A 576,716-nucleotide genomic window follows, 5' to 3' on the forward strand; every position below is an offset into this window, starting at 1 on the left:
TCTGTTCAGTCTCTACAGTCCTTAGCTGTTAGTGAATGCTATTCCTAGAGCAACAGCTCAAGTGCACTAAGTATCTGCCATAACTAATAAGTAATCACCAGGGAATCCCAAAAATGGACACAAGAAAAGTTTTCTCCACTAATTTCGATACCAGTATTTACATGTCCCTCTTTCCCTGATAAATCAGCTAAGGTTTCATTCACATCTGTGTTAGAGCCTCAGTTAAGAATGCTGGATGAAGTGGTGCACTATTCTGTACTATCTTGCCCAATGAAGTGGTAGACATCTTAAAGATACCCCCCCCCCCCCATGGATCCAACAGATTTTTCCTCTAAAATACCCCAGCAATCTATGTTATTTTTTTGAGCAATATGGACGCCATGAAGGAAATGTGATAGACCCCATTATAGTAAATGGGGTGACACTGATGCCTGCAACGGATCCATTGCTAATGGAGAGAAAAAAAGGAAAAATAACACAGATATGAACAAAGACTAACTTAAATTAAAAAAAAAAAAGTAGATCCCATACTGAAATGGTATGTTACTCTTGGTGTATACCAAAGCTTATGACGGCTCCTCTATGATGTAGGATTCCATATAGAGATGGCAAACCTCTGAAGATTCATTTCAGGTTCGGACTTGTTGGCCCACCTGTTATTTTCAGTCCATTGGATAGAATCATAAGTGAAATTATTATAGTCTGAGGTCTCCTCAGGCTCCAAAGTATAGGTGAAAACCCAGGGAAGGGGTGAAAAAATAGCTATAGTCACCTTTCCACACCTCTTCTAGCCCTCCTTACTGCCTCCTCAGCACTCTCTGAGAGTATTATTCTGGCCTCCTGGGTGACATCACCCCTAAGGCCTGTGATTGGGCCTCTGCGATAACATGGGGGCACGTCAATGTACATGATATGAGGACTAGAGATGAGCGAGTAGTATTCGATCAAATACCTCCCCTGCATAGTTATTGGTGTCGATCGCATACCACGTGGTAAACGCAGTAAAAATTTGATGCCCCTCCCACCTTCCCTGGCGCTTTTTTACACCAATAACTATGCAGGAATACTACTCGCTCATCTCTAATCAGGACACTTGTGACCCCAAGAAGCATGAGGTCACGTAGGAGGCTTGAAGAGGCCAGAAGAGGACCCACAGAAAGCTCAGAAGAGTTGAAGTAAAATGAATATAACTGCCTGTTATCTTTTTACACCTCCCCTGGGCCTACACCTGTTATACTCTAGGGTCTGAATAGACCTCAGAGGATGAAAATTTCACTTCTAGTCTCAGAAAAATACAAAAATTTTGGAAAATTCATGTTGAGTTTGGTTTGATCATCGCTAATCCCAGATATTAAATGTGTTGAAGATGATACCATTGATAGGATCCTGATAGATGAGACATAGAGGTCAATGAGTTCAGTTCAACTGGTTAATTCAATTTCATACAATAAGGAATTACTGTATATACTCGAGTATAAGCCGAATTTTTCAGCCCAGTTTTTGTGCTGAAAAAGCCCCCCTCGGCTTATACTCGAGTCAGCAAAAAAAAAAAAAGAAAAATGTTTTTTTTTTTTTTTTTTTTTGGGGGGGGGGGTCTATGACCGGCCACAATATCAATGTATAGAATCTCCCATAAAATAGTGCAAAACCCCCCCAAAGATTTTAAAAAATAAAAAAATAAAAGTTCTAAATCCCTCCTTTCCCTAGAATACATATAAAAGTAGAAAATGACTGTGACACACATACACATTAGGTATCCCTGTGTCTGAAAGTGCCTGGTCTACTGAATATAGGGGATCTGCAGTGCTCCTGTTCCGTCAGGAAGGGGTTAATAGGAGCACTGCAGATACTCTATATTCAGCCAGACTGAATTACAAGTGGGGGGGGGGGAAAACAGTCCTCAAGCTCAGGGAAGGGGCAGACAGACAGCCAAAACACCCCCTCCCCTTCCCCAGCACCTAGCATCTACTGCACCCCAAAACACCGACCATTTAAATTTTTGAAATTTTCCAGTAGCTGCTGCATTTCCCCCTTGGCTTATACTCGAGTCAATAAGTTTTCCCAGTTTTTTGTGGTAAAATTAGGGGCCTCGGCTTATATTTGGGTGGGCTTATACTCGAGTATATACGGTACATGGCGTCAATTACCAGCCACCATTTAGGAGAATAAGCCTTCCAGTTATAAGGGATTAGATGGATGTTGGGTATTGGGGCATTTTGTAGACTCCAGATGTAAGACAAAATATAGGAATTTTGTGGCCACTAGGTATAAGGTATAGTATAGGGTGATGAGAGTACTAGGTATTTAGGAATGACTCGATTACTTGGTTCCAAATAGTTATGAAAGCTTCTATAAAAATCAGAAAGTTAATAGTGGTTGTTCTAGAAGAGATGACAAAGACATTACCTTGGGTTTGTATCATTTTCGTTGTTTTGCTGTTATGATGGAACAGATCAATGGAAATGAACAACACAGATATGAGCAGACCCTCAGCCATGGCCCCAGATTAAGAAATTATGCTCTTTGGTATAGCAATAGGTCCAAACAGAAAAAAAATGTAAATTATTGTCTTTTTACTAGTAATGGAACTTTCCGTTATCTATACAACCAGGAAAAGCAATCCCTTTATATGACAAGTGAATGAGACCAGTATTTTTATTATATAGTTATAGTCAATTGTTCTATTTTTATGCGTTTATGACTGGAAATCACAAAGTCCTATGTATCCAAGACTTAAAAATAACATTACTTTGTAACATAGGAAATAGCAGTGAATGTTGAGAAATAGACTTACTTTCTATACTTACTGTGAAGTCACTGGGGATAACATTTCAGAGTGAATTTTAGGGTTCGCAATGGCGACTGGTAATAGAGGAGGAATCCAAGAAAGTGTCAAGACGGTGAAGACACTGTAAATAATGACAAATATTCTTTGTGATCTAAGCTTCATAATAGTGGCGATTATGTGTCACGGATAATGCTGATCAAGACAAATATATCGGAATAATCTTTTAACGCACTTTCAGTTCATCTGAACTTTATGTTCCCAGTTTTGTGATTTATTCTTTAATGGTCATTTGCTTGAAGAAAATAGCAAGATATTGATTGAATTAATAATTCTGAGAGTCTCTGCAGTATTCCATGTGATAATATATCAGATAGAGGCCTTTGGAAGCCACTGGACCATTACAACTCTTAAGGTGACCATATGTATCAGGGATGTAATTTGAAGATTCTGGGCCCCAGTGAAAATTATATGATGGGGCCCCCATTTGTTGTGTGGCATCTAAAATACTGTTATCTTCCTTTGTTGTAGAAAGGCCTTTAGGGTCCCTCCAGAGCCCAATAGCAATGGCTACCTCTACACCCCTTGTAGCTATGCCCCTAATATGTTGGCAAAATTGCCAATCTAGGTGGGATTGGCCAACCATCTAATTTATATAGGGGCTTCCTGACTCCCTACAACTGATGTCAGAGGGACAACCAGATTTCAATATGCACAATCCATTTGTTCCCAGGGGAGATAAACCATACCTATAAGAGCACAAAAGTACAAACTGGTTTATTCCAATTCAGAATTGCAAATAAATAGTTTTCAAATTTTGTGCCTGACACTTTGGCCTCCCAGGACTCAATCTGACCCCCTGTCATTAGCTTTTTGCTTGCAGGACTTTTCTATCTGCATTTTTCTAGCGGAATAGGGGACGGAATCCCGAATGGAAACCAAGACATAGATGTGAACCCAACCTGACCGTGACTCTATTTCTCTCATCTCTCCCCACAAAATGAACTACTGCCTATGAGTCATCAGTGACCTCCTGATTGTCTGTCCCCTGTTGTGGGGCTGCATGCAATGCATTTTGAGGAAGCCCATCTGATCCCTGACAGTACTCTTCCATAGCCTTTTACTGTCGGGAAGGAGTGGTGTTTCTCACAGCCCAGAGATGACACTAGTCTATAAGGCCCAACCTTCTTCAGCCTTCAAGGGGTTTTCTCAGACTTATTAATTGATGACCTGAGCATAGGCCATCTGTTAAAGATGAGCAGGGGATTGGAAAGGCTGCAGCTTGAGTATGACATCAAAGCTCAGGTCATACACTTGAATGGGACTGAGGTATGATCTTGCCATGTGACTGCTGAACCTAATGGATCATCAGTTACAAAGTCCTTGAAAATTTCTTTAGATGAAAATAGATGTCTTGTGAAGGGGACAAAGAAATAATCTAAATTGTGTAGTTAACTTTAAGGTATAGTAATTTCACAAATGGCTGATGTACTGCAGACTTTTATTATTATTGGGAGGCGAAAACCTGCTGCAAATTCTCAAAAAATTCTGCTTGCATAGATGAAACGTCTTACTCGCAACAACTAATCCAAACACAATCCCCTACACATGAAGTCTTCTACCCAGGAAAAAAACACAACTGATGTCCATCGCCCAAGATGAATTGCTCATCATCCATCGTCCCTGATAGATAACATCAGGGGAAGGAAAGATTTAACGCGTTGGATTTTACATGGCTGATCCTTTTGTTCTCCAGGAGCTGAGACACTACCTGGAGTATTTGGTAGGAGTTTCCTTTTCCCACTGAAAACACTCGGATTCTCTAAGGATGTATGTGTATGAAGGAGTTGGGAAGAATAGTTGTTGCCCATTCCAGCACTTGCCTGATAACTATTGAAGATGTAGGGCAACTTTACAGTAAAGAAAAACCTCTCCTAAAGGCAAGGAAAGACTTGGTCTTGGTATAGCGGAAACTTACCTTCTCTTTCCACTTTAGCAACTGGGTCCTACCCAGGTTTACCATAAAACCTATGACACAGACATAACCAATTCTCCAAAGTTGGACATTCACTTACATTTTTGATAGATCCAAGTGATATAACAGGTTATGGATTCTAGATTTTAAAGACACATTGATCCTGGGTTTTTATGCTGACTGCCAGATTTGGAGTCGGGAAGGAATTTTTTCCCCTGAAATAGGGCAATTGGCATGATCCTCATGGGGTTTTTTGCCTTCCCCTGGATCAACACTGTAGGGGATTGTAGGGTTATAGGTTGGACTTGATGGACTAATGTCTTTATCCAACCCCATCTACTATGTACTACTATGATATGCCACTGAAGTAATGGTTTTCTTTTAAAGGGAGTCTGTCACCCAGATAAAGCATATTAGACAGTAACATAGTTCGATAGGTCAGGCTCACCTGAATGTAAAGCCTTTCCCAGCAGTCTGGAACACCAATGGTGGATCCATCACTCCAATCTACTATGCCCCACACTACTCTGTATGCTTCCCCTCTCCCTCTTCAAGGAGTTCTTGTGTTTGGGCCAGCGTATCAGAGCAGTGTGGGGCGAAACAGTTTGGAGTAATGGAGTCGCCCTTGGTGCTCCCGACTGCTGATTTGCATATTGTAACGTAAATCAATATCTTGTAAATAGAGGTACAAAGTTTAATGGAAAAGTTGTCACAATCAGATGACCTATCTAACTGTGTGGCTGGTTTAATACGCTTCACCCTGGTGACAAACGCCCTTTAAGACATCTTGCTAACTTCTTTTACTATCAGTTATTCTATTATATTATAAACAGTTTGATATAATTCCATGTCCCCGATTGTTATATCCAGGCAATATAAAGGGTGTACATACTGTAAGTGTGACTGTACAGGTGAGCACATCTAGGATCCTCTGCCAGGAGGACACAAGCTGCCAGATCATATTTGTACATGAAGACGTTTGATGGAATTGTCTTTTAGAACTATCTAATTTCTTCTTCCCTTTAATCCCTGTTGTTCTTTATTCCGTGCATGACTGTTACATTGAAGGTTAGAGTTTCATTTAAAGTTTGTGCAAGCATTTCCAGAATGAAGTCATATTTGGCAAGCACTTAAAATATAGATCTAGCGTATTCCTATTATTTACATTATTTAATTTCATCTGAAAGGAAAATTTGGCATCTCCCTTTATAATAGTGGCCTGGTGAGTGACAAGAATTTTCTATGAGACAGAAGGAGTTTAAATAGAGATTCCGGGATGAGTTTGGCACCGATGTTTTCGATGTACAAGCATCATGTCCTTTGAAGCCAATTGTTGGCCCTGCACCTCCACCGAGCAGAGCAAACACAAGCAGGCCTACCGAGTGCTGTATTTTGAGCTGTGCAAGGTTAATATGAAGATCCATTCGCCTGTAATACACTTCACGTGACTGAACCAGCATCGGTACTTTGCCAAGCGATTTATAGCTTTAGAATTACAATATTTGGCCAATACAAAGAGTTGGCATTTGAAACAATATTTTAGAACTTTCCATCAGTTTTTATTCCTGGCTGGTATGTAAAACATAATGTACATCCTATAACTTCTGTATGTTCTGGCTATTTTGTTAATAGGCAGCCCTTCACATTCCCCAAGGGTTGCTTATTTGGAAGGGATGTGTTTGTCGGCCAAACAGTTGGACTGCAATAAGAAGTCACAAGATGTCGTTCAGATTAGGAAAAGTTTCTTTTACTCAGGAGACGATAGTGTAATGGTTCTGATAGAGGCAGAAATCTTGAAGGAACAGCACTTAAGAACACAATTTGGTGGACCACAGTGGTGACTCTGTTTTGGCAGAAACCTGTTCTCTAATTGCTCCTCACTCAGTTTCTCCAGCTCTGAGGGGCTATTCAGTTCTAGGAATATAGGAGGTGTTTACCAATGTGGGAGAAATGTGGGGACTTTCTTCTTTTACCAGCAAAGAAAGTGGAACAGAGGTGCTGAGCTTCCAAGGGTCATGTAGGCCTTGTGCACTGACAATGGGGTCAACCCACAGTACTTCAAGAAGAGAGGCCAGGTATCCCACAAGACTTATCAATAGAAGAGAATACCTGCTGGCACTTGGACCAAAAACCAAATAGGTTCTACAATATACTTTCAGCAACTAGAAAGATGCCATCCGATATGGTGGGAAGGTTAGGCTACAGCCACTGGAAGAGTCTGCACTGATTAGCCAGATTGGCAATGGTAGCCCTTTAGTGTGTCAGTGACTAAAAGGGAAACCCTGAGTAATTTCCTGGAGCAGAGAATTATGTTAGAGAGTTACGAATTAACCCTATTGTTGTTGAGTGTTAAAGGTTCCTGTACAAGTTGTACAGAAATTACTGTGGAATTACCTGCCAAGTACTTCTGTTATTTGCTACTGATAAATAAAGTTACAAGTATTAGTTCTTATTCAAGGAGGCTTCCTAAAATATCCTACTAATTGTGAAAATTTGTATGTTTGTGTGTTTGTGTATTTGTTCCTCAATCATGCAAAAACGGCTGAACAAATTTGAATGAAATTCGTCACGTAGACAGCATGGTTTATAGTTTCTTAAAGGCGAGGATTGGAGAATAGTGGTCTAGAGCAAGGAATGTTGGCTAGCACGGTTAAGCAGCTCAATGCATAATTGTATAGGGAAGACTGTCAATCATTCAGACTGGCCACTTGACCCAAAGGCTCAAAATGAGCAAATCATACTGAAAATTTCAACAACAAAATTCAATTTGCTTTGTGACATGCTACCTACCAAATCTCCAACATGAGAGGTTCCCTGTAAGATAGTGATATCAAATGACATAACATAAAGTGTCTTACTTGCCACTGAGAAAGCTGGATGCTTGGATACGCTGGAGAATGTCATAAAAGCACCACACCAAATATTTGCAAGACAATACATTCTGCAGAGTGCGTCAGTGTCTACAAATCTCCATGTTTCTCGGTGGCATTTGAAAGTTGACCAACAAGCAAATAATGTGACTGTAAGGTCAATGCCGCTGAATACCCGGCATTTGTTTCTTTAGAAATGGAGTCTAGTAGGAGTAGTAAAATGTTATATATTACATCAGACCTTTCACGACTTCCATGGACTATTCATATTTTTCATAAGCTAAAAAACAAAATCTCCCTAGTTGGGCGTTCAGACCGGAGACATTGTAAACTGGGCGAGAGGAAGAAAATTGCTATAAAAATGACACTTTTCACCCCTGACCATCGCCTTCTATTTTTCTTGTATCTTTCTATCTTCGGCTAGAAATAATTATGTGCAGAACAATGTGGTGTCATTTTATGGATGGCGGCCAATTCCCAGCACTTCCAGTTCTATGAATCGCCCTCATTGCTGTCTGTGACTCTTACCCAGTTCATTCTTGCACTACTTTCATAGAAATGGCAAGTACATGAGAAAAACTGCACCCACATGTAAAATTAGATATTCTGTCTGAACGGACTCAATGGTGTTCAGTATCCAAAAATGTGACTGTACAGACAGCTATTAGCTCGTTCCACAAACCCATCAGCATGTTCATGTATATTGTAATATCGTATCTATATAGGATTTGCACAGTTTTTTGACCACATCAATGACTAGCTATTTGTTTGATTAATGACCCTTCCCCCTCCCCCATAATTGGACAGTTTTATCATCCCATTTATCCTGCAAAACATTCAAGGAAATGGAATTGTTGAGTTGGCCATACACATTAGATAAAAGTTGGGTGAACATAATGGTTTTCAGGACTATTCAACCATCTATATAGCAGGATTTCTCAATATTTTTCTTACATGGCAGTACATAGTGATCTCTATTGATCGGTCCATGCTAACTTTTTATAATGACCTTTATTTTCAGTAACTTTGTCTCCTAAACTCTGTAGAACTTTGAAATAAACAAGAAAACAAAAGGAGTGAGGAACACTGGGTAGTAAATATTGGCTATTACCTACAAAAATAATCCTATAGGTAATGGCCTAATATGTGTGGAGGACATATAAAGGGACCATGTACAGTGTGGGGACTAATAAAGGAAGCAGTGTACTGTATGGGGGGTCATAAAAGGGAATAATATACTGAGTGGGGGCTAGTAAAGGGGGCAATGTACTGAGTGGGGGCCAGTTAAGAGAACAAATATTATAGGGGCCAATAAAAGGCAGGGTATACTGTTTGGGGCAAAGACAGGGGCAATATAATTTGTGAGGGCCAGTAAGGGGGGCTTGATACTGTATGGAAGCCAGTAAAGGGGGCCTTTTAATGTGTGTGGGCCAGTAAAGGGAGCTTTATACTGTGTGTGGGCTAGTAAAGGGAGTAGTACACTGTATGGGAGCCAGTAAAGGGGGCATTATACTGTGTGTGGGCCAGTAAAGGGGGCATTATACTTTTGTGGGCCAGTAAAGGGAGTAATATACTGTGTGGGGGCCAAACAGGGGTGTTATACTGTATGGGTGGCATTATATTATGTGGGGGCCAGTGTGGGGAACTAAAGGGGGCTTGATACTGTGTGGGGCCAGTAAAGTTTTCATTATACTTTGTGGAAGGCAGTAAAGGGGGCATTATACTGTGTGAGGACCAGTAAAGGAGGTGTGATAGTTTGTGGGGGCCAATAAATGGGGCAGTATACTGTGAGGGGCAGTAATATACTGTGTTGGGGAAGTAAGGTAGAATTATAATGTGCAGAGCAATCCCGTGTAGTATATGGAGGGGTACAGCATAGGGAGCCCGGCATTTTACTGGGCTAGTACAAGACGTTCAGACCTGCTAAATGGCGACAGTTCTGTCAGAGAGGTGGCATGTCTTAAACCTTTTCATTAGGGGGGCCTAGATACAATACTGCTTGTGGCCACCATAATACAAAATACACCCCTAAAAGTACAGGAACTGATAGACTGCGACTGAGACATCCATTACACTGTACTTTAGGAACAAGTGAAGAAACCAGCAAACACAACCATGAAGGCTGAAGCAGCCCAGTATTGACAAACAAGCATGGCGTCTCCTGTTCCCCCACACTCGCAGGACTCTCCGCGCTCACCTACTATGATAGTCGTCTCTAGAATCTGCTCTTCTGTCTTCCTCGACTCCTGGTTGTTAAATCCACCAAGTACAGAAAGATAAGAAACATGGCTGCATCCTAAGACAAGTATATATCAGCATTTTACGTTACAAATTTTTGATATGGTGACATGGAATAAAACATGGAGCAGGAAATAGGGATATTATATGATTTTCGTTTCTTCCCTTTATCTGGGTTTGCATACTATGCTTAGTGGTCGTATCACGTAGAAGTAACATAGTAGCAGATTTGTCGGCACATACCACAGATCTATATTCATGTTGTATGGTGGGGTATGTGATAATTGCTGGCTGCTCTGCAGTGCAGGGTACTGTAATCCTTAAGACAAGTCCGGCAGTTGAGAGTGGCCCTACAGCAGATGGAGGACTTCAATTATCTTGGATCTATGATGAATGAGCTTTTTTGGCAGCTGTCACACAATTGAATAAAATGTAATCATGTCACAAGTAATTATGAGGCCAATATTAAACCCCACACCGCTGAACTTCCTACAATGATTCCAATACTAATAGAAAAATAGGTTTCAATCATATAGTAATAAAATATAGTAAAAGCCTTACATCTGCCTGTGATGTACATATATAGAAAATCACCATATGTACTCCAATTCCTATATTTGCATATAATGGGACTGAAAAGGGAGAAAACCATTAAGACACAGACCTATAAAATTGCAAAAAATAAACAAAAAACTACAAAAAAAATGTTATTTTACACGCATTGATATTATGTTTCTAAAATACTATTAGAGATGAGCGAGTACTATTCGAAACTCCTGTTTCGAATAGAACGCACCCATAGGAATGAATGGAGGCAGCCGGCACACAGGGGGTTAAGCGGTCTGCGTGCCGGCCTCTTCCATTCATTCCTCTGGGTGCGTGCTATTCGAAATGCCTGTTTCGAATAGTACTCGTTCATCTCTATATACTGTATACTATACTAATTTTTTTCAATAGGTAAAACATGTAACAATATATTACATCCAGGATCACAATAACATATATAGTACCATTATATTGTAGAGGGCTGAGGACCAACCTCTCTAGTTAGCTATCTTAGGTTGGTGGCCACTCACAACCATATACTTTGTCCCTAAACAAGACAGATTAATAATTTCTTTTTAGTGAAGTACAGGTCTGTGCAAATGTTTTAGGCAGGGTGTGGAAAACTTGATAAAAAAAATAGAAATGTTAATAGTTTGTTTTTGCAAACAAAATTTGATGAATGAAGAAAAGAGACATCAAAATCCCATCATTATTTAGTGTGACCGTCCAAATAGCATCAGTACTTCTCAGTATTTGTAGACAGTTTTTGAAGGACCTTGATAGGGGTCCATCATGGAGGACTAAGTAAGCACAGATCTTCTGTAGATGTAGGCTTGCTCCAATCCTCCTGTCTCTTCATGTCATCCCAGACAGACTGGATGATGTTGAGATCAGGGCTCTGTGGGGCCGTATCATCACTTCCAGGATTCCTACCCCAAAAGATATTGATGGGATTTAGATTTCTCTTTTGTTCATTCATTTAGTTTTAGTTTTGCAGTTGCAGCATCCCGTGGTATGACCGTGTGTTGGCTGCAGCGTCATGTCTAGATAACGCCAGGGCAAAGACTTGCTATACAGGATGACGTTGTAAGTCTTTTCAGGGACTTCACTGGTTTGGCAGTAGGTCATTTCTGTCTGGTCTACGTAATCCTAAAAAGCAGCCTACTACATCATGAAGCCCCAGAGAAGAAAGTCTATGAGTGTCACTGGGAGTATTGCCTGTGAGACCTGGATTGTCACTTATCGCCTGGTATAAACTGAAGTAATAGAAGTCGTTACTCTGGAGTGTTGTATATAACATACTCTATTCTACAATCTAGACTAGCAAAGTACGGTTCCTATATATGAGAACTTGTGTGGCTCTTTTTCACACAACTATGCTCCACCACAATGCAATATGACAACACGGTACAAGAAATTTGGCAAAACTAAAAATAGAAACTTGCAGTAAACCTGACAGTGTCTGAAGTGTCTGAAATGGAGAGGCAGGGGATCAGTATAGCCGCAAAACTGCTTTAGAGTTCAGATATAAGATTAACAAAAGCAAAAGCTGAATGATAACAGCAAGTAGTAGAGGCAGCTATATAAAATCAGCACAGTAGTGCAAGCCAAGAAAGAGCCCCAGACTCCTTCTCCAGTGCCAGCTGCATAGCCAGGTGGACTTTGCTGAATCTGAAAGTCTGAAGAGTCACCAACAGAAAACTGCAAACTAAGATCAAATCAAAACCCTCTTTTGACTCACAGAGCAGACCAGGAACAGGAGAACAATTGTACAGATATGGGTCAGAACCAGGAGAAGATGTCAGAGGCAAAATCAGAAGACCGAAGCAATATCCAAGTGGGCAGGTGAAAGGCAGAATCAGCAGGCAAAGAGTATCCAAAAAGCAAGCCGCCAACAAGATGTAGAGCCAAACTAGGAAGTAAAACAATTAGCCGGCGCTTGTGTTAGGAGGGAGTGGTCTTATATAGGCCTTCTCAGCTGCTAATTGGACCAACCCAAGAAACTTGTGAAACTGCAGAAGCATCCCAGGTTGACACAGTAACCTTAAAGGTAAGCAGCTAGATTGAGCACTTTTCTGGTGGTTCCAGCAGCAGAAAATCCTGCTATCAGCTATTTTCAGGGAACCGGTCCAAAGTGGACTTATATTTTATTGTTGAATTATTTCATTGGGCTTAACTACTGAATAGGTTTTAATATAACATAATAATTTAATAACATTGTCTATTTTCCCTATTTTCTTTGACTGTCTCTTTACGAGTTATAATTCTTAGTAATGATTTTCTGTCTGTGTTTGAAGCTTTTATATTTGATCTATTATTTAAATCCATTTTATAACTTTCCTTCACATCATTTAACAAGATTTAATCTTTCTCGTCAGGATTTTTGTTATTTTATAATCGCATTTGATGCAATGCTATTGAGACCAATTGGTGCAGTATGTTTTCACGCACTATCTGCTGCATTGTATGGAAAGTTAATATCTGTTTTAGGCTAGGACACCATGTTGTAGAAACGCAGTGGGAAAAAAATTGCTACATTTTACATTAAAAAGATTATTGGCATAAAAACAGCCCTATTAGAAGAGTGGTGTGACCAGTAAGGTAAGGTGAGGTAAGGTAATAGTTTAGTACTCTCTACTAGTTACCGTATATACTCGAGTATAAGCCGACCCGAATATAACCCGTGGCCCCTAATTTTACCACAAAAACCTGGGAAAACTTATTGACTCGAGTATAAGCCGAGGGGGGGAAATGCAGCAGCTACTGGAAAATTTCAAAAATTAAAATGGCCGGAGTTTTTGGGTGCAGTAGGTGCTGGAGAAGGGGAGGGGGTGTTTTGGTTGTCTCTCTGCCCCTTCCCTGAGCTTGAGGACTGAGTTTGCCCCCCCCCCCACTTGGAATTCAGCCTGGCTGAATATAGGGGATCTGCAGTGCTCCTATTAACCCCTTCCCGACGGAACAGGAGCACTGTAGATCCCCTATATTCAGTAGACCTGGCACTGTCAGACACAGGGATACCTAATGTGTATGTGTTTCACAGTCATTTTCTACTTTTATATGTATTCTAGGGAAAGGAGGGATTTAGAATTTTTATTTTTATTTTTTAAACCTTTTATTTCCCCACTATTTTAAGGGAGATTATATACATTACTATACATTACTATTGCGGCTGGTCATAGACCCCCCCCTCCCCCCCCCCCAATTTATGTATTTTTTTGCTTGACTCGAGTATAAGCCGAGGGGGGCTTTTTGAGCACAAAAACTGTGCTGAAAAATTCGACTTATATGGAATCGAATATGGAATCCTATTATAGTCTATGGGGGAAAAATGCTCGTTTCAGGGGTAGGCACTAGGCAACATTCGATCAAATAGAACTTACTAAGTCCACGAGTGAGGGTCAGGCTGGATTCTCCGAGAAGTCTTCTCCGTGCAGCTTCCCCGCGGCGTCTTCTGGCTCTGAATTCACTCTGCCAGGCATCGGGGCTGGGCAGAGCCAACTGCGCATGCCCGCGCTACAAGAAAATGGCCGCTTTGACTGTAAGCGGCCATTTTCTTATAGTGTGGACATGCGCAGTCGGCTCTGCCCAGGTCCGGTGCCTGGCAGAGTGAATTCAGAGCCAGAAGACGCCGGTGGGACGCTGCACGGAGAAGACTTCTCGGAGAATCCAGCCTGACCCTCACTCGTGGACTTAGTAAGTTCTATTTGATCGAATGTTGCCTAGTGCCTACCCCTGAAACGAGCATTTTTCCCCCATAGACTATAATAGGATTCCATATTCGATTCGAGTAGTCGAATATTGAGGGGCTACTCGAAACGAATATCGAACCTCGAACATTTTATTGTTCGCTCATCTCTAGTTATTATATCATATATATAAGCCTTATTTGTTTCATTCTAGACATATCATGGATATAGTCATTCATACAGACACATATCACTTACATTTTATGGGATTGTTCACAGCATGTAATTGATACAACATCATAAAATATATAAGAAATTGGCCATACATGGGTGAAATGGTTTACAATGGAGTAAATGAATTGGTTGTGGCTGATTTAGTCACCACATAATCCATAATGGCTGTGAAATCCCCTGGTGCTCAGCAATAAAATAGACACTAAGTGAGTAATATACTGGTTTTCTGCCGGTCCATGATATATGTGGCACAAGTCATCTCCATTTCTCCCAGCGCTGTAATAGTATCATGTCATCATTAACAATAGGGTTAAATAAAGCAGGAGGGGACACTAAGTCATTACACAGAAAATTGTCTTCCTGGGATCAAATAAAGGCCAAATGAGGTAAAATACTGAAGGCAACAATAAGGAGATTCATCCACTGCTGAGCCCAATCCTGCAAAGACACCAAATCCTGCATAGAAAAATAGCAATAATGAATACAAAATAAATACATAAATAATACCTAAAATAATATATTGTATAATAGATATTTCTGTTATTATATTTAGAATTTCAAAGAATATTTGTTAAAATTGTAAAATAGAACAACATCAATTCAATCCTAGGAGGACTTTTCACTCCGCCGGTTTCAGTATAAAACCTGGTAGACACCATTATAGTCTATGTAACCATTTTTTATATTACTGTGGATGAGGCATTACTACCATCAGGGGCATAACTGAAGGCTCATGGGTCCTGAGGCAAAAGCTGAGCGTGAGCCTCCCTGTACATCTATTGTCCACGTCCCATCCAAACATATTAGCAGCATTTACAATCCCTTTTTTCTCTGTCTGGTCCCAGATCACCATAAAGACTTGTTCACAACATGTCTGCGCATACAAACTACATACAAACATCATTCCCATCACCTGTCAGTGCCCATAGCACATAGAAACCATTCCCCCTTTTGTGTCACAGCCTCCCCTACAGAATCCCTTCTTGACTATAGGCTGTTGACAAATGCTATTTTGCCATTAAAGGGTTAATTTTCTCCTTTCTGACAGTGGAAGGCCGTGTATCAGACAACTTCTCACTTCAGCTCACCAGAGGGCGGGGGTCATAAATTTACAATGCACAGGCTGTGACCATTATAGGAAATCAGAAAGGAGGTGATAGAAGTTTTTCTTGCCCTTGTGTGTTGAGGGTGATCTGTGGGCCCCCCTGACTTCTGGGCCCGATAGCAGCTGTGACTAATGCGACCCCTATAGTTATGCCAGTCATTGCTATCTAGGCCCAAACCATCTTGCATAATTCTTTTTAAGAGTACTGTCAAGAATGCCTTCAGAGTGACTTCAAACATTTCCCACTTATATGTATAGAAAAAAAATTAAAATTTAAAACTTAAATTAAAAATTTCTAAATTATATATTATATAAAATATTATAAAACAATTCCATATATATATATATATATATATATATATATATATATATATATATATATATATTAGGCTTTACCTTAAAGTAAAATGGTAACATCTAAGTATTACATGGTCCGATATATAGAGATAAAAGTGTGTACCCCTGCAGACCCCTCTATTCATTCCTCTTTATTAAAACCAAGTACTTTCACAGAGCTTTTCCTCTGGCTTTATTTGTCAGTATAAATCAGCCCCTTCCCGAGCATCACTACGAGCAGTTTTATGAGTCAAATAAATGGCTTTAGCCATGGCTAAAATCTATTTTTGTCTCTTACACAGAAAAAAAATTGCATATCAGTCAATCCATTACTATCATAATAGGAGGAGTGGGATTCTTAATTGAATCAGTTAAGTGGCTGTGACAGTGCCATGGCTAATAAATGGCCAGGATGGCCGGTGATTTAATAAATCATTGGGGTCTACGGGGATTTTCTTTAGAATAGCTCAGATACCTATGATTAAATGACCATATGCTGTGCACAAAGTGTAATGGAGGCAATGTCAGATCAGAGCGGTACTATGTAAAGGAAATAGTAATCCAGAAGTAGATATAATAGTCATGTATATTGGTCTGTCCCTACGTAGTGGCCCTTAGAAGGGGGCCACGGACTGCCTATATTTATCTGGACGTGTTGCTCTCTATGCTAGTGACTGGCTGGGGTATGAGAGACCAAGACAGTTTGGAGGAGAATCATATAAGATCATCAACAGACTTTCTTTCTATGCTAATTAGTAGAGATGAGCGAGTAGTATTCGATCGAGTAGGTATTCGATATAATACTACGGTATTCGAAATACTCATACTCGTTCGAATACTACTATTCACAGATTCGATTCAGAACCAGCGTTGATTTGCCGAATGCTATACAGTGTATAGCATTCGGAAATTCAACGCTGGTTCTGCAGCAGACTCATTTTTGCTAGTCGGGAGAGCTGGCAGCTTACGGTTATGTGGAAGCTGACTTTTTCTCATAGGAATGCATTGACCAGCGTTGATTGGCTGAATGCTATACAGTGTACAGCATTTGGCCAATCAACGCTGGTTCTGCCGGAGGCTCGTCTGTGACGAGGCGGAGTCTAAGATTGGACCACAGTGGAGACTGCTGTGGTCCGATCTTAGACTCCGTCTCCTCACAGACGAGCCTCCTACAGAGCCAGCGTTGATTGGCCGAATGCTGTACACTGTATAGCATTCGGCCAATCAACACTGGTCAATGCATTCCTAAGACAAAAAGTCAGCTCACGAATAACCGCAAGCTGCCAGCTCTCCCGAATAGCAAGGAAGAGCCTGCTGCAGAAACAGCGTTGATTTGCCGAATGCTATACAGTGTATAGCATTTGGCCAATCAATGCTGGTTCTGCAGGACGAGTAAGGGCCGATTCACATTAGCGCTTGCCTCCTACCCGGAAGGAGTCCACAGGAGGACCCCTCCGAACGGAATATCAGCGCAACTGCAAGTGTTGTGCAGTTAAAGCGCAGGTCCATGTGCTTCCCGCGCACTGCCCGGATGAATCATTTGTGCGGGCAGTGCGCGGCAAGCACACAAACCCGTTATAGTCTATGGGGTCCGTGCGCTTTAACTGCACAGCGCTTCTCCTAAACACTCTCCTCCTGCTATTCGTGGACTTGGTGACTCTCCTTTAGTCGAATAGTGGTTTCCCCTGAAACGAGCATTTTTTTCCCATAGACTATAATGGGATTCAATATTCGATCGAATAGTCAAAAATTGAGGCTCTACTCGAAACAAATATCGAATCTCGAATATTTCACTACTCGCTCATCTCTAGTAATTAGACTTCTACTATCCATTGAATGGTCTTGGGCCACAGCAGACAAGGGGGTGTGATTCTGAGCCTTCTGACAGTCTACCTCTAAATGGACAGAATCATAGAGCTCAGAATCACACCCCCTTACCCGCCCGACGGACTCCGCCCATTGGACTCTTTTTCCACCAAATTATCTATGAATCCGCAGATTGGATTGAATTTTCATTGTGTCAGAGTGTCTTTAATACAGTGATGTTAGGTTCACACTAGCAACGGAACCCAAACAACAGAGAACTGGACTACTGTTTCAGCCATTATACATTGACACCAACAGACCATTGTCATAGTATTACTAATACGGATTATTCACATGGCCATGAGGTGCTTATTCCAGGCAAATACGCCTTTAGCTATTCTATCTGTGTATGGTATCTCTAACACCTAGCCGGATGACTGTAAAAGTGAGACAGACCTGGAGGTCATGTGAGGATAACTTGATGTACTGATAGATTTTATGGTTAATAAGTAAACGTAAGACACAATGCTATTTTATATGTTAGAATATCATTTATTGTTTTACCTGTTTCCTCTAACACGTCTTTAGCGCTCAACTTCCTATATGCAAACATGATCCTACAGGTATAGGGGCTAATCTGAAGTATCTGCTCCCAAGATGAAAAAGTAAATCAGTGCACCCCCCCCCCCAACTCCCCAACTATTACACTTTATAAATAGTACTGGTCACTTCTATAGAGTCTTTTGGAGCCTCCACAGGATCCCAGCCTTGCTCATCCTTTGCTGCCTCTACACCCCTTATAGATGTATCCTTGTACACTGGAGACATATACTGAATGTAATATAAGGATATAGACAAGATAGACAGAAGTAAAAAAAAAAAAAAAGGCAAATATCTGCACAGAATGCAGATGGGTAAGAGCTACATATCTGATCGTATTACTATTTCTAAGACCTGGATAGATGGAGCTGTAGTCAGATAAGAGCTGCTCCAAATCTTAAGATATCAAATGTCATACTGTTAGGATTGGGTCTCGCAGGTTTCCGTCCCGGCGCACAGCGCCACCTGTGGGTCATTCTGACTCTTGCCCTCGCCCTCATGCAGTGAGGCGACTGGAGTCTAAGTCCAGCTTTCGGCCCACTGAGCATGCTCAGACCTTTTGGAGCCGCTCAGAGGCTAAGTCCCATTTTGCCCATACTGAGCATGATCGGTGAGGTCATGGCCACCGCCCTGTTGGGCGGGGACTAGCCTTTATATAGTGTGAGCCGACGCCCGCCCAGTGCTCACACTTTCTCCAAAACACACTTGAGACAGGAGGTTATGAATGAGCTTCCATGCTGTTTCCAGTAGCTAGGCAGGTTGTTAGGCCTCTGTGTGAGGTTACCTTAGCTGCCATCTGGCACTGTGAGTATATACCTGTAAGTCCTGAACTGGCAGCTCTACACTATGGCTTGGTGCAGTGGTCTCTGTACCAGCCGGTGGCGCTGCCAGCAGCTTCGGTCTTAGCTAGCCTATCTGTCACTGTCTATTTGTGTTGTAGCTCCAAGCTGTGCAGAGTCATTTGTGTTGCTGACAGGGGTGACATTTAACCCCTGGCAGCCTTTGCCGCAGCCACTCACACGGTAGCTGCACAAACCATTTACCCAGTGAGGTTAACTGGTGTAAATCTCCTTTGCAGCCTGTTCACACTGTCGCTGCACAAACACAGTTACCCAGTGAAGTCAACTGGTGTAAAACCTATTGCAGCCTGTTCACACTAAAGCTGCACAAAGCTATTCACCCAGTGAAGTCAACTGGTGCAAACCTCGTCGCAGCCTGTGCACATTGTAGCTGCTCTAACGCATTCACTCAGTGAAGTTAACTGGTGCATGTGTGTTACTCCCTGTTCAGACATACTGCTGCCTGGTACTGGCACGCGGCCGCCCATCTGGGCCTGTGGACCTCACTGCAGTGTCCTGCAGTCTGGCGGTTCTGTAGTTAAAAAAAACATTATTTATATATATATATACACACAGAACCGTAACACATACACATAGTTCAGACCCAACAATTTCTGCAGGACTGGTCAACCATCTAAGGTATAAGAGGGTGCCCCAACTCTTCTTTGATGGCAGGTTCTGGGGAAAAAGAGGAATGTTTATAGTAATGTCTGCCCATGCCCGAGGTTAACCCCCCCCAAAAAGTACTGTATACCTTGACTTCTTGACTTTACAGAGCATATGAACAATGTCAGAGATGCGGAGTGAAGCAAAGGGGTACTGCCCCATACTTTCTGCAGAACTGCGCATGCGCCAAGAGCATTGAAGATGAGTCTGATCATTTAATGTCCCAAATTGCATGAGAGCATCTTATTAATGTCCCTGTCCAGTCCAAGGGAATAGACAGCCTATCTGGACCTACTGTTGGGTGCACAAAATATGTTAATTTCTAACCCAATCCCATGCAGATTCTCTTCCAGGTTTCACCCCCTGAATGAAGTTTGGGGTCAGGTGTAGGTAAGTGACATTACCAACTGTGCCTCCCTTAATTAATCACTTATACATTGCTGACATCTAATTCCCAGTGCTTACACAGTGTAGAGCTCAGACAACCACATGCACTATATTGCCAAAATAGCAATTCTACCTATCTCACTGAGGCTGGGATTCTTCAGCCGAATTGTGCTATTCACCCACATTATGGGTAATGTGACTGTCTTATACAATGGTTTCTTTTATTCGATGGTAAAAGATTTTAAGTAAGCTTCCCAAAAACAGCGCCCCTCATGTGCACAGTTTGTATCTGGTATGGCACCTCAGCTCTTGCCGCTCTGCACCAATTACATTTGGTGGGAAGGTCTTTAATGCTATTCACCGATGTAATGGCGTGGTATCCTGAGTCTGCCATCTTGGTGCACCTATTAGATCCTATCCCACAGTGCGGGAAAGTACGCGCTTTGATAACATATTATCAAATAAACTCAACTCTGCTACATCTGACCATATAACGCGTATCTGTGGAGTTACTCTCCTTCACCAGCAAGATCTTTGATGAAAAACACTTTAACCATTGTCTGTATTCCTTGGAATCGAGCGCGATCTATGACAATCTGTGATGACATGTCTAAGAAGCTATGCTATTTTCTTTACTGTACACATGACTTGGAGTGATCATATTTGTACTCGTGCCAGGATGTCACTCGATACATAGATATATATGTATATGTGTAACAGAAACAAGTAACGGCTTCCTCTGTCAAACATGACACCAGGCCTAGGCCTCCGTCTTCTTTTTTATGTCTGCTTTCTTGTTGACAATTTTTCGAAGGCTCAAGGTAAGAGAAGAGAAAATCCAGCTCCTTGAACTATACAGGTGAGAGTTTTGTACAGATGTTCAGAAAAGCTCGTCCCAGTGTTGACTGATATTGGCTTTCAACAAGTCCGCTGCTTTGGGATGACGTTGCCAAGAATTTTGATTGAGAGCTGGAATGTGTGAGCTTAAATATCAAAATGTTGCTGCTCATGTAATAATGTCAATCTGAGCTACCTACTCCCTTTGATATTCCTCGGATTGTCTTGAAAGGTCACATACTCGCTGCAGCGTATGCAGACCTTGAGAAGGCAACTAAAGTTCGGCTCAAAACAAACTGCATCAATGAGAATGAAGATTATTTAAAAATTTCCTTAAGATAAAACAGTGTTATCTGACCTTTTACATTTTGGCCAGGGCTGTTTTAATACATTAGGGGGCGCTGTTCAGAATTTTTGTAAGTGCCCCATAACTAGTCCACTCATAAGGCCCCCCTGCGCCCTCAACCAACACAACTCACCCCCCCAACCAAAAACCCCCCAAAGAATACTGACCTAACCCCATTGGACCTAATGATGTTTCGGTGCTCATTGTGCTTCTCTGCTGCAGACAACCCGAAGGCAGAATAATGGAGGACAGAGCTAAGGACACAGATAGAGATTAAATCATTATCTACCATCTGGAACAGTGGGACAGCACTCAAAATACAGAACTGTCCCACTTGATCCAAGGTGACTGAGATGGCCCTTACAATGATAGGGCCTAGGTTGCAATATATCATTAATGTATAGTGTATTGATATATCAATAAAGTACTTTTTTAATCTCCTATTGTGTATTGACCATCCAGTTCCCACTTTTGTGTATTGACTAGAGTGTATAGCATTCGGCAAATCAACGCTGGTTCTGTGAGGAGGCGGAGTCTAAGATCGGACCACAGTAGTCTCCATTGTGGTTCGATTTTAGACTCCGCCTCCTCACAGACTAGCCTTCAGCAGAACCAGCGTTTATTGGCCGAATGCTGTACACTGGCCAATCAACACTAGCCAATTCATTCCTATGAGAAAAAGTCAGCTCCCTCATCCTCATAACAGGATAGCAGCTTGCGGTTATGAGGGAGCTTACTTTTTATCAGCGCAACTGCAAGCACTGTGCAGTTAAAGCGTACGGACCCCATAGACTATAATGGGGTGCGTGCGCTATAACTGCACAGCGCTCCTCCTAAACTCTCTCCTCCTGCTACTCGTGGACTTGGTGACTCTCCTTTAGTTGAATAGTGGTTTCCCCTGAAACGAGCATTTTTTCCCATAGACTATAATGGGATTCGATATTCGATCGAGTAGTCAAATATTGAGGCTCTACTCGAAACGAATATCGAATATCGAATATTTCACTGTTCGCTCATCTCTAGTATTGATCATCCAGTTCCCACTTTCTATATTTTGTTATCCTATCTTCTCCCCATCTGTCATAGAGCACATCCCATAGCCAGTGTTCCCTACCCAGCATACATAGAAGTCATGGTGCCTCCAGCAAAAATCAGAATTGCCCCCCCTCCCTCCCAAAAAAAGCAAGGGAAAAAAAAACCAGTGGTTGTAAAATTAATGTAACGTTATAATCGTGTATTTTCAATTGATATTTTTAAGTAAAAGCGAAGAATAAGAATAAAAAAGACCTTCAGCATTAATTCCAACAATGATAATGTTGCAGCAATGTTGGGGAGGGCAGGAGGCTGGGAGTAGTAGTACTAGTAGAATGTCAGCCTGATCCTCCAACGCTGCTCCTGGGCTGTCCTCCTGGAGCCTTCTTCCATCTAAATAGTGTGCTATATGTGCTCACAAAGGTTATGACTTTCCCACTCCAAGTATCAGCAGGGTATACATACTCCACACCAGGATTTGTCTTTGAAAACTACTTCAACAAAACCTGAACATATGTCCTTATACTAAATGTAATTCAGTCAACTAATAATCCATCAGGAGAGATTGTCAATTACGTGTGGGTCTTTCTATTCACTTATACAGGAGTTCCAAACATGGACTAGGTTACTTTTACAACTCCTGTACAAGTGAATGGAGAGATTCATGCATATGCTGCAGAGATTAGATGGGTGTCAGGACAGATTCAGCATTTGAGGCATGACCTGTGATTACATCCATAAACGCCCAGATGGGAATACCCCTTTAATAAAGTATGACACTAAGAATTAAAACTGCACCGTACAGTCCGATCACGAGGACTTTCACCAAAATGTGCCAATGAATGTTATAGCCAAACCAGAAGAGGATAGCGCTGCTCGGGAGGGAACTTTATGGCTATGCTTTTGAAACAATAACCTGTTTCAATGCAGCTTGAAAAGAATCCTGGCCTTGTCTGGCCACTGCTCTCCCGAAAAATGATGATCAACTTAAAGAGAATGATGGAACCATTCCACTTCTTATCTCCCGTGCTCTTCAGTAGAGATGAGCGAGTAGTGTTCGATCGAGTAGGTATTCGATCGAATACTACGGTATTCGAAATACTCATACTCGATCGAGTACCACTCGCTATTCGAATGGAAAAGTTCGATGCAGAACCAGCATTGATTGGCCGAATGCTATACAGTCGGCCAATCAACGCTGGTTCTTCTCCTACCTTTAGAAGTCTTCTCCGTGCAGCTTCCCTGCGGCATCTTCCGGCTCTGAATTCACTCTGCCAGGCATTGGGCCTGGGCAGAGCCGACTGCGCATGTCTGCTTGTAGTGCGGGCATGCGCAGTTGGTTCTGCCCAGGCCCGATGCCTGGCAGAGTGAATTCAGAGCCGGAAGATGCCGCAGGGACGCTGCACGGAGAAGACTTCTCGGAGGATCCAGCCCGACCCTCACTCGTGGACTTGATAAGTATAATTTGATCGACGTTGTCTACCCCTGAAACGAGCATTTTCCCCCCATAGACTATAATAGGGTTCGATATTTGATTCGAGTAGTCGAATATTGAGCGGCTACTTGAAACGAATATCGAACCTCAAACATTTTACTGTTCGCTCATCTCTATTCTCCAGCTATTCCTCCTCTTTGTAATCTCCGCAGACACCCTCCTAAAGTCCCAATGCTATAGACGGGCTTTGCTTACTATGGAGTGCCAAGGATCTCCTGCATTGGACGAGCGACGGCAGAGATCACAAAGAAGAGAAGGTAATTCACCATTGTCAGTATGGTGGAAGAGCAGGTGTCAATGGTCTTTGCCATCTGATGGAGGGGGAAGGAGGATGGAGCCCCAACTGGAAATCCTGAGTGCGCTCCTACGCTGGACCAGTATATGACAGCACACCTTTATTTCTTTTTTTACCATATTTTAAAGAGACAATTTCACAACAGGATCGTTTTTTCTGTGCAGGTCTTTAAAAGGGTCTCAAGAATGATGGAAGTTCCTCTGTCCTCAGTAACTGTGTACAATCTCTTTACAGGAATCTGTATTTGCTTTCTCTCCTCTTGGTCAATCTGGTAAGGTGTGGGCCTCTATAGAATCTGCCCACCAATATATCACTTCTTGAACTTCTTACCTTGTTTGCAGGCATTAAGACCAAAAAATAAATGATTAACTAAGTATATTAATTATTAGCCGGCTATGAATCCCTACCATTGGTTGACATTGCTTAATTTGTTTTAAAAGAATAGCAACCATGATCAAAGTGGCAAATGTGTTGCAAACTATGTGCCATAACGTTATATTGTCATCATTCCAGTATGTCTGAGTCACAGAGTACTTTGCACCTGCAGTTTCTTCAGACATCCAGAGCAACCTACAAACAAATATGTCTGAAACAATTATCTTACGCAAAGAAGACTAAACAAAACCCTTCTATCTTCAAGAGTGTCTTACCCAAGTGAGTGATTTCAACTTTTATGACTTAAAGGAGCTTGAAACCTAAAGAATTGATATAATAAAGCTACATCTTATAAGAAGTAATATATAAAATGTTTTGGGAAGTCCTCGGAGCTAGAGATATGTAACATAAAGCAGGGATCACGGTGGCAGATATGTTCTGAACTTCCTGTTAGTCCCACTGGAGTCAGCTCCTCCCCTGGAATGAGATTCGGGGTCAATGATCCGTTACTATGACAAATGGGAGTCTACTGAAGATTCCTAGGATTGTGATCACAATGATTCTATCACAGGCTGCGCTAGACAGACTGTAATAGAATTCTAGGCATTTTGCAATACATGGCAACGAATTACCAATTAGATCAGATAGCTTTTACAATACATGACAATGCATTGCCAATTAGATGTGACAGATTTTACAATAGATGGCACTGCACTAGCAACTAGATCAAATAGATTTTATAATATCTTGCAATGCATTAGCGATTAGATCGCATATAAGAACAAACCAACAATGTAAAATACAGACAAGTTAGGTATCTCTGTGTCCAAAAAATGCCTGATTTACAAACTTTTTGGTGGAACAAAAGAAAAATGCAGAGTCAAAACTTAATTTTTTCACGCGGCACCTCCCATAAAGATTTTAACAAAAAGTGATCCAAATATCAGACATCCCCCAAAATTATATAAATAAAAAGTCTATCTGACTCTACAAAAAACATTGCCTAATTAAGTCCCATACTGTATATGTAAATATAAAAAAGTCACAGGTGTCAAAATATGGCAAATCCAAGAAATGTTTTTGTTTTTTTTAAGTTTTGGATGTTTTTTAAGGTGTTAAAACATAACATAAGAGCTATATAAATTTGGTATCACCATAATAATACAGACCCGCAGGATATAGATAATGTATCACTTTGGATTCATAGTGAATGCTGTGTAAGGCCCGGGTCCCACGTGGCATAAACGTTTTACAGTCACTGCGAAGAGGATATGTTTCTCGTGGATTTAGAAATGGCAGCATGTCAATTATACCTATGGAAATGCTGGCAGTTTCCCTATAGGTATAATGGAGACAGAAAATCCGCACTTTGTCCGAAAAGCTTTGCGGGACAAACCGCATGGTTTTTCCTGCAGCTAAGTTAAGAAGCTGTATGAAGTTTTTTTCTAATTTTACTCCATTCTGAATTTTTTTCCAGCTTCACAGTACATCATATGGAATATTAAATGTTACCATTATGAAGTAAAATTGTTCCCACAAAAATTAAACCCTCACAGAGCTTTGTGATTTAAAAAAAGCATAAAAAAAGTTATAACTTCCAGAATGTGAGGATTAAAAAATGAAAATCTAAAAGTTGCCGTGGCTGGAAGGAGTGAGATGGTTGTAGGAAAACCCCTTTACATGTAAAGTTTTGTGTTATATATATATAAAATATATATATATATATATATATATATATATATATATATATATATATACACTATGCGATCGAAAGTATCGGGACACCTGGCTGAAAATTGGTTGGTGGCGCCCTCCATCGGTAATGCTGGAATTCAATATGGTGTTGGCCCACCCTTAGCCTTGATGACAGCTTCCACTCTCGCAGGCATACGTTCAATCAGGTGCTGGAAGGTTTCTTGGGGAATGGCAGCGAATTCTTCACGGAGTGCTGCACTGAGGAGAGGTATCGATGTCGGTCGGTGAGGCCTGGCACGAAGTCGGCGTTCCAAAACATCCTAAAGGTGTTCTATAGGATTCAAGTCAGGACTTTGTGCAGGCCAGTCCATTACAGAGATGTTATTGTTGTGTAACCACTCCGCCACAGGCCGTGCAGTATGAACAGGTGCTCCATCGTGTTGTAAGATGCAATCGCCATCCCCGAATTGCTCTTCAACAGTGGGAAGCAAGAAGGTGTTTAAAACATCAATGTAGGCCTGTGCTGTGATAGTGCCACGCAAAACAACAAGGGGTGCAAGCCCCCTCCATGAAAAACACGACCACACCATAACACCACCACCTCCGAATTTTACTGTTGGCGCTACACACGCTGGCAGATGACGTTCACCGGGCATTCGCCATACCCACACCCTGCCATCGGATCACTAAATTGTATATCGTGATTCGTCACTCCACACAACATTTTTCCACTGTTTAATCGTCCAATGTTTACGCTCCTTACACCAAGCGAGGCGTCGTTTGGCATTGACCTGTGTGATGTGTGGCACCCAATCACCTGACCACGTTCGAAGTCTATGAGTTCCGCGGAGCGCCCCATTCTGCTGTCTCACGATGTCTAATGTCTACTGAGGTCGCGGATATGGAGTACCTGGCAGTAGGTGGCAGCACAATGCACCTAATATGCAAAACGTATGTTTTTGGGGGTGTCTGGATACTTCTGATCACATATATATATATATATATATATATATATATATGTGAAAAATTTGTATTAGAGATGAGCGAACAGTAAAATGTTCGAGGTTCGATATTTGTTTCGAGTAGCCCCTCAATATTCAACTACTCGAATCGAATATTGAACCCTATTATAGTCTATGGGTTGAAAATGCTCGTTTCAGAGGTAGGCAACGTTTGATCAAATTATACTTACCAAGTCCACGAGTGAGGGTCGGGCTGGATCCTCCGTGCAGTCTCCTCCTTTCAGTGTCCCCGCGGCGTCTTCCGGCTCTTCATTCACTCTGCCAGGCATCAGGCCTGCACTACAAGTGGACATGCGCAGTTGGCTCTGCCCAGGCCCGATGCCTGGCAGAGTGAATTCAGAGCCGGAAGACGCCGCGGGGACGCTGCACAGAGAAGACTTCTAAAGGTAGGAGAAGAACCAGCGTTGATTGGCCGACTGTATAGCATTCAGCCAATCAATGCTGGTTCTGCATCGAACTTTTCCATTCGAATAGCGAGTGGTACTCGATCAAGTACGAGTATTTCGAATACCGTAGTATTCGATCGAATACCTACTCGATCGAGTACTACTCGCTCATCTCTAATTAGTATGAAGCCAATAAAACAGTGCTGTTGACGGTAAGCTTTAAGGCAAAATATTACTTATTAACCAGGATGGGCATTTTGTAGGTATAGAATACAAGGAGGAGTCGGATACCACAAACGTATAAGAAGTCATGTGCAACTTATTGTGTTAACTAATATCACTATGTAACAAGAAAAGCAAAATAGCACAATATATTAGGGTCCATTCACACAAAGTAAACGCGCGATCATTTTGGCAAAATGTGCAAAAGTGTAAGAAATAAGACTCCCATTGACTTCAATGACATTTTACACGTGTATTTTGACGTGTTTTTTTACGTGTAAAAAAATGTCATTGAAGTCAATGGGAGTCTTATTTATTACACGTGTATTTTGCCAAAATACACGTGCCTTTACTCCGTGTGAACGGGCCCTTAATGAGAAAAAAACACTATATAAACAGTTAAAAACGCAAATATTTAACAGGGTTCTCCAAAGGTGGAAACCGTATATACTCGAGTATAAGCCGAATTTTTCAGCCCAGTTTTTGAGCTGAAAAAGCCTCCCTCGGCTTATACTTGAGTAAAAAATTTCCACTCCCCGAGTCAGTAAGTTTTCCCAGTTTTTTGTGGTAAAATTAGGGGCCTCGGCTTATATTCAGGTCGGCTTATACTCGAGTATATGCGGTATTAACCCATTTATGCCGGAGGTTGAAATTTTTCAGTTGTGTGCTATGTGGCTGCCATTCCAATAATGGAACTCTAGGCTTAAATGGGTTAATGACCTAGGCTTTGTGTAGGTTTTCAGTATCAGATCTGGAGGATCTGACATCCAGCATTGAAGTATAAGAGAAATGAGCGGCATGACAAGGCCACTACACAGTGCATTTGACTCAGTATACTGTTCTAAAAACAGCTGATCATTATAGGTGCTGGGTGATGGACCCTATAATCTGATATTAATAACCTTTCCTAAGGATGTTTAGTGCTAGAGGACCCACTTAATGGTTCTGGTTGCAATTCATAATCTGAAGCTAAACCAGGAAAATATTGGGCAAAATATTTCTTTTTTCCTTGGTGTTTTTCCCCTTCCTATACAGTAGGCTGGTCTAGAACATTCCAGAAGCGTACTATAGACAGTATTGGAAAATGGGTCTGCTTTTTCTAGAAACAGTACTCCAGTGAATGAAGATTAGCCTCTATACCAGGTACTGTTAATAGACATATAGCAAGCTGTTGAATTAGCCTCCAAATTGGCCATATCTGCGTCTGATGTACCATATATGGGAAATGCTGTAAAAAAAAAAATTGATCCATGGAAGACCCATTATTCAACTAATGTCAGGCTTACACTAGTGTTCAGGTTTCCGTTCTTTGGGTCCCTGGAAAAACAGGACCCTCGAAAAACAAAAACCCAAAATCAGTGGAGAGAAAAGTCATATTTTAAGTGGACTGGGGGACAGAATCCCTGAATGGTCACCCAATGCCGATGTAACCACAGCCTTACCGGAATTAGTAAATCTGGATCCACCGGTGTAAGGGGGATTTTTCACTTGACTCTCTTGATGATATATCAAATCTCCTCCTATTATACATTGTTTTTGGTCTCAGAAAACCCCTTTAAAAATGTGCTCGTCTCTAGTGACACCTGGTAAAACAAGGTCTGTTTTTTAATATATGAAATCGTAAGTATCTAACTTGTTGAATACGGTATGGCTTCAGGTATGAGACATGTTTTGCTTGGTGAAAGATGTAGCCCTTGGTAGAAGAGAACAAGCCTTCTGTTGTATAAATAGGATTTAGCGTTTAGGACTACTGCCTTTACATGGAACAAGAAATATTTGAAGGATTCTTGGGCTGGGTGGGGATGGTTTGATGGAAGGACATGGTTGCATGGATAGCTAAAATATGCAATAGCAAAAGCAACAAAGCTTTGTAATGAGCAAAGAACCTAGACAGAAAGGTCAACAGAACTGCGACAGGGCAGCAAAATTGTAAACTAACAGAAGAAAAAGCAGTTAACAAGGTTAATCAGGTGTGCAAACCATATAATAAAATAACATCGCCAGCTCCCAAAGAAAAATATACTCCTATCACGTGCGGGATCTCATTTCACTTTTCAATAGGCAGTGTAGAGCTCATCCGATTTCTCACAGTCGCTGTTTTCTCTGTGTTTGGGAATTGGTAACAATAAAGTTATTTGCTAAATCGGACATTTGATATTGTTCAATGATAAAATAGGAGGCCTTAGTATGTTGTGATGTCTTTGTCTTAATTATATGGAAAGGCAAAATTGTACATACAACCGCATGCAAGAAAAACCCATAGCTTGGGGTAATATATGGAACTGCATGGGCATAAAGTTACAGATGTCTGGATCATACATACAAAGAAACATCCAAAATGGTCTGGGCAAAATTGGAGTCCAACATGGCAGGCCGTGATTATATTTCCCAACACTGGTGTCAGTTTGAACGTTCTCTTGCCCCTGAGTGGAAAAATTAAAAAGTGGTAGCTCGAAAATTAATGATATCACTATATATATATATATATATATATATATATATATATATATATATATAGCAAATTATAGGAAATCCCTAGGAAGTCCACATATTTGAATACTTTATTGGTGCTGATTTACTGATTCTGGCACATTTTTTCTTTAGCCCCCTGCCATTCTTGAGCATTCAGTGCCGTTAGTTTTGGTGCCTGAAATGCTATTTGCTCTCTTGTACTGTCAGGTGGGCAGTGTCAGGCAGGAGCAGACAAGGGTGTGATTCTGAGCTCTGACACTGTCCAGGTCTGATCAGAGCTCTTAATCACAACCCATATCCTGCACCCACCTGACACTGTCCACCAAACGGGAAAGAGCCTAAGTAGCATAACAGGCACCAAAACTATCTGCACCTATTGTTCAGGAATGCTGGGGGCTACAGAAATTTGTACTGGAATCAGTAGAGGGAGAGTCCCCATTTTACAAAATGGCTTATTGCAAGGACATGCCATCATTTGGGTCCCCCACTGATCCTAAATGGTCCACCATACTGATGTGCTATAGTATTATATTCCTTTTAAGTTTCCTTGCACCTGAATACAGCAGAGCTGCAGTTACCAGGACACTGATGTACAGCAAAAACAGTAAAGAGGACACAGCACTGTTTCAGTGACCTGTTCATTCTCAGGATTGGTGGAGATTTCATTGGACACTCACACTAATAATACAATGAAGACATGTCCTAGCAATATACCATTACTTTATATGACATACATTATCTTTTAATAGAGTTAAGCTAGGTTCACACTAGCGTTTAGTATTTTTGGCCCACTTGGGGACCTGAAAATTGGAAACCCAATCTGCTTAAAAAGCTGTTATTTGCACAAACCCATGGACCCCATTGACCTTACTGGACTTTTCTCTCTGCATTTTTCAAAGGGAATGGGGAATGGGATCCCTGAATGGAGACCTATTGCTAGTGTGAACCCAGCCTTAGTCTTCTCTTCAATTTCCAAAATTGTATTTACATATGAATCCACAATTTGGATATATATTATATATCAGAGACTCCTTCTTTGAGCAGATATTTAACTCCATCTAGAATCTGAGTAAGCAAAACTTTATCTATGTAATCCCATTTTTTGTCTACGAAGATCTGCCAACAATGGTGGATTTCTCCATCAGAAGACCATATAGGGCCACCATATAAAAATCTGAGCTATAGGGACTCCATATGCCTTGGTACAGACTTTATGCACATTGCACTACCTTGACACGACACCTAGAACTTAGGACATATATCAATTAAATTATTTGCCTTATTATGGACTAAACAAACAGAAGACACAAGGTTTGTATTTTTTCTCGGTTTCCAGTTTCACTTCATCTACCATTAGCATTAGGTTAATTGGTTTCCTCTGAAACTGGATGCATGTGTGGGCTTGTACCTGTAGGAGGGAAAAATAGATTGCAAGCTCTCAAGGAACATAAACAAGCAACCCCCCCCCAAAAAAAAAAAACCCAAAAAAACCAAAAAGCGAATTAAACTTTGCATAGTTTTTAATGATATGAGCAACGTGAAAAATGCAAAAATAATAATAAGTAAATAAAATAATTGTTCTAAAATTAGAATTTTGGAATTAGAACTCAGACTCAAATTTCGGTTTTGCCTACGCGAGAACTGAGTAATACAGCGCCATAGCCGATGAATAATATTTGAATTAGATAGCAAATTGGGATGATCAATAAAATAACATCCTACTTCCTTGTCTCATTTTTGAGCATAATAAGCTCGGCCAAGGCGTATTAAAAGAACACGCCGCGACACATAATGCAAAGCAAATCAAGTTTCCCTTTAAACATTTAAATCCTGTGTAAATAGTTACTGCAAATATATGAATCAGAAAAATGCACTTTCAGCTGCGATGACCACTCCTTTCACTATCTGCTTTTATTTGAAAATCGACAAACACAACGCCGAGTTTAGTTCTGTTTGCTTTTTCTGCTGAAATGGTTTATTCTGTCTGAAAAAAAACGCGATGTTTGGCTAAAGGTAACACAAGCGAACATGTCAAAACAAGCAGCGGGAGTTATTTTTGATGCGTCTCAGATACATGGATAATGTTGTTCTTAGTTACTTAGAAGTTTGCGATGATTAACTTTAAGAAACACTTTTTTAGGGAAGGCTATGGAAAATGCAGAATGAAGGACGAGACAAAAATACTATATATAGTTTGGATTGTCTGGAATCTGTGCACCCTATGAAAAGCGAAAAACTTGTCCTCCATTAAATGTATCGACTTTGGGCTACAGGAACATTGTATCTATAGGGATCTACTATCATAGGTAATAGTACAAAGGCATAGGGAATATCACTGGCGCCAAGTAATAACACTGCATATAGATGGGAGTTAAAAGAATTGACAAATGTCTGGATTCTAGAAAGTCTCTTCAATTCACTTGCATGGTAAAACCTCTCCAGATGGGGGAAATAGTGTCTTCTCTTGAGGGCCGGCATGTTTTATAAGTCCACCGTGGTACTGCCCCTGTATGGGTGCTAGTGATGTGTAGGTAAGGCTGTAGACCTATATGCCCTGCAGTAAGCTGTAGATCTATATGCCCTGCAGTAGGCTGTAGACCTATATGCCCTGCAGTAGGCTGTAGACTTATTTATGCCCTACAGTAGGCTGTAGACCTGTATGCCCTGCAGTAGGCTGTAGATCTATATGCTCTGCAGTAGGCGGTAGATCTATATGCTCTGCAGTAGGCTGTAGACCTATATGCCCTGCGGTAGGTTGCAGACCTATATGCCCTGCGGAAAGCTGTAGACCTATATGCTCTGCAGTAGGCTGTAGAGCTATTTGCCATGCAGTAGGCTGTAGACCTATATGCCCTGCAGTAGGCTGTATACCTATATGTCTTGCAGTAGGGTGTAGACCTATATGCCCTGCAGTAGACTGTAGACCTATATGTCTTGCAGTAGGGTGTAGATCTATATGCCCTGCAGTAGACTGTAGACCTATATGTTCTGCAGTAGGCTGTAGACCTATATGCCCTGCAGTAGGCTATAGACCTATATGCCCTGCAGTAGGCTGTAGACCTATATGTCCTGCAGTAGGCTGTAGACCTATATGCTCTGCAGTAGGCTGTAGTCCTATATGCTCTGCAGTAGGCTGTAGACCTATATGCTCTGCAGTAGGCTGTAGACCAATATGCTCTGCAGTAGGCTGTAGACCTATATGCCCTGCAGTAGGCTGTAGACCTATATGTCCTGCAGTAGGCTGTAGACCTATATGCCCTGAAGTAGGCTGTAGTCCTATATGCCCTGCAGTAGGCTGTAGACCTATATGTCCAGCAGTTAGGATCAAGCTTGAAACCTGGAGACCAGTGGGAATACTGCATGTTGTCAGGACCTACTCCCTGGTAAGTCTCATCCATAGACTATATTGTTTATACATTATTGTGGGTCAACTTAGCCCAATTGGTAATACAGCAGGTAAAGGGGGATTGATATCCAGGCTTTTTCACTTGTCACATGCATATACTGATGTGTTATTGGTGTTTTTCTTGTGTGATGTGTAAATTGTTTAGGCTTCTTATATTTATACGCTAAAAGTTAAGCTTTTGCTTATGATGTGCCGCCATGCTGTGTTTTATGGTAGAGATAGTGATAGAGCATGTCAGGTTATTGTATAGGTGCTGATGACAGGAGACAGAACAGCTGCAAAAGCAAGCACTGTTTCTTACAATAATTTTATTTTTCTTTTTTTATTTCTCTTATTTCTTACAAGAAAGGGATTTTTGAAAAATGTCTAGATCCTCAAATGAGTATTTAAAAAGGACCTTTCCTGTCCTCTGGTATAGGTGGTAAACGACTGAATTTAGCTTTGATGCTACACACCCATGTGTTGGAGATGTGGGTGCCTTTATTCTTGGCACCAATATTCCTCCACTGTCAGAATGGCAGGTCTTCTAGCCTAGTGTCATCACTGGGTTGTGAGGAATGGCCCTCCATGACTGTACTTTTCAATAGCTTTGTACTGTCTGTGTGTGTGTGTGGGGGGTCCTTACTGCCCAGAGATGACTCTAGGCCAGGGGTGCCCAATACGTCGATCAGTATCTACTGGTCGATCGCGATGGACGTATGGGTCGATCGCGGGATGCAGCCAGGGATCCCCGGTGTCTGCTTGTTCACAGTGCAGACTGAGAGTCGACTCTCAGCCTGCACTGTGAACAAGCACTCTGGACACTTGCAGGCCGGGCAGCAGCAGCTCCGGGGGATGACGCGCTCCCCACTCTTAGGGATGGAGGGAGCCAGGGTGCTGCTTGTTCACAGTGCAAGCTGAGAGTCATCTCCGGACACTGGCAGGTGGGGCTGCCACAGCCCCAGCCTGCCAATGTCCAGAGATAACTCTCAGCCTGCGCTGTGAACAAGCAAACAGCGGGGATCCCTGGGCCACAGCTGTCTCCTGCTCTCACCCTCCGCCCAACCCAGCCCACATGCCCGGCCCCGCCCACAGACACGCCCCGCCTACAGGCCCGTCCTGCCAAGAAGTGGGTAGTAGATCTTTTGCCTTGGTCAGTTTATAAAGTAGCTCACATGCTGAAAAAGTGTGAGCACCCCTGCTCTAGGCTATAAGGCCTGCTATTCTGACAGTGAAGGGATATCAGTGCCAAAACTTATGACACTGATATCTCCATTACCGAGAAATAAAGATATTGGTTTTTAACCTTAGTGGTGCTGGAGCAATGAACATTTTCTATGCAAGTTGCGTTGTGTCTAGTGATAAACAATGTGCGTCTTGCAGAATATTCATATAGTAACGTGACAAAAATATCTAAACATCCACATTATAGTAGCCATACATTAAACGGGTTGTCCAGCATTTATTGCCTATCTTTAGGACAGGTCATAAACATCTGATTAGTGGGGGGGCTAACATCCAGCCCTTGCATGGGTCAGCTTTTCATTCCAGTACTATATACAAGAAGCGACCAAAAGACGTTGGATCCCATGCCATGTATAGTGACCAGGTGCAGTCACAGCAGCTCCTACTGACTTGCTGTCATTATTTGCTTACTTCCAGTGGATACGAATCAATTCATGGTCATGTGATGAACAGTCCATCAACATCATGAACAAAAAAGGGCCAATCTCAATTCCTCAGAAATAAGTGAATATTTTTTTTTGGCCGGTATAAATAGGCTTTAAGAGTTATCTGAAGTGATCCAATCCTTTATGTTCAAATGAATGATTTTGCTCATGAAAGCGTAATATTTGAATTCTACCTTGAATTTTTTTTAAATTTGATATTAACAAGTTGGCGCTTTAGGCCGGAGGTCTCAGAAGTCCCATCTTTCTACTAGGGTCATAATGTCCATAAGAAATATGGAAATTGTTAGCAAAAACAGAACATTCCTCAACAGCAATCTTGGCCTCTTATGATAAAGAGTCTTCTTCCATTTCTTAAACATTTCCTGACAAACCACCTGCTTCTGTATCGTAACCATATATGAACACAGATTATATCTCTGTTCCATCTGTTTCAGAGTGAAATGTTCGTAATATGAGGTTACACAGAAAGTAAATAGACTATGTCATCACTTAAAACCAGTTGTTGGATCAACTTTTTATTAGAAGTTTTGTGAAATAACTGTATATGAAATAATAACACACAGCAAGGAGGAAAGTTCTCTTTCTACCACATTTGTATGTTCCAATGGGTTGTCTGCTGGACACATAGTTTGGGATTGGCCTATAATGCTGCGTGTGAACTTGTTTTCATTTGTTTTTAGTCTCTTCCCCTTGAAAAACTTGTAAATTGTTGTAAAGTTGATCATACACATTCAATAGTTGTCGGCCTGACAGCTGCTCCTGACAACTTTCCCATTAGTTTCACATGACCGTTATTTCGACTGACTGTTATGGTCATGTCCTATTTTTGGCTGTTTTCCAATGGATCCCACCATATACTGAACTATATGAGGGATCCGTGAAAATGGGTGCAAGTCGTTCACATCTGTTTTGCACCTCGGTCGTGTGTATTGAGCCTTAGCCACTGCCAAACAATGAAGGTGGCTTTTAATATACCTTGAGAATAAAGGATTAGACATATCAAAATTCAACATGTCCAATCTTTTTTTCATTTATGTAGGCAGAATGAATTTCAGCCAGACATGACATACATATTAGATAATTGGGTGGTCGGCAATTCAGTGCTTTTGTCTGGCCTTAGTCTAATGTCCATGGCCGTAAAGCATTTTGCATACAAAGCCACATCTCTATTCAGCAATATGTTTCTGTATTTTCTAGATTCCCACTTTCTTCAAAAATGATGACGTTTTCCAAAATGTAAATAAAAACACAGCTGACCTGTCGGCTTAAGAGTCACACTTTTAGAAATGACCCTTCAGTGAACCCTTCGTTGCTCTTAGAAAGCTTAAAATAAGTCAAGAAATTGAGTTTAGGTAAGAAGATGTGCAACAATTTATTTGTGTTTAAAGAAACACAATCACGAGCTGTCAAGGTGAAACCTGATGAAGACTTCAATCATCGAGAAGTTCCAGCATTGCCATAATATTTTCTTTCACTATACCTGGAGACACTCAAGACTGTTCTAAGAACTGAACCACCACCATTTCTTAAAGGGAAGCTTATGGAAGAAACTGAGGTTCTTGTGAAAAGGATCTGTCATGTTTTCCAAGGTCTACTGAGTGATGGAGAGCCTTCGCCACCCTCCCTCGGAAATTGATTGAACATTTACATGAGATCCTTCTGACGTGAGATACTTATGTCCTTATGAAAAATAGAAGTGGCATGGTGGACACCAACAAGTCACTCAGCCTTGGCCAGAGAATGTAGATACTGGGCTATGGCAGTAAAGCAATTCATTTTCCCCAAAGAAGCAAAGCCTAGCTTCTTGTATAATATTTTTTTCCAACGTTCCTTCTGCATAGTTAAGAACATATATCTAGGTAAAGATCTATTTCAGAAGAGGTTTTCTTTGATCCAAGAAAAGGCTCAATTTCTTATCGGAGACTTTGTCAAACTATAAAAGGAATAATCTCTGCCACCTTTCATTATCTTAGAGAGGCTTCACCCAAGTATTTCAACACTTTCTTAGCTTTCTTGTAAAACTTCTTCATTCCATCCTGGCATAAACTATTAATCACGCATGTCATTATTCTCCAGCTTCATGCGCTCTCTCTATATACTTCTTAGACAATAATCACCTGTACATTTTGCTACTTTGCTAAATACTTTTGCTGATTCCGAATTCCACTCCCGTCATGGCCTCATCGCTGGCGACAGATTTCATAGGCCGTGTTACCTGGGATATGCTTTTTTCCGTAGTGATTGTCACTTTGTTATTGAATGTTCATGTGAACAGAATATTAAGTACTTTTTATGCCCTACAACCATTGGCCTGACATTCTACAAAAAGGAAGAGTAATTGTGTAATTGTTAATTAATAACTTAGATTAGATGTTTAATTTGTTGTCTTCTCTGGGATCCATCATATGACGTTCCATCTGTAATGAATGTAGATGGGGGCGTTGGGTATACCAGGAGAGGTGTGATATCCTTGGGGTGGGTTCCAAAGGCACTGCCAATATGATCAATTAATGCTCTATTGCGGAGCACGTCTACAAAAAATAATAAGATGGTCAATGAAGGGGTAGTTCATGAAGATCACAGATATCACCATATCTGTATTATTAATATTGATCATCAGTGGCTTAACTATAGCCTTGCCTGGTGCAATCTTTTGTCCAGGGCCCCCTACCTGACCCCTATAGTGAATTCTTGATAGTGGTGGTTACGGGTGCTAAGGAGTTTAATCCACCTTAGTGTGGTTAGGGCAATCTGTGGGTCACCTTGGCATTTGGGCCAGATGGAAGCTGTAATCTCAATACTGATGCAAGTGCTCAAGTGCTTCCTCTAAAGCCCCTGGGCCCTGGTGCGACTGCACCCTCTGCACCCCCTCAAGTTACACCCCTGTTGATAATAGAACATCCCCATCCCCAAAACGGACCACACACATTAGATACATGTGAACCAAATCAACCAATTTCATATCCTCTATGATTGGGAAAATTGCATATCATTAGAAAGTTGCTGGTGCTGAATTCAGTGCACATTCAGTTGTTTCTGTAGGTTCCCTGATTTTTTTTTTTTCCAATTCCGCCCCTTCTAGAATTTTTTTCTGGCTTCCTAGTACATTGTATCAAATATTAATTGGTGCCAATAGGAAGTACAATTTGTTCTACAGAAAACAAACTCTTATGTAGATTTTGGAAGGGATGGGGACTAAAACAAAAACAAAAAAATCAAATATTTGCTGTGATAGAAAGTGGTTAAAAGGGTATTCTAGTCTGTGATCTACCATCACATGCTTATTATTGAGGATTTGACAACAGGCACCTCCACTAATTTTGTTCTCTGCACAGTACTACAATGTGAAAAGACAAAAAAGTTCTGATGGTGATACATTGCACCATAGAGTGCCAAAGTGTTACATAGAATGCCACTGTGTTCCATAGAGTGCTAAAGTGCTACATAGAATACCACTGTGCTCCATGGTGTACAGGGCTGCACCTCTACTGATCTAGTGAGGCGGCCACCTCAGGTGGCAATCTTGGAGGCGGCAGCAGTTTCACCATTTTTTTTTTTTAGCTTTTTTTTCGAAACTAGTCCAGGACACACCACTCTAAAAACAAACCGAGTGGCCCTATCCTGGGCTGGTTTACACCTCTGCATCTGAGCACAGGAGGTGTCTTCACAACTCTTGTGGTAAGACGCAGATGTCTTTTGCCTGGTTAAGAGGAGGCGGCGCAAGAGCAGCGGCAAGGGATCGCAGGTAGGGTGAGTAAATACTTTTTTTGTTTTTGTTTACTAGGCCACTGCTGGAGTAGTAGCCTATTTACTTACCTCCATGGGCCTGCTCATGGCTGCCCCCTGCTTCCACTTCTGCTATAGGACGTGGGGGGCGTCCGTGAGCAGGCTCAGGCAAAGGCTACGAGCCCCAATTACCGCAATTATTATACTACTCCAGCAGTGGACTAGTAAACAAAAACAAAAAACGTATTTACTCACCCTACCTGCGATCCCTTGCCGCTGCTCCTGCGCCGCCTCCTCTTAACCAGGCAAAAGACATCTGCGTCTTACCACAAGAGTTGTGAAGACCTCCTGTGCTCAGATGCAGAGGTGTAAACCAGCCCAGGATAGGGCCACTCGGTTTGTTTTTAGAGTGGTATGTCCTGAACTAGTTTCGAAAAAAAAAGCTAAAAAAAAAAAAAGGTGAAACTGCCACCACCTCCAACATTGCCACCTGAGGTGGCCGCCTCACTAGATCACTAGAAGTGCAGCCCTGTACACCATGGAGCACAGTGGCTGTGCAAGTATAATAATCAGAGCCCCAGGGGAGGTGAGGGAACATAATAAACACTTTTACTCACCTCGCCTGGATCCGGTGTTAATCCTAGCAGGCTTCAGGCCTATATGGTAATGTTCCAGACCACGTGATATCTGGGACATTACCGTAAAGGGCCAAATCTTGTACAATCTCTATTATTCCCCACAGCAGCCTCCTGCAACCTCAATTATGCCCCACAGTCTATTGTGCCACTGTGGGGCATAATAGAGGTTGCAGAGGCCGCTATGGGGCATAATAGAGGTTTCAGGGTCCGCTGTGGGACATTAAATATATATGGGGTCGGGTGGATGAAGAAGTGAGGAGTCAAAGATGTCAGTTTTGCAAACTTTACAGAATCAAGTCACAGCTGGAAGAAGTGGTCATGGCTGTCCAAAGGGAAGAAACAGGAAATGTCAGAAGACGTCTCCTGTAAGTAATAAGATGTTACTATACTGTACTCACCGTAATGTTACCACTAGCAATCACCCCCCCCCCCCCCCGCTGCCTGAGGCAGACAATCAAAAGACGACACCACCACCCTTCCTTCTATAGTACAACATTGAGTACCACTGTGTTCAATGGAGCTCTGTATTGCTCCATAGAGTGTTACATTGCCCCATAGAGTGCTACAGTGCTCCATAGAGTGTTACATTGCCCCATAGAGTGCTACATTGCTCCATAGAATGCTAGTGCTCCATAGAATACCACTATGCTCCATAGAGTGCTACAGTGCTCCACAGAGTGCTACATTGCTCCATAGAGTGCTACAGTGCTCCACAGAATGCCACTGTGTTTCATAGAGTACTACATTACTCCATAGAGTGCGACATTGCTCCGTAGACTGCTGCTGTGCTCTGTAAATTGCCACTGTTTTCCATAGAGTAATGCAGTGCCTCATGGGGTGCTACTGTAATACATAAACCACCGCTGTGCTCCATAGAGTGCGACATTGCTCCGTAGAGTGCTGCTGTGCTCTGTAGGTTGCCACTATTTTCCATAGAGTAATCCAGTGCCTCATGGGGTGCCACTGTGATACATAAACCACCGCTGTGCTCCATAGAGTGAAGCAGTGTCTCCATGATGGAGACAATCGCTCAGATTAGATCATTATTCTGACAATTTCTTACACACTATGCCTGTAGCTCCAACCCTAGCAAAACTTGATAATTGCCACTCTAACATGTCATGAGAGCGATGCTGTAACCTCTTGAGAAGATGGAATACTTCTTCAAGTTATCGTCGCTGTTTAAGGCTCAGCAGAGCTATTTATTGAAAGACATGGATGATAGAGTTTAGTAAATGTAATTGTGAATACTTTACCACGTACGTTCTGTTTGTAGCCGTCATTATCCAGAGGGTCCAGGTGTTTCTCATCTGTGATCTTGAGCCCAATAAATCAAAGCCTACCTGCCTCCACCTTTTCATGTATCATGTCTGCTTGTTAAACATTAGAACATATCATAAGGAATCCATTAATCTATTGTTAAATAACTTCTTCTATCTCCAACTGCATTATAGGATTAGCAGAGAATGGCTGCAAGGGGTAACATTGGGTCACGTAAAATATCGAGTGGCAAGGAAATGCCAAGTACAGTATCAGGCCGTTTCGGTCATTGTTTTTCTAGTACAAGCAACATTACACATTATGCCCTTATCAAAAGCACACCTTATCCACCCATCCTAGAATCAGAACAGACGTGTGACCGTGCCCTTGTTGTACATATTAGAAAAGCAAGGTATCAAGAGACTCTATCACCTTGGACCGTGTGAAGATGATAAAATCGAATCCATTGGCAGCGAATTAGATCTCCATAAGATATCCTTCACAGGGAGGCTGCCCGCAAGTCTTACTATGTATATATATATATATATATATATATATATACCATATATAAGTACTGACTTCTGCATTACCCAAGAAAGCGAAAATAACATTGTCCATTTGTACACTGAAGGTTAACCCTTAAGTACTATCATCGTTTCCTAATGATATGTCTATGGTAGTGGTGTATGATAGACACCATGATAGCACTTAAGGGTTAAATGGGTGAACCATTAAAAGGGGAACAATTTTAGCATTCCCTGGACAACCCCTGTAACCTGTACTAGTTAGTGGTTTAATAAGTCCCCTTGTTATTAACTACTAATTTTCTGTACAATTTTTTGTTACTCCATGGTCCTATCCATCCAATGGAAAACCAAGGAGCTTTGAGTAACCAGAAACTGTACGATTCCTAAACCTTTCAACTTTTCATCATTGTCCATGACCCTTACCCCTAACAATAGCATGACCTCCTTTATAGCCTGCACCTTTTACAATTAAGCTACTTCATTTTTTGGTTTGGAGATCTGTCAACAAAAATGAGCCCTGACCTCTGTAAAGTCATATCAAGAATTTCATCAGCACTTTAAAAATAATACAATATATGGTCTTTAAAGAAACTGATATTTTCTGAGCTTTGTTTTTGCCTTTGTTCTCCTGCATGTAGGGTGTAACTTAAAGGGGATGCAGAGGGTGCAGTCATACCTTAAGATGGCCAATAAAATGTATCTCCCCAATATGAAAGATCCAATTCTATAAATTATACATTATAGTTCAGGAGCACAGTATAAATTTTGCATCGGGTCCCAGGAGCTTTTGCTTGCATGGCCTGAGTAGCCACCACTGCTCCCATGTTGGGTAGCGCTGGTGGTGGTCTCCTGTGCGTGTTCCTTGCCTACAACCCAAGAGAAGTAACTTGTGATTACATGATGTGTTATATTTGAAACTAAACAACAGAGAAGAAAGGAAAACTCTGGAGATAAAATTTAGAAATCAAAGAGTTTCTACTCATAGAATGTCCATTGCTAAACTTGTAAGTGTATTAATGGCTCAATGAGGCAGAGTCCGTCCAATGCAGAGTCTGTTCGGTGTGGAGTCTGCTCAGTACAGAATCCGTCTGGTGCAGAGTTCGTCCAGTGCAGAGTCCTTCCAGTGCAGAGTTGGTCCAGTGCAGTGTCTGTCCATTGCAGAATTTATCCAGTGCAGAGTCCGTCTAGTGCAAAGTCGGTCCGGTGTGGAGTCCTCTCAGTACAGAATCCATAACACATAGAAGAGGCAAAAATGAAAACTTATGTGTGGGTATACGATCATGTCCAACAGTACCAACTCGCCAGTAGTGGGTAGAGAACAGATGGCCAAAAGCAGTTACATGAAATAGGACTAGTCCTGGATATAAACAACAGTGTATAACAATATGTGGTGCAAAAAATGCACCTGACTATTGATAATAATATAACAAAACCAGGATTCCAATATATCTCCTAGATAGTATAACAATACAGTGTTGCCATCTTACCTACCAACAACAAGAGTTGGTACTGTGTAGTTCTGTCTACCCCCATTTGCTTAAAGCAACAAATTGTATTATGTAATTGTCTTTCATATATGTCATGTGATTCTACTGTTTTAGTAGGTATTAATAAAATTCATTATGTTTTATTAATTAATTGTGTGGTAGTTTTGTACTGTTGGACATGATCAGTACAGAGTCCATCCAGTGCAAAGTCGGTCCAGTGCAGTGTCTGTCCATTGCAGAATCTATCCAGTGCAGAGTCTGTCCATTACAGAATCCATCCAGCGCAGAGTCCAGTGCAGAGTCCGTCTAAGCTCATGGATGAAAAAGTCCTGCAAGCACTACACAGTCCCTTGGGATCTGTTATTATCCATCATTAGCCTGAAATAGGCTTAAGAATTGATCTTATGGTCATCCATTCCAAATTTCATGAGAGATTCACGGGCTGCACAAGTGATGATGGTTATCCAAGTATGTATAAATATTATTTTTTTAAGCAATTTGGGGGTGGGAAAGGCGTAGGTCTTAAAATGTAAAATAGTTTCACACTGAAATATTGATAAACCTGATAATGATAACAAAGCATACAAAACAATTGTGGTATCACTGACAAATTTTGGGATATTTTTGGAATATTTGGCTATATATGAAAAAAAAAATTGCCAAAACGATATAAGGTCCCTTTAATAGGCCTCTACACATATAGGGTCCTTTATTCTACAGCTCTTCTTGGAAAAAAAAAAATCTAGATATGGAAATACTGTGACATTGAATGTTGAATAGGACTCGAAATATCTTTTGATAAATAACCTGTGTAGCTTTTAGTCAAGGCCGATCCCTGCAATCACAGTTGTATTGTTCGGGTCATGTTGTGGAAAATGTTTTTTTTTGACAGAGCGAATGACGATCACCTGCTCTTCCATTTACAGAGAGGCTAAAACCCAAACCTTATTCATCACGACATAAAACAACATTCAATTCTTTTCTCCGTTTCTTTCATGTCTGATGCCTTTCACTTGTAGACAGTGTTGCAACGTATTCACCATTTTTTTTTTCTTCCCCCCTGAATCTCACAAAGCAAATATCTTCTGGGAAGCTCATAAAAGATTTTCTTTTGCTTATTTCAGGTGCACAATGTGGATTGTTAGGTTGAAGCTTAAAAAAACAAGAGCAGAAAGGATTGGACCTTGGTTAATACAGAAGAAGGAGAAGAATGTGTTACGTCAGTGTCTGGGGAAAATCATTATTTAAGGTGAACACACATCATACTTGTTCTACATGTGAATCTACTGGAATAAAGTTACAAAGGATGGATGAAAAGGTTACATGGAAAGATAAATTTACCATTTCAAGCTATTTTTGCAATTGACATGCCCAAAATAGATATAACCATATTGGTTTGAAACAAGGACGTAACATGAAGTTTCTGGGATCCTTCCTACCTTATGCTGCTGACGGTATTGGTATATTTTATGGGGCAGAGGGACCTTTGGGGCCACCTCAGGTTCCAGGTTATAGCTAAGCCCCCAATTAGGACTATATGATGCTGGGTATTTTAGGGAAGTAGTATTATCTTTCTTGGATCTTATTCACATGACAGGGATTCAAGGCGCACACAACTGTTTTTATAATGGTCCGTGTGTCTGAAGAGTTAAATAACAGAGCTTGTTAATTGTCGACATGTTTTCACGGATCCTTCAATAGACTCAAGTCCATGAAAATGGATTACCCTCGGATGTACTCAAAAACTGTTCACGGGCATGTACGAGGTCAGTCATGTGAATAAGTTCCTATCATTTAGTATTAAGGTATATCATATACCTTATTCAGACCTCTGGGGCCCCAGCTAATATACCGTATGTACTCGAGTATAAGCCGACCCGAGTATAAGCTGAGGCTCCTAATTTTACCACAAAAAACTGGGAAAGCTTATTGACTTGAGTATAAGCCGAGGGGAGGGAAATGCAGCAGCTACTGGAAAATTACAAAAATGAAAATGGTCTGAGTTTTTGGGTGCAGTAGATGCTGGGTGCAGAGGAAGGGGAGGGGGTGTTTTGGTTGTCTGTCTGCCCCTTCCCTGAGCTTGAGGACTGGGTTGAATGGCTGAGGACTGGCTGAATATAGGGGATATGCAGTGCTCCTATTAACCCCTTCCCGATAGAACAGGAGCACTGCAGATACCCTATATTCAGTAGACCGGGCACTTTCAGACACAGGGATACCTAATGTGTATGTGTTTCACAGTAGTTTTCTACTTTTATATGTATTGTAGGGAAAGGAGGGATTTAGAACTTTACATTTTTTTTTCTTTTTTCCCCACTATTTTATGGGAGATTCTATACATTGATACTGCGGCTGGTCATAGACTCCCCCCCCCCCAAAAAAAAAAAAAAATTTTTTTTTTTTGCTGAATTGAGTATAAGCTGAGGGGGGCTTTTTCAGCACAAAAACTGTGCTGAAAAATTAGGCTTATACTCGAGTATATGCAGATGTAGAGGTATCTTCTGCTTGTTCCTACATAGAGGCATCCCCACTGTGTTGGCAATTGTAATATTGGCTTTGTCAAGTAACTGGGAGTAAGAACAATAACTATACAGATAGTAAAGAAATCAACATGGCGCCGATGTACACCTCACACATATTTTGCAATGTAGAAAGTCACTATGTACACATTGTAGTGGCAGGGGATGATTCTTACTTGCCAACGTTGCAATGTGGACATCAGGGTGAAAAATACGCAAAGTGCATTGCAAAATTTTTGGACGAGGCCAAAACCCCAAATAGTTGGACAATGCTCCCTTTCGGACATGTACGTTTTTTTGACATGGACGATAAGATGTGCCCACCCCAAATTTAAAATGGCAGCTAGCTTGACAGATGGGGGAGCATTCTGCCATACCCAGGAGAATTGTCTGAGACTTTGAGACATCATCCCTTTTTTCGGGAGTCTCCCAGGTATTCTAATAGAGTTACCAATTATGGGATAGTTTATTTACCTAATTGTATGTTATAGTCAATTTTAGATGCCCGTAGTAAGATAAGTGATCCAATGCGAGGTCGAGGTATATCACTATGGGGTGTAAAGCAAGTCGTATGAGATGGGAGGACTTGTATACTGCTGCCACACCTTTAGAAACATTTCATGTCTATTTTTTACCTTCTCCTATATATTTGATTTCCCTTATCCAGCCACATGGAGACAGTGGGAAGATCCTTCTGCCGCCAGAGAATGGGCACTAATAATTTGGCGGCTGTAAGAACAAAAGTTCCAATGGATTTCCTATGAGGGCAAAAAGTATATGAAGCTGTCCGAAAGAGTTAGCTTGATCTGTGAAACAGAAACCTTAAAATACTCCTCCACCACTCCCCAGCAAGTTTTTTGTGGTGTGATACCAGATATGAGAAATGGTGCAGAAAGGTTTTATACCAGCTGATATTGTTTTATAAGAGTTTACCTGAATGCATTGTGAATACCCATTGGATCTCCATAACAAGTGCCTATTTTCTTAATCTCTTGGCTCCTTCTCCATGGTGTTAGGTAAGATGATCAACCTGCCAACAGAAAAACAATTACCAGTGACTTCTATTAAAATAATTAGGATTCAGATTTAAGGCTTTTTTAGGCTGAAGCCCCACCATGCAGAAACGCAGCTTTTTTTGTTGCAGATTTTGCTGCGGTTTTTTTGAGCCAAAGCCAGGAGTGAATTGAGCAGAAGAGAGAAATATAAAAACTTCCTATATATTTCCCATTCCTTTTGTAGCCATTCTTGGCTTTGACTCAAAAAAAACGCAGCTAAATCTGCAACAAAAGAAACTGCGTTTCCGCAATGTGGGGCCTTAGTCTTAAGCAGATTGTTGAAAAAGACTAAAATTCTGCTTCAAAAATTCTAGGGGGGAGGTAATTAATCAAATGCGCCTAATGGATTTTTGGAGCAATTATGGAAGGCTCTCCCAAATTCCCTGTGTTTGTGTGTACTCGAGGTCTGAGAATAGGACATGATATAGGTGATATACAGCAGTAGTAAGACATAGGATACTAAATGGATGAAGTATGCGGTAAGGAAAGGAAATGAGGGGGCAGTATATGTAATCTACACCCTCAAAACAAATAAAAAATCAATTGGAGGGCTGGGGGCACAACAAGAAATTGGGGTCACTCTCAGGGGGAGGAAAAGTTACTGTATAAGCAGCAAAACTCCTGTGAAGGCAACTAGTAAGCTTCATAATATAGCCAATTGTGAACAGAGCCTAACTGCATATGCTGGATCTAATTCCTTTGGGCCTCTTCTCACAGCGTAAGCGCTGATTCCAAGCCGTACACGCAAGTGCTTCTAAACAATGCCCATTCATTTCAATGGGAGCGCTCGTAAAGCCGGCTTTACGAGCGCTCCCATTGAAGTGAATGGGAAGTGTTTAGAAGTAGAGATGAGCGAGTAGTACTCGATCGAGTAGGTATTCGATCGAATACTACGGCATTCGAAATACTCGTACTCGATCGAGTACCACTCGCTATTCGAAAGTAAAAGTTCAATGCAGAACCAGCATTGATTGGCCGAATGCTATACAGTCGGCCAATCAACGCTGGTTCTTCTCCTACCTTTAGAAGTCTTCTCCTTGCAGCTTCCCCGCGGCGTCTTCCGGCTCTTCATTCACTCTGCCCAGGCCCGATGCCTGGCAGAGTGAATTCAGAGCCGGAAGATGCCGCGGGGACGCTGCGCAGGGAGAAGACTTCTCGGAGGATCCAGCCCGACCCTCACTCGTGGACTTGGTAAGTATAATTTGATCAAACGTTGCCTACCCTTGAAACGAGCATTTTCCCTCCATAGACTATAATAGGGTTTGATATTCGATTCGAGTAGTCGAACATTGAGGGGCAACTCGAAACAAATATCGAACTTCGAACATTTTACTGTTAGCTCATCTCTATTTAGAAGCGCTCGCATGTACGGCTCGGAATGAGCCGAGCGCTTACGCTGTGTGAAGGGGCCCTTTCCTTTGTTGTACCTAATTTTACCTGTGTCTCGAATAACTAATAGTTTTTAATCTCATGGCTCTAATTATTTTTTTTATAGTATTATATTCAATGGAACACTACCTGCAAAAATAATCTCCAAGGAGATATGAAGTGGCGTTAGATGACTGGTACTGTATAATAGATGGAACAGTTAGAACAGGGACCTGTCACATCATCTCTAATGCGCTGGCCACAGGTACTTCTTGGCTTCATTATTCACTATGATTTGTGAATCTTCATCTCCAGAGATGAAAAATAATTTTAAGGTTGTGACCTGCGAAAAATGAGCAATTGATTAACTGGAATTGTTATTAAACCATAGCAATGCCCTTACATTTTGGCAGTCATAGATGGCCGTTTTAAGGCGGGTACTGTCCACTGACACTATTATTAATGTAGTTGTAGGAAACTAGAAGAAGACCTAATGAATTCAGTCCTACGTGTGCAAGTGGGACAGTAGAGATGAAGAATTAGCAGATAGGGTTTGTGAACTTAAAATATTTTGTAATCAACTTTTTAGGTCGGCATGTGACCTTAGTCATAGGAGAGTAAATGAACAGTAACCAAAATCATCACAAGTTGCAAAAGATCCCATATATATTAGAGGAATATAGATGAAATCCATTGTTTTAGAGATGTGTCCACTTTGTCTTCCATAGGCAGATAGTGGGAAGTCTTTGATCCGATCCTTTGTTTCTAAAGGTGACAAGTTTTGGTCAGAGCAGTCTGGCAGTGACTTACTCCAATGTCCCAATGTGTGTATATGTACGGGAGAGGTGGCAATAATAACCCACTAGCTAAAACAGCAATGCACCATCACCTATGATGTACTATAGACACAATCTACTTTGCTGCATGCATTCTCTTGCTGAGCTTATACCATATGTATTTGCTGTACCATTAGTAAGGAAACAATAAGAAATTAAAGATTGGCAAGCTCTTCATGGCATTGTGGTTCCTAGTAATCCCTTTTTACCATGGGAGTCATTCGCTTCTTGCACCGTTTTGTTTTAACTTTAATGACATTTCATTTATTCATTGCTCTCATTTTTCTCATGCATAAATCAATAATACAGACAAATATAAGACACTTTGCAACATCTTATCAGAGAATATTGCTTCTTTATTAGAGATGAGTGAACAGTAAAATGTTCGAGGTTCGATATTCGTTTCAAGTAGCCCCTCAATATTTGACTACTCGAATAGAATATGGAACCCTATTATAGTCTATGGGGGGAAAATGCTCGTTTCAGGGGTAGGCAACGTTCGATCAAATTATACTTACCTCCACGAGTGAGGGTCGGGCTGGATCCTCCGAGAAGTCTTCTCCGTGCAGCGTCCCCGTAGCGTCTTCCAGCTCTTCATTCACTCTACCAGGCATCGGGCCTGGACAGAGCCGATTGCGTATGCCCGCACTACAAGCGGACATGCGCAGTCGGCTCTGCCCAGGCCCGATGCCCGGCAGAGTGAATTCAGAGCCGGAAGACGCCGCGGGGACGCTGCACGGAGAAGACTTCTAAAGGTAGGAGAAGAACCAGCGTTGATTGGACTGGATATCAACTGTATAGCATTCGGCCAATCAATGCTGGTTCTGCATCGAACTTTTACATTCGAATAGATAGTGGTACAAGTGGTACGAGTATTTCGAATACCGTAGTATTCGATCGAATACCTACTTGATCGAGTACTACTCGCTCATCTCTATTCTTTATCCTTTATCATGCTGTTTTCCTCCCCCTTCCCTGACACATTTTGAAATTTCTGCTATATCCATCAGGAGAAGGACTGTAGGTTATATGTTTACTCATGTCTATAGAAGTCTATGGAGAGGGGAAGGAAAAGCAATGAGCAAAAATGAGTAAGGCAGAAAAAGACAAAGGCTGATGCTGTAGCTAAATAGGAAATTTCTATCAAATCCTGAGTACTTTACTCATGTCAATATATTACTGTACTTATCTATAATGTCCTGCATGGTCCTGGGGATGTTCTGAGTGAGAGAGACAGTTATAGAGCAGATTCTCCTCTTCTTACTGGGTGCTATGTGTGCGCTTAGCTTCCACCCATCAGCTCAGGGAGAACTAAAAACTACACCTGGAGCCTGCAGAGGTGAAAACTACTAAAACACGCAGGATACAAGTCATATATATCCACCAATGGTGTTACTTCTCATGTATACACATATGCCAGCTTATCCTGAAAAGTCACATGAAACAAATGGAACATCCTTTCACCTGATTTAGAGGGATTCTCCACTTTGGCCAACTTTTTACAAGTCTCTATTGGTAATAAGCAATTTTAAGTATTATATGTTATGTAAGTTTTACACTTTCTGTCTAGCTAAGTTTGTATACATCAGATCCTTGACAGTAATGTGAAAATGAACAAGCATGTTTTGCAAAATTAAATGGATTTGTTTCTGTAGTCATCATTCTATAAAATATATAAAGTAGGCATTGTGTGTAATAAAAGTTACTGGAATAACTAGAATTAGTTGGGCTGCATCATACTGTATATACACAGCACCACATCACTCTATATATAAAAAGAGAAGTTCTCAAACACTTAAACCGTGACCTCATTTAGCTATGAAAACATCGACTGCAGTTGTTTTCCAGTCTAATAATGATGTCCCGATAAGCTGTAATTCACATTAGTGTCCTATAAACATTGATTGCTTGTATCATCTATTCCGGCAGGTAATAACAGCAAAAAAATGTAGAGTCATATTCTAAGTAGGAGGTAGTAATGTAAAATGAATATATCCCATTGTAGAGGGATAAAAATGTGTGTAAGTCCAGTCCATAAAATTCTATCATCAGCTCCACAACTTTATTGTTTTAGGCTGATACTTTTGTCTCGGGTGCAATGATAGCTGGAAATTGGTCTGAAGACCACATGGGCAACGCCATGAAGAGGTCTTCATAAGAGAATGTCACACTGGTGTTACTCCAAGAATAGGGTGTGGGTTGTGTAAGCCGATGGCTGGTCAGGTAATGGAGGGGGTGTACATCTCGCCCAGACTACTCAGGTGGCTGAGATGAGAAAACTTCAGGAATGTTTGTTCTCAGCAGACAACTTCCATCTGCTGAGCATTTTGGTAAATGCTCAGTACGGGGCTGGTATTTTAGGAATGACAGGTAGGTTGGTAGTGGGACCTGTCATTCCACCCCCCTCCAGTCCACACTTTGGGGATGTTCCGGCAGCGACTCAGCTGCAGAGAGTCTCCTCATCAAGGAGGCTTAAGAAGTTGCTCCAGCAGCAGACAGGGGGCGGCAGAGCTTGGCTGGAGAGCAAACAGAGAGGTCATATTTTTGGAGCTGTGTCCTGAATGATTCTACTGGCTTTTTTGGATTTCTGTTATTCTAGGTGAGGTAACCTATTCTATGTTTAGTTAGAGCCTAGCCGGGCAGGGATTTATTTTTGTATTGTTTCCTTTTGTTGCTGCACTACCTTTTTGAGTGAAAATAAACTCTACCTTTGTTTTGGACTAAAAGAAACTGGACTTGTGTGTCTATGCCACCCCACCTAGCAACCCCAGACCCTGACAGTTGGCATTACGTAAAGTAGCTAGACCCCTCTTAACATTATCTTGAATTGGTCGAGAACCAGTGGCACAGTCATTTCCCCAAATGCCAGGCTGCATGTTGCTCATGCTACTGTGAGCAGCCTCCATGGCCTAAACGTACTACTATGGTCTACAGCGTCTCTGGACAAGTCTGATATTGATAGCCAGTAGCCAATCATGATGATTTGCATGCCCAAGTGCATTCAGTATGGCAAAATATTCCATAGACAATCAATAAAAACCTCATTGATAACATGCCAAGGCATATACATGTGGTTATTTCTGTATGTGGGGCTCATACTGAAGGTGTCAAATGGTATTTGGCACCAAAATCTTAGCAGAATATCATTTAAGTCCTGTAAGTTGCGAGGTGGGACCTCCATGGATCAGACTTGTCATTTCTGCTCATCCAAAAGAAGCTCAAGCAGATTTATACTTGGAGACCCAGTCAACACCTTAAACTCTTTGTCATGTTTCTCATTCCAGTTCTGAGTATGTGCCTTTAGAAATTAGCATTGATATGAAGGAGTATACTTGTCCTTCAAAAATATTTAGTTAGGTGGTACATGTCAAAGTAACCAGCACATGAATGCCAGGAGCCATGGTTTGTCAGAAGGACATTGCCCAGGGCATTACTCTGCCTTCGATAGATTGACTTCTTTACACGATGACTCCTTGACCGAGCTCTTACACAGATAAATAACACACACGCACCTGTCCATCTATATAATGTAAAATAAAATGTGATACAAAGCAAGTTGTGATCAATTAGCTTTGGTGCCCAATATGACTGTCACTAGTTGACTATATGTCTGTTGATAGGAACTGCTTACATGGAACAACCCATAAACTGTATCTTCTATTTTTAAGACACTTTGACTGAGTCTAGGCATAATATGTATTTCCTTTGCATACAAGGAACAAACCAACATCTTCTATTATGATCCAGTTGTCTAGGCATCATAAGTCTTGCTCAGACCTTTATGCTTGTATAGTTTTCCTATATGATCCTTGAGATGTTAATACCCTTTTAAAGTGACATTCCAATAGATAGGGGGTAACTTATTAATTGGTGGGTCTCTGACCACTGGGAACACCCCATTCATGAAAACTGTTGCATTTTGCACCCAAGTTTGAATGGAATAGCAGGCAGCAATGTTCCCTATTTCTTCATTAATTTCAATAAGAACCCACAGAGATAGCTGAAGTCTGAAGTACAACGCTCAGCGATCTCTGGTGGTTACGACTGAAGTGAATGGAGCAACAGTTCGCATACTCGTCATGTAGGGCCATCGAAACTGAGGAGCAGAATACTCCATTTCTCTTCCACCTTTGGACACTGCTTGTTACTGGAATACCCCTTTAATAGATTCCAACCTTTGAAAGGTGCTATAGTAGAGTGCTCATACGTGTGAAGGCCAATAAACAGGGACTTGGTTTGATATCATGTCCTGTCCTGGTCATTAGGTATTAGGCAAAAGACCCCTAAACCTAGAGCTAAAGGATCCATTTATACAGGATAGAACATTACCTCCAGTCTTTGTTGTTCTGAAGAATATTCAGTAAATTCCTGAATCATTTAATTTCCGTTCACTTCCATATTTTTTTTGGTGGATTGTATAGCTAGTATGCAGGACTTACTTTTCCTTACTTTAAGGAAGGCTCCTTCTGCAACCTGTGTTTTACAGTTGGATACAACTTGGGTTACATGGGATTGGGTGTGGATGATTTCTTGGAATACACACTGAAGAATACATGACATATTTCTCCCGTATTAGCAATGTTGACAAGGTTGGAGGAATTGTTGGGATTTTTTTTATATTTTCTACACTTTGGTCAATGTTTTGAATTCAAGTCAGTCACTGCTAGAGTAGTAGAGTATATATATATGCGACCACCCCGGGAGAACCGTGCAGGAGGCTGGACTGTCACGGTGACCTTATAGGCACCAGAACTCCCAGGAGAGGTGCACAGGGTAATAGGCAGAGTCAGTTAGATGTGACGCCAGTTGGAGTATTGAGACACCCGCTGGTCCCTGGGCTGAGATGGTGATGTGGGTGCCAGTGCTCTACTCCAACAAAGAGCTTTTGCCCAGGGCTTAACTTCACGGAGGGCTGCTCCTCCCATCTGACCCATTAACATAGCAACATTCTGCTCAGCAGTGAGGGGATAAACTTTGAAAGTCGCTTGCATCTTTTCTTTAAAGTCCTTTAGGGTATTTGGCTCGCCTACATAGAGTGGCAGCCATGGCACGCCTGGGTAATAAGGCATTGCGATTGGCATTACTGCAGCTGTGGGGATTGAAACATTACACCCCTCTTCCTCATCTTCACTACAGGACCCTTGGTGTTTAAAACTGACAAAATCCCTTTTTTCTTTGTTCCTAAACATACTGGCAGTACGTGGCTCACCTGCTTTTGCCTGTGCTATAGATTCAGGTATAGCGTGCGATGCAGGGCCAAGATGGCGATACTGCACAGTGTCGCAGTCACAGATCCTTTTTCCTGCCAGCAGCTCAAGTGCCTCCCTTCTTTTTTCAATGGCACAGCAATCCTGTTCGTGACGCCAACTGCGACCACCCCGGGAGAACCGTGCAGGAGGCTGGACTGTCACGGTGACCTTATAGGCACCAGAACTCCCAGGAGAGGTGCACAGGGAAATAGGCAGAGTCAGTTAGATGTGACGCCAGTTGGAGTATTGAGACACCCGCTGGTCCCTGGGCTGAGATGGTGATGTGGGTGTCAGTGCTCTACTCCAACAAAGAGCTTTAGCCCAGGGCTTAGCTGCAAGGAAGGCAATGTCCAGGCCAGGATCAGTAGAAGTGCTCACTGCTTTATTGTAACAGGCATCTGTTGGTCACTTGTCCTGTAGCAGCGAGCTGTGGCACAGGGGCTTGTAGCTGGCTGACACCTTCCCATGTATTAGCAGAGAGTCTAAGATGTCTGCAGATCCATATTCTGGCTTACTGCAGGGGCTCAGTTACCTCGTAGAGGTCGGTGCAGGCTGCCAGGGTTATAGCTCTGCTTAGCCTGGTATAATCCTGTCCTCTTACTGATAGTGATGGGGGCGCTGTCACACAGCTTCTCTGTCCTGCTACTGCTGCTATGGCAATCCTCACAACACAGTGTCTGAAACACAAGATGGCCGCTGCCACACTTCTCCTTCCCTGGCTCTTACACAATACTACTTCCTCTCCCTGCTATGACTATTTCCTGTTCCAGCTACAGATCCACTCACTATAGTGTGTGTTGCTATGGAGACCACAGCTCACTAGGACAAGTGATACCAGAGAACAATAGCTTAACAACATTACACAAATGAATACAGAATAAACATGACGACACATACAATCCATCATAACATGTAAGGCACTTCTATGGCCAAATAACCATTAGTAACTCCTGTTCGGGGGTTACATAAATATATATATATATATATATATATATATATATATATATATATATATATATTGGAACGGTGTGGGATTACATAATGCTGCCACATAGCATCTAGGAATCCTGCCAGTGCTTTGATCTATACAAATATTGATTATCTGCCATGGCTTACCTTTTATTCTCCCTTTAGACTGTGTCCTGCTTCTATTTATCTGTTTACAAATCATCAGGAATTAACAAGACTGAAGGCTGAAAAGTGTACCTGTCATTTACCTATACTTAAAGGGCAAAGTCACCTTTAGGCCAGGGACCCAACGTGGCATAAACTCAGTGGTATGGGCACAGCGGAAACACCGCGAAAAAAATGCATCATTTCACAGTCACTGTATAGTGGATGGGATTCTAGTGAATCTCATCCACACATTGCAGAAAAATATGTGCAGCACAAATGCTGCGATTTCCAAAACCATTGCAATTTTGGAAATCTCAGCATGTCAATTATACCTACAGAGACACTGGCAGCAGTAGTATAAGAGGCAGAATACAGTAATATAAGAGGCAGAATACTGGGGGAGTAGGAGACAGAGTGAAATAAGAGGCAGAATACAGAAGTATAAAGACGTAACCCAGCAGTAAAAAAGATATATTATACAGCAGAAATAGGAGGCAGAATACAGTGAAATAAGAGGCAGAATACAGTGGGAATAGAAGGCAGAATACAGTGAAATAAGAGGCAGAATAGAGTGGGAATAGAAGGCAGAATACAGTGAAATAAGAGGCTGAATACAGGGTAATAAGAAGCAGAATACAATGGGAGTAGGAGGCAGTATACAGTTAAATAAGAGGCAGAATACAGTGAAGTAAGAGGGAGTATACAGTGGGAATAGGAGGCAGAATACAGGGGAATAAGAGGCAGAATACAGTGAAATAAAAGGCAGAATACAGTGGGAATAGGAAGCAGAATACAAGGGAATAAGAGGCAGAATACAGGGGAATAGGAGGCAGAATACAGGGGAATAGGAGGCAGAATACAGGGGAATAGGAGGCAGAATAAAAGGGAATAAGAGGCAGAATACAGGGGAATAAGAGGCAGAATTTAGTGGAATAAGAGGCAGAATACAGTGGGAATAAGAGACAGAATACAGTGGGAATAAGAGACAGAATACAGTGGGACTAAGAGGCAGAATACAGTGAAATAAAAGGCAAAATACAGTTAAATAAGAGGCAGAATACAGTGAAGTAAGAGGGAGTATACAGTGGGAATAGGAGGCTGAATACAGAGGAATAAGAGGCAGAATACAGTGAAATAAAAGGCAAAATACAGTGGGAATAAGAGGCAGAATACAGCGGGAATAGGAGGCTGAATACAGCAGTACAAGAATAAGAGGCAGAATATAGGCGTTTTTAATTTTACAGGGATTTCAATTTTTTTTTATTTTTCATTTGGGGCAAAGTGAGGTAGTTTGGGGTTCACGAACAAAATTCTTGCCTAAAAGTGGTCTGGCCTTCAGAAAGTTTGTGAACCACTGATTGTTTCTGCATAGCCTGTATACTGGTGTTACCGTAGAAGGTGACTATGTGCTCTACAGATAGAGATACTGCACAGTAATTGAAGTTGCTTGTCCTCAGCGTACATCTTACCAGGAAGCATTCAGACGGTATGTTCACATGATTAAGGTATTCATTATTCTTTTCTCATTACTTTCATGCCTTGAATAAATTACACACACCTGACATCAATGCAAGCCTTGGAATAGGCGTGGTTGTATAGCACATAGCTGACATTGCCTGCAAGGCAAATTAATGCTTCTTCATTTAGAGCATGTTATTCTTTGTTTGTATATTTATCTATATAACAAAATTAAAGAGAAGTATGTAAGATTCTCAATATGTTTGTATATTCTCTTGGCATATAGCTTGGAAAATTATTCCAAAAGTTAAATATCCTCCAGGGCTATTGTATAAATTACAAAGCGGTAGTGGAGAATAATGTGTCTATTCTTTGAAAGACTGTGAATGATAAATGACTGCATATCAAAGGTTTTATTTTATAGGGATCATATATTTACCCACAAAAATCTTACATTAAAAATACTGATATGGAGATAACAGGACAAGGGCACTTTCACTGCTATACATTGGATGGGTTTGATCTTTAAGTGTCATATACCAAAGGCTTTTTCAGAATGGTGAGATTGATGACTTTTTTTTAGGATAGGTCTTCAAGATCAAATCAGTAGGGGTCCAAAATACCCAGCACCCCCGAAGATCAGCTGTTTGAAGAGGCTGCTCCTCTTTATCGTTACTATAGGGGTGACAATGGACACATAAGTTAGGGGGAGCCCATATGATATCCTTACAACACTACAAGTTGATTAACCACTTAAAGGGGTTGTCCAGGTCAGGTAGGTCCAGTTCTGCCGGTTCACTGCTCTCTTCTGGTGGAAGATGCCGCCGCACGTGACCGCTGAGACCAATCAGCAGCCTCAGTAAAGGACATGGAGTGTCACTATCTGTGATGTCCAGGGGTGGCGGGATACCAGTGAGGCCGATGAATGGCTTTAGCAAGGGATCCGTGACATCATAGCTACCAAGAAGAGTCACTTCAAGAAGACACCGGAGCATCAGGGCAGGACTGCACTAAGTCGACACCGGAGTACCAAGGACCGGTGAGTATTTTTGAATTTTTTTTCACCTCCAGCGGCCTATTTTAAAAATTATTTTTTATCCAGACAACCTCTTTAAGGACACAGGGCAGTTTAGTTAATGCTGAATGACCTTTTTAATATTTTCCATCTCTACCTTCCAAAATCCATAAGCACTTTGATGAGTTGTACTTTCGGTTGGCGCCATTTTGGGGTACATATAATGTTTTGGTTAGCTTTTATTAATGTTTTTGGACAGTCCATGTGAAACAAACCTAAATTTCATCATTATTATTTGCGTTTTGATTTTACTGCATTCACTTTGTGTTAAAAATGATGCTGCAGCTTTGTACGCCAGGTCATTACGATTATGGCAGTACTACGTTTGGTACTAAAAGATTAGACTGAGCCGTCCACTGACAGACTTGTTGCACTTGTGTAAAACCATAATACTGATTTATGCTGCTTCATTGCTGATATGTATCTGAATTTGCTAAACTAAACTGCTAATGTAGTGCCGGATGACAATGCCACCACACAAGCCACAACTACATTGTATGGATTAGATTAAGGGGGACCACACCTTTTACATGTACTATACTAGTAATATCTTATAAAACAAGAAGATATATTCTAGCTGCAGATAATGATAACTATGGATGGAAATGGCTGTGGGAAACTGAATGCACCTCCATTACAGTACTTTACTGGAACGTCATATCGCCTGCATGTCACATCATTATAATGACTTTCTTCATATGCTGTGATGCCACAGTGTATATAGTGATCTTTTTGTGTGTGCATTATCTTTGTGCTATGATGTCATGAAGAACATTTTCCCTGCACTGTGACATCACTGAATATATTATATGTTCTGTGACATCACTGTGTGCATTATTCCTGTACTATGACATCACTGTGATTGTTATCCCTGTTTTTCATAATGCTGTGTATTTTATTTTTACACTGTGATATTACAGTGTTTATTATCCTTCTACTGTAACATCACTGTATATTTTCCCTGTACTGCGACATCACTGTGTGTATTATCTCTGTACTGTGACATCACTGTGTATTATCCCTGTACTGTGACATCACTGTGTGTATTATCCCTGTACTGTGACAACACTGTGTGTATTATCCCTGTACTGTGACATCACTGTGTGTATTATCCCTGTACTGTGACATCACTGTGTATATTATGCCTGTACTGTGACATCACTGTGTGTATTATCCCTGTACTGTGACATCACTGTGTGTATTATCCCTGTACTATGACATCACTGTGAGTATTATCCCTGTACTGTGACATCACTGTGTGTATTATCTCTGTACTGTGACATCACTGTGTGTATATTATCCCTGTATTGTGACTTCACTGTGCGTATTATCCCTGTACTGTGACATCACTATGTGTATTATCTCTGTACTGTGACATCACTGTGTGTATTATTCCTGTACTGTGACATCACTGTGTGTTTTATCCCTGTACTGTGACATCACTGTGTGTATTATCCCTGTACTTTGACATCACGGTGTGTATTATCCCTGTACTGTGACATCACTGTGTGTATTATTCCTGTACTGTGACATCACTGTGTGTTTTATCCCTGTACTGTGACATCACTGTGTGTATTATCCCTGTACTGTGACATCACTGTGTGTATATTATTCCTGTACTGTGACATCACTGTGTGTTTTATCCCTGTACTGTGACATCACTGTGTGTATATTATTCCTGTACTGTGACATCACTGTGTGTTTTATCCCTGTACTGTGACATCACTGTGTGTATTATTCCTGTACTGTGACATCACTGTGTGTTTTATCCCTGTACTGTGACATCACTGTGTGTATTATCCCTGTACTGTGACATCACTGTGTATATTATCCCTGTATTGTGACTTCACTGTGCGTATTATCCCTGTACTGTAACCCTAGTGTGTGCTTTATCCCCGTGTGTAAAGGAGACCATAATAATTGTCCACTTTTCAATGGGTCATGGTAGAATGAGGCTCAGTTACAAGTTCTGCTCCATATACAAGGTTTACCTGTTACAGAAGGTAGAAGAGTTACTCCAGCATGCCACTTTAAAAAAGAACTTTTAATTCAAAAGGTTAAAAATACATGAACATGGGTCCCACATATGTACAAAAAAAGAGCTTACGCGTTTCAGGACTATACAGTATGTTCCTTAGTCATGACATTTTTTTAAAGTGGCATGCTGTAGTATCTCTTCTACCTTCAGTCTCCTACATCCCGTAGCACAGTCCGGGATTTTCTCCGTGCAGCCTCCCTTTGCTGTTGAAGTCTACATCGGCTCTACATTGGTTTTATATCGTTCCAGGTGGTAAGAGCTCCATTATCTTTTTTGCAGATATTACCTGTTACAGCCCTGGTTGCAAGAAGTTTCCAGCAGAACAAAGATATGAAAGATCATAGAAACTGTGCAATGTAAAGTTTTGCATATTGTTAGTGATCACCTTCTACATAAAAGTCATGTTTTACTTTACGCCTTATCTGACAGTCCCATTCTTATCACTTGATCCTTTCTTGCATTAATACAATACATTTTTTCGAACACAAGCTAATATTGTTATTTTTCTGCGTTGTTCTGTTCCATTGCTTTCTAACATTGATGTACTGAAGCTGAAATAATAACTCCCAAGTCCCTTTCCACTGCAGTGGCTGCAGTTATAGAGCCATTAATCCAGGATTCTGCCATCGGGGATTTTGTAGTGTAAGTGCATGACTTTGCAATTTGTAACATCTGAAGTGACCCTAGAAAGGAGCGATTTGCTTCACAATCGTCAATTTCAGCTCTCTAAACACAAATGAAACCAGCTCAATACACAGATCTCTGAATAAGACGATTTGTAAACTGCAGTATTATGGAATCATAATTGTCTTACATGATAGGTATTAATAATACTTGTTATACTTGTTATCAGGATTGTGGATGATTTCCTGAATCTTCACGAAAATCAACAATATGCTAAGGTTAAAAGACAGACAAATGGATGCAATAGCTTGACAAGTGCAGTATACTTCCTTAAAGGGGATGTCCGGCAACATACTATTGATGACTAATTTTTAGGATAGGGGCTCAATAGCAAATTGGTTGGGATCCAACTTGCTTCTCAGCGGCCATAGCGTATCAGAACTAGCACAACTCTACACTATGTAGACACCAGGAACTTACTGCAAACCCTACCCAGATGGTATACAGTGTACAGAGATGTGGCTGCTGCCCTGAAGAGGCTCCAAAGGTCCCTTTGCCACATAAGATATACTATACTAAATGGTACTAGACAGATAAGAGCTCTATACAGCGCCGCACCTCCCATGAGGTGACCTGAAGCGAACGCTTCAGGCGGCGCTATGCCAGGGCCCCAGGGAGGGCAGCATTTTTGATTACCTAAGCCAGTCCAGGACAAGCTGTCCTGGACTGGCTTAGCACCGAGAGGTGGTTTGGGGAGGCCACTGGAGCAGCGCTTCTCCAGCGGCCTCCCCTCATGCTCAGGCAGAGAGCCGGTCTTCTCCGTGCCTGCTCTCTGCATGCGAACGGCGCTAAGCCCCGCTCCCTTCGTTCCACCACACCATCTCCGCTCCGCCACGCCCCCGGGGGGGGGCGGCTTTCCGTAGTTCGCCTCGGGCAGCGAATGGGGTAGGTTCACCCCTGGCCCTATATACTATACTAAATAGCACAAGACAAATAAGGGCCCCATTACAAATATTGCATTAACCTTCTATGTCTAGCAGTTATTCTTGAGACTTGTTCAGAGACTTGGAATTTCAGGGCCACCCTAATAAAAAATGTTCACGCTTCCTCGTTACATAAAGTTCCCCCCATTTGTAGGTCAAAAAATCTGGACCTATAAGCTCAGTAGGCTGTGCTATCTAGTCCAGTATAAAACCCTTTTATTGGCTCCTCACACAATATACTGCCCCCCGTACTGGCTCCCATCAGTATATTGCCTCCTTTATAGGCCCCCACACAGTATATAGTCTTCTTTCTTGGTTCCCACAAAGTATATTGCCTCATTTATTGGTGCTAACCAAGTATATTGCTCCTATTAATTATTGTTCGCCACAAAATATATTGTGTGTTTTATTGGTCCCTTTATTGACACCCACAATGACACATTAAGTTGCTACCTATTACATTATTCCAACAGGTATTGGCTATGCTATGAGTAAATCCTCTCCTGGGTATGTTATATCACACTGTAACGGTTTACTGCCTACACAATGCATGCAATGACTACATTTCCTAATGTATAAATGTGGTAAAGTTCATCTTGTAGCACGACTATTCTCATATATGATAGATTTACATATAATGGCATGTGTGCTGTATTTTTTGCAAAGTAAATTTTGATTTGTTACATGATAAAAAGTCCAGTTTGATGATTGATCTGCTTAGAATTGACTAAGTTGCATCAGCTTTATAACACATGACTTCTGGTACTAGTATCTGCACCGACACATTATAACAGCACAGAATTACAGTTATATACTTGGGTGTGCAGGGATCAGGACCATGGACAGCAATGTACTGTACGGATCAGTTTGCCATCTGCAGACATCCACGCAGTGGGGCACATTTATCAATTCTGATCAACTTTGTCTTAAACCACCAATCCTGTTCGTGGTTCTAGACATATTTATGAATTTGTTGCACAGACCTTGATACAAGTTTCTAAGCTAAAAGTTTCAAGCTTTTGCCACGAGACAAGTATTTGACCCAAAACTTAACTCACAGGCTGTAAAGAAAACATATTTGGTGCACGCATCAAAAACCCTACAATTTCTGGCATAACGTAAAGAGACACAAATCAACTCACATATTGAAGAGACAAATATGGGGCGCACAAAGTAAATTTTTGGAAATTTGTGACACCATTTTAAACTTGGTCTGCTCTGTACAAGAAAATCGGCTCCATACTTCATAAATGTGTTGTAAAGTGAGGCATGCCTAATCTTCGCCCATTCTAGGGAACATTTTTTAAAGGTGTCGAGTCTGTCGTATTTTTCGGATCTTTCTGGTACACACTTTTTATTAACATGTTGTAAATGCTGTGCACTGTAAATTTTGGAGCAAATGTAGATAGAAAAGTGTCGGACTTCAAATGGTAAATACCGTATATACTCGAGTATAAGCCGACCCGAGTAAAAGCCGAGGCCCCTAATTTTACCACAAAAAAACTGGTAAAACTTATTGACTCGAGTATAAGCCGAGGGGGGGAAATGCAGCAGCTACTGGAAAATTTCAAAAATTAAAATGGTTGGAGTTTTTGGGTGCAGTAGTTGCTGGAGAAGGGGAGGGGGTGTTTTGGTTGTCTGTCTGCCCCTTCCCTGAGCTTGAGGACTGGGTTTTTTTTTCCCCACTTGGAATTCAGCCTGGCTGACTATAGGGAACTGCAGTGCTCCTATTAACCCCTACCCAACGGAACAGGAGCACTGCAGACCCCCTATATTCAGTAGACCAGGCTCTTTCAGACACAGGGAGACCTAATGTGTTTGTGTGTCACAGTCATTTTCTACTTTTATATGTATTCTAGGGAAAGGGGGGATTTACAACTTTTATTTACTTTATTTTTTTATTATATATTTTTTCCCTTCTTCTTTTTTTCCCCACTATTTTATGGGAGATTCTATACATTACTAATGCGGCTGGTCATATACCCCCCCTCCCAAAAAAAAATAAAAAATTTTTTTTTGCTTACTCGAGTATAAGCCGAGGGGGGCTTTTTCAGCACAAAAACTGTGCTGAAAAATTCAGCTTATACTCGAGTATATACGGTATGTCCCAATGTTCTATAACTAATATGATACCTAGTGTAATAACAGAGTATTCTAATGAAGGATTCCGGCATGGTGAAACCCCTGAGAGATAAACTCCTTGCTTGTATATTTCTGTATATTCAGACACTGGGCACGTTTCTGTTTTAGCATTGCCATCATTTGTAAAATTGCTGAGGCTTTAAAGTAGCAAAAGTTTAAGCATTATTTAACATTAGAGTAACAGGCTGCAAACTTTCTAAAATCAGATGGAATCACCTAAAGGGGTTGACCAATTTTTAAGTCTTTTGCACTGTACTAAATATGTCTAAGGCTGGATTCACATCTGCGCTTGTTGCCTGTTCGGGGAATCCGTCCCCAACATGTGGAGCGAAAAATCCTGCAAGCACCACAATGATTTGCTCTTTGTCTAGTTTGCTTTCTATGTACTTGGGGAAGCTCCGAAAAAGATTCTACATTAGAAGGATAATCCTGCTAGTGGGATTTTTCTCTCCGCATTTTTCGGGCGGAAACCCCACAGACCCATTATAGTCTATGGGGTCCGCAGGTTTCTGCGGGGAACTGATTTTTAAGCACATTGGGTTTCTGCTTTTTGGACCCCCAAGTGGACACAAAGAATGGACACCTGAACACAAGTGTGAACCTAGCTTAAGTATAAAATGTTCTGTGTATTTTGAAGAGACAGATATGTTTCTGTTTTAGGATTCCACACTTAGGGGGAATTCACACGGAGTAAAGTGGAGCGCGATCTGGCACGTATTATGGGCGCAAAATTACCGGCGCAAAATTACGCAGCTTATACGCTCGTAACCCCCATTGAAATCAATGGGATCTTTTTGAGCGCGCAAACTCTGACATGCCGTATACGTGCCAGATCGCGCTCCACTTTACTCCGTGTGAATTCCCCCTTAGCGTAAATCTCATCCACACACAGAAAATATTTCAGGTGTATATTGCCATCAAGGCAGATTTGAAGTCTTTAAAGGATATACCCTGAAAAATATTTATCCCTCTATCCATAAGATAAAGGACAAATTGTTGATCAGTCGGGGGTTGAAGTGCCGGAAATAAACAAAGTACAGTATTCTCCGACGCTCCCATTGAAGTAAATGGGAGTGGGTTGGGGTTGTTGACCTCCACCAGGAGTTCAGTTGCCTTCACAGCAGCCACATTCACAATGTGGGGTAATACAGTCCCTGTTCTCAGGATCAATGAAGTTCTGACCACTGACCATGGTATCTTCTATTTCCAATATTTCCAACAAATCTTCATAGACAAACCTACAGATTTTGCCACAGATTTGAAACTTTTTTTGCAGCAGCATTTGTGGATCCACAGGGTAATTTCACATGATGGATAAATGGGCTGGCATAACTACTGAACTCAGCCAGACAGCTATCTTCTTCCAGCATGTCACTGACACACAGGGAGAGGGGTGAAAAAGTTTCCTATCACATGAGCTTGTATTGGAAAGTCACAGATTACAGCATAAGACCTACACGATATAATATCACCTTAGCGTCCCCACACACTATAATGCCTCCTTACTAGGGTTGAGCTGATCTGGAGATTTCAGGATCATTTTTAAAATCCGATTTTCGATCATTTTCCAGCCGATCCCGATTCCGATCGTGAAATTTGCTCGATCGCCGATCGGCATCAGATCTTTCCCGATCCCGATCACTCAACCCTACTCCTTATTACTCCGCATAAATTGTTGGAACCAAGAAGGCAATGGACCTAAGGAGGATCACGGATTGGTGAGTATAATATCAGTTCCTATCTACTGGGAAAAACATTTCCAGTAGGAAATCATGAAAGTGGGATCACATTTGGGATGTTTGGCACATGGGAATTCTTTCACATAGATTGGAAAGTTTCAGCTGACGCTAGGTTCACACCTGCGTTCGGGTCTCCGCTCTGTGGTTTCCGTCTTCTGCATGCAAGAAGACGGAAACCACAGACTGGGTCCGGCCATGAGCGCTGGTGAGCGTTTTAGTATCTAAATACCATGGCCAGTGCAGAGTAGCGGCCCATAAGCTATAAGCTATAGGCAGGCTCGTGCCTTTTCATCTCAGTTCCCTTCTTGGATCGTGTACAGTGTATTTTAATTTTATCGTAGAATACTTCTAGCCATATTTTATTCTGACCATTTCCCTACTGGCAGATGCGATATGATGAGTTATGAAAATATACTCCAGTTAGTTTACATGGATGGTTTAATATTTGTGTATTTTGCTTATTAAATCTGTAAAGTGTCTGTAATAGAAACCTCATCCAAAAATCTATGCTAATTCAACATTACTCATACACTTTGGATGAATCAGCTTCTGATTAACTAATCTGGCAACTACCGAATGTGAAGGGCGCCAGAAGTCATCAGAGTATTGCAGAGGTTCAGTGTTCTAGCAAAGAGACCAAGTACTGGAGCTGCAACTACTGCAAGTGAGATAGCAAGTTATATTACAGATAGCTGTTATATTACTATATGGCCTCAGGTAGAAAATCTACCATAAAGAGGAAGGGGTCAGGGTACTTATAGGAACCAAAGGGGTCTGGGTACTTATAGGAACCAAAGGGGTCTGGGTACTTACAGTAACTAAAGGGGTCTGGGTACTTAAAGTAACTAAAGGGGTCTGGGTACTTATAGTAAGTAAGGGGGTCTGGGTACTTACAGTAACTAAAGGGGTCTGGGTACTTATAGTAAGTAAGGGGGTCTGGGTACTTACAGTAACTAAAGGGGTCTGGGTACTTATAGTAAGTAAGGGGGTCTGGGTACTTACAGTAACTAAAGGGGTCTGGGTACTTAAAGTAACTAAAGGGGTCTGGGTACTTATAGTAAGTAAGGGGGTCTGGGTACTTATAGTAAGTAAGGGGGTCTGGGTACTTACAGTAACTAAAGGGGTCTGGGTACTTAAAGTAACTAAAGGGGTCTGGGTACTTATAGTAAGTAAGGGGGTCAGGGTACTTATAGTAACTAAAGGGATCTGGGTAAAAAATATGAAAATCTATTCTCCTGGATGGAATTAGGAGAACAGAGTGCACTCTGTACACCACCCTATAGAGGGCAGCATCCTTAACATCATGAACGACTCAGTTATAAAGTCTTTTAATCATAATGTGGATTTAATTGCTAAATCAGTATTTCTGTCCCAAAAGGAACAGATTCCCAGCTATGGACAGCGCTGTTTTGGCCTATTGGGCCATCCTCAGCATAGCGTAGGGATACTGATTTAGCAGGGTGAGAGACTATAGACCAGGGTATGGGGACACTCGTCCACATATAGGAACCAAAGGGGTCTGGGTACTTAAAGTAACTAAAGGGATCTGGGTACTTATAGTAACTAAAGGGGTCTGGGTACTCATAGTAACTAAAGGGGTCTGGGTACTTATAGTAACTAAAGGGATCTGGGTACTTATAGTGAGTAAGGGGGTCAGGGTACTTATAGTAACTAAGGGGGTCTGGGTACTTATAGTAACTAAAGGGGTCTGGATACTTATAGTAATTAAAGGGGTGTGGGTACTTATAGTGAGTAAGGGGGTCAGGGTACTTATAGTAACTAAAGGGATCTGGGTACTTATAGTAACTAAAGGGGTCTGGATACTTATAGTAATTAAAGGGGTCTGGGTACTTATAGTGAGTAAGGGGGTCAGGGTACTTATAGTAACTAAGGGGGTCTGGGTACTTATAGTAAATAAAGGGATCGGGGTACTCATTGTAACTAAAGGGGTCTGGGTACTTATAGTAAGTAAAGGGGTCTGGGTACTCATAGTAACTAAAGGGCTCTGGGTACTTATATTATATAAAGGGATCTGGGTACTTATATTATCTAAAGGGGTGTGGGTACTTATAGTAACTAAAGGGGTCTGGGTACTTATAGTAAGTAAGGGGGTCTGGGTACTTATAGTAACTAAAGGGGTGTGGGTACTTATAGTAAGTAAGGGGGTCAGGGTACTTATAGTAACTAAAGGGGTGTGGGTAGTTATAGTAACTAAAGGGGTGTGGGTACTTATAGTAACTAAAGGGGTCTGGGTACTTATAGTAAGTAAGGGGGTCAGGGTACTTATAGTAACTAAAGGGGTGTGGGTAGTTATAGTAACTAAAGGGGTCTGGGTACTTATAGTAAGTAAAGGGGTCTGGGTACTTATAGTAAGTAAAGGGGTCTGGGTACTTATATTACCTAAAGGGTCTGGGCACCACCACAGCAGTATACAGACACACAATATGCAGCTTCTGGTCCATACAGTGTATTTGTGGCACATGGAGCTGCAGACCATCTCTCCTTCACTTGAATAGGAGCAGGACTGCTTCTGAATGTATAACTAGTATATGGCTTCCAATGGCTGATCGGGACACAGTCAGGGCATCAGACCCCAATAACTCTGATACTGATGACCTTTCCTGTGGATAGCTGATAAGCATTAATCGCCTTCAGGTCCTGGACAACCCTATAAGGACGATAAGAGTCTTTCACACAGTGGAAAATGAAGAGGAAATTCCTCTTCATTTTCCACTATTGACATTTACGCGCAGGCTAGCCACACCCGGATGCGATGCAAGGGATCAGCATTCTGTCGCGGCATCTCGTCCCTGATTAGGCCTGGATGAATGGACCTATCAGAAGGGAGCCTCGAAGCGTGGACCCCGTGGGCAGAGTCCAAGGCAAGATTGAGCAGAACGCTTCTATTTCCCCCCTCCTGCTGCGATCTCTGCCTCCCATTGAAAACAATGGGAGGTGGATTCGGGAGGTATCTGCTCTGATTCAGCTTCGAAATCTGCCCCAAATCCATAGCAAATTCCTCTGTGTGAACTGACCCTAATAATAGCCATCATAGGCTGGATTCACACCTTCATCCTGTTTCCATCCTGGGATTCCATCCCCCATTCCCACTTGAAAAATGTGGAGAGAAAAATTCTGCAAGCAGGACTTTTCTCTCCGAATTTTTAGGTGGAAAGCGGGCGGACCCCATTATAGTCTATGGGATCCACAGGTTTCTGCAGGTAACTGCTTTTTAAGCCGATTGAGTTTCCATTTTTCAGGTTCAGAAGCGGACTCGAAGAACGGAAACCCAAGTGCAGGTGAGAACCTAGCGAAAGTTGTATTATTATTATTATTATTATTATTATTATTATTATTATTATTATTATTATTATTATTAATAATAATAATAATAATGAAAATAATAATAATAATAATAATAATAATAATAATAATAATAATAAGAAGAAGAATGGTAAAAGTAACTCTAATAATTCTAATTACTATTATTATAATACAAAATCCTAATTGTGATTTCGATACAACGTTATTAAGAGAAGAATTGCCTTCCTTTCTATTAGATTCCTGACTATTATATCTCTGATACACTACATCTAAACCTGTGGTTACAGACAGAAAGCCATGAAAGGAGATTACGTACTTTAGCAGAGATCACTGGAACCGTTTCCTAATTCTCCTAATTGAGACGTTAATAGAGTTCTTGTAAGATTGTTAAAAACTTGAATCTTCTGAATTACCTTAGAAGATTAAAAGTAATTTTACCAAATTTTTCACCCATCTCCATTGAACAAAGTGGATTTTACAGGATGAATATACGGCTTATGACTGAACGGTGAAGTACACTTGAGACATTAAGAGACGGCCTTTCAGAGATCCCTAAGGTTTAAGCCAAGGGAAATTCTAAAGGGATTATCACAGCATTTTAGCCGAACAAGAGGTAAAAACAGACCGGAGCAAACCATAATCATAAATGCATTCTTGCTGTGATTTCAAGCCTTGTTCCCATTGCTTTTTAAAGTTGGCAGGAAAAAAAAGACCTGTCAAAGGGCATCCACACTTACGAGGGTCTGAATGACTCAATTTATAATGGAATAATCCGGAAACAGACATGAAGACAAGAACAGGATCTGTGCATATCTCACGTACTGCTAAACTTAAAGGGGTTTTCTAGGAGTTAAATATTGATAGCAGATTTTTGGTACAGATCATCAATATCTGATCAGTGGTGGTCCAATACCCAGGATCCCCGCAGATCAGATGCTCAAAGCGCCAAGCACTGCTTCTGCTTCCAAAGTCAGTGACATCATCATGTTGCAGTACCTCATAGAATCATTATACAATGAGGGCGCTATGCTTTGCAAGTACTATAAGATTCCACAGTTTTTGCCGCGGTGTTTCTGCCATGGCCAAATTGTGCTATTTACTCAATGTGGACCCTGTCCATATAGTCACCTTCTTTTACCTCTTCTGGCCCTCTTATTGGCATTCAGCTCTCCCTCTTGCTCCTCTTCTGACCTCCTTGGTTAGGCTCGGCCTGTGATTTGGCCTCAGCGCTTTTATGGAGCTTGCTAAGTGTGTAGCACGCTGAGTGGAGGCCATGAGGAGGCCCAGAAGAGGTGAAAGAAGATGAGTATTAATGTTACTTCTTTCTGCTTTTCTCATCTCTAATAATATTTTACACAATTTGCCAAAACACAGATGTGCCAGGGACAGATTATGGAAAGGGCCTACAGAGCTCCTGCCCCATTGCACTGGCCCACATAGTACATCGATTTAAAGGGATTCTACCATTAAACTACTTTTTTTTTTCTAATTACCACGTCGGAATAGCCTTAAGAAAGGCTATTCCTCTCCTACCTTTAGACGTGGTCTCCGCCGCCCCGTTCCGTAGAAATAACGGTTTTAACCGGTATGCAAATGAGCTCTCCACAGCAATGAGGGCGGGCCCCAGTGCTGAAAGGCCGATGAGCGCATCCCCATTGCTGCCCGAGAGCTCTTTCCTGCGCCATCTCCTTCTTCTGCAGCAACTCCGCCTCTTCTGGCTTCTCTTGCTCTTGTAGTTCTATACAGGAGCATAGAGAGGCCACCCCAAAATGGCCGCCGTCCGGCTCCTGTATTGAACTACAAGAGCGGCTACCCAAAAATGGCCGGCGGCCATTTTTGGGTAGCCGCTCTTGCAGTTCAATACAGGAGCCGGCCAGCGGCCATTTTGGGGTAGCCGCTCTTGCAGTTCAATACAGGAGCCGGCCAGCGGCCATTTTGGGGTAGCCGCTCTTGCAGTTCAATACAGGAGCTGGCCGGTGGCCATTTTGGGTGTTTCAGCGCTGGGGCCCGACCTCATTGCTGTGGACAGCTCATTTGCATACCGGTTAAAACCGGTATTTCTATGGAACGGCGCGGCAAAGACCACGTCTAAAGGTAGGAGACGAATAGCCTTTCTTAAGGCTATTCCGATGTGTTCATTAGAAAAAAAGATAGTTTAATGGTAGAATCCCTTTAAATTAGGCCCAGGATTTGCATCACACTCAGGAAGGCACACTGCTGGCAGCCCCTCTCCAGTAGCTGGACTGTGGACTGGATTTCCATGTCCACGTGCCCGCCCCCATCCTTTGATTCTCCCCGGACGCATCATTGGCAGGTTCAGTGTATGTGTACACTGTTCCTGCAGTGTAGCTCTGAAAAGAGCTGTTGATTGTAATGTTTTCCTGTCTCGCAGTGTCTAAACTCTATCTCACCCTCAATACAGTGTATACAGTGTCTCACCAGTGCCTGATCTCACCAAAACCCAACGCGCATCTGACACGAATATGGCTGACACTATTCTTATAAATCTGAGGTCACCTGATTTCACCAGCCAATGACTTTCTCCTATTTTTTTTTTGATGCCTACGTTTTGCTGCTTCCTGCGCCACCTTCCCTGCACAGTTGTTGGTACAAAAAAAGCGCCAGGGAAGGTGGGAGGGCATATAAATTTTTACTGCGTTTACCGCATGGTATTCGATTGGAAATGAATATGTCGAATACCTTAATATTTGATTGAATATCTACTCGATCGAACGGTATTTGCTCATCTCTATTAGTGATGACTATGGGACACGGAGGATCTCTTACTTTTTGTGTTACTGAATAGAGATGAGCGAACACTAAAATGTTCGAGGTTCGAAATTCGATTCGAACAGCCGCTCAATGTTCGAGTGTTCGAATGGGTTTCGAACCCCATTATAGTCTATGGGGAACATAAACTCGTTAAGGGGGAAACCCAAATTCGTGTCTGGAGGGTCACCAAGTCCACTATGACACCCCAGGAAATGATACCAACACCCTGGAATGACACTGGGACAGCAGGGGAAGCATGTCTGGGGGCATAAAAGTCACTTTATTTCATGGAAATCCCTGTCAGTTTGCGATTTTCGCAAGCTAACTTTTCCCCATAGAAATGCATTGGCCAGTGCTGATTGGCCAGAGTACGGAACTCGACCAATCAGCGCTGGCTCTGCTGGAGGAGGCGGAGTCTAAGATAGCTCCACACCAGTCTCCATTCAGGTCCGACCTTAGACTCCGCCTCCTCCGGCAGAGCCAGCGCTGATTGGCCGAAGGCTGGCCAATGCATTCCTATGCGAATGCAGACTTAGCAGTGCTGAGTCAGTTTTGCTCAACTACACATCTGATGCACACTCGGCACTGCTACATCAGATGTAGCAATCTGATGTAGCAGAGCCGAGGGTGCACTAGAACCCCTGTGCAAACTCAGTTCACGCTAATAGAATGCATTGGCCAGCGCTGATTGGCCAATGCATTCTATTAGCCCGATGAAGTAGAGCTGAATGTGTGTGCTAAGCACACACATTCAGCACTGCTTCATCAAGCCAATACAATGCATTAGCCAGTGCTGATTGGCCAGAGTACGGAATTCGGCCAATCAGCGCTGGCCAATGCATTCTATTAGCCCGATGAAGTAGAGCTGAATGTGTGTGCTAAGCACACACATTCAGCACTGCTTCATCAAGCCAATACAATGCATTAGCCAGTGCTGATTGGCCAGAGTACGGAATTCGGCCAATCAGCGCTGGCTCTGCTGGAGGAGGCGGAGTCTAAGGTCGCTCCACACCAGTCTCCATTCAGGTCCGACCTTAGACTCCGCCTCCTCCGGCAGAGCCAGCGCTGATTGGCCGAAGGCTGGCCAATGCATTCCTATGCGAATGCAGACTTAGCAGTGCTGAGTCAGTTTTGCTCAACTACACATCTGATGCACACTCGGCACTGCTACATCAGATGTAGCAATCTGATGTAGCAGAGCCGAGGGTGCACTAGAACCCCTGTGCAAACTCAGTTCACGCTAATAGAATGCATTGGCCAGCGCTGATTGGCCAATGCATTCTATTAGCCCGATGAAGTAGAGCTGAATGTGTGTGCTAAGCACACACATTCAGCACTGCTTCATCAAGCCAATACAATGCATTAGCCAGTGCTGATTGGCCAGAGTACGGAATTCGGCCAATCAGCGCTGGCCAATGCATTCTATTAGCCCGATGAAGTAGAGCTGAATGTGTGTGCTAAGCACACACATTCAGCACTGCTTCATCAAGCCAATACAATGCATTAGCCAGTGCTGATTGGCCAGAGTACGGAATTCGGCCAATCAGCGCTGGCCAATGCATTCTATTAGCCCGATGAAGTAGAGCTGAATGTGTGTGCTAAGCACACACATTCAGCACTGCTTCATCAAGCCAATACAATGCATTAGCCAGTGCTGATTGGCCAGAGTACGGAATTCGGCCAATCAGCGCTGGCTCTGCTGGAGGAGGCGGAGTCTAAGGTCGCTCCACACCAGTCTCCATTCAGGTCCGACCTTAGACTCCGCCTCCTCCGGCAGAGCCAGCGCTGATTGGCCGAAGGCTGGCCAATGCATTCCTATGCGAATGCAGACTTAGCAGTGCTGAGTCAGTTTTGCTCAACTACACATCTGATGCACACTCGGCACTGCTACATCAGATGTAGCAATCTGATGTAGCAGAGCCGAGGGTGCACTAGAACCCCTGTGCAAACTCAGTTCACGCTAATAGAATGCATTGGCCAGCGCTGATTGGCCAATGCATTCTATTAGCCCGATGAAGTAGAGCTGAATGTGTGTGCTAAGCACACACATTCAGCACTGCTTCATCAAGCCAATACAATGCATTAGCCAGTGCTGATTGGCCAGAGTACGGAATTCGGCCAATCAGCGCTGGCCAATGCATTCTATTAGCCCGATGAAGTAGAGCTGAATGTGTGTGCTAAGCACACACATTCAGCTCTACTTCATCGGGCTAATAGAATGCATTGGCCAGCGCTGATTGGCCAGAGTACGGAACTCGACCAATCAGCGCTGGCTCTGCTGGAGGAGGCGGAGTCTAAGATCGCTCCACACCAGTCTCCATTCAGGTCCGACCTTAGACTCCGCCTCCTCCAGCAGAGCCAGCGCTGATTGGCCGAATTCCGTACTCTGGCCAATCAGCACTGGCTAATGCATTGTATTGGCTTGATGAAGCAGTGCTGAATGTGTGTGCTTAGCACACACATTCAGCTCTACTTCATCGGGCTAATAGAATGCATTGGCCAATCAGCGCTGGCCAATGCATTCTATTAGCGTGAACTGAGTTTGCACAGGGGTTCTAGTGCACCCTCGGCTCTGCTACATCAGATTGCTACATCTGATGTAGCAGTGCCGAGTGTGCATCAGATGTGTAGTTGAGCAAAACTGACTCAGCACTGCTAAGTATGCATTCGCATAGGAATGCATTGGCCAGCCTTCGGCCAATCAGCGCTGGCTCTGCCGGAGGAGGCGGAGTCTAAGGTCGGACCTGAATGGAGACTGGTGTGGAGCGACCTTAGACTCCGCCTCCTCCAGCAGAGCCAGCGCTGATTGGCCGAATTCCGTACTCTGGCCAATCAGCACTGGCTAATGCATTGTATTGGCTTGATGAAGCAGTGCTGAATGTGTGTGCTTAGCACACACATTCAGCTCTACTTCATCGGGCTAATAGAATGCATTGGCCAATCAGCGCTGGCCAATGCATTCTATTAGCGTGAACTGAGTTTGCACAGGGGTTCTAGTGCACCCTCGGCTCTGCTACATCAGATTGCTACATCTGATGTAGCAGTGCCGAGTGTGCATCAGATGTGTAGTTGAGCAAAACTGACTCAGCACTGCTAAGTCTCTGCATTCGCATAGGAATGCATTGGCCAGCCTTCGGCCAATCAGCGCTGGCTCTGCCGGAGGAGGCGGAGTCTAAGGTCGGACCTGAATGGAGACTGGTGTGGAGCGATCTTAGACTCCGCCTCCTCCAGCAGAGCCAGCGCTGATTGGTCGAGTTCCGTACTCTGGCCAATCAGCGCTGGCCAATGCATTCTATTAGCCCGATGAAGTAGAGCTGAATGTGTGTGCTTAGCACACACATTCAGCTCTACTTCATCAGGCTAATAGAATACATTGGCCAATCAGCGCTGGCCAATGCATTCTATTAGCTTGATGAAGCAGAGTGTGCACAAGGGTTCAAGCGCACCCTCGGCTCTGATGTAGCAGAGCTGAGGGTGCACAAGGGTTCAAGTGCACCCTCGGCTCTCCTACATCAGAGCCGAGGGTGCGCTTGAACCCTTGTGCAGCCTCGGCTCTGCTACATCAGAGCCGAGGGTGCGCTTGAACCCTTGTGCACACTCTGCTTCATCAAGCTAATAGAATGCATTGGCCAGCACTGATTGGCCAGAGTACGGAATTCGGCCAATCAGCGCTGGCCAATGCATCCCTATGGGAAAAAGTTTATCTCACAAAAATCACAATTACACACCCGATAGAGCCCCAAAAAGTTATTTTTAATAACATTCCCCCCTAAATAAAGGTTATCCCTAGCTATCCCTGCCTGTACAGCTATCCCTGTCTCATAGTCACAAAGTTCACATTCTCATATGACCCGGATTTGAAATCCACTATTCGTCTAAAATGGAGGTCACCTGATTTCGGCAGCCAATGACTTTTTCCAATTTTTTTCAATGCCCCCAGTGTCGTAGTTCCTGTCCCACCTCCCCTGCGCTGTTATTGGTGCAAAAAAGGCGCCAGGGAAGGTGGGAGGGGAATCGAATTTTGGCGCACTTTACCACGTGGTGTTCGATTCGATTCGAACATGGCGAACACCCTGATATCCGATCGAACATGTGTTCGATAGAACACTGTTCGCTCATCTCTATTACTGAATTATCCCTGTACTGTGACATCACTGTGTGTATTGTCTCTTTACTGTGACATCACTGTGTATATTATCTCTGTACTGTGACATCACTGAGTGTATTATCCCTGTACTGTGACATCACTGTGTATATTATCTCTGTACTGTGACATCACTGTGTGTATTATCCCTGTACTGTGACATCAGTGTGTATTATCCCTGTACTGTGACATCACTGTGTGTATTATCCCTGTACTGTGACATCACTGTGTGTATTATCCCTGTACTGTGACATCACTGTGTGTATTATCTCTGTACTGTGACATCACTGTGTGTATTATCTCTGTACTGTGACATCACTGTGTGTATTATCCCTGTACTGTGACATCACTGTGTATATTATCCATGTACTGTGTCATCACTGTGTGTATTATCCCTGTACTGTGACATCAGCGTGTGTATTATCCCTGCTATGTGGCATCACTATGTATTTCTTACTTTTAATGTGACACTAGTGTGCATTATCTCTATAATGTAACACCCCCTTATGCATTATGCTTGTGTATTTGTGATAGCACAATAATAATACATTTTTCATGTTCTAAAACTGTTGCTGACGGTGGTTGTGGATGAGTGGGACCCTACTGCAAGTTTTCCTATGGGGCTACATGGCTACTTGTTGTTCTTTAGCGTTTATAAAATTGGAGCTATCTCTCAACAACGAGTAGTTTGGGGAATTTTCCTTTAGCCCGCACCATTTTCTATCAGTGCAGTTAATTTTGGTGCCCTTTGTGCTAATTAGATTATACACTGTCAAGTGGGTGGTCTCAAGGAGGAGCAGGCAAGGGGGGTGTGATTGAGAGCTCTCTGACACTGCCCAATCAGGGGCCAAAAGTATCAGATGTCAGAATCTCTTGCCTGTTCTCTCCTGAGATGTCTCAGTAGATGGTCTACAAAGGCTGTAATTTAAGAATAAAAGACAAAAAAAAAAAAAAACTTAACCAATACTATTTTATAGGCTGTTTATGATTCCTGATCAAAGACTCTGGTAATTGCCAGACAAGTGTATAGAGATTGCCAAACAAGTTCGGAACAGAGTTATTATTGTTATTTTAAAGCAGCTTGGAATTTGCTCCAGGGCCTTCTAAGAAATTTCATTGGAGGTAATCTCTATAGAGCTTGGGCCTAGGATTTACTAAGGGATAGGTTCTATGTAAGATACAATGTTATAATGTTACAACCACCAATATGGTGCACAATAGGTTACCCTCATGCGGTGAGAATAGCTCTGATCCTTTAAGACTTCTGAAGGTGTCTTGGGGTATTTGGCAGAAGATCTTTTAGGTTAAGGCCCCACGACACTGCTTCTTCGTTGCAGATTTTGCTGCAGTTTTTCAAGCCAAATCCGGTTAGTGGCTACAAAGAGAATGAGAAATATAAAAGAAACTTTTATACATCTTCCTTCTGCTCAGTCCACTGGCTTTGACTGATAAAACCGCAGAGAAATCTGCAACAAAAAATACACCTTTTCTGCAACGTAGCGAGTCACAGCCAAAAAGTGATGTGGGAAAAAGTGGCAGGAACGCATTGGGTTTTTTTTTTTTTTTTTCTAGCATCACTTTTCACAGAACGTCCGTAGAGTTTTCCTGTGCAGACTTTCTGTTTCCATTACACCTATATGAAAACTTTGGTATTTCCAAAGGTATAATTGACATGCTGCGATTTACAAAAATTTGAGTGTTTTTTTAAATTGGAGCACGTTCACTGCGGATATTTTTCTGCGATATGTGGACGGTCTTAGCCAGGATCCTATTCACTTTGCAGGCACTGTAAGCATTTACGTTACATGGGGCCCTGGTCTAATGGGGCTTAGGATAGGTCATCAATTAAAGACTAGCAGGTTCCAATGTCTGGGCCCCTGGCTGATCAGCTGTTTGAAGTGGCTGCACTGTGTGAATGGTGCAACCTCTCCAAGAACAGTACAGTACATTTGTACATGAGTCTGATGACTATGGAAGTCTTACAATGGACCCATCTTATGTGTTCTTGTGTCCAAGAATAGATGGCAGAAGAGCTTATTCACCTGAGTCCTTCTTCCATCCCTGTGTTCGTCTAGATCAAGGGTAGGGAACCTTTGGCTCTCCAGCTGCTGTGAAACTACAACTCCCAGCATGCTCCAATCACTTCCATGGGAGTTCCAAGAACAGCAGAGCCAGTATGAGTTGTAGTTTTGCAACAGCTGGAGAGCCATACGTTCCCTACCCCTGGTCTAGATCCTATTCATTTAAAGGGGTGCACCGTGCCAACCTCTTTTCATGTCCCTATATCCCTTTTCAGGACTAAAACACCTTATGGAAGCTTTTATAAATCCATTTTACATAGAACATCTCATACGAGACAGCGGCTGGGATACAAAATATCATGTCCTATGGACAATGTTAACTTGAATACAATAAAAAGGTCTCCCCAAGACATATTTGTATTGAGAACTTCATCCTTAAAGACTCCAGACCCTATATCCTGCTATACATCTTAAGCCCTGTGCCTACAAAGACATGAAATACAGACAGATGGCTGCGAGAGTAACAGGTGGTTCATGCACTTGACAAAAACACATCTGCACAGTAACCCTAGGTGACCCAGCCTCCATTATACTTCTTATATACAGGACAAGGCTACAACATTCTATATCTATATATACCATACTGGGGTGCTGATGAAGTATATATGCTATGCATATGGATTGCTATAGATTGTTATACTGCATAGTAAACGGGGCAGCTGCATTTCCTACAAGATGCAGTAATGAAGTAATGTGCGGGTGCAGAAGATGCCGTCTTTTTTTATAACACTATGTCATTGCTATCCTTTAAGCCAAAAGGATTGTGGATCACAGTAATGCATCGCTTGCGTTTCTCAGATTAGGTAGTCTGATGTGTTGTACTTGCAATGATCTCATCCTCTGCAGTCCTTAATGCTGTCTTTCCAGAATTAACTATACTTTCTCCTCCCTTCACCCTCATTCCTCGCTCTGTCTCTCTTTTTCTCTTCGTCTTGATACATTATGCACGTAGAATACATAGTGCGAGTGCCATAGTGCACCTATAGGAGATTTATTACATTATACAGGTTATTGCTTGTTCATTCTCTGACAATAGACCTAATGTACATTACAGGGGATTGATAACCAGCGTATATACAATCTGTCTATATATCCATCTGTCTCTAGCTCTCTCTACTGTATCTCATATCTATATACAGGACTGGGGAAAAGTTTTATGCAGTTGTGGAAAATGCAGCAAAGAGGATGAACATTTTCAGAAATAGAAGTATTATTAGTTTATTTTTGTCATTTACTAAAATTAAAGGGTTTGTCCAGTTTCAGATCAATATTGAGAGACAAATATTATTTGTGTAATGAAAAGTTTTCCAATATACTTTCTTTATCAATTCCTTACAGTTTTCTAGATCTCTGATTGCTGCCATTCATTCTGCGTACTTACACTGGATAAATATCAGTCCACGGTCATGTGATATACAGTCCACGGTCATGTGATATACAGTCCACGGTCATGTGATATACAGTCCACGGTCATGTGATGTACAGTCCACGGTCATGTGATATACAGTCCACGGTCATGTGATATACAGTCCATGGACACACAGGTGTACAGATCGTTACAATCAGAGCACAGTCATCTGCCTGGTAACAAACTGTGCACCTGTGTGTCCAGAAAGTATATTGGAGAATTGTGTAACTTATTACACCTTAATATTGGTCTGAAACTGGACAATCCCTTTAAGTTAATGAACAAAAGAAAATCGAAATCACATCAATATTTAATGTGCCCATCCTATGTCCAGGAGAACGGCGATTGAAAAATTCGGGACATCACTGTGCCCCTTTGTATACTGCCGTGCCCGCTTTCTTTTGATGTGGGCACTAAATTTACTGTCTGTGCCCTGTTTTCAGGCATGAAGTGAAGTGCCCAAGTCACATATAAATTGATCAAGAAGATTTGCTAACTATTCTAGGAGTTCGCCAGGTCATCCCATTTTCGTGAACCTCTCTGAGCTTCCAAGAGAGTTAGCAAGTAACTTTTAGTATCCTAATCCATCCTTAATTTAGGTTCCCATGTCCAGTTGTGGTATAGATGATTCCTTCTTGGTCATTGTCGCGGACATGCAGGAAACATTGGGGTCTCTGATGGCTAAAAATTTTGTCTCTACAGATTTCACGAGTCAAGTAAAACTCCTCAGCCTCTGCCATATCACTTATGCAATCAGGGACAGCCCCAGAATTACAGTTCTCTGTGTCTTAGATTTGCAAATTTGCTACAATACGTACGAGCGATATATTTAGGTTTAATGCGGTCACACCTGAATTTTCAGTTCCAGAATCCAGTTAGGAAGTATAGCTCTTTAGCTGTATAAATGCTGACACAAATGAGCTCCGCACTTCAAGGGTACTTGACTGTGCCCCCACTGTCTGAGCCTGCTGAATGATATGCATTATTTTTATTAATACCCAGGAAGAAAGGCAAAGTAAAGTCATGGATATGACTATGAATGTTAAAGCAAGTCTCCAGGTAGTCTAGACAAAAATCTTTGTACGAAAAAATTTCCCTGTAGCTATCCTATTCTGCTGCCTTGCAAGTTCTCTGATCCATTTTTCCTTTTCCCCCTTATTGGGCTTATGAGGTTTATTATATAAATGTAGGACAGAAATGGAAGAATCGGAGCGTATTTTTATAATAGTTAAAATAGGTAACTCCGATTCTTCTTAAGGTTCTATATTTCAAGGACTTTAAGGTTCACCTGTATCCTGTAACATCACAACACGGCTTCCTCATCTCAGGCCAGTGATGCCACATTCATTGGTCACGTGAATATTCTGCAGGGCAATACTGAGCTACAATACCAAGCATAACCACATAGATTATCAGTAGAGATGAGCGAACAGTAAAATGTTCGAGATTCGATATTCGTTTCGAGTAGCTCCTCAATGTTCGACTACTCAAATCGAATATCGAACCCCATTATAGTCTATGGGGGGAAAATGCTCGTTTCAGGGGTAGGCAACATTCAATCAAATTATACTTACCAAGTCCACGAGTGAGGGTCGGGCTGGATCCTCCGAGCGTCCCCGTGGCATCTTCTGGCTCTGAATTCACTCTGCCAGGCATTGGGCCTGGGCAGAGCCAACTGCGCATGCCCGCACTACAAGAGCACATGCGCAGTCGGCTCTGCCCAGGCCCGATACCTGGCAGAGTGAATTCAGAGCCGGAAGACGCCACGGGGAAGCTGCACGGAGAAGACTTCTAAAGGTAGGAGAAAAACTAGCGTTGATTGGCCGACTGTATAGCATTCGGCCAATCAATGCTGGTTCTGCATTGAACTTTTACATTCGAACAGCGAGTGGTACTCGATCGAGTACGAGTATTTCAAATACCGTAGTATTCGATCAAATACCTACTCGATCGAATACTACTCGCTCATCTCTAATTATCAGTCATGTATTTATTAGACGAGCACTCCTCCTTCCTTCAAGCAATAAAATATACTGAGAAAGACCCAAGTGTGAACATGAAGCAATAGTCTACAACCCCAAACTCAAATTTTCTCATGAACTCAAGTTTTCTTGAAAATGTCTCAAACTCCGGATCTTTATGAGATATTAACTTATTGATATCTGGCTCATTTCCTAGGACAATGTGTAAACATTGCCGGGTCTTGTAGGCTGTTAAACAATTCATGTCATGAACTATCTGCTTACAGTAAGATGCACTATTTTTTAATAACTGCATTTTAGTTTCAAGCCAAGTAGCAGAAGTCAGTATTTATTGCAGGTGTTTACTGCACATTTTATGTAGCCTGAAGGCCTTGTTGCAGTTATATATAATCACCTTCTAATCCTTCCATTATGTACTTCTTAATGTCACAGCATGACAAGCCAAAATACATATGTAATATCTGCTAATAGCTGTCCCTCAGCATTGCTTACTGGTTTATTTAGCACAGTCCCATTGTGATAGACAAATTAACAAGAAAAATGTTTATTCATATTTCTATAATATCACAATCTACAACTTTTATAATACATTTATGTTCATGGTGGCAAACTAAACCTTTCACATATAAGGCAACTAAAGGTAGCGTCCCTGCCCAAGACAGATCGGATCCCCCAAGAAAGGGTATTACTTTGGTGTTGCATTTGTTTCTTACCTTATTGTGGATATCCTGGTATTGTAAAGCGATTTGTGTTGTAGTTCCTTTGCAGGTGCATCTTATGGGGGTTGGCCTAGGAGATGAACCTCTGGTGGAGTTCTTGGTTACCCACTGTAGCATGACCTCATACTAGCTGTGGCATGATCCCTGAGTTACAAACTATATAAAGAGCAGCCTATGCGCCTTGTATAATGTACATTTGGAGCTTTCCCCATCATATATGTCAAAGAAAAGTTGGAAACGTTAGGTGAACCTAGCCCGAGCCTGTGTAAAGTGCCAAATGGGTGGAGCTACCAGCAAGCATACAGACTTGTGCAGACACCAGAGGATACAATAAAAATAACTTAACATAGACATGTCTCAATAAGATTTTAAAATCTCTAAAATTTGTACATTTAAAAAACAGAATCAGTTTCAGCCTAAATTTACACTTGCACATTGATACACTTTATGGCAAGGCAATACTGGCCCCTATGGGACAATTCTTATTTGGGCAACAACGATTGTGGCTGCCAGTACTTCTTTTTTCAGACTTCCACAGAGTCATGTACTGGACCTGCCAGGAATCTTAGTATCTGCGCTTCTACTTCTCCATCCAGTAGTCAGCATTCTCTTCTGTGCAGTGCTGCTAGGGGAGAATCTCTATGGGATCTCACATAGCTGTTGCTTTAAGGTTGCTTTGCCTACCAGCCAAACTTTGGCTAGGTCTGTACAGCCAATCAGAGGTTTGAAATGCAGAAGTAATAAGTGCTGTTCTGCAACATCTAATGAAGAGCTGAGGCTGGGTATTTTACCCTGACACTTTCCTTGCTCAGGTGCCTGTGACTGCATTTGTAGTTAGGCTCTTGTGTTCTCTAGACTCCCGGTACTTTATCCTATTCTGCTCCTGATCTCCTGGTTTCATCACCTTGGCTTGCTCTCCTGGTTAACCCCTGTCTTGCTGATTTGGCTTTGTCTGTGACCTCCTGGACTCAACTATGGCTTGGACTTCTGGTATTTCTCTGCATTCATTTTGACTATTCCTGAACTCTCCTGGTTTTTGACCTTGCCTTGGGTATTACTCTCTCTGTCCACTATTAAGTTTTTCTGGTTAGATCCTTAGCCTGCAAGTGAAACCTGTTTTCTGACACCTTGTCCTAAGATTGAATCCTGGGATCTGAGCTGCCAAGTCCGTCCTTGTGCTGGACTCTGTTGAATGAATTGAGTTAACTTTAAACTCTGAATCAGATTAGTACTGGATTATAGGTAGTTTATTTTCTTGTTTCTGTAGAATCACAGGGAAATACTTAGATAGCAATTCGATAACAGATCCTTTCCCAGGATCCAAATATAAGGATACCTGGACAACTCTGATGTGGCACCCCAAATCACATGGATGCTCCAAGTATGTCCATTTAAGAACCATGCTCACACCAGATGCATCCCCTTACATAACCTCTAAAACATAACTAACATCAGTCTAGGAAGAAGTCTTATCTGTTCTAGTATCTGAAGCCTCACTGAGGAATAATAGATATTAATGTACTATAAGCTGGTCATCGAGGCTGTCAATGGAGTTTGCGCACTAGGGCCATGGTGGTTTGGTGGGTGACAAAGATGGGTACAAGTATGGGAGAGCACATTTTAATATTGGCATGGGATTATCCTGTTCTCTGCAATTGTACTTTTAATCATTTCTTGTTGTGCTAAATCTTATGATTTTAAATTAAAATATTGAATTGCAATAAATAACGTTTTCATTTCCTACATAATAGATACTCAGAAATGAAGGACGGTAAATTTACTAACTGGTTTATCAGTTCTCAAGCACTAATGTAATTTGCAGCAATAAACTGACCACAACATCTATAGAAAATGTAATACTAAGCGCAGTGAAGAGGACTGGAAATAAACAGAAAGTCATTAGAATCGTTCCGAAAGGTCGACTTAGAGGAGCCCTGATAGAAACATGAACAACAGAATTGATCTGATACTAATGGAAAGAGCTTATTTAGTAAGAGACAGGTTGGTCCTATGCCAAAGCAATGATGAAAGTGACAAATATATCAGTATAATCCAAAGTGAAAACTAACATGTGACAGAGGCTAAAAGAAATGTAAAAAAAGTACCTTTAAGAAATGATCTTAGACACCTTTAACTCTAATACATAAAAAGGACGCATAGATCATGGCACTTAATCTCTATTAGCACGATCACATCTCAGGTATTTCGTGTCTATTAATATTGGGCAAGCGCAGATTTGTAAGAGTGTCCGGCATGTAGAGTTGTAAGCTGAGTCAGCATAAATGGCAAACTCTATTACATAACCCTGAATTTATTTCCTGACGCTCGTATAGTGCCAACATATACTGCAGTGCTGTACAATAGTGCTCTGACTTATGATTGCCCTTGCTCTCTCCAACAGCCGTAACTTGAAGATCCTGGGCCCCAGTATAAAATCAGTAATGGGGCCCCCATGCACCATGTGCTGTCTATAATACTGCTGTCTTCTTATATTATAGAGACCTTTGGGCCCCCCAAGGAGCTAGTAGCGATTGCTACCCCTGCACACCCTATAGCTCACCAATCTCGTGGAGGTCTTGACTAAAGGGCATATACTCACTGGATGGATATTTTAGTCAATGTTTGCCGCAGATTAGTACTCATGAATTACACCTCAGTGGAGTAGTAGACAAGGTAATAGACGGTCATACTTCTCTACTGTACATGTGACCTGCATAAGTATAACACAGTTCTTTATTATCATGAAAATCAGATAGCTTCAATGTGCTTTCACAAACCCATAGACTTTAATGGAGCTCTGCAGCCCATAAAATGGACCAAAATAGAGCATAACTCCATTCTTTTTTGAACATGCAAAACAAACAGATGTCTACATATACCATTTAATATCAAAAGTGTGTCTGTGGTTACACAGACATCACATGTCCACAGTATGTGGACAAAGGAATAAACCCTTAATGCACAGGAGAGTAACTTGAGTGGGTGCAGAGGGTGCAGTTGCACCAGGGCCCAGGAGCCTTAGGGGGCCCATAAGCACTGGCCTCAGTACTGAGATTGCAGCTCCCTTTGGCCCATAAAACAAGGAGACCCCCAGATTACCCCTAACCACACTAAGGCTCATTAAACTCCTTATCACCCGTAACCATCACTATCAAGAATTCTCTGTAGGGATGAGGTAGGGGGTCCCGGACAAAAGATTGCACCGAGGCCCACAAGACTTTAATTACGCCACTGCTTATACATCATAACCTGACATTGTAATGTCATATAAATCATGACCATTTTAAAGAGGTTTTCCAGTCACAAGTTACCCCCTACCAACAGGATCAGTGGGAGATTTTGAGAACCAAATGGAGCAGCTGGTCAGAAATGTGCACTGCTGCTCCATTCATTTCAATGGGAACTGCTAGAGATACCCACAGGCTGTACTGTAGGCACAAAACATCCCAGTTACATTGACCAATCCCAGTGGTCAGACCTCCACCTATCAACAAATCACCTCTATCAAGAGTATAGTAGGTACCTTGCTGATAAGTAGAGGTCTGACCTTTCTTTCATTCCATGTTTCATTGTTTCTTTTCTCTCTTTTGTTCCTCTCTTCCCCTTTCTACCCTTTCCTCACAACTACCTCTCTTTCTTTCTTTCTTTCTTTCTTTCTTTCTTTCTTTCTTTCTTTCTTTCTTTCTTTCTTCTCTTTCTTCTCTTTCTTTCTTTCTTTCTTTCTTTCTTTCTCTTTCTTCCCTCATACCTTCCTTCCTTCCTTTCTTCCTTCTTTCCTTCAATTCCCTTTTCCATCCTTTGCTTACTCCTACCTCACCTTCTTTCTTTTTTTCTTTTTTCTTTTTTTCAACTCTTGTTTCCTTCTTCTCTTTCTTTCCTCCCTTCCCCTTTTCATCCTTTCCTCACAACTTCCTTTCTTTCTTTCTTTCTTTCTTTCTTTCTTTCTTTCTTTCTTTCTTTCTTTCTTTCTTTCTTTCTTTCTTTCTTTCTTTCTCTTTCTTTCCTTCCTTCCTTCCTTCCTTCCTTCCATTCTCTTTTCCTTCTTCTCCATATTTCCTTCCTTCCATCCCTCCCTCCCTCCTTCCTTCCTTCCTTCCTTCCTTCCTTCCCTCCCTCCCTCCTTCCTTCCTTCCTTCCTTCCTTCCTTCCTTCCTTCCTTTCTCTTTCCCTTTATCTGCTTCTTACCTCATGTCCCTTTCCTTTCTCCCTCCCTCCATTCCTTAAGCATAAGTTATTGCACATTATTTTTATTTTTTTGTATTTTTTCTATATAATATACAGACATATACGGTATATATGTTTGATTGTCTATTCTATATGTGTTAGATATAAGAAATTAATACCGTTTAAGTTAGAAAAACAAAGAGACATTAACTTAGAACAGCAGAAACAACAAATTTTCTTATTAATTTATTCTGAAATGCAAAATTTCCATGGAAACAGCCCTTTCACTAGACTCATATGGTTATCCCACTCATCATTAATATCATTATCATTAACTTCCAATTGAAATGAGTGAATGTGAGCTGATTGGTGCCACCTAACAGCAATGGCATGGGCTCCTGTTACTGCAATGGGAGGCACAGCCGGGCGATTTTTTTAATAAAATCTAAAAATTATATAAACACTATATATCTCTAATATCTAAATCAGATAGTAAAGTATATTACAACCTGAGCTCCAGATTGTGAACAATGGAGGACAAAGACTTAAAGGAGCATTTCAGTTTGTGTCTTATCTCCCTGTAGGATATTACTATGTGTATATATATTTGCATTAATACATATGCATCATGATAGGACCCTGCTCTGCATCTGCTATGGTATTACCATAATCAACATTTCCTATGGCTTTCTTTATTGCAAGAATTAGGTAAACCAGTGAGTTTTAATATTGCTATTTGTTCTCTGTATTTGGCTGATGTCAGACTATGGGTAATATGATTATAGAGGTTATCCCAGGACGAGAAAAGGGGTCTGCATTTTTCTTTTGCAGCGACAGCGCCACTTTTATCCATGGGCTGTGTCTGATATTACAGCTTATGTATATTCATCTATATTATACTAATCTAGTCTCAGCTTTAGTCCTCATAGACACCGCCATGTGGGGGAGGCTTTCAATGTACCCCCTCATGTGTCCTGCAGAATAGCCCCATCTGATAGAGCATGCCCTGATTTTTTATCTGTCTTCAGAAATGGGCGTAAAAAGAAATACCCATACAACTCTATATTAGAGATGAGTGAACCCCATGAGATTGTCCAAACTGTAAGTGCTATTATACTCTAGGGCAGGGGTGCTCACACTTTGTCAGCATGTGAGCTACTTTATTACATGACCAAGTCAAAAAATCTACTACCCACTTCTTGTGGGCGGGGGCGGGCCTGTGGGCGGGGTGGGGCATGTCTATGGGCAGAGTTGGGCATGTGGGCAGGGCTGTGCGGAGCGTGAGAGCAGGAGACAGCGGCGTTCTGTGGCCGCCCAGGGATCCCCGCTGTCTGCTTGTTCACAGCGCAGGCTGAGAGTTATCTCTGGACACTGGCAGGCTGGGGCTGCGGCAGCCCCGCCTGCCAGTGTCCGGAGATGACTCTCAGCCTGCACTGTGAACAAGCAGCACCCCGGCCCCCTAAATCCCTAAGAGCGGCCTGCAAGTGTCGGGAGTGCCTGTTCACAGCGCAGGCTGAGAGTAGACTCTCAGCCTGCACTGTGAACAAGCAGACACCGGGGATCCCTGGCTGCATCCCGCGATTGACCCATACGTCCATTGCAATCGACCGGTAGATCGCGATCGACGTATTGGGCACCCCTGGTCTAGGGTCTCTTAAGCCCTTCAGAGGCCCAGGGGAGGTGTGAATACTCTGTCATACTCACCTTCCCTTAAAAGAGAAGCGTACAGGGCAGCACTCGACTTCTACAACTCAAAAAAGTTGCACATTCACTTAAGTAACTGACCAAACTCCCATTATATGTAGCAACCAAAGAAAAGATTTTGTGACTGCACGCCAAACTTGTATCTCCTTTTTATTAACAAAATCAAGTCCCTTCATCAGGCATTCATCCAATGTTGAGACATTTGGTAACATGATGCCATTTCATAGCAGGGGATAAGCCTACTGCCGACGCTTGCGCAAAAAAGCCGGAATGCCGGCATGTGCAGTAGAGTCAGTGGTTGGCATACAATGCACAGGGTGACGCACTCTCTACTGCACATGTCAGCACTACAGCTCTATTGTGTAGGTGTGACTTCTTCTGGGCAGTCTGCACCTCCTCTTATTGATGTCTGCTGACCACCCATAACAAGTGACGTCCCGTACCCAAAAGGTCGGGACGGGATTACAGGTAATTATTATGGTGGTGGTGGGGGGGATGAGTAAGTTAGGAAGGTGTAGTAGTGGGTTGGGCTATCTAGGGAAACAAGGAGGGGGTGTGGGTGAGAAAAGGAGAGGGAGGTGGTGTAAGTCATCTCTGAGTGAAGCCCAAGGCATAATGGTAGTTGTAGGAAAACACAGAACAAGAAGATGCCCATGTAAACAAATGCAGAAGATGCCAGGAGCCCACAAAGAAACCAAGAAATCACACAAAACACTGCCAAAGGTATATGGGTGCATTTATTAACCAATTAATAGCACTAACAGACCTTTGTTGACAGGAAAACCCCTTTGAGCAGATCCAAGTTTGGTGTGCCATCACAAACTTTTTTTTCAGATACTTACCTTCCTTCACCTCTCTGATGTTCGTTCCCAGGCCTCTTCTGGCATCTCCCGGCCTCCCCAGAGGACCATTGAGGCCTTGCATCAAGAATCACAACACCGGTCATCTCCACATAATAGCTGAGGTACAATCACTGGCCCAGTTGGCCTAACCCAACATGTTTGGAAAATTGAGAACAAACCTGTCTTGTTACCATCCCATTTGTTGATGTCTGTATATATTTAGGCCATTATAAATCTGTGTACATGAGACCATAGTCTGCACTTTCCAAATCTGAAACCAACTCCAAAAGAATGATTGCCATTTAGAGAGCAAAGTTACATTGTAGTATCTCATGTGAAACATGAACATGACCATTTGACCATGCAGCCTAAGGCTGAGGTTCCACGTTGCGAAAATGCAGCATTTTGTGGTGCGGACTTTGCTTCCTTTTTTTGAGCCAAAGTCGGGGGTGGCTTGAAAGGAAATGGGAAATATAAAGGACGTTCTTATACTTTACCTTCTGTTAAATCCGCTCCTTACTTTGGCTCAAAAAGACACATAAAAATCTTCAAAAAAAAAAAAAAAATACTGCATTTCTGTAACATGGGGCCTCAGCCTAAAGGCGTCTACTCACCTTCAATAGCTTATCACCTGTGAGGACAAATTAGCTTGAAATTAAACTATTTCAGTCTTTATTCCTACACATGATCTGTTTCGGAAGTTCTCAGATACATAATATAATTAAGCAAGTCCAACAAAATCAGCAAATTCAGCGACTTTGCTCCTATGTGTAAAGAGAACCTTTAGGACTAGTTCTAGGGCTTGGCTCTCTCCCTGTGGTTTGAGTTATAGAACCGATTACCATAGAGTTCTAGTTTAGTTCAACCGCACAGGTCTTACTTTATAATGTGGTTTTATTCAACCCAAATGGAACTGGCCTTAGCATGTATTGTCGTTTTTGGGTTGTGTAATAGATTGATGCAAACCACAGAGAAATGCTGTTATGTAATTTCATTATTCCAGCAGTCATAGTGATATAACATGAGAATATGACAACTACTAGACCCAGGTTTTGCATATGCATAAAAGCTAATGCAAAAGAAACAATGGAAATGAAAATAAATCCCCTGAAATTTTCATTTCCGCACCTGCCGGAGCAGCCATTGTTGTCTGTTTATATCCTATGTAGGCTACACTTGCCACTCACAGCAGACACATCCCGTCTGGAGTCGTCTTATTCAGCTGTTTATATCATATAAAAACAAATATAAAAAATCTTCCAAAATGCTAGACTTGGCCATTCATTCATTTACATGTCGCAGGCTGAGACACAAGATATTGATAAAACACCAGCCACAATGCATTTCATAGGACTCCCAGGTCAAAAATCTGGCTCCCTCATGTATAAAGGTACTGCCCAACTATACCCTGACAGTCCATACCATGGAAAATGAGTATTGGCATTGAATTTGAACACCCTGATCCCATACACAACAAATATATACTTATCTGATCTAAGCATGCACGTGTATCACAGAGTTTAGAGGAATAGCTCATTGAATATTAAAGGTGTGTGGACATCTTAAAGGGGTATTCCCACGTCGCATACTCACCAGTCTTTACTGCTGTAAAATCTTCTTTCTTCCTGGTTTCTTGCATCATTTGGTGGGCGGGGTTTCACATGTAACCTGACGTTTAGCTCCGCCCCCAAATTCACATGTAGCTCCGCCCACCCATATTAGACTATGAAGTACAGGCAGTAGCAACTCCATTCTGTGTTACATACAGACACTGCCTGTCTCTGCCATAATGAACACAATTGAATTAGCTAGCCTGATAACTGGGAGAACAGAAGAAATGAAAGCAGCTCCTCTCCCCTATCTGAGTGCAGGACCTAGGTCACGTGGTGTAGACACAGGAATAGCTAGACACACAGGCTCGCTCCCATGTACTTAGCCCCTCCTCCCTCCCCCCTGAGAGCAGCAGATACATCACTTGACTCATGAGCAGATAAGTCAGGGCTGTGGCCACAAAGAATTGAATAAAGTAAGATAGTGGACAAACAAAGCAGTTTTGCTGAAGCAATGTACTTAGGAAAAGTCTTACATCCATATTATCAAGCAGTATAGATAGGATCCTTGTGATGGGACAACCCCTTTAAGGGCACATTCACATAAAACTTGGACTATGCGTTCCCTGGATTTACCAGCCTGCACCTTACCCTGGGAGAGGGACTCCTGCCACTATTACATTTATCAATGCTGCTATGAGTCCCTACCTGCTAGTGATATACTGGCCCGTAGTGATTATAGTAGGGGTCAGTATGTCATTGGGATGCAGAGACTCCTAGGTGCATAGATAACTATAATGCTAGGAATCCCTCTTCCAGCATAAGGTGCATGGCGGTGAATCAGTCCAACACATGGACCAAGTTTCATGGCTGAAACTTGGGGTTTTTGGCTTGGGCCTATCCTCTGTCTATATAATACATATCCTCTTTTAACTTCATTGTATTTTTTGTTACCGTCACAAACACGAAACATCCTTCTCCTGTCTGCTGAATCCACTCTTGGCTTTGGCTCAAAAAACCGCATCAAAATCTGCAACAAAAAAAGCTGTGTTTCCGCAACGTGGGACTTAAGTTTAAATAGGCTACAGGGCTTGTATGAGTGCTTCAGCCTCTCCGATACCTTTGTACAGTAGCTGTATTTGGAGTCACAGCTTGAATGGGACTGAGCTGCAATCAGTTTATGAAACCAATGAACGTGATCTTTTGATCCTTAGGCTAAGTCATCAATTTAAAAGTCCTGGAAAACCCTTTAAATACAATCTATTAGGTTATGATTATCCAATAAATATACATGTTTTTAAATGTGAAATAACCCTATATTCTTATGATTCAATCAAATGTCAATAATAATATTGTACAATAAAGCATATAATAAAATCAATTGGTGATCAACATTGAACAAACGGAACAAACTCAAAACATTAGAAGCCGATTTGACCCCACAAACAGCGCTGTATACTAACATGCTAATATGTGATTTGATCCTGCCATTGCCCTTACTTTCTGTTAGATCCCTTGTTTCTCTGACTGCTTCTCATTAGAGTATGGGCTCTTGTATAATGCAGGGAAGCTGAGGCTGGGGGAAAAGATCACTTCAAACAGTAATATCTTGGTCATTATAAAAACTTAGAACAGGGCTTCTGGTGTCATATGAAAGGAAAATTCTCTCAGCAGCTCTACTGAGTATTATTTCCAGTTATAAACAAAGTCAAGATTAACATATCTATAAGCAGCGGCAGCTTCCATCAATTGTGACTGTGTGAGAAGATGAAAATCTCAACTTCTGTATGACACCAGGAGCACTATTCTAAGTTTTCTAATGTTCGAGATGCAGCTTCATAAATTAACCCCCCCAGCCTCTGCTTCACTGCATTATACAAGAGCTTGTGTGCCCCGTACTCCAGTGAGGGTAGGTTCACATCTGCGCCTGGTCTCCGCTTTGTGGGTTTCCGTCTTCTGCCGACAGGAGACAGAAACTCATCAGTCAGTGTCCGCCCGTGAGCGCCCATGAGAGTCTTCTGGTCTCCACAATCAAACTGTTTCCTTTTAACTGGGCACAAAGTCCTGCATGTCCGACTTTGTGTCTGGTTAAAAAAATGGTTTTGCCGCGGAGAGGCAGAAGATGCTCACGGATGCTCACGGGCCGACACTTTGTAAACCCATTCAAATGAATGGGTTTGAAAACTGACTGCCAGTTTCCGTCTCCTGTCCAGTTTCTCGGGCAGAAGATGGAAACTTGAAAGCAGAGACTGGGGTGCATGTCTCCTCTAAAGAACCAGATGCTCTTGATGGAACCTTTGTGGGGTTTTTTATAGATATATAAATATTGTTACGTCTCTGAGGTCGTATGTGGGGTTCGCCTTCACCTGGGATAACAGCTGCCTCCTGGGGACAAGCTGTAAGTGGACCAACAAAAAGTGAATTAGATTCACCGAAAAAACGACACAACAAAATGTATCAATGTTACATATGCTGCCAAAAAATCAAAAGTTGCAACAGGCACGGTCCACTGAAGGAAAAGGCCTACCATTGATCTATGCAAAATATATAAAATATATCCAATTTTAATCAAAATTATGTTATTATTATCATGGACACAGGTCATATCTCCAGGGCTAGATCAAGGTACGTGGATGTCTTTAGAAAAAATAAACAGATTCATACAATGTGCTTAACCTCTTGCCAACTATACGGCTCTATTATACAGCAGAGACCTGGCATTCAAAGTCCTCAATATTCCTTCCCATGTCTCGGTCAAATGTGATCAAGGAGATACATGTTAGGTAATCCCCACATCTGAAATTGTCTGAAACTACAAATATGTCAAAATATGTTACCCATACAGTGAACGCCACAGTGGGAAAAAATAACTCATAATGGCCGAACCAATGTTTTTTCAATGTTTTGCCTTCCCCAAAAAATTTGAATAAAAAGTGATCAAAACGTTGGCCATTACCTAAAATTGTATAAATAAAGACGCCTTATGCAGCCCCTGCTCAGAAATATAAAGTTATGGGTGTACTAAAGTTTTGGATTTTTGTTAAGATCTTAGGACATAGCAAAAATATATAAAATGTGGTATAAACATAATCATGATGATGAACAGAATACAGGTAATGTCATATTGACTGCACTGAACGTCATAAATACATAACCCATAAGAAAATTGTCGAAAATGCATTTTTTTTCTTCTAAATCCCCCCCCGTTCTGAATTGTTTTTGCAGCTTCCCAATAACTCATATTAAATATTAAATGGTACCACCCTGCAGTACAATCTGTCCCTCATATAGCTCTGGGAATGTAACAATAAAAAAAAGTTATGGGTTTGGAAAAATTGAAATAACTGAAATGACTGTGGCAGGGATGGAAAAAAATGTTCAAAAAGTAGCTTATTAAAAAATTAAAAATTTGCTTATCTTGAGAGCAAAATATGAACATTCCAACTTTTCAATATACTTACCAAATATATAAATCTCAGTTCTCACATCACTGCAGCTGGACAATTAACTTTTATTTTCACATTACAGTCATGACTAGAGATGAGCGAGTAGTATTCGATCGAGTAGGTATTCGATATAATACTACGGTATTCAAAATACTCGTACTCGATCGAATACTACTAGTTATTCGCAGTAAAGATTCGATTCAGAACCAGCGTTGATTGGCCGAATGCTATACAGTGTATAGCATTCAGCAAATCAATGCTGGTTCTGCAGCAGGCTCATCCTTGCTAGTCAGGAGAGCTGGCAGCTTGCTGTTACAAGGGAGCTTACTTTTTCTCATAGGAATGAATTGACCAGTGTTGATTGGCCAGTGTACAGCATTCGGCCAATCAACGCTGGTCCTGCCGGAGGCTCATCTGTGAGGAGGCAGAGTCTAAGATCGGACCACAGCAGTCTCCATTGTGGTCCGATTTTAGACTCCGCCTCCTCACGGACAAGCCTCCGGCAGAACCAGCATTGATTGGCCGAATGCTGTACACTGGTCAATCAACGCTGGTTAATGCATTACTATGACGAAAAAAGTCAGCTCTCTCGTAACAGCAAGCTGCCAGCACTCCCGACTAGCAAGGTCAAACCTGCTGCAGAACCAACGTTGATTTGCCGAATGCTATACACTGCTCGTCTTTGCTAGTTGGGAGAGCTGGCAGCTTGCGGTTACGAGGGAGCTTACTTTTTATTAGCGCAACTGCAAGCGGTGTGCAGTTAAAGCGCATGGACCCCATACACTATAATGGGGTCCGTGCGCTTTAACTGCACAGCGCTCCTCCTAAACACTCTCCTCCTGCTACTCGTGGACTTGGTGACTCTCCTTTAGTCGAATAGTGGTTTCCCCTGAAATGAGCATTTTCTCCCATAGACTATAATGGGAATCGATATTCATTCAAGTAGTCGAATATTGAGGCTCTACTCAAAACGAATATCGAATCTCAAATATTTCACTGTTGTCTCAACTCTAGTCATGACAACCTCCTGAGCGTCGCTTACATCAGATCTAACTTCAGCCTGGAATTCCATCAAATTTGATCGCACTAAGTATCTGTAGACTTTTGCCCATTCTACTATATAGATGCTGATCTCTGGAAGACTACTCATAACTGCAGCGAATCCTGTCTACACACCAATCACATAAGTATACCAATAAGGCAAGGTTAACATCTGCGTTCGGGTTTCTGTTTGGGGAGTCCACTTGGGGACCCCCACGAATGGAAATCTATACACACAAAAAAGCGTTTACCTGGGAAACCCGTGGACCCCATAAACTATGTGGTTTCCGCTTAGTGCAAGCAGCACCTTTCTCTTCGCATGTTTCGTGCAGAACCAAGAGGAAACAACACGGACCCCATTATAGGGCCTCACGTAGAATCAGACCTATTCTTTACCTCCTCTTGACTTCCTGGCTGCTACATTGCTACTCAACCACCCACCATGTCCAAGAGTACTCGACACACAAAAATATGATTTCTGGCCCACAGTCAGCCCAAGTTCCTATACAAAAGGGCACCATCTTTTTAAGTAATCTCTCAACTTGCAATCTAAATCAGGTTATCATTTTCTTCCAAAACATTCGTTCAACACTTGAACCTTCACTTGTTATAAAGTAGGAGGGGCAACACACTAATACCTAAACTTGTATTCCACTTCCTATAGTCCAGTCCTGCCTACATATAAAGTAATATAAAGTGATTCAATCTAAAATAATTCTCTACAGTGGAAGGTAAGGAAGTATCTGGGGTTGTGTCAGCTAGGCCTAGGATTCTTCTGAAACCTGGTGGACCAGTCCAATCTTGCTAGGCCCACCACATGATTCTTCTGTAACCTGGTGGACCAGTCCAATCTTGCTAGGCCCACCACAGGATTCTTCTGTAACCTGGTGGACCAGTCCAACCTTGCTAGGCCCACCACAGGACTCTTCTGCATCCTGGTGGACCAGTCCAACCTTGTTAGGCCCACCACAGGATTCTTCTGTAACCTGGTGGACCAGTCCAACCTTGCTAGGCCCACCACAGGATTGTTTTGTAACCTGGTGGACCAGTCCAACCATACTAATAGGTAACTTTGTAGGTCCAAGAGAGATACACAAATGCAGCAAACTGGGAATTGATCTTCTACCAATCACTTTGTGCCTTTTCTAGAACATTTTAAACTTAGAGATTGAAGAGCAATAATACAAGCTCCTTCTAGATAAAAAGGACCAATCACCACCTTGACCAAATTCAGTTTTTTGCATTCTTTAATAATAAGTGCTGCTCCACTGATTTCAGCACAGTTGGAATATTTCGTCTAGACCCCAATGTTCCTGAGCAATCAGTTCTGTGAGTTTCTATATCTAATATGCTAAGTAGGCTCTCTACTGTCAGGTGGGTAGTCTCATACCATCTGCTCCAGTCAGGGACTATCCATCTGAGAGTAGAGAGCCTATATAGCATAGTGGTTGCTGAAACGGTACTGATTGCACAGGAACAGTGTGGGGCTAGAGAAAAAAATTCCAAGTGTGCCAAAATAAGTGGAACAACAGCAATTGTGGGCCAGCCTCCTCGGGGCGAACAGGCAGAAACCAGTGCACACCCAATTGGATACAACGGACAGTTTTATTGGCACGACGTGTTTCGGGCACCTTAGGCCCTCTCTCAAGTGCAAAAGTTAACCTGGTGGGTGCAGGAGATGAGAACTATCCAGAAGTCCTGGAGGATTTGCAGGGAACCCCTGAGATCAGCCAAACTTTGGCTTCTTTGGCTGATCTCAGGGGCTCCCTGCAAATCCTCCAGGACTTCTGGATAGTTCTCATCTCCTGCACCCACCAGGTTAACTTTTGCACTTGAGAGAGGGCCTAAGGAGCCCCAAACGTGTCGTGCCAATAAAATTGTCCATTGTATCCAATTGGGTGTGCGCTGATTTCTGCCTGTTCACCCCAAGGAGGCTGGTCCACGATTGCTGTTGTCCTGACATCCACGAGACATGTTCTAGCTGCCGCCCATCTTCTGCTCACATTGTATGCTTCATAGGTTGTTGTGTACCCACACATCCATACCAGGTGAGCAGCCATATTTGCTTACCCATTGGGACTGCCCTTTGTTCTAAATGCTACACTAAGGTCGGCTCAGTGCCCTGTTTTCTCTTTTCGTTTTAGAATAAGTGGAACGTCATCTATTAAAGGATGCAAAGAATTGGAAGTGGTGGACTTGATGAAAAATCCTCTTCTCTAGGTTTACTAGTAATTCGTGTCATAAAGCTTTTGTATACAGATCTTATAATATTTATGTATCACATTTATGCTAATTATATGCAAAGTCGTAATTCTTTAATGCATCCTAGAAAATGTAATAGACCATTGGTAATTGGAACATCGTTTCTATCACTGTAGTGTGGTTATCTTTTCTTTTTTTTTCTTTTTTAAATGTAGATTGTGAGCCCCACATAGAGCTCACAATGTACATTTTTTCCTATCAGTATGTCTTTTTTGGAATATGGGATGGAAATCCATGCAAACATGGGGAGAACATACAAACGCCTTGCAGATGGTTTTATGCCCTTGGCGGGATTTGAACACCAGGACTCCAGCGCTGCAGTGCTAACCACTGAGCCACCGTGTGGCCCCTGTGGTTATCTTTTCTGCAAAGCTGGATGTTCGAAGACCCTATGCTGATATCCGGTATTACTTGGCATAGCAGGGAGGTGCAATTTTTTATGGCTTTCTCTACTATGTACATACAACAGAACATGAATATAGATTTTGTAAGGTGGTTGCAGACTTTTTTTTGTGCAATGTGTCAGAAAAGGCAATTGTATTTGAAATAAAAAAAATAAGTCAGACATGACCCAACGTATCAGTATGGCCCCCCGCCAAAAATCTGAACAGCTGTGTGGAACATAAGAATTAGTGCAGCTGTATTTGAACCAGAATTAAAATCTTTTCATTTGATGTACACAGGCTTTTTACTTAACAAAAAGTAAACATTACAAAATGATGAAATATTGGATTCATATATACCTCTTATTATATACAAAGATGGCTTGACTTAAAAGGTATGATAGAAAACAATCAGTATTGCTTCCCTGCAGGCCTGGCAGCTCATGCCACGGTTACCACACAATCACACACAAACTTGCAACATACTTTAAAACTACTTTGAAAAGATGAGGTTCAAAAGATCAAAAAGGAAGCATTACACGTGGATGTTTTTCTCATTCCAAATTACTTGTTTGGCTCACCTAGGTCACATTGGGGGTGTGAGAACTTGGAGATTAGCTTCACCCTTCTATCTTACTAGCTCTCTATTTGAATACAGATGTAGCAGAGCTGGGGGTCTCGTGGTAATACTCATTGCAGGCTTCTATGCTATTTTAGAGAAAGCTAAAGAATTATCAGGAATGAAAGTTGTTACAATGCACAAAAGAGTTCAATGACCTGGTCTGATCGGCTACATCTCAACAAGTCCCTACTAGCAATTTTACTAGAATTTACTCAATATACTAGCGATCAATATCTTCTATCTGAATGGTAGCCCTATAGAGAAAGGGCAAAGTAGGCAGCTGCTTGGGGCACCAATGAATGAGGGGGGTACAATTGTCTTTAGACCTAAGTGGTGTAAACGGCAGCATACAGTCTCTGCAAAGTGGATGGGATTCTAGCAAATCCCATCCACACATTGCGAAAAAATACGCAAACGGACACGCCGCTATTTCCAAAACTGTTGCAGTTTTGGAAATTAAAGCATGTCAATTATACTTACAGAAACGCAGATGGTTTCCCTATCGGTATAATGGAAGTAGAGAGTCCGCAGAGGAAACCTCTGCAAACTTTCTGTGAAATGTGTTACAGGAAAAACCGATATGTGTTGCTGCAGTAGTTTTTTCCCGCAGCGCTTTCTTGCAGCGGCCCATTACATGGGGCCTTAGCCATGGCACAGCCAAACAGGCATAGCATGCATGGTCACCAGGGCCAAACAGGTATCCAAAAGTGTATCAGGACTGATATTTGGGGTGTACAATTGCCCATTCAACTAACATTTGTCATACTATGAGACATGAAGGTGGTCGCCTTCTATAAATCCCTGTCCTGGGCACACCCCTGGTTGTAAATCCCATATGATCATTATTATTCCTATTGTCATTATTATTAGTACATATAAATAGTTGGAAACCAAGTTGCTCCATGCCTGTGCATCCTCAGAGAGCAGCTTCTCACATTCTCACAACTTACTCTGAGTGCAAAGAGAATCTATCTACTTCTGACTAGCTGCTTGTCTTATAACTGATGGGATGTTAGTCATAAACTTTAAGCAGTTTTCTTGATCCTGTTCAGATTACTATTTTTCTCTTTTAGCTGCATCATAACCTGGATTTGGTGTCCGTGAATCTCCTATATTATACTCTCCAAACTTTGTCTTCATCTTCCCATTGATTTCCGCTTGTCCATTGGAATGCTCACAAAGACGTAGCGATTGGGGGTGTAAAGGTAGCCGTCACACCCCAGCCCTGGCATTTAAGGGATCCAGAGGCTCCTCTACCACACAAAAAGATCTCAGTAAATTTAAAGGTAGATGTGGAGTCCTATTGTAGATTTTGATGGTTGGGGCTCAAGACCTTCAAATGATTACTCTGAATGCTCATCCTAGCCGCTACCAGTGCCTATCTCTGAAGACACAGATTCATACAAAGCATGAATATATATATATATATATATATATATATATAATGTCTAAAATGACCTTGCGCAGTATTATCCATGGACATATATTATTACAATATTCACCAAAACCATTGTGGCAACACTGTACATTAAATGTATAACAGTTTTGATTGTTGCAATGTAATAAAATTACATTTTCTATGGGCACAAAATAAGGAAAATCACTTTAAAATAGGCCTTTCAGTCTCCTCGCTCTAGTAATCCATTGTGAACACATCACAGCTGGAGAATTCAATCAACAAATGTCACATAAATTGAGATTAACATACCCAAATGATAATAATGTTTAATTTGCATTACTAAACGTCAAATATACAATTATAATTCATTATCTCCATCTTAACCAATCGTCATGTCCTACTGCTGATCAACCTACAACATGTGTTTTCAGCACAGCTATATCCTACCCCAGACAATGAATGAAGGCATGGCTTATATCTACTACATTGTGCACTGGAGAGAAGAAACATTATTAAGGACAAACCTGATTTTAAGGAATTTTCCAAAAGAATTGCACCGAATGGAATTCAAGCTGATGATAAAAAGAATCTCCCATGATGCTCTGGAACTTCCCAATTCATACAATTGCCAATGTATTCATTCCCATTAAGGATGAGAAAACACAATGTGGCCAGAGAACACCCACCTGTGGTGGTCAATGGTGCAAACTGTTCCAAAATAGCCAGAAGCCAATGCAGTTGAGTGGGGTCTTGGATCAGGTGTCCTCACCCTGGAGTTTATATGTTTGCTCCGTGTTTGGGTAGGTTTCCTTAGGGTACTGCAGTTTCCTCCAACACTCCAAAGAGGTATTGGCTCAGTAGTTAGCACTACAGCCTTGCAGCGCTGGAGTTCTGCGTTCAAATCCTGCCAAGGACAACACCTGCAAGAAGTTTGTATGTTCTCCCCGTGTTTGCATGGATTTCCTCCCATATTCCAAAGACATATTGATAGGGAAAATGTACAATGTGAGACCTATATTAAAAAGAATACAAATAAAAAGAGAGAATACTACTGCAGGATTAATATTAAAGGGTTCAGACTCTAAGCTAAGATATACAATTATAACTCATTATCTCCATCTTAAGGGAGGCTTCTACTGAACCTGACTGCAGAGGAGACTGTTTGTAGTCAGAATCCACTAGATAAACACAGAATCCTACATCCGTAGTTAAGTAGGGCTAAAGAGACAACTCGATTAGGTGATAAAAGTTCTTAGGTAAGATGTGGATTGTTATATTGTACAGCGAGTCCCCCCAAGTTATATAAAGATAAACCTGAACTTTATAGGGGTAAACAGAAGTAAAGAGGCAAAATAGAGAATTATTAGGTAAAGCTGTATATTTTATGTTCCATAGCTATTGTCCCTTTACCTGTATAAAGATAAACTTGTGGGGCAACATGGTGGCTCAGTGGTTAGCACTGCAGCCTTGCAGCACTGGAGTCCTGAGCTCGAATCCCAGCAGGAACAACATCTGCAAGGAGTTTGTATGTTCTCCCCGTGTTTGCATGGATTTCCTCCCATTCTACAAAGACATACTGATAGGAAAATAAATGTATATTGTGATCCCTATATGGGGCTCACAATCTACAAAAAAAACCTTGCACTTTAAAAGGGATGCATGTAAATATGTTTTTTTTTCTAGAAACAGAGTCACTTTCTCCATGGTCTTTGTCACTACCATGATTTTATATGAGCTTTATCTATTATTTTCTTCTACTCACCTAGATACTCCCACCAGTATTCCGAGCCCTGGGACTCTTAGGGTATATTCACACAGGGTTTTTTGGACCGGAACCTGAGGCGGAGGCTGCCTAAGGTTCCGTTCCACAAAACGGGTAGCCACGACTGAATGCCGATGCACTGCACCACATCCAGCCGCGCACTCCGCTCTGGATTAGGCCCAATGACTGGGCATGAATGAGCATCTCGCTTCTTTATCCGGGAGCTAGAACAAGCCGGCTCCCAAATAGAACACCTGACCGGCTCCCATTGAAAACAATGGGAGCCGTCTTTTTGGTCAGGATTTTGAGGCGAATACGGTCTCAAAATCCTGACCAAAAATCTCTGTGTGAACTTACCCTTAGACTCCCAATAACTTCACTTGGGAATTGTCAATTCCTTTTTAGTTGTTTTATGATAATTCCTATTTTTATTTATAAAGGTAAAACAGATAAATGTCCTTTGTGATGAAGGTCAACGTATGAAAGATGGGGATTTATAGAGAATAGTGAGCACGTCCCTTTAAGATGTACGGTAAAGGCTCTATGTATAACACCGTAGTTATAAGCATCCTCTGTATGTTATACTTATATATACCAGCAATAGGGATTTAATAAAATATATTTTTAATACGTGATAAAAATAAATGTTGTTAGATTTCCCAAAAGATCAGTCAGAGCAAATCGCCTTTAATGTGAGTTGACAGCGTGATATTTTCTGCAATACCAGTTCTCGGCAAAGTGCTCTAAAAATGCATTCATAATTTATTTATATGGCTGGCTTTAACCCCTCGATGTCAAACACACGCTACAAGTCTTGTTCGTCTAACATGTCGCACGTATAAAGCTTCGCTCTTACCATTCCAGCCATTAGCTTTAACCCCATGAATGCTGGGAGACCCGACGCATAGCCGTGATTAAAGAACTGCACTAGGCCATTCGCGACATCCAAATTCATAGCCAGGGCTGCTCTTTGCCCTTTGTTTAGTGAGCAGCGGTAGATTTCCACGGCGAGATGCTTTGTGAATGTAAATTATCTATCAAGACTTAATTTATTTACTCAGAACTGTTTTCATTTCACTGTGTAAAATATTGGCATAAAATAAAGCATTACGACAAATGTTCTTGTTTTATTAGCTAGATAGAGAACTTAATCCGTTCATTCACAAGTGTGGGAGGAATATCGGACCAAGGGCAAGTAGGAAAGTCAAGTGCCGTGGTCAGAAAGGGAATGCAAGAGCGATAAAGTACCAAGGGCAGAAGTAAGAGCGAGGAAGAGGAAAAGGGAAAGTGAAGAAGACAATTCACTTCATTGTATTTAAAAGAACATTAAATGCAAAATGAGGATATGATAAAAATATCCTTAATTCAGGAAATCTAAACATTTGGATAAGTTGTATCAGTTACAATATATTGTGGTGGACATTGACGAGATCAGACTTACCCTTTATTCACTTCTGCGTTCGGTATTCCGTTCAGGGAGTCCGCATTGCGGTGTGCAGAGAAAGCACATGGACCCCATAGACTATAATGGGGTCCGTGTGCGTGCCGTACACTGCTTGCAAATGTGTTCGGTATTTCGTTCAGGCGGACTCCCCAGAATGGAATACAAACGCAAAATGTGAACGAGGCCTAAGAGGTTGAGTAGAAGGTTTTAAACATTGTCCTGATCCAGATACAAAGTTATAAAACTGTCAGGAGCTCAGACAGATAGCGTTATATGGTCAGGTTTCCATTTACAATTTACAATCGGGTCTCCATTTTTTAATGCATGGACATCATAATTCCTTACAAAGATATGCAATAAAAATATATGCAGTGAAGTATATGTTTTTTCTTTAGCATGAGCCCTTTTGGGTGATAAATACCACTCAGCGCATCCATCCAAGGTTTCCATTGATAAATTCTCCGGTTGAGAATTACTAGCACTGTGTAAAGAGACTTGCACTTTTTTGTACTCACCACTCTCTGCCCTACAATGTCCTCTGCCTCTAGATAGGCACCCAAAACAAGCAGGTATTGTAGAGGTGTGTTCAGACTTAGGTCATGTCAAAATTGGTTAAACAGGCTATGTCATGTCAACAAATTTTGTATACCTATATAGTACAGGTGATTCTAAGAAACACATATATGAGCTACATATCTTGTCAAAAAGAAATACCTCTTTCTACATTTATCAGTCTGTTTCTCTGCTCCTCTTCCCTCTGCTAAACTGACTTTCACTGTGAAAATCACGGCTTTGTGAATGTAAATTATCTATCAAGACTTAATTTATTTACTCAGAACTGTTTTCATTTCACTGTGTAAAATATTGGCATAAAATAAAGCATTACGACAAATGTTCTTGTTTTATTAGCTAGATAGAGAACTTAATCCGTTCATTCACAAGTGTGGAAGGAATATCGGACCAAGGACAAGTAGGAAAGTCAAGTGCCATGGTCAGAAAGGGAATGCAAGAGCGATAAAGTACCAAGGGCAGAAGTAAGAGCGAGGAAGAGGAAAAGGGAAAGTGAAGAAGACAATTCACTTCATTGTATTTAAAAGAACATTAAATGCAAAATGAGGATATGATAAAAATATCCTTAATTCAGGAAATCTAAACATTTGGATAAGTTGTATCAGTTACAATATATTGTGGTGGACATTGACGAGATCAGACTTACCCTTCATTCACTTCTGCGTTTGGTATTCCGTTCAGGGAGTCCGCATTGCGGTGTGCAGAGAAAGCACATGGACCCCATAGACTATAATGGGGTGAAAATCACGGCTTTAGCTGTCTCTTAAATAAGAATGCAGCTCACAGGACCCAGATAACTCATGACTATAGATGTCTATGGAGAGGGGAAGGGAAGGAGTGAGCAGATGAATAAAAAATACTACCAAAGCAAGTTCTTCACATCAATGAATATCCATACTTCTGTATATATTTCCTGTATTATCCTTGGACTGTATCTAAGTGAGAGAGAAACAGTTAAAGCGCATCTTCTCTACTACCTAGTGTGTGCAGTGTATGGCAGCTAGTCTGCACCATCCAGTTTAAAGAGAACTATATATTACAGGGACAACATGCAGAGGGGAAATCTGCTAAAAGCTGAAGAATATAAGTTATATAATGTCCAGAAATAATGTTGCTTCTTATGTATACCCACATGGCAGTTTATCTTGAAAAGTCACCTAAAATGAGAGGTATGTTTTAATGGGGTCACCCACGTTCTACTATTGATAGCCTAGTCTACGGGATCAATATTCAATCTTGGAATATTCAACACCCAGGACCCCTGCAGATCAGCTGTTCAATCGGAAAACTGGAATCCTTAGGGTCCATTCACACGGAGGAAAATGGTGAGGAATTTGGTGTGGAATTTCAGCGCTGAACAAAAAGCCTCCCATTGACTTCAATGGGTTCCTTTTTCTGACCCATTGAATTCAATGCAAGGCTTTTTTTTCAGTGTTGAAATTCCGCACCAAATTCCTCACCATTTTCCTCCATGTGATTGGACCCTGAAAGGGGATATCATGGACAGCGCAGCTCCCAGTAATGTTTGCATGTGCTGCTATCTCACCGTACAGGGTCAGTTTTAGGTACTGCAGTGTTATCTCATAGACTTCAATGAGGCATCTCTGCCTAAAGCTGCTGCTACACTTTGTAAGGCGAGTCAGCAGTAAACATTACCGCAAGCCATATTGTCCTCTATATCCCCTTTAAAGATTCTAATTTCTCATAAAACCAATTCTATTCAATATCACAAAATGTTTTGTTTTTTAAAGCCTGCTATTAACCCCTTACCTCCCTTCTCCACAGGATGACTGCTCATAAACAGAAGTACACAAATGTTTTAGGAAATCTGCTAAACTTATGATGAACATATCTGGACATGTCCAGCCAAGAGGATTAGTAACGAAGGACACATCTGTAACAGATAGGACATATGGTCAACTCCATATGATTCCAGCGCACTTTTAAATAGATATGGTCCACTTGAACATTCCCTGAGTGTGACAATGCTTGCTTCCAGTTCCTATGGTGCTGCCTCGCACCACCTTGCTCCTCATGTATATCTGTATTCTTCCTGGCCTGCTCCTGGACTCTATTCCTTGCTGTTCTCCTGATTCTCAATTGTAGTCTGGACTCTGGTTCTGCCCATATCTCACATCTTGGTATTAATGCTCCTTTCACCTTCACTTTCATGCTTCTTTGCCCCATCCTACTGTGTTAGAGTAGTGTAAAGAGCTCACAACTGGAGGGTGAGGCTAGCAAAAGTAGAACTACAATGCACTCCAGGGAGATGCAGTTCCTTGATCATCACATGGCACATCACATAGCCAATACTGTCCCCAATTGTGGGGGTTAAGGTTGAAAACCAATTGATCCCTTATAAATCTCACCCCAGTGTAGTCTGCACTAAACCAGTTGAAGTTTTTTAAGAAACCACTTGCAAGTGCATTTGATACAACATATAGGTATTAAACTACCTAAAGTGGAGAAGTTCAATTAACCTTTACATCTTCAAAGAGCAATGCTTCTGGTGTCATATGAAAGATGAGTCTCGCATCTTGCATAGGACACCAAGATTTCTTTCTATCTGTAGTATTACAGATTATAGAGCAGCTACATCTGCATATAAATATGTCAATCCTGATTGTTTTCAACCTGTGACTTCCATACAAAAGTAATATAGGCATAATATTGTCAGAAGCATCCTTCTATGTTTTAGAATGACCCCCCAGCCTCAGTTTCCCTGCATTTTACGTGAGCCCTGACACCTTATATTTCAGTGAGAAGCGGTGTTTAGATTAAAGCAGAGAAAACTAAAGAATAAAGCGGATTTCTGCGCAGGATTTCACACAAAGGCGCCAAAGTTCATAAATATACTTGGAGCAGAATTACAACAAATATTAATGCTGCCATAATATCAAAATTCGCTCAAAACTAGATTATTTCTACGTGTACATTGTGAAGCGACGCTCAGGGATGAAGCTAGACTTTGAGTTGGCACTTAGGTGGATCTAATGGCATAAGAAGCAGCTGGATTGATAATGTTACACCTCCAGTGTTTACTGAAAGCTCTCTCATGTAAATGAATGGTTGGAAGACTGTTATTAAATGACATTTCAAGCAGATTATATGTTGATATAATAAATGTCTACAATTTAATGTTTGTTTTAGAAATGTGTAATGAGTGATGATAAAACCTGTTTATTACAATGTTTGCCAAGACGTGAGAAAAAGAATTTCCTGTGGGAACAGTGTGCTTAAGAGGTGTCCATTCCAACAAATACCATCAAAGACCAATTGAAGTTGTAATGTGTGTCATCAGCGCAGGTAATAATTATTTCTATAATGTAGGGAACATTAAAAAAAGAATTGGGTGTCAGCTGGAATAACTGTATACACACAACATAGAAGTCTCAGGAGTGTGCCGGATTCACATCGCTCCTTAGTCTTAGGCTAATCTATCCAAAGTGATTGAGATAAATATGGCAAATAGTTTTACGCTAAAGGGGTTGTGCCAGGATGGGGAACAAGTGTCTAATTGCTGGGGGCCCGACCACTGGGAACAGGGAACCAAAAGCTTCCTTTTGAACAGAGTGCTAGTACCCTTGTGTTACCAGCACTCTATACAATGCTATGGTGCTTCCGAAACTGTAATCTATGTCAGTGAACACAGACCCATGGAAGTGAATGGAGCACCAATCATGTAAGTGCACTCCATTCGCGAGGAGGGTTTTAGTCTCCTGATCACTGGGTCAATCAAAAGTCAAACCCCCAATGATTGAACACTTATCCCCGTCCACCCATCTAAGGCGTCTATACAAATACTCATCTAACAGATATCTCTCCTGACTACCCCATACACGCTCCCCAAGTATGTATGTGTTCTCAGCTCCGCACCTCCCATGAGGCGACCTGAAGCGACCGCTTCAGGCGGCGCTATGCCGGGGCCCCGGGTAGGGCGGCACAAGCTGTCCTGGACTGGCTTAGCGTCAACGAGCGGTGGATTGGGGAGGCCGCTGGAGCAGCGCTGCTCCAGTGGCCTCCTCTCATGCTCAGGCAGAGAGCAGGTCCTCTCCATGCCTGCTCTCTGCCTGCTAATGCCGCTCGACCACGCCCCCTTCACTCCACCCCGCCCCCTTCACTCCACCCCGCCCCCTTCGCTTCACCCTGCCCCCCTTCTCTCCACTCCGCCCCCTCCTCCCGGGGAAACAGGCAGGTTCACCCCTGTGTGTTCTCAAATGAGAGAGGTGAGGAAGTGGCTACCAGACATCTCTGATGGCCTGTAGGCGAGGGGAAAAGGATTGGACGTGATAAGATGTCATCATTTATCGAGGGAGTGTTAGGAGGCTCCCATACCCATAGGATAGTTGGCTGCTCAGTATGGGGGCCAGTATATGAATCTGAATAGGTGCAAATAGGTTTATAAATAAGACCCAGAGATAAGAGTCACAATCGAATGAGCCAGAGGAAGTAATAGAAAAACCCCAGATATCTAAGTCTCAGCAGAAAAAAATAATTCCTCCCTGACCCCAAATATGGTGATCAGCTATATAACCCTGGATCATGTCTATCAATCTGTCTACTGTTCCATACCAGAAACTTGACCCAAAGAGCTTTTGCGGAGAAGACATCTAAAAGTAGGGAAAGAATAGCCTTTAGCTTAATAGGGTAACTTAAAATGGGATTCTAATAATAGAACCCCTTTAACAATTATGTAATAGCCACCACACTCCAAGTCAGCGCCCTTATACGCACTATAATGTCTCAGCCAGCGCCCCACATGTATTATAATGGCCTCCACATGTAAAATAACAACCCCCACAGTACCGTAGTTGCCTCCATGCAGAATAATTTCCCAAAGTGAACCCCCATACAGTATAATGTTCACAAGTGGCCCCTCCATACAGTATAATAAGATAAGATAAGATAATCCTTTAATAGTCCCACAGTGGGGAAAGTTCAGTGGCAAATTTCATAATGTCCCATATATATATATATATATATATATATATATATATATATATATATATATATATACAGTCCTATGAAAAAGTTTGGGCACCTCTATTAATCTTAATCATTTTTAGTTCTAAATATTTTGGTATTTGCAACAGCCATTTCAGTTTGATATATCTAATAACTGATGGACACAGTAATATTTCAGGATTGAAATGAGGTTTATTGTACTAACAGAAAATGTGCAATATGCATTAAACCAAAATTTGACCGGTGCAAAAGTATGGGCACCTCAACAGAAAAGTGACATTAATATTTAGTAGATCCTCCTTTTGCAAAGATAACAGCCTCTAGTCGCTTCCTGTAGCTTTTAATCAGTTCCTGGATCCTGGATAAAGGTATTTTGGACAAACAATTCAAGTTCAGTTAAGTTAGATGGTCGCCGAGCATGGACAGCCCGCTTCAAATCATCCCACAGATGTTCAATGATATTCAGGTCTGGGGACTGGGATGGCCATTCCAGAACATTGTAATTGTTCCTCTGCATGAATGCCTGAGGATTTGGAGCGGTGTTTTGGATCATTGTCTTGCTGAAATATCCATCCCCGGCGTAACTTCAACTTCGTCACTGATTCTTGAACATTATTCTCAAGAATCTGCTGATACTGAGTGGAATCCATGCGACTCTCAACTTTAACAAGATTCCCGATGCCGGCATTGGCCACACAGCCCCAAAGCATGATGGAACCTCCACCAAATTTTACAGTGGGTAGCATGTGTTTTTCTTGGAATGCTGTTTCTTTTTGGACGCCATGCATAACGCCTTTTTTTATAACCAAACAACTCAATTTTTGTTTCCAAAATGAAGCTGCCTTGTCCAAATGTGCTTTTGCATACCTCAGGCAACTCTATTTGTGGCGTACGTGCAGAAACGGCTTCTTTCTCATCACTCTCCCATACAGCTTCTATTTGTGCAAAGTGCGCTGTATAGTTGACCGATGCACAGTGACACCATCTGCAGCAAGATGATGCTGCAGCTCTTTGGAGGTGGTCTGTGGATTGTCCTTGACTGTTCTCACCATTCTTCTTCTCTGCCTTTCTGATATTTTTCTTGGCCTGCCACTTCTGGGCTTAACAAGAACTGTCCCTGTGGTCTTCCATTTCCTTACTATGTTCCTCACAGTGGAAACTGACAGGTTAAATCTCTGAGACAACGTTTTGTATCCTTCCCCTGAACAACTATGTTGAACAATCTTTGTTTTCAGATCATTTGAGAGCGGGCTGTCCATGTTCGGCGACCATCAAACTTAACTGAACTTGAATTGTTTTGTAGAAAGAAATGGTCCAAAATACCTTTATCCAGGATCCAGGAACTGATTAAAAGCTACAGGAAGCGACTAGAGGCTGTTATCTTTGCAAAAGGAGGATGTACTAAATATTAATGTCACTTTTCTGTTGAGGTGCCCATATTTTTGCACCGGTCAAATTTTGGTTTAATGCATATTGCGCATTTTCTGTTAGTACAATAAACCTCATTTCAATCCTGAAATATTACTGTGTCCATCAGTTATTAGATATATCAAACTGAAATGGCTGTTGCAAACACCAAAATATTTAGAACTAAAAATGATTAAGATTAATAGGGGTGCCCAAACTTTTTCATAGGACTGTATATATATATATATATATATATATATATATATATACAGTTACAATAACACAAGTGTCATGCTGTACTTTATACATTAGAATCTCAAGATTCAAGGTCATCATCTTAGACTATGTCGCCCAGAATATCCAAATTACCGTTGTAGCTACAAGGCCAAGTCTTGTATAAATTGCCTATTACATCTTTCGTCTTTTGCCACCGTATTAGTGCTGGTCTTGGATTTTGTTCTTAATGAAACAAAATATTTTTGGACTTCCCGGTAGAGAGCAGGTTATATTTGCCAGGTCGTATTAAACAACTTTCTTACAATTATCATATTGTGCTGAATTAAGCAGAATGAAGGTGAGGACGAAGCCCGAGCTTGGACAATGTATGTCTGTTTAATTCCCCTCCATTGTATTCTTCCAGGAATGCTACAAATATTCAGCATATTAATAAATAAAGGCCATTACTAGGGGGTCTTATGACACTGAAATTAAAATTGTGGCTGTCCATGTAACCCAACGTCTGCTTAGACTTTAAAATGAGAGCAATCCTTCTCTTTAGCTCTCACACACATTCAGCACTGCTTCATCACGCCAATACAATGCATTAGCCAGTGCTGATTGGCCAGAGTACGGAATTCGGCCAATCAGCGCTGGCTCTGCTGGAGGAGGCGGAGTCTAAGGTCGGACCTGAATGGAGACTGGTGTGGAGCGATCTTAGACTCCGCCTCCTCCAGCAGAGCCAGCGCTGATTGGTCGAGTTCCGTACTCTGGCCAATCAGCACTGGCCAATGCATTTCTATGGGGAAAAGTTAGCTTGCGAAAATCGCAAACTGACAGGGATTTCCATGAAATAAAGTGACTTTTATGCCCCCAGACATGCTTCCCCTGCTGTCCCAGTGTCATTCCAGGGTGTTAGTATCATTTCCTGGGGTGTCATAGTGGACTTGGTGACCCTCCAGACACGAATTTGGGTTTCCCCCTTAACGAGTTTATGTTCCCCATAGACTATAATGGGGTTCGAAACCCATTCGAACACTCGAACAGTGAGCGGCTGTTCGAATCGAATTTCGAACCTCGAACATTTTAGTGTTCGCTCATCTCTATTCCTTACTATAGTCTGTAATCTCTCCAGAGCACGATAACCCCCATTATTACAGGGGATGATATTATGTTATATTATTGTATACTCATCTATCTACATTGGGAGCCTTCAGGAAAATTTCCGAGTCTGTAAGCTCTTCGGGTCAGATTTATAGTATGGGGCAGCAGTGGACGGATGGATAGACATGAGTTAGTGTTATATCACTGATAGCCATATTTGGGGTCAGGAAGGAATTATTCCCCCCCCCCCCACCCGAGACTCTGAACTCTGGGGTTTTTCTTTGCCTTCCTCTGGATCATTGGGTTGGGACCAGGGGCTTAACTACTGCAGAGGCAGCAGAGGCGACTGCCACAGGGCCCGGGCCATTAGGGGGCCCGGTGACAGCCGCTACCACTGTGTTTTGTTTTGTTTTTAATAGGCCATTACAGGCCCTATTCACTTGCCGATCCTGGCTGGGCCGGGAAAGGTAAGTGACACCGCGGGCCCCACAAACACTATCATTATACTCGGGGGTCTTTGCAGACCCCTGAGTATAATGATCGGAGGCCCAGGAAAGGTAAGGGAACGTAACAAACACTGTTACCTACCTCTCCACGATCCTGCCAGGCCTCCTTTCTGACGTCTCTGACGTCACATGAACCCGGCCTGCGTCTCGGGTCATGTGACGTCTGTCGTCATTTCAGAAGGACGGCAGCGGAGAAGACAGCGTAGGAGCCGGGGACAGGTAAGAAACAGTAATTTTATATGTTTTTATTCCCCCGGGTCTCCGATTATTATACTCTGGGGTCTGAAAAGGGACATAATACTGTGTGCAGGGGCCACTATGGGGGATAATACTGTGTGCACGGGCCACTATGCGGGATAATACTGTGTGCAGGGGCCACTAAGGGACATAATAGAGTGCGGAGGAGGAGGCCGGTGAAGGTCTTCGACGTCGGTGTCGGTTGGGGGGGGGGGGCCATGTCAAAAGTTTGCCACAGGGCCCCGCCATTCCTAGTTACGCCACTGGTTGGGACTATATCTCTGGGTCTTATTTGTAGTTGGTCAGATGGACCATCACAGGAGCTCAGACTCCTTGGAGCTAAGATAAGAACCAAAACCTGCATCATTTAGTAGGATATAATACAATCCCTTAATTTTAATGGCTCTTCTGCTTATTGCTAATAAAAGGTATAAAATAAGCCGTTCCCGTATTTGGTGCCATTTTCTATCTGATTATTTCATTACACATTTACCATAATTCACAGAAACACAAATAGAGCTGACCATAGTTATCTGACTATTGATGTGAGATGCTGCGGCTCGGTCTCAGTCTTGTACACTGGGAGGCGTATAATGCCTGGTTTAGATTGTTGTTGTGTCAAATTGGCAATGGGACTATCTCGCTCCAGGAAGGCCAACTTTGCCCCAGCCAAGTAGATAGGCCAGCATGGTGAGTCATGACTTGCCGTGGCTTCCCATAGCCCTTACCCAAAAAAACCCTTCATAGCACTACAGCAGTGGAAATAAAGGAGTGAAGAAAAGGCAAAGCTTAATGCCTTAATGACAAATTACAAGTTGGATAAGTGAACCGATATGTTAAGTACCCGATTCGACCATAGATTTCCAAAAGTTTCAAGTTTGTCTGAACACTAAACGTTTGAGATTTATTACTCACAAAACACTATTATATTTTGGAGTCTCCACAGACTTCAGTATAAGTGAAGGCCCAGGGGAGGAGAGGAAAATTAAAAAACACATACACTCACCTTGTTGTACCTCTCCTGAGCATTAATTGGTCCCTCAGCATCCTCTTCAGGTATCCAGCTAACACACCCCAGGTGACTACAGTCATCATCACGCGCCCAGTGGTGAGTCCGACATGACTTGTGAGTGGGCCTCAGTGGTAACCTCCTGGGACATCAGTCATAGACCGGAATAAAAGCTGAAAAGGACACAGAGAGACTACCAGATTCTGCCAAGATGCCCAGGATTGGTGAGGGAAGGTGAGTACTAGGGTTTGTTATTTTTACACCTCTCCGATGCCTCCACCTATTATACTCTGGGGTCTGAAGAGATCCCAGAGCTGTGGTTCCCAACCTGAGGTAACTCCAGGCTATCTCCAGGAATACCGCTTATAATCCTTACTAATCGGTCTTCCCCTCACTAAACTCTCCCCTCTACAATCCATTCTGAATGCAGCGGCTCATCTATCAGTCTAGACGCTACAGCGATGCCTCTGGTCTGTGCCAGTCACTACACTGGCTGCCTATTGATTATAGAATAAAATATAAAGTTATTTCCCTCATCCACAAGGCTCTCCATAATGCCTCCATACATTTCCTCCCTCATCTCTGTCTACCGCCCAACCCGTGCTCTCCGCTCACTCAATGACCTAACACTTACATCCTCTATCATCAGAACCTCCCACGCTCGTATACAAGACTTCTCCCGAGCTGCACCACTTCTCTGGAATGTTCTACCCCGGACAATCAGATTTACTCCCAATTTCTACAGTTTCAAATGCAAACTAAAGACACATCTTTTCAGACAGGCCTATCACAATTTCTAACGTAAACCCTTCCGTACTATAATTAGAATCCCCAAAATGTAACCTTCCTCTGTCCCCGCTCCCACATTTCCCCACATGATATGATGTCTTTTCAGGATAACTTTATAGGTCCAAGCTCCATCCACATGTTAAAGGACACGACTAGTGACGGCTCATAAAGTCTTATGTTTATGTAATGACAGTAACCTCTATTACAAAAGTGTCTGACCTCTGCATAAGCAATACCGCCCCTGCTACCTCTTGTGTCACCCCCTCTACCTCATAGATTGTAAGCTCTTGCGAGCAGGGCCCTCAGTCCCATTGTGTGAAATGACTTTCTTTGTAATGTATCTTTCTGTCTGTATTTGAACCCTACAAATTGTACAATGCTGCAGAATATGTTGGCGCTATATAAATAAAATTTATTATTGTTATATTATTATAATGGTAGTTTGCGAGGTTCGCCACCCATAAATTACTGTAATACTTTGAAGTCTCTTCAGACTCTCAGAGAATAATAAGCGGAGGCCCCGGGGAGGTGAGGAAACATAACAGTATTACACATCTCCCATGGGCCCCGGCATGGGTCTCGTTTCCTCTTCGGCCTCCTGAGTGACGTCAGGGACTGCTTAGGCCTGTGATTGGGCCTCAGCATACTGCTTGAAGGGCCACTATTGGACATCATACTACATGGAGGGGCCTCTATGGGAGGGTATTTTGTCACATGGATCATTGTCATGAATGGAGGCGAGGCTGCACTTTCTAAAAAGTCCCATGGTACCCTTAGGGGGCATTCACACAGAGTAACGCCAGGCATGTATCACGGCCGTACATGCCGGCGTTACGGCAGACTGCCGAACACTTCCCATTCACTTCAATGGGAGCGCTCGTAACAGCGGCGTTTACGAGCGCTCCCATTGAAGTGAATGGGAAGTGTTCGGCAGTCTGCCGTAACGCCGGCGTGTACGGCTGTGATACACGCCCGGCGTTACTCCGTGTGAATGCCCCCTTAGTCTGCACAGGTGGTAAGTAATGAATGCAGCTTTCCACTCGCTCATTTAACATCATAGGAGCCATTTTATTATATGTGGGAGTCATTATTTTAAATGTGGAGGCCATTATATTACATATGCGAAACTGAAGGGGCCATTCACCTCTAAGTGTGAGGGCCCTTACATTACATGTGGGGCCCATTACAGAATTGTTAACAAAGGCTCTAAATAAAAACTTATTTTATTAAAATTTATAAGTGATCACTACTTTCTGGGTACTTGGTTGGGACATTTTCTCACCAGGGGTTGAAATGTCTAAAACTGTTAATAAATGTGGTACAAGGCAGGGTAAGGTCCCATGTTACGGAAAATCTGCTTTTGTATTACAGATTTAATAGAAGGAAGAAGTATACTGTAAGTGTTTCCATTATATTTCCTATTACATTTGTAGCCACTTCTGGGTTTGGCTCAAAAAAATGCAGCAAAATCTGCAACAAAAAAGAGCAGCTTTTTCGCAACGTAGGGCCTCAGCCTTACACTGCAATTTTTTGTGTTGTCAATTTGAATGAAGGCACTACTGTTAAGATAGGATTTGCTACTAAAGGCATTGGAAAATAACATAGCACCATCTGTAACATGTATGGGCACTTGAGTTTTAGCAGAAGCATGAACTGTGAAGTCCCAAGGGTCCTTGGCAGATCCTAACCCATAATAATATGCACTATGTTGCATTTGTTGCATGTGTGTCCTCTTTGCAATTACATCGCTTTCCTCTTCCCATTGTCTATTAGTAAAGATAAAAAGATATAATGTTTTGAAAGTGACATTTCCATTATTAGGAATTCATTATTTCTTGTAAAATTAAATTCAGCATGGCACTGGTCCCCAGAACTGCTCCGTGTTACTATTAAAATAAATGATGTAGACGCAGATGAATGGGGAGTCATAAACCTAAATGTCATAGGATAGAATCATAGATTTATAATATGCACAGTCAACAGTTACAGCCGCTGGTTGGCTCAGATATGGTCAGCAGAGATTGCCAAATGAATGTGCTAAATGAGAACTGTAGAATTTGGAAATGATACTTATAAGAGAAAAGGGCATTCTCCTTAGAAATAGGTGAGAGCAGGACATATTGGTCAAAGAAATGAATGACTAAGAAGGATGTTACATAGTCTTACATAGCTCCTATGGAGAATCAGATAGCGGTACGAAAAATGTCTAGAAAGCTTATGGCGGAATCCAAAATAGGAGATATAAATAAATCATCGCTTCCATTGACTTCACCTAGATGAACCCAAACCTTTGCTTAGTCGGTAGTAGGGTTGAGCGATCGGGATCGAGAAAGATCGAATCTCGATCGGCGATCAAGCAAATTTCACGATCACGATCGGCTGGAAAATGATCAAAAATCGGATTTTAAAAACGATCCTGGAATCTCAACCCTAGTCGGTAGTTTATTACGACCACCTACTTAGTATTTTGCAGTGCTACCTTTGACCCATCATCATACAGTATGCTGTAATGTCTATTATATGACTGATTCTCATCTTTTTGCGGAATCAATTCTACATGCACAATAGATACAGTCCTATGAAAAAGTTTGGGCACCCCTATTAATCTTAATCATTTTTAGTTCTAAATATTTTGGTATTTGCAACAGCCATTTCAGTTTGATATATCTAATAACTGATGGACACAGTAATATTTCAGGATTGAAATGAGGTTTATTGTACTAACAGAAAATGCGCAATATGCATTAAACCAAAATTTGACCGGTGCAAAAGTATGGGCACCTCAACAGAAAAGTGACATTAATATTTAGTACATCCTCCTTTTGCAAAGATAACAGCCTCTAGTCGCTTCCTGTAGCTTTTAATCAGTTCCTGGATCCTGGATAAAGGTATTTTGGACAAACAATTCAAGTTCAGTTAAGTTGGATGGTCGCCGAGCATGGACAGCCCGCTTCAAATCATCCCACAGATGTTCAATGATATTCAGGTCTGGGGACTGGGATGGCCATTCCAGAACATTGTAATTGTTCCTCTGCATGAATGCCTGAGGATTTGGAGCGGTGTTTTGGATCATTGTCTTGCTGAAATATCCATCCCCGGCGTAACTTCAACTTCGTCACTGATTCTTGAACATTATTCTCAAGAATCTGCTGATACTGAGTGGAATCCATGCGACCCTCAACTTTAACAAGATTCCCGATGCCGGCATTGGCCACACAGCCCCAAAGCATGATGGAACCTCCACCAAATTTTACAGTGGGTAGCATGTGTTTTTCTTGGAATGCTGTTTCTTTTTGGACGCCATGCATAACGCCTTTTTTTATAACCAAACAACTCAATTTTTGTTTCCAAAATGAAGCTGCCTTGTCCAAATGTGCTTTTTCATACCTCAGGCAACTCTATTTGTGGCGTACGTGCAGAAACGGCTTCTTTCTCATCACTCTCCCATACAGCTTCTATTTGTGCAAAGTGCGCTGTATAGTTGACCGATGCACAGTGACACCATCTGCAGCAAGATGATGCTGCAGCTCTTTGGAGGTGGTCTGTGGATTGTCCTTGACTGTTCTCACCATTCTTCTTCTCTGCCTTTCTGATATTTTTCTTGGCCTGCCACTTCTGGGCTTAACAAGAACTGTCCCTGTGGTCTTCCATTTCCTTACTATGTTCCTCACAGTGGAAACTGACAGGTTAAATCTCTGAGACAACTTTTTGTATCCTTCCCCTGAACAACTATGTTGAACAATCTTTGTTTTCAGATCATTTGAGAGTTGTTTTGAGTAGCCCATGATGCCACTCTTCAGAGGAGATTCAAATAGGAGATCAACTTGCAATTGGCCACCTTAAATACCTTTTCTTATGATTGGATACATCTGGCTATGAAGTTCAAAGCTCACTGAGGTTACAAAACCAATTTTGTGCTTCAGTAAGTCAGTAAAAAGTAGTTAGGGGAATTCAAATCAATAAAATGATAAGGGTGCCCATACTTTTGCACCGGTCAAATTTTGGTTTAATGCATATTGCACATTTTCTGTTAGTACAATAAACCTCATTTCAATCCTGAAATATTACTGTGTCCATCAGTTATTAGATATATCAAACTGAAATGGCTGTTGCAAACACCAAAATATTTAGAACAAAAAATGATTAAGATTAATAGGGGTGCCCAAACTTTTTCATAGGACTGTAATTGTCGACCGAATCCACCAAATTTGGTTGGACTAGCTGAACACAAATGTATATAGGAGTATCAGTGGAGAAGCAAAGAATTGGAGTCAGAGGAGGTTGAGGAGGCTGAAATGGAAGGACACACACATATAGTCAGCTGAGAAGCCAATTTGCGTGTGTGGGGGGGTTCTTAAAGGGGCTTTCCTGTATATGTATGCCTCACAGCTGTGTTTTGTCTAATCATTCACTCACAGCAGATGAAAACATTACAATAATAAGGTGAATATTAAGACCAGGAAGATCATGTGAAAGAAAGTTCCACAATCATGCAAAAACCTTATTGCTTAGTTTCTCCTTAACTATTAACCAAGTACATTTTCAGAATGTTAAAAAAAATACAAAGAGTCCTAGTGAAAGTCTTATTACCTCTGTCCACAAAGTGTGATTGACAACTCTCCCTCTATCATGTGCAGATACACAAGGTTTTCAATCATACTCTGTGGGTATTGTAATCTGGACTCTTGCTATCTAAACTAAGAGTCCTGTCAGGAATCAATCTGCTTTTTAAGCAGAAAACCTGCTCCAAAAAAATAACCCTATATATCACAGAGTTTAGCATCTCTCCCTCTATCATATAACCCTATATATCACAGAGCTCAGCTTCTCTCCTCTATCATATAACCCTATACATCAGAGCTCAGCTTCTCTCCCTCTATCATATAACCCTATATATCACAGAGCTCAGCTTCTCTCTACTATCATATAACCCTATATATCACAGAGCTCAGCTTCTCTCCTCTATCATATAACCTATATATCACAGAGCTCAGCTTCTCTCCTCTATCATATAACCCTATATATCACAGAGCTCAGCTTCTCTCCTCTATCATATAACCCTATATATCACAGAGCTCAGCTTCTCTCCTTTATCATATAACCCTATATATCACAGAGCTCAGCTTCTCTCCCTCTATCATATAACCCTATATATCACAGAGCACAGCTTCTCTCCTCTATCATATAACCTATATACCACAGAGATCAGCTTCTCTCCTCTATCATATAACCCTATATATCACAGAGCTCAGCTTCTCTCCTCTATCATATAACCTATATATCACAGAGCTCAGCTTCTCTCCTCTATCATATAACCCTATATATCACAGAGTTCAGCTTCTCTCCTCTATCATATAACCCTATATATAACAGAGCTCAGCTTCTCTCCTATATCATATAACTTATATATCACAGAGCTCAGCTTCTCTCCTCTATCATATAACCCTATATATCACAGAGCTCAGCTTCTCTCCTATATCATATAACCTATATATCACAGAGCTCAGCTTCTCTCCTCTATCATATAACCCTATATATCACAGAGCTCAGCATTTCTCCTCTATCATATAACCCTATATATCACAGAGCTCAGCTTCTCTCCTCTATTATATAACCCTATATATCACAGAGCTCAGCTTCTCTCCTCTATCATATAACCCTATATATCACAGAGCTCAGCTTCTCTCCTCTATCATATAACCCTATATATTACAGAGCTCAGCTTCTCTCCTCTATCATATAACCTATATATCACAGAGCTCAGCTTCTCTTCCTCTATCATATAACCCTATATATCACACAGCTCAGCTTCTCTCCTCTATCATATAACCCTCTATATCATAGAGCTCAGCTTCTCTCCCTCTATCATATAACCCTATATATCACAGAGCTCAGCTTCTCTTTTCTATCATATAACCCTATATATCACAGAGCTCAGCTTCTTTCCTCTATCATATAACCCTATATATCACAGAGCTCAGCTTCTCTCCTCTATCATATAACCCTATATAACAGAGCTCAGCTTCTCTCCTCTATAATATAACACAATATATCACAGAGCTCAGCTTCTCTCCTCTATCATATAACCCTATATAACAGAGCTCAGCTTCTCTCCTCTATTATATAACCCTATATATCACAGAGCTCAGCTTCTCTCCTCTATCATATAACCCTATATATCACAGAGCTCAGCTTCTCTCCTCTATCATATAACCCTATATAACAGAGCTCAGCTTCTCTCCTCTATTATATAACCCTATATATCACAGAGCTCAGCTTCTCTCCTCTATCATATAAACCTATATATCACAGAGCTCAGCTTCTCTCCTCTATCATATAATCCTATATATAACAGAGTTCAGCTTCTCTCCTCTATCATATAACCCTATATATCACAGAGCTCAGCTTTTCTCCCTTTATCACATCCTTCTATCAGACAGAGAAGCAAACATCATTCTCAGCATTGTGCCCATAGACATGTAATTGGTTTACGGTTTCTGTCTACTCAATTTACATTCTGAATGAATCCAATATTTTTAGAATTTTTTATAGAAACCTTCTGAATCTAAAGCAGTTGTGTAACTTTCTCTGAGTCAGAATGTAATTTATCTCTAAGGACGGATATTGAGCCAAATCTCGGGAGTCATGTACTGTATATCCAAGAATGAGAGAATTACCCGGACTACAGTGTTTAGGAATAAAGGCAACATAGTTACCACTAAAAAGAAGTTACTATTGATAAATGAAACCTTAACACAACCATCTGATGTTCTCATTTTTAGACTCAGTTTGAGTCTGACCTCGGGGACACAAAGGAACTGGGAAAATCTTTAATTTCATATTCCAAACCAGCCAGGCCTATTTGTTTGCTATGAATCACTCATTTCAATAAGGTGAAGACTTGTGTTAATCCTCCATTCATCAGTTGCCTGGGTGCGTGTGAAATGAATCGTGTGGACAAAATAAACCACAGACAGCCGCAATATTCCATTGTCCTTTAAGCTTCTTCAAGGGGCCTCTTCACAGGTACCAAAAAGCCACTATAGACACTTCACATATTTCGGAAGATCCTCCCTTTTTTCACATAACACATTAGTCTATCATTAAAGAAAAGCAGAAAGTAGGCAACAGATGAAGGGAAATCTGAAGTAGGCCAAACTAATTCTCTTCACACACAGAGATAATTGGCAGGGCAGGAGGGTTTTTTTGTGTTTTTTTGTGTTTTTTTTTAAGGACTGAATTAAATGTATAAATTGTTTTAAAAAAAAAAAAAAAGGACAATAATTTGCTGGCACGGACATAATCGTTACCTCGACGCCATTTACTTGGAAACTTAATTGATCGACAGGACAAAAATGTTTTTCCCCTTAATTGCTTTCCAACTTTGTCCTGCTAAATGCCCCAATTAAAAGGCAAAAGTGTGGACAGTTTTTTTTTTTTTTTTTTTTTTTTTTTTTTTCATTTTCTTCATTTAATGGCTATGTATCGGAAGAAGAAAAATCGTTAGCGCCGTCCTTTCTTTTTCTTTGTTACAAGTGAAAGACAAAGATCAATGTAGAATGTTTGCTGCCTCCGAGACATCAATAGACGGGACAGAAAGAAAAGTAACAGTTACATATACTTTATAGTAGAAAGCAAGTGTGTCAAAAGAGAAGCCACAAAGACGGCATTCAGGACAACCTAAGCATTTGCCCGTTCACAGACTACCAAGTCGTAACACATCACGCTACACATATAGATACAGGTAACGTTAGAGCGTTGCAAATCTATTAGAGAAAACTTGGCTCTTATTATTATTATTATTTTTTAATTGGGTTCGCTCTATAAGACCATCATCCGGGGAAATAAGGCTCAGTTCACACTGCCATGTTAGATTAGTTAATTATTATTTTTTTTTTATCTTTAGTCCCTTAACCCCTTCCCGCTGATGGCACTTTTTGACTTCCTGACCAAGCTCGATTTTTCAAAACTGACATGTGTCACTTTATGTGGCAATAACTTTGGAACGCTTTAACTTACCAAAGTGATTTTAAAGGTGCATGCACACTACGTAACGCCGGGCGTGTATGAGAGCCGTACACGCCGGCATTACAGCAGACTGCCGAACACTTCCCATTCACTTCAATGGGAGCGCTCGTAACACATTGTACTTCATGTTAGTGGTAAATTTTGGTTGATATGTTTTGTGTTTAATTATGAAAAAATTGGAAATTTGGTGGAAATTTTGAAAAATATGCATTTTATAAAGTTTGAAATGATGTGCATTACATACAGATAGTCAGACTGCCAAAATTATATCATAAATCTCATGTCCCAGATCTCTGCTTTATGTCGGCATCAAACATTAGGAGCCCTTTTAATTTTTACAGACATTATAAGATTTCCAAGTGAAACAACAATATTCAAAATTTTCAAGAAATTTCCAAAACCCATTTTTTAAGGGACTAATCCAGTTAAGAAGGGGTATTGAAAGACCCTTGTACTAAACCCCCCCATAAATCACCCAATTTTCAAAACTGCACCCCTTAAATAAGCCAAAACAACATATACCTAGTAATTTAACCCTATAAGTGCTTAACAGGAATTAATACAAAATGGAGGTGAAATTTTCAAATTTGAATTTATTTTACTAATATTTTCGTTTAGCCCTAGAATTTGCACATTCACAATAGGGGTTAAAGGAGAAAACGCATCCCACAATTTGTTAGGCAAGTTCTCCCGACTACCATAGTACCCCACTTGTGGGTGTAAACTAATATATGGACGCACAGCGAGACGCAGAAGGGAAGGCGCGCCAAAGAGCTTTTAGAGGGCAGATCTGGCTGTGATCAGTTTCAGGAACCATGTCGCATTTACAAAGCCCTTGAGGAGTCAAAACAGTGGAAACCTCTAGAAAGTGACTCCATTTTGAAAACCGCACCCCTCAAAGAATTTATCAAGTGATGTAGTGAGCATTAGTAACCCCGAAGTGAATGTGTAAGCTGTGCGGAGTAAATTGGGTACACCAAATCCCATTCTATTTTCCCACTAGCTCCTATGACGCGGACGGGGAAGAGGAGCATTCTGGGGGATCAGCGCTGCTGTATTATCTCTCATAAGCTCTAAATATGGGGGTCCCCTGAAAACGCTCGCACCGCTTACACATTTCCTTCTAGTCGCAGCCACTTATGTCCTAATGATTTGGCGACTTTTGGGGTTTTTGTCTTCACATTGTACAAGGTAGATTTTTATTTTTATTTTCTGGCAATGTGGCCATATGAGGGCTTGGTGTTTGCGGTATTAGGGTGCATGCACACTACGTAACGCCGGGCGTGTATGAGAGCCGTACACGCCGGCATTACGGCAGACTGCCGAACACTTCCCATTCACTTCAATGGGAGCTCTCGTAACAGCGGCGTTTACGAGCGCTCCCATTGAAGTGAATGGGAAGTGTTCGGCAGCCCTGCTGTAACGCCGGCGTGTACGGCTCTCATACACGCCCGGCATTACGTAGTGTGCATGCACCCTTAGATGTACTTTTCAATGCCACCATTTTGGGGCCTGTAACTTATTGACTACATTTTATTAACTCTTTCTGGGTGGGATGTAAAAGGAAACATCAATTCTGGCATTGCTTTTTAGCATTTTTTTTTCCCGCGCAGCGTACAGCATAAGTAACATATGATTTTTTAATGCGTTGCTATTTGTGCAGAATAGAATTCAATTCAGGGAAAAAAATCAATTATTTTTGCATCGCCATCTTCTGAAAGGCATAACATTTTTATTTTTCGCTATACAGAGCTGGTTGAGGGCTTATTTTTTGCGGGAAGACCTCTTCTTTTTATTGGTACCATTTTGGTTTTTATCTGACCATTTGATTACTTTTTATTGAACATTTTGTAAGGGAAAGGTGGTGAATAATCATTATTTTGTGCGGTTTTCTACGGGTTTTTTTTACGACATTCGCCATTCGAGTTAAATAATGTTTTAATTTTATTGTTCAGGTTATTACGGACGCGGCGATACCAAATATGTAATGTTTTTTTCTATTTTCTTTATTTTACATAATAAAACATTTTATATGGGGAAAATGGGATTTTTGGGGCTTTATTTATTTCTATTTTATTTTAAACTTATTTAAACTTTTTTATTTTTACTTTTGTCCAACTGTTTTTTTTCTGTCCCCATGGGGGATTGAAGCAGTGATCGGCTGATCACTGCTTCACTACATATATCTGCAATACACGTGTTACACGTGTATTGCAGAGCACAGGAAGCTGTCAGCCTGTGTGGACGCACAGGCTGACAGCTTCATTTACGGCAGGATCAGCCAGGTGCGAGGATGGGGTAAGTGATGGGGCAGACCCGGGGTCACTGATCAGACCCCGGGCTGCCCCCTACGAACACCGGCACCCCCCGAAACTGGCGCGGGGGGTGCCGATCGGCACCATTTTAGAACGGAACCCCGGAGGTGCCGGCGGTCATGTTGATCGCCAGCATATCAGGGGTTAACACCCGCGATCGGACCCGGTTCCGACCGCGGGTGTTACGGGGCATTGTCAGCCGTGTATTACGGCTGACACCCGCTGTGCATGGTGCGCACACAGTTTCTGTGTGCGCACCATGCATCCGCAGTAATAGTACGGCGGTTTGCGGGAAGCCCTTCCCAGCAGCGCCGTACTATTACGGCGAATGTCGGGAAGGGGTTAATTCATCATGATCAGTTTTCTTCCAAGAATTTCTATGATCTTTTATTATTATATTATATTATTATTATTATTATTATTATTATTATTATTATATTTTATTATTATTATTATTATTATCAAGGTCAATGGTTGATGCATTGAAAGAATGATGGTATATTTATGTTTTTTTATTATTTTTAAATTTACTTATCTTTTGAGCAGGTTTTGGAGCAAAATGTGCTTAAATAATTAGTGCGAAATTCAATTATATTACAATGCTACAGCAGCGTATGTTTGGATCTGAGATCTTATTTTGTCATTATAGAATTCCATTTGGAATATACAGTGTTGGCCAAAAGTATTGGCACCCCTGCAATTCTGTCAGATAATACTCATGTTCTTCCAGAAAATGACTGCAATCACAAATTCTTTGGTATTATTATCTTCATTCAATTTGTCTTCAATGGAAAACCACAAAAAGAATTGTCAAAAAGCCAAATTGGATATAATTTCACAGCAAACATAAAAAAGGGGTGGACAAAAGTATTGGCACTGTTTGAAAAATCATGTGATGCTTCTCTAATTTGTGTAATTAACAGCACCTGTTACTTACCTGAGGCACCTAACAGGTGGTGGCAATAACTAAATCACACTTGCAGTCAGTTGAAATGGATTAAAGTTGACTCAACCTCTGTCCTGTGTCCTTGTGTGTACCACATTGAGCATGGAGAAAAGAAAGAAGACCAAAGAACTGACTGAGGACTTGAGAAGCAAAATTGTGAGGAAGCATGAGCAATCTCAAGGCTACAAGTCCATCTCCAAAGACCTGAATGTTCCTGTGTCTACCGTGCGCAGTGTCATCAAGAAGTGTAAAGCCCATGGCACTGTGGCTAACTTCCCTAGATATGGGAGAAAAAGAAAAATTGACGAGAGATTTAAACGCAAGATTGTGCGGATGGTGGATAAAGAACCTCGACTAACATCCAAACAAGTTCAAGCTCCCCTGCAGTCCGAGGGTACAACAGTGTCAGCCCGTACTATCCGTCGGCGTCTGAATGAAAATGGACTGTAGGCTAGGATACCCAGGAAGACCCCACTTGTTACCCAGAGACATGAAAAAGCCAGGCTGGAGTTTGCCAAAACTTACCTGAGAAAGCCAAAAACGTTTTGGAAGAATGTTCTCTGGTCAGATGAGACAAAAGTAGGAAAAGGCATCAACATAGAGTTTACGGGGGGAAAAAAAGAGGCCTTCAAAGAAAAGAACACGGTCCCTACAGTCAGACATGGCGGAGGTTCCCTGATGTTTTGGGGTTGCTTTGCTGCCTCTGGCACTGGACTGCTTGACCGTGTGCATGGCATTATGAAGTCTGAAGACGACCAACACATTGTGCAGCATAATGTAGGGCCCAGTGTGAGAAAGCTGGGTCTCCCTCAGAGGTCAGGGGTCTTCCAGCAGGACAATGACCCAAAACACACTTCAGGTCAGCACTAGAAAATGGTTTGAGAGAAAGCCCTGGAGACTTGTAAAGTGGCAGCAATGAGTCCAGCCCTGAATCCCATAGAACACCTGTGGGGGAGAGATCTCTTGATGGTAGTTTGGAGAAGGCCCCCTTCACATCTCAGGGGGGACCTGGAGCAGTTTGCCAAAGAAGAATGGTCTAAAATTCCAGCAGAGCCTTGTAAGAAACTCATTGATGGTTACCGGAAGCGGTTGTGCGCAGTTATTGTGTCTAAAGGTTGTGCTACCAAGTATTAGGCTGAGGGGGCCAATACTTTTGTTCAGCCCATTTTTGGAGTTTTGTGTAAAATGATCAATGATTTGACTTTTTTTTCATTCTCTTTTGTGTTTTTTCATTGCAAGCAAAATAAACGAAGATATTAATACCAAAGAGTTTGTGCTTGCAATCATTTTCCGGAAGAACACGAGTATTATCTGACAGAATTGCAGGGGGGCCAATACGTTTGGCCAACACTGTACATTAATGTACAAGATAGATAGATAGATAGATAGATAGATAGATAGATAGATGATAGATAGATAGATAGATAGATAGATAGATAGATAGATGATAGATAGATAGATAGACCTACAGATGGTAGATAGATAGATAGATAGATAGATAGATAGATAGATAGATAGATAGATAGATAGAATGAAAGAATAGCTAGCTAGATAGACAGACAGACAGACAGACAGACAGACAGACAGACAGACAGATAGATAGATAGATAGATAGATAGATAGATAGATACATGATAGATAGATAGATAGATAGATAGATAGATAGATAGATAGATAGAAGATAGATAAATAGATAGATAGATAGATAGATAGATGAATAGATAGATTCATTTATATACAACGGAAAAGCAAAAAGGTCAAACCAAACTGCAGTCCTATGCTGACAATAGGGTTGAAATATTAAAATCTAACAAACTAAATGGTCATAAAGTAGTTGCAAAATGTAATAAACTCAAACAGAATTTTTGTTTCTGTGAAATCTGTATGTATTACCAAGAGTCGGTCATATCTCCAACTCTGACTCCTCCTGTGGTCACTTGTGCTGCCACAGCTACCACCACTCAGCCAGATATGTCCATTGGCCTGGTCCATCATATTATTCCATGCCATGCTGCCAGTCATGTTGCCACAGCTACCACCACTGCCACTACTCAGCTGGATATGTCCATTGGCCTGATCCTTCATATTATTCCATGCTGTACTGCTACTCGTTGCCACAGCTACCACCATTCCACCAGATATGTCCTGCAGTCTGGTCCATCACATGCCATTATACCATACTGTTGGTGCCCCAGTGTTGGCATAAAAAAATTAAAAATAAATAAAAATTTTGATTTAACATCTGATTACATAAAGTTTTGACTGCTTTCTCTTTTTTGAAAATAACAATAAGTCTGTAGGACTTACAAGTCATCAAAATTGGCAAATTTTTCTAGAAAACTATTGCTTTTTGCAACATAACCATCATGTGTGCCAAAAAAATCAAGGGCAACCACCTTTCCCCAAAAAAAAGGGTAATTTTGTAATGTACACTATGTTTTAAGCCAACTTAAGATGTGGTTTTTACCAAACTTGTTCAACCTGAAATTAATCTTGATCCTGAACCACCTTGAAAAATAACAAACATTGAGATATTTGCCCAGCTCTAATTAAAATGTTACTGCTTGGATTCCTATGAAGATAAATATGTTCTATATAGGTAGAATGTCTTTCCACTGGTAGACTAAAGGAACTTTTCTCCAACATATCTTACTGTTGCCGCAGAAAAAAAAATTGTGATTTGTGGAAGTCTTGTAGAAACAGCCAACCTCGAAGAAGTCATGAAGACGGCACTTTAGTTACTTGAGTTGGGTTATGTGTTAAAACATTCGACATTGTACTGATATGTGACTATATGGTTATTATAATATAGTGCGGTTTACGTTCCATCTATAGACGATATAAGAACACATTGTTGTCTTCATCCTAATTCGATGGACATAGAATCCTAATTGAAATATTAGAACAACGCAGTATGATAAGTAGATATTTCATTCTGAACTACAGCAATTGTATTTCCGTGCTTCAGATCTAAAGAGAGAGATTTATATCCATCACATCATAGCCCTTAACAGTAGGGGTGTTCATGAGATTATGTTGGATTAAGAGGATTAGGTCCTTCTTCCGTTGCCTTTATGTTTATTTTGGGACGAGGTATAAGATTGATCTGTATGCTGCTCCATCTACCATTGTCACAAGACACACAGTCAGAAACCAAAGAGAGGAAACTCTGAGCGCTTTCCATAGTTGGAGTTACTAAGTTGTAATTGCCAACGTTATGCCAAAAATGCACTGGATGTAATAATAATAATAAATTCTACTTATATAGCGCCAACATATTCCGCAGCACTGTACAATTTGGATGTATATGTCAACCTGTTAAGTTTTGTAATGAGTGTAATAATTTATAGATAATTTGCGAGGGCTGACCTTCAGCTAGACTGATCCGAAATTTATACTTGATTTTGAAATTTACACCATTGAGTTTTTGTATAATTTAACTATATATCACCCTTAGGGTTTGTTCATATAAAGGAATTTGCAACTGTTTCTTCAAGTGAATTCTGCCTCAAAATAATCTCCAAATTGAATGCAGAATCTGCGGGAAACAGAAAGAGATGTAAAAAAGGAGCATCCTGTCCAGTTTTTCCGAAACTGGTTCAGCCACAAAACCCGTAGCATGAGACTACCGCAGATTACGCCATTTTTTCTGCTCTGGTTTCCACCATGGGTTACATGAGGCTGAAATTTGGATAGGAATCTGAGGCCTCAAATTCCTCTCCAAATTCCATTGTGTGAACAAACCCTTAGCCTACTAATTCAAGACACAATGAGACTTGTTTTGTCCAAAACATGTTACTTATGACCCATTTGCTCCCCAAGAAAACAAATATAACCAAAATAGTATCTAGATGTCCAATTTTATTTTCCACACGCGACATAAACATTGGTATTCCTCCTCAAAAGGATTGTTTTTCCATGATTTATTCAGTTGTTTCTTACTTTGAAGTGATGAACAAATCAATAAGAGGATAAAGAGCAGAAAGATAAAAATGACTAAAGCTAAAATTATAATAATCAAAACCAAGGAGCTTCAACATTCCAAGTGCTATCTTGTGAGCAACCTGGAGTATTAGAGGGGAACTGGAATTTCAGAGAAGGTGATATTGTGTTCTAACATCTGCCATAACCAAATGAAGTAATACGAAGTTCAGTAAAGAAGCTGGTTTCCTCTTGGATGATCTTATATTAGATTTTAAGGAAACGTGATCCAGGGTTTTTATACTGACTGCCAGATTTGGAGTCAGGAAGGAATTTTTTCCCCTGAAATAGGGCAATTGGCATGAGCCTCATGGGGTTTTTTGCCTTCCGCTGGATCAACACTGTAGGGATTGTAGGGCTATAGGTTGGACTTGATGGACTAATGTCTTTATCCAACCTCATCTACTATGTAACTATGTATATGGTGACTTTCGATCTGACTCACTGTCAGAGCCTTTGTATTCTCGTTCCTAGGACAGCATATTAAGTGAAATTGTATCATTGCTTAATATCTTCTCAACTGGAAGATTCAAGAGCCTTAAAGGGGTTGCCCCAAGAGTGATATTCATCACCTATCCACAGGACTTCTCCCAAAAGAATGGGGTCCTATGACCCTCATTTAAAAAAGCTAACAATCATGTGGTTGTTGTCCAAGAGAGTGAAGCACAACACTTACCTATCATCTACAGTCCCAAGGGCTTCGACTGAAGTGGTGGCTTGCACTCACAAGTGTCACTTACACTAGGGAGCCCATTTCTTATGGATGGGGTGCCAGTATTGTGACACCCATTGATGAGATGCTTTTAGTCTATGTACCTTGCTTTCTGCAATTTTTCCTCAACATTCATTTTGCATTTATTTCAGGAGTGAGGTGATGTTTTTTGTGTGCTGGTAAATTTTCATCATTTATTTATAGGTAATATTTATCTTGTTTGATTTATGTATTTCAGAAAAAAATATCTTTCACTAACATAATGTCTGAGGAGGATCATATCCATCCATTTTCAATTACATTATATATATATATATATATATATATATATATATATATATATATATATATATTATTCATCAAATTCTGCTTATTTTTATTATGACTTTTTAACTTTCGAGAACTTTTTGTCCCAACAATGTTATATTGGATTAATGTAGTCATGTCCTCTTTTCTATTTCTGAATGTCCTTTTCCAGTGACGTTTGGAAGGTAGCCATAAATTGTCTCCTTACTTATGTAGGATACATCTTTGATTTGTTTTTAAGAGTATTATGCATATATTTATCATCTAAAATGTCTTCATTAAACAGTAAGTGAAATTTCTTGTCCTTCAACCAGTAAGATATCTCACCCTTGGTGTAATTTTAGGAATATAAACAACTTTGAGAATTATTTTGGATATTGGAAAACAGCGCAGATGCCACAATTGTATATTTTACCAATCATAAATAACCTTCACAAATTTTCCTTACAAGTTGGAGTTCTATATTTCTCCAACTTACCTAAATCATTAAATTGTGCACTCCTCTAATCCAAGACTGTGTGCCGATTCATTTGGCCAGTATCCACCATATGTGCTATAGGTTTTGATATTGATGACTTATTGACCCATAACCCCCACCAGTCAGTTGACATCAGCAGCTATGTCATTGGCAGAAACTGTGAATGTGCCCGGTGTCAGACTCCACACCAATATAATATTGATGACCTATACTAAGGATGTCATCAATATCAAAATGCCGAAAAGCATTTAAAGCAAAATTTTACAAAAAGTTATTAATTTCATAAAGTCAAAAAAATTTTTGTGTGGCACTGAAGTCCCACAATGGACCTGAAGGGCTCTAAGTAATCTAATTAAACTCAGTACGTTACATTTAAGGACAGCTTTATGTTTAAAGCTGTGTGCACCCGGTATAAACCTCTATTTATGGTGTTTGGTGCCCATCGGGGGCCTCTTCTTTTGAGGTCAAAAATAGCACAGCAAGCAACACTACTTTTGTGATCAAAATGGCAGAGTACCCTGCTAAACCTTATTATTAGAGATGAGCGAGCAGTACTCGATCGAGTAGGTATTCGATCGAATACTACGGTATTCGAAATACTCGTACTCGATCGAGTACCACTCGCTATTCGAATGGAAAAGTTCAATGCAGAACCAGCATTGATTGGCCGAATGCTATACAGTCGGCCAATCAATGCTGGTTCTTCTTCTACCTTTGGAAGTCTTCTCCGTGCAGCTTCCTCGCGGTGTCTTCCGGCTCTGAATTCACTCTGCCAGGCATCGGGCCTGGGCAGAGCCGACTGCGCATGCCCGCTTGTAGTGCAGACATGCGCAGTCGGCTCTGCCCAGGCCCGATGCCTGGCAGAGTGAATTCAGAGCCGGAAGACGCTGCGGGTGCGCTGCACGGAGAAGACTTCTCAAAGTTCCAGCCCGACCCTCACTCGTGGACTTGATAAGTATAATTTGATTGAATGTTGTCTACCCCTGAAACGAGCATTTTCCCCCATAGACTATAATGGGGTTCGATATTCGATTTGAGTAGTCGAATATTGAGGGGTTACTCGAAACGAATATCGAACCTCGAACATTTTACTGTTCGCTCATCTCTACTTATTATAGGTCAATGTGGTCCATCAGGCATTGTCTGGATCCATCATATAACAGATCATTATGGTTGGAAGTCTTGATACAAAATGAATATAACCTTGACCAATGTGCCTCAGTCAAACCCACCATCCAATGTGGTTTCTGACTCTTGGAATTGAACTGCCCAATATTTTTTAAAGGGACATAAACTGCCGTCAGAAGAGTTTCGCAGCAGCTCTCCCCACTCTCTCAGTTCAGTAGAAATTCACCAAGCCAAGCATGCATGTGTATGAAGGAGTTGGATTATAGCAGTTTGGCACACTAGAGTGGACCTTCCAATTGTATTGGTCCATCAAAGTATGAGAACAACAGATAGGCAGACCATTACAACAGTGGCCACATACTGTACAAAGCCCAACAAATCCCATTGTCCTTTCTTCAAAACTAAAACCAAGAGACAAAAAAGTTAGACTTGCAGGACATTTTGATTCGCAGATGTTGGACGCACGATGCAAATGGAGACTCCAACATAGATGTGAACGTAACCTTAAATGTATGGCCAACTTTAGATGAAAAAAGTTTTTGAGTGACCAAAATATTTCCATTGTATTTGTATACCAATGATGGAATTCCATATTAAGAATACATCTCAGCGAACAATAATTCACCATAAAATGTAAAAAAGTTGAACAAAATGCATTTATAGGTAAAAGATTTTAAAATATGACACATTAATACAATATTGGGTGTTGAATACGCTGTAGGCTTTTCAGAATTGTTAAAAAATTAATGAATAGCACATGAAGACCTCAAATTAACTTACTCCGTGTTCCAAGTTTTTTTTTAGTTCTAATTTGCTGAAAACGTCAATTTTTTAATTCACAATATTTCTAATACGGCTGTGGGCAGAATAGTAGCATAATAAAAATTTCAGTATAATTAAATCCATCACACTAAATATATCAGAGTTTATATAAAGTTGGATTTCTGTTCAGCAATGAGCGAAGGATATGAGCAAAGAGGGTTTTTTAATTACTTACTTGAAAGCTGGATCCATTACATGAATATATATATTTGTCGTTTTTAATTTGTAATAATGTTCTGACAAAAACATTAACACAGTTAAATTGTTATTATATGGTATATGGGCTCACAAAAATAATTTTTTGAAGAAAAATTATTTATCATTCTTAAAGATGAGTGAACCTCCCAAGATTCATTTCATGGCTCCTGATTCGTTTCGGGTTGAACAAGTTTGGATAGAACTGGAAGTGAAATTATTATACTCTGGCATTGAGGACCAGGGGAGGTGTAAAAAAAAAATTATACGCACCTTCCTTCACCTATTTTGGGCCTCTTCGTGGCATCCAGAGCTCTCCTGGTAATGTCGTATGCCTGGGATCGCTGAGGCCTATGATTGGGCACATGACATCACCAGGAGAGTGCTAGATGAGTATAAAAGTTTTTTTATTTTTTACACCTCCCCTGAACCTCCACCTATTATACTCTGGGATCTGGAGAGAGTATAATAATTTATCGCAATGTATGTTGTGGCAGCCATTATAGTTCATCCCAGACGAAGCCCCAATTTGGAATGTTCAGGTAAAACTTGGCCCACAAAGAAGCAGGTCTCATACCTATAATCATGCTCGTATATTTTATGTCTTATTTTTTCCCTTTTTTAATCACTTCAGTACCGGGCCAATTTGTGGTCCAGGACAAGACACATTTTCGGTTTATTTTGTATGTGCGGTTTAGAGGGCTGTAACATTTTTCTCATATGTCTCATTCAAATAATTTTTGCATCTTTTTTTAATGACACATGGGGCTTTATTTTTATGTTTTTATTTTCGAATGTGTTTTAATTTTTTTTTATATCCAGGAAAATATAAACAAAATAGGAGGGAAATTGTGTCTGGTTTTCACTTTTCTTCTTTTTATTTTATTTAATAACACAAAGTGCTACTGAAAAGCTTTATAAAATAGTTTTTCCTCTCTGTTACGTTAATTTTTATTTTGTATGGTGTTCTCGAGGGTGGGGCTATAACCTTTAATAATGGCATTTTATTGGCATACTATTTTACTTATTTTTAAAATTATTTTATTTAAAAAAAAAATGTAACTTTTTATTTTTTTATAGATTTTTTTCAGATGGTGTCCCCATAAGGTCCCCATAAGAGACCTTTGGGGTCATATGATCACCTTTTTCTTTGTTAGGGAGGCTGATTTCCCCGGCAACTGGGGCTGGTACAGTTGCAGGAGGAATACAGCCTCCTACACACTGTATACACACCTTATAGAGCTGATCAGGGCCCTGTAGGACCCAGCTCTTGTAAGACACTGACACCGGAGGATCACATGACTGCTGGGTCAGAGGGCGGCCGCATCATGGCGGCGCGCATAGCTGTGTATACAGCGCTCATTGAGCGCTGTATACACAGCGATCAAGAAAGCAGGCAAGGGAATAAACCTCCCCTGTCTTCTCTCTGGGAGCTCCGGCTGAAGTTACAGCCGGCTCCCAGTATCAGCAGCTGCACGATCTTGTACCGGCACGTCCTGTCAGAACAAGGCAACTACTTCCTGGACGTATATAGTCTATGAGCGGTCTGGAAGTGGCTAAAAACATTTGTTTGCTGCCGGTGAATTGAAGAAAACATGGATATGTTATTGTGTACAACATACTAGAAATATTAGGCTGAAGATAAAAGATGCGTAAACGCTGTGGGTATTTTTGTTGCAGATTTTGCTGTGTTTTTTGAGCCAAGACTGGCTTCAGAAGGAATTGGAAATATAAAGGAAGCTCTTATACTTGATGCTTCTGCTAAATACACTCCTGGATTCGGCTTGAAAAAACACAGCAATAAAAAAAAATGCAGCTTATGCACAATATCCAGCCTTAGCCTCAGGGGCGGTTCACACTTGCGCACGGTGTCCGGTTTGTGCACTCTGTTGGGTTTCCATCTTCAGTTCCAGTGAAACTGGACAGGGGACAGAAACCTGGAGGTAAGTTTTCACTTGAATGGGTTTGTAAAGGTAACCACCCGTGTCCTCGCACCCATGTCGTCATCGGTATCCAGTCGCAGCTAGACATTTTTTGGACTGGATTCTGAGGTGGCCTCCACGTCAAAATCCGGTCCAAAAATCCCAGTGCGAACCCAGCCTAATAGTGTCACTCATCTTCAAGAGTAGGGCTGGTGACACATATTCTTACAGACCACCAGCACCTCCAGTTCTGCTCAAGCCCATTGTTGGATTGTAGATCTCATGAAGTGGGCTTACCCCATCTGCATTGGTATTCCGTCACAGGGAAGTCCACATGGGGACCTCCCGAATGAGATACCAAACGCAATTGCAAGCTCCGTGTAGTAAAAGCACACGGACCCCATAGATTATAATGGGGTCCATGTGCTTGCTGCGTGCTGCCTGCACGAATCATGCGGACAGGAAAGTAGATTGTGAACTACTTTCCTGTCCGCATGATCCCTGTGGAGATCTGGCAGCAAGCCCACGGACCCTATTATAGTCTATGGGGTCCGTGTGCGTTCATTGGCACACCGCTTGCAGTTGCGTTCGGTATTCTGTTCAGGGGGTCCCCATGCAGACTCCACCAGACAGAATACCAACACAGATGTGAACGAGGCCTTACGCTGGGTTCACACCTGCGTTTGGGGTCTCCGTTCTATGGTTTCCGTCTTCTGCATGCCAGAAGACGGAAACCATAGACCGGGTCCGGCCGTGCGCGGCGGTGAGCGTTTTAGGCTCTCCGCCGCGAAACCGGATTTTTTTTATCCGGACACAGAGTACTGCATGTCCGACTCTGTGTCCGGATTATAAAACCCGGTTTCGCGGCGGAGAGCCTAAAACGCTCACCGCCGCGCACGGCCGGACATCTCTCTCACCCATTCAAATGAATGGGTGAGAGAGACTCCTGCAGGTTTCCGTATCCTGCCTGTGTTTTAGGCAGGAAACGGAAACTTAAGTACGGAGACCGGGCCGCAGATGTGAACGAGCCCTTACTGTGTCTTTCTGGCAGAGTTTTTTTCTTCACAGCATTTATTTTACATTTTATTTTGTTCATATAAAATAAGGTTTAATGAATTTGAAGCTTATACAATAAAACTTCCAGCAGACAGACAGCTAAGATAAAGAACTCAAGAACTATATCAGGTTTTATAACCAAGAGGATTAAGGTCTTGTCTTGTTCAAGGAGAGTCTGTATCACCAGGAAATGCACAGGCTGTATCATAAATAGTGATTAGTAACACCTATGTAATTACTGGAATACACAGACAAACACAAGCAGGAAATACCATAGCTATCGGCTTCTATGAAGACACCATTAGAAATAGTTTCAGTCTTTGCTGAATCCCTGAACACAGGAAAGAGTGCCAATACAGGGGGATATGCAAGTTTTTTTTAGGCTAAGGCCCCACGGGCCGTATCCGCAGCACTAAAACTGCGGGAGTTTTCCTCTGCAAACTTTCTCTTAACAGTATATCTACGGGAAAATTGACATGCTGCGATTTGCAAAGCCACAACGCCTGAATGAGCTCTTTAGTGAAGTAACCATACTCCTTGGTGCACCATGGAGGGAAATTTGCACTTGAGAAAGGGCCTTTTGTGGCCCAAAACACATTGTACTAATAAAGGTGTTCCTATCATTTCCGGGTGAGTGCTGTTTTCTTGCTGATTCCTTGGAGGAGGCTGGTCCACTGCATTCTGTTTTAGTAAAATAATGGTGTTGTCATTGCTTCCAAGAGGTAAGTGGCAACAGTCTACCAAAAACAGTCCAACAAAGACCACTGATGAACAAGAAACATGGTCATAGATATTGACGTGTATAGAATCTCTAAGTGCTACTGTAGCACAAATATTTGGGAAAGTTACTGCTCGCTATCATAGACACTCTCCACAATATTAGGTGAATATACCCTTAAAGCAATACCCTCATCACCTTCTGGCTACACCTTCCTCCAAAATTTGCAAGCTGAGATTCAGGAGTGAGATTGAGTTGCTGTATGGTTGTCTCAATCACTGCCACATTACAGCAGTATGCGATATCATTACTAGAGATGAGCGAGTAGTATTCGATCGAGTAGGTATTCGATCGAATACTACGGTATTCGAAATACTCGTACTCGATCGAGTACCACTCGCTATTCAAATGGAAAAGTTTGATGCAGAACCAGCATTGATTGGCCGAATGCTATACAGTTGGTCAATCAATGCTGGTTCTTCTCCTACCTTTAGAAGTCTTCTCCGTGCAGCTTCCCCGCGGCGTCTTCCGGCTCTTCATTCACTCTGCCAGGCATCGGGCCTGGGCAGAGCTGACTGCGCATGCCCGCTTATAGTGCGGACATGCACAGTCGGCTCTGCCCAGGCCCGATGCCTGGCAGAGTGAATTCAGAGCCAGAAGATGAGGGGCTACTCGAAACAAATATCGACTCTCGAACATTTTACTGTTCGCTCATCTCTAATCATTACCTTAAACAGTTATATAAATACACTAATATATTTTATTGTTTTTAGCTCCGCTCCAAAACTATTCTAGAAATGTTAAAGAGGATTGTAAGAAATTCATAACAGTCCAAGTATGAGACTACAAGTTCCAGCATGTGTTCCTGAGCCAGGGCACATCGCGTAGCTGAGACTTGTCATTGGCTGTCTACATTTTAATGATATAAACATATTTTTTCTTGTTCACTTAGTTCCTTTATGCAAAGTGTCTGCCTGAGTGAAGTGGATTTCTCTGTGTTTATCACAAGAAATTTCAGAAGCTTAGAATCATACCTGTGATTGTCTACCAAGCACCGGGCGCTGTCTGTAAAAAGAAAGCATTCCACAAGCCTCGGGATTACAGGAGCAACAATTAAAATAAATCCTTAAAGCTGACCTCTCTTCCAAACCTCATTTTTCCTGTGCAGGAAACTATTCTATACTTATGTCCCAATTTTAACATAAGCCTTAAGCCCAACATAAGCAAACAAAGGCTAAAGGAGATGTCATCTTTGCCTAATAGTGGTGACAAATGTAAACAGGAGTCCTTTGTGTCCCGGGAGATAGTTAATTTGGAAATGGAACCATAATTCACAGGGCCTGGAAGTCTAAAAGTGAAATGCGATGATTTGTTATTATGGACGCATCTCACCACTAAAGTACTTTCACATAAGGCTGTGATCCGTCAGACATCAAAGCTGCTTTATAGCCTTTATACATCGGAATTATTGGAGTTACTAACTTGAATGCAACTTTTTCAACAAAGAATACGTAGAGATGCAGAGAGAGGTTTTTCAGGGTAAAATAACCCCAAATTTATAAAATTATAAACTTTTTGATGTGATTATCATTGATTTTTTTCAATGCTTGTGCCATTCACAGTCAAATAGCTAAGTGTAGACATATCTGTAGTTATATACAGAAATATATTTCTGTTTTTAAGCTAATTTTTTCCCCCCATTTTTTATGTTCATTTTTAAAATTTTTGCGTCAGTGTATATAGTATGAAAAGGAAAGAGAAGTCAACATTCTCTTACAAGAAATATCATGAAGTACAAAATATAACTAGGGTTGAGCAATCGGGATCAGAAAAGATCGGATTCAAGCAAATTTCAGGATTGCGATCAGAATTCTGATCCAGATCTTTTCCAGCGGGATTGAGGTCAGAGGTTATCTCAAGATCAGCTCAACCCTGTTCATGTATATATCATTAATAGGGTTGAGTGATCGGGAAAGATCAGATCTCGATCAGCGATCGAGCAAATTTCACAATCAGGATTGGCTGGAAAATGATCGAAAATCGGATTTTAAAAACGATCCTGAAATTTCAAGATCGGCTCAACCCTCAATATAACACAAAATTGAACTTCAAGATATTTTCCCATCTCAGACCTTCATGTTCTAAAGATACTTTGTAATAGTCTTATCAATCTTGGTACTGTCTTTGATGCTCACTTCCACCTCAAGATCAGGGATCAAGGACCACATTTAAAGGCGTTATCCAGCTTCTAAAAATGGATGTTGTCAGGCAAGACAAGGTAAATGGACATGATTTAGAGCAGGGGTAGGGAACGTATGGCTCTCCAGCTGTTGCAAAACTACAACTCCCAGCATGCATACTTGCTCTGCTGTCCTTGGAACTCCCATGGAAGTGAATGGAGCATGATGGGAGTTGCAGTTTGACAGCAGCTGGAGATCCAAAGGTTCCCTACCCCTGATTTAGAGCTTCAACCAGAGGTGGGCAGTGCCAGAGCTCAGAATATTGCACCCTTGCATGCTCCTGGCTGACACCACCCACCTGAGAGCAGTAAGCCTAAATAGCATCTAAGACACCAAAAGTAACAGCACTTATTGTTCAGGGGCTAGAGCAAAAATTCCAACTGTGCCAGAGTCAATGGAGCAACACCTATTAAATAATTTGGCTTTGTTTGTATTTTTCTTCATTTTAGTAAATTTTCCCAACTCTGTACTGCACCTTTGATTTCATGCTGCTAGGGTATGCAGCTGCCAGGATTACCATATACAGAACCACTACTGTTCCTATACTTTCATATCCCCTTTCACAGACATTGCCGTATTAACACACAATAAAGAAAAGGTCCACAGCTCTGCTTATCCCAATCTATTGCATCCAGTAACCGCTCTGTGTGCCCGAAAAAACATCCTCCGGTGGGGATCCAAAAGGCACAAATCACATTAAAGAGTTATTCAGCACAACAGAGCAAAAATGTCTTCATTTTTTTAAAAAATTTTAGAATTTTACGCGTAGGCTAGTTCTTATGTCGTATACACATATGCCGTAAGTTCCTTTGATTTTGTTTTTCACTTACCTGTTTTTCTGGTGCTATAATGAGGAAAGTTTTTTATATTTTATTTTTTTTCAAATAAAAATTCTAAATTTAAAAAAAAATGAAGCCAGTTTTGCTCTGTTGTGCTGAATAACTCTTTAATGTGATTATTGCCATATTAACAGCTGACTGTATATCCCTCTAGTACAAGGCACAAACAGGTGATGTAACTGATGACACACAGCACAGCACTGCTACCATGACTCCGATCTACTGTTTTATTGCTCAATACCCAATCTGCTACCCAGCATGTGAAACATGATCCACGTAGAGAAAGAGGAGGAGAACCAGGAAGCAGTGGAAAGAAGAATCCTTTTATATGTAATCTGCTGTACTATGACTATATAATAGAGGAAAGGGGAAATAACCATGTCTCCAGTGTAAGGGACATCACATAGGCAAGAGATAAACACACCAAGCATGGTCATGTGATTGCATGTGAAACTTCTTTAAAGTGACATCTATACAAAGTATATTAGTAAGTATAAACTAATCTTATTCAAGTTAAAACATTTTCACACATCCAAAAACCTCTTTAAGAAAAAATTTCAATTTGTAAAAGTACCTTGGCAACATTGGTTGATGTTGTCCTGCATTAGTGTATCCAAAAAATACTGGTCTGTCAATTTTTCACGGGATGACAATAAATATGTACAAAGCCGCAGAACATGTTGGCACTATGTAAGCAACAGAAATAATGAAAGTTCTTGGTTAATTCCAATTTAATTTGACTTGTGTTTATATTTTGATATAGTAAAACACAAGTTATGATTTCCTATAAAAATTGTGAAGTTTTTCCACTTTCCTTTGACAACACGTTTAGTTTTGAAGTTGATTTCTTTACTGAGCTGAGTAATTATAATCAAAGATTGGGAAACAATACAAAGTGAATACATTAATACCATTCATTATCTTTCCAGGCAAATTATAGCATGTAAAATCGGAAATTAGGCGTCTGGTAAAACAAAGAAAAAATGTAGTCGCATCTTATATCGGTATCATCATCTCAAGACAGCGAATTATAATGTGATTAAATGAGAGAATAGATGGCAGACTTAAATATGTGTATGCTTTTCTATCTGTCTGTGTCATAATAATGATAAGACTTCCTTACTACAGGCGCAGCGCTGTTCTATCAGATTGAGCATAACAGGATATGGTTAATTTGCACTCCGGTTCTTCAGTATGTTAACAGTAATTTTCAGAGACATAGTAATTACCCTTCATTCAGAATATCCTATTGTTTTCCCAGACAGACATGGGAAGTAACATGTATTTTACTAGAGCTTGAGATTCATCATTCCTTAACGCTGTTATGTAACAAGATGTCTTTCGAAGACTAGTGGAAGTAGTGATCTAGTCTACTCTGCGCAAATACCAGAATATTCTGGATCAACAAATCTTATATTACGGGTATTTAGGAATCTTTTAAGAGTAGACCTCTGTACCCAAGAAAGAAAAGTTGACCAAACCAGACAATATTGGCTAGACTTGGTGGGTGCCCTGAATATCCACCCAAGGGATGACATCCGTAGATGGAATGATGCGGCCAGGGCTGTTTTAACACATTAAAAAGGATTCATAAGTGGGTCCCCCCACATAATTTAATGTCCCCTCAAGTGGCCTAAATAATATAGAGTCCCCTCAACTAGCCCTGACATAATGCTCCCTGCCCAAGAAAAAAAGTTTGGCTCCCCTAACCCAGTTCCCATGGAGTTGCCTACAGGCTCCGACTGTAATGATGTCTCTGGCTCAGTGGTCATCATGGCTGCCAGCCACAGAAGCTCGAATGAGGGAGCACGGAAAAGATAGTTCTGTGTTCCACCATTATATTCAACTTTATGAGCGCCCAGAGGATGTGGATAGTTGAAATTGCTTCCTGGAACAGCAGGACAGCACCTGAAATGTGGGAGTTTAGTCAACCTTGCTGTGGTTAAGGGAATCTGTGGGTCTCCTTGACTTATGGCCAGGATGGAAGGTGCAATCTTAATACTGATGCCAATGCTTATGGGCCCCCTAAGACTCCTGGGCCCCGGTTTGACTACACCCTCTCAAGTTACGCCCATGAACATGTGGGAAACAAGTTAGTAGCAACGATTCAGACATCAGAGCAGAGGCATGCTTGGTAAGGAAACCTACACTTCTTCTGTCAAACCCTTATACCTAGAAACAGGCCACACACGAGAGAAATGCTGGCAATCCATAAAGATATGGTTGTGGTAGGGGCAGCATGACTTATACCATACGGAGAAACAAGGATCAAGTGTGTTAGATGGAAACATTTAGAATAATTTGTATTCCCAACAGATAGGGACCACCAAAGTTAAAATATCTCTCTCTGTACAGGGATTAACATGCTTGGCCACCAGTATATATCATGTAAAGTATACGCAATACCACATTTTTATTTTTAAGTTTTTTTTTTCTTTAACTCTAAATATTTGAAAAATGTTCATTATATCGCTCACTATAAGCTGACAACTGTCTTTTGTTTATCTATTTCTGTCTTTATATCCAATTTTTGTAATAAACATCAATTTTAGATTTTTTACATTTATTTATTTTTACCATTATGTAGATCATCTGTATGTAGATTATCATATAGAATAAATATTGCCACATTGTAATAGTATATGCATTTTCTGATGTAGCGATGCCTGATATATTTTTGTATTTTATTTTTTTTTAAATGTAGATTGTGAGCTCCATACAGTATAGAGCTCATAATGTACATTTTCCCATCAGTATGTCTTTTGAGTGTGAGAGGAAATCCACACAAACACAGAGAGAACATACAAACTCCTTGCAGATGATTTGTCCTTAGTAGGATTCAAACCCAGGACTCCAGTGCTAACATATTTTTTGTATTTTTTTATTATCTGCAAAATTGGTAAAAGTAAAACAGATATTAAAGAATTTTTGATTAGGTTTTTTTAAAAAATGTTCATATTATCTATATTTAAGATCCTACAAATCCTGTAGTTCTGACCTAGGCTGCTGAAGGCTAGATTCACATCAATTTGATCACCTTTCGGGGATTCTGGCCTGCATTCCGATTGAAAAATCCTGCAAACATGACTTTTCTCTCTACATTTTTTAGGCAGAAGCCCAGTGGACCCCATTATAGTCAATGGGGTCACTGATTTTCTAAGGGTAACCACTTTTTACACGGATTGGGTTTCCGATTTTCAGGTCCCCAGGCAGACCTAAAGAACGGAAACCCTAATGCAAGTGTGAACCTAGTTGTAACATCTCTGCCTGTTCAGGTCACTGTGCCACCCTCTGCTCGCATGCGGCGGTGCAGGAGGCATATGCAGTTTAGTTCCTTGCTTAGAGTTTTTGGTTGCACTGTGTGAACATGGTTCTGGTTCTTTAATTGAATTTACACCACACCGTCTTCTGTCCTCGTCTAGCTCTGTCCATGAAGTAGTTAAATTTGGTCTTGCCCTGTGATTGACAGCCTGCCTTCCTGTCATGTCCAGGGTGGGTTCATCCTCCCCTATTTAGTCTTGGCTCACATTCACACTGGTGCCTGTTATTGCCTCGTGCTTGCTGGTTTTCTCTTGCTGTTAATTTTCTTGTATTCTTAATCCTTGACCTCTGGCTTTCCCTACTGACTATTCATTTGGACTTCGATTTGGCACTGCATTGCTCGACTGTTACCTGACTCTTGGCTAGCTGACCTCCCTTTGTTGTTGTTTGTCTTGTCTGCGTTTTGTGTGTCACATATATAGGAAGGGATCGTCTCCAAGTTGCCGCCTATTACAGGATAGGGAATGGCAAGAGAAAGGGACAGTGGGGGGCTTCAGCTTAGGGCTCACTGTCTCTTGTGTCTGTTCCTCCAGGGTTCTCCAGCAGCTAATGGAGAATTGTCATCTAAGCAATTCCCTAACACTAGTGTAAGTCATATAATATGCTGACTTCCTGTTCTCTGTAGGAGAATTCTTTGCAGCAGCCACCAAGCAACTGATGATCACAGCGATCAAGAATATGTAGATACAACAGAATCCAACAATGACAATAGGTGATTTCAGAGCTTATCTACTCCTTCCTTCTGTGCAGAGGTCATGCCTAAAAAACTTTCCCACAGAAGTCAAAAGGGTTTGATTCAGACAATTGTCTCTATGTCTCAAAAACATTCGGTTTAGTGGCAATAGTTAGAATTGCAAAATTTTAAAATTGTTTACAAAATATTTATTGAAAATTAAAACCAGCATCACCAAATTTCTTTAAAAATATTTTTGCTATAAAAATGTAAATTTTAGATTTAATCAGTAGGTCAATCTGGTAACAGTTTCAAAGAAAGCGAATATAAGACACTGCCATTGCTGTAGATCTCTTACTGATCCCTGAGACGCGATGTGTTCTTGCTAGTCCTGCTGCTTTAATACTAGTAGCCATAGCTATTTGATTAGTGTCATGCATCTGTTGGCTTAATCCACGAATACGTCAGCCTTTGGAACAGAATATACTTATTCAGGTTGGAGAGACTGCCAAAAGGTAAGTGTTTTAAAAGTAAAATCATAAACTATTATGGCAGTTAAGACGGTGACAGTAAAGGTGACTTTAATAAATTTGAAGTCCTCAGTGTTAGATCATTAAGACTCCTTACAAGCTAGAAAACTAACAATTTGCATGATAGTAAATGTGCAGAGGATTTTATACCTCCATGGGCTTCTTTCTTACTAATGAAATGTTCCTTTCATAGAATATAGAATGTATAGAATAAATAAATTGCTGCTCCAAAATTACATTTTTATCATCTGTGTTTTGATACAAAGGTCCAAACCCCCTACATAAACAGAGAATTAAAGGTAACATGTCACATTAAACATGGGGTCCATCCTGCAGGTAGTATGCTATAGACCAGAAAGAGCAGAACATTAGTCAATACCTGACAAGATCAACCCACCGGACTCCTAAACCCAAAATAAAGAGTGTATTCGGTCAATAGATTAAACGTTATACTGAATCTGTTCCCATTACACTATATAATAATCTGCTCAGCTCTTCCTGTTCTATAACATGCCATGTGCACCCTGGACTACACTTTCAACGTGACAGGTCCTTTAACCCCTTCCCGACATCCCCTGTTCTATAAGGGTAAGCTCATACTGGGTTTTTTGGACCGGATTTTGACGTGGAGGCCACCTCAGAATCTGGTCCAGACCCGCGACTGAATGGGCCTATTCGGGAGGGAGGTGTCATGTCGCGGAATCCACAGCAAGAAAAGGCAGGTCACTTCTTTTTTCCGCAAGTGGCATAAAACCGCTAGCAGAAAAAAGAAGTGAATGGCTCCCACTGAAGTCAATGGGAGGCAATTTTTGGAGCCGGATTCTGTTGCAGATTCCGTGTCAAAATACGGTCCAAAAAACCCATGTGAACATACCATTACATCTTATGGTGGGTATTTAAATATGGTGGCTGCTCAGGAGTTGAGCAACTGCTATAGCTGCCAGGTCTCTGCTGTCTTAGGCCGGATTCACACGATGTATTATGGCACACAATGTGGTACGTAGACGGCGCAGAATCTTTTGCGGGCCATATATGCTCCCATTGTTTTCAATGGGAGCCGGTACCGTATACGCGGTGCTATTTTGCGGCCGTGATTTTGCGGCGGCCGCAAAATAGCGCCGCGTATACGGTACCGGCTCCCATTGAAAACAATGGGAGCGTATACGGCCCGCAAAAGCTCCCGCGCCGTCTATGTACCACATTACGTGCCATAATACATCATGTGAACCCGGCCTTATACAGCAAAAACGCGGTGCCAATACGGCGGCATGGGCACCACCATTGATATGACAGGCTTGTCTTAGCATTTTTTCTATTACAGGTTCACCTATGCCTGAAATCGAAGTAGTTTAATTTTGCAATTATGTAATGCATTGCATTTGTAATCAGGCCCACTAGGGTTGAAGAACATTAGAGTATCTACTAAATATGGTAGAAAAAAAAAAGTTAAAAAAAATTAATCACCCCCGTTTCCTAGAACACATATAAAATAAAATAAAAAAAATACTGTGAAACACATACACCTTAGTTATCCCTGTTTCAGAAAACACCTGATCTACAAAGTTCTAAAAATACTTTTCCTATACTGTGAATGCCATAGTAGGAAAACGAAATCAAAAGAGATGACCCGCAGTTTTTTCGCTGTTTTGCCTCTAATAAAAATTTTAATAAAAAGTGATCAAAACCGTAGACATTTCTCAAAATGGTGTAACTAAAAAGTACATCTGGCTATGCAGCCTTGTGTACGGAAATATAAAAATACTAGCTGGTACCCGCGACTTCGTCTGCGGTGATTGTAGAAGTGGGTATATAGAGGCGCGGGTAAGGTTTTCGTACTGTGTATAAGGTATGGGATATGAAATGTAATTTTGTATCTTGTTTTTTCTCTAATTTAGAGAATACGTGAGACTTTTGTGTTGAAGTTACTTTGTATTTGAGCTGCTATATATACGGTGTTGTGAGAAACTTTACATAGTGACTTTGGGACCGAAGTATTTGAAGTTAACCCTTTCCCGCCGATAGCATTTTTTGATTTTGGTTTTTCGTTTTTGACTCCCCTCCTTCTAAACCCCATAACTTTTTTATTTCTCCGCTCCCAGAGTCATATGAGGTCTTAATTTTTCTGGGACAAATTTTTCTTCATGATGCCACCATTATTTATTCTATATAATGTACTGGGAAGCAGGGAAAAAATTCAGAATGGGGTGAATTTGAAGAAAAAATGCATTTCTGCGACTTTCTTACGGGTTTTGGTTTTACGGCGTTCACTGTGCAACCAAAATGACATGTCCCCTGTATTCTGTGTTTCGTTACGATTCCGGGGATACCAAATGTATATGGTTTTATTTACATTTTGACCCCTTAAAAAAATCCAAAACTATGTTAAAAAATTTTATTTTGAAAAGTCGCCATATTCCGACAGCCATAACTTTTTTATACGTGCGTGTACGGGGATGTATAGGGCGTCTTTTTTTGCGGGACCGGGTGTACTTTGTAGTTCTACCATTTTCGGGAAATGTTATTGCTTTGATCACTTTTTATTAAAATTTGTATCAGAATCAAAACAGTGAAAAAATGGCGGTTTGGCACTTTTGACCATTTTTCCCGCTACGGCGTTTACCGAACAGGAAAAATATTTGTATAGCTTTGTAGAGCGGGCGATTTCAGACGCGGGGATACCTAACATGTATGTGTTTCACAGTTTTTAACTACTTTTATATGTGTTCTAGGGAAAGGGGGGTGATTAGAATTTTTAATCCTTTTTATTTGTTTTTATTTTTATTTTTTACTTTTTTTAAACTTTTTTTTTGCATGTATTAGACCGCCTAGGGGTATTGACATGGGTGTGCGGTGTCGCAGATTGTCAGAGTGGTGGGGGTCGGCAAATATGGCTGCTCCGGAGCGTTATAGAGCGCCTCCTGGAGTATCGTTAAGGTGAGGGGCAAAGTGGTAAAGTATATGTATATGAGATTGTGTTGGGTTAGGGGCTAGGCTGTAGAGGCCAATATGAATTTTGTGGCTTGCTATGGTCCAAAGTGTGTGAGATTGCAGAGATGGTGGTGTGAGTTTGGGTTTTGTGGGGTTCCTGGCACAAACGTATGTGCGCTATTGTGACAAAAAGTAGCCTATTGCGCAATCAACTAACTATGTTAACTCAATTAACTATGTTTGTGGAAACTTTCAGCCAAATCGGTCGAGCGGGTTTTGCGTGATTGAGGAACAAACATCCGAACATCCAAACACACACAAACTCACAAACCCACAAACTTTCACATTTATAATATTAATAGGATACACATAAAGGTAGAGTGAGAAATGTTTTATTTAGACTAAAAAGAAAAACTAAATGTGTGAACCTAATGAACCCCTGAAAATATTCTAAAATAGTTGCAAAGGTGAAGAGTTTAGGAAGAGGATATAATATAGTATACTATTATTACATATATGATTTTGATGCTTTTTTTGTGCATTAAAAAAATCTATGGAATCAATTCAATATTTCAATGGTTGTTTGTGCAAAATTGTCATCCCTGTAGCAAACAGTATGAGAATGATGACAGCATTATAACCTGCCAGGGATATAACAAACCCTATACACTGTTGGGGGGGAATATATCAAACCCTGCACTCCAGAATATTGGAGAATAAGAGTCACAAAGTAGAGATTTGTAACTCATTTGTACCTAAATTTGCCACCTTTTGTATTTTTCCAGTATTTGGGAAGGTGGGGTATAGTTATCCTGATGTCTCTACTCCAGGTTTATCAACTGTGACTTTGGGAAAAGGCATAAATTTGTCACAACCTCACTCCACTGAATGGATGACATCGAAAATGGAGTAACTCGAGCAACAATTGATAAATTTGGTGCATACCACTCCATCAAAGACTCCATTAAAAATTCCCTTTATGACAAAATTTACACATTTATATTTTACACTACAATACAATACAATGTAACTAAACCTACTCACAATTTGATACAAATTCCACCTCTTGTATACAAAAATTTCCTAGTAAAGCCTTGGTAGATGGTGCACAGAGAATGGTTGCCCGGATTATCTTAATATTAGGGAAATCACTAGAATTGGGACCAATGGCATCTTGTTGTCAGCAATGCCAGCAGAGGTATAACTGCTATGACTTGAATGCCAATAAATGGATGGATAGTGGTCTCATAAATCAGATATTCAGCACCATAGTGTTTTCGCCCCAAAGATACCAGCAGTCTTGCACCTCAATGGGCATGCTCACCCTTTGAGGCCCGTAGCAAATGCTATAGGTGATATAGCTCTAGGTAAATGTTATACCAGGTTTTATAGGAAAAAGAAAGCCATAATGTAATTTACATTTTAGTAGCCCTTCTAGCAGTTGTTGCCCCATTTGATGGACAAGTTATATGCCCATGCCCTTTCTTCCTTCTTTAGGTAAGCATTAGGGTGAATTCACACTGAGTAAACGCTAGCTTATTCTGAACGTAAAACACGTTCAGAATAAGCGGCGTCTAAAGCAGCTCCATTCATTTCTATGGGAGCGGGGATACGAGCGCTGCCCATAGAAATGAATGGGCTGCTTCTTTCACTCCGTGCAGTCCCATTGAAGTGAATGGGGAGTGCCGGCGTATACGGCAAGCTCTGCTCATGCCGGAGCGTACACGCCGGCACTTCCCATTCACTTCAATGGGACTGCTAGCAGTGAAAGAAGCAGCCCATTCATTTCTATGGGGAGCGCTCGTATCCCCGCTCCCATAGAAATGAATGGAGCTGCTTTAGACGCCGCTTATTCTAAACGTGTTTTACGTTCAGAATAAGCTAGCGTTTACTCAGTGTGAATGCACCCTTAGAGTGAAAAAAGCCTTAAAGGGTTTGTCAAGGAATTTCACAAGTCACGTAGGATGCCGGGGAACGTGAAATATAGAAAAAAATCATAGTCATCTGTCTTTGGTGCTCCAGTGTCCACCACCACTGTCCAGTCCGGCACACACTGTGAAGTCACCTGCACCACCTATGACAGCTGAGGTCACCACAGCCACAAAAAAATGCTCCAGGGATATATGCAAGTGACATCACAAATTCCTCCCTTGTGGTCAGGTGTAGCACAGGACTTCACCGACGTAACCGGTGTCACTTTTCTGACAGGTGAGGCCATTGACTGTCCTCAGCGGTCACATTTGGAGCAGTACATCTTACAGTGACTTCATGGTGCGCCCCGGAATGGCCAGCTACAGCGGAAATCCCTTTTAGGGTTCGTTCATACTTGCACTCCTGTCCATTGTTTGCCATTCCACCAGCTTTCCATTCTCAGCCACGACAAAACTGGACAGGACATGGAAACATGGCAGTCAGCTTTAAAACCCATTCACTTGAATGGGTGTCCGTCTGCGGCCTGTCCGAGGGGAAACCGTTTTTTTTTTTTTTTAGCCGGGCACAAAGTCGTGCATGTCCGTTAATGGATTTTAAAGCTGACCGCTGGGTTTCCGTCCCCTGTACAGTTTCGCCTGGTGAAATGGCAAACACTGGACAGGGGCGCAAGTGTGACCAAGGTGTAGCAATGTTAATAAATGTAGACATTAGAGGATGAAGCTCCATATTATCACCATCATCTCCAATCAATAAATTAGTTAGTTGAATCTACAGTATTAAGAGAGAAAAAACATTTTCTTTTCTATAAGAATTTTTTTTAAAAAAAATCATGCAGTATAATCTCCCTAAACACGTACAGGTCCATTATTGCACATTATTTACTAAATTCAGGTTAGTACATTACAAGTTGAATTATTCTTAACAGCGGAGTATTCCTTGACTCACTGCCAGCTTGTCCAATAGTGTAGGATATATCACACCCCGAGCTATTTATCAAGTGCAAATTTCCGTAAGCTGCAAATCATACACAAGTCTTGAAAGAAACGCTCAAGAAATTTGTTAATCAGCTAAAGCCTGAAATAACTGATGTATGTTATGGTTGTATTTGTAGAACTCTGGGTTTTCATATATTGAATGTCCAAATCATACAATGCAATGGATTTTAGCAGATTTCACTTTCTTCCTCAAACTGAATTTTTGGGATCATTGGCTATAGTACTCCATGTAGCAGCATTTATACATAGAGTTGTACAGTCATGGCCAAAAGTTTTGAGAATGATACAAATATTAATTTTTACAAAGTCTACTGCTTCAGTTTTCCTAATGGCAATTTGCATATACTCTAGAATGTTATAAAGAATGATCAGCTTAACAGCAATTACTTGCAAAGTCAATATTTGTCTAGAAAATGAACTTTATCCCCCAAAACACATTTCACCATCATTGCAGCCCTGCCTTAAAAGGACCAGCTAACATCATTTCAGTGATTGCTCCATTAACACAGGTGTGGGTGTTGATGAGGACAGGGCTGGAGATCAATCTGTCATGATTAAATAAGAATGACACCATTGGACACTTTAAAAGAAGGCTGGTGCTTGGCATCATTGTTTCTGTTCTGTTAACCATGGTTATCTCTAAAGAAACGTGTGCAGTCATCATTGCACTGCACAAAAATGGCCTAACAGGGAAGAGTATCGCAGCTAGAAAGATTGCACCTCAGTCAACAATCTATCGCATCATCAAGAACTTCAAGGAGAGAGGTTCCATTGTTGGCAAAAAGGCTCTAGGGCCCCCAAGAAAGACCAGCAAGTGCCAGGACCATCTCTTAAAAGTGTTTCAGCTGCGGGAGCGGGCTACCAGCAGTGCAGAGCTTGCTCAGGAATGGCAGCAGGCAGGTGTGAGTGCATCTGCACGCACTGTGAGGTGGAGACTCTTGGAGCAAGGCCTGGTCTCAAGGAGGGCAGCAAAGAAGCCACTTCTCTCCAGAAAAAACATCAGGGACAGACTGATATTCTGCAAAAGGTACAGGGAGTGGACTGCTGAGGACTGGGGTAAAGTAATTTTCTCTGATGAATCCCCTTTTCGATTGTTTGGGATATCTGGAAAACATCTTATTTGGAGAAGACGAGGTGAGCGCTACCACCAGTCTTGTCTCATGCCAACTGTAAAGCATCCTGAAACCATTCATGTGTGGGGTTGTTTCTCAGCCAAGGGAATCGGCTCTCTCACAGTCTTGCCTAAAAACACAGCCATGAATAAAGAATGGTACCAGAATGTCCTCCAAGATCAACTTCTCCCAACCGTCCAAGAGCAGTTTGGCGATCAACAATGCCTTTTCCAGCATGATGGAGCACCTTGCCATAAAGCAAAGGTGATAACTAAATGGCTCAGGGAACAAAACATAGAGATTTTGGGTCCATGACCTGGAAACTCCCCAGATCTTAATCCCATTGAGAACTTGTGGTCAATCATCAAGAGACGGGTGGACAAACAAAAACCTACAAATTCTGACAAAATGCAAGCATTGATTGTGCAAGAATGGACTGCTATCAGTCAGGATTTGGTCCAGAAGTTGATTGAGAGCATGCCAGGGAGAATTGCAGAGGTCCTGAAGAAGAAGGTCAACACTGCAAATATTAACTTGCTGCATTAACTCATTCTAGCTGTCAATATAAGCTTTTGTTACTCATAATATGATTGCAATTATATTTCTGTATGTGATAAAAACATCTGACAAACACACATAAAACCCAGAGGGCAGCAGATCATGTGAAAATATAATATTTGTGTAATTCTCAAAACTTTTGGCCATGGCTGTATGTGATATTTCCAAGAAGGCTGCACTATGGTCATTTACCATGTAATTTATTAACTTTCCAGGACTTTTTAATTTTGGATCTGCCATCTCTTCTTCAGAGGCCATGTGACATCATTTTCATTGGTCACATGGCATAGTTGCTATACAAATGTACAACACTGGTGCTTGATAAGTAATGAAGAGGCGGCATTGCTCATCCAAATGTTGCAGTCTCTTTAGCTGATCGGTCAAGGGGTCTGGGCCATGATCTTTAATTGATGACCTTTCCTAATGATGGATGTTAAACATACGGCTTGTCTTCAAGTATTGGACCCATCAGACAGCACAGGACTGGGGTCACTTGGAACAGCCAGATAAAATTGTGAGCTGATCCCTCCATATATACATAATATATACACATTCACTTTTTTAATTTCATTATGTTTACTGTTAGTATTGGACATGCAGGACATACCAGACATACATGCCAGACCTTTATTGTATGAATGACCCTTGACCCATACAGGAGTCACCAAATCTTGTACTCGGTCTGACCGTTGTCCTCGTTCTTCTTCCTTAGCATCCTAAGTGGGTCCTCAGTGCTTGGCAGTTTTTCCAGTTTCTTAGACTCAGTACTTAGCATTGGTCCAATGTATTGGCTTCTTCGCACTTCTCCAGAGTCCGGGCTGTACTGCACTTCTACTGGACTCCTTATTGTTTAACATGTTGCACCTGTTGAGTATTTTGGCCTGGGAAAGATGAAAATGCAGAATATCACGAATAAAGTCTAGGTCATTTGTGAAAAGGAATTGCCTTTTCCTGGACCTTTAGTGAAGACCATTATAGAGTTACTGCCTGAACTTGCCAAGGAACCTTTGGTACTCCGATGAGTTAGTCTACCGCTGCTTACAAGTTAAGATTTCCATCACCATGAATTGAAAATCGGTCATAACTTCTTGAGATGTTTGATTTGACTTCCTATGTACAAGGTGCTTCAACTTTACAGAGGACCAGTAGGTCGGTTCACACCGTCACATCCACGGTCACTACAGTAACTTAGTAACAGAGACTGGATGGGGTAACAATGTTAGTGAATCAGTTCATTTGGCACGTAGGTACTTGCTAAATTACTTATTACAATGTCATCTCATAAAGTCACATTAATAAACTTGTCTCCGCATTCCATTGTTCAAAAGCTGAAGGAAGTGACTAATATAAAAAGCAGCCTCCCGATTTTTCATTGCACAGCTCTTTGTCCCTGTTATGACTGCTATAGATCTTGCACAATCTGCTGGCAATAGTCTCTGGGGGAAAGTCCTAGAGAACAAACACTGTGCCTGAGTTATTTCCTTATAGATTTCCATATAAATGTCACCAACTTTTATCAACACTTGTCAGGCTATCCAAAGGTTGAAAAGTATGAATCCCTTATCAGTTTGTAACATCAGATATTCTATTTACAAGGGAAAAATCTTACTGAGAAAAAGAAAACATCCCAAACTGGCAGTGAAAACACATCTGTGACCATATAATAAAACTTATATGTGCGCACAAGGGCTCATTCACACCATCGATTAGGGGTATTCAGGGTCGGACTGGCCCACCGGGCAGAGCTCAGCAGCGAGTGTCAGATAACCGATTCAAAGGATAGATCATTCATTTTAGGAGTCCTGGTAAACCCCTTTAAAGCCAATCTGGTAGCCCTATATGTAGCCAGTGTATGACAGCAATATGTCTAACCTGATAGTAGCCCCGCACACCTCTCTACAGTGTCTGACAGGCTTGAACTAGTGTTGAAGCCTTTCACTGTATACAGATGTGTCCTCTTGCATCTTATCCCTAGAGCGGAAATGCCCAGATGTGTATCACAAGACAATTATCTTTTCACATCAATAATATAATGTCGTTTGGTGATATTGTATCACAAAGTGATATGCTATATGGACTCAGTGGTTGGGTTCGGAAATCCAATCTTTAAAGAGTTGTGATAACATGACACTTGATCATCACAGCTGAACTCTGGGGTTCAAGGTGTTGGCCCCCCACCAATGTGATGTTGCTGACCTATTCTAAGTATGGTCTCAGAAAATCACTTTACGTTTCAAAGAATGACCAAATAAGAATACTTCCAAAGTACTATAGTGTGTGGCACAACAAAATATTACATCTAGACAGAGAAATAATGTCTATGGATAGATAGATAGATAGATAGATAGATAGATAGATGGATGGATGGATGGATGGATGGATGGATGGATGGATGGATGGATGGATAGATAGATAGATAGATAGATAGATAGATAGATAGATAGATAGATAGATAGATAGATAGAAGGATAGATAGATAGATAGATAGATAGATAGATAGATAGATAGATAGATAGATAGATAGATGGATGGATGGATGGATGGATGGATGGATGGATGGATGGATAGATAGATAGATAGATAGATAATAGATAGATAGATAGATGATAGATAGATAGATAGATAATAGATAGATAGATAGATAGATAGATAGATAGATAGATAGATAGATAGATAGATAGAAGATAGGCAGAGATAGATAGATAGATAGATAAATAATAGATAGATAATAGATAGATAGATAGATAGATAGATAGATAATAGATAGATAGATAGATAGAAGATAGGCAGAGAGATAGATAGATAGATAGATAGATAGATAGATAGATCGAGATAGATAGATAGATAGATAGATATGGTATTTTTTCATGAAATTTCCTCATATTCCTAAGAATCTATATGACAGGGTATTTATTTACCCCTTTTCCCAATTTTGATACATGAAATGGATTTTTCATACTGATGATCTATCCACACTAGGTTATCAGTATGTGATCAGTGGTGGTCCAGTGCCCAGGCCCAGCACAGATCAGCTGTTCCACAGTTTCCAGGTGCTGAAAGCTGCTATTGGATGGGGAGCGCATGCAGGCCACTCCTATTCAAGTATTGTAGTACTGTCCACTGTATATTGGTAATTCCAAAGAACTGAAGCTCTACTTCTATTACCTGAATAAGAGCAGACTGCTCAAGCTCCCAGTCCACTGCAGCAGCTTCCATCCGGAACAGCTGATCCGTGCAGGATCTGGGTGACGGACCCCCAATGATCAGATACTGATGACTGATTGTGTGGATAGTTCACTAGTATGAAAAATTCATTTGGGTCTGGAAAACCCCTTTAAGCTTGATCTTGCACACGGACACCTAAACATTGTGACCCATATTTGGAATTGTGATTGTATGCTCTGCAAATACCAGCAGGTGCAAATATGATGTGTGTTTTCCATGTTTTGAAATTTCACAATATGTTTTATCATTATCATAAAACCAATACACATAAGAACAGATGGATACATAGAATACACATAATGCAATCTACTAAGAATGTTTAGATGGAAGTCTAGTTCCATTTTTCTATCAATTCAGTCATCATCATGGCTATCTGAATTAGAAAGCAAATATTTAAGAACATGAGGTTTTACATTTCTTTACTTGTACATTGCAGAAAGATTAAACATCCTGGGGTGAATGTATTAAGACTGGTATTTTGTACGTCAGTCTTTATCACGTACCAAGCTGATGCAAGATGCGTTCCTATATGTCGAAACCTTCGAAAGTCGAGAACTGGCATAGATTTCAGTCATAACACATTCCAGATTAATGGCAAGAGTCACAGTAAATTTGTCTGCCCATCCCTGCCATTAGTCTCTGCCCCACACTGCCCACTTTCTTAAAAAGTGGCGAAAAGAATCTAGAAGATATACCAAATTTATGAAATTAGGGTCAGGACCCTAAGATACTATACCCCAGAACCAAGACTGAGGCCTCACTTCCTCTTGCATATTTCAGCTCTGTATTTTATCCCTATGATTGATATTTTACATAGTATGTTCCCCATAACAGAATGGTTCCCCATATAAGCAGTGCACATAGAAAGAAATATGGCTTACAGTATGGAATTGGTAAAGGTAATGTTATCATATCAATATCTAACAGTTACACGAGTGTAGGGTGCTCATGGGCTGCCACGGGGACCCTAAAACACCCCATCTCTGCCTTGTGTGATTACCTATTAAACCCACTAATACACTGATAGGTATAATACACAGCAATACAGAAATACTGCAATGTATTACAGTATGTAAATGGTCGAATCATCAAATAATCGCAAGATTGATTGTCATAGGAGAGCTTAGAAAGTCAAGCAAAGGTAATTAAATAAAGGTAGAAAAAAAATCCAACTAAGGTTAAGTCTCCATGGACCGGAACTGCCGCGCTAAGCGCAGCAGGAAGAACCGCGGCGTGAACACATTGCCGTTCTTCCCACAGCGCTTTGAACAGAAAGTTTATGGAGTTTTCCTCTGCGGATTTTCTGTTACAATTATATCTATGGGAAAGCTGTCATTAACACCTAAAAAAATTCCCTCAATGTGAAGGAAAAAGAAAAGGAAGGAGTATTACAGGTAAGATGTATTGTCCTCAAAAATTAACTCCTTAAATTACAAATGGTAGCTGATCTCATTCACAGCCCTAGTGATCCTATACAGATATATAGCACGAGGTATCCTTCTATCTAGAATGCGCGTCTCACACTGTCTACCACAATTTAGGATAAAAGATATTGTCTGCCTCGCTAATCTTTCCACAAAGGGCATACAGCTATCCCATATATTCGGACCCCTACGCGTTTCTTTTTTCTGCAAAGTGGGCATGGGATTCGCACTGTACAACACCACGATTTTTCCCGCAGCATTTCTGCCGCGGCCAAATCTCGGCATTTCTGGCCTGTGGGGGCCCCGGCTTAAGGCTGAGGCCCCACGTTGCGGAGATGCAGCTTTTTAGATTTTTTTAGCATTTTTTTTGAGCCAAAGCCAAGAATGACTACAAAAGGAATGGGAAATAAATAGGAAGCTTCTTATACTTCTACCTCCTACTTAATCCACTCCTGGCTTTGGCTCAAAAAACAGCATCAAAATCTGCAACAAAAAAGCTGTGGTTCTGCAACATGGGACTTTAGCCTAAAAGAAGTAAATCCTACTTTTTTTTTTCCTTACAAAGTTTTGTATTACAGCAAAAAAAAAAAAAAAAAATTAAAAAATAAATAATTGATATTGCTTCCCCTGTTCAAATGGTTACTAAAATGAATGTTATTTTTCCCCATATGGCCATACAAAAAAATAAGAAATCTAAAGCGATCAATAAGCCATTTGTCCCACATAATAGTTCCAATAAAAAATATAAAAAACAAGTCAGGACATTGCCAATAGAAGCCAGGATACAGACACAGACTGTAGCAAGGGCTGGGAGGCCATCAGTAGGGGGAGTAATACGTCTTTAATAGAGATGAGTGAGTAGTATTCGATCGAATACTACGGTATTCGAAATACTCGTACTCGATCGAGTACCACTCGCTATTCGGATGGAAAAGTTCGGTGCAGAATCAGCATTGATTGGCCGAATGCTATATAGTCGGCCAATCAGCGCTGGTTCTTCTCCTACCTTTAGAAGTCTTCTCCGTGCAGCGTCCCCGCGGCGTCTTCCGGCTCTGAATTCACTCTGCCAGGCATCAGGCCTGGGCAGAGCCGACTGCGTATGTCCACTTGTAGTGCGGACATGCGCAGTCGGCTCTGCCCAGGCCCGATGCCTGGCAGAGTGAATGAAGAACCAGAAGATGCCGCGGGGACGAACCAGGAGGAGACTGCTCGGAGGATCCAGCCCGACCCTCACTCGTGGACTTGGTAAGTATAATTTGATCGAACGTTGCCTACCCCTAAAACGAGCATTTTCCCCCCATAGACTATAATAGGATTCGATATTCGATTCGAGTAGTCGAACATTGAGAGGCTACTCGAAACGAATATCGAACCTGGAACATTTTACTGTTCGCTCATCTCTAGTCTTTAATTATTTTCCACCATCCTATGTGGTTTTTGGTGGTTGGACAATCCTTTTAGATGGAAACGTACTAAATCCACACGAGCTGCGACCTACCAGACTACAAACAGACACTAATATCACCATGTACTACCCTTTGTATAACATGATAGATAACCCTTCTTGAATTCTATACCTTTTTATACTGTTTAATGCATGTCTAACCCCAACAGGTGCTGAAACCATTGAGAGAAGAAGAAAAAAAAAATGGAAACATGTCTGGAATATCATTAACCGTAAACCCTATGTAATCTCTCAATAAACACTTCTGTCTATGTCGTTCAGTTCAGTTGGGTTTTTGACACAAATTATTTGAGGGAGAATGTATTTTATCTTGGCTAATACAAGAAATTACAAGTGGCCTAATGCTTAGTGACAGAAGCTGACATATCAAAGGAGCCATTGGTATATAAACAAAAAAATAAATCACAGCTTCGGTGTCCCTCCCCAAAACGAAATTCCTGGTCTTACAAAGACCATATAATCCTTTCATTTTCAAACAAATACCACCTCATTTATGTTTTTCTAACATAAGCTTGCATAAATCTTACAACAAGAAGCCTGTTTATTGTGTTTTTTAATAGCTCTGTTTGAAGGATTTCGCTCTGACATCATACTATTGAACAATCTCGCAAGGATTACATGTGTCAGCCATTCAATTGCTGGTAATTGTAACACAAAGCCTTAAGCTACATCTATTTCGCTAGGCACTAGATTTTTCTTGCTTTGTTACAAAAAAACCCGCAGCTATTAAATTAATTGACACTAAAAGCCTGCCACCGCTATCTAATCTATTAATTTTTAGTTAAATATTAACTAGGATGTCTGCTATGACAAGCATTTGACCTGTGGAGAAAAAGAATCAAGTTTACTATTGCTTAAGGTTAGGGAAATATTTGGCTGGAGGTAAGAAGTTAAAGAATTTTATTTTTTTTTATTCCGCCTTATATACTTTTTTTTATGCAAGTATTGACTTTATGCGAGGCCAAGTTACGGAGCTTGATGTAGCATGTTTGTCTGTAAAAATAAATCAATGGTTATAAAACCCAATGTTCCATTTAGTCTACTCTGTTAAAGGTAAAATATAGAGATGAGCGAACAGTAAAATGTTCGAGGTTCGATATTCGTTTCGAGTAGCCCCTCAATATTCGACTACTCGAATCGAATATCGAACCCTATTATAGTCTATGGGGGGAAAATGCTCATTTCAGGGGTAGGCAACATTCGATCAAATTACACTTACCAAGTCCACGAGTGAGGGTCGGGCTGGATCCTCCGAGAAGTCTTCTCCTTGCCGTGTCCACGCGGCATCTTCTGGCTCTTCATTCACTCTGCCAGGCATCAGGCCTGGGCAGAGCCAACTGCGCATGTCCGCACTGCAAGCGGACATGCGCAGTCGGCTCTGCCCAGGCCCGATGCCTGGCAGAGTGAATGAAGAGCCGGAAGACGCTGCGGGGAAGCTGCAAGGAGAAGACTTCTAAAGGTAGGAGAAGAACCAGCATTGATTGGCCGACTGTATAGCATTCAGCCAATCAATGCTGGTTCTGCTTCAAACTTTTCCATTCGAATAGCGAGTGGTACTCGATCGAGTACGAGTATTTCGAATACCGTAGCATTCGATCAAATACCTACTCAATCGAATACTACTCGCTCATCTCTGAGAGTCTTCAGTAGTGGATACCTTTTTTTAATGGATAACTAAAATGATGACAGATTACAAGATTTCGAGGCTTCTAGGCCTCTTCTTCAGGCAATATGTCATCATTTCAGTTAGCCATTAAAAAAGGTATCCACTACTGAAAACTCTCAATTTTTTATATTTCATATCCACTGGCTAACACGGTACAAAGATATTTTTCCTTAGGGAAAATATACAATAATATGAAATTTCAAGGCAGTAAAAAGTTACGTCAGGGTGTTACAAATGAATTAGTATCCCAACAAAAAAATCAGTCAATAAACCGCCATCAGCCATGGAGGCAGTGCCTTTTTTTGGAAGGACAATGTAATCCACTACAAAAAAAATTCAGGAAGAGTTCAAGGTGTTCCCTAGATCTCAAGCCGATCAAGCATTTGTGGGATGTCCCGGAAAAACAAGTCCCATCCATGGAGTCCACACCTCACAACTTACCAGGCCTAAAGGATCTGCTGCTAACATCTTAGTGCCAGGTCATGGTACCTTCAGAGATCTTATGATTTTTCTAATTTACATTTCAGGGTGCTAGAATTTATTAGATTGGATTGTTAAATTTGGTATGGTAGTGGTTAAATAGAAAATTCTTTGATTGACAGTGATCAGCCTTTGAGGTCTCTTTCAGCAGGATAATGCACCCTGCCACACTAAGGCTGAGGCCCCACGTTGCAACTTTTTTTTTATTTTTATGTAGATTGTGAGCCCCATATAGGGATCACAGTTTACATTTTTTTCCTCCTATCAGAACGTTTTTGTAGAGTGGGAGGAAATCCACACAAACACAGGAAGAACATACAAACTCCTTGCAGATATTGTTCATGGTAGGATTCGAACCCAGGACTCCAGCGCTGCAGTGCTAACCACTGAGCCACCGTGTTGCCCCGTGTTGCCCCATGTTGCAATGTTTTGATACCTAAAAGCTGAAGGAGACTTCAAGACACTAACATAAAAATCTGAAAAAACAGGTTGAACACTTTTATTAGAAACTGAAAAAAAAAGTCCAATGAAGGGAAAGTTTCCAGTACCTACTACACTGGAGAAGCAGCTCTTGTGCTCCCTAGCTTCATCTCTAGTGCACTCTCAGTCAGTGCAGACAGTACATTTTATACCATATGTGAACAGGTTGGCTTCTGGTTAGGACTGAAGGAGTCAGTATTCTACACTAAAATATAAAAGTTTAACCTATTTTTGCAAAATTTCATAAAAACATTTTTCCCATATTCTGTCACATTAAAACTAGAAATGGGCAAAACCTCTCAAGATTGGTTTCGTGTTTTGGTTCATCAGCTCGGGTCTCCGATTTGTTTCATATGAACCACATTTTAAATTGACTTAAAACATACTGTAGAACACTCTTAGGGCTCCTAGGAAACTATCCAATTTCTAGCTCTAAGGCAAACACAGCCAAAGTTATGCCAAAGCGAAAAGTGATAATTGGATGCTGTGATAGGTGGGGAGGCGGTGAGATTTTGTTTAGTTTTGTTCTATATGTCCTTTTTTGTCCCTTGGAGTCACACTGTTTCCGTATAAATTGTGTTATTACCCATTGAAGTATAATTTCAGTGGGCAAACCACAGAACGCCCAAATGGACATACCCTTGTATAATGTATCCCATTATACAAGGGTTACAATGTATCCCATCCCATACAAGGGTTGTTGCTAGCACTTATCTGATCCATGACACTCCACCATATATGGTTTATCTGGGGCTCGCTTTAAAAACCATTCTGGGACTGTGACAGATAAATCTTAGGTTTGGCCACCATGAGATTTCTTCCTTCTGGGGGAAAGCCAATGTACATACCTTATTTCCATGTAGCATATAAGTAAGTCTCCATACACCAATGAGAACCAATACCCTTCCAAATTTAGCTTTTAAGAATGCCCCCATAGTTATCTGTTATACCGTCTTGGGTCGCTCTATGAGCCTTGAGGCCCACGTACAGTAGATGTGTGAGACTGGCGAAAACCTAATTCTCCTTCGTCTAATACGCTTTACTTTGGAAACAATTCTTCTTCCAATTTTTCATAAACTTTATTTAATGATAAATCATCATAATAAGAATATGGTGAAGATCATTTTTCTTAATTATCTGTACTTAATGTCGGAGCGGGAAGACTACACAATCTGAATAAAGATATAAGATGAGGTTACAAGCCTTGAGTGCTCTAGAAGCAGCTTTCAGAAGTATACACTACAGCTCAATCATCACAAATCAGCTCAGTGAAGACGATATTTTTTATAGAATCTGAAATCCTCATTACCGCATGTTCCCTTTGCTTCTAATTACTTTAATTAGGAATGAGATATGAGAGTATGATGTTCTAATTATAGACAGTTTTTTTCAAATTGTTTTTTTTCTCCGGTTGATTTGATTAATCATAACGGAAATAGAAAGTCTTTCCATAAATTAAAGTACTTATGTAAACTCCTGAACTGTCATTCACGGGCATTACGTCATAGGTCTTAACTTCTAGAATAATAATAACAATGCAAAAAATATATATTTTTTTTATGGAATGTTTCATTTTAATTCTCCAAAAATAAATAAAAAATATGTAGCTGTAGGAGATGGGAGGTCTAATCCGAAGGTGCGGTGACCTAAATCTGCAACAAGGCCCCCCAACCTACCCTGTGCCATTTGTAATACTGGTGCCTACTCACGTGGTCTTTAGGCACCTTCAAGTATCAGAGCCCATTTATATGTTACCTCTACACCACCTACTTATTCCACTGTGAAGGGATATCATAGACTGAGGTCCCACGTTGTGGAACGCAGCTCTTTTGTTACAGATTTTGCTGCCATTTTTTGAGCCAAACCCAGGCATGGTTACAAAAGGAAGGGGAAGATAAAAGAATATCTTCTGCTCAATCCACATTTGGCTTTGGCTCAAAAAAACTTGTTGCTTGTGAATCTTTATCAAGCAACATTACCATATAGACAGGAGGAGGTCCCCTAAATTCAGTTTAGAAAAAGCAAAGCTATGGGGAGATTCAATCACAATGTATAAATACATGAAGGGACAACACAAAGAACGTTCTCTAGAGATGAGTAGGTATTCGGTCGAATACTACGGTATTCGAAATACTCGTACTCGATCGAGTACCACTCGCTATTCCAATAGAAAAGTTCGATGCAGAACCAGCGTTGATTGGCTGAATGCTATACAGTCAGCCAATCAACGCTGGTTCTTCTCCTACCTTTAGAAGTCTTCTCCGTGCAGCTTCCCCGCGGCGTCTTCCGGCTCTGAATTCACTCTGCCAGGCATCGGGCCTGGGCAGAGCCGACTGCGCATGCCCGCACTACAAGAAAATGGCCGCTTTGACTGTAAGCGGCCATTTTCTTGTAGTGCGGGCATGCGCAGTCAGCTCTGCCCAGGCCCGATGCCTGGCAGAGTGAATTCAGAGCCGGAAGATGCCGTGGGGACGCTGCACGGAGAAGACTTGTCGGAGGATCCAGCCCGACCCTCACTCGTGGACTTGGTAAGTGTAATTTGATCAAATGTTGCCTACCCCTGAAACGAGCATTTTCCCCCCATAGACTATAATAGGATTCGATATTCGATTCGAGTAGTACTCGAATATTGAGTACTCGAAACGAATATCGAATATCGAACATTTTACTGTTCGCTCATCTCTAACGTTCTCTAATGGTCTTTCTATTCCTAGGAAAGTGAAGATGACAAGGGGACATCCTCGACACTTTTTGCCAACAACGTAGGTTCTTTACTGTAAAGCAGTGAGGCTTTGGAACTCACTGCTACAGGAGGTGATGATGGTGGATTCAGTATACAAGTTCAGGAGGGGTCTGGGAGCCTTTCCTGAACAGAAATATATTACAAGTTATGGGTATTAGAGATTTAGAGATAACACGTTGAGAAGGGTTTAGGCAGAGTTCACACGGAGTAAACGCGCCGCGCATTGTGGCGCGTTTACGGCGCGTGTACGCCGCGTTATTTTACGGTGCGCGATTACGCCGCGTTAACGCCGTGTTTACGCGGCGCTAACGCGGCGTAATCGCGCACCGTAAAAAAACGCGGCGTACACGCGCCGTAAACGCGCCACAATGCGCGGCGCGTTTACTCCGTGTGAACTCTGCCTTATAGCGATTGCAACATTTGGAGTCGGAAAGGATTTTTTACCCGTACATGGGGCAATTGGTATCAGCCTGATGTGTTTCCTTTTTTTTATTAAACTATATTTTTATTAAAGATTTTACAAATATTAAACAAGAGGGGTAGGGAAAGTCAATAATAAAAGACATGGAGGGGAATATGATTCAACACTAAAACACCATAACTAAAATAAGATCTTACCATTATGACATTCCCAACAACCAGAAATTAGGCAGCCTATGTTTAAAGCTGGTTGGCAATGTAATAATGGTCCCAGGCAGTCCAGTTGGCGTAGAATCGATCCAAGGAGCCCTGAAAGTTGGTTCTGAGGTGCTCCATAGAGCACAGGTATTAGATCTGGGTATAAAGGTCAATCGAAGAGGGTGGAACAGATCTTCTCCAGTTGAACGCAGTTAGGCATTTTGCGGCAGTCCGAATATGGAGGAGCAGCCTGGCACTTGTTTCCCCCAATGCTCTAAGGGTTATTTTGATGAGATAGAGCTCCTGGGTCAGAGGGAGGACAGTCCCCAACAGCTCCTGAATGAGTCACCGAGCCTTGGTCCAAAATGGAAGCAAAAGTGAGCACGTCCACATAATATGATAGAGAGGTCTATTCTGGGAGTTACAGCACCAGCATACATCTGTATAGCAGATATAACTTATGGAGAGTGATGGGTATAATATAACATAATCATGATTAAATTGATATACTGTATACTGTATTGAGTGTACTGAGAACTTTTTTTTAGCTTGGGACCAGATGGTGGTTTAAAGGGTCAAGGGAAGTTCCCTGTCTATCCAGCTCTCCAACCTGGTCATGTATGCATTGTGTGTTTAGAGGTGAGGAAAGTAAAATGGTCTTAGTAGTATTCCTTAAATATAAGAGATTTGGGGTGGAGACACCATCTAAAGCAGTCTTTCTCAAAGTGGGCAATAATGCGCCCTTGTGGGCACTGGAGGCCTACAGGAAGTGGTAAAGGGCCCAGAGAAAATTGGGGAGCGTGGAAGTGGTTTGCATGTTACCGAAAGCGGTGACTTATGACTGTTTTGGAGTAAATTCGAGCCTGATATTAAGAAACTGGTTAAAAGTCATCAGATTCCTCCTTCACATTAGATTAGTTTTAAAATTTATATTGAAATGTTTGTTTTAATTTTAATTAAAGATTTTCTAAATATTATTTATAAAGTTGCGTTTCATTGCTCTCATTAGAACAGTCTCATTTAAAATGTAAGTTCAATGGCCGCTATAATTAAAGTAATAATTGCGATTTTGATTTTTAATATGTGATAAAGTTAAAAATTTTAGGGGGCACTACAAAATAATTGATTCTCAACGTGGGCAGTAGACTAAATAAGTTTGGTCTAAAGAGAGGTGTGCGAATGCTGTGGGTTCATGTGGTTTTTTGCCTTCCTCTGGAAAAACACTATGTTACTATGTTTCATTTACAATAAGTTTATTTATCTGATAATATAATTATAAAATATGCAATATACAGTACTGTGCAAAAGTTTTATGCAGGTGAGGAAATGCTGCAAAGTAGAAATGTTTTCAAAAATAGAAGAGTTAAAAACTTTTGTTTTATCAGTTAACAAAACAGGGTGACTTATACTCTAATTTCTGTTGAAGACTAACTTATATTGCATGATAGGGAATGTCACAATAGTAATGTATACTGTTGAAACATTTCATTGAATTGATCAGATAAAAGAGGTTTTCCTATCAATAACATTTATAGTAAATAGACTTACAATGTTATATATGGCGTTGCATCAGATGGAACCCACCACTCTTGAAATTAAATATGTCAGTCAAAATCCGGCCAAAACGTCAGTCACAGCACTCAACGCTGTTGTTTCATTGTCAATTTCACAAGTACCTGGAGTTAGGGAATTTCTACAATAGCAATTCCCCAGTAGCTACTGGTGAAACCTGGGAGGAAGAGAATGACAAGACAGTGAGCCCTAAGCTGAACCCACCCCCTGTCCTTGTCTATTTGCCTCACCTACCCTATGCAGTGGAGGACAACTGGGCGACAATCCTTTCCTATGATCCAAGTGATAACACGGAACACAGACAAGACAAACAACAACTAATAGGTGGTCAGCTGTTCAAGGGATCAGAACCAGTCAAGCAGTGAAGTACATAGTCAGAATCCAAAAGAGTAGTCAGAGGAAAAAGCCAAAGTTAGAAATATGAATATAGATAACAACAGTATACAGCCAGCATGCACAAGGCAATAGCAAGAATAAGGGAGTGGGTTGGAAAAGTATATAAAGGAATCTGCCCTAAACTTGATTGGTCAAGAAGAATGTCAATCAAAAGCTACTAACTTAACTCCATAGTAACCAAAGGAAATAAAGTACTGGCTGGACTCACACACAGCAACGAATCCTCAACTGTGCTACAACAACAAGTGAAACTGAACACACCTCCTGCGTGGAAGCGTGTGACCGAAGGATGGCACAGAGGCCCGCACAAGCAAAGATGTTACACTAGGCTTATTTATTAAAGACATTTTGCACCAGCAAACCTAAGGAACATGTAGTAGTATTTCTTTATATGCTTCTCTTGGCAAGCAACTTGCCTACATGCACCCAAATGTATTAGTCTAGAGCAGGGATCAGCAACCTTCGCACTTGAGCTGCTGTGAAACTACAACTCCCAACATGCTCCATTCATTTCCAAGAGAGTTCCAAGATCGGCAGAGAAAACATGCATGCTGGGAGTTGTAGTTTTACAGCAGCTGGAGTGCCGAAGGTTGCCTATCCTTGGTCTAGAGTGTGACACCATATACGTTCTCTATACTGTTAACCCAAAGTAGATGGTTGCCTGTTACTGTTTCCCTAGTCATGTTGCAAGGGTCAGACACTGACTCACAGGGTATCTAACTCCATGTAAACTACAGAGTCAGATTTCTTCCTTTTGGCAGAGATCTAGTTTGTAAACCATTTCCACAAAGCATTATGCCCATATCTATCCCTACACCAGCTGCCGAAATAATGCCCTACCCTCGATAACATTCAGATGTCCAGAATAAATCCCGCAGACGTCTTGGTTTTGTGCTTTTCAATCTTCTCTTATAAGTGGATGTAGGAAATTTGATTCCTTACACAAAAACAAAAGAATTTCTGAAAATTGACATCACGAAAATTTTGGTATAGGTGATATGTTAGATGTGTATTCTTTCTACCAAGTTACACTTCACAATAGATATGGATCCTGTTTTACTAATGGATGTATGAACGAATAAATAAGCATGTTCTCACCCACGTAATACTCCTACAGAATATTTTAGGGCACTAAACATCAAGTTGTATTGATGAAAAACAACGATGAAAAAAACTCCGATGGAGTTATGCAACTTTGCCGGTCCTGCCAAGGGTTGATACTTTACAAAGTTAAGAGCAGACATCCAGCACACCTGTGTACATTGGCAGGGAATGAAAACAACAAGTCAAACAGGCAAGCGTCCAATTCGCTGTCGAGAGTACGATTTATATTAAGGATTTAATACACTTTTTCTAAGCCGGCTTTAACTGATGCTCAAAGGACATGTACAAGACATTTAGAAATGGTCGGAGTAATTCTTTAGATAGGATGTCATTACCAGCTAATAAAACGTGAAATGATTATCGGAAATTGACAGCTGACAAAATGGTGGCTTTCAATATCCGTGTAGATAGATGAATTTATAGCTGCGTACACAACGTTTGCTGCTGGGATGAGAGGGATTCCCTGTCAAGATGACAATAGATTCTAAGTACAAACCAAATCTTTAAATGATGTCATCAAGTGACATCACAAAGTTCTTGTCTCATGGATAAACATGCATCAAAACTATAAAGATAGTAATAAAGCCAACTAATAAAATGATATTCTTTGCATCTATTCTGATAATTCCACATCGATATGTAACTCTAGGGGTGAGCTTACAGAGACTGAAGAGTATCAAAAGGTGTGCACTAAAATGGGGGGCCAAAATGATGTTTGATAGATGAGTGGCCATGTGACAAACCAGATGTACCAGGATATTCATCTATGTGTGCTCCGATGTTATACCATCTGAAAATGTCTCCCACAACATAGAGAAAGAAACACATACTCAGAAACAGAAGTGTTAGTCATTTATTTTTATAAATTAATAACAAGTGAAAGAAGACTAAATCTCATCAATATTTGGTGTGACCTTTGCCCTTTGCCTTCTATCAATTCTTCTAAGGACATTTGCAGCCTTTGAAGGAACCCGGCAGGGAGGTTGTTCCTGCCATCTTGGAGAACTAAGCTCAGATCTTCTGTAGATGTAGGCTTGGTCCAATTCTTCTGTCTCTTCATGTAATACCAGACAGACTGAATGATGGTGAAATCAGGGCTCTGCGGGGGCCGGCTCATCCCTTCCAGGACTCCTCCTCCAAAGAATCACCGGTTACTAAGTGATCAATGTTTTTCATGGGCCAAGGAATTTAATATTTTTAAGACTTTCCAAACCTTTATGTATGAGTGATAAGTCACTGCTTATAATTAAAAGAACACATTAATATAGCTACACATTTTGGGAGAGAGGATGAATTTATTTAATACTTTTTGACAAGGGTGTACATAGTAATGGAGCCCCATAGCAAAAGTCAAACAGGGTAAAGAGGAACAGGAGTTGCAGAAATAATGCATTTTTGTTGGTTTTTTTTAAAGGGAATGTGTCAGAAAATAGCCAATTTTTTTTTTTTTTAAGATTTATGTTAAACATATTTTTGGATCATTTTTGGGGAGGATTTTAAACATTTGTATTGTCCATATTTAAAAGTTCCTAAAAATCTTGCAGTTCTGGGCAACCAGGTCATATAATGTGTTCTGTAGTAGGTTTCTTTGCAGCAATTACCTGACTTCTCAGACTACCGATGATCACAGTGATATATATACTGTATAAAGCATAACCAAAATTCTTTAAAATGTTTAACATAAAGATGTCATTTAAACAAAGCTCGTATTCTGGTGACAGGCAGCGATCCTTCCAGGTACTTTTTCCTCCACAACCTCCCTTATATGATTTTATATCGGTCTACTGACAGATTAGAGGGCATGTCTGATAGACTATATCATGATAGAGCAGGGACGGAACAATTTACTATACTTAGACTGCCCGACATCAAAAGAGATCAAATAGTTCTGAGAGGTACCTACAGATCCCCTCTTTCCAGGGGCACCTTGATAATTGCCTACTGTGCTTCCATAGTAGGTATGCAATCGCTTCTTGATCTCCTATGAGCTGATGTGAGATGTGAAGTGGTGTAATCAGGATGGGCCCCAGAAGACTAGGGAACTTGCGACCAGCTGGAAATCACCGGTTCCTCAACTCATGTCTACCCTATACATCACAGGCAGCAGAAATCGGCACAGATTTCTGCTGCCTGTTGACAGTGCTGTTTATGGAAAATGTATGGGGCTGCTGTGGAGTATTATACTGTTTGGGGTTACTACGGTGAACATATACTGTGTGGGGCCACTGTGGGGAGCATATTATACTGTGTTGGGGCTGTTGTGGACCATTATACTAGGCGAACCTCTGGGGGGCATATTATAGTATGTGGGGTCATTGTGGAGCATTGTACTGTTTGGGGTCACTGTGTTGCATTATACTATGAGGGGCTCTTGGGAGCATTATAATGTGTGGGGCCACTGTGGAGAGCATATTACACTATGTGGAGCCACTATGGAGCATTATACTGTGTGGGGACACTGTGGGGAGCAAAATACACTGTGTGGGCCACTGCAGGGTGTATGCTATACTGTGTGGGGATCCTTCATTTACATTGCATGCCATCTGTTTTACAGCAGCCGTGCAGAATTGTTACAGGCTTTAATTATAACATAGGTCACTATAAAGCAGATGCTGTGTGATGTAAATAGTAAAGGGGTCTCAAAAGCACAATATTTCCTTCAAACAGCTGATCAGTAGGGGTCCCAGGTGTTGGACCTCAATAGATTAGCGGTTTCCCCCATGCCTACAGCTCCAAATATTGTTTACATGCTGGCTGCTGCAATGCTCATTCACTGTATTCTTATTCATAGCTGTATACCTTTCAAGTATCTGAGATACTGTTGCAGTACCCCTAACTTTCGTTATCAACAATACACTGTAGGGGGGGATAGGGAACCCCAGTCAAATTTTGCAACAGGGCCCAAACTACTTTAGTTATGCCGCTGGACATGCCCCCAATTTAGAGGCACATTCCCCAGCTGCACCCCAATAACTTTTTAGTTGAGTGTCAAACTTGGTATAAAACATCAAAAAGCCACAAACTCTTAATTTTTGCCAAGTAGCTAATGAATGGCCCTCCCCCCCATTGTTTCCTGTTATATACTCTAGTACAGATTCAGTATCTGTATTCAAGTGGTAATAGCAAGCAAACATTATAATAATAACTTTTTTCTGTAAGAAAACCATAGAAATTTACAACTTACCATTATTCCAACAGTAATGGGTATTTCAATATTTGCTTGTTAGGTCGTGAACCTGGACTTCTGCATCATACGTACAGTGAGAACATAATGGAACAAAGTCAAAAATGTATCACTTGCAGGTTTCAGGACTTAGATGTCTGCTTACCTGCAGCTGCATTGCTTTTGTTAGAGGAATGAATCTTTCCAGACAATCCTATTTACATCAAAAGCCGGCTATATGCACAGATTAACCAATGTATGTACAACAAAGAATTGATGCTTGAGGTTTAAGACATAGAAAGTCAAGTTAAATTTGTTTATAAATCAATGTTGCATGTTCTTTGTTGTAAACTTGTTACACAATGCCTCAAGTATCAAAGATTTGGAAATGAATATGAGGGTTTTGGCATATGCATTTGCTATTCTTCCTTGATGTGCTATAAAGTTCAATGTTGTTGAAGACCCATAGACAAAATTCAGGTTTGCATCTACATCTCATGATTCTCGTAATTGAATTTTAAAGGGGATTTTCACCACCTTTGCCAACTCTAGCTCTTTGCATTCCTAAAATAGGAGGAGCTGCACTGATTCTGGATCAGATGGAATTTTTTCTTTAGCCCCCATCATTCCTGTTTCCTTGGCTCTGTAGTGTCAGGTAGGCAGTCCTCCAGCTCAGGACCTCCCACCTGACAATAGAGTCTAGTTAGCATATTGGGAGCTGAAACTAACAGCACTGACTGATCAGGAACAGTGGGGGCTAGAGCAAAAATTCCAACGTGCTTATTGAAGGATAGAAGGAGTTTTGTGGAGATGGTGAAAGATCCTCTTTAAGAACATGCCCACAATGGCAGGTCAACCACAAGAAGTTGTGGTCCTGTTTGCTTACATAGTCACTTATCCATTAAATTGTTACAATCTGAATTACATATTTCATACCGTGTTTCCCCAAAAATAAGACAGTGTCTTATATTACATTTTGGTCCTAAAGATATGCGATGTCTTATTTACACGGGATATCTTATTTTATTTTTGTGTGCTGCTGTCACCACTGCGCTACACTGAGATGTGCTTGCCGCACAAAGACTGTATGAAGAAAAACACTGCAGCCGGCTGAACGCTGTGTGAGGTGCTCTGTGTGAACAGGAAAGCCGGCTGCTGCTGCTGCTGTGATACCGCACGTTGTTTCCAATGTTCCTGCTGCTGTGGGATGAGCTGTGAGAGTGGACCCCCCGCCACATACGATGCTTAGTGTATACACAGCGGACATCTCCCAGTTCATCCTACAGCAGCAGGAACAGTGGATACAACGTATCGCAGCGGCATCAGCAGCCGGAATACCTGTGCCTACGGAACATCACGCACAGTGTTCAGCCAGCTGCAATGTTTTTTCTTCATACAATTTTTGTGCAGAAAGATGATTATTATTGGGGGATGTCTTACTTTCGGGGGTGTCTTATATTAGGCAATTCAACAAAACCTCTGCTATGCCTTACTTTTGGGGGATGACTTATTTTGGGTGTATCAGGGTGTATATATATATATATATATATATATATATATATATTATATTTATGTACAGTATATATATATATATATATATATATATATATATATATATATATAAGGTTCAGCACTTTCAGATATCATATGTTGCTAAAAGTCTCAAACACCCATGGTGAGTAAGACATCTTTAAAAAGAGGGGTTTTACTATATTCTGTTTTTGGATTGTTTTGGGGTTTTTTATGACCTGTCACTCAAACCTATACATATACTCATTTCCCCACTGTCTATGAACTGTATGGTTACATATCTATTATGTCTACCGTTGGTTGCTTTCCATCAACATTATTGTTGTTCTCGGTGAGTTTTCTATTAGAGATGAGCGAACACTAAAATGTTCGAGGTTCGAAATTCGATTCGAACAGCCGCTCAATGTTCGTGTGTTCGAACGGGTTTCGAACCCCATTATAGTCTATGGGGAACATATACTCGTTAAGGGGGAAACCCAGATCCGTGTCTGGAGGGTCACCAAGTCCACTATGACACCCCAGGAAATGATGCCAACACCTCTGGAATGACACTGGGACAGCAGGGGAAGCATGTCTGGGGGCATCTAACACACCAAAGACCCTCAATTACCCCAACATCACAGCCTAACGACTACACACTTTACACATTCAAAAAAACCTCTATCAAAGTGGGAAAATACCTGGAAACCTTCTTTACTCCCCAAATGGATGGACACAAACCCCAATTTAAGCTCAACAAACAGTAACAACCACCCCTTTAAATCACATTCCCCATGACAACCACGGATGGAATAGACAATGGGAAATCCAAAAGCCCTCACCCTTAACTGTCATTTTGAGTGTGTGTGTGTGTGTGTGTGTGTGTGTGTGTGTGTGTGATGTGGTAAGACCTTCCAAAATTCACTTTTCTAGCACTTAACATGAGCCCTTCCAAACAAAGTTACAGGACCTTAAGCTGAGCTACCAGCAGAGATTGAGGCCCTTGGCATGAGTAGAGCCTTGCACCAGCAGTGTTTTTGGCACTTAGGGTGAGTTGAGCCTTGTACCAGCGTGTGTCCCTTAACATCAGGCGGGCCCTAAGTTCTGCACTTTGCACAAAAGTTCCACATTAACTAGGCTGAATGGTACAAACCTTAGTAGGCCCGAGAACCAGGAACAGGTCTTGCAGTGGCTGTCGGATAACGCTTAAAGCACATTGTCCACCAGCCAGTCAGCCTCTACCTCCTCTTACCCAACAGTCTTGTCCTCCTTCCACCCAAAATTCCCAATCTTCCCAGAACAATAACCCCAACTGTCCCAGCTCCCCAGAGCTGTTCTCCCTTCCTTTGACTGTACCGCAACCTGCCCCTCCATTTCGCGATTCCACGGACCTAACAGACGAGTATCTGTGTCCAGATGCTCAAACACTAGAGTCTACTCCATCTCCGGTCGATTTGGTGGCGGATGACCAGCAACCCACCCTCATCGACGACGATGAGATGCAGTTGCTGTCAGGGCAGCCAGTTGACATGCGCATTGTGCAGGAGGAGGAGGCGAGAAAGGAGTTGGAAGAGGAGGTGGTGGACGACGAGGACACCGACCCCACCTGGACAAGGCGGATGTCAAGCTGGGAAAGTAGTGTGGATGTTGAGGCAGGTGCAGCACCAAAAAGGGTAGCTAGAGGCAGAGGTCAACAGCTTCGCCGAAGCCAGGCCAGACCCGGAATGTCCGAAGATGTTTCCTTTTGTACCCAGCCCAGAAAAACTCCCCCATCGAGGGCACGTTTCTCGAAGGTGTAGAGTTTTTTCAAGGAATGCGCCGAGGACAGATATAGTGTCGTCTACACAATTTGCCTCTCGAAATCGAGTAGGGGCCCTGAGAAGAGCAACCTGTCCACCACTTCATTGCACCGTCATTTGGAATCCAAGCATTGGAATCAGTGGCAGGCAGCAACGGCAGGACAAACCTGGCAGGACAACGGCCCGCCGTTCATGCCACTGCCTCTGCTCACAGTGCTGGCGATGCACTCCAGAGGATGAGCCAGGACATCACTTCATCTGCCTCCGCCACTTTGTTGACTTCTCCCTCATCCTCTCCTGTTTCTGTCTTATCTCCTTCTCCTGCACCATCAAAGGCACCATCAGGCGCTTCTTTACAACAACCCACCATCTCTCAGACATTGGAGCGCCGGCAGAAATACACCGCTAACCACCCACCCACGCAAGCCTAGAACGCCAACATCGCTAAACTGCTGGCCCAGGAGATGTTGGCGTTCCGGCTTGTTGAAACTCCCGCCTTCCCGGACCTGATGGCAACTGTGGCACTTCACTATGCCGTCCCTAGCCGTCACAACTTCTCCCCGCCTTGCACCAGCATGTGTCACTCAACATCAGGTGGGCCCTTAGTTCCGCGCTTTGCTGCAAGGTCCACTTGACCACCGACACTTGGACAAGCGCCTGTGGTCAGGGATGCTGCTTATCTTTAAGGATAGGCAGGGTGAATGTGGTGGAGTCTGGTCCCGGGGTGCAAACTGAGGTACCCTATCTCCTCTCCCAGGCCAAAATTCATGGCAGGAGTAGACTGAAACCCTACGACGCTGCAACCTCCACCCCAGCTACTAGCGGCAAACGCTAAAACACTGGTGTGGGGAGACGTCAGCAGGCAGTGCTGAAGCTCATCAGCTTGGGGGACAGACAGCACAGTGCCTCCGAGGTCAGGGATGCCATCCTGGCTGAGATGGCATTTTTTTTTCCCTGCTACACATGGGGCCTGGCATTTTTACGCCTGTGATAATGGCTGGAACCTGGTAGCGGCTCTGGAGCTTGCCAGCCTCCAACACATGTTTGGCCCAAGTCTAACCTAGTGGTGCAACGTTTTTTTGAAAACATACCCAAATGTACCGAAGCTACTGTTGAAAATGCCGCGCTTGTGCGCCCACTTTTGCAAGTGTACAGGAGTCGCTGCTAGCCTAAAAACACTCTAGCAAGGACTACATCTGTCCAAACACAGGCTGTTGTCCGTCATTCACACACGCTGAAACCCTACAATACCATATCTTGAGCAGGGTGTGTGAGCTGCACAGACCTTTGATGGAGTTCCATCTACAAAACCCAAGGGTTCCTCAAAGTCAGCTCCCAAAGTTTCTGCACCATGAGTTTCCAGGGGTGGCAGAGTTATGGCTAGGGGCAGAGGCATGGATAGGGATGATGTCTAGGGGCAAAAGCAGTGTGGATGTGGAGGCAAGCTAAGCAGCAAAAACTGGGGGTACAAGCTAAGGCATGGACTGGGGTGATGTCTAGGGGCAAAAGCAGTGTGGATGTGGAGGCAAGCTAAGCAGGGAAAAAGGTGGCTAGAGGCAAAGGGATGTCCAGAGGCAGAAGACAGCTGCATGACAGAAGCTAGACCTGAGCCAGCAAGGCCCAAGATGCCCTCTTTTCTAGCTTCCTTAGAAAAATTCCCCCATCGAGGCCACGTTCCTCGCTGGGGGAGATAATTTCTAAATGTATAGGTCGAGGACAAACTGAGTGTGGTTTACACACTTTGCAATGCGACTCCCCATCTCCCAGGCCTTTCATTCCAGGCTAAAGTACAGCACAACCCACCCACATGCCCAAGGCTTCAACGGCCTCATCTCAAAAATTCTGGCCCAGGAGATGTTGGGGTCCCAGCTTGTGGACACTCTGCCCTTTTTGGGCCTGCTGGCTACTGCGCCACCTCACTGTGCCGTCCACACCAGCATTTTTCCCCAAACATGAGGCGGTCCCTAAGTTCAGCGCTTTGCCCAAAAGTTCCACGTGACCAGCTATGAATGGACAAGTGCATGCGGACAGGGACGCTAACTTTTAATCTTGGCATAATGGTTGAATGTACTTGAGGCATGGACCAGGTCGCAAAATGTGGTAGACTGACTTGTCTCCCCACACAACATTCCTGGGAGGAGGGCTGAAACACCACCCTCCTCCTCCGCTGTTAGATTGACCCCAGCTACGAGCTGGAAACGCTGCAACACTGGTGTGGGGAGACGTCAGCAGGCCGGGCTGAAGCTCATCAGCTTGGGGGATGGACAGCACACTGCCTCTGAGGTCAGGGATGCCATCCTGGATGAGATGGCAATTTGTTTATCCCCGCTGCCCCTGGGGCCTGGCTTTTTTGTCTTGTTGGAGGGCTCTGGAGCTTGCCAGCCTCCAACACGTTCCATGCCTGGCCCACGTGTTCAATCTAGTGGTGCAACGATTTTTAAAAACATACCCCAAATTAGCAGAGATAAGGGTGAAAGTGGGGCACTTGGACACCCACTTTCCCAAGTCTACAGTACCTGGAGCTAGCCGCAATACACTCCAGCAAGGCCTACATCTGCCTGAAGCACCTACTGTTGTGCGAGGTCACCACACGCTCAAACCCTAGATACCGTATGTTGAGCAGGGTGTGTGAGCAGCAGAGACCTTTGATGGAGTACCAGCTACAAAACCCAAGGGTTCCTCAGAGTCAGCTCCCTCACTTTCTGCACCATGAGTTTCCATGGGTGGCAGAGTTATGGCTAGAGGCACAGGCATGGATAGGGGTAATGTGTAGGGGCAAAAGCAGTGTGGATGTGGAGGCAAGCTAAGCATAAAAAACTGGGGGTAAAAGCAGAGGCATAAACTGGGGTGATGTTTAGGGGCTAAAGCAGTGTAGATGTGGAGGGAAGCTAATTCAACAAAAAAAACAGGGTAGAAGCAGATGCATAAACTGGGGTGATGTTTAGGGGCGAAAGCAGTGTAGATGTGGAGGGAAGCTAAGCAGCAAAAACAGTGGGTAGAAGCAAAGGCATGCAAAACTCTACCCTGTTGGAAGACTTATTCCTAGGTCTGGAACACGTTAATGGCCCCCCTGGACAAATTACTGCCACTCAGGGGCCTAGTGTCACCAGGAGGGACAAGTATAGGCGCATGTTGTGGGAATACTTGGCCGACACCAGCTCTGTCCTCTCCAATCCCTCTGTGCTCTACAGCCTACACTTATTTTCTTATCTTTTTTTCTGCACTGCACATCTCTTGCCTACTTCCTTTGGGATCTTAGAAGTGGTGGTCCACTTCCACAGATGGTAACTTCAGTGCTGGAGTTATCAATAGACAGTGTAACGGGAGTAGCTGAGGGATCGCTGTCGTAACCACTTTTTGGCACAAAATTAACTTCCAAAGCCAAATATGGTGCAAGTATATGATGCAAGGACACCTACACACCTATCTCTGACACATTGGGGAGTTCACCCTCATGCGCCCTTTTGGCCTGCACCATCATGCGCCTCTTCCCAGCCACTCCACATCTCCCAAGCTTTTCATTGCAGGCAGAAGTACAACACAACCCACCCCCATGCCCAAGCCTTTAACAGCCTCATCGATAAACTGCTGGCCCTGGAGATGTTGGTGTTTGTTTATGCTTCTGGATACCCAGGCCTTCCGTCAGCAGATGGCAGCTGGGGCACCTCCCTATGCTGGGCCTAGCCGTTACTACTTCTCTTGGTGTGCTGTCCCTGCCTTGCGCCTGCATGTGTCCCATAACATCAGTCGGGCCCAGAGCTCTACGCTTTGCTGCAAGGTCCACTTGACCACCGACACATGGACAAGCGCCTGTGGTCAGGGATTCTGCAGTGCTTATCTTTAATGACAGGCAGGGTGAATGTGGTGTAGTCTGGTCCCCGGGTGCAAACTGGGGTGGCCTATCTCCTCTCCCAGGCCAAAATTCATGGCAGGAGTAGACTGAAACCCTACGATGTTGCAACCTCCACCCCAGCTACTAGCGGCAAACGCTGTAACACTGGTGTGGGGAGATGTCAGCAGGCCGTGCTGAAACTGATCAGCTTGGGGGACAGACAGCACAGTGCCTCCGAGGTCAGGGATGCCATCCTGGCTGAGATGGCATTTTTTTTTCCCTGCTACACCTGGGGCCTGGCATTTTTGTGCCTGTGATAATGGCTGGAACCTGGTAGCAGATCTGGAGCTTGCCAGACTCAAACACGGTCCACGCATGGCCCACGTTTTTCAACTTGTTGGTGCCATGTTTCTTTGAAACCTACACCATTGTGCATGATATACAGGTCAAAGTGGGGCCATTTTCGTAAGTGAGAACTAGCCTCTGCTAGGCAGAAGACATTTAGAGCACACTCCTCTCATCTTCGCACCGTTGGCTGGCGGAGGAAGACGAGGGGGTTGGAGTGGCATCTGATGTCCCTGTCCCACACGAGGCTAGAGGGTGCACTTCAGTGCATCCCATTGCTTCACCACAAATGGTGTGAAGGGGAGTGGAAAATGGAGGAAATGGAGAGTGACCCTTACAGTTGGGGCCAGCAAAGGCATGCCAAAAAACACACTGGCACACATGGCTGACTTCATCTTGGGTTGCTTTTCAACACATATTTCACATCATGAAGAACAAATAATACTGGATTTTTACAAGCCTCGAACCCCGGTCTAGGTCTAATGTCTGTTCCTTTCTTATATTAGGGGAGAGGGAAAAAAAATTACTTCAGTGATACGTTTAGCGTACATAGACTGACTATTAATGTGTATCCCACTTAGTGTTGTTAGGGTTACACACCGTCACAACCTGGCTAAAGCTTCTATAGCTGTTAATAAAGTCAACATAACTTTACGGTATCCAAAAAGACAGCTGTACCGACAGAGAGCAAGACAAATGTCAACCAAAGCTGTGAGCTCTGAACACCCACAGTGACTTTGGTGTCATCATCATTATAAGGGAGCGGGTGGTAATAAATAACTTGGCAGTGCCTAAAACCCAAAAAGCTTATACAACTATATTTACATTAAGATACACAAATGACACTTTTTAGTAGCATGTCATGAGACAAGCTGATAAGATCTTCCTTTGTGCAGTGCTATTTGAAAGTTAAAGGCTGCCTTTATTTTAATTCTGGAGAAGGTGCAGACATTAGATTTAGAACATGTTGTCTTCATTGTCCAAATCCTCTATATAGGTAATGTGTTTTTCGGGCCGAGCTGTCTGGGAACGAGCTGGTGCAGCACTGACAACCTGGGTGAATATGGCAAGAGCCTGAGATGTAGGGTGAATGAATCCCCAAATTATTTGGGGAATTTCCACTCAGAAACTGGCACTATATACCAGTAGCAAAAATTGTGGGTGCACATAACCCCAATATATTCTTTGAATTCCCAGTCAGACAATGGCACTATATACCAGTAGCAAAAATTGTGGGTGCACGTAACCCCAATATATTCTTTGAATTCCCAGTCAGATAATGGCACTATATACCAGTAGCAAAAATTGTGGGTGCACGTAACCCCAATATATTCTTTGAATTCCCAGTCAGACAATGGCACTATATACCAGTAGCAAAAATTGTGGGTGCACGTAACCCCAATATATTCTTTGAATTCCCAGTCAGACAATGGCACTATATACCAGTAGAAAAAATTGTGGGTGCACGTAACCCCAATATATTCTTTGAATTCCCAGTCAGAAACTGGCACTATATGGCAGTAGCAAGAAATGAGGGTATTTGTAACCCCAATATATTCTTTGAATTCCCAGTCAGACAATGGCACTATATACCAGTAGCAAAAATTGTGGGTGCACGTAACCCCAATATATTCTTTGAATTCCCAGTCAGAAACTGGCACTATATGGCAGTAGCAAGAAATGAGGGTATTTGTAACCCCAATATATTCTTTGAATTCCCAGTCAGACAATGGCACTATATACCAGTAGCAAAAATTGTGGGTGCACGTAACCCCAATATATTCTTTGAATTCCCAGTCAGACAATGGCACTATATACCAGTAGCAAAAATTGTGGGTGCACGTAACCCCAATATATTCTTTGAATTCCCAGTCAGAAACTGGCACTATATACCAGTAGCAAAAATTGTGGGTGTATATAGCCCCAATTCTATTGCTAGGGGACTTGCAGGGTATTTCTGAGGTGAAGGTGGGGGGGCACACCGTTGGAACGGGTATCGGGGGTATATATCGGGTGTACGGGAATACACTGACAGTGTATTCCATTCAGGATCCTGGGAAAGCTGGGTTGCGGCGATTGAGCCCGTCAGTGCCACGTTACACTGACAAGCTTCTCCCTGGAATTTAGCTCTTATAAGAGCTGTTGGTTGTCTTCTCCTTCCTATCCTAGCCTGTCCCTGCCTACCCAGAATCTAAGCCCTAGCTAACTGGACGGAAACCTCCGTCCCCGGTGAATTGAAAGCTCAGAATGACGCGAAGCTGGGCGTCGCTGTTCTTTTAAATTAGAGGTCACATGTTTTCGGCAGCCAATGGGTTTTGCCTACTTTTTTCAACGTCACCGGTGTCGTAGTTCCTGTCCCACCTACCCTGCGCTGTTATTGGAGCAAAAAAAGGCGCCAGGGAAGGTGGGAGGGGAATCGAGTAATGGCGCACTTTACCACGCGGTGTTCGATTCGATTCGAACATGCCGAACAGCCTAATATCCGATCGAACATGAGTTCGATAGAACACTGTTCTCTCATCTCTATTTTCTATATTTTTCCAAAAATTTGTAAATCTTGTGAAGAAGAAATGCTAATCCCTTCTCACAATATATGCTCATTCTAAGGTGTTTTGTGAAGAATTCCATGCATATTCCAAATTCTTTAATTCCCACCTTTCAAATATACCCCAACCCAAATTTCCAAGACTCCACCATATCTCCACTCTTATTTTTTATGGTAGAGTCAGAAGTTGGACAGTATATTAACTCAAGACAACAGCTTTCTTCCTTCCGTAATCCAAAAAGTGAGAGATGGTATGAAAGATCCCAACCTCTCGAGAAGTTAATGGATCCAGAAACTGTTCTAAACTGTTTATTGCATGTAAAGTAATTGGTGTTCTTGGTCTGGAAACACATTCTTTACTGTGTCACGTTGTCTCAGCTGTCAACAGTGGCTAAAATCTTAACCTATCGAATGTCATGGATGTCCTAGTGTTCCCATCCTCCTTCCATCCACTTAAAATGCTTCACTTCCTTTTAATCAGAATAAGCTCAGATTAACTCCCTCCAGAATGGCTGCTGTTTTCATAATGCTAACAGTCTGAAGCGGTGCATGACAGGCTATCTAAGCTTTTGGCTTTACTTTGGTTCTTAAAAGTTATCACATTTCTGTTAAAAAAAGAGAAAAGAAACAGTACCTATTATCTCAGTACCTAGTCTAGGGAAGAACATGAGCGAGTGGCGAGGGCTCACGTAATACAGAGTCTACTCTTGTGACTTATAAACCTCTAAACCTCGGAGGACATTTAACTTACATGAACTCCTTGCTTTTTATACTACTATTGCTACTTAAAGGGATTCTATCATTGGGATTTTACATTTTTAACTAAGCCTATCTTCATGTAGCCTTTAGAAATGTTGTAGACATACCTTTTGTTTTGTGATCAAATCAGTCTCGGAGCACAGTGGGCGTTCCCCCCTGTGCTGCAAGCACCCCCGCATCATCATCTTGGACCTGCATCACTGTCCCCTCTTGCTTGCTGTTCACTCCTTCTTTTTTTCTTTCCTCTTTGTCCCGTCGGCGCTAGTGAAATCTCGCGCATGCGCTGTACGCTCAGGCCCGAAGCTGAAGTGGCCAAGCATACAGTGCATGCGCGAGATTTCATTTGTGCCCACGGGCAAGGAAGAAAGAATATCAATGTAGTAATGTACCATCACTCGGTTCACATGTATAGGTGCACAGAAAAGGCCCCTCACAGCTGTGTCACAAAAGCAAGAAATTTTTGGCACTCAAAGGTTGACTTCCAAATATGATGAGTTTATTGTGTCCACAATTATAAGCATCCACCAAAATGTTTCAGTCCCATGGACCATGGAGAATTTCCATATCATTCCACATGGCTTCCACTCTACTCCTTTTTACCTCCTTACATCCGATGTACTGATAAAGGTTCATGGGACCGAAACGCTTTGATGGATGCTTATAATGCTGTACACAATAAACTCATCACATTTGGAAGTCAACCTTTGAGTGCCAGAAATTTCTTGCTTTCAAGGAAAAAAGAAGAGAAGAAGGAGTAAACAGCAAGCAAGACGGGGCGACGATGCAGGTCCAGGATGTTGATGCGGGGAGTGCTCGCACCACAGGGGTAATGCCCACCGTGCTCCGAGAAGACTGATTTGCATAAGAGGATAAAAGAAAGATATGTCTACAATTGCTTTTCTAAAAGATACATGAAGTTAGGTTTAGTTAAAAAAAATTTAAAATCACAATGATAGAATCCCTTTAAAAAATTGTTGAATTAAAGAGTTTTTACAAGAGAAAATTTCTCTAATATGGCCAATCCATAGTGGAAGGCATGAGGATATTTTTCCTCAGCTTGTTAACTCTTTCAGATAATGCAATGTCCATTAAATCCATGCTTTGATAACCATGCTCTGTAATGGCAGGGCTCTGCAAATGTTCACAATGCCACCATGGAACTTGCAATCTCATTTTGGGACCTCCATGACTATTGAGCATCCAGAGAAGAAGACTGGATCTGCTCTCCGCATTACCAATATAGTACTGACAGCAGTTTTATGGAGTTAAGTTTCCTTTAAAGTATATCTATGGCCACCTAAACTGCTTATAGGGGCAGTTAGAAGCCATTATCGTAGTGGTAGTATTCCTTTAAAGAGGACCTTTCATGGGTTGGAGCACAGGCTTTTATATACCACTGGAAAGCCGACAGTGTGTTGAATTCAGCGCACTGTCAACTTTCTGTTCTCCCCAAGTGGACCCAAGTAATGGAAACCCAATCTGCTTAAACAGCAGTTCTTCATGGAAACCCATGGACCCCATAGACTATAATGGTTTCCACCAGGTTTCCATCCAAGTGGAATGGAGGATATAATCCCCAAACGTAGACCAAGCGCTAGCATGACCAGCCTTAGTTTGTCTTTATGATGACGTCTACAATTAGTGAAGACAGACAATGCTTGCTTGTAGACTTACACTCCCTTGCTTTGTACTCGGTGAGATCCCAGCAACTCAACCTTCAAAACTGAAAAATCTTTCTGACTTTCTATCTTTAATACTTAGGTGTGTACTGTTAATTCCTCACCACTTACATTTCTAGGACATGTCAAGCATTGTGCACAAATGATGTTGCTCCCTTCTTAATGGGGAAGAACACAATGAATGTGGTCAGTGGAAATGTAAATCCCATACATAAATCACTGGTGAAAAGCCGCAGATGTAGTCCTCAGATGTCCACAGATGTTTAAGCGTTCTAAGTAGCTCTTACAGTGTGTGTAATGATTTTGTGGATGTATAACAATCATGGAATTATATAATGATAGCGCAGTTTACAAAGTCAATTACCCTCTACATATAATAAGTAATCACTTAGCATTTCAAGGAGAGCTTGATGTAACATGTCTTCAGTGCTTAAGTAAACCCTATTTCCCCTCACAGAACCATATGTCACATCATTAATAATGTGATTCAGAGATTACACTCTCTTACTACAAATACAACACTAAACAGCTTGACCTTATCTACAAACAATGGCTGACAAGAAGACGATTGGCGAATAATGTTCGGCATGTTCCACCTTGGCTATTCCGCTCACACTAGAGGCAAATCGTTTGCGGTGACAACGTATGATTAAAGATGGATTACTATAGTGGAGGTCATGTATGAATTCTGGTGACAGACAGACTACTCCAAACTTGTGGTAAGCAAAAATCTGTAGCACGAACTTTCTATGGCTTTTTAGGAGAATTTCTTAAACTTTTTTACATTTGTCAAAAGTGATCTGAGACAAATCTCATCCAGGTAACGGGATATTTATTAGAGACCAGTATGTGCCCGCGTGGTGCTGAGCCACTTCTCTGTAGTGAATTCCTGTTGGTTACGATCCACTGCACCCCTTACGCCCACTGCCCCCCTCCCCCCTGTGGCCTCACTACTTACCGCTTGGTCCTGGACCCCGTTCCCCACGCAACTGCCCCCTTCCCGACCCAACGCCCTCCCATGCCCTCTCCACGCGCATTCCCCCCCCCCGAGCATTTCCCCCCGTGCGCAATCCTCACCTGCTAATATACAGTATATTAGCAGGTGACCCGCCCATAAGATAATACCAGTTGATATATACTTACCTACAAGTATTGCTTGTTGATATTCACAATTTTTTGTTTGCTTACACTTTTATGGTTTATCATTAGGGTTGAACCGATCTTGACTTTTCAGGATCGATTTTAAAACCCAATTTCCGATCATTTTTCATTCGAACCCGATCTCAATCCCAATTCCGATCTCAATGCAAGTCAATGGGATTTTTTTATTAATCGGAGATCGGATTTTAAAAGCAATCCTATTCACTATACAGCATGGAATCTAACAATTGTTATAATCCACGCTGTGTAGTGAATCACTAAGTAGCCAGAGGATTTTTTTTAAATCCTTTGGCTACTTAGTCCCCCCTGGTGTCCACTTACCTCCAGAGATGGCTGCTCCGCTGCCCGGTGCCTTTTTCTTTCCTCACTGCCGCTGCACGGTGCATTTCTCCCTTCACAGCCCCCTCCCTGCCAGGTTAGGAGAGTGTGGGCGGGTTAGGAGACTGTGGGCGGGTACTGGGAGGGGAGATGTCACGTCTCCCTGCCCTGTACCCGCCCACACTCTCCTAAGCCACAAGCCCCGCCTACCTAGCGCTTTAAACACTAACCTGGGAGGCGGGGCAGCGAGGCAAGAAGAAGGAGGGCACCGGAGCAGCCATCTCTAGAGGTAAGTAGCTGCTAGAGATGTTAGTTTAGCCTCCCATTCGAATGAATGGAGGCAGCCGGTGCGCAGGGGGTTAAGGCTGTGTGCCGGCTGCTTCCATTCATTCCTATGGAACTGCAGCGGAGCCTTCACACTGAGTATGCAGCGTATACTCAGTGTGAAGGCTAAACAAAGCATTGTGGGAAAAGATCACCGATCTCGATCCCACATAAAAAGATCGTGTTCGGAATTCCGATGGCGATCGTGAAATTTTCTCGATCGCTGATCGGAATCCGATCTTTTCCAAACACGATCGCTCAACCCTATTTATCATCTAAATATATCAAAAATGCCAACCATTGGGACCCAACAATTCAGTTGAGTTCAACATGTTTTGGTTACAGAATTTATTGATCAACGCTTTTATTTGGAGTGGTTACTTATCGATATTTTTATTTAGGTCATTATCAAAAATAAAATGTACAGTTTTCCATCAAATATTAGAAGGATTTTCTGAAATTTCTTTGTCTCCTCTTTGCTTTCAGGCAAAGTGCGTGAGTAAGATATTCAGGCATGACATAAAGGTCCCCAGGTGTTTTTGCCGGCACCCATTAGCGTAGATCATTTAAACAACAACTTAGCGGCGTCCAATGTTCTTATGAAGCATTTCTCTGCTATTTAACCTTATGGATTCACTGACCCAACACGTAATGCATCAGCGGGTCATGCATCTGTGCTCTTATGGTCAAGCCCAATAGGATTCCAAAAGTAAATGTGAGGTTTATACTATTTTGTAATATGGGACTCTAAATTGGCCAATCATACAAATATATCAATAAATCAAGAGATATTGATTTTCTTCCACCTTCCGAACTGACACATTTCTACAGGTCTGTCAGTTGTTGGAAGTGCATACGCCAAGTTGATATGAAGATTGCCAAGATCATTCAGTATGCATTTGCTAGAAGAATGACAAAGAGAATGGAATTTATGATTATATACATCCCCTTTAAGACATCTCTGGGTACTAGGGAATTTGTTAATCCATAGTAAACTCTACTAGAGAAAAAGGTTTTATAATTTTAAGTTAAAAAAAATTGCACAATGAAAAGTTTTGCAATTTGTTAATATACTTTGTTTCTAATTTCTCACTTTGTGTGAATGGGAGGATGAAGCCCAGTTATGATAATTTTTTATATCCATTGACAGCAAACATAATAACACTTTGCGTAACATTCAAATCCACATACAGTACAATATGTTTTACAATAGGTCTTTCTTTCAAAAATAAATTTCAACTTTCAATTTTTTTAAATTTCAATTTTATCTCTGCTCTCATTCACAGAGAATGCAGCAGGAAGCAGACAGCTCTGCTCTCTGTGTAGTGTTAGAACTGAGTCTCTGCAGCTTAGCTCCTATTCAAACAAATGGTAACTGATCTGCAGTACCTGATCCGTCCACTACAAATAGTACAGAGCTCTCTGCTTCCTGCTCCATTCTCTGTGTATCAGCTGCTGAGAATAGCTGACCAGTGAGGGAACTGGGGGTCAGACCCACATTAATATATCAATGACCTATCCATATGATAGGTTATCAATATTTTAGCCATTTATCGTATTTAGTTATTTCTTTGTATTTGAAAATTCATGGGATATTTTTCTTCGATTGGGTTGTGTGATCTTTTGGTAGGATATACACAATCAGTGATAAATCCAGCTCACCCCTGTATCCTCTGATTTTCTCCTGGGCTGCACGGAAGAGGGCGGACTTGAACCCACGAAACCATATAGATCTGATATGATCTTTTGGTACCCTGCCCCGGAATTACAAGCCTTTCTGTTCTCTCAAAGGGGGTCTTCATTAGTAGAAAGGTTCATATCAGTCAGTTATAATGGAGATGGCAGTGCAGCCTTTCTGACTGCATACTTATGGTCACTTAGATTATTTAGGGAAATATGAATGGGGATATAATAACATTGTCTCTTGACAGGCAGAGATGGTTCTGGCTCTAGCTGCCCATGTGATGCTGTGATGAGGTATCAAGGGGATTCATAGTAAAGCATAGAGAAAGTGAAGTATAAAACTCAAGATGGCATCTGAGCAGACACAGGATGGTGAACTGCAAGTAAATGAAGTAAATATGCATAAAAGAAGTGCAAGGTATGATAGGCAATAAGATGGCAGGTGCAATGTTTTCACTGGACTGTTTCATTAAAGAGGACCTTTCATCATTTGGGGCACATGCGGTTTTATATACCGCTAGAAAGCTAACAGTGCGCTGAAATCAGTGAACTGCTGGCTTTCACGATCTGTGCCCCGGGTGAAGAACTATAGGTGGCGGTACCGTAACTCTTCACTGTCAGAAGGGGAACGGAATACCGAACACATTAAAAAGCAGTTAGCAAAGAAACCACACAGACCCCAAAGACTATAATGGGATCCATGTGTTTTCCATGCGGTGTCCGCACAAGTTGTGCGGAGAGAAAAGTGGCACTGGCAGGTCTCTCTCTGCATTATTAAAACGGAATGGGGAACAGAATTCCCGAGCGCAGATTTGAACCTAGCTTTTAGGCCCGGTTCACATCTGCACATGGGTTTCCATTGGGGGGTCTGCTTGGGGACTCCCCGGAACGGAAATCTAATCCACATAAAAAAGCAGCCTATAATGGGGTCTGTGTAGTTTCCGCTTGGTTTCTGCACAAAACATACGGAGAGAAAAGTGCTGCTTACTGGACTTCTCTCTCCACATTTTTCATATAGAGAGGGGAATGGAATCCCCAAACGCAAATGTGGACCCAGCCTTACGTAGTTAATACGGTTGAATAAAGATGCAGGTCTACGAAATTCGCTATTATCGTTGATCCAGAAGAAGGAAAAAAAACCTATGAAGAGGAGGCCAACTACATCATATTAGGGGTAACATTTCTTACCGACATCAATTACTAAAAAAGTCATAATTAGGGTTGAGCCGATCTTGACTTTTCAGGATCGATTTTAAAATCCGATTTCCGATCATTTTTCATTCGAACCCGATCTCGATCCCAATTCTGATCCCAATGCAAGTCAATGGGATTTTTTAATTAATCGGAGATCGGATTTTAAAAGCAATCCTATTCACTATACAGCAAGGAATCTAACAATTGTTAGAATCCACGCTGTGTAGTGAATCACTAAAGTAGCCAGAGGATTTTTTTTTAATCCTCTGGCTACTTAGTGCCCCCTGGTGTCCACTTACCTGCAGAGATGGCTGGTCCAGTACCTTCCTTCTTCTTTGCTTCGCTGCTGCTCCCTGCCCCCTCCCTGCCAGGTTAGGAGAGTGTGGGCGGGTTAGGAAAGTGTGGGCGGGTACTGGGAGGGGAGACGTCACGTCTCCCCACCCTGTACCCGCCCACACTCTCCTAAGCCACAAACCCCGCCTACCTAGCGCTTTAAACACTAACCTGGGAGGCGGGGCAGAGAGGCAAGAAAAAGGAGGGCACCGGAGCAGCCATCTCTAGAGGTAAGTAGCTGCTAGAGATGTTTAGTTTAGCCTCCCATTCCAATGAATGGAGGCAGCCGGCGCGCAGGGAGTTAAGGCTGTGTGTCGGCTGCTTCCATTCATTCCTATGGAACTGCAGCGGAGCCTTCACACTGAGTATACGGCGTATACTCAGTGTGAAGGCTAAGCAAAGCATTGTGGGGAAAACATCACCGATCTCGATCCCACATAAAAAGATCGTGTTCGGAATTCCGATGGTGATCGTGAAATTTTCTCGATCGCCGATCGGAATCCGATCTTTTCCGAACACGATCGCTCAACCCTAGTCATAATATATCATAATACAAAAATAAGCCATAAGATGTCCTAAGATATGTACGAGTAAATATAACGCCACATGATGAATTCCTCCTCCTTCCAGTCAGCGATCGCACATCTTGACACAAGCATTTAGCGATGTAAGTCCCATTGGCTTAGGGCTAAAGGACAGATTTATAAGCACTTATTACTAGTACACCTCTTGAAAAACCTAATGAATAGAATTAGTAGTCAGACATTTGCATACTAGAAAAAGCTTGAGGGCTGTACAAGAAGTTCAAAGAGGCAACATGGTTTATGTCTATTATTTAGTACAACTGAATTAAAATTGGGAATAAATGAAACTTGAGTAAGAATACGAGCAGCTGTCACATGTGTGCGATTCGGGCCCCGGATAACACCGTACTTTACAAATCGTACTTGTGCCAATGTTGCAGGATGCAAATACAAAAAAATTTACATATGTCTGCAGATGGCCTCCCAAACACCTGGCAAATAGTGGGCTGACACATTTCTGACGGAGCCGTGTGTTGAAGACAAATAGTGGCCCTAAAGCCTAAACACAGCCTGGTAATATGTTATGGAGCAACCTTCTGCTTAGTTATGAATCATTTCTAATTACTAATTACATTTTTAATAACGCTAACATGCAAATACCGCAGACGTCTGTGTTTGGTAATTGCATTTCAATGTTTAATTCATCTAAGCGCACAGTGACAATAAATACTTAAAGGGGAAATAACTGCTATTTTTTCCTTCCCTTCTAGCAAAAGATGGCGCCAAGGAGTCTTGTGTCAGCTCTGATATTCCAGGGCCCTGTGCTGACAATAAACGCAACGTCACAAGGAGCTGGAGGTTCTTCACGTACTACAGTCAGCTGGCCCAAGAATAGACGTAACAAAGAATATTCTTTTTAGATTTTTTCCCTCTAATTCCATAGCTTTGTTTTTTGCTTTTTGTAGCTATGGTGTTCATTGGATTAGTATTAGTGACTAGATATGAGCGAGTAGTATTCAATCGAGTAGGTATTCGATCGAACACTACGGTATTCGAAATACTCGTACTCGATCGAGTACCACTTGCTATTTGAATGGAAAAGTTCGATGCAGAACCAGCATTGATTGGCCGAATGCTATAAAGTCGGCCAATCAACACTGGTTCTTCTCCTACCTTTAGAAGTCTTCTCCGTGCAGCTTCCCCGCGACGTCTTCTGGCTCTGAATTCACTCTGCCAGGCATCGGGCCTGGGCAGAGCCGACTGCGCATGTCTGCTTGTAGTGCGGGCATGCGCAGTCGGCTCTGCCCAGGCCCGATGCCTGGCAGAGTGAACTCAGAGCCAGAAGATGCCGTGGGGACGCTGCAAGGAAAAGACTGCACGGAGATCCAGCCCGACCCTCACTCGTGGACTTGGTAAGTATAATTTGATCGAATGTTGCCTACCCCTGAAACGAGCATTTTCCCCCCATAGACTATAATAGGGTTCGATATTCGATTTGAGTAGTCGAATATTGAGGGGCTACTTGAAACGAATATCGAACCTCGAACATTTTACTGTTCGCTCATCTCTATTAGTTACTTTGATACTCTGCGTTATTTATCAGGGTATACAAAAAGTTCTTCGGACCTCTTGGACTAACATTTTGAGTCTTTTTTCACATCTGCACCCAGTCTCCGCTTTAGCCAATCTGACGGGTTTCCGTTTTTTTCCCAGAGAAACTGGACAGGAGATAGAAACCCGAGGGTCAGATTTCAAACCCAATCACTTGAATGGGTTTGCAAAGTGTCCGCCTGTGTGCATCTTCTGCCTGTCCGCGGTGAAACCAGTTTTTTTAAACGGACACAAAGTCCTGCATGTCTGATTTTGAGTCCAGCTGTTTCACCGTGCACAGGCAGAAGACACACACGGGCAATCACTTTGCAAACCCATTCAAATGAATGGGTTTGAAATCTGACTGCCGGGTTTCCATCTCCTACCCAGTTTCTCAGGGCAGAACATGGAAACCCACCAGATTGCACAAAACGGACACCAGGCACAGATGTGAACCCACCCTTAGGGGTTATGTCAGGTAGTTACAGCATATGGAGTCTTCTATTGAGTTTAGGGGCTAGAAGGTCAATTCAGAATGTTGCTGGTTGACTGAAGGTTAAATTTGATTGTTTTTTGAGTGTCTAGGTGGTTAAAGGGGTTGTCCATTCACTCTTATAAGACAAGGCTGTAAATACAAGGCTGTATACAATGAAGAGGTCACAAATATTGGAGTCCCATCAAAAAGTTGATCAGTGGGATCCTGGGTGTGAGACGCCTATTGATCTTTGATTCATGACCTATTATGAGGATAAATCCTCAATAGAAAGAAATTGATTAACCCCTTTAATATTAACATCTCTGATGGTCTAGAGTTGCAAAGATATTAATTACATATTTCTAATATAAGGAAGGGTCTAATCAAAATCCTTAATGATCTTAATGCAAGCATCCTTGGTGGCCTAGGGTTGTGAAAGGGTTAATTAATAGTTGTTCTCCAGGTTCCAGCATTATCCTTCTGTGATAGAAAGTTGAAAGGTCAACCTCTCAATCTGCTCATGTCGAGTTTCTTCTTATTGCCCTGGTTTGATCGTAGATATTAGAGCAGAAGTCTGATATGTTCATGTAGCTGTGATTTAAAGGGTTCTCAGTGACCACAGCCAATCATATCTATATGATCTTTAAAGGGAATGTGCTAGGTTCACAACGTATCCCCGATTCACAGGATAGTCTGATTGGTGGCAATACCTTTTAACTTCTCCAAAAGAAGCAAGTGCACAGTTACTTCACTCAGCTCTTAGTCAGAGATAGCTGAGAACTGTCCTAGGTTCCCCATAGAGAAGAATAGAGCAAAATGAGCATTACTCCATTCTGTTGAGGCTACCAAGGAACCCTGTTTTCATGCATGGTTGGGGGTAACAGCAGTCAGAACCCAATCAAGCAGACATCTAATCCCTGTCCACATAAATTGGGAATTTTGGACAAATTTGGCATCCCAGGGGACTCTTGCATCCAGGCTTCTTTCACCCCAGGTTGCTACTTCTGATACTAAGTCTAGCCACTAGGTTTCTTGTTCACAAGCTGCATGTGCATATTATGTGTAAAGTGACAGGAGTGGAAATACGCTTTGTGGCACCAATAAATGTGAACAGGGCTAGTGCCAGCAACTGGAAAATATTGGCCAAATTGTATGTTTATCTAATATGTAGTTTCCTCTAATATGTAGGTTTCCTACAGACACCAGACAAATCAAAAGGGATCTCCATGTGCCTATCATATCTGTGTCTATGGGTTTAAAGCGAGGGTGTCACCAGAAAATAACCCATTTTAAAAAGTTATTTTTAAAGAAATTTTGCTGATTTCAAAAATGTACTTGTCACTATCTATATTTAAAAATGTACTAAATTCTACAATTTTTGCTATGGCCACTGTATCAAATAATAGACTGACAATTGTCAATTCTTTTTTTTTTTTTTTAAATGTAGACTGTGATCCCCATATACAGTAGGGATCACAATTAGAGTGAAATATTCGAGATTCAAGATTTGTTTCGAGTAGAGCCTCAATATTTGACTACTCGATCGAATATCGAATCCCATTAAAGTCTATGGGAAAAAATGCTAATTTCAGGGGAAACCACTATTCAACTAAAGGAGAGTCACCAAGTCCACGAGTAGCAGGAGGAGAGAGTTTAGGAGGAGCATTGTGCAGTTAAACCGCACGAACCCCATTATAGTCTATGGGGTCCGTGCGCTTTAACTGCACAGCGCTTACAGTTGCGCTGATATTCTGTTCGGAGGAGTCCTTCCGGACAGGAGGCAAGCGCTAATATGAACCTGCCCTTACTCGTCCTGCAGAACCAGCATTGATTGGTCGAAAGCTATACACTGTATAGCATTCGGCAAACCAACGCTGGTTCTGCAGCAGGCTCGTCCTTGCTAGTCGGGATAGATGTCAGCTTGTGTTTAGGGATGCATTGACCAGTGTTGATTGGCCAGTGTACAGCATTTGACCAATCAACGCTGGTTCTACCGGAGGCTCGTCTGTGAGGAGGCGGAATCTAAGATCGGACCACAGCAGTCTCCATTGTGGTCCGATCTTAGACTCCGCCTCGTCACAGACGAGACTCCAGCAGAACCAGCGTTGATTGGCCAAATGCTGTACACTGGCCAATCCATGCTGGTCAATGTATTCCTATGAGAAAAAGTCAGCTCCCTCATAACAGCAAGCTGCCAGCTCTCCTGACTAGCAAGGACGAGCCTGCTGCAGAACCAGCATTGATTTGCTGAATGCTATACACTGGTTCTGAATCGAATCTTTACTATGAATAGCGATAATATTCGAACGAGTATGAGTATTTAGAATACTGAATACCTACTCGATCGAATACTACTCACTCATCTCTAATCGCAATGTACATTTGTCTTTTTTCTCCTAGCAGTATGTTTTTTCAGAATGGGAGGAAATAATCCACACAAACACTGGGAGAAAACATACAAACTCCATGCAGATGTTGTTCCTGGCAGGATTTGAACACAGGACTCCAGCACTGCAAGGCGGCAATGCTAACCACTAAGCCACCATGTTGCCCATGACAATTTTCAATTCTGTAGGAGTTTTCATTGCAACAGTCCCTTCCTTTACAACACGAACAAGATAGACAGGATTCCAATAGTACATAACACCTCTATAGAGGCGATATAGATATCACTGATCCATTGCATACACTACTGATAACAATTGATATTACTGCTTATCTATTCCCCCCTGCATGGAGTAAGTCTAGAAATCCCCAGTCTATTGCTTCCTATGATCCTGCCTGTGCTGTAAAGAACATCTCTAAATTTGTGTTAAAAGAGAAGCCCATGCAGAATGGCCGCCCCCATAATCATGGAGAGAAAATAGTAAAAATAAGTAAAATCGGAAATAAAAACAGATTAGTAGATAATGATAGAGTTTACTATCCGGTTTAATAAATATAAATTTTAAAAAAAAATTGGTGATATTTTCCCTTTAAACATTTGACAATTGGAAAAAACATAGAATTGACAAGAATCCTAAGAACTGGTCATACAAAGGGGTCGACCATCGGAAGTAGCAGTGTAAGAACATATAAGCAAATAACTGGAAATACACAATTTGTGCTACAACCCAGAGGCACAGCCGAGGAGACAGCAAGGCTATAAAATACCCAAATCCCAAGAGCCACTACATATGAACTGAAGGGCCACTAGAAGGCAATCTAAGCGGAATACTTCTACTAATTACAATATCATTTAGTGATCACATCTTAAGCTGCCAAGACGTTCTTACAAGAGAAGGAACAGGTTTGTACAAGGTACAAGGCAGGTCGTATAATTCCTACAAGACACACGCATAATATTACAAAATTTTAACCCTTTCGGGGAAAAAAATGTGTCCTCGATTTTCATGCTGGGCAAGGAATGCACACTCACGCTGGGAACTTGGCATCGCTGAATAGCTCTCTCTTCTCTCCTCCTAATTTTTCCAGACAATTTCCTTGTCTTTTATTTGAAGCATATTACAAAATACAATACATTACCAGAGGTTTAGAATCAGATGAGAAGTTTCTGCTTGAGTGGAAAGGTGGCGAGTCCCCGATGTGGCAGCGTCTGCGACATTGTGACATTTGGGGTTAGTTTCAGGAATAAGGCAATAGGACAGCTGCTTAAAGGGCACCAGTCAATAGTAATGTACAGGCACACTGCATTCTCTTTCCACTAATATTAGAGATTTCTCAGATAACCAAACATTCGTGAATTCATCTTCTGAATCCTTTTTTTTTTAACTTTAATATTTTGTTGAATTAATACTATGAAGTTAAAGGGGTTGGGGCCATTTGGGACAATTGTCAGGGTAGGGGATAATAAGTGTCAGATTACTGGGGGTCTGAACGCAGGTTCCTTCAACGATAAGAACAGGAGACCACAAGTGCCCCTGCACCCGCTCTATCAAGTTAGTTAAAGGGGTTGTCCAGGATAAGATTTTGTTTTAAAATTAGATCGGGAAGGTGACAAAAATAAAAAATAAAAACATACTCGCCAGTTCCTGGTGCTCCGGTGCCTCCCAGCGCGGTCCAGTCCTGCTGGATTGAAATTTTCTTCTGGCAGAAGTCCTCACCTCACGTGACTGCTGAGTCCAATCAGCACTTTAAGGGAACGGACCAGGGTTGTCACAGATGACAATGACTTCCACCACAAGAAGGTCGGACTGTGTTGGGACAACACTGCAGTACCAGGGACAGTCAAGTATATGTTTTAAAATTTTTCAGCCCCCAGCCTCATTTTTAAAAGATAATGTATCCTGGACAACCTCTTTAAAGAGGACCTTTCACCATATCCGGGCACAGGCAGTGTTATATACTGCCAGAAAGCTGACAGTGCGCTGAATTCAGCGCACTGTCGGCTTTCCCGATCTGTGCCCGGTGTGAAGAGCTTACGGCCCGGTACCGTAGCTCTTCTATGGTCAGAAGGGCGTTTCTGACCATTAGCCAGAGACGCCCTTCTGACCAGCAGCACCTATCGCGCTGTACTGTGGAGCCGGGAGGAACGCCCCCTCCCTCTCCTGATAATGCTCGTCTATGGACGAGCTGTGTGAGCAGAGGGAGGGGGCGTTCCTCCCGGCTCCACAGTACAGCGCGATTGGCTGTGCTGTGAAGAAGGATGTCTCTGGCTAATGGTCAGAAACGCCCTTCTGACCATAGACGAGCTACGGTACCGGACCGTAAGCTCTTCACACCGGGCACAGATCGGGAAAGCCGATAGTGCGCTGAATTCAGCGCACTGTCAGCTTTCTGGCAGTATTTAACACTGCCTGTGCCCGGATATGGTGAAAGGTCCTCTTTAAGAGCCAGGATACTTACATGACTGATGCTACTACTATGGGGCTGCGGGAAGTGCTGAAGGCTTGGCAGTCCCATAGCAGTCAAAGGAGTAGCAAACCATGTTGGCGTTCCATTCACAGGGAGGAGGATTGGAGGACTTTGATCCCCTTTCTCCTCATCACTGGCAGACCTGGCTTTCAGACCCCACACTATTGTTTTAGGTTAAACATTCACTGTAACTTATGTTACAGCCATCCCTATATATGTTAGGATGTGTATCCATACAATGTTACTGGAGTAGTAATTTGAGATAAAGGTCACAAAACATTTAATGAAATCTCTACAAGATTAGATATGGTGCACTCTGCCATTGTGCACTGAGATTGGTATTTCCTAGAACAGTGATGGTGAACCTTTTAGAGACCGAGTGCCCAAACTGCAACCAAAAACCCACTAATTTACTATATCACATAGTGCCAACACAGCAATTTAACCTTAATAATGTGCCGATCCACAATCACAGACAATTACGGACCTGCAAAATACTTAATAATTAATATTTCATCTAGTCCTTTATACCTTGTACAACTATGAGTCTTGGACAGCCCTTAAAGTTTAACTAAATTCTCAAACAATTATGTTCTGCCAGCATTTGTGACATTATTATACAATGCCTACCAATAAGTATTTGGACAACTGTGGTAGAATAGAAAAACAACACTTATTCTTATCCAATAGTTGGTAGACCCCAGCAGATGCTTCCTTACAGATGATATTGATGGACACAATACTCCCGGATGCCTGGTGACACTCCTGGTGTATGTGAGCCATTGCTTGGGGGCAGTTTCCCAGGCCAGCACCCGTCGGTCTCTATCTCCCAGTTTCGGGGGTCTGACGACTCGGGGCACATTCTGACAATCACCGTTCACCTTCCACTTCATAATCACATAGGCCACTGTCGATTTTGGGTCATTCAGTTCACTTGCTATGTCTCTTAAGGATCCACCATTTCTGTGGTCCCCACAATTACCCCTTTCTCGAAATCGGACAACTCTGCACTACATAGCATCTTGCATGTGACTAATGCCAAAGCACTAATGCCAATGCTGTTTCCAATTTAACATTGGAAGGTGTGACGTACATGACGACCGCAGATATCTTCATTTACATAGGTGTCCAAATACTTATTGGTGGACAGTGTATATTGCAATAGGCTTTATTAATAGATTTTTGGCTCCTTTCTGAGGAACCTTGTGCTGAAATCCACTTTCTGTACTTTGTTATTATCTGCTCTTTTTGGCTATTGCTAGCAGAAATCTTCTCACTGCTTTTCCTTAGGAGTACTGGTGAGCAGGCTCTTGTATAACGTTTGGAAGCTGAGGCTGGAGGGTGTCATGTTGAACAATTATTTTTGGGCATTGAGAATAGTAGTTTTGGTGTCATATAAAAGATTAGATTCTTATCTTTCATTTGTCACTGGTATATTTCAATATTTTTCAGAAATAGTTCAAAGCACAGTCAAGAGTGTTATATTTCTATAAATGCGCTCCTCCCAATCCCAACTGTGTTGTGAACTGGTGATATTTCTGGAAATAATAAAGCAGAACTACAATCCCGGTGTTATATAAAAGATGAGAATCACAGACACTGTTCTTGGTTTTAAATTGCTTAAGATAAGCTGTTTGAAGTGACTTCCCTCCAGGCTCAGCTTCCGTATGTTGTACAAGAACACGCGCCCCAGTACACGGGGAGAACATACAAACTCCTTGCAGATGTTGTTCCTGGCAGGATTCAAACCCAGGACTCCAGCACTGCAGTGCTAACCACTGTGCCACCATGTTGCCCCTATAGACCATACTTCTACCAACCAACCAACCAACAGCACCCTCACTGCTTGTTACCTTTCCATTACTTATCTATGTCCTCCACCTTCTCCACTGTTGCTCCTGCACCTTATTCCAGCCCACACGTTCCTTTTGAGAGGCCATAACTTAATCTACTGTTTCTTTGATACAAACCCTTTTTTATGAAAGTCAGGACATTTTCATTAAGTTAGAATTATTGATATAAAGATCTGGTTCATCCCCCATGTTCCCTCATCACCCTTTCATCTGTGATACTGTTTCTCATGCTGGGCAGCAGAACAGTTTCTCAGTAGACAGCAGCAGAAATGTGTTGTGCATGAAGACAATGAGTACCTATAGCACTATATTATACCTTGTAATCCAAGGACATGCAGGCAGGTAAATGGGGGTAATATCTGTAGAAGAAAGGAGGAGATTCATGGAAATTATATTCCTTTATATTATATTCTTACCTCCTGCAAGCCTTAGTGGCATCAAAACAAAGGTGCAGCATAGAGTTGGGCAAGATATTAAAAATTAAAAATAACTACTTCTTATCTATGATGGTTGGCCTGGTGAGAATTCAACGCACATATTTTTCTATGATTTTATTAGCTCAAAAAGTCCCTTTAACAAAGAGATTCTGCAGAATCTCACATTTTACAACCCCCATGTTCATATACAGTATATGTAATAAATCAAAATAGGCAACAACAAAGCAGGGGCAGAATTCTTTCAGCAAATTGCATATATGGTACTGTAATGATAACAGGTACAGTCAAGGGTGGGTTGTGACATCATTTGGACATTATGGGTGTCAAAGGCAGATCAATTAGTAAAAGAGTCTGTAGTAGGATACGTGACTCTGTTATTAAAGTATTGAACTGCTTACATAGACTATCATAAAATAGCCTGCAGCTGCTATCAGACTGACATGTAAGTAAGCAGCAGGAAATACGATTATCCCATGACTTACCTGCTCCTAATAGATTTGTTCTGTTCACCAATCACATGTATATCATATGTATAACATGCATTTATTGCACATGCAGTTGCACATGCATGATAAAAATCTTTATAGCTGTTAACTTTGCATACGCCACTGCATGATAATAAAATATGGAAGTATTATAGGACTAGCAAAGCATATGATAGCTTATTATTACTTAGGACAGAAGTGAAATGGGTTGTATAATAAGGCTTACGGGGCACAATTACTTTTCCCTGCTTATTCATGATGAAATCAAACTACTATCCAGCGCCACCTGCTGTTCAACTTCAAAATATTCTAAGATTTTTTTAAAAAAATTTATTCATTTTTTTAGAGGTCATGTCTCTTCAAGCAAACATAAACCATGAAGTATGAATTGCCTTATAAAAATATATCATCTACATGAACAATCTATGAAAGAGGAATATATATGATAATATTGTAGTGTACTGATAATAGGGATATACTGTATATAAAATGCAACCCTTTGACTAAAGATATAGTTGCATATATTTAACCCCTTCCCGATGCGGGTATTTTTTTATTTTCGTGTTTCGTTTTTGACTCCCTCCTTCCAAACACCATAACTTTTTTATTTCTCCGCTCTCAGAGCCCTATGAGGTCTAAATGTTTGCAGGTTCAAATTGTTCTTCATGATGGTACCATTTATTATTCTGTACAATGTACTGGGAAGCTGGAAAAAAATTCAGAATGGGGTGGAATTGAAGAAAAAATGCATTTATGCGACTTTCTTACGAGCTTCGTTTTTACGTCATTCACTGTGCAGCTAAAATGACCTGTACCCTGTATTCTGTGTTTTGGTACGATTCTGAGGATACAAAATTCATATGGTTTTATTTACATTTTAACTCCTTAACAAAAATCCAAAACTGTGCCAAAGTTTTTTTTTTTCTAAGGGTGCATGCACACTACGTAACGCCGGGCGTGTATGAGAGCCGTACACGCCGGCATTACGGCAGACTGCTGAACACTTCCCATTCACTTCAATGGGAGCGCTCGTAACAGCGGCGTTTACGAGCGCTCCCATTGAAGTGAATGGGAAGTGTTCGGCAGCCCTGCCGTAATGCCGGCGTGTACGGCTCTCATACACGCCCGGCGTTACGTAGTGTGCATGCACCCTAAAAGTTGCCGTATTCTGCAGGGATGTATAAGATGTCCTTTTTTGCAGGGCCGGGTGTACTTTTTAGTTATGCTATTTTGGAGAATTGTTATTGCTTTGATCACTTTTTATTAAAATTTTTATCAGAGGCAAAACAGTAAAAAATGGCAGTTTGTCACTTTTGATTTTTTTTTCCCGCTACAGCGTGTACGGGAAAATATTTTCATAGATTTGTAGAGCGGGTGTACTCAGATCCAGGGATACCTAATGTGTAGGGGTTACACAGTATTTAAGTATTCTAGGGAAAGGGGGGTGATTTGAATTTTTAATACTTTTCTATTTTTTTATTTTTTTTAAAAACTTTTTCGTTAAATTTTTGTTTTGCATTTATTAGACCCCCCTAGGGGGTCTGATCACTAATGCATTGCAAAAAAATGGCTCTTCTTTTGCAGGCTGCATAGAGTACCCTGCAATAGAAAGTACTGAATGACAGGCTGAAGAGCCTTCCCAAGGCTCCACATTGTCATGGCAATGGGATCCTGGATCCGGAGCTTGCTCCGGGTGCCTGCGATCACCGGGAAAATGGTGGTGCCCACGTGCCACCAGGAAAATGGCGTTACCCACGCGCCACTGGGAAAATGGTGCCCCGGTGGGCAACGACCATCGGCATTAGAACTGGGTCAAAACAGAGAGTCCACAGCCTGTTGCTCGTTTAATGGTGCACGGATACTGTCCCCCGGGGAGGGACTAACGATACTAATAGCAACAACAGGAAGTATCCAGCAATCCAAATAGTTAAAATTTAACTTTTAATTGAAAAATTGTATAAATGAACTAATATTTTGAATATTAATTCATTTATACAATTTTTCAATTAAAAGTTAAATTTTAACTATTTGGATTGCTGGATACTTCCTGTTGTTGCTATTAGCACAGGGTGTCTACTGTATGAAACAGTAGACACCGAGCATCCGTCCGCCTCCCAAGAAGCCGCCATGTTTAAACACCTGGCATCCACCGCACTTGCATGACGGATGTCGGGAATGAGCAGAGCTAGCCGTACACGCGGGCACTTCCCATTCACTTCAATGGGAGTGCTCGTAGTGAAAAAAACAGCCCATTCATTTCTATGGAGAGCGCTCGTATGCCGGCTCCCATAGAAATGAATGGGAACTGCTTTATATGCCGCTGATTCTGAACGTGTTTTACGTTCAGAATAAGCTGCCGTTTACGTAGTGTGAACTCACCCTAAGAAAGGCTATTCGTCGCCTACCTTTAGACATGGTCTCCGCCGCGCCGTTCCGTAGAAATACCAGTTTTAACCAGTATGCAAATGAGCTCTCCGCAGCAATGAGGGCGGGCCCCAGCGCTGAAACACCGATGAGCACGTCCCCATTGCTGCCCAGAGCTCTTTCCTGCGCCGCCTCCTTCTTCTGCAGCAAATCCGCCTCTTCTGGCTTCTCTTGCTCTTGTGATTCTATACATGAGCATAGAGAGGCCACCCCAAAATGGCCGCCGGCCAGCTCCTGTATTGAACTGCAAGAGCGGCTACCCAAAAATGGCCGCCGGCAGAAGAAGGAGGCGGCGCAGGAAAGAGCTCTTGGGCAGCAATGGGGATGCGCTCATCGGCCTTTCAGCGCTGGGGCCCACCCTCATTGCTGCGGTTAAAACACGTATTTCTACGGAACGGCGCAGCGGAGACCACGTCTAAAGGTAGGAGACGAATAGCCTTTCTTAAGGCTATTCCGAGGTGGTAATTAGGAAAAAAAGTAGTTCAATGGTAGAATCCCTTTAAAGGAGTTTGCCGGCCAGAATTTTTTTTTTTTTTTTTAAAGACAGGTCTGTTAGTGCTAATAATGGGTTAATAATTACACCCATTACACCCCAGTTTCGTGCTGTGCAGCTTCCCCGTGTAGCTGATACACTAGTTCCCCCCTCCTCTCTCACTCGGTTACAAACCCTCCCTGTCAAACTAGTTATCCCCTCCCACCCTCCTTATCTCACTAAGCCTAGCACCTTCCACTCTCTCTGTCTCACTAAGGCTAGTAATCCCGCCCATTACTAGCCCCTCCAACCCTCCCCACATCTCCCTAGCTAACTTAGTCCGCTCACTACTAGAAAACAGGGAGAGGGAAGGAGCCGTTCCCGGACACAGTAAGGCTTATGAAGTATTGATGGGGATAGGGAAGGGGAAAAGTAATGGTGGCGTTCCATCTTGGAAGCATTGAAACGGAACGTCACCGGATTATTAGAAAGTGTAAATTGCTGTCATATTCCTATGCAAATGAGGGGGGGGAAAGCTTTGTGGGCGTGGCTTAGATTGTCTGGGGTTTGGTCTCAGCTTTAGATTCCTGGTCATTTTAATTTCCTAGACACCCCTTTTAACTAGGTTTTATGATATACAGTATATATATATATATATATATATATATATATATATATATATATATATGCATAATGGCATTTGTCTGCAGAGGCCAATGATTGACTCCAGTGGTCACATAAAGATTAATAGGACATCACCCCTTCTGGTCTGGCAGGGATGAGATTGTCATTGCTGAAGGTAGCGGGGGCATTCGAAGGGTGAGTTATTTTAAAACAAGAATTTTTTTATATACTTTGTAAACCTTAAAATAAAAATAAATCCAATGGCTTCTCAGACTGTTGGAGGAATAGCTGAACAATTGCACAGTTTAGTTGTTCACCAAGTGATCAGAAACAGTATGTCAACAACCAGGATCACAGTAGAGATAGGTGGTGGCCAAAATTATGCAGGGTCTTTGATTTAGGTTTCTGGAAAGTTTGGTTGTTAAAGGGATTATCCTATGTGGAAAAGACTTTTACATAATGTGTAACTGCCATTTCAGTCATTTCATAAATGTTACATGTAAATATAGAGAAAAATGCTTCTTTCTTCAATTATCAGTCTCCTCCCTTCACCCCTAAACTGCTGAATCCACTGCTTTAAACTACAGTGAACACAGACTGCAGTCTATAGACGTCTATGAAGAAGGAGGAGAAGAAGGCAAATGCTTCTGCAGATAACAGTAGGTTTTATATCTCATTAGAGAGCTCTATTGGTATGAATATAGTTCAGTACAGTTACATGAACTGCTCAAAACATCAGCTGGAGCAGGACCTCTATGTACTGTATGTGTCATTTGCTTTGGTTCCTTCTTCCCCTCTCCCTCCCCTCTCCCTCCCCTCTCCACAAACTGCAGTCAAATCAAATCAAAGAATCTTTATTGGCACGTCCTAATAGATATTTGGCATTGCCAAAGCAAGTAAAGAGGGGTGGGGGAGTTGAGGTTGGGAGGGAGAATGGTGGATATGGGGGGGGGGGGGGTGATTTGGGGTATAATAGTCTTTGGGGTCTCATCTTCCTCTTAGTTGGTGGCAGGTGGACACCTATTGGGCAGCGATCTCCACAGTCAACTCCTCTTCTCCCAGTAGGATGTAGGATTTCCTCTTCTCATCATCCAATCAGATAAATGCAAGTCGGAAGAGCTTTATTGGTGCCAGAGGGAATGTTGGTATGGCAGGCAGGGTGTTGGGATATGTGGGGGTGGGTAATTGGGGGGAGAGCAGAAATGTCTGGGGTGAATGGGTGATTAGGGGGTATAACAGTCCATGGGTTTCATCTTCCCCTCATTTGGTGACAGTTGGACACGTATTGGGCAGCGATCTCCACAGTGGCCTCCTCTTCTCCCAGTAGGATGTAGAGTTTCCTCTTCTCGTGTACAAAATTTCTTATATTTGTGACAAAATTGAAATGAAAGTTACCACTACTATCTGTTATCAATGGGAAAAAAAACTTTACGAAAATTTGGTTCACTCTTGGTTTAAGTGAAATGGGTTTTTGAAAGGCTGAAGTTTATCTGTAGCATAGGCAGTAAGTGCCTGCTCATTAGGGTCTGAACACTGGAACCATCACTGATCACAAACAATATCCAGTCTTTGAATAGAGCTGCACCCCATTCAAAATCTACAGGGCTAATGAATGTAACAGAGAACAGCAAAGAGTTTAGATGGCAGGGCTCAATCAGCTTTTAATTGTAACATTGACTGGCATGTTACCCTGCAATACCCCAAAAAAATGACAGCAAAAAATTTGCATACCTTTTTTATGGAAAAATAAAATCAATTTTTAAAAACTACACAATTGCTGCAAATAAAGTATATTAACATACTATATTTCCACATGGTGAACACAAAATAAAAAAAGTAAAAACCAAAGGCCAGAATATCTGGATTTTGTTCATCCTGCCTCCTAAAGAAGGAATAAAAAGTAATACAAAATGTATTTGACCAAAAAAGAAACCAATGGAAAATACAAGTTGTTCCACAAAAAACAGCAATGCAAAAATTAACTATTGGCTTTAAATAAAAAAATATACATAAATTGATATTATTTATATCACATGTCAACACTGAAAAACAAAACTTCAATACAATGCTGAAATTATGTTTGTCCCTCAAAAAAATTACAAGTTATTTTGTATATTATATATGTAGCTCAACAGTGGCAATGAAAAATGCAACCCAGCTTACAAAAAACAAGCTCTCATAAAGACAATAAAATAGTGATTGCTTCTAGAATGTGAAAAGTAACATATTTGATGTTTAAGGCCAATCTAGGCAACACAGAAGGGGTTCTTCACAGTAAGAACAGCGAGGCTCTGGAACTCTCTGCCCCAGGAAGTGGTGATGGCGGATTCATTAAACAAGTTCAAAGAGGGCCTGGAGACTTTTCTTGAAGAGAACAATATTACGGGTTATGGGTACTAGATTTTAAGGACACATTGATCCAGGGTTTTATACTGACTGCCAGATTGGAGTTGGGGAGGAATTTTTTCCCCCCTGAAATGGGGCAATTTGTATAATCCTCATGGGGTTTTTTTCCTTCCCCTGGATCAACACTGTAGGGGATTGTAGGATTATAGGTTGGACTTGATGGACTGATGTCTTCATCCAACCTCATCTAATATGTAACTATGTAACTATGTTTTAGCCATCCAAGGAGATTATCCATAGAGGAGAACAGATTCAAAGAGAACAAGGCATGTTGACCTATGTTAAGTCCACCTCTCGGACTCCCAATTTTGGGGAAAGGAGGTCCTAACACCTCTTTTTTACTTACAAGGAGGGTTCTGTTAAATATAGTATACTAAAAATAAATTGCCCAGTACGTTCACTTTTATACACAATACCGGGAATTTGTTTATAGAATTTTAAGTGCCGCTGTGTTTATTTCATCCGCTTTATTACCTGATTTCCACCTTTTAGCTCCGCCACCTTACGTAATCTTTTTAATTGGTACTGTAATTTTAAAATCACATATGCAAACAGTTTTAAAATTAGCTTGTGACATTTTAATAGCAAGATCTGCCTCGCGTTCTAGGCTGAAAAGTCAAAAAGTTCTTATGCCCTTTTCAAAAATGCCAATTAATGCAACGCAGAATCCCACCGGCAGGATATTCATTGTGATTAGTGAAGTAGAAAGGAAAAGTTAATACAAATAAAATGTCACTTTATATTTATATTTTGATTGTGCCGAGTCACTTCACCAGACCCGGTTCTCCACTGACAGATTTTATTCATAACAATTACAGCTTGACTTTACGTCTTACATGCAAGAAACCGAATTAAAATTGATCTAACATGAAAGATTTCTTTATTGAATCACTTCAGAATTGTCATTCTTTGGATTTTTTTTTGTTTTGTTTTTTCTTCAACCAAGGTTTCTGCCAGAGATGTCACCAGTCATGATTAGCATTTTGGAAATTAAAATTTATAGATTGAATAAATCTGTTTTCAGCAAAAATCGTCCTGGTCAGGGAATGATTGTTTATTCTATCCTTTGGATAAGCAACAAAAATGGGTTATATCTTGTGAACCCACATTTGGGCTTAAAGGGGTTGTCCAGGTTATACATTTTTTTAATTAGGCCAGGAGAGGAAAAAATAAATAATTTAAAAAAAAAACTCACCTGTCCACCTGTCTTGTGCTCTAGTCTCTCTCAGTATGGGCTGGACCTACAGATTGGTTGTTTTCTTCTCGTAAAATTCCTCGTTGTATGTGCCAATTAGCGGCCTCAGCAAAGGACGCGGGCATCACAGCCAATAGAGGCTTCCTCAAAGGAAAAGCAGCAGCCTAATTTTTAAAAAATTAGCTTGGACAACCTCTTAAATGAATACTCCTCCCATAACTAAGCTCTCCCGTTTGCTATATTACAGCATTTCAAGTCTCTCTTGTGACCACCCCAGTTACATTTTCTGATTATCCGGTGATTTTTGTTTCCCCATTTCTGGAAACAGAACGTCACCAATACTCCCCTCCCCCTTTCACCCCATCATACTTACCTGTCTTCCTGAACAAACTTCCCTTCTGAGGGGATAGCTCTTCTTCTTCTTTGACTCTGCCGATGCGTGTGCAATAGTCCCAGCCATGCGCTGCAGATGGGTACTCCATCTTTACTGCGCCAGCAGAGTCAAAGAAGAGGAGGAGCCGTTACCGCAGAAGGGAAGTCTGAACAGAAAGACTGGTTAATATAACGGGGTGGGGGAGTGGGCTAAGTTAGTTAGTTGGGAAGGGCTAGTAGTGGACGCAATAGCTAGGGAGACAGGAAGGGGGAGTGAGTGAGAGGGAGGTAGTGTGAGTCAGCCTACAAATACCATGATGCATTGCATTAGCTAAGACAGCAGGAAGCTACACCCTGTAAACAAATGCAAAAGATGCCAGGAGTTCCCAGAGAAACACTGAAATCACTCAAATCACTGCTAAAGGCATTTGGGTGCATTTATTAACCCATTAATAGCACTAACAGAAAGGAAAACCCCTTTAACTTTCTTTTTCCTAAACTTAGGTTACTGTACTTGGAGTTCCTGTTTCTGCACCTTTTTACAGGTACCCAGTGTAACTTTTACTTTCAAGTATCTTCGGGACAGTGGGACAGGACCTGGAATCTGGGGTTGTCCCACTGAATCTGGGACGGTTGGGAATGAATTTCACCTTCATTCAGATGATTGGTGAAGTTCAACTTCACCTATTAAACATGAAAGGCATCTTCTATCCATAAACCATCAAGGTTTTAGTTCTATGAGTCTTCGGTCATATAGTATATATTATGGGATTCTGATTCCTTACTATAGTAATGGTTTTCTCTGACATCACAATAGGTACTTTTATTGAGTTTGTTATTCGAAGCCATTCTTCATCACTTCCCTTCCCTTGTTATTATTATCCACCAGGAACACAAGAGACAAAAGGAACAATAGAGAAAACCTTTAAACTTCGTTATTCTTTTGTCAAAAACCTTTTATAGTATTATCATGTTTTTATACACATTATTATATAATATTCCTTTGATCAATGAAAATATAGATCTAGTAAACCACTGTTAAAAATAACAACTATAATATACAAAAAACTGGAGTTTATTAAGTGGGAATGTGTACACAGCTCAAGAGTGCAAGGATCTGATGTCAGTGTGGCAACAATATTCACGAAAATCCTTTGTAGAAAAAACAGAACAATTTTCTACGTACAAGCCTTAGATAAGGTATAAAATGTAAGAGGGATTAAATATACATTTATAACATGCTTAGAAGAGCTGTCTGACTGCAGAAGAAAGAAAGAAAGAAAGAAAGAAAAAGAAAGAAAGAAAGAAAGAAAGAAAGAAAGAAAGAAAGAAAGAAAGAAAGAAAGAAAAAGAAAGAAAGAAAGAAAGAAAGAAAGAAAGAAAGAAAGAAAGAAAGAAAGAAAGAAAGAGTATAAAAGTTGCTAAAAAAAAAGTCTGCACTAACAGCTTTACCTACTGTATATAAACATACACAAAAATGAGGTTCTTAGTTGACATGTTGATAAATTGTATGAGCCCATCTGCCAGAGGCAAGACAACCTCTTTAGGTGGGACCCTACACCAAAATCATATCTGCCAACTTTCAAAGGGAAGAAAGAGGATGTGCGGTGCTCTATGTGCGCAACTGCAACTTTAGCCCCACCCACTTCTCCTTTGACTCTGCCCATTCCCAGCCATTTCTTTTTGTGCCCCTACATAGTATAACGCCCCTACAGTCACCCTAACATGATATGCTCCCATAATATAATGTCCCCTCCAATTGCCCCAATGTATAAAATCCCTCTCCTGGTGCACCAACAGTTTAATGTTCCCATTCAACTGCCCTCAGTTTAATTTTCCCCTCCAGCTACCCCCACAGTTTAATAAACCCCTTTAGTTTAATGTCCCTCTCCGGTTTTCTCCACAGTTTAATGTCCCCTGTAGTTGCCGCCACTATATTATGTTACTCTCCTGGTACTAAACAAACATAAACACTAATACTCATCTCTCCCCATTCCTCTGCTGCCAAGTGTTATGTACGTGATGTCACTACATCGCACCTACTGCTCCTGGAGCAGGGACAGGGGCTGGATGATAAAGAAGGGAGCAAACCTCTCTCTGCTCCACCTTTCTTGCATTCAACTCATCTACACCTGAGGAGGCAGATGAGTTGAACCCGAAAAACCCCTCCCACTGATCGGGACAGTGGGACAGGACCTGGAATCTGGGATTGTCCCACTGAATCTGGGACGGTTGGGAGGTGAATTTTAGACAAGATTTCAGCCCTATCATGCCTAGCACATACTTCAGATAAAGTCTCTTATCTCTGGACCTTGGTCTCCAAGTGTATTAAGAGGGGTGTACTTCAGCCGTATTATGCTCTAATTAAAATCAGCCTTTGGCAGATGGGTAGAAGCGGACTCTATAGACATATTACTTTATTCAATAAATTAAATTCCAAAGAAATACAAAAAATAAATCTAAAACGGATGTAAAATGAAAGATACAGAACTAGATTACCAAAACTTACACAAATAAAATGTATTTATTTTAAGATATATATATCAATAGAAAAATAAATCAAGCAATTACATATATAAGATAAGATAATCCTTTAATAGTCCCACAGTGGGGAGATTTCAGTATGTTACAGCAGCATAGTAATACAGATACAGGATAATACACAGTAATATATTACAGACGTAGACACACATAAGCTGAGAAGAGAAGATATACTAGGAGTCCATAGCAGCTAAGGAACAGAAGAAGAAAGAAGGAAGACTTCATAGTCATAATCATTAGTTCTCTGTGCGGAGTGATCTTCTCTTGGTCTGATGTAGATTATACAGCCTGGTGGCGGTTGGAAGGAAGGACAGAGCTGGCCCTTCTGATCAGCCTGTCAAGTCTATTCCTGTCCCCCAGCAGGCCACACCAAAAAAGATGGCTGAAGCAACCACAGAGTTGAAGAAGGCCCTAAGAAGTGTCCCCTGGACTCCGAAGGCCCTCAGCCTCCTGAGCAGGTAGAGTCTGCTGTGACCCTTTCTGTGTAGCGCCTCCAGGTGATCAGCCCAGTCTAATTTATTATTGAGGAGCACACCCAGGTACTTATAGGTCTTGACTATCTCAATACATGTTCCTTGGATCTCCACCGGAGTAGGAGCACCTCTCCGTTTACTAAAGTCCACCACCATCTCCTTGGTCTTCCCAGCATTAATCCTGAGCTGGTTCTGTTGGCACCATTCAACAAACTCCCAGTTTAAGTCTCTGTATTCCCTATCGTCACCATCAGTGATAAGGCCGACTATAGCAGAGTCATCGGAGTACTTCTGTAAGTAACAGCAGTGTACAGTGTGAAGAGAAATGGGGCAAGAACTGTACCTGGTGGTGCCCCCGTACTACAGATCACAGTGTCAGACACACCGTCCTGGGCTCTCACATACTGAGGGCGGTTTGTCAGGTAGTCTAGGATCCAGTTGGACAGGTGATGGTCCACACCACCAAGGTTCAGCTTCTCTCTCAGTAGCCCTAGCTGAATGGTGTTGAATGCACTGGAGAAATCAAAGAACATTATTCTCACAGTGTTCCCGGGTTTCTCCAGGTGAGAGAGTGCTATGTATATATGGGCTCATGTATACAGCATATCATATATACTAGGCTCTCTTATTTATATGTCATATATAGGGCTCCTCATATAATATATAATCATATCAGACTCATTTCCAAAAAATGACGATGTCTCTGCTGAGATTCCTTTCAATTACTAGAATCAAATAACAGTAGTGATAAGAAAGTGCTGTATCACCAGGGCATCTCTGCTCTTCATTTTCCAGAGATAGGCCATATATTGTAGCTAACAATCTCCTAAATAGATACACCTACAAATTCTTCCTAGTGATCTGCAGGGGTCACTCACATCAATATCCCACTGACGTGATGGAGATAATGATTAGGGGGACATTACAATTGATGTTAAAGGAATACTCCACCCAAAATTAAAAAGTTTCCCATGTGTTCGGGCTGTATCAATATTTGTATATCAAACCAGGCCATTAAATAGCAACTATGTGAATCTGGCTTAGGTGTCACACTGTTCTACTTGACTCCATGGGAATTTAGGGTGAGGAATTTTGAGTGATCATTTGCATAAATGATATTGAATATAGTACAACTCCCACACCACTTTTACTTTCATGAAAGTGCCACGAGACTCACAAAAACAGCAGTTGCAACAACTATTGTCACAACTGTTGGTTATAAAGTCACCAACCCGAGAATTGTGATTATTTTTTGCCAGGTATCTGCTGTAAATAAATTATACATGATGCCTAAACTCTTCCCCCGACTGTATAACTATGATCTCTTCGCTGGTTTAGGAGACTTTAGATAATTACACTGTCCTCCCAGCAGACAGAGATGGTGCTGGCTCCAGCCACCAATGTGATGCTGTACTGAACAGAAAGACACCATAGAATTTAGCATTTTGCGATATCCCTGTAAAACCAATGCTCCTTTGAAATGGGAAACACAAGACTCTCACTGTCATCATCCAGCAATCCGAAACTTATGTGATAGTGATTTTGCACCTGCACATAGTCTTGAATGGGTCACCAGGGAATAATCTAGGGCAGTGATGGAGAACCTTTTAGAGACCGAGTGCCCAAACTGCAACCCATAACCAACTAAATTATCACAAAGGGCAACACGGCAATTTAACCTTAATACTGTGTGAATCCACAATTGCGGACAATTACGGACCTGGTCAATTACGTTATATAGTCGTGCGAATGGGGCTTTACAGAACTTCAATGATACAAAACAACTTTATGCTGAAAGGTAGACGTTTGCATTTGGTAATTTTGAACAACTAATGTTCACTATTTACATCACACAGATCTGTTTTAGAGTGACCGTGCAATGTTATTATGACCTGTAATAATATCACATGTCTGCTATAAAACAGATACTGTGTGATATAAATAGTAAAGGTCCAATCTGCTTCACAGTGACCCACACACAGTGCAATCTGCTTCACAGTTGCCCTCACACAGTACAATCTGCTCCACAGTGACTCTTACATAGTACAATTTGCTCCACAGTGGCTCTTACATAGTACAATTTGTTCCACAGTGGCCATCACACAATATAACCACAGAGAGGGCTCTGAGTGCCACTTCTGTCACCCATGTCATAGGTTCACCATCACGGATCTAGGGCAGCTAACCGATCACCAGAATAAAGAGACAACAGCACTTAACTGCAGTATACATCACAGTGATGTCCATATTTGTTTGGCTGTACTTGGCTCATTTGACAAATCTGATCTACCGTACCAGACCAAGCCGTACTTGTATGGATGTGCGGTGATCCATGAGCACTACAGCCCTGTCACTCCAGTCCTACTTGGGACTTCCACCAGTCACACATGGATGGTCTATTCTTAGGAAGGACCATCCATATAAGATCCCGAGACCCCCTTATTGTAATAATGATAATAATATTTTTTACTGTATGTTGGATAAATGTTTCTTTGAAATCTACCTAGTTATTTCCATTGTTACTGCATGGTCTTTCTTGAAGCCAGTACATAAAGAAGATCATAAAGTATTCAGCATGTGAGCATTGAAGAGAGATGTTTAAAGGCTGGATTGGCCGTAAAGCCTTATTAATCTCCCTTAGATCCTTCTTTGCTCCACATTCATGTCCACGGCACTATGATCACTTAATCGTGCCCTATAGGGGCTAAACATTAGGCATATTACCATTTCTGCAAGGATATTATCTCAGAAGCCTGAGCAATAATGACGTCTTTCACCTATCAGTAGGAGCTGTAATTGAAGCCTTGACACTTCACAGTAAAGATTTATTCCTCCAGCTTAAGGAATGGATCGATCAGTAGGAAACATTCTTTGATTTACGTATCTTTGATCTAAATTGTTTAACTGAGGTTTATCAAATGGTCAAAGTGTTACGGGACCAGAGGGAATTAAGAACTTCCAACACTTTTCACTTACTTTTTTTATTTTGTATTGAGCTGTTGAATTCTTAGACGATATGCGGAATCATCCAGTTGGAGATGAAGCCATTTATAAGAGGGTTGGAGATATTTCATTGATTTTATGTAATGCATTTTAGATAGCGACAGGCAAATATCAGTGATAGGCAAAGAGTCACTTAGATAAAAGCTAGGGTTGAGCTGATCTTGAGATTTCAGGATTGATTTTAAAATCCGATTTCCGATCATTTTCCAGCCGATCCCAATCGTGATCGTGAAATTTGCTCAATCGCCGATCGGGATCCGATCTTTCCCAGTTCCGAGCGCTCAACCTTAGTCAATGCTTCTCTATGGGAAAAGTCACTTTTAGGGTTGAGCCGATCTTGAGATTTCAAAATCCGATTTCCGATCATTTTCCAGCCGATCTTGATCGCGAACATGAAATTTGCTCGATCGCCGATTAGGATATGATCTTTTCCAATCCCAATCATTCAACCCTAATAAAAGCATCAAGCTCTTCATGTGGATAGTTATAGTATGAAGCTCCAGTTCCATTGCTCTAGCTCTAGCTCCGTGGTAGTGTGAAGCTCCAGCTCAGTTGTAGTATAAAGCTCCAGCTATGTCATTGTTTCTAGTAAGTGAAGATATTAGAAGAGTTGTATCCCATCAAGATCCTGCTTATACAAATTGTTGTAATCCTTCCATGAAGATGTGGCTTTACATATAGATAACTTTATTACTGACCATTGGTAGAAATTATTCAAAAATTTGATAGATGTCCCAAAAGATATGCATATTGTCAGGGTCTGGGGTTGCTAGGTGGGGTGTCATAGACACACTAGTCCAGTTTCTTTAGTTCAAAACAAAGGTAGAGTTTATTTTCACTCAAAAAGGTGTGCAGCAACAAAAGGAAACAGTACTAAAATAAATCCCTGCCCAGCTAGGCTCTAACTAAACATAGAATAGGTTACCTCACCTAGAATAACAGAAATCCAAAAGCCAGTAGAATCATTCAGGACACAGCTCCGAAAATATGACCTCTCTGTCAGCTCTCCAGCCAAGCTCTGCCAAAATGTTGCTGTTGGAGCTGACTTCTTAAGCCTCCCTTGATGAGGAGACTCTCTGCAGCTGAGTCGCTGCCGGAACATCCCCAAAGTGTGGACTGGAGGGAGGTGGAATGACAGGTCCCACTACCAACCTACCTGTCATTCCTAAAAATCCAGCCCAGTAACCAGAACTCTGAAATAACCCTCAGCAGACAATAGTTATCTGCTGAGAAATGTTCTTTCTGGAGTTTTCTCATCTCACCCACCTTAGTAGTCTGGGCGAGATGTACACCCCTTCCATTACCTGACCAGCCATAGGCTTACACTATTATAAAGTTAGACCACTAATAGTGCTGTGTGATGTGACATTTAATAAAGTTCTAGAATCCCTTTAAAGTCATTTAAAAAATGTTTAGAATCTTAATTGATTTCCTCCCTTCCTGTTTCTTTCCAGAATGGATGTGAACACTGTCTGACATTGCCTAATATTCTCATTTCTTACTTATTTAACAATGCATCTTCAGCCATAATGAAGTCATTAGTGCTCATTAATCAGACAGCGGCGGCCATGAGATCATAGCACATTCTGGTACTGATGCTGAGACTTGTACTGAAAACAAGTAGGATCAATTCCGAACAAATCTTGGATGCTACTTAGATTGTCTCTCAAGAACCAGAGCATGAACACAAGGCAGTGACTGAATCAATAGCCAAATATAGTATGTGTTCTCAATGTGAAGGATAAGTAGGCCTCATTTTATGCCTCATTTTATGTTATAGAAATCAAGGTTTCTAGCATTATCCTTACAGCAAATGATATTGGTATTTACAATATTTGCTGCAGTGCTATATGCAGACGTGTCCATCAGGTCTGACCCCCGGCAAGCCTACAACTAACTATTTCATGATAGTGATGTCCTCCATACACCAATCATTAAGAAAACCAAGGATTCTGTGTACTCTCTCTTATTCAGTTACGCTAGGTTCACACCTGCGTTCAGGGTCTCCGTTCTGTGGTTTCCGTCTTCTGCATGCATTTTATGCTCTCCGCCGCGAAACCGTTTTTTTTAATCCGGACACAGAGTACTGCATTATAAAACCCGGTTTCGCGGCGGAGAGCATAAAACGTTCACGGCCGGACATCTTTCTCACCCATTCCAATGAATGGGTGAGAGAGACTCCTGCAGGTTTCTGTCTCCTGCTCTGTTTTATGCAGGAAACAGAAACCTGCAGTACAGAGAGGAGAACGCAGATGTGAACGAGCCCTTAGACGTGACACTGAAGGCATTATAGACTTGTGGTAAATTGTATTTATATGAATAATGCGAATAACTTACTATTAGTCGCAGCAGAATGTTTTTTGTGCCTCCTTACTTTTCTCATGAAGACATGTAATTTGAAACCTCAGTGAGCTGGCAGTATGTCTTGGGAGACCAAGATGGATTCAAGAGAGATTTCAGCATGAGTGAAGAGTTACTTATCAAAGTTATCAAAGTTATCCGATTGATAATTGCAAAGTTTGTTGAAAAGTTACTAACCATTTGAAGGGTTTTTTTTTCCATGAAAGACATGTATGGCATATCCACAGGATAAATGTCTGATAGATTTTGGTCCTACTTCTGGGACACGCACCTGTCTCTAACATCAATCCCCTAGGCTCTGTCTCCTAGTACTGTCCTTGATGGTCAAGTTTTACAGAAACAGTGTACCTTAGATTTAGATATGGGTCCCAGAGGTGGGCAAAGATTTATTGCATATTCCAAATTTCACAGTACATATTCAGCGGTCTTGTAGAGCCCATGCCTCAAGCAGTCACAGTTTTATTTGGTAGGACAAGGGTGCCTACACAATATTAGACAGCTGGTTAGGTCTGACTGATGTATAGGTAATGTTAGCACAAGGTGGGGCTTTATAATAAGATGTAAACTTTTGATTATTACAAGAAAATATTTTTGCATAAGATACTTTTTAGATATGTCACATTTCTCACGATCACATGTAATCCCAATCCAAACATTGCTGTCTTGGGCACAGAGGGATGACACATACATTCTTCTCGGTCTGGGCTTAGAGGCTAAAGGAAACCAGACATTTCTTGGGTGTGGATGGCAATGTGTGAAAATATGACTTGATTTACGAAATGACTTCTTTCCTTCTGTAAGGATCACAGGATAACAATGCAATTTAGGAAGTCTTGTTCCGGTAAATTTATTTCAGGTTATTCACAGAATTGGGTGTTCCAAGTGTTGAGAAAGACATAACACCCTACATACAGAAGTCATGTTGGGGCTATGTTACTATCATACAAAGGTTGGGTTTCGAATTAGCATGGAGAGATGGTCACAAAACACATTTACATTAATATCCAAAATGTACATCCAGGCTGGGACAAGAATATAACCGTCTATTCATCACATCCACCCAGAATATACAGTAGGATGATTGCTTTAAGCTCCCAAATCTACTGACATCCATTTGCTTCCCATAAGGGCTCATATACATGAGAATACTTCTAAGGGGGAACAGGTCCATATATCCCAAGCATATCATATTTTTGTTCTGTTAGATCCCTATGGAATCCAATAGAATGTAATAGAATCTGTATGTCGCCATATGGAACTATATGAAAATTGAGAGATCATAGAATTGTATGGAGGTCCTATTATGGTATTGTGAAAAGGGAGCCATAATATAGATGTGGGCTTGCATATAGATTGGGGGTGTGCTTGTGTCAGTCAACTAGAAACCTAGATGAGTGTATAAACTAAAATAGGCGTAGCATGAGATGAACTAGAACCTAATGGAGGACAGCAAATGGGTGGTGTGAGTGTGACTAAGGGTCTCGTGTGCATGTGTTTCAATCAGAGCGTGAGGCTCAGATCTGCAAGGCATTATAGAAAAAGGAGCAAAGCATCAAGAGACTATGGTAATGAAATAGGCAAAATAGCAGAGTCCTTATATATAGGTCTCATCAACTCCAGGTTTGTTATTCCCATATTGCAACTGTTAGGCCACATGCACTTGACCAATTGTACAGTCCAAGGCTCCCAGTTCCGATATTTTGTAGGTCATGATATATTAATATCAGAATGGAACGTGACATAAGAACACAAGCTGAAAGTGCCTCAGTGTCACGTTACTAGTGTTACGGGAACAGGAGGTAAGGAAGAGGAGGTTGGAGACAGCACACGGATAGCCTGCAGAGGGCTGCAGTTGCAGTCCGGAAGCAGGTATGTAAGGAACAGGGTAACAGTCTGTCATATATGAGGAGCTGAAGTGAAGCTATAGAGAGCTTGCAGCCAGCAAAGGTGAAGTTCCACGTAACTGGAAGAAGATCTCCAGCAAGGAGGTCTCCTGGGTGTACAGCCTGTACTCAGTTAACTAAACACAATACTAACACAAAGCAGGAAGTGTCAGAGTCTCATATACATATACACTCACCGGCCACTTTATTAGGTACACCTGTCCAACTGCTCGTTAACACTTAATTTCTAATCAGCCAATCACATGGCGGCAACTCAGTGCATTTAGGCATGTAGACATGGTCAAGACAATCTCCTGCAGTTCAAACCGAGCATCAGTATGGGGAAGAAAGGTGATTTGAGTGCCTTTGAACGTGGCATGGTTGTTGGTGCCAGAAGGGCTGGTCTGAGTATTTCAGAAACTGCTGATCTACTGGGATTTTCACGCACAACCATCTCTAGGGTTTACAGAGAATGGTCCGAAAAAGAAAAAACATCCAGTGAGCGGCAGTTCTGTGGGCGGAAATGCGTTGTTGATGCCAGAGGTCAGAGGAGAATGGCCAGACTGGTTCGAGCTGATAGAAAGGCAACAGTGACTCAAATAGCCACCCGTTACAACCAAGGTAGCCAGAAGAGCATCTCTGAACGCACAGTACGTCGAACTTTGAGGCAGATGGGCTACAGCAGCAGTAGACCACACCGGGTGCCACTCCTTTCAGCTAAGAACAGGAAACTGAGGCTACAATTTGCACAAGCTCATTGAAATTGGACAATTGAAGATTGGAAAAACGTTGCCTGGTCTGATGAGTCTCGATTTCTGCTGCGACATTCGGATGGTAGGGTCAGAATTTGGCATCAACAACATGAAAGCATGGATCCATCCTGCCTTGTATCAACGGTTCAGGCTGGTGGTGGTGGTGTCATGGTGTGGGGAATATTTTCTTGGCACTCTTTGGGCCCCTTGGTACCAATTGAGCATCGTTGCAACGCCAAAGCCTACCTGAGTATTGTTGCTGACCATGTCCATCCCTTTATGACCACAATGTACCCAACATCTGATGGCTACTTTCAGCAGGATAATGCGCCATGTCATAAAGCTGGAATCATCCCAGACTGGTTTCTTGAACATGACAATGAGTTCACTGTACTCCAATGGCCTCCACAGTCACCAGATCTCAATCTGCACCTAATAAAGTGGCCGGTGAGTGTATATATATATATATATATATATATATATATATATATATATATATATATATATATATATATATCCTACTAATATTATTAGTGTGAAAGTTTGTGTGTTTGGATGTTTGTGAGTTTGGATGTTTGTTCCTCAATCACGCTAAAACGCCTGGACGGATTTGCGTGCAATTTTCCACAAACATAGTTTTCCCTTAGGATTGAGTCACAGGCTACTTTTGGTGCAACTAAACAACATGGCTTCCTAGCAGGAGACTCAAAAAGCAGGACTCCTAGCCCCAGCTATAGACTCACACACACTGCCTGGCATTTCCTGCCTCAACCTGCCTGCACACTCCTTACTGTCACCTCAGGAGTAGCCCTCACTCTACTCACTCCAAACACACAGCTATATACTATCACTCCTCCTCCTGTATATTACATGTATATACAGCTATGTACTATCACTCCCCCTCCTGTATATTACATATATATACTGTATATACAGCTATGTACTATCACTCCTCCTCCTGTATATTACATATATATACTGTATATACAGCTATCTACTATCACTCATCCTCCTGTATATTACATATATATACAGCTATGTACTATCACTCCCCCTCCTGTATATTACATATATATACTGTATATACAGCTACAGTCCTATGAAAAAGTTTGGGCACCCCTATTAATCTTAATCATTTTTTGTTCTAAATATTTTGGTGTTTGCAACAGCCATTTCAGTTTGATATATCTAATAACTGATGGACACAGTAATATTTCAGGATTGAAATGAGGTTTATTGTACTAACAGAAAATGTGCAATATGCATTAAACCAAAATTTGACCGGTGCAAAAGTATGGGCACCCTTATCATTTTATTGATTTGAATTCCCCTAACTACTTTTTACTGACTTACTGAAGCACAAAATTGGTTTTGTAACCTCAGTGAGCTTTGAACTTCATAGCCAGATGTATCCAATCATAAGAAAAGGTATTTAAGGTGGCCAATTGCAAGTTGATCTCCTATTTGAATCTCCTCTGAAGAGTGGCATCATGGGCTACTCAAAACAACTCTCAAATGATCTGAAAACAAAGATTGTTCAACATAGTTGTTCAGGGGAAGGATACAAAAAGTTGTCTCAGAGATTTAACCTGTCAGTTTCCACTGTGAGGAACATAGTAAGGAAATGGAAGACCACAGGGACAGTTCTTGTTAAGCCCAGAAGTGGCAGGCCAAGAAAAATATCAGAAAGGCAGAGAAGAAGAATGGTGAGAACAGTCAAGGACAATCCACAGACCACCTCCAAAGAGCTGCAGCATCATCTTGCTGCAGATGGTGTCACTGTGCATCGGTCAACTATACAGCGCACTTTGCACAAATAGAAGCTGTATGGGAGAGTGATGAGAAAGAAGCCGTTTCTGCACGTACGCCACAAATAGAGTTGCCTGAGGTATGAAAAAGCACATTTGGACAAGGCAGCTTCATTTTGGAAACAAAAATTGAGTTGTTTGGTTATAAAAAAAAGGCGTTATGCATGGCGTCCAAAAAGAAACAGCATTCCAAGAAAAACACATGCTACCCACTGTAAAATTTGGTGGAGGTTCCATCATGCTTTGGGGCTGTGTGGCCAATGCCGGCATCGGGAATCTTGTTAAAGTTGAGAGTCGCATGGATTCCACTCAGTATCAGCAGATTCTTGAGAATAATGTTCAAGAATCAGTGACGAAGTTGAAGTTACGCCGGGGATGGATATTTCAGCAAGACAATGATCCAAAACACCGCTCCAAATCCTCAGGCATTCATGCAGAGGAACAATTACAATGTTCTGGAATGGCCATCCCAGTCCCCAGACCTGAATATCATTGAACATCTGTGGGATGATTTGAAGCGGGCTGTCCATGCTCGGCGACCATCTAACTTAACTGAACTTGAATTGTTTGTCCAAAATACCTTCATCCAGGATCCAGGAACTGATTAAAAGCTACAGGAAGCGACTAGAGGCTGTTATTTTTGCAAAAGGAGGATCTACTAAATATTAATGTCACTTTTCTGTTGAGGTGCCCATACTTTTGCACCGGTCAAATTTTGGTTTAATGCATATTGCACATTTTCTGTTAGTACAATAAACCTCATTTCAATCCTGAAATATTACTGTGTCCATCAGTTATTAGATATATCAAACTGAAATGGCTGTTATAAACACCAAAATATTTAGAACTAAAAATGATTAAGATTAATAGGGGTGCCCAAACTTTTTCATAGGACTGTATCTACTATCACTCCTCCTCCTGTATATTACATATATATACTGTATATACAGCTATGTACTATCACTCCTCCTCCTGTATATTACATATATACACTGTATATACAGCTATGTACTATCACTCCCCCTCCTGTATAATATATATATATATATATATATATATATATATATATATATATATATACTGTATATACAGCTATGTACTATCACTCCCCCTCCTGTATATTACATATATATACAGCTATGTACTATCACTCCCCCTCCTGTATATTACATACTGTATATATACTGTATATACAGCTATGGACTATCACTCCCTCGCCTGTATATTACATATATATATACTGTATATACAGCTATGTACTATCACTGCCTCTCCTGTATATTACATATATATACAGCTATGTACTATCACTCCCCCTCCTGTATATTACATATATATATACTGTATATACAGCTATGTACTATCACTGCCTCTCCTGTATATAACATATACTGTATATATACTGTATATAGAGCTATGTACTTTCACTCCTCCTCCTGTATATCCTACTAATATCACGCTAAAACGCCTGGATGGATTTGCGTGCAATTTTCCACAAACATAGTTTTCCCATTTTGGTGCCACTAAACAACATGGCTTCCTAGCAGGAGACTCACAAAAGCAGGACTCCTAGCCCCAGCTATAGACTCACACACACTGCCTGGCATTTCCTGCCTCAACCTGCCTGCACACTCCTTACTGTCTCCTCAGGAGTAGCCCTCACTCTACTCACTCACATTTACATATAGCTTTCCACTATATAACACATCACATTGTCTGTATCACTACATACACATACACATTTGCTAGCCCACCAAACTTTTTAAAGCACTTTTACAGTTTCACACGTTTGTGTCCGCCCAATTCTCAAATCACCGCAGACGAAGTCGCGGGTAAAAGCTAGTATGCTATATATATATATATAGCCACGGACACTGCTGAGCGGCCACCAACGGTAGTGTGAGCGCCCCCTAACAGATTCAGTTCTGGGCCAATAGTGAGAACCAGTACTACTGTATATAGGTACATAGTCCATACAACTGCAAACCACCTAAAGCCTACGCTATATATACAGTATAATATGACTGATCAGAGATCATATAAGAGAAATCAAGATAGACAATAGATATATATTGGACTATATATTAGATATATATCGGACACTGCTGAGCGGCCACCAACGGTAGTGTGAGCGCCCCCTAACAGATTCAGTTCTGGGCCAATAGTGAGAACCAGTACTACTGTATATAGGTACATAGTCCATACAACTGCAAACCACCTAAAGCCTACGCTATATATACAGTATAATATGACTGATCAGAGATCATATAAGAGAAATCAAGATAGACAATAGATATATATTGGACTGCCTATATATATATATAGGCAGTCCAATTAGAGTTAACTCAGGGCGGGTTCTAATCAGTAGAAACAGATGATGAGCCTCACGAGTAGGTTCAACTCAATAGTCCAGCAGACATCTATTCAACAGGCTGAATAGCTCAGCAAACAAGAAGCCACAGAACAAGGTTCCATGACACAGGTTTCACTCCTGACACTCAGGCTTCTTACTTGGTTGTGTATATGAGGCTTAAAGAATGAAAATATCATATACTCAATTTGGGAAGGTCACAAGGTAGCCAGAGACAGGTGCCTACAAAGAAATCATGTAGTAAGAAGCACCTAAAATAACCAGATGTACCATCATGGCTAACTGTGAGATAAAAGAGACTGTTTGTTTGGATAAGGTAGAGTTCACACTACCATTTGTGTCTGCTCAGAAGGTGTCAGTTTGAAAAAAAAAACTGGTTCAATTACTGACCATTATATGTCCATTGCCCATAGACTTCAATGTTAAAAAAATAATGGACAATTACTGTCCATTTTTTCAAACGGACAAAAAAGTCCTGCATGTAAGATTTTTTTTGTCCGCTTGAAAAAACGGACATGGGTTTAAAGGACACAAGATGAAATCCCATTGAAATGAATGGAAAATGCAAACGGACTAGTTAGTGTCCATTGCTAAAATCCTGTACGGACAATAGCCACGGACACTGCTGAGCGGCCACCAACGGTAGTGTGAGCGCCCCCTAACAGATTCAGTTCTGGGCCAATAGTGAGAACCAGTACTACTGTATATAGGTACATAGTCCATACAACTGCAAACCACCTAAAGCCTACGCTATATATACAGTATAATATGACTGATCAGAGATCATATAAGAGAAATCAAGATAGACAATAGACAGGTTCTGAAGTGATTATAAGTGCTGGCATGTTCATTGCTAAGAAGTTTTATTATATTTGAAGATTTATAGAAAATCCATTAATAAAACTATAGAATAAGGTATTGCTGAACTTAGAGAACAAGGTGCGATTTAATAGAAATATCTGACTTAATATCCTATGACTAGCCAAGAGGCACAAGTCAATTCTTCAGCTTGATAGATAGCTGGACTGTCACTGTGACGGACTTAATGGCTAATTATTAGTCCATATACTATAAGACCTGACCTATAGGCCATCGCTATTGACAATGACATACTGTAAATCAAAGCCATTCATTTTTCACCATGTCAGTCGTTCATGGCACAAATCAAAGGGTCTAATCATTGGTATATACCTTTCTGATGTGATACCCTGGAGACACTCAATCCTCGCCCTTGTCTACAAGACACCAGGATATGAAAAGCAAAATGGACTTCTGATAACAATAAATGTGTATCAAAATAGGACTCGCCTCCTTAACATGTTCACATTTTTCATGAAACATGTTACAACACACGTTATTGTATTTATATAGTGTGCTTACATAGGTATTGCAAATAAATGCATCAATTCTGCTTACAATGCGCTTACACAGGGGCAGCACAGTGGCTCAGTGGTTCGCACTGCAGCGCTGGAGTCCTGGGCTCGAATCCTGCCAAGGACAACATCTGCAAGGAGTTTATATGTTCTCCCCGTGTTTGTGTGGATTTCCTCCCATACTCTAAAGACATACCGATAGGAAAAAATGTACATTGTGAGCCCTATATGGGCAATGCACTTACTCAACTATTATGATGGTAAAATTAATATTAATATGATATATTATTAATATTCAAAAATATATAAAAATACTTATTGCACTAAAAGAAGCATACCAGTGACATCACATGAGTATTCCAAGACAGTACCATTGCTGTTTGCTTGGGGTTGGCTTATTATTACATTACTTATACAGCACCATGATATTCTGCAGCACTTTACAGATATTGTCCCATACAGGGCTCACAATCGAAATTCCCTATTAGGCTAAGGCCCCATGGTGCAGAAACGCAGCTTTTTTGTTGCAGATTTTGTTGCGTTTTTTTTAGCCAAAGCCAAGAATGGCTACAAAAGGAATGGGAATTATATAGTTAGTTCTTATATGTCTCCCTTTCGCTTGATCCACTCCTGGCTTTGGCTCAAAAAACTGCAATAAAATCTGCAACAAAAAAAGCTGCGTTTCCACAACGTGAGGCTTTAGCCTAAGTATGTCTTTGGAGTGTAGGAGAAACCCGTGCAAACATGGGTAGAATATGCACACTCCTGGTAGATGTTGTCCTTGGCTGGTTTCAAACCCAGGACCCCAGTGCTAGCCATTGAGCCACCGTGCCCTTCTATGTAATCTCTCCAAAAAGAGACCATAAGTTAGGGAGTCATCTTCATAATAACTGTGTGACAGAAGCCTGTCTAATATCATCAGTAACTGGGATAGGAGTTTGTATCTTCTCTGCAGAAAGGCTGTGTTGAGCAGTTCATACTCACATGGCTGTACCCTATAGTGTCCAGAGACTACCGCCATATGGTACACATACTAGAGCATCTCAATAAATTAGAATATCATCAAAAACTTTTGGGCTTTTTCAGTAATTCAATTGAAAAAGTGAATCCATGTATTATATTGAGACATTACAGAGAGAACATTTTCCAGTGTTTCTTTCTGTTAATGTTGATGATTATGGCTTACAGCCAAGGAAAACCCAAAAGTCATTATCTCAGAAAATTAGATTAGAATATTATATAAGAACAACTGTAAAAAAATTATTTAACACAGAAATGTTGGCGAAAAGAAAAGTCTGTCCAGTAAATTCCCTCAATACTTGGTCAGGGCTCCTTTTGCATGAATGACGGCATCAATGTGACATGGAGGTGATCAGCCTGCAGAAGTGTTATGGAGGCCCAGGTTGTATGATAGCAGCTTTCAGCTCATCTGCATTGTTGGGTCTGGGGTCTCTCATCTTCCTCCTGACAATACTCCATAGATTGTCTATTGGGTTAAGGTCAGGCGAGTTTGCTAGCCAGTCAAGCACAATGATACTGTGGTTATTAAAGAAGGTCTTGGTACTTTTGACAGTGTGGACAGGGGCCAAGTCCTGTTGGAAAATGAAAATTCCATCTCCAAATATTTTGTGGGCAGAGGGAAGCATGGAGTGCTGTAGAATTTCCTGGTAGACGGCTGTGCTGACTTTGGTCTTGATAAAACACAGTGATCCTACACCAGCAGATGACATGGCTCCCCAAACCATCACCGATTGTGGAAACTTCACACTAGACCTCAAGCAGCTTGGATTGTGTACAGCGGCCTCTCCGCTCTTCCTCCAGACTCTGGGACCTTCCAAATGAAATGCAAAATTTACTTTAATCTGAAAACACCTTTGACCACTGAGCAACAGTCCAGAACTTTTTGATGATATTCTAATTTATTGAGATGCACTAGTATAATGCAAAATGTTTGGTTTTGTACCATGCCAGTGCCAGTGGTTATCAAATATAAAAAACAAAAAACTTGCAAGTCTTCAGTAGGTGATACCTTTTTTAATGGCTAACTCATAATGATGACAGAATATGACGTTTTGAAGCTTCCTCTGAGCTCCTTCTTCAGATACAGTATATCTAAAAACACCTTCTACAGGCTGCATATATATATATAACTGGATACAGGGATAGGATTTCAGGAGGGAGGGGGGAAGAGGCTTGTTACTATATACATATAAAAACAAATAATCAATCCCCAGTTCTGTGACATATAGTACTATACAAACATTTTTAGGCAAGAGTGGAAAAAAATGCTACAAATTAAGAATCATTTCAGAAATAGAAGTGTTAATAGTTTCTTGTTTCAAATAATGAAAAGAAGTGAACGAATGAAAGAGAAATCTAAATTCCATCAATATGTGGTGTGACCTTTTCCCTTTGGAGGAGGAGTCCTGGAAGTGATGATACGGCCCCCACAGAGCCCTGATCTCAAGATCATCCAGTCTGTCTTGGATTACTTGAGGAGACAGAAGGATTGGACAAGGCTACATCCACAGAAGATCTGGGCTTAGTTCTCCAAGATGGGGGGAACAACCTCCCTGCCGAGTTCCCTCAAAAGCTCCCTGCAAGTAACGAGAAGAAGTAATGGAAGGCAAAGAACAATGGTCTCACCAAAGAAATGTTGTGCTTTACAGTACCAGCAAAGTGAATGAGATTCTGACTAAGGCCTCGTTCACATCTGCGTTGGTAATTCTTTGGGGAAGTCCGCATGGGAACTCTCCTGAACGGACTACTGAACGCATTGGCAAGTGGTGTGCAGTGAAAGCACACAGACCCCATAGACTATAATGGAGTCCGTTTGCTTTCTGCAGGGTCTCTGCATGGAACATGAGGATAGGAAAGTAGTTCACAATCTACTTTCCTGTCTGCATGACTCGTGCGGACACCGCACTGAAAGCACACGGACCCCATTATAGTCTATGGGGTCCATGTGCTTTCACTCCACACCGCTTGCCAGTGCACTCGGTAGTCCATTCGGAGGGGTCCCCATGCAGACCTCCCAAACAGGTTACCGACGCAGATGTGAACGAGGCCTTAGAGAGCTGCTAGCTTTAAGTAAAATATGCAAAGTGTAAAATGTCCCAAACCCACGTAACACATTCATTCCTGTTTTGAGTGTGTCTGACATGTTTGTGCTCTCATTGCCTTGTGAAGATTCCTACATAGTGACGTCGTAATTATAGCTGTGAGATGGCAATAAAATGCCCGACCTGTAGATTAATCTGCTATGCCAGCATATGATGGGTAGTTTAATTAGAAGATTGTAATCTGTATTAACCACAGATGATCAAAAGCCCAGAAGTATGTACGGTTGTGTAAGATACACAATGCAAACAGTCTACTAGTTTGGATTTGTTCGGTGATACAAAATATACATAGCTAAAGATATAGCTAAATCCATTCATATGTAGTGAGGAGGTCAGAGGGATAATGCTATTTACTACTTGCTTTAGTAAAAAGAGACGAAACATAGAAAATACACAATCTTGTAATATTGCTACAGATCCTCAGGGCTTATTCATACAGGCATTTTTGCAATGTTCATCACGTGGCCGTTTTGAGAATATATTGATTTTTGTGTGTCTATTCACACATCTGGTTTTTGACTGACTGTCATGGCCACCAAAAAAACTGACTTGCTTTATTTTGGTCCATTTCCACAGACACATGGAACCAATAGAAACCAAGGGATCCATTTACATCCATTAAAAACAGATCGGTGGGTTGGGTAAAAAAAAAGAAAGGTCAATAAAATTCATCGTTTCTATTCTGTTTTACGTTCTCCATGTTGATTGTTTTGAATTCTATTTTCTGTACAAGATTATGGGGCAGGGGCAACAAAGTGGCTCAGTGGTTAGCACTGCAGCCTTGCGGCGCTGGAGTCCTGGGTTTGAATCTCACCAGGAACAACATCTGTGAGGAGTTTGTATGTTCTCCCCCTGCTTGCGTGGATTTCCTCCCATTCTACAAAGACATACTGATAGGATAAAAAAGTACATTGTGGTCCCTATATGGGGCTCGCAATCTACATAGAAAAAAAAAGGATTATGGGGGCTGCCATCTTGTTTGAGCTTCTCCTCCTGTCTGATAACAGCATTTAGTGATATGCTTTACAGCATAGTCACTGTAGCCTTAGGACTACTCATTGAGGCCTATGGGAGAATTTTCTAGACATGTTCTGCACAGGGAGAGGGATTAGAGTTATAGAAGAGTTATCTTCTATTGTAATATTTTTATAGGTGTTAGCTTCTATTGCTACGCTATTTGTCTTGTCTGTGATGTAAATGAGGAATCTGCTGCAAATGGGCAGCATAGTGGCTCAATGGTTAGCGCTGGAGTCCTGGGTTCGAATACTGTCAAGGACAACATCTGTAAGGGGAATATAGACTGTGATAAAAAGCCACGTTACCAATAATAAGGCACAAGGGTGGTCTCTAAGCTGAGACCCCAATGATAACAGTTTCTGACATGTCAATGCAATACATTTTACTTCCCAAGCACTACTTTGATGTACTGTACTATACACCTAGACACACCTATAGAATAAATGATTTTATTATCGCTGACCTCTCCAGGCTCCTCCCGCAGCCTACACACAAAAAGCCACATCAAATACACAGATTCCCTGAACATCCTACTGACTCAAGCTTGTGAAGATAAAAAGTGGCTCATTGTGTGCGCTGTATATCTTCAGTAAGAGCCATGTCCCTTGCAGGAATTTCAATTTACAGAAAGTAGCATTATGAAATAAAAGATCAGGTTTGCTTAGTCTGTTTATCCGCGTTGACAGGAAGATTAATTGTTCGAGCCATTGTGAAAAGGGGCTGCCATGATAATGCGTCACCACTTACTGAGAAGGGACGTATTCATCTCCAGTGACAAGACGCAACAAAATAAAGACATTCCTGCAAAACAGAATTCTTTGCTGATGCTAATGTGCTAATAAACAAATGAGTTCTCCGCTGCCATGTTACACAGATGGGAAATGTTATTTGGTTTAAGTAAATGAAGGGAAGAATTTTGTTACATTTCACTGCACAAGTAATTTCAGTGGAAACTCCAGGACGGCGGTGGATTTAAGGAGTAACTATTGGGTAATATGTTTATTCATTGAACTAAGGGGGAATCCAAACAACAGGAACAAAGCGCTTGCATTGTCCCCTGTTAGCACGTCATTTGCAGACGACATGTTTACAAACCGCTTTTGTCGTTTAACACTAATGTCCCTCTTATTGTTTAATTGATTGTATTAGGATCCACGTAGAACCTTTTAAGGCCCAAAGCTGCAACTCGATATGAAAGTTTGTGTTGCAGGTCCTTGTAAAAACACCTATGTAAATTTCCTGTCTTACACTTTGTTAAAAGCTAACTGCTGATTCAACATGAGTCAGTGTTTGAAGTTGCAATTGCAATAGAGGCGGATTACTGAAACATTTTGGGATTTTTAAAGAAAGCACCTGGTTCCTTAAATCTCCTAATTTTCTCATTGCACTTAGGATAGAAGCCATAGGAAGTCTGGAGGTACTTAAGTAAATCAGCTTTGCAACAACATTAGTGGCATAAATATTGTAATGTAGGTTAGTAACCAATTTTGACTCCTTTCCCTGTGTCCTTTCTGTACTCTTTATCTTATTTCTGTCACTGGCTTCTTACTGGAGAACAACATCTAAGAAAGCAGGGAAACCGAATTTAGCGGGGTCACTTTAGGCCAGGGCCCCAAAATGGCGTAAATGCTATAGCTTGGTTGCGGAAAAAACTATGGCGTTTTAAAGTCAATGCAAGGTAGATGGGATTCTAGCAAATCCTATCCACACACTGTGGCAAAATATGCATAGCGGATATACTGCAATTTCCAAAAATGTTACGGTTTTGGAAATTGCAGCATGTCTATTATACCAACAAAAACGCTGGCGGTTTCCCTATAGGCATAATGGAAGTAGAAAGTCTTAGTGGGCTAAGGCGTTCCCCACCCTACTCCAACCACTTTTCTCAAAAGCAGCAAGGAGGTTATAAAATAGACAGAGGAGGCATTTTTGGCACTAACCAGCTGTGTATCAAAATATGCCACTTTTGCACCAGAAGACGTAACCAAATTTGTCTAAGGCTGAGGACCTAGTTTGTGGAAACACTACTTTTTTGTTGCAGATTTTGCTGCATTTTTTGGAGCCAAAGCCAGAAGAGGATTGAACAGAAGGTAGAAATATAATAACTTCTTATATATCTTCCCATTCCTTTTAATAGCTACTCTTGGTTCAAAAAACTGCAGCAAAATTTACAACAAAAAAAGCTGCATTTCTGCAACATAGGGCCTCAACCTTAGCTGGGTTGCACACATCCTTGTGCTAGTCGCCGGCTGTGAATGAATGTTACAACCAGCACGCGGGCGACACATGGCTGTTATCTATGTGCCGCCCATGCTTCCAAGGTTTCATTCATTCAATGAATAGGAGATGCAGATGGATGGCTGCAAAATTGGATAGGTTCCATATTTTGCGGCCCAGACTGTCGGCCCACACATGGGACCATGTAATTCACGGTCATGTGCATTGGCCCAGAGAAATAAATGGGTTGGTGTGCTATGTTGGAAAAAGCTGTTGTTAGGAACCTGATGCAACAAACAACTCTGTAAGGTCTAGGGCAACTAGAATCCCCAAGCGCTGAGGCAAAAACAATCCTGGGTGTGCTACGCTCCCCTAACCGGAGCAGAACCAGGCCCCGGAGTTCTTCACCAGAGCTCCTGATAATGGAGTTTGACTTGGTAAAAGTCCGGGACCCAGATCTGCAGCCGCCTAGAGAGCGCCGTACATCTAGCGAACCCCAAGGAAGAGGACACAGAAGTACCCAGGCACTAACCTTGGAGTGAAGAGCAGGATGGTTTAGGATGGCTGGAGTGTAGGAAGGTAATCCAGGGCAGAAACGCAGAAGCCAAGGAAGCAAATTCGTAGTCAGACAAGCCCAGTCGTTAACTGAAGGTTACGAGGTAGCAGAAGGAAGAGCCAGCAGCAAAGTCAGGAAAGCTGGGTCATGCACAGAAGGTCAGAGGAGTAGCCAAATCAGGATCCAAAAAGGGAGGTCAGGAGAAAGCCAAAAGGTCATACACGGGCTGTCATGAAGGTTCCAAATCGAGATCACGGAGAGGAGGTCTGTAAAGCAAGCCGGATCAACAATCCAGGGAATCCAAATACAGCAGGGGTAGGGAACCTTTGGCTCTCTAGCTGCTGTGAAACTACAACTCCCAGCATGCTCCATTCACTTCCATGGGAGTTCCCAGAACAGCAGAGCCAGTATGCATGCTGGGAGTTGTAGTTTTGCAACAGCTGGAGAGCCGTACGTTCCCTACCCCTGAAATACAGTAACAGGAGGCAGGCGACAGGAAGGAAGCAGGAGAGGCTGGGAGCTGATACCGAATGAAAAACGAATAACCAGTGGTGGGCTGAGACCAGTATGAGGCCTGAATAGCCTCAGGCCCGCCGCTGACCCCCCTTACCCAGGAAGTGCTGATCCCGGCGCTAGGGAGAAACCAGAACCACCGCACACTCAAGCTGAGGCCTCTGGCCTATCCCAGTGCCGGAACCAGCAGTGACTGCGGCGCTGGACAGGGATCTGGTCAGGCGCCTCCGTGCAGCACAGCGGAGGCCCCGACCCATCCTAACAGCTGTAGCTTTGTGTGTAAGGGTTTTAAGCTAAGGCCCCATATTGTGGAAACGCTGTTTTTTTTTGAAGATTTTGCTGCATTTTGTGGAGCCAAGCTTAATAGTGACCACAGAAGGAATGGAAAATATAAAGGGAGCTTTTATACTTCTTTCTGAACAATCTCAGTCCTGACTTTGGCTCAAAAAAACCGCAGTAAAATCTGCAACAAAGAAAGCAGTTTTTCCAACATGTGTCCTTAGTCTAAAAAAAAAACACTGGCAGTTTCCCCACACGGTTTTTGCAAAAACTACACCAAAAACCATGTGTGCCGCAAAATCCATCTGCAAGAAAACTCCAAGTGAACTTACCCTTAGAAGTAAAATATCAATGCAAGTAAAAGTGCAATAAACACCAAACTTAGGCTGAGGCCCCACATTGCGGAAACGCAGCTTTATTTGTGGCATATTTTGTTGCAGTTTTTTGAGCCAAAGTCAGGAGTGGATTGAGCAGATGGTAGAATTATAAGAACTTCCTATATATTTCCCATTTCTTTTGTAACCACTCCTTCAATGGGAGCGCTCGTAAACGCCGCTGTTACGAGCGCTCCCATTGAAGTGAATGGGAAGTGTTCGGCAGTCTGCCGTAACGCCGGCGTGTACGGCTGTGATACACGCCCGGCGTTACTCCGTGTGAATGCCCCCTTAAGGTGTCTCTGCAATTCTTGCTGTAAGTTTCTCTCCCTGGCTGGTTGTCACCAATGATCATTGATGTGATGTATTTTATAATGGTATGATCTAATATTTTACGTACAATATTATGTAATCAGATATTACAATATTACTCTATTATATACATAAATGGATAAGAATTATATGGAAATACTATACAAAGTGTAAAAATACATTTTAAAACCTTTAAAAATTTCTACAAACTGCAAACGTACATTAAGACCAAATTTACATTGTTGTCCATCATATGGCTGGAAAATCTACAAAATCAAATTCACACACAATGCCATAAAAATCTCCTCAACCTTTATTGTCATAATAAAAAATACATTAAAGTAATAGCAATTGCAGGCTAATGGCTCCATAAAATAGTCGCTGATAAAGCAATATTGGTTTGCTAAATTACTTTTTTTCTTTAAATTGCTGAAAAATTATCTATAGGCAGCAATGAGGTTGAATTTGAAGCAGCTTATGAATGGTCTGTAATGAAAGGTGAGAACGCTGCTAATCTCTATGTGCTTAGTCAAGAGAGAAGGGATATTTGATAAGTGTGAGCTCTTTAGAAGGCCTCATTTAGGAAATGTAATGGATGTTTATATATATATATATAGTATATATACTGAGTCATGGGTCTATATATCTGTACTAGAGATGGGTGAACCAACTCATACCTAGTCAGGTTCAACCCTATTCAGGGGCGTAACTACCGTGGTAGCAGTGGTAGCAGCTGCCACAGGGCCCGGGACATTAGGGGCCCGGCGACAGCCGCTGCATTTTTATTTATTTTTTTAATGGGCCATTACCGGCTGGAGTTACTCCAGCCGGTAATGGGCTCTATTTACTTACTGATCCTGGCAGGGGTCGGGATCGGTAAGTGACGGCACGGGCCCCACAAGAACTATTCTACTCGGGGGTCTTTTCGCATCCCTGAGTATAACGATCAGAGGCTGGGGAGAGATAAGATAACATAAAAGACTGTGTTACTTACCTCTCCAGGCTCCAGGCATGCTTCGGCCTACTTGCGTGACGTCATATGACCCGCGACGAAGGGCCCCGTCACATGACCTTCCTGAAGATGGCCGACAGCGACGGAGAATGCAGTGGAGTCGGGAGATAGGTAAGTAACAGTAGTTTATGTTTGTATCCCTCTGAGTCTCCGTTTATTATACTCTGGGGTCTGAAAAGACCCCAGAGTATAATAATTGTTCATGTGTGTCAATGGGACATAATACTGTGTACTGGGGCCACTATGGGGGATAATACTGTGTACTGGGGCCAATATGGGGGATAATACTGTGTACTGGGGACAGTATGGGGACATAATACTGTGTACTGGGGTCAGTATGGGGACATAATACTGTGTACTGGGGTCAGTATGGGGACATAATACTGTGTACTCGGGCCACTATGGGACATAATACTGTGTACTGGGGCCACTATGGGACATAATACTGTGTACTGGGGCCACTATGGGACATAATACTGTGTACTGGGGCCACTATGGGGGATAATACTGTGTACTGGGGCCAATATGGGGGATAATACTGTGTACTGGGGACAGTATGGGGACATAATACTGTGTACTGGGGTCAGTATGGGGACATAATACTGTGTACTGGGGTCAGTATGGGGACATAATACTGTGTACTCGGGCCACTATGGGACATAATACTGTGTACTGGGGCCACTATGGGACATAATACTGTGTACTGGGGCCACTATGGGGACATAATACTGTGTACTGGGGACAGTATGGGGACATAATACTGTGTACTGGGGTCAGTATGGGGACATAATACTGTGTACTGGGGTCAGTATGGGGACATAATACTGTGTACTGGGGCCACTATGGGACATAATACTGTGTACTGGGGCCACTATGGGGACATAATACTGTGTACTGGGGCCAGTATGGGACATAATACTGTGTACTGGGGCCACTATGGGACATAATACTGTGTACTGGGGCCACTATGGGGACATAATACTGTGTACTGGGGCCAGTATGGGACATAATACTGTGTACTGGGGCCACTATGGGGACATAAAACTGTGTGCAGGGGCCAATATGGGGTATCATAGTGTGCGCATAAATGCGCGTGAGGGGGGAGGTGTTAGGGGTCAGTTGGTCGAGGTCTTCAGCGTCAGTTGGTGGGGGGGGCAAGTCAAAAGTTCACCACGGGGCCCCGCCATTCCTAGTTATGCCACTGACCTTATTATTACAAATTGTACATTTTTACGAAATCAAACAAATAGAGATTAGTCTTGGGTGAACTAAAATGGCTGCCGCATTACACGCCGGTGTTTCTTCTCACCCCAGACTATAAAAGTTGGAGTCCCAGGAGAGATGTCAAAAATAATAAAGCATTCATACCTTCCGTTACCTCTGTTTGGCCTCCTTGTAACATCCAGCACTCTCCTCATGACGTCATACAACCAGGGTATTGGGCCACCAGCAGTTACATGGGCACACCAAAGGTTATGATGTGCGAGGAGGCCCAAAAGAAATAACAGAAGGTGGGTATATTTTATAGATAGGTTCCTAGGAGCCCTGACAGTGTTCTACACTATGTTTTATAGATAGGTTCCTAGGAGCCCTGACAGTGTTCTACACTATGTTTTATAGATAGGTTTCTATGAGCCCTGATGGTGTTTTACACTATATTTTATAGATAGGATCCTAGGAGACCTGACAGTGTTCTACGCTATGTTTTATAAATAGGTTCCTAGGAGCCCTGACAGTGTTCTACACTATGTTTTATAGATAGGTTCCTAGGAGCCCTGACAGTGTTCTACACTATGTTTTATAGATAGGTTTCTATGAGCCCTGATGGTGTTTTACACTATATTTTATAGATAGGATCCTAGGAGACCTGACAGTGTTCTACACTATGTTTTATAAATAGGTTCCTAGGAGCCCTGACAGTGTTCTACACTATGTTTTATAGATAGGTTCCTAGGAGCCCTGACAGTGTTCTACACTATGTTTTATAGATAGGTTCTTAGGAGCCCTGACAGTGTTCTACACTATGTTTTATAGATAGGTTCCTAGGAGCCCTGACAGTGTTCTACACTATGTTTTATAGATAGGTTCCTAGGAGCCCTGACAGTGTTCTACACTGTTTTATAAATAGGTTCCTAGGAGCCCTGACAGTGTTCTACACTATGTTTTATAGATCGGTTCCTAGGAGTCCTGACAGTGTTCTACACTATGTTTTATAGATCGGTTCCTAGGAGCCCTGACAGTGTTCTACACTATGTTTTATAAATAGGTTCCTAGGAGCCCTGACAGTGTTCTACACTCTGTTTTATAAATAAGTTCCTAGGAGTCCTGACAGTGTTCCACACTATGTTTTATAAATAAGTTCCTAGGAGTCCTGACAGTACTCTATATTATGTTTTATAGATAGGCTCCTAGAAGCCCTGACCGTGCTCTACACTACTTTTTAAAATAGGTTCCAATGAGCCCTAATAGTATTTTACACTATGTTTTAAGTATTTCTATACAATGTTGCTTCAGTTCATAGATGTTTGGGACATTTGCTTATGGACTTTTGCCTTAAAGTCCTGTAAAACATTTTCAGCTGATGTGTGGACTTTGACTTCATCCTACCCTTCTTCTGACATTTTCTAGTAAATTCCTGCCTTGCTTGGGGTCACTGTCTTGTTGCATGATCCAAATTCAGCCAAGCTTTAACTGTTGGATATAGAGCTTCCCATTTGATTATGGAACACTTTAAAATACAGAGGATTTCATTTCATTGGTTGGCTCAATGGCTTTCAGATGCCCAGGTACTGTGGCTGCAAAACAAGCCCAAATAATCATCCATCAAACCACCATCCATGGTTGGTATAAGGTGTTTGAACAGATAGGTCGTGGTTTGTTTGTTTTTTGCCAAATAAGTGCTGTGCATAATGACCAAAAAGTCTCTTTGGACATCTGTCCAAAGAACATTGATCCAGTAGGCTTTTTAAGATGCAATGTTCGTCTAGAAGGAAGAAGCTTTCTTCTGGCAACCCTTCCACACAAGCTATAATTAAGTTAAATATTCTAATTGCTTAGTCTTTTTGGAATTACACTGTCATGTATGTGAATATTTCACTTGCTAAGTGAGGTCTGTAGAGTCAATTTCCTTGGATATTTTCCGTCTTGAATGTTTTCCACTTGTTCACCAAAGGCTGTATTTCATGTCATGAAACATAAAGAATTAAAATATGGAGTGTGCTTTGTATTTCTCATATATACACAGAGAGTATGTATATCATATTTATATATACACAGTTTTGCCCTTAAGTACAAAAAATGATTTTTCAATTTTGCCTCTTCTCATTCTGGTAGTCATTAGGTTTTTATGTACATTAGTATTTTATTATTTAATTTGCTCTAATTTTAATTTTAGCAATAAAGCAATTCCATGGCAGTTTTTATATATTTTTTGCTGACTTATACCACTTATTAGAAATAATATTATAATTTAATTGCACAGGTTGTTACGGTTACGGTATGTACATATTAGCTTATGCGTTTTTTAATATTAACTTTTTAGAACGTTACTTTTTTGCAATCTCATAGGAAAATATTAATTTTTATTTTGTAACTATCATATAGTGGAATGTGTGTATATATATATATATATATATATATATATATATACTGTATACTAATAATACACTAGCAGTTGTTAATAGTTAGTATGCCCTAACTACAAGCAATATGGTCAGACAGTGTTGGGGTTCTTTAAGGAGAGTCTACCCACACAAAGTATAGGTTTTGATCACATTATAGAGGTCATATAGGTATATAATAATGTTGAACAGCAGAGATTGAGAAGTTTATAATTATGTAATATATGAAAAAACATTGCTATCCTTTAAAGCTGAATGCTAGATATAGTTGCTTATGCTTGAAACTGGTATAATGTTATATGATAAGATGGCGCCTGTGTCCACAACGGGTGCAAGAAAAACAAATGCTTGGCTTGATGCCACAAGACAGCTCTCCAAGGTTACCACGCAGGACCGGGAGTAGCTGGCTTTGTATGGCACTGATTAAACTTTTTCTGTGTGATTGAGATGTACCATACCAATCAGGAATGAATATGAAAACTTACGTTATTGTTATATCATTTCCTTTCTCTGCTACTATTTAACCCCTGTGTTTTGAATAAAAAGTGCGTCAGCACACATTTTTTGCTGAGAGAAGAATGAATACCAACACAGAGTGGTGTGATTTCTTGACCGCCTGGCACTTAATTAGGATAACAACAGTTACCCAGGATTATTGGTCATTTAGTCATAAACTCTGACTTTATCAAGATCACAGGTTTCTATGCAGTGGCGTAACAAAATCCCCGGTACAATCTTTTGTCCGGGGCCCCCTACCTCATCCCTACAGTGAATTCTTGATAGTGATGGTTACAGGTACTAAGGAGTTTAATCCACCTTAGTGTGGTTATTGGAATCTGTAGGTCTCCTTGGCTTATGGTCCAGATGGAAACTGCAATCTCAATACTGATGCCAGTGCTTATGGGCCCCCTAAGGCTCCTGTGCCCCAATGCGACTGCACCCTCTACAAGTTACGCCCGTTTCTATGATCTCTATCAGTAAAGCTGGGCTACAGTTTGCCACTCATGATGAACATAGAAATATACAAAACCATGATTTACTTGTATACCAAGATATAGGCTTCAGGACCTGGCCATTTTTCCTGGATCAGACACATTTTCGTTTTTTTTTTTTTCCGTACATGTGGTTTTGAGTACTATAACATTTTTTCTTACTTTCTGTTATTTAAATACATTTTTTGCACCTTTTTTGTGATAAAATAGGTTTTATTTTTCTGTTGTTTTTATTTTACCATATTTTTTCTTTATTTGAATATCTGAGAAAATGTTATAAAAAAAACAGGGGAAACGTATCTGGTTAAAAAATTGTTTTAAGTAGTTTTTTTATTTTATTTTTATTTACTTTTACATGTTGTGTCCACCATGGCGCAGATTTTTCCTGTAAATGGAACAAATACAAGTAGAAATGCTGCATCGTAGCTCGTACTCTAGACCGGATCTGGGTTCTCTAGGAGAGCCGCATCATAGTGGCTCCCATAGCGGTGTATACGGCGCTCATTGAGCGCTTTGTACACAGCGACCAGGAAGGCAGGGATGGTAATAAACCATATAGTAGCTCCTCCTCTAGTAACAGCCAACTCTCCACTTCTGCTGGTGCATGATTTTGTGCAGCTCCTTAGCACTTCAAAGACATCCTTGTAGGGTTAAGTGTGGACTACCTGGACCTATATAGTCAATGGATGGTTCGGAGGCAGTTAAAGGGGTTTTCAGGACTAAAAATATTGATGACCCATCCTAAAATGAGATCACTAATATCAGATATGTCAGGATATGAAGCCCAATACACCGATAAATAGGCTGTTCTCAACCACTGATACACAATGTATCAAGACTTCCGCCCAATTTATGAAGAGGCTGCAGTATATTACACCAGTCTTAATTAATTTGCCCTAATAAGTCACTAAAGAGTAACAATATTTTGAATTATCTTTGAATAAAAGTCATATTTTATTGGTAGTTTTCTGTATATATTATTGATCCCCAGCAATGTCTGATAATTGGGTGAATTGTCACTTTATCCTCCACCAGATATACACTATTGAAGCCCCTGTATTCTGATCTTTTGTGCCTTGGAATTGTTCAATGCATATGCAAAAAATTCAGACTCTGGATAAAAGTTGCATCATTTAATTTAGGGCATAATACGGTAAGTATAATACTCAAAGTGTATGTAAAATGTTTATTAACCACCCTAATGCCCAATATAATATATGTTACATACATGAAATATACTAATACTAATTTACTAATTTAATCCTCATTAAATCTAAATCTAATCCTACTAATATTATATGTAAAAGTTTGTGTGTTTGTTAGTCAATCACGCAAAAACGGCTGAACGGATTTGAATGAAATTTGGCACATATATAGATTGTAACCTCGATTAAAACATAGGCTACTTTTTATCCCGGTAAATGACATTGGTTCATGATTGTTATGAATTTATGTTCATATACTATATTACACTGCTGCTGCTGCAGCTTATCTGAGGTCCCAGGGCTGTTAGCTCTATGTGTAAACACACGCTAACCCTAAGTGTGTACATACATTTGCATATTATCTGATCTGCTCCAGGCTCACACACTGGATGGGAAAAGACCTTTAATCCAAATTGGCAATTTGCTACTTTTAAACATGCCTGGAAGAAGAAAATCTAATTTAATCTAAAAAGACAGCTATAAAGGAAGCCAGAAGTCACAGAGCTCTCCTCAAGCGGAGCTCATGGGGATCATCGGCACCAACAACACACTCATTATATGCTGTCCCAGTGATCTGCTGAGAAGCCGGAACAATCACGGGCACAGCACGAGGAATGAGTTCAGTGGCAGGCCAGCTTAACAGCTGCCGAATCGCCGGAGCAGGCAGATCATCGATGCCAATAACACACTCATTATATGGAGTCTCAGCAAGTTGCTGAGATGCCAGAACAATGACGGGCACAGCGCGAGGAATGAGTTCAGCGGCAGGCAAGCTTGACAGCTGCCAAAATGCTGGAGCAGGCGTATCATCAACGTCAGCAACACGCTCATTATATTGCGTCCCAGCGAGCTGCTGAGATGCCGGAACAATCACAGGCATGGTGTGAGAAACAAGTTCAGCAGCAGGACAGCTTAAGAGCTGCCGAAATGCCGGAGCAGGCAAACCATCGACAGCAGTAATTTACTGAATATAGGCGGATTATCGTAGCCAACAACACGCAGACGAAGTCACAGGCAGAGACACACACACACACAAACAACATACAAAATACACGAGTGCAAAACTGGGCAATTCTTATAGGGCCACTACACAAACAAAAAATGAAATATACCTGTGCGAAGTCGGGTCCTCCTGCTAGTAATCTTTATTTACAGGCCGATAACTCTATCATTGCCTGGTGATGGTTTTGTTTATTTACAATCTTTATTGTGGTTTCTAGGAAGTGTTTTAGCTGTTGCTACGTGTAAAGAGTGCACTAGGGATACACAAGTGTCACCATAACACCATCTACATACCGTATCTACAGTAACATCTGATATGAGAGACAAGTCTTTCACTAACTTGTTAACAACCCATCACCTATCTGTGCAATGCTGTCCATGTGCTGTGGCCCACCAAGGCAATGTCAACATATACTTGCTGATTCTTATGGGATTTGTGACAACGAAAAACATCTGTTTAACCCTTTAGTGATTGGCGTTTTCTAGACCTTGCTGACCAAACCATTTTTTTTCTCTTTTCCATTGTCACATATCAAGCCCTATAACTTCTTAGTTTTCCATCAATGCAACTGTATGAGCGCATGTTTTTATGTGACAAGATAGTGTGTAATGGAACTAATTGGGGGTAGATGTACCTCATTGATTAACTTTTATTAACTCTTTCTGGGAAGGAATAGAAAAAAACTGCAATTTTGCCATTGACCTTTTTATGCTATAATTTTTGAAAAAAAACTCATTGGACGGCTTACAGGGGCTCTATCATTTGGAAATTGTGTTTTTAGATAATAATATGCCTGTTAGTAGATTTTGAAAAGACCTTTCTGGTTTTTTTTTTTACATATCGGTAAAACCAATATGCAAATGAACCTCTCCATGCACCCTGGGCGTTCCCCAAGCCATTGTACACCCCCCCCTGCATCATACCTTTGTAACGCCCCCTCCTTTGCTTGTGCTCCAAGATCCCCTCCTCCTCCTCCGTAAGTGTAACCGCCTTGATTCTCTGTAGTCTCAACCCCTGTGCTTTGAAATTTCGGGCATGCGCAGTAACCCTCCCTTCTGAGTGCTATTGAACATGCCCAGGCATCATTTTCTTCCATTGTCATTTCTTCCATTCCATTGTTAACTTGGGTGATGCCCAGTATTTAGGCTACTGCCTCCTGACTATAACCATCCGAATGACATCATGAATAAGAGACTCATCTGCCATTTCATAAAAGGTATTTGTTAACCACAGGTTTAGCTACTTGAAATGTCTGGTGAAAAAGTGGTGTGCTGAGGGTAGAGAGCTATGAAAAATAGGTTTTATGCAATTAGAGATGTAGCAAGAGCTAAACAGTGTCTGGCCAGGCAAGTGCAAGTAGTCACATGGAGGGCACAAGTGTGTAGATGAAACAAGAGAAGTCAGAGCCATACCAGGGGTCTTAGGCCCTATTCACATCTGTGTTTGGGTTTCTGATCGGGAAGTCCGCTTGGGGGACCCCCCAAATGGAAACCTAGCTGCATAAAAAAAGAGTTTACCTAAGGAAACTCGTGGACCCCATGGACTATAATGGGGTCCGTGTGGTTTCCGCATGAAACATGAGAGAAAAGTGCTGCTTGCAGGACTTTTTACTCCACGTGTTTTGAACAGAAACTGAGTGGAAACCCACAAACCCCATTATAGTCTATGGGGTCCGTGGGTTTCCTCAGGTAACCGCTTTCTGATGTGGATAGGTTACCATTCACGGGGGCCCCCAAGCGGACTCCTCGAATGGAAACCCGAACCCACATGTGAACCGAGCCTTACAGAGACACTGGCAATAGCCAAGGGATGAGTTCATTTTGGACTACAAGTAGAATGAGGGACCAACCTATTTTGGTGCCCATATTGCATATAGTTTATTTTTTGTCAATTCATAAAACGAAGTAAATGAAAAAAAAAAAAGAAATCTAAATCCCATCACTCTTTGGTGTGACCTTTGCTCTCCTGGAAGTGATGATGTGAACCCCACAGAGCCCTGATCTCAACATCATCCAGTCTGTCTGGGATTACATGAAGAGACAGAAGGATTGGAGCAAGCTTACATCCACAGAAGATCTGCGCTTGGTTCTCCAAGATATTTGGAACATTCACTCTGCCGAGTTCCTTCAACGGTCTACAAGTTTATCTAGAAGAACTGATGGAAGGCAAAGGGCAAAGATCACACCAAATATTGATGGGATTTAGATTTCTCTTTTGTTAATTCACTTAACTATTAAACTCTTAACACTTCCATTTTGCAATCATCTTACTTTGCAGTATTTTTTTCCCATGCCTGCCGAAATTGTTTGCGCAGTACTGTACAAAATAGGCCAATAATCTTCAATGACCTGATGGAGTGCATAATAACATTAGCACACCCTCAAGGGCATCCTCACCGCACTCCTAGGTGCAATGTAAAGGTCACTGGAGAGAGATTTGTTGTGCTGATAATGACTTGTCTTCAGTAGGACAACCTGTATCATGAACACCGATGAAACACCTGATGTGCCCAAGAAAAAGAATTACTGTCTTGAGATGGACATTTGTCAGCAAATCAAAGACCTTCACGCGCTATTTGCACGGCCCTGCCACCTTAGCATTACAATATCCGTACACCTTTTTTACTGTTATGACAACACCCCAGGCTGAATGCTCTCATCCCTGAAAAGTCGATGAAAATATGTGATGATATTTTGAAACCAAAGACCAAACCACTTACATTTACAAAGACGCTAGCTTTGATGGCAGAATTAAATGAGTGGAATGCATCTCAATTAAGAAACATTTGGAGTATCACTTAACCCCCTGTCAGAGTTACCTGATCCACAATACAAGCAGATGAGGTTGTCTTTGAAATTTGCAGCAGAAGGTCAGTGACATCACCAGGAATGTCTACTCATCACTAGGTCGCTGTTCATACCGCTATACTGTATATGAGGCACTCTCTTGTGGAAATGGGCAGCGACTGTAGCTACAAAGTTATCAATAATGTCTAAGGTTTGCCGACAGTACGAGTACAGATCAAATACAGAATAGAGGGATTGTGAATCTCCAGTAGTAAATCTTTCTTCTCCTGCTTGAGTTGCCTCAGGCTAAGACTAGACTAATGACAAGACTTGGGTGGAAATATGGAAACCTTTGCAGCAACCAGAATTGCATTAAAAAGTAGAAAGTGTATGCCTTTAAGAACGCCTTTAAGAGATTTGATCCAGCAATTCATATACTAACTAAGCAGAGCCATAAAGTAAAAAAAATCCAAAGTATATTTATTGTGTTATCCATTATGATGTAAAAAGGGACTGCAGAAACAGCCAGGGTTGTGGAGTCGGAGGGTCAAAACACTGATTTAGATTTTTCCACACTCCGACACCGACTTCAGCTCCGACTCCTTCATAAATGGCTGACAGCCATGGTCTAATGGAAGAAGTAAAACTCCTCTAATTCATTCAAAGGTCAGTGATTGATTCCTATGACAGTAAACATGTAACACGCTATAAATCTAATTAATAAACACAATATTAATCATTGTATAATTTATTTAAAATAATCATTTCATTTTGAAGTCTCCCAAAATTGGTCTCAACTCTGACTCCACAGCCCTGGAAACAGCACCACTCTTGTCCATAGGCTATCTGTGGTACAACAGTTTAGTCTCATTTACTTGCCATCCTTATAAGTAAGTTTTACACTTAATTTATCAGTTGGTGAATCCATAATATTTGCTAAACCAGCATCTATCAGGTTCTGTTTAAAGATGGGTGAACCTCTGAAGATTAGATTTGTCCTGTGTTCGGATAAAGTGAACTCCCATTTTGGTTCGGAACCAGAAGAGAAATTGTTATACTCTGGGGTATCTTAAGACTCTGCAGTATAATAGCCCGAGGCCCATGGTAGGGACAAAAATGAAAAAAAAAACATTTACCGTATATACTTCAGTATAAGCCAACCCCCTAATTTTACCACAAAAAACTGGGAAAACGTATTGACTCGAGTATAAGCCTAGGGGTGAAATGCAGCAGCTACTGGAAAATTTAAAAAATTAAAATGTTTTTTGGGTGCAGTAGTTGCTGGGTGCTGGGGGAGGGGAGGGGTGTTTTGGTTGTCTGTCTGCCCCTTCCCTGAGCTTGAGGACTGGCTTTTTTCCCCCCCAACTTGGAATTCAATCTGGCTGAATATAGGGTCTCTGCAGTGCTCCTATTAACCAATTGCCAACAGAACAGGAGCACTGCAGATCCCTATATTCAGTAGACCGGGCACTGTCAGACACAGGGATGCCTAATGTGTATGTGTTTCACAGTCATTTTCTACTTTTATATATATTCTAGGGAAAGGAGCGATTTAGAACTTTTATTTATTTTATTTTTTTATTATATTTTTTAAAGCTTCTTTTTTTCCACTATTTTATGGGAGATTCTATACATTACTATTGTGGCTGGTCATAGACCCCCCCCCCCAAAAAAAATAAATAAATAAATAAAAATTTTCTTTTTGCTTGACTCGAGTATAAGCCGAGGGGGGCTTTTTCAGCACAAAAACTGTGCTTAAAAATTCGGCTTATACTCGAGTATTTATACTTACCTTCCGTTACCTCTTCTGAGCCTCCATGCGGCATACGTTGCTCTGTGTCTTCCTCCTCAAATCAACTGGTGCTCTTCTGTGACGTCAGGTGCCCGTGGTCATCACTAAGGCCTGACACCGCAAGAAGGTCCAGATGAGGTAACGGAAGGTGAGTATAAATGTTTGTTTTTTATTCTTTGTCACCTCCACTAAAGACACCCCAGAGTATAACAATTTACCAGTGGGCATTTTAGTTTGTCCAGGACAAACCGAACAATTTGGAATATTCAGGTCAAATCCGGTTAGTTGTGAACTTATTCACCCATATCTAGTTCTCTCTTAATATTGAGTCAAGTGAAATTTTTACTGTTTATTATATAGCGGTTGTGCAAAATAAAAGCTTGTGCTTATGGGGGAATCAGGAGACCTTCGTAGGTTCTCCAGGTGATCACAAATATCCTCACATCATAGATGACAACAAAATCCAGTTGTCTGCATTTCACACATCCCCTTTGTAAGTCATACGATCTGTATGCTCCCTACATAGAAGACCAGACCCTCAGCATCCAGTGAAATACCGCAAACCACATCCAATGGAAACAACTTTTATTCTATTTACAGAATGGATATAAAGAAGCATTTGTTATATTTTTCATTGGCAATTTTTTGGCATCTCTACATCATTTTGACAAAATTTGACTAACTCTCAGAGTGAGAAAGAAAAAAATACCAATTTTGACACAGTTTTTTAACATTACAAATTACGACAATACCATAGTTACATAGGTTTTTTTGGTATTTATTTTGCATAATATGAACACTTTTTGAGAAAACCAACTTGATTTGCATCCCCATGTTGGATAAACAATGCATTATTTTTAGTTTGTGTTGTTACGAAGATGATAATACTAATCACGTAATTTTTTATCGTTTATTATTTGTTTACATAACAAAGATGTAAAAAATGTGGTTTCAACTATATTTTGTTTATTTTAGATCTTTTTATTTTTTTAGCATTTTAACTTATTTTTTTTCCTTTTTTTAACTCCTATTTAGTTGACTAGATTATCAGGTCTTTTGCTTCCTGATAGAAAACACTGCAGTACTAATGTACTTCTGCGTATTCTGGATGTCAATACCTGGCCTACAGCTTGCCAAACAGGTCAATAGAGTAAAGATGGTGGACCCAGGAGCTTTGACCAGGCCCAGAGTTTCTGTAGAAGGAAATTCCCTTCCCCGATTGCAGCTTGGGTGAATAAAATAGTGGTCCGCAAACAGTGGCATAACTAGGAATGGCGGAGCCCTGTGGCAAACTTTTGACATGCCCCCCCCCCCCCGACCGATGCATAAGACCCCGACCAATCCCCCCGCATTCCTGTAGGCACTATTATGTCCCAGAGTGGCCCTTGCACACAGTATTATGTCCCAGAGTGGCCCCTGCACACAGAATTATACCCCATAGTGGCCCCTTCACCCAATATTATTCCCCATTGTGGTCCCTGCACACAGTATTATGTCGCATTGTGGACACCCATGGACAATTATTATACTCTGGGGTCTTTTCAGACCCCAGAATATAATAACTGGAGACCCAAGAGGGATACAAACATAAAAAACACTGTTACTTACCTATCCCTGCATTCCCCGCTGATGGCGGCCATCTTCAATGATATCTGGGATGTCACATGACCTAGGGGGCCTGCGTTGCAATGGATAAGGACGCAGGCCCCGGTCATGTGACATCAGGGGCATCACACAAGTAGGCCCGAAGCCTGCCTGGAGAGGTAAATAACACAGTTTTTTTTACATTCTCTTACCTCTCCTGGGCCTCCAATCATTATACTCGGGGTCTGAAAAGACCTCCAAGTATAATAATAGTGTTTGTGGGGCTCGTGGTGACACTTACCAATCCTGGTCCCTGCCAGGATCGGTAAGTAAATAGGGCCTGTTACCAGCTGGAGTGATTCCAGCCAGTAACGGCCTATTAAAAGAAAAAACGCAGCGGTAGCGGATGTGGCCGGGTCCTGTGGCAGCCGCTACTGCTGCTTCCCCAGTAGTTATGTCACTGTCCACAACAGTATACAACTCCTTAGATGCTGCAGTTGACAATGACATCTAAGGGTTCAGCGCCTTAAGCATCGAGCAAATCTTTGTTTTTTCATTTTCATGTTTCTCGCCACACATTCCAAGATCCATAATTTTTTCATTTTTCAGTTTACAGATTCACATAATAGCGAATTGTTTGCAAAACAAATTATACTTTGTAACGGCGCCATTCAATATCCTGTGCAATGTACTGGGAAGCAGGAAAAAAACTCTGAATTAGGGGCAATTGGTAAAAAAAAGCATTTGCACCAATTTCTCATGGGTTTCATTTTTACAGCATTCACTATATGGCATAAATGACATGTTACCTGTTTTCTGTGGGTTAGTACTATCATGACTCCAAATTTATAAAGTATTTGAAATGATTTGATAAGTTTTAAAAACTTTGCAAAATAGAAAATTTCTATGTGTTTCCAAGTTCTGACACCTGTAAGTTCATTTTCATTTGAGCTGGGTATGGGTCTTTTTATGTGGGACAAGATGTTGTGTTTATTCATACCATTTTGGGGACGGTTCTGGTGATTTCATCTCTTTTTATTCAACTTTTTTTTAGGATGCAAAGTGTTTTTTTGATTTTTTCTCGCTACAGCATTAGCATATTTTAATAGTTCAGGCATTTTTGAGCACAGGGATATCTAAAGATTGTATAATTACTTATAGTTATTTTTATATGTGATCTAGAGAAAGGGAGGGATTTGAACTTTTATATTTTGTAGTTTTTTATACCTTTAAAAATGTTTTTATTTTTTACTTTGATTTTCAGATCCTCCTAGGGACCTTGACCCCTAGTGGGTCTGATCGATCATACAATACATTGAAATACCAATGTATTGCAGTGTATAGTAAAATTCATTGACTTCTATTGCACACTGCCTATGGCAGCGTGTAATAGAACTATAGTAATGACAAGCCTTGGAGCCTTCAATAGCCTCCCGGCTGTCACGGCAAACGATGCTCTGGAGGGCAGCAATTGGAAAAAAGATGGCGGAGACCATGCCCCTTATGCACTTTAGATTCTGTGGTCATGTTTAACCGCGGCATATGAAGTGTTAACAACTATTATCAGTGCCGGCACCAAAAAAGTTCTAGCTACACCAGAATCAATGAAGTGGTGCCTATTAGGGGACATTCACACTGAGTGCTTTGGCATTAGAATCCGCGAGGAAATAAAGGCTCCCATTGACTTCAATGGGTTCCGTTTTCCGCGCGGAACCCATTGAACTCAATAGGAAAAAAAAATCTTGAGTTATCACATCAGAAACAGCGGCAACTTACTCCGTGTGAATGCCCCCTTAAGGGTCCATTCAAATAGAGGTTTTTTTGGCGAGGATTTTGGCGAGGAAAAAAATCTGTTTCAGGAATTACGAAATGGTTTTTTAGCGGTTTTTGGAGCATTTTTTTTTAGGCTTTTTTGGGTTTTGTTTTTTATCCTGCAGCACAGTGTATGGACCTTGGTAGCAGTTTTTCCACGCATTTTTTGCCAATTCTGCACCCAAATCCTTGCCCAAATCCGCGACATGGATGTTCTGCCTCCCATTAGACTGCGTTGGTTTTTGCAGGCGGAATCAAGCTGAAGGAAGCTTTTTTTTACGCGAGCGGAAAAATTCCACGAGTGGAACAATAAAGCGAGTGGAACCCATAGAACTCTATGGGGAGGCGTTTTTTCCACGTGGATTCTGACGCGGATTCAGCGTCAAAATCAGCACCCAAAATCTCCATGTGAATGGTGAGTGATAGAGTGGTAAAAGGTCTTCTTCTTTAACTTTATATTTCCACTTATCCTTTTTATTTTTTCGAGAGGGGAGCATAATAAAGGGGGAAGTGGAGAAAGGCAAAGTCACAAATAGTTCTGCACATGGACCAGTAGAAGATGCATCCCTACAATATGACAATGCATCATATAAGACTTGCAGTCCTCCCAGAGATACCAGATGTCACTGAACATTTCACATTGACTTGTATCATAATATTTTTTTTTTTTTTTCATGCACCATTTGCATTTTTCTTACATATTTTTTTTATCAGTAGACTTAAGAAGTGGCAGTGGGCATGGAGGAATAAAAACAGATCCATGGGGCTGGTAGGATAAAATGTGGTTTATACATATTACTGTAGGTGCTGTATAAGCAAAGACTGAGAATTTACTAGAATAAATGATATTTTTCTTAAAATATAAAATCATTATCAATAGTCTCTGATGTATCCATGATATGATTGATTTCTTAACATAGTAATAATCCAAAAAGTTGCAATGACAGCATCCCACCTAACCCCCTTCCCACCATACCTCACTGGGTCTGCATATAACCAATGACTATGATAAGGATGTCTGCACAGGTTTTATATGATATAAAATGAAGATTGTAAGCATAAATTATTATGGCTCCTGGGGTAACATGATGGCTCAGTGGTTAGCTTTGCAGCGCTGGAGTCCTGGGTTTGAATCCTGCCAGGAACAACATCTACAAGGAGTTGTATGTTCACCCCGTATTTGCGTGGATTTCCGCCGATTCTACAAAAGACATACTGATAGGGAAAAATGTACATTGTGATCCCTATATGGGGCTCTACAATCTACAGTACATTAAAAAAAAGTTATTATGGCTCCCACCATTTAGAATTGCATCATCATTTTCCTTCAGGAATGCCTGTTTTATGTGAGGAAAGCCATTGCCTTGCGGTGGATGGCCCCTAGATCTCCATCCGTTTCCCAGTGGCGGAAGCTGGTTAATGCGGTTCTTCCATTTAACCAGCTTATATATAAAGTAAGAGGTTGTCCCCAGAAGTTTTCTACAGTTTGGGGAGCCTGGTGTGACTCCCCCATGACCCAATATTCTGCCCCTTCAATGTGCTCAGCTATTGATGCCTTCACTCCGTAAGGGGTGGCTTGTGCTGGTTAGGTTCATGGCTCCGCTGTCATGATACTGCTTCATTTTGTCGGTATAGTATGTAATGTTCTGCTCTGAACTGTACGGGCGGGGGGTTTGGGGACGGGAGGTGATGATGTTGTGGCTTATCTTTGTTTGTTTGTAATTTTTCTGTAGGTTTTGTTTGTGCTTACATTCTATTCTTTATCACTGTATCATTTGCTCTGTTATGCACCTTTCAATTAAACGAGTTTAAAAAAAAGAAAGAATTGCATCATCCATTAGCACATGCCCTGTGTGGTTTACAACGCTGATGGCCTATCCTGATATTAGATCTACTGGATACCCGTAATCTGTAGCAGCAAGTGTACTGCAGTACTGCCCCATAGACTTCAAATATCTAAACTACATGACTCTCTCTTTTTGGTATCCTTTGACTACTGTGGGGAAAATCAACATCCATATCTCATCTAATGGCCCATGGTGCATTTATTGTGTAAGCAAATGGGTACTGTACAACATCGCCTCTGTACAAACATAGCTGTACAGAAACTGGACAGGAGACGGAAACCGGCAGTTTCATTTGAATGGGTTTGCAAAGTGTCTGCCCGTGTGCGTCTTCTGTCTCTCCACGGCGAAACCGTTTTTTTAACCGGACACAAAGTTGGACATGCAGGACTTTGTGTCCAGTTAAAAAAAAAAAAAGGTTTTGCCGCGGAGAACAGAAGACATTGACAGGCGGACACTGACTGCCGGGTTTCCGTCTCCTGTCCAGTTTCTCGGGCAGAAGACGGAAACCCACAAAGCGGAGACCGGGCGCAGATGTGAACCCGCCCTAAACCTGTAATTTTTAGAGTGTAATGTTACAAGTTAATTTTCGCAACTCATTTAAATAACTAATTGTTGGGTGACCTAAAAATACTGAATTAGCAGCAAACTCTCATAGCTCTGATATCATGCGGATAAAAAAAATACTTGAATATTTAGTGTAACACTGGACTGTACAACTTCATTATTGATTAGGTCTCTGAAATATGAAACCGTAATAAGTCTTCATGAAAAATAATAAATATACACAATGTCTGAGATGAAAAATGGTATTAAAGAGGACCTGTCATGTCCTCATAGGAATTATATACAGCTAGAAAGTCGACAGTGCAGTGAATTCAAATGTTCTTTGTGATTTGTTGGACCATTGGTGAGAAATTCAGCTTTTTATAACTATGCAAATGAGTCTCCAAGTGCACTTGGAGACTCATTTGCATATTACAAAATATAAGATACCAATATTGGAATCTGTAGAACTATTATCTCTTTATTTTAGAACTAATGGTCATGCTGACTGCCTTTGAGGCCGAGGGCCTACGCTCCGTAAAAGCTGCAACTTGGCCACGGCGGAAAAGCTGCAGTATTTTATAGTACCTGCAATCCTGGTGAATCCCATCCACACATTGCAGAAAAATATCTGCAGCGGAAATGCTGCGACTTCATAAACGCAACATTTTTTGTAAATCGCGTCATGTCAATAATACCTGCAGAAATTCCAGGTTTAATAGAAGCAGAAAGTTTGTAGAAGAAAACTCTGCAGCCATTCAGTGAAAAGTTAAAAAAATGTGATGCATTTTTTTACACGGTGCTTTTTGGCTACGTGGCGCCTTAGCCTAAAGGAGTTCTCCCATCTTAGGTTTATACCTACTCTTGTGTCTCTTTTCCCTCTTTGGTGGATGGGCTTAGCCTGAGTGATGTACAGCTCAGTGCTCCTTAAACTAAACTGTACACTTATCTCTGGATTTACATACAGAGATACTGATCAAACATTGAACTAGGCTTTATCAGGACTCAGCAACTAAGCACACTTTGAAGAGGTGACAGAAATTCACAGTGAAGAAAGGAAAATAGTGGTGGACAAAGTAGCCCAGCCACTGTGCAATGAGCTATAGACAATGAGGACACACATTCAGATGTATCTTACAAACAATATAGATAGAAGAATATATTGAAAATAAAAGAATGTATATAATATCCTATCAATAACATAAATTCATATCTTGTTGCAATCCCTTTAAGAAAAAATGTCTGTGTAGAGCTCTTATCTTAGCAAGCCATGCACTCTGAGTACAATTTATTAAGACTGGCACAGATTGAGAGCACTGGAGGTAGATGCGCCTCGATCATTAAGAGGTTTTGGCAACTTGTGGCACAATATAGAAGGTACCAGGTGCCAGGACTGAAGTGTATATCAGTCAGGGACCTACATAGAGCTCAGGTATAACTAACACCAGTTTCATACAGTTAGGGCCAGAAATATTTGGACAGTGACACAAGTTTTGTTATTTTAGCTGTTTACTAAAACATGTTCAGAAATACAATTATATATATAATATGGGCTGAAAGTGCACACTCCCAGCTGCAATATGAGAGTTTTCACATCCAAATCGGAGAAAGGGTTTAGGAATCATAGCTCTGTAATGCATAGCCTCCTCTTTTTCAAGGGACCAAAAGTAATTGGACAATAGACTCTAAGGGCTGCAATTAACTCTGAAGGCGTCTCCCTTGTAAACCTGTAATCAATGAAGTAGTTAAAAGGTCTGGGGTTGATTCCAGGTGTGTGGTTTTGCATTTGGAAGCTGTTGCTGTGACCAGACAACATGCGGTCAAAGGAACTCTCAATTGAGGTGAAGCAGAACATCCTGAGGCTGAAAAAAAAGAAAAAATCCATCAGAGAGATAGCAGACATGCTTGGAGTAGCAAAATCAACAGTCGGGTACATTCTAAGAAAAAAGGAATTGACTGGTGAGCTTGGGAACTCAAAAAGGCCTGGGCGTCCACGGATGACAACAGTGGTGGATGATCGCCGCATACTTTCTTTGGTCAAGAAGAACCCGTTCACAACATCAACTGAAGTCCAGAACACTCTCAGTGAAGTAGGTGTATCTGTCTCTAAGTCAACAGTAAAGAGAAGACTCCATGAAAGTAAATACAAAGGGTTCACATCTAGATGCAAACCATTCATCAATTCCAAAAATAGACAGGCTAGAGTTAAATTTGCTGAAAAACACCTCAAGAAGCCAGCTCAGTTCTGGAAAAGTATTCTATGGACAGATGAGACAAAGATCAACCTGTACCAGAATGATGGGAAGAAAAAAGTTTGGAGAAGAAAGGGAACGGCACATGATCCAAGGCACACCACATCCTCTGTAAAACATGGTGGAGGCAATGTGATGGCATGGGCATGCATGGCTTTCAATGGCTCTGGGTCACTTGTGTTTATTGATGACATAACAGCAGACAAGAGTAGCCGGATGAATTCTGAAGTGTACCGGGATATACTTTCAGCCCAGATTCAGCCAAATGCTGCCAAGTTGATCGGACGGCGCTTCATAGTACAGATGGACAATGACCCCAAGCATACAGCCAAAGCTACCCAGGAGTTCATGAGTGCAAAAAAGTGGAACATTCTGCAATGGCCAAGTCAATCACCAGATCTTAACCCAATTGAGCATGCATTTCACTTGCTCAAATCCAGACTTAAGGCGGAAAGACCCACAAACAAGCAAGACCTGAAGGCTGCGGCTGTAAAGGCCTGGCAAAGCATTAAGAAGGAGGAAACCCAGCGTTTGGTGATGTCCATGGGTTCCAGACTTAAGGCAGTGATTGCCTCCAAAGGATTCGCAACAAAATATTGAAAATAAAAATATTTTGTTTGGGTTATGTTTATTTGTCCAATTACTTTTGAGCTCCTAAAATGTGGAGTGTTTGTAAAGAAATGTGTACAATTCCTACATTTTCTATCAGATATTTTTGTTCAACTCTTCAAATTAAACGTTACAATCTGCACTTGAATTCTGTTGTAGAGGTTTCATTTCAAAACCAATGTGGTGGCATGCAGAGCCCAACTCGCGAAAATTGTGTCACTGTCCAAATATTTCTGGCCCTAACTGTAGGTCATTTAATATGAAGTTTAGGAGAACCCCTTTAAGTTTTCTCTGAGGCTCTGTCACTCAACTACTTACCCACTGATGGAACCACCGACATAAATATTATTTACAATATGACAATGTGAACAATAGGGACACTGTGGACTTTTTTTTGGCAATGTTTAGTATTGCTTTAGTAACCACTATGGCGGTATAGTAGTATTTTCTAAAAATCGTTTTGTATGGCGGTACAGCATATGTCCAAAAAGAAAAAAAAAGCTCTTTTTTTCAAAGCATTGGGAATGAGATCAGTTATTACTATCTATGTAGGGTATACACAAATGCATATTATTTTAGGATGTCCCCACATAGGACATACTCACAGCGGATTATCTGAAGCAGACATAAAGGTCGCTATACTGCTCTGATGTACAGTAGAAGCAATGTGCACAAGACTTAGACTTTATTCATACAACCAAGTTTCTCAAGATCTTAAAAGTAGTGAATGCACTTGCACGGATAAGATTTGCCTATTGAATACAAAGAGTCTGAATAGCCTTTATTAGAGATGAGCGAGTACTGTTCGGATCAGCCGATCCGAACAGCACGCACGCATTGAAATGAATGGAAGCACCTGGTACTTCCGCTTTGACGCCGGCCGCTTAACCCCCCGCGTGCTGGCTACGTCCATTCATTTCAATGCGTGCGTGCTGTTCGGATCGGCTGATCCGAACAGTACTCGCTCATCTCTAGCCTTTATCATTTGACTAGAGTCTTACACAAATCTTATCCATATAGGGGCAGCATGGTGTCCTTGCAGAGCTGGTGTCCTAGGTAGAGATGGGCAAACCTCTCGAACATTCGTTTTGTGTTTGGCGGATTCGTTTCAGGTCGAACAAGTTTGGTACAAACCACACCTTTAGTTAGCTTAAAACATAGTGTAGAACACTCTTAGGCTAAGGCCCCACTGGACGGAAACGCAGCAAAGAAACACCGTAAAAAAAAAAGCAGAGAAAACGCTGCGTTTTATGTTGCGGAAAAAACGCACACGTACATGCGGTTTTCATCGCGTTTTTCCGTTTTGTGTTGCGGAAATTCATATGAGTTTTCTGTTGAGTTTTTCATTGCGTTTTTGCTCGAGTTAGCCTTAGCCTTAGCCTCAACCAAGCAAAACAGTGAGTTTTTGTCTGCGGATTTTGATGCTTTTCCACAGCGTTTCTGTGGAGTTTCCTCAACACATGCTGCGTTTTTGCTGCGGTTTTCACACTCTCCATAGAAATCTGTGGAGGAAAAACTCAGCGCTTACGCAACTATAATTGACATGCAGTGTTTTTGAAAATCGCAAACGTTTTTGAAAAACGCAGCTTTTCTGCAGCGTTTTTTTTCCGCAGTGTGGGGCTAAGATTAGACAAAGATACATTCACTATGCTGGTACTGTAAAACATAGCAGTTTTTTCCTCTGCGTTTCCGCAATGCCCAAAAACGCTGCATTTCTGCCCAGTGGGGCCTTAGCCTTAGGGTAAAGTTCAAATGGAGATTTTTGGTCAGGATTTTGAGGCTATATCCGCCTCAAAATCCTGACCAAAAAGACGGCTCCCATTGAAATCAATGGGAGCTGCTCAGAAGAAACAGCTCCTGGAAAAAAAAAAGGGACATGCTCATTCTTCAGTCGCCTTGCGATTCAGCCTGATGACACTCCCTCCTTTGGACTAGGTCCATTCATTGAGCCTAATCTGGAGCGGAGTGCACGGCTGCAGTGCACCGGCTTTCAGTCACGGCTACCTGGTTTTTGGACTGGAACCTGAGGCTGCCTGCACCTCAGGTTCCGGTCCAAAAAACCACGTGTGAACTTACCCTTAGGGCTCCTAGGAACCTATCTATACAATTTCTAGCTTTCTAAGGCAAACAAAATTGACGTTATATTAAAGTGAAAAGTGACATTATTATAGCCTGGGGTCATTTCAGACTCCAGAGGTGGAGGCCCAGGGGAGGCGCAAAAATTTTTTAAAAAAATTCATTCTCACCTTCTATTACCTCTTTTGGGCTTCCTCACAGGGTCCTGGTGACATGCAGTGCTCTTCTGTGACGTCATCTGCACTACTGGCCACATGGGTACATTGAGCGTCATGATGTCATGCCCAATCACAGGCCTCAGTGCTGAGCCCAGACTGATGGGCGCCGGACACCACAAAGGAGGCCCAACAGAGGTAATGGAAGGTGAGTATGAGTGTTTTTTAATTTTTTTTTTTACCTCCCCATCTATTATTCTCTGGGGTCTGAAGACATTTTAGTTCTTCAAGATGAATCTCCATTTTTTTGGTTTTGTAATAGCCTGAACGATTTGTAATACTTGGGTTGAACCCAGCTCGGCACAAACCAATTCTTCCATCTCTAGTCCTAGAATTCAATTACGGACAATATCTGCGCGGAGTTTGTATGTTCTCCCCATGTTTGCGTGGGTTCCTCTAGGTTCTCTGCTTTCCTTCCACACTCCAAAGACATACTGACAGAGGAATTTAGAGTCAGTTCTAGTGATGGACAATGTTTGTAAAGCGCTGAAGAGTATGATGGTAGTATAAAAAGGAATACATTTAAAGGGATTCTACCATTAAAAAACTTTTTTCTGTGGCTAACACGTCGGAATAGCCTTTAGAAAGGCTATTCATCTCTTACCTTTAGATGGGATCTCCGCCGCGCCGTTCCTTAGTAATACCGGTTTTTACCGGTATGTAAATTAGTTCTCTGGCAGCGATGGGGGCGGACCCCAGCGCTTAAAATGCGATGAGGGCGTCCCCACCGCTGCCCGAGAACAGGATCCTGCGCCGCCTCTATCTTCTGCTGGATCCTCCCCTTCTTTCTTCAGCAGCGTCACCTCTGTCGGCTCTTACACTAGTAGAGCCGACTGCGCATGCGCGGCCATAGTTCCGAGCCCGCAATTGTGAGTATGCGCAGTCGGCTCTACTAGTGTAAGAGCCGACAGAGGTGACGCTGCTGAAGAAAGAAGGGGAGGATCCAGCAGAAGATAGTGGCGGCGCAGGATCCTGTTCTCGGGCAGCGGTGGGGATGCCCTCATCGCATTTTAAGCGCTGGGGCCCGCCCCCATCGCTGCCAGAGAACTAATTTACATACCGGTAAAAATCGGTATTAGTAAGGAACGGCGCGGCGGAGATCCCATCTAAAGGTAGGAGACGAATAGCCTTTCTAAAGGCTATTCTGACGTGTTAGCCACAGAAAAAAGTTTTTTAATGGTAGAATCCCTTTAAAAAAAATTTTTTATGAATTAGTGTGAATATTTACTCTTTGCAAAGGGTAAAAACCAGTGACCGACCCACAGTAATTACTCAAGACCCAGCCTCAAAAATAATAGTTTTATAATAGTCTCAAGACAGGAACTTCCCCGACGAGTCATGTGCTATACTGCGCCTTTAAAAGTGCATGTTATGTTAAGCACTATTGAGATCTCCCTAGATAACTCCTATTGTGCACAAAGAGGTCGGCTATTAATTAATCAACAATGCATTTAGCAGTGTCTTAGAAGGAGAAGACAAAACCAGAATGACTGATGTATCTGTTCTGGGCCCAGCCAGTAGATAAAAGCTATTTATAAAGCATTTTATTAAAAAACAACCATGAACCCTGTGTGTATTGCGAGCACGTTCGAGATCCGTTCCGATGACAGTTGAAATAAAGCACTATTATATGGCGCTGAACACAGTCTATTACATGGAATTGTTTACCTAAAAATACCAAGCAAAGGCCAGAATCTGGACTTGAAGAGGCAGCCTTTTGATAGCTCACAAAGCCCTGAATATGCTACTAATAAATTGTTCCACACCTTTGTCTAAACCGAAAGAAAAGGCAAAGGTCCTACGTTCTCTCACAAGAATGTACAAGTCTCCTCAAAGCAACGTGGCTCTCTCCTTGTAATTCTTAGTATTTGTTGACTTAGAGTTCTCTGAGTGACAATGTACATCACTGGCATGTTACCTCTACCATCTGTGCTACCGAGTCTATCTTGACTCAGATCAAAGCTTGAAGGCTTCTAAAAAGATAGACAAACCGCAATGTGACAAATAGCATGCTTTGTTTCACACAGCAAACAGAAATTACTTTCATCGGCCCACGGAAAGAATCCCATGTTTTTAACGCTAATTGTGTTGTCTGCAGCAAAGAGATCTGGAGCTTTTCTACATTCTCAAGGAATGAATACATTTTCGGGCTCAGTGGGGATATAGTGCCTAATCTCTAAACTCAGCAAAACAATGGATTTTATTGGGTAATCTCTTATCCAGAAGAAGGATTGCAAAGCAAAAGATAGATACATTATAGAACAGAGTTATATATTATAAAGTATTTCCCGTTCTTATATTATGTACTACTATATAACGCCCCGGTTGGCGCACAATGTACATTCCTTATCTCATTGTGACTTATCTGATCTATGTGTCTGGGTCATAATGGGTGAAAACAGGGCCTAACACCTAAGGGCTTGTTCACATGGGGCACGGGACCGCATATTTTGGTCCTGATTTTGTTGTGGGAAGAGGCATCAGAATTGGACCAAAATGCACCTGCCACGACTGTCGCGGCTTCCGAAAGTCACAGCTCCTTGCTCCAGAGTAGGCCCTCTAAGATCGGACCACAGCAGTCTCCATTGTGGTCTGATCTTAGACTCCGCCTCCTCTCAGACGAGCCTTCGGCAGAACCAGCGTTGATTGGCCGAATGCTGTACACTGGCCAATCAACGCTGGCCAATGCATACCTATGAGAAAAAGTCAGCTCCCTCGTAACAGCAAGCTGCCAGCTCTCCTGACGAGCCTACTGCAGAACCAGCGTTGATTTGCCGGAGGCTCATCTTTGCTAGTCGGGAGAGCTGGCAGCTTGCGGTTATGAGGGAGCTTACTTTTTATCAGTGCAACTGCAAGAGCTGTGCAGTTAAAGCACATGGACCCCATAGACTATAATGGGGTCCATGCGCTTTAACTGCACAGCGCTCCTCCTAAACACTCTCCTCCTGCTACTCGTGGACTTGGTGACTCTCCTTTAGTCGAATAGTGGTTTCCCCTGAAACGAGCATTTTTTCCCATAGACTATAATGGGATTTGATATTCGATCGAGTAGTCGAATATTGAGGCTCTACTCGAAACGAATATCTCACTGTTCGCACTGTTCTAGCCGGAACCTACCGCTCAGGTAAAAAGTAAGCTAGCGGTCTACATAGACCTCTATTGTGAGAGGGCGGATTATGAGGTGGATTCGGCGTCAGAATCCGCCCCCTCTTGCCCCATGTGAACGAGTACTAAAAGAGTACAGTTCCACCCAGACATCAGGTGCTCCTTGACATTACAATGACAATGGAAAAGGTGGCACCATTTTTAAAGAGACCCTTAAACTATAATGTAAGGGGGCGTTCACACTACCGTCTGTGTCAGACAGGTAGTGTCCGCAACTAGTGTCCGTTCAAAATCTGGCACGGACATTAGGAGCGGACACTAGCTGTGTCCGTGACACCTGTCATTTATTTTAAATGGCGATCGGGTGCGTTCATTTGCACTCCATGCCTGTCCTTCACTGTCCGCTTGTAAAGATGTTTGACTTTTCAAGCGGACAGAAAAACCCGACATGTAGGGTTTTTCTGTCTGCTTGAAAAGTCGGACATCTTTACTTGCGGACAGTGAAGGAAGGGCACGGAGTGCAAATGAACGCACCCGATCGCCATTTAAATAAATGACAGGTGTCACGGACACAGCTAGTGTCCGCTCCTAATGTCCGTGCCAGATTTTGAACGGACACTAGGAGCGGACACTACCTGTCGGACACAGACGATAGTGTGAACGCCCCCTAACCATTCATTACCTATGTGAAGTATATGTGGTGCCCTTTCTTAAAGCAACCTTATACCAGACATGGGCTCCTTGGCTAAGGGAACTGTCAGGGGTGCTGTCTGTAAGATATAGATATGCGCCGTATCCCCTTCACTGGTATTGGATTATGCTGTGTGTCTCCTTACACAAACACACTATTATCTTGCTTCGCAAGGGTATATGGGTATATAAAAGCTATACTGGGGGTTATACATATCTAACACATCTACACTATCGGTATAAAGGATTGACAGTTCAGCATATATGGAAACACAGAGAGGCTTGGGGAGGAGTCCCGATCCTTTAACATGGCACATGAATATTGACAACTCATGCAATAAACAGTACAGTCCAATATAAGTAACACTAGGTTCACACCTGCGTTCGATCACCGTTCTCAGCTTTCCGTCTTCTGCATGCAGAAGATGGAAAGCTGTCAGACCGGGTCCGGTCGTGAGCGGCGGTGAGTGTTTTATGCTCTCCGCCGTAAAACCGTTTTTTTAAAACCGGACACAGAGTACTGCATGTCCGACTTTGTGTCCGATTTAAAAAAAAAAAACAGTTTTGAGACGGAGAGCTTAAAACGCTCACCGCCTCTCACGGACGGACAGCTTTCAAGCCCATTCAAATGAATGGGTTTGAAAGAGTCCTGCAGGTTTCCGTCTCCTGCCTCTGTTTTGTGCAGGAAACGGAAACCTGCAGAATGGACCGAGCACAGATGTGAACGAGCCCTAACTTTGTAATATATCTTATTAGAAAGAAATGTCCTTTTTACTGCTCCCCCTCCCTTTGATAATGTGAGTTTCACTGTGAAAATCACTGCTATATCTGTCTCAAGATGGATTATAAGTCACATGACTCAGATGACTGATCTCGATAGAAGTCTATGGAGATGGAAGGGAGTAGAGTGATTTGAGGGAGAATCAGATAACAACTGAAAGCTGAACAGAAACATTTTATCAAAGCCAAAAAACTTTATGTACATGTAAATGCTTCTCTATATATGTCCTGCATGGTCCTAGACAGGGCTGTAACTATAGGGGGTAAGTAAAGGTCCCTTGGCTATATAAAGTATAACACTATTTGGAGTAGTACAAGACAGATATTACAAATATCTCCCAGTGGTTTCTGAGTGAGAAAGAGACAGTTATAGAGCAGATTCTCGTCCTATCTCTTCCAGAAAAATGAAAACTAGAGATATAGCCTGCAGATGGGGAAATTGCTAAAAACTACACAATAATCAGTTACGTAATAACCAGAATCGTGTACACATGGAAGCTTTTCCTGAAAAATCACAAAAGAACCTTTCATCACCTCCATCAACCCCATTTCTTTGGATGCTGCTCCATTGTTGTTGACATGGTTGATTTTTTATCTCTCTAGCCCCCACCATATCTGAGCAATCAGTGCAGTTAGTTTTGGTGCCTGATGAGCTATTTAAAGAGGGACTTTCACCATTTGAAAGGTGAGGAAAGGCGCTACTGTGAGGAATGGCGTTTCTAACTGACTGACATTCATTTCAATGGGAGCCACTCGCTTCTTTTTCCCGCTAGCGATTTTTTTTCAGATAGCGGGAAAAAGAAGCAACATGCCCTATCTTCCCGCAGATTGTGTGGCTGAGACGCAGCGCAAAACTCACTCACAATTAGGCCCATTCATTTGGGCCTAACCAGGAGTGGGGTGCTGGTGTACTGCATCGGCATCCTGTTCCTGTCTCGGCTAGCCATGTGGAGAGTTCACATGGCGCGCCTGGGCGCCACCATCTTTGCTGTGATCGCCAGCACCCGGAGTAATCTCTGCTATGACAGCCGGGAGCCTTGTGAAGGCTCCCTGGCCTGTCATTCTATTGCAGACTATGCTAGGTAGCCTGCAATAGAAGCACCGTATTTTGCATTGCATTAGTGATCAGACCTCCTGGGGTTCAAATTTGAATAAAAAGTGATCAAAGCAAAAGCAATTCCCCAAAATGGTAGAACTGAAAAGTACACCCGGCTCCGCAAAAAAAAAAACAAAAAAAAAAAAAAAAAGCCCTAGACATCCCTGTACACGGATGTATAAAAAAGTTACGGCTGTCAGAATATGGCGACTTTTCGAGAAAAACATTTTTAACACATTTTTGGATTTTTTTAAGGGGTTAAAATGTAAATAAAACCATATAAATTTGCTATCCCTGTTATCGTACCAAAACACAGAATACAGGGGACAGGTCATTTTGGTTGCACAGTGAACGCCGTAAAACCGAAGCCCGTAAGAAAGTCGCACAAATGCATTTTTTCTTCAAATCCATTCCAATCTGAATTTTTTTCCTGCTTCCCAGTACATTATACAGAATAATTAATGGCGGCATCATGAAGAAAAATTTGTCCCGCAAAGACTAAGACCTCATATGGCTCTGGGAGCGGAGAAATAGGAGGGGAGTCAAAAACGAAAATCGAAATATGATGTTGGTGGGAAGGGGTTAATGTCCGGTTTGCATCAGTTTTTTTTTTTTTTTTTGGGGGGGGGTTTACCATCTGTTTTGAGGAAGGTTTATTATGGATTCACTGCTTTGTATTGGTCAGTCCATAAATAAGGACATTAATAGAACATGTTTTATTATTTTTTTCATGGTCCATTAGAGACTACTAGGGCAGACACAATGCTGGAGTTCTGTGCTAGCACACACAACTACCCGCAGTGCCTCAGCCTTGTACACGTATGACAGGTGTATCCGTATACACAGCACTATACATATACACAGCAGGTGCTGCAGTCAGTGAGAGGACGCCTCAGCCCCCGCCATGGCCCCGAGCAGCCCGGACATGCAGGGGGCGGGGCCTGAGCGGACACTGCGCTGCCCATTGGCCGCCTCTTCCTGCTGGGATTCGGTTGCCTGGCAATGTATACACACCGCTGCCGGTGCCCGGAGACAGGTGGGTGTCGGCCATGCCGGTCCGTGGTCCGTGTGTCTGCTCAGTGCTCAGGGGTCCTGGTACCCGGAGGTGCTGGACAGCACTGGGGGGTCTCAGCGCCCACACCCCCTTCCCTTTCATGATATCTTCAGATGGCAGGCTATAATGTATATACTGGCAGGGCCGCCATCAGGAATTTTGGGGCCCCATACAGCCTAAGTGTCTGGGCCCCCCCTGCCATTTTTGCTTTGCGCGCCGCGGGAAATTTAGCCCCACCCACTGTTATGTTGACTCCGCCCACTCATTAATTTTCCATTTGCCCGCACACAGTATAATCCTCCTACAGTCACCCGTAAATTATATGTCCCCCTCCGTCTCTCCCCTAGCTTCATATACACCCTTCATCTGCCCCCAGATTCATGTCCCCTCCATCTCTGCCCCCAGATTCATGTCCCCACATTTCTGCCCACAGATTCATATCCCCCCCATCTCCATACCTCCCAACTTTTGAAGAACTAAAAGAGGGACAAAATGTGTGGCGCGCTTAGCGCGCCGCAGCAAATTTAGCCCCACCCACTTTTGTGTTGACTCTGCCCACTTGTTAATTTTTCATGTGCCCGTACACAGTATAATCCTCCTACAGTCACCCGTAAATTATATGTCCCCCCTCTATCTCTCCCCCAGTTTCACATACACCCTTCATCTGCCCCCAGTTTCATGTCCCCCTTCCATCTCTGCCCCTAGATTCATGTCCCCACATCTCTGCCCCCAGTTTCATGTCCCCTCCATCTCTGCCCCCAGATTCATGTCCCCCCAGATTCATGTCCCCCCTCCATCTCTGCCCCCAGATTCATGTCCCTCCATCTCTGCCCCCAGATTCATGTCCCCCCAGATTCATGTCCCCCCTCCATCTCTGCCCCCAGATTCATGTCCCTCCATCTCTGCCCCCAGATTCATGTCCCTCCATCTCTGCCCCCAGATTCATGTCCTCTCCATCTCTGCCCCCAGATTCATGTCCCCACAGTGTCATGCCGTCCCCTCCTTCATCTGCCCCAGTGTCATTCCGTCCTCTCTTTCATCTGCCCCTAGATTCACGTTCCACCTCCACATTAAACTTACCTTCTCCTCCGCTCCCTCGCCGCTCTCTGCACGTCTCTCTCGCTGACACATGCGGCTGAAGGAAGGAGCTGACACAGGTCAGCTCCACGATTCGCCGCTGGGTGTCTCTCTCGCTGACATGTATGCGGCTGAAGCGAGGAGCTGACCTGTGTCAGCTCCTCACTTCGCCGCTGCCGGCTCTCTCGCTGACACATATGCGGCTGAGCCGGGTTCCGGCTCAGCCGCATATGTGTCACCGAGAGAGGCGGCAGCGGCGAAGTGAGGAGCTGACACAGGTCAGCTCCTCGCTTCAGCCGCATATGTGTCAGCGAGACAAGCGGCAGTGGCGAAGCGAAGAGCTGACCTGTGTCAGCTCCTCGCTTCAGCCGCGTATGTGCTCAACTCAGATCTGCATCCTCTGGACGCAGATCTGAGTTGAAACAGGACATACAATGACTGCTGCCGGCGCCAGGGGGCCCGGGCCCCCCCCATTTTAAAATTTGGCCGGGCCCCTGACGCCAGTAGCAGTAGTACTGGCCTATCGGCGGCCCTGTATACTGGGTATACTTTTACTGACTCTCCCTGCCACCTATAGGGGGCACTATATAAACAGTCACCTCATGGTGGGGCCAGTGTTCAGGTAGCCATAGCCTCAGGTTACGGCTATTTGGCGACTTTGCCTGTGACTCCAGTTGTTCGACTAAAGATGGCCATATTGCCCTAGTTGCAAAAAAATCCATCTTTGTGCGACTAGAATTTGTAGCTCCCTCGCGTCGTGTAGTATGGCGCCATTCACTTACATTAGTACTCAACGACACGACCATCATTAGTCGTGCAACGAGAGTCACAGCCGAAGACGCCACGTAGCGCCATCCTTAAAGGGTATGTCCACTTCTGAACACTGTTAATAAATCTATGTACAAAGCCTTTGTCATTACATTACTTATCATGTGTTGATCCTGAATTACAGGTGGTATCGTAGCCACGAGCTGCATTCACAATTCTGAAAACTGCAGACCTGAAATCTCTAAGTATTTATTGGTGGACATAGGCCGGAAATGCCACGCTAAAGCGCTGCGGGAACAACCGCCGCGTGAACGCATCGCGATTCTTCCCGCAGAGCTTTGAACAGAAAGTTCACGGAGATTTGCTTCGTGGATTTTCTGTTACAATTATATCTACGGGAAAGCTGCCGGCGTTTCCGTAGATATTGCAATTTTTTCCGCAAAGTGGGCATGGGATTCACATGAATCACATCCACTTTGCAAGCACTGTAAAACGCCGTGATTTTTCTCGCCGTGGGCAGATCGCAGCATTTCCGGCCCGTGGGGCCCCGGCCATAAAGGGGAATATTCATCATTTATCTGGCATAAAGGGATGATATTGAAGTGGACGTTTGATGCAAGACCCTTTCTTGGGCCAAATGTGCACCACAAAGCCTGATCCACACCTCACCTGCTATGTTGTGATGGTACAGCTAGTGTCCATTGCTAAAATCTTGTAGCGGACAATAGCGACGGACACTGCTGATGGTCACCAACAGTAGTGTGAACACCCCCTAAAACAATATGTATTAGGGTACGTATACACAGAATAGGAATGCTTCAGTTTTTCCATCGAGAATTTCAAGTTAACTTGTGGATTTGTTGCAAATTTTTCCATTAAGGTGAATGGGGAAGTCAGAATTCATAACATCGCCCATTTGTTACGGATTTTACTGAAGATTAACCACAGATCTGCAGATAATAACCACAGATATTTTAAACGTAATGGGGGGCCAGAGTCCCCGAACGGTCACCAAACACTAGTGTGACCTTATCTGTGTGCATTTGTAATACTAGGCATACCCCCCATCCCCTGTAGTAAATACTATGTTAGTGGATGATTTCCTAGAATTGTGCACCTACCGTTTTTCCCCCAAAATAGGTCATCCCCTGAAAATAAGGCATGGGGGAGGTTTCTGTTTAATTGCCTAATATAAGGCACCTCCCCGAAAATAAGGCATCCCCCCAAAACCATTGCAGCCTGCTGAGCACTGGGCGCAATGTTCTGTGTGCAAAGGAAAGCCAGCTGCTGCCTCTGCTGTGATACCGTAGGTTGTATCCACTGTCCCTTCTGTAGGATGAGCTGGGAGATGCCCACTGTGCATATGCTGCGCGGAGTTGGCTCTCCCAGCTCATCCCACAGCAGCCAGAACAGTGGTAACACAGCAGAGGCAGCCGGCTTTCCTGTGCACATAGAACACAGTGCACAGCATCCATCCAGCTGCAATGCCCACAAAGTGAGGCTCTCCGGCGCAACTTCCGGCAGCCTAGCTAAGCCCCGCCCACCACTTCTGCCGCCGCGATCAACAGCAGCACCAGCGCTGTTATGAAAATGGGGAAGGTAAGTAGCCTACCTCCCCTCGCCTAACCTCCTGCATGTCTTAGGGAGCGGCTTGTCCCCTGCTCCATAAGACCCCCCCCCCAAAAAAAAAAAAAAAAAGACATGTCCTATATCTAGGACGAGAATTTAATATAAGACACTGTCTTATTTTTTGGGAAACATGGTATGCTATCCCCACCACCATTTGGGCCTGTCTGTGTCCTGCAGTGAAGCACTTTTTCATCTGATATCGGGTAAATGTGCCCTTATATCATTTATGATAATGTCCGAGTCAGTGATTTTTTTTATTTTAGCCAAGAGGATATCCAACAAATATCAACTGACTCTGGCTTTTGTAGCCTGTTTAATGTCAGAAAACTTTCATATACTCTAATATATGACATTAAGATCAGCCATTAATGAGGGTGTGATCGGAAACCCGACTGAACATCGGAACAAGTGGCACTATCATGGAGTTATACCCTCACTGATCATGCACCATTGATCCATCCTGAGGACAGGCAGCAATTGACAATACAGTAATACCTCTTTAATGACCGTATGTTAAGAAATTGGACGTACCCCTAATATATTTGGTGAGTTTCTTCCAAAGGCAGGTACCAGTTAAAGCTATTACGTGTTCATGTTATTTGGGCACGATCAATAACATAGCTACCTTAATCCACCACTAGGGGGAGCTCATTGCATACAGACTTATATAGTCCCCTCTATGTTCAATACTAATTGTAGTAGTGAGCTCCCCCTAGTGGTGGCTACATATAGCCAGAATAATGTAAGTCTGAAAAGCAGCGCTGTGGGTAGGGAGTGGGGCCCATGTTGAACTGTGGGCTGTGTGATTTCTTTGTCAGGCCCTGTTATCTATAGTTATCTCTCAGGGTTTATAGCATGGGAAACATATTGTTAATCATTGACTGTAGCACTAAGTAAGTTTGCATTGTGTAATGTTTTCTTTTGCTGCAGGTCCTCTTTTACTCCTTTGGACACGGAATGGCTCATCCCTTAAGTTCAAGGCCTAGCGGAGCATCTGTTTCAGTTTCCAATGTAACAAAAGCTTCAAAGGTATATTTCACAATAAAATCACTCCCACACATGTCAATATTCATTTACAATGATGACACTTTGTGCCGCTTTATGTCTGCTATTTTTTACTAGAGTTGAAGAGTTTCTTACTTTTCCCAGCCGCTGCTCCTTAAGAGATAATAATCAGTCTAGTACTATTTGCCTCCATACTCAGCTTTATGGGGGAAATGTGTCTATGGTCTTTTAGAAGGTGCCAGGTCTTTGGGCCTCCCCACTCATTTTTTTTTCCTAAAAGGGACCTTTCACCTCTCCTGACTTGTCCAGATTAGTAAATACTTCTATTCCCCATAAAATAACAATTCTGGGCCTTTGTTTGTTTTTTTTTTGCTCTGTTATTACTGATACATTGACAATTGTATTGTTACTAGAGATGAGCGAGTACTATTCGAAACGCCCGTTTCGAATAGCACGCACCCATAGGAATGAATGGACACAGCCAGCACACGGGGTTAAGCCGCCGGCAAAGTCTGTGTGCCGGCCGCTTCCATTCATTCCTATGGGTGCGTGCTATTCGAAACGGCCGTTGCGGATAGTATTCGCTCATCTCTAATCGTTACCATTTCCCTTATGAAAATGAAGTGTCCCTACATGTCAGCACTGAATGGACATTATCAGAGCGTTTAGGGATTGTAACCAGTTGTCAATTTATTTGTACATTTCCAGGTGGAATAACAGAGGAACTTAGTGTGGCAGAATTTACCAATTTACTATAGCAGTTTTTTTGACATAGATGTGTGATAAAATGCTACACTTTGGGTGCAAGGCCCTTTCGTACGTGAAATATGTGCAGCATTCCCCATTCTGCGCCTCATTTGGCATTCTGCGAAAGTGGGCGGAGTGGGGCTGGCCCAGGCGGTGGACATCCTATAACATATTTGTTTCCTGGCATGAATTATACAGGAAATCTACATTAGTACCTGACTGACGGATGTCTACATTCAGGCACATGTTCATATTTATTATCGTTCACCCAAGGAGACTTGGGTGAACGATAATAAATATGTGAGTCCCAGGTGCCCCTCTCCATACGCCATCCACATTTGCTTAAAGCGGCGATGTGCCCCATCTTTGTACAAGGTTGGGTCTTGCATCACATTATCACACATCTGCGCCTGAAAACCGAAGTAGATACTGTGATGAATTCCCCCCATTGTGTCAGTTTTTTAAGAAATACTCCCAGAATATTATCTAAAATATCCCATATTTGTCTCCTATAAGAAAGAGATTCTTTGCCTACTGTATATTAAAATGACCATAATTCTTGTTCTTGTACTTTTGCACTTACATTAAATGGTTTCTGGGCCATTATGAATGGATAAAATTGTATTTTTTTTTTTCCGTAAGCAGTGCCACACCTTTCCTGAGGCTGTGTCTGATACTGCATGACTTCTTCATTGAATTGAATGAGACTAAGGTTAGGTTTACATTGTCGTTTGGGTTCGCTGTTTTTATACTAAAACCAATGGAGAGAAAAGTCTTCTTTTCTTTGCCAGTTTCTGCAGTTTTCTCACTGAAAAAAACCCAGCAGTCACTACCACCCATTACAAACAATAGGAGGCAGATTTGAGGAGTTTTGTCCATGTGATAGAAGCAGCATCCAAATATGCTATGTGCGCCCATCCTAAGACTATGAAGATTACTTATTTTTTGGTTAAACTTTCTGTTTCATTCATTTAACCTTTATGTTGTAGAATCCTGATAGCCGTCGCCAGCCTGTAATTCTGACTGCCGTAGCTCTACAAGATCATATTTTACACAACCTACAACTCCAGAATCTGTCATTAGCCGACCCTTGTAAAGGAATCAGGAGCGTGAAGAAGACCCGATGTATGGACAGAAAAATAGTCAAGCCTCTTGTTGATACTGGGATGAAGAGGAAACCTATCGAAAAGGCGGTCACCAGTCCTACGGAGGAGGAATATGTCCTTGACCCACTTGGTCCAAAACTAACACTGGGCAAGTCATTGGTTGTTACCTTTTCTGTTTGGGTGTAATGTTATATTAGGTCAGGAGTAGAGATGAGCGAACACTGTTCGGAACAGCCGTGCTTCTATTCATTTCTATGGGAGCGTGTTGTTCGGATCGGCTGATCCGAACAGTGTTCGCTCATCTCTAGTCAGGAGTGCACAACCTTTTCTGGTCTATGAGATTGTGTCACTCCCAAGCACTGTAATAAAACATTACAACATATTATATTTACAGAATATTCCATGTGCCATGCATGACTAATATATGTAGATTTGGGGGAATAGGGCTCCTATGCTAAGTGGAGGAGAGGTGGCAAAATGTGTGGTTATCTGCTTTATAACTTATGGGAGATACAGAAACAGCCTCTCTAACTAAGGGCAACATCTGCATGGAGTTTGTATGTCCTCTCCATGTTTGTGGTTTCCTTCTACAGTGGGGAAAAAAATATTAAGTCAACCCCCAATTGTGCAAGTTCTCCCACTTAAAAAGATGAGGTCGGCCTGTAATTGACATCATAGGTAGACCTCAGCTATGAGAGACAAAATGAGAAAATCCAGAAAATCACATTGCCTGACTTGCAAAGAATTTATTTGCAAATTATGGTGGTAAGTATTTGGTCAATAACAAAAGTTCATCTCAATACTTTGTTCTATATCCTTTGTTGGCAATGACAGAGGTAAAACGTTTTCTGTAAGTCTTCACAAGGTTGGCACACACTGTTGTTGGTATGTTGGCCCATTCCTCCATGCAGATCTCCTCTAGAGCACTGATGTTTTGGGGCTGTCTCTGGGCAACTTCCCTCCAAAGGTTTTCTATAGGGATGAGATCTGGAGACTGGCTAGGCAACTCAGGACCTTGATATGCTTCTTACAACGCCACTCCTTTGTTGCCCTGGCGGTGTGCTTGGGACCATTGTCATGCTGAATGACCCAGCCATGTTTTATCTTCAGTGCCCTTGCTGATGGAAGGAGGTTGCACTCAAAATCTCACAACATATAGACCCCTTTCATTCTTTCATGTACCCGGATCAGTCGTCCTGGCCCCTTTGCAGAGAACCAGCCCCAAAGCATGATGTTGCCACCCCCAGGCTTTACAGTAGGTCTGGTGTTCTTTGGATGCAACTCAGCATTCTTTCTCCTCCAAACATGACAAGTTTTCTCTCTACCAAACAGTTCTACTTTGGTTTCATCAGACCATATGACATTCTCCATTAAGCAGGGGGAGACGTCTGGCGCTGCAGGATCTGAGTCCCTGGCAGCGTAGTGTGTTGTTATGTTGGTCCCAGCTCTCTGCAGGTCATTCACTACGTCTTCCCATGTGGTTCTGGGATTTTTGCTCACCATTCTTTTTATCATATTGACCCCACAGGGTGAGATCTTGTGTGGAGCTCCAGAAGGAGGGAGATTATCAGTGGTCTTGTATGTCTTCCATTTTATAATTATTGCTCCCACAGTTGATTTCTTCAATCCAAGCTGGTTGCCTATTGCAGATTCAGTCTTCTCAGCCTGGTGCAGCGCTACAATTTTGTTTCTGGTGTCCTCGACAGCTCTTTGGCCTTCACCATGGTTGACTTTGGAGTGTGACTGAGGTTGTTGACAGGTGTCTTTTATACTAATAAGAAGGTCAAACAGGAGCCATTACTACAGGTAATGAGTGGAGGAAAGAGGAGACTCTTAAAGAAGAAGTTACAGGTCTGTGAGAGCCAGAAATCTTTCTTCTTTGTAGGTGACCAATTACTTATTTCCCACCATAATTTGCAAATACATTCTTTCCAGATCAGACAATGTGATTTGCTGGATTTTTTTTCTCATTTTGTCTCTCATAGTTGAAGTCTACCTATGATGTCACATACAGGCCTCTGGCTAACTAAATACTTTTTCCCCCACTGTACATGCTAAAAATATACTGATATATATTGGCTTTCTGTAAAACAACTGATCCTTGGGGATGAGCGACTATCTGGTGGCCACTAACTCCACAACGCTCCTTGAGCTTTGAGAAAAGGGATTACAAATGTATGTTATGTCATATCTTAACTCAATTGGAAATGTCCATTAAAAGGAGAACCGTAGATAAAACAGATAATGCACAAGTTGCACTATCCTTTAGAAAGGCTGTTCCAGGCATACCCTTATTCATTAATCCTCCCAGCTGTTTTTTAATTAATGCTTTTATCAATATGCTAATTATCCTGCACGGTGCTACGGAAGTCTCTGTGATGTTCTCTGAGCGCTGTTTGTGTGATATGTGTACCTTGATTTTATCATGCTATGTGCTAGCTTCAGAGGTCACATGTGCATGAACTGAACGTGAACACTAACACCAGTGACTTTCGGCGGTAGTACATGAGAAGTGGTACTACCGAAAATCATAGGCGTAAGTGATCACGTTTCATTCATGCACATGTGACCATTGAAGCTAGCTCATAGCATGATATCATTACCTCCATTCAAGCAGTGACTGTATGTAGGGACTCCATGAGGCTAATGCCAATTGTCCCATTATAGGAAAAAAAATCCTTCTCAACTTCAATATGGCAATTGGACTAAGTCTCTGGATCAACATCCTATCCCAAAAACACTGAAAATAGATTAGATATATAATATAGATAGATAGATAGATAGATGATAGACAGAAGATAGATAGATAGATAGATAGATAGATAATACCATGTACATGTGTGATATGCCTCCTCTTTTCCCTGCAGTCATCTATCACAGCAATAGACAGGTTTGTTCTACCATTGCCAGTTCTCGGTCTATTATTATAAGAATTATTATTATTATTATTATTATTACTACTATTAATGTTGGTAAATTCTCTGTAGTGAGAAGAATACGTTTTCCTTATTAATGTGTTAGTGTCAGTGAATGCGATGTGGCCGCCTTAATGTAAACCTTTCCCTTGTTCCCCCTAGAAGTACTTTGTTAGTGACGTTCCAGTGTCTTCTCTGTAACTTTCTGAATAATGATGACAACTTAATTGCTTTTAACAAAATGACAAAAGGAAACGAAACATCAAACCTGCACCTGCTGAGGCAAATGGCTGCGTCCATTCATTACTATGGGTGCGTGCTATTCGAAAAGGGAGTTTTGAATAGTACTCGCTCATCTCTACGTGATAACCTATTCACAGGACAGATCATCAGTATCTTATCTGACACGCTGACCTCACACAGATCAGCAGCCTCCTTACATTGGAGTGCACATGCAGTCTGCTCCTATTCTAGTAATAGTTGCAGTTCCCCATTGCCAACACTATACAGTGGAGGGAGCCTCTGCTCCATAGTTATTACTTTAATAGGAGCAGAGCTGTTTATGCTACTCGTCCTCTGCAGCATCTAATGGGGCCAGGAGGCTGCCTTGACTGTGTACCTTTGCGTATCTGGTTGTCAGACTCCCCCAGATCAGATACTGATCACCCATCCTATGGATGGGCCATCATCAGTATAGAACATTCATTAGGGGTTGGAAAACCTCTATAAACTTTTAGTAAATGTCTGGTACTGTCTAATTAGGAGCTACGCAGTCCAGTGACATTAATGTGACCACCTGAAATCCAGAATAACCACCTTTGGCAGAGCGGACCGCTGCGAGACGTGCAGGAAGAGAGGGGATGTTGTGATGATGATCACTGGGATGTTGAGCCATGCCGACTCCAGTGCCGTGTCCAGCTGCACTAGGTTACGCGGTTGAGCATCCATGGCGTAAACAACCCGATCGAGGTGATCCCACAGATTCTCGATTGGGTTCAAGTCCAGGGATTTGCTGGCCAAAGGAGTATAGTAAACTCATCCTGGTGCTCCTTGAACCACGCACGTACATTGTGAGTTTTATGACACGTCGCATTGTCCTGCTGGTAGATGTCGTCATCGTGAGGAAAAACAATTCACGTGTAGGGGTGACATGGTCCGCAAGGATAGATGCATACTTGTGTTGATCCATCGTGCCTTCCACAATGATGAGTGCACCCAGATGGCTGATGACACGTGCCTTCTGCGATTGGTTATTTAACGTTGACGTCAAAAGTAGGCGCTGGTCACATTAGTATGACTGGACTGTGTATATAATGATCATATTGGTGTACGTGACGCATTTCGTAAGGATGTGTCCTATGAATTACTTTTTGTCTGTTTTAAGGCAAACATTTTAAGTAAGTTATACGGTAAGAGCCTTTCCACTAAGTGACTTGGACACATGTCTGGAAGAAGATACAACCACTAGGAGAGACTCAGCTATGATTCTGTGTACTAGAACCTACTAATCCCCTAACATGACAATCGCAGCAGAGAAAAGATCTAGAGCCTGCTGGTCTCCATTCACCATCAGCGCCGTATAGCTTTCATGTATATAGTAACAGGCGTCCTCTGACATTGACTAATGTCATACCGTGGCTTAAGTTAGTCCTCAGATGTGTTCTGAGCTCTAGAAGCCATGGTTTCTTTCCGTGAATGACTCAATTCACAGCGCTCTCCATGTGACTGATTGATTACGGGTATGATGTCTTCCCCCATTGTAATGATTGACAGGACAAAAGAGGACTCGGGAGAATTGCCCTCTAGATGTATTCTCTACACCATGTAGCTGTCATTACTAGTCAGTCACTAAAGGTGTCAGTGGTAAAGGCATAAAAATAATTAGTACAGCGTCGGCTCGACACACAAGGTTAGCCAAGACAAATAAAATTCAGACGGCAATCAAATCATCAATTAGGCGTCATGGCAGCTTTCTACCATGTCTGAACACATTGAGAGTTATGTAAGGCAACAGACAGTCAATAGCTCTCTAGGCTTATTATAGGATTTCTGGGATGTAGAAGTTGTTAAAGGGGCAGCATGGTGGCTCATTGGTTACTGCTTAAAGGGATCCTATCATTGGATACCTTTTTTTTCTGACTAACTCATAGAAATAGCCTTAAGAAAGGCTATTCTTCTCCTACCTTTAGATGTCTTCTCCGCGCCACTGTTCGGTAGAAATCCGGGTTTTCTTTGGTATGCAAATGAGTTCTCTCGCAGCACTGGGGGCGGACCTCAGCGCTCAAACAGCATTGAGGGCTTCCACATTGCTGCGAGGGAACTCTCCAGCGACACCTCTATCTTCTTCCAGAACACCCTCTCCCTGTGTCTTCTTCCATCCTGGGTTTCAGACTTCTAGGCCTCAGGCAGAGCTGAGTGCGCATGCCCGGGCCACAAGAATGGCCGCTTACACAGTAAGCTGGTGTAAGCGGCCATTTTCTTGAAACCCAGGACGGAAGAAGACACAGGAAGAGGGAGTTCCAGGAGATAGAGGCAGCGATGGAGAGTTCTCTCGCAGCATTGAGGCCCGCCCCCAGTGCTGCGAGAGAACTCATTTGCACACCGAAGAAAAACATGATCTCTACCAAATGGCAGTGTGGAGAAGACATCTAAAGGTAGGAGAAGAATAGCCTTTCTTAAGGTTATTCCAACGTGGTAGGCAGAAAAAAAGGGTATCCAATGATTGGATCCCTTTAAGTTGTAGGCTCAAATCCTGCCAAAGACAACATCTATATAGATTTTTTATGCTCTCCCTGTGTTTGGGTGGGTTTCCTCCCACACTGGGAATGTAGATTGTGAGCCTGATATGGGACAGTGAGTAATAATGTCTGTAAAGTGCTGCGGAACATAATGGCGCTATATCAGTCAGCAAAATAAAGGGGCCAGGCTCAGAATGAAAGAAAGTTCACTTGCTGCCCCTGTTCTGATACTCCTCAGGGCCCTGAGAGCTTTTGGCCGAGTGAGGAAGTCATGTGACCCTGAGACATGGGGTAGCAAAAAGCAGGATTCAGGAAATAGTTGCATTTTTTGGTTCTATGTGGACTTTTTTGTGGGATAGGACTAAGTGGGGGCTGAGGGTGTGAATGGTGGGCACTTAGGTATGGTAGGATTCTGCTAGGAGCCCATACATATTTGTCCCTGCTGGTCTCTGCTTCCTGCTCCATCTGGATGTGCAGGCAATGCATCTAGTCCAGGGGTCCTCAAACTGTGGCCCACTGTTTAAAAAGTTTGAGGATCCCTGCTCTAGTCAGTGGCCAAATGACTGGTCAGTGACTAGCTGAGTGGTAATTCACAGCCCGGCTTGGATAGTATATAGTTAGCGATCTATTCTATAGCCAATGGTAATGTGAGACAAGAAGGGAGAGATGCAGAATAATTCAAATCAGTAAATTTACATCCATTAATTGAGCTGACTTTCAGTTTTGATTATTATGTAATTAATTTCTCCTCTTCTATATAGTTAATGATAATAATAACTCCAAAAGCCTCACACAAATGACTGATAACTTTGTATCTTTGCTTAAAGCTCAGAGACTTGGAATCGTTGAGGCTCCTGCGATGCCCTTAACCAGTGAGGAGTGGGTTAAAGTGAAGCAGCGGTCTGTCGTCCAAGGTGACTCTCTGCAGCCATGCGTCATATGCAAGGAAGACTTTAAACTCCACCCACAGGTACCATAGTTTCCCATCACATGGACAGGACTCTCAGGGGCAGGGTTTGGGTTAGTTTTTAGCTTAAAGGGGCACAGGGAAGTTGTATAAGAGGCCTCTCCATGCTTCGGTCCCTTCTCTATGTACCAGAACGTGGAGCTGCCCCTAAAATGGCTTCTGTGCTAGCAGACTCAGCATGTTGTGCACGACATGGACATCCATTCAGGAGGATCGTGTGGCTGGATGTGGCTCTGCACACTGGGAACAGATTGGCACAGGTAAAAGGGACCGCTGTCCAAAATAAAAAAACTATTCCAGCACCAAGAAAAAAAAAATCAAAAAGTGCTAAAACTTAACTTTTAATGCCAAAAATATACACTCACCGGCCACTTTATTAGGTACACCATGCTAGTAACAGGTTGGACCCCCTTTTGCCTTCAGAACTGCCTCAATTCTTCGTGGCATAGATTCAACAAGGTGCTGGAAGCATTCCTCAGAGATTTTGGTCCATATTGACATGATGGCATCACACAGTTGCCGCAGATTTGTCGGCTGCACATCCATGATGCGAATCTCCCGTTCCACCACATCCCAAAGATGCTCTATTGGATTGAGATCTGGTGACTGTGGAGGCCATTGGAGTACAGTGAACTCATTGTCATGTTCAAGAAACCAGTCTGAGATAATTCCAGCTTTATGACATGGCATTGCATTATCCTGCTGAAAGTAGCCATCAGATGTTGGGTACATTGTGGTCATAAAGGGATGGACATGGTCAGCAACAATACTCAGGTAGGCTTTGGCGTTGCAACGATGCTCAATTGGTACCAAGGGGCCCAAAGAGTGCCAAGAAAATATTCCCCACACCATGACACCACCACCACCAGCCTGAACCGTTGATACAAGGCAGGATGGATCCATGCTTTCATGTTGTTGACGCCAAATTCTGACCCTACCATCCGAATGTCGCAGCAGAAATCGAGACTCATCAGACCAGCCAACATTTTTCCAATCTTCAATTGTCCAATTTTGATGAGCTTGTGCAAATTGTAGCCTCAGTTTCCTGTTCTTAGCTGAAAGGAGTGGCACCCGGTGTGGTCTTCTGCTGCTGTAGCCCATCTGCCTCAAAGTTCGACGTACTGTGCGTTCAGAGATGCTCTTCTGGCTACCTTGGTTGTAACGGGTGGCTATTTGAGTCACTGTTGCCTTTCTATCAGCTCTAACCAGTCTGGCCATTCTCCTCTGACCTCTGGCATCAACAACGCATTTCTGCCCACAGAACTGCCGCTCACTGGATGTTTTTTCTTTTTCGGACCATTCTCTGTAAACCCTAGAGATGGTTGTGTGTGAAAATCCCAGTAGATCAGCAGTTTCTGAAATACTCAGACCAGCCCTTCTGGCACCAACAACCATGCCACGTTCAAAGGCACTCAAATCACCTTTCTTCCCCATACTGATGCTCGGTTTGAACTGCAGGAGATTGTCTTGACCATGTCTACATGCCTAAATGCACTGAGTTGCTGCCATGTGATTGGCTGATTAGAAATTAAGTGTTAACGAGCAGTTGGACAGGTGTACCTAATAAAGTGGCCGGTGAGTGTATATCACATAAATAAAAAAAAAAGAAGAGGGGGGCCACATGGTGGCTCAGTGGTTAGCACTGCAGCCTTGCAGCACTGGGTCCTGGTGTTCAAATCCCACCAAGGGCAAAAAAACATCTGCAAGGAGTTTGTATGTTCTCCCCGTGTTGCATGGATTTCCATCCCAAATTCCAAAGACATACTGATAGGGAAAAGTGTACATTGTGAGCTCTATGTGGGGCTTACAATCTACATTTAAAAAAATAAATATATAAATAAATAAGAAGAATTATCCAATAAAATAAAGAAAAACATCCAAGACAATCACGAACAAACAAAAAATATGTAAAACACTAATTAATGGATCTAGACAGGCTCACGCATTTCTGAGCAAGAAGCCTCTTAGTCATAACACTGGATCTAGTGATTGTCTTGGGTTTTCTTTCCTGGTTAGCATTTTGTGATTCTCCTTTTTATTTATGTGACATATATTTTTGGCATTAAAAGTTAAGTTGTAGCACTTTTGATTTTTCTTCTTGATGCTGAAATAGTTTTTTATTTTGGATATTTTCATCAGGATTCTGGTCGGAGGTTTTTTCCGTGCATCATCTTTTTTTCATGATTTACCGATATTTTTTTGTTTATTTTGGGCTGTGACTTTCCATTTTCCTCATACTAAAAGTGACCGCTGTACCAGCTTACTTTTGAAAAGTGGGTGTCTTCATGAGCTAGTATTTTTAATAGTACTGTAGTGGGATTTCCAATCTCCTTTCCCATATTTAAAGGGGTTGTCCATGAGTAGCAGAAAACTCGGGGGTGTAAAAAAGAAAAAAGGCATACTCATCTATCCCTGGCGCTCTATTGTACGGTCCTGGCCCCCTTTCTCTCACATGTCTTGTTGGGCCAGAAGTGGAGAGACTCTGACACAGGAGGGAAAGGTGACCGGTACCGTATAATAGAGGGCCAGGGATAGGGGAATATGCCTTGTTGTGCTTTACACTCACCCCAGAGTTTTTGTAAGCCTCTTTAAGCAGATAGCTATATATATATATATACATATTGTCAGGGTCTGGGGTTGCTAGGTGGGGTGGCATAGACACAAAATTCCAGTTTCTTTAGTCCAAAACAAAGGTAGAGTTTTATTTTCACTCAAAAAGCTAGTGCAGCAACAAAAGGAAACAATACAAAAATAACTCCCTGCCCGGCTAGGCTCTAACTAAACATAGAATAGGTGACCTCACCTAGGATAACAGAAATCAAAAAAGCCAGTAGAATCATTCAGGACACAGCTCCAAAAATATGACCTCTCTGTCAGCTCTCCAGCCAAGCTCTGCCCCCTGTCTGCTGTTGCAGCAACTTCTTAAGCCTCCTTGACGAGGAGACTCTCTGCAGCTGAGTCGCTGCCGGAACATCCCCAAAGTGTGGACTGGAGGGGGGTGGAATGACAGGTCCCACTACCAACCTACCTGTCATTCCTAAAAATCCAGCCCAGTAACCGGAACTCTGAAATAACCCTCAGCAGACTATAGTTATCTGCTGAGAAACGTTCTTTCTTGAGTTTTCTCATCTCACCCACCTTAGTAGCCTGGGTGAGATGTACACCCCCTCCATTACCTGACTAGCCATCAGCTTACAATATCATATATATATATATATATATATATATATATATATATATATATATATATTCATTCACAAAGATACTCTGCACTATGGTCTATGTGCTATCCATTCCTACAATGGACTGTACACGGCTCACAATAGTGAATGCTGCAAGTCACAGCCTAAAAATCTCAGCATGCATCACATCATTGTCTTCAACAGTTTCCTGGGCCTCTCTGCTGAAATATGGCGACATATGATGTTTTATTAATAATAGTTATTGGTTCTGTTTAAAAGTTTATATTCTTTTTTATTGGTTTTACTTTTGATTCAAGTTATAGTAAGTAACTCACCCTTATACATAGATTTATTCTATGTATATGATGTGAAATATTGCTCATTGGTGTGCAGGCGGATACGTCCATTATCATTCATTTACAGTATAGAGAGAGATGGGAGATGGAGTGAGTGCAGCGGACGGCAACCCAAGGAATAAAATGGGACTTGTAATGTATTCATAGGTCGCCATGTGTATATGCCACATGATTCTTGTTTGTGTATGCCTGCCTTGTGTGCATCAGTATAGCCTTTTATAACAGGAACCATTGGCTATACAGTGTCCAATACAGTGGCATACATCATGGCCTTCTATTGGAGCTATACGTCTATGTATACCTCTAGTGAAATGGAAAATAATGTGTGAATAGGGCCAAAAACAAACATAGGGATAATTTGCAAAGTATTGTGCATTGTACTGTTTCATTGTTATTATGTGGCACTAGGGGTGTAACGTGAGGGCTCAGAAACATTTCAGTATTGGGATAGCAGGACTATAAAAGCGATACATTATACAGATTTTGCATAGTGTCCCCGATACTTATCATTACACCGCCGGTTGTGCCATTTGTCTTCTGTGTGATTTTCCAATGACGTGCGTTTGCGCTGCTTGTTTTGCAGGTTCTGCTTTCGTGTTCTCATGTATTTCACAGGGTAAGCAGAATATTTTTACGTGATCTATTACATATACAGTATGATATTTCTGGCTGTGTAAACACCACTGTGCAATTGATAGGGCTATAATGACTGTTTATATGGACAGACGGCGGATGGCCAAGCAAGGCCTATTATTACCACGTGTGAGTGCCTAGCTAAATTTTTTACATTATCAGACATTTGTGTAGGGTCTATGGGTAAGTGTCTGGTAAAGTGACTTTCTATAGTCGTACATTGTAGTGATCTTGTATGAATGCTGGGATAAGACACATCAAACATACAGTATATTTCTTCCCAGGTTTGTCTGGAGGCATATGAGAAATTCACTGGAAGGAAGAGCTGCCCGATGTGTAGGAGGAATCAGTATCAGACCAGAGTAATCCATGATGCCGCCCGGCTATACAGAGCAAAATGTGCCACCAGGTAATGCAGTGTGCCCACAAGTCTTGTCACTTATGGGCAATCTGGACAACCCTCTAAATGTTGACCCTCTGGCCCACTGACTGACTCAGGTCCAGCTGCAGATAGCTACAGGTGGCCATACTCTGCAGCAGCCCCTATAGGGGAAGTGTGGTATTACATGGTACCTTTTCATCAGCACAAAAAACATGGTTGATTTTAAATAGATTTTTTTTATGTCTGTAGGCGCTTATAAGTATCTGATAAATCAGAGGGCAAGTTGAATGGAGCTGTACTGAGCATGCTTGACCACTGCATCATACATTTCTAGGGGACACAGAAGTGACTACTCATATGCACCACTGCTCTGTCCAATTGGAAATGTTTTCTTCTGGCGTTTTTTCTGCTTTCCATTCATTTTAAGGGGCTTTTCAAGGCAGAATCCGCCTGAGTTGAGGTCCTAACACTACTTTGTTCCTCTAGCTGAAAAATCAGCTAAACGAAAAAACTAATACTGACTCCAATGAAAAAGAATGGGAGCGTTGGGGTCAAAAAAACCCTACCCTTAGTACTCACAATCTAATGGCAAATTAAAGAGGGTTTCTAGAACTTACATACTGATGAGCTATATCATATCTTATAGGATACTTCATCAATATGTGATTGATGGGTATCTAACACCTAGGACCCCCACAGATCAGCTGCTTGAAGTGACTGCAGTACTGAATACCAAACAAATGCACTTCCTATTCTAGCAGATGTGTTTGGTATTGCAGCCCAGCTTCATTTACATGTGACCTCAAACAGCTGATCTGTGGGGGTTCCAGGAGTCAGACCCCCACTGATCATATAATGATGACCTATCCTTGGTCAGAGCAATGTTAAAGGGGTAGTCTGACCCCAAAAGGATAGGATATCGGTTTGTGATCTGTGGGAGTCTGACACCCAGACCCCACACAGATCAGCTGTACTGGCAACGCAGGCTTCACTTTCCCAGCACCAGTGCTATGTGGTGCTATGTGAATTGCTGTAATTTCGGGCGCCTGGTGGATGCTGGTACAGCTGATCTGTGCAGAGTCTGAGTGTTGGACCCCCCCATAGATCACATACTGATTAGAGATGAGCGAACAGTGTTCTATCGAACTCATGTTCGATCGGATATTAGGCTGTTCGGCATGTTCGAATCGAATCGAACACCGCGTGGTAAAGTGCGCCATTACTCGATTCCCCTCCCACCTTCCCTGGCGCCTTTTTTGCTCCAATAACAGCGCAGGGTAGGTGGGACAGGAACTACGACACCGGTGACGTTGAGAAAAGTAGGCAAAACCCATTGGCTGCCGAAAACATGTGACCTCTAATTTAAAAGAACAGCGCCGCCCAGGTTCGCGTCATTCTGAGCTTGCAATTCACCGAGGACGGAGGTTTCCGTCCAGCTAGCTAGGGCTTAGATTCTGGGTAGGCAGGGACAGGCTAGGATAGGAAGGAGAAGACAACCAACAGCTCTTGTAAGAGCTAAATTCCAGGGAGAAGCTTGTCAGTGTAACGTGGCACTGACGGGCTCAATCGCCACAACCCAGCTTTCCCAGGATCCTGAATGGAATACACTGTCAGTGTATTCCCGTATACCCGATATATACCCCGATACCCGTTCCAACGGTGTGCCCCCCCACCTTCACCCCAGAAATACCCTGCAAGTCCCCTAGCAATAGAATTGGGGCTATATACACCCACAATTTTTACTACTGGTATACAGTGCCATTGTCTGACTGGGAATTCAAAGAATATATTGGGAATACAAATACCCTCATTTCTTGCTACTGCCATATAGTGCCAGTGTCTGACTGGTAATTCAAAGAATATATTGGGGTTACGTGCACCCACAATTTTTACTACTGGTATACAGTGCCATTGTCTGACTGGGAATTCAAAGAATATATTGGGAATACAAATACCCTCATTTCTTGCTACTGCCATATAGTGCCAGTGTCTGACTGGTAATTCAAAGAATATATTGGGGTTACGTGCACCCACAATTTTTACTACTGGTATACAGTGCCATTGTCTGACTGGGAATTCAAAGAATATATTGGGAATACAAATACCCTCATTTCTTGCTACTGCCATATAGTGCCAGTGTCTGACTGGGAATTCAAAGAATATATTGGGGTTACGTGCACCCACAATTTTTACTACTGGTATACAGTGCCATTGTCTGACTGGGAATTCAAAGAATATATTGGGAATACAAATACCCTCATTTCTTGCTACTGCCATATAGTGCCAGTGTCTGACTGGTAATTCAAAGAATATATTGGGGTTACGTGCACCCACAATTTTTACTACTGGTATACAGTGCCATTGTCTGACTGGGAATTCAAAGAATATATTGGGAATACAAATACCCTCATTTCTTGCTACTGCCATATAGTGCCAGTGTCTGACTGGGAATTCAAAGAATATATTGGGAATACAAATACCCTCATTTCTTGCTACTGCCATATAGTGCCAGTTTCTGACTGGTAATTCAAAGAATATATTGGGGTTACGTGCACCCACAATTTTTACTACTGGTATACAGTGCCATTGTCTGACTGGGAATTCAAAGAATATATTGGGAATACAAATAACCTCATTTCTTGCTACTGCCATATAGTGCCAGTGTCTGACTGGGAATTCAAAGAATATATTGGGAATACAAATACCCTCAATTCTTGCTACTGCCATATAGTGCCAGTTTCTGACTGGTAATTCAAAGAATATATTGTGGTTACATGCACCCACAATTTTTACTACTGGTATACAGTGCCATTGTCTGACTGGGAATTCAAAGAATATATTGGGGTTATAAATACCCTCATTTCTTGCTACTGCCATATAGTGCCAGTTTCTGACTGGTAATTCAAAGAATATATTGGGGTTACGTGCACCCACAATTTTTACTACTGGTATACAGTGCCATTGTCTGACTGGGAATTCAAAGAATATATTGGGGTTATAAATACCCTCATTTCTTGCTACTGCCATATAGTGCCAGTTTCTGACTGGTAATTCAAAGAATATATTGGGGTTACGTGCACCCACAATTTTTACTACTGGTATACAGTGCCATTGTCTGACTGGGAATTCAAAGAATATATTGGGAATACAAATACCCTCATTTCTTGCTACTGCCATATAGTGCCAGTTTCTGACTGGTAATTCAAAGAATATATTGGGGTTACGTGCACCCACAATTTTTACTACTGGTATACAGTGCCATTGTCTGACTGGGAATTCAAAGAATATATTGGGAATACAAATACCCTCATTTCTTGCTACTGCCATATAGTGCCAGTGTCTGACTGGGAATTCAAAGAATATATTGGGGTTACGTGCACCCACAATTTTTACTACTGGTATACAGTGCCATTGTCTGACTGGGAATTCAAAGAATATATTGGGAATACAAATACCCTCATTTCTTGCTACTGCCATATAGTGCCAGTGTCTGACTGGTAATTCAAAGAATATATTGGGGTTACGTGCACCCACAATTTTTACTACTGGTATACAGTGCCATTGTCTGACTGGGAATTCAAAGAATATATTGGGAATACAAATACCCTCATTTCTTGCTACTGCCATATAGTGCCAGTGTCTGACAGGGAATTCAAAGAATATATTGGGGTTACGTGCACCCACAATTTTTACTACTGGTATACAGTGCCATTGTCTGACTGGGAATTCAAAGAATATATTGGGAATACAAATACCCTCATTTCTTGCTACTGCCATATAGTGCCAGTGTCTGACTGGGAATTCAAAGAATATATTGGGGTTACGTGCACCCACAATTTTTACTACTGGTATACAGTGCCATTGTCTGACTGGGAATTCAAAGAATATATTGGGGTTATAAATACCCTCATTTCTTGCTACTGCCATATAGTGCCAGTTTCTGACTGGTAATTCAAAGAATATATTGGGGTTACGTGCACCCACAATTTTTACTACTGGTATACAGTGCCATTGTCTGACTGGGAATTCAAAGAATATATTGGGAATACAAATACCCTCATTTCTTGCTACTGCCATATAGTGCCAGTGTCTGACTGGTAATTCAAAGAATATATTGGGGTTACGTGCACCCACAATTTTTACTACTGGTATACAGTGCCATTGTCTGACTGGGAATTCAAAGAATATATTGGGAATACAAATACCCTCATTTCTTGCTACTGCCATATAGTGCCAGTGTCTGACTGGGAATTCAAAGAATATATTGGGGTTACGTGCACCCACAATTTTTACTACTGGTATACAGTGCCATTGTCTGACTGGGAATTCAAAGAATATATTGGGAATACAAATACCCTCATTTCTTGCTACTGCCATATAGTGCCAGTGTCTGACTGGGAATTCAAAGAATATATTGGGGTTATAAATACCCTCATTTCTTGCTACTGCCATATAGTGCCAGTTTCTGACTGGTAATTCAAAGAATATATTGGGGTTACGTGCACCCACAATTTTTACTACTGGTATACAGTGCCATTGTCTGACTGGGAATTCAAAGAATATATTGGGGTTATAAATACCCTCATTTCTTGCTACTGCCATATAGTGCCAGTTTCTGACTGGTAATTCAAAGAATATATTGGGGTTACGTGCACCCACAATTTTTACTACTGGTATACAGTGCCATTGTCTGACTGGGAATTCAAAGAATATATTGGGAATACAAATACCCTCATTTCTTGCTACTGCCATATAGTGCCAGTTTCTGACTGGTAATTCAAAGAATATATTGGGGTTACGTGCACCCACAATTTTTACTACTGGTATACAGTGCCATTGTCTGACTGGGAATTCAAAGAATATATTGGGAATACAAATACCCTCATTTCTTGCTACTGCCATATAGTGCCAGTGTCTGACTGGGAATTCAAAGAATATATTGGGGTTACGTGCACCCACAATTTTTACTACTGGTATACAGTGCCATTGTCTGACTGGGAATTCAAAGAATATATTGGGAATACAAATACCCTCATTTCTTGCTACTGCCATATAGTGCCAGTGTCTGACTGGTAATTCAAAGAATATATTGGGGTTACGTGCACCCACAATTTTTACTACTGGTATACAGTGCCATTGTCTGACTGGGAATTCAAAGAATATATTGGGAATACAAATACCCTCATTTCTTGCTACTGCCATATAGTGCCAGTGTCTGACAGGGAATTCAAAGAATATATTGGGGTTACGTGCACCCACAATTTTTACTACTGGTATACAGTGCCATTGTCTGACTGGGAATTCAAAGAATATATTGGGGTTATAAATACCCTCATTTCTTGCTACTGCCATATAGTGCCAGTTTCTGACTGGTAATTCAAAGAATATATTGGGGTTACGTGCACCCACAATTGTTACTACTGGTATACAGTGCCATTGTCTGACTGGGAATTCAAAGAATATATTGGGAATACAAATACCCTCATTTCTTGCTACTGCCATATAGTGCCAGTGTCTGACTGGTAATTCAAAGAATATATTGGGGTTACGTGCACCCACAATTTTTACTACTGGTATACAGTGCCATTGTCTGACTGGGAATTCAAAGAATATATTGGGAATACAAATACCCTCATTTCTTGCTACTGCCATATAGTGCCAGTGTCTGACTGGGAATTCAAAGAATATATTGGGGTTACGTGCACCCACAATTTTTACTACTGGTATACAGTGCCATTGTCTGACTGGGAATTCAAAGAATATATTGGGAATACAAATACCCTCATTTCTTGCTACTGCCATATAGTGCCAGTGTCTGACTGGGAATTCAAAGAATATATTGGGGTTACGTGCACCCACAATTTTTACTACTGGTATACAGTGCCATTGTCTGACTGGGAATTCAAAGAATATATTGGGGTTATAAATACCCTCATTTCTTGCTACTGCCATATAGTGCCAGTTTCTGACTGGTAATTCAAAGAATATATTGGGGTTACGTGCACCCACAATTTTTACTACTGGTATACAGTGCCATTGTCTGACTGGGAATTCAAAGAATATATTGGGAATACAAATACCCTCATTTCTTGCTACTGCCATATAGTGCCAGTGTCTGACTGGGAATTCAAAGAATATATTGGGAATACAAATACCCTCATTTCTTGCTACTGCCATATAGTGCCAGTGTCTGACTGGGAATTCAAAGAATATATTGGGGTTACGTGCACCCACAATTTTTACTACTGGTATACAGTGCCAATTTCTAACTAGGAATTCAAAATGCGCAAGGCTCCCGGAAAGGGACGTGGACGAGGCCGTGGGCGAGGTCGGGGGAATGGTTCTGGGGAGCAAGGTAGCAGTGAAGCCACAGGGCGTCCCGTGCCTACTCCTGTGGGGCAGCAAGCATTGCGCCACTCCACAGTGCCAGGGTTGCTTGCCACATTAACTAAACTGCAGGGTACAAACCTTAGTAGGCCCGAGAACCAGGAACAGGTCTTGCAATGGCTGTCAGAGAACGCTTACAGCACATTGTCCAGCAGCCAGTCAGACTCTGCCTCCTCTCCTCCTATTACCCAACAGTCTTGTCTTCCTTCCTCCCAAAATTCCGAAGCTTTACAGAACAATAACCCAAACTGTCCCTGCTCCCCAGAGCTGTTCTCCGCTCCTTTCATTGTCCCTCAACCTGCCTCTCCACGTCACGATTCCACGAACCTAACAGAGGAGCATCTGTGTCCAGATGCTCAAACACTAGAGTCTCCTCCATCTCCGTTCGATTTGGTGGTGGATGACCAGCAACCCACCCTCATCGACGATGATGTGACGCAGTTGCCGTCAGGGCATCCAGTTGACCGGCGCATTGTGCGGGAGGAGGAGATGAGACAGGAGTTGGAAGAGGAAGTGGTGGATGATGAGGACACTGACCCGACCTGGACAGGGGGGATGTCAAGCGGGGAAAGTAGTGTGGATGTTGAGGCAGGTGCAGCACCAAAAAGGGTAGCTAGAGGCAGAGGCAGAGGTCAGCAGCTTAGGCGAAGCCAGGCCACACCCGGAATCTCCCAAGATGTTCCAGTTCGTACCCAGCCCCGAAAAACTCCCACCTCGAGGGCACGTTTCTCGAAGGTGTGGAGTTTTTTCAAGGAATGCGCCGAGGACAGATATAGTGTTGTCTGCACAATTTGCCTCTCGAAATTGATTAGGGGCTCTGAGAAGAGCAACCTGTCCACCACTTCAATGCGCCGTCATTTGGAATCCAAGCACTGGAATCAGTGGCAGGCAGCAACGGCAGGACAAAGGCCGCCTGCCGTTCACGCCACTGCCACTGCCTCTGCCACTGCCTCTGCCTCTGCCTCTGCCACTGCCACTGCTGACTGTGCTGGCGATGCACTCCAGAGGACGAGCCAGGACACCACTTCATCTGCCTCCGCCACTTTGTTGACTTCTACCTCATCCTCCCCTGGTCCTGTCTTATCTCCTTCTCCTGCACCATCAAAGGCACCATCAGGCGTTTCTTTACAACAACCCACCATCTCTCAGACATTGGAGCGGCGGCAGAAATACACTGCTAACCACCCACACGCGCAAGCCTTGAACGCCAACATCGCTAAACTGCTGGCCCAGGAGATGTTGGCGTTCCGGCTTGTTGAAACTCCCGCCTTCCTGGACCTGATGGCAACTGCGGCACCTCGCTATGCCGTCCCTAGCCGTCACTACTTCTCCCGGTGTGCCGTCCCCGCCTTGCACCAGCACGTGTCACTCAACATCAGGCGGGCCCTTAGTTCCGCGCTTTGCACAAAGGTCCACTTGACCACCGACGCGTGGACAAGTGCATGCGGACAGGGACGCTACATTTCACTGACGGCACACTGGGTGAATGTAGTTGAGGCTGGGACTGCTTCCCAAACTGGCCCGGTGTACCTCGTCTCCCCGCCTAACATTCCTGGCAGGGACACGAGAAGAACACCCCCCTCCTCCTCCTCCTCTACCGCCTCCTCCTCCGCCACCGCCTCCTCCTCCGCCACCGCCTCCTCCTCCGCTGTTAGATTGACCCCAGCTACGAGTTGGAAACGTTGCAGCACTGGCGTTGGTAGACGTCAGCAGGCTGTGCTGAAGCTGATCAGCTTGGGGGACAGACAGCACACTGCCTCCGAGGTGAGGGATGCCCTCCTCGATGAGACGGCAATATGGTTTGAGCCGCTGCACCTGGGCCCAGGCATGGTCGTTTGTGATAACGGCCGGAACCTGGTAGCAGCTCTGGAGCTTGCCGGACTCCAACATGTTCCATGCCTGGCCCACGTCTTCAACCTAGTGGTGCAACGTTTCCTAAAGAGCTACCCCAATGTTCCAGAGCTACTGGTGAAAGTGCGGCGCATGTGCGCCCACTTTCGCAAGTCGACAGTAGCCGCTGCTAGCTTAAAATCTCTCCAGCAACGCCTGCATGTGCCACAACACCGGCTTTTGTGCGACGTCCCCACACGCTGGAACTCAACGTTTCAGATGTTGAATAGAGTGGTTGAGCAGCAGAGACCTTTGATGGAATACCAGCTACAAAACCCTAGGGTGCCACAAAGTCAGCTGCCTCAGTTTCACATCCATGAGTGGCCATGGATGAGAGACCTTTGTGACATCCTACGGGTCTTTGAGGAGTCCACAAGGAGGGTGAGCTCTGAGGATGCGATGGTGAGCCTTACAATCCCGCTCTTGTGTGTTCTGAGAGAATCCCTGATTGACATCAGGGATAACTCAGATCACACAGAGGAGTTAAGGATAGCATCCGATCCGTCACAGCTGGAGAGTAGGTCCACACATCTGTCCGCTTCACTGCGTTTAATGGAGGAGGAGGAGGAGGAGGAGGAGGAAGAAGAGTTGTCCGATGATGTGATGGTGATACAGGAGGCTTCCGGGCAACTTCGAATCGTCCCATTGTTGCAGCGCGGATGGGTAGACATGGAGGATGAGGAGGAAATGGAGATTGAACTTTCCGGTGGGGCCAGAGGAGTCATGCCAACTAACACTGTGGCAGACATGGCTGAGTTCATGTTGGGGTGCTTTACAACCGACAAGCGTATTGTCAAAATCATGGAGGACAACCAGTACTGGATCTTTGCTATCCTTGACCCTCGGTATAAAAACAACATCTCGTCTTTTATTCCGGTAGAGGGGAGGGCCAATCGCATCAATGCTTGCCACAGGCAATTGGTGCAGAATATGATGGAGATGTTTCCAGCATGTGACGTTGGCGGCAGGGAGGGCAGTTCCTCCAGTAGGCAACCAAGTTCTCACCGGTCCACACAAACGAGGGGCACACTGTCTAAGGTCTGGGACACCTTGATGGCACCCCCTCGCCAAAGTGCCGCCACGGAGGGTCCTAGTGTCACCAGGCGTGAGAAGTATAGGCGCATGTTGCGGGAATACCTTTCCGACCACAGCCCTGTCCTCTCCGACCCCTCTGCGCCCTACACGTATTGGGTGTCGAAGTTGGACCTGTGGCTTGAACTTGCCCTATATGCCTTGGAGGTGCTGTCCTGTCCTGCCGCCAGCGTCCTATCTGAGAGGGTGTTCAGTGCAGCCGGTGGCATCATCACTGACAAGCGCACCCGTCTGTCAGCTGAGAGTGCCGACCGGCTCACTTTGATAAAAATGAACCACCACTGGATAGAGCCTTCATTTTTGTGCCCACCTGTGTAAAGCACCCCAACATGAAACTCCATGTCTGTACTCAACCTCTCCAATTCCTCCGCATCCTCATACTCATCCACCATAAGCGTTGCACAATTCTGCTAATACTAGGCTCCCTCCAACATGATTTCCCCCAACTCTGCTGGTTAGAGGCTCCCTCCACCCTGATTTCCACCAACTCTGCTGGTTAGAGGCTCCCTCCACCCTGCTTTCCCACAACTCTGCTGGTTAGAGGCTCCCTCCACCATGAATTTGCCCAAACTGGGCTGTTTAGAGGCTCCCTCCACCATGAATTGGTCCAAACTGGGTTTTTTAGAGGCTCCCTCCACCATGAATTGGTCCAAACTGGGCTGTTTAGAGGCTCCCTCCACCATGAATTTGCCCAAACTGGGCTGTTTAGCGGCTCCCTCCACCATTAATTGGTCCAAACTGGGCTGGTTAGAGGCTCCCTCCACCATGAATTTGCCCAAACTGGGCTGTTTAGAGGCTCCCTCCACCATGAGTTTGCCCAAACTGGGCTGGTTAGAGGCTCCCTCCACCATGAATTGGTCCAAACTGGGTTTTTTAGAGGCTCCCTCCACCATGAATTTGCCCAAACTGGGCTGTTTAGAGGCTCCCTCCACCATGAATTGGTCCAAACTGGGCTGTTTAGAGGCTCCCTCCACCATTAATTGGTCCAAACTGGGCTGGTTAGAGGCTCCCTCCACCATGAATTTCCCAAAACTTGGCTGTTTAGAGGCTCCCTCCACCATTAATTGGTCCAAACTGGGCTGGTTAGAGGCTCCCTCCACCATGAATTTGCCCAAACTGGGCTGTTTAGAGGCTCCCTCCACCATGAATTGGTCCAAACTGGGTTTTTTAGAGGCTCCCTCCACCATGAATTGGTCCAAACTGGGCTGTTTAGAGGCTCCCTCCACCATGAATTTGCCCAAACTGGGCTGTTTAGCGGCTCCCTCCACCATTAATTGGTCCACACTGGGCTGGTTAGAGGCTCCCTCCACCATGAATTTGCCCAAACTGGGCTGTTTAGAGGCTCCCTCCACCATGAATTTGCCCAAACTGGGCTGGTTAGAGGCTCCCTCCACCATGAATTGGTCCAAACTGGGGTTTTTAGAGGCTCCCTCCACCATGAATTGGTCCAAACTTGGCTGTTTAGAGGCTCCCTCCACCATGAATTGGTCCAGACTGGGGTGGTTAGAGGCTCCCTCCACCATTAATTGGTCCAAACTGGGCTGGTTAGAGGCTCCCTCCACCATTAATTGGTCCAAACTGGGCTGGTTAGAGGCTCCCTCCACCATGAATTGGTCCAAACTGGGGTTTTTAGAGGCTCCCTCCACCATGAATTGGTCCAAACTTGGCTGTTTAGAGGCTCCCTCCACCATTAATTGGTCCAAACTGGGCTGGTTAGAGGCTCCCTCCACCATGAATTGGTCCAAACTGGGTTTTTTAGAGGCTCCCTCCACCATGAATTGGTCCAAACTGGGGTTTTTAGAGGCTCCCTCCACCATGAATTGGTCCAAACTGGGCTGTTTAGCGGCTCCCTCCACCATTAATTGGTCCAAACTGGGCTGGTTAGAGGCTCCCTCCACCATGAATTTGCCCAAACTGGGCTGTTTAGAGGCTCCCTCCACCATGAATTTGCCCAAACTGGGCTGGTTAGAGGCTCCCTCCACCATGAATTGGTCCAAACTGGGGTTTTTAGAGGCTCCCTCCACCATGAATTGGTCCAAACTTGGCTGTTTAGAGGCTCCCTCCACCATTAATTGGTCCAAACTGGGCTGGTTAGAGGCTCCCTCCACCATGAATTGGTCCAAACTGGGTTTTTTAGAGGCTCCCTCCACCATGAATATGCCCAAACTGGGCTGTTTAGAGGCTCCCTCCACCATGAATTGGTCCAAACTGGGCTGGTTAGAGGCTCCCTCCACCATGAATTTCCCAAAACTTGGCTGTTTAGAGGCTCCCTCCACCATTAATTGGTCCAAACTGGACTGGTTAGAGGCTCCCTCCACCATGAATTTGCCCAAACTGGGCTGTTTAGAGGCTCCCTCCACCATGAATTTGCCCAAACTGGGCTGTTTAGAGGCTCCCTCCACCATGAATTGGTCCAAACTGGGTTTTTTAGAGGCTCCCTCCACCATGAATTGGTCCAAACTGGGCTGTTTAGAGGCTCCCTCCACCATGAATTTGCCCAAACTGGGCTGTTTAGCGGCTCCCTCCACCATTAATTGGTCCAAACTGGGCTGGTTAGAGGCTCCCTCCACCATGAATTGGTCCAAACTGGGCTGTTTAGAGGCTCCCTCCACCATGAATTTGCCCAAACTGGGCTGGTTAGAGGCTCCCTCCACCATGAATTGGTCCAAACTGGGGTTTTTAGAGGCTCCCTCCACCATGAATTGGTCCAAACTTGGCTGTTTAGAGGCTCCCTCCACCATTAATTGGTCCAAACTGGGCTGGTTAGAGGCTCCCTCCACCATGAATCGGTCCAAACTGGGTTTTTTAGAGGCTCCCTCCACCATGAATTGGTCCAAACTGGGGTTTTTAGAGGCTCCCTCCACCATGAATTGGTCCAAACTGGGCTGTTTAGCGGCTCCCTCCACCATTAATTGGTCCAAACTGGGCTGGTTAGAGGCTCCCTCCACCATGAATGTGCCCAAACTGGGCTGTTTAGAGGCTCCCTCCACCATGAATTTGCCCAAACTGGGCTGGTTAGAGGCTCCCTCCACCATGAATTGGTCCAAACTGGGGTTTTTAGAGGCTCCCTCCACCATGAATTGGTCCAAACTTGGCTGTTTAGAGGCTCCCTCCACCATTAATTGGTCCAAACTGGGCTGGTTAGAGGCTCCCTCCACCATGAATTTGCCCAAACTGGGCTGTTTAGAGGCTCCCTCCACCATGAATTGGTCCAAACTGGGCTGGTTAGAGGCTCCCTCCACCATGAATTTCCCAAAACTTGGCTGTTTAGAGGCTCCCTCCACCATGAATTGGTCCAAACTGGGCTGGTTAGAGGCTCCCTCCACCATGAATTGGTCCAAACTGGGTTTTTTAGAGGCTCCCTCCACCATGAATTGGTCCAAACTGGGCTGTTTAGAGGCTCCCTCCACCATGAATTTGCCCAAACTGGGCTGTTTAGAGGCTCCCTCCACCATGAATTGGTCCAAACTGGGTTTTTTAGAGGCTCCCTCCACCATGAATTGGTCCAAACTGGGCTGTTTAGAGGCTCCCTCCACCATGAATTTGCCCAAACTGGGCTGGTTAGAGGCTCCCTCCACCATGAATTAGTTCAAACTGGGCTGGTTAGAGGCTCCCTCCACCATGAATTTGCCCAAACTGGGCTGTTTAGAGGCTCCCTCCACCATGAATTTGCCCAAACTGGGCTGTTTAGAGGCTCCCTCCACCATGAATTGGTCCAAACTGGGTTTTTTAGAGGCTCCCTCCACCATGAATTTGCCCAAACTGGGCTGGTTAGAGGCTCCCTCCACCATGAATTGGTCCAAACTGGGCTGTTTAGAGGCTCCCTCCACCATGAATTGGTCCAAACTGGGTTTTTTAGAGGCTCCCTCCACCATGAATTGGTCCAAACTGGGCTGTTTAGAGGCTCCCTCCACCATGAATTTGCCCAAACTGGGCTGGTTAGAGGCTCCCTCCACCATTAATTGGTCCAAACTGGGCTGGTTAGAGGCTCCCTCCACCATGAATTTGCCCAAACTGGGCTGTTTAGAGGCTCCCTCCACCATGAATTTGCCCAAACTGGGCTGGTTAGAGGCTCCCTCCACCATGAATTTGCCCAAACTGGGCTGTTTAGAGGCTCCCTCCACCATGAATTTGCCCAAACTGGGCTGGTTAGAGGCTCCCTCCACCATGAATTGGTCCAAACTGGGCTGTTTAGAGGCTCCCTCCACCATGAATTGGTCCAAACTGGGTTTTTTAGAGGCTCCCTCCACCATGAATTGGTCCAAACTGGGCTGTTTAGAGGCTCCCTCCACCATGAATTTGCCCAAACTGGGCTGGTTAGAGGCTCCCTCCACCATTAATTGGTCCAAACTGGGCTGGTTAGAGGCTCCCTCCACCATGAATTTGCCCAAACTGGGCTGTTTAGAGGCTCCCTCCACCATGAATTTGCCCAAACTGGGCTGTTTAGAGGCTCCCTCCACCATGAATTTGCCCAAACTGGGCTGGTTAGAGGCTCCCTCCACCATGAATTGGTCCAAACTGGGTTTTTTAGAGGCTCCCTCCACCATGAATTTGCCCAAACTGGGCTGGTTAGAGGCTCCCTCCACCATGAATTGGTCCAAACTGGGCTGTTTAGAGGCTCCCTCCACCATGAATTTGCCCAAACTGGGCTGGTTAGAGGCTCCCTCCACCATGAATTGGTCCAAACTGGGGTTTTTAGAGGCTCCCTCCACCATGAATTGGTCCAAACTTGGCTGTTTAGAGGCTCCCTCCACCATTAATTGGTCCAAACTGGGCTGGTTAGAGGCTCCCTCCACCATGAATCGGTCCAAACTGGGTTTTTTAGAGGCTCCCTCCACCATGAATTGGTCCAAACTGGGGTTTTTAGAGGCTCCCTCCACCATGAATTGGTCCAAACTGGGCTGTTTAGCGGCTCCCTCCACCATTAATTGGTCCAAACTGGGCTGGTTAGAGGCTCCCTCCACCATGAATGTGCCCAAACTGGGCTGTTTAGAGGCTCCCTCCACCATGAATTTGCCCAAACTGGGCTGGTTAGAGGCTCCCTCCACCATGAATTGGTCCAAACTGGGGTTTTTAGAGGCTCCCTCCACCATGAATTGGTCCAAACTTGGCTGTTTAGAGGCTCCCTCCACCATTAATTGGTCCAAACTGGGCTGGTTAGAGGCTCCCTCCACCATGAATTTGCCCAAACTGGGCTGGTTAGAGGCTCCCTCCACCATGAATTGGTCCAAACTGGGGTTTTTAGAGGCTCCCTCCACCATGAATTGGTCCAACCTTGGCTGTTTAGAGGCTCCCTCCACCATTAATTGATCCAAACTGGGCTGGTTAGAGGCTCCCTCCACCATGAATTGGTCCAAACTGGGGTTTTTAGAGGCTCCCTCCACCATGAATTGGTCCAAACTGGGCTGGTTAGAGGCTCCCTCCACCATGAATTTGCCCAAACTGGGCTGTTTAGAGGCTCCCTCCACCATGAATTGGTCCAAACTGGGTTTTTTAGAGGCTCCCTCCACCATGAATTGGTCCAAACTGGGCTGTTTAGAGGCTCCCTCCACCATGAATTTGCCCAAACTGGGCTGGTTAGAGGCTCCCTCCACCATGAATTGGTCCAAACTGGGCTGGTTAGAGGCTCCCTCCACCATGAATTTGCCCAAACTGGGCTGTTTAGAGGCTCCCTCCACCATGAATTGGTCCAAACTGGGTTTTTTAGAGGCTCCCTCCACCATGAATTGGTCCAAACTGGGCTGTTTAGAGGCTCCCTCCACCATGAATTTGCCCAAACTGGGCTGGTTAGAGGCTCCCTCCACCATTAATTGGTCCAAACTGGGCTGGTTAGAGGCTCCCTCCACCATGAATTTGCCCAAACTGGGCTGTTTAGAGGCTCCCTCCACCATGAATTTGCCCAAACTGGGCTGTTTAGAGGCTCCCTCCACCATGAATTTGCCCAAACTGGGCTGGTTAGAGGCTCCCTCCACCATGAATTTGCCCAAACTGGGCTGGTTAGAGGCTCCCTCCACCATGAATTGGTCCAAACTGGGTTTTTTAGAGGCTCCCTCCACCATGAATTTGCCCAAACTGGGCTGGTTAGAGGCTCCCTCCACCATGAATTGGTCCAAACTGGGTTTTTTAGAGGCTCCCTCCACCATGAATTTGCCCACACTGGGCTGGTTAGAGGCTCCCTCCACCATTAATTGGTCCAAACTGGGCTGGTTAGAGGCTCCCTCCACCATGAATTTGCCCAAACTGGGCTGTTTAGAGGCTCCCTCCACCATGAATTTGCCCAAACTGGGCTGGTTAGAGGCTCCCTCCACCATGAATTTGCCCAAACTGGGCTGTTTAGAGGCTCCCTCCACCATGAATTTGCCCAAACTGGGCTGGTTAGAGGCTCCCTCCACCATGAATTGGTCCAAACTGGGCTGTTTAGAGGCTCCCTCCACCATGAATTGGTCCAAACTGGGTTTTTTAGAGGCTCCCTCCACCATGAATTGGTCCAAACTGGGCTGTTTAGAGGCTCCCTCCACCATGAATTTGCCCAAACTGGGCTGGTTAGAGGCTCCCTCCACCATTAATTGGTCCAAACTGGGCTGGTTAGAGGCTCCCTCCACCATGAATTTGCCCAAACTGGGCTGTTTAGAGGCTCCCTCCACCATGAATTTGCCCAAACTGGGCTGTTTAGAGGCTCCCTCCACCATGAATTTGCCCAAACTGGGCTGGTTAGAGGCTCCCTCCACCATGAATTGGTCCAAACTGGGTTTTTTAGAGGCTCCCTCCACCATGAATTTGCCCAAACTGGGCTGGTTAGAGGCTCCCTCCACCATGAATTGGTCCAAACTGGGCTGTTTAGAGGCTCCCTCCACCATGAATTTGCCCAAACTGGGCTGGTTAGAGGCTCCCTCCACCATGAATTGGTCCAAACTGGGGTTTTTAGAGGCTCCCTCCACCATGAATTGGTCCAAACTTGGCTGTTTAGAGGCTCCCTCCACCATTAATTGGTCCAAACTGGGCTGGTTAGAGGCTCCCTCCACCATGAATCGGTCCAAACTGGGTTTTTTAGAGGCTCCCTCCACCATGAATTGGTCCAAACTGGGGTTTTTAGAGGCTCCCTCCACCATGAATTGGTCCAAACTGGGCTGTTTAGCGGCTCCCTCCACCATTAATTGGTCCAAACTGGGCTGGTTAGAGGCTCCCTCCACCATGAATGTGCCCAAACTGGGCTGTTTAGAGGCTCCCTCCACCATGAATTTGCCCAAACTGGGCTGGTTAGAGGCTCCCTCCACCATGAATTGGTCCAAACTGGGGTTTTTAGAGGCTCCCTCCACCATGAATTGGTCCAAACTTGGCTGTTTAGAGGCTCCCTCCACCATTAATTGGTCCAAACTGGGCTGGTTAGAGGCTCCCTCCACCATGAATTTGCCCAAACTGGGCTGGTTAGAGGCTCCCTCCACCATGAATTGGTCCAAACTGGGGTTTTTAGAGGCTCCCTCCACCATGAATTGGTCCAACCTTGGCTGTTTAGAGGCTCCCTCCACCATTAATTGATCCAAACTGGGCTGGTTAGAGGCTCCCTCCACCATGAATTGGTCCAAACTGGGGTTTTTAGAGGCTCCCTCCACCATGAATTGGTCCAAACTGGGCTGGTTAGAGGCTCCCTCCACCATGAATTTGCCCAAACTGGGCTGTTTAGAGGCTCCCTCCACCATGAATTGGTCCAAACTGGGTTTTTTAGAGGCTCCCTCCACCATGAATTGGTCCAAACTGGGCTGTTTAGAGGCTCCCTCCACCATGAATTTGCCCAAACTGGGCTGGTTAGAGGCTCCCTCCACCATGAATTGGTCCAAACTGGGCTGGTTAGAGGCTCCCTCCACCATGAATTTGCCCAAACTGGGCTGTTTAGAGGCTCCCTCCACCATGAATTGGTCCAAACTGGGTTTTTTAGAGGCTCCCTCCACCATGAATTGGTCCAAACTGGGCTGTTTAGAGGCTCCCTCCACCATGAATTTGCCCAAACTGGGCTGGTTAGAGGCTCCCTCCACCATTAATTGGTCCAAACTGGGCTGGTTAGAGGCTCCCTCCACCATGAATTTGCCCAAACTGGGCTGTTTAGAGGCTCCCTCCACCATGAATTTGCCCAAACTGGGCTGTTTAGAGGCTCCCTCCACCATGAATTTGCCCAAACTGGGCTGGTTAGAGGCTCCCTCCACCATGAATTTGCCCAAACTGGGCTGGTTAGAGGCTCCCTCCACCATGAATTGGTCCAAACTGGGTTTTTTAGAGGCTCCCTCCACCATGAATTTGCCCAAACTGGGCTGGTTAGAGGCTCCCTCCACCATGAATTGGTCCAAACTGGGTTTTTTAGAGGCTCCCTCCACCATGAATTTGCCCACACTGGGCTGGTTAGAGGCTCCCTCCACCATGAATTGGTCCAAACTGGGGTTTTTAGAGGCTCCCTCCACCATGAATTTGCCCAAACTCTGCTGGTTAGAGGCTCAATCCACCCTGATTTTCAAAACAAATGTTGGTGCCAACCTCAACTTACTACAAGGGCCAAATTCACTGCTGGTGACAAGCTCTCCTCACTGCAAGTGCCAAATACACATGTTTCAAGGTGTTTTCCTACTGTCAGAGAGGTGGTATTGAGTGTGTAAAGTGTGTAGTTGTTAGGCTGTGATGTTGGGGTAATAGAGGGTCTTTGGTGTGTTAGATGCCCCCAGACATGCTTCCCCTGCTGTCCCAGTGTCATTCCAGAGGTGTTGGCATCATTTCCTGGGGTGTCATAGTGGACTTGGTGACCCTCCAGACACGGATTTGGGTTTCCCCCTTAACGAGTATCTGTTCCCCATAGACTATAATGGGGTTCGAAACCCGTTCGAACACACGAACATTGAGCGGCTGTTCGAATCGAATTTCGAACCTCGAACATTTTAGTGTTCGCTCATCTCTAATACTGATGGCCTATCATTGGTCAGGTCAGTCTTCTAACCATATTCATTCAGTTTTTTCACTTTATTCCTCAGGATACAAGCTTGTTGGAGGGGATACATAGTGCGGAAATGGTACAAACACTTACGACAAACAAACCCTCCTAAAGACCCCAAGTTACGGAAAAAGTTCTTTGAGGAGAAGGTACTTGTTCATCTTATCTTATAAGGAATGATAAAACTTTAGTGTCACATTACCCTGGACTTAAGAAGCCCAGTAAATAGGAGGTAATGGGTATAAGAGTTCATTGCATTTCAATAAATCAACAGCAAATCTTCAGTCTCCCCAATTCCTCATAAAATGTCTGTAAGGCTAATAGGTTTATTATGTTCTAAGTCAGAAGGAATGAAGACGTTCACATTACCTCAAGGACTGTTGTGTGTATTATATCGTATATATGATAGTTATTACTATACCTGCTGAGAACTGCTGTGGTAGTCCTGGAAGATTCACTCTGTCATTGCAAGATCACTTCTAGAAAAGCGGATTTACAGTATATATCTAGAAAGGATAGCACCTGAAAATACATGTATACTGTATGCTTTATATATCCGGGAGTGTGCTTACATACTTTATACAAATAGATGGCCACACTGACGGTAACTAGTCACAGGCAGGAATAAATAAGCCTATTACTATGTTACCTGAAAATAGTGGTGGCCCAACCCAAAGTTCACCCAGTGAGATAGATAGATAGATAGATAGATAGATAGATAGATAGATAGATAGATAGATAGATAGATAGGAGATAGATGATAGATAGATAGATAGAGAGATAGATAGATAGATAGAGAGATAGATAGATATTAGATAGATAGATAGATAGATAGATAGATAGATATGAGATAGATAGATAGATAGATATGAGATAGATAGATAGATAGATAGATGATAGATAGATAGATAGATAGATAGATAGATAGATAGATAAATAATAGATAGATAGATAGATAGATAGATAGATAGATAGATAGGCAGAGAGATAGATAGATAGATAGATAGATAGATAGATAGATAGATAATGAGATAGATGATAGATAGATAGATAGATAGATAGATAGATAGATAGATAGATAGATAGATAGATCCCACCATGTAATGTAGTGCTATTTGGTATTGCTATGACTTGATTCCAGCTCCCCTGTAGTGATATAAGAGGTAACATTCGGTCTGATACAATGTAATCTATCATTAGACATCATATAACCCATTCTGTCCTTACCCTTTATTTCCTCTTAGCACAGCCCTGTTGTAGATCTGGAGGGGTATATATGGGGGTGGATCAGGCTCTTCCACTAGTTTCTGGGTTCCCGTGTTCCTGTTGATTGTGTCCAGGACATGAACTGAGAATGATATGTTTATTACACGTCTGACAGAGCCACAGTAGTTTTACTAAGATCTAAGAGTCCCTAAAAGGTCACAGCAACTATCTCATTTATGTCAGTCTCCACAATGTGTGTGTACAGAAAGCAAACTCTTACCTACATTGTAGCCGCGGCAGTCGCAGGCCGCTTTGATCCCTACCTATAAACCGTGCTTGCATAAGCCATTTAATTGAAGCAGCTCATTTTACGGGGGCCTGTAAATCTTTTTCATATGCATTACATTATCTGGAGCAGGATTTAATGCCGGCCCTGCTCTTTATAAGGAGCGACTTTGGCTGTGAAATAACATGGAGGGCTGTAGGATTTGTCTCTCCTGCCATGACATTTCCCGAAATGCTTTCATTTTAATGTGGCCAAACACTGGGCCGGTCATGGGGTTTTACTTATTGGTCTGTCCAGGACAGGGCAAACATTGTGCTGTCAGCCAGGGCTGGCTGTAAGGAGCGGGAGCAGGAAGATATTAACCCCGTAATGCCTTATCACTGACTCATTGATGTGCAGTAAATTCCAGCTCTTTTCATTTTACTTTTCAAGATTGCAATAAGTCAACACATTAGTAAGCAATTTGCTGACATTAAGATGGATTACTTGAAAAAAATGACTCCTCGGAGTGCAGAAAGTTCACCTGGGCGTTCTCCTTCTTAGTCTTTTTTTTTATCTTTGTATATACTTTTTTTTCCAGACTTTTGTATTCTCCTTGCTCTGCTTTAGCTAATTTCAGCATTGTGGAGCTGTTAACACGTCTTTGTTGGCTTGTTGGCCGTGTGGAGAATAAAAACCAGTTACAGGTGAATACGTCTTTGTTGCATTTTGTGTGTACTATGCTCTTTAATGGGAGGGGATTTAAACATTGGCACGGGAGCCTTTAACCTGATGTCTGAATATACACGCATAGATGTGTCCACCAGCTTTGCTTCAGTTTTGTTAAAGGGGTTTTCTGGACTTCTTAATTGATGACCTATACTTAGGATAGGTCATCAATTAAAGATCGTCAGGGGTTCGACACCCGGGCCCTTGCCCATCAGATGTAGTGTAAATGCTGGGGTGCTGCAGCCTCTACACTACATTTGTATAGCGGGTGCGGGCGGTATTCTATTGAATGGGATAGAGCTGCGATCGGCCATGTGACCGATGAATTTGACATCACATGGCCCTCATGGCCGCCACTGCCACTTCTAACTTCTGATTGAGGGTAAGTTCACACAGAGTTTTTTAGTCAGGGTTTTGAGGCCGTAATCGCCTTAAAATCCTGACCAAAAAGACTGCTCTCATTGAAATCAATGGGAGCCACTCAGGTCTTTTTTCCGGGAGCCGTTTATTCCGACTCCCGGAAAAAAGAAGCGAGGTGCTCATTTTTCAGGCCGAGTTGCCTCGCGATTCGGCCTGAAAACACTCCCGACTAGGCCCATTCATTGGGCCTACTTCGGAGCAGAGTATGCAGCTGGATGCTGGTGCAGTGCATCGGGTTTCAGTCACGGCTACCCGGTTTTTGGATTGTAATTGTATTGGTTTGCCTCAGGTTTCAATCCAAAAAACCCCGTGTGAACTTAGGGTTGGTTCACACTAGCGCTTGTATTCCGTCTGCAAGGAGTCCACATGGAGACCCCCCCGGACAGAATACCAACGCTAATGCAAGCGCTGTGCAGTTAAGCACACAGAGCCCATAGACTATAATGGGCTCCGTGTGCTTGCTGCGCACTGCCCGCACAATTCATTTGTGTGGGAAGTGCACGGCAAGCACACAGAGCCCATTTTAGTCTATGGGCTCCATGTGCTTTGCAAGCACATCGCTTGCAATTGCCATTGCATTCTGTCCGGGGGTGGGGGGTCTCCATGTGGACTCCTTGTGGACGGAATACAAGCGCTAGTGTGAACCAACCCTTATGCTTACCCTTACAGAGTCCAGGTGTTAGCTCTCCAAGGATCTTCAATTTATGACCCATCATAAGCAACATTATCAGGATCTAGTGTAGATAAGTGTCAGATTACTAGGCCATGGAGGTCTTGTCTTCTTTACTTGGAATGTATACTGACACTCCATTGGAAGTCTATAGGACTGATGAAGATAGCTGTCCATGGATATCAAATCCCAGACCTAGAATATACACTCACCGGCCACTTTATTAGGTACACCTGTCCAACTGCTCGTTAACACTTAATTTCTAATCAGCCAATCACATGGCAGCAACTCAGTGCATTTCGGCATGTAGACATGGTCAAGACAATCTCCTGCAGTTCAAACCGAGCATCAGTATGGGGAAGAAAGGTGATTTGAGTGCCTTTGAACGTGGCATGGTTGTTGGTGCCAGAAGGGCTGGTCTGAGTATTTCAGAAACTGCTGATCTACTGGGATTTTCACGCACAACCATCTCTAGGGTTTACAGAGAATGGTCCGAAAAAGAAAAAACATCCAGTGAGTGGCAGTTCTGTGGGCGGAAATACGTTGTTGATGCCAGAGGTCAGAGGAGAATGGCCAGACTGGTTCGAGCTGATAGAAAGGCAACAGTGACTCAAATAGCCACCCGTTACAACCAAGGTAGCCAGAAGAGCATCTCTGAACGCACAGTACCTCGAACTTTGAGGCAGATGGGCTACAGCAGCAGAAGACCACACCGGGTGCCACTCCTTTCAGCTAAGAACAGGAAACTGAGGCTACAATTTGCACAAGCTCATCGAAATTGGACAATTGAAGATTGGAAAAACGTTGCCTGGTCTGATGAGTCTCGATTTCTGCTGCGACATTCGGATGGTAGGGTCAGAATTTGGCGTCAACAACATAAAAGCATGGATCCATCCTGCCTTGTATCGGTAACGGTTCAGGCTGGTGGTGGTGATGTCATGGTGTGGGGAATATTTTCTTGGCACTCTTTGGGCCCCTTGGTACCAATTGAGCATCGTTGCAACGCCAAAGCCTACCTGAGTATTGTTGCTGACCATGTCCATCCCTTTATGACCACAATGTACCCAACATCTGATGGCTACTTTCAGCAGGATAATGCAATGCCATGTCATAAAGCTGGAATCATCTCAGACTGGTTTCTTGAACATGACAATGAGTTCACTGTACTCCAATGGCCTCCACAGTCACCAGATCTCAATCCAATAGAGCATCTTTGGGATGTGGTGGAACGGGAGATTCGCATCATGGATGTGCAGCCGACAAATCTGCGGCAACTGTGTGATGCCATCAGGTCAATATGGACCAAAATCTCTGAGGAATGCTTCCAGCACCTTGTTGAATCTATGCCACGAAGAATTGAGGCAGTTCTGAAGGCAAAAGGGGGTCCAACCCGTTACTAGCATGGTGTACCTAATAAAGTGGCCGGTGAGTGTAGTAACAGTGTGCATGTATGACATCCACTTAAAGGGGTTTCATGGCAAAATGATATTGATGACCTATGCGTATCAGCGATACCAGAGAACCCTGCCGATCAGCTTATCTCAGCAGCTGCTATATGGAGAGCAGATCTGGAAGTAGATAGATGCTTTCTCAGTGTAGCGATCTTGCTGATTTACAGCAGCTCAACTACTAAACTAATGAACAGGAGCACTGTCCCCACCGTGGGACTATTAAAGGATTATCTTATCTTATCTTATAGCTGCAGTAACTGAGCACAGCTACTACATGGAGAAGAGAGCGATCTGCTTCCAGCTCTGTTCTCTGCATAGCAGTTGCTAAGAACAGCCGATCAGGGTGTTGTCCGACCCCACTAATCTGATATATTATCCTCAGCATAGGTCACTGATATCATTTTCTTGGAAAACCTCTTTAATTCATACAGGGTCATGGATGAGTAATTCACATGATTGGTCGGAGTCCCAGCAAGCCAAGACTGTCTACAAAAGGAACAGGAGATACATAGGAAGTTCTTATACTTCTCCCTTCTATTCAATCCAGTCCTGACTTTGGCTCAAGAAACCACAGCAAAATCTGCAACAAAAAGCTGCATTTCTGCAACGTGGGACTCCAGCCTTAGGGTGCATTCACACTGAGTAAACGCTAGCTTATTCTGAACGTAAAACACGTTCAGAATAAGCGGCGTCTAAAGTAGCTCCATTCATTTCTATGGGAGCGGGGATACGAGCGCTCCCCATAGAAATGAATGGGCTGCTTCTTTCACTCCGTGCAGTCCCATTGAAGTGAATGGGGAGTGCCGGCGTATACGGCAAGCTCTGCTCATGCCGGAGCGTACACACCGGCACTCCCCATTCACTTCAATGGGACTGCACGGAGTGAAAGAAGCAGCCCATTCATTTCTATGGGGAGCGCTCGTATCCCCGCTCCCATAGAAATGAATGGAGCTGCTTTAGACGCCGCTTATTCTGAACGTGTTTTACGTTCAGAATAAGCTAGCGTTTACTCAGTGTGAATTCACCCTTAGTCTGAGCCCCCACGTGGCGGAAATGCAGCTTTTTTTTTGCTGCAGATTTTGTTGTGGTTTTTTGAGCCAAAGTCAAGAATGGCTACAAAAGGAATTGGAAATATATAGGCAGCTCTTATACTTCAATCTTCTGCTCAATCCACTCCTGGCTTTGGCTCAAAAAAACGCAACAAAATCTGCAACAAAAAAAAGCTGCGTTTCCGCCACGTGGTGCCTTAAAGAGGCTTTCCAGGCTTTAGATATTGCTGACATGATTAAGATAGGTCATCACTATCATCTCGGTGGGAGACGCACACTAAGCATCTGTTGTCAGTAGTCACCTGTGCCAGAACTACACAGTGGTTGGAGCTAGGAGCAGACCACTCCATCCACTGTGTAGGGGTCATTCCTGCAGTAACCTGGCACTGACACTACTCAGTGTACAGAGCTGTCCGTTGTCCTGGGTTCGCTGTTGATACAGAGACCGGAACAAAGTGTGATCCATTATTGGAGCTTGACATTAAAGGGGCTGTCCCCTTATAGACTCTTTTCCACTATCTACAGAAGATTGCACGCCTGGCAGCCTGATAGCAGTGAATGGAGCATTGGTCACGTTGCATTGCACTGGCCTTTCATTCACAGGGAGGATACAAGGTGACTTTCAGCCCCCCATTCTCCTGAATACTGAGGGTCCTAGTAGCCAAACCCCAGCAATGTGACAGAGAGTAAGGGATAAGTGTTATGGGGCAACCCCTTTAACATGAAAGTACATTTTATATGTAAATGACATTTCATAAGCCGCTTTATTTCTAGCCCTATAGATAGAACCCCCATAGCCCCCGTATTGTGGTTACTCAGTGAGGAGACACACCTTTCTCCCCATTCACCTGGATGTCATCCACTAGAAGTGTAGGGTCGTGTATGTGTTCAGCTTCAGTAACAAAGGGGCTTGTAGCAGAGATGAATTAGCGGCTGGATATGAAAGGCGGACGTGACTGCCTAATTGGTTTACATTACTACGTCAATTTATAAAAGCTGGCAGATCTGTCTCCTTTCTTCATCGGAACACAAAGCCGGAGCTATAGGCCGCTGGCCGTAATGAGCGCTGCTAAGCAAACACTCCTCTAAGCCCCGTGACTGCTCATTGCAGCTAATGGAAAGTTTCTATCATTGCTATCTTGACTTTGCTGAAGTTTCGCCTCTTTCTAAGCTGAAATATTTTGTGAAGTCGAGACCAGAATGTCAGGTTAATTCATTTGTCGTAAGGAAATGTTTTCTGCCTGATGAAAAATGTATATTCAGAAAAAGTCATCATTGAAGTCGCTCTCAAAGGCTGTAGGAATGATTTATGCGGTGTCCGCCCGGGTTGTATTGTTACCTCTGGTAGTAGAAGGAGCCTGTACAGCGGCGGGGCCTTTGTGCTGATGTATGGCGGCCAGCGTGTCAGGCGTTTGCCTGCGTCACTTTCACTTTTTCACAGTTTCATAACTTACAATATGTGAAAGAAGAAAAAAGGAAAAAAAAAGACTAAAAGAAGGAGAAGGGAATTTATCAAGCGACTTTTAGTTCATACAAAGTTGCAAATTATGGAACGTGGTTTAATAGTGAAGTCAGTTTGTGACTTTTTCTAGAAAGTGGCTGGGGCTAGAGAGAGTAGATGGGGCCAAACATTTCTGATAAATTGATTAAAGGGGTTGTCTCGATATGGAAACCTATCCCCAAGCCAAAGGAAAGGGGATAAGTGTTTGATACCTAAGGGTGCGATCACCAGATCTCTCAGTGATCAGGAGGACAGCAGACCGAAAGCCCCCTAAGGCCTTGTGATTGGCGCACCAGTGCGCTTGTATGACTGGCACTTCATTCATTTCTATGGGGCTGCCAAGACTCCAGCAACTCCCACAGTCCCATAGGAATGAATGAAGCGCCGGTCATACAAGCGCACTGGTGTGCCAATCACAAGGCCCTATGGGGACTTTTGGTCCACTGTCCTCCTGTTCACTGGGAGACTCAGTGATTGGACACTTACCCTCGCCCTGTGGATAAGAAAAGCCGTATATCCCTGTATATATATCTTCTGAATATCCCTCCAGAGCTGCTGTATTTCTCAATTTTTTTTAACATAGTATTGCTATAAATAGACCTGCAAGGTAGTACATGGGATAGCAGGTCATGTTATAAGATAATAAAGGATAGTTGGATCATAGGCCCCAATTTTAAGTAATAATTCAAAATACTGCGAAAATTTTTATGGGGGAAGCGAAGTAACATCTGCTATGGGTGCCAAAAATGGTGTTAGACAAAGAACAGGTAATGTCCCCTGCTACTTAACCCCTTCCCAACATCCACCGTACTAGTAAATATGACCGAGGCGCCATTTTCTTGGCGATCCAGGTCTGGGATCCCGTTGCCATGACAGCTGGGAGCCTTGTGAAGGCTCCCCAGCCTGTCATTCAATGGATTCTATTGCAAGCTATTCTATGTAGCCTGCAATAGAAGAGCCGTTTTTGTTTTTTTTAATGCATTAGCATTGTAATGCATTACATTAGTGATCAGACCCCCTAGGGGTTCAAGGCCGTACACAGAAGTATAAAAAAATTACAGGTGTCGGAATATGGCGACTAAGAAAAAAAATTTTGGCACAGTTTTGGATTTTTGTTAAGGGGTTAAAATGTAAATAAATGCATATAAATTAGGTATCCCCGGAATCATACCGAAACACAGAATACAGGGGACAGGTCATTGTGGCTGCGCAGTGAACGCTGTAAAAACGAAGCCCAGAAGAAAATCGCACAAATGCACTTTTTCTTCAAATCCCCCTATTCTGAATTTTTCCCAGCTTCCCAGCACATTATACAGAATAATTAATGGCGGCATCATGAAAAACAATTTGTCCTGCAAACATTAAGAGCTCATATGGCTCTGAGAGCAGAGAAATAAAAAAGTTATGGGGTTTAGAAGGAGGGGAGTCCAAAACATATATATTGTATGACTGTAATGGTAAGATACTTCAGAGTAAGAGGTTTTAGGTGTCTATTTTTTTGTACGTTACTCCAGTATTACAGAGCCATCTCTTTTTCCATCCCAGTTGTCAGAAATCTCAGACCATCTAGTAAGATGCTGCGACACGGACATTGATGGCCTGTTTAGGGAGATCGATCAGTCAATTGCTAGAAGTCACAGTGTTTTCTATCAGCTGGAACAAATATGTCACCCAGAAATTGGTGAAGCGGATTGGGAAAAAATACAGCTGCAGGTGAGGTCTACAGATACGTATATATCTCTTACAGTCTCAGTTATGTCAGGATACTGTATACGGATAACACTGATTTATTATGGCAAAAAAATGGAGGAAACCTGGATGTGTGAAGTTATAAGATAGCGGAGCAAAATTCTGGTAAAATTATCCAACTAAGGGGTAGTATAAGGTTAGAGAAGGATGTACCAAAATCACCACCCAGTATGGGCTTCTGTAGTGATTTTGGCGCATCTGCTCTATTTCTGTGCGGTCTAAAGCTAGAGCGGTAGTAATAATTCCACCCCACAGTCAGGTTTTTTCCTATGTTCATGCCGTTCCAATAACAACCCTTTGAAGTTACCCCCTTATTAGGCAGTAGATTCTTTTAGTAAATGTTGGTCTGGTGCTGGCTACAAACTTTAGATCTATAGAACGTTCATATGAACAATCCCACCATCAACAACTGCCCTATTGGGGGTAGTTTAGCTGGATTTTAAGACACGCATATTGTACGTCAGTTTTAGGCTGGGTTCAAAGGGGGGTTTTTTGAACCGGAATTTGAAGCAGAGGCCGCCTCAGATTCCGGTCCAAAAAACAGCTAGCCACGACTGGATGCTGGTGCACTGGCATACAATCATGGCATTCTGCTCCGGATTAGGCCCAAATGAACGGGCCTAGTCGGGAGGGAGGTGTCGCGATGAGGACGTCCATGGCTGATTGAGACGCGGAATCCGCCGGAAGAAAGGGCAGCTCACTTCTTTTTTCCGCGAGTGGGAACAAACCGCTTGCAGAAAATGGAAATGATTCTGGATTCTGACGCAGATTCGGGGTCAAAATCCGGTCAAAAAACCCCTGTGTGAACCTGGCCTTAATAATGGTGAAATGGAACCAGAGACTTAGGAAGAGGATGTGGAATCTTCTTAAATCTGTCAGATGTCTCTATGCCAGAATGGAAATAGACTCCAGGTAGTGTTAGAAGAGTTAAAAAAAAATAAATCACTTAGCTGAGGCGTCACTGTCTCAGGCCATTTGCACATTGTGGTGGACGAGGCGCGGATGGGGGATTGAGGAGTAAGTTTAGTACAAGAAAGGAACTTGAACTGAACACACACACCTCAATATCATCCCTCTACACCAGAAAACTGATGAATTTCCCCCTGTGAGTTTGCACGAGATGTCTGATGATCAGCCAAAAATGACCGATTGTGCCAAACACTGACAAGCAACCAAAAATATCCACCATGGCCAATCAGAAGTCTAGTCTGCCATCGGCCAGCTCTAGGACTAGGGCGTGCTCTCATATAGGCTCCAGCCCAAGTATAAATCATGTACCATGGAAATTCATTCACGTTTTTCCAAATGTTCCCATTTAGTTAACTATTCAGGAGCTAAGCTTATGTAGGTTAGTGATATCAGTAGTTTTCTTAAACTCTGTCCATATTTCTTTTCTCTAGGCAGTTCGACAGGAAATATTGGACTGTCCCATATGTATTATGCCGCTGTGTCACCATAATGAAGAACACAAAAGCCCATCTGACCGACCTGTCGTCCTTCTGTCCTGCTCCCATGTGTTTCACCATGCTTGTCTCCAGGCATTTGAAGAGTTCTCACTTGGTGAATGTCTTGTTTGTCCTTTGTGCCGCTCTCCATATCAAAAGAAAATTCTTTCCTATTAGTACTACACATTAAAGGGATCCTATCTTTCAAACACTTTTTTTGATGAGAAACACGTCGGAATAGCCTTAAGAAAGGCTATTCTTCTCTTAACTTTCGTTGTCTTCTTCGCGCCGCCATTTGCCTGTAATCTCAGTTTTTGTCGGCATGTAAATGAGTTCCTTCGCAGCACTTGGGGCAAAATTGACAGTAACTGACGGCAGTGAATTAAGCCCAAGGAAACTTGCCAAAACTTAGGGGGCATTCCGTAGGAATCCTAGTTTTTGTCGGTATGCAAATGAGTTCTCTTGCAGCACTGGGGACGGTCCCCAGCATTCAAACAGTACTGGAGGCGTCCCCAATGCTGCTATTGGAGGCGTCCCCAATGCCGCCTCCATCTTCATTAGCAGTGTCCTCTTCATCCTCTTCTTCCAGCGCAGGTTTCAGACTTCTAGGCCTCGGGCAGAGCAGATTGTGCATGCCCACAGGCCACAAGAAGGTGGCCGCTTACAATACTGCATTTTCTCGTGGCCTGTGGGCATGCGCAGTCTGCTCTGCCCGAGGCCTAGAAGTCTGAAACCTGCGCCGGAAAAAGAGGACGCTGTTGACGAAGATGTTGGCGGTGCTGGAGAGAGAGTTCCCTCACAGCATTGGGAACGCCCCCAGTGCTGTTTGAGCGCTGAGGCCCGCCCCCAGTGCTGTGAGACAACTCAATTGCATACCGTTAAAAAATGGGATACCTACGGAACAGCAGTGCAGAGAAGACAATGAAAGGTAGGAGAAGAATAGCCTTATCTTCAGGCTATTCTGATGTGTTACTCAGAAAAAAAGTGTTAGAAAGATAGGATCCCTTTCACCAAAGAAGCCCAGTTATTTCTATTTATCTCCACTTTACTATTCAGATATGACAATTCTGTAGAGAAACTTTCCTGAAATGGATTAAATAAACGTCATTGGATAGAAATATAGAAACGTTTGTGTTGCAATGTACATATCAGCGCCTGTGCCCAGTTTGTCACTTTTTTTCCCCCTACACTATGAGTGGGGCTGGCAAGGCCAGAGCCTCTTAGGCCGGCTTCACACGGGGTATTTTGGACCAGAATTTGAGGCCACCTAAGTGCAATGGCATCCAGTTGCCACACTCGCTTTGGATTAGGCCCAAATGAATGGGCCTAGTCGGGAAGAGGGAGTGTCTTCAGGCGGATTCACCTCGTAATGGAACAAACGGCTCCCGGAAAAAAGAACTGACTAGCTCCCATTGATTTCAATGGGAGCCATTTTTTGGTCAGGATTTTGAGGCCGATTCCGCCTCAAAATCCTGACCAAAATACCCCGTGTGAACTCAGCCTTGGTAAATCTATTGAGGCAGCAGCTGACACAGATCCAATAGAAATCAATGGATTCATTTTTAAGTGACGTAAAATAGATCAGGATTATATCAGTGAATGGATCGGTGGGGGTTTTTTTTGAATTTTTTTTTCATGGCCCATAAAAAATGGATACAAAATGAATGACACTTCAAAAAGAACATGGAACAGATATAAAACAGCAGTCAAAAAGGAACACATGCACATTACTTCCATCAAAAAACCGCTGGATTGTGTGCATAAGGCTTTAGGTAAAAGATTGTGCAATACTATGATATCAACATGAACAACATGGTTAGAAAATCTTAACTGCTTTGTTTTAGAGATGATCTTCCGATCCTCGCAGCGCTGACAAGTCAGTTCTATCCGGCCTTTTGCAGGGAAAGAAACATAAACCTCATAAAACAACGAATTAGGAAACACAGAAAAGTTTTATTGAACATATAAACATTTACAAAAAATCCAGTAAAATACACACAAAATGCAATGCAAATAAAAAAAAAAAAAAGCACAGACCACAACTAAAAACAAGAAGTGATCCCGTTCACATTATATACTTTAGGTATTCCCCATTAACAGGAATGGAGAAGAGAAGTCGTAAACACAAGATTTGGACTTAAAACTTAAGAGGAACATAAGATTGACATGATGTAGCGCGATGTTAGGGGTGTGTAAACATACTTGGTGCATTAGGTGCAAGCGTCCACTCAAGGGTGGGCAAATGTGCTAAATAACATGAAACTCTGCATTTGCTGTAAAAAAAAGCAAGAAAAAAAAAAAAAGTCCTTCCACCCTCAGGCAACTTCTGATGCTGTACTTGTAGCATGTAAATGAACAGGTCATGGACAGGTGTCATTGTCACCACATGCTGAGCTGTATGGTGGCACAATTGTATTGAATTGTATTATCTGTACCAGTTATTGTGGAGCTGCAGTTGTCAGGGGATGCTGGGACTTGTAGGTCCTCAACAGCTAGAGAGCCATCTTGTAAGGAATCCTTGCACTATGTGTGGCATCTTGTAGTCAGGAGCCCATTTACTTGTAGTCAGAAGGGGAGGGTTGATGCAGAAATAAACGGAGGTGCAGGCTCTGTCATACAATCTACTCCCGTGGAGTACAGACGTGTTCTGGGACTGGAGAATTTAAGGCCTAGTTCACACGGGGCTCCACGTGAACACATTCCATTGCGGCTTTCCGCTCTGGATTAGGCCCAAATGAATGGGCCTAGTCAGGAGGGAGGTGTTGTGATGCGGACGCCGTGGCTGAATCAGCCGTGGAATCCGCTTGAAGAATTGGCAGCTCGCTTCTTTTTTCCGCGAGCGGGAACAGACGTCTATTGTGAGGGGCCGGATTTTGAGGTGGATTCTGCGTCAAAATCCGCCCCCTCTTGCCCCCTATGAACTAGCCCTTAGTAGTAACCAACGATTGTATTGAGAGCTCTTTAAGGCCCCACAGACTGGAAAGGCAGCGCAAAAGTGCTGTGGCAACAACCGTGGCTTGAACGCATCGCAGTTCTTCCCGCAGCGCTTTGAACAGAAAGTTCACAGAGTTTTCCTCCGCGGACTTTCTGTTACAATTATATCTACGGGGAAGCCGCCGGTGTTTCCATAGATATAATTGACAGGCTGTGGTTTTCAAAACAGCAACGGTTTTGGAAATCGCAGCGTGTCCGTGCTGCGATTTTTGATAAGAGACACAAGAATCCCATCCACTTTATAAGTACTGTGAAATGCCACGATTTTTCCCGTGACATTTCTGCCTCCGGCAAATCGCGGCGTTTCCGGCCTGTGGGGCCCCGGCCTAACAGAGGGGTGTACATAACACAGAGGAGAATTTTCAGATGCAGACAAGGTTATGGCTAAAGTTGTTTTTCTGTTATACAGAAGAGATATGTGAATGGTTTTTTGGTACATATGAACCTATCACTTGTGCGGGGCTCAGGCTGACACACAATCCCTACCCGGCATAATAGGATTAGATATGTAACAAGTCAGATAAAATATCAGGGTGGATTGTAAGAAAGTTTCCAGACTCACCATATTATGCACAGACCTTTCAGCATGCACTAACACTGTATCTAAGTCTCATGGACACAATGTAGACCTAATGGCTCTCATACATATAAAATTTGGCCAGCCTTGCTGAATTAGCTATGACTTATGATTCTTCTCAACAGATATGTTGGAGGAAGAAGGATCGGGCGTGCTGTATATCAGGGGTCAGCTGCTGTAAAACTACAACTCCCAACATGCTCCATTCACTTCCATAAGAGCTCCAAGAACAGCAAGAGCGAGTATGCATGCTGGGAGTTGTAGTTTTACAACAGCTGGAGGGCCGAAGGTTGCCGACCCCTGCTGTATATCAATGCTATATCTGTCCATCATTGGCTTACTGCCCTATCAACAAGACATCCACTCTCAGCTGAACCAAGCATACACCAATGATAGTGAGTGACCAACTGGCTCCTGGGATCTTTTACAGACACTTCATGGTTAATACCCATGAATAGAGGAATGTATATTGGGAAACTTGTGAGGTGTATCACACACCTACCCCCCTGCACAATGGTCCACTATCCAATGATCTGCTCACTCCTACTGCAGCTGCCATAATGATACATAAGGACCCAATCATATTAGCTATCAATATTTCTGGAAGAATACACAGTATGGTAAATTTTATCAGTTACAAAATAAACCTCAAAAATCTCATTCTGAAAATAAATGTCAAGCCATATACTAGTTATTCCTGCTACATGGTCATTTTACATGACTATATAGCAGCAGTCTCTCTCATGTTCAATGTAATGGTTAAGAGACTGTCAAAACATACCAAGGACCTATAGAAAATCCCAGAGTATTCATACTGATGACACCTGGACCACATACAGATCAGCTGTTCTAGCTGCCTCTAGGACTCAGAGGTTGGTGGAGTGAACGGGAGCGCAGGCAGACAGCTCCAATTTAATAGAAGCCCACACACTCCCCACACACTGGAGACTGGAGGGTACCTGAACAGCTGATCTGTGTGGGGTCTGGGTGTTGGACTCCCAAGATGAATAGGTCATCAGTATAACAACTCCATTCTGGCCCGGAAAACCATTTAAGGCTAAGGACCCATGGGCCAGAAATGCTGTGCTAAAGTGCCGCAGGAACGCAACGCACTTCTTCCCGCAGTGCTTTGAACAGAAATTTCACTGAGTTTTCCTCCGCGGACTTTCTGTTACCATTATATCTACGGGAAAGCCGCCAGCGTTTCCATAGATATAATTAACATGCTGCGATTTCCAAAACCGCGCTGTTTTTTGGAAATCTCTGCGTGTTCGCGCTGCAGATTTTAACGTAAAGTGGGCATGGGGTTCACATGAATCCAGCGCCGCACCTCCCATGAGGCGACCTGAAGCGACCGTTCAGGCGGCGCTATGCCAGGGCCACGGGGAGGGCGGCATTTTTGCTTACCTAAGCCAGTCCAGGACAAGCTGTCCTGGACTGGCTTAGCACCGAGCGGTGGTTTGGGGAGGCCACTGGAGCAGCGCTGCTCCAGCAGCCTCCCCTCACGCTCAGGCAGAGAGCAAGTCCTCTTCGTGCCTGCTCTCTGCCTGCGAAAGGCGATAAGCCCCGCCCCTTCGAGGGTCATGCCCCCTACGCTCCGCCCCCTCCTCCGGGGGGGGGGGCTTTCTGTAGTTCGCCTCAGGCGGCGAAAGGGGTAGGTTCACCCCTGCATGAATCCCATCCACTTTGTAGTTACTGCCGCGAGCAAATCACTGTGTATCCGGCCCGTGGAGCCCCGGCCTAAGAAGATGCATGAGATTAGGCCAATATGGCTACTTTTACTTTATCCAGGTTGCAGGTGGTAAAGCATCTCAATTAAATAGGTCTAAACTGCGATACCAAAGCCAGTCCACGGATAAGAGAGGCGATGTTTATCGAAGAAAGTCATTTCCTACGGACCTCTGACATGTCACAGATACTATATGTGAGGTCACGCTGGTGAAACTGCTGGCGTCTACAACAAAGGATCTAAACTGTCCTATGTATGTATACTAGAGGCTGTGGATACTGTCTGCTATACCTATAGGCCACCTTCTTTGTGAGGACCATTTTTTAATGCAATATTAGCCAGTCATCTGCAAGAGGTGTCACTGGACAGTCAAAGCTTTGCTGAATCTTTATAAAGCCCCAGGACTCGGCTTTACACACTATCATTTACCTTTACTATGGCTGCTAAGAAAAGTGCTGCTCCCATTTGTATATGCCGACATGTGTATTGTCTGATGCAAGGTTTAAAGGGATTGTCCAGGAATTTATTTTTTCTATGGCCTGCTCTTTGGATAAGAAATAAATATCTGATTGGTGGGAGGGAGACGGGCAGTCCCTGCACCGATGACTGTATATGACCACCTCCAATGCCGGTACTATGTAGAACAGAACCACAAACAGTTGGCTCAGGTCTCTGCATAGTGGCCAGACTCCGGTACTGCAACTCAGTTAATTGGAAATGAGCTGCCAGCCACTACACATAAACCAAAGCCAAGTGCTTATGGCGGTGCTTTATATAGTACAGGTGCTTTGTATAGCTGACTGTTGCAGGGGTCGCCTGTCTCATTCCCACCAATCACAGATTTATAACCTATCTTAAAGTCAGGCCATAAAGATATTCCTGAACAATTCCTTCAAGAGGGCGCAGTGTGATACAAGAGTCTTTGGTGTCTTGGGCCACGCCCCGCCCTCTCAGACCCTAGGCATCAGTGTTACCTGGAGTGTTCCTTTAATTGTCAAGATTTCAATAACTCTTAGGCACATTTAAAGGCCTTATTCTGCAAAAAATAAGTATATATCCATAGTATAAATTGCTGATCCTGAAAACGGAGGGGGGGCTTTAGCCTTGTTGTGAATGTAGCGTCGGTGCATACAGGCGCCCCCCTACTCCATTTGTTTCAATGGGAGTGCCTGAAATAGCTGAGTGCTGTACATCTGCAATCTCCAGCGTTCCACTTCAAACAAATGGAGTGGGGGTAAAATGCCCCATGTTCTAGGGATCGGTGGGGGTCTCAGTAGTTGGACCCCCTCTGTTTTACAACTGTACCTTTACACTATGGATACAAGATATAACCCCTTTAAGAAGAATGAAGTTTTTCACCATGGTCCAACAGACACATATTATAATATTGCACATTTAGATACATTATACACCTGCCCTTCTGTGCAGCAGATATTATATCCAATGTATATGCTCTGGGGCAATAAAGATCATTGCTAAATATTCTATAGTGCCCTTGGATACCTCTTCTGTATGATAATATATGTAACATCTTTACATCACAGTGGGACAGATCTGGTGATACATTCAATGGGACTGGGGGCTCCGAGGTGCTTGGATGCAGGTATATGGGAGGGGCCATGAAGATATTACATTTATGTGCAGAATACTCAGATGTGTTGGGGCATAACTAGCACCAATGATATAGTAAGTGTCACAAATAGCGCCCTCATCACTGGGTGTTCTTAGACTATATTATAGAGAAGACACTATCTACTAGAAGTAACGTCAGGCTATAGCTGTGCATAGACAAAAATATTAAAGTTTATTGCAAAGCACTTTTGCAGTTGTGAAGCTTTCAGTGCACTGAGGTCTGCTCCATCTGTACAAGAACTGCTAAGTCCGTGGACATCTAACACTGTCTAATGTCTGCACTAGTCACATTGTGGTGTGTATGGAGGAGATCGGACTAGCATATGATGAGAAGGAGGATATAGGGAAAAACCAGCAGTACACAATGGCAGGGTCAGAGACCTTCAGCGTTCCAGGATCTTAATAGCAGTGAGAACAGTGGAGTGCTGAAGGGTGCGGACCCCTGCCCTATAGTCAGCCGGAGTCAGGATCACACATGTAACATATAGCAGCCCAGGGCGGTATGATGGGGTATTCCAGAGATTGTGCCGTTCTTTGTGCTCACTACCCTACTACACCTAGTGATAATGTCTGATTGTGCTTTACAGCAATCCTATATTGTGTACTTTAGGCTTTACCATTATGGGAAGGTTCTCTGCATATACATAAGGAGCTTTATATCAGCACATATCTTCTGTGCCGACATCTAAGTGTTACTACTTTGCATCACATTCTTTCAATCGCCGCTGACATCTCAGCAATCACCATAATGGAGTCAGAATTGAAATATATATAAATAAGCTTTAGTTCCAGCATGTCTGGTTGATAAATTTCTTATATTTTCTATAGTGCAGAGCTCCAAATCTCCTCCACATATATAAAATTTGGTATGACTACAGTCACCACTAGAGGTAGCTACTGCATGCCGTTTTTATTACTGAAATCCAATGTTCAGTGTTCATGCCCCCTCTAGTGGCTGCTTCAGGTAATCTTTTAACAGTGTGCCTCCTATTTTGGCAAACTTGTAGCATGCCATCAATTTTGATAGGTGAGGTTCTTAATAAAGACCTGGATTGCTACAATGCTGAGGTAAGTGCTGTTCTTATTTGTGTCTGTACAATGTTACAGCAGGTAAACACTACTGCCCCTCAGTTTTAGTGTGGAGGTCTCAGCACCCAGAGCTAGTCACAGGACCAATATATATATATATTTTTTATGTAGATTGTGAGCCCCACATAGAGCTCACAATGTACATTTTCCCTATCAGTATGTCTTTGGAATATGGGATGGAAATCCATGCAAACATGGGGAGAACATACAAACTCCTTGCAGATGGTTTTTTTGCCCTTGGTGGGATTTGAACACCAGGACTCCAGCGCTGCAAGGCTGCAGTGCTAACCACTGAGCCACCGTGTGGCCCCTACAGGACCAATATTTTGACAGTATAGGTCATTCTTTATTTTTGTCTGTTTTCACCAATCCAGTGTATTGAGGGATCCTTGAAAACAGACAAAAATGGAGCACAGGGTAAGACTAGCCTCTCATGGGGAGGGTTCAGTCCATGGCCTACAACCTATACACCAGAGACACGTCCCAGACCAGGACTTCCAGCATCATGTGTTATCTGTAACTGATCTCCCTGCAGTTGTGTTGTGTACTGAAGACACTATTACAGGACAGTAGAAGAGCCGTGCGGGGGCAGGGAGTACCAGCACAATACAGGACAATGAGGCTAGGAGTCCTAGCCCCTGCTCAATATGAGATCTATGTCCAACATACAGTCCATAATTCAAGGAGCAAAGCTGGCCTAAGACTGTCAAACATATAAAGCAAGATCCTTCCCCGGGGAGCTCTCCACATGACCCATGTATACTGTTATCCTCTATATACCTTACTCAACATCCTCAAAGAGTGGCACACATAGATGGCCATATTAACGCCTTCACCAGTACAATACCAATGCAAGACATCTAGAATCCACAAGATAAGAAAGAAGTTGCACCCCAGCTCTAGTGATCAGTGCGGGCGCCGGAAGTTATAACCCTTCTTTTCTATCTGCAACTTATTCCCTATCCAGTGGATATGGAACAAAACTGCTTTGGCGGGCAAACACCTTTTAACCCCAAATGTACTCTCAGGGGCGGAGTAGATGACACAATATATTATAGATGTCAGAGGACTACAGGTGAAGTGTATTCTGTAACATCCCTTTAACAAATGTAACATGAGGGATGAGCATTGTCAGCACATCATATGTGACCGGGAGTATTGCTTATATCGTTACATATTCTGGTGTATAATCCATGGGTTTAGACGTGGGATATGCTAGAACCAAACTTCGAGCCAGCAACTCACATTGTGGTCAGTTAGAAGACAATTACAGTGTGTGCCCTTCAATATGGAGGTCAAATTTTTTTTTTTTCTTCTATGTATAAAACTGGGTTCTAACATGGTCAGTTTTTATTGAGAGGGAAACCTTTAAAAGGTCCATGCACACAGCCATGTTATAGATGTGCAACAAGGCACTCTATAGGCTATACCACCTGACAGAAGCACCACAAGAGGGCACATCCTTTTTGTACAGGTACATAATACTGCAATACAGTGTGCATGAGCCCTTAGTGAGAGACAATTGAGAAAATGAGATGTCTCAGCTATCGCTTAGGTTGTGGCTTGTAGATGGATGTTCTAGAACTGGCCATACTTATTACATTAATTTTGGCCAAATTTGATGACTGCAATGGGGCTGGATGACCCTATAACCGTGATGGCGAACCTATGGAATGGGTGCCAGAGGTGGCACTCACAGCCCTTTCTTTGGGCACCCATCTGTGAAACAGATTATACTGTGTGGGGGCCACTGTGGAGCAGATTGTTCTGTGTGGGGGCCACTGTGGAGCAGATTGTACTGTGTGGGGGCCACTGTGGAGCTGATTGTACTGTGTGGGGGCCACTGTGGAGCAGATTGTACTGTGTGGGGGCCACTGTGGAGCTGATTGTACTATGTGGGGGCCACTGTGGACCTGATTGTACTGTGTGGGGGCCACTGTGGAGCTGATTGTACTATGTGGGGGCCACCGTGGAGCTGATTGTACTGTGTGGGGGCCACCGTGGAGCTGATTGTACTGTGTGGGGGCCACTGTGGAGCTGATTGTACTGTGTGGGGGGCACTGTGAAGCAGATTGTACTGTGTGGGGTCACTGTGGAGCTGATTGTACTGTGTGGGGGGCACTGTGAAGCAGATTGTACTGTGTGATAGTCACAGTGGAGCAGAAAGCTCTCTAAAGCCCCATTCGTATGACTATATTTTGCAAGTCTGTAATTGTGTATCTGCACAGTATTAAGGTTAAATTGCCATGTTGGCACTTTGTGATAATTTAGTGGGTTTTGGGTTGCAGTTTGGGCACTCTGTCTCTAAAAGGTTCGCCATCACTGCCCTACAAGGTGTATGGTGGTCTCCCGATCATTCAGATGGATCCTTCTCTTCTCAGGGGACATAAATCACCCCCAGAGAAGCCTGGAAGCTGCTTACTCCCCTCCTCCACTAAAAACATATTATGGCATGTACAGCCAATATTTTTCCTGTGTCACACGTCATACGTAATATTTATTGACAAGGTGTACACACGACCTGAGGAGTTCAGTAAGAGAAACAATGCAATACATCATGACTTCTGACATTACCACATACAAGGTCTCCAGTTCTATAACACAATGAGCTTCATGTATGGAAATGGTCACAGAAGAAATGGCCTTGTTGTCCGGGTATAGCTCAGCTGATGGAATTTGACTATGGCCATCCACCATTACACTGACATTTTTAATACATGAGGCTCAGTCTGCTACGACCCACAATCTCATCATGTTTTCTAGAGGTTCAGGTTATGCAAAAAAAAAAAAAAAAAAAAAGTAGAAGAAAGTTTGTTTGTTTTTTTCACAGAAGGGCAGCCATGTGGCCACCATGACCTGTATGTGAAGTCTTTGCTAAATCTACAGAGCTGCATGGACAAGAACGGCGATGTACCAAGCTAGCGGCCACCTTGTAAGCTCTGAGGAATGTCAGTCGCAGCAGGATTGTGGGAATTCACAGTGTTTTCTGGTGGCCATTGGGGGAGGGTGAATTGTTGGGCTCATTGGATAGCTGAAGTTTATCTAAACCTGCAAAGAAACAAGGCAAAGAAATTCATCAGGTAAAAGGCAAAAAGAGACAAGACACAAACAGGGAACATGAAAAACAGCCGCTTGCAATTTCCATAGATAATCCTGAATTTCAAGACTAAGGTAATTTATAGGCTGTGATCTAATAGTCAAGTATGTTGACCCTGGCAGTGGAAGGAATCATTACATGGGGGTAAGTGGTTACAATTCTCAAGGGGGTCAGATGTCCTGGTTGAAAAGAAGTTTAATTTCATAGACAATGTGATTCTGGACCAAAATGTAATGCACTTTAATGAAAAACTTTGTGTCTTCCACCTGAAAAACCACCCTAAAGTTGCCGCCACAAGATTTCTCCCTTCTAGCTAATTTGATGTTCACTACTTGTTGCTAGGGAAGTGCCGTCCTTTGTTACCTTCAAGCTTTAAATTTAAGTAAACTTGTATTTTTTCATAAATCCATAGTCCATGTGATGGGAAGAAACTTCACAATACACTTCTATACAAAGGTTCCTGTATCTTAAGTATTTCTCCTGTCTTTCCTTGTCTTATTTGATTGACTTCAGTCCACACTCCCCACACAAGCAGTTCTAATTTACAGTGGGATCCATGAAGGGCAAAAGAGGAGAAGTAGAGACACAGAGAGATGAGGCTGTCTACGGCTTTGATTGTGCAATTTCTGTCAGGAGGAGGCTAGATAAATAATTCCCAATAAACCAGCTGCTTTGTGACAAGGAACTGTCTCTCTATAGTGCTGATCTCTCTCTATTTTGGAAGCTCTCTTTTTCCTACCCCTCCCTTCTCAAAAGAATTCTATTGTACAGATTTCATCAGTGGCAGAAAGAAGTGCAGAAACACTTCTCTTATATAAATTATATTAGAAATTTTATTCTGTTCATCTGAACTATGGATGGAAGAAAATAAAATTTAATAGAATAAAAGATTTAGTTAGACTTTAAGAGTGTAGGCTTCTTCCACCTTCACACAATAAATGGAGAGGGGAGGGCCTGGTTCTCCTCACAACCTCTAACCGTCTGTAGAAAGCACTGAGAGAATTTTCAGCTTCTACAATGTAGGGAGAGTTTGCTACGTATTTCTAGACACGTCTTACTAGCTGTTTATGTTATTGCTAATGGTATGTTAGTCATAGACAGAAAGCAGCTTCCCTGACTGTTCAGATTCTTCTATCTCAGGGATCTGTACAACTGCATCGTAACCAATGTTCCCTCTAAGCCCTGGAAGCTGCTGAGCGGAACAGCTAGTGAGCTAGGCAAGGCTCCGTCAATTATGGGCGACCTGATGACCAAACAGTACCACCAGTAGTAATGACATGCAGATTAGGTTGTGGTGATGAGCCAATCACGCTGTATGTTACTTCACACTCAGTGTAACATACAGCGTGATTGGTGCTGAGGAAAGTGACGGGCCGAGCCGGCACTCAGCAGGGCTCAGGAGGACAGACAGCAATCCGTTAGTTGCTGCCTTTCCTCCTGAGTGCGCGGGCATTAATTCTGGCTGAGCGGGGCAGCTGCAATAGGTGAGCGGCCGCCCATGTGCGCACGCTATTGGGAACAGTGATCGTAACCTGTATTTTCAGTCAAGTGACCTTGGAGTTATCTGTATTCTGGTATGTTGGGATTTTCTCAGCTATTTTTGCTGTTTTACAGTTACTCCTGACAGAATTACATGTTAATAAACCAGTAGTAGTGGTAGTAGTCGTGATAGTAGTAGTAGTAGTATGGGGGAGGGGAAAGACTGCTCCTTATTGTACCCACCCTCAGGGAAGAGAAAAATGGATAGGACACCATGTATGTAGGCATATACAGCTAGAGAACAGATTTGCAAGCATAAGCCTACAGATATTTAAATTTTTCATGAAAACTCAGTTACCCTTTAACTTTGATCCTTAGGATAAGCCAATAATCATAAATTTAATATATATTTGTATATAATTTTAATACTATGTTTATTATTTCAGTGGGGGTCAATTTCTCAGCACCTCCACCAATCAGGCACCGTGGCGTCTGTTGCGCACACTGGTCTAAAATTATTGAGATTACTCATAAAAGCTTTACTTCCAGTTATAGATTCTATAATGCCAAACAAAACGAGACAATATACGTTACCTATTGCTTTTAACAGTTCTTCCCGAACTGCAGAGGTGAATTTACGCACTAAACAGAGCGTTGTCACAATGGCGAATATCAAATTGTATGTAACAACAATGTAGAAGTTTCCCAGCCAGTTGAATCTGCCAAAGTCACCCAACAGATCGAATCTAGTGATTCCTGGATGTGAAGAATAGAGAAATCAGACACTAAGCCCATGTAAGCAGTCACAAACATCACATCCGTAAAATGCACAATACTATTATACCGTACACAAAAAGCATGTTAAAAGAGAACGTGATCACAGAAAAATTTAGAGACAGTCATGTAACTCATGTAATACAGACCCCACTGATCAAGGGCGATGATTGGGCAGCGTACACACTGCGACATTCATTTCAATGGGTGTGCCAGAGATAGCCGAGCAATGGACTTCGCCATCTCCAGTACCCCCATTGTGCTGAATGGAGTGGAGCGTGCGCCTCCTGACCACTGCTTCATTCAGGATAAGAACCAGAGTCCTTCATTCTCCTGATTAGTGGGGGTCTGAGTGGTCAGAACACCTCTTATCTGTAGATAGGGGACAACTTGCATTGGTGGGAAAACTCCTCTAGGGACAGCCCCCTTAACATCATGCATGACTCAGTTAATAAGCCTACTGACATGATGCGGGGTTTATTGCCAAATTAGTATTTCTATTCCAAAAGGAACAGATTCCCAGCTATGGACAGCGCTGTTTCGGTCTTTTAGACCTCCTCAGCATAGCGCACGGATACTAATTTGGCAGAGTGGGAGACTATAGACCAGGGTCAGGGGATAATCATACACATTAGGGAGAGTGTGTGCCTACATAGTTATTAGTACGTGCAATAGATCTTCATTACTAAAAGTAAAGCAGAATCCAGCTCGATGCCATGTCCCCATGCTGTGAAGTACTTCCTATTTCTGATTGCCCCTCTGCTGTTCCTGCTTTCTTTCAATTTTCCCTACTTTCTCCTATGGAGACTTGGTAGGTAGAGGCGAGTCTAACAAGAGACAGCTACCAGACTCTCCTGGGTGGTGCAATGGCAGATAGTACAGCACATGACACGACTATGTCCCTGCCCACTGCAGAAAAAAGGAGTGGAGCTGTATAGGGGAGAGACGAGAGGCTAAAACTGTGACAAAAGCAGAGGTTTATTTGTGTGTGTGTGCTTACATAAATGTTAACAAAATGACATCACCAGGATTCCCCCCCCCCAATTTGTAGGATAACCCCTGAGAGGACTGGGAAAATTTTTGTTTTTCATTCCTACCTTTTAAAAATTAGAACTTTAATTATTATTATTTCAACTTTTTTACAGGACACGTTGTATTTTATAATATTATAATACAATTATACAATAATGATGATACCAACAGTTGATATATTTTATATTACTTTACCAAAATAATAAATAACTTGATAAAGTTAAAATATTTCTTTAATTTTCCCAACTAAATAGATTGGGCTTATAGAAACTACATTTTGTCTTTGTGTAACAATTAAAGGGGTTTTCTAGGCAAAAATTATTATTATTATTTTTTTTTTTAAAAGGTTCGTTAATGAGTAAATAAGTTCCCCCATATACCTTCAGCCGTGTATTGAGTGATTTCTGGGTGTCTCTGGGAGCTCCTGGCATCTTTTGCATTTGTTTACAAGGTTCATCTTCCTGCTATCTAACTTCCATGCTAGCTCCCTCTCACCTCACTCTCCCATACACCCCTTCCCTGTCTCTTTAGCTAGCCCACCCACTACTAGCTCTTCCCTACCTACTCAGCCTAACCCACGACCCATTATACTTACCTCTCTTCTTTCTTTCCAATCTTCTTCTTGAGGGACGGCCCATCCTTCTTTTCTGACTGCTGGCGCACGCTCTTATCCCAGCACTTTCTCTGTTTTAAGTATGATAGAGTGGATGGGAGGAAGGGGGGAAATAGTAGTGACGTCCCGTTTCCGGAAATGGATAGTCCCCGGATAATCAGTAAATGTCCATAGGGCGGTCACATGACCACTCCAGCGCTCCAGGGATATGAGTAAATATACATTTTTTTATTAATTACGTTATTTAGAAAGTAGGAGGGGGATGGGTGTTTAGATTAGTGTAGGGATCTCCATTTATCCCAGACCACCTTTTAACTCTAAAAATATAACATAGACCGGGGTAGGCAAAATCAAAGATGAGGTCCTCGGAGTGCCGAGCAATAACTGTAAGGCTGGCAACCCCAATACTAAAATCATATACCGAAACCACACCACAGAGGTGCTGTCATACTATGCTCCCAGCCACATGTGTTTACCGCTATTTGCCTGGATACATCTGTACTCCAGTCCGAACCTGCACAAGCCTCCTGCTCTCCTGTGTTCACTGTTACTTACCTGAATTCTGGGGGCTGGTTTAACTATTATGATGTATTGTGCATTCCTCTGTCTCATAGGTGATAGAGAAAATTTGGGACCTGGCGTTGATTCCGATCACATGACACAGGATCAAAACCAACCCAGAATCCCTGGTACATTACATACAAAACCCTGTAAAAAGTTTGTACTAACACCCCCCTCACGTAGAGAATCCTTTTAAAGTTCAGCAAGACAACCAACCAGGTAGCATAAGGTGAGACGAAAGTATCCAAGGCTGTACCCAATGTATCATCCAGTATCAGTCCCTCTGATAAAGTGATCAAAATGATGAAGCAAATACATCGTAGAAAAAGAACAGAAAATCTAGAATATTTCTAAGAAATTCCATGTACTGGCCAGGCCACTGCACTAATCGTAGAGATGTCGCTCAGGATTCTCAAGTGTTACCATTACTCCCATACTAAACAGAGAAAGAAAAAATGTCATGTGAATTACTTTATCGCTTTTTTTCAGTTTGCCTTTCCCATCATGGTCAGTCCGGTCGCTTCTTTGATTTGAAGGGGGGGAAAAAAAAAAAAAAAAAAAAGCCCCATGAATCTGTTTAACGTATTTATTCCCTTTCATCTATTGAAAAGCGGCAGGCATAACATGTAGTGCAATGCATGTTGATATTTTGCAAAGCACCACATGACTCACTGTACCCTAATGCAGTCTATTAATCCTGTTTGGACAGCTGTGTCTGTGCATTTGTTCGCCGGCCTCTAATTGTACCATCCTTCTTTTTACCTTCTATCTTATTCTTTTATTTATCTCTATGGCAAACTATTCAGGAATGTGGTTTGTAAGGCAGGGGGAGAAAAAAAGTGGCTTTCGCTATTAATTTGTTTTCTTTGTCACAACAATTGTGCCCAGCGAGCGCCCTTCCTCTCAATAACCAGTGTACATTACTACCGACTGTTACCGACAATCTCGTATTATTGTGCGCGCAAAACCAGCTTTAGAAACGCGCAGAGAGGGAGTGGGCTTAGGACGCACAAAGGCCATTTGTTAGTTCCCACAGTATTTTGTGTATCTGTTTACGCACACACAGATTAATACTTTTTATTCTGCTGAAAAGAGAAGCCTTAATCCAATCTGTTACATAATCTACAGCTAGAAAGGAAGCAGAACATCCAAAAAGTGGGGAGGGTGAAAACAACACCCCCTGGCCAGGGCTTCTCCGACATGTGGTTCTGCAGGGCTAGCTATATGCACACACCGTATTTTAAGGGTTTGTGTTTGGCACTATTTTTTTAATTGAGATCAACAGATTTAATGGACTACTACCAATATGGTTTATGTTTGTGGTTTGCTGGTGGCTTTTGGGGTGGAGGAGGGTGCGGTGCGCTTTGTAACAAGTTGTGGGTGTTATAGCCCAGGTGTTATTATACATTGTATGCTAGGTTTCCTGGTATACAAGATATAAAAAGTCACAATATTCAAGAAAAAAAAAAAAAAAAAGAGGGGGGCGTGATGAAGGAGTGCAGGGGGCGGGAACAGTGGCACTGCCAAATTGATGGGGGCAACATATGCAAGTTATGAGCTGGTATACAGTCGTCAAAGCCACCCCAACACCTCCTCCACCTGAGCTTTGTTGCTGAGTAATGTCAGCCTTCATGTCCCGGTGTTTTTCTGCATTTTTTTCAATCAGCTTCTTTGCGGAACATGAAAAATGCCAGAAAACTTCTAGTTCCTTCAGACTGCTGGTATAGACTGGGAATGCTAGGCTGAAGCGGTGACTGCCGGTGATACCCTCTTAGCCAAATGGCTGTGACTTATTGTGAAACCTGGTAGCTTGTCTTCCCAGCAGCGCCACCAAAAGGAAAGCAAAGCATTACACAGTGCTCCTTAAAATCAATGGATATGTACTTGAGAACCATGAAAAGAAGAGCCCCCTTTATTACATCAGAAATCCCCAATAAGGAATATAAAACTGGGTTTGAACCACTTAAAAGTCACAGCCAGAGGAAGGCGCCAACTAACTAAACATGGAAGGTGGTATTCTAGAGATGAGCGAGTACTATTCGAAACAGCACGCACCCATAGGAATGAATGGACGCAGCTGGCACGTAGGGGGTTAAGCGGCCGGCCTCCCGCAAAGTCTGCGTGCCGGCCGTTTCGAATAGTACTCGCTCATCTCTAATTATTACCACTGTCATTTCTTCACAATACATATCTCATATTAGTACAACAGCCATACATAGCTATGAATGGTACATACTGCTTTTCATGGAAATCTTTTGGGTCACAGCATTAATAAACAGACATACCTAATGTTCGGGACATGACCGGTAGAGCTGAACTGAGGACCAGAATAGAAACACAGTTCCCAATGATCTGTGATAGAAGAAACACACGACATTTGTTAATAGGTGTATGTGCTTGTGTCCATCAGCAAATAACACTTCCCTAGAGAGAATTTCACTCTAAAGGCCTAAAGTTTGTGTCCTTTATTACATTTTGTAATATAAAGTATTAACACATCTTGTCTCCTTTATGTGAAATCCTGCATCTATATTCTTTCCCTATAGAGAGCTGCCCCTGCTTCTCACTGTATACGGGCGTGTATGTAATGAAGACAGAATCCAGAGTGACGTCAAACTGTTATCTCTCAGGCACCATATAACATAGAAACAAGCTGCTGGTGTCATATAAAAGCGCAATTCTCATCCCTCATATGACACTAAGATTGCAGTTCTAGTTGTACAATTGCCTGAGATATTCTAAGTTGAAAACAGTCAGGATTGGAATAGATTTCTTTTCAGCTGCATCCAATACCAACTGTGTTTTCGACAGATGAAATATGAGGTTCTTTTCTTTTATACGACACCAGAAGAAAAGTGAAGGAGACCATTGGAGTCCTGAAGAATGACAAAGGAGAAACAGTTAACATGGTGGAACAGCAGGTGGAGCTACTAAATTCATATTTTGTATCCGTCTTCTCCCAAGAAACTAATGGAAATATCGACATTAATGGTGATGGACATGAGGGGAAGGAGGACTCCAAGCTGACTATAAGCAAAGGTCTGGTAAGAGAGCACTTAGCCAAGTTACAGGAAACCAAGTCCCCAGGACCAGATGATTTACACCCTAGAGTCCTGAAAGAGATAGCAGAGGAAATAACAGAACCCCTTGCTATAATCTTCGGTAAGTCATGGGAAACAGGAGTGGTCCCTTTAGATTGGAAAAGGGCAAATGTTGTCCCCATCTACAAAAAGGGGAAAAGGGACGATCCAGGAAATTACAGGCCGGTAAGTCTGACCTCGATAGCAGGAAAAATCTTTGAGCAAATTGTCAAGGAACATTTACTTCGGTACCTGGATGGGAAGGCATTAATTAACCAGAGCCAGCACGGCTTTAGGACCAATAAATCTTGTCAGACTAACCTGATTTCCTTCTACAACAAAATCACTGAATGGTTGGACCAAGGGAATGCTGTGGACATAGTATATCTTGACTTCAGTAAGGCATTTGATAAAGTATCACATAACCTTCTTATTGAAAAAATGATTAAGTATGGCTTTGACAAAAAATCAGTTAGGTGGATTCACAACTGGCTTAATGATCGGGCACAATACTAAATGGCTACACATCAAACTGGAAGAAAGTCAAAAGCGGGGTGCCGCAGGGCTCTGTTCTGGGCCCAGTACTTTTTAATATCTTTATAAATGATCTGGACGATGGAATTATTGGGGAACTCATAAAATTTGCAGATGATACGAAGATAGGAGGAATAGCCAACACTAGAGAGGAGAGAGAGTGTATTCAAAAGGACTTAGACACACTGGAACAATGGGCGGAGACGAACAAAATGGTATTTAACAGGGACAAATGCAAAGTTCTACATCTGGGTAACAGAAATGTAAAAAACATATATAGTATGGGAGGAATAGAACTAAGTGATAGCATAGGGGAAAAGGACTTGGGCATAATAGTAGATCACAAATTCAACATGAGCCAACAGTGCGGTGCTGCTGCAAAAAAGGCTAATAAAATTCTGGGATGTATTAAGACAAACATTGAATCTAGATCAAGAGAGGTCATTATTCCGCTGTACTCTTCCCTGGTCAGACCACACCTGGAATACTGTGTACAGTTCTGGGCGCCTCAATTCAAGAAAGACATCGATATATTGGAGCAAGTCCAGAGAAGAGCAACCAAAATGGTGGAAGGTCTGCAAACCATGTCCTATGAGGAGCGGCTAAAAGAACTGGGATTGTTTAGTTTGCAGAAGAGAAGACTGAGGAGAGATTTAATAGCAGTCTACAAATATCTGAAAGGTAGTCACAGTGCAGAGGGATCTACCCTATTCTCATTAGCACAAGGAAGTACAAGAAGCAATGGGATGAAACTAAAGGGAAAGAGATACAGATTAGACATTAGGAAAAACTTTCTGACAGTGAGGGTAGTGAGAGAGTGGAATAGGCTGCCACGGGAGGTGGTGGGCGCTCCATCAATGGAAATCTTCAAGCGGAATCTGGATAAACATATAGCTGGGATGATTTAGGAAAACCTGCACTCGCAGGGGGTTGGACCCGATGGCCCTTGAGGTCCCTTCCAACTCTACCATAAGAAAAAAAAAAGCAAGCTTCTAATGTTTTATATTGCCCCAGATATAATGGTTTGACGGGTCTCCTCATTTTTTCATCAATTCACACAAGCCCGTACACTAAAGTTAGTAAAGTATATTGCGGCATGATATAGAAAGGACATAGAATGTGTTAATATCGTTGCATCCATTTCTTCTTTTCCTGGATTCTGTATTATTACTCACCATGTATGAAGTATGGGGCTGTGTAAAATTTAGAGAAAATGAGGGGAGGGAAGGGTGACTTAAAAATAGTTAACGTATATCTCATAACATTCTAAAACGTACAAAGTGGATTTTGGTGTCGTATGAAAGATGAGAAACAGTGTCAACTATATTTCCAGAGATATCTCTTATTGAAAACAGTAGGGAATTGGGATATTTATATCATGTATATTACATTATGCACTGCAATCTTAGTGTCATATGAAAGAAGAGAATCTCGTCTTTCATATGACACCAAAACTGAGGTTAAATTCTACATCACAGTTAACCAAACAGCGCTTAATATAAGTTTTATTGCAATGTTCTATTTTGTAAGAGGGGATTGCAGCATTTCACAAAGTATGTATTGGAGTATGGAGTAAGGAGTATGTATTGTCCACAGCTAGATAACCAGGATCTTCACAACAGGGTTTCTTGCCTGTGGAGGGACACGTGGCTTGTCGCTGGTTTAGACAGTTTTGGGCAACCACAAATATTGATGAGGGTTGCCAACGATTCCCGATTCCTAGTCTATGGGATCCACAGATTCCTAGTCTATGGGTGGGCAGCCCCTGGCACATCGGGTGAGGTGCCACAATCAGATGGGTTCTTCCACTGTACTGTATGGTGGGGTTAATAAAGTGGATCACCTGTTTGGTGTGGTTATTTATTCTGGATGAATGGGGGCTTAACATGTGCACTCCTTATAAAGTTAATTTACTGACACTGAACAGCCAAAATAAATAAGTCAGGTGATCCACTCCAACTTTTTGCTTAAAAAGTATAAGGACCAGCAATTTCCATGTGTACCAACCCAGATTGGTAATTTAATTTAATTTAATGAATGGACCTAGTCGGGAGGAGGGAGTGTCTTCAGGCGGAAGTCGCGATGTGACTCTGCCTGAAGAATCAGCATGTCCGTTCTTTTTTCTGGGAGACGGAACAAACCGCTACCAGAAAAAAGAACTGACCGGCTCCCAAAATCCTGACCAGAATACCGTGTGAACTCAGCCTAATGGTGAAGGTACAGTGGACACACTTTTTCATTTATATTCGGAGAAATGTTTACCAGACTGTATCCTCGTGCATACACATTGTCATAGGATTTTGGATGAGCAACGTTTTATGGAAACTCAGGTAACGAGGATCTGTCAGTTCCCCTGACATTTTGGATCTTTTTTAAGAATTCTTTATTCAGCAGTTCATCTGTTATTAATCCAGAAAATGCCATTTGTTTTGTCCAGCAATATCAGTGCAGTGTCAGAGGGAATGGCCTCACAGATCAGCATCATTGGAAGCTGGTGAGGAAGACCCCCTGGAGATACCCTTCTACACTGTCTACCAATAAGTATTTGGACCCCTGTGGCAGAATAGAAAAACAACATTTCTTCCTATTCAATAGTTGGTAGACCCCAGCAGATGCTTCCTTATGGATGGTATTGATGGACACAATACTCCCGGATGCCTGGTGATACTCCTGGTGTATGTGAGCCATCGGTTGGGTGCGGTTTCTCTGGCCAGCACTCGTTGGTCTCTATATCCCAGTTTCGGGGGTCTGCCGACTCGGGACACATTCCTACAATCACCGTTCACCTTCCACTTCGTAATCACATAGGTCACTGTCGATTTTGGGTAATTCAGTTCACTTACTATGTCCCTTAAGGATCGACCATTTCTGTGGTCCCACAATTACCCCTTTCTCGAAATCAGACATTTCTGCACTTCGTGGCCTCTTGCATGTGACTAATGCCAATGCTGTTTCCTATTTAATGGCGGAAGGCGTGACGTACATCACGAGCGCAGATATCTTCATTTCCATGGGTGTCCAAATACTTACTGGTAGACAGTGTATAAACTTGTACTGTAACAGCGGCTTTCTCAGCACCCAGCAAGGAAGCTGAGCTGTAAGGCTGGCCCCTCTGACAGTGCAGTGATATTGGTAACTAAAATAAATGCCAGTAATTCCTGCAAAACTGAAAGTGCACAAAATTCAGCGCATGGTCGGCTTTGCAGTAGTATACAACACGCCATATTTTAGAGGACATGAAAGGGCCTCTTTAAGGGGTTAACAGTTTTGTAAAGACGCGCCCTTCTGACAAGGTGAACCATAAAGCCCAGCTGAACATAAATTTGTAGGAGGAATAATAGTGTGCACCGTTCCTCTAAGAAAACATGCTCCAAACTTGTTATGTCACAGGACCTACACGTATTACTGAGGGTGGCGACAGGTCCCATTTAAAGGGGTGCTACTTAAAATAAAATGGATTCTCCAAATCATTAACTTCTAGGAGAAATTTTAGTATAGGAACTATAGCGTAGCTGAGACCCTGAGTATTAGGAGAGCTCCAGACACAAGAGATAGAAGGAGGAAAACTGGGGGGGAAGTCATATAGGCAATTAAATTGGACAATGGCTGCTCCTTAGTTACTGACCTCCTCAGCCAGCTTGTGGGAATATCCAACAAAAATAAATGTATACATCTGTGTCAAAGCGTTACTTAACAGTTTCATTCTTCTCAGGCTGGTGTCAGATTGTGCGAAGTCAAATTAGCCCTAACTTGTAAGACGTAAATGAATGGGCCCCTCCAGTCTTATTTTAATGATTTAAATGTGAATGACTGTCTGTATTCGTGGCGGTAGCCGAGGTTCTTCACACTTCAGACCGGCTGAGTGAAGTACAGTTCGCACAAAGTTACTCATTAGCAATACGGTCCTTTTGGGAAGAAAGAAAACTCCCTTTCACTGTTTCTATGGCTGGTTAACAAGCCCCGTAATTGCAGGCCCTCTCTTTTTTTTACCAAATGAATGGATGGCGTCCAAATTAAACAGAGCGCACATCCACTTTTCCCACTCATTCGGCATTTAAGAAATCTTCCAGTTTGTTGTGTTTTTTCGGAGGTTACAAACAAATACTGATCGCTGCAAATGAGCCATTGGGAACAATGACTAAATCGCTCGGCCGGTGGGTTCACAGTGGGAAATACTTACAGGGGGTCGAATGAAACAGCCATAGGGGCGACTGTTACCTTAGGGTAACAACGAGAGGGAAATGTGCTCTAGATCTGAAGCAAGAATTGCCTGAATGTGTACTAGCAAACTTTATCCAGAATCTGATATCTGGCTGCAGGGAGAGAACTTCAACAAAAGTCAATGGAATAGTTAAGTTAGGCTACATGCATGGGGCCAGATTTTTTGGTCTTTGGTATAGCACACAGGCCCATTCGTGTCCAAGACCCCATACACACAACTGTGATGTTCACAGATCCATGCAGGGACTGTAAAACCTCGCAATATAGCTTATTATGGTCCTTTTTGCAGCCTGGCTTCATTCATTGAAGTGTATGGGTCCATGGAAAGCATGGATGGTACACGGACGCCGTCATGACATCATACATGCACACAACGGTGTTCATTTAGCGTCACAGTTTGCTAAAATTGTTTATTTGGGTTAAAAATAATTGCTGACATTCCCGATGGATAGCTCTTGAATAGGAGATTGGTAGGGGGCCTGACATCCGACACTCCCTGTCCCCCAATCACCTATTCTCAGTAGCTGGTGCAGAGAATGGAGCAGGCAGCAGACAGCTCTCTTCTACCTGTGGTCCAGTGACTTCTGCTCCCATTCATTTCAATCTTAACTAAGCCGATGTGCAGTACCTGATCTGACCACTACAAACAGAACAGCACTGTCTGCTTCCTGTCCCATTCTCTGTATATGAGGTGCTGAGAACAGATCTGGTATTGATGACCTATCCTTAGTTAAGCTTTGCCACATTTGTATTAATGTCATCACTTGTGGTAATGTTTTGCACCATTTTCTAGCGCTTCTTCTGGATTTATGGTGACAAACATGGTAAAGTGAGATTTCTTTTCTTTGTTGTCCATAGATTTGCTTGTCTTAGAGGGCTACAGCAGGCATACAGCATTGAAAGTAGCTACTAAAACGCAGATGAGTGCAGTCGCTGTATAGGGTGACCATTACCTTTGTCATTGTTGTGTCATCTTTCCTGGGTGTGAAACTTCCAAAAAACCAGAGGCTGTAGAAGCCAACTACAGAGGAAACCATCAGATAGCTGCGTGAGAGTCAAGGTAACAGAGACAGAATAATGATACAGATTTATAGAATTACTCTATAACCCCCTGATGCTAACCAGATGGATACACACCCACCCACCCATCAATCCAAGGGACAGAAGTGAAAGAATCTGAAGACACCAGTGGAGATTTACTAAGCCACTGCAAATGATCACCTGTGGATAAAGCACAGTATTAAACATGTATTAAAACCCCTATAAATGGTGTCGACTACAGTTTAAGCGTGCACTCACGCGGAGGAAAATGGCGCTGAATTTGGTGTGGAATCCCCGTCAGATTCAGCGCTGAAAAAAAATCCTCCCATTGACATCAATGGGTTTCTTTTTCTGCTAAAGGAACCAATTCAAGTCAATGGGATGCTTTTTTTTTCAGCGCTGACACAGATTCCACACCAAATTCAGCGCCATTTTCCTCCGTGTGAGTGCACCCTAAAGGGATTTTCTATTCCTAGAAAGTGCTACAATATTGCATCCTTTTCTAACTAGCAAGAGTCTGAACTCTGTGATACACATTGATGCTGATAATAAGATTGTATAGAGCTGGGACACTACTACGTCCTCGTCATAAGTTTTCCTATGCAAAGTGGCGCCCCTACACAACACTGCGCAGCTAGACCCATTAAGGTGAATGGAGCTGGCGACAATGTCCTGAACAGCCTGGCACTAAGGAGAAGGAACATTTTAGAAGGTGGAGATGGAGGGCAGAGCTTTTCCTGATCTCCACTGTTAGGATGGTCAGCTGTATATAACATGCACAGAGTATACGTCCTTCTACAGTACAAGCATGGATGTCAGAGCGTAGAATACCAATTTCTGTAAAAGTAAAGCCACAAGCATATTGATGAGGATTAGTAATGCCTGTAGAAGCTGTACGTAGAATTACAACCATAACCAGGTCATTGCTCGTGTCCCTCGCTCTCTCTCTGATGATAAATGGTCTTCTGTTACAATGATGGCAGCGACACCTGCAGGCTGCAAGACAAGACTAAATACGAAAGTGTTCTCATTGTCACTAATCCAATTTCCTTAAAACCTCTGTTAGAAACTGGTAAGTACAAAAAAATAGGTCATTGGTCATTTTACAAACAATATGTTTGTTCCTACAGGAGTGAAGAGACAATACGGTGTATATAGGTAAGTTCACAGAAAGTTTTTTTGCAGATGGATTTGAGGTCAAATTCACCTCCCAACTCTCCTATTCTTTTCAATGACATTCACGCAGATTTTTTCCTGTGATTTTTAAGTTATGCTCGGTTCACATCTGTGTTGGTATTCCATCCGGAGGAGTCTGCATGGGGATGGAATACCAAACACACTGGCAAGCGCTGTGCAGTAAAAGCACACGGACCCCATAGACTATAATAGGGTCCATGTGCTTTTTCCGCGCGCTGCCCGCACAAGTCATGCGGACAGGAAAGTAGATTGTGAACTACTTTCCTGTCTGCATGACCCCTGCGGTGATCTGGCGGTAAGCACACAGACCCCATTATATTCTATGGGATCAGTGTGCTTTCATTGGCACACCGCTTGCAGTTGCGTTCAGTATTCCGTTTGGGCGGTCCTCATGTGGACGGAATAACAACGCAGATGTGAACGAGGCCTTAGAGGAAAAACAGAGTCATGACTTACTGTCAAGAAAACTCCTTGCAAACCCCATTGAAATGAAATGAATGAGAGGCACATTGCAGAAATGCAGCTTTTTTTGTTGCAGATTTTTCTGTAGTTTTTTGAGCCAAAGCTCGGAGTGGATTGAGCAGAACGGGAGAAGTATAAGAGCCTCCTATATATCTCCCATTCCTTTTGTAGCCATTCTTGGGTGTGGTTAAAAAGAAAATGAAACAAAATCTGCAGCAAAAGAAGCTGTGTTTCTGCAATGTGGAGCCTCAGCCTTAAAGGGGTCCTTGATTTCAAAACAAATGTTGAATAACAAATGTTATTGTTCATTAATGAAAAGTGATACAATTTTCCAATATACTGTCGGCAACAATATGTCTTTCCGGGGAATATAAGGAGAAAGCCGACATTGCGCCGAATTCAGCGCACAGTCAGCTTTCTAGTGATGTATAAAATCGCATGTGCCCGAGGTCATGAAAGGTTCTCTTTAAAGGGATTCTACCATTAAAACTTTTTTTTTTTGTGGATAAGACGTCGGAATAGCCTTTAGAAAGGCTATTCGTCTCTTACCTTTAGACATGGTCTCTGCCGCGCCGTTCCTCAGAAATACCAGTTTTTACCGCTATGCAAATGAGTTCTCTCGCACCGATGGTGGCGGGCCCCAGCGCTCAAACAGTGATGAGGGCGTCCCCACCGCTGCCAGAGAAGTGTCTCCAAGCGCCGCCTCCTTCTTCGTCCGCCGCATCATGTTCAATGTCTTCTTCCGGCGCAGGCTTGTAACCTGGCAGAGCAGAGCAGAGCAGACTGCGCAGGCGTACAGGCCACGGGAAAATGGCCGCTAACAATACTGTGCAAGCGGCCATTTTCCCGTGACCTGTGCACCTGCGCAGTCTGCTTTGCTCTGCTAGAAGGTACGAGCCTACGCCAGAAGACATTGAAGATGACACGGCGGACGAAAAAGGAGGCGGCGCTTGGAGACACTTCTCTGGCAGCGGTGGGGACGCCGTCATCGCTGTTTGAGCGCTGGGGCCCGCCCCATCGCTGCAGGAGAACTCATTTGCACACCGGTAAAAAACAGTATTTCTAAGGAACGGTGGAGACCACGGCTAAAGGTAAGAGACGAATAGCCTTTCTAAAGGCTATTTCGACGTCTTATCCACAAAAAAAAGTTTTAATGGTAGAATCCCTTTAAGGGGACTGCTTTGTGTCAAGGAAGGCATCTATGACAACACATCTTTACACAACATCCCTCTGGTGTGAAATAAAGTCATTGAACTATAAAGATGAAAATGGCTGCCCTCCCCTTATCAGATTGATCGATCTTCCACTATCATTTTTGTTTATAAACTAGATATTGGTCTCCACTGAATACACTTACACTATAACCAAACGCTTTATCATCATTTGCCGGCTCCGGATCTATACTTTTACACTCGGAAGTCACGTATTATTGATGAGATTCGATACAAAAACAAAATGTAAGCCTATAATAAATAATAAATCGCATACACATAGGTGAGCCACAATACTAAAGGATACAAAATTAAAATGATTTCCAGCGCAGCTCCAGCAAATCCAAATGTGAACAATGATGCATTTCCAATACCTGGTCCCTGGGGACAAAAATAGGTATGTAGATTTTTTTACAATAGTCGTACAAAATTCAGTAAAATATCATTAATAAGTGTGCATACCCATAGTTACAAATGACATATAAGCAGATCCATTTAGTTACTAGCATGTCATCCTTTACATCTGTCTATGCAAAAGAGAACAGAGACACCGAGCGCACTAAGTGTAGTATTATACTGTTGGGATCATTGATTTATAGAAAAGTACTAGCAGTTGGCCTCTCACCTGGTGGGGTTGTGATGGATCATAATACCCAAAAGCACAAATGTATAGTGCGTAGTTCTTGTGAGAGTGGCAGCAGTTCCATCTATGGACACCGGATGAACCGGGAGGCAATTGGAGACGGGCAATGGAGAAGAGGCTCTGCGCTCAAGGTCGTACAGGAAAACCCAAAGGTCAATTTTGTAGACGTGTTTATGTGATTTTGCACTTGAGAAAGGGTCTATCTACAGCCCGAAACGCGTTGTGCTGTACTGTTATAAGTTCATTAAAGCCATCTTTGTCTACAAAATTGACCTTTGGGTTTTCCTGTACGACCTTGAGTGCGGATCCTCTTCTCCATTGCCTGTCTCCAATTACATCCGTCTATGAAAGGGTATTTGGAACTTGGATTCAGAAAAACTAAGCTCTGAGCAACATCAAATCCAGAATTAAGAAAATGGAAATCATTTTCAACCTATTAGAAAAATAAATAGTGTTTCTAGCAGTCGGTCACTTCTGTCCCCCTCCATTTGAAAATGAGTTAGTGTGTAGTGTAATATTAGTGAATGATGTGCTGTAATGTGAGGTTATGTGCTCTCCTCTGGAGCACTGACCTGCCTTCTGCTTTGCTGCTGCACAAGAGGTTAAGCTACCAATGCACTTCTATGGGAGTCAGACTAGGCCTCTAATAGACTTGACCTCCTGTTCATACAAACTGCACTAAGGTGAAATTATCATGCAAACATATCACATATGTCTACGCAAAATAAATACATTCTTTAAGAGGTTGTCCGGGCAAAAAAATTATTTAAAAAAAACAACCTCAACATAATAAATTTGCAGCATCCCCTTTAAATTGAAAAAAGAAAAAAAAAAACACTATCTGAAATTGTGAAGAACAACTACAAGGGAAAAGAAGTTCTTTAAGAATGGACTAATGATTCTTGCGGAACATAAATTAATTCCTCCACGCGATGAGATCAGAGCCCTGGCCGAGATCCAGCTTCTTTTTCTGACTCGCAGACATGCACCAAAGCTGTCGTACAGGTATCATGAAAAAATCTAGGACAGGTTCTGAAGGGGAATGTGCCGCCGATGCCAAAAAATGTAAATGCAGACAACAGCTTGTTTCATGAAATTGTTCCTTACACCTGTGCAGGTTTCTACACAAATACAAAACCGACAAGCAAAAGCTCAGCGGTAATTTCAGGTAGAGAGACAAAAAAAAAAAAGCGTACAGATTATTTCATAAAGGGAGGAAATTCAATTCCTTCCGTTTGGGTAGTGTAGACAGGAGGACAATATTTTCCAAGGTTAAAAGAAAATTAAATATTTCAAAGGCAAATGTTATGCAAAGACCAACATGGTCAGAAAGTCCAGTATGAGCAGTGAATATAAAATTCTATAATCCAGGGGGCAGCATGGTGGCTCAGTGATTAGCACTGTAGCCTTGCAGCGCTGGAGTCCTGGGTTCAAATCCCACCAAGGGCAAAAAACCATCTGCAAGCAGTTTGTATGTTCTCCCCGTGTTTGTGTGGATTTCCTCCCATTCTACAAAGACATACTGATAGGAAAAATAATGTACATTGTGATCCCTATATGGGGCTCACAATCTACATTAAAATAAATAAATAAAATTCTATAATCCACATACGGGCCTGGAGAACAACAATAATGTTATTTGCAATTTTGACATCTGAATATCTCTGCCTTCTACTAAAAACTGAAGGCAGGATTTAGTTTATAGTCCTATATTAGAGCAGAAGCGGGACCATAAACTGTGACAGTCAACTTTTTTTTTTTTTTTTTTTAAATAAGCAATAGAGATGAGCGATGAGCGTAGAAATGAATGAAAACACCTGTGACGCTGACTTTGCTGGTGGCTGGCCAGCGTCACAGGTGCTTCCATTCAATTCTATGGGTGCGTGCTGTTCGGATCGGCTGATCCGAACAGTGTTCGCATCGGCTGATCCGAACAGTGTTCGCTCATCTCTAATAAGCAATTAAATCTCTACACCCCCTTCACAGATTTTAGTGTAAAGGTAAGGCTGTAGAAACAAAGCACTGCGGGAAAAACCGTCGTGGCGACAATGCATCGCAGTTTTTCCTGCAGCGCTTTTCACAGAAAGTCCACAGAGGTTTCCTCCATGGACTTTCTGGTTCCATTACACCTACAGGGAAAACGCCGGCGTTTCCATAGGTATATTAGACATTCTGTAATTTTCAAAAGCGCAAGGGTTTTGGAAATCGCAGCGTGCCTGCTGTGCTTATTTTCCTGCGGTGTGGGAATGGGATTCGCTTTGTGAAATATCTTATTCACACATTTTCTGATCCTTGTACCTTTGAACCCTTTGGCATTGCAGTTTCATCTACCAGTAGGCGCAGGATGTTCAGGGACACCAAAATCACAGAGAAGGACTGAAAAGACAAATGCAAAGTAGTGAAGACACGGACCACACAGCTGTATATACACACAGATTTTGGAGTGGAATACCCATCCAATTGTTTTCAAGGGAGGATGGTGTTGCTGTTTATATGCTCACATATTTTTTCTGGGCACATTGGTAAATGACGTTGTTTCTTGAAGCAGATTCTGTAGGAGGATTGGCTGCACATTATACTGGAAATACATGGCTGACATCAGAGTGTCACCTTCGGATTTCAGCTACTAATTTTTCTCAAGGAAAGGTCATCCATCTTAACATGGTCTTAAAGTGGCTAACCAGTTCCTTAGGATAGTTCGCCGTTTCATAGTGGCCATGTGCTGTAACTACAACCTCATCCCTTTCACTTCTATAGGACAGGGCTCTAAATACAATGCACGGCCGCTATGAAAAAAAAACAGCACCGTTACTCCTTGAACCCCCATTGATTTTTTTTTTAACTAATGACCTATCCTGAGGACAGGACATCAATCATAACACAATAAAACTGGGCAACCCCTTTAATTCACTGTATTTTACAGAAAGTAAGGCAGAATGTTATTACCGTTGCAATGAGAAGTAATATCATTACAGCTGGATAGACCAAGTTCCTCTCCCAGGCTGAAGCTTTCTTGCGTCTTTCTTTAGATTTAAAAAAAAAACAAAAAACGTAAAGATTCATAAAATTACACCATAGTAACAAACATGACCAAATGACAAAGTGAAATGATCATTTTGGAGGGGCATTTTTTACTTTGAATAACGTGAATTTTGATGGCATTTTCAGAGCTGTAGTAACTCCATACGGAAACTAAAATATGTATCTGTATTTTACAATTTCAGCCTCTTTACTACTGAAGTTTTAAGCCAATTTTCACACATCTGCCCATCTCTACTGGTGTCTTTGTAACTGGTGTAAACTCTACATATAGTCCTATATAGCTTGCAGGTACACAGTATAAGGGCTAGTTCACACAGAGTTCTATGAATTCCGCGTGTACACATTCTGTCGCGGCATTCTGCTCCAGATTAGGCCCAACTGAATGGGCTGGAATCCGCGGCAAGAAAAGGCAGCTCTCTTCTTTTTTCCGCTACTAGCTAGTGGAAAACAAGAAGCGAGCGGCTCCCATTGAAGTCAATGGGAGCCATTTTTGGCAGCTGATTTTGAGGTGGATTCCACATCAAAATCTGCTGCCAAGAGACTCTGTGTGAACAAGCCCTTACCGTGTTAACAGGAGATAGGCCTGGACCACATAGTGGTTTTTACTGTCCAAGAAAAAACAAAACATGTCAGTATGTCATCCGCAATCATGTTTCCACAAAAAACCTTGTAAGATCTCCTAAGGGTCAGTTCACACGTGAAAACCGCCTAGCTTATTTGTGCGAGGTAAAAAACCTCGGGGAGTTTTTTTGACGCTGTTTTTTGCATTCCACGCGGTTTTTGACGAGGTTTTTGACGCAGTTTTCGCTAGGGTTTTTTTTTCCTATATGTGCTATAGAAACTGCAGGCGAAAACCGCGCGGTTTTTTGCAAAAAACCGCGTGGTTTTCTGTGCAAAAAAACCGCGCGGTTTTTTACCGCGCGGTTTTCGCCTCCCATTCACTTCTATGCAATTCTTCAGGCGTTTTCCGCCTGAAGAAAGGTCATGTCGCTTCTTCAGGCGGAAAACGCTAGGAGGAAAAAAAAAGCTAGTGGTTTACATAGACCACCATGTTAAAGGAGAGGTTTTTGAAGCGAATTCCGCTGTCAAAAACCTCCCCTTTGCCCACGTGTGAACTAGCCCTTAAAACTGTCTTTGCCACAAATGAAGGGAAAAAAAAAAAAGATATATTTTATCATTTTCGGTGCTTGCATATATAACGGACACACGGCCGCAAAATCTATGGTCGTGTACATGGAGCCTTAGGCCGGGGCCCCACGGACCGGAAACGCCATGATTTGCCCGCAGTAGAGACAATGCGGGGTAAATCGTGGCGTTGTACAGTGCAGACAAAGTGGATGAAATTCATGCGAATCCCATCCACACTTTGCGGAAAAGATCGCAGCGCGGACACTCTTAGATTTGCAAAGCCGCTGCGGCTTTGCAAATCGCAGCATGTCAATTATATCTACGGAAACACCGGCGGCTTTCCCATAGATATAATGGTAAGAGAAAGTCCGCAGAGGAAAACTCTGTGAACTTTTCTCTTAAAAGCGTTCACGCAGCTGTTCTTCCCGCAGCGCTGTAGTGCTGCGGATACAGCCCATGGGGCTTTAGCCTTAAAGTATCCTTTAATGACACAGTGTTTGTCAAGCACATATAGGGCTACCAAGTTGTATATTTACTTACCAAGTTTGGATTTCATAGCCTTTGCATTCATAAGATCATGTTCAATCCTCTTCAGGTTGTTGTCTACTATAGAATTTCCTCCTAAGGGGAGACAAAAAAACAAAACAAAAAAACATCACAATCTAAATGCTTTATAATCATATTGCTGCAAAAACTACAGACAGAAATGAAAGGTTAATATCTTAGATCATTAAGACTTTCCATACATCTAAGATTCCCAAAATCAGTGGCAGATTTCCCCCAGATTCTGCCTCTTCCTTTACAAACAATAGCAGGATAAGACCAGTGCAGGACACTACGCTTGACATTGCTGTGGATTCCACGGCTAGAAGTTATTTGCTCCCATTCATCTGAGCCTAGTCACCATTGGAAAGCCGAACTAGAAAATAAAGAAGACAGACGTTCACCTCAAATTCATCACCATTTTCTGCCATCTGAACTTAGCCTAAGACAGCTGTTGGCTAAGTGTGCATGGGTTCTTAAGAAGAAGAAGGTAGCAAGAATCTTCTAGTGGCAGCTTATCGAGCCAAGAGTAAAAAAATAAAAATAAAACTATGTATTACTGACCATGTTATCAGATATTTGTGTAGCACTTTGGGAATTAAAGGGGTTGTCTGGGATAAATGGAAAGCCCTACACTAATGTAAACACCCTCCTACTTTCTAAATAATAATAAAAAAAAATGTATATTGGTTATCTGGTGACGATCAGTTTCCCCGTTCCCAGAAATGGAACGTAAGTAAGTAGGGAAGGTCTAGTAGTGGGTGGGATTGCTAGAAAGACAGGGAGGGAAACTGAGGTGAGAGGCAGCTAGCGTGGAAGTTACATAGCAGGAAGCTGAACCTACTAAACAAATGCAGACGATACCAGGAGCTCCCAGAGACACCCAGAAATCACTGAAAACCCTGCTAAAGGTATATGGGTACATTAATTAAATCAGTGAGTACAGTGGCGGAAAACTGAAGCTCCACAGCATGCACAAGGCCGGAAAGTGGTGAGAAATCTGGGCTGGAAGACCTCCTCAAAGTCCTATTTATGGAAAGAGATCATTTACAGATAGCTAAGATATTTGAAGCGCATTAAAAGTTTACTGCCAATACATTCAGCAAGCACATTAAAGTGGTTATCCGGTTCCTAAGATTGATAGCCTGTCCTTAGGAGCACTGCTCACTTTCTGTACAAATTGTTGTGGTGGGTGTAGGTACTGCAATGAAGTCTATGGGGCAGCACTACAGTAACATGCGCTACAGTTTGTAAAGCAAGTGAGTGGCATGAGTCTCCTGCCCTGCGGAGGTCCAAGTGTCGGACCCTCACAGATCTAATATTGATGTCCCAAGAATCCAGCTTAATAATCTAATCTGACCTAGAACAGGGTTTTCCCAAAATGTTCAACCGCTATGACCTTCATGTTGACAAGTACAGGGCTCCCATTTTCCCTATATGAATAGAGCAGTGGTAGATATCCCTCTCCCTCTATATAGCCAAGTACAGTGAATGGCCATCTTCACCAGTCCCACAGACCGTGGACGAGCAACACTCCATGGAAATGGGGAACATGGGACCTCTGATCTCTTGTTCAATGGTAGGAGCACTCAGATAAATTGATGGGCAGATTATTATTCCGGGGGGATTAAATGGCACAAATCAAGGCACCAGAACATCCCGTAGAAGTGCCCATTATATTGTGTCATCGCAGTCTAGCCAATAGATCAAGTTGGTAGACACGGCTTGCTTGGACTAGTTCTACAAAAATGACGGATTCTCCATACAAACCACAAAGCAGCTCATTTAAGGTCAATTTAACTGTATTATTTTGTTTTTCTTCCAGCCCCAACATCGGGTTCTCGTACCTCAAAGGAAACAGTAAGAGTATCTATTTGCATTCCCTTCGGGTGATTGGCATCTCTACACCAATTAGTGTGAAATTACACTGTTACTAGCGTGCAATAAAAACAGCACCTTTCATCTTTGTTAACTTTGCAAAGATACCGTCTAACCCAATAACTTTGATCAAATCCAGATTTTTTTGATCCTGCCACGCCCGTCTCTGTGGATTTTGGAAAACCAATAGCCACAGGCATTTTTTTTTTTATTTTAATTTAATATAGAGGGGAGAAAAAAAAAATTCTTCCTTTGCTTTATTCTCAATAAAAAGCCTGATGCTATAGGTGAAACTTAAGATGTTGGAAAGTTACCTTCATCAATCTGGTTTTTGGGGGAGTTGCATTGACAAATCGCAACGCTTGATTGTGTTGGCTTACTGAAAGCCAACCCTTGGGCGCGGAGCAAGATGGCACATAATTATACATTTTGCTACAGCGCTCTTCTGAAACTTCCTATGTATAATTTGGGTGTAATTAGATATTAAGGAATTCACTCGGGGTTAATCAAAAGGCAAAGTGTCAGGGATTTGTTTGTGTACAAGATAAGCGCTGACATTCCTGATGTTTTACAGCATGGCGGTATAATCATTCTCACAACGCTCAGGTACTGGTAACGTTATACTCAAAGGCTTCACCTTGACTTTGTCCATCACAGGTCATTTACTACACAGCTAGTTTATGGATTATTTACACAAAAGGTTTCCTACATAAAGACTTTTCCCGTAAAGCGCGAGACGCTATGTAGGTTACTTATAAAGATTGCCTTAGATGTAGAAAATATTAAGGGGTTCAACATCAAAACCAAAGTTAGTGATACTCACCTCACCAATCCTACACCTCTTGCAACCAATCTCTACTCCTTGCTCCCGCTTGGACAAATTCCCTTCCCCCCCCCCCTCCCCTCTTAAGAAAGGCTATTCTTGTCCTACCTTTAGATGTCTTCTCCGCGCCGACGTTCGGTATATAATCTGATTTTTGTCGATATGCAAATGAGTTCTCTCGCAGCACTGGGGGCGGTCATCGGCACTCAAAACAGCACTGGGTTGTCCCCAATGTTGCGAGAGAACTCTGCAGCTCCGCCTCTATCTTCTTCAGGAACGGCCTCTCTGCGCGTCTTCTTCTGTCCTGGCTTTCAATTTTCTAGGCCTCGGGCAGAGCCAACTGCGCATGCTCGGGCCACAAGAAAATGGTCGCTTACACCAGCTTACTTTTCTTGTGGCCTGGGCATGCGCAGTCTGCTCTGCCCAAGGCCTAGAAGTTTGAACCCAGCTCTGGAAGAAGACGCGCAGAGAGGCCGTCAGAGAGGCAGATGGAGGCAGTGCTGGAGAGTTTGCTCGCAGCATTGGGGACGCCCCCAGTGCTGTTTGAGCGCTGGTGACCGCCCCCAGTGCTGCTAGAGAACTAATTTGCATACAGACAAAAACCGGGATTTCTACTGAACGGCGGTGCAGAGAAGACATCTAAAGGTACGAGAAGAATAGCCTTTCTTAAGGCTATTCCTACGTGTGAGCGAGAAAAAAATGTCATTTTAATGATAGAATCCCTTTAAGTAAAAGAAGCTGAGCTGCAATACCAAGCACAACAGGTATAAAATGTAGGGCACTATGCCTGGTGCGCAATGAATAGGCTACAGCACTGTGGTCTCTCTAATAAGCTGATCAGTGGGGGTATTGGATGTCAGACCCTCACCAATGTGATGCTGATGACCTACCCTAAGGATTGCTCATCAATTTCTAAGTCTCAAATGGCCATTCTGACTGATGGAATAAAAAACTAACTAACCTGGACCCTCATTCACATAGAATAGTGCTGGGCACAGAATCCTCTTGCCTTATTCTCATAAGTCCAAGTTTGAGGCTTTCATTCTGTAAGACCCTCTTGCTCCCTATTTTCAACCATATGTCAATGCAGCCCCTTCTACTTTAACTTACACTATAAGGGTTTGTAATGGAGTCAGGACACCTATTACTGGATCTATTTGTAAATGGACATTAAGAAATCCTAGAGGAGCTCTGTTGGGTTTCATTCATCAGTAATAATAAAGCAGGCTACTCAAAGTTTTCAGAACGCCCGATGGGCTGGGAAACACTAGTGTGAACAGAACCTAACACGGCTCTAATCTCTGTATCTGTTCAAGGTCTAATCAGGTGACACTTTAACAATCTATAAAACCTATAATGCTATATAGTGGCAGGATATGCAGTCTATTTTATACTGTATATTATTTCTGATCTTCCTTCAATATACTGAAGATCAGAAGTAATATCCAAAGTGAAAAAGAAAGCGATAGCCGTAATGTCTTCATCTTGGCATTAGGATGCAAGTGCCAGAGTACTATCGGCTTGTTCCTTTGATTAATACGTCTGCTGATAAAGACACTTTGGGCTTTGCAGAGACAGGCACTAATCCTTCAGTGTATTCAGAACAAAGTACTGATGTACGGCCTCTCAGAACTTACAGCTTTGTAGTAAGAACGTCGCATTAACACTTTCCTGCCTGCATCAAAGTGGTAGAAATAACTGCAGATAAGATTATATCCTCTATCAAGAATCTTCTGATGCTGCTCCTCAATCTGCTGACCTGAGAAAAATGCCATAACTTAGGGGGCGTTCACACTACCGTCAGTGTCCGACAGGTAGTGTCCACTCCTAGTGTCCATTCAAAATCTCGCACGGACATTAGGAGCGGACACAAACTGTGTCCGTGAAACTTGTCATTTATTTAAATGGCGATCGGGTGAGTTCTTTTGCACTCCGTGCCCTTCCTTCACTGTCTGCTTGTAAAGATGTCCGACTTTTCAAGCGGACAGAAAAAAACCTACATGTCGGGTTTTTGAGGCAGAAAATTCCACCAGGTAGGTGTGAAATTGGATGTGGAATTTGGTCAAGCAGAAAAATTCGGCTTTAAAATTTCCCGAAGCCAAATTTCTCAGCGTGAAAAGATTCTGCTGCGTGAACATACCCAAGAGATTTCCAGTGATTTTCTTCCAATTCTGGTGACTCCAGTAGAGCATTATTTAAGTAATATACTACATAGGAATAGCCTTAAGAAAGGCTATTCTTCTGCTAAATTTAGATGTCTTCTTCGCACCGCCGTTCGGTAGAAACCCCGGTTTTCTTCAGTATACAAATAAGTTCTCTGGCAGCACTGGAGGCGGGCCCCAGCGCTCAAACAGCACTGGGGGTGTCCCCAATGCTGCAAGAGAACTCTTCAGTGCCGCCTCCATATTCTTCTGGAATGGCCTCTCCCCGCATCTTCCTCCAGTGCCGAGTCAAACTTATACGCATGCGCAGTCGGCTCTGCCATCGGGCCGAGCCGACTGCACATGCACGTAGCCATTTTTCTTACCCCTGCTTACTGTGTAAGCGGCCACAACAAAATGGCCGCTTACACCAGGCGGGCATGCATAGTTAGTCGACTGCGCATGCCTAGAAGTTTGAAGCCAGCGCTGGAAGAAGACGCAGGGAGAGGCCGTTACAAAAGAAGATGGAGGCGGCACTGGAGATTTCTCTGGCAGCATTGGGGACGCCCCCAGTGCTGCGAGAGAACTAATTTGCATACCGAAGAAAACCGGGATTTATACCGAACTGCGGCGCGGATAAGACATCTAAAGGTAAGAGAAGAATAGCCTTTCTTAAGGCTATTCCTACGTGTTATCAAGAAAAAAAATTTCATTTTAATGATAGGATCTCTTTAAGGTACATTTATTTTTACCTGACCAGTACACAAAATAAGTTCTTTACATATCCTACACTGAATTTTACAGCACAGCTTACTAACTCCAGGAGGATTCAGCACTATTGTTTTACTTGCTTCTTAACCCCTACTACCTTGCTTGACCGTGAAACAATTTGGCATTGCATTTTGCATGCAGATTATTCCTTGTTGAACCAGGCATTGTTCACTCGGGAGACAATCCATTGTGAATGGCTGCAGGAAACGAAAACAAGTGTGTGATGACAAGCGGTGCTCTTGTGATATCATCTAAGTAACTTGTCCTTTCACCAACTAAAAATATTTAGTACATAAGGTTAAAGTCAAGGGAACTAATGGTGCTCCATTCGGAAGAGCTTTCATCACTGGGAAACAGGTGAACTGAAGTAGAAAGTGGAGGCATCAGTTGCGTCCATTCATGTGATAATCCACTTCTGTGCACCGGGGCAGTGACACTAGCAGCTTCCTCCTCTTGTCCACTTTCACAGGCTCTGCAGCCTTCGGTGCGGGATCAGATTTTGCTGAGCAATCCTCTATCGATGGAGTAGTAAATCTGGCCCGTGTGCTGATGTAATTGATGTTTTAGCTTCTCATTAATTAGTGTAAGTCATTATTTCTCCTGCTCATTAACCACAAATTCCACTTCTGACTTCTTTTTCTCCCCTCACTGGATTTAATTCACATATTGAAACTCAACCAAGTTGTTTTTTTTTTTTTGTACCATTGCATTGACTTCTACAGTTATTAACTAGCACTGAGATGAGGTTTTAGGCTCCTCAGCAGAGGTGACCATCCAGTTCCCAGAAAGCACTGGGCGTGGGTCAGGTCTGCACATGGTACAAACTACTGACCTAACCCATCACATGTTTTTCTGAAAACCATCATTCCAAAAAGCAGTTAAAACCCAGGGATTTTATGCAGTGGCTCACTGGCAGGAATTATAGAGGATCTCCAAGAAGCCTCTAAACTTAGATGTTTGGTGATGTGTCACCCACCAGGCTGCTACTGTACATCACAACGGTTTAGCGTCTGCCCAGTATACAGCACCTAACCTGCTGTGAGTATATCTAGTGTGTCCCCAGCCTTAAAGCCTATCTTACCATATTACAATTGGGATCTGACTCTTGGCACCTCTGCCAATCACCTGACCGAAAGGGCTGAAGTCTTTTATTTGGTCTGCTTATTGGTCACATGACCATTTTGTTATCTCAGTCCCAGACCTTACATGATGCTGCTTCAGCAATCCAACCCGGCAGCAGGTCCACACCCGAGGTCATGGACAACCCGTTTAAACTGGCAAATTCTGCTAACAGTAAACGCTAAAAAGACTTGATGGAAAACACTAGCAATGTAGGATTGGTGAGGGTCTGACACCATGGCCCTACTGACCAGAAGGACAAAGGGACATCAACCCTCACTGAGCAGTCTGGCCCCTTCACTGTGGTAAATAACAATGTCCGTATATGTTGCTGCGTCTGATACTGCAGCTCCGACCATTTAAAGGGGTATTCCCAACTCGCCTGTTCACCATCTTGCAGGCTGTATGCTCAGTTCACTTCCTGGTTTCCTCGGTACATTGGTGGGTGGGGTTTCACTTGCTTCGCTATCTCTCTTCATAGCAGGACATGTTTGCAGTCAGTAATGAGGGATGGTTGTAAATAAATTAGCACAGTATCACTGGAAGATGCACAATATAAAGCTGATGTAGCAGAGCTGGATTTGATAGGTGATGAGAATCCCAAATTTACATGCTACAGGACCACGAGTCAGCTTGCAATAAACGTAGGTCTGTGTTTACATACAGAGGTAACAGACTCCCTGTCTCAGCCCTTATCAGCAAAATTCAATTAGCCGACCTGATAACTGTAAGAGCCGGAGATAAACGGCTCAGAAATACAAACTACTCCAAGCATTCAGCTACCCCCTCCCCGCCAGAGAGCAGGGAGCTAGGTCACTTGTCCTGGGCGGAGAGATAAGACCATCCCCAGGTCCGTGGTTGTGGAAACGCAGTGTAAACAATGAAGTGAAGAATCTCAGATAGCGGCCAAACAAAGCAGTTTTGTTGAAGCAATGTATTTAGGAAAAGTCTTACATCCACATAAGCTAGCAGTATAGATAGGATGCTTGAGATGGGACAACCCCTTTAAGCAAACAGGTATAGTGCAATAAAAAATATCATTATATCCGGTCCCCCGGGCAAAGTCTATCTATATAGGCAAACACATCGGACAGGCACACTATTGTGTGATATGGAGTTCTCTATTTTTGTTAATTGTTACTGCACAACTTGTGTCTATTGCTGCCTGATATAATAATTTACCAATAGGTATCTCTTACCTTCTATATTATTTGTTACTTGTGCTGGGCCTAGATCCTTTGAGTATCTTTGTATATAATACTATTTTTGTGAGATGCCATTTACCACACTTTTTTTGCGGGCATTTCCAGCACTGCGACTTCTTTTAGTCTTTTCCCATACACCATATATGTATCTTTGTTAATATGCTTATTTATGTGATTTTATTCATGCATTAATAAATAAATATGAATTTTTCTACAACCATTTTTCTGTGTATAGACGTTTGTTTTTGATCTCCCCATTAATATATATATATATATATATATATATATATATATATATATCGTATATACTCGAGTATAAGACGACCCGAATATAAGCCGAGGCCCCTAATTTTACCACAAAAAACTGGGAAAACTTATTGACTCGAGTATAAGCCGAGGGGGGAAATGCAGCAGCTACTGGAAAATTTCAAAAATTAAAATGGTCGGAGTTTTTGGGTGCAGTAGTTGCTGGGGAAGGGGAGGGGGTGTTTTGGTTGTCTGTCTGCCCCTTCCCTGAGCTTGAGGACTGTTTTTTCTTCCCCCACTTGGTATTCAGTCTGGCTGAATATAGGGTATCTGCAGTGCTCCTATTAACCCCTTCCCAACGGAACAGGAGCACTGCAGATCCCCTATATTCAGTAGACCGGGCACTGTCAGACACAGGGATACCTAATGTGTATGTGTTTCACAGTCATTTTCTAGTCTTGTATATATTCTAGGGAAAGGAGTGATTTAGAACTTTTATTTTTTTGCACTATTTTATGGGAGAGTCTATACATTGATATTGTGGCTGGTCATAGACCCCCCTCCTTAAAAAAAAATATATATTTTTTTTTTTTTGCTGACTCGAGTATAAGCCGAGGGGGGCTTTTTCAGCACAAAAACTGTGCTGAAAAATTTGGCTTATACTCTAGCATATACGGTGTATGTGTGTATAATATATATATATATATATATATATATATATATATATATATATATATATATATATATATAAATATATATTAGCCTTTTTTGGTGGTTTATAGTCGTCTACGGTTTAAAGAAATACACGAATGTGGTCTATAAACATACAAACAAAGCTCTTGTTCAAGACAGACCACACAATAATGGCCATCTATTGTCCATCAATCACCATTTGTCAATTCTTAAACGAAGCACTTTCAACTACACAAATGGAGGCAAAATATGTGAAATATGTGCCCAGAAACCCCAGCAACACACACTACAACAACAGAGATTAGCGGATGCGAGCAGGCTCTCCACGTCCTTCCATTGGTAGTCTCTGGATTACCAGCAATACATCTCAATGACTTCTTAGCAAATAGGACTCTGCACTTATGGATCACTGCCACGTAGGAAATGATCGCTGGAGAATCTATCTGCAGCTCAACATTATTATGTTCTCCAAAGCTGGTAAGGGTCCGATGCTAAGACCCCCACGATCGTTTGATGCTATGTCTGAGCTATTGAGAATACCATATAAAAAGAACTTTTCATGGCCTCTGGCATCAGCAGTATTATATGATGCTAGAAAGCTGACAGTGTGATGAATTCAGTGCCATTGGAGATTACGGTGCTGTTGCTTTCGGCACCCATATCCCTCCACTGTCAATAGGGCGGGTCTTACTGCTCATTGTCATCGCTGGGCAATAAGGAACACCCCCTCTACATTGCTCTTCAATAGCCTTGTACTAATGGCAGTGCTATGTCTGGTACCTGGGCCATACCGTCAAAGCGCATGGTCAGCTTTCTAGTGGTATATAATACCGCCGGTGCCAGAGGACATAAAAGGGCCTCTAACTTAATTTGAGAGCAATTACGAGAGAGAAACCACGTAAAGGATTGTCTCTTCTTGGCGATGGTCCAGAGGTCAAGTCAAGTGGTCCATTTGAATAGGTGCAGAGCTGCTTTTCGCCATATTCACTTTGTAAAGCCTCCAGTAGCCAGATCAGCTTGTTTTGGGGTCCAGGTGTCGGACCCTCACCAATAAGATACTAAAAGCCTATCCTGTGGATAGGCCTTCAATATCCAAAACACATGGAGCCTTGGACATCCTCATTCATTTTTCCTGTCCCATAAAACTCCATGTGTCAAAAACCATGAGAATTTATACAAAAGAACTGGACATACTGTATGTAAAGCACTCAACATGTGATAGATGTAGAGAAATACCATTTAGCTTTCTTTGCAACGCTTCTTCCTGCAGACTTATGATGTACATCTGCTCATCAAGGTCTTCAAGGATCTAAAACAAGAAGATAAAACCATAGTTAGCACATTTCTGGATCAGTGAGAGTCCCAGTGGTCTCCATTACTAACCCATTACTCAATTTGATTGCCATAGAAGACAGCAAGTCATGTGACCAGGAGTCTTTTACCCAAGAGGGCAGTTCAGCCGTAGTCAGGACTGGAAGCAGAGGAGTTCTTATAAGGTGGAGGTAGGAGGGTTTTCTCTGAGGCGGAAATGCCAGTACGAGGAGGAATTGTTGGATAGGACACAGTACTGCAAGCCAATGGGGGAAGGGGTTACATTGCTACTGCCAGTGGGGTGGGGTGGAAAGGCATTACAATGCAGCTCCCAACAGTGCTGAACAATGGTATTTATCTGGCACATGTGGGGATGTATTTGATGATGCCAGTGGGTATAATCTGTGTTATTTAGCACTGCTGAAAACAATTGTGCTGTACAGCGGCAATTGTTTGGTGTGCCATGATAGTATTTCTATACTGGTGTGGCCCTGATATCACCATAGATTGGCTGAAGATGCCGGAGTAGAGAAAGTATGGTTAGCTGTGATCTGAACAGCTACGTAGGCCATTCGTATTGGTCAGTAAGGGGGCATTCACTCAGAGGAAGTTGGTGCCGATTCTGACACAATAACTCGCGGCAGAATCAGCGCTGGGGAAAAGAAAAAAAAAAAGACTGCCGTTGACTTCAATGGGTTCCGTTTTTTATGCGGAACCCATGGAAATAAATGGGACAAAAAGCCTCTCATTGATTTCAATGGGTTCCGCGCAGAAAATGTAACCCTTTGAAATCAATGGGAGTCTTTTTTCCAGTGCGGATTCTGCTGTGAGTTATCGTGCCAGAATCAGCACCAACTTCCTCCTTGTGAATGCCCCTAAGAATCCGATACCTGGACCCCACACCGATCAGCTGTTCCAGTTTTCTAAGTAATTGCTAGCTTTACAACGGACTGTTCCAGAAGTAATAAGGATCTGTCCTACGTATATCAGCCATGGCACAGTACTGCAGCTCTGCTCCTAGTGAGGGTAGCCAGAACAACTGATCCTGAGGATGGGTCATCAGTATGAGAACCAACTGGGGGGCCTGGACAACCCCTTTAACACCTTAATGTTACAAAGAGATGGGAAGAAACAAACAAACCAACAAAGGAAACAAACAAAAGACATCAATTGGTTTACTAAACCATGATTAGATCTGTTACAATAAAAGACATAAAAACAAATGTTATAGAAATCTGTACGATTATATAAAAACAAAAAATAATTTCAATGTATAAAACAGCGGCAGAAACCAAGAAAATCTATAAGATTTAGGAAAAAAACAAAACACTGTCTTCATCAGTTGGATACCAGGAGAGGAATGACTGTGACAAACAAAAAGAAAAGTAGTGGACGGAGGTCACAGGTTCATGGGACTAAGGGCTTGGGATTGATGCGAGAGGGGTATAAAGAGCTGAGGAGGAATGTCGCAGGAATTCGGTGGCTGTCCACCAGAACAAGAGAAGCCTCGGAGTGAGAAGTGAATTAGAAGAACGCTGCGCTCCTACTTGACTTAAGAGTGTTGAAACAGGACAAGCGAGAACTTTTTTAGGGCAGCTAAGAAAAAAAAAAATCTTCCTTTTGTCAATTAATTGAGCCGTCCACTCTTCGTGTTTTATCCTCCGAGTCATGAACTCAATAGGAATAAGGCGCACATACCTTAAAGAGACCTCAAATTACTCAACACATTAAAAATGAAAAAGTTGCAGGGAGACTCGGACTTGTGCCTGCTGTGATCAGAAATGGTCTGCAGCGGAAAGGATTAGACACGTCCCAATAAAAAGATATTATATATTACATTATAACAAACAGCGATCACAGAAGAGGTGAGAAATGTATGATCGCTTCAGGACGGACACGGGGACTAGTCCGAAAACCAGGAGTCCTTGGGCAGCAGGGTGGCTCAGTGGTTAGCACTACAGCCTTGCAGCACTGGAGTCCAGGGTTCGAAACCCGCCAGGAACAACATCTGCAAGGAGTTTGTATGTTCTCCCCGTGTTTGTGTGGATTTCCTCCCATTCTACAAAGACATACTGATAGGGGAAAAAAAAAAGTACATTGTGATCCCTATGATCCCTATATGGGGCTCATAATCTACACAAAAAAAAAAGAAAAGAAAACCAGGAGTCCTTGTGTCTAGGTGTGGAGCAGTAGTATGGATGTGGCCAGCACCCCATTCACTCCTATGGGACTGATGGAGACAGCGGAGTACAGTAATATCAGTAATAATTTATATCTGAGACTATCTTCCATATACTGAACAGTAAGGCCCCATGCAATTGTGGATCAAAATATGAACAGAACACATTCATGTCTATTGGCCCATAAAAAAGCCATAGTTTTTGCCACTGTGTGTTCAGGCCATAGTGAAGAGAAATATGGAACAGGTCTATACCTATTCATATTAGCGACTCAGTCCATTCATTTTAATGTATGAGTCAGTGAAGATCATAGATGACACACAGATACCAATCCGTATGACGTCTGTGTCTTATTTACTAACCCGTACACTGCAATGGTCGTGTGCATGTAGCCAAGTAGAGGACATTCTGCACTATAACTGTATGTATCTATCTGTCGCACAGCCCGAGGGTCATGTAATACATATCTAGAGTACGGACCTGTACACGAGTCAAAGGGCTTTGATTGTGATAGAAAGCTACTAGAGATGAGCGAGTACTGTTCGGATCAGCCGATCCGAACAGCACACTCCATAGAAATGAATGGACCTGGTACTTCAGCTTTGACGGCGGCCGGCCGCTTAACCCCCCACGTGCCGGCTACGTCCATTCATTTCTATGCAAGCGTGCTGTTCGGATCGGCTGATCCGAACAGTTCATCGCTCATCTCTAAAAGCTACTACTTACGCTAGGTTCACACCTGCGTTCAGGGTCTCCGTTCTATGGTTTCCGTTTTCTGCATGCCAGAAGACGGAAACCATAGACCGGGTCCGGCCGTGAGCGGCGGTGAGCGTTTTAGGCTCTCCGCCGCGAAACCGGATTTTTTTATCCGGACACAGAGTACTGCATGTCTGACTCTGTGTCCGGATTATAAAACCCGGTTTCGCGGCATAGAGCGCAAAACGCTCACCGCCGCTCACAGGCGGACATCTCCTGCAGGTTTCTGTCTCCTGCCTCTGTTTTAGGCAGGAAACGGAAACCTGCAGTACGGAGAGGGCGACGCAGATGTGAACGAGCCCTTAGCTCCAGCATAAGAACACGTCTCTGTTTCTGCTGCTCCCTCTACGTTCACTTCCCCTGCATATACTTCTATAGATGTGTTCTCAGAGTCATGTGACCTGCAGTCCATCTCTAAATGGGTATAGCAGAATTTTGAGAGTGAAAGTCATTTTAAGGTAAGGAAAGGGAGCAAAGAAACTGGTGAGAGCAGAACGAGGCAATAAAAGATGACGAAGTTTCTTTGAATTGCCTGTGCTATTCATTTATTTAACATCTGTTGAAAAGTTACTGACCATTTAAATAAAAGCCTGGTTCCCTTTTATCCTCATGTTGTATGTTGGTCCTCCATTTTTTTTCTTTTTTATTTCCACTTATTCTATCATATCTATTTACTATACTGTATATCTACTATATTAATGTAATGCTTGTGAGAAGGTGACAGGCAGAGTGCTAGAGTCCCATTATATTAGCCCCAGGTTTCTGACCTATGTGTCGTTCAGGGTGGGTCTGGAGTAGGCCTCAGCCCCAGGTGTGGGTCCTGGGCTCATTACTGGGCCAGAAAAGGCTCCAGAGCCTGCACTTCAGGGCAGATCCTGGGAGCGAGAGGAGGCGTCTGGGTCTGTCCTGACACTGTAAAACTGCTGAGATGATAGTGCACTATTTTGTTTACTTGTGTTATTGGTAGTAAGCCAAACGTACAGTTAATACTGTATTGTTCAGTTAGAGCTCGGACAAGCAGGGTTTTGCCTGAAGTTAAGGCTGTATTTTATTTTGCTGGTTTTGTGCCTGAAGTGAAGGTTTAATTATGTTGCTATTTTTTCTAAATAAACCTGCTTGCTACAGATTTTGTGTCCCTGTCTCTGACTGTTTGATGCTACCAAGCTACCTTTCCCACATACTGTACATAAAACTATGGCAAGTAACGAGAAGGGGGTCTCTCTTCTGGAATGCCCTCTATCAGAAAAAGCAGAGGGCTGCTACAAAAACCTTCCCGTTAACTCCCATAGGTGACATGTAAAGGTATGTTCAAATGCAGAAATGAAAAAGGATTTGGAGCTGGGCTTCTGCCTAAAATTCTTCTTCCATTTCTGCCCCCGGCTCCCTATGATGGAAAGCCGAGGTTACTCCGACATGAATGGGGCTGATCAGCGAGGGGCTTACACTGCAGAATCTGAAGCAAGACTGACAAGGAGGTTTATTGTTTCAGTATTCTGCATTAACGCCAAATTCTGGCATGTAAACACTTAATTTCCTCTGTTATGTAACAAAGCCAGCAACTTCTAGCTATGTGTCATAGGAATGCTTTACCTCCAAATAAATAATAGACAAATCCAAACACTTACTGTCGGTTTCACCAAAAGTTGACCCATTACCGCAAACATTCGAGAAAGGCCAACAGGTGTACACACTGTAAGGAGATAGAACCAAGTTATAGTCCAAGAAAAAAAATCATTGACGTAAGGGAATTATTAGAAGTCATGTGTTTCACTGTTCTAATCATCATACTAAAAATGTTACTTTTATCAATTGTTTTTGTAATAGTGAATATTACTTACAGAGTAGCAGGAGACACCCCATGAGTGAAATGCAGGAATATAAGTAAGGGAGATAAAACTCCCAAAGATCTGAAGGGAAAAAAGTAAGAAGCAAATACAGTTATTTTTCAGGCAAAAAGGTAAATAAGGGACTATGATAATGATGACCTAGGCCATCAATATCGGATCAGTGCGGGTCCAATGCCCAGCACCTTTGCCAATCAGCCGTATGCATAATAGTTGTGCCTGATATTGAAGCTCAGTCCCATGGCCATGTGATCAACTAAAACGAAGACACCAGACTGAGTGGAGGAAGCAGCGCTCACCCCAGAGCAGCCGCCTCTAAACAGCTGATCGGTAGGACTGTGGGTGTCAGACTTCCACCGATCTGACATTGATGACAAAAATAAATAAATAAATAAATAAAAACACAACACCACATCAATCCATCCATCCATCGAAAATAACACTATCAACTATGTCATGTCCCTCGAACCATTTGTGAACAATTATTGCAGTAGAAATCACTGCCATTAGGAAATACTGCTCCATGAAGAAGTGTACTTGGTTCATACAATGTTTAGGGAAGTGTTACGTGTCAGAAACAACCACATGAATGACAGGACCTAAGGCTGAGGTCAGACGGGGTTATTTGGTCAGGATTTTGACGCAGAATCTGAATCCACATCAAAATCCTGACCAAAAAAACGTCTCCCATTGAAATCAATGGGTGCCATGCCCTTTCTTCAGGCGGATTCCACGGCCAGTTCAGCCACGGACATCTGCCTAAAGACACTCCCTCCCAACTTGGCACTGCAGCGGCATCCAGTCGCGGCTATCGGTTTCTAGGTCCGGAGTCTGAGGCAGCCTCCGCGTCAAAATCTGGACCAAAAAACCCTGTCTGAACTCAGTCTAAGCATTTCCAGTAGGACATTGCTCAGAGCAGCACACTGTGTCCATCGGCTTGCTTTCTTCCTATAATGCATCCTACTACCATCTCTTCCTCAGGTCTATGTGATGTAAAAGAAAAATGAGTTCCATCCCCGTCTCCCACTCCCAGGTGCCTTCTCTAGCGGACAGGGGTCAGTATGGGCACTACCTTGGCTCTGGGCTAGCGTCATCCTCATATGGATCAATGTACCTTGCACAGTAAAGACCCCACCACTCCTTATACTTCCTAGACCCATTTTTGGTAGGTACCATCCACTGAATACTGGAAACCCCTCAGAACACCTGCCGGTTTCTGAGAGAATTCTTGCAGCTTCCCCCTCTCTCCTCCTGACTTTCTGCGGACACGTCCCGCACTTTTAGCCTTGACAAACCTGACTGTAAATGAACTAGATGGGGCAGTTGGGTAAATGACCACTAACTAAGGCTGTATTCATGCTCTCCGGCTCTCTGGCCCTCTCCATTTCAGAAAACTCCTATATAGGATAAATTTCCTCTATTATTGTTCCTGGATATCTATGAAAGAATGACTTAGTGGACAGTAGCATTAGCAATAAGGTGTGCCCCACTGTCAATTTATTCATACATTTCCAGGAGGAGTTACAGAGGAGTGCAGACGATATGACAGGTCCTGCTTGGAGTAAAATCTGGATAGGTATACAGGAATAAAAGAAATAACTTACCGTACAATGACTCCATGCTTGCTGAGCTGTTATCGATCAGGGCAGATGCCACCCACACGATCCCAAAAATAAGCAAAGCCAGAAGAATGAGCATGACTACTGTCTCCAATATCCGAGCTTTGATTCCCTTGGAGAAAGACAAGAGAAATGACAATAAGTGATAGCAATGTCTATTATACAACAAGGGAACCTGTCACATTGTACATACAGTCCAACCTTAAGGTATCATGGTGTGTGTGTGTGTATATATATACATATATATATATATATATATATATATATATATATATATATATATATATCTTTATGGAGAAGGAGGAGTTGAGCAAAATATTATATCATTTTATATGATGATTGCATTTACAACATAGCAGATTTCCTTTAAAAATTTTATCAATTCAGTAGCGTCCTAGAGGTGTAGAAATGCTCAGACATGAGTAAAAATAAGTTCCCCAATGATAAATGTGGTTCATGCAGTGTCCTGCGCATTTATATGTAACATCAGATCCCTAACCAAGGTCAATGAACACATTACGCTACTTATCGCTGGCGACGCGTAGAAACCGCACTTGAACAAAAACGGATTGAGTGTTTTTAGAGAGAAAATTCATGAATCAGACATGGCTTCCCCAATCCAGGTTTTATCATACGATTAATAGGAAAATAAGATACAAGACTTGACTGCCTCTAATATTCTAAAAAATAAGCTTTCCTGATAACGTCACCTTTGTGCAAAGCCATTTTTAAGAGATGGATTGTATTTCTGATTCTCAAGGCTGAGAAAGTGGATTAGCAAATTGTATCTGTGATTCCAATCAAGCGAATGGAAGACACTGGCGAATCGCCAAGATGTGGCACCGCGCCAAGGCTCAGGCACTGCACAGGTATGGTGAGGTAATCCCTTGTAAATGCTGCTATAAGCAAATGGACTGGTGCAGCGGTCTTTGAGGACTGCAGAGCCCTCATGTGGACAGACCCGATACTACAGGTCCATTCCGCATTTTTGGTTTCAGGACTATGTAAAATGAAGGTACTTATGGTCATTCAAAGCATGATCTCCACCTGTGCCTGCACTGAACATGTCCATGGTACCCCCCCCCCCCCCCCATCTAGTACCATGGACACAGCAACATGGCTCTGCAGTGGTCACACATCCCACAGATATCATGTATAATGTATGGGGTGATTCACAAATCTATGTGACATGATAAATACTTTTAAGATAAGATAAGATAATCCTTTAATAGTCCCACAGTGGGGAAATTTCAGCATGTTACAGCAGCATAGTAATACAGATACAGGATAATACACAGTAATATATCACGGAAGTAGACACACATAAGCTGAAAAGAGAAGATATACTAGGAGTCCATAGCAGCTAAGGAACAGAAGAAGAAAGAAGGAAGACTTCATGGTCATCGTCATAATCATTAGTTTTCTGTGCGGAGTGATCTTCGCTTGGTCTGATGTAGATTATACAGCCTGGTCGCGGTTGGAAGGAAGGACCTCCGATAGCTCCTTCTCACACTTGGGGTGAAGCAGACGCTCACTTACAGTGCTGCCAAGTTCCATCAGGGTCCCATACATGGGGTGGGATTTGTTCTCCCGCATGGAGGTCACCACAGACAGTACCCTTCTGTCACCCACCACCTGTACTGGGTCCAAGGGGCTCCCCAGGACAGAGCTGGCCCTCTTGATCAGCCTGCCAAGTCTATGTCTGTCCCTGGTTGATATACTGCTCCCCCAGCAGGCCACACCGAAAAAGATGGCTGAGGCAACCACAGAGTTGAAGAAGGCCCTAAGAAGTGTCCCCTGGACTCCGAAGGCCCTCAGCCTCCTGAGCAGGTAGAGTCTGCTGTGACCCTTTCTGTGCAGCGCCTCCAGGTGATCAGCCCAGTCTAGTTTATTATTGAGGAGCACACCCAAGTACTTATAGGTCCTGACTAGCTCAATGCATGTCCCTTGGATCTCCACGGTGGTTGGAGCACCTCTCCGTTTACTAAAGTCCACCATCATCTCCTTGGTCTTCCCGGCATTAATCCTGAGCTGGTTCTGCTGGCACCATTCAACAAAATCCCGGTTTAAGTCTCTGTATTCCCTATCGTCACCATCAGTGATAAGGCCTACTACAGCGGAGTACTTCTGTAAGTAACAGCAGTGTACAGTGTGAAGAGCAATGGGGCAAGAGCTGTACCTTGTGGTGCCCCCGTACTACAGATCACAGTGTCAGACACAGAGTCCCGGGCTCTCACATACTGAGGGCGGTTATTCTCACAGTGTTCCCGGGTTTCTCCAGGTGTGAGAGAGATCTGTGAAGAAGGAGGATGATGGCGTCATCTACCCCAATGCCCGGTGGATAGGCAAACTGGAGGGGGTCCAGAGCAGGACTCACTAGGGGGCGTAGGTGTGTCAGGACCAGTCTCTCTAGGACCTAGGTGCTTTTAGCATTTAATCCATTATAAGGAGTCTGTCAGCATTACCCAGTCTTGCAGATAGATTAGGATCACATGAGTAAGTGATTTCCCCCTTGTGTTATCAGCCCTTCTATTACAGAGATATGCAAATGAGCACCTCGGAACAACATTACAAGCATTGTATGCAGCAACACCCTTATTGCTCCACAAAACTCAAGAAAGAGCAGAAAGACACAAGATTACAGTCCGTCATGCAGGAAGTCATGGACTTATTCATTAGCATCTGGGTTGAGACTACAATGAAGTATTTTAAATCAGGTATGTTGTAGATCCAGCAGGTGGCGCTGTCTTGGTTCCGGGAATGCCGACACTTTCTGGAGTTGCATTATTGAGGTAGAGGTCAACTATACTTCCTTTCCTATAGGCAACCAGGAGAGGACGCAGATGAGTTGAATGCAGTTGTGAAGAAGTAATGGACAGCCAGGGCCTCACCACTTTGTTCTGGGAGCTGTAGGCGCGATGTGATGACATCACTGACATCGCTCCTGCAGCTCCCTGGACACTCCAGGACAAGAGATTGCAGACAGAGCGGCAGGGGAGCGAGGAGAGGTGAGCATCAATGATTTTTATGTTAAACTTTGGCAGATGAAGAGGGACATTTAATTGGGGGCACCTGGAGGGGAACATTAAACTGTGGGTGCACCAGGAGAGAGAGACTTTATACTGCAGGGTCAATTTGAGGGGTACATTATAATGTGGGAGCATATAATATTAGGAGCATGATGCTGTGTGTGGAGCACAAAGAGAAATGTATGGGAATGGGCAGAGTCAATTTAGAATTGGGTGGAGCTAAATTTGCCATGGCACACTACGCACGCCGCATGTTTATCTCCCTCTTTCTGTCCTTTGAAAGTTGGGAGGCTGTAGGGGGTATGCTAACCCTAACTTGCCCAGTTTGACATGTATACACCAGGTGGTGCCTCAAACTAACAGTTACAGATGGCAGCACCACCTACTGGATACCCAGCATACCAGTCAGTGCCTGAGGGTACTCGCTCTGTTCTAGTATCTACCTTAGCTAGTATCAAATTTTTTGAAAAATTCTAAAACAACTAGAGCTATGAAGGTAGCCAAAAGTCATCAGATTTCTCCTCAAGCGGAGCTGAGGGGAATCATCAGTGCCAACAACACGCTCATTATATGGTGTCCAAGCAAGTTGCTGAGATGCCAGAACAATTACAGGCACAGTGCAATGAACAAGTTTAGCGGCAGCCCGGCTTGACAGCTGCTGAAACGCCGGAGCAGGAAGATTATCAACGCCAATAACATGCTCATTATATGGCTTCCCAGCGAGCTGCCAGAACAATCACAGGCACAGCGTGAGGAACAAGTTCAGCAGCAGGACAGCTTAAGAACTGCCAAAACGCCAGAGCAGGCAAACCATCGACGGCAGCAGTTTGCTGAATATAGGCAGATCATGGACGCCAACAACACGCAGACGAATTCGCGGGCAGAGACTAGTAAATAAATAAATAATCCCTGGAATACCTCCGTAAGAGTGGCGGTCTATAGATAAAGGCCTATATTCAGCATTTGGGAAGGATTCTGAACCTACTAGTAACAAATATATTATCGGTACTTTCACATGCAAACATAAGCCTTAAAAGGTGGCCACCTCTACATAAGATGCCTGAAGGAACACACACTTAAAAGATTGATATGACATTCAATTTGGCAATAGGACAAATTCAAGACCATTTACAACCCCCATGTGTGTGATCTATCTCATAGCCATGTAGAATCAAACCTGAGAAAGGAAATTGTAGAATAAAACCTTACATCTGCCACATAGCAGAGGTGTAGAGACAAAGACTTGATATCATGTTGATGTGGGTCTGAGTGGCATCAGAAGCAAAGAAAAAGAGCAAATTAAACCCAGACAGGCTTCCATATATTAGACTGTTAACACCGTCTTCAGTTACATATCGAAACGCTCGACCTTCAGACGGGAAGTTTTGAAGTCAGCGGAAATCCTTGATGAGGTTAACAACCCTATTATAGACACCTGCCTGCAATTGATTTTACTTACTGCTCGCGGAGGCTCGGAGATGTATCACTGTGCAAGTACACATATGTCAGGATGATCATATAACAGTGGAGGAAACCTCTAGATATTACTGAGTAGTAACCCTGAAAGAAGAACACTTATATGGGTCGTAAAAGTGACAATAGAATAAAAAAATAAAATAAAAAGAGGCTAAATAGAGATTAACTCAGCGGCTTCTTTACAGGATCTACCCTCCGCACCTTGCACCATGCTGTGAATCTCCTACTCTACCACCGCCCTATGCAATGAAGGTCCCTAGAGTATACGTAAATCACACTCAGTGTGACAGGTGAACCCGCTGTAATCCACCATTACAAGAGGAATAGTTAGGTACAGGACTCAGGTAGGCAAGATGGAAAGGTACATTTTCTACACTTACCCCCTACGACAGCAGGCTTAAAGAAGACCTTTCATATCCTCAGGCACATGCGGTTTTATATACCGCTAGAAAGCCGATAATGCGCTGAATTCAGCACACTGTCAGTTTTCCCATTCTGTGTCCTGGGGTTGGAGATATCGGTACCGTTAGTTTTGGCACTGATCTCTGCCCACTGTCAGAAGGGTGTTCTTGATGGGCTGTAAGAAATGCCCCTCCTGACAGTACTCGTCCATAGCCCTGTACTGTCAGAGGAAGCATTCCTTACCGCCCAGCGGTGACGCCGAGCTGTGAGGAATACTGCCCTACCCTCAGTACTAGTCTATGGATGAGTACTGTCCGGAGGGGTGTACTTCACAGCCCAGCTAGACTGTCAGGAACAGCCTTCTGACAGTGGGCAGAGTTCGGTGCCAGAACTAACAGCACGAATATCAACAACCCTGAGGTACAGAACGGGAAAACCGATAGTGTTCTGAATTCAGCGCACTGTCAGCTTTCCAGCGGTACATAAAACCACATAACTTTTTTTGCTAGCACTACTGTTGCGTCATTTTTTTTAAAGAGGACCTTTCACCATATCCGGGCACAGGCAGTGTTATATACTGCCGGAAAGCTGACAGTGCGCTGAGTTCAGCGCACTGTCGGCTTTCCCGATCTGTGCCCGGTGTGAAGAGCTTACGGCCCGGTACCGTAGCGCTTCTATGGTCAGAAGGGCGTTTCTGACAGTTAGCCAGAGACATCCTTCTGCCTCGCGGCGCCAATCGTGCTGTACTGTGAGAGCCGGGAGGAACGCCCCCTCCCTCTGCTCGCAGTACTCGTCCATAGACGAGCATTATCAGGGAGGGAGGGGGGAGTTCTTCCCCGCTCCACAGTACAGCGCGATTGGCGCCGCGAGGCAGAAGGATGTCTCTGGCTAATGGTCAGAAACGCCCTTCTGACCATAGAAGAGCTACGGTACCGGACTGTAAGCTCTTCACACCGGGCACAGATCGGGAAAGCCGACAGTGCGCTGAACTCAGCGCACTGTCAGCTTTCCGGCAGTATATAGAACTGCCTGTGGGAAAAATGGTGAAAGGTCCTCTTTAAATGGACAAAATAGGAGAATTTATTAACCCATCTATTCCAATGCGCTGGAGTTGTTGGATATAAATGTGGTAAATCTTTGGCACATGGCCCCCTTTTGTGCCAAAGATGCCACATTGTTGGTTTGTCACTACACTCGCCACGCTTTACCAAAGTGGATGGAATAGAGTGCAGACCAAGGCGGGCCAGGGCAGTAACAGCTCTGCCCAACAACTGGCGAGAGTTATACCTGAAATCTATGCCACTCAGGAACTAGAGCCTATTCAGATGTATCTCATGTTGGCTGGGTGGCCCCACTTTCCTTTTCCGCAGCCCCCTCTACCGCGGCAACCACGGCGCCCACCCCCTACTCCCGTGGCTCCCCCCACACCCTCTACCGTGGGCTCTCACAGTCCTCTCAGCAACCCTCGCACATATCTCTCCCCTCGGCCCCCATGGAATCCCCCGAACCACCCAGAAATAAGTAGCTTATCTTTTAATCCCAGACCCAAGTAATGTGTTTCTCAAATTTCAGGTGAATCTGTTTGGCCGTTTCCAAACACACAAACTTTCACATTTATAATATTAGTAGGATAGGATACTATATTACACTGCTGTTGCAGCAGCTTATCTCAGGTTCTGATAAAGCCAGGGCTGTTATCTCTCTGTCTAAACACTCAGTCCATTCTGTACATACATTTGCATATTCTCTGATCTGCTCCCTGCAGTGCTGACACACTGACATGGGAAAACACCTTTAACCCAAATTTGCAGTTTGCTACTTTTAAACATGCCGGGAAAAAGAAAAGCTAATTTTTCGCAATATTCTAAAACAACGAGAGCTATGAAGGAAGCCAGAAGTCACAGAGTTCTCCTCAAGCAGAGCTGAGGGGGATCATCAGTGCCAACAACACACTCATTATGTGGGATCCCAGCGAGCTGTTGAGATGCCGGCACAATGACAGGAATGGCGTGAGGAACAAGTTCAGCAGCAGGACAGCTTAAGAGCTGTCGAAATGCCGGAGCAGGCAAACCATCGACGGCAGCAATTTGCTGAATATAGGCAGATCATGGACGCCAACAACATGCAGCCGAAGTCGCGGGCAGAGGCTAGTAAATTAATAATGCCTGGCCAAATCCTTTAATCCAAAGATAAAGAGCATTTTTTGCTAAAGTTACAACACTTTATAAGATGGGAATCCTCCTTTAGGCCGGTCAAACACTTTAGGTAGCTGTCGGTTGAACGTTGGAGGTGGCCATACTCGGTAGATGCTTGGCCAAATGCATTGAAATCATTATCTAAACAAATCTATGATCTGTCCCTGCTGGACAGGACAACATCGGAAGGTTTACAAAGAAGTCTCATTTAGGGTTCATACACAGATCAAGCCGGCACACGGTCCTATAGACTTTAAAGAGGCTCCATCATTAGATTTTCGGCATTTGAGATAAACATATGCCTGAATAGACTTTCAAAAGGCTATTCAGGTGATGCAAATCATTTTAGAAAAGACACCCCCCCCCCCCCCCCCGTTTTTATGATATACCGGTAAATACCGGTACCGATATATGCTAAAGAGTCCCTCGGTGCACACCCCCAGCGTCATACCTGCCTCACGCCCACCTCTGTTGCTTGTTCACTAACTCCTCCTCCTCCCTACAAGTAACCGCCGAGTTCAAAAATCCCTGAATAGATTCAAGTCTATGAAGGTCCATGAAATCTAGTTGTAGCCTGCAGTGATAGGAGGGAGCAAAGTGGTCGACCTGTTCTACACCTATACGTCATCTAAGTCACTCAGTGCATCTATATAGAACCATCTGGGTATATTGTTAAATATTCTACCCAGTTTATTATATGGGCACATAGGCTAGCTGAGATCTGTAGGTCCTGGGCCATGCAACACTCCTGCAGGGGCTGGGGGCAGAGGGGTCTAGTGGCCCACTATATTCCCACTGAGGAATTCACCTGCTCCCCTGAGGGCCAGTCCTGTGTGCATTATACAACTTTTATTACTATATTCTGTACTGAAGGCAACTGTGAGAAGTTTGAAAAAAAAAAAAAAAAAAAAAGTTAAAAAAAAAGAAAAGCAGATTCCCTTAAAACTTCAAAAACATATCAAATCGACCAAAGTCTGCAATAATGTGGTGCATTTCCATGGTGATGAGCCAAGGAACACTGCAAAGCTGAAACATCTTGACCCGCTGTAAGGTATGTAAACAGCACTTTATACGTGGTACCTCCGCCCATGTAGAAAGCCTGGGAAAAAGCTCGGAATTCATGGCACACTGAAAATAAATATCTCGGCCATTGTTCCCTCGCTACAAAAAAAAAAAAAAGAGAGAGAGGTCTCTTAGTAACATTAGGTTAAGGTTTGCTTAGCGAGCCGTTTGGACTGCAAGACATTTTCCGTCATCTAGAGAAGATAAATGTAAGCCCTGAATGGGAATATGAAAATAAAAGGCAGGTGCTGCTTATTCTAAGGCAAGAACTGAGAGCAAACAGACATGTTCATCACCTGTCTCTGTTGCTTTAGCTGGCGATTAAATGATGGCTCCGAGTACAGGGCAATATTAGTCTGCATGTTCAGCTGTCAGGTCAAAAGGACTCGCGTCTCATTCATGCCGTCGTCCTGCCATGTAGGATTATTCTCCACAAAGACATGCAATCTTAAAGAGTTACCGCCGCCTTTTACCAGAGGATCTACATTTGTCTCTTCTGCTGCATTCTTATCAGAAAAGGAACAATTAGAACGAAGAAAAATAATTGATTTATTAGGGACAGAGTGTGATGAAAATGTATTTCGCATCCTGGCCGGTAGAAGAGGTTTTGCAGCTGGACATAATTTGGTGGCAGTGGGCTCAAGATGGGTTTAAAGAGGACCTTTCATGGTTTGGGGCACAGGCAGTTCTATATACTGCTGGAAAGCCGACAGTGCACTGAATTCAGCGCTCTGTCGGCTTTCCCGATCTGTGCCCCGGGTAAAGAGCTATCGGTCCCGGTACCATAGGGCTTTACAGTCAGGAGGGCGTTTCTTACAGTCAGTCAGGTACGTCCTTCTCCACAGCAGCGCCTATAGCGCTGTACAGTGTGAGCGGGGAGGAACGCCACCTCCCTCTTCTCGTGTTCATCCATAGATGAGTATTATCAGGAGGGGAGGTGAGTGGGGAGGAACGCCACCTCCCTCTTCTCGTGTTCATCCATAGATGAGTATTATCAGGAGGGGAGGGGAGGGGGCGTTCCTCCCCGCTCACACTGTACAGCACGATAGGCGCTGCTGTGGAGAAGGACGTACCTGACTGACTGTCAGGAACGCCCTCCTGACTGTAAAGCCCTACGGTACCGGGACCGCTAGCTCTTCACCCAGGGCACAGATCGGGAAAGCTGACAGTGCGCTGAATTCAGGGCACTGTCGGCTTTCCAGCAGTATATAGAACTGCCTGTGCCCAATCTGATGAAAGGTCCTCTTTAGAGAAGAAAAAAAGGATGACAAAGTGAAAGAGCGAGAAAGTGAGAGGAATATTGAGGGAGAGAAGGAAAAAAAAAAAAAAAAGCGAGAAAAGGAGGAAGGTCTAGTTCACACGGGGTTCCGCGTGTACACATCCCGTCGCAGCAGTGATGTCGGTGCAGTGCACCTCGCCTCGCACCGTGGAATCCGTGGCAAGATAGAGCAGCTCGCTTCTTTTTCTGCTACTAGCTAGCGGAAAAAAGCAGCGAGCGGTTCCCATTGAAGTCAATAGGAGCAGCTGATTTTGAGGCGGATTCTGCATCAAAATCTGCTGCCAACTTACCCCGTGTGAACTAGCCCTAAGAGACAGCGAGAGAACCTGCACTCCTCTCACTGACTGACCCTCCACCGCAGCCCTCCCATTTTCTGCTTCTCTCACGAAACAGCAAGAAATAGATGGGTATGCCCACTTAGTCATTGGCTGAGGTAGGTCGCTGCTGTGACCAGCAGTTGGCACAGCGAGCATGCCCAGTCATTCCCTTCAGGGGCAAGAAGAAGCGGAGACCAGTGAGGACAATGGGGAACAGAGAGGCGACTATAGTTGCTTTTATTTATTTATTTTTAACCCATTAAAAAAAAAAAATTGACAACAATTCACCAGTAGTCACCTGCCATCACTTCCAAGACTGGCTAGAGGCGGCACATGCTGGTATGGTAGATTACCAAATCAGCAAAGTAAGCAGACAATGGCAGGGGACAAGGTTACTGGTAGTGGTATAGCGGTAACTTATAAAAGATCCATATGGTAGATCCATATAAAAGATCCAAAATTCTGAGTTTTGAGAGTTCATAATTGTTATTTCCCTGGAAATACAAATGTTTAGTAAAACAGACACGTCAGGAAAGTTCCTAGGTCCTCTTTATGTAGGAATAGGGGTCTTGTTCAAACTTTCCACCTCTTTAGCTCACAAGTACACTGACAATTCCAGCATTATATTGTGCATGCTCACATGTGGGTCAATCCGCGCTGCAAGAAGCCACCAATGTTCGCACAATTACACCCTTTCACGATCAGTTTCTGCATTCATTTTTCTGATGCAGTTTTAAAGAGGACCTTTGAACAATTCCAACAAATCTTCATCAAGTAATAGCTGCTACTCCAGTGTTAGTACAGTTGGAATCTTTTCTCTAACCCCCACCATTCCTGAGCAATCAGTGCTGTTAGTTTTGGTGCCTGATACACTATTTAGCCTCTGTACTGTCAGGTGGGCGGTGTCAGGCAGGAGCAGACAAGGGGTGTGATTCTGACCTCTGACACTGGCAGGATTGGAGCCCTGCCTGACACTTCTCTTCTGACATTACAGAGCTGATATTCTGTGGGAAAGTATTATAGACAGGCAATACTCATATATTTTTTCAATCTACCTCTGGTCTTAGCTTCCAAATTGGAACACAAAAACATGACCAATATGTAGAAAGTAACGCAGGCTGAAAAGTGGAGAAGAAAATATATTGGCTAAGGCTGTATTCACATCTGTGCCGGAGTCTCCGTTATAGACTCAGTCATAGTCAACCCTGGAAATCCTGCACGGAGGACTTCTTCCTCCGCCGGTTTCAATCTTAAAACGACAGACAACTTGACGGACCCCATTATAGTCAAGGTGACCCATCGGACCACGTGTGTTTCCATTATTTTACCAGTCTGTGCCCTAGTTGTTCTGGTCCTCCTACAGATCAGAACAGAGCAGCATGGTCATTGTATTTTCATCACCTAGCTAGTTTAATGACACAAAAAGACCAAATGAAAAAGAGAAAAAAAAAGAAGTATTTTTATGCCTCGAGGTCAGGATATGGTGCCTGAAATTTAGTCACATCACAAAACAAACTTATGCCGGTTTGCTCCTAAATCTCTGAAAAACTTTTCACAAAGTTGCTAGGTTTCTGTGGAGCGGAGACTCTAATCATCCATCTATATTACAGATCACATGCGCCCTCTAGTGGTTAATATATTAAGGAAAACATTGCTCATAAAATCAGCATACTTTTTGTTGCTCCCCAAGAAACATAGAACTTCAGTGGAGAAAATATATTATACCTAAAGTGTGACTTAGGGCTCGTTCACATCTGCGCCCCGGGACTCCGTTCTGCAGGTTTCCGTTTCCTACACAAAGAAGGACAGGAGACGGAAACCTGCAGGACTCTTTCAATCCCAGTCATCTGAATGGGTTTGAAAAGTGTCTGGCCATGAGCGCCAGTGAGCGTTTTATGCTCTCCGTGGCGAAACCAGTTTTTTTAAACCGGACATGCAGTCCTGTCATGGCCGGACTTCGCATGACAGGTTTCCGTCTTCTGCATGCAGAAGACGGAAACCTGAGAACGGAGACTCAAACGCTGTTGCAGTTTCACTATTCAATGCACCTTGCTGGGAAATATAACTCCTGATAGAAGGGTAGTCTCATGTTATAACATAATGGTATACAAATAGCTCAGTATTCACCTGACACATAGTTCTCTATGGAGGAATGGTGGAAAGAGGGGCTGAGCAGAATTCTACTGGTTAATTGATTTATTGCCTCATTCTGTGTATTAGCAGCCTTTTTTCTACAACCTAGCAGTTAAAAAAAAAAAAAAAAGAAAAAGGAATAGCAGAGCTCAACAGAAGCAATTATTTTCTTTTCTATCCCCCTATGCTCTTCATTGAGTAATATGAGAGAAAGAACTGGTGAAAGGAACTGCTTGAAAATTGGGGGGGACCAAATATTGCAAAGTTTCTTATATTGACCTGCACTATTCATTTATGAAAAAGATGTTTATAACTTGAGGTACATTTTAATAACTGGTGCAGAAAACCAGTAATTTATGAAGACACTGCAGCTTGGCCCTCCCACATCTGCACAAAGTGGCAAATATTTGGGGGTTGTAGCACAGTTTGGTGCCAGAAAAAGCATTGCGCGAAATGCGCGCCATGATAACATCCTTCTACACCAGGGAAAAATGGTGTAAAGGGATTGATAAATTTCTGCCAATGTACTGTGAAACTGTAAGAAAAGGAATAGCTGCTCACCAAACAAGTATTTGGCTGAAATAGATGTATGACCAGCCTCAATATTTCTCAGTGTCAGTAATTCGAACAAATTGGATTAAAATTCTGGAGAAAAAAGATGAAAAAAGTTGTCACTTTATGCTAGCTCTGAAAAGGGTGTCTCTTCCGTTATAAAGTAGTAAGAAACTCCTAGAATCGCCATCACAGTTTTGCTTTAGGAACCACGGCCGTCTGGAAAGTCCATCTACAGAAAGGAAAGGTTCATTAACAGCTGGAGCTAAAAAGTATTGTCTGAAATTGGCCTCACGTTAAAGATTGCCATAAAAATTGTCCATAATAACGGCTGTCTGTGATGGCTTCGAACTATTAAAAAAATAATTGCCGGGTGACCTGACTCACTGTAGGAAGGGCCCCTGGATTCTCAGAAGCTCAATGTGAAAACTAATAAATGCTTAAGTGAGGGTGATTGTTTAATGATCCGAGGTCTGGAGGAGAAAAATGACCTGATTTCTTACTCGTGAAATGTTGGTTCATGTCAAAAATACGAAGGAACAAACTATTGCCTTTGATGTCACTGATTAAACAACTTTTGTCTCTAGAAGAATAAAAAAAAAAGAAACCTCCAAGACTGGAGAACGTGGGCTGTAGAATAACTCACCTGAAAACTGGTAAACATTTCTCGAAACTCGCACTTCATGGAGAATGAAAGACTCTACAGTGAAATAAATACACCGTGACGTAACGAATAAACACCACTTTTTATCTCTGCAAAGTGCACAGTACGCTAAGCCTACGGGTATGAAACATTAACCCCTTGCCACCACTATTCCAATTTTTACCATCAGTCTCCCGAAAGCCATAACTTCCATATACCTGTATGGGGGCTTGTTTTCTGCAGGATAAGTTGTATATTTAGGGTAAGTTCGCACAGGCCGCCTCAGGTTCTGGACCAAAATACAGGTAGCTGCAACTGGCTGCCGATGAACCAGCATCCAGTCACACACTTCCCTCTGGATTAGGCCCAAATGAATGGGCCTAGTCGGGAGAGAGTGTCTTCAGGCCGATGTCGCAATGCAGCTTCCAGCGCCCGTCCAATACACAATACAAAGCAGAAAGCTCGGTTCACTGTATAGCAGCCCAACGCCTTCGCTGAAGCTCCGCTCTCAATGATAGTGAAGGCTCAAGGGCACTGCACAGCAGATGGAGCTTCATGCTTCTGGCTCTGTATTGTTTACAGGACAGGCACTGGACACACTCTGTACAAAGGATCCAGGGGCTGGGTGTTGGCCCACCTAGTGCTCATATATTTATGGCCAGTGGCGTAACTAGGAATGGCGGGGTCCCATGGCAGACTTTTGACATGGCTCCCCCCCTCCATGACAGACGCCGAAGAAAACTGACGCAGGCCCCGATCATGTGAAGTCAGGGATGTCACAGAAGTAGGCCTGAAGCCTACCTGGAACCCGGACAGGTAAGTAACAATGTTTTTTATGTTCTCTTAACCCTCCCGGGCCTCCGATCATTGTACTCAGGGGCCTGAAAAGACCCCACCCCCATCCGAGTATAATAGTGTTTGTGGAGCTTGCGGCGTCACTTACCAATTCCGGACCCTGCTACCATCGGCAAGTTAATAGGGCCCGTCACAGCCTATTAAGAAAAAAAAACACGCAGAGGTAGCCGCTGTCACAGGGCCCCCTAATGTTCCAGCTGTTACCACTGCTATCCCGGTAGTTACACCCTGTTTATAGCCTATCCTGAGGATATGCCACAAAAAAAAAAAAAAAAAAAAAAAAACACGACAACTCCTTTGACAGAAATTAATGTTCCATACAATGGGGCAGATTTATTAAGACTTACGTACAATATACAACACACCAAACAAAAACTGACTAGTAACTAGGAGATGGGCTGAGGCTATTCCATGGGGCAAGATATAGCACAAGTGCTTGCTCTGCCCAATCTTGAAACACAAAAGGGTTCCTCTGTTTTGGGGGCACTGTGGCACCTCCAGGTAGATTCTTTATCATTTGTAACACAAAACTCGCATAAACTATGGCAAAAATCAATGCCATCCAGGGGCTGACGTAGATGTATAGCTAGGTATAAAGGCACCAGGAGGATGCACCCTAGTCCTGATGAAGCACAGGTCTCTGGTCTTGGGACAGGGGTCATCGAGACCAAATTGCAATATGCTGCTCTCCATGAATCCCTCTCATTGTATTACAATGCTGTACTGTCATTCCTGTATTATTTCTCCTATAAATGTATGAAGATATTAACAACTTGTCAAAGAGGTGTGTCCCTGCACAGTCAACACTGATTGGACATTTTCAAACTGTGCAGGAGCAGACCCCCGACTGGCCACACCCTGTTGTCAATGTATCTATAGTTGGAATGGAGAGAGGAGACAAAGCCGCTTTTCACAAGGAAAACACTGTATGATTCAGGTAGCCCTAACCTGTTCTCCCCTTGTGAGTCGGTTCCTCCATAGCTGAATATCTTGGCAATGGAAACCGCGATTCACAAGAGGAAAACCACTTTGATTCAGGTGACTATCCATCTGTGAGGCTGGGGTAACATGCTGGGTTTTAGTGAAAGACTGCCCCATAAACCTCAAAGTGACATTGCTGCAGTACCTAAACCCATTGCTACACATTGGACAACAAGTGAGCCACGCTCTCAAAACAACTAATCTGCAGACCTAATATTGATGGGCTCTCCAAAGGATAATCAACACTAGAAAGTGGAAAACCCTTTTAAGGGTAAGTTCACACAGGGTTTTTTGGTCAGAATTTTGAGGCCGTATCCACCTCAAAATCCTGACCAAAAAGATGGCTCCCATTGAAATCAATAGGAGCCAGTCAGCTCTTTTTTCCGGGAGCCGTTTGTTCCGGCTCCAGGAAAAAAGAAGCAAGATGCTCACTCATTCAGGTGGATTTGCCTTGCAACATCCGCTGAAGACACACCCTCCTCCCGACCTGGACCCGGAGAGGAGTGCGCGACTGGGTGCTGGTGCACTGCATCGGCATCCAGTCGCAGCTACCCGTATTTTGGTCTGGAACCTGAGGCAGCCTCCACCTCAGGTTCCGGACCAAAAAAAACTCCATGTGAACTTACCCTGAGCCGTCAACACTAGAAAGTGGAAAACCCTTTTAAAAGCATAGCTAGAATCCTCTTGTCACTATCCCTTGCTTATCTTTGCTGCAAATACTCTGCAAAGCGACGGCCGGTGATGTAACCTGAATACAGAGCAGTAGGAAATCCTCCTGGGACCGCTCAACGAAAGAATGAGAATAGATTAATCGCAAGCGATATGCAACATTAAAATAGAAAAGAAGAACCGTGCATGTGTATTTGTACACAGAGAACGCTATACAACGGAATAATCCCATTCCGCATAATAAGGAAACACAGTGATCAAACCAGTATGCAAGACAAATTTTCCTGAAAGGTCCTCAGCGGGGGTCTTCCTTATTGTTAGGGCAGTACATGATTTCCTCTCACCCACAAAAAGTCATAGAGAGAACCTGCATGGTGTTGGTAACATTAAGCAGCACTTCCTTAATCACTCATTTCCAACAATTTATGGATGATCAGTGGCAAAAAAAAAAAAAAAAAACGAAAAGAATTCAGTGCAAGTCAATTGAGACAAACAGGCTTTGCTTCGAAACCCAATGCTGTGACTCTTTAGAGCGGAGGTCTGACACGAATTAAAGCGCTGGAAAATAAAGGCTCGTCTGGCCATAAAATACAGTACTGGGTCACTTTTATGTAAGTTTGCCAAAAGGGACAAAAACCAGGACAATTTCAAACTGTGACACAGGATAGAAGCATATTAAAAAAAAATCTTGCTTTCTTCTCCATTGTGCTGTCATGTTACTTAGCTTTATAGACCTTGCAAACTGGAGACCCGACCTCTTCGATTTCCACCTGGCCCACCTAATTAATTACGCGAGGAAGTTACCTTACATTTTTTTTATCCTATTTGCTTTTTTATTATCAGTCCGTTTTGTTTGATGTTTTTAGAAGTTAACCTCTTAATCCCACTGAACATTTTGGGAATGTCTGGATCATTTAGGTAATTGGTCAGGATGTTTCTGTCGCTCATGTTCAATTTTATATAACAGGTTGTGGTATGATGTGCGGTATTAAAAGAAGGGGGGGGGGGAAATTACATATATGTATATATATATATGACAAACAGGATGGAGGCAGCCTGCATAATGTATAAATCAAGCAAGAGGCGCCGGGATCTTTATTGAGAATGAATGAGAGAGCTAAGTGCTCAGACAAGTAGAGAATACAATTCTCAAAGTTATTCTTAAATACAGCGCCTTGCGAAAGGATTCGGCCCCCCTTGAACTTTTCAACCTTTTGCCACATTTCAGGTTTCAAACATAAAGATATCAAATGTTAATTTTGGGGGGAAGAATCAACAACAAGTGGGACACAATTGTGAAGTGGAACGAAATTTATTGGCTATTTTAAATTTTTTTAACAAATAAAAAAACCTGAAAAATGGGGCATGCAATATTATTTGGCCCCCTTGCGTTAATACTTTGTAGCGCCCCTTTTGCTGTGATTACATCTGTAAGTCGCTTGGGGTAGGTCTCTATCAGTTTTGCATATTGAGAAACTGAAATTCTTGCCCATTCTTCCATGTAAAACAGCTGGAGCTCAGTGAGGTTGGATGGAGATGTTTGTGAACAGTTTTCAGCTCTTTCACAGATTCCAGATTGGATTCAGGTCTGGTCTTGGCCATTCTAACACCTGGATATGGTTATTTGTCAGCCATTCCATTGTAGATTTTGCTTTATGTTTTGGATCATTGTCTTGTTGGAAGATAAATCTCCATCTCAGTCTCAGGTCTTTTGCAGACTCCAACAGGTTCTCTTCCAGAATGCTCCTGTATTTGGCTCCAACCATCATCCCATCAATTTTAACCATCTTTCCTGTCCCTGCTGAAGAAAAGCAGGCCCAAACCATGATAGTGCCCCCACCATGTGTGACAGTGGGGATCAGGGTGTGTTCAGGGTGATGAGCTGTGTTGCTTTTACACCAAACATATCGTTTTGCATTGTGGCCAAAAAGTTGGATTTTGGTTTCATCTGACCAGAGCATCTTCTTCCACATGTTTGGCGTCTCCCAGGCGGCTTGAGGCAAACTTTAAACAAGACTTTTTATGGATATTTTTAATAAATGGCTTTCTTCTTGCCACTCTTCCATAAAGGCCAGATTTGTGCAGTGTACAACTGATTGTTGTCCTATGGACAGACTCTCCTACCTCAGCTGTAGATCTCTGCAGTTCATCCAGAGTGATCATGGGCCTCTTGGCTGCATCTCTGATCAGTCTTCTCCTTGTTTGAGATGAATGTTTAGACGGCCGGCTCTTGGTAGATTTGCAGGGGTCTGATACTCCCTCCATTACAATATGAATGCTTGCACAATGCTCCTTGGGATGTTTAAACCTTAGGAAATCTTTTTGTATCCAAATCCAGCTTTAAACTTCTCCACAACAGTATCTCGGCCCTGCCTGGTGTGTTCCTTGGTCTTCATGATGCTCTTTGGCGCTTTAATCAGACCCCTGAGCCTATCACAGAGCAGATACACTTATACAGAGACTTGTTACACAGGTGGATTCTATTTATCATCATCAGTCATTTAGGACAACATTGGATCATTCAGAGATCTGAACTGAACCGAGTGAGTTTGCTGCACTGAAAGTAAAAGGGGACTAATAATTTTGCACACCACACTTTTCAGTTTTTTATTTGTTAAAGTTTAAAATATCCAATAAATTTCGCTCTGCTTCACAATTGTGTCCCACTTGTTGTTGATTCTCCCCCCAAAAATTAAAATTTTATATCTTTATGTTTGAAGCCTGAAATGTGGCAAAAAGTTGAAAAGTTCAAGGAGGTCGAATACTTTCGCAAGGCGCTGTAACCGCAGCCAAAAAGCACTGCAGGAAAAACCGAGGCAGAAACACATCAAGATTTTTCTCGCAGAGCTTTTCACAGAAATTGCGCAGTTTTCTCCTCTGTGGATACTCTGCTTCAGTTATTCCTATAAGGAAAACACCAGCGTTTCCGTAGGTATAATTGACATGCTGCAATTTACAACAACAGGACTTTTGGGATTAGCCTGAATTCCATCCACTTTGCAGGAAACGTAAAATGCTGTAATTTCTAATGTGGCCAAATCTCAGCATTTACACTATGTGAGGCCCTGGCCTAAAAGACATTATGTAGGTGAGAAAGTTACGTAAAATATCACTAATCTGAAATTAAAAGGAGTTTTTCAAGACTTAAAATGATTGTCCAGGATAAAAACCAATCCCAACACTAATCTAAACACCCTGTGCTAGGTATTGAGGTTCTTGAATGAGACTGAGCTTAGTTCAGGTCATGTAACATCCAATGACCTAAATCAGCTATTTGAAGCAGCATTAAGGCTCAGGTGAGCAATGATTCCCAGGAAAGTCATGTCATGTGCATTGATCACATGGCTCTGCCAAGCAGCTCAGCCCCATTGGAGAAAATAGGATTGACGCTAGATTCAAACCTGTGTTCAGGCTTCAATTGGGAGGTGGGGTCCGCTTGGGGCCCCACCGAACAGAAACCTAATCCACTTAAAAAGCGGTTACCAGTGGAAACATGCAGAACCCATAGACAATAATTGGGTCTGCTGGGTTTACATCCAAAAAGGCCGAGATCATTCATGAAGTCAATGCCTCAGAGACTGCAATCAGTAATAAAAGCCTGAGGTGGTGCAACAAAGTACTAGTGATGTGTTAGAGTGTTATTTTATTTGTTTGGTTTTTCATGATTCCATAATTTTTTCTCAGACTTGAGTGATTCCATAATTTATTCCCTGTGCGCGTTCTAAAAATCTATCTGTTACTGGCTAATATTTTTTTGATTTCTTTTAGTGTTTCTTAAAGCCAGAAAGTTGCCATTTCAAATGCCTTTAGTTTTTTTAATGGCTGTGATCTGCTTTTTTTCTACACAATTAAACAACTGAAGGAACGTCCTCAGGGACTGGTGATGCCATAATGTTTGCCAGGGGTACAATGCACAGGATCCTATCTATACTGCTAGTTTATGTGGATGTAAGACTTTTCCTAGATACATTGCTTCAGCAAAACTTCTTTGTTTGGCCGCTATCTGAGATTCTTCACTTCATTGTTTACACTTCGTTTCCATAACCACGGACCTGGGGATGGTCTTATCTCTCCGCCCAGGACAAGTGACGTAGCTCCCTGCTCTCAGGAGAGAGTTATTGAGCTGAGTGCCCGGAGCAGCTTGTATTTCTGAGCTGTTTATCTCCCTCTTCCAGTTATCAGTCGGCTAATTGAATTTGACTGATAAGGGCTGAGACAGGGAATCTGTTACCTCTGCATGTAAACACAGACCGAAAACGGAGTTTATTGCAAGCTGGTCCTGTAGCATGTAAATTTGGGATTCTCATCACCTACCAAATCCAGCTCTGCTACATCAGCTTCATATTGTGCATCTTCCAGTGATACTGTGCTAATTTAGTTACAACCATCTCTCATTACTGACTGCAAACATGCACTGCTATGAAGAGAGATAGCGGAGCAAGTGAAACCCCACCCACCAATGTACCAAGAAAACCAGGAAGTGAACGGAGAACACAGCCTGCAAGATGGTGAACGGATGAGTTGGGAATACCGCTTTAAGGGTTGGCCCCACAAACCTGAAGACCCACTCTTGCTTTACCAGGTGATCAATGAACAAGACATCATCGGCACAGGGAAGAGGCGACAGCACTTATGAACACTACAGTCTCTTCAAACAGCTGATCTGTGGCCCATCACATATTGGGGACCTATGCGGAGGACAACGACTGGTACAGATATTAACCACCTATTCTTCAAGGATTTTAGAGAAAGATATGGGGCCTCATAGAGTTCCCAAACAGTTGTACATGGAGTAAGACACAAGGAACATTGATGCTGCCCTGCACTTCTGTTAAAAAACAAAAACAAAAAAGGAACCAAAATACTAAGAAATCTCAAACCTAAATATACGGTAAAAAGGCACAAAAGAAAGATTTCCCTATGAGGACTTAAAAGGCCTTACAAAGTGCACATAGGCAGACAGCTCCTGATATTCACCACATCTTCTAATATAATTCCTCCATTTTACAACCACTTCCTAGGGTTCATAGTTACTGTAAAGGCAAAGGGGATAAAAAGGTGGTAGAGGCTGTAAAAAGCAGCCACTGCAAGCTTAAAGAAATCCACTTCAGAAAAATAAAGCCCACAGACAAGCCCTCGAGGCCTAAATGTCCATTTCCATTAATGCCCCAGTTTAATTAGAAACTAAGCAGAGAATTCGGCTGGGCCTGTTTTGCTATGTACAGTCGTATGGCACAAATCCAATCCTCATAATCAAGGCCATTAGTCAGGAGGTTATTACAGGCGCACGATAGTTAGAAATTAAATGCAACCCGCGCAGGTCGGGGAAAGATGACTCAATGAGGCATTGTATAGCAAACCACTAATTTACTGCTTTAATATACTGCAGCACAGTAAAGTCCTGGGCTGTTCACTGAGACTGAATTACTGATCTGAAACTGACAGCAAAACAAACCTGCCATAATAAGCAAATAATACCAATAAAAGTGCAAGCAAACAAAGAACATTAATATTCCATCTAACCCATAGCCATTGCAGACAATTTCTGTGCTATATTTTTTTTTTTTCATTCCATCCCGACATTCCAAGAGCCATAGGAAACTCTTCCATTAATATAGCTGTATGAGGACTCGCTTTCTATGGGATGAACTGCACTTCTAATGGCATCACTAGAGTCATATAATGTACTTAAAAACATTACAATTTTATATATACATAAATAGTACCATCAATTCCATGGACATTTTTCCTGCGCGCTGTCGCTCGGATCGCTCACTAACAGAGAATCTAGTACAGACTCCCAGTGAGGGATCGCTGCTTTCAGTTGTATGTGTATGTGCAAATGCACATACAACTGAAAGCTGTCAGCGTGTGACCTCGGCCCCGATGCAGGTGCGATGACGTACCGTATTTTTCGGACTATAAGACGCACCTAGGTTTTAGAGGAGGAAAATAGGGAAAAAAAATTTGGAAGCAAAAAATGGTAAAATATTTAATATATGGGAGTTGTAGTTTTGCAACAGCTGCAAGGCCACATTGACAGGTGACCCTGCAGCTGTACGGGGACGAGTGTTTGTTTGTTTTTTGCGGGGCCAGATGTACTTTTTAGTTTACCATTTTGGGGAATATCTATTGCTTAGATCACCTTGTATTGGAAAAAAAACCCGGCGGTTTATGATATATGATTTTCTACTGTTATATATATTCTAGGGAAAGGAGGTGATTTAGAACTTTTATTTCATATTTTTAAAGCTTTTTTTTTTTTTTTTTTTTACTATTTTATTCCCCCCGGGGGCTTGAACCTGCGGTCACTTGATTGCAAGTCCCATAGACGGCAATACAACTGTATTGCCGTCTATGGGACATTCTGTATATTAGTATTACGGCTGGTCATAGACCCAGCCGCAATACTAATATAGCAGTGACAGGCCTGGGAGCCTCATTAGGCTCCCGGCTGTCACCCGAACAGGTCGGCTCTTGCGATATCGCCGCGCAGGAGCCGGCCTGCAACTTCACAGGTACGGGGCCGGTGGGGACCGGCCCCGGGGGAGAAGGGGCCACCGATACTGACACGGCATCCGCTGTACTAGAGAGGTGGATGCCGGCGAGGGATAGACGCTGGCACAGGTGCCGGGGCCTGAGACATCGCTGCGCTCCTCTGCCCTGCATAAGGTCAGCGGCGGGGGGACGGAGGAGCGGAATAGCATCACTCCTCCCGCTGCTGGCTTCATGCAGGGCAGAGGAGCGCAGCGATGTCTCAGGCCCCGGCGTCTATCCCTTGCCGGCATCCGCCTCTCTATTACGGCGGGTGCCAGGCGCCACATTCAGACTATAAGACGTACCCTTCTTTTCCCCCCAAATTTGGTGGGAAAAAAGTGCGTCTTATAGTCCGAAAAATACGGTAAGTCATCAGTTCCTGTAGTCAGAAGAAGGATGACGAAGCGCGGCTCTTCATGAGCGAGTATAATACTGTGTGTGGGGAGAAGGGGGGTACAGAGTCACATATAATACAGTGTAGGGGGAGGGGGGTGGGTGTACTGAGGAACATAAAATACAGTGTGGGGGGTGTACTGAGGAGCATATAATACTGTTTGTGTGTTGTGGGGAAGGTGTACCAAGGAGCATATAATACAGTGTGGGGGAGGGGCATACTAAGGAGCATATAATACAGTGTGGGGGGGGTTTGCTGAGGAGCATATAATACAGTGTGGGGGGTTGTACTGAGATGCATATAATACTGTGTGTGGAGGGAGCTACTGTGGAGCGTATAATCTTACATTTTTTAAGCTATATTTTGGCCCTCTTATGGTCTGAGGGACAGTGAACTGGCCCCTGTTTAAAAATTTGAAGATCCCTGACATAGATAAATAAGAATAGAAAATCATAACAAAAGTGTAACATTTATTATATAGATTAAAACATGGCTGCTATATTAACACACATATAGAAATACATGAGATCATCCAATTATATCAAGAGACCCCCTTCCCCCAACAATTGTGCCTTAATGTGGGATACTCTCAGACATACTGTATATACTCGAGTATAAGCCAACCCGAGTATAGGCCTTATACTATATAGTATAATCTTATCACAAAAAAACTTATTGACTCGAGTATAAGCCTAGGGGGGAAATGCAGCAGCTACTGGAAAATTTCAAAAATTAAAATGGTTTTTGGGCGCAGTAGTTGCTGGGTACTGGGGAAGGGGAGGGGGTGTTTTGGTTGTCTGTCTGCCCCTTCTTTGAGCTTGAGAACAGGGATTTTTTTTCCCCTACGTGGAATTCAGTCTGGCTGAATATAGGGGATCTGCAGTGCTCCTATTAACCCCTTCCTGACAGAACAGGAGCACTGCAGATCCCCTATATTCAGTAGACCGGGCACTGTCAGACACAGGGATACCTAATGTGTATGTATGTCACAGTAATTTTCTACTTTTATATGTATTCTAGGGAAAGGAGGGATTTACAACTTTTATTTAGCTTATTTTTTTATTATATTTTTTAAAGCTTCTTTTTTTTTTTGCACTATTGTATGGGAGATTCTATACATTACTATTGTGGCTGGTCATAACACTAACAGCTAAAATTTATTAATGACACAAATACGGTGAGAAAATCAAAAGTTGTCTGAAAGTTGTGTTACACTGGCACATGGCCTGTCTGCATGTGAGGCTACGCAGGGTACAACAGCCCGGTCCCTTCAGGTAAATGTGGCCGATATGCAGCTTAAAGTAAATGTACAGACCAACATTGTGCTTTGATAAGCAGCTGAACTGGAGACGTTGCTCCAGAAAAACAAGAACATTTATTGCAAAAAAAGCATTTTAAACGGACATTGACGGGGGCGTGGCCTGGCCATGGAGGAGTGAGGACGTGTGACCGCTCTGCTCCGTCCCTGGCCTCCGACAGAACGCCGAATATCTGCCGACCGGCTCCCCTGTCACTCACCTGAAGATGGGGAAGAACCGCAAGTCTTCCCAGCGCTCCTCTTCTACCCCTCCGGGGGCCTCCGGGATTGCTTCTCTGGCCCGCTTCTCCAGGACGCCACTGAGTGACAGCTCTGCTGCCAGACCCAAGATGGTGCCCGCGGCTGAAGCTGCCCCACGCGGCCGGGCGGCCGTCTCTCCCTCGCAGCTCCGGGCGGCTTCCGACGCTGCGTGCAGCCGTTCCCCGTCCTCCTGCTCCGCTGTGTCTGAGGGAAACCTGCGGCTGCCTTCTTCCTCGCCTGATGTGCCGGACCGCATCCCCGCCGGAGACCTGCAACCACCGCCACGTGTTTCCTGCAGTCCAGTTCCCCTGCACGCCTCACAGGACTCGCCTGAGCTGGTAGGCCGCAACTCCCTCGTGCCTGCTGACGGTACTTGGCCATCCCTGCCTCCTTCTCCTGCGGCCCCCCTATTGTCCCCCTCCCTGGGGCCCATGTCTGTCTCTCCTGTCGGCCTGACCTGGGGGGAGGGCAGGCCCTCATGGTCTCCTGCTGGGTCCTCTCCTCCCTGGTTGGCCCCGTCCTCCCCCCCGTGTCCTGGTGGGGGGCCCAGGCCCCAGGCTCTGTTTCCCCTGGTCCTCCTGTGACTGCCTGTGGCCCTCCTGGCGCTCGTGGACTGTCGCCCCCCCTTGGTGCTCCAGGGGGAACTGACTCCCCTCCTGCTACCTCCTCACCACCCCTCCTGGCCGGTTCCTTTGCTGCAGCTACTTTGTCGGATTCTTCTGGATTGCGAACTGTTTCTGACTCTGCTGGGGTTGGCGAACCCGCTACTTCTGCCTCTGATACTCTTGCCGAACTCCGTCGCCTCAGTGCCCACTTGGCGGCGGTTCCCACTAAGTCTGACATGGAGGCATATGTGGCTCGGTTGGAGCAGTCCTACAAATCGGAACTTTCTGCTGTCCGCTCATCTGTTCAACATTTGGAGACCAGGGTGGATTTCTTGGAGACGGCCTCCTCCTCACATACCTCCCAGCTTTCTGTCCACGAGGCGACCATTGCTTCTCACACTCAACAGCTGCGGTTCTTGTCTGATGCACTGGATGATCTGGAGAATCGCAATCGACGTAATAACATTAGAGTGCGAGGACTTCCTGAATCTGTCGGTCCGCAGCAACTGGACTCTACCCTGCGTTCTATCTTTAATTCTGTTTTGGGGTCCCCCTGGATTCGCCTATTGAACTTGACCGGGTGCATCGCTCCTTGGGCGTCCGCCCGCCTGACGACGCTAGACCCCGGGATGTTATCTGTAGGGTCCACAGGTACCAGTTGAAGGAGGCGATTATGCGCAAAGTACGTGAGGCTCCAAAGGTTGTGTTTCAGGACTCTGAGCTCCAGCTGCTCCCGGATTTCCCTCGCTAAGCGGAGGGCGCTGAAGCCTCTGTTGGATGTCCTCACCCAGCATCAAGTGCCCTATACATGGGGTTTTCCTTTCCGCCTTCAGGTCCGTCATGGCGGTCGTGTTGTCTCCATGTCCCATCCGGATGAACTCTTCCATTTTGCCTCTTCCTTGGGCCTCCCTTCCGTCCCGGCCCTCTCGTGGCCCCCGTTTCCTGGTGATCTCCTGTCGGCTCCTCTTCTCCGCCCCCAGAGGCATCCTAGGAGGCGTCGTAAGACCCGTTCTTCCGAGGAGGCAGGCCCATCCCAGGATGCTCCTAGTGCTTCTACTTGAATACTTTGTTTCGAGCTAGTGGGCCTGTCTCTGCTGTTTGGACATTTTTTCTGGGACGTTGGGACTCGCGGGAGGGACTGGGGTATACTGTGCTTATTTTTCTGTGCAGCATTCTAGTGTTCTCCCTGGGTTGGTTCCGTTGTATTTCCCATTCTCTTCAGTTGATTTGTTTTTCTTGTTTTGCTTTGTTGGTCGGCATTTTATTTTATTTTGTGTCAGATGTTATATTTTCTATTTCGGTGTTTTTGCCTGGGGGCCCGGGGGGGGAGGGGGTGTCTGCTTCCCCCTTTTTTTTTTTTGGAAAAGCCCGCTTCCCACCGGGGTCTCCACGCTTTGTTAGCGTGGTTTTTGGCAACTTTCTTTCTTTGCCTTCTCCCCACTCTCTCTGTGTGGAGTTCTTTACTCCACCCCACTTAGTTGGGTTTTTGTTTTGTTGGTTTTCTTTTTCTTTGTGTTTTTTTTTTTTTTTTTTTTTATTACTATTTCTTCATTTTCTCCCCTCTCTTCTTTGTGCCTCTGTTGGTCGTTATTTGTTTGTCCTTTTTGTGAGTCCGTCCCTCCACCTTATTTAACTGGTCTTGTTTTTCTTGTTTTCCTTTCTTTTGTGTCTCCCTTTAGTTTGTTTTCTTCCCCTTTCTCTTCTCTTGTTTGTTCTCTGTTTGTCTTCCGATTGTCTCGTCCCTTTCTTCTCTCTTTTCTTTTCCTTCGGCCATGTCCTCTGTTAACTTTTGCACCCTCAATGTTAGGGGCCTGAATGTCCCTCAAAAGCGTAGCCAGATTTTGTATCAGTTGCATAAACAGCGTTCGCATGTCCTTATTTTACAGGAAACCCATTTTAAGAAGGACCGCGTCCCGGACATTCGCAGCCGTCACTTCCCTGAGTGGTTCCACAGCGTCAACCCAGTTGCTAAGTCCAAGGGAGTCTCGATTGCTATCCACCGTTCCTTGCAGCATGAGGTTCTGGACACCTGTATCGACCCCGAGGGTAGGTTCCTCTTCTTGAAATTGCGCACGGGAGGTACGGTTCTCACCGTGGCCGGTTGCTACCTCCCGAACCAGGGTCAGTTGGCATACTGTAGGTCCCTTATCCGCAGATTGGCAGACTTCAGTGAGGGGGTTGTGGTTTTGGGTGGTGATTTTAGCTTTGTTCTGGACCCTCTTGTTGACTCCTCCTCCCCACGTCCCTGCCACGCTCCCTCGCAATTGCGCCGCTTGTTGTCGGCCCTTCATAATTCACAATTGGTTGATGTCTGGCGTATTCTACACCCTCAGGGTCGGGATTATACTTATTTCTCCCCGGCTCATAACTCGCATAGTCGCATTGACTTTTTCTTGACCAGCCACCATGCCCTGTCTTGGTCCTCGGTATTTCGTATCAACTCGGCTCTTTGGTCGGACCATGCCCCTGTCCATTTGTCCTTGGACATTCCTGGTTTGTCGCGTCGCCCTTTTAACTGGCGCTTGAACGAGGGCCTATTGACAGACCTCTCCTGTAAGGAGGCTGTCGGGGAGACCATCCGGAATTTTTGGATTGATCATGCTCTTGATCCTACTTCCCTCCCTATGCAATGGGAGGCTCTGAAATGCGTGGTGAGGGGGGTCCTTATCCAGCATGGCGCTCGTCTTAAGAGGGAGCGTGCCATTGGGGTTACTGCCCTTCTGAACCGGATCCACGACCTGGAGCTGTCCCATAAACAGACTGGCTCCCGCTCAACCTTCACGGAACTTATTAATGCTAGGGAGAAACTTCGCACCCTCTTGGACGGGAAATATCTGTGCTTCAGGGACCGCGTTAAAAAACATTATTATGAGTTTGCTGATAAATGTGGCCGTTCGTTGGCTCGTCGTCTCCATCCGCGAGACTCCCCTGCGTATGTTCCGCGTCTTCGTACAGGGTCGGGTGTTCTTGTTCATAATACCACTGACATTGCCTCGGAGTTCCGCTCGTTTTATTCAAACTTGTACGATATTCGCGGTCATTACGCGGATTTGGATCCATCGGTGCTCGGAGGCAAGATACGTCAGTATGTCTCGGACACTGCTCTTCCCTCCCTTTCTTGTTCTGATGCGGAAGCCCTTGAGACGCCATTCTCGTTAGAGGAAGTCGCCGCGGTTATTCAGTCTACACCTGCGGGTAAAGCGCCGGGACCAGATGGGTTCTCCGCTCGTTTTTATAAGTGTTTCAGCTCTCTCCTTTCCCCGGATCTGGCGCGGGTGTTCAATAGTGTGGGGGATTCGTCTCCGTTCGCTTCACAATCCTTGTCTGCTCTGATCACTGTGATTCCTAAGCCTGGTAAGGATCCTGTGTGTCCGGGGAGTTACCGGCCTATTTCCTTAATTAATATTGATGTGAAATTATATGCGAAATTGTTGGCGAATCGCCTTTCTCCCTTCATGCCAGCTTTGGTTCATAGTGATCAGTTCGGCTTCATCCCGGGTCGGGAAGCGCGTGATAATGTTTGCAAAACTGTTCTTGCCATCTCTGTAGCCCGCTCCACTAAGATTCCTCTTTGTTTGCTTTCGATTGATGCCGAAAAGGCATTTGATCGCATCCATTGGGGATTCCTTCGGGAGACCCTTGCACAGATCGGTATTGGCTCAGGATTTTTGGGCAAGATCTTGGCTCTCTATGGGAATGCGTTGGCGCGGGTTCGGGCGAACGGAGTGATTTCGGATTCCTTCCCGGTCCGTAACGGGACCCGCCAAGGTTGCCCCCTCTCGCCGTTGCTCTTTGCTTTGGTGATGGAGCATCTGGCGGTGGCGCTGCGTCGTTGTCCCGATGTCCACGGTATACAGTTAGGATCCCGTATGGTTAAAGCGGCGCTATATGCTGATGACCTGCTGCTGTATGTCTCCGAACCGAGGGTATCGTTTCCGGCTGTCTTACGCGAATTTTCCCGCTTTGGTGCCCTTAGTAACTTTAAAGTCAATTTGTCTAAGAGTGAGGCCCTTAATGTCTCGCTTCCCTCTTCCGAGGCTGATTTCCTGGCACGGTCTTTCCCTTTTAGGTGGCAACCTTCCTCCTTCAAATACTTGGGGATCCGCATTTCCCCTGATCCTGCTTCCCTGTTCCAACTTAATTATCTTCCACTTTTGGATACCATTGCTACTGATCTACGTTCTTATGGTGTTCGTCTCCCCTCTTGGTTTGGCCGAATTCATGCCCTTAAGATGGATGTCCTCCCCCGGTTCCTGTATTTGTTCCAGGCCCTTCCCATCCCTCTTCCACGCGCTTTTTTAGCTTGGGTACAGTCCTTGTTTGGGAGGTTTGTGTGGGGCTCCTCTCGGAGTAGACTTGGGTTCAGTACTCTTGTCCGGCGTAAGTATAGGGGAGGCGTTGGCCTTCCGGATGTGCGCCTTTACTATCGCGCCTCGGTTCTGCTTCGTCTGTTTGATTGGCAATTCCGTCGCCATGATAAGCAGTGGGTTTCCATCGAATTCGATCTGATATCGTCCTCACTATCCTCTTGGCCATGGATTCCACCACACTTCCGCCCCAAATCCCCTGGCCTTTACGTTCTCCCTTCGTATTTCCTGAAAGTGTGGGATCTGGTTTGTTCTTCTGGCCGCTTGGCCCGTGTCCCGGGCCCTTTGACTCCCCTCTTCGACAATCCTATGTTCCCCCCTGGCTGTTCTGTTGATCGGTTCCTCTGTTGGGACAGAGCGGATTGTACTCATCTTCAGGAGGTGGCGGGTGATTCTCCGCTTCTTCCTTTTGCCCAGCTCTGTAGCTCTCACCCTGACCTACGCCTCTCGTGGTTGGAGTACGCCCAACTTCAGTCCTTTTTGAAGCAGTTCTCGCTCTCCTCTTGCCTCTCTTCTCCATCCTTGGCTTTAGAATCCTATTTCGGGCGACGGACTCCCCCTCCTCGTGCTCTTTCGCTATTGTACGATGTTCTCCTTTCGGATGTCACGGTGGAACTCCCCCCCTACGTCGCCGCCTGGGCTGCCGACCTTCCTGTGAGTCTGTCATCTGCGGATTGGGACAGGTCCTTTCTGCTTTCTCACAAGATGGCCCTCCCGTGTAGCGCTCAGGAGAGGAATTATAAGATTCTGTCCCGGTGGTATAGGTGTCCAGTGCTTCTTCATAGGATTTTTCCTGCTGTTTCGGACTTATGCTGGCGTTGTGGCTCCGCTAGGGGCACCATGTTGCACATTTGGTGGGATTGTGACGTTCTGCGCCCCTTCTGGGACGCGGTGTTTTCTTTGTATTCCAGGGTCAGTGGGCGCTCGGTGACTGTTTCTCCTCAGCTGGCACTCCTGTCAGTCATCCCTGGCAAGCTGTCGGAGATTAAGAAGGACCTCCTGGGGCACTTTCTCACGGCCGCCAGGGCTGTTATTCCAAGACACTGGCGCAGCTCTACCCCTCCCTCCCTGCTTGAGTTCCTCCAGGAGTTCCTTCTTATTCAGCGGATGGAGACTTTGGTGGCGGAAGACTCTCCCGCTTATTCCAGGTTTGAACTTCGATGGCGTCCCTGGGTTATGTTCCAGGAATCGTCTGCCTTCTCTACTGCCTTCGCATGAGTGTATCATGGCCGTCTGTTGTTTTCGTCTTTCTTTTTTCCTTGTTTCTTGCGTCTTCTTTGTGGTTTCTTCGTCCTTGTCTTGTGTTTGTTTGATGGTTTCGTGTCCTCTTCTTATTCCCTTTTCTTTTTCCTGTTGGGCTGTATTTGGTTTATGAGGAGGGGGGTCTTTTTGGCTTCCCAGCCTGATGACTTATATGCTCCTTCATTGTTGCTCGGCTTATTTCTTTTTGTTCGTTTTGTATTTTATTGAAAAATCTTTAATAAAACCCGTTTAAGCATAAACGGACATTGACTTCTTCTTCATATCTATACAAAATTACACATTGACTAGATAAAACATAAAATCCAAGAAAAACAGAAGTACTAAAGCCATTATGTAACATAAAACTCATGTGCCGTACAGATGCAAAGTTAAAAGATATCAAAATCTCATGCTTTACATTTATACATGATTTGAAAGTATAATATAACATACATGGAAATTAAGCGGGGTTCACGTCTGCGTTACGTTTGGAGATCCCACCGCCAAAAAATTGCTGGATGAAAAAATGCTGCAAATCTAACTTTATCATCTGGCGATTTCAGTTTAAAAGAACGGACTCCTGATAGATCCCATTATAGTCAAAGGGTCCAACAGGCACCGTTGGTACCTGATGTTTTAGCGGTCCAGGTGTCCGCTTTTCTGGTCCTAACAGACCAAAACATCGGAAATATGAGCGCAAATGTGAATATGGCATTAATCGAAGAATTGTTAATCTGTAGAGAGGAGAGAGTACTATTCGAAAGTACTATTCGAGAGTAGTATTCGAAACGGCCGTTTTGAATAGCACGCACCCATAAGAATGAATGGAAGCGGCTAGCACGCAGGGGGTAAAGCGGCCGGCCAAGTCGGCGTGCCGGCCGCTTCCATTCATTCTTATTCTGCGTGCTATTCCAAATGGGAGTTTCGAATAGTACTTGCTCATCTCTATTAATCTGTACAATATAAAAAACAACAACACTGTACTCGGTTCAGGATCCTAATCGCTTAGCCGAAGTTGAGACCAGCAAATAAGTGCGCCTTTTCTCTTAGGAGCACCTGTCTTGTCCTACATTAAACCTATACATGGATGTCAATGAACACTGAGTGATGCTTAACTTTCCTTGTGGTAGCACTACATAGAAACAGTAAACTTCCTATCTGGTCTACCCACAGATTAGCTGTAATCTCTGGGGGGTCCCAGCATGGAGAAACTTTGTGATTCTGAAGCGATGTGATACTGATGACCTATCCACAAGATAGCCGTTTATGTAATATATGGCTTTCAGTGACCAGATCAGCTGATCAGTTCGGGGTTTATGTGTCGGCCCCTGATCTGATACGGAAGACCTATCCTGTGAGAGTCATTATCAAATTTTTTAAAAAAAGTTCGGATCCTTCACATCCCAATCAAGGTCAAAAGATTCTTCCAATAAGTAGGGAATGTCAAGTGGAGAACTTCACACCTCAGCAAGAAACTTCAAGCGTAACTAAACTTTCGGGCAACTTGATTTTGTGGCAGTTTTGTGTTATTAATAAATTTTGTAATATAGTTTACTTACAAATTTAGTCTCCTTTCTGTGAAATCCTGCCTCTCTTTATTCGTCCTCTTGCTTCTGTATTGAGATCAGTTTCTGGCTCTCACTGAATGTTTAGTTATGCTGTAAGGCACATGGCCTGTCTGCATGTGCGGCTATACAGGGTGTACCAGCCCAGTCCCTTCAGGTAAATGTGGCGGATATGCAGGTTAAAGAAACCCCCAAACGTACAGACCAGCATTACTCATAAGCAGCTGAACTAGCGATGTTACTCCAGAAAAAGCTGCCATAGTCTGCGGAGGTACTGTGGGTTGGACCATCACCAATCAAACATTTGTGACCTATCCTAAAGATGGCCCATCAATGTTTTTCCCCCATGAATCCCCTTTACAGAGGATGAGTCAAAGTGGATACACCTTCTATCTATCTATCTACCTATGGTCTCCTATGAAAATATACGGCAAATATAATATGGCATAAGACAGACTGCTGTCAAGTGGTTAAAGGAGGGGGGATCACCCTTGTAAGCAGAGAACATTGTATGGCACTTCACAAAGGATCCCTTTCTTATTGGCCGCAGAGAATTTGGTATATAAATATATAAATTACCTTGAATGTGCTACTTGGGACATATATTTCTTTACAAGTGTCTCAGCTATCCTGCCTCCATGCCCCTACGTGGCTTCTTTCCATTCATTCAATTGTGACCAACAGCAGCACAGTCTTCAAGCCACTGACATATCTCATGTCAGTCCATTTAAAATCCAGAGCAAGCACAGTTCTGGTATTCACTAGTCACAGATAAGGGGGCGTTCACACTACCAACGGTGTCCGACAGCTAGTGTCCGCTGCTAATGTCCGTGTAAAATCTTGCAAGGACATTAGCAGCGGACACTAGCTGTGTCCGTGACATTTTTCATTCATTTAAATGGACATCGGGTGCGTTCTTTTACTATCCGTGGGTGTCCTTAACTGTCCGTTCCCAAAGATGTCCGACTTTTCAAGCGGACAGCAAAACCCGACAGGTGCTGTCCGCTTGAAAAGTTGGATATCTTTGGGAACGGACAGTTAAGGACAGGCACGGCCAGTAAAAGAACGCACCCGATCTCCATTTAAATGAATGAAAAATGTCACGGACACAGCTAGTGTCCGCTGCTAATGTCCTTGCAAGATTTTACACGGACATTAGCAGCGGACACTAGATGTCGGACACCCGCGGTAGTGTGAATGCTCCCTAACTGTACTGCAAATTCACCAAGGATTGAAATGCAATGCCCAGGCATGACATCTATCAGTAGCTCGGAGGCTATGACAAGGTCAGCCAAAAATAGGTGAAAACAAGCAATGAGAAGAGCCAGGGAACCTCCAAGGAAAGCTACGCTCAAAGTAGCACTTACAAGTACAATGCTGTGAGGTTACTTCTCCATGGATGATCCCGATGACAGACTCCCTTTAATACTGTATCAAATCAAATTTGAAAATAAATTTCAAACATAAACAATGGGGGGAAAAAATAAATAAAAATTAGAGAAAAAAAAATTAAAATTACCTTTTTCAGCCCAGCAAAACCTTCAGATTCGAGAAAAAAGAATGCAAACGGCATCAACACGAAAAGACACAAATTGGAGAAAAGTGAAACGAGATTCCATAGTCCTGAAACGCAAAAAAAAAAAAATAATAATTTACAAATAATTAAAAAACATTTCTACTAAATATAACAGGCTTGAAAACTTAAAACCACTTTGCTTAGCCAATAAAACATACAAACATCGAATATTCAATGCTTTTGACCCCTTGGTGTTCGCCCGATAACACGAATACCTATGGCGGGCAGGAATTTGTTCAAATGCTACTCGCTTAACACTATTCCTGATGCCAGCGCCAAAATCCTAAGCAGGTAATCCTCTATCACAAATGTATCCCCTAATAGAATGCCTTATATTTGCTGACACATATTTAGGTCATTTTCAGACCTAACTGATCTGCTACAATGTAAATGTTATTACCTTACTAGAGAGTATCATGTAAATGAAGACATCTAGATCTGGCTGAATGTCTCATGTTCTTTAGATTCATCTTTGGTACTGATACAATGTAATTTAGAGGTCCCATACTCTTCTCTGCACCTCATGAATATACAAAGTCCAGCTGGACAGAAGATGTAATATGGTGATGATGACTTTCTTGCACAAAGGACAAGACTGTATAAGTGAGTGCTGATACCCCCGGCTGAAGGACGGCTTTGTTACTTGACATGAATATGGTTGAAACACAATCAAGATCATTTGCGCTGTTTTATCGCCATCTAGTGGCTACTTTTGAGACACCAACAATGTCAGCGCAAAACAAGTTTGACTCACAAATGAAGTCTGCTTTTACCCATGTAAAACATTAGGGATACTTTCTTCCATCGTGTTTTTTTTTTTCTCTTATGGAGTGAAGAAAAATCCCTATATGCAGGAATATTTCTTCCGTTACAACAGGAAACAAACATGATGGAAAAAAGGGTTTGTTTTGTCTTTATTTATTATGCTTACTTATGTAGCGCCATCATATTCCGCAGCGCTGTACAGACATTGACAGTCACTGTCCCAAATAGGGCTCACAATCTAAATTCCCTATCAGTATGTCTTTGGTGTGTGGGAGGAAACCGGAGTACCCGGAGGAAACCCACGCAAACACAGGGAGAACATACAAACTCCTTGCAGATGTTGTCCTTGGCAGGATTCAAACCCGGGACTCCAGTGCTGCAAGGCTGCAGTGGTAACCACTGAGCCACCGTGCTGCCCGGTCTGTCTTTTACATTATAGCCAAGGGGAACGGACACATACAGAAAGCGCTCCATTAAAACCACTAAAGTGTGTTGCTCTCATCCCATGCTGGATGAACAACCAACTAGAATAACAGTAGGGTGAACAAAGAGAAAAGATGCCCCAGAGTTGTTATGAGGAATAAAATTGGGAGAATTCACAGATCCTCTGAGTGCTTTTGCACACAGTTGTATAATGGCTCTGTTTTGTAAGCAGCTGTTACATGGCTGCCATAGAGATCCAAAAGGCCTTTCATTTTGAGGTTTGCATGGATTACAGATGTGGTATATATAATGTGTGTGTGGTATATATATATGTGTGGTATATATACGTGTGGTATACATGTCAGAGGATTTTTCTCCAGAAGCATTCATTGCTTTGAAAAGGAAGCTGTCACTATGAAAATGCCGCCTGATCTGTGCTCAGCATGATGACCCCTATAATGTACTGCAGATGGTTTGATCTTCAGCTTCCTGGTGACAGGCCGCCTTTGACGCGCACCTTTAGGCTAAGGCCCCACGGGCCGGAACCGCCGCGCTAAAGCACAGTGGGAACAACCACGGCGTGAACGCATTACGGTTCTTCCCGCAGCGCTTTGAACAGAAAGTTCATGGAGTTTTCCTCAGACTTTCTGTTACAATTATATCTATGAGAAAGCCACTGGCGCTTCCATAGATATAATTGAATTGTGTCCGTGCTGCGATTTCTTCCGCAAAGTGGGAATGGGATTCGCATGAATCCCAGCCATTTGGCAAGAACTGTACAACGCCGCGATTTTTACGCTGCAGCCAAATCACGGCATTTCCGGTCCGTGGGGGCCCGGGCCTTAAGGCGATTTCTACTACCTTGTCTATGGCATATAATAGTGGGGAAATTGTGAGAGAAGAAAAAAAAAAGTGAAAATTTAAATCCCCCTCATTTTCTCTAGATTACACAGAAAAATAAACAATAATTAATACAAACAAATTAGGCATCCAAAAATTCCTGAACTATAAAAGTAAAATATCTATCCCATATAGTGAACAGCATAGTAGGAATAAAAATCAATAAAAAAATGTTCCTGCATTTTCCCCTCGCACAAATATTTGATTAAAGATAAGCGATCAAAATGTCATATAATCCACAAAATATTATTAATAAAAACCTACAACTTGACCCACCCCCCCCCCCCCAAAAAAAAAAATGCACAACATCACACATCAAAATTTTAAAAAGTACCTGGTGTCACGATATGGTGTTACATTTTAAAAGTTTGCAATTTTTGTAAAGGATTCAAAACTTAACAAAAACTATACAAATTATAACTATACAGGGTGTCTGGAAGGTAAGTACACAAAATGACAGGTTGGACTTTAGCCGGTATATAAAGCGTTTTTTTTTTTATTAATGAACATGTGACTGGAAATGCCCCGTGGTGGCGCTGCAGGTAGACTGACACAATGCATTTCTGCTGGATGATTTGCTAGTGTTGCTCAAAGACATGTCTTTGAACATGAGGATGTGGCTCCAGCAGGATGGAACACCTCCCCAATTTGGCCGAATCGTCCGTGAACAACCGATGGCCGTATCAGTGGATTGGATGCAGCGGACCTGTGATGTGGTCCCCTCGCTTGCCGGATTTGACCCCACTTCATTTTTTCTTGTGGAGACGTCAAATCCGTTGTGTACGAAGAGTTCGTGAACCGCATCCAGGCTACATTCGTCGCGGTGAGGGCCATGCCAGGAGTCTGTGAACAGGGGCATCAATCCATCTCCTGGCGTTGCACTGCTTGCATCGAGGTAGGCGGCCAGCACTTCAAGTAATTCTTGTAATAAGTAACAAAGATTAAACTGATTCCCCATTACAGCCCTTTCTCTTCTTTGTTTCTTCTTTGACATGGCTCAGCGAGGGATAGGAAACAGACATCTCTGTCTACCTGCAGCGCCACAACGGTGCATTTCCGGTCACATGTTCATTAATAAAAACGCTTCATATACCGGCTATAGTCCACCCTTTCATGTTGTGTACTTACTTTCCAGACACCCTGTACAAATACAAATTTGGTATTGCTGTGACCATACCAACCCACAAGATATAGGGGGCATGTTGTTGTTATCTGTAAAAGTAAAAATGGTGTAAGGTTCCCTCCCCCCTCCAATTCTACACCATTTTGAATTTTGTTCCTGGTACCTTTTATGGAAAATAAATTGGTAACACTATGTAATACAATTCGTCCCGCAAAACATATGCCCTCATATGACTCCGTGAACAGAAAAATAAAAAAGTATGGCCTTTGGAAACATGGAGAATAATTGCCATTTCTTACAAGTATGTAAGAGTAAAATACTAATACTGACCATGAATCAGAGAGCCGTTCAGCCACTGGATATAATAGCTTTTAGGGAATGACAAGAGGATCTCATTGCTGATGATGGAGAAAGGAAGAAGCAACACAGCCCCAGCCGATACCGCCAAGGTGAGTGTACTAAGGAACAGCCTAGACGTGAAACACAAGTTATAGTTAATACAGGTTACCATGTGATGGCGATGGTGAACACAAACATAGGACATCATTGCACTCCAAACCAGAAGGAGGCCCTCCATAGAGGAGAACCGCTGCTCCATTCCTGTAAAAGTCATCCTTTTATCCCTATATAAATCAGCAGAAGAGGGTTTTAGGGGCAGGACTTTCCAGCAATGAGCTTCACTATCCGCTGCTGCTAACTGCGTTGTAGCTCCACCTCAGCTCTCTCCTCTGCCTCAGCATATGGCAGGAACTGTACTGTGTATGTCTGGTTATGGCAGACAGCACCCAGAAGGGAAGGAAGCGGGCTGCATCAGTAAACAGGAGCAGATAGTGAAGCCCACTCATGGAAAGCCTCACCCCTAAAGCCATTTTGTGCTGACCGACTCCCTTTCAGTGTCAAAGAAAGGAGGAAGGCAAGTGTACAAGTTGGATTTCAGTTCCCAATCCTTTTGTTCTCGTTGGTATCAGGCAGGGGCTGACCATATGAACACATGCATGCTCAGCTGTATAGAGTGTGCATGTGTAACAGAGTCAGGAAGAATAGCGGTTTAGTCAACAGTTGTTTAAAGTTTTTGGGCAACTTTACAATACCATTTAAATGTGCACAAGAAGTAAGATTCTGCCATAATAAAATAATAGTCAGCTAACAAGCAGCATTGGCCATTCTCCTATTTCTTACGGATTTGAGGTGCGTCAAATCTTCACCTACAAATTCAGGTGAGATATATACAAGCTGTGCTATGGATAATAACTGGGCAGGCAATGTTTTTAGGCTCAGTTGTAAAAAGAAACTGATTCTGTGTGAACTAAGTCATAAACGTTATCCAGGTTTTGTTTTCATATATGAATTGGGAGATTCTAATAGGATTCACCAGAGCTCTGGCAGGTTTGAGACAAAAACATTACTATGCTTGGAGCCCAATATCCCATACACTGCACTGGGAAGTCCAACAGGTCTCAATAATTCAAGTGTGACCAGAGTCTTACCTGTACTTTGCAGCACAACACAAACAAGTAAAATACACTCAAAAACCAAAATTGAATGCTGGCAATGTACACTAGATGACTGCTAAGCCCGCTGATTTGAGGGGGAACATGGTGACCCTCTATTGTGTACAAGGACCTCCTGACTTGTCCCTGATATTGAGGAAACTAAAATAAAGATGGAGCTGAATCGCTATAAAGCTAGCACAGAAGATGTGACTATAGGCATCCTGGGCTAGTTCACAGGGAGGCAATGAAGCAGATTTTGACAGAAGATTTCGCCTCAAAATCAGCCTCCATACAGTGGTGGTCTATGGAGACTGCTAGCAGAAAGAAGAAGCGACATGACCTCTCTTCAGGCGGATTCCGCCTGAGGAAAGCAATAGAAGTGAATGAGAGGAGAAAAACGCCTAGCGTTTTTTTACAGTCCATTCACTTTAGGGGAGGGGAAAGCCGCCTGGCGTTTTCTGAAGCAGTTTTTACCAAAAACTGCTCCAGAAAACGCTCCAAAAAACACCTCAAGGTAAAAAAAAAAAACAGCTTCCTAATCAGGAAGCTTTTTTTTCAGGACCAAAATAAGCCAGGTGGTTTTTACGTGTGAACTAACCCTTACCCTGCTGGAAACTACACTCACAAATATTAGAAAGACATTTTCAGCGACACAAACCTTATTCCCTGAATATTTAACATTACATTTCGAATACAGAAAAAAACTAAAAAGAATACATACGAAACTCTATTGACTGTAACGTCTTCATCCTCTTGTTCATCTGCAAGATAAAAGTAACACTTAAGCCATATAGTACCATATGTAGCAAACAAAAATACACTTAAAAGAAAAAAAAACTGTCCTTCTAGGAGTTACATTTATAAAAGAGAATTTTACATGTTGGTTAAGTAATGTTTTGTTTTCAAGCACATTTGTCATGAGGCTTATTTACCACAGAAAGCAACACATCCCAACAGAGTCTACGTGTGGGGTCTGCTGTGAATCTTTCCTGGGATTTCCTTAAGATAGTCCATAAATTAAAGATCCTTGGGGACCCTGACCCCCGAGACCCACGTGGATCAGCTGTATAAATCTGCAGCAGTGCTTCTTCAGCACGTTGTTTTCACTTCACAAGCTATGTGACGATACAGTCGGTTGGGGCTCATTCACATCTGCGCCCAGTCTTCGTTCTGTAGGTTTCCGTTTCCTGCCCGAAACTGGACAGGAGATGGAAACCTGCAGTCATTTTTCAAACCCATTCATTTGAAGGGGTTTGAAAAGTGTCCGGCCGAGAGCGCCGCTGCGCGTTTTGTGCTCTCCGCAGCGAAACCGGAATTTTTTTTGAACCGGACACAGAGTCGGACATGCAGCACTCTGTGTCCGGTTTAAAAAAAAAAAAAAAACAGTTTCGCCGCGGAGAGCACAAAACGCTCACCGGCGCTCACGGCCGGTCAGTCTGACAGGTTTAGAATGGAGATCTCCTTAGAATGGAGATCAAACGCTGTTGTGAACCCAGCGTCACAAGGCCTGATCACAGCTCAGTCCCATTCAAATGAAAGGGACGAGCTGTAATACCCAGCATAGCTGCTGCACAAATGTACAGAGCTGTACTTGGTAAGTACTCAGGAGTCTGAAGCCTCTTCAAACAGCTGACTGGTCAGAGTCCTAGGTGCTAGACCACTGCCCATTTTTAAAGGGGTTATCCAGAGCGGGTAGAGTGGAGAAGGGAAGGTGAGAGTAGAGTGAGAGCAGGCAGATGCATCATGGGAAATGTAGTTTGGTCACAGACTCACTGCATGTAAATATCAGTAATGCAAGGAGCAGCAAGTAAAATAAAGCCAAGCAAAGGCTGCAGAAGGGAACAGTGAGGATTTAGCACTACTGTGGATGTATTTGCAGATAATTTTTGGAAGCTTGATAACCCCTTTAAATTGAAGACCTATCCAAAGGGTAAGTTAACAAACATTTAGCCTAGAAAAACCCTTAAGGCTAACCCCTCTTTCACATCTGCATTTGGTAATCCGTTTAGGGAGTCCGCATGGGGCCCCCCTGAAAAGACTACCAAACACACTGGCAAGCGGTGAGCAGTGAAAGAACACAGACCCCATAGACTATAATGGGGTCCATGTGCTTTCTGCACACTGCCCGCACAAATCGTGCGGACATGAAAGTAGATCACAATCAAAAGCACACAGACCCCATTATAGTCTATGGGGTCCGTGTGCTTTCACTGCAAACTGCTTGCCAGTGCGTTTGGTATTCCGTTCGGGGGAGGGGGGGGTCCCCATGCAGACTCTCCAAACGCATTACCAAACACAGATGTAAACGAGGGGTCAGGCCTCATGTATTGAGCTGCAGCCAAAATATGCTGCGGAAAAGACTGCAGCAGAAATCCATCCTGCTTTTTCCCTGCAGAGTTTTTCTCTGCGGACTCTCTGCCTCTATTAAACCTATACGGAAAATGCCAACGTTTCCATAGGTATAAGTGACCTGCTGCATTTCCGCTGCATTTTTTTTTTTTCTGCAATGTGTGGATGGGATTAGCCAGACTGCCCTCCACTTTGCAATGTGGGGCCCTGGACCTAAAATGGAGTCTGTCCGCAGTAAATTCAATATAATCCCTGTACCTTGTACAGGCGATTCTACAGTTTCCAAATATACTTGTGTTATTTTGCTTTAGAGACCCACTTTCAGGTAAGCTGACTAATGTATTCATATATAAATGAGGGGAAATGCTCTCTCTGAAAAGCTAGAGCTCGGCCAAGCAAAGACAACTCCAAAGCACTTTTACCCATATCTGCATATGAATAAACCACCGGTTTACCTGAAAATTGATCTCCAAAGCTGAATAAAAGTGGAATATTTAGAGCCTGTAGAATCACTTCTACTAGGGATTAGGTTTATAACCAATTTATAGCTGACCGACTCTCTTACTTATTGCCTGAGCAAAAAAGAAAAAAAATTCTAAGAAGGGTTCATACACATGGCTATATTACAGTTCTTTTTTGTGAAAACCCGGACAGATCCATATACATATACACAAATACATGGTAATGACTTACCTGCTTTCCTTTTGTATCTTTTGATGATGAAATAAGACACGATATATAAAATGGCAAACAAAAGAAAGCAAATCTAAAAGGGATAAAGAAGGAAAACAAATTGTTTAGAAGATATAGTAAGAACATTTATTTTATAGTCTATTATTACTGTTTTAGGCTGATCATTTTCAATTTACCATTAAATCAAAGTAATACATACTAACATTTCTATCTTATCTATGCCATGGAAAATGCACACAATGATACACACTACATACAAGGATGTCAGATGTGATGTGAGCACCGTAATCATACAACCTACCACTAGAGGGCACCATGAGAGAGACAAAAATATTGCAAGACCCAGATTACTGTGCAACATCATAGAGGACTGACTGGATGAATTCACCAATAATATCTGTATTAACACAGGCCATGGGTTAGATTTTGTTGACATACAGAGTGATAGATCTTTAGATAGCCCTTTAAAAAAAAAAAGTTTCCAACAAACTCCTGACGCCTAAATTTAAAGAGAATTACGGTATTCACTACCTATTCTTCTGGATCGCTCAGCAGCATTTGACACTGCAGACCATGAACTCCTCCTGCTCTGCTCTATAAACCTGAGGGACGCCGCTCTCTGTTTTCTTCCTATCTTTCTAATCTCTTCCCCTTGTAGTAGGGGTTCCTCAGGGCTCGGTCCTAGGCTGATCCGAACAGCACGCTCCCATAGAAATGAATGGAAGCACCTGTGACGCTAACTTTGCCGGCGGCCGGCGAACATTGTTCGCTCATCTCTAGTTGTCACCCATTGTCCTGGAGCTCCTACACTGTACATATGCTGAGGTACATATTGTGTGGCATTCTGGAAGTTTTACAAGAAATCAGCCAAACCCTTCACAGGGGTTAAGTGACTGCTCAACTTAAGCAGCCTTTAAAAGAAATACATACCTGCAGTATAAGCAACTTCTCAGAAATTATTATTACAGATGAAAAGAAAGAAATTGGTTTTCTTCCCCACTTTTCAGGCAGTTACTTTCCCCATATAGTCTATGAAGAGGGGAGGGGGATTTAAAAAAAAAAAAAAAAAAAGACACTGAAATAATTGAAGTTCACACTGAGTAAACGCTAGCTTATTTTGTAGAGTAAAATTACACTTGTAAATTTTGCTATCCCATTGACTTCAATGATATTTTTTTACACGTGTAAAAATACGCCTGTAAAATGTCATTGAAGTCAATGGGAGTCTTATTTTTACACGTGTATTTAGCAAAAATACACGCACGTTTACTCAGTGTGAATGCGTTGTAAACAAGAGGCTGCTGGTGCACAGAATGAGGCAATAAATAAATTAACCATCTGCCAGAAAAATTCAACTCAGCCCCTCCCTGTTCCATAGAGTTCTATATGTGAGGCTTAATACATAGAAGAAATGAATGTGAACAAGCAGTCAGATTGATGATAAGGAGCAGGAGAACAGCTTAGTAAGTGGGGACGGAGACAGATCTTGTTAATAAGAGATACAAAGTTTCTTATATTTAAATACACTATTCAGTTATGAAAAGTTGATTATAAATCGAGGTACACGAAGTAATAATAAGGATACTTACCTTCTATTCTAGCCAGCTACATTGCTTAGGTCTTCAGACAATTCATTTGAGGACAGGTCACCATTGTAGCCGATCACAGGCCTTAGTGGTGACCTCTACACATACAGTAAGTGACAGATAGCCTCAGTAATGACATGCCAATTAAGAGGAGGTCACCCTGAGGCCCATGATTGTCTGCAGAGGTGACCTGCCCTAAAACAGCGTGTCAAACGACAACATTAACAAAGTAGTAGAAGCAATGTTTGAGCTGGAACAGAAGAGCAAGTTATGTCTTGGTTTATTGTAAAACACCCTGGTGCATTTAGACCGCCTTTTAGTGGTGCTGGAAAACCCCTTTAAGGCCAGGGCTCCACGGACCGGAAACGCCCAGATTTGCCCACAGCGGAAATGCTGCAGGAAAAATCGCGGCGTTGTACACTCACCGGCCACTTTATTAGGTACACCATGCTAGTAACGGGTTGGACCCCCTTTTGCCTTCAGAACTGCCTCAATTCTTCGTGGCATAGATTCAACAAGGTGCTGGAAGCATTCCTCAGAGATTTTGGTCCATATTGACATGATGGCATCACACAGTTGCCGCAGATTTGTCGGCTGCGCATCCATGATGCGAATCTCCCGTTCCACCACATCCCAAAGATGCTCTATTGGATTGAGATCTGGTGACTATGGAGGCCATTGGAGTACAGTGAACTCATTGTCATGTTCAAGAAACCAGTCTGAGATGATTCCAGCTTTATGACATGGCATTGCATTATCCTGCTGAAAGTAGCCATCAGATGTTGGGTACATTGTGGTCATAAAGGGATGGACATGGTCAGCAACAATACTCAGGTAGGCTTTGGCGTTGCAACGATGCTCAATTGGTACCAAGGGGCCCAAAGAGTGCCAAGAAAATATTCCCCACACCATGACACCACCACCACCAGCCTGAACCGTTGATACAAGGCAGGATGGATCCATGCTTTCATGTTGTTGATGCCAAATTCTGACCCTACCATCCGAATGTCGCAGCAGAAATCGAGACTCATCAGACCAGGCAACGTTTTTCCAATCTTCAATTGTCCAATTTCGATGAGCTTGTGCAAATTGTAGCCTCAGTTTCCTGTTCTTAGCTGAAAGGAGTGGCACCCGGTGTGGTCTTCTGCTGCTGTAGCCCATCTGCCTCAAAGTTCGACGTACTGTGCGTTCAGAGATGCTCTTCTGGCTACCTTGGTTGTAACGGGTGGCTATTTGAGTCACTGTTGCCTTTCTATCAGCTGGAACCAGTCTGGCCATTCTCCTCTGACCTCTGGCATCAACAACGCATTTCCGCCCACAGAACTGCCGCTCACTGGATGTTTTATCTTTTTCGGACCATTCTCTGTAAACCCTAGAGATGGTTGTGCGTGAAAATCCCAGTAGATCAGCAGTTTCTGAAATACTCAGACCAGCCCTTCTGGCACCAACAACCATGCCACGTTCAAAGGCACTCAAATCACCTTTCTTCCCCATACTGATGCTCGGTTTGAACTGCAGGAGATTGTCTTGACCATGTCTACATGCCTAAATGCACTGAGTTGCTGCCATGTGATTGGCTGATTAGAAATTAAGTGTTAACGAGCAATCGGACAGGTGTACCTAATAAAGTGGCCGGTGAGTGTATAGTGCAGGCAAAGTGGATGGGATTCATGCGAATCCCATTCCCACTTTGCGGAAAAGATCGCAGCATGTCAATTATATCTACGGAAACACTGGCGGCTTTCCCGTGGATATAATGTAAAGAGAAAGTCCGCAGAGGAAAACTCTGTGAACTTTCTCTTCAAAGCGCTGCAGATACGGCCCGCGGGGCCTTAGTCTAAAAGGGAACCTGTCAGGGCGATCTGGGACATTAAACCACACACAGGTCCTTATGGCCCAAGGGGTTTAAGAGCGTTAGATCACCCTGTTGTACAGCCATATCTGCTCTCCTGGCTGCTCTCCCCTGCATGGGTGTAGTTCTTCACTAAAGCCAGAGGAGTAAACATATTAGGCTTCAGACTTCCAGCACATGCTTAGTGAAACTGAGGAGGACGTCCTCGGCTTCACTGAAGAACTGCCCCGGCACTGGAGGCACCAGAGAACTGACAGGATCTCTTTAAGCTGCCCACACAAATAATATTCATTTTTTATTTAACTTGTTTTTTTAAATATTATGTTGTGGCAGTGTTACAGACAATTGATTTAAATTTAATTTGGGCACATTTACTATTTACCTTATGCCAAAATTCTGGCTTAAAGAAAAAAAAGAATTCGCACATCATGTGTCAGAGAATGAAGCTTTTGTGCCTGCCACGCCACTTTGACGAAAGCTGCAGGAGATTTTGGATCATTTATGCCATTTTCCAGACCCCTAAATATGCCTCATTGTGCTTACTTTTCTAATCTCTGAGCATTGCTAAGGAGATTCCACATTCACTGGGACGGACTAAGCAAAATGTGTCAGAATTCTGGTGTAATTTGTTCCAAAAAAAGGGTCTAACTTGTGTTGGGTCACATTTATCAAGTGTTTAGACACATTTATTACGACTTAAGAATGTGACTTTGCTAGAAAAGGAGTGTGGCATATGGGAAGGTGAGTGTATCCCAAGTTGTAACACTGAGTGCTAAAAAACGCCTGGATCATCTCTTATTATCTAGTCAAAAGATACTGAAAAACATCGGGCAGGGAGAGAGAAGCCATGTTGTTTGCAGTCATTGCCAATAGCAAGTGATAGACAGGAGAAGTGTAATAATAAGTTACAACAGCTGTGTAAAGGGAACCTGTCAGGGCGATTTGGTGCAATAACCCACCCGCAGAACCTTACGGACCAAGGGTTTAATGTTCCAAAGTGCCCTGTTGTCGAGTCATCTGTGCTCCCAATAAAAATAAAAAACCTTTATTCTCATCCTATCACTGTACTTCCCATGCTGGCGCATTCCTTCAGTGAAGCCAACGCAGTATACCTCGCCTTCAATGGGCCAATGCTGCTTGCACAGTGAAGCTGCGGTGTACGTCCTTGTCTTTAGTCAAGAACTGCGCAGGCACCGGAAATAACAGAGACGATGAGACTCAGACTGATCTCTAGGCAAGAATCAAGGTTTGGTTTTATAACGGCTGCACAGACAGTTTTACGCAGGGAAATTTAGGACACTAAACCCTTGGTCAATAAGGTGGGAGTGGTTTAGTGTCCCAAATGGACCTGACAGATTCCCTTTACATCACTATACAGAGCTGTATACACAGCGCAGAGATTTGAAGAGCCTACTTCTGTATACAATGCTAAGCCATACTCAATTGGGCAGATGTATTAAAATGGTCTAAAAACAAACCTGCCAAGTTGCTAAACAGCAACCAATCACAGCACAGCTTTCATTTTTCAGGAAGAGAATACAAAGGCGACTGCGCATGCCTAGAAGTTTGAATCCAGCGCCAGAAGAAGACGCGTGAAGAGGCCGTTCCAGGCGAAGATAAAGGCGGCGCAGGAGAGTTCTCTCGCAGCACTGGGGATGCCTCCAGTGCTACGAGAGAACTCATTTGCATACCAACTAAAACCAGGATTTCTATCAAACAGCGGCATGGAGAAGACATCTTAAGGTAGGAGAAGAATAGCCTGTCTTAAGGCTATTCCTATGAGTTAGGGAGAAAAAAATGCATTTTAATGATAGAATCCCTTTAAGAGGTGTCTAGGAGTCACTTAGTGTCAGCCCAGAACGATATCAGAGGATCCTCCAGTGGCTCTAATACAATAACGGCCTTAAGGAGATATCAAAATGTAACAGACACTAATGGATCCTGTTATTTAATGCTCTTATATCCAAGAAAATACATTCCAGATGGAAATCTTTAAGATATCTCTTTTTGGCCACTTTTGTTCACAATGCAACTGTTATTTACAGCTGTGAAAACCAAATGTTTCCCTATAAACTGGAAGAAGACAAGGAATTATAACAGGCAAAGTCTGAAAACAGACTTTGTAAAAAAAAATAAAAAAAACACGGATGGCCTATAAATCCCATAAAGCTTTAGCTTTACAGGGAATCTGTCACTAGGCAACTTGACATCGAACCAGCCACCGTGCGTTATAGAGGATATTATGCTGAGCACCATCTTTCGCTTTTAGACAGTCCAACAGACCAGTAACAGCAACCTTCAGCTCCCAGCATTCTCCATTTCCACCTATGGGAGTTCCCAGAACGTTAGAGCAAGTCTGCATGCTGGGAGTTGTAGTTTCACAACAGCTGGAATGCCGAAGGATGATGACCGCTGCAAATCAGGTGCAAGCAAAATGGCACAATAGATTGTAAGCTCTTGTTAGCAGGGCCCTTGGATGCCGTGATCACAATTGATCATGGTATCCAGGGGTATAAGTCGCCAGAATATCTTCGGGCTCCAGCAACTAGTCCTGGGCCTCAAATGTGTAACCCAGCCGAGTGCTGGAGGTAATGCTGCAGGCACAGCTCCGGTCTCCGCAGCATTACAGTGCTATACTATTGCTTTAAGTACACGCGTGGCACAACATAATAGTACGGCGCAGAATGGGAAGGAGTTAAAAGATGGCTGGACCATTGTGCCAAACAAGTCCTCTGACCTGTTGTGTTTCCCCATTTCCTCATAGAATGTAAGCTCTTGTGAGCAGCGCCCTCACTCCCATTGTTTGATAAGTTTACATCTTCTTCATATTGTAATGTCTCCTATGGTCTGTTCATGTGTCCTCTGACTTGTAAAGGGCTACAGGATATGTTGGCGCTGTCTAAGTTATAATACTGATAATAAATTATTATTAATGATAATAATAAATGTATTATTATTATTGGCTTGTACCAGAACCGCTGTATTTGACACCGAATGTAGAGGCCTTGGAGACTCTTAAATGTACTAGAACCTCCAAGGTCTCTGTATGATGGTGCTCGGTATAATATTCCCCATAATGTACTGTGGCTGGTTTAATATTGGGATTCCCAGTGATAGACCCCCTTTAAATAGTCCATACACCTTAGATGGCAGTCTATCAATAGCCATCTCCCCCGCCATTCTCAGCCGAGCAATGCACGGGAACTGAACAAGGAGAGGAGAAAAGCTGCTGCCAGACTCCGAGGGCAGAGACTTCTATCCCATAGAACAAAAGGATCAGGCAACCGAAATCCAACAGCCTGAATGTAATCTCCCCTGACATCTGCTGCGGTGGTGAAGGGGGGGTGTTTAGAGACTCCCAAACACATCAGATGGTCATCTGAATCCATCCAAAACTGAGATTTTCACCAATACACATCTAAGGTACACGACTATCTCTATTCCTCACTCAGATTGGGTGACCATCTGTTCTACGCCAAAGGAGTGATTCATTCCTCTGCCTTTATTAATAAGAAATTATTAATACTGTAGGTCACCAGGTTAAGACGTAAAGAGGCGATCAGGCCGCCGTCATCGCTGTCCTTTATAATAATGGAATATTAAAAGGCAGAATAGAGAAGGTGACGCTTGTAACAGTAATGAGGCTATCGGGACATAAATTCTGAATCCGGGCATCCATTCAGGTTATCAATTACTACATGAAGTATCTATAGAAGAGGAGGGAAGATCCACGTTAAAAGCCAATTAAAGCATTTACAGATTATACGGAATCAGTTTTGGTGCTAAGAACAAGTGGAGATTAATATGACAGAAGCGAGTGAGGGATTGGGATATCTACATAATAATGTGGTTTTACTCACCGGAGCGACAGCACTTTGCTTGTGACAGCTGTCAGAGTATTACCCCATACTACAGCAACCGAGATGGCTGACAGGAATTCCCAAAGACAAATTTTCTGACAAGCTCTACAAGCTCCATCAATTTCCCATCATATAACAAGCTGATCATGTATAATGAATCTCACAGAAGAATAGGAGAGAGAGGAACAAAGCCAGGAACCCCGACACTACTAACTTAGAGGGGTGGTACCACAAACTATACATATCCACTATCCTGTGCACAGTGGAGAGGTGTAGAATTGGTGGGGAGTCTGACTACTGGGACCCCCACTCATCACAAGAATGAGGAGAAAGCGTCCCAAGTATAGGCTTGTACAGAGATCTCCTCACCTGCGCCAACCAGCCAAGCGCCTGTACACCAGAAGGCAGCACACATACTAGCATCTCTTCTAGATAGATAGATAGATAGATAGATAGATAGATAGATAGATAGATAGATAGTCTTATCTCAATGAAGCAGATTTTAGGCATTTGGAGCTTTCGTGCAAAACAACAACAAAAAAAAAAAAAAAAAAAAAAAAAAAAAAAAAGAAGAAGAAGGGAAGTGCTGGGCCAGTGACGGCGAACCTATGGCACGGGTGCCAGAGGTGGCACTCAGAGCCCTCTCTGTGGGCATCCATCTAGGCACAGATCATACTGTGTGGAGGCCACTGTGGGGCAGATTATACTGTGTGGGGGCCCTTCACTATTTATATCACACAGTATCGGTTATATAGTAGACATGTGATATTATTACAGGTCATAATAACATTGCACGGTCACTATAAAACAGATCTGTGTGACGTAAATAGTGAACACTAATTGTTCAAAATTTTACCAAATGCGGCACAAAATTGTTTCTATAATTGAAAGCTCTGTAAGGCCGGGGCCCCACGGGACGTAAACGCCGCGATTTGTCTCCACTGCGGGAAAAATCGCGGCGTTGTACAGTGCAGGCAAAGTGGACGGGATTCATGCGAATCCCATCCCCACTTTGCGGAAGAAATCGCAGCATGTCAATTATATCTAAGGAAACGCCGGCGGCTTTCCCGTAGATATAATGTTAAGAGAAAGTCTGTGGAGGAAAACTCTGTGAACTTTCTCTTAAAAGCGCTGCGGAAAGAACCACAATGCGATCACGCAGCGGTTCTTTCCACAGTGCTTTAGCGCTGCGATTACGGCCCGTGGGGCCTTTGCCTAAAGCCCCATTCACACAACTGTATTTTGTGGGTCCTTAATTGTCTGCACTTGTGGATCCGCACAGTATTAAGGTTAAATTGATGTGTTGGCACTTTGCAATAATTTATTGAGCTTTGGGTTGCAGTTTGGGCACTTGGTCTCTAAAAGGTTCTCCATCACTGTGCTAGGCTTTTGCCAGGTCTCTTGCATGTATTTCCAGTGCCATTAGGTTCACAATAGTGTTGTGCTGTCCATTGTTCTGGAAGAACAGACAGTCGAACAACTAAAACAGCGGACACAAAGGTAACCCAACGGACCCCGCTGACTATAATGGGGTCTGTGGGGTGTCCAACGTTTTTAAACTGAAAGCGTCAGATGAAAAAGTTGTGCATGCAGGAATTTTTTTTTTTGGCTGCAAATATGAGGCAGACACTGCTTCAGAGTCTTTGTTACTACCTTAGAGACATTAATATGGGCAGATCTACCTAATGTATTCTGGTATTTCTCTGTAACACACTGTTGCTGCAACAATTACAATGTGTTACGTCAATACTTCATGGAGTTATGGTAAATAACACTACATAACTACATTTAGCCCATATTTGGTGCGCTATAGTTTAAAAATAGTTTGTCCATTTTATAAACTATGCCTACCTTACCTTAGTAAATAGGAGGATGTGATACTTGCCATGGAATTCCCCGATGTAAACGCCTCCTCTAATTCCTCATATTTATCACTGTTAATTTCAATTGGAAGGACAAACTGGAAATAAAGCCTTTAAATATACTTGCAAAGGAACCTACCAGCACCAAAATCTCCTCTTCTAAACCACTTATACGCTGTTGTGAGGCCAGATTCAGAGATAGAAACCCTGAGCGGAGACCGGACATAGGTTCACACCTGCGTTGGAGTCTCCGCCGTAGAAATTGGCAAAAATCAGCAGAGAGAACATGCATGGGGGACATTTAGTCAGTGGGGTCCGGCTCTCAATCATTTGAGTCCCATAGTGGCCCCGAAAGGCAGATATCACAGTGCCGACAAGGACCTAGCCTCAGTGAGTTGGTCTACCAACTCCACATCCCTGACTCCTGGGGCAAATCTGGACTATCTGCTATTCAGTAGGTTATATCCTCCCATGACCCTTTAAGACAGGTTTTTGAATGCTGCACACCCTTACACTAGATCTATAAGATGTATTAGAAGAATCTGAAACAAGCTTTTATGGTTCATATTAAATAAAATTTACTAAGAATTGTAAAGTAGATTTTAGCAATATTTTGAGGCGTTGCTGCTTTGCATTTAATGTATGAAAAGTTTTCTCCCTTAGATGCCAAGTCATACAGTGACCCCATACACAGCTCCATACTACAGAGCAGACCATACTCCATGTTTCGGCGTGCACGCTCTACCCTGGGGCTCTAACCGGCTTAACTTGTGATATTCATGATGTCTATTACAAGAGCAGCCATTGTAAACGTGTCACACTGGTTTATACTACTCCGAGAATCAACACAAATGGGATTGGCCAAATCTTTTTTCTAATCCTGAGCAACCCCTTTAAAATCAGATAAGTTCATTATCTTCAGATCACTCCAAGGCAACCTGGCCTGGTAACAGCAGTGCTTAAAGGAGAAGCTCAAGGTAAATTCAGAAAGCGCCGAGTTACAATTTTTGCTTCCTCTTTAAACTCACGGTCTCAGTAATACACACGGCAGAACATGGATGAGTGACATACGATGGCATCTAGACAAACGTCACCTCTGTACGTTCTCATGCTATTGACCAAATTGTTAAAAGGAGTTACCAACCTTTTAGAAACTGAAGGCCTATGCTTAGTGGGCAGCACCGCTTCCATATAAACAAGGCCCAGAGATGACAGTCGGACTAGGCCATCAATCTGTAACATGTGAATAATCCCTTTAATATAACAGGAGGTTTAGAGAGCTGGGGAGAAACACGATGCCAACCCAGATACCTGAATAGTGGTGTAAGGAATCACCAACTTCTGCACCATTCATCCTATGACCCCTGCTTAAAGCAAACAGACCTGACGCACCACACCAGAGACGATCGGCAGAGTGCTCAGTGAGAATAAGGCCAGGCCAACACTACAATTTACAGGGCCATTTCAGTCTGGGGGCTGCTAGGTGGCTATTATACTGTGTTGGGTACCAAGAGGGCATCACACTGTATGGTGCGACATTAAGGGGGGTGGGCGCTAAGGGGGTATCACCACTATGTGCCACGCAAAAAGGGCACTATAAAAGTCTGTGGTGAGATCTAACAGGACACCATTTTTGTATGTACACAAAAAAGGGCACTATTACAGTATGGGAGCATGAAGGGGAGCAAACAGGTGGAGAGGTGCGATTTAAAGGAATCTGATCAAAATTTGGAACCTCACCCCTGCACCTAACATAGCCACATACATTGTGCGGTGCCACAGAGATCAGAGAGAACACTTTTGTAACACAACATCTAAAGGGAAGATGCCACAAATGAAATCAGATTATGGCCAGTTATTGTATGACCTGTCATACATCATGTCTATACGCCTATGTTGTTTTATGTATTGCAGCATTAAACAGTCTTAATCTCTTTTTTTTCTATCGCAATCATCACATTACAGCATATCTTCTAAGCAAGTGAAGTGATGACAATGCGGCATACTGTACTGGCCTATGGATATCCCGGGAATACTGAACGCTCACAACATGCTTGTAATGAGAAGGAGCATCATGTCCTAATGGTAATAGGATGATAAGATTATTAAACATTTGCTATAGACAATTCTACAGAAACATACGTATCTTTTAACACCTATGTAACGCTCGCCAATTCAGATTCAGTCAAAAATAAAAAAAAGAAACCACAGCAGCGTCAGTAAAATGTCGTTGTTTTGCTATGACGGCACATGTCATCTTATATGGCAGTAGAGCAGATTGATCAGGGTGTCTGTATACACCCAGCAATATTATTTTTCCTGGTAATAACAAACATTGCAAGGAAACTCTGATAGACCCCCTTGACATCTAGTGGGGTCTATCATTTGTGAATGGGACCCGTTGCATGACAGATATAGTACAGTGCTGTGGTTTTTATTATAGACAGAAGCCACGTTGTAGAAGCGAATACGGCTTAGCAGGGACGAAAGTGGAAAGTATTTCTATACATAGCCAGCACTGGAGAGGATCGCACCCTTCCACATAGAGGTGCACTGAATAATTCTGTCCAGTAACCCATTTAGATCTACAGTCTGTGCAAGGAAATATACACAATAGGTATTTATACTATTGATTGTAGCTGAATTTCTGGGCAGAAAATCCACCATGTTCACAGTTGGGTTTACCGGATCTCATCCACCATAGAAAAACAATCCATGCAGAAATTTATCACTGGTACAAATTTTTAATCCTCAGCATCTCAATTTACCTTGAGGATTTTAGACTAAAATCTGTGACAAATCCACTTTGAATTCTACAAAAAATCTGCAGAAGATTTTTTATCCTTTATTTATTTCCCATGTGGGGGTACTCTAAAGTTTACAGGAGACTTTAAAGTCATTACAGGAGAAATTTCGAACCACATAGCACATTCTGTAAGCAAAGAGAAACACGGTTGCTGCAGCATTTGGGATGGATGAACCATTGGGTGGAGGGTGTCCCTATTGTGGGAGATGGAGTAACAAGGTACTTGTCAGTACTAGGCTTAAAAATGGGGGCCGAAGCCCTGGTGGCAGTACCGTTGGTGAAGAGTGGATAAAGAACTGCCGTCACCATTATGGGGGACAAACAACTGCAAAGGAAGGAGCTTAAGGCAATGATGTGACTGTTGCTAGGCCATTGGCATGAGGTGCTAAGTACTGCTTTGATAGCATCTGCCTTATAGGGTACTGTAGGCCTCATGCCGGGTGTGCAGTCCGGAAAGGGGGGGGGGTCCAATAAACCATCCCAATCCACATTATGGAGCAAGTCCTATCCAGACCAGCACAGTGAAGATGTATTAGAACCCCCCCCCTCCCCCCATTGAACGCAATGTAACATGTAAGGCATTAGAGTACCCTGGTCTGGCCCCTACAAAGAGAACATAGCACACTGCTCCATTCTTACTGTGTATTGGGCATTGAACCACCACTGATCTGATATCGGTGACCAATAGGATAGGCCCTGAGAACCAGAAAAACTCTTCAAACAAGAAAGCTGCAAACTACAGACACAAACATCTTGGTATTGAAATCTGTGACATGCCCTGTTGATAGACAAACAGAGTCACACCTATTTGCTATTAATGACATAGCGCCCTATAATGGCAGGCTTCTTATCCTGATAAAGAGCTGCTCTCTATGCGTATAGCTCATGAATGTGTGTAATAGTCATCTAATGCACACAGCAGGAAAAACTATGTGAAATCTTGTCAGGACTAGTACTTGTTTATGCAGCTGATAATCTGGAGGGTGATAAAGTCTGCCAATTCTGTGCATTATATCGATGTGAAGAAACGACTCTTTTACTATGCAAGTACATTTGCAAATAGACAAGCGTTTGCTAGAAAATCAAGGGGCCATCAATATGAGATCAGTAGCAGAGCTCTGGTGTTTGGAGAGCTCTGCTACCTCTTCATACATGACTGGCCCATGAAGAAGAGGAACATCCTATGTAAGATGTCTCCTAACTTGTAGATCAGTGCTTCTCAAACTGACATGGACCCCATTGGTGAGGCACAAGTCCCAGCTATTCTGGGACTGTCAGCCTTGCTTTATCTATCCATAGACAGAAAGGCTAATGCACCTGTGATGACACCTTCACCAAAAAGTCCACAGGTCCTGGGAATAATTCAGTCAGAGTATGCTGGAATTGGGATGCAGAGCCATCTTCAATGACATCCGGGACATCATATGACCAGGGGGGTTTGCATCACAATACATATGGACGCAGGCCCCGGTCATGTGACATCTGGGACGTCACGCAAGTAAGCCCAAAGCCTGCCCGGAGAAGTAACACTGTTTTTTTATGTTCCCTTACCTCTCCTGGGCTTCCAATCATTATACTCGGGGTTCCGAAAAGAGCCCCACCCCCCACCCCCACAAGTATAATAAGGCTTGTGGGTTACTCCCCTGTCTGCAAACCCGATGCAGCCATCAAAAGAGCCACATTTGACTCACAAGCCATAGGTTCCCTACCACTGGGATAGGGGAATCATTTGCTGAAAAAGTGGAGGGTTTTATTTGGGGATACTGCTACTGCCAATGGGCTACAGGTAGAAATGGGGAGTGGAAGGTTGAAGAGCAGCGCTGATACCTGTGATATTGTACTGTGGACTTTGCACTTCTGAGCAGGTACTTTCTGCCATATGGTCATATGTGTCATATTAGCACTTCTAGGGTGAGGTCTTGTGCTACACTGTATTTGGCATATGTGAGGAGGTTGGACTACTAGACGCTGGCACTTGGTGCTACTGAGGAGATGTTTTATCTATGCCATTTCTTCGGTGCTCCATGGTAGCATTCCTTTGCCGGTGAGGCTCGGTATCACTACACATTATCTGGCAATGCCAGAGTTAACGTTTGATAAGACAGAATGTAGACTATAAAAGAAAAAATTTCTACAGCTTCAAGCGCAAACTAAAGACAAATCTTTTCAGACAGGCCTATTACAATTCCTAATGTAAACCCTTCCGTATCGTAATTAGAATCCCTAAAATTAACCCTCCTCTGTTCACACCCCCGCATTACCCCACATGATATGATTCCGTTTCACACTAACTTTATATGTCCAGGCACCAACTAAACATTAAAGGACACGACTGGTGACGGCTCATACAGTTTTATGTTTGTGTAATGACAGTCACCTTTATTACAACATTGTCTGACCCCTGTATAAGCAATGCCGCCCCTGCTACCTCTTGTGTCACCCCTTCTACCTCATAGATTGTAAGCTCTTGCGAGCAGGGCCCTCAGTCCCATTGTGTGAAGTGACTATTTCTCTGTAATGTATGTTTCTGTCTGTATTTGAACCCTACAAATTGTACAGCGCTGCGGAATATGTTGGCGCTATATAAATAAAATTGATTATTATTATAAAAACACCTGTACTTATACTTACCTAAGAAAGTCTTTGGCGGTTCCTCTTCCCTATGGTGCTGTGAAATTGAAAGGTCAGGAAAAAGAGGTGCAGGAGAAAAGTCTTTGGAAACGTCCACATGGGACATACATGGAACAGATAAATTAGTAGTGAATTCACCAGAGTCTGAACATGTTTTTGATGTGGATTTGCTGCACATTTTACCCTATACAACATAAATTGACAAACTCCAGATGTAAAGTCTCTACAAGGATGATTTTTTTAAGTCTCTATTTTAATACGCTGTAAATTGCAAACTCATAGGGAATGTACATAGTGTATACGACACAAATAAACCTAGCCTTAGGAGATTTAGAGGATTGCATCTATACTATTTCCACCAAGTGTAGCTGTGGTCCAAAGTTATGCCAAAATCCATCGCGATGACTACCGCTATAATTGCTGCTACTATTACATCCATAGAAATAAAATCTTAGCCCCTGATATTTCATGAAAAGCGATTTTCTGGCTAAAGTGTCAGCAGTAGTAAGCAGTCTGAGATAGGAAAACTCCTCTAAGGCCGGGGCCCCACAGGCCGTATCCGCAGCACTAAAGCGCTGCGGGAAGAACCGCTGCGTGAACACATTGCGGTTCTTTCCGCAGCGCTTTTAAGAAAAAGTTCACAGAGTTTTCCTCTGCAGACTTTCTCTTAACATTATATCTAAGGGAAAGCCGCCGGCGTTTCCGTAGATATAATTGACATGCTGCGATTTGCAACGGCTTTGCAAATCGCAGCGTGTCCGCTCTGTGATCTTTTCTGCAAAGTGGGGATGGGATTCGCATGAATCCCATCCACTATGCCTGCACTGTACAATGCCACCATTTTTCACGCAGCATCTCCGCTGCGGGCAAATCGCGGCATTTCCGGTCCATGGAGCTCCGGCCTAAGACATACAGAAGTATTCCTTGTGCTTTTCAAGATCTCTGCTACCTGGCATTTGATAAGCCAAATCTCTGGTTACTAGAGTATAACAACATGAGTGGTGTCCCCATGACCAGGACAGATGGCTAGTCACTGGCTCAGAAGATTCTTATTAATTTTGTGAAGAAGATTCAATACACAAGGAATACTAGAAAAAAAAAAAAAATTCTTATTCAAATTTTTGCAATAAATAAATAATCTTGTTGACGCTAGGTTCACACCAGCATTCGGGTTTCCGTCATTCAGGTCCACTTGGGGACCCAAAACACAGAAACCCTAGCTGCATAAAAAGCCGTTCCCCGAAGACTCCATAGACTATAATGGGGTCCAACAGGTTTACGCCAATAACGGCAGAGAGAAAAGTCCTGCTTCTGAGTACTGAGACCCAATTGCTAGTGTGAGCCTAGTGTCCATCAGTCTCTTAGAAGAGAACCAGCTTTTTGATGTCCATACACCCTCTAGCAACACACTAGTGTTTGAGACTCAGTGCGAGACTCCGTCCCCCATTCCGCTTAAAATAGGCAGACAGAAAAGTTCTGCAAGCATTATAGTCTATGGGGGTCCGCAGGTTTCTGCAGGTAAACGCTTTTTAAGCGGAAAGGGTTTCTGTTTTTCAGGTCCCCAAATGGAAACCCAAACACTAGTGAAACAGTAGCGGGACAAGGTTTTTCTAAATGTGACGCCGACTTGCCGACACACACGACATCCATTTCTGACTATTGTGGGCATGACAGATATTAGCCCTTAATTTTTTTTTAATAAAGCAGTGTTGTTACAGCAGACTCTGTGCCAAGAGGTGCGACGCTACTGCATTCAATGGGGGATTCCTTATATGGAATAGCCCTGTTGAAGAAATAGCCGAAGGAGCCCCTGAGACTTACCTAGTGTTCTTTAAGTCAAAGTTGTACAAGTAGTCAAACCCCGCCACTCAGACAAGGATGACATATCTAACTAAAGGGGTCAAATGATTGAAGCCGAAGTACAATAACGAGGTCAGGCCACTGCACAGTATACAGAGCCATCTGCTTATGGCTCTGTACACTGTGTAGAGAACAGCTGATCAGTAGGGGTCCTGGTCATCAGACATGATCAATCTCATATTAATGACTACAACAAAATCTGCAAAATAAAAAACAACAACCCAGGAACCCCTTGGATCAGCTGATTGAAGCAGCAGCAGCGCCACTTCTACTTCTCAGACAATGTGACATCCCCTTCATCAGTCACATGCCCTGTCTGCAGAGCGATACCATTCAAAATATTGTGTTCTTGAACTGACGGCCTTTCCTAAGGATCTGTCATCAATTCTGTACAAAACCCCTTTAATGTTTCACTTATCCACAGGAACACTAGGGCATTAAGTGCATCCTTGGTCATGTGACACAAGCTGCAACCAAACTCACTGCGTAGCCCTGTAGATACCCTCAGCAGAGGGGATAAAAGTCTGATCCAGAGTGCCCATGTGAATGGAGCCATACAGCATATGATCTTCCACCATTTCATTCACTTCTATGGGGCTGACAGAGGTCACCACTCCATGCCCCAGAGATGTAATGGGAGCAATGGCCTTTTAGCACCTATACCAGGGTCAGAAACCTTCAACACTCCAGCTGCTGTGAAACTACAACTCCCATCATGCTCCATTCACTTCCATAGGAGTTCCAAGAACAGCAGAGCAAGTATGCATGCTGGGAGTTATGGGGTTTTATTTTAGCAGCTAGGGCACCGAAGGTTACCTACCCCTGCTCTAGGGTCTGAAGAAACTCCAGGGTATAATAGTAATTTGTGGCTGTTGAACCCCAAAAATCTTAATTGGAGCACCAAAGGTTGCCTACCCCTGCTCCTGTCCTATACGGTACTTTAGATAGAGACTATGTAAGAGAGAGTTCACATGCAGGAATTTGATGCAGAATTTGTCAAGCAGAAAATTTCTGTTTCCTTAATTTGAAGCAGATTTTTTTTCTACTTGTCAAAAAAACAACAAGGATTTTTACGCTGAATTTGAAGCAGAATTTGGATAGAAATACCACAGTACTTTGCCTTTATTGGACAGGGCCAAATTCCATAAGCAGATTTTGACAAATTCTATGGCATACGGAAAAGTTGTCTTTTCCTCCTCTCATTCACTTCAATGGGAGTTCTCTCTGGTGAAAACTGTAGAAAAAGCAGGATGCTTTTTACTTTTACTAGCTGGAAAAAAAAATCGGCTACTGCTTTCCATTTAAATGAATGGGAGGCAGATTTCATGCAAAATTTGAGGTGGATTTCATCTCGAATTCCTGTCTCAAATTCAGCATTAAATGCCTATGTGTGAACAGCCCCTCAAAGGGGTCCCCAAGTGAATGGAGCCATAAGGCATAGGATCAGCCACCTCTTCATTCATTTCTATGGGACTGAGAGGACGCTGCTGCTATGTGCCCCACATAACTAATGGGATCAATGGCCTCTTATCCCCTATACAGTACTTTAGATAGGGGATAAGGGTCTTATTAAGGGGCTCCCCAAGTAAATGAGCCATAATGCATAGGATCAGCCACCTCGTCATTCACTTATGTGGGGCATGGAGCATCGACCTCTGTCATAGAAGTAATGGGATCAATGGTCTCTTATCCCCTATACAGTACTTTAGATTGGGGATAAGGGTCTTATTAGGGAGTTCCCCAAGTAAATGGGGCCATAAGGCATAGGATCAGCCACGGCTTTATTCACTTCTATAGGACTGACAGAGGTTGCCGCTTTGTGCCATACATAAGTAATGGGATCAATGGCCTCTTATCCCCTATACAGTACTTTAGATTGGGAATAAGTGCCTTATCACAGGGGTCCCCAAGTGAATGGAGGCATAGGGCATAGGATCAGCCACGGCTTCATTCACTTCTATGGGACTGACAGAGGTTGCCGCTCCATGCCCCACATAAGTAATGGGATCAATGGCCTCTTAACCCCTACACAGTACTTTAGCTAGGAGATAAGTGTCAACATTAAGGAATACATAACCCAATGAGACTTGGACACACCAGCGCCCCCAAGAAGTTATCATACATGGTCACCCAGGTAAGACACTCCACAAGAGTCAGTGTGAATTGTGCGCAATAACATGGAATCACCTGAGCTCGCAGAACTAACCGCACACAAAGCCGCATGTATAGGACTATGACAAGGTAACACTACACCATGACATAAGTGTCCAGTAACAGGACGGCAGACACGACACAAGTGTCCAGTAACAGGACGGCAGACACGACACAAGTGTCCAGTAACAGGACGGCAGACACGACACAAGTGTCCAGTAACAGGACGGCAGACACGACACAAGTGTCCAGTAACAGGACGGCAGACACGACACAAGTGTCCAGTAACAGGACGGCAGACACGACACAAGTGTACAGTAACTGGACGGCAGACACGACACAAGTGTACAGTAACTGGACGGCAGACGCGACACAAGTGTACAGTAACTGGGCGGCAGACACGACACAAGTGTACAGTAACTGGACGGCAGACGCGACACAAGTGTCCAGTAACAGGACGGCAGACACGACACAAGTGTACAGTAACAGGACGGCAGACACGACACAAGTGTCCAGTAACAGGACGGCAGACACGACACAAGTGTACAGTAACAGGACGGCAGACACGACACAAGTGTCCAGTAACAGGACGGCAGACACGACACAAGTGTCCAGTAACAGGACGGCAGACACGACACAAGTGTCCAGTAACAGGACGGCAGACACGACACAAGTGTCCAGTAACAGGACGGCAGACACGACACAAGTGTCCAGTAACAGGACGGCAGACACGACACAAGTGTCCAGTAACAGGACGGCAGACACGACACAAGTGTACAGTAACAGGACGGCAGACACGACACAAGTGTACAGTAACAGGACAGCAGACATGACAGACTTCCCCACAACTTACGATGCATTCTCTAACTTGGCTGTGAAAGTTCTGCTCTCTGATGGTCACATCGTCTTCTTCCATCCTTCATATTGCTGGAGCCCAGGACGGACTGATGCTGAGGCAGAATCTCATCCCCTCTCCACCCTTCCCCCCTGCAGACAGAAGGAGGCAGAACAATAACAAAGCCCGGGGCCTCCCCTGTGCCGCGGATGCGGTGTGCACTACTCCTGCTCCTCACAGCCGCCGCTCTGCCCAAAACACAGGAGCACACGATGTACAAGTAACGCGCCCTGTGATTGGTGCAGGGACAGGGCAGCCGCGGGTCGTCTCCCGTGTCGGCACCTGTGATTGGTGGAGCCACTTGTTTAGCTTCCCGCCTCCTCCCTTCCTGTCAGTGTGTGCTGCAGTGTTATTAGATGAGGCAGGTGGCTGAGGGAGATAGGAGGCGGCTACAGCTCGCCCAGCCCTTCCGTCATCTACTTGGGGAAAAGTGAATAAAATTCATGTTGTCGTTGTGCTGCGCTCATACATCCAATAGTAAAACGATAATAAAGATTCTTCTGAGAAAAAAATGTGTTGTCAACAAGAAAAGTCAGAGAAACCCTGAGGAGGCACGGACACGGCCAGTCTGCGTATACGGATCCGCAAAAGACCCGTATGATCTACAATTTTGTGGACAAAAATAGGAATTGTTTTGGGTTATTTTCGCAGGATCGGTTGTAGTTTCTATTGTTACCTCTATGGTTTATGGAGACTTGTCGGGAAAAAAAAGTAATATGAGACCAAAAAAATCCAATGTTATTATTGTTTTATACTTTTATCTTTTACAGCATTCGCCATGTATAATAAAGAATGTTCTGTTTATATAGTAGAGTAGTTATTGTAGAAATATCAATACCAAATATAGCTAGGGGGGTTTACTATTATTATTATTTTTCTGTTACAAAAAAATTAACACTGAAAAACGGCTATTTATGTTGTTTTTTATTTTATTTTTTGTTTAATACTTTACCACAATGTAGTTGGTTGCCAGTATAGCACATAGCAATACTTATGTATTGCAATGTACTATCCTATTTGGATGTTCGGATGTTTGGCGGTCAATCACGCAAAACCCGCTCCACCGATTTGGCTGAAATTTTCCACAAACATAGTTAATACACCCGATTGCGTAATAGGCTACTTTTGAACACAATAACCCACATACGTTTTCCACACAAACCCCACAAAAAACAAACTGACATCACCATCTCTGCAATCTCACACACTTTGGACCATAGCAAGCCCCTAAACTTCACATTACCCCCTACAGCCTAGCCCCTAACCCCACACACTCACATTCACATATACTTCCCCACTTTCACCCTCACCTTCACCATACTGCAGGAGCCTACCTCTGTCACTCTCTGGACCAGCCATGTTTGCCGACCCCCACCGCTGGGAGGATCCGCGGCACTGCCCACCACACTACTCCACTAGCTTCACATGCGCACTTTGCACACATAAACAACGTGTTACTAGCATGCCACCAATTTGCGCCTCCACCTTAGGCCGCAGCACACAAAATCCTGCCTCCAGCCCGCAACCGTACCCGATGCCGCTATCACCTCCCTGCTGTTTCCTCTGCACGATCCATCCACCAGCCCGACACTGGTAAGTTCACGTACCACTCTAACACTGCCAGGACCTCTGCCCTCTGTACGCCGCTGTGCCAACACCTTACGCTCCATAATAACCTTACCCCTCTAACTCAGTGCCCTATCCTTCCACTTCTCTGCAAACACACCTCACAGTCACTTGCACCTCACTTCACCCCCCTTGCTACAGCCCATGCCACTGATGTTCCTATGGCAACTGGCCGCCATAGCCGACGCTTCCTTGCACACCACCGCTCACACTGCCTCTGCTCTCGGCCGCCATACCCCCTTGTACTACGGCGCATGCCGGCACTTTCCGTCTGCCAGGTGGCCGGTAGCCGTATGCCCGCCATAGCCCTTCCCTTACACAATCGCGCATATACTGCGCTACTCCCATCATGTCTCCAGTTCCTGCCAACTTTGCGTCCTCCGCCGCCTTCTCTTACCTGTCCCGCGGCTCCCGTCTGTCCCTCGCTGCACGGAGGCATCCTCCTGCTCATCTCTGCCGCCTACACTGGGCTAGGCTGCCGCCGCGAAGGTTGCTATAGCAGCCGCTAGCTCTCCCACGCCTCCCACACAGCTCAGTGTGTCCAGGCTGCTGCAGGCTATGCTATGTAGCCTGCAATAGCACTGGCACGCTTATGCAATGCAATACATAGCAATACATTATGATTGCAATGCATTGCATTGTTCAGGACACCCCCTGCTGGTGTACAATGGTATTATTTTGCAAGCTGCTAGATGCAGCCTGCAAACCTCATTAGCATTAAAATAAAATAAAAAAATAAAAAAAACAATACTGTGAAACACACACATTACCTATCCCCGCCTCCGAAATCCCCCACTCTACTAACTGAACTAAACATTACGCCTGCATACACTCACACTATTAGGCAATGCATTGCAATACATTACTATAGCAATGCATTGCATTATTCAGCACACCCCCTGCTCTCCTTCACACCCACTAAACGCCCATGTATTTGCTGAAAATACACGTCTACAAATACACGTGTAAGGGTCCATTCACACGGCATAACGCGGCGCTCATTTGGTGCTGATTTTTACGCCGAGCGCCACGTTACGGGAGCGTTTGCGCCACGCTATTTACGGTGCGCATTTTATGGTCGCGTGTACGTGGCGTTAACGCCGCGTAAACCCGATCGTAAAATTTCACCCAAGACTCGATTTACACACTTCTACAATCACCACAGACAAAGAGACTATGACAGAGTCTTATAGGTTTATTTATAATGGTTACTTGGGGGGCCTTTATTAGGACCCCATCACCGTGACAATGTAGCAGGTAATGATGGGAGGGGAGCACTAACAGAACTCTTATAGGGTAAGTTCACACAGGGGTTTTTGGATCGGAACCTGAGGCAAAGGCCGCCTCAGGTTCTGATCCAAAAACCGAGTAGCCACAACTGAATTCCGCTGCACTGCATCGGCATCCAGTCGCACACTCCGCTCCGGATTAAGTCCAATGAATGGGCCTAGTCCGGAGGAGGGAGTGTCTTCAGGCCAAATCGCGAGGTGACTTGGCCTGAAGAATGAGAACCTTGCTTCTTTTTTCCGGGAGCCGGAAGAAGCAGCTCCCGGTAAAAGCTCCTGAGCGGCTCCCATTGATTTCAATGGGAGCCGTCTTTTTGGTCAGGATTTTGAGGCGAATACGGCCTCAAAATCCTGACCAAAAAACTCTGTGTGAACTTACCCTTAGATTCCACAGCCATCATTGATGGTGAGATCTAAATGGTTAAATGGGCACAAGTGGTCTTGTTTCACTGCTCATGGGCATTACAGCTGGCATCCTTTTCCGATGCAGCTGTCTCAGCTTCTGAGCTGGCACCATCTTCATGATGTACATAATAGTACACTGTGGGACGGGATTTGGTTAAAGGGGTTGTCCCATCACAAGGATCCTCTCTATACTGCTTGTTAATGTGAATGTAAGACTTTTCCTAAATACATTGCTTCAGCAAAACTGCTTTGTTTGTCCACTATCTTACTTTATTCATTTCTTTGATGGCACATCCCTTGACTTATCTTTTCAAAAGTCAAGTGATGTATCTGCCTGCTCTCAGGGGGGAGGGAGGAGGGGCTAAGTGCACGGGAGCGAGCCTGGAGGGGGGGGGAGTAGTTTACACTTTGGGGGAAGGGGCCGCCAATACAGACCCGGCATCTGCTGTAATAGAGAGGCGGATGCCGGAGAGGGTTAGACGCCAGCACAGGTGCCTGCGACATCGCTACGCTCCTGCCCTGCATGAAGCAGCGATGCTGCTATTCCGGAGGGGGAGGGGGGGGCGGAGGAGCGGAATAGCAGCATCGCTCCTGCCGCTGCTGGCTTCATGCAGGGCAGGAGCGTAGCGACGTCGCAGGCACCTGTACTGGTGTCTAACCCTCCCCGGCATCCGCCTTTCTATTACAGCAGATGTAGGGTTTGTATTAGCATTGTGAAGGCCGGAGAACTGACTGGTCTCACCATCTATGAGCGCGCACGCAGGGCCAGCGGCATAGAAGCGATGTCATCTCGCCGCTGGCTTTGCATATGTAACCCCACCCACCAATGACGCAACAAAGCCGGAAGAAAGAAGATTTTACAGCAGCGAAGACTGGTGAGTATGCGACATGGGAATACCCCTTTAAGGATAGGACACCAATAGCAAAAATAATGCTGAATGTCCAAAGAGAAATTCAGCAGCATTTTTCTCTGCAAAATCACCATGATTAAAACCACCTAGAAGCGGCTGATGTTTTGCTGCATCTGACTTGCAATTTTATTTTACCACTAACGTGATAATTTTATTCATTTTGTCCCTGGTCTACATGACTTTCCAACCGGAGACTCAATCCACGTGTAAAAATCTGAAAAGTGTGAGGTGCAAAAGTCTTCAGTCCCCCTATATCAATACTTTGTAGAGCAACCTTTTGCTGCAGTTACAGCCGCAAGTCTTTTAGGGTATGTCTGTACCAGCTTGGCACATCTAGGGACTGAGATTTTTCCCAGTCTTCTTTGCATAATAGCTCAAGCTCAGCCAGATTGGATGGAAAGTATATGTGAACAACAATTTTCATGTCTTGCTACAGATGCTCAATAGGATTTAGGTCTGGACTGTAACTGGGCCGTTCTAACACATGAATATTCTTTTATCTAAACCACTCCACTGTAGGTCTGGCTGTAAGTTTAGGGTCATTGTCTTGCTAGGAGGTGAATCTCCTTCCCAGTCTCAAGGCTTTTGCCAGCCTCTAACATGTTTTCGTCCAGGATTGCCCTGTATTTAGCTCTATCATCTTCCCATCAACTCTGACCAGCTTCTCTGTCTTTGCTGAAGACTCCCCCCCCCCCTCAGCATGATGCGGCCCCGCCATGTTTCACAGTGAGGATGGTGTGTTGAAGGTGATGAGCAGCCATACTTTTCCATACCTCCCAACTTTTGAAGAACCAAAAGAGGGACAAAATGTTAGCTTAGCCCCACCCACTTTTGTGTTGACTCCACCCACTCGTTAATTTTTCATGTGCCCGCACACAGTATAATCCTCTTACAGTCACCTGTAAATTATATGTCCCCCCTCTATCTCTCCCCCAGTTTCATATACACCCTTCATCTGCCCCCAGTTTCATGTCCCTCTTCCATCTCTGCCCCCAGATTCATGTCCCTCCATCTCTGCCCCCAGATTCATGTCCTCTCCATCTCTGCCCCCAGATTCATGTCCTTCCATCTCTGCCCCCAGATTCATGTCCCACATCTCTGCCCCCAGATTCATGTCCCCCAACTCTGCCCCCAGATTCATGTCCCCCATCTCTGCCCTCAGATTCATGTCCTCTCCATCTCTGCCCCCAGATTCATGTCCCCACATCTCTGTCCCCAGATTCATGTCCCCCATCTCTGCCCTCATATTCATGTCCACTCCATCTCTGCCCCCAGATTCATGTCCCTCCATATCTGTCCCCAGATTCATGTCCCCACATCTGTGCCCCCAGATTCATGTCCCACATCTCTGCCCCCAGATTCCTGTCCCTCCATCTCTGCCCCCAGATTCATGTCCCTCCATCTCTGCCCCCAGATTCATGTCCTCTCCATCTCTGCCCCCAGATTCATGTCCCCACATCTCTGCCCCCAGATTCATGTCCCCCATCTCTGCCCCCAGATTCATGTCCCTCCATCTCTGCCCCCAGTTTCATGTCCTCTCCATCTCTGCCCCCAGATCCATGTCCCCACATCTCTGCCCCCAGATTCATGTCCCACATCTCTGCCCCAGATTCATGTCCCTCCATCTCTGCCCCCAAATTCATGTCCTCTCCATCTCTGCCCCCAGATTCATGTCCCCCATCTCTGCCCCCAGTTTCATGTCCACTCCATCTCTGCCCCCAGATTCATGTCCCCACATCTCTGCCCCCAGTTTCATGTCCCCTCCATATCTGCCCCCAGATTCATGTCCCCACATCTCTGCCCCCAGATTCCTGTCCCTCCATCTCTGCCCCCAGATTCATGTCCCCCATCTCTGCCCCCAGATTCATGTCCTCTCCATCTCTGCCCCCAGTGTCATGCTGTCCTCTCCTTCATCTGCCCCCAGATTCACGTTCCACCTCCACATTAAACTTACCTTCTCCTCCGCTCCCTCGCCGCTCTCTGCCCGCCTCTCTCGCTGACACATGCGGCTGAAGCTGCTCGCGTGCTCGCTTCGCCGCTGCCCGCCTCTCTCCCTGACACATGCGGCTGAAGCTGCTCGCGTGCTCGCTTCGCCGCTGCGTCTCTCTCTCGCTGACACATGCGGCTGAAGCGAGGAGCTGACCTGTGTCAGCTCCTCGCTTCGCCGCTGCCGCCGGCTCCTGGCTTGTACATCGCGTCTACAAGCCAGGAGCCGGCGGCAGCAGTGAAGCGAGGAGCTGACCTGTGTCAGCTCCTTCCTTCAGCCGCATATGTGTTCAACTCAGATCTGCGTCCTCTGGACGCAGATCTGAGTTGAAATCGGGACATACCTCCCTCCAACCGGGACCGTGGGACATGTCACCCAAATCGGGACTGTCCCGCGGAAATCGGGACGGTTGGGAGGTATGCTTTTCTACCACACATATCCCTATGCATTTAGGCCCAAAAGTTCAACTTTGGTTTCATCTAACCAGAGTACCTTCTTCCTCATGTTTGCTGCGTCCCCTATGTACATACCTCCCAACCCTCAAAGGACAGAAAGAGGGACAAAAAGTGCAGTGTGCTATATGAGCCGCAACAAATTTAGCTCCACCCACTTCTATGTTGACTACACCCATTCTCATCCATTTTTCCATGTTCCTCCACACAGTATAATGCTCCTATAGTCACCCTAACATTATATGCTCCCACCTTATAATGTTCCCCTCTAATTGTTCCACAGTGTGAAGTCCCCAGTTTAAACTGGCGGAAATTAGAGGGGGACATTAAATTGGGGCAGCTAGAGGTAAACATTAAACTGGTGCAGCTGGAGGGGGACATTAAGCAGTGGGGTTAATTGGGGGGACAATAAACTGGGGCAACTAGAGGCAGACACATCCCTCTCCGGCTACCCCCCATGGTTTGATGTCCTCCTCCAGTTGCCCCAAGTTTAATGTCACCCTCCATCTGCCCCCCCCCCAGTTTAATGTCTACGCCTCGATCTGACCCCAGTTTAATGTCCCCTATCCATCTGTTCCCATTTGAATGACCCCCTCCATTTGTCTCGAGTTTAATGTCCCCCTTCTTCTGCCACCAATTTAATGCCCCCCTCCATCTGCCCCCAGTTTAATGTCCCCCTTCATCTCCCACGAGCTTGATGTCCCCCTTCCTCTGCCACCAGCCTAATGTGCCCCTTTATCTGCCACCAGCTAAATGTCCCCCATTATCTGCCCCAGTTTAATTGCCCATTTATCTTCCCCAGTTTAATTGCCCCATCATCTGCCTTTAGTTTAAGTGCCCCCTATAGCTGCCCCCATTTCCCCCCTCTTGCTCACACATTCTGTCTCTTCGCTCCTCTTACCTTCCATCAGTCTCCAGTCCCAGCAGCTTCCTCTCTCTGTGTAACACTACACTGTCCTGTAGTATCCAGAATAGCTCCCCCCCACACAAGAGTCTGATCACATGGTCATGATGTCATCAAAGGTTCTTTAGCCCACTAGGATCTAGCATCTTCAATTTAGCCTTTATCCTAACCTAAGTTTGTTAACAGCAAAACACTTCAGGGGCATAGCAGGACAAACCGTAAGTTATCCAGGACAGCAGTATAAAATCAGGCCTGTCCCGCCGGATCCGGAATGGTTGGGTACTATGCCTATGTAGCTTGTGGCAAACTTGAAACGGTGCTTCTTATTTCCTACTTTCAACAATGGTTTTCTTCTTGCCACTCTTCCATTAAGGCCAGATTTGTGGAGTGCATGTCTTATAGTTGTCCTGTGGACAGATTCTCCCACCTGAGCTGTGGATTTCTGCAGCTCCTCCAAAGTGACCATGGGCCTCTTGGCTGCTTCTCTGACCAATGCTCTCCTTGTTCAATCTGTCAGTTTAGGTGAATGGCCATGTCTTGGTAGGTTTGCAGTTGTAGAATACTTTTTCCGTTTTTCAATGTTGGATTGAACAGTGCTCCTTGTGATGCTCAAAGCTTGGGATATGTTTTATAACCTAACCTTGTTTTAAACTTCTCCACAACTTTATCTCTGCCCTGTCCAGTGAGTTCCTTGGTCTTGATGATGCATTTTGTTCACTAGTGTTCTCTAACAAACCACTGAGACCTTCACAGAACAGGTGTATTTATACTGAAACTAAATTACACACAGCTGGACTCTATTGACTAACTAAATGACTTCTGAAGGCAATTGCGCACACAAGATTTTATTTAAGGGTATCAGAGTACAGGGGCTGAATTCTTTTCCACATCACATTTTCCTTCCACTTCACAATTATCTGCTACTTTGTGTTGGTCTATCACTTAAATTCTCAATAAAATACTGTGAGAAGGTAACTGGTAAAATTCTGCAAAGTTGCTATATCTCCCCCAGATTCCTCACTTATGTGTGGTAAGTGAGGTTAGAACACAGACGTCTGTAACAAAACCTCAGCTGTGAGAAGGCCTTTCTATTAACCACTTCTTATCCTTCTAGGGAGGAGCCTTCAAACACAAGTGGGAGCTGGGCCTCATTAAAGGCCTATAAAAGGTTGACAAGACCTCAGTCCTGGCCAGTTCCTGGGGAGAGAGGTTCTGTCCCCACATTGAGAAGACTGATGAGGCTCCAGTTCATGCTGCCATTGCGTGGTATATTAACCGTGTGGCTGAAGCAAGCCACATGTACAGTTAGGGTATTCTCTGTTTACGTAGTAACTCAGACGAGCAGGATTTCTGTTATTTTTTGCCTGAAGTTAAGGCTTATTTTGTTTTGCTGTTTTGGAAAATAAACATGCAGGGTAAGACCTGATGGACATGAACTTTTGTGTCTGCCTCTGACTGTCTGGGTCCACTGCTGCTACCACTGAGCCTATCCTCCCACAATTCATATAAGTGTGTGGTTGTAAAGTGACAAAATGTGAAGAAGTTCAAGCAGTATGAATACTTTTGCAATCCACCATATGTCGACAGTAAAATTAAAAAAGTTATGAATTTCTAGCATTTCCGCTGCTGATTTTTTTTTTGCAGTGTGTGGATGGAATTAGCCAGAATCCCATCCACTTTGCAGGTAATATAAAACGCTGTGTTTTTGCAATTTGGAGCCCTGGCCTGAAGGCGTTTTTCTGGGATCAAATGATTGAAAGAGCCATGACACTCAGGCAAGTGGTACAAAATGGGCATCATACAGCAGATTCAGTGTCCATCTCTAGAGGGCGCACGTTCCCATTGGGACTGGCTACACTCCCTAAGATAAACAGTACATAGAAGGATGAAACACCACTCCAAACTTGATGCTGTATTTCCGTAATGATTTTATTTCATTTGACACTTCCAACAAGGATGTTTTATCAAGAGTAGTACCGCTCAATAATGATGTGACATGTTTCAAGAATTTCATCAGGAGTATCTGAATAACGCAAAAAAAACAAAGAGCTACAGGCAGGCAAGGTAGGAGTAGCCCACCAAATATGTGAGACCAGAACTGACCGGAACAACGTTTCCAAGCACTCTCATATACAGTATATAACAACAAAATGGTGCCAGTATACTGTGAGTGGGGGGCATTGTACTGTGTGTGTGCACTTATGCTTGGATGTAGGCACTTGCATGGCATTATAATGTGTGTGTGGGGACACTAAGGGGCTTTATACTGTGTGTGTTGGTACTAAGCAGCGCCGCACCTCCCATGAGGCGACCTGAAGCAACCGCTTCAGGCGGCGCTATGCCAGGGCCCCGGGCAGGGTGGCATTTTTGCTTACCTAAGCCAGTCCAGGACAAGCTGTCCTAGACTGGCTTAGTGTCACCGAGCGGTGGATTGGGGAGGCCCCGTGGACGCAGCGCTGCTCACGCTCACTGCTCCCCTCACGCTCCGGCAGGTCCTCTCCCTGCCTGCTAACGCCGCTCCGCCACGTCCCCTTCGCTCCGCCCTGCCCCCTTTGCTCCACCCCGCCCCCTCCTCCCGGGGGGGGGGGGCGACTTTCTGTCATCTGCCTCGGGTGGCAAAAAAAGGTAGGTTCACCCCTGGTACTAAGGCGGCATTATACTCTCTGTTGCAGTACTAAGGAGCATTATATATGTATGGGGGGCACTAAGTGGACCGTATACTGTTTGTTTGAGGACACTAACTGGGAATTATAATATTTGCAAGGCAATTAGGGGCTTTAAACTGTGCGTGGTGGTACTAAAGGGGCATTATATTGTTTGTGGCAGTACTAGGGTGCAGTATGCAGAGTAGAGGCCCTAAGGGGGCAGTATTAGGGGGCTCCCATGCTACATCAGGGTTATGTAGATTTCCTTTTGTGAAGGACTTCTCTCCGGAATTGTTAGAAACACGAATGGACATAAATCAAGTTAATATATAAGAAAACACAAGGGCGAGATTTATTCTTAAATTATGGATGTTCCGTTCTAATTAAATTCAAATGTATTTTATACCTCTCCGGAGTCTTAATATAATAAGTGATCCTCTCTGGAGCTTAATATCCTTGATCCCTGTCAATAATTATAGTGGGTGACTAATAAAGTCTGATGACCAGCAGTTTTTAATCTATACATTCTTATGCTGTCTCATTAACTGTAATGAATGGATTGGCTCTCCGTGTGGAATCAGCTGAAAGGCTCAATGTTAATCAAGGACGCGCAGAATAAGTTTCTGATCTTTTTTCGACATTGCCTGTCGCTCTTCTAACAGATCCGCATTGCATGGCTTATTTATGATTCCGTTCACCTAAACTCCTAACTTCCTCCCTTTTCATTTTCTCTCTTTATTTACTGCTACATTGTGTTTTCCGTGAAACAACCTTCATTAAGGTTATGTCAGACCATAAAATATCAGTCTACAAGTGCTGGATTGAAAGAAGAGTTCCAATAAACAATCTGGAGGAATACTGGATGGCTCAGATGTTTATCAATCTAAATTTCGTAAAGTATAATGCAATACAATTGAAAACCACTGAATATGTTCATATTGTGTTGCTCCTCTATAATTCCTCCTGTAAATTATGAAAATCTTTGCAATTGAGTGTTACCATTCACTATATGAAGAAAGTGTGTCCTTACACACTGTGTTCCAAGGACAGAGAAGAAGTGTGTAGGGACTTCCACTGACAATGGTAGTAACCATTTGTCAATACATAAAGCTAAAATCACTTCTGCCCAAAGGGCTTTTCACTCTGTCACTTTCAGTATGAAAATGGCGGACACCGTTATAATCATAGTTATATTCTGAGCACCATAATCTTTTTGAGGTCAGGGCATTGTATAGCGGATGGAGTTTAGCTGTGAGCTAACTTTATGTAGCTATGTCTATAGACGGGATCTTGTGCCACAATGGAGATCTCTATATGTGGATGTGCTATGGGAGAATGTTCAGCAGTATAGTAATACAACCTCCATACAGTCCTCTGAAGTGCAGACGATGCATCACATTCAGTGGCTTAACCAGAGGTGGAAGGGCCCTGGTGCAAAAATCCAGCTTTGGGCCCTCCGCAGAAATGTTCTCCTCTCTTTTGATACAACTTCCCCCCAGAATCCATCTTTGACTATATTCTGACTAGATGCTCCATTTGGCATGAAAAGGTTATTTTTTTTTCCTTTTTTAAAGGTGGAAGGCTGAGTGTTATAAATCTTCTCACTTTACTTCACCAGAGGACAGGGATAATAAGTTTAGAATGTGCAAACTCCTAGTCATCAAAGAGATTCAGAAAGGTGATCAAAGAAGGTTAATCAGCCTTAGTGTGGTGACCTACAGACCCCCAGGATTATGGACCCAGTGGCAGTGAACCGTTTAAGTTATATCAGTGCTTATGGGCCCTCTGAGGCTTCTGGGCCCGGGTGCTATTGCACCCTCTCAAGTTATGCCCCCCATACATTGCAAGATGGACAGTGCAAGTACCTACCTCTATACGTGCTACTGACATGCTTCTTGCTTACTGCCAATAACATTGTTCACCTGTCAGTAACCTTATCAGTACTTTGCTAAAGAACCAACTTTGCTAAACTAATGACCTATTGCAGAGTGGGCAATTAATTTTCCCATGGGGCCACATGAGAAGTTGAACCATTTCTAGTGGGCTATGCGTGCGTTGGCAAATTTAGTTCCACCCACTTCTACACTCACTCTGCCCATTCTCAATAATTTTCCCATGTGCCCCCACAAAGTTTAATCCTCCTACAGTCATCTGTACATTATATGCCCCCACATTATAATGTGCCGCTCCAAATTTCCCACAGTATTAAGTCCCTCTCCCCGTGTTCCAGCTTACACTAGCAGAAACTAGAGGGGGACATTAAACTGGGGCAGCTGGAGGGGGACATTAAACAGTGGGGATAGTTGGAGGGGGACATTAAACTGGGGGAAACTAGAGGCAGATCTTTCTTCCTCCAGCTACACCCCATGGTTTAATATCCTCTTCCAGTTGATCTCAGTTTAATGTCACCCTCCATCTGCATTCAGTGTAACTGCCCCCCTACATCTGCCCCTAGTTCCCCCCTCTTGCTCACACATGCTGTCTCTTAACAAACTTCCAAAAGACATGCGGGCCAGACAGAACCAAGAAGAGGTCCGGATGTGGCCCGCGGGCTGTTCATTGCCCAGGTCTGCCATTGACTATAATGAGGTCTGTTTGGTTTCCGCACAAAACATGCGGAGAGAAAAACAAATAAATATTTTTAACAATTACTGCAAAAAATCACAGTATTATTTATTCTGTAAAACAACCCATATAATAAATGTAACATGTTAACTAAATATTTTGGGAAAAAAATAACAGTGAAATTTTTTTTTCTTCCCCCGAGAATGATAAAAGCTAATCATAAAAACAAACCTATGGCTCTGGAATTGCGGTGACATAAAAAGCCATTCTTTTCCATTGGATGAGCTATTATTTTGCAAAAGCAGAAACAAAAATATCTCTCTATATATTTAGTATGAATGTGATTGTACTAAGGCATAGAATAAAGCTAAGATCTTAGTTATAAATCAGGGCAGATGATGCTACATTACTAGAGGATTTGCTGTTACATCTTATTCACCTTCCTATAGTCATAGAGCAATAAATCATAACAATATAAAATGATTAATATTTTTATTATTTTTATTATAATAAAACAGTTTGGCTCTTAAAGAGTTAAATCCTGAGTTGTTTATGTCACCATGGTAACTGCAGCCACTGACAGCCAATAGGATTGCTGGAGCTGAGTTTGAAGAATCAGTTGTCCGGTGTCAGTTACTACCAAGGCAGCGATGGAGATGGAGGTGAGCGCTCACCCTGCTCAGCCAGGTGGTAACTATAGGGGGCGTCTGTGGTAAGAGAGCGGGGTCTCATCCACATAGATAGATAGATAGATAGATAGATAGATAGATAGATAGATAGATGGATAGGAGATATATAGATAGATAGGGTTAGAGATAGATGATAGATAGATAGATAGATAGATAGATAGATAGATAGATAGATAGATAGATGAGATAGATGGATAGATAGATAGATAGATAGACACATAGATAGATAGATAGATAGATAGATAGATAGATGGATAGGAGATATATAGATAGATAGGGTTAGAGATAGATGATAGATAGATAGATAGATAGATAGATAGATAGATAGATAGATAGATAGATAGATGAGATAGATGGATAGATAGATAGATAGATAGACACATAGATAGATAGATAGATAGATAGATAGATAGATAGATAGATAGAAGAGATAGATAGATAGATAGATAGATAGATAGATAGATAGATAGATGAGAGATAGATAGATTGATAGATAGATAGATGAGAGATAGATAGATTGATAGATAGAAGAGATAAATAGATAGATAGATAGATAGATAGATAGATAGAAGAGATAGATAAATAGATAGATAGATAGATAGATAGATAGATAGATAGATAGATAGATAGAAGAGATAGATAGATAGGGTTAGAGATAGATAGATAGTGTATATATATATATAGTGTGTGTGTGTGTGTGTATATGTATATATATATATGTATACACTGTATAAATTGTGTAGATATGTAAATAGGATAAATTTCACATGACATTTTTGATCCCATCGACCACTTAGTGGCCTTATTACGATGGGTCCCTACACTAACACTTTACATATAGGGCAAGGGATCAACTTCTTATATACTCACTGTTACAGTGCAGTCTCTAAGAACTTGATCTCTGGGGTCTTGTCTGTTAGGGGAGTATAACACATAAAGTCTTAGTGTAGGGACCCATCTGAATGAGGTCGCCGTGACGTGGCAGATGGGCTCGCACAATTGACCAAACTGTGCGCTAAGAACCTCACATTTATACCAGTAGTCAGTGATATAAGAGACTGTAGGGGAAGAATTTTATCATTTAAAGCTCTGCACTAGAAGTAGAAGCTCAGGATTGGGTCTAGTCCCAGAACGGCTCCTCTAAAAAGTATTCTCATCTAATCTACCTGGTATTTTACTTTCCCTCCAACAAGTACCTCTTAGATTGAACTAAAGGATTATTTCAGCAAAACACATTTATCAACGACTCACTGGGTACAGGGCAAATATCAGATTGGTTGATGTGTGAGTAGAGTTACCACTCGATCAGTAAATCATCTGCCCAGCCAACATTATTGCCAGGATGTCGCTCTACTATCAGATTAAAGGGGTTGTCCCATCACAAGGATCCTCTCTATACTGCTTGTTAATGTGGATGTAAGACTTTTCCTAAATACACTGCTTCAGCAAAACTGCTTTGTTTGTCCACTATCTTACTTTATTCAATTCTTTGTGGCCACAGCCCTGACTTAGCTGCTCCTGAGTCAAATGATGTATCTGCTGCTCTCAGGGGGGAGGGAGGAGGGGCTAAGTGCACGGGAGCGAGCCTGTGTATCTAGCTAATCCTGTGTCTACACCATGTGACCTAGGTCCTGCACTCAGATAGAGGAGCTGCTTTCATTTCTTGTTCTCCCAGTTATCAGGCTAGCTAATTCAATTGTGTTCATTATGGCAGAGACAGGCAGTGTCTGTATGTAACACAGAATGGAGTTGCTGCTGCCTGTACTTCATAGTCCAATGTGGGTGGGCGGAGCTACACATGAATTTGGGGGCGGAGCTAAACGGCAGGTTGCCCGTGAAACCCCGCCCACCAAATGATGCAAGAAACCAGGAAGAAAGAAGATTTTACAAGAGTGAAGACTGCTGAGTATGTGAGGTGGGAGTACCCCTTTAAGTGTCATTTTTAGAGAATATGCAGGTGACCGTGTTTGTCATTTTTGTGCCTCAGGACGTGTTAAACAATAAATCTCCCATGTTGGCTTCTGTTACCCAGGAAAGGTTGTAAAGACATAGTATTGCAGTCTCCATGTTTAGGCATTATAGGTCACCAAAACAAGGGATGTCAAAGTACAAATGCAACGTCCTAGTGGACTCCGCTTAAGTATAAGCATAAACTACATAAGACGATAGTAACTAATGAAAGTAACATACAGTCTGATGTAATATCGAAATACAAATAACTAAAATACTAAACTGATCTCTATTTCACATGAATACATTCCGGACTGCTCTTATATATAAATATTACAGATGAGCGAACACCGTTCAATCAAATAGATATTCGATCGAATATCAGGCCATTCGAGGTATTCAATTACAATCGAATACCACGAGGCAAACGCAGTAAAAATTTGATTCCCCTCCCACCTTCCCTGGCGTGTTTTTTTTGCACCAATCACTGTGCAGGGGAGGTGGGACAGGAACTACGACAACAGAGGCATCGAAAAAAAAATTGGAAAAAGGAATTGGCGGCCGAAATCAGGTGACCTCCACTTTAGACAAATAGTGAATTTAACATTCAATTAATTTGAGAATGTGAACTATGTGACTGTGAGACAGGGACAGATGTACAGGCAGGGTTAGCTAGGGATAACCTTTATTTAGGGGGAATGTTACTCACCCAGCTCTTTGGGGCTCTATCTGGTCGGGATCCCTGTCAGCTTTCGATATGTGCGAGCTGACTTTTTCCAATAGGAATGCATTGACCAGCGTTGATTGGCCAGTGTACAGCATTTGTACAATCAATGCATTCCTATGGGAAAAAGTCAGCTCGTGCATATCGCAAGCTGACAGTGATCCCGAAGTAATACAGTGACTTTGGCGTGTTATATGCCAACAGACATGCTTCCCCTACTGTCCCAGTTGCATTCCAGGGTGTTGGCATCATTTCCTGGGGTGTCATAGTTGAATTGGTGACTCTCCTGAGTCGAATGGTGGAATCCCCCGAAATGAAGCATTTTTCCCCATAGACTATAATGGGGTTCGATATTCGTTCGAATAGTCGAACATTGAGTGGCTATTCGAAACGAATATCGAATATTTTACTGTTCGCTCATCTATATACAGTATATAAAACTCAAATTCTGTAGTAGTCTGCTCTATACAAATCCACAGTTCTTGCCCGATTTGGGTGAAATTTGGCATGCCCCCTCTCTACCCAGAGGAGCAGAATACTGCGCACATTACATCTTGCTAGCGTCCCCCAGTCATGAGATTGGGGCCCCTAAATATAGGCCCTATGTATATAATGGGGAAATGTGAAAGTGAAAGCGCTGAGGGGAAAACAACAGTTGTGACTGACAGGGACGGATTATAGCGACGACACCAAAGAGTCGCTGCTAAAGGGGCCGCACCACTACACACAAACACAACACTACACAAATGTCACAACACAGCACACAAACACCAGACCTCTCTAGACACACACAACACAAACACCACCCCACAGATATCACATCATCACCCCACAAATACCACAACACCACCCCATAAATACCACACACACACACGCAAACACACTCAGATGGATGCACACTACACACACGGATGAAAAGAGCACATACATACTCACACACAACTACCGCACGCATGGACACTTGCTCTGTGCATGCAGAAACACATGGATCACACGCGCACATACACACATACATATACACGGACCAAACACGTGCATGCACACACGCATACATATGCATGGATAACATGTGTGCACACACACGCATACACACACACACATATACACGGACCTCACAAGTGCATGCAGACACGCATACATACAAATTGATCACACGCGCACACACATACACGCACACATGCATACGTATACACGGACCATACACACGTACATGCACACACGCATACATAAACATGGATCACAGACATGTACACGCACGCATATACTGAATAAACATCATTTTTTGTCATTTTATGATGTGGAATAAATAAAAGTTACATTTTATTGGAGAGTGGCCGGATTTACCTTTGTATGCCAGGACTGAATAAACATGTCTGGTATCCTTAGGCTGCCTTCACACTGAGTAACGCCGGGCTTGTAAAAATCCTCATTCACAGCCGTACACGCGAGCGCTGCGGAAGGCTCCCAAACACTTCCCATTCACTTCAATGGGAGCGCTCGTAAAGCCGGCATTATGAGCGCTCCCACTGAAGTGAATGGGAAGTGTTCAGGAGCCTGCTGCAGCGCTCGCGGCTGTGAATGAGGATTTTTACAAGCCCAGCGTTACTCCGTGTGAAGGCAGCCTTAGTGGCTGCTTGCACACTGCAGTATTTTTCATGGGCCTCCGGGCCATGGATTTGGCGGTTCCATAGACTTCTTTGTGCACAAAGCTGTGAATTTTGCAGGCTCCATAGAAGTCTATGGAGATGTAGAATCCACAGCCCGGAGTCTGTAGTGTTACTGTAGTGTGCAAGCAGCCTTACTGAGCAGCAATATTGGTCAGGCAAAAACTGCCTCATAGTAAGATTGTTATTATTGCTTACTATACAGGGAGCTTTCATCACTGAAGATCTACAATAGATAGTTGTGTAACTGTAAACCAATTTTACTCTTTTGTCGATGAACTACTTCCAAATTACACTGGAGGGGGGAAGGGTTGCACTATGTTGTTAATTGGGTCTAAATCAGTGGCATAACTAGGAATGATGGGGACCTGTGGCGAACTTTTGACATGGCCCCCTTCCCTGACGCTGAAGACCCTGACCGACCCCCTCCTACACATTCCTGCACACACTATTATACCCCATAGTGGCCCCTGCACACAGTATTATCCCCCATAGTGGCCCCTGCACACAGTATTATCCCCCATAGTGGCTCCTGCACACAGTATTATGCCTCATACTGGCCCCTGCACAAAGTATTATACCCCATAGTGGCCCCTGCACACAGCATTATACCTCATAGTGGCCCCTTTACCCAGCATTATGCCCCATTGTGGCCCCTTCACCTAGGTTTGTACAGTGATTGAGCATCATGGCTCCCCCACACTGTCTTGGTATCGGTGCTCAGCTGGGGTCCTTAGTATTGAGGAGAGGAACCATACTGAGGACCAGTATTTAAAGGAATATCATGGTGGGGGACTAAGAATGAGAGGGGAAACATGCTGAGGACCACTGTTTAAAGGGATACCATGCTGGGGACTAGAAATGAAAAGGGGGACCATGTTGACATATAAGAGCGAGTGGAAAGCCATGCTGAGGACTAAGAATGATGGGGCTGTCTTGAACTAGGAACTTCATCAGGGAGTATGAAAGGTTATGTATGTGGGTTGTAATGACTTGTGTACACTATCAGGGCTATTTTATTAGTCCAAGTCTAAGCATGGTTCTTTGTGATATGCTGATGTGATGTCTGTTTCTGTGTAATATGCTGAAGCATAAAATACATGATTTTTGGCTCTTCAATCATTATTTGGGGTTTAGGGGCTCTAGATATTTGCTGGCTCCAGTAGACACTTTAACCTGGATCCTGAATACTTTTTTCCTTGAGTGGACCACCTCTATAAAAGACCATTTTTCTTTACAAATTTATGTGGGTGGCTTAAGGACAGTGCTGTATGCACTGGGGTAGCAGCCGTAGCAGCTATAACAGGGCCCTGGACATTAGGGGCCCCAGCGGCCCCTGATGCAGGTAATGGTCCTATTTACTTATCGATCCTCACTCCTGCCCCGGACTGCCTCCACTTCCCTTTCTGTGTCCCTTATCATGTCGCTGGGGCTTCCTAGAGGGTAGAAGCGGAGGCGGCTGTGAACAGGAGTGGGGACCAGTAAGTAAGGCCACGAGCCTGTGGCAAGAGTATTTGTTGGACGAACCCCAACAAATACTGCTATTATTATACTCTGGCGTTTCTTCAGACCCCCAATTACAGCAATTGGAGGCCCAGGGCAGGTGAGCAAACATAAAAACCCCATATTACACACCCCTACTGAGCTCCAAGTGTGACTCCCTGCAATCTTGGGCCTCTTTGTTGACGTCCCAGAAGTCAAATGGGCCAGACCGGCGTCATTATGTGTCACAACGCTGGCCTGGCCCACGTGATGTCTGTACCAACATTGAAGAGGACCAAAAGCAGCAAGGAGTAGGCTGGAGCCCAGGAAAGGTCAGTAAACATTTATTGTTTACTGTTTCGCCTCGCATAAAAATTTGGATAAAAAGTAATCAAAGCAATAGACAGTCCCCCAAATGGTATAAATAAAATGTACATCTGGCCCCTCAAGAAAGCACCTTTTGCATATGTGTCAGAATATGGCAACGCCATTAAATTTTATCTGCAAATTTAGCAGTTTCATTTTTAGGGGTTAAAATGTTAAAAAAAAAACAACTATATAAATTTGGTATTCCCAGAATCGTATAAAACCATAGACTACACCTGACGGGTCATTCTGGATGCGACATGACTGCCATAAAAATAAAGCGCATACGAAAATTGCACCAATGCAGTTTTTCTCCAATTAAAATTTTATTCCAGCACATTGTAGGGAATATACCTTGCAAGTATCAGGCCCTCATACGGCTCTGTCAATGGAAAACTTTTTTAAAAAAGTCATGGTTTTACGAAGGAAGCCATAAATGAATGTTGTGGCGGGAACGGGTTAAAATAGGGACCTATTATTATTGGTAATTGGGGCCCTGCAGTGTGATTGAGAAATAATACCAAAGACAATGGAAACATTTCAGTCATTTTTTTTTTATCAAGGAATGTTTTCCATCTTTCTAGTGGAGGAACACTGTGAGGACGCAAGTTCTGCGCTTGTGCACTAGGTGGCGCTGTGCGCTACAGAGTCGCTTGGCACTAGGTAACGTTGTCTATCCGCCGGAAGTAGGTTGTTTTCGTATTATGGCGGCGCCCATGTCCAACGTGGACAATGTGTATCTGTAAGTGATGGGGATGAAGCGTAAGAGCTCGGGCCGGGGCGGACCCGATCACATCAAGAAGTTCCAGCTCTCGGTGCAGCAGTTTGTGGAGAAAGCTGAGGGCAGCAGCGGCTTGGAGGCTGAGACTCACGGACCTGGAGGATTCCGGGGGACTGAAGGCAGAGCGAAGAGCCGTAAGGAGCTGAGGAAGGAGAAGCGGCTCTCCAAGAAGATCAGGAGGAAAGCCTACTATGAGAGGAAGTTCTCAGGGAAGCAAGAACCCCAGGGGGCTCCTGGGGATGCAAAGGGGGGATCCAAGGAGAGTCAGCCCCCTGCAAAAAAGCCAGCACCTGCAGCACCGGCACCTGGTCAGGAGAGCAGCAAACAACCAGGGAAGAAAACAGCAGCTACAGCCAAGCAGCAAGACTCTAAGAAGAGGAAGAAGAAGCCCAAGCTGAGCAAAGAGGAAGCCAGGAGGAAGGCTCTGCAAGAGGCCAATGAGAAGGAGGACAAGGAGATCAAGAGGCTGGAGAAGAGCCTGAAGATGAACAAGAGGAAGAACAAGAGTTCCCTACCCCAGGCCTTCACCCAGGATGGCCTGGACTATATTCTGGGGGTCCTGGAACCCGGGGGGTCTAGCTTTGGGCTCTATGATGATGAAGAAGAGGAGGCAAACACTGCAGAAAAGCTGAACAAACTGTCCCAGCACATGGATGAGGACGAGGATGATGGGAGTGATGAGGAAGGGGCTGAGATGGATGAGGGGAGTGATGAGGAAGGGGCTGAGCTGGATGAGGGGAGTGATGAGGAAGATGATGGAGAAAAAGGAGGTTCCTCTGAGGGAGAAGAACTGTCAGAGGAGGATGAAGATATGGAGCCACAGCTGGAGGATTCTGGAGAGGAAGATCCTGGTCAGGAGGAGGATGATCAGTCAGATCAGGCTTCTCAGGACTCTGATGGTGAAGATGTGGATCTACCAATTACTGCTAAGAAGGTTAGATACTCTAGAATTTTTTTAACCTTACTGGATGGTTGTGCTGACACTAATGTTGAAGGTTTCATCTTGGGTTCTGGTAATTTTACGTCAAGAATAATAATGCAGCCTGTAGTCTTATACTCGATGTAAAAATTGCTGGAACTAAGATGCAAACCTGAGAAACCACATTTCTTCTAGGTTTTCAGGATCCATTTAAAAAAGTGACCTATGATCTAGTGATTATAGATCCATGAAACTAGCCCAGAGTAGAGGCCATGGGGCTTAGGCTGTTTCCATACTGTGTTTTCCAGTCCATGGTGGAGATAGAAGACTGGAGGATTTCCTAATGTATACCTCTATATCATGTATTGGCTTTTGTAACCCATTGGCTCCTATGTTTGTTTGTGGTAGCCCAATAGACTGCACCAGGGGTAGGGAACGTACGGCTCTCCAGCTGTTGCAAAACTACAACTCCCAGCATGCATACTGGCTCTGCTGTTCTTGGAACTCCCATGGAAGTGAATGGAGCATGCTGGGAGTTGTAGTTTCACAGAAGCTGGAGTTCCGAAGGTTCCGGGGGGGGGGGGGGGGCTGTCTTATTGCAATAAATAGCGGCCGATAATTTACTCCCCCATCCTCACTTCAGGCCAGCCTTTGCTGCCGCCTTTAGGCTGCTCGTTACGTCACGGCACTGAAGAACACCAGGATATAATGTTATGTCCTGGTTTTTCAGTGTGTGGTACAGCGCTCTTTGTTTGTGACAGTAAATGCTGAACAGGAGCAAGGATAGGTGAATAGTCGTATACTGTATGGGGCCATATGTTGGGGGCTAGTAAGCTACCTCGTGTGACATCAGTTTGTTCTGTCTTCAGCTGGAAGGTGTCCAGTTCTCTATAGCTGGGGAGTGCTGTGGACCTTCTGGCCAAAGACAAAGCAAACCGCTATAGAGGGTCACAGCAGTCACCCTTGCAATCAGGCCCCTAAACTAGGTGCCTAATAGGTCCCCCTTACCACACTTACTGTCTTTGGGTGGTGGGAAGTTACTTGCCTCTTCTTCCTGTAAAGTGCTGATGTGACGTCTGGCTGTGTACCTCGTGTAATGTCCTTCCAGCCATGCCGTCACCTGCTCTATGGTGTTGCTTGTCGTACCATAGTGCAGGTGCAGGGTAGCTGGCAGAACAGTAGAAGAGGTGCTGCATCAGTAAAAATAGTTAAGTACGAAATGTAATTTGGGGTGGGGTGAACTGTTACCTCAAACAGGACACTATTATCTATGGAGGGGCTGGAGGAGATAATTAGGACACTATTATTTAAGTGTATGAACTATATGTTAATGTTATGGCTGCCTTCAATGGGCTATAAATGTAACGTCGCCTAACCGGCAGAGCTAGGTTTATACAATCACCAAATTATTAACAGCACTTTAAAGACAAACATAAGTCTGATGTGGCCCTTTGCAAAAATGAGTTTGTCACCCCTGCCTTAGGCCCAGTGTACATGGAGGAATCCGGACTGGATGGATTTTCTGGCCTGAACTCAGTTTGGAGATCCAGACTCCCTGTATACTGATCTAGGATACTAGGAGTCCCCCCTGTGTTATCTATGGCTCTATTGTCCTGTACTGTATATAGTATGGACAAATAGAGCTCCTATTGTAGATCACTATGTCGTGAGTTTGTGTTTCTGGACTGACTTCAGGCTGATCTACAGATCAACTTTTCTGGGACAGATTCCACCGTGGGCATGGTGCTTTAGGTACTTCGCAGCACATATGACAAATGGACACTGCAGAACTCTGTAAAAGGAGCCTGTGCTGCACCACTTCTATTTAGGGAATAGGAACAGTGCAGCAGCCCCATCCACTTCATAGTGGTGGTCTGGAGAACTGCAGTGCCGCCCCTATTACTTGAAGTGTTACTGCATACATTCCCTATCCATTGGCATTCTGGGTGTCGGACCCCTGACAGATCACATACTAATAGCTGATCCTGTGGGATAGGTCATCAGTATGAAAACTTGATTTTGGTCTGGAAAAACCTTTTAAAGGCTTCCAGGCAAGTATTAGGGAAGAGCAAAGGCAGGGTATAATAGAAGTGTTGTATATATCCAATATACTGCAGTACATAAATATCACAGTATACTGCATGAGTGATCGAACCTTCTGGGAAGACTAAAAGGCAAAAAGTGCGTGAAAAGCGTACCTTACAGGGTGTTTTGGGACATTAAACCAGTGGCAGGTTCTTATGGTACCAACGGTTTAGTAAATCTGCTTGTTGGAAGCCTGTACCTCAGATCAGCTGTATATAAATCTGACTAACCCGGCTGTGTATTTAACTAGTGATATATCTGGAAATAATAGATGCAGAAGGGTGACCTTGGTGTCCAATGAAAGCAGAGAATCTCATCTTCTGTATGACTCCCTGTTCAATGTTATAAAATTCCATATATATATATATATATATATATATATATATATATATATATATACACACCCACCTACCTGTTGGAAGTGATCCACGCTGAACCTGGTATTTAAACCCAGTAGATACGTAAGGTCTGGTGGTTAAATGTTCCAAAAATATTAAAGGGGTTTTCATGGGCATGGCTTTTGCTTCACAGGCCGTATCACATTATGTTCTTCAGTCACAGCTCAGTCCCATTCAAGTAAACGATAACAAGCACATCTGCTATACAATTTCCCTGGTGTTGGACCCCTGGCGATCATTAATTGATGACTCTTTAAGTCAGGCTACATGTCAGGGGTCATGCACATGGAAGCTGAGGTGTACTGCCCTGACTTCATTGCATAGCTGAGTGTGTTGAGACAGAGTGTTAAACTGTTGATCTATCTTGTTAGAAATGTATTTCACACACATATAATTTTGTTAAATCTCACATCACTATATTGACCTACCATTGACTCTCACTCTGACTTAGAGTTTGACACTTCCACGGGTCACTTCTAACTCATTTTAAGCCATTTTTGATGTAAAATGCATGAAACTTGTTACGGACAATGATAGGGAGGGGGGGGGGGGGAAGCTTATGGACACATGACTGGAAGTCACAGATCTATCATGGCAGGCCCTGGACTAGAATGAGGTAATTTTATTTGCCCTGATACTCCATTTAAATGTACATCAGGAAATTGTATATTAATATAAAACACTGATAGGCAACAAATGAGGATTTTGTAAATTCTGTTTTAAGACTGTAGGCACAAGCATAATGTGTATATTTCACAGTATATTCCTGAAGTGTTCATTAAAAAGAATGATTGTCCTTTGAGAAGTAATGACGACCTTTTTCTCTTTCCTATAGTCTGCTCCAGATCTGGAAAATAAATACGTTCCTCCCCATCTGAGACAATCTTCTGAGGCTGCAGATGCAAAGAGGAGGGAAGAGCTGGAGAGGCTGAGGAAGAACGTGAAGGGATTGATGAACAGGTATCACATGATGCATCCACCTAAATAATGGCGTCCTTGATCCTGGGCCGGGTGCTCGATCTTGGCTCCGGGCCTGGAGTGCATCTCCTTCTTTATACTTCATAGTTTTAATTGACAGCCTGAAGCTCCATCATGTGTAAATCACTCCGCGGCTTCCGCTAATTCATTTACTCCCTTGTTTGGAGCGGGCGCTGCGGGTCATCAATGATGTATGGAGTTTACCCTTTGTCACCACAAGTTGATATTTTTCTGATGAGTGCACCTGGAGCTGTAGTTATCTGTCATATATTATAATTAGCGATTGGCTGTTAATTGGCTGATGATTGATGAGCTTCATATTCCCTGCAGAGTGACAGATTGCAAATTTATCATTACGGAAGACTATTACAAGTCCGACACCAGTACTTAAGATCTATTCAGCTATTTCTTAGCTATGATGTCTGTGGGAATTGTGGATGACTCTAATAAAAGCCATACGGCTTTCCCAGACCGCTGAATGGAAACACATGTAATGGAAGTGAATGTGGTCGTGTTGCTGTGCTCACAGCATTAGAACTGGAACAAATCCAAACCTAATGGATTTCGTGCAAACATTGTGTTAGAGTCGTGGCCAGGGCTGTGCAGTTGGTAGGCCACAGCCTGACTCCAACAGCCATGGTCCGTCAGAAGCTGTAAAGTTCCTCTAATTCATTAAAAAATAGTGAGTGATTCCTATGACAGTAAATGTGTAACAAACTAGACACTGAAATAGTTAGGCCTAGTTCACATCTGCGTTCGGTGTTCCGTTCAGGGAGTCCGCTTGGGGACCTCCCAAATGGAATACCGAACATATTAAAAAGCACATGGACCCCATACACTATAATTGTCCTTTGTCTGGACACTCTGCGGAAAACACACAAACCCCATTATAGTGTATTGGGTTCATGTGCTTTCATTGCTCACCACTTTCTAATGCGTTCGGTAGTCCGTACGGGGGGGGGGGGGTGTCCTCTAGCGGACTACCTAAATGCAGATCTGAACCAGGCCTTATATGATGATAATAATTGTGTAATATAATTAAAAATAATCAATCATTTTATTTTGAAAATGGAATCAGTAATTTATTTTTCCCTGCTCCAACTTCACGACGTTGTGGTAACTTACAAGTAGCAACATGACTGCAATCACTTTCTTGACTTGCAATCCTTGAAGTGTCATGGCCAGAGTCGCCGTGTAGCACTAGCCTTAATATTCTAAAAGTATGAGAGTATTATAAGGTTAGTAATCGTATAGATTAGAGGTAATTCCATCTTGCCTAGCTATAGCCAAGATGTGAACATGGGAGTCATTCTCTCACCCACCAGATTGAAAGTTATGAAAAAGCCAAATGTGACTCTTTATGCAGTTTCTGTAAACCCCCCGCCATGGAGGTAATAGGAGTTAAGAAACTGTGTAGCTCGCAACCATTTTCCATTTACCTCTATGGAAGTTTCAGAAACAGTGTAGAAGAGCCATGTTTGGCTGCTTTCATTTTTCTCAGCCAGCTCAAGGAGACTGAGACATTGCTATTACAGTGAAAAGCTGTGAAGGACTGAGATGAGCTATCCTAAGGAACGGATATGGATATCAGATCAGTGGCAGGCCGATCCCCAGCACCACAACTGATCAGCTACCAGAACCAGACTTCTGTGTACACTGTGTAGTGGCCACAACTTCTTTAGTACATTTATTAACTAGGATGTTATCATTTGAAGGGGTTCCCTGTTCTGTTCAATCTGTACTTGTTAGAAGATCCCTTGAAAATAGGTTGTGTTCCCCAGCTAACATGTTATGTGTTTTTTTCATAGACTGAGTGAGCCAAATATGGCATCTATCAGCGGACAGATTGAAGAACTCTACATGACCAACAGCAGAAAGGACATGAATGACACATTGTGCAGTGTTGTCCTCACCGCCTGCATCACTCCAGCAAAAATGCCAGACCGACTTATGATGGAGCATGTACTTCTCATCAGTATATTGCACCATACAGTGGGGATCGAGGTAATGAGGCTCATATTATGTAAATGGCATCCATGTCAGCATGTATAGACAGTAGTAGATGGTGTTGTATAGACTGAAGAGTTCCAATAGTCCAGATTTTTCAGAACCAATCTGATGTATATGTCTGATATTAGTGGATTTCTGAACAGTTGGTTACTAGACAGACTTGTATTTGCAGCAAGACTTTGTTGCATTCATATGCACCATGAAATGAGTCCCTTCAGCGGTGCTCTAGGTGTGCTGAACGTCTGTGGAGAAAATCACGTTCACCTGCAGATTTCCTCCACTTCAAATTTATGCTTAAATCATATAGTTCTGCCCTTTACCTCACCAAACAAGACTATTTCACCGCTCTCATCTCTTCTCTCTAAAAGACTCTTTGAAACTTTTCACTCCTTACTCACACCTAAGGTACAGACGCCATTCATAGACCTTAGTGCCGATGACCTGGTCACTTATTTCCATGATACAATTGATAAAATCCGTCAGGAAATAACTGCCCAAGCCCCAGGTGGCATTGATTCTACACCTACCGTAGTACTGATCCCCTCATCAACCACCCTTCAGACTGTCCATTCTCATCTTTTGAACCTGTTACAGAAGAGGAAGTCTCCCAACTACTTTCTTCATCTCGTCCTACAACCTGCAGTAGTGACCCCTTCCCCTCACACCTCCAATCTCTGTCGCCTGCTGTCACGACTTACCTTACTAAAATATTTAACCTCTCTCCCTCCCTGGACCCGTCCTGTGCTGCTATCTATCGACCTGTCTCTAACCTCCCCTTCATCTCTAAACTCTTGGAACGCCTGGTCTATTCTCGTTTAATCCGCTATCTCTCTGCTAACTCTCTGCTTGACCCCTTACAATCTGGTTTCCGTGCTCTGCACTCTACTGAAACGACTCTCACAAAAGTCTCCAATGATCTCCTAATGGCTAAATCCAATGGTGACTTCTCTCTTTTTATTCTTCTGGACCTCTCTGCAGCTTTTGACACTGTTGACCATCAACTCCTCCTCACTATGCTCCACTCAGTCGGCCTTAACGACACTGCGCTCTCCTGGTTCTCTTCTTATCTCTCAGACCGCACTTTCAGCGTATCATTTGAAGGCACTGTTTCCTCCCCTCTTTCCCTTGCTGTTGGGGTTCCTCAGGGCTCGGTCCTAGGCCCCCTGCTCTTTTCTCTCTACACTGCCCCCATTGGACAAACCATCACCACATTTGGCTTCTGGTACCATCTTTATGCTGATGACACCCAATTATACACATCTTCCCGTGACATCACCCCTGTACTCATACAGAACACCAGCGACTGTCTTTCTCTTGTGTCAAATATCCTGTCCTCACTCTATCTGAAACTAAATCTCTCTAAGACTGAACTACTACTGTTTCCACCATCTAACAGATCTGTCCCTGATATATCCATTGCAGTCTCAGGCCTTACTATAACTCCTAGGCAGCAGGCCCGTTTCCTCGGGGTTGTGTTTGACGCAGACCTTTCCTTCACCCCTCATATTGAATCACTCGCACGTTCATGTCACCTCCACCTCAAAAACATCTCCAGAATACGCCCTTTCCTTACCAGAGATACACTAAAGACACTTATTGTCTCTCTGATTCATTCTCGCCTTGACTACTGTAACTCCTTACTAATCGGTCTTCCCCTCACTAAACTCTCCCCTCTACAATCTATTCTGAATGTAGCAGCCAGGCTCATCTATCAGGCTAGATGCTACAGCGATGCCTCCGGTCTGTGCCAGTCACTACATTGGCTGCCTATTCATTATAGAATAAAATATAAAGTTATCACCCTCATCCACAAGGCTCTCCATAATGCCGCACCTCCATACATTCCTCCCTCATCTCTGTCTACCACCCAACCCGTGCTCTCCGTTCACTCAATGACCTAACACTTACATCCTCTATCATCAGAACCTCCCACGCTCGTATACAAGACTTCTCCCGAGCTGCACCACTTCTCTGGAATGCTCTACCCCCGACAATCAGATTAACTCCTAATTTCTACAGCTTCAAACGCAAACTAAAGACACATCTTTTCAGACAAGCCTATCACAATTCCTAATGTAAACCCTTCCGTACTGTCATTAGAGTCCCCAAAATCTAACCTTCCTCTGTCCCCGCTCCCACATTACCTCACATGATATGATGCCATTTCAGGCTAACTTTATATGTCCAAGCTCCATCCACATGTTAAAGGACACGACTGGTGACGGCTCATAAAGTTTTATGTTTGTGTAATGGCAGTAACCTCTATTACAGAATTATCTGACCCCCTGTATAAGCAATGCCACCCCCTCTACCTCATAGATTGTAAGCTCTTGCGAGCAGGGCACTCAGTCCCATTGTGTGAAATGACTTTCTTTGTAATGTATCTTTCTGTCTGTATTTTAACCCTTCAAATTGTACAGCGCTGCGGAATATCAATTTAATTTTTTACTTGTAGAACAGCTCTGTTCCAGCAGGTGGCACTAGAGAGAGGCTTTCTTTTTTTGGAAAGAGAGTGAATATGCATACCCTGGTACCAAATAGATCATCGCTTGGCATTGCTAGAGTCTATATATGTTATATTTGGGCACATACATATGACTCATATCTGCAGTCTTGTATAGATACAGATTTTATGTTGTTGTTAGTAGTGATGGAGCCGTATTAGGAGAAATAGATATATCTAGGTAGTTAATATAGTATTTTTCCCTGTCTTACCAGGTGGGGGCGCACATCCTGGAGACGGTGGTGAAGCAGTTCCATGAGCAACATGAAGACATCACAGACAGCAAAGAGTGCGATAACCTGATCACCTTCATTGGACACCTTTACAACTTCCACGTCATTGACTCTCGCCTGGTGTTTGACCTACTGAAGATACTGGTGTCCACGTTTACTGAGAGAAACATTGAGCTCATCCTGCTGCTGCTGAAAAACGTCGGCTTCACTCTGCGGAAAGATGATGCCATGGCTCTTAAAGAACTGATCTGTGAGGCTCAAACAAAGGCCGCTTCTGCAGATAAGGAATTCCGGGATCAATCTCGAGTAAGTCCTGCATGTCCAACTTTGTGTCCAGCTAAAAAGAAAACAAAAGTTTCCCTGCGGACAGGCTGCAGGCGGACACCGGCGGTCACCTTTACAAACCCATTCAAGTGTATGGGTTTTAAAGCTGACCGCCGCGTTTCCGTCCCCTGTCCAGTTTCTCCGGGGCTGAGGACAGAAACTCGGTGGAATGGTAAACATGGGACAGGGGCGCAAGTGTGAACGAGGCATAACTTCTACATAGCTTTATTTGGTTATTATTTGGCACAGCCCAGTGTGCATGCTGCACAAATAAATGCCCTTCTTGCCGCGGATTCTGCAGCTAATTCAGCCACAGAACCCACAGCCTGAGACACTGCAGATCGGCCACTGAAAACGTGGTAGTCCATCTCACATTCCTCTTCACTTTCCATCTTGTGAGCTCTGCCTTATTCTCTATGGCTAAGATATTGAGATGCAGCACTCGGTCGCCTCTGGCACTCCTCATAGACCTTGCATGAAGGGACCAAGTACATGTGTAACCATTGCTGTAGGCAAATGGGAGACCTTAGTCTTATGATCAGTGAGGGTCACTGAGATGGGAACCTCTTATCATGTGATTGTGGGACAACCCCTGAGTACCATTCGGTTTCTCTACAGAAGAGCACTGGACACTGTGACAACATTTAGTTCATGACGGTTACTACTTGTTGTGAATGTACAATTTGCAGTGCTTAGGATGAGTAAATACATTTCACATTTGCTTCTACTTTCTTCTCTAGGTTCGGTTTATGTTGGAGATCATGTTGGCATTAAAGAACAATGATATGCGCAAGATACCAGGTTACGACCCCGAACCAGTGGAGAAGTTGCGTAAACTTCAACGTTCGTTGGTAAGAGGGAAAAAAACGTTTATTATCCTCTAGTGTACCCTGCACATAAACTGGCAAATCAGGCTTTCGGCCAAAATATAATCCATTATTAGGGTTTGTTTATCGCCTGTAATGATTGACCATCATAGATCCACTTAACAGCTATGTATGGTAAGATTCTTCTAAAATTACAGACAAAATTGTAATGTTGGATCAATCTATTTTGTGTGTATTCAGCAATTAAAAAAAGGATTGCAATAGAATACATACAGAGATATTACTATTGCTTTATTCTATATCAGTAAGTCAGTAAAGGTTTGACATGTGGTGTGTATGTTCAGGTTCACAACAGCGCGTCCGGCAGCGACACTCGTCTCCGTGTATCCCTGGAGAATATTCTGGAAGCTGACAAGGTTGGCCGCTGGTGGATTGTGGGATCCTCATGGAGTGGAGCACCAATGATTGGACAGTCCACAGCCAAGACATCGGCACAAGCAGTTGGAAAGGTATCTTTCTGAAATTGTGTGTTAAGAATTTTTGTTACAGATGTTTTTGTTCTTAAAGGACTGGAATAGATTGGTCAGTCAGACAGTGCAATGTGCAGGCAACATGTTATAAAGCAGGAGGAGCTGTACAGGCGCAGACTGGTCTATCAAGTCTTTTGCATAAGAATATATAACTTGTCCATCTTCCTTTATATCTCTCTTCTTTCTGAGTTGCGTTACCAGTGTGTGGTCCTACTCCTCAGCAATCTGCTTAGTTCTTTATGCTCTGTAAGGGCATGTTCACACAAGTGCAATCCTTGTCGGGAGGTTGAGCCTTGGGTTTCTACTGCACTCAGCAGGTTACAGCCCCAGGTCTTGGCTGTGGGTTCACAGGCCCAATGTATAATGGGTTTTTTTGCATGCAGCTACCTGTCATGGATTCAGCGCTGTTCTCGGCTTCAGAACCTTGCGGAGAAAGTGTGTTTTTGTTTTGTTTTTTTGTTTTTTCTTTTAGACCACCAAGGATTTTTAAATTCTCATATGGAATAAAACCTTTGCCTGTGTACACTTGGTGCGGGTTCCCCTTGCAGTACACTTCTTACTGATGGTTATAAAGTCTGAGAAGTTTTATTGAATTTTGGACATTCTTCTACCTGTGATTTCCATGGGCAGAAAAGTCATTGCCCGGCGCCCAAAGAGGAAGCTATAGAAGCTGCTGGATAGAGGGGCCGCATGTTTGTAGCACAGTTTATTATTGAATATTTGTGATTTATCTAAATATTCTTCTTTTTTTAAGGTCAGTGCAAAGATCATGGATCTAGCTCGCAAGCAGCGGATGAACACGGACATTAGGAGGAATATTTTCTGCGTTGTCATGACCAGTGAAGATTATTTGGATGCATTTGAGAAGCTGGTGAGGTAAGTCATCCACTTGTAAACAGGACCCCTTTGCCATACATACATACATATATATATATATATATATATATATATATATATATATATATATATATATATATATTCTGGATACCTGGTTTATATCTTTCTTCCTTGCAATGAATAAAAGTTGCAGAGATTGCTGAACGAGCTTGCTGTAACTCCTATTAATTTCATAGGACTTTCCCCCGGCAAACCAAACTAAAATCTCCCTATTGCAGAATCTGCATTTAAACCCTTGTAAGTCCTATAAATAGATTCTAAAATAATTTGATAAAATCTATAGGAACGCTATGTTATATGTTCATCTTGTGTTTTCCTCACACTCCAGTAATATACAGAACCGGTCATGTACATTTGGGATACTAAATCGTTAAATCGATTCTTATGGACCGATGGTTTAGTTTCCCCAATGTCCCTATAGTATTGCCATCTGTTATCAGGATAAAAATAGAAAAAAATTGGGGTGGTTAGGGCCGGGCGATTATAACGTAAACCAAAATCACGATTTATTAAACGTTTTACCCCGATGGGGATTAATGAACAATTAATTTAGCACAGTCCCCTTTTTTGATGCCACATTCCCACATAGAGCTCACAATGTACATTTTTTCCCTCTCAGTATGTCTTTGGAATATGGGATGGAAATCCATGCAAACACGGGGAGAACATACAAACTCCTTGCAGATGGTTTTTTGCCCTTGGTGGGATTTGAACACCAGGACTCCAGGGCTGCAAGACTGCAGTGTTAACCACTGAGCCACCATGTGGACCCAACTTACAATTTTTTGATGAGTTTTGCAGCCCTAGGACTTAGACCTCAGCTTCATTGTGCATGCACCAGACCTAGACCAATAGACTCCTCAGACTCCTTGAAAGAGAGTTGTTGTTTTTCTGGCCACAGACAAATCTATAGGGGTATTAGGGACACTGAATCCATAAGGATCTGTTGGTAATTTGTCTAATAATTGTACAGGTTGCCTTAATTTGGTTCCCTTTAAGTTGGCCCCAGTGTAAATATGTAAGTCAGGTGAATGAGATTGTGCTGTCAGAGACATGGGCTGTGTTGTGTTCATATTCTGTAGATATCAGGGGAATAATAAATGTTTAATTCATGTTTAATTGTTTCAGGTTGGGCCTGAAAGATCAGCAAGAGCGAGAAATAGTCCATGTGCTCATTGACTGTTGTCTACAGGAGAAAACCTACAATCCTTTCTATTCCTTCCTATCCAGCAAATTCTGTGAATATGATAGACGCTTCCAGGTAATGAACCATCACATGGTCAAATCTTCTACAAGTATTTTCTACAAAAGCAATTCACTCTGTGTTATGGCCTCTCAGTAGGGGGTCTGTCTTGCACCTCATATGAATGGAGTGTTCGTTGGGCAGAAGCGCTCCTGTTTCATTCATTTCAATGCGACTGTTTAAGATGGTCGGTCCCCTAGAAATCCCTGACCATTCCTCCGTTCAAAATGGGGTGTAAGGGACACCCAGTCTCGTGATTGGCAATCTGCAATTTATCCCCTATTATGTGTGTATATGGGATGAGTTGCTTAAGTGGAAAAACCTCTTTAATACTATGTACACCTTTCTCTGGTCTAGTCATGCCATATAGTGAACTTGATGGCAGTGCCATTATGCTTGTCAGACAATTAAAAGGGTCAAAATAGAGCCCTGGCAGCTTTACAGTGTATCATTTACATGTCCCTGATTATGCTCCAGCAATCTGTATCTGCAGCAGAAACGCCTTGGGCTAGACAAGGGTATAGTGGAGGCAAATACAGAGAGTAGAGCTTAGAAGGGTGACGTGGGGAAACCTGATCCTACCTGGCTATAGCAAATACATTTTGTGTTGTCACATTTATTCTGTGGCATGAATAGACCTGAGTACTCCTAAGGGACTTTTTATAGCAGTTTTAATTGTTAACGAAGTTGAGTTTTATAATCCAACTATAACTGTGTTATAGTTCATCTGAAAGGTGTTGGGTGGGGGTGAGGATAGAGCTCTGTGAGGCCAGTCAAGTCTTTCCGCACTACATTCACCCAACCATTCCTTTACAGACCTCGCTTTGTGCACTCTGGCACTGTAAGGGTACATTCACACGATGGAATGTGCCGCGTGATGTGGCACGTATACGGCGTGTGAGAGCTTGCGCGCCGTAAAAGCTCCCATTGATTTCAATGGGAGTTAAGATCGTATACGCAGCTGCAAAATAACGCGGCGTATACGCTCCTAACTCCCATTGAAATCAATGGGAGCATTTTGAGTGCGTAATCTGCCGGCACTTGTATACGTGCCAGATCACGCTCCACGTTACATCGTGTGAATGTACCCTTATGATGTTTTGTGTTTCGTTATATCTCAAACCATTCCCCTGAAATTGGAAGCATTTAGTTGTAAAATACATCTTGGTATGCTAAAGGATTAAGATTTCCTTTCAGAGGAATTGAAGGGCCTGCAGCAAAATATCCAACAAAACCGCATCTTTTCTGCAATGTGTTGCCTCAGTCTTAGCAACTACGAACAAGACCAAGTCCCATCCGGGAAAAACAGTTTGTGGCGTGGGGCTGTATTTCCTGGGCCGAACCCAGCCATCTGCATAGAAGTCACTACATGATAGTGAGTTATAGTGCAGTGAGATCCTAAACAGTCCATCACTATTGGAATAAACTGACAGCTTTATATCAATTCAGTACAGTAGTAATCGGGTCACTGCACCATGAGTGACCAATACACTGAGTATTAGGCACACAACAGAGTTCAGTGCGGGAAGTACGGCCCACACACACAGAGACTGTTTTTCCCTGACGGGACTCTGATATGTCCATGGCAGTTCAGGGGATTCATGGCCTATCCTTAGCATAAGTCCTCTATATCCGATCATTAGGGGCCCAACCTCCAGCGCTCCCATGATCAGCTGAAGCCAGAAGTAGCATAGTGTACAGAGCTGTGCTCTCCTGAAGTATAAAGCTCTGTACACTGTGTAGTAGCCATTCCTGCTTACTGCAGCTCAGTTTCCATTTAGGTGACCTTTCCTACTTACATACAGTGGTTTGGTATCTTAATACACTTACCTTATTTTTCAGATGACCTTCCAATTCAGTATGTGGGATAAATTTCGTGACTTGGCAAGTTTGTCGGCGACCACGTTTTCAAACCTCACCTTGTTTCTGAGTCACCTTTTAAAAAGCAAATCCCTACCACTATCTATTTTTAAAGTAAGTATTCTACAGTATATGGCTGACCAAGACCTGGGGCTCTGTAATACCGAATATAAGTGACATTGATGCTTCACCTTCTGTAATGTAGTGATCTTTTGTTAACACGTTCACTCTTGCTTACCGCCATGCTTTCATTGACGCTAATATAGACATATAAATAAAAATCTTCTATTTTAATAATACATTTCTGCCATCATGTGACTGCTTTAATGCATCTTTAATATACAGTGGAACAAGAGCCAATAGTCACGACTAAACCCTTGAAAGCAACCAATTACACTGAAAAGAGGAGCTGAGCAGACATACAGTATATAGCTGTGTGGGAAAGATACTGTAAATCCCAGCTCACTCTAGGATCAGGAGTTGAGGGGTCGATCTTAGTCAGTGACTGATGACCTTTGGTGCAGACGTGTCCATACATAGACAGCTCTCAGTACTGAGGGGCACTATAGTGAATAAATGGAATTTCTTGCAAAATTTATAAATTTCTAACTGTAATCCATGTAATAAATCTTCCTGCAGGTCATAGAATTCAGTGAATTGGATAAGATTAAAGTTTCCTTTTTGCGCCAAGTCCTCTACAAGCTGCTGATGGACTCTGAAGCTGAGAATCTTACTGTCATTTTTGGAAAGTAAGTTGTTTCAGAGTTTAGTAATAATGGGACTGAACACTAATGTGCCAAACGTATTGTACACATCCATATTACAGACTGCTTTGGACAATCTTTTTGTTTTGATCCCCTTAAAGTAATCCAATAATAAGGTGTTTTGTTTGTGATCTCCTGCAATGTGAATACCTGGCAGCAAGCGTTTGGTTTGCCTAGATTCGCTATACAGAGTAAATGAAGCATTACACTGGAAATTAATGGAGTATTGGGAGTCCTCCAATGGAAGTGGGGGAATTTACTGACCCTTCTATCTGTAACAGATCCTATTTTGTGCTAAAGATGCATCACTTTTTTAGCTCTGGGCCCTGCTTGCCTCAATTTTTATGATAGTGAGCAGAATGTGGTGGAGGCCATGATGGGCCAGGGATGCTTTAATCTGACAAATTTATTGATGTGAGTTATATCAGAAATCTATAGAAATCCCTGAGGAAGAAGGGGGGGGGGGTCACACCTGCGCTCGTTGTACAGTTTGCGCAACCCATCCGATTTCTGCCCCGTGAAACTGGACAGGAGACGGAAACCCAGCGGTCAGTTCTAAAACCCATTCACTTGAATGGGTTTGCAAAGGTGACTGCCCTGTCCGCGGGCAAAAAAGTTTTTTTTTTTTTTTTAAAGTCAGACATGCACTGGAGAGGCAGAAGACGCTCACGGGCAGTCACTTTGCCAACCCATTCAAGTGAATGGGTATTAAAACTGACTACTGGGTTTCTGTCTCCTGTCCAGTTTCGCGGGGCAGAAGATGGAAACGAGCTGGATTGCACAAACAGGACAATGAGCACAAGTGCATAAGGACCTTGACTTGCATAGATTTTAATTATTGTGCACAGAATTATTGACCGGATCCTTTTAATAGTTCAAGCACATCTTGTGTCAGCGGGGAAATTCATTAAGACTGGTTTAAGAAATGCATATCTAAATTAATTCCCCCACCCCTACCATGCCATCTTAGAGACTCTCCACTGGTTCGTTAAGGTTTTGTTCTGATGACTCCTTAGATTAGACTATCAATAGCAGGGGTCCGGCACCCGCGCTTGAGTCTCTTCCACTCAGAGGCCAGTGACTTAACGTTCTTTCGTCACATGAGCTGTTTGCAGCTTCTTCCTATTCAAGGGACCAGACACAATCTCTAGAGATCATAAGGTGTTATGCTTGGTCAGTGGTGAAGAAGCTCGCCCAAACACTGTAGACTCTTCAAATAGCTCACGAGTGAGGATACCTTGTGTTGGGCTCCCACCAATCTGAAATTGATGACCCATCCCGGCTCTCCCATCATGAATACACTGTTTTTTGTGCCATTTTGGCTAACAGAACAGACTAGCCCTGCCATTTGTTCCCATTATATAATGTAGCAAGTAATCCATCAACTTTAAAGGGGCAAGTACACTCTGGAGAGGCTTAAAATAAACTTACGTCTCTGTCCAGGGATCCAGCAGAGTGTGTGTCCTTGACATTCTGCCTGCATGTGACCAATACAAACAATCAGAGGCGAGTTCAGATGTAGCATTTTGTTGCTGATTTTTTCAAAGAAGGTCTGCACCATATGTGCAATATAATGCTGGTGGGTACTTAAAACCCCTTCAAAAATGATGGATTTGCAGACATGTCTGCTGATGTGGATTTGCAGCGCATAAATGCTGTGGATTTACATATTTGATTTGGTGTGTTAGCAGGTTAGTTGTAGATTTAGAGCAGGATCCATGATGGAAATAATATATGCTGCCTTATATACTGACATAGACTTATAGGTGTGATTTATTTATTTTTTTGTAATGGAGATGGTTCAGTGAAACTAATAACAATTAACATGTTCATGTCTTTTCGTCCTATCAGGGTCTCTGACAACCCAAAACTAAACATGCTTCGAGAGGGCTTAAAACTCTTCATTTCCCATTTCCTGCTAAAGAACGTGCGTGCACAGAAGACGCCGGAGGAGGCCGAGGCGCTGACGCTGAAAGCAGATGTGGCAGTCAAAGCTTTGCAGGCAAAGGATAGCAAGCTTCGCCTTTAGAAGTGTATGGAGCAAACAGTATAGGTCCCCATCCTCAGATGTTATGTGCTTAAACTATTGTATATACTGAACACGTCATGTTCATGAACTTGAGACTGTAAGTTAAGAGAGAATTTTTGTACAAAAAATATTTTTAAATGCAAATTGTAATCATTTATTGGTGCAGGAAGTTTCCAGAATATCTGGATTTGCTTTTCACAAACTAAAGTATTTGCAGACTAGTGATATTTACTTGGCGTGAATATTCTGCCATAAAATACTTTTGCCCATTAAGACATTTTCTGTCTCTCAGATGGGAAACGAATACATGTTACCATAATATGGTAAGCAGCTGCAGTTATACAACTGACCACTAGATGGTGATCTGTTAATAAAGCAATTGCAATATTACTGTATTATCCTGTGGTGCTAGTCCTGGCTTCTTTACTGATTTTTTTTTTTTTTTTTTTTTTTTTTTTTTGTGTGATCTTCAATTCTGCACAATTTCTCCGGGCTAGAAGTGAAAATTAAATTGTAAAATTTTACCTTGGTCCTGTTATGATCACACGTGCACAGCTTGTTAGGATGATATATATATATATATATATATATATCTATATCTATATATCATGTTCAGGTTTTGTTCAGTATTTTTGTTGTTTTTAATGCCAAAACCAAGTTCCTAAAGGTGTGGAAATATATAAGACAGGTGCTACTGCTATTCTTTTATTCACTCTGCTACTGGTTTTGTATGGTAATGAATCTTGTGTGTTAATGGCTTCTCCAAGAGCCAATTCCAAAAGGTGTTTGAGTTAAAGGGGTTGTCCAGGATTTGGGCAGATATGGGTGGCCGGGGACCAGAGACAACTGTTTGCTCTCAGTAGTCATGTGAGCCTTTCCACTTCCCTGGCGCAGAAAGTTCCAGCACGGGAGAGAAAGGGGTCCATGATAGGAAAACGGAGTGTCGGCGATGAGCAAGTTTGTTTGTTTTATGGCCACCCCTGGCATTTGCCCTAAATCTTGGACATCTCCTTTAAGTAGATGAGATTGATAGTGAGGGATTGCCAGGTGCCTGTGACATAAAGGCACACAAACCCTGATTGCTGATGAATCTGTTCTTCTTAAGAAATGTAATGTAATCCATTACTTACGGCAAACAACGTTCTCTAAAAGGCTACAAAAACATTACTTTGGGTTGGACTCCTTGGCAGTCATTGAGTACGCAATAAGTATACAAAAAAGGAGTAAGGCTGGGGCCTCATGAGCCGGAAAAGCCGCAATTTGACCGCAGCGTAAACACCATGGGAAAAAGTGTGGTGTTTTACAGTATCTCTAAAGTGTATGGGATTCATGCGAATCCCAAACCTACTTTGCATTTAAAACTGCAGCGCGGACACGGTGTGATTTCTGAAACCGGCGCAGTTTTAGAAATTGCAGCATGTCATTTATATCTACGGTAAATTCCAGCGGCTTTCCCATAGATCTAATGGTAACCGAAAGTCCGCGGAGGAAAACTCTGTGAACTTTCTGTTCAAAGTGCTGCGGGAAGAACTGTGATGCGTTCCCACCGCGGTTTTTCCCACAGTTCTTTAGCACTGAATACCATCCCGTGGGGTCTTAGCCTAAAATAGTCAATTACAATTTCATGTTGTTTGCTTCTTAAAGAGCAATGTGTATTACAACAAAGTTCCAGTTGGAGTTAACCGTGACTCGCAGATGGTTGGCACCTAAATAAATGCAGAGTTGATTGTGTGGCTCGGGTTAGACCAAATTCTCCATCACAAACATGTAAAGGGAGGCTGCCGGAGGAAAAGATCAAATCACAAAAGAGAGCTCCAGCCCGAATGAAGGGGCTTTAAACATGGCGTGCTGTATATTTCAGCTTTGTGCGTCTTAGTAAGGTACAAAATGTACACAATTATGTGCATGAGGCCTTAAACTATCGTATTCACGCTTACAAATCTGTTCCAGGGAGCACTTTTGTAACAAACTCTTTCCTAATCTGCAGATGTAATCCCATTTTATAGCGTGATAGTAGATCACTAAGATATGGCTTCACTTCATAGTCAATGGAGGTCTGACTCCTGGAGCCCTCACCGATCCTGTGAATGAAGAGGCTGCGGCCTTGGTTTAGGCTAAGGCCTGACATAGTGAAACTCCTCTAAAAACCACAGCAAAAATTAAAGTCAAAACCACTTGTATTTCTCACTGCGTTTCCACTGTGTTTTTCATTTTTGCCTCTTCCCATAGAAGTCTAAACCACAGCATTTTGTGCAGATAAAATTAAAGGGGTTATCCAGCTTCTAAAAATGATCTGCTAATATCTCCATAGCGGTGCTAAATTCTCACTGTTTGCTTGGATTTATTTTACTTGTTGCTCCTTATATGTCTGTTAGAGATGAGCGAGTACTGTTTGGATCAGCCGATCTGAACAGCACGCTCGCATAGAAATGAATGGATGTAGCCGGCACGCGGGGGGTTAAGTGGCCGGCCGCCGTCAAAGCGGAAGTACCAGGTGCATCCATTCATTTCTATGGAGCGTGCTGTTACATGCAGTGAATCTGGACAAACTACATTTCCCTGATTCATCTTCCTGCTCTTACTGTGCTATCCTCCCTTCTTTGCCAAGAAGCACCCCCCGCCCCCCGCTTACAGGGTCTGTTTTGTGTATCAGTTATTCAATCCATAAAGCTCCTCTGTATATATGGCCAGTCAATAAGTCACTCCCGCAGAGGCTAGTATGAGGGGCTTTAATGTGGAAGGAGGTCATCTTCTGCTGTCACATTTTGTTTGCTGGCTGAACAGTTCACAGGGAGGGGCAGTGAGCTTGCAAATGAAACATCAACGCTGTTCAAATGACTTGAAGATAAATCTAGTTGTAATAGCCATGAAGGTCATTATTTACCTATTTAACCCCAATCTAAGCTGCTGTTAAGGTGATGGGACCCCCTGACTTACTGTGGGCCCCTGTGCAGCTGCACCAATGGTATGTCTGCCTCTGAGTTGGAGGGAGGGCCACTGTGCAAGGAAAACCAATGAAGGGTATTTGTGTGGAATATTTCACTTAATGCAAGCAAGTGGGATTTGTAAATCTTATTTACATGCTGTAGAAAAATTCAGCACTTTTTGGGGGTATTCTACAGGTTTATAAATCCATGTCCTGTATGTGGCGTATCTGTGCCAGATTGCTGCTGCCAGGGCCAGCGTTAGGGTCACTGGTGTCCTGAGCCGAACTTATGTTATATCAACATGTTTGAGTGCAAATTATTATTATATTATTATTATAACTATGACATGTCTAGAGTTTACTCCACAGCGCGTCATAGTTATCAAATGTTTTATACACTTTTGACTTGTACAAAGAGGGGTGTGTTGTGACACCATGCTCAAAAAATTTTGCCGAATTTTTCTGGGGTCAACCAACCCAACTAGTAGAAGGTATAAAGATAGACTCTTCATTGTAATAGTGGGACAGATTTATTACATTAAGGCACCACATATTGGCCCATGGAAATGCGTCACGTTTTTCCCCGCACTGCTTTCTACGTAAAGTACAGAGAGGTTTCCTCCTATACCGAAAGGGAAACCCCTGGCATTTCTGTAAATATACCGTATATACTCGAGTATAAGCTGACCTGAACATAAGCCGAGGTCCCTAATTTTACCACAAAAAACTGGGAAAACTTATTGACTCGAGTATGGGGGGGGGGGGGGGGGGGGAATGCAGCAGCTACTGGAAAATTTCAAAAAATTTAAATGGAAGGAGTTTTTGGGTGCAGTAGTTGCTGGGGAAGGGGAGGGAGTGTTTTGGTTGTCTGTCTGTCCTTTCCCTGAGCTTGAGGACTGAGGTTTTTTCTTCTCCCATTTGGAACTCAACCTGGCTGAATATAGGGGATCTGCAGTGCTACTATTAACCCCTTCCCGATGGAACAGGAGCACTGCAGATCCCCTATATTCAGTAGACCGGGCACTGTCAGACACATGGATGCCTAATGTGTATGTGTTTCATAGTAATTTTCTACTTTTGTATGTATTCTAGGGAAAGGAGGGATTTAGAACTTCTATTTTTTTTTTTTTTTTTTTTGCACTATTCTATGGGAGATACTATACATTGATATTGTGGCTCGTCATAGACCCCCCCCACCACCACCACCACCCTCCTTTTAAAAAAAAAAAATATTTTTTTTTCTTTGCTGACTCGAGTATAAGCCGAGGGAGGCTTTTTCAGCGCAAAAACTGGGCTGAAAAATTCGGCTTATACTCGAGTATATACGGTAATTGACATGCTGCGATTTCCAAAAATGCCACTGTTTTGCAAATTGCAGCATTTCCACTGCGGGTATTTAACTGCAATGTGTGGATTAGATATCCTAGAATCCCTTCCTCTGCAGGGACTCTATCGCCACATGGGGCTTCAGCCTAAAACACCATATAGCTGGAGGAGAAACTACAGCATTTTATACTCCCTATATTTGGGATGTGATTCTAGCAAATCTAGCGGAAAAATACACGAATCGGATACGCAGTTTTGGAATTCGCAGCATGTCAATTAAACCTACAGAAACGCCGGCAGTTTCCCTATAGGTATAATGGAAGCAAAAAGTCCGCAGAGGAAACCACTGGGGATTTTCTGTGAAAAGTGGTGCGGGAAAAAAATGTGATTTACTACAGTGCTTTTTTTTTTGCCTTAGATACTGTGATAAACTTGTCTAGTTTAAGTTTGCACCAACGTTTAGACTGTATCTAACCCTATATGTATACACAAAGGGGCAATTTTTTAATGAAGTGGAGTGAGGTGTGACTTTGGACCCTTACTGAATCAGATCCATTCCTTCTAATGGAAACCTATGGCAGTCAGGAACTGACGTAACTTCCCTATATAACCACCAGTTTTTGGCGTGAGTTATAATAAATATGTCGGGTCGCGGTGTTTCTGCCAGAGCCGACCCCACACCGCCCACATTGGCAGAAAGTGAGGAGCGAGGCACAGAATGGGGGATGTGGTGCATCTTTCTTGTGCCACGTCGTCACTCATCCATACCAAAAAAAACTGGTGTTGATGGGTTGATAAATTCCCGTCACTGTGTACACCATGGAAGGTAAGAACTCCTCGTAGACGTGTTCTCAAGTATTGTAGGAAAGACTTAGGTTATGTAAGAAACCTTGTAGCAGTGTAGGAATAAAGATGTCAGACACAGCAGAATTTCCTGTAGTCCCAGAACAAGCGCTGTCTCCCCCATAACAGAATATCGGCTTCCATGTAACTTTACTGAGCACGTTTATAGCGGTATCAGCACATATCCTTCCAGCAGGGAGCAATGAATCGTCTTCCATCTGCGTTCATTAAACTTTGCCGAGACATCAGGCACCTTATGGATTAGCAGCACTTAGTAAATAGTGCCCATGATCCCGCGCTCGGAGACACTTCAGCGCTCTCACAAGTGTCAGGTGTGCTTTCTTTCAGTTTGTAAAACAGCGAGCCAGTGATGGAGGAATGCGGTAAAATGCCTGGGTCACAATGTGAGCATTACTTTTCCAGACTTCACTACAAGATGCATCCAAAAATAAATAAAAAAAAAAAAAAATCATATCTTTTCTACTTTCTGGAAATTAATAATGTTTAGGACAGACACGCCATATGAAAGCGGAGTAAGGGTCTTTAGGCCTGGTGCAGGGATCACAGTATAGCTGAAAAAGTGATCTTATCTTCTGTGTCACCATCTGGCGACACTATAAGGTGAATGTTCACCTTTTAACACATATAGCTTTGACGTTCAGCATTCTGTACTGATTTATCTATCCATGTATGTGTAGTATTGTAGGAGAGACAGTCTGCTTATACAGCGCTGCCAATCCCCTGTATACACATAGTGAGAAATGATAAAGTCCTGGCTGCCTGCAGACGCCACTAGGGGGAGCTTTGTCCTGGTCACCTGTAAACGCCACTAGGGGGAGCTTTGTCCTGGCCGCCTGCAGATGCCACTAGGGGGAGCTTTGTCCTGACCGCCTGCAGACGCCACTAGGGGGAGCTTTGTCCTGGCCGCCTGCAGACGCCACTAGGGGGAGCTTTGTCCTGGCCGCCTGCAGACGCCACTAGGGGGAGCTTTGTCCTGGCCACCTGCAGACGCCACTAGGGGGAGCTTTGTCCTGGTCACCTGCAGACTCCACTAGGGGGAGCTTTGTCCTGGTCACCTGCAAATGCCACTAGGGGGAGCTTTATCCTAGTCACATGCAAACGCAACTAGGGGGAGCTTTATCCTGGTCACCTGCAAATGCCACCAGGGGGAGCTTTGTCCTTTCCATCTGCAAACACCACTAGGGGGAGCTTTGTCCTGGCCATCTGCAAACACCACTAGGGGGAGCTTTGTCCCGGCCACCTGCGTATCCAAATATGTGATCATTTGATTGTACAATAAACTGCAATACTTCCGTGTGGCAGTGTGTTGTCTGATGCATTATATTTTGTAATAGGGGTGCCGAGATGGTGCCATGTCATTGCATCCTCCCTCTGTGTATCTACTCAAATCACGGCAACACAGCAGTAACTGACCACAAGTCCAGATCACCAGGGTGGGATGTACCAAAACAGAATAGCAGAGCTTGTATATCTTGTTTCTGTAACTGCCATAGAGGTGAATGTGAGCTATGGAAACAGCGTAGCTAAATGTATGATGCAGAAATTTAAGAAAACATGAAAGAGAGGTGCCATTCACCCATTTCTGTAAGTTCTGCCCTGGTACCATTTATTATTTTGTACTATATATCAGGAAGCCGGAAAAAAAAATCAGAATGAGGTGGAACTGAGAAAAATAAGCAGTCCTGACATTTTGTTATGTCTTCTTTTTTATCGGTTTCCACTCTGCAGTAAAAATGCTGTGTTATCTTTATTCTGCAGGTCAGTACAATCACGGTGATACTAAATTTATATAGTTTTTTTCATGTTTTAATAACTTTACAAAAATTCTAAATTTTGGAGAAAAAAAATTTCTTTGACCCCTGTAATTTTTTTGATGTTTCAGCCTACACACCTGCGTAAAATGTAGTTTTTATTGATACCATAATGGGGAAGGTATGATGTTTTAATCACTTTTTGTTCAATTTTTTTAGGGAGGTAATTTGGCGACAATAACTCCAAATCTGCCATTTTGATTTTTTTTCCTGCTGCGCCATTTAGCGATTTTGATAAGGAAAGTGAAAGTTAAACACTCAGATGCCGTGGTCGCTTTTACCATAGCATTTGAGTGGCTAAACACCCATGGTCATCTCTGATCACGGTCAGTGCTGCCGGGTTCCTGCTGTATGAAACAGCACAGACCTGGCAGCTAGTGTGGCCGTTCTGTTTCATGTTTATTCACGCACAGCAGGAAGTAATTGTATGTCCTAGTGCGCCTAAGGATTAAAGAGGCCTTTTCACCACCTCCAACAAGTCCATCTCTGTACATCATTTCATATCTGCTGCTCCACTGATTCCGGTCCAATTTTCTCTAGTCCCCACCATTACTGAGCAATCAATGCTGTTAGTTTTGGTGCCTGATACACTATTTAGTCTCTGTACTGTCAGAAGGGCTGGGTCAGGCAGGAGCAAACAAGAGGTGTGATTCTGAGCTCTGACACTGGCTGCCTCTGATTGGAGCTCTGAATCACACCCCCTGCCTGACACCACCCACCTGACATTACAGAGCTTAACTAGAACATCAGGCACCAAAACTAAGTGCACTTGTTGCTTGGGAATATTGAGGGCTAGAGAGAGAGAACAACTGTGCTTGAATCAGTGGGATGGAGCCTATTAACAGATGTTATGAACTTGAATTGGTGGATGTGGTGAAATCTCCCGGGCCCCAGCACAAATCTCTAACAAGGCCCCAATTACATGTGTCATGCAAAGTACTTGTCTCCTTATATGAGGCTGGGGGACTCTTTGGGCTCCCTTAGACTCCAAGGCCCGGTGTGACAACAGTCTCTGCACCTCCTAAAGTTCTACCTATGAGGCTGAGAGCTTTCCTATTACTCATATGTATATACTCAGAGGAGACTGAGCACAAAATAATAAAAAAGTGAGAAAAATAAGTCAACCACTTAATTTCACTAATTCTTTACATTGCTTGTATCTTATACATAATGAGACGATTACAAAGTACTTAGTAATAATAGTGATGAAGCCGTCCATACTCCCGGCTACTGAAATGTATATCTGTAGTTATAAGGCGATTTCAAGAACAAGACGTGTTTTTGTTTATATGGTGACTCTTTTATAAGGCACAGCTGCGATTTCTATGAGGAAGTAAGACAGCCTTTATAGGGAGGAATAAGAGGATTAAATCATGTCAAGAAACATGTGGTGAAATGATCACATATTCTTATGAATATCTTCCAACTCCGGGACACTTTGTATCATGGCTCAGATCTGAATGTTCTCCATTAAATAATGTCATAATTTTATATTTTCCAGTTAATGTTCGGTTTAACACGAGCAATTAAACATTAGATTTTCACTATGTAGAAAGTTCCCAAAAAAAATTTGAGCAAGAATGGTTTTGGCACATTTTTCTGATTTTTGGAGCCAAATCTATGACTTCTACATGGAAGCGTACATGGTATGAGCATTTTGGCGTCTTCAAAAAACAATCCGAATGCTGAAAGGAACAAATAAAACTTAGGTTTTAAAAAGAAAACATACAGAACCAGTACATAAAAAAGAAGACGCATGGTATAAGGCAGATTGGCTCCAGAAATTTCTACAATTAAAAATCAGTTCCCTTTGTGAAAAGGGCTATTGTGGCAGCACCTATATGGATTTAAGCCCTATTCAGAAGGTTCCACTTTGCAGAAACACAGCTTTTTTTGTTGCAGATTTGGCTGCAGTTTTTCGAGCCAAAGCCAGGATTACCTACAAAAGGAATGGGAAATATATAGTAAGTTCTGGCTGTGGCTCAAAAAACTGCAGCAAAATCTGCAACAAAAAAAGCTGCATTTCTGCAACATGGGGTCTCAGCCTTAGCCGTACAGGGACTTAGTTGACCATGCACGCCCTGCTAAGAATTCTGGGTAATGAATATGCAAATAAGAGCTCATTTGTGAAAAAGAAGAATTTGCTCCTATCGACACCTATTGGAAAGTAGCTCCCTATAGATTAATACCTGGTTTCAGAGTTATACTGACTTGGCTGTTATTTCCCAGATTATGGCTTTAGGTTTCTTTGAAAGCTATGCATTTATCTACAGGGAGTCACCTTCCAATAGGTGGCGCTAGAAGAAAATTCCTCTTCTTCATTAGTGATGTTTTATTTAAATATTCCTTATCCTTCGGACTTGTGATGACCATTTTGACAACACGTGGAATTGAGTGTGTCTATTGACTTATCTGACGGGCATCAAAAATACAGACATGCATCTTCATCTACATCTAACGGACTTAGAGAGAGGCATGTGAATAGACCCACTGAAAACTATGGGTTCTATAATGGCCATGTGACAACCACTTCAAAATTGGTTGTTGCATGGCCATTATTCACTAACAAGTATATAAGGGTTGGTTCACATCTGCGTCGGTATTCCGGCCAGGGACCGGACATAGGGACCCCCTCGAACAAAATACCAAACGCAATTGTAAATGGCGTACAGTAAAAGAACACGGACTCCCATAGACTATAATGGGGACCATGTGCTTTCCGCCAGATCTCCGCAGAAATCATGCGGACAGGAAAGTACTTCACAATCTACTTTCCTGTCCGCGTGATTCGGGCAGGCAGAGCGCGGCAAGCACATGGACCCCATTCTAGTCTATGGGGTCCGTGTGCTTTTACTGCACAGCGCTTGCAATTGAGTTTGGTATTCCATTCGGGGGGGTCCCCATGCAGACTCCCCTGTACAGAACACCAACACAGATGTGAACTAGGGGCAAGGGCTGTGCTTACACTTGCACAAACTTACATGGCCGTTTTACATGGACATTGGGCCAGTGAAATATGGCATGGACGTATGCATACGTCTTTAGAGTCTTCCGCTTCTACTACGTCAGTTGAGTGACATTACCAGCTAGGTTATAACTTGGACAATCTGTCAGTGTTGATACTGGAACCCATTGATCTATGTAGGTTTGGGATAAAGGATTTTACACATTGGAACCTAAATGAGAAAAAGTGTCAGGGTAAAATCCGTGTGTCAATATCGGACAACAATGTCTTCAAAAAGTCCAGGCCATTCCAGATGACCCGAGAGGTGTGTGACAAGTCATTGTGGTGCATTGTGCTTACATGGACACCTTATCCTATGGGTTGTGATTCCTCGGCTTTGGCGCCTCCAATTACTTTCCTGTGTAAATAAAGAAATGTCTTTGTAATTGATTGACCGCTGTTCTGACCTTGGAGTGTAAAGTTTCCCACAGAGCACTGCTAGGCCGGGTGACCTTGCAATCCTGGAGAATAGACCAGGTGAATCCTAAGATTAACACTCAGGGCATGTTGACAATCCTCATTGAGGCATAAAGGCAATTCACTTGCTCTGAAATGGGCCCCGGCTTCCTGGGAGATAATGTACCACGCACCTTTGTTTCTGCACAGCTGGGTAAACTGCAGTCACCTAAATTAAACCACAATCAATAATTGATATTCTCTAATCCGAGTCTACAGTAAGACAGTTCTATGGGGACCTGCTTGGTGGTCCACAGTCAACAAGGAACCAGGTAAGACTGACAACACCAAGGATCTGCTATTGGTACAAGGACATTTAGGGTCAGGGATGAATCCCAATTCTCAGAATCTGTCATTGAGCCACTATATATACTGTATATTCCTGCCACACAGTGACTTGTACCCTTACACATGCTCAGTCTTTGTCAAACTAATGTACCAGGGGTCATGATACATACTGAGGAGAGCAGTGCTCAAGCCAAGTCATTGATGTTATACTGTATAATGCCGCCAATGGCGGCCAAAGCAATGAATGCCCATATGGTTAGGTGAGCACATTCATCCAGCATAGGACAAATGGGACATACAGCCCATTCCGCCCCTAATGCTGCACATATAGGTGCATATAAGAAAGTACAACAATCTGGTATTTTTGGCAAGTGTTGACAGTGGTGTGAGCAGCCCCAAAACCTCAGGCAAGCTCCACTTTCAATCTGCCTGCAAAAATGCCTCCCGTTCAGTTCAATGGGAATCACTTGCAGCTTTTTTCCGCTAGCGATTTTTTTCAGCTAGTGGAAAATAAGATGCGACATGCCCTATCTTCTCGCGGATTATGTGGATGACTCAGCCGCAGCATCCGGGGGTCGAGACACCCTCCTGCTTAGGCACAGTCATCCAGGCCTAATCAGGAGTGGGATGCCGCGACGGGATGCTGATTCGACGCGAAAGAGTCACATGGCGGAAAAGGTTTCCGCTGTGTGAACATACCCTTACAGCACTGTACTTTTACCATGCTGAGTATTAACTACATGCTCAATTTCAAACCACACATGGGTGAGGGTCCTGAGTATCGAAGCCCCACTTAACTTCAATTGATAACCTATCCTAAGCATAGATTAGAAATTAAGTACCAGAAAACCCATGTAATATAGATTTTTATTGATGATGTATATACATTTGTGGATCCTTTGTCATGTGTAGTAGATTGGGGAGGGGGGGGGTTCTACTACAAATACAATCCCTTTCCTTTCATAAACAAATAAAATTTTCTAGTAGGAAAATTTGCATTCCATAGGGGATCACTCCAGATTTCTATTTACAGCAGTTTGTATTCTGTAAAGGTGATACTGTATATATGCAGCAACTATGAGGCTGGGAGTTACTGGAAACAGGAGTTGTCGTTGTGGCTAGAAAATTTACCAAATTCCTCCAGCTCTCCTGCTGGGCTGATGCAGAGCAGAGGGCCCTTCTACAGTATGTAACTGATGGTGGTGGTAGCTGCAGCGCCGCACCTCCCATGCGGCGACCTGAACCGACCGCTTTAGGCGGCGCTATGTCAGGACCCCAGGGAGGGCGGCATTTTTGCTTACCTAAGCCAGTCCAGGACAAGCTGTCCGGGACTGGATTAGCACCGAGCGGTGGATTGGGGAGGCCACTGGAGCAGCGCTGCTCCAGCGGCCTCCCCTCACGCTCAGGCAGAGAGCAGGTCCTCTCCCTGCCTGCTCTCTGCCTGCGAACGCCGCTAAGCCCCGCCCCTTCGCTCCACCACGCCCCCTCCGCCCCGCCCCCTTCGTCCCGCCCCTTCCGGGGGGGGGGGCGGCTTTCTGTCGTCCACTCGGGCGGCGAAAAGGGCAGGTTCACCCCTGGGTAGCTGTCCTCCAAGTTAGCTGTCTGGCAGTCCATCACATCTAAGGGTCCATTCACACAGTTTTTTGGCAAGAAAAAAATCTGCTTCAGGAATTAGGAAATGTTTTTTTTCCTCCAGACCTTAAAAAAAACACTAGCGGTTTTTCCACGCGATTTTTGCCAATTCCGCAACCAAATTGACTGCGTTGGTTTTTGCAGGCGGAATCCGCCTGAAGGCAGTTTTTAAAAATCCATTAGCAGGGGGGGAGTGAGCGGAACCCGTAGAACTCTATGGAGAGGGTTTTTCTCCACGTGGATTCTGACACGGATTCAGCGCCAAAATCCTCACCAAAAAACTCGAAGTGAATGGACCCTAACTATGCCTCTCCTACATGCAATCCTAACCTTAACTTGTCTGGTTCGATGTGGATACAACAGGTGGTGCATCATACTAACAATCACAGGAGGCAGCGCCACCTACTGGATCCACAGTAGACCAGGCAGAACCTGATTTTACCCCCTCCATTCTAGTATCTAGCCTCCAGAACTAACCCTGCCCACATTGGTACAGACCCTTAAAGGGAAAAAACCATACAGGTTACATACAAACTATATACACAATTACCTAAGCATTAGACACTCCACTAGGATGCTGTCTATATCCTGATCAAGTATGGCGCTCAAGACCACAAACATGCTTGGCATTCACGCACAGTGTGCCCATGTGCTTTTGATATCAGCCCGTCCATGGCCAGACATGTAGTATCTCACTAGCGGACATGCATTTGCTGTTTGCCTTTTAGAAAACAGTGTCCTTGGCAGTGACAGAGGGATCCTTGCCAGTGGACTGAATAAATCCATAGATTTGTTCATCGTATTCATGGAGTGCTGCCAGTTTTTTAAGAAGTGTGGACCTTTGGTTGTGGGTCCTAGAGAATTTGCACCCACTATAATCTAATTCACATGATGCTGTTCTTTATCACGGATATTGACAGTGAGGTTAAGGACGCCATTGAGCTCGCCCAGCGAGGAATTCCTTGTCACCAAAATGGATTCATGCACCTGCAGATACACTGACAGGGAATGAACGGGAACACTAGGGGGCGCTATAAGGGAATGTACATTGAATAGTGCATGCATTATAAAATATTCATTGCATTATTGCAATGTGTCACCTGCTATGGCCAGCTGCTATATGTTCATTGACCAACAGGAGAATGATGCCTTGTTATACATTGTGATTTCTAGACCTTGCACTAAATGCATCCACACTAGTGAAGTTATGTCGGTGGGATTTTCACGTTCCTTTGACTAACACCTTTCTCTAATCTGCTTATACATCTGCATAGCCGGCAATTTGTAGCACATTTTCTTTCAATCACCTTCAATCCAATATATTCCTTCTTTTTTTTTTTTTACCTTTTTGCTTTTACTTCTGGGAACATCTGGCCGTTCTATAATGATTTATGAAGTGAAAGTGTTAACCGTGGCCCCCAGCTGGAGGAAAGACATGGCTTCAGAGTTTTTATTAGGTGGCCTATTATGGAAAATAAAGTTTAATCCAACCATAAAATTCTGTATCTGAAAAACATCCTTGCCGTTATGACCAGGGACAAAAGACACTTTCTAGCAAGTAACTAGAGATCTTATATTGCATTTATATATGCAGTGGATAAGGGGAGGGGGACGTGGGGGCTCGCTAGCAGAGAGAACAAGATAATATCGATGTTTCTCAACTTTGGTGACTTGTGGTTTTTAATAGCAAATTATTTTTCATGCAAGAAACGAAGTTGAGTTTGGCAGAAGCTGCAGAGGCAAATGAAAATATCATATGGATAATATACAGTATATATATATATATATATATATATATATATATATATATATATATATATATATATGTGCCTATAGCCTAGTCAAGGGATCCCCAGAAGACAACAACAAGACCAGTCTCTCTTAAAGTGGGGCTGCTTGGCAGGGGGAATCTCAGCCAGAATATGGATTGATAGTATGAACTGAGGATCTTTAAAGGGAGTCTACCACATCCCCTACACAAATTTCACTGCTACTGCCACATTACAGGGACAAATAACATACTATTATATATAGGTCACCTTTGTAGACTGAAGTCTTACACCTATAAAGCAGTTGGTGCACTGGGGGCGGGCCTTCAGCTCTGGGAGCATTGCTTTTTCTGCTCAAATAGGATGGGGGATGTCATACTAGTAAGAGGATGAACTCTCACTATACAGGGCTTGTGCAGACAGAAACCATAGGGGTCTGAGTGGCAAGAGCAGTGCTCCAGGGGGTTGAAGACCCGCCCCCACACATGGCCGAATGTACAATCCAAATGTCTTCCAGTCAGTAGTATAAGTCTTGTGGGCCCTGGTGCAATGTTTTGTCCGGGACCCCCTACCTCATCCCTACAGTGAATACTTGATAGCGATGGTTACGGGTGCTAAGGAGTTTAATGAGCCTTAGTCATGGTATTTCAGAAGAAGGCCCACAACAAAGCCCCCACCCCACAATTCACACTGAACGGCTCCACACTGGAGAAAACCAACAGATTTCACATCTGCAGACGAGAAGAGGAAACTCTACATCCTACTGGGAGAAGAAGAGTCCACTGTAGAGATCGCTGCCCAATACGTGTCCAGCTGTCACCAAACAAGAGGAAGATGAGACCCCATGGACTGTTATACCCCATAACACCCACCCCACCCCCCCATACCCATCACTCTCCCCCTCAACCCCCCAACTCTCCCCTCCGACTCCAATTCCCCCCCCCCCATACACACACACTTTACTAGCTTTGGCAATGCCAAATATCTATTCGGAAGCGCCATTAAAGCCTGTTTGATTTGATTTAGTGTGGTTAGGGGGATCTGTGGGTCAAGTTACGCCTCTGCTTCTAGTGTTATGTTCCTTTACGATATTTTTAGAGCAAGTCCTACTCAGACACATGGACCTAGAAGACCGATATGACCCAGCTTTACACTCGGCTTGCAAAACATCCTTGCATTAAGCCTAAATAGTGAGGACCTTGTATAAAGCAGCCCTGGTCTCTGCTTCCTAATTGCTATGTGGACAGAATGTTCCCATTTGGGACATTTATGGCATGTCCAGTGGATATACCATATATATATACAACAAAGGTGGTACCCAAACCTGGAACCCGCATCTATCTGAAGAATGGTCCCTGACTCCTGCCTTGCATAAACTGGGGCTCTGCTATTATTGGATATCTTATATAAGTGAGCCGCACATGCGTAGCATACTCTTTGCCCACTGCAGCCATGAGACAGGAGTCAGGGTCTCTCATTGTACAGATGCGGGTCCCAGAACATCTATCGGACATTTATTGCATATACAGCCACATGTACTTCTAGTCTTTTTTGCTGACTTTGCAACCTTCGGAAATCATCTGCAGGGGACCCTGACAGCAAGTGTTTCATTTCCCTGCAGTGCCTCCACAGGTGAAATAAAGTATTACACTCTGCCCATTGATCGGTGTAACGTACAAGCATATAGTTTGCTCCAGAGGTACTCCATTCCCACACTTAGATGAGGGTCTTGAATAGGGTAATCCCATTGATCAACTCTGTAATCCCTAACACAGGCTTTCTACACCAGACAGCTCATTTAATGAAGAGGGATTTGTAACTAAATTAAGATTGCATTAGCTTGTGTTAATGGCGGATAACCAGATGCTTTTTATCTACCCTTCCAGCAAGATGTGTTGTACAGATCTGTCATTGTGATTACGTCCGCTCTTAAACATAACCTTTAAATTCACACTTTGTATAAGAATACTGTGAAAGCACCTAGCCAGCTTTATGTGGCTTTAGAGACTCTTCTCGAAATGAGACAGAAAATGTGAAAGCTATAAAACTGATACATTGGGGACGTTTTAAGAGCCCTCATTATATGTAAACCTCGTCTTATATTTATCTAATGCTCCATTAACTCAATTAGCATTTAAACTTAATAAGATGCCTTAAATCTCAGTGCAAGATCCCGGTTGGCAAAGCATGCTGGGACTTGTAGTCTACCACATCTGGACGGCCACACCGTGCCTACCCCGTAGTATGAGGAGTGTGCAGACTGAGCTGGCTCTGCTTGCCGCTTCTCTGGGTGTACAGATGAAATTTCAGCCTTTATCGGTTGACATTATCCAATAATTCTCCACAAATGTTTTTTCTATCATCACGTGGATCCTGCAGTTTTCCTTCCAACCTCTTGTAAATGACAAACGTTATGCACCTGACATTTATGGCACATTTTATATAAAGTGCCAAGATCCTTACCTTAGAATCTAATATGGGACTTTTTCCTAAATAAAATGTACCAGACACATACATTGTATAAAGATCATTTTCAATGTACGGTGCATACAGGGTCTTACAATGGAGTTCTAATGTGTCTATTATTTTTTTTATCTATTATCTATCAATCTATCTATTTATTTATCTATTTATGCATTGATCTCTAATATCTATCTATCATCTATCCATCTATCTATCTATCTCCTATCTATCTATCTATCTATCTATCTATCTAACCAATATCTATCTATCTATCTATCTATCTCCTATCTATCTATCTATCTATCTATCTATCGATCTCCTATCTATCTATCTCCTATCTATCTATCTATCTATCTATCTATCTATCTATCTATCCATCTATCATCTATCCATTTATCTTTCCATCTATCTATCTATCTATCTATCTATCTATCTATCATCTATTCATGTATCTTTCCATCCATCTATCTATCATCTATCTATCTATCTATCTATCTATCTATCTATCTATCATCTATTCATGTATCTTTCCATCCATCTATCTATCATCTATCTATCTATCTATCTATCTATCTATCTATCTATCTATCCATCTATCATCTATCCATTTATCTTTCCATCTATCCATTTATCTTTCCATCCATCTATCTATCATCTATCTATCTCCTATCTATCTATCTATCTATCTATCTATCTATCTATCTATCTATCTATCATCTATTCATGTATCTTTCCATCCATCTATCTATCATCTATCTATCTCCTATCTATCTATCTATCTATCTATCTATCTATCTATCCATCTATCATCTATCTATCTATCATCTATCCATTTATCTTTCCATCTATCTATTTATCTATCCATCTATCTATCTATCTATCTATCTACCTATCATCTATCCATTTATCTTTCCATCCATCTATCTATCATCTATCTATCTCCTATCTATCTATCTATCTATCTATCTATCTATCTATCTATCTATCTATCATCTATTCATGTATCTTTCCATCCATCTATCTATCATCTATCTATCATCTATCTATCTATCTATCTATCTATCTATCTATCTATCTATCTATCCATGTATCTTTCCATCCATCTATCTATCATATATCTATCTCCTATCTATCTATCTATCTATCTATCTATCTATCTATCTATCTATCTATCATCTATCCATGTATCTTTCCATCCATCTATCTATCATATATCTATCTCCTATCTATCTATCTATCTATCTATCTATCTATCTACAGTTAGGGCGAGAAATATTTGGACAGTGACACAATTTTCGCGAGTTGGGCTCTGCATGCCACCACATTGGTTTTGAAATGAAACCTCTACAACAGAATTCAAGTGCAGATTGTAACGTTTAATTTGAAGAGTTGAACAAAAATATCTGATAGAAAATGTAGGAATTGTACACATTTCTTTACAAACACTTCACATTTTAGGAGCTCAAAAGTAATTGGACAAATAAACATAACCCAAACAAAATATTTTTATTTTCAATATTTTGTTGCGAATCCTTTGGAGGCAATCACTGCCTTAAGTCTGGAACCCATGGACATCACCAAACGCTGGGTTTCCTCCTTCTTAATGCTTTGCCAGGCCTTTACAGCCGCAGCCTTCAGGTCTTGCTTGTTTGTGGGTCTTTCCGCCTTAAGTCTGGATTTGAGCAAGTGAAATGCATGCTCAATTGGGGTAAGATCTGGTGATTGACTTGGCCATTGCAGAATGTTCCACTTTTTTGCACTCATGAACTCCTGGGTAGCTTTGGCTGTATGCTTGGGGTCATTGTCCATCTGTACTATGAAGCGCCGTCCGATCAACTTGGCAGCATTTGGCTGAATCTGGGCTGAAAGTATATCCCGGTACACTTCAGAATTCATCCGGCTACTCTTGTCTGCTGTTATGTCATCAATAAACACAAGTGACCCAGTGCCATTGAAAGCCATGCATGCCCATGCCATCACGTTGCCTCCACCATGTTTTACAGAGGATGTGGTGTGCCTTGGATCATGTGCCGTTCCCTTTCTTCTCCAAAATTTTTTCTTCCCATCATTATGGTACAGGTTGATCTTTGTCTCATCTGTCCATAGAATACTTTTCCAGAACTGAGCTGGCTTCTTGAGGTGTTTTTCAGCAAATTTAACTCTGGCCTGTCTATGCATTGTGCATTCCTAATGCACAAAATTGTCTGAACACTGTATAAGCAATGCCGCCCCTGCTACCTCTTGTGTCACCCCCTCTACCTCATAGATTGTAAGCTCTTTTGAGCAGGGCCCTCAGTCCCATTGTGTGAAATGACGTTCTTTGTTATGTATGTCTGTATCTGAACCCTATAAATTGTACAGCGCTGCGGAATATGTTGGCGCTATATAAATAAAATGTATTATTATTATTATTATTATTTTTGGAATTGATGAATGGTTTGCATCTAGATGTGAACCCTTTGTATTTACTTTCATGGAGTCTTCTCTTTACTGTTGACTTAGAGACAGATACACCTACTTCACCGAGAGTGTTCTGGACTTCAGTTGATGTTGTGAACGGGTTCTTCTTGACCAAAGAACGTATGCAGCGATCATCCACCACTGTTGTCATCCATGGACGCCCAGGCCTTTTTGAGTTCCCAAGCTCACCAGTCAATTCCTTTTTTCTTAGGATGTACCCGACTGTTGATTTTGCTACTCCAAGCATGTCTGCTATCTCTCTGATGGATTTTTTCTTTTTTTTTTCAGCCTCAGGATGTTCTGCTTCACCTCAATTGAGAGTTCCTTTGACCACATGTTGTCTAGTCACAGCAACAGCTTCCAAATGCAAAACCACACACCTGGAATCAACCCCAGACCTTTTAACTACTTCATTGATTACAGGTTTACGAGGGAGACGCCTTCAGAGTTAATTGCAGCCCTTAGAGTCCATTGTCCAATTACTTTTGGTCCCTTGAAAAAGAGGAGGCTATGCATTACAGAGCTATGATTCCTAAACCCTTTCTCCGATTTGGATGTGGAAACTCTCATATTGCAGCTGGGAGTGTGCACTTTCAGCCCATATTATATATATATATATATATATATATATATATATATATATATATATATATATATATATATATATATATATTGTATTTCTGAACATGTTTAGTAAACAGCTAAAATAACAAAACTTGTGTCACTGTCCAAATATTTCTGGCCCTAACTCTATCTATCTATCTATCTATCTATCTATCTATCTATCTATCTATCTCTAGTATCTATATATGTGTAATATTCTGGCAATAAAGGTCTCTTATCTTTGAACTACATGGAAAAAACTTCACACCATGTTTAAAGTTAAATGACCGGACTCCTCTAATCTTCATGTCGGCTGCAATAACAACTTGGTGTTACATTGATTTGGTCGTGTTACCAATGGTATGACCATTTCTCCAAAGTGTCTTGTTGTTTTTTTCAACAGGACAATGCCAGTCCTCATGTTGCTTATGCTACTGTGAGTTCCTTCATGGCCTAAACCCGCTACCATGACCTGCAATGTCTCCGTACTTGTCTTCCCTCGAGCACATCTGGGATGTCATTGGTCGGCATTTGCAAAGCGAGCCACCAGCAACCAGTCTATATGATCTGTGTGCCCCATTGCATTCGGCTTGGCATAACACTCCTCGGACTACCATTAATAACCTCACGGATAGTACCACAAGACATGTAAGTGCATGGACTTCTGCACGTGGCAGTGATACTCAATGCTGAATAAATTCAGGTATTTCCAATATTTTGTTTCCATTTTTGTATCATTTGCATATATCATTAACATGTCTATTGATCCTGTGATTTCCATCATTCCAGTATGTCCAATAATCCTGCACACCCTGAGAGCAGGAAGGCAATGTGGTTATTTTTCACTTTTAATGCGAGTACACGGTCTTTCTGGAAATGTAAGCATTCTGGTTAGTAAGCTGACCACAGAACTGACATTTGGCCACAATACAATAAGTATTTAACTATTCATTCAAGTAAAGAGAATCTGTTTTAGTAAATCCCTGGATTCCCCATCAAATAACAATTCTGAAGCATCTTACTTATACCTCTGTGTAGTGATGTTCCTCTGTTACTCCTGCTCGACATATATGGAGAATTTGGCAACTGGGTATAACTGTGCCCCTTGTCAAATGGGTGTGTCTGTATACAATCAGACACTAGCGGCACTGATTGGATAATGACACAGAGTTTAGGAACACTCCGACCCCTCCCCAGCTGCTAACACCCAGTTGTCAATTTATTCATTCATTTCTAGTAGGAAAAACATAGGAACAACTCAATGTAGAGTATACTCGTATACTACTGCATACAGCATACGTCACTATCATATTGCATGGATACAACACACATCAAAGTACATATTGTATCCACTCATACACTAGACACCTTCATCCCATTTATCACCTGAGCACCGCACATACATGCCTTATTTACAATGTAAAACCTGCCCTCCATTATAGGATAGAACCAGATCTATAATCATCTGTGATTTTGGAACAGAATGAATCAAGAAGACCCATAGACGTGAATGTGTTATAGAATGCACTCTACTACCGGGGTAACAGTGGTCGCGGCTGCCACAGGGCCCGGGACACTAGGACCGGCAGCAGACGCTACTGCTATGGCTTTTCACAATGGGGCATAATAGTGTGCACAGGGGCCACTATGTGGCGTAATATTATGTGCAGGGGCCACTATGGAGCATAATATTGTGTGCAAGGGCCACTATGGGGAATAATAGAGCATGCAGGTATACAGGGGGGGGGGGAGGGGGGTTGGTTGGGGTCTTCGTAGTCGGTCAGGAAGGGAGGCCCCATGTCAAAAATTTGCCATGGGGCCCCACGATTCCTAGTTACGCCACTGTGTTACACTGTCATCTCTCCATATTCGGTGATAACCTCAGCCCCCAATTTGGATGGACACTCGGTCATGTGCATGGACACTATGGACCTTTAAGGGAAAATACATTGAAACTAGCAAATCTAATGGAGTCTTTTTTAGCTCATATTTATACAGAATTCAAGACAAAAAATTCTCTATCCACCAAATTCAATTTGAAACATACAGGTGTATAGTATGACCCAAAGAAGTCTATGGAGGCTTTTTTGGTTCTCTATAACCTTAAGGGTCTCAGTATTCTCATATCCATAAGCGTTTATTATATACTTGTAAGTTTTTTGCTGCGGTTTCTCTTCTCTTCCATGTTGCATTGTATTACAAACTCATCCTGACAGTCTTCTCTCCTAACAAATGTTACTGGGTTGAAGCTGTGATTTCCATATCTATTGACCTGAGAAGTATTACATAGGAATAAAGTGAGATCAGGCAGGGGCAGTAATTCATTAATGGAAATGAATTGTTCATCGCGGCCCTGAGTTAAAAAGGATGAGCAAGTGATTATATTTAAATTTGCTATAATTGATTTGGGGAAGAGCCGCGGTGACAAGAATGAATTGATCATTAAATTTATTAGAGAGATAAATTCCAGGGCTATTAAGGCTTTGAATGGAAACACTTTGCTGACGGCACCAGAATATGCAGGAATAAGAGATATTTTAGGAGAAAATTCACCCTTAAAGGGAGCCTGTCACCAGGGTGAAGCATATAAAGCCAGCAACACAGCCAGATGGGTCAGGCTCATCTGAATGGAACGCCTTTGTCCCAATGAAAATTGGTGTCTGCAATGCCGAGATATTTACTTATATCACAATGAGCAGTCTGGAGCACCAAGAGCAGCTCCATTGCTCCAAACCGCTACACCCCACACTACTCTAATACGCCAATGTAAACATGAGGCGAGATTTTAGGATAGTTTCTTGGCCCTGTCACTCAAAGGAGGGAGAGGGAAAGGAGGGCGTATTAGAGCAGTGTGGGGTGTAGCGGTTTCGAGGAATGGATCTGCCCTCGGTGTTCCAAATTCCTCATTTGCAGGTACTGCAATTAAACAAATATATATCTTGGTAATAGAGGCATGAATCTTAATAGGGAAAAATGCATTACATTCAGATTAGCCTGAACTATCTAACCGTGTTATTGGTTTAATATGGGTCACGGGATAATCATACACATTAGGGAGAGTGTGTGCCTACATAGGCAGTATGGAGACTTACAAGTCATTCCTGCTCCGCTAGGGATTCTGGGCAAAAAATATGCAATTCTATTCTCCAGGACGTAATTGGGAGAACAGTGCCTCTGTATGCCGCCCTCTAGGGGCAGCCCCCTTAACATCATGCATGACTCAGTTAATAAGCCTACTGACATGATGCGAGGTTTGTTGCCAAATTAGTATTTCTATTCCAAAAGCAACAGATTCCCAGCTATAGACAGTGCTGTTTCGGTCTTTTGGATCTCGTCAGCATAGCGCAGGGATTCTAATTTGGCAGAGTGAGAGACTATAGACCAGGGTCAGGGGATAATCATACACATTAGGGAGAGTGTGTGCCTACATAGGCGTACGGAGGTTTAATATGGTGACAGACTCCCTTTGATCTGTAAGGCTGGGACCACACTAGTGTTCAAGCAGCAAGACTTTTTGCTCTGCATTTTTCAGGTGGAAACCTGGTGGACTACATTGTAGTCTATGGGGTCTGCGGGTTTCTGCGGGTAATGCCTCGTTCATATCTGTGTTTGATAATCCATTCGTGGAGTCCGCATGGGGACCCCCCGAACAGATTACCGAATGCACTAGCAAGTGGTGTGCAGTGAAAGCACACGGACCCCATAGACTATAATGGGGTCCGTGTGCTTTCCGCACGCTGGCCACATGAATCATGCAGACATGAAAGTAGATCACAAAGTACTTTCCTGTCTGTGTGACTCATGCGGACACCGCGCGGAGAGCACACGGATCCCATTATAGTCTAAGGGGTCCATGTGCTTTCACTGCTCACTGCTTGCCAGTGCGTTTGGTATTCCATTCGGGGAGGGGTCCACATGCGGACTCCCCGAACGGATCACCAAACACAAATGTGAATGAGGCATAACTGCTTTTTAAGTGGATTGGGTTTCTGTTTTTTGGGTCCCCAAGTGGAACTGAAGAACGGAAACTCGAGTACAGGTGTGAACCTAATATAAATGTTAACATTCAAGTACACCTGGGATGAATTTATCAAAATGTTTACACTATAAGGGTGCATTCACACTGAGTAAACGCTAGCTTATTTTGTAGAGTAAAATTACACTTGTAAATTTTGCTATCCCATTGACTTCAATGATATTTTTTTACAAGTGTAAAAATACGCCAGTAAAAAATACGCCTGTAAAAAATACGCCTGTAAAAATACGCCTGTAAAATGTCATTGAAGTCAATGGGATAGCAAAATTTACAAGTGTAATTTTACTCTACAAAATAAGCTAGCGTTTACTCAGTGTGAATGCACCCTAAAACTGGTATAAGGGTGAATTCACACTGAGTAAACGCTAGCTTATTCTGAACGTAAAACACGTTCAGAATAAGCGGCGTCTAAAGCAGCTCCATTCATTTCTATGGGAGCGGGGATACGAGCGCTCCCCATAGAAATGAATGGTCTACTTCTTTCACTCCGTGCAGTCCCATTGAAGTGAATGGGGAGTGCCGGCGTATACGGCAAGCTCTGCTCATGCCGGAGCGTACACGCCGGCACTCCCCATTCACTTCAATGGGACTGCACGGAGTGAAAGAAGCAGCCCATTCATTTCTATGGGGAGCGCTCGTATCCCCGCTCCCATAGAAATGAATGGAGCTGCTTTAGACGCCGCTTATTCTGAACGTGTTTTACGTTCAGAATAAGCTAGCGTTTACTCAGTGTGAATGCACCCTAAAAGTGGAAAATCTTTGTCACATCTGTCTGTACCAAACATGTGCCACTTTGCGCCTTTTCCACCCTCTTCACCTTTTTCCAAACATGAGTATAGTGGAACTGGGATGAAGACCCATCAGACACCTTGGTCCAACAGATTTACTATACAGCTGAGTTCACACGGAGTGTTTTGGACTGGATTTAAATGCAGAATCCGCCTCCAAAAAACTCCTCCCATTGACTTCAATGGGAGCCGTTCACTTCTTTTTTTCCGCTAGTAGTTTTGTGCTATTCACGGAAAAAAAGAGGCAAGCTGCCCTATCTTGATGCAGATTCCGCGGCTGAATCCACCGTGGCATCCGCGGCTCTAGACTCCCTCCCGACTAGGCCCATTCATTTGGGCCTAATCCAGAGTGGAGTGCCGCCACTGGATGCCAATGTACTTCCGCGTCAAAATCCAGTCCAAAAAACTCTGTGTGAACTCAGCTTATTTTGCACCAGATAATAGTCGTGGGTTATAACTGAAATCCACACCAGACAGGTCATCTCCATTCTAGTGCAAGGAACCTCCCCAGATTCATCAGCAAATGACAACGCCATCATTTCTGCCACTATATTTGACATGCTGTGCTCTTCTGCTGCCGATTTTTTTCTGCAATGTGTGAATAGGATTAGCCAGAATTTACTTTGCAGTTACTGTAAAACGCTGCGTTTTTGCAACGTGAGGCTTCAGCCTAAGGCAGCTTTAGGCTGTCCTTAAAGGGGTTGTCCCATCACAAGGATCCTATCTATACTGCTTGTTAATGTGGATGTAAGACTTTTCCTAAATAAATTGCTTCAGCAAAACTGCTTTGTTTAGCCGCTATATTACTTTATTCATTTCTCTGTTGACACATCCCTTGACTTATCTGGTCAAAAGTCAAGTGATGTATCTGCTGCTCTCAGGGGGGAGGGAGAGGGGCTAAGTGCATGGGAGCGAGCCTGGAGGGGGGGTAGTTTACACCTTGGGGGGGAAGGGACCGCCAATACAGACTCGGCATCCGCTGTAATAGAGAGGCGGATGCCGGGGAGTGTAGACGCCGGCACAGGTGCCTGCAACATCGCTACGCTCCTGCCCTGCATGAAGCCAGCAGTGGCAGGAGCAATGCTGCTATTCCGGAGGGGGGGGGGGGCGGAGGAGCGGAATAACAGCATCGCTCCTGCCGCTGCTGGCTTCATGCAGGGCAGGAGCGTAGCGATGTTGCAGGCACCTGTGCCGGCGTCTACACTCCCCGGCATCCGCCTCTCTATTACAGCGGATGCCGGGTCTGTTTTGCATTGTGAAGGCTGTACATCCGATGCCTAGCTACATCGGGAGCGCACACACAGGGCCAGCGGCATAGAAGCGACGTCATCTCGCCGCTGGCTTTGCATATGTAACCCCGCCCACCAATGACACAACAAAGCCGGAAGAAAGAAGAATTTACAGCAGCAAAGACTGGTGAGTATGCAATGCGGGAATACCCCTTTAAGGGGTTAAAATATCAATAACTCGTCGAAACTAAATAAGTAACAAGTTCCTTCTACTTTGAAGATATTAAATGTCTATTTAATAGACGTCCTAAATATTCATTGTAAATTATTTACGCAATTTTTTGTGTTTTTAGATATCAAGTGGTTTTTTTATATGTAAAATTTAGGAAACCAAAATGCATAAGCTATAAGGAAATGTAAGAAGTGTCGCGGTGTCATGTAGTTCATTGGTCGAGTAAAATGTTGCTTAATAACCGGTGAAATAACACATAATGGAGAACAAATAGATTGTAGGACAATGATCACCAGATGTAAAACGTGTTTGGGCCAATGTGTTAAATGCAGGAAAAAACCTTGGATATTGTACAGGTGGAAGGAGCTGCCGCAAACTTTACACAAGTAACAGGTTTCGTTTTTTATGAACATGAACACCTGAAGAGTCCATGTAATAACCTCGCGAGTAACCAGACTGGAGCGCCCGGAGCCAAATAGCAAACGTTCTCGACTGCAAGACGCAAATGAAACCTAAAACATTGAAGTATATTAATAAAATCCACAATCATCTAGAAGGAAGTGCATCCAATATCTATTTTTGTTATTTGGGGCCTTAGCAGATGTTCATCCATATTCGTTTCGATGAAAGGTTATGTAAGCTGAGCACGTTAGGAATGACATAGTCAGGTTTCTGCATCTGCCGTAATTGTAAAGAAGGAAATCGTGATAATAAAACAAGTTTCATATATGTAATGAATATTGTCAGCAGTCATTGTTACCGTGAAGTATTACCTATGGAGGCCTCTTACAGCCGTAGGGCTCTATTACTGGAACAGGTTACAAGGTGTGCATAATACAGCACCCAAACAGAGGGGTGTCCACAATTCATATACAATCTGCATTGACGTGCTGCGGTTTTCTACGGCAATGTTCTCTCTGCAATGAATGGATGGGATAAGCTAAAATCCCGTCTACTTTGCAGGTACAGTAAAATGTAGCGTTTTCGCAAGATGCGTCTTCAGCCTAACCCTTGCTATCTGGATCAGTTCCTAGCTGGTTATCTGTCATGTTGATGGCTGCCATTACTTCTCACTCACATGCAGTGGTCTGGTATAGTTTGGTCAGTCCTGGTCTCGCTATCTGTCTCACAATGGCGTACGCCTCATGGTCTACCTCAACTTGGTCACCATACTGAGTTACTCTTAACCTCCTGTTATTTGGGTGACCTCTAAGCCGGTCAACAATGTCCTCACTGCTCACTCACGTGCAGTGGCCTGGTCTTTTTCGGTTTGGTCTTCCTGTGGCATCCTCATAGTGATGCTCTCCTTGACTTGATCACCATAACTCAGTCCCTCACGTTCAGTCTCCTCACCTTCAGGTGTGGTACTCATCTTTATACACTGTCTACCAATAAGTATTCAGACACCCATACAAATGAAGATATCTGCGGTCGTGATGTAGGTCACGCCTTCCGTCATTAAATAGGAAACAGCATTGGCATTAGTGCATTGGGATTAGTCACATGCAAGATGCCACGAAGTGCAGAGTTGTCCGATTTCGAGAAAGGGGTAATTGTGGGGACCACAGAAATGGTCAAGGGACATAGCAAGCGAACTGAATTACCCAAAATCTACAATGACCTATGTGACTATGAAGTAGAAGGTGAACGGAGATTGTTGGAATGTGCCCCGAGTTGATAGACCCCCGAAACTAGGAGATACAGAGCGACGAGTGCTGGCCAGAGAAACCGCACCCAACCGATGGCTCACATACACCAGGAGTGTCACCAGGCATCTGGGAGTATTGTGTCCATCAATACCATCCGTAAGGAAGCATCTGCTGGGGTCTACCAACTACTGAATAGGAATTTGTCAGTTGTCACTTGGTAGATATATACTTTCTTGTGCCAGAAAGGTTTTCCGTTCCCTATTATAGTGCAGGTCGGCGCTTCTATTGTTCTGCGATATCCTGAGCCCTACGGTGGTGTCTTTAAAGGGGTTGGCCGAGGAGTTTAGATTGACTTACCTAATCCAGCGCATATCTCAAAGGTAATTCATTATCTGAGCTATTGGGCAGGGGATTGAGCAACTCGGGTGCACAGATTGACCCGGGGTATTGATGAGGCCGGAACCCCCAGGTTCATCATCATCATTATCCGCCAAATCAGGTAAGTCAATTTAAACTCCCCAGACATCCCCTTTAAGTATTTATCTTGTCTTTACTTCTTATCTGCGTGATTTTTCTTCCTATCTGAGTGATATTACTCCATACACAAGTTGGGTTGATGGGTTTACAATGAAGTCTAGAAGTCTATGGAGAGTTTATAGCCCTCTACACAATTAAATGAGTCACTTCTTTCAGAAGAAAAATGGAAAGTAATTCCTGATATGTCAAACGTGTTGTGCAAGAGAACTGTCTTTCTCCTTTGAGGAGTCCATCCTCCACCATCCCCTCTCCATAGACTTCTATTGTATATAGACTTCTATTTGCCTGTGGCAAATTCTGTATGCGATTTAGGCCATTTTCTGTAATATAGCCTGTTACAAAATTTGTTTCATTATGGATTTAGGCTTTAAGCTATAAGATAGCCTGGAGCTAAACCAAGTGTGCATGTGTATAGTGGAAGTGGGGAAAATACTGTCGTCAACAGCTATTTAAGGTGTATAGTCAGCTTATGGATCCTTGAATAAGGGACAATTAATGGGAAATACCGTGGCCCATGTCAGGCTGCTATGATGTGCTTGTTTTTTGCATGGTTGTGATGGATGGATGGATGGATGGATGGATGTGATGGATGTCATGTTGACAAACTAGAGTTGGTTTAGGTGGTAAACTGGCAATGATTATATTAGACACCCGCTTATCTTACTGCTTCATATTCCACATAATGTTTTTATAAGGACTGGGGATTCTCGTAATGGGTTGTCCCCGGGCACAACAATGGAATAGACTTGTTGAGATCCAACAAACACATTCCTTGTTTCTCCCACCACCTGCCATCCGGGGCATTCAGAAGGTCCCCAGAAACAATAGACTAGTTGGGTGATAGACAAACATTGGGGGGATTTGGTTAAACCCTCTACACCAGTTTTCTAACTATAGTTGTGGCTCATCTTTGTGGCCACATTCTGCGCCTCACTAGCCATTTTTAATGAAAGTGGGTGGAGTGGGATGGAGAGCACGGGGGCTGGGGCAGGAACGGCTCAGTCTGACAAATTTATTACAAAACTGATACGAGTTATACATGAAATCTGAGCCTGTTTTTGATTGGCGTAGATTTTAATTCTGGCACGCAGAAGTGCATCTGATTTATTGAGAGGTTTGAGCCTCTTAAAGGGAGTCTGTCAGGTCAATTTGGGACATTAAACCACCCAAGCTTTTTTATTTTTAATGCAGTTATGGATTGCGCTATAACAGGGCGATTTGGGTCAGTGCCGTAGCTAAAGTCTTGTGGGCCCCGGTGCAATCTTTTGTCCGGGGCCCCCTACCTCATCCTATAGCAAATTCTTGATAGTGATGGTTATGGATGACAAGGAGTTTAATCCACCTTAGTGTGGTTTGGGTGATCTTTGGGTCTCCTTGATTTACAGGCCAGATGGAAACTCCAATCTCAATACTGATGCCAGTGCTTATGGGCCCCCTAAGGCTTCTGGGCCCTGGTGTGACTGCACCTTCTGCATCCCCTCAACCTACACTCCATGGCCCTGGTTCATAAGGATCTGTGTGGGGTTTAGTGTTCTATGTTGCCCTGATAGGTTCCTTTTAATAATTCAGACATGTCTCACACAATCAGATACAGAATGCCAGTCTTAATAAATGCCCCCACCATGTATATGATAAGCATGTTCTGCTGGTTAAAGGATCATTGGATTGTGATTATGATAATGATTATATTTATATGTTACAGAATTCAGAATGATAAATCTATAATAATAAAGGATCTCATGGCGTACATGGCGTCTGCCCCCAGGCCTTCCAAAGCCGGATGATTGATGGGCAGCTTAACAGTCGTTTATTAACCTATAACCATTGCAGCCTTGGTGTGAAATGTTTCTGTAGTTTGACTATGCTCTGCTGTTTGCTTGTCTGCACATTCACACAGATTCAACAGAACTATTACCAACTTTTCTCAGGACCAGCCTGGGAAACTGTAGACATTCCATATGGTCTGCAAAGACGGCCTACCACACATAGCACGCCGCTGTGCAGGATCCCATGCAATAGCATATCTATAATCTATAATCTATATGATAGGCAGGTATATGTTATAGAAAGAGGCAGAGAGCACCATGTAGACTTGGTCATTCTGAACATTATACTCCAAAATCAGTTCCTTTCACTCTGAACAATACAAGGGAAACCTTCAATCCGTGCTTTGCTATGGGTGTACTAACATTTCGGAAACCCCTGTCCCGGAGGTGGATGATTGTGATGATGTCTATTACATAAGAAGACACTAATATTAGCTTTCTTACAGATTTTGCATTTGCTTCCAGTTACTCCTCTGATGATGAAAGCATATGTAATGGCGGATATACAGAAGTCAGAGGATGATCAGGGCGGAGGGGGTTCAGCAGTCTACCAGATGTTGGGATTGCTTTCTTCAGGCCATCTATAGAAGTCTTAACTTCTAGACACACCAATGTAATTTCCTTCCATGGTTAAAGGATATGTTGAAGACTAAAGTCCTGTTCTTATGGAACCTCTTAAAGGGAGTCTGTCATCCGAATCCAGCATATCAACAGCCCCGCAGATAATAAGTTAGGGTCACCTGAATCAACCAGTGTTTTCCCCTTGGGAAGCGCTGCCTCCATTGCCTAGATATTGCATTTTTGATAAGGTGGCCATACACATTAGATTAATGTTTGCTGATCTGATTGGCGAGACGAGTAAACCATTGAATGAATAAGGGGGGCTCTTGAGTCTCCCCCAAAAAAGGTGAATTTAAATGCTTGATCCTATTGTTCCCATGGGAGATAAATGTGGCAGCATTTCACTATTCCCATTGAGAACGCACATGTACATGTACAAGTAACAAAGTGTGCATGTGTATGGGCACATGTACATGTACAAGTAACAAAGTGTGCATGTGTATGGGCACATGTACACGTACAAGTAACAGAGTGTGCATGTGTATGGGCACATTAGGAATAGCTGTCTGTCAAACAAGTGTATGACTACTATTAACTAGAGATGAGCGAGTACTGTTCGGATCAGCCGATCCGAACAGCACGCTCGCATAGAAATGAATGGACGTAGCCGGCACGCGGGGGTTAAGCGGCCGGCCGCCGTCAAAGCGGAAGTACCAGGTGCATCCATTCATTTCTATGGAGCGTGCTGTTCGGATCGGCTGATCCGAACAGTACTCGCTCATCTCTATTGGACATAAGACTTTCAGGGGAGGCGTATAGATTAGTATTGAGATGTTGGAGCTGTGAAAAGATACAAAAAACAGGGAATTTTGGTGTTAAAATAATTTCTGGGGCTTCCTGGATTAGCTCTTTAAAATCCCTGCATTGTACCTTGTTTGTAATGTCCTGAAAGCTTTTCTTCGTGGCCATTTTTATGGTTTTTCCATCATTCACTTAGCAATGTGCTAATTGACATAGACATAACAGGGACTTCCACCTCCGCAGGTACCATTGACATAGGCTTTAGTGAATGTTAGACAATGACTAACCAGAAGAAACAGACATGTGTGGTAGTCACAGCTGTGTGTCAAGTTAATAAAGTGAGTGCGTTTAGACTGTATGGACAGTGAGACGTGCCTGCCTACAATGACCCCCTTGTGCAAGTTTGAATGCCCTTTGACCCCCATGCAGCTTGGGAATCTATCACATGTGTTAACAAGAGTTGATAAAGTCTGCAAATTGTCTTTTATTGGGCTGAGAGCTTTTGTCAATTGTACACAGGCTATTAGTTACATTGTGATAATGATGATGGGGAAACACTTGGATTTCTCTGCTGTTCCTGTTTGTGCGGTGTCCTGAATGGCTATCACATCTATCCAGTAGGGTAAATGCAGCCATACACCTCAATAGCTATTTGGCCTACAGCGATTTTTCACAAGCCCTCCATGCACATACTCCTCTTGACCAAGTGTGCATGTATTCTCAGGGGCAAGGGGGATAAGTCGCTTCCAGACAACTGCGACCTATCTCCCATGGGAACAAAGTATCAGGCATGTTTAACATGTTCCCTTCATGGGGTGAGAGTTGGTACATCCCCATACACAGAATACAGCTGGATGGTCCCACCAAAATCAGCAGTGTGGCAAATGTTACTCTTATGTTTTTGTCTGCCATAGCATAGACACGTTTGTTCTGAACCTTTCATTTGGATTAGATTTACCAACATTTTAGAGAAAAGCCTTAAACACTGACCCTATGCTTCTCAGCAAAATCTACAAAAATTAACATGAGGTTCTTAGTATACATTGTGATCAAGGTGTATGAGCCCAGTAGTCACTTTATCGTGACCAGTATATAGTGAGTCCCCACTCTACTGGGTGCAGCGCTGTATATCAACTACCACCACCGAAATATAGCCTACATGACATCGGGGGGAGTAGCACCCCTGCTGCCAGGCTAAGCCTCCCCAGGCACAGCAACACAGGAACAGCAGATGCCGCACAGCACCCCGTAGTTATAATGTTAACAGAAAGTTAGCGGAGGAAAACTCTGTGAACTTTCTGTTCAAAGCGCAGCGGGAAGAACCGTGATGCATTCATGCTGCGGTTGTTCCCACAGCGCTTTAACGCTATGTTTCCGGCCCATGGGGCTTTAGCCTTGGGCCCCATGTTGCATAAACACAGCTTTCTTTGTTGCAGATTTTGTTGCTTTTTTTTTTTTTAGCCATAGCCAGGAGGGTATTGAGCAGAAGGTAGAAGTATAAGAACTTCCTATAAGAACTTCCTATATCTCTCCCATTCCTTTTGTAGCCATTCTTGGCTTTGGCTCAAAAAAAATCGCAATAAAATCTGCAACAAAAAACACTGCGTTTCCACAACGTGGGGCCTCAGCCTTAATGTTAGATAGTACTGTAAATAGTTGGATCTTTTGTTTTGTGTCCTCTGTATCTTCCTTATATACTACTCTTTTCATGTCCATACATTTTCCTGCCTACTCCATATACATCTATAATTTGAACGATGTTCTGTACGTAACATAACCATTGTTAAATGACTGATCATTGTAAAGGTAAAAGTTAAATAACTTTGTAATATAGTTTGTGTTTTCCTCTGTATTGGCTGCATGTGAACAGGAGCATAGTTGTATATATGCATAGGCTGAAATCTATAACTATGGTGGAATCCTGTCTGTCTTATGTATATGGGGAAGGGATTGTGCTCTCTAACCCAATAGGCAATGGTAGGGGAAGAAAGGATCATCCAAGTAAAATGTCAGAACTCTCAATCCTTTGTCCTTATGAAAGATAAGTCATTTCCCAAGATGTCTGGCATCAGCTTACTCTCTCTCCTCCATTAAAAACATACACACATATGTTCATATTGATCATGCATGTTTATAGGGGAGTTTGGAGGAATAACCGTGTGCAATAAACATTCATCTGACAGCTATTGAAGGTGTTTGGGCTTTAGGCTTTCTGAAATCACTTGTAGGTCCAGGTTTCCAGTCTCTGGATGTAAACAAGAACGTTTTGATTCAATACAGGGAGAAGACCTGTACAATCCTATTAATATTATAAAGATGGAAGTATGTGAGTTTGGATGTTTGTTCCTCAATCACAGCCAAACGGCTGAACGGATTTTGGTGAAATTTCACACACACCTACATATTTCCCAGGAAGGTGCAATAGGCTACTTTAAATGTGGGTCACTCATCCCAAATCGCCACCGTCACCCTCCAAACACCCCTCCGGGCTCGGCTGTAGAAGCTGGCATTCTGCCAGCGCTGGTCTGTCCACGCTCCTCCTATTGGAGCAGGGCAGGCTGTGGGCGGGCTATAGAGCCAGGACTGTGGCACCATAGGTTGGGGGCTTAATGTGGGTGTGCCGATTCACCAGGGACACAGTGAGGAAGATGGCGGCCGCCCACAGGGTCCCGGAGCCGCAGCTATAACACGCTGCCTACTCACATCGCGGAGGAGGCTGCTGCACCCCAAACTACACATACAGGTCAGTGCAGCGGGGGGAGGGGGTGTCCCGGGGGGGGGGGGGGGTGTCCCGGGGGGGTGTGTCCCAGGGGGGAGGAGGTGTCCCCAGGTCGGTGTCCCCAGCTTCAGTTCCCCCCGCTGCTGTCTGTGTCCTGTATGAAGCACAGCAAGCTCCGGCGTCAGGTTGCTACGCCGGGCCTGCTCTGCTACATAAACGCCACATGGAGCAGCACGAGAAGTGTGTGCAGGCAGCCAGCAGACACAGAAGCACAGGAGAGAGACAAAGGTGAGAGCTACTACACGGGGGACGATGTAGGGGGTGGGGGCAGGGATGGGGGAACATGAGACTGGGGGGCAGAGATGGGGGGGCAAGACACTGGGAGCACATGAAGTGAACTGGGGGCAGAGAAGGGGGGACATGAAGCTGGGGGCAGAGATGGGCAGGGCCGCCATCAGGAATTTTGGGGCCCCATACAGCCTAAGTGTCTGCCCCCCCCCCACCATTTTAAAACTACTTTAATTTGCGACATACCCATTCTGTATTACATTTCCCTTTATTTAGCAGCATTACAAGGCTTAATCAGATTCTATTTGCAGGTATAATCTGCTACGTGTGACAGCGCCTACAGAGAGCCAACACCATCTATAAGAGCCCTCCTAATAAATCCTCAGGGCTTATTCACATTGCGTTTTTGGCCTCCCTTGCCGGGATACGTTGGTAACCAGTCAGAATCAGCTGTCAACTTATCCCTGCACGAAGAACTGGCCATTAAAAAAAAGGGGGGCCTGCAGTTCTCCGTGCAGGGATAAGTGGGGAGCTGATTGTGACTGGTTACCAACGTATCCCGGCAAGGGAGGCCAAAAACGCAATGTGAACACTCCTTTAAAGTGAAAGCCCCACCCCCAAACAGGCTGCTACGCTAGTAGCATAGCCTACATCATTATTAATACAAAGCACACATACCTTTGGAGGTCTTGTGTGCCTTGTAGTTCTCCAGCTAAAAACTTATATATTATATATTATTGCCCCAGACGTTCCCTCTCCGCAGTGCCGCACACCCGATGCCCCAACAATCCCCCATCCCCCCCCCCGTCCACCTTCTAACATCTTTCCACTGCCCCCTGTACCCATACCTCCCAACTTTTGAAGAACCAAAAGAGGGACAAAATGTGCGCTTTGCGCGCCGCGGCAAATTTAGCCCCACCCACTGTTATGTAGACTCCACCCATTCTCATTAATTTTTCATGTGCCTGCACACAGTATAATCCTCCTACAGTCACCCGTACACTATATGCCCCCCTCTATCTCTCCCCCAGCTTCATATACACCCTTCATCTGCCCCCAGTTTCATGTCTCCCACCCAATCTCTGCCCCCAGATTCATGTCCGCCCATCCATTTCTGCCACCAGTTTCATGTCCCCCCCTCCATCTCTGCCCCCAGTTTCATGTCCCCCTATCCATTTCTGCCACCAGTTTCATGTCCCCCCTCCATCTCTGCCCCCAGTTTCATGTCCCCTCCATCTCTGTCCTGTTTCATGTCCCCCATCTCTACCCCCAGATTCATGCCCTCCATCTCTGCCCCCCAGATTCATGTCCCTCCAACTCTGCCCCCATATTCATGTCCCCTCCATCTCTGCCCCATATTCATGTCCCCTCCATCTCTGCCCCCATATTCATGTCCCCTCCATCTCTGCCCCCATATTCATGTCCCCTCCATCTCTGCCCCCATATTCATATCCCCTCCATCTCTGCCCCCATATTCATGTCCCCTCCATCTCCGCCCCCATATTCATGTCCCCTCCATCTCTGCCCCCATATTCATGTCCCCTCCATCTCTGCCCCCAGATTCATGTCCCCTCCATCTCTGCCCCCATATTCATGTCCCCTCCATCTCTGCCCCCATATTCATGTCCCCTCCATCTCTGCCCCCATATTCATGTCCCCTCCATCTCTGCTACCATATTCATGTCCCTCCATCTCTGCCCCCATTGTCATGCCGTCCTCTCCATCTCTGCCCCCATATTCATGTCCCCTCCATCTCTGCCCCCATATTCATGTCCCTCCATCTCTGCCCCCATTGTCATGCCGTCCTCTCCATCTCTGCCCCCATTGTCATGCCGTCCTCTCCATCACTGCCCCCAGTGTCATGCCGTCCTCTCTCTGCCCCCAGTTTCACGTTCCACATTACACTGACTGACTTACCTTCTCCTTCGTTCCCTCGCAGCTCTCTGCTCGCCTCTCTCTCACTGGCGCACAGTTATAGATGCGATGTGACATCATCACATTGCGTCTACAAGCCAGTAGCGGAGGCGGCGAAGCGAGAAGCTGACACAGGTCAGCTCCTCGCTTCAGCCACATATGTGACAGCGAGAGAGGCGCACAGCGGCGAAGCAAGGAGCTGACCTGTGTCAGCTCCTCGCTTCGCCGCCGGCTACTGGCTTTTAGACGCGATGTGATCACATCGCGTCTACAAGCCAGTAGCAGCGGCGGCGGCGAAGCGAGGAGCTGACACAGGTCAGCTCCTTGCTTCAGCCGCATATGTGTCAGCGAGAGAGCTGGCCTGTGTCAGCTCCTTGCTTCAGCCGTGTATGTCTTCAACTCAGATCTGCGTCCTCTGGATGCAGATCTGAGTTGAAATAGGACATACACAATGACTGCTACGGGCGCCAGGGGGCCGGCACACGGTAGCGGGCCAAAACCGGGCCCCCCCCCATTTTTCAATTTGGCCGGGCCCCTGACACCAGTACCAGTAGTACTGGCCTATCGGCGGCCCTGGAGATGGGGGTGAAGAAACTGGGACCAGAGATGAGGGGAACAAGATACTGGGGGCAGAGATGGGGGGACAAGATACTGGGGGCAAAGATGGGGGGGACAAGATACTGGGGGCAGAGATGGGGGGGACAAGATACTGGGGGCAGAGATGGGGGGACAAGATACTGGGGGCAGAGATGGGGGGACAAGATACTGGGGGCAGAGATGGGGGGACAAGATACTGGGGGAAGAGATGGGGGGACAAGATACTGGGGCAGAGATGGGGGGGACAAGATACTGGGGGAAGAGATGGGGGGACAAGATACTGGGGGCAGAGATGGGGGGGACAAGATACTGGGGGCAGAGATGGGGGGGACAAGATACTGGGGGCAGAGATGGGGGGACAAGATACTGGGGGAAGAGATGGGGGGACAAGATACTGGGGGCAGAGATGGGGGGGACATGAATCTGGGGGAAGAGATGGGGGGACATGAATCTGGGGGCAGAGATGGGGGACATGAATCTGGGGGCAGAGATGTGGGGACATGATTCTGGGGGCAGAGATGGAGGGGGGACATGAAACTGGGGGCAGAGATGGGGGGAAGATACTGGGGCAGAGATAGGGGGGGGACAACATACTGGGGGCAGAGATGGGGGGGACAACATACTGGGGGCCGAGATGAGGGGGACAAGATACTGGGGGCAGGCCCGCTCTGGCCACAAGTAGAGGGGCGTTGGGGCCCACGGCCCGCGCTGCAGGTGGTTTGCGCAGGCATCAGGGGGCCGCCGACGAAGTTGCGGGTTATAGCTAGTACAGTATATAAAGGAGCATAGTGGGCATCTGCATTTCTGCTGTCCTCTTCCTGCAATTCCTGATGGCCCCTGACATCTCTACTCTGCTCTCCTGATCTCTGCCTGTATACCAGTATCTGAATCTGTACCGCCTATCTTCACCTCTGCCTGTTTTTTGTATTTGAATTGGTACTTTCTGCCCTGACCTCTGCCAATTATATTGTCACAACCTATTGTCCACTGTCCATGTCCCTGTCTGTCTTTTTGGTGTCTCCTGACTCCTCTGATTTATCCGTCACTAATAGTCACCGTGGCAGTGATTTGGTGGCTTTCTGCAGCAAAAAACAGATCCCATTATGTGGTAGCAAGGTGGAAACCAGGGAACTAGATAGACAGTGCATGATACAAGTCTACAGCCACGTTTCCACTGCATGAATAGGCTGAACTCTACTCACTTAAACTCTGTTTGGTAACAGATCAGTTTGTTTCACTGCAAATTTAATGCCATAGCAGTCAATGGCTTTTGGATATCCCAGTTCCCTTAGATGACACAGGTGCTGATGACTCTCTTCAACCGATCCCTACTAAAAGTGTTTGCACAAGTTCCCAAAAGCCCTTTATCCGGTACATGGTACCAGCTTGATGTGGTTCAGATCGTTCAAAATGGCCACAACTCCTCTTCAGAAATGTGTGGGTCGCACTAAAACAGCAGCAACTAGTAATATAAGTGACTATAACAGATAGTCCAAGGAGATCCTCGTGCAAATTAAATTCTCATTGTGTTTTTACTTATTTTTCCCCCCCAACCTTTAGAAATGGATGACTTAGGTCAGTCAGATCAGTGGTGGTCTGACACCCCACAACTAGATGATATGGCCACCCACTTACACAGTCTATTGAGGTGGAAGCAGATGGCTCAGTACACTGTGTAATGGTCATGTAGGGTTACTGTGACTCAGTAGAAAACATGTGAGTATCTGCTTTTGTATTACATTGTAATCTTCGGTGATATTGTACATATAGAATATATCATCAATACGGTCTAATAGATTATTTGTATAGAAGAAAAAAAGAAAGAAAGAAAGAAAGAAAGAAAGAAAGAAAGAAAGAAAGAAAGAAAGACATGCAAATATTTAGATAGAGATAATAAACAGGTAAATAGAAATGTAAATAGATAGATAGATAGATAGATAGATAGATAGATAGATAATAGATAGATAGTTAGATAGATAGATGATAGATAGATACATGATTGATGATAGATAGATAGATAGATAGATAGATAGATAGATAGATAGATAGATAGATAGATAGATAGAGAGAGATAGGAGATAGATAGATAGATAGATAGATAGATAGATAGATAGATAGATAGATAGATAGAAGATAGATAATAGATAGATAGATAGATAGATAGATAGATAGATAGATAATAGAGATAGATGATAGATAGATAGATAGATAGATAGATAGATAGATAGATAGGAGATAGAGAGAGATAGGAGATAGATAGATAGATAGATAGATAGATAGATAGATAGATATAAATATAATTTTAAGAAAAGTCTGGGTAACAAATTCTCATATAAAACAAATTTATTTTACACACCATCATTAAGATGGAGAAAGCTAAATAATAATTTAGCATGCATAAGTAGAGGTATCTTTTCTTTTATAAATACAATATACAAAAATACAGTATATAGTCGTAGTATCTGCAGCAGGTTTACCATTCAGAAAGTAAACATATACTGAGAATAAGTGGCCATGACACAGAGACGCCATGTCCTGTAACTATCTCCCCCTCCTCGGAGTCTGTTCACACCTAAAATCCCTACCTAGTAAGCATATAGGACAATAATGTCTCTAACCCATCTCAGTAGATGAGACCAGAGCTGCTCACTGAGAATCGTGGATAAAATAAGACAATGGATGAACGTGACCAGCAGGAGAGGGAGAAGTCTCATTGTGGTTCTTAGCAATATATTTTCTTGCCTTTGATAATCCTCGTAGATATGACGACCGGGAGGTTGGCTCCCATTTATAACACTGTGGCCATAAACCTTCTGAGTTCATTTTTGAAGACCCTTAAAGAAGGTGTCCAGAGACTTTGGGTCTTAGTAGAAGACTCAATGCAGTTGGCTGTTCTGCTGATGACTGTTCTCCTCCTCTTCAGATGTACAGTCAGATGAATGATGGTAGAAGTGCTTGTCATCTCTATGCTCTTCATCCTCCTCATCTTCTCGGTCATCCTCCTCATCTTCACTGTCTGTATAGTCTCTAGGTAGGCGACTACCTGCTTTGAGTGATTCCCCCCTGGGGTGTAGATGGTAGGTGGACGACTTGTCTTCCTGATTGTCCTCTGAACATTTCTCCTCGCAGCTACCTTTGCTTCCTCTCTGTTGTTTCTCTGCATCTTGGACGGCCTGTTCCTTGGCCTTCTTGCTCCTCTTCCATTTCATACGCCTGTTCTGGAACCAGATCTTTACCTGTTGGAAAAATAGAGAATGTTCAGTCATTTGAAGAAGTCATGGCGAACATGCCAACATTTAGATCAAATAACAATGGGGCAATTTTTTTTTTTTTACCCCGGTCCCAACACAGGGAGTCTCTTGATTTAAATTTTTTACTCCTTGTCTTCCAAAAGCCAAACTTTTTGATTACTTCATTCAAGGAGCTGAAAAAACGCATTTGTGCAATTTTCTTAATGGTTTTGTTTTTATGGCATTTACTGTGCAGCCAAAATTACATGTTATCCATATTCTCTGATTTGTTACAGTTACAACAATACCAAATTTATATAGTTTTGTAATATATTAACTCCTTGTAGCTTGGGTATTTTGGAGATAGGGATCCCTAATGTGTATGTGTTTGTTTTTGCTCATTTTTATTCGGGATCTAGGGAAAGCTTTGACTGAGGCACCGGAAGGTTTCGATCGGCAAGGACTCCTGAGCGGCGTCATCTTTAGAGTGCTGACATCACTAATAATAGGGTGGATGTTGGCAAGGGGTTAAAGGGGTTGTCCCATAACAAGGATCCTATCTATACTGCTAGTTTATGTGGATATAAGACTTTTCCTAAATACATTGCTTTATCAAAACTGCTTTGTTTGGCCACTATCTTAATGTATTCACTTCATTGTTGACACTGGCCCTTGGGATTATCTGCTCATTTGTCAAGTGATGTAGCTGCCTGCTCTCAGGGCGATGGGAGGGGCTGACAATCAACGGAGCTCCTCAGATAGGGGAGGGGGGAGGTGAGAGCTCCGGGATTACTGTGCTGTCTATCTTCAGCTTTTCCACTTATCAGCCGGTTTAATTGAATTTGGCTGGGGCTGAGATAAGGAGTCTGTTACCTCTGTATGTAATGAAAGCTGACTCAAATCCAGCTCTGCTACATCAGTTTCCACATCAGCATCATACTGTGGATCATAGCAGATAGCAGAGCAAGTGAAACCCTGCCCACCAATGTACAAGAAATCCAGGAAGTGAAGAGAGTACAGAGCCTTCAGGCTGCAGAACAGGAGTTATGGGAATACCCCTTTAAATATATTGCATTTACCCATGAAGGAAATTACTTAGGTTCAGTACAGAGGCCCAACATGAAGAGACTGGGCCCTAATGCCAAGTCTATACAAAGCCCCACAACTATATTGTATCGCTATTAGAACTGGACTCCTCATATTGGGAACAGAAACCTTGTGGGCACCCTAAGGCTTCTGGGCCTCTGCGCCCCCTCAACATACACCCCTGTTTACGTAGATCTTTAAATAGTAAAGCACCATAGGTCAGAGTTACTAATCCTATCTTATACTTGGATAACATAAAGATGTACCAAAGTTATCGCAGCGGTTCTCGTAGTATAAATTTGGTAGACATGTTGAACCCTTTTGTCTAGCCTTATAACAACGATTGGTTGGTTGACTTTGCTCCAAAATATTTTTGCCAAAATTTGTTCCCATTTTATAACACGGCCGTCCTGCCAAAGCTGTTCCACTTGCCCACAATGCCCCTTCCCTTGTTGAGCGACACATATAATAACTGTGATGTATAAGAGGTGCACTTAGCTTAGGAAATCCCAATATACCCAAATACATTCCTCACGAAGACTGTTTGCAGATGTAACTTAAATTTGTTCTTTTCCAGTGTTGATCATATTTTGGGTCAAACTTTGTCAAAGTTGAATCCAGCAGAGTAACATTATCTGGTGCAAAGCAGGGAAAGGATTTGGCAATGGACACGTTAGAGTGACTCAACCTGCAGAGCTTGGATTGTGGCCTAGACTGTCATGACTGGTGTATGCTATCGCTCACTGCTACATACGTGTTATTTAATCCAGGGACAATAAACTACACAACATATCACGAGATTTCCCCTGAGATTATACCTGGAATATGATGTATTATGATGAATAGATCTTACAAATTGGAAGATCTTTGGTAGCCAATATGTGGGGGCAATTTTATATGAAGTTTATTGCTCTCGTACATGCTCAAATACAGAATAAAGTGTCTTCATCCAGAATGCTGAGGTTCCTGACTCTGTCCCTGAAATTCAGTACCATAGCTGCTACATAGATATTCTGGATATTCACTCCCCATGTTGCCTTTAGTTTCTCCAATATCCACCAATCCTACCATTGATAGTTAGAATACACACTGCTCAGATCTCTCCACCCCTATGCAGGTCTCAAAAACCATCATACCACATATAAATGGCAGGGGCGTAACTTGGGGGGGGGTGCTGAAGATGCTGTCATACTAGAGCCCGGGGCCTTAGGGTCGCTTTATTTGATGCTGAATTTTCCACGCTGAAAAAAAAGCCTCCCATTGACTTCAATGGGTGCCGCTAGCTTTTTTTTGAAAAAAAAAAAAAAGCTAGTGGAACCCATTGAAATCAATGGGAGGATATTTTTTCAGGGCTGAAAATTCAGGGCCAAATACAGCACAATTTTCCTCCATGTAAATGGACTCTTAAAAGGCCCATAAAGTGTACATTACAATACATTATAGATGGGGGGGGGGGGGGGGTCTGGTATAGTTTTCACCATTGGGATACTGCAGCCTCATGTTACTCTTCTCATAAGTGGTATAGTTTACAAGCTCCTGCAGCTTCTCTCCTTTCAACTCCCATTTTTTCAGATTGTTTTTGTAAACCATAGATTCCCCCTTCTACATGGACACATTGCTCCCTACTCCACCTACCTCCTGTTGCTATGTATGCCTCTAAAGCAAAGGACATAACCCATATAAACACCAGAACTTGTCGACTCCGAGGCCACATTTAGGTTGTGAGAGCTCTCACTCAGATAAAATTAAAATTGCAATAGCTATGAATGCATAGAGCCAAAGAAGGGCAATAGAAAGGACATTAATAAATAGCTTTCCTTCTATAGTCCTGCTACGTTCAGCACAAGTGCATTGGTTTGTTGCTTTGTGCTGTATTCATGTATTTCTCTTTCCTATACAGCAAATGCATTGTTGGCCCTATGGGTAAAGTAGCCCTGCTTTTCAGCACTTTGCAGACAGTGACATTACTCACCATGCCAAGCTGGTTTTACAATCCCCCCAAACCCATGGACACCATGTACACTCCATGCAGATGATCCCCTTGGTTAGATTCAAACCCTGGGACCCCAATATTACAGGATAACAGTGCTCCCCACTTAGCCACCACACTACAGAGCTCTGAATTGTAGGTAGGCTTTCCTTCTCCCAGAATATCTAAATACCCTAGCTAAGGCAAAGTGACTTGTTGGCCTTTCCTTGGCACCTCTGCCTCACCGGACCACCATTATACATTACAGAAATATCCCCAGTCACTAGCATTGCTGCCATGATATGCCAAGTCTTAGGACAATCTCCATAAGGCTTTATGAATATGATTTTTGAAATTCCATAATTTGATATATTGTGTATGATTTGTGTGTCCATATCTCATCACGTTTCAAGAAAGTTCCTGATTTTATCCACAGTGCAGAATTTTTCACAATTTTTTTTATAAACATGGTGGCGTATGTACAATAATGGAAATGTCTATCCAACGTAAGTAACAATTATTGAAATTGTTGATCCATGTGGTTGTTTGATAAGCATGGAAATCCAACTGAATTGTGAACTCACCCTACGATTCTGCACATCATTTATTAATGGCGATATCTAGAGATTATCGCCATGTGCCAATGTCATTGCTTGCAGCAGACGATAAACGTTGCCATTATTACAGCGTATATGTGCCGCCATTTTAAATGTATATTGTACCGCCATGTGTCTCCTAAATGTAAATGGGAGACAAGCGACAGGCAATAGTTCCACCCATTATTACGATACTTAATATGAATGATTTTTTTCAACAGTAGAATTTCTGTGCACAAATGTTGCAATTGTTGCTAAACAGATTCATGTATATTCTTTGCTACATGTAAATAGCTTAGTCCTGACTAGTAAGTAACTTAGTACATGAGATGTCACCTCTATCCATCCTTTCATCCTCCTATCATCCATCTACCAGGCAGTCGCCCATAAGCCATACATATTCTGCATATAAAGCCCTTCCATACACCCAGGGCATTTATCATGACAGTTTATGTCTCCACCAAACCCAGTGGTGTACAATGCTTATACATATGACTGTAATATAGCAACAACAAAGACTAGAATTGTCATAAAGGTACATACATTATATACATTACAAGTGTAACCAATTATAATGATACTTATATAGCGCCAATACTATTACCCCTATATAAACTGCAAACTTAGATTAGACATTTAGACAGAACCACAAAATATTCATTCAGCCTGACATAATGTTAGCACAAGATTTTAACAAGGACAGGTCAGTAACACTTATTAAATTCCTAACCTACAGGGGGCGCTGTTCCCATTGTCTTCTCTATAGGACATTGCAGGTCTATTGTTTGCACAGCTGTGTGGAGACGCTTCCTATGTCCCTTATGATTGTAATAGTATAACACTACTATTAGCATTTCTGATAATAATAGTAACATTGTGTGTATATTATATTGTGTAGTTTAAGCCTCTTTTCCCATCTATCACTCATATGTCTTTATCTCTCTAGTATCTATCATCTATAATATATGCATCCATCTAAGAAAAGAGAAAGAAGAGCAACATCAATGAACCAAATGTAGCAGAGCTGGGTGTAGCAAAGCAATCCTGTAAATCTGCAACAGGAAAACAGGCAGTGCTAGAAGAATTGGTGCTCATTCAGACTCACAAAGACTAAATAAAGAGTCCAACTCTTCTTTTCCTAAGTGCTGGGGTTCTGCCTCTACCCCTCTCTCTAATCTATCTCTATTTATTTCGTTATCTATGTACATATCTACAGAGTCTACCTATCTATTAGATGACATCACTGCAGAGACTTCATTTCACATCCTCCTCTTAGAGGTAACCTCCTATGTTTCTGTAGTGTTTATCAGTAGGACAGAAGCTTGTATTGTATCTTCTACCTGCTCATATAACCCATTACACTGAGATTGTATCCCTGTTTGAAGCCTAATAACCAAATATCATGTTTTATATGATACAATAACTTGTACACAATTATTTGCAAATAGTCAACAGAACTTCATATACTGACTCATATAATGATTCTGCCACTCATCAACCTAAAGACCTAATATACAGTGTCCTGAATGTAATCCTCCATAATGCAGTAAGGAAATACTGACAACAGAAAATAGTGTCACACTAGTGAGTAATGTTTAAAGAGCAATTTATGTGTGTATACATATATATATATATATGTATATATATACCAATCTACAGAGCCAGGGACAGCACTGCTAGGGACAGGTAGATAATATGATATTATGCACAAGTTCTGCTACCATATTAAGCTCAGTGTAATACAGTTAAATCAGAGATCAGACAGGGAAATTTCTGGATCACAATCACCATCTATACGCCTATGAAAGCAAAAAGCAGCTTCCCCTTTCAGTAATAGACAATATTGTATAACAACAATAACAATGAAAGTCATTACTACGGTAGTAATAACCATATCAATGTGCCAGCAATATCTCATAATATCTACATTACTTTTATTCCAATGGCTGACAAATATTTAACAGTTGGTGGTAGATAAAAACTGGAGTGTGCTATAGGGAGGCAAATATTATGTGCAAAGATATATAAATACCATGTAATAGCAACCTGTGGGCTCCAGAACTATAGTGTACATCTTATTGTGATAATAGATAGATAGATAGATAGATAGATAGATAGATAGATAGATAGATAGATAGATATTATGAATATAGGTAAACAATATATACAGTAGATTAGATAGTTAATAGGTAGATAGAAATTATGAATATAGGTCACTAATATATACAGTAGATAGATAGACAGACAGACAGACAGACAGACAGACAGACAGACAGACAGACAGATAGATAGATAGATAGATAGATAGATAGATAGGAGTGCTGCCTACTACAGATAGATAGATAGATAGATAGATAGATAGATAGATAGATAGATAGATAGGAGTGCTGCCTATTTTTATAGTGATATTTGCTATAGATAGATGATAGCTAGCTAGATAGCTGGATGGATGGATGGATGGATGGATGGAGAGAGAGAGAGAGGGATGGATGGATGGATGGATGGATAGATAGATAGATAGATAGATAGATAGATAGATAGATAGATAGATAGATAGACAGACAGACAGACAGACAGACAGACAGACAGACAGACAGGAGTGCTGCCTATTTTTATAGTGATATTTGCTATAGATAGATGATAGCTAGCTAGATAGCTGGATGGATGGATGGATGGATGGATGGAGAGAGAGAGGGATGGATGGATAGATAGATAGATAGATAGATAGATAGATAGATAGATAGATAGACAGACAGACAAGACAGACAGACAGACATATAGATAGACAGACAGATAGGAGTGCTGCCTCTTTTTATATAGTGATATAGATAGATATATAGATAGATAGATAATTAATTAATTTCTTATTTCTTAGGAGTGCTGTCTATTTTTGCTATAGTGATATTTGCTATAGATAGATGATAGCTGGATGGATGGATGGATAGATAGATAGATAGATAGATAGATAGATAGATAGATAGATAGATAGATAGATCTAGTTAGAAATGCAGATAACCGAGTTAGAGAGAAGTATAGGTAGACTGTAGCTCACAGCAATTTGAAGTAGAAAAATATATGCCCAATATTAAAAAGTCATCAAGACTATTAGTATTAATTAATATTCATAATTTATACTATATTAACAGAATACACTTGTTAATGACCTTTTTGAATAATAAGTAATTTATCAAGAAAGTGATTGGGCTAAACCACACCATACTGTATAATTTAGAATTACATGTGGACGATATAATACTGGACAAATCTGTGAGTCTATAGTAATTGTGGAACTATAAGTCCCGGCAAGACTTTCCCTGGTACCCAGAAAGGTCATAAACGGATAGAGAATTGGAGGACATAATTGACATATATAAGGAGCAGAGGACACTATGTACCTGGGTCTCTGTCAGCATCAGGGATGTGGCCACCTCGAATCTTTTGGGTCTGGAGAGATATTTATTCAGCTTGAACTGATGCTCCAGCTCCAGCAGTTGTTGGCTGGTGAAGGCGGTGCGGGGTCTCCTGCACTTCCCCAGCAGGTTGGACTGAGCCTGAGCTGCAAGAAGAGGGAGAAAGCTAAATATTACTATATGTGTTGATTACATCAATATAATACAGAATAGAAAGCTACACTATGCATACATGTATATATCACATTATTATTATTATTATTATTATTATTATTATTATTATTATCAATAATAATAATAATAATAATAGATGTATATACTGTAACCTCCTCTAAACATAGAAGCTCGTTACAGCTATATTGTGTATACTAAACCACTTTTCCATATAAATTCTGCATTCTCACTCTATTCCTATACATCCCCCTCCCCACTCATTTTTCTTTCATTAGGTATTACTATAGTCAGCCTCTATCTTTATATGCTTATTATCATGGTTGTTATTATTATTGTCTCTCAATACAGTATGTGTGTATATATATATATATATATATATATATATATATATATTTTTTTTTTTCCTTACACTGATATTTCTATTTTCCCTATCCCCTTCTCGCTCTCTTTATTCTTCCTTTATCCCCTCTGTCTCTAAGATGTGCCTTTGCTTGATATTCTTTCTATATTCTCACTCCATGTATACATTATTATTATTAATTATTATTATTATCATCATCATCTCATTGCACATTTTCTATTATCTCTCTCTTGATCTATCCACCTCTATTTCCTTACTATATATCCCTACATATATGTTGAGTAGTCTTATTCTCTCTCACTCACTATATATTATCCCCAGTTTATCTAGATTGTATTTCCTCTCTTGTGTTTCTCCTATATCGTCTATGCATCTCCATACTGTCACGTCTGTCTGTCTGTCTGTCTCCTCTGCCTCTGTATATTTATATTTCTGTATTTGTCCCCTTCTCATATCCTCTCTCTATATATTATTGCCCCTCTCATTTGTATTCTCTGGCTCTCCTAATAATTTGTGCACCTATTCATGTGCCCATAGCTCTTTACGGCACCGCAGCCTCCCCAGTATAATCTATTATAAAAATCTATTATAATCCTGGCTCTAGTCTATGGCCATAATACACCTGGGTGTCACTTTAATAGGAAATAATATTCCCATAGAGCTGCGCTTTAATTTAAGGAGTTGAGATCACAATGAAATATATAAGATGTTCTCGGCACTGAAGATGATGGTGATGTCTTGCTGGAATCTGTCTCAGGGCCATTACACAACATGAAAGGGAAGGATTAAATGGAGCAGTGATTTGTAATCTGCCTGATAAGTGGCATAAACCTTGTCCCAGCATGTAATCCTGCTATCTGATAAACTGCAACTTATTTACCTGAGAGCCTTGGAGCTAATTCACACACAGACGCCTCCAGCTATCTTATTTACACAACAATACAATTGCACACACACACATTATTTATATATATATATATATATATATATATATATATATATATATATATATATATGTTTATCTAAGTATGTCACTATATATATATGATACATAATTAAATACATAAATATATATGATATAGATACATAGTATATATATATTCTAGATACACAGTTAGATAAATATTTATTATATATATACACACACAGGATCCTGCAGATACAACTGGAACCAAAATATTAAAAAGAACGAAGTAAAAGAAACATATGAGATGATGGAATAAAGGTAAATAGATATGAAATAGATAAATATGAGATGGATAGATAGTATAAGGATGGAAAGAGGATATTGATTTATTTAAATAAGAAAAAAAAGATTAAAAGAAAGAAAGAAAGAAAGAAAGAAAGATAGATATTGATATAGTAAGGTGAGAAGATAGAAAGATAGATAGATGAAAAATAAAGGATATTATATTGATATTTACTTGAGAAAAAAAAATAAAGATGTGATATGTATATATCTAAGAGGAAAAAAATAAAAGAAATAACCTGCAGTACATAAAAAGGTTGAAGCCTTTTCCCAAACCTTCTATCCATCTAGCTAGCTACAAAGCCTGGATAAACATTGGGGAAGGCAAAGGAAGTGGATATGGCCATTATTATTCCCAGGAAGAATCTCATCACTGTGCAGGACAGAGACGTGTGGTATCTGGGACACTGAGCCCTCTATACAGGAACACATGTCCCTATACAAACACCAGAATCATGACCACAGACCTCATAGGTGATCAGCTACACACTGCAAAAAGCACTAGATCACATAGATATATAAACATAAGATAGATAGATAGATAGATAGATAGATAGATAGATAGATAGATAGATAGATAGGAGATAGATAGATAGATAGATAGATAGATAGATAGATAGATAGATAGATAGCATTTAACCCCTATAGGTAAGGATATGTTTAGTTGGTACATGATATGCTGCTTTGCTTCAGTGCATATAATAACTGTTGTGCTGCGCTTTATATCCATCCAGCGCGTTTAAAAGACCGAAAGATTTTATTATACTGTGCACAAAAATAATGTTGTATTAAGGACTCGCCGATATATATATATATATATTTCAAGAAAGAGGCTTAGAAAATAAAAATGTTTCAAAAACTAGACAAAAGAAAATGATACTGAAACTAATAGAAATTCCACAAAGTAAATCTGTATACATAAGTAATAGAAACAAATAATGGAAAGGATACAGGCTGGATGGCTTTATATCTATGTAGTTATGGAATGTTTAGAGATAAATCCAAGTATAACGTCCAGCAATGTATATTATGTATCTGTTTATTTATGTATATTTATCTAGCAATTAAATATAATATATCTGTATCAAATCTATCCAATTATTGTCTATCTCCCTATCTTCTATTTATCGTCTCTCTATATTTATCTATCTTTGTCTTTTCTTCATCTATCTATCTATCTATCTATCTATCTATCTATCTATCTATCTATCTATCTATCTATCCATCCATCCATTCATCTATCTCAGTCTAGGAATTCTTCCAGTCCTTCTGGGTTTGTATACGTCTCTTGTAGGATACAGGTGTGTGACACTGATAATACATTGTACAATGCCATCTTCCCTCACTACTCCCACTAGCCCAGTAATAGCAGGTGCCAGAGTAAATGGGGGTACTCACAGTTGAAGTCTGCCATCTTGGGCAGCATCATGCCAGCAGTGGAGGCTCTCAGCCACTGGTCCAGCTGGAAGGTGCCGGCACTGATCTTGATGGGGTCCACATGGTGGGCATGGTGGGCTCCCTGGATCTGGGCGGAGTAGGGGTAGGGCAGGGCTGGGTGCTGTCCGGCCGCTAGAGCCGCTGCTGCCGCAGAGTAGCCATAGACCGGGTGGCCATAGAGAGCCTGGTGGGGGAGGCCCGAGCCCCCTGAGGGGTGGATGCCCATCATACTAGCAGGGTGCTGGTGGCTGCTGAGGAAGCCAGGCTTAGGGAGCAGTCCGCATGTCCGAGGGGGTGATGGGCTCTCAGTCCTCAGGTCGGGGTGCTCTGATGGGGGGCTGCTGGACAGCGAGGAGGAGGACAGGGACGTGACCAGGGACAGCGGGGAGCTCTGCGGCTTGGGGGGGTCTATGGCCAGGAGGGCGTCTATCCGGAAGTTCTTGGACTTCTCCATGGATCCTCCGGGAAAAGAAAAGTCCTGGAGCACAAGTCCCCGACAGCAGCTGGCAGTGTGTAGCCGGGCAGGGAGCAGGGAGAGCCCGGCAGGAGCAGGCAGCAGAGGTAGCAGTACGTCCAGGTGTCCCGGGACCAGGGGGACACTGTCACTTGAAGGCCCGGCTGTCCTGTCTATTGGACATTGCAGCTCCAGCCTGTGATTGGAGGGATAGGCAGGTAGGCGGGGTCAGTGGTCATTTCTCAGAGTCCTGCTCCTGTCAATGAGTGAGGCTCATGTAACACCTACTGATAACCGGCTCCACCCATAGCCCCGCCCACTGCTCACCCTCCAATCACAGGCCGGTGTGATAGTGAGCCCAGTAACATTACTAGTAATGTATAGCTATATACTGTATATACAAGTTATATAATATATACTGTATATATACACACATATTACTGGTGCTATATACTGGCCACATTACTAGTAATGTATAGCTATATACTGTATATACAAGTTATATAATATATACTGTATATATACACACATATTACTGGTGCTATATACTGGCCACATTACTAGTAATGTATAGCTATATACTGTATATACAAGTTATATAATATATACTGTATATATACACACATATTACTGGTGCTATATACTGGCCACATTACTAGTAATGTATAGCTATATACTGTATATACAAGTTATATAATATATACTGTATATATACACACATATTACTGGTGCTATATACTGGCCACATTACTAGTAATGTATAGCTATATACTGTATATACAAGTTATATAATATATACTGTATATATACACACATATTACTGGTGCTATATACTGGCCACATTACTAGTAATGTATAGCTATATACTGTATATACAAGTTATATAATATATACTGTATATTATACACACATTACTGGTGCTATATACTGGCCAAATCAAATCAAATATACATTACTAGTAATGTATAGCCACACATGTATATGTACAGTGCATATTATATGTACACAAGTTATATCATATATTTATATATACATCACTAGTGCTATATACTGGGCACATCACTAGTAATGTCTATCTATCTATCTATCTATCTATCTATCTATCTATCTATCTATCTATCTATATTCACAGTGCTTTTTATAGGTATACAATTTATAATATATACTATATATACTATACAACACATATTACATGTACACTCGTTAAACAGATATACACATCACCAGTGCTATATACCCTGCACGTCACTAATACTGTATAGATAGCTACAGACACATATATAGTCTATGTGACATGTACACAAGTTACATATATTGCCATACATACCACTACTAGTTAATAGATATATATTTATACACTAATATATACATATATATCACTACTAATTAATAGATCTATACATATAGACTAACATACACTAGGTATATATATAGTTACACTAATATATTACACATACACTAGTTATATACTTTGCTATATACATATCTAGTAATGTATACATATGCACACAGATAAGCCTATACTATACACTGCACACTATATAAGCACATACACTAGTTTACATATCACTATTCACATCACTAGTGGCTTCTAGATGTCTTCATTTACACTAATATGATATATGACACCTACACTAGTGTCTGTGTGAGACCCTTACTATTCACGCACCCCCCCTTCCTCCTGCAGTATGCCTTCCGTGGTTGATCCGTTTTTCACATCACTTCCTACACCCAGATCGCACACGTCATACTTTATTTTCAGAGGCCCATAGACTTTCACTGTTGTGAGAAATAGGACCCGATTCTGTAGTTCTTGATGATGTCTGAATAAACACATTGGAATGAATAGATATGTGAAACATATAGACGCCACATTCTTGTGATATGTGGACATGTGAATAAGGCCTTATATTGTATTCACACTTCCGTATCTTGCGGCAGCCTCATGTCTGTCTTTTTTTACGGACAGCGCTGTATCCTGATTATGGTGTCATGCTGAAAATATGGGGAAAAATCTGCATTTTCCCAACGTGGGGCCTCAGTCTTATAGGAAAGGAACAACCAAAATAACAGGTGTGCCAGGAGGGTCACGTGGTAGACACCAATGGCACCCAACAGATGACTATAATGGGGTCATCATGGTAGCCATCATTTATATCCCATAGAAATACTGCTGCATGCTGCACAATTTCATTCGGTAGTCTTAGTAGAACCTATGGGGGGAGAGCCCTCTAAAATGCAGATGTGAAGAGAAACTAGGGCTCTATCCATATGGCCATAGTCTAATGTGATGGTGGTTATGCGTCCATTTTTCATCCGTTCCATGTCCGTTTGTCACTTTTTGTCATCTATTTTTCATCCTTTTGTAACATTAATACAATGAATGAATTCCATTGGTCTATTTTTGCACCCAGCCCACTGATCTGCTTATAATGGATGGACTCTGACATCAATCTGTTTTTACCTAGGTTAAAAACGGACCCATTGATTTCTATTAGGTCTGTGTATCCTTTAAAACGACATACCTTTGCATCGGTTAAACTGCTGCATCCTGCAAGACAACAACAACAAAAAAACAATAAAAAAACATTGAAAAATGTTTTTCTGCCTTCTGTGATTAGATATCAGGCTGCAGCAATTTAACCCATTGCAAAAGTTCATATGACAATCGTATATATAACCTGTCCGTTTTTTAACTGTTTTTTTTGTTGTCCGTCTGAAAACAACATGTGGATATCTCATCTCATTGTTTTAAAAATGGCAGATCTTGAAAACCAGACGTCACATATCCGATTTTTTTCTGTTGTGTGAATAAGGACTAAAGTCAATATGAGTTCCTGAAGCTAATAATAAAAACCTGTTGCCCAGACATTTATTGTGGCTGATGATAGATTATTATTCATGATGTCTTCTGTATGATATATAGGAGTAGCTGCTGGTATGGAGATAATACTACATACAGGACCCTGGGCTATGGGGAGTCACCTAGTCCTACATTGAGAGACTGTGCTTCAGTGCACAGGAATAGTGCAAAAACACATTCAGCACTGCTTAACCTGTACATAGGCACGACCCACAGCTCTCATATACATGTACACCATATATATTAAGCTAAAATATGGCGCACAGGACAGAACATTTTACCGCACAGTCTGCACTGGCTTCTATTCTGTCCCAGACTCATAACTTTTAGGATCCAGGCTGAAGGGAGCAGCAGGAAGGTGTCAGGGACACAACTCACCCGGGACCTGCAACAAATGTCTCCTGTGTTATTTCTTCTGCTCCATTGCCCCCGACTCCTTCAGAACCAGCCCCAGGAGCAATGACCCCAGATCAGGACATTTGCTGCAGGGTCCCCAGGGGCCCATCTCCCTAATGTATGGGACTACACCCAATGGACACAATGATGAGAGTGATTGTAGTAATGACACTAATAATAACAGAGTATTAATGGCTAATATTCTCATTATCGGGGCTATGGTGAGCATTACGTTTAGTATAATTGATGTGATTTATATGTTTTATTATGTTATTAATACTATGTTACTATGGTTATACTATAGATATTAATATGCTCATTTCTTACATACCATGTTTGTGGCTGCAGGTTATAATAGTGATATTATTAGAGCTGACTGCTCAGTGTCAGGAGGTGATCTATCAGCTCTAATATATATCTGGTACTGTATATAGTAATAAAAGACATGGCTAATATCACACTGTGCACAGTCCTGTGTTACCAGCAGCTCTCAGGACATGTGAAATCTGTAAATATAATTCATATATGTCCTATCAAAGAGTTAACCATGCTACATTACTAGGTGATGTAGACAAGCTAAGTGACCAGACCTCCCTGGTAGTATAACATCTTATATATCACACAGAGTGATTGTATGTTCTATAACATTATTCTGTATAGCACAAGACTTGTATATATTACACACAAGACGATGCTGGACATGGTGAGATGTTCTTCTCTAGCCCTTCATCGACTTCTAGAATCTTATAAAGTGGAATTACAGGTCCATTGTATGCAAAGAATACAGCCCCGAGCCTATAGCATAGAATGGAAATAGAAATAGAAAGATGGATAGATGAACAGATAAACAGAAAGTTATGGATATGTCTAGACAGAGAAACAATAGGTTATTTATATAGATGGATAAAAGACTATGGATATATCCAGATGGAGAAATAAACGGCTAGATAGATAGATAGATAGATAGATAGATAGATAGATAGATAGATAGAAAGGAGATAGATAGAGAAATAGGAGATATATAGATAGACTGGTAAAAGGGATATACCTTGGCATACAGAAAAAAAGGAAGAAAGATAATTTTATAAATGTATGGAGATAGAAAAGCAGACGGACAGACAATAATCAGACACATAGATATATATAAAGACAAGAAAAATATACCGATGATAGATAGATTGATAGATAATAGATACATAGATAATGGATAGAAAGAGAGATAATAGATAGATAGAAAGATAAATTAGATAGTAAGAACATTAGATAATAGATACATGGACTAGATAGATAGATAGATAGATAGATAGATAGATAGATAGATAGATAGATAGATAGATGTTCCCTGTTGATTGACATGCAATCTGAAAACAGAACAGAAAATATACTATTATAAACTATAACACAGCACCGTAAGAAGAGATATATATATATATATATATATATATATACATACACACACACACACACACACACACACACACACACACACACACACACACACACACACTATTAAAGCACATCTTCCATTACTCTTGGTAGAATACTTCATGTTCTCCTCATGTAGATATAATATTACCCCAGCGGCTCCTGGAAGGGTCCTATACTGGGGGGTTATAGAGCAAAAAGTGTATGTGCCGACCTTATACTAAACCAGATGTACCATTCGCTTTATTCTGTTATATTCTTTCTTTCTTTCTTTCTTTCTTTCTTTCTTTCTTTCTTTCTTTCTTTCTTTCTTTCTTTCTTCCTTCCTTCCTTCCTTCCTTCCTTCCTTCCTTCCTTTCTTTCTTTCTTTCTTTCTTTCTTTCTTTCTTTCTTTCTTTCTTTCTTTCTTTCTATTCATCTAGTCTATCAGGTGTATCTATCTATCTATCTATCTATCTATCTATCTATCTATCTATCTATCTATCTATCATCTATCCTGGTATGTATCTATTAGTCCATTATAAGGGTTGATATTCTCCCATTCAGTTTGCCATGACTTTGTCCTCCGAGCTATCTGTAGGATTATTACAGAAATCTGCAGTCACTTTCTAGCCTGTTAGTTGGTGTGCAGCAGCCCCCCAATCCCCTGGATGTAATGCTCTTCATTACTACAATCTGCCATTGTCCTGCTGCCATTGTCCCCATAGTTAGCACTTCACACGTCAAACAGCAATGAATAACAAGTCAGCCAAATACAATTAACCCCTTCTCCTCTACCTAGCTGTGCACGGCTAACACACGGGACCTCATGACACGTCAGGGGTTAATATTTATGAACCAGATGACAAATGGATTACATACAGGGGTCACCAGAGGGGTGCACAACAGAACAATCCCAAAAGAAAAGCTAGTATTCTGCCAGCTATCTGGTTTGCTATTCTTATTATTAGTAGTAGTAATAGGAAGTTATGTAGTAGTGTATTTTTGCTGCTATTATTATTATTATTATTATTATTATTAGTAGTAGTAGTAGTAGTAGTAGTAGTAGTAGTAGTAGTAGTAGTAGTAGTAGTAATAGTAGTGGGGTGAGATATTGGATATTAGTGTTATTATTATTGTTGTTAATAATTTGTAGTAGTAGTAATAGGAAAATATGTAGTAGTATATTAGTGCTGCTATTATTATTATTATTATTATTATTATTATTATTATTATTGTTGTTGTTGTTTATAATTATTATTCTTATTAGTAGTAGTAGGGTGAGATGTAGTAGTATATTTGTGCTAGTATTGTTATTATCATTATTATAATTATAATTATTATTATTATTTAGTAGTAATAGTAGGATGAGCTATAGTAGCATATTAGTACTATTATTTTTATTCTTAGTAGTAATATGGTAATATATTATCATTTAATTATTGGTATAGTAATATTATGATTAATATTAATAGTACTGGAAGGAAACAGTATAGAATTATATCCGTGCTACTATTTTATAGGTATTATTAGTAGTAATGCAGTATATTATTACCTGATTATTACAGTAAAAATATGATTATCATGATAAGTAATATGACAGATTGTAGTAACTATATGTAGCTATGATAGCAGTGTTATTATTATTAGGCTTAGCATATTATTAGTGTATATTATTAGCAGTAGATTTAGTAATATATTAGAACTAGTATTTTAGAAGTTGCATTATTAGTTGATAAGTAGTCTATTATCACATTATTCTTATAAATAGTATGATTATTATGTTGTGTTTTTATGAATCTTACCCTTGATTATTAATGTTTATATTCTATGTATTATACTCATTATTACTATACTTTTTCTATTACTATTGTTATTTCTAGCAGTTGTGGTTATTAGTAGTAATGGGAGTAATAGAGTTATATACTCTTTCTATTACTCTTTTATTATTCATGTATTTATTAGTAATAAGAGGAAATAATTAGAGTGATTTTCTCCTAACTGTATGTACCTTGTATAGACCCTGATATATTCCTCATAGCTTGTGGGCTTACCCTTAGCACAAAAGATAATGGTTCTGTATAATGATAAAAATCTTCATTATCATCAAGCAAACACAGATATTTCTACATTGCAGGACTTATTATACATTGCTCTTCTACATAAATCCAATTTCCATGACAATTTGTTGATATCCTTCTATCCAGAGATTTATTGATTTCCCCTCTGAATGGTTCATTTACTAAAAGTTTACATTTTAACCTGAGAGATTTCTGAGAGATTTCAGAGAGCGGCTATAATGTTGGAATCAGCATTGGGTAATGACAGGAAGGCACATTTAATTGGGATATTTAGTGGTGCTGATACAGCTAAAAGGGGCAGCAGAGTCTGTCACCTATCACTGAGCTACTGAGGCTGAGATACAAGTAACCCCTTATGATGCTCACAAGCAATTCATTCCTGTCACTGATGTATTATTTCTACCAATTACATAATATGTAGCTTTAATTTTGGTTAATCATTTACTATGAACAAGGCACAGTGCTATCTATCTATCTATCTATCTATCTATCTATCTATCTATCTATCTATCTATCTATCTATCTTTCTCTAGCTGTCTGTCTATCTAACTATCTATTTGCCTATCTGTCTCTATCTATCTATCTATCTATCTATCTATCTATCTATCTATCTCTATCTATCTATCTATCTATCTATCTATCTATCTATCTATCGATTATCTATCTATTTATCTATCTATCTATCTTTCTATATCTATCTATCTATCTATCTATCTATCTATCTATCTATCTATCTATCTATCTATCTAGCTCTATTTGTCTATCTATCTATCTATCTATCTATCTATCTATCTATCTATCTCTATTTGTCTATCTATCTATCTATCTATCTATCTATCTATCTATCTATCTATCTATCCATCCACCTATTCTACAACTGGTAATATATTGGTAGATTCATTACATAACCTCTGCTCATACTCTCATTGCCATTACAAATTCCACACCCCTGACCACTCCTATTAGTCAATCATAGTATCCTGGTTTCTGAAACACTGAGGGGCATTTAGTAAGACTGGAGATTCTTACACCAGTCTTAATTTATTCCCCGCCAGGTGCGCATTGGTCATTCTACCACTTAGTCACATATCTATGCCAGTCAGTGACTAGGGTAGATTTATTATATAATTCATGCCAATTTCCCTGCCCTGCTTCACCCACTGTTTCAAGAATTGGTAGAGATGTGCCCCAGTGTGCCAAAGATTAGCCAAGTTGGGGCATATCTTGGGATACTTTCGAGGTCCATCTGCATTTGTATATGTGAGACAATGTAGTTAATATGAACAGGTCCATAGATTATGTTTCTTGTATTTTCCTCTGCATGTTTTTTTAGGTTAGGGCTATATGGCAACTTGTTGACATTTGGCATTAAAATCACAAATGTCCATAAAATAATGATATTCCATTTAAAAAAAATCAACTCCCATAGTATATCATATGATCAGTTTTTCAATAAAAAAAATAAATGGAAAACTCCAGAAATGTGACTGCCCCCTTGTGCTGGGCCTGTGTGAACTATGGTCCTTGTGGCTCTCGTATGGACATTAAATGGCCATATCAGAGTTGGCCATAGCATCTGCCATAATGCTAGGTTCAAGGTCATAACTTGGGGGAAAGGGTACAAACACACACACACATATATATATATATATATATATATATATATATATATATATATATACATATATTATGTGTATGACCAGCTTTATGGTGCATTTATATATGTCTGCGTGGTCATAAACTATGAGTCTTGTACAGATGAAACTATGAATATCACCTCTGCAAGCTATAGCCAGACTGCGACATTTACAAGTCCACATTTGACATGTCAATGTAATGAGCCACAGTTATGCAAAATGCCTACTGAGATCAGCTAGATCTGTATACTGAACTAGATCCTATAAGAAGCAATAGTTGGCTCTGAAGGGTAAAGCCCATCAGTCTGGGGGCATGCACATTAATTGTAAACCTGCAGGCCTGGTGCAATTGATCAGCCACTGCATACACATACACCGTAATGATGCATAGAGACTGTGCCCTGTGTCCCCAGGCAATCGGGCTAAGTGACTGTCAGCTCCCTGTGTATACTAATCACTTGTAGCAGCTCCAGCATATGCTGGTGATTTGTTTGCGGATGAATTGTGTGTACTCTCCATGACACTGCCTCCTGTTTATTACAGCCCAGGCTAATCTGACTAATGAACTCGTTAAAGGTGCCCCAGTAACCCTGCTCAGGGCCCAGCTCTTTAGGGAAATTGCCCTGAAAGGTTTGTACTTCTGTTCAGTCCCTCCCTGGCCTTGTATCATCTGCATTATAAAGAGAACTATTATTCCTGTCTGAGCCCCCTGCCCCCAATTCACTACCCTCTAAACATCTGCTGGACTTGGAATGGTTCATGATGTTCATCCAGTTTTTATTATAGGCCATTCTCTGATTCATTTTACATGTGAATCAACAGGAGAATATCTATCTATCTATATCTATCTATCTATCTATCTATCTATCTATCTATCTATCTATCTATCCCATATCTATCTATCTTCTATCTATCTATCTATCTATCTATCTATCTATCTATCTATCTATCTATCCCATATCTATCTATCTATCTCCTATCTATCTATCTATCTATCTATCTATCTATCTATCTATCTATCTATCCCATATCTATCTATCTATCTCCTATCTATCTATCTATCTATCTATCTATCTATCTATCTATCTATCCCATATCTATCTATCTTCTATCTATCTATCTATCTATCTATCTATCTATCTATCTATCTATCTATCCCATATCTATCTATCTATCTCCTATCTATCTATCTATCTATCTATCTATCTATCCCATATCTATCTATCTATCTATCTATCTATCTATCTATCTATTATCTATCTATCTATCTATCTATCTATCTCCTATCTATCTATCTATCTATCTATCTATCTATCTATCTATCTCCTATCTATCTATCTATCTCCTATCTATCTATCTATCTACCCCATATCTATCTGCCTATCTATCTATCTATCTATCTATCTATCTATCTATCTATCTATCTATCTACATTTCTATCTATATTTTATCTGTCCGTCTATCTGTCCACAACAAATATGTGTCTATCTAGCTACCCCAAATTGCAGCAGCACTCTGTAAAGGGCACTAAGTCTTATGCATATAATAAGTATGTAAAGTTTAAAATCAATTACTGCAATGGTTACTGTCTATAAAATACATTTGAGGTTCTTGGTGTACATTTTGATCACTTTAAGAGCCCATCTGCCCCAACAAGACATCCCCAGAATTGACCAACAATTTAAACACAGGGTGAGTAGGATCCATAGCTCTATTCTAATTAAAATAGTCTATCTATCTATCTATCTATCTATCTATCTATCTATCTATCTATCTATCTATTTATCTCCTATCTATCTATCTATCTATCATCTATCTATCTATCTATCTATCTATCTATCTATCTATCTATTGCTCTATCTATCTATTGCTCTATCTATCTATCTATCTATCTATCTATCTATCTATCTATCTATCTATCTATCTATCTCCTATCTATCATCTATCTATCTATCTATCTATCTATCTCCTATCTATTTATCTATCTATCTATCTATCTATCTATCTATCTATCTATCTCCTATCTATCTATCTATCTATCTATCTATCTATCTATCATCTATCTATCTCCTATCTATCTATCTATCTATCTATCTATCTATCTATCTATCTATTATCTATCTATCTATCTATCTATCTATCTATCTATCTATCATCTATCTATCTATCTATCTATCTATCTATCTATCTCCTATCTATCTATTATCTATCTATCTATCTATCTATCTATCTATCTATCTATCTATCTATCACTGAAAAATTGGTCAACACTGCCAACCAATATGAACAAGAATTGCAGGTGCACGTGGCTGTGGTTGCAATACAAATGCAAACACAAAAGATTGCATTGAGGGGGCCACACGGTGGCTCAGTGGTTAGCTCTACTGCGCTGGAGCCCTGGTGTTCAAATCCCGCCAAGGGCAAAAAAACATCTGCATGTATGTTCTCGTCGTGTTTGCATGGATTTCCATCCCATATTCCAAAAAGAAATACTGATAGGGAAAAAAATGTACATTGTGAGCTGTTTGTGGGGCTGACAATCTACATTTAAAAAACCTGCATTGACATGCAGCTACAAATAATAGGTTGAAGAGTTGTTTGTTATATTTATCCATAGAAATGGGAATAAATGTCTGATCACTGATGTCTGATTGTCGGAGGTGATGGCCATGGATAACACTACTCCATTGACTTCTTTTGGATTGCTAGTACAATGATCTCACCCAGTGCCGTAGAAGTGAATGAAGGGGTTGATGAACATGGAGCCTTCAGAGGCCTGGGGTATGCTTCTACAGGGGTAAACCATAATACTGGGCACAGGAACAATCCTGAACAGCTTACTGCCGCAGTAGAAAACCGCCATCAGATAAGCTGTTAAAAAAAAATTTCTGCCCAAAATCCCTAAGGTCCCACGTTGCCGAAATTCAGATGCATTTTACAATATGTTGCACTTTACAGTATATGCAAAGTGAATACAAAAACGCTGTGGGAAAAATGAAATACATTTTCATTATGTATTAGTATATTTTACAATACTCCAACCTGTAGTTTCCATGCTGATAACACAGATCTTGGAAAGGTCTCCTGGGAAGAATCAGTCTCGTAGAATAAAGTGTGGGACAAGACAGGATTGTCTTTAAGATGTGTGACCTGCACAGTCCTCAAATTATATTCATATTCAGCTTTATCAATAATTGGACAATTGCTTGAAAGATTTAAGTCTTCATAAATTTCTTCACAAAAACCTGTTGTCATTTATCTTACTTCCACGTTTGGGATGATGACATTCCCATGAATCAAGCAGAGAAGAGAGACTCTGGCACATAATATCACATCTGGTCACTCATTGTCCAGGCCGCAAAATCGTATATTCTTCCTATTAAAGCAAAGCTGTACAAGGGATTAATGCTATGAGTAATATATTGTAAAGAATATAGGGACAATATGGTGGCTCAGTGGTTAGCACTGCAGCCTTGCAGTGCTGGAGTCCTGGGTTTCAAATCCCGCCAGGAACAACATCTGCAAGGAGTTTGTATGTTCTCCCCGTGTTTGCGTAGATTTCCTCCTATTCTACAATGACAAACTGATAGGAAAAAATGTACATTGTAATACCTATATGGGGCTCACAATCTACGTTGAAAAAGGAAAAAAAAAAAAAGGAATATGCACAAGTCACATACTAGATCTAATGTGGTGTACCATATTTGTCCAACATTACCTATTCTACCAAGCACCTTGTTAATATTGGTATACTATCAGTGCGGGACAAGGGTGCCCAGGGCCCACCAGTAGAATACTAGGGACCACTATACAGATATCTGCTTATATTACCTGCCTCCCAATTTTTCCCTATTAGTTTGCTATCTAGCCATTGCTTTAGATTAGGGCCCCCTTAGCTCTGTGAGAAAGTTGTTTTGCCATGGGGGTCCTGCAGTGACATTGAGGGCTCGTTCACATCTGCGCCCGGGGTCTCCGTTATACAGGTTTCCGTTTCCTGCCCGAAACTGAGCAGGAAACGGAAACCTGCAGGCATTTTTCAAACCCATTCATGTGAATGGGTTTGAAAAGTGTCCAGCCGTGAGCGCCGGTGAACATTTTATGCTCTCCGGACATGCAGGACTTTGTCTCTGGTTTAAAAAAAACGGTTTTGCTGCGGAGAGCACAAAACGCTCACCGCCGCTCATGGCTGGACACGGTCTGTCAGGTTTCCGTCTTCTGCCGGCAGAAGACGGAAACCTAAGTACGGAGACCGAATGCTGGTGTGAACCCAGCGTCAGTAGTCGGAGCCCATAAGGTAGGATAGTGGTTAACCTGCCTCTTGGCCTAGATGTAATTTCAGGGGTATTTATATATAATAATCTGGGTAGTTTGTTAAAGTTTATTATAGGCTGACTGTGTATCTGTATCTAGTGCAGGAAGTGCCATGCACCACTCTTGCAGGGATTGGGCACTAAGGGCTCACTAGCCTCCCTGGGTCAGGGGTTCACCGGGCAATTTACCTGCTCCCCTGTGGGCCAGTCCGTGCCTCTATACTATTAGAGGGAGTCTATCATTGCCTAGATCGTTTTTTTAAATAAGCATATCTTTACATAGCCTTTAGAAAGGCTAGTCTAGACATACCGTATTTTCTTGATCCTTGCAACCGTTTTTTTAATTAACCCGGTTTTCTTCATATGCAAATTAATCTTCAAGGAAGCGTTATCCTTGTGCTCCGAGCACCTCTGCATCATCAGCCGTCTCCATTTCTTACCACTCCTTCTACAGCACATGTGCAAAAATTTAATTGCACTGTACATGACTTTCTGCTCTTGAGGAAGTGAAGAGGTATAGAGGGAGGGATGGTCTTACAAGAAGGGGGCAGTGAGAAACAGAGGCGGCTGATGGCGCAGGGGTGCTCGGGGCACAGTGATAACGCATTCGGTGCTCCCTGAAGATAAATTTGCGTATGAAGAAAACCAAGATAATTAAAAAACGGCTGCGAGGATCAAGAACAGACAGGTATGCCTAGAATAGCCTTTCTAAACAATCTAGGCAATGATAGACCTTTATGACAAAATATGCTTAATATAAGGATACGGTCAAACTAGCGATGTGTAAGCGGGACTTTTCTCTCTGCATTTTACGTGTGGAAACTGGGAGGAACCCTGGCGGACCCCATTATAGTTAGAGATGAGCGAACAGTGTTCTATCGAACTCATGTTCGATCGGATATTAGGCTGTTCGGCATGTTCGAATCGAATCAAACACCGCGTGGTAAAGTGCGCCATTACTCGATTCCCCTCCCACCTTCCCTGGCGCCTTTTTTGCTCCAATAACAGCGCAGAGTAGGTGGGACAGGAACTACGACACCGGGGGCATTGAAAAAAGTAGGCAAAACCCATTGGCTGCCGAAAACATGTGACCTCTAATTTAAAAGAACAGCGACGCCCAGGTTCGCGTCATTCTGAGCTTGCAATTCACCGGGGACGGAGGTTTCTGTCCAGTTAGCTAGGGGTTAGATTCTGGGTAGGCAGGGACAGGCTAGGATAGGAAGGAGAAGACAACCACAACAGCTCTTGTAAGAGCTAAATTCCAGGGAGAAGCTTGTCAGTGTAACGTGGCACTGACGGGCTCAATCGCCGCAACCCAGCTTTCCGCAGATCCTGAATGGAATACACTGACAGTGTATTCCCGTATACCCGATATATACCCCCGATACCCGTTCCAACGGTGTGCCCCCCCACCTTCACCCCAGAAATACCCTGCAAGTCTCCTAGCAATAGAATTGGGGCTATATACACCCACTATTTTTGCTACTGCCATATAGTGCCATTGTCTCACTGGGAATTCAAAGAATATATTGGGCTTACATATAACTTCAATTCCAGGGAGAAGCTTGTCAGTGTAAAGTGGCACTGACGGGCTCAATCGCCGCAACCCATCTTTCCCAGGATCCTGAATGGAACACACTGACAGTGTATTCCCGTATACCCCATATATACACCCCAAATCCCCATTCCAACGGTGTGCTCCCCCACCTTCACCTCAGAAATACCCTGCAAGTCCCCTAGCAATAGAATTGGGGCTATATACACCCACTATTTTTGCTACTGGTATATAGTGCCATTGTCTGACTGGGAATTCAAAGAATATATTGGGGTTACGTGCACCCACAATTTTTGCTACTGGTATATAGTGCCATTGTCTCACTGGGAATTCAAAGAATATATTGGGGTTATGTGCACCCACAATTTTTGCTACTGGTATATAGTGCCATTGTCTGACTGGGAATTCAAAGAATATATTGGGGTTACAAATACCCTCATTTCTTGCTACTGGTATATAGTGCCATTGTCTGACTGGGAATTCAAAGAATATATTGGGGTTACAAATACCCTCATTTCTTGCTACTGCCATATAGTGCCAGTTTCTAACTGGTAATTCAAAGAATATATTGGAGTTACGTGCACCCACAATTTTTGCTACTGGTATATAGTGCCATTGTCTGACTGGGAATTCAAAGAATATATTGGGGTTACAAATACCCTCATTTCTTGCTACTGCCATATAGTGCCAGTTTCTGACTGGTAATTCAAAGAATATATTGGGGTTACAAATACCCTCATTTCTTGCTACTGGTATATAGTGCCATTGTCTGACTGGGAATTCAAAGAATATATTGGGGTTACAAATACCCTCATTTCTTGCTACTGCCATATAGTGCCAGTTTCTGACTGGTAATTCAAAGAATATATTGGGGTTACGTGCACCCACAATTTTTGCTACTGGTATATAGTGCCATTGTCTGACTGGGAATTCAAAGAATATATTGGGGTTACGTGCACCCACAATTTTTGCTACTGGTATATAGTGCCAATTTCTAACTGGGAATTCAAAATGCGCAAGGCTCCCGGAAAGGGACGTGGACGAGGCCGTGGGCGAGGTCGGGGGAATGGTTCTGGGGAGCAAGGTAGCAGTGAAGCCACAGGGCGTCCCGTGCCTACTCCTGTGGGGCAGCAAGCATTGCGCCACTCCACAGTGCCAGGGTTGCTTGCCACATTAACTAAACTGCAGGGTACAAACCTTAGTAGGCCCGAGAACCAGGAACAGGTCTTGCAATGGCTGTCAGAGAACGCTTACAGCACATTGTCCAGCAGCCAGTCAGACTCTGCTTCCTCTCCTCCTATTACCCAACAGTCTTGTCCTCCTTCCTCCCAAAATTCCCAAGCTTCACAGAACAATAACCCCAACTGTCAACTGCACCTGGGCCCAGGCATGGTCGTTTGTGATAACGGCCGGAACCTGGTAGCAGCTCTGGAGCTTGCCGGACTCCAACATGTTCCATGCCTGGCCCACGTCTTCAACCTAGTGGTGCAACGTTTCCTAAAGAGCTACCCCAATGTTCCAGAGCTACTGGTGAAAGTGCGGCGCATGTGCGCCCACTTTCGCAAGTCGACAGTAGCCGCTGCTAGCTTAAAATCTCTCCAGCAACGCCTGCATGTGCCACAACACCGGCTTTTGTGCAACGTCCCCACACGCTGGAACTCAACGTTTCAGATGTTGAATAGAGTGGTTGAGCAGCAGAGACCTTTGATGGAATACCAGCTACAAAACCCTAGGGTGCCACAAAGTCAGCTGCCTCAGTTTCACATCCATGAGTGGCCATGGATGAGAGACCTTTGTGACATCCTACGGGTCTTTGAGGAGTCCACAAGGAGGGTGAGCTCTGAGGATGCGATGGTGAGCCTTACAATCCCGCTCTTGTGTGTTCTGAGAGAATCCCTGATTGACATCAGGGATAACTCAGATCACACAGAGGAGTTAGGGATAGCATCCGATCCGTCACAGCTGGAGAGTAGGTCCACACATCTGTCTGCTTCACTGCGTTTAATGGAGGAGGAGGAGGAGGAGGAGGAGGAGGAGGAGGAAGAAGAGTTGTCCGATGATGTGATGGTGATACAGGAGGCTTCCGGGCAACTTCGAATCGTCCCATTGTTGCAGCGCGGATGGGTAGACATGGAGGATGAGGAGGAAATGGAGATTGAACTTTCCGGTGGGGCCAGAGGAGTCATGCCAACTAACACTGTGGCAGACATGGCTGAGTTCATATTGGGGTGCTTTACAACCGACAAGCGTATTGTCAAAATCATGGAGGACAACCAGTACTGGATCTTTGCTATCCTTGACCCCCGGTATAAAAACAACATCTCGTCTTTTATTCTGGTAGAGGGGAGGGCCAATCGCATCAATGCTTGCCACAGGCAATTGGTGCAGAATATGATGGAGATGTTTCCAGCATGTGACGTTGGCGGCAGGGAGGGCAGTTCCTCCAGTAGGCAACCAAGTTCTCACCGGTCCACACAAACGAGGGGCACACTGTCTAAGGTCTGGGACACCTTGATGGCACCCCCTCGCCAAAGTGCCGCCACGGAGGGTCCTAGTGTCACCAGGCGTGAGAAGTATAGGCGCATGTTGCGGGAATACCTTTCCGACCACAGCCCTGTCCTCTCCGACCCCTCTGCGCCCTACACGTATTGGGTGTCAAAGTTGGACCTGTGGCTTGAACTTGCCCTATATGCCTTGGAGGTGCTGTCCTGTCCTGCTGCCAGCGTCCTATCTGAGAGGGTGTTCAGTGCAGCCGGTGGCATCATCACTGACAAGCGCACCCGTCTGTCAGCTGAGAGTGCCGACCGGCTCACTTTGATAAAAATGAACCACCACTGGATAGAGCCTTCATTTTTGTGCCCACCTGTGTAAAGCACCCCAACATGAAACTCCATGTCTGTACTCAACCTCTCCAATTCCTCCGCATCCTCATACTCATCCACCATAAGTGTTGCACAATTCTGCTAATACTAGGCTCCCTCCACCCTGATTTCCCCCAACTCTGCTGGTTAGAGGCTCCCTCCACCCTGATTTCCACCAACTCTGCTGGTTAGAGGCTCCCTCCACCCTGCTTTCCCACAACTCTGCTGGTTAGAGGCTCCCTCCACCCTGCTTTCCCACAACTCTGCTGGTTAGAGGCTCCCTCCACCATGAATTGGTCCAAACTGGGCTGTTTATAGGCTCCCTCCACCATGAATTGGTCCAAACTGGGGTTTTTAGAGGCTCCCTCCACCATGAATTGGTCCAAACTGGGCTGTTTAGAGGCTCCCTCCACCATGAATTGGTCCAAACTGGGGTTTTTAGAGGCTCCCTCCACCATGAATTGGTCCAAACTGGGCTGGTTAGAGGCTCCCTCCACCATGAATTTGCCCAAACTGGGGTTTTTAGAGGCTCCCTCCACCATGAATTGGTCCAAACTGGGGTTTTTAGAGGCTCCCTCCACCATGAATTTGCCCAAACTGGGCTCGTTAGAGGCTCCCTCCACCATGAATTGGTCCAAACTGGGGTTTTTAGAGGCTCCCTCCACCATGAATTGGTCCAAACTGGGGTTTTTAGAGGCTCCCTCCACCATGAATTTGCCCAAACTGGGCTGTTTAGAGGCTCCCTCCACCATGAATTTGCCCAAACTGGGCTGTTTAGAGGCTCCCTCCATCATGAATTGGTCCAAACTGGGGTTTTTAGAGGCTCCCTCCACCATGAATTGGTCCAAACTGGGCTGTTTATAGGCTCCCTCCACCATGAATTGGTCCAAACTGGGGTTTTTAGAGGCTCCCTCCACCATGAATTGGTCCAAACTGGGCTGGTTAGAGGCTCCCTCCACCATGAATTTGCCCAAACTGGGCTGTTTAGAGGCTCCCTCCACCATGAATTTGCCCAAACTGGGCTGTTTAGAGGCTCCCTCCACCATGAATTGGTCCAAACTGGGGTTTTTAGAGGCTCCCTCCACCATGAATTGGTCCAAACTGGGCTGTTTAGAGGCTCCCTCCACCATGAATTGGTCCAAACTGGGGTTTTTAGAGGCTCCCTCCACCATGAATTGGTCCAAACTGGGGTTTTTAGAGGCTCCCTCCACCATGAATTTGCCCAAACTGGGCTGTTTAGAGGCTCCCTCCACCATGAATTTGCCCAAACTGAGCTGTTTAGAGGCTCCCTCCACCATGAATTGGTCCAAACTGGGGTTTTTAGAGGCTCCCTCCACCATGAATTGGTCCAAACTGGGCTGGTTAGAGGCTCCCTCCACCCTGATTTCCACCAACTCTGCTGGTTAGAGGCTCCCTCCACCATGAATTGGTCCAAACTGGGGTTTTTAGAGGCTCCCTCCACCATGAATTGGTCCAAACTGGGCTGTTTAGAGGCTCCCTCCACCATGAATTGGTCCAAACTGGGGTTTTTAGAGGCTCCCTCCACCATGAATTGGTCCAAACTGGGGTTTTTAGAGGCTCCCTCCACCATGAATTGGTCCAAACTGGGGTTTTTAGAGGCTCCCTCCACCATGAATTTGCCCAAACTGGGCTGTTTAGAGGCTCCCTCCACCATGAATTTGCCCAAACTGGGCTGTTTAGAGGCTCCCTCCACCATGAATTGGTCCAAACTGGGGTTTTTAGAGGCTCCCTCCACCATGAATTGGTCCAAACTGGGGGTTTTTAGAGGCTCCCTCCACCATGAATTTGCCCAAACTGGGCTGTTTAGAGGCTCCCTCCATCATGAATTGGTCCAAACTGGGGTTTTTAGAGGCTCCCTCCACCATGAATTGGTCCAAACTGGGGTTTTTAGAGGCTCCCTCCACCATGAATTGGTCCAAACTGGGGTTTTTAGAGGCTCCCTCCACCATGAATTTGCCCAAACTCTGCTGGTTAGAGGCTCAATCCACCCTGATTTTCAAAACAAATGTTGGTGCCAACCTCAACTTACTACAAGGGCCAAATTCACTGCTGGTGACAAGCTCTCCTCACTGCAAGTGCCAAATACACATGTTTCAAGGTGTTTTCCTACTGTCAGAGAGGTGGTATTGAGTGTGTAAAGTGTGTAGTTGTTCGGCTGTGATGTTGGGGTAATAGAGGGTCTTTGGTGTGTTAGATGCCCCCAGACATGCTTCCCCTGCTGTCCCAGTGTCATTCCAGAGGTGTTGGCATCATTTCCTGGGGTGTCATAGTGGACTTGGTGACCCTCCAGACACGGATTTGGGTTTCCCCCTTAACGAGTATCTGTTCCCCATAGACTATAATGGGGTTCGAAACCCGTTCGAACACACGAACATTGAGCGGCTGTTCGAATCGATTTCGAACCTCGAACATTTTAGTGTTCGCTCATCTCTAATTATAGTCTATGAAGTCCAGGGGTTTTCCACAGGTAACCATTTTTTAAGCGGAATGGGTTTCCGTTTTTCGGGGCCCCAATCAAACCCAAATCACGGAAACCCCAGCGTTAGTGAGAACCTCACATAAGAGTTAAGCAATGTATAAGAGCAAGAGAGATAACATTACAAATAAAACTATTATTGTCACCACTACTAGTGAAGTATTTAATAGTATAATAGATAGAATAATACTAAGATCTAATAAATGGGAAAAAGACCAAAATATATCAGTTTTATGAGCTATCTGCTGTGCGCAGTATTCATGATATTGATCAATAAATAATTTTATTCTATTTTAAGGTCTGCAATAATCCTTCATTAAGAATAGATCTCAGGACAATTTTCAATAAAAGACATAATTGCATTGTCTAATAATACAAAATAGATTTTTTTTTCTCAAAAACATCACCAGTCTTGTCAATGGTTTTTGAAGTCGCAGCATTTCCGCTGCAGATTGGGATTAGACCGAATCCCATCCACTTTGCAGGTCGTGTAAAACACCAAATTGCGCCATTTACACTACGTGGGGCCCTGGCCTAAAACCAGAGCCTGTGAAAAGTATAACAATGAATAAGGCCTAAACATGGATTAAAGTGACGTCAACAGGACAAAAAGGTAACAAATGGTAAATGATTACTATGGAGGCGCTGAATTTTGTGGCCGTTTGACATTTACTGACCCTTTAGTGTTATTTAGCGACACCTTGGTGCCCATTAACCACTTATTGCCCCTTTAGGTCTCCTGTACATGGTTGCAGTGCATCTTGACTTTCCAGAATGTATTATAGTTGCCATCCCGTCCACACCTGGGGTCTAAAGACCAGAACCTGTTGTGTGATAGATCCCTATGATGTTTTATGTTTGGATTCCATTAGACCATAGGTTCGAATGGGATTTGTAGCCGTAATACAGTCTGGAAAATCAGAAGACATTATGGCTGTGTGCTGAAGGCCTATGGGTATGTTCTTATAGAGGAAAATGAAGAGGAATATCTCTTCATTTTCCCACTGCCATATTCAGCCGCGGGGTTGCTGCGATGGAATATCACGCAGGGCATTGTTATTACTTTGTGGTTTTCCTCTTCTGATTAGGCCTGGATGAATGGGCCTAACCGGCACGGACTCCGGAGCGACAGAAGCCACTGCAAGATCGAGCAGGACATTGAAAACGATAGGAGGCAGATTCAAGATGGAATCTGCCCGCACATTTCTACATGTGAACGTACCCTAAGTGCCCTTCTGTTCAGTCCCCTTGATAACAATTTGACATTAACTGCCCCTTTAATGCCTTCGGTATGACCCCAAGCGGACTACTGAACGCACATGTGAACCATACTTTAGGCTAAAGTTGCAAAAGAGCTGCATTTTACAATACCCGCCATGTAGATACGATTCTGGATAAACCCATCCACACATTGCACAGAAAAAATGTGTATCAGAAATGCTGTGTTTTAAAAAACGCCCTTGTTTTAGAAAATTGTAGAATGTCAATTATACCTACGGAAACGCTGCGTTTTCCATATAGGTAGAATAGGGGTAGAAAATCCGCCGACGAAACCTCTGTGAGAAAGCAGAAATTTTTTTTTTTAGTTTCTTTTTGTCTTGTATTTCTTTTCTCATTCATTTTTATCCCTCAGTTTTGAAACTTATTTTACTTACAGGAAAGTCCTTTTTCACCATTCATTGTCACTTTAATAAGCCAGTGAATGAAAATTGGCAGCAAATACTCCATTTTGATCAATGGCAGACATTACTGACAGTACAGACATTATTATCCAGATACTTTTGTGACCAAGGGGAACATCAAAATGTGTAAAACAAAAATTTTGCTATAGAACTGATAGATGTAGGTTATATAGAATAGAATAGAATAGAATAGAATAGAATAGATACATGTAGGTTATATTCTATCCATATTATGAAAAAAATCTATCTATCTATTTATCTATCTATCTATCTATCTATTATCTATCTATCAATTATCTATCTATCTATCTATCTATCTATCTATCTATCAATTATCTATCTATCTATCTATCTATCTATCTATCTATCTATTATCTATCTATCAATTATCTATCTATCTATCAATTATCTATCTATCTATCTATCTATCCATCCATCCATCTTTTTATCTATTAGTAATCAAGATCTTTAATCCAATAGATACAATAAATACAAGATATTATCTAGTCAGTGATAATGATGGACAATATTCAGACCGCATAATAGATTTTACCTATAATTTCTATGTAATACATAATACAGTAAAAAGTGTTTTTAAAGGGAGTGTCTTTAATTAAGGGTGGCCATAAATATTAGATAAGTATCAAAAGTTTTTACCCTCACCTTCTGTCTCTATCCCCCCTCCATCATAGATTGTAAGTCCTTACAGACATGGCCCTCTGTCCCAATGTGCCAGATGGTCACTGTTAGCATTGTACTTGTTTTATGTATTTTACGTATCATATGTAAACCCTCAAATATCCAGCACTATGGAATTAATATAATAATATCCAGCAACACTGAATTAATATAATAATGTCCAGTACCATGGAATTAATATAATAATGTCCAGCTCCATGGAATTAATATATAATGTACAGCACTATGGAATTAATATAATAATGTACAGCACTATGGAATTAATATAATAATGTACAGCACCATGGGATTAATATAATAATGTACAACACCATGGAATATAATAATGTAAAGCAGCATGGGATTAATATAATAATGTACAACATCATGGAATTAATATACCGTAATAATGTACAACACCATGGAATTAATATAACAATGTCTAGCACCATGGAAATAATATAATAATGCATAGCACCATGGAATTAATATAATAATGTACAGCACCATGAAATTGATATAATAATGTACAGCATCATGGAATTAATACAGTAATGTACATCACCATGGGATTAATATAATAATGTACAGCACCATGGAATTAATATACCGTAATAAAGTACAACACCATGGAATTAATATAACAATGTCTAGCACCATGGAAATAATATAATAATGTACAGCACCATGGAAATAATATAATAATGTACAGCACCATGGAATTAATATAATAATGTCTAGCACCATGGAAATAATATAATAATGTACAGGACCATGGAATTAATATAATAATGTCTAGCACCATGGAAATAATATAATAATGTACAGCACCATGGAATTAATTGTGCTCTAAAAATGAATAATAATAATAATAATAATAATAATAATAATAATAATAATAACAAAGGACAGCTGTTTCTCCAGCTCCTTACATATTTGCATGCTTGGCTCACCCGGGCATATACATGTGTTGTCTATGGTGAGGGCCTCTACTAAAGTCCTGAATGTGAAATGGAAATCCAGCCGCCTGATCCTTATCTCCTTAATATCTGTCATTGTGTGATAGTTCGGAGGCCTTCATATTAAATATTAAATGGTAGGCAGGTTTGGATGATAGCCTATTTGGAAGGAGAAGGGTCTCTTTTTTTCCAGAAACAACACCATTCCTATCTTTACCTTGTATTAAGCTGGGTTCACATGTGGATTTTTGGACCGGATTTTAACGCGGAGGCTGCCTCAGATTCTGGTCCAGAAAATGGCTAGCTGCATTCCACTTTGGATTAGGCCCAAATGAATGGGCCTAGTCAGGGCGGGGGGTGTTGCGCTGCAGACACTGCGGACGCTGCGGAATCCGCGGCAAGAAAGGGCAGGTTGCTTCTTTTTTTCCACAAGCAGCACAAAACCGCTAAAGTAAAAATCTGTAAAAATCCGGTCCAAAAATCCCTGTGTGTACCGAGCCTTAAAGTCTAGTGCCCTTACGTTTCTTGAAAACCGGGTATTAATCTGTAAGGAGCTACCTTCCAATAGGTGGTGCTAGGAGGATGGGGCCCTCTTCCTTCTAGAGGACTTATACTGATTTGGCTATTTTTCCCAGATTATGCCTTAGGCTTCTTTGAAAACCAGGTATTAATCTGTAGGAAGCTACTTTCCAATAGGTGGCACCTCCTTTAAATTTATCGATAAATTGACAACTGGGTGTCACCTTTACTCTTTTCAAAGTAGTGTATCTCTACATTGGACAGTGTCACCCTCAATTGGCAACACCAAATGTCAATTGTTTAAATTTCTCGGAGGTGTAACAGAGAAACGGCATAGAGCAGGTCTCTAAAGAAAAAGGGTCCAGAATATAGTAACACAGACATAGACCTTAATCATGAAGAAACTCTTGAAAGGAGAGCCAAACATGAATGTCCCCTTTGGCAAACAAAGCGTTAACCATTAGAAGGTATTACCAAGGCTGCCTTTTACAAGGTCCTTGCACCTGTGTTAATAAAGTCAAGCATGCAGGTGTTAATGGAAGGTGCCTTCTCTTTATCTCCGCCAAGGTATTCTGACATAAGCATAAAACCCTTTCAGGGTGGTCTCTCAAGCCTTGAGTATGTATTGAGAAGTCAGATCCATTGCACAAGAAGATTATATGTAACTATCGATCTTGTACATTCCAGGAGACAGTCAGCATTGATCCAGTCCCGAGATTGTAAGGCCCAAATTAGCTCATAGTTTGAAGATACTGTAAAGCTTAATTTGCCATTTAATTAAAGTGTACACCGCGCATCTGCTAAAAAAAAACCTGGAATCACAGTATAGGTTCATTTCTTAAGACAAGGAGCAATATAATCCTTGCAAACATAAACAGGCCTTTGTCAGTCTATATATTGATCCCCTTGTATAAGGTAATCAGGCTGAGCTATAATGTGTCACCTATTAATTACCGCGCTTTACAGGCTTTCTTCTACTGTACCGAGCAGTAAAATGACAAGAATGGCTTTCTAGACTTATTGCTGATGCTTATATTTTCAGTAGTTATATTTCTGCAGGCGGTAAATCTTAGAGCCCATACACACTAATCTTAATTTATGTGATATTTCAATACCAATTGTTCTAAAAGCTGTCACCTCCTTCAACGCGTTTCACAAAACAAGAAAATTATACATCTTCTGTCCACATCAGCTGTTTCTATGCAAAAAAACCAAGAGTAAACCGGCGGCAAGGGGGCCAGTGATTTAGCCAAAAACATTACCCGGAGACATTCTGCAAATGAGGAAATGATACATAAAGCCACATGATAGATGTGACATCTCTGGGATGTTCAGGGTAAATGAGCCGTTTGCATTGACTGCTAATAATGGTGAGTTTATGAAAGCAATTTCGGTACAGACTGCAAAGGGTCTCCGGGCTGCAATCAGCCACATCTACTTAATGGATGAGGGGGTCAGGACAAGAATTATTGACACTCGGCTGCCCTTAACCTGTTTCCCAATAAAGCTGATTAGTTTTTGTCAATTCATCAGCTAACCACTCTCCCAGGGACTGCATCAAAGCCTTATTTGCTCAAGGGAAATCAACATGTCACCAGTCTGCCTCATTAAGCTGTATACGGCTCTGGAAAGGGAAGGGAAACGTCACTCGTTCCGGGCCATAAGTGGAACTGGATCAGTCCTTAGTACTGCGCTTGAGCCTTCCTTTGAAGATTTACAGTGCAAAAGTTTTGGAAAAAATGCTACAAAGTAACAACACTTTCAAAAAACGGAACTGCTAAGAATTTATTTTTGCCAATAATTTTTGTAAATTTTTGTTAATCCCGTCATTATTTGGCATGACCACCCATTGCCCTTCCATCAATTCTTCACGGTACATGTAGGCATTTTTTTTTTCATCTTTCAAAAAGTTTTCATAGAGAAATGATAACAGATGTAAGGGTAACTAGTAGACATAAACATCATCATTGGGGGGGGGTGGAGGAAGGGGGTGATGTAGGAAATAAAGTGGGGGGGAGAGGTAGCGATAGGGTCACAACTTTATCACAGCAGAGTAACAAAGGTAAGAAAACAAAGCATGTCAAAAAGTGCCGGTGTGTGATAGAAGGGGCGGGGGTTAACCCTAAATAGAATGAGACGACATATTGGAATAAAATGGGGGAAGAGGGAGGAAGCTGAGGAGATGGGGGTATGGTAAGACAACAGAGAGGAAGAGGAAGTTTTAGAGAGAGGAGGTGTTAGGGAAATAGGATTCTAAGGCAGAGGAATAGTGAGTGGAATTCCAGACCTGATGATGGGATTTGTCGTCTGGATTAAGTTCTGAGACCAGGGCCTCCATGTGTTGGATATGCAAAAGTCCATGGAGCCAGTCCATGACAGATAGAGTAAACTTGTAGACAGTTTTTGAAGGACTTGGCAGGAAGGATGTTCCCGTCATCTTGGAGAACTAAGCACAGATCTTCTGTGGATGTAGGCTTTCTCCAATCCTTCTGGTTCTTCATGTAATCCCAGACAGACTGTCTAATGATGAGATCAGGGGTCTGCGGGGGCCGGCTCATCACTTCCAGGACTCCACCTTCAAAGGGCAAAAGTCACACCAAACATTAACGGGACTTAGATTTCTCCTTTTTTTCATTAATTTCATTTTGTTATTTGGATAAAATAAACTATTAACAATTCAATTTTTTTTTGCTTGGTGGTATTTTTCCACATCTGCCTAAAACATTTCCACAGCATTGTACGTCAATAATATATCTCCATGGAAAACTCTGTTATATGCCACTCTATAGCCATTGGCCTCTGTATTGTATATATTTTTTAAAACACTCTTTTGCTCTCTCTTGAGTGAATGGAACCCTATAGATACTTTTGATCTGTATCTGGAGAACTTACATACATGATATTGATCCCTACTTAGACATCCACAAATATATTACTTCTTCACTAGATGGTACCAACCAATTTCTTATATTCACAATTTTTGGATTTTACATGCAATTTGGTGCCAAAGTTAATTTAAAAAAAAAAAACTAAACTGAAAAAATAATACAATTTCTTTGAGTTGCTACATTCTGACAACCATATCTTTCTTCAGAGCTGTGTAAGGTGTCACTATTTATAAAATATTGGGGCGAATTGATCCCCCATGTGTGCCAGTTTTCTGCCATGGATGGGTGCTAATGTGGCGCATCTTTGGCACATGACCATTTTTCTGCACCTCTCTTGCCATTTTTTTGTGAAGGTGGGTGGGATGGGCAGAGACCATTGTTCTAGAGTTCTGCAAGTACTTCCTCCATGTCCACCGCAGCACCTCCAACATGGCATGCTGAGCAGAGCTAGGCAGACTCCCCCTATGGCTCACCATGCAGAAGAGGGCGCTATCATTCTGGACACACATACAGGGCGGCAGCCCCGGCTCTTACCACCACCAAGCCTGGCTGAGCCACAGAGCCCAAAGCAAACCTGGCGCCCTCCCAACCAAGCATCAGCCGCCTGCCAAGCCAAAACCCCCAACATGCCCTGAACAAGGCTCAAATAAAAGGGGCCATTGGGTAAAAGGTACAACAAGGAATGGAGAAATGCAATAAATAACTGCAAGAAACTCACTGCGTATCAGTCACTGCAAAGGGACTACACCATGGCCACCTACCTGGACAAAATAATCCACCCCAAACACAGACAGACCCTGAGCCTGTACAGACTGAGCGCCAACAGCCTGGAGATGGAGACGGGATGACACAGACAGACGTACAAGCCACGAGAGACCAGACTGTGCCAACACTGTGCCCAAGGGACCAAGAAGACGAGGCCAATTTCCTGCTACACTGCACCAAATACTCAACTGTGAGGGCCGTCTTCTTCCAAAGACTCTCTGCCCACATCCCGGATTTCAACTCTGTAGACGAGAAGAGGAAACTCTACATCCTACTGGGAGAAGAAGAGTCCACTGCAGAGATCGCTGCCCAATACGTGTCCAGCTGTCACCAAATAAGAGGAAGATGAAACTCCATGGACTGTTATACCCCATTATTGCCCCCTCCAATCACCCATCCACCCCCGTACATCACAACCCAACCCCCCTCAGTTTCTGACTGGTGTAGATTTCCATTCTGGGGCATGGGAATAAGCCTGAGATTTATTAAGAGGAGACTTCATGATGTATAGGAAATGTCAATAAATTTCATTTAATGTTGAAAATACAACAATTTGTCAGATTTAATTTTTCCCCCTTTCCCTATATGGGATAAACATTTGTATATTTTTATAGTTTTCCCCAAGGGGATATGTAATAGGAAGATTTACTAAGCAAAATGTGCCAGAATTCTGCTGTACTTTGCACAAAAACTCACATTTACTAGACTAGACAATCTGATTATGCGACAGATTTATCAAACGGCATTAGACAATGTGATAAATGGTGCAGTCCAAGTTTTAGACACTATTAATAAATCTCTTGTTTATGTTTGTTTTTTTATATTTATATGGGATCTAGATAAAAGTGGGTATACATTTTTATATTTTTTAACATTTTTTAAAACTTTTTTTTTTTTTTAACTTTTATTATAAGACCAATAGGGCTTTGAACCCTATGGGGGTCTGACTGCCCATACAATATAATGCAACACTGGGTGGGTTGTTTCCAGCTGTGACCTGCAGTGCTCATTCACCAATGGGACAACCACCACAGTACACACAACAAAGTATGGCAGCTTGAACCAGCATGAGGAAACAGCTGATCTGCGGGGGTCCTGATCTAAAACATCAATTTGGTAAAGCTGGGCAATTCCTTTAACTCCTATTATATACTAATGTATATAAGAATTGTACTGATGATAGGCCTATATATAGTAATACATGCTATATTATATATAGTAACAAATTGCTGCTTCCGAATCTGAAGATGGCAATTCTAGGCAATAAATTCCCGTCGGGTCGTCGCTCTGTAAAGGTCCATTCATATGGAGTTTTTGGACGATAATTTTGATGCTGAATCCACGTGGTAAAAATGCCTCCCCATAGAGTTCTATGGATTCTGCTCGCTTTATTTTTCCACTCGTGGAATTTTATCGCTAGCGGAAATAAAGCTTCCTTCCGGCGGATTCCACCTGCAAAAACCAACACAGTTAATAGGAGGCGGAAAATCCACGTCGAGGAATTGGGCGCGGAATTGGCAAAAACCACGCGAAAAAAACGCTAGCGTTTTTTTCAAGGTCCATACACTGTGCTGGAGGAAAAAAACAAAAACGAAAAAAATCCTCAAAAAATGCTTCAAAAAACCATTTCCTGATTCCTAAAGTGGATTTTTTCCTTGCCAAAAAACTCAGTGTGAATGGACTGTAAGGCTGAGTTCAGGCGGGGTTTTTTGGTCCGGAATTTGACGCGGAGGCCACCTCAGATTCCGGACCAAATGAATGGGCCTAGTTGGGAGGGAGTGTCTTCAGGCGGATGTCCGTGGCTCAACTGGCCACGGAATCCGCCTGAAGAAAGAGCATGTCGCTTCTTTTTTCTATGAGCGAGAACAAACCGCTTGCGAAACTTAGGAAATGACCAAATGGGAGGTGTGTTTTTGGTCAGGATTTTGATGCGGATTCCATGTCAAAATCGTGATAAAAAACAACCTGTCTAAAACTCAGCTCCTAAGCAGATGTATACGTACAGTGCATGTCGGGAAGGAGTTAAATCAAGAAATGACAACTTCTACTGGGACTTGTCTAACAAAAATATATATCAATCTATACTGCTCTATACTGTCTGCAGAGTTGACTGCATTTTCAATGTGACAAGTTCCCTGTCTCGTTTCGGCTAAAAACAAGGCCTTGAACGCCTCCTTCTATCCAATTTTGCATTGCGTATAACAGGGGTCAGCAACCTTTGCCACTCCAGCTGCTGCGAAACTACAACTCCCAACATGCTCCATTCACTTCCATAGGAGTTCCAAGAACGGCAGAGCAAGTATGCATGCTGGGAGTTGTAGTTTTACAACAGCTGGAGCCGACACCTGGTGTATAACATAAATTGTGCTTTATACATCGCCATCTGGCATCAAACATAAAAACTTTACTATACGCGTGCGATCGCTACAATCTGCTACAATACAACTCCTTCCAAGATATCGCTTCTGACATGTTTTCCAAAATAGATGACCCCCCCGGCAGGGACAGGGTTAAACCTTGTATTTTTTTTCCCCTTTAAACGGCAACAGACAATCCCAATCCTCCCCCTCAATTTAATTTCATTAAAACAGCCCATGAATATTTCTATTAAACCTAAAATGAAATATGAAGCCATTTAGACTCTGCCTGCACCAATCACCCAGATTTATGGCTTTTATGCATCACATCAAGAGCTGAGAAAATGAATTTTCCTCACCCAGGAAGGAAATAAAATCCCAGCCTTGGTCATTTCCAGAAAGCTGTTAATTTGACCATGTGGTAATTACCTTCACAATTAACTAAAATACAAATCAACTTGACAAATCGCGCTAGTTTATATATTAATTAGCCGGCGTAAATTTATTCATTATGAAAAGACAATTTAAGAGGACCTTCTGTGTCTGTTTTATTGCAATAAATTACTGTTCGGAAATGGATGTAATAAAATATCTTAATATTTTAAGGATATTGTATACAGGATCCTACGTGCTGTTGACAATTTCGCTTCCCGATTAGCGGTTTATGATCGCCGGCGAGATAATGACATCAATTCTCCGATCGCTGTCCGCTTTGAATGTATAATTGCGCTTGTAATCAAGAGGGTGAACCCTACGGCGGACGGGGTTGTACTAAATACAAGTCTTATTAGCGGGCCCGGGCACAGGATCAGATCGGCGTTTAACCCTTTCCGGCACAGAGGCGGCGGATAGATCCAGTCCCTGGCTTGTGATCTTTATAAATGTCCCTGTATTAAATTAGAAAATGATTCTCTCCTCATCTAATTGTATTCTTTCTTTTCTTATTTCCAATTAATTAGTCCTATCGACGTTGCAGTATTTTAAGTGACTGGAGTCCGTTTGCTGTTAAAATATATGGGTCAGCTCGTGCAATTTTATACTGCACAGCACTGTATAATGTGGCTTTTAAATACTCCTTCTTCATCACATCAAATCTAGTGGGGCTGAGGAGCGGAGGATTTTAAAGACGCCGTCAGGAATATCTTACTGTATGGCTTAATGGTTGGAGCTGTCATTTCACTCCTGTGGCAGCCAGGTGGTTAATGATGGCTAATGTGCTTTTAGTGGTGGTTCTGTCAAGTGCAGGTTTAGGAAGAGTGCTGAATCCCGTAAAAGAGCAGGATGCCTTGGCTATATGGACTAATGCACAAGCTGACCATAAAATGCAAGGGTATTAGAAGTCAATATGCAGCCCAGTGGATTGCAAAGTTGTCATATAATATATCATCTGTACGACCATGTCCTAGATGGTGGAACACCCCCTGGGCTAATGTTTAGAATATTAATGTATATACATGTAATGAGTATTTTATCACTGCTCACCACCTCAACCATCTCCAATTCTTTGCATAATTTCATAGGTTCCACCAATTCCAGCACAGTTGGATTCTCCTCTCTAACCCCAACCATTCCAGAGCAATCATTTCTGTTTCAGCACCAAATATACTAACTTAGTTCTTTATTGTAAATCCCCTGAGCTAATGTTTAGAATATTAATGTACATGCATGTAATGAGAATTTGATCACTGCTCACCACCTCAACCATTTCCAATTCTTTGCATAATTCCAGCAAAGTTGGAACTTCCTCTCTAGTTCCAACCATTCCAGAGTAATCATTTCTGTTTCAGCACCCAATATACTAATTTGGTTCTTTACTGTCAACCCCCTGGGCTAATGTTTAGAATATTAATGTACATGCATGTAATGAGTATTTTATCACTGCTCACACCTCAACCATCTCCAATTCCTCGCATAATTCCAGCACAGTTGGAACTTCATCTCTAGCCGCAACAATTCCAGAGCAATCATTTCTGTTTCAGCACCCAATATACTAATTTGATTCTCTACTGTCAAGTGGGCGTTACCTGGCTATCAACTTCAGCCCAGGACCACCCACCTGACAATAGCAAGACAAATTAGCATGATGGGTGCTGAAACTAATTGCACAGGAATGGGGAGGATACAGAAAAAAATCCAACATTGCCATAGAATGTTGAATGGCTCCTATTGAAAGACACAAAGAGCTGGAGTTGGTGAAATATCTCCTGTAAATGTAATGTTAAATTAATGTTATCTTTAACCCTTTCACTTTAGCTAAGGACTTTGTCTATGTATATATTGTTTGTACCACAGAGCTGTTATAATATTACTGAAAGCATGTTGGCTGGGTCCTAGTAGCTTTGTCTTGCTGTTGATATAATTGTGCAGTACCTTTAATCAGAAGACCTTTCTGTGCAGGACCTGTGGTCAGATGACCTTTCTGTGCAGGACCTGTGGTCAGATGACCTTTCTGTGCAGGACCTGTGGTCAGATGACCATTCTGTGCAGGACCAGTAGTCAGATGACCTTTCTGTGCAGGACCTGTGGTCAGATGACCTTTCTGTGCAGGACCTGTGGTCAGATGACCATTCTGTGCAGGACCAGTAGTCAGATGACCTTTCTGTGCAGGACCTGTGGTCAGATGACCTTTCTGTGCAGGACAGTAGTCAGATGACCATTCTGTGCAGGTCCTTAGGCCAGTGTAGTCAGTGTAGTTATTAATGCAAGACATTCATGTGGGTAGAGACATGGATTTGTGGTATAAATATGAAAAGTAGGTAAATTCTGGAGAAATCTTTCAGTATATTCAGACTGGTTAGTGTATGGATCACCATATGACTTGAGGAACAGACTTATTATGTGTGAATCATGTCCTTGGATGATGCTATAATGTGGATCCAGTAAGTGGTGCAGCCTATTCTCGGGGCTTGTTAGCTATCCAGTCTGGTAAACCAACTAGGAGTCTATATACTCTAGGAACTGCCATTTTGTTTCAGTGCCAGGGCGCAGCAAGGAAGTTAATAGGTGGAAAGAGAAAGAAGAGGAGCCACAAGTGAAAGGCGCTAAAAAGATTGAGGTACTGCAGAAAGCTGAAAGGTTAAGAAGATAATTTGTTTCAGCAGGGTCAGGGTGCTGCAGATATTGGAAATATTAAGAGGCAAGACAAAGGGAAGCCACCAAAGCCAACTGGTGATGGTATTTACATTGGATTGGATTGTGTTCCAAAATGTTGAAGTACTTCAAAATAGAGTTCTGCGACTTAAGCTTGGTATAGCCAGTTATTTGTGTGCCTATCCCTCACTCTATACCAGCCGGGGATAGCTTACAGTTGCAGCAGGATTTTTGGAGAGAAAGAACTAATGCCAGGGTCAGATCTAAAAAGGCTAGAAGAAACCTACTGTCTTTTCTTCAATACCAGCATTGGCTGAAAAGATAACATGATGTTACCACACTTTTTAAAATTTCTCTTCAAAAACATAACCATGTTTAGATTTGTAGACGAGGAAATTTTAGACATTTTTGCAAATATAAATATTTAAAAATTTCACAAAGTTTTAAAGATTTTCTGTAACCATCTTAGTGGTGACGGTCTTTTGTCTTGATCGGATACCAATGGATATATCTATGATTTCAGGAACATTCTATGGTCTGGGATTTGTCCGAAACCCAGACACAATTTGCTGTATCAAGACTTCTAAAAAGGTGTGAAGGGGAAGAAGAAAGTAGCACCAGGATGGTGGGGTGACTAGTGTCTAATTTTTATTTTCCAAATATTTCGATACCAAACTGGTATAAGCTTTTTTTTTGTTTGTTTTTTTACATTTTTTTTTACAATAGAAAATTATTTGGTGGAAGTCAATTTTGTGTTGACACATTTTCATAGGCTGTATTTTTTTTTTCTTTCTCTTTTGATGTATTAATACAAGGTTTGTTTTTTTGCAGTATTACAGGTAGTTATTATTTTGATTTGTAATATTTTGGGGTACATGTAATTTATTGATCGTTTTTTTGTTATTTTGCACATGACCCATATGTAGTGCGTAGACTCCTTTGTTCTTATTTCAGGATTACATGATTTATTATGAAGATGGGTTCTGCTATGTTCAACCTGTATGTGAACAAATGTATATATGTAATTCTGCCATCCTTGATATTTGCGAGGGTGTTCTTTGCTACCTGTTATATAAAACCCCAGTCCATTCTATTGTTCTATTGACCTCGGCACCTGTGTCCAGTGTTATGTGACAAACGTACATTACCACAAATGTGTTAGAATCACTAAAGAACAAGACAGTCCTGGAATCTCCTCTCGTAATAGTGAATGTAAACAGATCTACATTTCAGTAAATTAGACCTGTAATTTACTCTTTTACTAAGACACCAGTGTTGTACTGACACCTCTCAGATCTGGGGGTGAGGGTGTTCAGATAGTATTTAGTGGCAGCAGGTTACTGTAGGTTGTAGGTTGGGTTTTCAGGTTGCTTTTGAAGGATACGATTGAAGGGGACAGTCTGATGGGGTAGCGAAATCCAGAGTATGGGGATGTGTGGAAGACATTTTTGAGGTGGAATTTCCAAACAGAGTTCCAGCACTGGTGTGAACCCTGCCTGCGTTAAACCTCCAACCTTAGGTGTAGACCTGCAATTCCGCTATTTACATGAGCCCTGACCAGTAATCCCCAGGTGAGGTGGCCATTATTTCAGTCTCTTATTTAGCAATTAACTAGGTGCTGATTTTACATGTTTTTTTTAGGCATTCATTGTTATATTCAGTAATATATATGTTATCTCTTTGCCTTGACAATTCCTTCCCTTTGTCATGTGGTGATGGGCCGTCAGTACAATGTGCTTGAAGTCTAATGAGCATTTAAGGATAGATGCAAATCTCACTTTACTGCCCATCAGTACACAATGGCTGATGATCCAGATAAAAGACCTTTAATGTCCTGTTTCATCTCTGTTTCCCTACAGATTGTATCTCACTGATATCCTCTGAGGAGGAGAGGATTAAAGGGATAACCTTTTTTATGACATGGAGAGTAAAGGGCCGAAGAGTGCAAGTAGCAAATAATACAGTTTGATTAATCCTTGCAAAAATCAGCTAATCAATTTGCTAACCCCGGGTCAGCCAGAGCCATCTTTTGTGCTGGCCAGAACACAGAATGGATGGGTTTCCCTAGGAAAGATTAACCTTCCCTCTGCACCCAGGCACATTGCTTTTAATTAGAATTGTAAGAGAGGACTCCAGCACAAATGACCCTTATCATATTAAGGTACAGGCAAAGGGGCAAAGCTTAACCAATATTTGATATATATGTGCATCACAGCAAACATAACTCAACACTACTGTACAGCCCATTTAATTAAATGTCTGTTAAGTGATCTATATAAATTCTGGGCAACAAACCCCACATAACAGGAGGTGAAATTACACTTATTGAAGACACATTATTTTAATGAGATGAAAGTAATTTGTTTTACACTGGCCGTGTTATTTATTTATTTCATAGCTCTATGTATTTAGAATGTGTGGGCCATTTTATATATATATATATATATATATATATATATATATATATATATATATATACATACCATTAATTATATTTATTTATACAATTCCTTTAATCCTTCCAATGTAGAGCTGCAAAGTGAACTCAGATCTCTTCAAAGACTATGATCACATTCACACCTCTGGTAGAATGCTGATTTTGCTGGGGGATGAATTGGCCAGAGGGATTTTTTTCAGCTCAGTGCTTGTCCATAAAACATAACAGGTAGGCACTGGGCCCCAAGGCAAAATGTAATGTAATGGGCCCCCCAATTCTACCATGCTACCATGACCACTTTAAGCAACAAATTCAGAATTTAAAAAGAGTAAGATTATTTTGGTCTCCTTTAGCCACAGGAATAACATATAGAGCAGGGGTAGGGAACCTTCGGCTCTCCAGCTGCTGTGAAACTACAACTCCCATCATGCTCCATTCACTTCCATGGGAGGTCCAAGAACAGCAGAGCAAGTATGCATGCTGGGAGTTGTAGTTTTGCAACAGCTGGAGAGCCGTACGTTCCCAACCCCTGATATAGAGTGAGTTTACAGTACAGATAATGCAGACACTGATGTCACAGTATAGGGATAATATACACACTGATGTCACAGTATAGGGATAATGCACACAGTGATGTCACAGTGCAGGGATAATGCACATAGTGATGTCATACCATGGGACTAATGCAGGGCCGCTTTAACCACCAGGCCCCTAGCGGGCCCCCCAAATGTAGGAATGTCTCGCAGGGCTGTGGGTCCGAGCTACCCAACTCCTCTGGACACCGATGAGTTGAAGCCAGTGATGAAGTAGGGAGCTATCCATTACCTGCTTCACCGCCCCGTCACTGTCTTTGCTCCCGCTGTCCTGGGAGCAGGAGGTATGATGTAGTGACGTCACTTACATCGTGCCTGTTATTCCTTAAAGACCCTGGGAACCGAGAGGAGTGAACGGGGTAATGGGGAAGAATGAGTATTAAGGTTTGTTTTTTTTCTTTGATATATACAGTGAGGGACATGAAACTGTGGAGGCAATCTGGGGGGAGCATGAAACTGTGGGGGGATATTGGGAGGAGGAGCATAACACTATGGGGGCAATGGGGGGGTATGATATTATGGGAGCAACCTGAGGAGTGGGGTACATGATAGTGTGGGGGCAACTTGAGGTGAGAACATGATACTGTAGGGGGAGCCTGAGGGGAGCATGTCAGTGTGTGTGGGGGGCATGATATTGTGGGGGAAACCTGGGGTGAGGATATGACACTGTGGGAGCAGCCTGTGTGGGACATGTCAGTGTGGGGGACGTGATACTGTGGGGGCAACCTGAGGGGGGCATGACAAAATAAGGGCAACTTGAGGGGTGACAGGGTGGGGGCAATTTGGAGGAGGACATTATAAAAGGCATATTGTAAGGGCCACTAGGGAGCCATTTTACTGTGTGAGAGCCACTAAGGGGAGTTATAGTATGTGGGGGCTATTGAGGGAGCATTATAATTTGTGCAGGTCAGGTATTTTTAGGTAGTGGTGATGGGAGGGGAGGCACACGTATGAAATCTTTGCACAGGGCCCACCAATGTGTTAAAACGGCCCTGGGCTAATGCACACAGTGATGTTACAATGCAGGGATAATACACATAGTGATGTCATGGTATGTGGATAATGCACACAGAGATGTCACAGTACCAGGACAATGCAAACAGTAATGTTACAGTACAGGGATAATGCACAGAACGATAACTAAATCCTGTTGATGGGGCAAAGGAGAAGCTCAGGTCAGATGGCAGCCCCATAATCATGCACAGAAAATAGAATGTAATTCCTAAGTGGCATAGATGTCAGGGATGGCAGACAGATTTATGAAGAGACCACAACCAGTCAGGGGATATGTTTGTCTACCAAATTTGGTCCAATGTGTTCTAAAAAGGGCCACGTGATGGGCATGACCAAGATGGCCATCTCATGTCTGTTTTATAACATTTACATGAATAAGACCTTACTGTAGGGATTGGAGGGATTAGCTACCCAACGCCTACTGATCTCACTCATGGATATATTGATCAACTCTATTACTGGAGAACCCTTTATCATGGACCTGTTATCAAAATGGTAGAACCTCACCTAGTCTTGTATATAGCAATACGTGACTTGCCTGCAGAGCGTCTCAGCATACCGTTAATATCGCTCCAGCCTTCTTGTGTTATCAGACATGAGTATGTGCAGAATGCGTTTCGTTTAGTGTAATGACCGGGCTCACATGCTAAAATCACTTACATACGCTAATTTATATGCAGTGGTAGGACAGACGTTTTTCATTACATCATATACCGCCTAAGTCATGTGTCAGCAAGCAATAATGCACTAAATCAGCCATCATCCATAGGCTTCATTCATATGCAACAGCGGCTCTTAACTAGGACCTGAAAGATAAACTATTAGGACATGTAAATCATGGCAGCTGTCAGGATTTGCATCTCGAAAATGGGTTTTATGTGTTTTCATTTACCAAATACATTAGATTATAATAATTTCCAGAGTTTAATAAACCTTTTTTTTTACCTTTACTAGAATTTGCAAAATGTGTAAAAATATCATCACCATACATCATCCTGCCTGCGGAAAGTCTAAACCTAAAATCTTCGCAAATCTACGCAGTGCAATGGCCAAAGGAGATGTGTACCCGCTAAGTTGTTAGCAAATTCAGCATAGGGCTAAACCAGAGGGTGCATTGCCAAATTCTCCCTTAAATCTGACTCCTATTGAATCTAATGAGAGGCAGAGACCAAGTGTCCTACTCGATCTTTCATGTGAGAGAATAAATGGCATAGAGCAGGGGTGCCCAATACGTCGATCGCGATCTACTGGTAGATCGCAAAGGACGTATGGGTCGATCGCGGGATGCAGGGATCCCCGGTGTCTGCTTGCTCACAGTGCAGGCTGAGAGTCATCTCCTGACACTGGCAGGCGGGGCAACAGCAGCCGCAGCCCCAGCCTGCCAGTGTCCAGAGATAACTGTCAGCCTGCGCTGTGAAGAAGCAGACAGCGGGGATCCCTGGGCAGCCACAGAACGCCGCTGTCTTCTGCTCTCACGATCCATTCGGCCCCGCCCACATACCCGGCCCCACCCACAGACACACCCGGCCCGCCCACAAGCCCCCTCGGTCACGCCCATAGGTCCACCCCGGCTCCGCCCTAGTAGATCTTTTGCCTTGGTCAGATAACAAAGTAGCTCACACGCTGTGAAAGTGCAAAGGTGCAAAGGTGGTGTGGGTAAGGTAACTCAGTAGCAGCAAAGGTACGGACCCAAACCAGCCAGAGATAGGGACACGATGTTTGGGGCAAACAGGTTTATTTGGAAAACCAGCAAAAAATAAATAAACCTTCACGTCAGGTACAGAATAAGCAAAATAAAATACAGCCTTAACTTTAGGCAAAACGTCAAACAAAACCCTGCTCGTCCGAGCACTAACTAAACAGTAAAAACTATCTATACACATGGCTTATTACCAGCTACATGAACAAAACAAAGTAGCACAGTATAGTTTCACCAGACTCTCAGTGTTTCAGGACAGACCCAGGCACTTCCTCTTGCTCTCAGGATCTGCCCTGAAGAGCAGGATCTGCAACAAGCCTGGGACCTACACCTGGGGCTGAGGCTTACTCAAGACCTACACTGGACCACACATATGTCAGAAACCTGGGGCTGATATACTGGACTCCATCACTCTGCCTGTCACCTTCTCACAGTGGGTACATTATAAATAGTCTCCAGTAGTACTTTCAATGGCTGGCGCATAGGAGAACTCAAAGAACCTAATCAGGATTCCAAGGCAGCAAGCATCAATTGTTGTGCAAGAGTTAAACCAGGCAGAATTTGGTCAAAAGTAGGAGACAGAGAAAAGTCAATACTGACAACAGACAAAAAGACGTAGTCAAGTATAAAAGCTGAGTCAATGTCAGGAACAAACACAACTTTTATCTGACCACTGGTCAGGGTGGCAGAGCAGTTCCTTGAATCAGGATGGCAACCGCAAGCACAGATGAAGAGGTGAGTGGTCCATTGTTAGCTTCTGTCAGAAAATGTTAATAATGGACACTAATGGCCCCCCCCCCCTAAAACCCACAAAAATCCCACAAATCATCTGTTAGTCTCCGTTTTCATCAAATCTGTCACAGGTCTGTTTTGGTGGCGATAATAATATGGGGTGAAGGACTTTCGGCAGTGTTGAAAATAATGGACTCATGACGGATATGAAGTGTCTATTATTTCTTAATATTACTGTCTTTGACTAATGGATGTTTGGTAACAGACAGTCATCCATTATACAGTTTGTTATTTCTGTCTGCTTTTTCTGTGCATGTTCAGTTAGCAGAGCATGTAACACTAGGGGTCCTCAAACTACGGCCCGTGGGCCACATGCGGCCCGCCGAGGACATTTGTCTGGCCCGCCGCATGTGGCCCGCGCGCCATAGCCCGGATCGCTCACTAATGGGGAATCCGGTATGGCATTCCCAGTTAGTGAGCTTTTGCTGCTTTCAGTTGTATGACTCATAAAATGTAATTTAGACATTCTAGAGTCAATAGATTGTCAGAATTCCTTTTCCTTAAAAGAGTTCACTATGAAGCAGCAAGTGAGTAAATATTGCAAAGAACCTATTTAAAAATTTTGGTTTGCTCCAATAGATCTTTTGGAAGAGCCCTTTAATTTGTTCCAGGATGACCATTACAAGTTTACAATAGCAGGGGAGATTTACTAAGCAGAGATTGTACAAAAACGGTCCATAGCTTCACTGGAGGAGACTAGGACAACTAGGGATGTGTAACGTTAGACTAGACTGTGTAAAGGCTCCATGTTGCAGAAATGCAGCTTTTTTTGTTGTTGCAGACTTTGCTACGGTTTTTTGAGCCAAATCCAGGAGTGGGCTAAGCAGAAGGGAAAAGTATCAGAACTTCCTATATATTTCTCATTCCCTTTGTAGCCATTCTTGGCTTTGGCTCAAAAATCCACAGCAAAATCTGCAATAAAAAAATGTGTTTCCACAATGCGAGCCCATAGCCTAATAATGCAACAGATTTATCATCCAGCATTAGACACTATGATAAATCTGGCACAGTTTCAGACCGTCTTGACTAACTTTCAACTGTCTAACTTTTAAGCTGAGGCCTCACGTTGCGAAAACACAGCTTTTTTTGTTGCAGATTTTGTTGTGAGTTTTTTTTTAGCCAAAGTCAGGAGTGGATTGAGCAGAAGGTAGAAGTATAAGAACTCCTATATATTTCCCATTCCTTTTGTAGCCATTCTTGACTTTGGCTCAAAAAAACGCAACAAAGTCTGCAACTAAAAAAGCTGCTTTTCTGCAACACGGGGATTTAGCCTTAGACAGTGTTAGTAATTCTGACCTATGACTACAAACATGAAGAAGTAAACATTAAGTCTAAAAGAAATAAACTGAAAATTAATACAAATAGAGCAAATCCTTACTTTCTTAAAGCCAGAAAAGCTTCTTTTGGGTAGTGTATAGTAGACAATAGGGGGGTTTTAGTAATTAGAGTAAGATGTCTTGCATTTCTTAAGTGGCGCAGGTCTCTTAATAATTTTGGCACAGCTTTGAACAATCATTGTCCCAGAGAATGAAATGTACGCTTGCTACAAGAAGGCAAACATGTCTGCTGCTTTATGTGCCATGTTTTGGTGTGTAACATGATAAATTTGCCAGTCTGACGGTGGCCAACTCCATTCCGGTTAATCCTGCACACTCTTCTGAAAAGTGACGAAAGTGGCAAAAAAAATTTGAAGACTTTTCTTGCCAAAGTTTGCACTTGTTTTTGATCACAAACTGTCATGATGAATTCACCTATTGTGCAACAGAGAAATAAAGTGGCCCATTGTAGATAACAGAGGGTAAGTCTCCAGCAAGTTTGCAGGGGCTAATATGCTACAAACATGCATTGTGTGGCCCCTACATTTGGCGTTTTTTTGCCCGTAATATGAAGGGCAGCCAATCACAATTCAGATACATTTCCGTACGGTAAAGTGAAAAATATCTATCCAGCTCATGAACGCAGCATTGGAGCTGGCAATAAAACAGAAGACGATTTATAGTCCAAAGTAGTACTTCATTGAAATAATATCGATAGTATAATTTTTCTGCAGAAAACGTGCGCAAGATCATAAGGTGATTAAAACTCTAAAATGATTTTTTGGGTTTAATTAATAATTTTAAAATTAGTTGATTAAATTCCAGGCGTCTTTTTAATGATATCCTCTCTTATTAATGTCCATCTCGCTAAGTTAAGAGCTTTGCAAAATCTACGTTAGGATGTTCGGCAATAAAAGCACCTATCCGTCCTTTATTATTACTGTATTAACCTTTCCATTAAACTGCATTTCAAAATGTAGACATCAGGAAAATAAAAAATAGATAAAAAATTAAATGGCTTCCTGACTTCCTGGTTACTTCATATTTTCCAACATATCGAAATATGATGATGATGTTCAAATTTTAGGACTCCATTTCTTAATATAACTAAACTCCGGGACTTTTGTTACAATTCACACTAACCATTTGTTACAACTTTTCAAAAGCTGCTACTAACATTCAACATTGGTTAAAGGAATTTCTGGGTTTTATGAACTAGCTATGGGGTCTACCTGTAGGGTTGTTACAATTACGGTAAATTCCCCGCTCTGGTTAAAAAAAATACAAAGTTTATTTTACATATAAAATAATTATTAATTTGCTTTTTTTTTTTTATTGTATTAATTTGGGATACGAGTAACGTGTTACATCAGCGCTATCCTTTCTATGATTCTTCACATTGGTTACTATTCTTTTTAATAATTACATGCCGAGTCAATTTAGAAGCGCATACGTAGTAATCCATATAAAGTAACCCAAACACAATTTGGGAATCTTTTTAGAGCCACTTATAAACTTTTGTTTAGGTCAAAATTCTCTGTTGATTCATTCCTTAAAGGGTACATGTCAGGTGTTTTTCACCCTAAACTGGCCCCAACACATGTAGAATAAAGTAATGATTTTTTTCTATGGTGCTGTAAAGTCAAGTTATAAGTTATTAAAACCTTAGATTGGCAAGTGCAAATTCATCTTATCTAGTCATGCAGCTATAACGCTAAATGGTTATCTCATATTGCTCAGTTTATGAAATCCTTGAGGTTATACCTTACATGCCTTTTACTTTTACTTCTCCCTAGCTCTTGCCCCTTTGCCCAGTCTCTGATGGATCCTGTTTCTCATGCTGGGCAGCAGAATAGTTTTTCAGTAGCGGAGCTGCATTGTGTGTGACTCAGTGAACAACTACAGCACTGCCTTATACCTTGTAATAGAGGAGAATGCAGAGAACTGTTAATAGAGACATTGTCTGAGATGGGAAAGGTAAATCATGGGAACTGTAGTCCTTTACATGGTAAAGGACTACATTTTCCAAATACTAGTAGCCAGGACCATATTTAAAGCTGACATTGCAATAGGCACTTGGGTTAACATTCCACCATTAAAGGTCTATTATACTTGCTAGTTATTGTCGTAATTCGTTACTTCCTGAGTAACTGGTTTAACTCATTTTTCACCATGATGCTCCATTTCAGTAAACCCCTCCCCCTAAGCAAACAGATATCCATGCCTCCATTTTCAGGATAAACAGTCTACTACATCTTCTAGTTGCTGCCAGAAAAATTACCCCCTCCCAAACAATGGTGAAGTTCTCAACCACCAACGTTAGTGAAAAAGATACAAGAGCTAAATTATATCCTAAGGAATAGTTGATGGCTGATAATGCCGAGATCTCAGAAAATGCCTAGCCTTATGGCAACTCTGGACTCCGTTTCAAAATATGCCTGAATTTCAGACCCTGACTAGTTAAAAAGTTGTATCTGTAGTTTACTGTTTTTTTCCCTTCTTTCCTTCTATCTTACTAATGAATTTTCTACCTTCTGTCTCCTATCTCCATTGACTTCACACCTTACACACCTTTACTTTTTCTGCTGTTTGTCTCTTCCCTCCTCCTCCCTTACTCTGGAGTGATCCTGTTTCTCATGCTGGGCAGCATAATAGTGTTTCAGTAGCTGAGCTATGCTATGTATGAAGGCACTATATTTCACTATCTTTTTTCCTTCATATTTGTTTGTTTCACTCAACATTAGAAGTAACGAAGATCTGGGACTAATTCAGGTTACTTTGCAGCTATCTCTAGTATTTGTTGATGCAGTAGTATGCTGGATTTTGAACTTTTGGTAGCAAATATCATAGTTCACAATCAGCGACAGCTGCTGTATCAGATTATTATTACAAGGAAAATGTTTGGTTTTGTACCGTGTTAGCCAGTGGTTATGAAATATAAAAAGTTTTTTTTTTTTAATATTTTTTACGTTTTTAGTTTTTTTTATATTGTTATTACAGGACTTTTAGCTTATTTTTATATGCTACTCTTTCTATGCACTAAAACGTAACACAAATGGTTTTGAAGGAATTGGTATTTTTTCCTATACACCACCCCTTTAAAAAATTTATAAAAACCCCCCTTACATCTATAGAAAAATATATATCCTATGCACCAGCTTACACATTAGATGGTCGACCAGTCCTGCTGAAATTCATCTGTTTATTTAATGTATGTGGCCAACTTTAAAAGCAGCAGATTCACAATGGAACATAGATTAGTTTGAGTGTGAACAGAACCTTAACCCTGCTGTTCTGTTCGGGTCATTATGACCCGAAATGATTTTTGAGACCCTGCAGATTTTTTTAAATGAGGATTTGAAACTAGTGGTTCCTTGACTTCTCCTCATTTGTGGAGCTCTACATTTTTTTTTTGTTTTTGTTTTTTTGTTTACTTTTTGCTACACGCTGATTGTTACACTTGTACTGTTTGGGTCAATATGACCCGATAGCATTTTATACTGTTCTACAGGTCTCTGATTATTTCTGACTGCAAAAGTTATGTTTTTTTTATGTGTACTTCATCTCCAAACTGGTGGCATTCCGAGGTAGGTGCCCATTCAGACAATATATACCAAGTAAGCCAGCAAAATATGGCATCAAGATCTGGACACTTTGCGACAGCAAAAGTTCATATGCTCTAAATGTTCAAGTGTATACAGGAAAAGCCCCTGATGAAAGACCTGAAAAAAATCAGGGTATGCGTGTTGTTCTAGATTTGACTCATGGACTAAAAGGACAAAATGTCACATTTGACAACTTTTTTACATCCTATCAACTAGGCCAGATGTTGAAGAAAAAACAACTTACCATGCTGGGTACTATGAGAAAAACAAACCTGAACTACCGCAAGGTATCCTTAGCAAGAGAGAGGTGTACTGTTCAACTTTTTATTTTTCTGGAAATACAACTGTTGTTTCTTATGTTCCAAAAAAACCCAAACAGGTAATTCTAATGAGCACAATGCACCATGACAATGCCGTAAGTGATAGAGAAGACAGAAAGCCTGACATTATTTTGGATTATAATGCCACAAAGGGAGCAGTTGATACTTTAGACCAGGGGTCCTCAAACTGCGGCCCGCGGGCCACATGTGGCCCGCCAAGCACTTCTGTCTGGCCCCGCCGACAACGCCGGCAGGTGTGCATTTATAATGAAGCTCCTGGGGAGCTCGGGCCAGGCCATGGAGCGCACTTCACTTTATCTATTGGAGGGCACCGCTCCTGATGTCTGTGCGACCTGCTCTGCCTCTGGCCCACTGTTGAAAAGTTTGAGGACCCCTGCTTTAGACCAAGCAATATCAACATATACATGCAAACGCAAAACCAATCGGTGGCCAATGATTTTATTTTATAACATACTGGACGTTTCTGCATACAATGCATTTGTCTTATGGAGAGAAATCGACCCCGATTGGAACCGGAATAAGCTGCATAAAAGAAGATTTCTTGAGGAATTGGGAAAATCCCTGGCGAGGCCATATATTGAGAGCAGAAAAGTGACCCCCAGAAGTGAGGGAGCAGCAGCCATTGTAAAAAGTGTCCAGCATGCTCAAGAAAGAGACTTCACATCCACGGCCTCCACCAGCACAGCTACCAGCAAAAAAAGGAAGAGATGGAGCTTCTGTCCATTTTCCTGTGACAATAAGACTAATCTGACATGTGCTGGATGTTCAAAATATCTGTGTAAAGGACATGTGTCTTATTATTGTGCTCAGTGTAAAAACGCATGAACATGTTCAGTTTTTTATGTTTTTATGATTTTTCATTTGCTGATTTATAAAATTTGTTTTCAAAAAGATAAATTTCATGTTTTAGTAATAGTAATGTAAAACTTCTTTATTTGTGTGCAGAGTGTCAACAATCGAAGATAATTGCAAAAAGCCTGTGTAACTTTTTTATGAAAAAAAAAAAAAAAAAATAAGTTTGAATTTAAATTTTTCTTTTGTTTATGACCAAACATGTTCACATACAGTATTTCAATGAAAAAAGTATTCAAATAAAACAATTAGAGTAGCTAAAAATCAAGAATTAATAGGTCGGGTCATATTGACCCGGGAACAGTACAAGTGTATAGCAAATGTGAACAGAACAGCAGGGTTAATTAGCAAGTCTCTCCAGAGTTTCTATTGCTCCCTCCTTCACCTCCCTCTTCAGTGGCCTGATTATGTTTCATTACAGGAAGTATCGTGATCGATTTATAACTTGTTAATGCTAGAACTGTAACATTTACCTAATTTATCTTTGTCTAATTTCTACTTTTAGCTTTAACTGGCCACTATTTATTTGTAATAGCTCACACAAGGACACTGCACGGTGGTTTCCATTAAATTGGATCTATATATCAGGCAATCATCTATAAGGTAGACAAACAATATTCATCAAGGAGCGTGTACTTAATAACCTAATGTAATGTTTGCTTTAATTATTCTACCAATATGTTAGAAAAGTTAAGGACAACCTTTAATTTCTATTTAAGAAATGTTCCGAATCCTTCTGGGTAATGTAGAGATTACATTTCTAACCAGGAACCAAAATTAAAGGGACTGTCCATAATAAGGGGTTGTGAATGAAACCACAGTGTACTTCAGTGACCAGCACTCCACTCTCTTCTATAAGGTCACCAGGACTGCAATGTCTGACAGTCCCATAGATGTAAATGGAGTGCCGATCACACAAGCACACCGGTGCTCCATTCACAGAGCCTTCAGGAGGATTTTTGGTCCCCTGTTCTTCTGACCATTGTAGGGTCCCCAGAGATCTGACACTTATCACCTATCCTGCAAATTGGGGATAAGTGTCTTTAATGGTGCAACCTCTTTAAGTTAATGCGGCATGGCTGTAATACCACATACAACCTACAAACAAGTGTGGTGCTGCTTTTAGCAGAAAGAATCCTTGTTTTTCTAACTCTGGAAAACCCCTTTAATTAAAATGTCATCAAAACTTAAAGAGGGATATCATCAGATAGTCATATATATTATATATCAACAGTGTAAGAAGAATAGTTGAAACAAGTTTCCCACCACATACACTTATAACATAGCCGCAGGATGTTTCCTTGTGGGGTATAACCAATAATACATTGTCTCCATTCAGCTTTATTTGAGACACACCATATCAGCTCATTACAGTCTATGGGAGAATATTTTGGTGTTTCTCAGGGAAACCAAACATGGACAAAACTGGGAGAAGAATGTAAAAATAGGGGCTCAGAACTGCGTCTCGGTTTTAGGATTTTTGGTGGTCAACAGTTATCCCTGATTGAATATGCCATAAATACAGTATATGTGGTGATACAATTCTACTAAGTACCTGAGCAGTAGATGTGATCTATGGCTATGTTTATACTGGATTTGATGGGGATTTCACTGTCTATCTTGCGCTGAAATGAACAACACATCCAATGGCAATCCAAATCCCATGCATGCAGAAGGGGTGTCTACAACACTGAAATACCATGGAAAATTTCCACATGAAAAAACCCCTAAACTTACCAATGAATAGCTCTCCAGACTACTATGTAAATTGCACCTTACCACCAGTGCACTTGATCAAATCCAATTGCACTTCATCCCTAACCCTACTACTGTTCTCATCCAAGTCTTGACACACCTCTTCAACCTCTTCATCTCATCTCTTGACCTTTCCTCGCTACTCAGCTGTGGCTCCATTTTTGCCTCAAAATAACGAGTCCACCTTGAACATCCCTCCATTCGACATTTTCTCTACATCTACAGTCTGACTTCCAACTCTACCACTTTCCTAAAACAACCCTAACTAAAGACAGTAAAGATCTACCGATGCCGAAACCAAACAACTCTACTCTGTGCGCCTCCTTCTAGAACTTTCCTCTGTCTTTGACATGGCTGACCACTCATTCCTGCTATCTACTCGCTAGTCCATTGGTATTACAGACTTGGTCTTCTCTTGGATCTCTTCATTCACCACCAAACATACATCTCAAGGCTTTTGGCCGAGACATCACATAGCGTCCCATGGCTATCAGTACCACTTTTATGCTGATGATGTTATACCTCTCTGTAGCAGACATAATTTCTCTGGTAACCAGAGTTGTAGAGTGTATATAAGCCTTTTATCCTCCTTCTTATCCCTTTACACCTTCCAAAACTCAAAATGGAGAAAATTGATAAATCATTTTTCCACCTCCCTACAGACAATCTCAGACAGACCTCACAAGACCTCCTTTGCTTTCCTCTAATCTTCCTTTCACACAGCCATCTCCAAGATTTCTCCCTTGCATGTCCTGTACTCTAGAACTCACTACCCAATATATCAGACTGTTAGCCACAATAGTAACCTTCAAAACCAACCAGAAAAGCCACCTCTTCAACCTTCAATAACCCTACTGCCACTACAGTACCATCTGAACAAGTTCTATCCTCACCTATTGTCTTCTTCTCCATTCCCTTATAGACTTTAAACCCTTGCAGGCTAGGTTATCTCTCCGAGGGTGTATGTTTATGTACTTGTCTTTTTGTATCATGGATGTAGAACCTTTTGATGTGTATAGCTCCCAGGAATTTCTGCCGTTCCGTAATGTATTTGTAGTATCTAGAGATGAGCGAGTAGTACTCGATCGAGTAGGTATTCGATCGAATACTACGGTATTCGAAATACTCGTACTCGATCGAGTACCACTCGCTGTTCGAATGCAGAACCAGCATTGATTTGCCGAATGCTATACAGTCAGCCAATCAACGCTGGTTCTTCTCCTACCTTTAGAAGTCTTCTCCGTGCAGCATCCCCGTGGCGTCTTCCGGCTCTTCATTCACTCTGCCAGGCATCGGGCCTGGGCAGAGCCGACTGCGCATGTCCGCTTGTAGTGCGGGCATGCGCAGTCGGCTCTGCCCAGGCCCGATGCCTGGCAGAGTGAATTCAGAGCCGGAAGATGCTGCGGGGACGCTGCACGGAGAAGACTGCTCGAAGGATCCAGCCCGACCCTCACTCGTGGACTTGGTAAGTATAATTTGATCGAACGTTGCCTACCCCTGAAACGAGCATTTTCCCCCCATAGACTATAATAGGGTTCGATATTCGATTCGAGTAGTCGAATATTGAGGGGCAACTCGAAACGAATATCGAACCTCGAACATTTTACTGTTCAGTCATCTCTAGTAGTATTCAATCCACTACATAATAACATTGGTAGCAGAAGACCACATGGCCCATCTAGTCTGCCCTTATATTATTTCCATTGTATCTTAGGATAGATGTGTTTATCCCAGGCTTACTGTAGATTTCACAACCACATCTGCTGGAAGTTTCATTTATGCATTAAGTAGACCGGGGAAATAGGAACGGATGTGAGTTAATTTAATCTTCATAAAATTATTCAGAATATGCCGATGATAAAAAAAAATTAGGGCCAAAAAATAAACTCTATTAGCATTGAAATGTGTTTTTCTACAAAATGTAATAAATTCCTTATTGTCTTTCATTCTCCAATATAAGGCTATGCACGAGGTCCAAGGTTTATCATCATTTATTGCATAAACTTATATAAACTTTCCAGCCTTTATCATCTCATAAGCTCCGGATCTCCTTAGTGATGGCTGGTTCACCCTGAGCAGCGAGCTTGCAATGTGCAGTATATTCCGTAATTCTCAAAGTCATGTTATACATTTAAGAGGTCACTGCCCCTTGATCTCTTTTCACCTTAATCTACTTAAATTTTTGATACAGAAATTGAATTGCTTTTACGATATTACCCACGGCAATATAATAATCATACAAATCACTTAAACAACTGGGAAGCCCCATAAATCTACACGACCAATTGTATTTACTTTTTTCTGATTGCATAGCCTTTTCTATATACCAGTGAATTTGGGTCATTTCATTTATCTTGGGTCACCTATATAAAACTAGGCAGACATTTTTTAGTGTGTACCTATCCGCACCTGAATAATCTTATTTGCCTTCTTCACCACATGTTGTCACTAGTAGATGAAATGCTCGCACATGGACTGGTTCACATGATCATTTTCCATGTTAAAGTTGGCCATACACATTAGCTTGACACGGACTAAACCTGATATTTATAAGGACTTCGAGCAGTGGCGTAACTACCGCCATAGCAGCAGAGGCAGCTGCCACAGGGCCTGGGACATTAGGGGCCCGGTGACAGCCACTACCGCTGCTATCATTATACTCGGGGGTCTTTTCGGACCCCCGAGTATAATGATTGGCAGACCGGGAGAGGTAAGAAACATAAAAAACACTGTTACTTACCTCTCCACGATCCGTGCAGGCTTCGGCCTAGTCGTCCGACGTCACATGAGCCGGGCCTGCGTCCCGGGTCATGTGACGTCTTACGTCATTGAAGATCGACTACTTCGGAGGCCGACAGCGTAGGAGCCGAGAGATAGGTGAGTAACAGAATTTTTTAAAATGTTTTTCTCCCCCTGGGTCTCCGATTATTATACTCTGGGGTCTGAAAAGACCCCAGGGTATAATAATTGTTTATGGGTGTTCATTATGGGGCATAATACTGTGTGTAGCGGCCACTATGGGGGATAATACTGTGTGCAGGGGCCACTATGGGGGATAATACTGTGTGCAGGGGCCACTATGGGGGATAATACTGTGTGCAGGGGCCACTATGGGGCATAATACTGTGTGCAGGGGCCACTATGGGGGATAATACTGTGTGTAGGGGCCACTATGGGGGATAATACTGTGCGGAGGGGCCACTGAGGGACATAATAGTGTTTACAGGGGCCACTAAGGTACATAATACTGTGTGCAGGGGCCACTATGGGGCATAATAGAGTGCGCAGGAATGTGTAGGAGGGGGTCGGTCAAGGTCGTCGGTCGGGGGGGGGGCCATGTCAAAGGTTCGCCACGGGGCCCTGCCATTCCTAGTTACACCACTGACTTCGAGACTTTTCCTTGACAGATGATGTCAGGGAAAAGATGGATCAAGCATGTTGAATTATACATACCTATTGCTTTTCGATGGTGTCTAGCGCCAACTTACTTCCTTTCCTCCATTCAGATCACTTATATACAGAACTGAGCAAATTGTGTTTGTGTATGAAAAGGGATGGGGCGTAGTAGTGATGGGCGAAACAGTTTATGATGAATGGGTTCATTAAAAATTTTCAAAAAATGTAGCTTTCTATTGAAACACAAATTTTTGAGCTTCGCCTCACACGAATCCAACAAAAAGTTGGACAGGGCTGCCATTTTGATATCTGTTGTAGGGGTTGGCAGAGTTGTGTAGAAATAAAAATTATTTACTTACCTTTCAAGGGCTCTGTAAAAGGATGAAGCACAAGGAAATATCATTGATCAATATACTGATCCGCCATAACATTCTTCCACCTTCTCCATGGCCCATTTCTCACTTACCCTTTGTAGGACGTTTTTGCAATGAATAAGGATCAGAATGGGATCCCTGACTGCACATCCCCATACACAGCCAGTGTTACTCCATTTTATAGTCAGTAATTTGTGCTACATTGGCTCTTATGTGACATTGAACTAGATGGGCTATCCTTCATTCCACGTGCCTTGGGTATCTGTAACCCTGTCGCCAGTTCACTATGGTCTCCAGATATTTATGGCTAAATGGTGTATACAGGATACAGTGGCAAAATAAAACTAAGATGGGGATCTCACCCTTAAAGGGATTTTCCCACAAACATAACCACATTTAAATTTGTAGACAATTAAAAGTTAAACATTTTTTGCAAATATACAGTCCTATGAAAAAGTTTGGGCACCCCTATTAATCTTAATCATTTTTAGTTCTAAATATTTTGGTATTTGCAACAGCCATTTCAGTTTGATATATCTAATAACTGATGGACACAGTAATATTTCAGGATTGAAATGAGGTTTATTGTACTAACAGAAAATGCGCAATATGCATTAAACCAAAATTTGACCGGTGCAAAAGTATGGGCACCTCAACAGAAAAGTGACATTAATATTTAGTACATCCTCCTTTTGCAAAGATAACAGCCTCTAGTCGCTTCCTGTAGCTTTTAATCAGTTCCTGGATCCTGGATAAAGGTATTTTGGACAAACAATTCAAGTTCAGTTAAGTTAGATGGTCGCCGAGCATGGACAGCCCGCTTCAAATCATCCCACAGATGTTCAATGATATTCAGGTCTGGGGACTGGGATGGCCATTCCAGAACATTGTAATTGTTCCTCTGCATGAATGCCTGAGGATTTGGAGCGGTGTTTTGGATCATTGTCTTGCTGAAATATCCATCCCCGGCGTAACTTCAACTTCGTCACTGATTCTTGAACATTATTCTCAAGAATCTGCTGATACTGAGTGGAATCCATGCGACCCTCAACTTTAACAAGATTCCCGATGCCGGCATTGGCCACACAGCCCCAAAGCATGATGGAACCTCCACCAAATTTTACAGTGGGTAGCATGTGTTTTTCTTGGAATGCTGTTTCTTTTTGGACGCCATGCATAACCCCTTTTTTTATAACCAAACAACTCAATTTTTGTTTCCAAAATGAAGCTGCCTTGTCCAAATGTGCTTTTTCATACCTCAGGCAACTCTATTTGTGGCGTACGTGCAGAAACGGCTTCTTTCTCATCACTCTCCCATACAGCTTCTATTTGTGCAAAGTGCGCTATATAGTTGACCGATGCACAGTGACACCATCTGCAGCAAGATGATGCTACAGCTCTTTGGAGGTGGTCTGTGGATTGTCCTTGACTGTTCTCACCATTCTTCTTCTCTGCCTTTCTGATATTTTTCTTGGCCTGCCACTTCTGGGCTTAACAAGAACTGTCCCTGTGGTCTTCCATTTCCTTACTATGTTCCTCACAGTGGAAACTGACAGGTTAAATCTCTGAGACAACGTTTTGTATCCTTCCCCTGAACAACTATGTTGAACAATCTTTGTTTTCAGATCATTTGAGAGTGGGCTGTCCATGTTCGGCGAACATCAAACTTAACTGAACTTGAATTGTTTTGTAGAAAGAAATGGTCCAAAATACCTTCATCCAGGATCCAGGAACTGATTAAAAGCTACAGGAAGCGACTAGAGGCTGTTATCTTTGCAAAAGGAGGATGTACTAAATATTAATGTCACTTTTCTGTTGAGGTGCCCATATTTTTGCACCGGTCAAATTTTGGTTTAATGCATATTGCGCATTTTCTGTTAGTACAATAAACCTCATTTCAATCCTGAAATATTACTGTGTCCATCAGTTATTAGATATATCAAACTGAAATGGCTGTTGCAAACATCAAAATATTTAGAACTAAAAATGATTAAGATTAATAGGGGTGCCCAAACTTTTTCATAGGACTGTAAATAATTAAAAGTTTTTTAGAGTTGAAGTTGAGATTTCCTCTAACCATCTTAGCGGTGATCGTTTTTCATCTTGATCAATAGCCAAAAGATACAACTCCTATATAATCTGGCACTTGTTAGATACTCAGTCCATGATGTCCTTATTGTGGCCAAGTTATATTCTCCTACTTGTAGTGTCCCTTGCTGATCACCTGCCTGGTACAACAAGGGATCAAGATAAAGGACGTCACCACTAAAACAGCTAGAGAAAATCTTCCAAAATCTTCACAATTTGCAAAAATGTTTAACTTTTATTGTCTACAAATTTAAAGGGGTTGTCTGGGAATTAGTAATTTACTTATCTGTCCCGGGTTATTACAGATGATGGACAAGGGGGTTCCAACTTTTGGCCATGTCACGACCCCCAGATCATGTGATCTGAAACGGCATTCAACCTCCCTGGTCGCTCCACATCCTCCTTCTATGAGCTCTCCCATAGCATAGGTAATTACTTACTGGTGATATTGGAGGAGGAGGGCGGAGTGACCAAGGAGGACACTGCTTTGGATCACAATATCCAGCGGTCGTGACGTGGCCATTAGCGCCAGGTCCAACATCTGCAGTAACCCGACCTGGTTGAGTAAATTACCACTCCCTGGACAACCCCTTTAAACCTGGTTGTGATAATGGGAAAACCCCTTTAATCCTGACCCTATATAAAAAAAAATATTTACTCACTTACTTTAACTCCCAACTCCCAATCACCTCCCAAGTTGATAAGTGTGTAACATGGTTTGCTTACCATTCAGTCAGTGGATGAGGCAAACTCTGTACTAGTGGGTGCAAGAGTAGGGGTCCTACCTAGCATACAAGAAAGAAGAAAAGAACACCGTACTCCAGTTAGATGCCTTAAAATTATACGTTTATCGGGATGTGCTATACCTGGCAAAGAGACCTTCATCAGGTGTTGAGATTCCATCCCGATATGTAGCAAGGTGCACAGGTAAGGGCGGTGTGTCTGCCGAAAAAAATTGCTTCATACTGGTCATACTGATGAAGGTCCATCACTACTTAGCAAGTCATAGCACACCTAACTAGAGTGCGGCGTTCCTTTCTTCTTTCATGTAAGATACATATTATCATTTCTTATGAAGCAAATAATATACAATATCCATACAAACCTACAAGTCTTAAATCCTTCCAATGTAAATGGGAAAATATGTTTTTTAAAACCAAATATTCAAGAATTTCTTACAGCAAATTCGATTCAGTGATTCTTTCTTTAAATTAAACCTAAGCAACATAAAATCTAAGTATTAAACTGCAAAGAAGTCAACAAGATGTCATTTTAGCCATAAAACATCTTGTCTAAACATTTCTGCATAATTAATTCCACTGATGCATTAAGGGACATTATACACAATATTCATCAAGAGGAGTGCCAATAAAATTGTTATTTATGTGCGCATATTAGTTAATTCAATCCATAGGTTTGTTGAAATTCTTTACAAGTTTTCCTCTGAAAGTAAAATGGATGACGTCCCTCTTTCAAAACCTGAGGCTGGATTAATATATGGCTTCCACCCAACGGTGTCAAGAAAGTCACTATAGCTCAATGTACGGCGGCCTCTTATAGCAAGGCGCGGCAGCTACTTTAAGCCTCTATGTCTTAGTGCAGAGCTATAAATGACACATTTAAGTATGTTTCATCCTCACTTTAGATTTGTTTAAGCGATAACAATTCTATCAGGACACAAGTATTGAAAGGAGGAAATATATTATGGATTTTGCAAAATCACCGTGTAAGTGAGTGGGCGATAGGGATGTGATTTAAAGACGGACCATAAAGCCGCAGAAAATGTACGCCTGACATGTGGATTTTATAATACACTCCTAGATCGAAGCTAAAGAAAAAAGACATTATTTAGACATGGGAGTACTCCTTGTTTTAGATCAATCTAGTTTTAGGCATTTTATTTTACAGTCTCCACATTGCGGAATTGCAACTTTTTTGTTGCAGATTTTGCTACGTTTTTTTAAGCCGAAACCGAGAGTGGATTGTGCAGAAGGTAGAAGTGTAAGAACTTCTTATACATTTCCCATTCTTTTTGTAGCAATTCTTGGCTTTGGCTCAAAAAAACACAGCAAAAGCTGCGTTTGTGCAACAAAAGAGGTTTTCTGGCCACAAATGCATTTTTGATACTGATGGCCTCCCCACATCAGTATTTGATTTTGTGGGGATCTAGTACCCTGACCCCACTCATATCCCTGATCCGACTGCCTCTGAAGATGTAGTACAGCAAAAGTAATGGACAACAAATAGAAGCATTTAAGTAATTGGAGCTGCTGTTCCCAAGAGCCATCACTATCCAATGGACTGCTGCACCATCTAAATGGTTGCACCCCCCCCCCCCAGATTAGTACGGTGGCAGCATGGTGGATCAAGTTCATCTCATTTACAGGCTGCAACTAAATCCCACAGAATAAAGTGACCTGCAGCATGTCAATCATATCTGTGGAAAGGATGAAAAGCTGTAGGAGACCTGTAGCGATTCCTGCAGGTGTGCTGCAACAAAATAGCACCTGATTTCAGGTGGCTTTCAGGAAAAAATGTGGCATACTACCCTAGGGAAAATGTCCATTCCGTATGATCTCATCCTTTAGGGTATTTTCATCACATGAGGATTTCAAGTTCCAGTGACAGGTTGCAATATTCCTCAGAAGCTGATGGCTGAAGGGTTAACTTGGTCTTTTCTGACAGTAGAAGGCATGTGTCCTGGTTTTGAGTGGCACATGTACAGCATGGTCCAGGATGTGGGTGGTGCTTGTGTGTCACACGCATGGGTGTAACAACTAATGGCACTTTTCCAATTAAATCTAGGGTGCAATTAAATATAACTATGGATGATCAGAGGGGAAATTTGTTTTGTTTGTGTTCTTGTCGGATCTCTCTGTTATTTGTTTCTGTCCCTTTGTTTCCCTCCTAATGTTATGTTACTTCCAATGTCCTTGAATCACTGCTCACATTATTTGTTGTAGGCGAATTTGTAGTGGACTATGCCTAGTTGGTCAGGGTGGCTCCACCGGCCCACTGTGGTTTTGGGGAGGCTTGCGTGCCTTGTCTGTTGTTCATTCCTTTTTCCTTGTTTTTTCTCCACTATTATTGTATTTAAATCCTCAATAAAACTTGATTACACATAAAGGGGTATTCCCAACTCGCCTGCTCAACAACTTGCAGGCTGTGTACTCTGTTCACTTCCAGGTTTTCTCGGTAAATTGGTGGGCGGGGTTTCACTGCTGTCTCCCAGACAAAGCCAGCTCTGCTATCTCTCTTCATGGCAGTACATTTTTGCAGTCAGTAATGAGGGATGGTTGTACATAAATTAGCACAGTATCACTGCAAGATGCACAATATGAAGCTGATGTAGCAGAGCTGGATTTGATAGGTGATGAGAATCCCAAATTTACATGCTACAGCACCAATAGTCAGCTTGCAATAAACTCAGTTTTAGGTCTGTGTTACATACAGAGGTAACAGACTCCCTGTCTCAGCCCTTATCAGCAAAATTCAATTAGCCGACCTGATAACTGGAAGAGACAGAGATAAACAGCTCAGAAATACTGTACAAGCTGCTCCGAGCACTCAGCTCCCCCCTCTCTGCCAGAAAGCATGGAGCTACGTCACTTGTCCTGGGCGGGAAGATAAGATCATCCCCAGGTCCGTGGTTATGGAAATGCAGTGTAAACAATGAAGTGAATAACCTCAGATAGCGGCCAAATAAAGCAGTTTGGCTGAAGCAATGTGTTTAGGAAAAGTCTTAAATCCACATAAGCTAGCAGTATAGATAAGATCCTTGAGATGGGACAACCCCTTTAAATGTGCCTCCATTACTTAACTGGGTCATCATAATGCCTCCCTGTGACATCATTATATTTACTCACATGCTGTGATGTCACTGTGTATAGAGTGATCTTTTTGTATGCGCATTATCTCTGTACTATGATGTCTTAGTGAGTATTATCCATGTACTGTGACATTACTGTGTATATTATCCCTGTACTGTGAAATCACTGTCTATATTATTGCTGCATTGTTATAACACTTGGTATATTAACCCTGTACTGTGACTTCACTGTGTGTATTATCTCAGTACTGTGACATCACTGTGTGTATTATCTCTATACTGTGACATCACTGTGTATATTATCCCTGTACTGTGAAATCACTGTCTATATTATTGCTGCATTGTTATAACACTTGGTATATTAACCCTGTACTGTGACATCACTGTGTGTATTATCTCTATACTGTGACATCACTGTGTGTATTATCTCTGTACTGACTGCATTGCCCCTGAGTGTAAAATAGACCAAAATAATCATAAACATTTAAAGTTCTAAACTTTCTGCTTAAGGTGGTCACTGTAGAGGGGGGCTCCATTACTAGTTTTGCCATGGGGCTCCATCGCTACTTCTTACGTTCATGGTCCAGAGGAAAGGTGGTGCATGTGCCCATAAATACAGTGAGTAGAAGATGCATGTGTACTATGAGTCTATAGTGCTGGTGCCATGTTTGCAGTATACCTCCCAACTTGTGAGAATATTTATAAAATTGGCACAGCTTCTCACTGGTGTATGCTTGGTGTGATCCCATGCCATGAGTGGTCTGTGTCTAATATGTAGGAGCTACCATGTATATATGTTTTGGTGAGGGATAAAGCTGGAGGAGAATTTACAGGAGCCATCAGACTTTACCGGAGATAATTGGCATGGTGGACAACTATCATATGTGTTGAGATGATGAACCTAGAGGAAAAGTACGAGTATATATTGAAGGTAAGAGCATTAGGTATTGGTGAAGAATATACTGTAGTTTTCTATAGGGACAAGGGATGTCCATCATTGAGCTTGTCCACTTCTGTCACCTCTTCACCCTTCATCCATAATTCCACTTATGGAAAATCTGAGAGAACCCAATATGTAGTCCACTTGGTCAATTGGTCGGATGACCTCAGAGAGTGTCCAAATACCTCAATGTGGTATTTGAGTCTTTGAGTAAGAGGAACCCCTAGCCATGGTCACACCACTCAAGGAGTAGAAGCCAACTTGACCTGGGGCCAGGCTCTACATTGGGCTCAACGTACATCCTTCATTTACCACATTAAGCTGTTTTTTACCGTTATATGCCCTTCATTGTATTTATGAATATCATTTTACTGAAAAGAAAAACAGAAATTTTCCAAGGTCAATGTGGCTTTTGGGATAAAACGTAATAAAGCAATGTAATCTAAAAATAATAATTGAGCATAAGAGCGCCATATGAAGAGGTTTAATATTACATAAGGCTAAAGTTGCAAATTATGCTCAATAAAGAAATTGAAGCTAAATGCTATTTTCAAAGAATAATGCAACTTTTATGACTTGTTTCACTATCAGGCGGCATTAACTAATGGCAATGAGATGTTTGATGTCAAGGATTTTGAATAATGTCTGTTAAAAAAAAAATCCCATATAATTTACTACTTGGAGAGGACAATTCCTTCTGGGAGGAAAGTGAACTCGGGGCACAGATATTTTAATAGGTTCACTGAAAATGACTGATAGATTTTAGAGGAACTCTGACCTTAAAAATCATCTTTGATCAATTGTTTCTAGCACATGAGAAGGTTCAGATGAAGATACAGTACATATCCTATGGTTCTGTGCATAGCAATGGAAATAGGGGACTTGTTATACCCCAAAACGGTTTTCACTTGATATCTTACAAAAGCCATTTGGCCATGTGCTGTAATATTTTGGATAATTTTTGATAAAATATGATTCATAATTCAGTTTTTACGGATTATATTGTAAATTAAGGTCCAAGGCTCCTTGGATTACTGATTTTGGATTACTGTATTTGATCACAATAGTAGATATGGTGATACAGTACATAGGGATCACTCTCTTTGACTAATCCACAGGCTCCCCAAAATATTCACAAAAGTGTCAGACATAATGTATATTAGTGAACATATTCAATTTATGTTTTACTGGTTAGGACCAATTGTAATAAAACTAAATGTTCAACTTTTGTAACATGTTAATTGCTTACATCACTTAATTACTTCATCCTGGACAAAATTGTTGGTACCCCTCGTTTAATGAAAGAAAACCCACAATGGTCACAGAAATAACTTGAATCTGACAAAGTGGACTTCGCCAAACTACATGGTGACAAGCCACAAAGCTTCTGGGAGAATGTCCTATGGACAGATGAGACAAAAATTTAACTTTTTGTCAAGGCACATCAGCTCTATGGTCACAGATGGAAAAATGAAGCATATCTTGAAAAGAACACTGACCCTACTGTAACACATGGAGGAGACTCTGTTATGTTCTGGGGCTGCTTTGCTGCATCTGGCACAGGGTGTCTTGAATCTGTGCAGGGTACAATGAAATCTCAAGACTATCAAGGGATTCTAGAGAGAAATGTGCTGTCCAGTGACAGAAAGCTTGGTCTCAGTCGCAGGTCATGGGTCTTGCAACAGGATAATGACCTAAAACAAACAGCTAAAAACACCCAAGAATGGTGAAGAGGAAGACATTGGACTATTCTGAAGTGGCCTTCTATGAGCCCTGACCTAAATCCTATTGACCATCATTGGAAGGAGCTGAAACATGTTGTCTGGAAAAGAAACCCTTCAAACTCGAGACAACTGGAGCAGTTTGCTAATGAGGAGTGGCCAAAATGCCTACTGAGAGGGGCAGAAGTCTCATTGACAGTCACAGGAATCGTTGGATTGCAGCGATTGGCTCAAAAGGTTGTGCAACAAAATATTAAGTTACTGAACCATCACTTCTGTCCAGGCCTGTTCATGAGTTTTATAAAAACACAAAAAAACAACACCAAGCAGCCCATAGTGTAGTATTACTGAATTCCAATGACTACGATTCCAAAAGACAGGTTCTCACCTGATGGGATTGTGTATACACAACCACTTGAAGGTGTTGGAACCAATCACCAGAGGGTTCCTCTCTGTGTTGGGGGGAGTTACAGCTGCAAATAATTCCAGAACACCCCAGGGTGTAAACTCACAATCAAGATAAGGACCAGACGTGGACTCACTGGGAGATCCAAGCCTCAGGAATTCCGCTTCCACCACAATAAGGATCAAATCGGCTTTATTTGGTAAGACAACAAACACTATGCGTTTCGGGCTTAATACGGCCCTTTATCAAGTGTGATAAGCTGTACAGCCATGATAAAGGGCTGTGTTAAGCCCGAAACGCGTAGTGTTTGTTGTCTTATAGAGATGAGCGAACACTAAAATGTTCGAGGTTCGAAATTCGATTCGAACAGCCGCTCAATGTTCGTGTGTTCGAACGGGTTTCGAACCCCATTATAGTCTATGGGGAACAGATACTCGTTAAGGGGGAAACCCAAATCCGTGTCTGGAGGGTCACCAAGTCCACTATGACACCCCAGGAAATGATGCCAACACCTCTGGAATGACACTGGGACAGCAGGGGAAGCATGCCTGGGGGCATCTAACACACCAAAGACCCTCTATTACCCCAACATCACTGCCTAACAACTACACACTTTCCACATTCAAAAAAACCTCTATCAAAGTGGGAAAATACCTGGAAACCTTCTTTACTCCCCAAATGGATGGACACAAACCCCAATTTAAGCTCAACAAACAGTAACAACCACCCCTTTAAATCACGTTCCCCATGACAACCACAAATGGAATAGGCAATGGGAATTCCAAAAGCCCTCACCCTTAACTGTCATTTTGAGTGTGTGTGTGTGTGTGTGTGTGTGTGTGTGTGTGTGTGTGTGTGTGTGATGTGGTAAGACCTTCCAAAATTCACTTTTCTAGCCCTTAACATGAGCCCTTCCAAACAAAGTTACATGACCTTAAGCTGAGCTACCAGCAGAGATTGAGGCCCTTGGCATGAGTAGAGCCTTGCACCAGCAGTGTTTTTGGCACTTAGGGTGAATTGAGCCTTGTACCAGCGTGTGTCCCTTAACATCAGGCGGGCCCTAAGTTCTGCGCTTTGCACAAAAGTTCCACATTAACTAGGCTGAATGGTACAAAGATTAGTAGGCCCGAGAACCAGGAACAGGTCTTGCAATGGCTGTCGGATAACGCTTAAAGCACATTGTCCACCAGCCAGTCAGCCTCTACCTCCTCTTACCCAACAGTCTTGTCCTCCTTCCACCCAAAATTCCCAATCTTCTCAGAACAATAACCCCAACTGTCCCTGCTCCCCAGAGCTGTTCTCCCTTCCTTTGACTGTACCGCAACCTGCCCCTCCATTTCGCGATTCCACGGACCTAACAGACGAGTATCTGTGTCCAGATGCTCAAACACTAGAGTCTCCTCCATTCCATCTCCGGTCGATTTGGTGGCGGATGACCAGCAACCCACCCTCATCGACGACGATGAGACGCAGTTGCTGTCAGGGCAGCCAGTTGACATGCGCATTGTGCAGGAGGAGGAGGCGAGACAGGAGTTGGAAGAGGAGGTGGTGGACGACGAGGACACCGACCCCACCTGGACAAGGCAGATGTCAAGCTGGGAAAGTAGTGTGGATGTTGAGGCAGGTGCAGCACCAAAAAGGGTAGCTAGAGGCAGAGACATGTCCAGAGGCAGAGGTCAGCTGCTTTGCCGAAGCCAGGCCAGACCCGGAATGTCCGAAGATGTTCCCTTTTGTACCCAGCCCAGAAAAACTCCCCCATCGAGGGCACGTTTCTTGAAGGTGTAGAGTTTTTTCAAGGAATGCGCCGAGGACAGATATAGTGTCGTCTACACAATTTGCCTCTCGAAATCGAGTAGGGGCCCTGAGAAGAGCAACCTGTCCACCACTTCAATGCACCGTCATTTGGAATCCAAGCAATGGAATCAGTGGCAGGCAGCAACGGCAGGACAAACGTCGCCCGCCGTTCATGCCACTGCCTCTGCTCACAGTGCTGGCGATGCACTCCAGAGGACGAGCCAGGACATCACTTCATCTGCCTCCGCCACTTTGTTGACTTCTCCCTCATCCTCCCCTGTTTCTGTCTTATCTCCTTCTCCTGCACCATCAAAGGCACCATCAGGCGCTTCTTTACAACAACCCACCATCTCTCATACATTGGAGCGCCGGCAGAAATACACCGCTAACCACCCACCCACGCAAGCCTAGAACGCCAACATCGCTAAACTGCTGGCCCAGGAGAGGTTGGCGTTCCGGCTTGTTGAAACTCCCGCCTTCCCGGACCTGATGGCAACTGTGGCACCTCACTATGCCGTCCCTAGCCGTCTCAACTTCTCCCGGTGTGGCGTCCCCGCCTTGCACCAGCACGTGTCACTCAACATCAGGTGGGCCCTTAGTTCCGCGCTTTGCTGCAAGGTCCACTTGACCACCGACACTTGGACAAGCGCCTGTGGTCAGGGATGCTGCAGTGCTTATCTTTAATGACAGGCAGGGTGAATGTGGTGGAGTCTGTTCCCCGGGTGCAAACTGGGGTGGCCTATCTCCTCTCCCAGGCCAAAATTCATGGCAGGAGTAGACTGAAACCCTACGACGCTGCAACCTCCACCACAGCTACTAGCGGCAAACGCTAAAACACTGGTGTGGGGAGACGTCAGCAGGCGGTGCTGAAGCTCATCAGCTTGGGGGACAGACAGCACAGTGCCTCCGAGGTCAGGGATGCCATCCTGGCTGAGATGGCATTTTTTTTTCCCTGCTACACCTGGGGCCTGGCATTTTTACGCCTGTGATAATGGCTGGAACCTGGTAGCGGCTCTGGAGCTTGCCAGCCTCCAACACGTTCCATGTTTGGCCCACGTCTAACCTAGTGGTGCAAAGTTTTTTAAAAACATACCCAAATGTACCGAAGCTACTGTTGAAAATGCGGCGCTTGTGCGCCCACTTTTGCAAGTGCACAGGAGTCGCTGCTAGCCTAAAAACACTCTAGCAAGGCCTACATCTGTCCAAACACAGGCTGTTGTCCGTCATTCACACACGCTGAAACCCTACAATACCATATCTTGAGCAGGGTGTGTGAGCTGCACAGACCTTTGATGGAGTTCCATCTACAAAACCCAAGGGTTCCTCAAAGTCAGCAACCAAAGTTTCTGCACCATGAGTTTCCAGGGGTGGCAGAGTTATGGCTAGGGGAAGAGGCATGGATAGGGATGATGTCTAGGGGCAAAAGCAGTGTGGATGTGGAGGCAAGCTAAGCAGGAAAAACTGGGGGTACAAGCTAAGGCATGGACTGGGGTGATGTCTAGGGGCAAAAGCAGTGTGGATGTGGAGGCAAGCTAAGCAGGAAAAACTGGGGATACAAGCTAAGGCATGGACTGGGGTGATGTCTAGGGGCAAAAGCAGTGTGGATGTGGAGGCAAGCTAAGCAGGAAAAACTGGGGGTACAAGCTAAGGCATGGACTGGGGTGATGTCTAGGGGCAAAAGCAGTGTGGATTTGGAGGCAAGCAAAGCAGGGAAAATGGTGGCTAGAGGCAAAGGGATGTCCATAGGCAGCAAGGGCAAAGATGCAAAACTCTCCCGTTTCAAGAATTTTCCTGACTTGTTTCCCCACAAAACATTCCTGGGAGGAGGGCTGAAACACCACCCTCCTCCTCCTCCGCTGTTAGATTTACCCCAGCTACGAGCTGAAAACGCTGCAACACTGGTGTGGGGAGACGTCAGCAGGCTGGGCTGAAGCTCATCAGCTTGGGAGACGGACAGCACACTGCCTCTGAGGTCAGGGATGCCATCCTGGATGAGATGGCAATTTGTTTATCCCCGCTGCCCCTGGGGCCAGGTTTTTTAGCTTGTTGGAGGGCTCTGGAGCTTGCCAGCCTCCAACACGTTCCATGCCTGGCCCACATGTTCAATGTAGTGGTGCAATGATCTTTAAAAACATACCCCAAATTAGCTGAGCTAAGGGTGAAAGTGCGGCACTTGGACACCCACTTTCCCAAGTCTACAGTACCTGGAGCTAGCCGCAATACACTCCAGCAAGGCCTACATCTGCCTGAAGCACCTACTGTTGTGCGAGGTCACCACACGCTCTAACCCTAGATACCGTATGTTCAGCAGGGTGTGTGAGCAGCAGAGACCTTTGATGGAGTACCAGCTACAAAACCCAAGGGTTCCTCAGAGTCAGCTCCCTCACTTTCTGCACCATGAGTTTCCATGGGTGGCAGACTTATGGCTAGAGGCACAGGCATGGATAGGGGTGATGTGTAGGGGCAAAAGCAGTGTGGATGTGGAGGCAAGCTAAGCAGCAAAAACTGGGGGTACAAGCAGCCGGTGACATCATCACTGACAAGCACAGCTGTCTGTCAGCTGACAGGCTGACTTTCACCAAAATGAACAGACAATGGATAGACTCATCATATACATGTCAGTTACATGACAAATTTAGTGCAATTTGCAAGTCCAAGATGGTTTGGAGATCTGCGGAGAGGAATCTCACCACCTCTTGCGGGTGCCATCATTTGGAAGGCAAGCCCTGGGCTCAGTGGGTGAGAGCAAGCGCAGGATAATCGTCGTTTGGCCTGGCGGCCACTGCCTCTTCCACTGTTGACAGGGCTGGCGCTGCAGTCCAGACCAGGAGCCAGGACACCTCCACATCTGCCTCTGACACTTTGGGGAGTTCACCCTTATCCTCACCTTTTCCTGCCATTTCTCCTTTTGCCCGCGCCATCATGCGCCTCTTCCCATCAACTCCCCATCTCCCAAGCCTTTCATTTCATGCTAAAGTACAGCGCAACCCACCCACATGCCCAAGGCTTCAACGGCCTCATCTCAAGAAATCTGGCCCAGGAGATGTTGGAATCCCGGCTGGGGGACACTCTGCCCTTTTTGGGCAGAGTGTCTACTGCGCCACCGCACTGTGCCGTCCACACCAGCACTTTCCCCCAAACATGAGGCGGTCCCTAAATTCAGCGCTTAGCCCTAAAGTTCCATGTGACCAGTTACGAATGGACAAGTGCATGCGGACAGGGACGCTACCTTTCAATTTGGGCACAGTGGTTGAATGTAGTTGAGGCGTGGACCGGGTCGCAAAATGTGGTGGCCTGACTTGTCTCCCCACACAACATTCCTGGGAGGAGGGCTGAAACACCACCCTCCTCCGCTGTTAAATTGACCCCAGCTACGAGCTGGAAACGCTGCAACACTGGTGTGGGGAGACGTCAGCGGGCCGTGCTGAAGCTTATCAGCTTGGGGGCCAGACAGCACACTGCCTACAAAGTGAGTCATGCCATCCTCGATGAGACGGCAATGTGGTTTTTGCCACTGCACCTGGGCCCAGGCATGTTGTCATGTGTGATAATGGCCGTAACCTGGGATTGGCTCTGTAGCTTGGCAGCCTGCAACATATTCCATGCCTGGGCCACGTTTTTAACTCATTGCTGCTAATCTTTTGAAAAAGGTACCCCAATGTTCCTGAGCTACTGGTGAAAGTGTGGCGCTTGTGCGGATAGTTTTTAAAGTGTATAGTTGCCGCTGCTAGCCTCTATGCACTCCTACAACGCCTGTACCTGCTGGAACAACGGCTGTTGTGCGACGTCTCCACACTGCTGGCACTAAACATATCATGTGTTGAGCAGAGTGTGTGAGCAGCACAGACCTTTGATGTAGTTCCAACTCCAAAACCCTCGGGTTCGTCAAAGTCAACTCCCTCAGTTGCTCAACCATGAGTGGCCATGGGTGGCAGACTTATGTGAAATCCCATCCCATCCATTGCACTGGACACGAAACATTAGCATGCGCTCAGCACAACTTCGGATATGGCAGATGCGTTAAGCAGGGTGCAGGGTACAACACAGACCAGGCCCGAGCACCAGGAACAGGTGTTAGAAATACTGCAGCATCTGCCATTTCCTTCCAATTTTGGGGTTTTGGACCCGCCACCGACTTGTCTGGACCTAAGTGGGGATCATGAGACACAGTTGCCATCAAGGCAAGCTGTGGTCATGTGCGGTTTGCAGTAAGGGGGCAGTGCGCAATTGGAAGAGGAGTTGGTGGATGACGAGGCCACCGACCCCACATGGACAGGGGTGATGTCTAGGGGCTAAAGCAGTGTAGATGTAGAGGGAAGCTAAATCAACAAAAAACCTGGGTAGAAGCAAAGGCATAAACTGGGGTGATGTTTAGGGGTGAAAGCAGAGTAGATGTGGAGGGAAGCTAAGCAGCAAAAACAGTGGGTAGAAGCAAAGGCATGCAAAACTCTACCCTGTTGGAAGACTTATTCCTAGGTCTGGAACACGTTAATGGCCCCCCTGGACAAATTACTGCCACTCAGGGGCCTAGTGTCACCAGGAGGGACAAGTATAGGCGCATGTTGTGGGAATACCTGGCCGACACCAGCTCTGTCCTCTCCGATCCCTCTGTGCTCTACAGCCTAAACTTATTTTCTCATCTTTTTTTCTGAACTGCACATCTCTTGCCTGCTTCCTTTGGGATCTTAGAAATGGTGGTCCACTTCCACAGATGGTAACTTCAATAGACAGTGTAACGGGAGTAGCTGAGGGATCGCTGTCTTAACCACTTTTTGGCACAAAATTAACTTCCAAAGCCAAATATGGTGCAAGTATATGATGCAAGGACACCTACACACCTATCTCTGACACATTGGGGAGTTCACCCTCATGCGCCCTTTTGGCCTGCACCATCATGCGCCTCTTCCCAGCCACTCCACATTTCCCAAGCTTTTCATTGCAGGCAGAAGTACAATACAACCCACCCCCATGCCCAAGCCTGTAACAGCCTCATCGATAAACTGCTGGCCCTGGAGATGTTGGTGTTTGTTTATGCTTCTGGAGACCCAGGCCTTCCGTCAGCAGATGGCAGCTGGGGCACCTCCCTATGCTGGGCCTAGCCGTTACTACTTCTCTTGGTGTGCTGTCTCTGCCTTGCGCCTGCATGTGTCCCATAACATCAGTCGGGCCCAGAGCTCTGCGCTTTGCTGCAAGGTCCACTTGACCACCGACACATGGACAAGCGCCTGTGGTCAGGGATGCTGCAGTGCTTATCTTTAATGACAGGCAGGGTGAATGTGGTGGAGTCTGTTCCCCGGGTGCAAACTGGGGTGGCCTATCTCCTCTCCCAGGCCAAAATTCATGGCAGGAGTAGACTGAAACCCTACGAAGCTGCAACCTCCACCCCAGCTACTAGCGGAAAACACTGTAACACTGGCATGGGGAGATGTCAGTAGGCCGTGCTGAAACTGATCAGCTTGGGGGACAGACAGCACAGTGCCTCCGAGGTCAGGGATGCCATCCTGGCTGAGATGGCATTTTTTTTTCCCTGCTACACCTGGGGCCTGGCATTTTTGCGCCTGTGATAATGGCTGGAACCTGGTAGCAGATCTGGAGCTTGCCAGACTCAAACACGGTCCACGCATGGCCCACGTTTTCCAACTTGTTGGTGCCATGTTTCTTTGAAACCTACACCATTGTGCCTGATATACAGGTCAAAGTGGGGCCATTTTCGTAAGTGAGAACTAGCCTCTGCTAGGCAGAAAACATTCAGAGCACACTCCTCTCATCTTCGCACCGTTGGCTGGCGGAGGAAGACGAGGGGGTTGGAGTGGCATCTGATGTCCCTATCCCACACGAGGCTAGAGGGTGCACTTCAGTGCATCCCATTGCTTCACCACAAATGGTGTGAAGGGGAGTGGAAAATGGAGGAAATGGAGAGTGACCCTTACAGTTGGGGCCAGCAAAGGCATGCCAAGTAACACACTGGCACACATGGCTGACTTCATCTTGGGTTGCTTTTCAACACATATTTCACATCATGAAGAACAAATAATACTGGATTTTTTCAAGCCTCGAACCCCGGTCTAGGTCTAATGTCTGTTCCTTTCTTATATTAGGGGAGAGGGAAAAAAAATTACTTCAGTGATACGTTTAGCGTACATAGACTGACTATTAATGTGTATCCCACTTAGTGTTGTTAGGGTTACACACCGTCACAACCTGGCTAAAGCTTCTATAGCTGTTAATAAAGTCAACATAACTTTACGGTATCCAAAAAGACAGCTGGTACCGACAGAGAGCAAGACAAATGTCACCCAAAGCTGTGAGCTCTGAACACCCACAGTGACTTTGGCGTCATCATCATTATAAGGGAGTGGGTGGTAATAAATAACTTGGCAGTGCCTAAAACCCAAAAAGCTTATACAACTATATTTACATTAAGATACACAAATGAAACTTTTCAGTAGCATGTCATGAGACAAGCTGATAAGCTCTTCCTTTGTGCAGTGCTATTTGAAAGTTAAACGCTGCCTTTATTTTAATTCTGGAGAAGGTGCAGACATTAGATTTAGAACATGTTGTCTTCATTGTCCAAATCCTCTATATAGGTAACGCGTTTTTCGGGCCGAGCTGTCTGGGAACGAGCTGGTGCAGCACTGACAACCTGGGTGAATATGGCAAGAGCCTGAGATGTAGGGTGAATGAATCCCCAAATTATTTGTGGAATTCCCAGTGAGACAATGGCACTGTATACCAGTATTAAAAATTGTGGGTGCACATAACCCCCATATATTCTTTGAATTCCCAGTCAGACAATGGCACTATATACCAGTATTAAAAATTGTGGGTGCACATAACCCCCATATATTCTTTGAATTCCCACTCAGACAATGGCACTGTATAGCAGTATTAAAAATTGTGGGTGCACGTAACCCCCATATATTCTTTGAATTCCCAGTCAGACAATGGCACTATATACCAGTATTAAAAATTGTGGGTGCACATAACCCCCATATATTCTTTGAATTCCCAGTCAGACAATGGCACTGTATACCAGTATTAAAAATTGTGGGTGCACATAACCCCCATATATTCTTTGAATTCCCAGTCAGACAATGGCACTGTATACCAGTATTAAAAATTGTGGGTGCACGTAACCCCCATATATTCTTTGAATTCCCAGTCAGACAATGGCACTGTATAGCAGTATTAAAAATTGTGGGTGCACGTAACCCCCATATATTCTTTGAATTCCCAGTCAGACAATGGCACTGTATACCAGTATTAAAAATTGTGGGTGCACATAACCCCCATATATTCTTTGAATTCCCAGTCAGACAATGGCACTGTATACCAGTAGTAAAAATTGTGGGTGCACATAACCCCCATATATTCTTTGAATTCCCAGTCAGACAATGGAACTGTATAGCAGTAGCAAAAATTGTGGGTGCACGTCACCCCAATATATTCTTTGAATTCCCAGTTAGACAATGGCACTGTATACCAGTAGTAAAAATTGTGGGTGCACATAACCCCCATATATTCTTTGAATTCCCAGTCAGACAATGGCACTGTATACCAGTATTAAAAATTGTGGGTGCACATAACCCCCATATATTCTTTGAATTCCCAGTCAGACAATGGCACTGTATACCAGTATTAAAAATTGTGGGTGCACATAACCCCCATATATTCTTTGAATTCCCAGTGAGACAATGGAACTGTATAGCAGTAGCAAAAATTGTGGGTGCACGTCACCCCAATATATTCTTTGAATTCCCAGTTAGACAATGGCACTGTATACCAGTAGTAAAAATTGTGGGTGCACATAACCCCCATATATTCTTTGAATTCCCAGTCAGACAATGGCACTGTATACCAGTATTAAAAATTGTGGGTGCACATAACCCCCATATATTCTTTGAATTCCCAGTCAGACAATGGCACTGTATACCAGTGTTAAAAATTGTGGGTGCACATAACCCCCATATATTCTTTGAATTCCCAGTCAGACAATGGCACTGTATACCAGTATTAAAAATTGTGGGTGCACGTAACCCCCATATATTCTTTGAATTCCCAGTCAGACAATGGCACTGTATAGCAGTATTAAAAATTGTGGGTGCACGTAACCCCCATATATTCTTTGAATTCCCAGTCAGACAATGGCACTGTATACCAGTATTAAAAATTGTGGGTGCACATAACCCCCATATATTCTTTGAATTCCCAGTCAGACAATGGCACTGTATACCAGTAGTAAAAATTGTGGGTGCACATAACCCCCATATATTCTTTGAATTCCCAGTCAGACAATGGAACTGTATAGCAGTAGCAAAAATTGTGGGTGCACGTCACCCCAATATATTCTTTGAATTCCCAGTTAGACAATGGCACTGTATACCAGTAGTAAAAATTGTGGGTGCACATAACCCCCATATATTCTTTGAATTCCCAGTCAGACAATGGCACTGTATACCAGTATTAAAAATTGTGGGTGCACATAACCCCCATATATTCTTTGAATTCCCAGTGAGACAATGGAACTGTATAGCAGTAGCAAAAATTGTGGGTGCACGTCACCCCAATATATTCTTTGAATTCCCAGTTAGACAATGGCACTGTATACCAGTAGTAAAAATTGTGGGTGCACATAACCCCCATATATTCTTTGAATTCCCAGTCAGACAATGGCACTGTATACCAGTATTAAAAATTGTGGGTGCACATAACCCCCATATATTCTTTGAATTCCCAGTCAGACAATGGCACTGTATACCAGTATTAAAAATTGTGGGTGCACATAACCCCCATATATTCTTTGAATTCCCAGTCAGACAATGGCACTGTATACCAGTATTAAAAATTGTGGGTGCACATAACCCCCATATATTCTTTGAATTCCCAGTGAGACAATGGAACTGTATAGCAGTAGCAAAAATTGTGGGTGCACGTCACCCCAATATATTCTTTGAATTCCCAGTTAGACAATGGCACTGTATACCAGTAGTAAAAATTGTGGGTGCACATAACCCCCATATATTCTTTGAATTCCCAGTCAGACAATGGCACTGTATACCAGTATTAAAAATTGTGGGTGCACATAACCCCCATATATTCTTTGAATTCCCAGTCAGACAATGGCACTGTATACCAGTATTAAAAATTGTGGGTGCACATAACCCCCATATATTCTTTGAATTCCCAGTCAGACAATGGCACTGTATACCAGTATTAAAAATTGTGGGTGCACGTAACCCCCATATATTCTTTGAATTCCCAGTCAGACAATGGCACTGTATAGCAGTATTAAAAATTGTGGGTGCACGTAACCCCCATATATTCTTTGAATTCCCAGTCAGACAATGGCACTGTATACCAGTATTAAAAATTGTGGGTGCACATAACCCCCATATATTCTTTGAATTCCCAGTCAGACAATGGCACTGTATACCAGTATTAAAAATTGTGGGTGCACGTAACCCCCATATATTCTTTGAATTCCCAGTCAGACAATGGCACTGTATACCAGTATTAAAAATTGTGGGTGCACATAACCCCCATATATTCTTTGAATTCCCAGTCAGACAATGGCACTGTATACCAGTATTAAAAATTGTGGGTGCACATAACCCCCATATATTCTTTGAATTCCCAGTCAGACAATGGCACTGTATACCAGTATTAAAAATTGTGGGTGCACGTAACCCCCATATATTCTTTGAATTCCCAGTCAGACAATGGCACTGTATAGCAGTATTAAAAATTGTGGGTGCACGTAACCCCCATATATTCTTTGAATTCCCAGTCAGACAATGGCACTGTATACCAGTATTAAAAATTGTGGGTGCACATAACCCCCATATATTCTTTGAATTCCCAGTCAGACAATGGCACTGTATACCAGTATTAAAAATTGTGGGTGCACGTAACCCCCATATATTCTTTGAATTCCCAGTCAGACAATGGCACTGTATACCAGTAGTAAAAATTGTGGGTGCACATAACCCCCATATATTCTTTGAATTCCCAGTCAGACAATGGAACTGTATAGCAGTAGCAAAAATTGTGGGTGCACGTCACCCCAATATATTCTTTGAATTCCCAGTTAGACAATGGCACTGTATACCAGTAGTAAAAATTGTGGGTGCACATAACCCCCATATATTCTTTGAATTCCCAGTCAGACAATGGCACTGTATACCAGTAGTAAAAATTGTGGGTGCACATAACCCCCATATATTCTTTGAATTCCCAGTCAGACAATGGAACTGTATAGCAGTAGCAAAAATTGTGGGTGCACGTCACCCCAATATATTCTTTGAATTCCCAGTTAGACAATGGCACTGTATACCAGTAGTAAAAATTGTGGGTGCACATAACCCCCATATATTCTTTGAATTCCCAGTCAGACAATGGCACTGTATACCAGTATTAAAAATTGTGGGTGCACATAACCCCCATATATTCTTTGAATTCCCAGTCAGACAATGGCACTGTATACCAGTATTAAAAATTGTGGGTGCACGTAACCCCCATATATTCTTTGAATTCCCAGTCAGACAATGGCACTGTATAGCAGTATTAAAAATTGTGGGTGCACGTAACCCCCATATATTCTTTGAATTCCCAGTCAGACAATGGCACTGTATACCAGTATTAAAAATTGTGGGTGCACATAACCCCCATATATTCTTTGAATTCCCAGTCAGACAATGGCACTGTATACCAGTAGTAAAAATTGTGGGTGCACATAACCCCCATATATTCTTTGAATTCCCAGTCAGACAATGGCACTGTATACCAGTATTAAAAATTGTGGGTGCACATAACCCCCATATATTCTTTGAATTCCCAGTGAGACAATG

General features: G+C 42.7%; 4 protein-coding genes across 6 annotated transcripts; 2 read left to right on the forward strand and 2 right to left on the reverse strand.

The window, feature by feature from the left end:
• Nucleotides 1–197,446: 197,446 nt before the first annotated feature.
• Nucleotides 197,447–415,809, reverse strand: LMBR1 (limb development membrane protein 1). 3 transcript variants are annotated; one of them, XM_075271539.1, is made up of 17 exons: nt 415,549–415,809; nt 396,088–396,160; nt 393,767–393,806; nt 391,883–392,022; nt 388,285–388,388; nt 354,890–355,016; nt 353,280–353,348; nt 353,067–353,131; nt 348,431–348,503; nt 338,316–338,396; nt 336,552–336,628; nt 335,904–335,981; nt 333,270–333,343; nt 330,005–330,095; nt 323,502–323,568; nt 318,831–318,992; nt 315,565–316,708 (listed from the first exon to the last, which is right to left on the reverse strand). In XM_075271539.1, exons 1-17 carry the CDS (start codon nt 415,609–415,611, stop codon nt 316,635–316,637), a joined length of 1,458 nt encoding a protein of 485 aa, XP_075127640.1. In that variant the 5' UTR covers nt 415,612–415,809; the 3' UTR covers nt 315,565–316,634. The 3 variants fall into 3 exon arrangements, with proteins under 3 accessions (XP_075127641.1, XP_075127640.1, XP_075127642.1); XM_075271540.1 differs by lacking the exons at nt 315,565–316,708; nt 318,831–318,992 and adding an exon at nt 197,447–197,611; XM_075271541.1 differs by lacking the exons at nt 388,285–388,388; nt 391,883–392,022; nt 393,767–393,806; nt 396,088–396,160; nt 415,549–415,809 and adding an exon at nt 388,133–388,154.
• Nucleotides 263,738–305,816, forward strand: RNF32 (ring finger protein 32). The gene is made up of 8 exons (XM_075271552.1): nt 263,738–263,812; nt 265,525–265,789; nt 272,122–272,264; nt 276,383–276,415; nt 276,717–276,841; nt 295,195–295,303; nt 303,991–304,158; nt 305,595–305,816. Exons 1-8 carry the CDS (start codon nt 263,741–263,743, stop codon nt 305,814–305,816), a joined length of 1,137 nt encoding a protein of 378 aa, XP_075127653.1. The 5' UTR covers nt 263,738–263,740.
• A 20,156-nt stretch (nt 415,810–435,965) lies between the features above and the next one.
• On the forward strand, nt 435,966–454,005 carry NOM1 (nucleolar protein with MIF4G domain 1). The gene is made up of 11 exons (XM_075271526.1): nt 435,966–436,961; nt 440,265–440,389; nt 442,216–442,411; nt 445,136–445,459; nt 446,218–446,328; nt 446,649–446,813; nt 447,589–447,710; nt 448,860–448,992; nt 450,817–450,948; nt 451,474–451,583; nt 453,450–454,005. The coding sequence occupies exons 1-11, from the start codon at nt 435,996–435,998 to the stop codon at nt 453,625–453,627; spliced, it is 2,562 nt and encodes an 853-aa protein (XP_075127627.1). The 5' UTR covers nt 435,966–435,995; the 3' UTR covers nt 453,628–454,005.
• Nucleotides 454,006–493,282: 39,277 nt separating this feature from the next.
• Nucleotides 493,283–504,372, reverse strand: MNX1 (motor neuron and pancreas homeobox 1). Its single transcript, XM_075272007.1, has 3 exons — nt 503,880–504,372; nt 500,683–500,843; nt 493,283–493,642 (listed from the first exon to the last, which is right to left on the reverse strand). The coding sequence occupies exons 1-3, from the start codon at nt 504,370–504,372 to the stop codon at nt 493,283–493,285; spliced, it is 1,014 nt and encodes a 337-aa protein (XP_075128108.1).
• Between the last annotated feature and the right edge of the window lie 72,344 nt (nt 504,373–576,716).

The sequence above is a fragment of the Leptodactylus fuscus genome, chromosome 4 (genome assembly GCF_031893055.1).
Source record: "Leptodactylus fuscus isolate aLepFus1 chromosome 4, aLepFus1.hap2, whole genome shotgun sequence".
In the NCBI taxonomy this organism is placed as follows: Eukaryota; Metazoa; Chordata; class Amphibia; order Anura; family Leptodactylidae; genus Leptodactylus; species Leptodactylus fuscus.

What these genes read in the sequence shown, in the direction of transcription:
- MNX1 (XM_075272007.1), bottom strand. Translation starts at nt 504,372, where the DNA reads ATGGAGAAGTCCAAGAACTTCCGGATAGACGCCCTCCTGGCCATAGAC. An exon ending in CAAGATGGCAGACTTCAACT is followed by an intron (nt 500,844 to 503,879) that starts GTGAGTACCCCC and finishes CTCTTCTTGCAG; the next exon opens with CTCAGGCTCAGTCCAACCTG. An exon ending in TGATGCTGACAGAGACCCAG is followed by an intron (nt 493,643 to 500,682) that starts GTACATAGTGTC and finishes TTTTTCCAACAG; the next exon opens with GTAAAGATCTGGTTCCAGAA.
- LMBR1 (XM_075271539.1), bottom strand. Translation starts at nt 415,611, where the DNA reads ATGGAAGAAGACGATGTGACCATCAGAGAGCAGAACTTTCACAGCCAA. An exon ending in AAGCATGGAGTCATTGTACG is followed by an intron (nt 353,349 to 354,889) that starts GTAAGTTATTTC and finishes TTTTCCCTTCAG; the next exon opens with ATCTTTGGGAGTTTTATCTC. An exon ending in GGCTATGAAATCCAAACTTG is followed by an intron (nt 336,629 to 338,315) that starts GTAAGTAAATAT and finishes TTAAATCTAAAG; the next exon opens with AAAGACGCAAGAAAGCTTCA.
- NOM1 (XM_075271526.1), top strand. Translation starts at nt 435,996, where the DNA reads ATGGGGATGAAGCGTAAGAGCTCGGGCCGGGGCGGACCCGATCACATC. An exon ending in ACCATACAGTGGGGATCGAG is followed by an intron (nt 442,412 to 445,135) that starts GTAATGAGGCTC and finishes CTGTCTTACCAG; the next exon opens with GTGGGGGCGCACATCCTGGA. An exon ending in CTTACTGTCATTTTTGGAAA is followed by an intron (nt 451,584 to 453,449) that starts GTAAGTTGTTTC and finishes TCGTCCTATCAG; the next exon opens with GGTCTCTGACAACCCAAAAC.
- RNF32 (XM_075271552.1), top strand. Translation starts at nt 263,741, where the DNA reads ATGGCTCATCCCTTAAGTTCAAGGCCTAGCGGAGCATCTGTTTCAGTT. An exon ending in TGGTCCAAAACTAACACTGG is followed by an intron (nt 265,790 to 272,121) that starts GCAAGTCATTGG and finishes CTTTGCTTAAAG; the next exon opens with CTCAGAGACTTGGAATCGTT. An exon ending in AAAAGTTCTTTGAGGAGAAG is followed by an intron (nt 295,304 to 303,990) that starts GTACTTGTTCAT and finishes TTTCCATCCCAG; the next exon opens with TTGTCAGAAATCTCAGACCA.